The 478,631-nt window shown below is 39.7% G+C and overlaps 10 protein-coding genes and 3 long non-coding RNA genes across 24 annotated transcripts; 7 read left to right on the forward strand and 6 right to left on the reverse strand.

The window, feature by feature from the left end:
• The first annotated feature begins 13,032 nt into the window (after positions 1–13,032).
• On the forward strand, positions 13,033–90,074 carry LOC124883394. Its single transcript, XR_007042202.1, has 3 exons — positions 13,033–13,153; positions 25,551–25,624; positions 84,025–90,074. It is a non-coding gene; the product is annotated as an uncharacterized LOC124883394 (long non-coding RNA).
• Positions 90,075–120,424: 30,350 nt separating this feature from the next.
• LOC124882623 lies at positions 120,425–129,038 on the forward strand. The gene is made up of 7 exons (XM_047389059.1): positions 120,425–120,797; positions 122,915–123,117; positions 123,317–123,421; positions 124,496–124,591; positions 127,080–127,190; positions 128,344–128,467; positions 128,575–129,038. The coding sequence occupies exons 1-7, from the start codon at positions 120,758–120,760 to the stop codon at positions 129,036–129,038; spliced, it is 1,143 nt and encodes a 380-aa protein (XP_047245015.1). The 5' UTR covers positions 120,425–120,757.
• On the reverse strand, positions 124,642–127,057 carry LOC124883284. The gene is made up of 2 exons (XM_047390321.1): positions 126,462–127,057; positions 124,642–125,566 (listed from the first exon to the last, which is right to left on the reverse strand). Coding segments are annotated over exons 1-2 (633 nt in total). The 5' UTR covers positions 126,464–127,057; the 3' UTR covers positions 124,642–124,935.
• Positions 129,039–129,358: 320 nt separating the features above from the next.
• Positions 129,359–141,231, forward strand: zgc:113263 (uncharacterized protein LOC503753 homolog). Its single transcript, XM_047390320.1, has 17 exons — positions 129,359–129,415; positions 129,496–129,742; positions 129,827–130,005; positions 132,637–132,856; positions 132,949–133,097; positions 135,091–135,182; positions 135,396–135,553; positions 135,630–135,775; positions 136,899–137,154; positions 137,763–137,878; positions 137,966–138,203; positions 138,277–138,416; positions 138,512–138,761; positions 138,857–138,987; positions 140,049–140,301; positions 140,387–140,493; positions 140,583–141,231. The coding sequence occupies exons 2-17, from the start codon at positions 129,525–129,527 to the stop codon at positions 140,588–140,590; spliced, it is 2,661 nt and encodes an 886-aa protein (XP_047246276.1). The 5' UTR covers positions 129,359–129,415; positions 129,496–129,524; the 3' UTR covers positions 140,591–141,231.
• A 12,814-nt stretch (positions 141,232–154,045) lies between these two features.
• ptpn12 (protein tyrosine phosphatase non-receptor type 12) lies at positions 154,046–211,391 on the forward strand. 3 transcript variants are annotated; one of them, XM_047389865.1, is made up of 18 exons: positions 154,046–154,630; positions 180,540–180,648; positions 181,442–181,518; positions 181,617–181,712; positions 182,581–182,619; positions 183,555–183,626; positions 183,756–183,815; positions 187,938–188,080; positions 188,615–188,681; positions 188,818–188,895; positions 190,427–190,525; positions 194,598–194,683; positions 199,707–199,896; positions 200,974–201,916; positions 205,665–205,736; positions 206,600–206,653; positions 208,644–208,728; positions 209,650–211,391. In XM_047389865.1, the coding sequence occupies exons 1-18, from the start codon at positions 154,529–154,531 to the stop codon at positions 209,657–209,659; spliced, it is 2,382 nt and encodes a 793-aa protein (XP_047245821.1). In that variant the 5' UTR covers positions 154,046–154,528; the 3' UTR covers positions 209,660–211,391. The 3 variants fall into 3 exon arrangements, with proteins under 3 accessions (XP_047245821.1, XP_047245820.1, XP_047245822.1); XM_047389864.1 differs by having other exon boundaries at positions 208,644–208,724; XM_047389866.1 differs by lacking the exon at positions 205,665–205,736 and having other exon boundaries at positions 154,047–154,630; positions 208,644–208,724.
• Positions 205,713–217,770, reverse strand: LOC124883035. Its single transcript, XR_007042070.1, has 3 exons — positions 217,632–217,770; positions 213,385–213,429; positions 205,713–205,845 (listed from the first exon to the last, which is right to left on the reverse strand). It is a non-coding gene; the product is annotated as an uncharacterized LOC124883035 (long non-coding RNA).
• Positions 217,413–254,806, forward strand: LOC124883032 (lysine-specific demethylase RSBN1L-like). The gene is made up of 9 exons (XM_047389862.1): positions 217,413–218,385; positions 229,345–229,473; positions 233,172–233,719; positions 233,969–234,127; positions 242,590–242,727; positions 243,929–244,071; positions 248,026–248,196; positions 248,343–248,451; positions 249,829–254,806. The coding sequence occupies exons 1-9, from the start codon at positions 217,749–217,751 to the stop codon at positions 251,665–251,667; spliced, it is 3,873 nt and encodes a 1,290-aa protein (XP_047245818.1). The 5' UTR covers positions 217,413–217,748; the 3' UTR covers positions 251,668–254,806.
• Positions 254,807–256,075: 1,269 nt separating this feature from the next.
• LOC124883034 (transmembrane protein 60-like) lies at positions 256,076–258,144 on the reverse strand. Of its 2 annotated transcripts, XM_047389868.1 has the most exons (4): positions 258,067–258,139; positions 257,935–257,977; positions 257,560–257,647; positions 256,076–257,063 (listed from the first exon to the last, which is right to left on the reverse strand). In XM_047389868.1, exons 3-4 carry the CDS (start codon positions 257,641–257,643, stop codon positions 256,746–256,748), a joined length of 402 nt encoding a protein of 133 aa, XP_047245824.1. In that variant the 5' UTR covers positions 257,644–257,647; positions 257,935–257,977; positions 258,067–258,139; the 3' UTR covers positions 256,076–256,745. The 2 variants fall into 2 exon arrangements, with proteins under 2 accessions (XP_047245824.1, XP_047245823.1); XM_047389867.1 differs by having other exon boundaries at positions 257,560–257,810; positions 257,935–258,144.
• Positions 258,145–259,138: 994 nt separating this feature from the next.
• Positions 259,139–319,984, forward strand: LOC124882988 (protein PHTF2-like). 4 transcript variants are annotated; one of them, XM_047389754.1, is made up of 22 exons: positions 259,139–259,315; positions 267,101–267,151; positions 280,775–280,853; positions 290,846–290,902; positions 291,158–291,169; positions 294,830–294,899; positions 295,198–295,356; positions 307,771–307,936; positions 311,939–312,100; positions 313,608–313,836; positions 313,943–314,089; positions 314,175–314,331; positions 314,407–314,477; positions 315,123–315,251; positions 315,335–315,420; positions 315,508–315,700; positions 315,794–315,925; positions 316,010–316,096; positions 316,698–316,853; positions 316,930–317,025; positions 317,114–317,239; positions 318,461–319,984. In XM_047389754.1, exons 3-22 carry the CDS (start codon positions 280,809–280,811, stop codon positions 318,479–318,481), a joined length of 2,301 nt encoding a protein of 766 aa, XP_047245710.1. In that variant the 5' UTR covers positions 259,139–259,315; positions 267,101–267,151; positions 280,775–280,808; the 3' UTR covers positions 318,482–319,984. The 4 variants fall into 4 exon arrangements, with proteins under 4 accessions (XP_047245710.1, XP_047245713.1, XP_047245712.1 ...); XM_047389757.1 differs by lacking the exon at positions 311,939–312,100; XM_047389756.1 differs by lacking the exon at positions 291,158–291,169.
• LOC124882989 lies at positions 313,660–333,951 on the reverse strand. Of its 4 annotated transcripts, none has more exons than XR_007042053.1 (8): positions 333,751–333,951; positions 331,559–331,658; positions 324,528–324,585; positions 318,854–318,943; positions 315,920–316,103; positions 315,493–315,690; positions 313,913–314,012; positions 313,660–313,816 (listed from the first exon to the last, which is right to left on the reverse strand). It is a non-coding gene; the product is annotated as an uncharacterized LOC124882989 (long non-coding RNA). The 4 variants fall into 4 exon arrangements; XR_007042056.1 differs by lacking the exon at positions 333,751–333,951 and adding an exon at positions 333,525–333,662; XR_007042054.1 differs by lacking the exon at positions 331,559–331,658.
• Positions 333,952–334,958: 1,007 nt separating this feature from the next.
• Positions 334,959–356,270, reverse strand: adipor2 (adiponectin receptor 2). The gene is made up of 9 exons (XM_047390326.1): positions 356,140–356,270; positions 345,939–346,030; positions 344,353–344,568; positions 340,218–340,394; positions 339,536–339,707; positions 338,883–339,069; positions 338,610–338,797; positions 337,029–337,222; positions 334,959–336,902 (listed from the first exon to the last, which is right to left on the reverse strand). The coding sequence occupies exons 3-9, from the start codon at positions 344,440–344,442 to the stop codon at positions 336,774–336,776; spliced, it is 1,137 nt and encodes a 378-aa protein (XP_047246282.1). The 5' UTR covers positions 344,443–344,568; positions 345,939–346,030; positions 356,140–356,270; the 3' UTR covers positions 334,959–336,773.
• An 8,244-nt stretch (positions 356,271–364,514) lies between these two features.
• On the reverse strand, positions 364,515–476,621 carry wnt5b (wingless-type MMTV integration site family, member 5b). Of its 3 annotated transcripts, none has more exons than XM_047390257.1 (8): positions 475,770–476,621; positions 419,303–419,396; positions 385,818–385,987; positions 385,015–385,102; positions 384,750–384,909; positions 378,508–378,800; positions 373,406–373,564; positions 364,515–371,574 (listed from the first exon to the last, which is right to left on the reverse strand). In XM_047390257.1, exons 3-8 carry the CDS (start codon positions 385,934–385,936, stop codon positions 371,275–371,277), a joined length of 1,119 nt encoding a protein of 372 aa, XP_047246213.1. In that variant the 5' UTR covers positions 385,937–385,987; positions 419,303–419,396; positions 475,770–476,621; the 3' UTR covers positions 364,515–371,274. The 3 variants fall into 3 exon arrangements, with proteins under 3 accessions (XP_047246213.1, XP_047246215.1, XP_047246214.1); XM_047390259.1 differs by lacking the exon at positions 475,770–476,621 and adding an exon at positions 469,056–469,366; XM_047390258.1 differs by lacking the exon at positions 475,770–476,621 and adding an exon at positions 425,060–425,506.
• fbxl14b (F-box and leucine-rich repeat protein 14b) lies at positions 405,024–409,534 on the forward strand. Its single transcript, XM_047390256.1, has one exon. The coding sequence runs from the start codon at positions 405,674–405,676 to the stop codon at positions 406,874–406,876; it is 1,203 nt and encodes a 400-aa protein (XP_047246212.1). The 5' UTR covers positions 405,024–405,673; the 3' UTR covers positions 406,877–409,534.
• Positions 476,622–478,631: the final 2,010 nt, after the last annotated feature.

Raw genomic sequence — 478,631 nt, forward strand, 5'->3', positions numbered from 1 at the left:
TCCACTGGAGCGAGCTGGGGTTTAAGTGGCTTCCTTGAGGGCACCACAGTGTTGTTTGTTGAGGGAGCTGAGAGAGCAGCTCATTCGTTTTCCACACTCAGACATTTGCAGGATTATCTGTCCTGAAATCTAACAAAGAAAGTTCAAGTAAGAAGAGTAATTCCACCTATAATTACGGCTCATCCAACCTGGCCAGCAAGGTATGTGTGTGTCTGTGTGTGTGTGCACATGTTTCACAGTTTCCTTTGTTCTCACCCTCCTGTCTTGTGTGTCCCACCTCATCCCACTTTATAATGGAAGTGGATGACAGCCACATCTGAAGTAGAGAGATGAAAGGCATCATTTACAAGTCGGTTTCTGCGGTGCGTCTGTGTGCCCAGAAACTCCCTCACACACTCACACATTTTCTACCAGTCCACACAACAACAGGTCACAGCCTCACTAGTACAGAATGCTGCAAAAGTATTCCTACCCATTAATTATTTTTGCATGGTATCAGGTTACAAACTTCAAGGCATTTAATTGGACCCACACCAAGTAGTGCATAGCTGTGGAATGAAAATGCAGTGAACAAACAGCATCAAGAAAACTATATAACTATATGAATAGGAAAACTAAAACTGCACCATCTTCCCTGTGACACACAGTGGTGGCAGCATCATGCTGTGGGGATGTTTTTTCTTAAGAAAGAACAGGGAAGCTGATCAGAGTTGATGAGAGGATGAACAATACAGAGCAATCATGGAAGAAAACCTGTTGGAGGCTGCAGAACAATGGGGAAAGATTTCAGTCTCTAGATGTGCAAAGCTGGTTGAGGCATACCCAAAAGGGTTGGTGGCTCTGCAAAGTATTGACTCAGTATGACTGAATACAAAACCAACGCACACTTTTCTGAATTTTATTTGTAAAAAAACGTGTATCATTTTCTGTCCACTTGACAATTATACACTACTTTGTGTTGGTTGGTCTGTCACATAAATCCCAATTAAAAACACAAGTTTGTGGTTGAAAGATCATAAAATGTGAAAGGTTTAGCAAGACAATATGAAAGTTTAGCAAGACACTGTATACAGAAGGAATCGTAATACAAGTCAAGTTGACTGGTTTAACAGCATTTACACTCAGGGTCATTGAAAGTGCTTAATATTAAAACAAAGAAACTGGCAAAAGATGTTTTAAGTACATAAATTACATCAAAAACATGAAATGCAACTAAAGAACTGCAAAGAAGCTTTATATAACAGGAGAGAAATGTTAAAAAGCTAATGAAAAAGACCACAGATAGAGCATTCTCTCACATCTAGGTAAATGAGCTGTAATGTTTTCCGTCCTGATTTAACAGAGGCAACTGTTTCTGTACATCTCAAGTTTTCAGGGAGTTGATTCCAGAGCTGCAGAGCATAGAAACTAAATGTCATCTTTCAAAGTTTTCTTTAATTCTGTAAAATTTTCAGTAGTTCAATAATATGGATATATTAACTGGCCCACAAGCTAAATTTATATATGATGATGCAATGCAACCATGCTGCATCTGCATCACCAGTTAATACACTGCTAAAAAAAATAAAGGGAACACTTATCCAACACAATATAACTCCAAGTAAATCTAACTTCTGTGAAATCAAACTGTCCACTTAGGAAGCAACACTGATTGACAATCAATTTCACAGCTGTTGTACAAATGAAATAGACAACAGGGGGAAATATTTGGCGATTAGCGAGACACTCAATAAAGGAGTGGTTCTGCAGGTGGGGACCACAGACCACTTCTCAGTACCTATGCTTTCTGGCTGATGTTTTGGTCACTTTTGAATGTTGGTGGTGCTTTCACACTCGTGGTAGCATGAGACGGACTCTACAACCCACACAAGTGGCTCAGGTAGTGCAGCTCATCCAGGATGGCACATCAATGCGAGCTGTGGCAAGGTTTGCTGTGTCTGTCAGCGTAGTGTCCAAAGCTTGGAGGCGCTACCAGGAGACAGGCCAGTACACCAGGAGATGTGGAGGAGGCTGTAGGAGGGTAACAACTCAGCAGCAGGACCGCTACCTCCACCTTTGTGCAAGGAGGAACAGGAGGAGCACTGCCAGAGCTCTGCAAAATGACCTCCAGCAGGCCACAAATGTGCATGTGTCTGCACAAACGGTTAGAAACCGACTCCATGAGGATGGTATGAGGGCCCGACGTCCACAAATGGGGGTTGTGCTCACAGCCCAACACCGTGCAGGACGCTTGGCATTTGCCAGAGAACACCAGGATTAGCAAATTCGCCACTGGCGCCCTGTGCTCTTCACAGATGAAAGCAGGTTCACACTGAGCACATGTGACAGACGTGACACAGTCTGGAGACACCATGGAGAGCGATCTGCTGCCTGCAACATCCTTCAGCATGACAGGTTTGGCAGTGGGTCAGTAATGGTGTGGGGTGGCATTTCTTTGGAGGGCAGGACGGCCCTCTATGTCTTCGCCAGAGGTAGCCTGACTGCCATTAGGTACCGAGATGAGATCCTCAGACCCCTTGTGAGACCATATGCTGGTGCGGTTGACCCTGGGTTCCTCCAAATGCAAGACAATGCTAGACCTCATGTAGCTGGAGTGTGTCAGCAGTTCCTGCAAGATGAAGACATTGAAGCTATGGACTGGCCTGCCTGTTCCCCAGACCTGAATCCGATTGAACACATCTGAGACATCATGTCTTGCTTCATCCATCAACGTCACGTTGCACCACAGACTGTCCAGGAGTTGGCGGATGCTTTAGTCCAGGTCTGGGAGGAGATCCCTCAGGAGACCATCCGCCGTCTCACCAAGAGCATGCCCAGGCGTTGTAGGGAGGTCATACAGACACGTGGAAGCCACACATAATACTGAGCCTCATTTTGACTTGTTTTAAGGACATTACATCAAAGTTGGATCAGTCTGTAGTGTGTTTTTCCACTTTAATTTTGTGTGTGACTCCAAATCCAGGCCTCCATTGGTTGATAAATTTGATTTCCATTGATGATTTTTGTGTGATTTTGTTGTCAGAACATTCAACTTTGTACAGAACAAAGTATTCAATGAGAATATTTCATTCATTCAGATCTAGGATGTTCCCTTTATTTTTTTGAGCAGTGTATATCAGGAGGGCTCATACTGAGCTACCTTTAAAACCATACTGTGCTCAATGACTCTGCAGCTGAGTGTTTCTACATTTACATCTCTCATATATCAATTTTGAAATAACATTTAATTTTTCATTTAATCATATAGTGGTGAATTTAAAATAAAAAGGGGAAGATTCTTTGTTTTTTACCTTTTATATTATTGTAAAAATATAATGTTGAGTGTAATTTCAGGGTTTTTAAGCTCTGGATTTATTGTAAATAAGATTAAATCATATCAAAACAAATGTATTCTATCAGTGTACGTAGTTCTTTACACTATTCCATTATTGTGATTATTTACGAAGACTGTGAAGGCAGATAGTGTTTGTTTTTTGCAGTCATTGTATGGCAGAGATCTGAAGCTGAGGCATAAACCTGGCCTGGTCTGTCTTCAAAGAGCAACTCCACTGATTTCAGAGTCTGTTTATTGGTTTTGGGGAGAAAGTCTTCAAATAAAGCCCACCACTGCTCTGGTGGGAAACCTGATGGACCAAAACAAGCAGCACAGACTAAGTTTGTTTATCTTATGATCTGCCTCTTACCCTGTGAGCCTTCAGGTTCAGGAGTTATCCTCAGCTATATAACACAAATGCCAAACTGAAATTTAATTTATATGTAATTTATTGGTGATTATCTAAGCACCTGATCATAAAACTACATTTTCTTTCCTATAACGACACTTAGGAAAACTCTCCATCTTGAATTTGAATATGTTTTACATGTGAAAATACTTTTAAACCGTGATTTTATGGAAGAGATTGCAGCAAATCTGTCTTTTTTTAGGAATGACAAAATGAAAAGAAGGTACGACACAAGGAAGGGAAGAAAGGAAGAAAAAAGGAAGTACACAGAACAGGTTGGTAGGTAGGTTGGTAGGTAGGTAGGAAGCCAATATTTTTGTGATCACCCATGAGTTCCTACAAGAAAATTATGAGTTTATGAACTTGTGAAGCATTACAGAAGAATTAAATCTAAAAAATCCATATCCACTTGTTTTTTAATAAAATAATTCTGATAGAGTATTGTTTTAGGTAGCTGAATATATTGAACAAATCTTGTCATTCACCTTTTGCTTTTCCTTTCACTTCTGCAGCCTGATAGTGATCGTCTTTCTCATCCAATTACGGGAGACCTAACCTGCCAAGCAGCGTTGTGTTGCCTTAATATCTGCTGTTCCTCTTCTTTTGCGTCCTACTGTACCCTCTGGCTCACATGAACATTAGGGGTTGGAGTACAACCTACATCGGCGTCAACACCCTGCGGCTTGTCTTGATGCCCTTGAGCAGTAATTGGTTGAATCCCTACAGAATCTGACTTGAGGGCACAGAAATCCACAGCTCCCCAATCAGCCAGCTGTCTGTCATTCTGCCAACTAAACTAAAGCCGGGGATAACTAACGGGCTGAGATTGGAATTTAGAGTTAGTGAGACATAAATCTTTCTGACAAGTTTGTGCTCGGAGAGGAAACGCTCTTTTAGGCAGGGCTATCACCAAATTGCATGACAGGGATGTTGCCAACATGGTGGTTACGGGGAAGCCCAACATCTAATTTGTCTTTCACAGAAGGAAAGGATGTGCAATTTTCAAGCAAGTGAATAAAAGCCCTGAGTAGCAACGTGAGCAAACAAATGTGAAAACATCCGATTCAGATGGAAATCTATGTCTTATTGGTGAATTTGAGATATATAAAGCGTGCAATTCAGTTTTCCTCTGTGTGTTAAAAGTTTTACTCGAAAACAACACCACCAGAAGAGCCTTGTGGAAAAGAATTGGTCCCCTGTGACTCCACACTGGATCCCCATAACCCTCATGCTACTCCATGAAGTTTCATTTTAATGAAAGCTCTAAATCTGCGCCAGGTCCAGGGGCGGCTGACCCTGCTTCCTGACCTTCCTGCTGGGGGGAGGGCAGACTGTACCACAGCTGCTGGGGAAATCGATAGAGAATTACATGATTCACACATCACGCTGCTGCCGCTCGTTGATCACACTGGAAGGGAGGTGGCTGACTGTAATCCCATTCAGTGGTGATTAATGCCGTAAAATGATGATCTGTAACAACGCAATCCGTCACCCTCCTCTAGGGTACCGCTTCTTCAAAATAATACAATTGTATTTCACCAGAGGTATGTCCTAGAAACAAGCTGCATCACAGGGAAGAACACAAATTTTGAAAGTCAAATAAAAAAGGTTAAAAAAAAGATTGAGATTGATGTGTTGACGGATCCTCTTTTGAGCACAAATCAATCACAGCCTGGCTCATTGCATTGCAAAAGTATTAATTTCTCTTTAATTTTTTCTTACTTTGTCTAAATCAAATCTAGTTTAACCAGTTAGCCTTAAAAGCAGCCAGTAGGCAGATGGAAACTCTGGAGGAGCTGAAGAGATCAGTAGTTCAGGTGGGAGAATCTATTTAAGCTATTAAAATTAAATTTTTAGTACTATATGTAAAAGCTAACAGTGCATATCACTTTGTGAAAGCAGTTTTGACCATCGAGTTGTGTCCAAGCTCGGTGTTTATTGTCACATACACCCTGTTACCAGTCCTCTACTGGAAAGTGAGCAAAATCATAAAGAGAAAAAAAGAATTATCCACAAAAGGCCAAAATAAAATACAAATAAATGATCATTTAAAAAAGATTTTAAAATGATTATCTAGTGCCTTCTCTTTAAAGGAATACTTTTTTCTTTGTATTTCTTTGTGTTTCTTCACTTATTTCTCTAATCTTTTTATTTATTTGCTTTTACAGATTAATGTTTTTTCCTTTTCTTTCTTTTGAGTTTCATTTTATTTTATTTTCCTGTAAAGGAATCGTGACTTTTCTGATTGGCAGAGAGCTGAGTCTTCAGTCAGATTTTTAAGGTAAAACAGAACAGAAGTTGTTTGCACCAACAGACAATGGCCCTGATAAACAAATTTGGCTGCAACACATTGATTACCTTTGTTTTTACTTGAATTGCCATGTGCAATAAATGTATTTTAAATATTTTTTTCACTTTAGTTTAAATTGTGCCATTATACTTTTTTTATTTCTAGTATTTGTGCACCACATGGAAAAGGTGCAGCTACTGCTTTGATTAGGCTGACGAGCTTCACCTGTTGACTTGGTCTACATGCAGAAACAAGGACTCGTACTCTGAAAGGAATGCCATGAAGAGGAAACAGAGCTTTTAGGAAAAAAAAAAAAAAACACTCCAGTAAAACCAATACGAGGTTATTTTGAGGACTAATAAATAAATAAAAAGTAAACTGAAAATGTTAGACTGGACACCAGGGGGAGCTGTTTGGGAGACCAGGAGTCCTCGTTCACTAGAAGGTCAGGTGAGTTCTCTCTTGCCTGCCAAAACTGTTCCTAGTAGCTGCTGTTTTCAAACACAGTTACTAACTTACATCTAATTAGTTGTCTCACCCAGGGCTGATCATTCTGTTCTTGCAGCTTGTTCTAGATGCATGTTCTGGGAAGAACCTTGTTTCTAATGTGGTGTCCTAGAAATAGGAAGGTGGTGTTCTGCAGTACACGTACACCTATGGGGACTTCCCAGGAGTTCTGCAATTGGGTTCGTGTGAATTATTTGATGTACTGTAGACCAAATTTCTACAGTTTGTTCGTTTCAGATTTTTGTAGACAAAAAGGAAAATACATTTTCATAGTCATTTTCCTCTTACTTCACAATTATGCACATATCTTTTTTTGGTTGGTCGCATAAACGTCCAGTACCATACATTAGTTTGGTTATGAGTTGCAGACAGGCTGGACTGACTGCTTTCAGACATGGATAACAACTCATATTCAGTGCTGTAAAAATGTATTTACCTGATAAAGTGGCAGTCCCACCCTTAGAGGCAACATCTGTTATCAAGTGTTTTTTTTTTTATTGCAAATATTTCTGTGGATACATTTTGGGCCTTCTAATTTGTTTTCAAGCCAGAGTGGCACGTTTCATGTCAGGGCACAGCATCTCAATTGGATGTTAGCCTGGACTTTGAATAGGCCACTCAAAAGCCCTTTTTGGGGTTTTATTGAGCCATTCACAAATGATGGCAAAATAATCTTCTTTAGGATTTTATTTTGGAGAATGGAGTTCATGGTTCCAACAACAGTAAGTTGTCCAGGTCTCGAAGCAGCAAGGCAGGCCCAGGCCACTCTCGCTACCATGATTGCCTGTCTGTGATGACATTTTCATCTGGTGCTGATACTTCAGATTGGGGGATGATGTGTTGCTTTTTGGGATCTTTTAGCCTACTTCGTGTTGTCACACAGGTTCTATTTAGTGATTTCTTGATCGCACAACCTCCAGACTCATTACCTCCACACCTGTACTCGATTGATAACTGTAATTCTATAATGCTGTTTAAAAAAAGAGTCAAAGGGACATTGAAGTGGATGGCCATTATGCAGATGGAGTTGTTGGAGCGCGCAACCGTCATAGTGGCTGGAGCGTGGTTGTGAATGTGATGACGGAGGTAAATACAGCTGTTCAGAGCTGTATTTGGATGCAAGTCTTACAGTGGCTGTCAGCTTTTTTAGGTTTTATAATTGATATTTCATGGTTTAACTGTAGCTTTCAGTATTTTCATATTTTTAAATGTTTATGCTATTGTTTTGTAGCATTTTGAGATACTTGTATAAATGCTATTTATTATTATTACCTCCAACTCCATGGCTTCAAACTTCATCTTTTTTTTACGGTCGCTCTGCTCTCTGACGCTCTATGGTGACAGCCAGTAGAACACGCAATTTCCTCATTCAAACAGGGCAGTCCAAACCACTTTTGCATGCAATCTCTTTTGCATGCAATCTCTGTAGATCGCGTGTAACACGCCCTCTTATTGCACGTGCAATTTGTTTTTTCGCACAAGCAATTTAGCGCTCCCTATTTGGAATCTTTCAAGATCAGGCCCTGAAAACCTGTTCAAGATTGCTCACTCCTTGTAATTGCGCTGCTTCGTATAACTTACTTGATATACATCTGGTTTTATTGTTTTGTTTTAATTTTTAGAGTGGCCTTGAGAGTTAAGGAAGGCATTTGTAATAAAATTTAGTATTTTTATTCATGATTAAAGAAAAATAAATACATTTGTAAAGAGGCAAATACTTTTTGAACAGCACTCTATGCCCCTCAAGATCTACCTAATAAACCACAAAAAGTAAATTACAAATTGGGCAGTGAAAAGCTCTGTAGTTGGGAGTATTTGTTTGGAGTTGGTGTATTACATTAAATGCCATCAATTAAAATTATCACCCAGATGCATTACATTGAACAAAAAACACCTTCCAGGAAATGAGGGGTATCGTCTGCAACCTCTTACATTTGTAAGCATGTATGATATTGTGATTTCTTGAACTTTTGAATCCAAACAAATTTTTTTTCTGAAAGAAAACAGATTATGACCTGTTATTGAGCTGCTGCACTGTTGCTTTAAAGTTAAGTTATATGACAACTCTAAACGTGAAAGTTATAAAATCTAAAAAAATCGGACCTTCTGGAGATGGGTGAAAGTTCACTAAATTATTTAGTGCTTCAGCTTCAGCTTGTTGATATGAACTCCCTGGCTGTAAAATGAGCGATAACTATTAGCCAATAAGGTGATTGAGAAAGACACGCATCACACATATCAACTGATAACAGCCCTTTAGTGAAATTATTTGAATATCAAGGTGACTTTTATAAAATTACTATGAGGATGGACAAGATAACCAAGATATGACCACTGCCTGTTAATTTGAAGCCCTATTTATGCAGCAATAAATACATATTTCAGATTGTTCTTTAAGTTATTTTAGAGTTGTCTAATGCTTTATAGCATTGTTATTGATAGATTTTTGAAAACTTAAATCTGTGTTTAAAAAAAGAGAACTGACTGTGAGACAATTAAATTTAAGGAACGCTGTGTGGAGTCTCGTGTATCTTTCACTATAAATCATTAAAATGACTAAAACATTTATACATATTTAAAAATTTTTTAAAAGCTGCTCTTTTTCCACTACATTGTGAGCATTCTTAACTGAAAAGAGCTTTTTTCAAATGTAATAAGTTTAATATCTTACCTGCATTAGATAACTCTCTTGGTATCTTCACTTAGTAGAAATCTAGATTAGTTGGTCGAGGAAGCTAAAGCTAACAGTTATTCAGAGTTGATTGTGACAGTCTTAAAACCACTGCAATGTTAAACGTCATTCTAATTTATGCAAACGTCGTTTTATAAAACTTTCTTCGTGTGTGAAATGTATCGAGAATAGAACACTTGAAGCATTTCTGATCTGAGAAATTGCCATCATGTGTGGTTGGGCCGGAGAGAGGCAAAATTGTGTTTTTATAGTGAAGAAACATGGAAAAGAAACCAAAAGGGAAAAACTGGGAGGAACATGAAGGGTTGGAGGTAAATTAAAGGATCTGAAGGAAAGAACACGAGGCGTACAATAAGTAGTAAGAGGGAGGGAATACTGGGCCAAATAGGTGGGATGCATAACTAAAGATGGACTGAGGTAGGATGGCAAGAAATGACCAAATAACGAGGAAAACAAGGAACTGGAAAGTCATAAACTCAAAATATAGACTACAAATCAAACATGAGGGAAACAATGTGATGACAAAGAACACTGAAGTAGTAGGCATAATACAAACCAAAATAATACACAGATGTACAACTTCGAAACAAAGACTGCCTTACCTTGTTTTTCCCAGGTTGGTTCCAAGGTAGTCAGATGACCCACCTCTGCAAGCTCCTTCCAAGGCCCCTTTCCTTAAGATCATGACAGCAACTGTCTGATATCTGATTGAAATAGTTTTAGGATTCTTTTTTTTTTTTCGTCTACCCTACTTTTTTTTTTATTAGTTACTCTGACCAGAAACCTTTTGCATGTTCCAATGTTTGTGCATGTTTCACAGGACAGTTATCGGGGGCACAATCCCTTGTACCCCCATTTCCTATTAAAACATTCAACTTTTTTTGGGGGGGGAAAAAACCACCAAATGCAAAAGAAGACTGTTTTAAAGTTCAAAAAACTGTTTTTGCATGAACCACCATGTTGCCTTCAAGCCTGAAGTTTTTTTTACGATGATGGGAGTCCATTATAGTCTTGGCCCCTTCTAATCCGCTGTTGGCCTTGGTTTCCAGTAACAAGAAATCTGGATTTATACTAAATTAAGATGTCAAATTATCCACTACAGGTAAGTTATAAATTGTCCAAACCATTTTACCAGAATCTCATTTCATATAAGGATTTTCTCTTTAAGCTCGGCCTCCAGATTGCTTGCTAGGATAAGGTGTTTTGAAGTTATTTTTGATGAGTTTTTTGTGAAGAGGAAATGTCTACAAAATAAGTGTTTTAATTAGAAGGCCCCAAACACAGTAGTGGGTGAACAGCATCTTGGTTCCAGGTTAACAAAAGCCTTGCTATGGAGCAAAATCATGAAATGCAGAGGAACTGTAGAATGTAGTCCAATCTGGACATCCTGGGCTGGAAAATCTGTTCAGTTGCCAGATGTTTGTCAACTCTATGCATTAGAGGTGGAGCTGTATTCAGAAATGGTGATTAAACTAAATATTCAGTTGTTCACAGGAAATCTGTTGTACTTTGATCCACTTTTATACACGCTGTGTGGTCTAGTAGACCTCATAGCGGTCATTCATTTCTGTTGAATGATGGCATTATGGGAAAAGTTAGTGGCTCAAAGTTGGTTAGATTGATGATTGTGTTTTATAAATTTGGAAAATATTTATTAAACATCCATCATGAAGACTGATGGACTAACCAACAGATAGGCCCAAATTACATAGCCACGCTGATGGCTTAGTTAAAACACTAAAGGAGAACGGTTTATAATGCCCCCTAAATGTTGTGCATAATATCTGAGCATTCACTGAGGTTTAGGCAGTCTCCCCTGCATCATGCAGCAAGCCCATGCTGAGCAGCACTCACATTAAAATTCAGATTGATCAACTTGCTGATAATTCATTTCTGTTCTGGTGGGAGCATCGTCACAAAGCACAAGTGGCCATCTAGTTATTTGATGAGCACCATAATTATTTTAGCCATATGCCAAGGCTTTCCACAGCACCTGATCTGATTCAGACACCAGCCAGGGATGGACCTGAGCTGTTTGCTGCTGACAAACCATCCCTATTGACATTTTCTCTATTCTTTATCTCTCACTGTTTTCTTTAATCCTTCTCAACTTGGCTATTTCATTCGCACCCACCCCACAAACCCCCACCCTAACTCACAATTTTCTCTCAACCTCAACCCCCACCCCGTTCACTTGATTATGTCGAGCCAGACGGGGAAAGTGTCACTATGGAAACAGGGGCAGAGGCAGTGTCTGTGGAAGCAAAGGAGGGGGAGAAAGAGATGGAGAAAGAACAAGAGTTGGCCGGTGCGGAGGAATCCAGGGGTGGTCATTTGCTGCAGAGCTAATTGTTTTTATTTAGAGAACATGATAAAGGCAACAAATTTGTTATTCAGTAGAAAGTGGAAACTGCAGGAGCCCCACTGGGTGGTGTATTCTTATCCAATGCACCTGTGATATAAGGGCTCCTTTTGTTTCTGTAGGTAATGCTGCACTCTGTATAGCAATATGTTTCACAGTCGGCACGCTGTCTTCCGGATTTTTAGAAATCTAAAAATGCATTACACCCTGTTGTTTTTTTTTTAATATAAATTTGCTCTGTTTTAGATCCATTTAAACAGGACTTTAAAATGAATATTAAGGTTATATTTGCCTAACAACAGTTAATTTAGGCTCTAAATCTAATTTAATGAATGGTATTTTTAAGCAAGATCTTAGTCTTTCCATTTGCTGCCTCTTGAATCTGCATATTCTTTGCCATATTGTCATGGCACATTGAACTTGAGTTAAAATAAGTTTTTTATATAATACTTTTATATAATGAAACATTTTAGCAGATTTAAAACAGTTTTGAAACCTTATAATTATCTTGATCTTTGGACTTTGACGTTTATTATTCATTTCAGGTTTTGATGTTTCAGACTACCTATATTTTTCCTGTGTTTAGAGCATTTTCTCGTCCTTTTCCCTCACTACCTGGAATTATGCTTCCAATTAGTTGTAGTGAATTGACTTAATTTAATTTACCTGGTTTTGTGTCACTAATCCCTCTCTGCAACATTTGGATCTTCAGCTCTCATTCCTTGCCAGATCCTTACACTGCCCAGGCTGTTATTTAATGTTTCTTGCTAGTGTGCTCCAGTTCGTGTAGTTTCCATCTGCGAATGGAAGTTCAATATGATCCTGCTGTTGTCCTATCTGCAAATCAGTCCTCCAACAATTCCATAATTAATTGCAGGAATACTTTAAGACTGATGAGCCTCGGTGAATGTTACTGACATTTTACTGCAGCAATATTTCCAAAATAGCTGAAGTAAGCTTTCCTGTAAGTGGTGGTAACATGTGGTGGCCTAGTTTCAGCCAGCGGAATGGCAGTGTGCAGCAACAGGTTTGGGGAGGCCATCTCATAAAAAGGAGTTTATACTGTATGAGCGGGATGCTGAAAAATGTTAGCGGTTTTGAAACGGTAATGTTTTAGTTTGAATACCACCTAAAACAAAAAGAATCACAATTTCAGCAAATTATATCCAGTGTGAGGAAAATCAGCAAAATCTTCCATTTTGTTATGCTACATTCAGCTAGAGTTGGATTTGTAAGCACTGAATAGAAAAAGATAAAATACACATATTTTAGCCACTTTAGACAACATATTTTTCAGAAGGAGTGGTAGTGTAATTAGGACTATTTTGTCACCATCAAGTTTGTGGTGCAGGAGAGAGAAGAGACTGGAGGGTGCAGGTTAGAAAAAGGGGAGGAGTAGAAGAGGGCGAAAGAGGGGGAGGGAGCGAGTTTTGATAGTGAGAGGAGCTGAGACAGTAGCAGAACGAACCAGAGCCAGAAAAGGAGCAACTGTCCTCCCAACTCTTCATTCCGGAGAAGACGGAGAGACAACGTGGCAGTTCCGCTTCAGCTGTCCTGAAGTTGAAACCATCCATTACGAGGTACGTTACCTCTTCACTTCTGTTCTAGTACCTCCTCTTATCCCCCTCATTTTTTTGAAGACTGTGTCACAGAGAGTGTTGAAACGGTGCGCGTGTGGAAAGATCCTGCTGAGTTTAAGGGTTTTCCAGTAGCAAGTGTCTCTCCCTCACACGTTTTTTCTGTGTGCATGAGTAAATATATGGATAAAGATGGGGTCTTGTTTGTCAAAATGTCAGCAGCTGTTCTGCTGAGATGCACTTTCTTTAACATTTAAGGGTAGTTTACATTTCCTGTAATCATAGTCCTTGTCATCACATTGTGACCTGTTGTGACAAGAGTTGAAAAGTACACAAATTTAACAAAAAGGATTTTCTTTTTTTCCGAGTCATTTTTCTTTCCCCATTTGCACCGACAAAAAAACTGACTTAAAACTCCAACTGTACTAGAAAATCTTAAATAACTTTCACCTTTTTATAAATTATTGATTTCAATACTTTTTGTATTTTTCCTGAAGCAAAACTGCTGTTTTGTAATGTGATAAGCAGAAAAACCACACTTTATCTAACGAACTCTTTCCTAACAGGCTTGTTGTCTGACCCCGACTTCACAGAGTATCTGTCAGCAGCTCTCTTCATTAGTGCCATTAAGGGCAGTTTAATGTTATAACACACAAACTGGCCATATTGATCGGCAAACCTGTTCCCAAAGGGGCAGTAGCTGAGACAATCTCCCACTCTTTATTTCGAACTGTTTAACTCAGTAGATCCCATTTCAGAGGGAGACCTGCTGAGTGTTATAGTCCGGGGATTGTCTTTGTGCAGATCTCATACTAACTAGATAGTTTTGTTTAGCTACGGTGTCAAAAGTGTTTAAAAATGCAGAGCAGAACTGTTCTGTAATAACTAAGATCAGGTAAATTGGTTTGCATAGACCTGCACAGTATGTTGAACCTCAGTCGTCATCGCAATAACAATGTGTGCAAAACTGCAAAAGATCGCTTGGATGCCAAAAATTTTACAAATGCCATGCAAATATATTGTACAAGGCAAAAATATGGTTGACCAGTTGCGTGGTATTTCCTTGCCCTTTTGATGTCTGAGAAGATGATGGTGAGATCCTTTCTTTTTCTTCTTGATGATGGAAATGGAAGAGCAAAGAAAAATGTGTGTTAACTGCAAACAACATTATCATTGTAATATTCCACACAGATATTGCCATTGCTTGTTTTCCTCATATCATGCAGCCGTATGTTTGTATGATATGACTGATTCTTTGACAGCCTGAGGTTGCAGGTATTGTACCAGACCTGTTTTATGTAGTGTCCTCTTAATGGCTGACACGCTGAAGGAAATTTTACAGACTGAATAAGGGCGATTGCTTCAAAACAAAACTTCATTAACCGAATTTATTCAAATGCGTTGACTATTTGTGGTTTTTTTTGTTGTCACAAGAAATAATTATGTAAATTAGCTCCACAAAAAATTGGTATTTTCAATAGTGGGATTAAGAATTCTGCTGTTTTCAGCTTTATTCATTCTTTCTGCATAATGTAGCATTACCACCTGTTAGAAAAAGGGTTTCATTGGTAATTTCCAGAAAGTACCTTTTTTTTTTTTTTTCCTGTCATACTAACCAAATCAGTTTTGGTTTGATTTTAGCATTTTTACCTGGAGAGACAATGCAGAAATCATTTTCCATTATCACCTTTACAGTCAGTTATAAATAACTAAACAAATAGTAAAATATGTTTTTTACACTGGGGGTTCTTGCATAAATGCTGCCCTGGGCAAGCTCGACTGTGTGCATATAAAAATCCACTTTTTGTGCCATTTCACTTAGGGATTTCAGAAACCAAATCTGTAATCAATTTCGAATAATCTATTCTAGATTTTACATGTCCAAAAGTTAAGATTTCTATGTTTGTCTCAAATTTGGGTTGTCCCAATACAAAAAAAAAAAAAAGAATTCAAAAAGGCACTTTGTGTGGAAAGGTTTTATAAATCTCTCAAATTGTTAAAGAATCTACTCCAGAATTTAGTAGAATAATCTACTTTATATATGACCAGTCTAAGTTACTGGTGACTTTAAACTAAAAACATCAAAGCCTAAATGTTCCTTGCAAAAAACAGTTAAGCAGTCCTTTAGTTCAGAGCAAAACTTAAGCATAATCAATTAGCAGTGCTGCCCAAATGGGAAAACTCAACTCGATGAAGGCAAAACCTGCATTTTCTTTCTTTTAAAAGCTTTTGTGCTGCCCCTAGTGGAAAGGCAACCTGGACAGAGTCATATTGATCATATCAAAAACAGCTAGAGGCTGTGCATTAAAAATGACCTACAAATAATCTAAAATCTAAGAAAATTAAGATTAGTTTCTAATTTGAGTTAATCATCTCCCGGATTTATTCCACATTATCTATCATCTGCCAAACTAAGTAATTTCCACCCTGTAAATTGTTTATTGAATTACATGCCATAAACTGGCTAAAGCAAAGTATAGTACAGTACAGTAGATGCATGTATTCATGTGCCTGCAGGCTGTGTGTGTGTGTGGATGTGCGTATGGAACAGCAAGAAAGTATATGGAGATCAATGCCAGCAGATGTTCTCTCTGCACTTCAAACGCCCGCTCTGTTGTTGGCGCCGTAACGCTCTGACAGGCCTTGCGCAAGGGGGATCAAAGGCTAATGAGACAGCCATTGCACAAACGCACCCGGCAGACCCATGAATATTGATACGGCTCTGGAAAGAGAGAGATGGAGGCGAGAGAGTTTCTTCCTCGCTCAGCTGCAGATTAAAGAAGGCAAGGGTAGGAGGGGGTGCCACTGCATGTTAGAAGGACTTTGGGGTTGAAAGATCTGCAGGGTATATGGTCAAGAGGTGTACAGGTTCATTACAGAGCTCAGACTGATAAAAGTGATTTAAAATGTCAGTTGGACTCAGCCAGAGATCAAAATGTGACAATTTTCCCTTTAACCGGCTTGAATCGGTGATTGCCAAATAAAATGCTGAACTTCACTCATTTTTTTTTTTTTTTTAAAATCATTAAATGCATCAAAACCAACAACATGTTATAAGTATCTAGGCAAACTCCATGCTGGGTCTGGTTGCCTTACAGTGTTAGGGCAGAATATCTATACAAAGGAGAATGGGAAAACGTTCCTGTTGGATAATTTCTGAATCAACTACACAATGTAGCGCAACTGGTTCAGGCAACAAAGTGTACAGTTATGGAAAATTATAAAGATAGAAAAATGAAAAGTCCCAACAGCAAGGACTCACTATCTTTGAGTTTAATAAAATGCATACTTAATGTAGCCTACTCAAAACTAATACCTCTATAAAATAACCTGCAGCATGCTTTTGTCATTGGTTAAAGGCATAAAGGGAAAACAGAATAGATTAGTAAGATCTAAAAGAAAACCAGAAATCTGTATCTATCTGATTGGTGCGTCTTTATATTTTTGAGGCAAAATTGTCCTCACCTCCAAAAATGGCAGCTAACAGCAAAGCAACAAACTAACAGCAACCTCTGTTCTTAACATTTAAAAAGAAATGTCAAGCCAGAGGTAAATGCATTTTATTTTGCAGGGAAAATGTCATGAATGCAACCAGTCATGGATATTCCGATTCTATAGCCATCAGAATGAGGACATACATTTTTTTTATACAGTGTTTTATAGGATTGCATTAAGTTGACATGTTCCTCCACAAAACAGTGCATTATCCCATCCTGCAGGTTGCTGTTTTGTCTAGCAGTGCAGTTAACCTCCTCAGTGTCCCTCACTGTGTTTCTGTTAGTGGGCCGCAGTACCATGAAATGTTAAATATAGCTCGATCCCCTGGATTAAAACTGCCAGACAACGACAGCTTACCCCCTCTGGCTAAGTTTGTAAAAAAATATAACTAAAATCAGCTAAAAGTGACATCCAGGAATTTACCCTTCACAGAAATAAAGGTAAAGGAATAAAGGGATTGTTTTTTTAGGGGCGCAGTGTCATTTCAGCCCTTTCCTTCTTGTCAGCATGCAGGCAAAGAGACATTGGAAGGAGGACAAGTAAGCGAGGCAGGCAGACAGGTTGAGGGAGACTGATTTTGCTAGAGGGCCGTCTGAAGCTTGTGGGCGATGCTGCTTCCATCTCGACTTGGGGTTGTAAATCAAGCCTGCCCTCAGGGGCCTATCTTCCATTCTTAGACCTTCACAACAGCTTGTTCTCCAGCCTGTGACGAGAGGGGCTGTTGTCACAGCAGTCATCGATCGTGCGGGATGAGTTTGTCGGACCAGGGTATTTTACCATTTTTACCATCCGACCGTGGTCACTGAAGTGTCCCATCTTGTCTCGGTGCTTGTCTGTGGGCTGCACACTCTGTCGAATGCCAAGTCACCACAAGCTATTGTCAGCTGTGTCTCACATCTCATCAGAGTAGAAAAAGATCCAGAAACTAAAATGAAAACTAAGATTTACTACAGATTTTAAGCGCAAAGACAATGCAACTCCATTTATTTTTACAACAAGCAAGGCTAATTTCAAGGTTTCAACATAAGCTTGTAGAAAAATGGTAAACCTTAAAAACATTTGGAGATTTTAGAAAAATGAGACACAATTTTGTCTCCTAAACAATATAGAAAAATAAAATCTGCTTTGAGAAGTGAATTAAAGAACCTAAGCTCTTGATGTATTTGTTTCCCCTTACATTAAAAGTCAGTTCAACCTCTGGGCTCTTCTTTGCAATAAATGCTTAAAATAAGCCAACGGCTGTATTCTGTAGCTGCTCAAGTCATGCCAGACAAGAAAAACAATTGATGCAGCTGCTAGTCACTGACTGGCAAAGCTGTAAGGGAAAAGCTTTAAAGCAAAGGAACCGATCTTCACTTCAGCCAGGCTCGAGTGAAGTAGGTAAAAAAAAAAATTATCACGTGCTTCATATCTAGATATATTTACAACGTCATTTAATTTTCAGGTGCTCTACTAAAACATAATATTCTTATCTAGTTGCCAAAAATGAATGTAATGATGAGCTCAGAACATCAATGAGTACACTCATTCCAATAAGCCAGCAGACATAAAACGCTTTTGATTAAGACTATCCCTATTTATTTGTAAGTTTCTGATCATTTATAACATAAAAGTTAAAACAAATCACATCTCTGGATCTATTTTTAGGCAACACCTCAAACAAACTGTGTCCTTGTGTGATGGCATAACATTCCAGAAGACAAGTTTTGCATCCCAGAGATGAAGGCGTTTTCATTTTAAATGTCCTTATCGACCCCAGAATAAAAGCTAAAGACCTTGCCAAGATGTCGCTAAGAGTGTCATTGACCGATGAAACTCCTGCACCAAAATGGGCTGAAAGGCCACACAGTGAGGAAGAAGCCATTACTGCAAAAGCGACATAAAAAACCAAATTGCAGTTTGCAAACATTTTCTGGCTCAAATGACTTATTTGGAGATTTGTCCTGTGGTTTACTGAAACTAAAATGGAAAGGTTTGGCTATACGGACCATTGTTACATTCGGGGAATAGGGAGAAACGTGCAAGTCTGAGAACACCATCCTGACTGTAATGTAATCCGGTTGGAAGCATCATGCATGTGTGTTGCTTCTGTCTGGTTTAATGTCAGTGAGGTTGTCTTCTTATTTAATTTGAACTTTGTTTGATTTTAAAATCATACATTTGATTCCTTCAATTTAGAACCATAGTCACATCTCAGTGCACCGACACTGAATTTTGTTTTCCCAGCTTCCATTAGCGGTGCGTTCAGTGATCATAAATCATGAATTAAAGAATGTGAATAAGTTGGGCTATAAAACACTAGACAACATACAGATAAAGTATTGCCAGCTTATTTCTTCAAACTATTCCATCAAGTACAGAGAAAGTGAAACTTTTCATGATGGCAGTTTGTTTTGGAGTACATTCAAACGATGTCGGGTTTAAAAACTGGAGCTGTAACAAATTAGTCGATTGCTAAGAACTAAAACGCTGAATGTTTTTTCAAATAAAAATAAACGTTAAGAAAATCTTAAAACCCAGTCAGGTGATGCCAACATTAGAGCGCACTGTTACAGAGGCAACAACAATACGTTTTAATGAGCGTCAGGGCCAGAACATTTATTTAAATCAACTCAAAAGCGAATTAGAGTATTGTAACTAAATGTTTTTCCCTATGACGTGATGGATTCTTTCCAAAACCTAACTACTTTAAAACCAAGGGGATAAATTATTCCATTTTAAAAAGCCAATTAGCTGACGCTTTCATGGAAATAAGAAAGTATTTGATTTTCTGATATCAAATTGAATTAAAAACAGAATAAATTACACAAATTCGGCAGTACTAAAACTTAGACACTGATTCCTTTTGACATTTCTGTTTGGTGAATACTTTAGCTAAAATGCACCCAAATTACATTGTTTTATTATCTATTCATGTGTATTTGCCAAAGTTAGTTTTAAGATAACAAATTAGGTTCTTATCTAACGTTTGGCACAGAAAGCTGACATGTAGACATTAAAGATGGGTTTGAAAGTTTCCAGCAAAAACATCACAAGTATATTAAAACATGAAGAATTTTAAAATTAATTTTGAATTCACTGGCCATTATATGAAAATGTGATAAAACGACTGATATTGCACCACAATGTCACCAGCACTTCACCGTTTAGTTTTTTTTCTCCCCTTCAAATTTCAAAGCATTTCTTCATCTTGTTTCCTCACCCCGAAACCCACAAGAGCACACCCACTCAACCTCCCGGCCTGCTGAGAGCACTTGAAAGCAATTTTCTTTTAATCAAGGTTACTATAAAGCGTCCTCTGATGCCAGCCTCGGTAACACTTCCATTTGTTTCGTTTTTTTTCTCCCAACTCCATCGCTCTGAATTATATTGATTTCTTTATGAGCAGTGTAAAGTACTGTATACTGAGAATTTTCTGTATTTATTACACACTTTATTGCCCCCTTACTGAAAGCCTTGTTTTTTAAATACTTATATTCAGGAATTAAATTATTCTTTTCAACATTATGAAAACATTATGTGCTGAAAACCCATATATTTTATTAACTACATATGAAAGAAAAGCAGTAAGGTAAATATTACCTTTGCTGGCTAAAAACTAGTAAGATTCAGTTATTTCCAGAGCATTCGTCAATTTAAATTTTACTTTCCCTAACAAAGTATCATGACAGCTGCATTCCTTTTCCTCACTTTACTGACAGACGTTTACCTAAAATAGCTATTAAAAATAAATTTAGGTCAACGAATAAATAAATGAGCCTGAATCAGTTATTTAAAGTATCTACTTTGACACTTGAAATGTGCCCATTAGTAATTGACTCTAAATTAAATACATTTAAAAAAATCTGATACTCAGTTAAATGCAAAGATTTTGTTTGCTCATATGAACCAACCATTGCACTGAGATCTGACTCTAGATATACAGGTCCTTCTCAAAATATTAGCATATTGTGATAAAGTTCATTATTTTCCATAATGTAATGATGAAAATTTAACATTCATATATTTTAGATTCATTGCACACTAACTGAAATATTTCAGGTCTTTTATTGTCTTAATACGGATGATTTTGGCATACAGCTCATGAAAACCCAAAATTCCTATCTCACACAATTAGCATATTTCATCCGACCAATAAAAGAAAAGTGTTTTTAATACAAAAAACGTCAACCTTCAAATAATCATGTACAGTTATGCACTCAATACTTGGTCGGGAATCCTTTTGCAGAAATGACTGCTTCAATGCGGCGTGGCATGGAGGCAATCAGCCTGTGGCACTGCTGAGGTCTTATGGAGGCCCAGGATGCTTCGATAGCGGCCTTTAGCTCATCCAGAGTGTTGGGTCTTGAGTCTCTCAACGTTCTCTTCACAATATCCCACAGATTCTCTATGGGGTTCAGGTCAGGAGAGTTGGCAGGCCAATTGAGCACAGTGATACCATGGTCAGTAAACCATTTACCAGTGGTTTTGGCACTGTGAGCAGGTGCCAGGTTGTGCTGAAAAATGAAATCTTCATCTCCATAAAGCTTTTCAGCAGATGGAAGCATGAAGTGCTCCAAAATCTCCTGATAGCTAGCTGCATTGACCCTGCCCTTGATAAAACACAGTGGACCAACACCAGCAGCTGACACGGCACCCCAGACCATCACTGACTGTGGGGACTTGACACTGGACTTCTGGCATTTTGGCATTTCCTTCTCCCCAGTCTTCTTCCAGACACTGGCACCTTGATTTCCGAATGACATGCAGAATTTGCTTTCATCTGAAAAAAGTACTTTGGACCACTGAGCAACAGTCCAGTGCTGCTTCTCTGTAGCCCAGGTCAGGCACTTCTGCCGCTGTTTCTGGTTCAAAAGTGGCTTGACCTGGGGAATGCGGCACCTGTAGCCCATTTCCTGCACACGCCTGTGCACGGTGGCTCTGGATGTTTCTACTCCAGACTCAGTCCACTGCTTCCGCAGGTCCCCCAAGGTCTGGAATCGGCCCTTCTCCACAATCTTCCTCAGGGTCCGGTCACCTCTTCTCGTTGTGCAGCGTTTTCTGCCACACTTTTTCCTTCCCACAGACTTCCCACTGAGGTGCCTTGATACAGCACTCTGGGAACAGCCTATTCGTTCAGAAATTTCTTTCTGTGTCTTACCCTCTTGCTTGAGGGTGTCAATAGTGGCCTTCTGGACAGCAGTCAGGTCGGCAGTCTTACCCATGATTGGGGTTTTGAGTGATGAACCAGGCTGGGAGTTTTAAAGGCCTCAGGAATCTTTTGCAGGTGTTTAGAGTTAACTCGTTGATTCAGATGATTAGGTTCGTAGCTCGTTTAGAGACCCTTTTAATGATATGCTAATTTTGTGAGATAGGAATTTTGGGTTTTCATGAGCTGGATGCCAAAACCATCCGTATTAAGACAATAAAAGACCTGAAATATTTCAGTTAGTGTGCAATGAATCTAAAATATATGAATGTTAAATTTTCATCATGACATTATGGAAAATAATGAACTTTATCACAATATGCTAATATTTTGAGAAGGACCTGTAGTTACTTCATGTTCCCTGCTGTTTCCCACTTGGAAGAGTAGCAAATTTAGGCCTGGTAAATCTTACCCTATATTTCCAAAAGTATTTGTCTGTCTACTTTTACATGCACATGAACTTTGAGGACATTCTATTCCTAATCTATAAGGTCTGAGTTGTTGATGGACCCACCATTGCCAGCAATAGCAACTTTAACTATTCTGTAAACATCTTCCACAAAGTTGAGTATGTTGATAGCTAGATGAGAAAACCAGGATTGCAGCCTCTGCTCTAATTCATCTCCGGATTCTGTGCAGGTCAGTCAAGTATCTTCACACCAAACCTTATACACCTGCAGCTATGGAAGTGATTGGATCACAAGAATTCATTGATTTGAGAATATAGTGTATACTTTGTATCCTAGGGAAACAAGAAGTAACTTTGTCACTTTGTGTGTAGTACTGATTAACAGCAAAATAACTCTTCCAGTTCTGATTTAGACCCTTTATACCAGCTTTGGTCTTTTAAGCCCATTAGACATCTGGAAACTATAAAAAAAAATGTGTCGTCTTCATAGATCTCTGTGAACTATATGAATATCAATACATAATCTTTATTTCAATGATTGTCTTAGTTTCAATTGTGACGTGGAAACTGCTTTTTACCAATGTACTCTACAATGTTGAGACTTTTATTTTGAGCTTTATTTTGAATCTTTTAATTGATCTACCAACATGATCCTTTTTTGTGACTAGTGTAGTCAGTCAGTCAGTCATTTTCTACCGCTTATTCCATAGTGGGTCACGGGGTAGCTGGTGCCTATCTCCACTAGTGTAGTTCCATTGATAATATGAAACCTACCTTTTATCTAACCTATGATTGTTAAATACTTATTTTGAAGGACATCTAAAATCTATTTTAATGACAAAATACTAATCACTGGTTTACACTTAGATTTTTCTAATTTTATAATTAGAAACTTTAATTACCAAACATATAAATGACTCCATATTTTATTTTTAAGAGCATCTGCAAGTTTTATTTTGCGATCACAAACTAATCCCTTATTTATCAGTAATGCTGTCCCATTAATAATCAGCATATCAGGACCACACAGGTCAATTAGAAAAACCTAACGTAGCAATAATCCTACATATATTAGACAGGATCTATTATTTAGAACAGCATTACTTCTTTTTTTAAAATCTAAATTCATCCATTCATTGATCACAGGGGAATTTGAAACCTATTCTCATGGAAATCCAGCATATTATGACTCTTATTTTAAACAGTCTATGTTAATTTTATTTTTATTTCCAAAATTAATCCTTGTTGATCTCTGGCGTAGGCCTGTTAGTAATATTAAAACTAATGTAGTACGAATCCCACATGTATAAGACTAAATCCTTATTTAGAGGATTATCCATGAGATTGTTTTATTTGACATTATTAATCAGTCACTTGCTACTGGGAATTTGAAACTTTCTCTTGTAATAATCCAACATGCAACTCAATGTCTTGTTTTACAGAGAATCTGATAGTTTTAGTTTGAAAGTCTAGATTCATCCCCTGTTAATTGGGATTTGGAAACCTTCTCCTAAACTAGTCTGGCACAGATCAAATCCTTTATTTTAAAAGAGTACTTGTAAGATTTATTTTGAAATTAATAACATGTTTTGTGACGATCACTGTCTTTAGGCTCATTAGGAATTTTAAACCTAATACTGTTATGATACAATATGAATCCGACTTTATGCAGTTCACTGCTTTCCATCGATTGGCAAAGATTGATTCAACAATTATTTCTAAATGTGAGTTAATTTCCTTTAATTCATTCAATAACTCTGATTAATTTTGTTTTCCTAACTACGCTACTTTAGAGCATCAACCAAACTTCTTTGTAGTAGCAGTAGATGTGGGTTTTATATAATTCATCACTTATGCTACAAGGCACCTCCTCTTTATGTTTTTATTATCTTTGTAGATTTAAAGATGCATGAAGCAATTTGCTCAGGCCCGAAATTTGTCATTTTTCCTGATGGCCATGGGTCAACTGGTTTTAGAAACTCAAGTATCCAATCCGGTGAATGCACTATACCAACAAGAACACAGGCCGTGCTAACAATCTTCAGTGTGGCAGTTTTTACTGAGCAAAGAGGACTCAAAGTTGGTTCATTTCAGTATTGGTTGTATAGAAATGGAGTTGGAAAAGCACAACTGCAAGAAGCTGTCTTAAAAGAAGGAAAAAACTAAAGGCATGTCCTAATATAAATAATTAACAAGCACTTGGAAGAAGGTTGGAGAAAAGCATTTTAATTATAAGACTTAACAAGACTCTGCATCAGTTATAATTTATATTGACAGGTCACAAATGTATAAAACAGGAGAGATTGTCCTCAAAACTCTGACAGGTCCATTTCTTATCAGTTTTTTTTTATTTTTTTTTAAAGAGACACAAGCAATGTCTTTTTACAGCCAACATGTGTAGGAACAGGCTGCATGTTATGATTCACATTAGAGAACATGATGGAGGACTGTAGAAAGCGGTAAAAGAAAAGGAAAAACTCTTGGATGTACTGAATTAGGGCTGGGCGATATGAACCAAAAATAATGTATCGATATTTTTAATCTGAATGGCAAAATACAATATATATCTCAAAATAATTTTTTATATATTTTAGTATACTTCTCAGTCAAAGCTTTGTCCCAGATGCAGAGACGTTTATTAAACAGCTGTAGATGTACATAAGAAATGATATGATATGCCACAGCTTTAGTAATCTTGTGCCACTTGTCATTTTTTCTCTCATAAAGCTCAGCACAGGTGTATGAGTTTTGTAACGTGGCTTGTTTCGGTGCAGGAGGCTGGGAAGGCTTCACAGTTTGAGCTGCAGCGTGCAGTTTAACACGCTCTTCGTATTCTTTTTTTATGGTGCTGTTTTAAATGCTGGAAAAGATCTGTAGTGCTCAAACGTTTTGTCAGGACTTGCTTTTGGCATTCTCTACAAAATACATCTTTCTGTTGTTCATCTGAAATTTTGAATCCGAATCATCTCCAAATGAGTGAACCGTTGTTTTTCTTTTTGCTCACCAGGTGCTCTCCGATATCCTCACCTTTCTAGCTTAGCTAGCCACTAGATGACGCAGTGGGGAGGGGTGATTTATCTTCAGTGTGAGGGAGGAGAGGCCATAGGAAGTTCGACACAGACATGTGGGGAAGAAGACAGAAGAAGTGGCGGGTCTAAAATAATAATTAATATGCAATATAGACCATTTCGATATAAACGATATACTCTCATCTTATAACTCTTTTGAAAAAATCTCAATAGTTTTAAAATCTCGATATGTCGCCCAGCCCTTTACTGAATCTTGAAATGATGTGCTTCTTGCAGATCATAAGAACATGGTGTACCAACAGTGTTTCCTGTGACTGAACCTGAAGAGACTGGCTGTCCAAAACACACAGGTGAGTCTCACTGTTCTACATTCCTCTGAGACTTGCTAACAACAATCCAAGAGAAGATGGAGTATATAGCCAAAATGTTCCAATAACGATGTGCCAGAATGATGCTGTAAAATAAAACAAATACCAATATTAAAACTGCATTCCACGTTCCTGATGTCACTTAAGCTCTTGGTTCATATTATTTTTGTATCAGCACATGTAAACTACTCAGGATTTACCAGGATTCTAGTTTCTGTACATTTTAAAGTTTCTTCCAACTCCCAAGAAGGACAGCTTTTGAGTCCTTGAAGTGCAGCTTGCTCCACAGAAAGCTTCAGCAAGTCTTACAGGGACCCGAAGGTTGACTATTTTCTGCACATCTTGCAATCACAAAGAATGTAATTTCCTGAAATACTTGAACACCAATGAGCAAACCTTTCCATATGGAATCGGTTAACAAAACTGCGACTTTTATATTGAAAAATATATTTGATTAAATCTGCAAAAGCGTATTGGAGGAAAATGAAGCCTGTTCCAAGCAATGGTGAGAAAACAGTCAGCAGAACTTTCCTTCAGTAGATATAGTATTAAAATGGCAAGCTTCATAGCTACTTGACTAATGCGTTTTAATGAAACTCCCCCTCAAAATAGAAGAAAGACTCAGCTGCTTTAGCGTACTTTAACCAGTAAAAAGAATTACAAATGAAAAACGAATACAGCCCTTATATAACTTCATGTGCGTTATTAAAAGTGCCATGCCTGAGCGGGGCTTTTTCAATAAGTGCAAACTGAATAAAAACTCAGATTTTATTTATTACTATATCTTTTCTATTTTCAGCTCCCATCATGTGTTTGAGTTTCTTTTTTTTCTGCCGCCTATTTTATTTTCAGGCGAAAATGGTTTTCATCAAAAGGCCAGAGATAGACTGATAAACTGAGCTCTATTTGTAGGCATAATGCAGACTTCAACTAAAAGCCTGTGTTGCATTGGAACACACAGTTCATTGGGAAAAATAAACCAAGACCAGATACTAATAATTGAAGTAAAAAGGGGATATGACAAATACCCATTAAATCAGGGGAGTATGCATACTGAGGGAAGGTTGTTGTTGTCTTGCAAAAGTATCTTTACTCTTTACTCATTTAGGTTTTTTACATTTTGTCAGTTCAGTCAGTCAGTCAGTCAGTCAGTCATTTTTTACCGCTTATTCCATAGTGGGTTGCGGGGGAGCTGGTGCCTATCTCCAGCAGTCTATGGGCGAGAGGCGGGGTACACCCTGGACAGGTCGCCAGTCCATCGCAGGGCATTTTGTCAGTTTTTAACACATAATTATGGAAGTAAAATTAAGCATGCATTCAATTGGAATTTTTTTAATATGTCCAGCATGCACCTACAATCTGATATTCCTAAATAAAATCTAGTACCAGCTAGGTGACTTCTGATAGCAAATGTCAAATACAGACCACCCTTGTTTTGTTTAATTTCAGTATAAATACAGCCGTTCTGAGAAGGTCTCAGAATCATGTTGGCGAATATTAGTAAAAAAAAAACGGCATCATGAAGACTAAGGAAAACACCAGACTATTCAGGGATAAAGTTGTGGAGAAGTTTAAAGCAGGGCTAGGTTAGAAAATTATATTTTAAACTTTAAATGTCTCACAGAGCACTGTTCAGTCCATCATGTGAAAATGAAAGCGTATGGCAAAACCGCTAACTTACTACTAAGACATGGCAGCCCACCTTCAAATACAGTCCAGACAAGGTGAGCAATAATCTGCTGCAGCCAAGCAAGCATGGTAACTCTAGAGGAACTACAGAAATGCACTGCTCATGTGGGAAAACCTTTCAGAAAGACAACTAGGACACAGCGAACGTGGAATAAATGCTCTGGTCAGATAACAGAATGTCTTTTGTAGCCTATGTGTAAATTGCTACAAGTGGTAGAAAACCATCGACAACAATCCTCATGATGCTGAATACACTATCCCTATGGTGAAACGAGGTATTGGCAGCATCTTGCTGCAGGGTTGATTTCTTCAGCAGGAGACCAGACAGCTGGTCAAAGTTGATGGGAAGAGTGATGGAGCTAAATGCAGGAAAAGACCGGAAGAACACCTGTTGGTGGTGGTCTTTTTGAGGAACCTGCATATACAGGTCCTTCTCAAAATATTAGCATATTGTGATAAAGTTCATTATTTTCCATAATGTCATGATGAAAATTTAACATTCATATATTTTAGATTCATTGCACACTAACTGAAATATTTCAGGTCTTTTATTGTCTTAATACGGATGATTTTGGCATACAGCTCATGAAAACCCAAAATTCCTATCTCACAAAATTAGCATATTTCATCCAACCAATAAAAAAAAAGTGTTTTTAATACAAAAAACGTCAACCTTCAAATAATCATGTACAGTTATGCACTCAATACTTGGTCGGGAATCCTTTGGCAGAAATGACTGCTTCAATGCGGCGTGGCATGGAGGCAATCAGCCTGTGGCACTGCTGAGGTCTTATGGAGGCCCAGGATGCTTCGATAGCGGCCTTTAGCTCATCCAGAGTGTTGGGTCTTGAGTCTCTCAAGTCTCTCAGTCTCTCTTCACAATATCCCACAGATTCTCTATGGGGTTCAGGTCAGGAGAGTTGGCAGGCCAATTGAGCACAGTGATACCATGGTCAGTAAACCATTTACCAGTGGTTTTGGCACTGTGAGCAGGTGCCAGGTCGAGCTGAAAAATGAAATCTTCATCTCCATAAAGCTTTTCAGCAGATGGAAGCATGAAGTGCTCCAAAATCTCCTGATAGCTAGCTGCATTGACCCTGCCCTTGATAAAACACAGTGGACCAACACCAGCAGCTGACACGGCACCCCAGACCATCACTGACTGTGGGTACTTGACACTGGACTTCTGGCATTTTGGCATTTCCTTCTCCCCAGTCTTCCTCCAGACTCTGGCACCTTGATTTCCGAATGACATGCAGAATTTGCTTTCATCCGAAAAAAGTACTTTGGACCACTGAGCAACAGTCCAGTGCTGCTTCTCTGTAGCCCATGTCAGGTGCTTCTGCCGCTGTTTCTGGTTCAAAAGTGGCTTGACCTGGGGAATGCGGCACCTGTAGCCCATTTCCTGCACACGCCTGTGCACGGTGGCTCTGGATGTTTCCACTCCAGACTCAGTCCACTGCTTCCGCAGGTCCCCCAAGGTCTGGAATCGGCCCTTCTCCACAATCTTCCTCAGGGTCCGGTCACCTCTTCTCGTTGTGCAGCGTTTTCTGCCACACATTTTCCTTCCCACAGACTTCCCACTGAGGTGCCTTGATACAGCACTCTGGGAACAGCCTATTCGTTCAGAAATTTCTTTCTGTGTCTTACCCTCTTGCTTGAGGGTGTCAATAGTGGCCTTCTGGACAGCTGTCACGTCGGCAGTCTTACCCATGATTGGGGTTTTGAGTGATGAACCAGGCTGGGAGTTTTAAAGGCCTCAGGAATCTTTTGCAGGTGTTTAGAGTTAACTTGTTGATTCAGATGATTAGGTTCATAGCTCGTTTAGAGACCCTTTTAATGATATGCTAATTTTGTGAGATAGGAATTTTGGGTTTTCATGAGCTGTATGCCAAAATCATCCGTATTAAGACAATAAAATACCTGAAATATTTCAGTTAGTGTGCAATGAATATAAAATATATGAATGTTAAATTTTCATCATGACATTATGGAAAATAATGAACTTTATCACAATATGCTAATATTTTGAGAAGGACCTGTAAACCTCTTTTAAAATGTGATTAACTTGTGATTTCTTCTGCCAATACTGGTCTACATTTGTACATGGTGATGTGACAAAACAATAAATAAGAAATTATATGCACACCACCACAAACACATCCCCACGGAGAGGAATTGTGGCAGCAGTATCATGGTTTAGGGAGACTTCACCAGGGACAGAAAATCTGCTTAGAGTTGATTGGAACATGGCTGGATAAATGCAAGTGTTGTGCAATAATATGGTAAAGTTATTTGACATTTAATTGACTAACTTTTGGTCTGTTAAGCGTAATCCTGTGAAAACCAGCCCACAATAGCGGTGGTATTAAAACAGTAGATGAAAGATTGATTCGAGCACTGGATTCTAAAAAAATGGCAAACTCTGCACACATATTGAACAAATTTATAACTTCTCCTTAACATATAAAAATGCATTAAAAGAAATAATTCAACTCCATATTAAACATATTTCAGTTAAAAAGCTCTTTCATAGGATAAACAATTCAACTAAAATCACCGAGCAAAATAAAGGAATAAAGAAAACTAATAAATTATGCACAAATAAATGTACAAGGGAACCAATAAATATGATGCAATATGACAATTTAATGTGGATATTTATGTTTAAGAACCAAGGTTTATCTTGGGAAATTTGGAAATCGGGTCAAATTAGTTTTAAAACTAATTAAGGTTATAATCGGTATGTCTTCAAACAACCAATCACAATGCAAAATAATCTTTTTGGATAATTGATTCTTTTTGCTTTAATCAGCCACCATTATTTTTATATAAATAAGGGACACAGCGGTGGTGCACCCATTTATGGAGGCTACCGTCCTCAACGCAGCCATCACAGGTTCAAGTCCCGGCCTGTTGACTGTTGCTGCATGTCATTCCCTCTCTCTCTACCCCATTTTCCTGTCGGTCATTTACAAAATAAAGGCCACTAGTGCCACTAAAGTAAAAAACAATTTAAGAAAATATTTGCCATATTTGAAATCAATACAATTTTGCACAGTTGATCAGAATGTTATTTTAACTAACCATAACATGGAGTAGTGACTACTAAAATGGCTGAGAGGACTGTCTGTGGACTCTCACAAGATGGTGACATGTGTATACGAGAGCTGATGACACATGAAATAAACAATATTTATTTAGTTTCATACTAAAATAATTTTCTCTGCCCAAACACCACCTCTTACGTTAACAGTTCTGATGAACATTAGGACAGGAGGTCCCATGGGCAATGAGTTACATGGCAGGCGGTGAACAAAGAACCATAGTGGCTGCTCGCAGCTGGAGGGGTAGTTCCTGCTACTTGGACCGGCATGAAGGCGTGCGATGCTGGCGGTTCCTACGCTGTCCTCTTTCAGGGAGGGGAAAAAGTGCTTCGCTTAGAGACACATTCTTTCTAGGGGAATCTCAAGTTCAGATTACTTGTTTGCCGGACCTCAGAAAGAAACGTTTAAGACGAGCTTGTCTTAATTGCCCTTTTAAAGCAGATCATTACTTTTTGTTGTCCTTCGATCGGCAGGTACACGAACACCAGATCGTAGTCAACTTTGGATCCAAGGTTTCTTTGAAGTAGTTGAGTCTTACCTGCCGGCAAGTTTCAAAGACCTTCAGTTTTGTGCGCACAGAGCTGGAGCCATTTTGTGAACGATGAGCAGAAATTTGAAAAATCTGTGAAATACCCCAAAAGACTTGCAGAAGTAACTGCAGTGAAAGACAATGGTTGTACAGAGTATTGACTCCAGATGACTGAATACATAGACTGGTATATGTTTCAGATTTGTATGTGAAAAAACAATTTCTGTAACAATGTATCGTTTGCCTTTAGCTTCATAATTATGTGCTACGTTTTGTTGGTCTTTCACAGAAAATCCCAAGAAAATATGTTGAATATTTAATTTATAAAGAGAAAAAATGTGGAGCAGTTAAAGATGTACAAACAAGGCACTGCTTTGGAAACGGACGAACTGATTGGGACATCAAGACAACATTAACAATAATCACAAACCTAGCTGTGCATAAAAATAACAAAAATGGAAAGTAAAGATGGGGCTGACTGATGCAGAAAACAGGGACAATATTGAGCTCAAATTGAATGTTAAGCTGTGTTCTCAGTATTTGCTCCCTGAGATAGTGATACAGGAAAGGATGGTGTGAGCTGGTTGAAATACCAGCGTCACGGAGCACAGGCTTAAATCTCGTGTTTTGTCAGGGTTTTTAATGATGCTTTGCTCAGTAAGTTCAGGTTGCATCGTGTCAGCGCTGACCCTCGTGGCCGAGCTCTGGTGACACCTTCCCATCTGTGTTAATGAGATGACTCCACTCCTTCTATGGGTCACAGTGATATTTACAGAATCCGTTGTTGCAGCAGTGATCCATGTCTCCCTGTGGCGCTCCCTTGCCTCATTTGCATTGCTTTCAGACTTCCCCTTGCCGGCGTACCCTCCATTTTATCGCTCTCGCTGAGCTCCTCCGTGATCGACAGGCTCCTTCACACTTCTCCTGAGTTTGTATCGCACATGTTAATTAAAGCCTCTAATTAGCTTTCTCCACTAAAAGGCCGCATTAAATCAGAGTTGGAATGGCAAATGATTCCTGGCATTAGCATAATTGTGTTTTTGAAGTGGAAAGACTCAGGCATTAGGGATTTTTTGTTTCAGTGATTTGTTTGTGGCTCTGCGCCTAAGGGGCTACTGGAGGTTGGCCTGGTGGATTGTGGGGCTGGGGGACCCTACAGGGGCCTCACACACTAATGAGGCCTGCTACACTCTGATGAAGCAAATATGGGAAAAAACAAAGCTGCGAAGTGGTGCCGTGAGGTTGTATGAAGATTGCGTCAGTGTGGAAAAGGACACCTGTGGTGTGTCTGTGTTTGACAGAGAGGAACAGAAAAATAAAGCATCTGCATTTTACCCTGTCCTCCGTTACCTGGTTTTAGTTTTAAGAAATTGCATCATGTAGCACTGATTGTAGTTGTTTTCATTTCCTTAGGTTGAGTGCAGTGCAATACAAAACCAGTCTAAAAGAGACGAGGGCTAACAATAGGAGTTTTTATGAATAATTGGTTATTTTTCTGTCCAATTTAACATCCGTGGTAGAAATATTTATTTTCATATAAACTGTTTCATTTCATTTTGGGGACATCTCTTAATATATTTTTGAGCAAAGCATAATAGGTGCTTACAAATCATTGTGACAGGCAGCATCAAAAAAATGGTGCCTTTTCTACAGTGGAAACGGTAACTAAAGTTTTGCTGTCAGTAGTGGTTTCAGTAGAGGACAGACAGAAAAAAACTGAATCTGCACTTTATTGCTTATGTGAACCTGCAAGATATTGTTAGCACTGTAGCTCAACTAGATGCTACAGAAATTAGAAAAAGTAGTCATTTGAAAACAATGTTGGCATGTTTTCTGAGGTGGAGATGCTAACAAGAGCAAATGTTCACAATGTGGCACAGATAGATGAAACAAGAACCTAGACGAGTAGCAGTTTAAACTCACCTTTAGATTTTTTATTTCTTCTTGAGGAAAGAGTCTAAAAACTGGACTTACAGAGGACGATGGAAATTAAACGGTTAAAACGAAATCTGCAATTATCACTACTATTTACATACAAGGTAATGTTGGCACTGTAGCACAGGTTTCTGCTGTAGGAACATAAGAATGTAGCTGTTTAGAACTCCAATGATATTTCTTTAAATCCAGTTGGACTGCTTATAACCTACTCATCAATATTTGCCACCTTGCAACAATTTAGGGTAATGGTTATTTAGCTACTGTGATCAGTAGATTTCAACATTGGTATTAAGATTGTTGCTTAAATATCAGCAATTACTGTCCACAATAAAACATCCTCTTGCCAGTTTGTGTGTGAAAAATTAAAGCAAATAGCACTCTACTAAAGAAAAATTGGAAAGTAAATTTTGGCATTTACGAAGTTCAGTAATAGGTCTACCTCTACCCACAGCCCTTACGAGTTGTCTCTTAGTGCATTTAAATGGTTCAAATGTCAATATATGGGACATGGTGCATTTTTCTATCTTTTTTTTGTGTTTCATGTGGACCATATATCCATAGATGGTTAAACAATGACGAGCCTGTTTTGCAAATGCCCAGTATGATTTTCTGGGCTTAAACCACCAAAAGGCTGAAGAACTGTTTGTGTTGTTCCATATCTTTAAAACTTGATCATGACTCCATTTCCTTTAAACTTCTAATGTATGTTAAACAAAGGGAAAAATGTAGAGGGTGTCAAAGAAAACAAGAGCTGCAATTGTTTAGGAACAACCTTTTGCCTAGCACTGCTTTAGCAAAGCTCAGAATCTTCCCCTGTGTTATTTTGATGTATATTTCTACATCATCACCAACTAGTGGTGAAGCATACATTTTACAGTGTTTAAAAACTATGCAGACTTAAAAACAAAATGGAAAAAAAGAAATAAAAAAAGAAATTGGCTGCATTTGGTGAAACAAGTGGCAGCCGCACTCCCAGGGCAGAAAGCCTTACTGATTGACCTGCTAATTTATGAAGACTGAAACAGCAAGAGGATGTTATATTCAGGGGAATGAGCATATTTACTTGAAAACTAATGGTAAATTTAGATGTTTTTGCTTCACTGTAATTATTATAGGTGACATTGCAGCTAATGTGTTTTTAGCACTAGTATAAATAAGTGTTGCTTCCTGGTTTAAGATGAGAGAATCTGGACCATGTTACACATTTGTGCTTAATTTCCAAGCAAGGAAAATTCATACTGGGCAACAAATGATGCTAACCTTTAGGGAAGCTTAGTGGGCACTTTCCCCATCTCATGGCGGTTGGGCAAGATTAATTTAAACTTCAGGAACTCAGAGGGGCTCCATAATTGATTGCCAGTAGAAAATATTTGTCTTATTGCTACCCAAACATTTGACTGTCCCTCCATGCACAAGGAAGCAGTTACAGAATCAGTTTAAAGACTCTAAACCTTTGCTATAAGATGTGCTCCACCATATTATACAGTTATCACTCAAGTCTACCTGAAGTTCCATGAAGCTTCTGAAATTTCCATTTGCCTTAACCATCTTTGGGGCATCTGCACTGAACACTGCAAATCCACCCTAATCCAAGAAGAAATGATCAAAAATAAACCCCACATGTCAATCAGCTATAGGGATACATCCCTGTCAAGTAGATGACAATTTCTGAATTCACTCACTTATTAGTGTGAAACTCTTATGCCCCAGGTTATATCCTTTTTTGTAGTGTGGCACCTATGGATTTACAGCTGATTGCCGCTGTGCACATCCTCACCTATCAAACATGAGTGAAGCTGTCACCAACCCATGGATTGCGCCTCTGGGTAGACATAATGTACTTTTCAGGATCTTCCTCTGGGCAAGCCTAGCTCTGTGCTGCTGTGGTGAAATTATTCACGGTGAACTTGCCTTCCCAAAGGCACAGCGGTAGAGCAGTGACAGTTTGGGGTTTGTGTGATAGCCAGGAGTGTTGTTATATGAGTTATTATTGAGCCAGCCAGATATATGGAGCACAATGCAGCACATTCTCGCTCTACGGCCTTGAATTTGCTTCAGGCATGAAAACCCATTAAGATGCATCGCAAGAAGCAGAAAAAGGGTTGAATAAATGATGTAAGGAAGAGGAACTAGGGATGAATGTATTGGCATTTCTTCATAACAATTCTTCTAATTTAAATGTTTATTAGACGATTCTCCCTGTTTCTGTGAAATACTGCAGTCAATTCTTGGGGAGACTGATGCAGTCATCTGGAATATATATTTAAGTGTGCAAAAATGTCATGTTTAGTAATCTATGTTTAGGGATTGAGATTCTTACAAAACTGTAAGAAAAGTAGGAGTTGGGGAGGAGGATGAAAAAACAGAAAAGAACAGCAATGCTTCAATTATTGCCAGACTCATTTTAGAAAGTCTAAAATACATTATGTCTGTTTTACTGGTGCTAATAGTCAGAACTCAGTAGGAGATCAAACCAAGGGCACTGCTAGAAGCTTGATTTACACAACAGGCATTTCACCTTGTGTGACCTGACAGCACTTTGTTTGTAGTTTCTCAAGGTTTTTGATGAGTTTGTGTTGCTTCACTTACTAAGCTTAAAAATCTTGCAAAAATGTGTCCACATTTATTCTTTCTACTCCATCTGCATCCATCTGATTTCCACATTCATTACCAGTTTAATGCAGAATCTACGTTTTGTTTTCATTAGCTGTTTGGTCAAAGTTATAAAAAGATCATGGCTGTGGGTGGAATGGTTTTGTGTTAGAAAACTCAAATTTATTGACTCCACTTTGAAAACGCATGTTTTCCAGATAGTTAATGGCCCCGTCTTTGTGAGAAAAAAAACCGGCAATAGCTGGTAATAAATTGTTAACGCAAACATGTGGTGTCAGTTCTAAAAAGAAAACAAGCATAAAAATATCTTGAAACCACAAGCGAAATGCCAAGCAGCGCTCTATCTGTTTTTGAACGGTTAATGGCTCATTATGACAAATCCGAGACGAGTGTGGTGTTTTTCTCTCCTAGTGTCAAGTAAATTGACTCTAATGGGCATCCACAATAAATGGTGACCGAAATGTGTAGATGCAAAGAAAGTGAACTTGATTTTTTTTCTTCAAACAAGAAAGTAAATCATATTTTATGAAAGAAAGCAAATTATATAATCCCAGTTATTTGTAGCACTGAAAGTTTGTGTAATTCACGATTATGTTTAGGGTCTTGCTGAACGTATGTGGATAAATGGGCCGAAGGCGAGACTAAGCAGCCAGTGGGAATAAGTAATTTTATTTTGACCATTTGTCAATTTACTTTAACCTTAAAAATCAAGTAATGTTATCTCTTCGTAAAAATCTTTTTAATAGTTGAAGTCTTATGAACTACATTTTTCTGTTATCTTTTTCTGAGGTCTGTTGGAAACCCTTAAACAATCATTGACTCAGGATTTGTTTACATCAAAGTTGATTTTTTGTTTTGTTTTGTTTTGTAGGGTATTGGGTAGTAGAACATCTGATTAGGTGTCTATTCAACCAATTACATATTAATCTGATGCACCCTAAATATTTACTTGATACAGACCATCTTCATGAGCTTTGGGATGGATGTGGTTCAACTCACCCAAAATTGCATGAATATAACCCTGTACCTGTCAGCAAATTAAGTCCAAACAGCATGCTTTCAGATGTTTGCAAAGAAGTACAGTTCAGACCAAAAGTTTGGACACACCTTCTCATTCAAAGAGTTTTTTTTATTTTCATGACTATGAGTGTTGTAGCTTCACACTGAAGGCATCAAAACTATGAATTAACACATGTGGAATTATATACTGAACAAAAAAGTGTGAAACAACGGAAAATATGTCTTATATTCTAGGTTCTTCAAAGTAGCCAACTTTTGCTTTGAATACTGCTCCGCACACTCTTGGTATTCTGTTGATGAGCTTCAAGAGGTAGTCACCTGAAAGGGTTTTCCAACAGTCTTGAAGGAGTTCCCAGAGATGCTTAGCACTTGTTGGCCCTTTTGCCTTCACTCTGCGGTCCAGCTCACCCCAAACCATCTCAATTGGGTTCAGGTCCGGTGACTGTGGAGACTAGGTCATCTGGCGCAGCACCCCATCACTCTCCTTCTTAGTCAAATAGCCCTTACACAGCCTGGAGGTGTGTTTGGGGTCATTGTCCTGTTGAAAAATAAATGATGGTCCAACTAAACGCAAACCGGATGGAATAGCATGCCGCTGCAAGATGCTGTGGTAGCCATGCTGGTTCAGTATGCCTTCAATTTTTAATAAATCCCCAACAGTGTCACCAGCAAAGCACCCCCACACCATCACACCTCCTCCTCCATGCTTCACGGTGGGAACCAGGCATGTAGAGTAAATCCGTTCACCTCTTCTGCACCGCACAAAGACACAGTGGTTGGAACCAAAGATCTCAAACTTGGACTCATCAGACCAAAGCACAGATTTCCACTGGTCTAATGTCCATTCCTTGTGTTCTTTAGCCCAAACAAGTCTCTTCTGCTTGTTGCCTGTCCTCAGCAGTGGTTTCCTAGCAGCTATTTTACCATGAATGCCTGATTCACACAGTCTCCTCTTAACAGTTGTTCTAGAGATGTGTCTGCTGCTAGAACTCTGTGTGGCATTGACCTGTTCTCTAATCTCAGCTGCTGTTAACCTGCGATTTCTGAGGCTGGTGACTCGGATGAACTTATCGTCCGCAGCAGAGGTGACTCTTGGTCTTCCTTTCCTGGGGCGGTCCTCATGTGAGCCAGTTTCTTTGTAGCGCTTGATGGTTTTTGCGACTGCACTTGGGGACACTTTCAAAGTTTTCCCAATTGTTCGGACTGACTGACCTTCATTTCTTAAAGTAATGATGGCCACCTGATTTTCTTTACTTAGCTTCTTTTTTCTTGCCGTAATACAAATTCTAACAGTCTATTCAGTAGGACTATCAGCTGTGTACTGTATCCACCTCCTGCACAACACAACTGATGGTCCCAACCCCATTTATAAGGCTTAAAATCCCACTTATTAAACCTGACAGGGCACACCTGTGAAGTGAAAAACATTTCAGGTGACTACCTCTTGAAGCTCATCAACAGAATGCCAAGAGTGTGCGGAGCAGTAATCAAAGCAAAAGGCGGCTACTTTGAAGAACCTAGAATATAAGACATATTTTCAGTTGTTTCACACTTTTTTGTTCAGTATATAATTCCACATGTGTTAATTCATAGTTTTGATGCCTTCAGTGTGAAGCTACAATATTCATAGTCTTGAAAATAAAGACAACTCTTTGAATGAGAAGGTGTGTCCAAACTTTTGGTCTGTACTGTGTATGGTGGCTCCTAACATCAATCTCACAGCTGCATATCTGCTTTGTGTATTAATGGTGTACAAAGATGCATTTTTTTTTCAAGTAAGTGGTCAGCACCTTTAATGCATCTTCTACTGTTGCATATCCAAGATGATCAGGTTTGGATACCATGGAAATAATCCAGACATTCAACTTGAAGATGCCACATTAACAGGACACATGCAACACTTCTACAGAATTTATTTACATTTATTTAACTTTATTTAAAGACCCTCTGTCTGCACTGATGAATACAGTAATTGCCTTCAGTATTCTGAATTCTTGGAGTGGCTCTTATGACATGGCAATCTGAATTAGTTTAATTTAGTCGATCATTTGGTCACTTTGAGTGTCTAAGACAATGTGTAGACAAATTTACTTTCATCTCTAGATCATCAAGTGATTAAGTTTGGAAAAAGAATACATAACTGGTGTTTAACCAAATGTCCATTGTTTCTTCCGATTGGACCAGCAAAAAATGTATTTTTAGATTATATATATATCAATATGTGGCATGAAAAGTCTAACAGAAGCTAATGGGAATCATTAGAGGGGCAGTTAATAAGTTTTGAGGTTTTAATACTTACCATGATGTACTTACAGGTTGTTTATCTAAATGTTAAAAAAAACTTTAAAAGACCACCAACATAGATGTTTTTGTCTGGCAAATTAAACCAGATGACGATTGTTTTTTTAATTTTATTAATTGAGGAGTAGTGCACACATGCAGATTGTTTTTTTTGTTTTTTTTACTTGACATTAAATAAAGATTAAACACCTAATATAGAGAAATATTGTGAACATATTAAAAATTAAGGATCCGTCAACCTTTTGAGAAGAAGTGAAAAGCCAATCAAATAAATTAAACCAAGCCAGGTGAAAGATGACAGGATCAAGAATAAATTGATATTTTCACTTTCCCCGTCCCTCAGTGAAGATATGTGGCGAGCCGAATATCAAGATAGTAATACGGCAGATAAACACACTCACAATTGGCAGCCCTGATTGAGTGTAAGTGTCTGCCTTGGTGGTCAAGGTCAGCTGATAATGGGAGAGATTGAGGACAGGATGAGGCAGCGCGGGGCTCGGCAGCAGTCTCAGGTAATGAGATTTACGACCCTGAGCTCTCGCTGCACCCCCTTGGTTCCCCCTCATCCCTCACCTAACATGATTTATAGATCTAATAGACATCATAGCTCTCACCTAAGATAGAGGCCTCGCATAATCGCTGAGGCAAAGTAATCTTTTCAACAGGGCAAGATTATGAAGACAATTTTACCATTATGTTCCATGATCATATATGGTAAAGTGACATTTCTGGGCATCCAAGTTTGGCTACTCACTGGCCGTAAAGCTGAATTAATGCGAAACCTTGAGTTTTAATAAACATCTTTCTCATTATTGTTCTATCACATGTAAACCCATAAGACAAAGCATTATGACCAACATAGGTACCCTCAAGGTTGTGATATTCTTTACAAACTGCAATTCATTGTGTATTCTGATACTTTTCTATACCATTTGGTCCTTACAAACCCCCAAGAAGAAAAGGTATCTCTAATCATGTCAAAGAAGGTTTTTTTTTTCCCACTGCCTGAAGACTTCCTTGAAACTGCAGCTCTGCATGTCCAATCACTGCTGCCCAACAGTGGTGCTCTGATTTGTTAGTCTGACTGAAAATGTATTATTCTAATGTTATTAATTTTGCAATGGACTAAGAAATCAGAGTATCTAAAGCAAAAGAAATGCAATGCATTTAGTGAATAAAACACAAAAAAAAGTCCAAACAAAAAGTCCAAAGAAATCCATCCAATAAAACAAAAGAAATCCACACAATTTAGCTTCAGCCTGATAATGTCTTTCTCCAATCCTATATCTAAGGCCATTAATCCATCCACAAATCCAGAACCCATGTTACTGTTGTTGATCAAGTTTTTTCTTAACGCACTTCTGTGTCACCTAAATTTTCACATGTATATTTATACTATTTTGGGCTGATGTACAGTTTTCACCATGGCCTTGTGATGGCAATTATATATTGGGTTGTCTGTCTTGAGGGGTGAAAACTAAAAAGAACAAAGAGATTTCTCCCCAGAAATCAATCCAGGTGTCTCCTTGTGGTTCCTAAGACATAAATGATCCAAATAGAGAAACATCCAGATCATCAAAAAGTATTTCTGAAAAGAAATACTGAAAACATTTGTTTTTCTTCTTCTGCTTGAGAACTGACTCACCCCTTTATTTCCCTGCTGTGTATTTAGTGGCCACCCTTTGAATGGGAGTGTTATAGTCACTCCCCGGTGTTGGCAATCACAAATTTGGCAGCATATTTGCAGAGATTCCTATCGGACCCTAATGGGAAGGTGGAGCTCATGAAATTTGTCACCTGGCTTTTGCAGTTGAATGGACTGGGACATATGAATCGGGCCTTTAATAGGAATGTAATTGTGTATATAAATGGCTTTTCATATAAATGTTGTATTTGTCAGATTTGCTCCATCACTTCATGTTTAAATGTATGGATTGATCTTGGTATTTCAAGGGTGGGGTATTCCACTTCCAGTGAGCAGTCTGCTGCTCAGTGTGGCCTTCTTTGGAAATATTTTACAGATGAAGAAAACACAAGAGGGATGCGTTGCATTGTTACAGTAGAATTAACTGAGAAGGGAAATGTGTGCAGTGACACTCAAGGCTTTACAGAGAAGCAACAACCCTCAGCCGCTACAGGAAGGCAGACAGAATTACAAAAAGCTGCTTAAATACATTATTTGGAGCTTTTCCGCTCTAGCACCATTAAATATGTAGGTTTTGTAATGTTGGCGGCCTGTTGGATGTATTGTCCTACATTCGGTCAAGCTAGAAAATACAGACTGCTGTTCCGGTTGGCAATGCTGACTACACTACCAGCTTTAATCCTTAAAGTTTTTAGGTTTTTGACGTGTCGGCAGCTAACGTTCTTGACTTAATTCCTCCCAGATAGTACACTCCTACTTTGTTGAACTGTTTGTCTCATGTGCACACACAGTATTTCATCTAATATATATATATATTAATTAGAGTTTTCGGCAGCATCCGTTGTGCCTGCCTACTCCCTCATTGTCGGCAGCCTGTAGTTTGTATTTAGCAGCTCTACAGCAGACAAGAATGTGACTATAGATATGAAGGAATCATTTTGGTCTAGATCATGTTATGATCTATTTTGTATTTTGTATATGATCTATTTTGACCAAAAACAACTCTAAAGTTAAGTAAAGACATTCTAGACTAGCAGATATTTACATTGGATACATGTAGATCAGAGGATGTCTAGTTGCTACTCTGCTAATATTTGATTTAACAGAATAATTTAGTCCAGTTATGTTGAATATCTTCCCACATGGTTAAAAAATACTGAATCAGGAAGGTAATAAAATAGATTGCCAAAATAAAAAATCAGGAGCTAGAAAACAAAGGTGCTGCCACAAAGAAATAATAAAATTATTCAGGCATGCCATGCTCTGTGCTGTTCTGCTCATCTGATGAGACTTACTAACATGACATTCAGTTGAAACAAAATAGAGGCTAGTGTTCCAGTACACTGCACAGACCAGCTGAGGCACAGCAGCAGAGAGGGTGAAAGCTACTGAACTCTTTGCTCATTATCAGAACAACTGTTCCTACAGCAGCACAACGGAGGCAACATTCACCGTCGGCTCAGCTCTGTTTATTGGCTCTTGTCAGCAAAAAACCTAACAATATGGTGACGACCAGATTGCCCTCCAGTAGATGCAGTGTTAATATTTGCAGTATTTCCACTGTACGTGTTGAAAAATGTGCTAGATTGGATTTTGAGTGCACAAACATCCCCCTTCAGTTGTTTGTTCTAGTGCAGTCTCCCATCTTTGTGTACTTTGAGAATTAAACCAATAAGCCCCCCTGCTAAGCTGGGCCGAGCCGTTATTGATGTGCTGCCTTTTTATTGTCTGGAGTTTATTCAGTTCATATTTATTGTGTCTGCCTTTGTGCCAAGAAGCAGTTACTGTGAACAGACTGACTCAGGGGGGCCCAAAGATCCACAAACAGCTGTGGAGTTTCAGGCAACAATATGTTCTGCTAACTGTTTCAGACAAATGTTTTATTCTTAGTTTTTCATTAAAATCTTATATTTGGTTGAATAAAATAAAAATATATAATAAAAAATAAACGCTTCAGAGACATTTAGACACTCAAAATTGTTATTTTAGGCAGAAATGACTCAAAGCATTTAAAGGGGTATTTACACTGTAGCAATATGGCTAATTTTCTCCCCTAATGTGTGCAGAGACATTTCTGCAATCTATTTGGGTAAGAGATGCTAGACTGTACAAAGAAATGAGTAATGTTGCTGAAAACGCAATTTAGAACCCAACGTTCTTTCATTTAATTTTCGTTCCTGTGGAAACGGCTCTTGTTGTGGGCATAAGTAATGTTTTTAGGAAAGCAACCAAACTCGGCTTCTGAGTAGAATTAGATTTTTTTTAACCATTGACCAAAAACTGCACATATAAAGTGCATCATTCATATTTCAAACTGTGCAGCTGTTGTGCAAAAAAAAAAAAAAAAAATGTGTGCATACATAAAGGTGAAAAACATCATGCTGCAAACTGGCACAAGTGGACAAAAAACATGTCTTGATCTCAATAGGTCTTATCCCTAGTTAAAGATTTAAAAATCAGTCTACTTAGTAACAGTGACAGTAGCATATTAATGCCAAATTTGACATCTGTCCAATATTACAAATCAAACAAGTTGACTGTTTTTCACACCAAGACACATTTCCAATCAGCCAAGTTTGCCTTTCCCGTTTACAAGGGAAGTGTGAAGAATTGGCCTTTTACCCAGCTGATCAGCAGTGTGCAGCCATATATGAGGGGATGGGCAGCAGTGTGTTAATTTATGCTCCATGGCCAGAACAAAAAAACCTTGGTCACTCTGGCACTTTCACCAGCATCTCATTTAGAGGATTTTAACCCACATAAACCCTATAACAGGAAATTTTAATTGTTTCAAAACCATGATTTATGTTTTTATAATATATTTAAGGCTTTACGTTTTAAGGAAAATATTTATTATTGAGGGGTAAAGTTGCGATGGAGCGAACTGACGCTGTTGTCGCATTCTCCGACTGAGGTTGGGGGATGATGTGAGACCAGCTATACTCTGCTCTGTTCTGGCCTTCTGAGTGAAGACTGGGCGCCCCTCAGCCAATCCTGGGCCCCCATCCCTGCTCTAGGTCCGAGACAACAGACCTGCTTGTCCCTGATTATGGATGTACAAAGTGAATCACTTGAAACACTATTTCCTGTCAAATATTGCATCTAAGAGTCACTTGCAATTGTAATATTGCATTCCCTTATATAACAATCATGATTTCCATATGTTGAACAGCTCTGATCTTGAGACCGATAACTGCCTGTAACCACTGGGTCCCACAGAACAATATACAATAAAGATACCCTCTTGGTATCAGTTCTGAGTGCATTGTAGTTTTCTTTGTTAAACTATAGATAGTTCAAGTTTCTACTCAACAATGTCTTCAATACCAAACCATTGATCAAAAGATTGCATGTCTGAATTTAATTTTGGTTATGTTTAAAAAAAAAAAAAAAAAGAATGTGCCGTTTCCTCCAAGCAAGAGATTTAAGATATGCTGTAAAAAGAAGCGCTTTGTAGCGCTTTAACATGTAACGGCTATTCCATGAAACGACAAAGGTTTCTAAAATGTTACAGCTGCATATCTACATTCAACCTTCATTTATGTCTCTGAAATCCCCTGCAAATACATATTATATATGTCATACTGCCTTTAAATACAGGTCCTTCTCAAAATATTAGCATATTGTGATAAAGTTCATTATTTTCCATAATGTAATGATAAAAATTTAACATTCATATATTTTAGATTCATTGCACACTAACTGAAATATTTCAGGTCTTTTATTGTCTTAATACGGATGATTGTGGCATACAGCTCATGAAAACCCAAAATTCCTATCTCACAAAATTAGCATATTTCATCCGACCAATTAAAAAAAAGTGTTTTTAATACAAAAAACGTCAACCTTCAAATAATCATGTACAGTTATGCACTCAATACTTGGTCGGGAATCCTTTTGCAGAAATGACTGCTTCAATGCGGCGTGGCATGGAGGCAATCAGCCTGTGGCACTGCTGAGGTCTTATGGAGGCCCAGGATGCTTCGATAGCGGCCTTTAGCTCATCCAGAGTGTTGGGTCTTGAGTCTCTCAACGTTCTCTTCACAATATCCCACAGATTCTCTATGGGGTTCAGGTCAGGAGAGTTGGCAGGCCAATTGAGCACAGTGATACCATGGTCAGTAAACCATTTACCAGTGGTTTTGGCACTGTGAGCAGGTGCCAGGTCGTGCTGAAAACTGAAATCTTCATCTCCATAAAGCTTTTCAGCAGATGGAAGCATGAAGTGCTCCAAAATCTCCTGATAGCTAGTTGCATTGACCCTGCCCTTGATAAAACACAGTGGACCAACACCAGCAGCTGACACGGCACCCCAGACCGTCACTGACTGTGGGTACTTGACACTGGACTTCTGGCATTTTGGCATTTCCTTCTCCCCAGTCTTCCTCCAGACTCTGGCACCTTGATTACCGAATGACATGCAGAATTTGCTTTCATCTGAAAAAAGTACTTTGGACCACTGAGCAACAGTCCAGTGCTGCTTCTCTGTAGCCCAGGTCAGGCGCTTCTGCTGCTGTTTCTGGTTCAAAAGTAGCTTGACCTGGGGAATGCGGCACCTGTAGCCCATTTCCTGCACACGCCTGTGCATGGTGGCTCTGGATGTTTCTACTCCAGACTCAGTCCACTGCTTCCGCAGGTCCCCCAAGGTCTGGAATCGGCCCTTCTCCACAATCTTCCTCAGGGTCCGGTCACCTCTTCTCGTTGTGCAGCGTTTTCTGCCACACTTTTTCCTTCCCACAGACTTCCCACTGAGGTGCCTTGATACAGCACTCTGGGAACAGCCTATTCGTTCAGAAATTTCTTTCTGTGTCTTACCCTCTTGCTTGAGGGTGTCAATAGTGGCCTTCTGGACAGCAGTCAGGTCAGCAGTCTTACCCATGATTGGGGTTTTGAGTGATGAACCAGGCTGGGAGTTTTAAAGGCCTCAGGAATCTTTTGCAGGTGTTTAGAGTTAACTCGTTGATTCAGATGATTAGGTTCATAGCTCGTTTAGAGACCCTTTTAATGATATATGCTAATTTTGTGAGATAGGAATTTTGGGTTTTCATGAGCTGTATGCCAAAATCATCTGTATTAAGACAATAAAAGACCTGAAATATTTCAGTTAGTGTGCAATGAATCTAAAATATATGAATGTTAAATTTTCATCATGACATTATGGAAAATAATGAACTTTATCACAATATGCTAATATTTTGAGAAGGACCTGTAGTACATGTTAGTATATTTGTGAAATCAGTTCACAGATTTAGCTCGGTCACACAAAATACTTCAGAATCTTGAGGTCCTTGGAGTTTTCTGCCAAATGTTCTCTGAGAGAGGCATGCTCCTAAAGGGTTTAGGAGCTGGTATTAATTTTGCTTGTTTGTCAGCCACTTAGCTCCTTCACCTGAGGAAACATTCTCAGTTGTGAGGACAATAAATAGTGCTGTCAAGTGTCTCAATAGTTTTAAGCTCTGTGGTGAAAATGCACCGTTTATTTCTCAGCGGTGTAATGCAATTTTATTAGTGAGAAACTAAAGGCGTACGTTTTTTCCTCATGTTTATTCCTCTGCCAGTGGAATAACGAGTCTTCTCTGTGAATATCAAGGCATTGCAGCAGTTATCCACATGCAGACAATGAAACTAAAGGTGATACAGAGGACAGCTAAGGAAACTGGAATTATGTAGTCTGTCTTTTTGCATCTCAAGGCATGCTATATTGGGAGGATACATTTAGTGCAAATGTTTCTGTCTATCTCCATTTATGCCAGCACAAATACATTAATTGCCACACAGATCTACCTAGCGGGTGATTGGTATATAATATAAAATTTAACAGGACGAATGTTGTCAGAGAGAGCTTAAAATGGCTGCTGAAAGTCAGAGAACTGGAGCTGCACCAAGCTCAGCAGACTGTGGACAGGCTTGTCGTTGGATGGCTGAGTTCGAAGGCAGCAGCTTGTTAGGATGGAAATGGATTAGCGAGAGGCACAATGGGAGTCTTAAGCATGTCTGTGGTGTTGTGTTAAAGCTCTGCCTATGTTGCCCGGGCTGCTAGACTCATTTATGCCCAGCGGTGCATGCGGCAGCCAACTCTTTCACACACGGCGCTTTTCTAATTGCCACGGTTTCTTCTGCGCTCGCAGCACAGCCTCCATTCGGCATCCATCAAAGCCATGAATTAACCTGCAGCGCGGCACAAATGTTCTGTTTGTCACATGCAGCTGGAAGTGGAATTATTTTTTACCATCGCCGCTGTTACAATGTTGAGGATACCAGAGAGTTCTAACACAGAAATGTATTCCCCATTTAGTTTTCTTTTAGCTACAAGTCTAAACAGCATAGAAACATTGATCGTTGATGTGAATCGAAACTAATAAAACTCATATTCATGATTTGATTTCACTACTTTCTAAACAAACATCACAGCAACACAGTTAAAGGTATTGGGTCACATTTTGGACTAAAAAGAAATCAACAAGATGGCAAACATTGGGCTTAGTGGCATGAGTGTACCAAAAAGGTTGCCTTCAAATAAGTTATTTGCATGACATCTTTCTTGTTAATAATCTATCAAAAAAGAAAATGCAGATATCCTTTGAATGACTAAGTGCCTTAGCCAACTCCTATTTGATGACTTACCTTTGTAAAGTGATGAGCAGCTGTTGTGTAGCTTTTTACATATGTTTTGTACTAACAGTTTCCTAACTTCAGGTATAGCAGAGCTACACCTAGTTTATACCAGGGATGAAACAATGATCAGTTTTAATTATTGCTCTGATTAAAATTTCCTACAGTTTTAACCGTCTAAGGTACTCAGTAAAATTGGAGTATTTCGCCGATCAAAGAGTACTAAATGTGAATGGTAGCTCCATTTTGGAAATTGTAAATGTGCAAACACAGGTTTTAAAGATGTTTTGTTTCCACCTGCAGAAGAAGGATGAGTAGTCTGCTCTCAGCTGCTATTAGCTGGATGTTTGCGATCCTCAGAGTGGTCTATCTTCTCAGGTGTCTTGGCTACAACCAGGGTTCAACAAGTTTCTACTTTGCTGAAGACATTAAACATATGAACTGAGAAAGGACTTCTTGCAAACCGTCACGATAAGAGCCTTAAAAAAACTTATCAAACAAGTGGATGCCGAGAATATTGTGAGCTTAGTCTGCAGGCTGTAATTTGTCAACATTTAATAAAAAGGCAGGTCTCAGATTAGTTAAATGTATTACTACAACTATTGAGAATGTCACTAGTGTGTATGAATGACAGGTGATATCTTAGAAGTGCTCTAAAAACAATATAACAGCACTACAAAAGGAAACAAAGGAAGAAATCTACATTTTGCTAAGCTCTTGGTTTAGAAAAGAGAGAAATATGTGTACCCTTTCTAAAAATCCCAGCAGCAGCTCACATATCTTTGTTTACAAGTTATCGATCTTATATAAAGAAATCAGTCTAGAATTGATACACCTTGCTGTAAACCCCCAACCCTAGGTTTGCACAAACTGCTAAAATCCTATCAATAAGTCTTTCTGTTGTGACATTTAGGGATATGTTCCTTTGACATAATACAATTGGTTTATTTTTATTCAATACTCAAGCTGCAAATGTAGAGATCCACAAAGTTGTTTTTTTAACAGGAAGGCCAGGTGGGGGGTCTTTGAAAGCAATTAAAGTTCCAGTGGTTTATTACACTGTTATGTATGGGGGCGGGAGGGGGGCGCTCCCGGATTGATAGCTATGCAGTTGCAAGTGGTGCACTATGAATAACAAAGATTACACTTATGTAATCTTCTATAACTTTTGACATTCATTAAAAGAATGGTACAAATTTTAAACTGTTTGGAAAGGAGAGGCTAGCCACTGCACCGCCCCTCCCCACAGCTTCAAGGCCCCCCTTGAGTGGGAACCACTGAGGTCTTTTACAGCCTCCAACAGGTTTTGTTCCAAGATTTTCCTGTATTTAGCAGCATCCATCTTCCCTGTTCCTGCTGAAAAAGCATACCCACAGCATAATGCTGCTAGCACCATGCTTTACCATCGGGATGCAGTTTTCAAGTTGATGTGTAGAAATTTGATGAAAAAGTTTTTCTTTTAATCTGATTCACTTGCTCAGCACATAACCATGTAAAACAGCAAAACAATTTTGGCTGAAGAAATCACACAACTTGTCACATTAAAAAGCGGTTTATATGCATGTTTCTCAGGTAGAAGTGCACCAAATGTGTTTATGGTCACAGCTCAAGTCCTGTGCATGTGCAGGCTGGGTAAATGAGGACTGACAGGCCCCTAATGCCCTCTGCAGCGAATAAATGGATAATCGGCAAACCTGTTGTGATGCCCCCCACCATCCTTCGTCCTGTGTCTGTGATGACACACAAAGCCATCTGAGCACGCCAATGACACAGCCGAAGATTGATTTTTTATTTTTTATTTTTTGTGTGTGTGTGTGTTTGAGAGACCGAATGACAGAAAGATGAATTTATTCACAGGGTTTCAGAGTATCAGGCACATCATTTACATATTTATTTGTCATATTAGAATGCAGTGACAGTGATGTTATTCTGTTGCTCACTCCATGGTGTCACTTTAGGAGGTTTTGCATTTGCCTCGGACCTTTTTAAAGAACAGGCAGGGGCGCACATCATAAAATTTGAATGCGTCTTTAACCCTTCCCATTTTTATCACTGGAAATACACTGACACAGTGAGAAATGCGCTGAGAAACCTGCCATTATGATAAGACATGTTGGTCTTTATTATTCGTGTCATGGCTGTCAAAAAGGCAAATAAAAATTCAATTTGTGAATTGGCAACTACATCTAAACTAATACATGGTCATTTTTTCCTAACACTGTAAGAAACTGTCATTAAATCCAATGTGTTAATTTGTGAAACAATAACAAAATGATCAAAAAACATTTTGACCATAAAAGATTTGACCAAAAAATGTTTTCCCGTATTTCCTGTGCTGTTTAATCCCAGTTGTAAATGGATCCTAATTTTTGTTTTAAGAGATTAAGATGCATCTCCTTGGGGCTTATGTTTAATTCTTCAACCCCTATTGATAGCAGGTTTGTCAGTTTGATTCTTGATCCTAGCCTTCACCTGTTAACTGACCAGCTAATTGTAATCAGGAGTAAATAAAATCATTGATTATGAGTTAAAATGTAAAGTGTGGCATACGCTTTTGATTGAGAAAGATAGAGAACCACAATGAAATAAAAATCCCCACAGAGGGGATTGACTAGTGTGCTAGTAATGTCCAGCTGCAATGCTCTTATCAGGTGGGGATTTTCTGGAAGTGTCAGTCAGTATAGGAAGCCTTCGAGGCTCTCAGGGAAAAGGGGATGCGGCGGTAGTGACAGGGCTATCTGCCTCTGACAGCCCAAAGACCTAAAACCGGATGGCTGGGACAGATAAGGCTCTGTAGGCTGAGAACATACACAAAAACACAACACACAAGCACATGAGTGCACAAATACACACCCATAGCGCTGGCATTCAGTTTGCATGAACAAATTCCCTATAGCCTGACCCACTCGCTCATTCATTCACTTATATGCACTGACTCACACACACACACACACACACACACAAACTGGTTCCCTGTCTGCCAGACAGCGAGGCTTCCCATTAGCTGTGGTGCAGTGTGCTGGGTGAGGAGCGCTGGGGCGAGATACATCAATTTGCTTCCTCTAATGCGCTCGCTGCCCCCACAAGACATATTGATTATTTCTTCCCCGCAAAGCGACAAATAGCAATTTCGGGGGCATAATGGAGATAGATTGTTGGTTTATAAGAAGCCCCCAAAGAAAAGTTGTAAGGGGGGGGGTGTTGAAGTGCGGACGGGAGTGGCCCTCGGATGGGGATACTTGTGCTTATGCCACTTGTCATTCACCCGTCTGTATCTTGCCTTTTAACTTGACACCACATTTTTCATGTCACTGCCACTTTCACCTGAGAATGCACAGTGAAACAGAAAACTCAAACATTTTTCCTCTTTATTTTTTGTTAAGTAAGAGAATCTGGTAAAGATATCTAGTTGAGGACTATTGTTGAGACCCACCAACAGCAGCAATAGCCATTTATCACAGTCCTCACAGGATCATCACCTCCTCTCGTTTTTAATGGTTGTACTGCAGAGAGCAGCTGCTGCCGCAGTGTTTGCTCTACCTCACCCTGCCTCTGTTTCATCTACGACATATCTCCTTTATCATCAATGTGACCAATCCATATGTTACTTCTTTGAGATGAGGAATATCTGTTTTCCAGTGCACTCTGGGTCTATTCCAGAAAGGGGTTTCCTGTGGGTGGGTGGTGGGATACTTTATTTTTAATTTATTTTAATGCTATTTTATGTGAAAAACCAAAATAAAGTGCAACACTGAGGTGCAAATAAATAATGCATGGCTTTGAAAGTCAATGCTTTGTATAAGTACCATACCCTAGTTATAGTTGCAAGTCTCTTCCTGCTTTGTGCATCCAGAGACCCATTATTCTTGTGCAAAGGACCTCCTCCTCTGTCAAATTAGATTAAAAGCATGTCAAAATTGTTTCTCAACTACATTTGGATCTGGATTGAATAGGATTGGATTTGAATAGGCCATCTTGACACATGAATGTAGCTTGATCTAAAGCATTCCATTGTAGCTTTTACTGTATGTTTAGGGTTATTGTCCCACTGGAAGGTGAACCTTCTCCCCAGGCTCAGGTCTTTTTGTAGCCTTTAAAAGGTTTAGCTCCACCCATCTCTTCATCAGTTCTGACCAGCTCCCATGCCACTGCAGGAAAAACATCCTTACAGCATGATGCTGCCACCAACATGTGTCACAGTGAAGGTGGTGTTTTTCAGTCTGGTGTTAATTTTCCGCAACATATTATTCTCAGGTGGACTCTATTTACTGTTAAGGTGACTTATGAAGACATTTGGGTACACTGGAGTTTATGTAAGGGTATTAGATTGAAGGAGGTTGAATGCAAATGCATACCACACTTTTGAGGCTTTTATTTGTAAAACCTTTTAAATCATTCATCATTTTCTTGCCACTTACTTTGTTGTGTTGGACTGTCACATAAAATGATAATAAAATACATTGTTTATAGTTATAAAACATTAAAGTTTAGAGGGTAAGAATGATTTTACTAGGTACTGTATAAGACTATAATTTATCCCCATATTTGGATCTATTTTTTATCAGAAATGTTCTCAAATGTTGTGACTGCTATTTTTACACATATCTGCTGTAACCTCAAATTGTTTGTTATATAACATCCTTCCTGTTTTGAGGAAACTGATAACAGGCAGCTGAAATCTTTGTTGCTGCAATCTTCAGGTAACAAATGGGGAGATGCCTGTCTGCTCCTCACCCAATGTTCGGAAATGTAGCTTGATAGTTTAGCTGCAGAAAACGCTTTCTGTCCAAAATGATCTGTTCACTGCTGATAAATTCGAACACTAAGCCATGAATTTGCAGATCTAACAAACATGCATCGCTTGGCTTGTGCCTGTGTCACAAAATCTGCTACAACACACAAAGACCTAGTGCCACTGCAGAGTGAACAGATGGTTTAAGTTCAGGCAGACATACCCTGAGGGACTCTGTAAGTAAATATTTAACTGTTGATGCTTAAATTAAATCCAGTCTATATTCACTTTACTCTGTCAAGCCTGTATGTGGGTGTAATGTGGTGCAAGCATGATTGTTCTAAGATAAGCGTAAAAACACAATTAGTCAAACACAGGGAGGTCTAGTTTTAGTTCTGTCTAGATGCCCTTGGCTTTATTTTGTTTTTAGCTTCTCATAAATATAAGGGTTAAGTTAACATTCTTTAATAATGGTCACATGACAAAATGTGGACCATAATTTGTAAGGATGTGATGCAGCACAAAAAAATTGCTAACTTTCTAAGAAAATATATAACAGACTAGTTTCACAAAAATCTGTTTTTAAAGGAATAAAATAGTTTTGAACGGACTCAGCAGAATGTTTACAATGTTTGTTTTTTGCCAATTAGTTGCTAAAAACATGCGCCCTAACCAAGCAAACTCTGCAAATCACCAATTGACAAATACAGATATTGCCTAGTGGGGAAAAAAATCCTATTTCTCATTGCAGGCTTACTGAGTATTTAAGCAACCGTTTGCGTACAGTTTAGGCATATTAATTTAAAGGAATGTTGTGTTGGGCTTGGTGACATCTACTGGAGGGATTATAGATCTACAAATCAATAAAATTTTGTTGTGGAGGTTCTCTTTGCAACGACTAGTTCAATGTTCAGTTCACACACATTAAAACATTAAAAAGAAATCATGTTCACAGTTCATCGCATAAACTTAATTCGTGGTTACAAGCTTATTCAGCTTTCACAGTGCTGAATCTTTACACTGAATGCATTTTTTATGCTCAAAACTGTTACCTGATTAGTTTATTTCATCAAATGCTGAACTTTTATAGATATTAGGAGCCTTTTTTTCCTTTAAATAAATGTATAATATTGTAGTTTTTCTTTGCCATTTTGGAAGCATTTATCGGTCTAATTTCAATAAAGCTTAATCTGGAGCAATATTGTCAGAATTCTTGAAGTCCTACTTTTCCAATTACAAGTTATGTCTCCAATGTTGTTCTGACAAAACACAATCTGTATTTTACAGCAGACAAATTAGGTTGGAGTGCCTGACCAATCTGCCACATTACTGTCTCATATCCACTTTAAATAACTGATTATAATGTAATCTTCTGTTGTCCACTCATAGTCTAAATACTGTATGGAAATGAGGTTGTCTCCAGTAACTGCTATACACCAGGAGGAGGTCACATCTTTCTTATTTTAGGAGGGATTTGGGCTAAACAGGTATGGGAACCATAATCAAAGGAAAATTTGGTGTAAAACAATACAGGTCCTTCTCAAAATATTAGCATATTGTGATAAAGTTCATTATTTTCCATAATGTAATGATGTAAATTTAACATTAATATATTTTAGATTCATTGCACACTAACTGATATATTTCAGGTCTTTTATTGTCTTAATACGGATGATTTTGGCATACAGCTCATGAAAACCCAAAATTCCTATCTCACAAAATTAGCATATTTCATCCGACCAATAAAAGAAAAGTGTTTTTAATACAAAAAACGTCAACCTTCAAATAATCATGTACAGTTATGCACTCAATACTTGGTCGGGAATCCTTTGGCAGAAATGACTGCTTCAATGCGGCGTGGCATGGAGGCAATCAGCCTGTGGCACTGCTGAGGTCTTATGGAGGCCCAGGATGCTTCGATAGCGGCCTTTAGCTCATCCAGAGTGTTGGGTCTTGAGTCTCTTAAGTCTCTCAGTCTCTCTTCACAATATCCCACAGATTCTCTATGGGGTTCAGGTCAGGAGAGTTGGCAGGCCAATTGAGCACAGTGATACCATGGTCAGTAAACCATTTACCAGTGGTTTTGGCACTGTGAGCAGGTGCCAGGTTGTGCTGAAAAATTAAATCTTCATCTCCATAAAGCTTTTCAGCAGATGGAAGCATGAAGTGCTCCAAAATCTCCTGATAGCTAGCTGCATTGACCCTGCCCTTGATAAAACACAGTGGACCAACACCAGCAGCTGACACGGCACCCCAGACCATCACTGACTGTGGGTACTTGACACTGGACTTCTGGCATTTTGGCATTTCCTTCTCCCCAGTCTTCCTCCAGACTCTGGCACCTTGATTTCCGAATGACATGCAGAATTTGCTTTCATCCGAAAAAAGTACTTTGGACCACTGAGCAACAGTCCAGTGCTGCTTCTCTGTAGCCCAGGTCAGGCGCTTCTGCCGCTGTTTCTGGTTCAAAAGTGGCTTGACCTGGGGAATGCGGCACCTGTAGCCCATTTCTTGCACACGCCTGTGCACGGTGGCTCTGGATGTTTCTACTCCAGACTCAGTCCACTGCTTCCGCAGGTCCCCCAAGGTCTGGAATCGGCCCTTCTCCACAATCTTCCTCAGGATCCGGTCACCTCTTCTCGTTGTGCAGCGTTTTCTGCCACACTTTTTCCTTCCCACAGACTTCCCACTGAGGTGCCTTGATACAGCACTCTGGGAACAGCCTATTCGTTCAGAAATGTCTTTCTGTGTCTTACCCTCTTGCTTGAGGGTGTCAATAGTGGCCTTCTGGACAGCAGTCAGGTCAGCAGTCTTACCCATGATTGGGGTTTTGAGTGATGAACCAGGCTGGGAGTTTTAAAGGCCTCAGGAATCTTTTGCAGGTGTTTAGAGTTAACTTGTTGATTCAGATGATTAGGTTCATAGCTCGTTTAGAGACCCTTTTAATGATATGCTAATTTTGTGAGATAGAAATTTTGGGTTTTCATGAGCTGTATGCCAAAATCATCCGTATTAAGACAATAAAAGACCTGAAATATTTCAGTTAGTGTGCAATGAATCTAAAATATATGAATGTTAAATTTTCATCATTACATTATGGAAAATAATGAACTTTATCACAATATGCTAATATTTTGAGAAGGACTTGTATATTCAGGTAATAATACATCTATTTTTCAATACTCACTTTAAACTTGCAGGTTTGTAGGGGGGCTGGTACTTGTCTCCAGGAGTATGGGTGAGAAGCAGGGTATACCCTGGGTTTTTAGGAATTGATGCACATTTGGAACAAAAGTGATGAGTGTTTCTAAAAGATGAACTGAGCCAGAGTCAGTTCTTATGGTTGCTGGACATTTCACCCCTTCATCATTTTGCAATTTTGTTTATGTTTGTACCTTGATTTTTCAGTTATGAAACTGAGTTATCTGCCATGAGATGAACTCTACTTTAGAGAACTGTGCTCGTATCTCTAACAACACTCGTACTCGTCATCTTCCGCTTTATCCGGGACTGGGTCGCGGAGGCAGCAGACTCAGCAGAGACGCCCAGACGTCCCTCTCCTCAGACGCCTCCTCCAGCTCCTCCGGGGGGAGCCCAAGGCGTTCCCAGGCCAGCTGAGAGACATAGTCCCTCCAGCGTGTCCTGGGCCATCCCCTGGGCCTCCTCCCGGAGGCTGTGGCAGCCGCACCGATTAGTCTGTCTATCTCCTGCTTCATTCTTCCCTCTATTGGGAACAAGACCCCGAGATACTTGAACTCCTCCACTTGAGGCAGGAGCTCCCCTCCAACCTGAAGAGGACAACCATGGCCTCGGACTTGGAGGAGCTGATCTTCATCCCATCCGCTTCACACTCGGCTGCGAACCGCCCCAGCGCATGCTGTAGGTCATGGCTACACTATATTTGCTAAAAATATTGACCCATCTGCCTTCACACATACATGAACTTGAGTGTCGTCCCATTTTTAATCTATAGGGTTTAATATTATCTCACCTTACCCATTGTATTTACAACAGCTTTAACTCTTCTGGGAAGACTTTCTACAAGATTTAGGAGTTTATAAACATGTTTGACCATTTTTTTCAGAAGCACATGTGTGAGGTCAAACTGTAATGTTTGCGATGGTCTGGCTCTGCTCCAATTCATCCCAAAGATGCTCTATCAGGTTAAGGTCAGGACTTGTGCAGGCAAGTCGAGTTCTTCATCCATGTCTTAATGGACCTTGTTTTGTGCACTGTTGTGCAGTCATGTTGGTGCAGGAAGGGGTCCTTTGCAAACTTCTCCCACAAAGTTGACAGCATCAGATTGTCCAAAATTTCTTGGTTTGGTGAAGCATTAAGGGTTCCTTTCACATGAAATAAGGGACAGATAAAAACCCCTGAAAAACAGCACCACTGCATTCCCTACATTATACCTGCTGATGTAAGGCTTGGATGCAACTGCTCATGTCACTGTTCTTGAACTAATCTGAAGCCTTGTGAGGCTTGAAAGTTTGTAGCTTTTGACTCTGCAGGAAGCAGGCACCTCTATGCACCTCAGCTTCCAGTGATCCTGCTTTGTCATTTTTACATGACCAACCACTTTATGGCCGTCGTCACTACAAGTTGCTGTTGTTCCCAAATGCTTCCACTTTGTTGCAAGAAACGTTCTTTAGTTTTGGTGGCTTTGTAGCTGACTTTCTCAGTCTTAAAGCAGGCCTCTACCAGCACACACTTTGGTAGAGGCCTGACCATTAGCATATTATCACTTGTCCCCAATTTGACAACTGAGGGTTTAAAATAACTTTTTATAACCTACGCAAGTATAATGTACTGAAAATTTTATTTTTTGACTGGAGTAAATATCTACAGGAAGGAGGTATTTTTAGGTAGTCTGGTTTAATTTTTTTTTTGTCATAATTTTTATAGTCAACTGTCCTAGGTACATGTAAAGTATGTGTATTTTAGAACTTTATAGGATTATCTCTGTATTTGTTTTCTGAAAATAGCTAAATACCAAAAGAATTGCACTAATATGCAATAATTGGGACACACTGCTACCATTTCACACTTTCATTTTGCACACGTAAAGAAGCTGCTTTGTATCTAATAGGTCTAGATTGGCGATACATATCGTAAAAGGGCAAATTTGGCCAATGTTGTTTTTTTTGTTCATGATGGCCTTTCTCTCTACATACATTTTGATGAATAACACCTAGATCCCATCAGGTGACATGGTAAACAATGACAGTGAGCCAGTTTAATAGTCCTTTTATTTCCTTCTGATTCACACAAATCTGAGCAGAAAATTTTATATTAGAAACTACCAAGCTTTTCCTTTCCAGCCTTTACATCTTCAAAATATAACCAGTCTTTTGAGGGTTATTCAATCTTTTGGAAGACATTTGTTTTGGGTCCCAAATGTTAGACCACTGATAGGTCCTCAACTGAGGATTTGCTCAGCATTCATGTTTAAAATTTCATTTTCTATTACTAACACAACTATCTAAATTATTGATCCAGTTCGCTCACATTGTTTAAACACTAAATGAAAAAGGGAACAGAAACTTGAGTAAACATACCTTCACTCACTCCTCCCTGATTTAATAATGTAGACTCCAACAACACAGTTATTACTAAGCAAAAAAGCATTAATAATTAAAGATTGACATTTACTTTGTTTCTCAGACGTTTTCTATCAAACCCTGTTTTAGTTCAATTGGCTGAAAGATCTCTTTTGTTTGGTACACCAACTCCAGCAAATTTGTTATATTTTCTGCACATCAATTTTGATGTGGGCCACGAGAATGTTCTGCCACCTGAACGTGTGAAATATTGTTAGGAGTCTTTGATCTTTGATTTTTCCCACTGAGCTGTCTTCCTTTTCTTGATCGTGCCTCACTTTTTCACAGCTCCCTTGAATATTTCATGCAACTTTTCATTCCCTTCTTTTCAAACCACTGTCATTGTTTAGTCAGTAAAATATCCTGAAACTCAAAACTCATGTCCTTGTTTAAAGATAAATTATAAATTATCCAATATTCCCAAGGATGCATTGAGAAAGAAGAGACTGCACTTCTTTTCTGCTCTGATGTATATAGGTAAGAGTGCACTTTAATATTTTATTGCTTGTTAAAGCATACAAGATACTATATCACTTTGAAAATGTGCTTACTTTTAATTTAGAGCTTGAAACCCGTGCAAATGTAACATTTAAGCATAGATGCATTACATGTATTGGTGAAAATTTCTACCATGCTATTCCTATGGTTGAAAGCCCTTTTTAAATGCCAGAGAAATGACCGGTGTTCTGACTGTATGGAGCAGAGTAACGCAGTGGTCGGATGACTGAAAGGGAACAGCTACACTTCTATATCAGTCAGCAGAACTTCTCAGAACTCAGAAGAACTACTCGAAAATACTGTGGTAACACTGTTTTAACCTATAGGTAAACCAGACCGTTTCTTGTCTTATGATGTTGTGGTGAGGGACCCAAAGGGAAGGAGGAGAAAGGGAGCATATTACTGGAAGTGATTTAATGACAAAACAGCAAACTTTCCAAAATGCAAAGGAGATAAACATGAAGGAGACGTCAACAGGAAGGAAACTGGTTATGAACATGAAGGGAAACATGAGGAGAATTAGGATAACAAAATGTAGAATTTACTAAAATGCAAAGAACAAAACTAAAGAAATACATTTTTCAAATGATTATTTTAAGAGATAAAACCTAAATCAAGCTGACCCTATATGAAAAAGTAATTGTCCCCTAAACCTAATAACTGGTTCTGTCACCCCTGGTAGCAACAACAGTCATCAGGTAGAAATTTTTGTCAGGAATTTTGGCTCACTCTTGTTAGCAGAATTGTTTTAACTCAGGCACATTTTCAAAGTTATAGGTTCTTTTGTGACCTCCTGGAAAAGTTGCTGATGCGGTGTTGGAGTTATTTTGGTAGGCTTGACACTCCTTTGTAAGGTACATTGCTGTTCTGTTTTTTTCAGTTTGTGGATAATGGCTTTCACACTGTTTCAATGAAGTCCCTCAGTCTTAAAATTTGCTTTGTAACCATTTCCAGGCTCATAGACTTTCTTAGTAATCTGTAATTGAATGTCTTTAGTTTATGGCATGATATGTTCCCTTTTTAAGTTCTTTTGGCCTACTTCTTGTTGTCTGACAGTTTTCCTTTTTTATAGGACCCACAAACCCATGGTTTAACAAATTAGAATAATTGTAGCTTTTTTAAAATGAAAACATTTAAATCTTATACATTCTTTTTTAAAATGTTTTTGTAAATACAAAAACATAGATTTTGGCTCGAGTTATTGTTAGAAATCTCATACCGGCTATGTCGGTTATGAGAATTAAATAGTGTTTATTTCGAGCTTATTTTTAATTGTACACAAGAAGACTGCATTGGGTCATTAACCACAATAAATTATTTCCTAAGTTAGTTGGAAGTCTTTGAAAACTTTGACCTTTCTCTTCACTTTTTATTTCCCATCACCTCGGCCCGTTAAATGAAGGTAATATATCCATTACAAAGTGTAACAGCAAATTATCTGCTCACATATAAACTGACATCCCTAACAAAATGGAATTTTAAACACCAGCAGACAATCCTCGCTGGACTAATAACGATGTCTTCCCAAGAGATGCTACGCACCCAAATTATAGGAAGCGGCCACGACGGGCACAAGCAACACAGAAAACTCAAATGGAAAATGAGCTTATTATCCTCGTTATTTTGGATGGCCAAGCTGTCAGTGATCACAACAGACATGCTATATACGATGGCAGCATTACAGGCGCCTTGCCTGATAAGAGCAATGACCCGCAGCGGTGAGGAAAACAGACAGATTAGATGGAGAGGAAAAAGGGGGATGGATGGATGGTTGAATGAAGGGAAAAGAGGGGTAGTTAGGGTTAAGATGGTGGTGCTGGTGCACGATGATGTTCTGAGAATACAAGGCGAGAGTAAACATGAAAACAGCTAGACAAATGGTAGGAAAGGATGGATGGAGGGATACTGGGGTTGGAGGAAGGGGGAACGGAGGGATGAGGGTGCAGGCTATTATTCTGCATCGATTTACTCCAGTCAGGGATGGCAGAGCGGGTAATGAAGTGTGGGATCTAGGGGTTGCCGCATGCGCTTGTCTGTGTGCCTTATAGCGTTTTGGATGTGGGCTGATGTGTCTCCTATGTGTGTTACACACAGATGGTAATGTCTACTCTGCTGTGATTCGGCACAAAATATATCGATGAAACTTTAAAACCAAAAACAGAAACATGCTCAAATTAATTGCCAACATTTTCTGATAATTAGTGGTCAAAGTCATGTTTGAAGCTGAATACACTGGCATCAGCAGGAAAATGATTTCTCCTTTTTCTGTCAAATGCAACCAGTGTGACTTGTGTGTAAAAACTTAAATTACCAATTCACCTCATTGGGCTCAATATAGGAAACCAAAGATTTCAGAAAGTCTGAGCACAAATTTCATCAGGTTTAAGAGAAAAGGTAGCAGGAGGGAAAAATGACATTGCAGCTTTTTTTCTATTATTTCACCCACCTTTCTTGCATCTATCACATGTATTTTCTGCATCCCTTTTCCCTTAATACCCACCCCTCACCCCCACTTCTCGGCCTGGTCTAATCCGTTGCTCGACATGCTCCTTCTTTGTTCTGCAACCCTGTCAAGATGTCTCGTTCCCCGTTGCTCCAAGGACAGGCCTGGTATGCTCTGGATAATGGAATGAAATGTAGGAGTGATAAACCCCCAAGGAAGCGAGGCAAAAACACAGGAGTGTGTCAACCGATGTGATAAAACTCCATTCTCCCATGTGCCCCATCGGAGGAGTGAGGATTACGCTTTTTACGGGGAGAGGCTTTGGTGATTTGCAGCCCCGAGATGTTTCACGGATGCCATGTGGTATCGCAGGAGTGTTCCCACATCTGTCTTTGCACAAAGGTCTTCATTAGTTCTGAGTATTGCTTCACATTGTGCAATCATGGACAGGTGATTTCAAGTCATATTATCCAAGTTTGATGCTCTGAGGAAATTACAATTCCAAGACAAATGCCCCTTTAGAAAAGAGTTTATTTCTGAAGAATCACACACTAAAGTTGAAATCGCCATAAATAAAGCATCTTTGCTGAAATTGCCTAAAGTTATGCAGGTACAAAGTTTTAGTTTTTCTTGTTTTTGTTTATTATACAAGACAAACAACCACAAGTTAATCTAAGGAAATTTAGAAAATCAAACTGTTAATGCCACTGTGCAGTTGTTACAATCAGCAAAACACCAGGTTATTACTTAAGTTATTATACAGCAATTTGAAACTGAAGACAAAAAACACTTAACTGAAGTAAGCTGGGGCATTTATATTTCAGCAAAAATCTAGAATAAACACATCAGTCTTAAAGCTTTAAAAATGTCTGAAGGTAGAATTCCTTGTGAGGTAGCTTAAATTTAATCATTAATGAAAGATTTTAGAAATATTTTATGAAAATCTACTTCTCACCATCACAGCATTAATACTTGTACATTTAAGGAAATGTCATTTTTTTGCAGAACTTAGCACCTGCCCAAACTGCCAAAGGTACTAAAAGCTGGTTCAATGACCATGGTGTTATTGTGCTTTATTGGCTGGCAGACTGGCCTGACCTGGACCCCAAAGAGGACCTATGTAGTATTTCAAGATGAGACACTAGATCTAACAATGCAGATGACCTCAAGGCCACTATCAAAGCATCCTGGGCGTCCATTACACCTCAGCAGAGCCACAGACTGATTGCCTCCACACTGTAAGAAAAGAAAAGTTGGCAGAACTCAAAACTCTAAGGCAACAAACTTCAGGGCATTTTTAAGTTTAGGACTTTAACTTAACCACTTAAGTTTTGCTTTTGAGTGTGCCCAACTTTAATTTCTACGTTTTTGTAACTTAATCAAAACTGTAGAGTAACAATTGTAGGCTTTGAATCCTGAATTAACCCATCCCTTTTTTCGTGAGCAGTCAGCTATACACATCAGTGGCACCCTAGAAGCATTTTGTGGTTAAGGGTCTTGTTCTGGGACCCAGACTGCGTTTTCAGACTGCGACCAGTGCACCCTCTTCAGAACACAAATGCCCTGCTCTCTAACCACTGGGCTGCCATCTAACAGTTGTGAATCCTGACTTGTCACTTAATTATTAGTATAGTAACTTACATGAATAGGAAGCTTTATTGTTATTGCACAGAAAGTACAGTGCCAATTAGTTTGGTGGCATTTCTTCAGCAGTATTTTTATTGTTAAAACTGAACATTACAACAACACTCCAACTAAAAGCCAACTCCAAAAGTTGGTTTTCTCACATTTCAAAACAAAAGTACAAAGGTTAGCAGACCTTTCACCCATTGCAACGACTTACAACTTAGAAATGAACCTACTTTTCAGAAGCCTGACATTTGTGTAAAATATAATTTTTTTAATGATCTCTTATCTAATTTCCTGAAACACTCAGACTTATTTGAGGTTTTTATTATTTGTAAGTCAGAACCATTACATTTACAAGAATTAAGGCTTGAAATATTTAAATCTGTATAATGAATCTATGTAATAGTTTCACTTTCTGAAATGAGTGACAAAATATTGAACTTTTTAATGATATTCTTATTTTTTTAGATGTACTTGTAATGCCACCTAAAGACAATTTTATCTGTCTTGGTTAGAGGGGTGAGTGTTGTATGTGCAACTATATATGCATAAATATGTTCAAAGTAAGATGCAAATAGAAGTTTACGCACCTTAACAACCTGTAGCCACGTAGCTTTCTTTTAGCCAGCTATAGTGGCAGGATAGATGTGGCTTAGTGTCCCATAAAGACAAACAAAAATCCAATCACTCCAGGTCTTTCTGACATTTCATTTAATAGTAATAAATCATGATATCTCATGTTTCAGCAGTTTTCAAAGTGTAATTTTTTAAACCCTTTGTATGCCTTGTTAAGGGTACCCATGCCTAAGTAAAACCAAATCTCAACTGTTGCACGACATTAGTTACTTTCTTCAATACATTCGGACTGCACAAAACTGTGAAAAATGTTAAACTTCCAAAATCCTTGTGAACTCTCACCTTCCTATTTGTGTTCTTGGAATTTCTTGGTAAATGGTGCTGCCAACAATATGCATACATAAAGTACTCTTACTAAAGAAATTGGCAAACTTTAATATTAGATGCGAACAAGACCTCTGTTTTGGCATTTGGATGAAAGGACAACCAAGGACCTATGCAGATCTAGGAATAGGAAGAAATAAGTATGCCAATAGATACTAGGTGAGGAATGCAATATAGTTTCACATCAAAACAGAACAACATCAGGATGAACACTAAATCTATCGAGGCAATTTTTCTTGCTAATGAGCATACCCAAACTCTGTCCGTTTGGTACGCACATGTACCAAAAAATACATTGTTTTATACTTGAACACAGAATATTCATGTGCAGTACTAAGTGCGCAATGCAACGTTCTGTAGCACAACTTTAAAAAGTGACACCAGAACAAAACTGAGGACTCACAGCTATCACTAAACTGTATTTGAGGACATTAAGGATTGTCATGCAGCCTCAGTGGAGAAAGAAAGGTGTACTGAACTGAAACTCTGTCGGCGTATGCATTTTTCAACAGCAATAAGGTACATGGTTCGGTATGCGCTTAACCGAATTACTCACCTGAAACAATGCCAAGCTGAATGTAAGCATCACTGGTACTGCACAAATATCAGCTGACATCCAAATGGCTAACTGTAGCATCCAATCCGCCCTAACAACGTACATCATAAGAAAATACAAGTTGGAGGAATCTTGTTGATGAGAGGGGATTTTTTTTCCAACAGCTGCGCATGCTGCATTTGGGTGCAGCTGGTACACTAGGTTGTTGAAATATCAAAACACTCCAAAGTGGTTTATACAGGTTTTATTCTCATATATAGGCACAGTGTTGTTCAAAAACGTCTAAATAGTGACACTGTCTTCAAGTGGTTTTATTGTTGCATAATCTGTTTTTCCAAGCATTTGCTATGTCTGCTTATACTACTTTATTCACTGAAAACAATCCAACTAAATCCTAAGTCAGTTCTATTCTTTACACATTTTTAAGTTTTAGTACATAACAAAATCGTATAGATTTCAGAAATATAAAAAAGATGTTAACTGCTAAGTGAAGTTAAAAAATACATTTTTATTTTCCTTGATTTGTTTAGATCAGTTCAGAGCCTTAGATTAGTTTACAGTTTTTACATTTAATTCCCATCCTGAATGTAAGATCAGCCAGCGACGATTTTGCACATGCATTTCCTGTCTGAACGTCGAGGCGCTCTAATTAGCTGGCAGAGACTGGGCTGAATGTGAGTGATTCAGGATGGTGTGAGGAACGCCTAAAGACCTGAAATATGAATTACAAGGTCACCAGAGACATTTTCTTTCAAATTGTGTCATCTTTGCCATAGATTAAAACAAATCTAAACAAGCTGTCTCTCTTTCACTGGCTGTTAGCAATAAAGTGCCAATAGATTTTGGGATAGATTAAGGAATTTTGCAGGGCCAAAACTGTCAGAAAGTACCAATAAAAAGTGACTGGTAAGGCAGGTAATTTGCTAGAAAACAATTACCAGCGTTACAAGCCCTTGGTTTGAGTTCAAAAGATGAAACTTTGACATTTTAAGCAAACCTTCAACAATACCTTATGCTATTACATTGCAGTCCAGCTACTCTTGACCTCAATCTCACACATATCCTCACAGCCTGGGGGAGGTGCTGTCACCTAACCTGCCACATAATACTTTGACGTAACTGACAATCGAACATCCTCTAATCCACCTTGACCGCACGTACACAAAAGGTAAAGTGTGGGTGGAAGCCCTGTGAGAAAACCTCCCAACCTAAAAATAAAAAAGGTGGCAATTAAATGCCAATCCAATCATCCCTCTGGTAAATGAGCCCTGCAGATTCCGCCCTCATATCCCCCAGGCTTTTTTTTTCACACTATTTCCTCATCATTGCTGGCTATCGGCTTAATTACGCCTCCACCATCCCCCAGATAAGAGAGTGATAGCCTTATCACCACAGCTCATTTCCAAATCCATGAAATTAATAAAGTCTACCTCATGTCTCAGTTCTGGGGAAAACTTTTTATTAGCCTTCACTTACCAGAACTCACTGAAGTCCTTTTCTTTATCATTTATCATTCTGAGTAGCTGAATTATCCATTTACTTTGGGTAATTTTCACTAATATCTGCCTTGGGGAAGGTGTTTAATTGCACATTTGTGTTGTGAACTTCACAAACATTAGTGTATATACAGGTCCTTCTCAAAATATTAGCATATTGTGATAAAGTTCATTATTTTCCATAATGTCATGATGAAATTTTAACATTCATTTATTTTAGATTCATTGCACACTAACTGAAATATTTCAGGACTTTTATTGTCTTAATACGGATGATTTTGGCATACAGCTCATGAAAACCCAAAATTCCTATCTCACAAAATTAGCATATCATTAAAAGGGTCTCTAAACGAGCTATGAACCTAATCATCTGAATCAACGAGTTAACTCTAAACACCTGCAAAAGATTCCTGAGGCCTTTAAAACTCCCAGCCTGGTTCATCACTCAAAACCCCAATCATGGGTAAGACTGCCGACCTGACTGCTGTCCAGAAGGCCACTATTGACACCCTCAAGCAAGAGGGTAAGACACAGAAAGAAATTTCTGAACGAATGGGCTGTTCCCAGAATGCTGTATCAAGGCACCTCAGTGGGAAGTCTGTGGGAAGGAAAAAGTGTGGCAGAAAACGCTGCACAACGAGAAGAGGTGACCAGTCCCTGAGGAAGATTGTGGAGAAGGGCCGATTCCAGACCTTGGGGGACCTGCGGAAGCAGTGGACTGAGTCTGGAGTAGAAACATCCAGAGCCACCGTGCACAGGCGTGTGCAGGAAATGGGCTACAGGTGCCGCATTCCCCAGGTCAAGCCACTTTTGAACCAGAAACAGCGGCAGAAGCGCCTGACCTGGGCTACAGAGAAGCAGCACTGGACTGTTGCTCAGTGGTCCAAAGTATTGTTTTCGGATGAAAGCAAATTCTGCATGTCATTTGGAAATCAAGGTGCCAGAGTCTGGAGGAAGACTGGGGAGAAGGAAATGCCAAAATGCCAGAAGTCCAGTGTCAAGTACCCACAGTCAGTGATGGTCTGGGGTGCCGTGTCAGCTGCTGGTGTTGGTCCACTGTGTTTTATCAAGGGCAGGGTCAATGCAGCTAGCTATCAGGAGGTTTTGGAGCACTTCATGCTTCCATCTGCTGAAAAGCTTTATGGAGATGAAGATTTCATTTTTCAGCACGACCTGGCACCTGCTCACAGTGCCAAAACCACTGGTAAATGGTTTACTGACCATGGTATCACTGTCCTCAATTGGCCTGTCAACTCTCCTGACCTGAACCCCATAGAGAATCTGTGGGATATTGTGAAGAGAACGTTGAGAGACTCAAGACCCAACACTCTGGATGAGCTAAAGGCCGCTATCGAAGCATCCTGGGCCTCCATAAGACCTCAGCAGTGCCACAGGCTGATTGCCTCCATGCCACGCTGCATTGAAGCAGTCATTTCTGCAAAAGGATTCCCGACCAAGTATTGAGTGCATAACTGTACATGATTATTTGAAGGTTGACGTTTTTTGTATTAAAAATACTTTTCTTTTATTGGTCGGATGAAATATAATTTTGTGAGATAGGAATTTTGGGTTTTCATGAGCTGTATGCCACAATTATCCGTATTAAGACAATAAAAGACCTGAAATATTTCAGTTAGTGTGCAATGAATCTAAAATATATGAATGTTAAATTTTCATCATGACATTATGGAAAATAATTAACTTTATCACAAGATGCTAATATTTTGAGAAGGACCTGTATAGGGCTGCACTGTGGTGCAGTTGGTAGCACTGTTGCCTTGCAGCAAGAAGGTCCTGGGTTCGATTCCGGGCCGGGGGTCTTTCTGCATGGAGTTTGCATGTTCTCCCCGTGGTCACAATTTAGAGTGACCATTTGGTCACTCTAAATTGCCCTTATATACCTATATATATATATAGAAAGAGGAATAGGTAGCACATAATAGCCTCTGGTTGCTACAGCTGATTCGTTCTCATTAATTAAGCTCTAATAAAATATAGTGAAGCTTTAAAAGCTCCGCCTTGAGTCCTGTTGGCTGCTGTAATCAGTGGGGAGGCAGCTGGCTTCCCCATGCTGTTCCACCTGCCTGCTCCCCTGAGTAAAGGGCTGTGCTACAGACCAAATCCACTCTCTCTGAAGCAGACACCAGCATGACTGGCAGGGGTCCCTCACATCGATTTCAGGGAGGAGGGATGGGGAGGCTGGGCGGACCCATCACTGCTGCAGAGAAGCTGGCAGTAGAAGGAGACAGGCTCCCACCAGGTTTGGGCCTGTCATTTATTTCTAAACGACGGCAGATGGCGGGTTTGGCACTTGCGCCGCCGTCTCCGTCTCCCAAGGTGCGCTTCTGTGATGGATGTGGCGAATGGGAGTGCTGCAGAGAAGGCTCAGGCACATCTGCGCAGGCCGATAACAGGGGGCAAAGTATGCTTAGGCTTTCTAGTCTGCGACTTCCTTTCACATATTGCTCATTCCTGTGCAAACCTCTCAAGGACTCTGAACGTATTTGCTGCTCACATTCATAAGGGTTTTTTGTCCCTTTTATGTGCAGGGCCCCTTTTGCTTTACCATTCAGACAGACTCTAACGTTTGACTTTGATACCAACACTTTCCGTTATGAGACTTCACAGTTTATGGCAGCAAGGATCATTAATCATCAAGTAGTGGCCTTATTGCAAAGTCTGTCTAGAGCAGGACAATAAATCTCTGTAAACAAACTCTTCATATGATGCACCATAGTTCCCTGGAACTTAGAAGAAACTAGTTTGCAACTTCCCCGGTACTTTCTCTAACTTACAAGGTGTTTCCCTGGAACTTATCATGTGCTTTCTGCAACTTACCAGGTATTTTCCTGGCCCTTCTTGGAACCTATTTTGTAAAATCCAGAAAGTAACCTCTCTGGGAGTGTTTTAAGTTTTAGAAAGTAACCTTTGAGTATATTCAACGCCTATATACCTTCTACTGAACAACTGGCTTATGTTCTTCTTACATACATTAACTGTCACGTAAAAGCAAGATCGCAAAATAAAAGCGCAGAAATCCAAAATTCAGTTTGTTTTAGCAGTTACTTTGTAAAGAATAAATCTCTCTTGTAAATCTTTTGACATTAGTTGAAACTGCACAGTGTGTGTAGTTCATGAAGCAAAAATTGTTCATACCATTGACAGATTTAGTTTAAAGTAATCTTTTTAAAGAGAATATTTAGGGGGCAACAGAAAAAGTCTTCTGACCTCAAACACTTGTTTTTTTTATCGCAAAAGATGAAATGTCCAAATACTAGTAAGCTATAGTAAAAAGGGTTTAGTTGCTATAGTTCCAGCTATCAAACCCTTGGGCTTAACTGTACATTTTTTAATGTATAACCTGTCCAATCTAATCTAAATGTCTCTTCAAACTTGTTGTTTAAAAAGCTGTAATGAACCTAACAATGATGCTTATTTTTCAAATATAACACTTCATGTCACAGATTTTGCTTTAAAAATTCATGTGAAATCCTGTTTTTAATTGAGAAAACCTTACAAATTACTCAAACCTGTCTGAAAACACTGGGTATAAATGTACTGGCTCTTGCAGCTACATTTCATCATTTCTGCAACTCTTTCTAAGCTGAACGAATGATTAAAGCAGAATTTATGGAAGAGCTGTTGTACTGGATTGCATTAGATTTCAACGGTGAACTAACAAAGTGGCTGCTGAGCTGCCACACTGACATTGAAAACCTTTGAGACTAAATATATCCGTGGTGAAAACACCTGCTTGTGCAACAAAAGTACTAAATGTAATCCTGCAGAAGCATAGGTTTACCTACCTGAAAAATAGATTGACGGAACAATAACTTAAAATATGGAGTTTGAGTTTTCTAAAAAGGTTTTATAGAAATTACCCCCCTTAGGAAAAGATGTGATTAAAATGCATCAATATTGTTCTAGTGCTAAATCAAATCATCAAATCCCATTAGACAAGATTAGTGGCAGATTGCTTTTAATTCAGGATTAACTTGACTTTTGTATCCCTATCGCAGAGCAATTTTGGCGCAAGCTATTGTTAATATTTTATAATAAATATAACCTTAGTGTTTTTAGAAGATGAATTAGATCTACAGCTGATTAGGAAGACACACCCTCTGCCCACACACAGGATCCAAAGACACATTAAAGTGAGCAATCCCTGCCCCTTGCAAAGGTCACATCAGTTTCATCATCATAATCACAGAAAGCCATCGTCTCCCATGATTTAGGTTTGCAGTGAAAGCATCATAAGGTGCCCAGCCGTATCCCTGCTTGTATCCACAGAAACGTAGAAGGCCACGCTGAACCCAGGAAGCTGCAACTTTGGTATTCTCCACGCGTCGCTGCGGGAAGACAAGTCAGGCGTAAAGGGTTGATTTAGCCGTGGCACCAGGGAGGCTCACGCATTAGCAGAAAGGAAATGGGAGCCAGCAAATTCTTAGTGGGTGATTGGCTCCGCAATAACAGAACACCCCTTTTGGCAGCTCGTCAAGCGGTGCTATACGGATGGCGTTACAAATAGGAGGCCATTAGAAGGCAGCAAGGTTTTGTGAGGCATATCACTGCACCACGCCTTTAACCCCTGAGTTTTTAATGGATAGATGCTTATAGAATTGTTCTACATTTTGCAATGTTACAAAAACAAACTTGAATGCATTATTATAGGATTTTGTTTGATAGACCAAAACAAATGAACATTTCATTCTGAAGTGTAAAATTTTCACAAATAATACAAATAATTGCCCCACTTTTCAGACTCTCCAGCCCCCTTGATTCAGTGATTACAGCTGCAAGTCTGTTGGAGTCTGTCTTTACCATTTTTGTACATCTGGATACAACATTTATTTCGCTTTTCTTTTTTTTTGTTTGCAAAATAACTCAAGCTCAGATTGACTGGACAATATTTTAAACATACATTTTAAAGTCTTCCAACTGATTCTGAGCTGGATTTATGTCTGGACATTGAGTAGGTCATTCTAACATGAATATGCTTTGATCTAAAGCCTTCCATTGCAGCTCTAACTGCATGTGTAGGGTCATCGTCCTGCTGGTAGTTAGACCTCCTCCAGTTTCATGTCTTTTGCAGGCTGTAACAGATTTTCTTCCAGGACTACCATGTATTTTGCTTCATCCATCTTCCTATCCACTGTCTCTGGGAACAGCTGTATTCATACTGAGATTAAAGTACACACTGGGTAGACTCTATTTAATAGTAACATTACTTCAAAGGGCAATTGCTCTTAAATTAAATAGTTGCACTGTATTTTGTTTGCGGTATGAAGGGGGCTAAATACAAATGCATACTGCACTTATTTCATTTGTAAAATAAAAAAATAAAATAAAAAACATCTATTATTGACAGATGAATAAGAATTACCCCAAAATCTGTGCTCAAAAAAAAAAAAAAGAAAATCAGCACAATAACCACTTCTTTCTGTAGGGAAAAGTTCTTTGTGCTTTTTTTATGCCTCCTGTAGGGTTGAGGAATATTGCATGCTGCATTTAGGTAACGTAATGCACAGAGACAATGTAAGTGTGCTGTTAAGCCAAATAAAACCACAGGTACAGTAGAAATATTTCATCCCCGATCGACATGATGGTGTTTGCTCTAAATGTCTTTATTTTGTGGAATGAAAAGATCTGTCAAATATTGCTTTATGTCAATGGTAAACCTGCAGCTTATAACATTTTATATAATGGCAAATGATAGCTAATCATACGCTGACCTACACCAAATATTTATAGACATGTAAAACGGGAGCTAAGCAAGAAAATGAAAAAACAAATCACACAATAAGAGAGCAGGAATGCTAAAGCAAATTTATTTTCTTCTGGTTGACTTTGATTGGTTCACGCTTCACAGCATTACCAAGATGAGGGAGCAGAAATGGCTTTTTGACTTTCATTTGTATCTGCGTGCAGATTATATTTCACATGCTAAACTCATGTTGTTGGAACAAATCTCTACTTATGATTTTTTTTTTTTGGAAATCGCACCATGCAAATGTGCGGAAAATGAGACTCAAAGCTGGGTCACATGCTCTCTGAGACTGGCATGGTGCTTCAGAGCCTTCAGTCAAATATGGGCATATTCCATACATGATTAGGCTAATTGACACACTGAACACAAGCTTTCACATTCCTTATTTCAATGTTTCTCTTGCTGATCTCTCAAAACCATGCAGCTAAAGGTTCTGATTAAATTAAGAATGAAAATAATTGCTGCACAGTATCAGGGAAACATGCATTGTTATTGTGGAATTTTATGATACTCCCCCATTTTTTCTTTTTCAATTTTTCTATTTCGCCATTATGGTTTTAAAGACGGAGCTTATCACCAAAATCTATATCAGGTGTGTTGTCAAAACTATTATTGGCATATAATATTGTATGGGACTTGAAAAATAATTACCCACTACATATTTCATTTAAGACGTTTTTAACAAATACACTTGAAGGTCAATATACACTGCTCAAAAAATAAAAGGAACACTTAAACAACACAATATAACTCCAAGTAAATCAAACTTCTGTGAAATCAAACTGTCTACTTAGGAAGCAACACTGATTGACAATCAATTTCTCATGCTGTTGTGCAAATGGAATAGACAACAGGGGGAAATCTTTGGCGATTAGCAAGACTCACTCAATAAAGGAGAGGTTCTGCAGGTGGAGACCACAGACCATTTCTCAGTACCTATGCTTTCTGGCTGATGTTTTAGTCACTTTTGAATGTTGGTGGTCCTTTCACACCCGTGGTAGCATGAGACGGACTCTACAACCCACACAAGTGGCTCAGGTAGTGCAGCTCATCCAGGATGGCACATCAATGCGAGCTGTGGCAAGAAGGTTTGCTGTGTCTGTCAGCGTAGTGTCCAAAGCTTGGAGGCGCTACCAGGAGACAGGCCAGTACACCAGGAGACGTGGAGGAGGCTGTTGGAGGGCAACAACCCAGCAGCAGGACCACTACCTCCACCTTTGTGCAAGGAGGAACAGGAGGAGCACTGCCAGAGCCCTGCAAAATTACCTCCAGCAGGCCACAAATGTGCATGTGTCTGTACAAACGGTTAGAAACCGACACAATGAGGATGGTATGAGGGACGACGTCAACAAATGGGGGTTGTGCTCACAGCCCAACACCGTGCAGGACGCTTGGCATTTGCCAGAGAACACCAGGATTGGCAAATACGCCACTGGCGCCCTGTGGTCTTCACAGATGAAAGCAGGTTCACACTGAGCACATGTGACAGACATGACAGAGTCTGGAGACACCGTGGAGAGCGATCTGCTGCCTGCAACATCCTTCAGCATGACCGGTTTGGCAGTGGGTCAGTAATGATGTGGGGTGGTATTTCTTTGGAGGGTCGCACGGCCCTCTATGTCTTCGCCAGAGGTAGCTTGACTGCCATTAGGTACCGAGATGAGATCCTCAGACCCCTTGTGAGACCATATGCTGGTGCAGTTGGCCCTGGGTTCCTCCTAATGCAGGACAATGCTAGACCTCATGTGACTGGAGTGTGTCAGCAGTTCCTGCAAGATGAAGACATTGAAGCTATGGACTGGCCCGCCCGTTCCCCACACCTGAATCCTATTGAGCACATCTGGGACATCATGTCTCGCTCCATCCACCAACGTCACGTTGCACCACAGACTGTCCAAGAGTTGGCAGATGCTTTAGTCCAGGTCTGGGAGGAGATCCCTCAAGAGACCATCCGCCATCTCATCAGGAGCATGTCCAGGTGTTGTAGGAAAGTCATACAGGCACATGGAGGCCACACACAATACTGAGCCTAATTTTGACTTGTTTTAAGGACATTACATCAAAGTTGGATCAGCCTGTAGTGTGTTTTTCCACTTTAATTTTGTGTGTGACTCCAAATACAGGCCTCCATTGGTTAATAAATTTGATTTCCATTGATGATTTTTGTGTGATTTTGTTGTCAGCACATTCAACTTTGTACAGAACAAAATATTCAATGAGAATATTTCATTCATTCAGATCTAGGATGTTATTTGAGTGTTCCCTTTATTTTTTTTGAGCAGTGTATTATACAGTTGTCATGTAATTTGGTTTGAATTTGTTTTTACATAAGGTATAAATTAGGCAAATCTCATGAATTGCTATTTGGTTGGGGAAAAAAAATGAATAGCTGTTCTACATGCCAGTCCTTTTATTGGGGAGGTGTCCTGGAAGCTAGAGGCACATATCCATTCCAGGGACGTTTTCTAGTAACCAGGGTAGTTTTCCAGGGCCATTGTTTTACCCATTATTTCTTCTAATGGAACAAGGGGGTAATCGGATTACCAGTCTACTTTAGAAATTACTATTTAAGGAGAGTAGTACGTCTTGAATAGATCCTGAATTGATCCACCTTTGTTGGAGTTTTGTGGCTGGAGGTTGTGAAACATTTCTAACATTTCTTATTGGTTGAATATTCCCAGCATATTGTTTGTCAACTCCCATTTTAAACTCTTTTACAGCTCATATCTTAACATTAAATTATATGAGGAGTAATCTAAATTTATGCTTTCATAAATGAAAAGAAATAGAAGTGCCTAGGAATGGGTATCAGCTCTAAAGGTGGATAAACCCTGGAAAAATGCATTTGAAGTTGTATTATTCCAAAAGGTTTGGAGAGACTTTAGATAAGTTATAAAGTATAGCTGCTGTTATAGATATAGTTGGTTGTAGTATATAGTTAAAAATCAAAACTTTTTATTTTTGCAATTTCCATAAAGTCTGGGGTTACAGTACTTGGCTTTTAACCATAACCACTATTAAACAATCTGATATTAAATAAATATTGGTCTGATTTCAGAGGTTTTAATTGAATTGGGTACCCTGCAGTTGTGTTGTGTGGTAATGTGCCTCCCCAGATCATGGACACTTAAGCAGTAACACAGCTGCAGTAGAAGGACCCTCTTGGTTTCAGCAGATACAATTTATTTCTAACAACCCATGTTTTGGACACCACAGTGAAAACACACACAGCCGGGGGCCGGAGTATAATACAATCTTCTGGGGTAAAAACATTTCAGGTTGCATAGTCAAAACAGGTTTATTGGGCTAACTGTATGGAGGGCCTGTTTGCTATGTAGCATCAGTGGCTAATTGGCTCTGAAAAAGGATAAAAATGAGAAATTCCTCCTGTTGGACAATTGACTATATTGGATAAGCACCATGACTTATTTGTGCTTGAGTGTGAGTTGGAAAGGCCATAACTGTTATCAAAAGACAATGATGACGAAGAACAGAAGGAAAAAACCCACAATGCAGTCCAGTCTTTTTATAAAAAGGCATTTCACTGTGGGTACCAAAATCAATGCATCGGGTTATAGTCTGCTTCCTTTAACCTCAACCTCCCCACGATATGATGCATACATACTGGCTGATGTTTTATTTTTCCATTTATATATTTATTTAAATTTCAATGCCCTGCAGGGCCAGCCTGACTGACTGGCATCTCATTAAGAGAGCAGAGCGCCGTCGCTTGCTCATGTGTTCTTCTCCAGACAGACCAAGCCACAGGCTGCATGCTAATTGCAGAGGCGTTGCCAGCTTGAGACGACCTTGCCTGCTAGGAGGAAGGAGGCAGAGAAGTGGTTTTGTGCGGCTTCTGGTGGAGGGCTCTTGTGGGGGCTCTGCTCTTGTCCTGACCTTGTGCAGTGGAGAAAGCCAAGTCTGACCGCTTACTTGGTTAATATCACAGTGAAAGCCTCATTTAAAAGACGAATTTGAAGTTGTCTTGTGCTTATTGGACATGATGTAGAAAGGAAAGCATCGCACCGAGTGACATTTTTCAGACATTAATTTGCTGCTTTTCATAATGTTGACATATAAAATCTCACTTGTGCTTTTGCTGGACAATTCATATGGGTGCATGATGGGAGCAAGAGACACATTTAAAGAGGACATCAAATTAGCACATTTTGGCTCTAATACATATATTTTAACCTTTTGAGACATTAATTTACAACATGCCACAGCGTTATTAGTTTCTTGATTAAGGTCATCTTCACAAAGGGTGTCTCAGTGCTTTTGAACATAAAAACCGCTTTATAGTTTCTAACTATCAAAACATGTATTAAATATTTATGTCTTTTAACAAAAGATACACTTCAGACAATTTTTTTATAATTTCTTCTCAACCGCTTTAGCACTTTTTTATGTACAATCTGCTGCACGAGAAAACTAGCCAGAGAGTTCTGAGACAGAGTGGCAAAGCTTTCCAATTAAATTCCAATCATAAGCATAAACACAGGGACTTAGATGTTAACATGAGACAAGAGAAAAAAAGACTTGGCCATTTATGTGTGCAAGTAGAAAATGCACCGACTGAGAAGCCAGAAGGCTTCAAATCCAACATTTGAGTTTCATTTTTATTTTCTACAATTTTGTATTTAATAATTTAACACTTGAATCAAATCAATCTCTCATTACCAGGCCTCTGCCAAACTTGACGGCATGCTAAACAGGTAACTCAACCGTTTCATTCAGCTGTGTTAGAGCAGGGATGCAACTAAAAACTGCAGAGCAGTGGGTCTTGAGGACTGGCCTTGGATAACCCTGGTGTGGAACGTTTTCCTTTCAGCCCAAGATGGGCAGGCAATCATTATGTATGGAAACTTTAAAAAAAGTTACCATTAAGCATTAGAACCCTGTACATTGAACACTCCTCATCCAAATACAGATCCCTATAATACTGTGTAATATGCTAAAATAAAAAAAATACAAAATGCTAATTTCTTCACTCTTACAGTAATGTAAAAAAATCATTATTACATGACAAAAGAAAAACTAACATTAAGTTACTAAGTAAATTAATAGTCTTTCCCTAAAACATAATTTATTCTTCTTAGTCATCTATGAGGGCAATCAAAGATATTTCATATATGACTTAAATTTTGACTAAACTGAATAAATAAAGAAAACAGTGTTCGCTGTGGCTTTCTGCCTGCAATATTTAATGTGCATTAATTAAATGAAGACAAAAACTGAGGGACACTTTCTTGGTTTTGAGCCATTTATTAGTTATTCCATGTCACTGATAAAGAAGTATACTGCCCTGAGCCAAACCATCCACCTCCTTCCGCCCTCATTAAAATGTCATCATATTAAATAATCATTTCAGGCCCTCGCTTATGAGCATTTCATTGCCTTCATGAAAATGTTCTCCTTTTGGTGTCAACTGGATAGAGAAAGCCCTAAGAGCGAAATGACAACTCAGAAAGAATACAACAGCAGCAGATAAGTGTTTTGTTGTGTGCTTAAGATGGTGGTTTTAATTTCTTAGACCAGTATTAAGTCATTCATTTGGATTTCGAATACACAGCTTCATGTTTAATGTTTCAGTAACAACACTGCAGACTTGGTCTGAGAACTCATATCTGTTGAGGGTACAATGAAAAGAAAACTCGCATAAAAAATTTATTTTGACCACTTGACCACCAAGATTTGCCTGTACTTACATTGATGGAGCTTTTTCAAAGACCCAATGTCTTTCTTATAAGCAATGGATAACATGTATCAGCTTTCTTTCAGCCAGCTGTCATGAGGTGTAGTACAACAAGTGGGGGAAGGGCAGCACTGCATTATTCCATAAAGCTGGAAAAAACTTTTTTATGGCGAGTCCTCTGGCATCTCTAAAAAGGCACTTTAAAACATAGAAACTGATGAAAAATTGTTGCTTTTTGTAACTGCAAGGAACCTTGTACTATAAAGAAAGATTACAATAGAGCCAAACTGTTTTATACATATTGATGTTCTGATGGAAAAATAATAGGAAACCTTTCCAGAAGATTAATTAAAATAGTAAAAAATGACTGAAGTGTTGATGGTCTGTGTTTAATAGCACCCTTTCACCAGATTATCCAACAAGTCAGGGTAACATGACATGAATTTATCCACAGGAAACAAAAGCAAATGCATCTTGGAATTAGCCGTCTTTGATAAAGTTCCTGAACGTTCTTTAGTAAAATAAGTCTCTTATCTACCTTGAGCCAGGCCTATTCATCTTATTGATCTTAGTTTTAAACATCATACTTTTGATCTTAAGGGAAACGAGTCTCGTGACTAAATATCTGGTCCATCATAAATAAACAGCAAAACATCTTACAGTTTTAACAACAGCTTTCAACTTTCCCTGTGAGTTTGACATTGCAGAGAGATGAGAGGTCATTTTCGAATCACTTAGAAAACCCTTTCCTTTCACAGGCACTTCTTGTTGTAGAGACAATTGTAATAGAAAAGTCAATGTTCTGATGGTGTTGCAGAGGAGAAATGGCTCCTGTAGAGGTTTGGAACTATTAGTTGGCGTGTAAAGGTCATTAACAAGGGAGTGTAACACATACACCTTAACAATAGACTAATGAAACTCCTGCTTTAATGACATCGAAAGTTAAAGCTCAATGAGGCTTGACTGTTGTAATACCTGGACCTTGAATGAAAGTTCTTGGGGCTAAAACAAGAGATTGTTTTTAAATGGAATACCATCATGCAGATATTAATCTATGTGAGATCATTTCACAAGGCAGATTCGGCTTTGGTACAATTTTATTCCTGTAATTTCCATTTTGCTTCTCTGTCGCACAGATAATAAAAACCCATTCAAAATGCATGGCGTATTCACTGAAAAGACAGAAAACTGACTGGTAAGAGTAAAGACAGCAGCATCACTCCAAAAACCAAAATGAATACCACCATATGTTGTTTCCAAGCGCTAGAGTTAATTAAACAATTTGGTCTCATCTGATGAATAAGCTGACGATTTCGCACCATTTGTTATGTTGCAGCATGCAATCTGTCTCTTCCTGATAATCAAATTTCCATTCAGTGTGGAGTCAAATAACAACGTTAGCTCGAGAAAGAGTTTTTTTTTTTTTCTTCCACTCTGCAGTGTGTTTTGTATATTAAATATTTTAATTGTGCATGGGAAAAAAAAACACTCACCGCAATTTATTAATGTGGGAAGCTATGAATTATGAAAGCAAATTAAACAAATTCAGGCACAGAGAAACAACACAGTTCATAGTACATTAGTATCCCAGCGGAATATGCAACATAACTACTTGATTGGCCTCGAGGGATGTAATATCTATGCTTTAATTTCAGATAGCAACTAAGCATATCCTGTTACAAGCCATTACAAGGTTTTAATGCCTCTTACTGTGCTGGGGATATGCTCTCATTTTAGAACCCTCACATCTTAAGATTTAAATATGATGGCACAATTTCCGAAGTTTACTTTACAGCCATAGTTAGTTTTGCAAAAATTTACCTGCACAATTAGAAACCTTTATTGGAAGATGACTTCTGTAAAAGCTTACTTAAGCAGTAAAATGTTGGAGAGATTAGAGATAAACACATGCCTTTTCTCCCTGGGTTCTTCATGTAATTTGCTATTTTCCATGATTTTATTTGTATTTCTGAAGTATGCTTTCTCCACTGTAGGTGCTAGGCAGACATAATAATTTCTTCTGCTGGCTCTGAGCTTGTGTTTGTGTCAGTCAGAGTTGCAAGTAGCTGATGCCAAAGAAGTGTTTGTTCATTAATAAACCCACAGCCATACTAATTTCTCAACATATGCAGCTAGTTCAAATGTGAGAGTCCTTAGAAATAATTTATTGGAAAAACAATGAGGGGAATCTAGAAAATCTTCTAAAATCTAAATTAAAGTTGTCAAGAAGATGTTTAGTAAAAAAATAAGCTTATGTCATTTCCTGTTGTGCAGCTGGAAAGTATTACTTAAGACACTGATAAAAACGGCTATTTTAATCTCCAAATATTTCTAGGAGCTATCTTGAAGAAAAGGTTGCAAGGATATTTTTTTGCATTTGCAACTTTCAGCTCTCCAGACCTAAATGGGATTTGAGTAAAAACTCATTAGTAAAGAATCTGTCCAGCTTTTCTTTTTCATCCCTCAGAAGTCTTGTTTTCTGACTCTGGGTGACTCATTTTGCTCAGAAAATCACCTGTAATTTTCTAATTTTCTAATTATTTTTAACATTCAGTGCCCTCGAATACATAGCACAGCTAAGCAACAATACAGCATAGAGATTATTATGCTATTTCATCTTTTCTCTATGCATTTTGTTTTGCTGGTAATACAATATCTACTACAGAGCTTTACTTATGTGTTGTGTCTATAGAACTTGAGAGAATATTTCTGAAAGCCTTTGCAAACATTCATCCTTTTCCTAATAAGAGTCTCTTTGGCTCATTGAGTCTTTCTAGGTTCATTAGATGTTTTTATACCAGCTGCACAAATCTTAATAGGCTTCAATTTTGTCACAGCAGCATTTTCTGGAGGCGTCTTGCACTTTTTTGTGTAAAGTCCCTGAAAAAATGTATGCATGTGTTATTAGTAGTTTAAAATGCTCACTCGTTTTCACATTTATTCATTATATTATTTACAATGAAGTCATTATATCTGCTAAGCTCTGTGTTGGCATTTTAAACATTACCTAAGCCATAGATGAATACATAAGCATTGGCATCCTTGGCCAGCTAAGAACGCAGACAGAGCATTAGGAAATATTTTTAAATGTTCTAATGTTCTAAGCATGCCGCGGCCCGGGCGGTGGCAGAGGCGAAAACTCGGACCTGGGAGGAGTTCGGTGAGGCCATGGAGAAGGACTACCGGTTGGCCCCGAAGCGATTCTGGCAAACCGTCCGGCGCCTCAGGAGGGGGAAGCAGTGCTTCACAAACACTGTTTACAGTGGGGGTGGGGAGCTGCTGACCTCGACTGGGGACAATATTGGGCGGTGGAAGGAGTACTTCGAGGATCTCCTCAATCCTGCCATCACGCATTCCCTGGTGGAAACAGAGGGTACTCAGGGTTGGACTCTTTCATCACCCAGGCTGAAGTCACCGAGGTGGTTAAAAAGCTCAGCGGGGCAGGGCTTCGGGGTTGGATGAGATCCGCCCTGAGTACCTCAAGTCTTTGGATGTTGTGGGGCTGTCATGGTTGACACGCCTCTTCAACATTGCGTGGCGGACGGGGACAGTGCCTTTGGATTGGCAGACTGAGGTGGTGGTCCCCCTACATAAGAAGGGTGACCGGAGGGTGTGTTCCAACTACACAGGGATCACACTCCTCAGCCTCCCTGGTAAGGCCTACGCCAGGGTATTGGAGAGGAGAGTCCGGCCGATAGTCGAACCCCGGCTTCAGGAGGGGCAGTGTGGTTTTCGTCCCGGCTGTGGAACACTGGACCAGCTCTATACCATCTACAGGGTACTCGAAGGTTCATCGGACTTTGCCCAACCGGTCCACATGTGTTTTGTGGACCTGGAGAAAGCATTCGACTGTGTCCCTCGTGATGCTCTGTGGGGGGTGCTCCAGGAGTATGGAATCGGAGGCCCTTTACTAGGGGCCATCCGATCTCTGTACAAGCGGAGCAGGAGTTTGGTTCGCATTGCCGGCACTAAGTCGGACCTGTTCCCAGTGCATGTTGGACTCCGGCAGGGCTGCCCTTTGTCACTGGTCCTGTTCATAACTTTTATGGACAGGATTTCTAGGCGCAGCCAAGGGCCGGAGGGGGTCTGGTTTGGGGACCAGAGGATTTTGTCTCTTCTTTTTGCAGATGACGTGGTCCTGCTGGCCCCCTCTAGCCAAGACCTACAGCATGCACTGAGTCTGCTGCCCCCGCGAACCGGTCCCGGATAAAGCGGAAGACGACGAGTACGAGTGTTCTAATTTTACAACATGTGTTTGATATAACATGTTTACTGGTCAGACAAAAACAAATACTTAAGAAGACAAGCTTGGACCCCTTCTAAATAATGTCTTAATGATGTCTAAACGTGTCATTAAAAAGTTTTAATCGACTAAGAAGGAATTTGGATCACATCAAATGGGCTTACCGAGCCTCTATGACTGCCTGACACAAAATAGCTTTACAAAGATGTCCATTCTTTGAATGGCTGCATTCCTACAGAGTTTAGCCTTACGTTGCAGAGGCACCTTGGAGTTGCCCATGACTCTTGTGACCTTCCTCCACTTCAGCCATGCTATATTTACACAGTGTTGGCATCAGGTAGAGTGTTTCAACTGGAACATATTAGGGAACCATACTATTTAAACTGATTAACCTTGGGGATGTCCTATTCAATTATATTGAATGTTCATTGGTCTGCAGGCCACACGCCAAGTATTGGTCACCCCACCCTAATCTCTGGCAGTTTTCATCCCTTTGTAGTGTTTGTGAGGGAGGTAATGGTAAACCTAATAGAAAATCACCAACGCACAGGACTGACCATGGGTGTGGTGCTTGAATATCCACCATAACTGTATCCATTTCTCTTGGTAGTCGTCAACTTGGATGAATGCCTTCTCCAGAACCATAAGGGTTTGTGGACCTGTTTGCACTTTCCTGTTGCCAGACGGTGCAGTTGGCATATGTCATTCCACTACACTTTATGAAGCCTCATTTGTTAGGCATAATGTTAACAAGATGGCACTTGATGATCTGCTCGAAGATCCTCATGGCGGGTGAAGACCAGGCAGGTTGATAGTTGAGTCAACAACGTCACTTTTGCCCATTCAGGGTACAATTGAGCTGCTTCTCCAGACTTGAGGCACAATGTCTTAAACTATTCAGTTAAACAATATTCCTTGTCATTGGGGTCCAGTTGTCATTTTGTTTTTTATTTTCCAGATTGTCTCCCAGGCTTCTGCTCAACATTTTGGCAGGGCAGGTCCAAGGGGCATGGTCATTGCTTTTTATCAGTAGGTGCAGGATTACTGATTATCCAGTAATCTCAGAGTGGAGTCTGAGATAAACATCTTCAATATTAATGTCATGCCCAAAATCCTTTGTTGACCAATTTCAACATCTGCTCAGGTGCAGGATCTTGTTGACCCCCTAAGGCATGTCCAGGTGGTTGTGCACGTCTGCATAGAGGCTCCCCTTAGGTAGTGCTGTGCCTCTGTTTGTGCCAAACATTAAAATCTTGTATCGCTGCCAGTCTTCATCAAGGTGTGTGGTTACCAGATATTGTGGGCCAGCTTTTTCACTTAAATCTTAGTCTGAACACCATCAAAGCTGCTTATCTAAATCACTTTGCAAACTCTCTTCCCAACAGCTTGGACTTGCTTGATGTCAGGTTTTCTCTTATACTTACGGAGTTTCCACCACAATGTGCCAGAGTGTATAAGAATTAGAATAACGAACACCATTATTATATGGCTGAACTATGTAACGGAAAATAAAGGGATCAAGTGAACATTTAAAACATGACAAATTTCTTCTTCCAGATGCAGTTATTTTATTTAAACCCCTTCAACTGTTCAAAGCATGAAAATAAAATAAAATGAGTTTTAAAGTTGAATCATGTTTTTGGGTTTAGCACAGCCTAATAAATACAGCTATCAGTGGGGAGGGATGATGCTCATTTGTGACATCCTCATTTCATATTCTCGCCAGTTGGGCATGCCTCAGATTTTGAGGTGTAATATAGCCCTGCCAAATCAGCAGTAGCCCCATTACTCATCCCCCTCTGTGCTGTCTCCTGGCTGGTGCTCCGGCACTAATGCAGATTACAGGGATATATGAGGGCTATTTGTTCGCTGCAGGGTGGAAACGATCACAGGCAACCCCATCCCTCTCTGATGCACGGCTCTACATCTGTTCCCCCCGCGAAGGCCTATCTGGATATCCATCAGAGCCAAACCCTTATCAGATTTGAGGTGACTACATCTATTGCACATCAATTATAGATGCTGTGTGTGAAGAATTGGGTCACTCTATCAACAGTTGCTCTCGATCCATGGAGACATTGTTTAGTTAAGCGATTAGAGGCTTATCTTTACATACAGGCGCAGTTCTAAGTGTTAAATAGTCCATTTATGATACATGGATGCAGCGGCATAAGGGTGTCAAATGGAGGAAAACTACTTTCTGTTATTGCTGTTTTTATGTAGTAGTTATGTTGCAGTGTTGCTGTATTTTGGTATGATAATGTGGGTATTTTTCCACAAAGAACTTATTGACGTAGTTTTTGCTTTTATACTCGTAAATGGCCTTTTCTGAAGAGTCTGAACACGTGAAAGACCACACAGGTGTTGAAGTGCTTACGTCACTATCAATAAAATCAATTTTGCTCTCTTGCAGCTATACAGGTGGTGACAAATGAGCCAAGCTGCATTCTTGCAATTTAATTCATTTTCACCTTGCTTCCTGACTGAGAACACAGATGTATTATTCAAATTTCTAATCCATTCACTGTGAGCGGTACATGTCAAAAAAACCTAAACGTTTTCATCTTCATGCAAGTCTTTCCTCATCTGTTACATAAATAGACCATTCATCATATTATTATGCTTTTACAGCTGGACTGTTTGAGTGATCCTTTTCTCAAACAGCCCCCTCTCCCTGCAGTCCAATCAATCATTTTTCAATGAAGATGTCACAGTTCATTGTGTGGAGGGTTACCCCCAAATGATTCCCAGAGGGGTTTTTGATGATAAAGTGAAAGCTCAAGTCATTTTTGATCCAGTGGATGGGTAGGAGGATTTGACCCAAATACTGCTAAATGTTACTGCAGGGTTGTCAACAATGTTCATCTCAGTGGAGGTGGTAGCAGGTGCTGAAATCTCTAAGTGTGCTTGCTATTAACTTTTCATTAGGCGCATTAAACTGCACAAGTCATCAACAAGTAGTTGCTGCTCGACATAATTGGTTTGCAGTTAATGTCTGTTTTGAAGCTGTAAGTGTCAGCGAGCTGAGAAAATCCCAGGGGGAGCTCTTTAAGACTTTCTCAGGAAGAAGCACTTTTTAAAGACAGACAGCTTTTAAACACCAGCAGCCTAAACTGCACACTGATAATTTCTTTCAGGCTGTGAATTGTTATCCAAGCCATTCATAATGATCCTTAATTCAATAACCAACCCGCAGGATAGTCTCATTAAATAACCAGCTGCAGTGCAGTAATAAAGATTTAATTTTTCAACTTGAGTTCTTGTGTGTGGGCATCTCACCTCTCTGTCCTCTCTTTTTTTCTGTTGCAGCCTCCTTCGAGGTGTTGATGCGGTAACCTGTGACAGCTGGAGCCGGGGACACAATGTCCGAGTGTTTTCACCAAACACACTTCAGCAAAACACAGGGAAAGTACAGTAAATGTTTTGAGCAGAAAAAGTGTTACCTTAGTTCTTTATATTTTGCCTCAAAGGAGCAAAACTTTATTGTGATCTTTTAAGTGGATCTTGATCAACAGTATTTCTGTTTTGGTTGTGTTTCACTAACCTTCTGTCCAGTTCCTGACAATTTTCATTAGAATCCTTTCTTGTTTGTTGAGCCACATATTCCTTTGGCTTGTGAAAACCTGCATATTTTCATTGGCCTCTTCATCAAACCATTTTAAAAACTGAGAAAGGAACAAGGGTTGATTTATAAGTGTAATCCTAACAATATTGTCTTCTAATCATATTCAGTTCAATTTACAGAAAACATCTAAACAATTTGTGTTGAAAAATGATCTACAACAAAATGAAGAAGTGAGCTAATTATGAGTTAATAATTTAGTGCTGACCTTTTCAAAGTAGCATGGTTTGCTAGAGGTCATTGTAGAAATGACTGAGGATCAAATCAGTAAAACACCTAATTATTAAACTAAGTGATTTGCATTTTAATTGAAAAGGTGTCTCATATCGACATGCCACCGACATGTCATAAGCACAGTCATTTATTGCATCAATATGACTGGGATAGTTACACAACAAGTGGCCTTTATGTCAGCCTGCATGTCTGACAGCTTTATTAATGTATGCACCTGATTTATCCATCAAGATTACTAATCTCTAAAATATGTGCCTATGGGTTAAATAGAACTGCATTTTAAAAGCTGTGTTTAAGCCTCTGAATATACTTGACATTCTTTTGATTTGTTTTTGTTTGTTTTATCGCTTTTTATGAATTTGTTTTCTGTTCCATTTCGTCTTTAAAATCTACTGAATTTTTCTTAATAGAATATTACGAACACCAACCATATTTGGCTCAAATCTTATATATCTTATAGCCTTTATCATCAGCTGCAGTCCTTGTGGTTTGCTTAGAAAGCCCCACTCTTACTGCAGTCTGATTAGTGAGATCTTTTACCTCATTGCCAGTGCTTTATCTCATGAGGTTGTTCATTGGAGCGTCTGCCCTCCACCTCCCTTCTCACAGCGCACCTATGTTGCATAATTAAACTTGAATAAGATCATTAGCATACAAAGCAGGAAACTTACGGCCATGGAGTCATACATATTTATCTGGATGTGCCTGACTTGTGCACGCACACCTTCATACTGTAACCCCTTTTGCATACAAACACAACTGTTTCTCTTTTGCAGGAGACAGGCGAACACGGACTATAAAATGCACATTATCCAGAGTATGTTTGCTTTAAGAACCATATATTTATCTGTGAACCATCTGAGTAAATACAAGGTTTTCATCTGAGCAAGCATTTTAAAGCATGCAAGGTTAACTGTAGAGAATGTGTGCATTTGGAAACGGAGCAGATGGATTTTGATTAGGATCATTTGGGCAGGTTGCTTTCAGCACATCAAATAATGCTTGCACACAGAGGAACGTTCCCGAACAAGTAATGCCTGCAGTCCAAACTCATCTGCTGCACATTAACAAACAGAAAAGACAAACAGAGAACACTCCCTTCTGAATAATCATGTGTTGACTCATGAATGACTCCTTTTCTCTCTCCTTTCCCCTCCATCCTTTCCACTAGAAATTAACTTTCTCCTTAACCACTCTCCTTACTTAATGGGGATCACGTTCCAGCCTTCTTTTTCCTTCCAGCTGGGAGAACAGCTCTCTCCTTTTGCAGCTACATGGACTCCTCCATTAGTATTCCTTCTTCCTTCCCACTTTTCCCTTCCTCCTGTGAGATTGCTGTTGTGTCTTATGGCTTTTTATTCCTACGTGATAGTAGATGGGTTCATGTAGGAGTAGAAGCCACTAAACACGCGGTGAGTGCTCGACATGCTGGCCAACACATGCAGAGAGCTTCCTGTGGATATGACAGCTGCCATGTTCACATCAATGTCCTGCCCATTATCCAAAATGCACACATGGTTTAAATATAGTTCAGGGAGATCACTGAAAAGTGGGCTGCTTTTACACCCGAGACACAATCTGGTCCAAATTGGAATAAAAACTATATAGATTTGAATTGTTTTCAAACTAATGTTATAAAATCAACAGCAACCTTCAGTTAAAAATGTATCCCTAAAGCAGAATTGTCTTAATAGACCTACTTTCCCCAGCTGCATACTGGCTGCTTGTGTCTTGAATTTAAAATGAATTTCTTCACTTTCCTAAATAAAACAACTCACTCAGGTAGCTCATTCAATACTGTCTGAATCTATTTGCAGTTCCCCGGTGAAGTTGGGTAGAGGACATATTGGTTCACAGAAACAGACTGCTTTATATCCCTCTGTTTAACAGTGTTAAAGGTTTTTTTTTTTTGTAGCACTACATAATACAGTCCATATACTGACACAAGTTTAACCTCTTAAGCCCAAAGGACCCTGCCCACGCCCCTTTTTGGCGGTCAGTAAAACTAGGTAAAACTTCACTGATTTATTTTTTTATTAAATATATCGCAAGAGGTAGCTTTAATCATCACAAAACAATTCCCCAAATGAGTTTTGCACAAATACCTTTTAGTTTTACTGCAACTTAAACACAGGCAAAGACATTTTAAGGTCCGTCTGACATTGCTCACTCTGTAAACAAATCAGTACAAAAAGCACCTTTCTCTTTCCAGCACCCACATACGTCTCATATTATAACAAACTGGAGACATTGACTTTTCTAACAAGGCATAACTTGTCTTTCTAGGCCTTTCTCTGGTGATGTAATTTGCTTGCACATTATAGTCTGCTGGTTGCTGTCCACCGGATGCTAGCTTGCGCGCTACTCCATTAGCTTCCAGTTATGTTTGCAACTGTACATTTTGATGGTAAATGTCACAACCAAAGACTATGCCATATGCAGAAGGACTCCTACAATGGAAATCAGCACTTTCATTTGACCAGATTCCCTTTTATTTCCTTTTTGAGTTGAAAAATGCATTTGTGAAAGTTTTGGCACCCTTTGCCTAACTGCCATTTCTGCCTGGCACATTGCCCTCTAAAACTGTTGTGGAACACATATGCTTCAACTTATTCAGTCCAAATTTACTGGATCTGGATGAATCTGGATCTGGATCTGGAAGATCTGGATGAATGCAACCTGGGGGTTCTCCTAGGAATACCAAAGGTAATTCCATAATGTTTTGCAATGTTCATTTAGAAAAAACGTTTGACGAGGCTCTTTGTTTAATCACAAATAAATCAGACATAGTAACAGTTCCAGTAGTGGTTCCACTGGACAAATATTCTTTTATGTCTTACCTTTACATGGGTACCAAGTGTTTGCATGTAGGCCTTATAACTGTGGAGCTATACTTGATTTATTTAAGGTATGTAATTTCAGGCGGAAATTGCTGTAAAACTTTTTGGGGCCTAACAGGTCAAACTCTTTCCAGGAACTCTGAGATTGCTTTCCAGAACTTACCAGGTTTGTTCCTGGAACTTTTATGGAATGTTCTTGTTACTTTCAAGAAACCGACCAGGTACTTTTCTCTTTCAGAAGTTTCAGAAAGTAGCTGATAGATTCTAGAAAGTTAAATCTAAGTTATGGATAAGGTAATAGGTAAATTATATCGAGGATCCAGGACAATACCTAGAAAGCCATGTAACATGTAGATTCTCCAAAAGTACAGCTTATAATGGAGAGCTATCAAATTGTCAAATCAAATCATTAGACCTATTTGTTACTCTGACATACAGATTCCATTGCAGGTTTCAGGTATATGCAACGACTCAGACCTCCTATAACTTTAGGGCTGTTTTAAGAACACCATGGTTGTGATTTTTACAATGCATTGCTTTTGCATTGTATAATTAGACTGGGAACTCTTGAGAACATCCATTTGTTTCTATACATTTTCCACAGACTATGTTGAAAGGGACTCCAGACTGTTTCAACATGGATGGTCTCTCTTGAAAAGGATCACACATTAATTAAATGCAGAAATTTATAAAATAGCTTTATCTTTGTTATGCATTTGATAAAGTTTGAGTAGTTTTAGATATCTCAGATCCACTGTCTAGTGGTTGACTAGTCATTCACTTGTTTCGACTTACTGAATGATTGTTTTCCCTGTTCTCCAAAAATCTGACCTGTAACATTTCTGGTCCATTACTAAATATACCTTAAATTGGCATTTTCTTTTTAACTGCCTCAAACCTGGATGATCGAAAACTCGCAAAATCAACTCCATTTAAACTGTAATGCAGAAAAGTGGATACATTGACCCTAGCTCAATCATCTATGCCCATTTAACAATTGAAATTAAAATGCATTGAAGTTTGAGAGGTAGACCAAATTTAAGAATAATAATAAAAGACTGAAAAAGAACGTTTTATTGCTTCACAAAACCAAAAAAAGTATCTACCAAAGCTTTGTCTATCCCATTGGTAATGACAATACCGATAAAACAAAACATGTTGTAAAAAATGCATAGGATGGCTCCTTTTGAATCATCTTTGTGGGACCAAAAAGAGATGTGAAACTATAGGTCACATTTTGAGTTCTTTGAAAAGATATCCAGGTCTAAAGAGATGTGTTTGAAATGCAGCAGACAATCCCAGTCCGTTTAGTTAAACTTGGGGCCACAATCTAATTTGCCAAATTTCACTGGTACATCACAGCAATTTGCTGATTGGCAGAAGTTGGTCATTGTGCTGACCTTGAAGCACCAGATTTTCAAAATTTCCAAACAGCCTTCGTAACAAGTTTCTTGATTCCCTTAAAACTTCATGGCAAGAAACTTTAACTCAAGTCAGAGCAACCCCCTCCATTTCCTCCTAAATTATGTACAAATTCTGGCACCCTAGTAATGCACCGCACTAATTTTCGCCTGAGCTGAACTCGGTGTCAACTAATTAAGCAAGAAACTCAAATTATCCTGCTGGTGGGTCCATTCATGTGCTGCAGGGTTTGGGTTTAAATGTCAGCCCTCTGTTTGTATTTGCTGTGAAATACGCTGCCAGCCCGCTCGCCTTACACACAAGCCGAATAAAGTCTAAACAAGCAGAACCTGAGAGCTGAATTATTAATCCCTGGATATTACAAGAAGCTGACACATGTTTGCAGTTATGGGACATTACTGCTCCGATGATATGAGATGTAAAAGAATTTGAGATGAAAACTAGATAAGTTCTGCTGAAGTTTAATGATTTGTTAATAGCTGTAAGATGTGATCTAATAATCAGAGGGGAGGGTTGACAACTTTCTGTTCCTTGCATTATCTATTTAATTTATTTTTCAGGTTCCCACTCCCACATAGGCTTTTTCTGCTTCATTGAGTCATGAGGGGGTCTGAGAGAATATTTGAACAGAAGGAAGACATTAAAGAAGGCAGAGATAAGCTTCGATTTTTAAACCTGTGGGAGTCCATGGGAATCTAAAGGTGGGAATCAACAGTGATGGGGTCTATGGGAAAAAGCCTGCATTATTTACACCGGCACAGGCTTATAAAGAGAAAGCAGTGCTTAAATAGATTGCTGCTGTCTTTTGTCTGGCCCAAAGGTTTGTTCCAGTTCCACAGTTATGATCCAATCAGCCTGCAAGCCTTACTTTCAAATGTCAGAATGATAAGACAGACAACACGTGAGCTCATTTTACTATTGACAATTTTCATTTTTTCCCAAATTATGGTTTTTATGACTTTATGGCTCATGATCAGATTCTACAAGGTTGTCGGATCCTTAGGTTCAGGTGGAAATCATCAACCCAAGTGTAAAGGGATTTTCCTGACAGATGCAATAATATGGTGTGTATTTATACAGTAGGTTTAATTTATGAGTGTTGTTCTACTTTATCTCCACCCTCCTCCAGGCTCTGCTTTGATTTTCCTGTAATAAATAATGCTCTCATGTCTTCTGTGCTGCATTTGTTCCCAGTTGTAATCTCTCTACTGTTAAATAAATTATGAATAATGCCAATTCAACCTGCTGTGTATCTTTTTTTCTTTCATTTGTCAGTCAGCATAATTTCGCCCATTTCTTTGACTATTGTTTTTCAGAAAGTCATGCACAGGCAACTCAAACTTTATGTGCACAAAATGTGATCAGGAAGGTAATGGTACAAAGAACATTAATAGCCTACTTGTACATTTAGCTGATATGTTTCAGTATTATGTTTAGAAGGGTAAAATGTTAAAAGCTAATAAAATAATTTAATGTATTTTACTGTAATATTTTTCCTCGTGTAAAAACATACAAAACTACCAAATGTAATGCCTTAGAAAAGTATACTCTTTCAACAAGTTCAACACAAACGTCAGTGTATTTTGTACAGATTTATGATAGATCAGCACAAAGTGGTGCAGAATGGTGAAGAGGAAGGACAATGACAGTTATATATTTATATAACAATCTTTTTAAAAAAGTATGGCATGGGTTTTTATTAAGTTTTGCTGCGGTTACAGCGGCAAGTCTTCTGTGTGTACCAGGCTTTTACATTCAGAGACTAAAATTCTCACCTATTTTTCTTTGTGAAAATAGCTCAGTCTCTATAAAATTAACTAGAGCACATTTGTGAATAGGCTGTATGTTTGAATTTTGTTTGGGCCATTGTAACACATGCATATGTTCTGATCCAAACCATTCCACTGGGTCACTGTCTGGTAGGTGATCCCTGCGAACTCTCAAGCCTTTGCAGCCTCTAACAGGTTTTCTTCCAGGATTGCTCCGTATCTAGCTTCAACCTTCTTTCCTTCAACTGTGACCAGCTTCCCTATCCTGCTAAAGAGATTCATCCCCACAGCATTGGGGACCATATTTTGAAATAAGTTGGGGTAGGAACAGAGTCCTGGGTGATGTGTAGTTTTAGCTTTCTACCACACTGTTTTGCTTGATGGTTAAAATATTCAGTTTAAGTACAACCCTATTCCAATGATGTTGGGATGTAAAATGTAAATTAAAACAATACAGTAATTAGCAAATTCTGTTCAACCTATATGCAATTGAATAGATTACAAAGAAGATATTTATTATTCAAACTAAAAAACGTTTTTTTTAAAACAAATATTCACTTGTTTTGAATTTGATTCTTGCAACACGTTCCACAAAATGCTGGAACAGGGGCCTGTTTACCACTTACATTGCCTTTCTTTTTAACAACACTCAATAAGTATTTGGGAACCGAGGACATAAATTGTTGATGCTTTGTAGGTGGAATACTGTCCCGTTCCTTGGTTGGTGTACAACTTCAGTTGCTCTACAGTCCAGGGTCTCATTTGTCATATTTTGTGCTTCATAATGCGCCAGAGATTTTCAATGAGAGACAGGTCTGGACTGCAAGCAGGCCAGTCTAGTACCTGCACTCTTTTATTATGAAGTCACACTGTTGTAACACATGCAGAATGTGGCTTGGTATTGTCTTGCTGATATGAGTAGGAACGTCCCTGAAAAAGACGCTTGGATGGCAGCATAAGTTGCTCCAAAACCTGTATGTACCCTGCAGCTTTAATGGTGCCTTCACAGATGTAACAGATACCCACACCATGGGCATTGATATGCCCCTATACCATCACAGATGCTGGTCCATGAACTTTGCGCTGATGAAAATCAGGAAAGTCCTTTTCATCTTTGGCCCAGAAGACTCAACGTCCATGATTTCCCAAAACATTGTGACGTGTGGACTTGTCAGACCACAGCATACTTTTCTGCTTTGCGTCCATCTCAGATGAGTTCGGGCCCAGAGAAGCCAGGGGCATTTCTAGATGTTATTAGGCTTTCACTTTGCATGGTAGTTTTAATTTGCACTTGTTGATGTAGCAACGAATTGTGTTAACTGACTATGGTTTTCTGAAGTGTTTCTGAGCCCACCTGATAATATCTGTAACAGAATGATGTCAAGTTTTAAAATGATGCCTCCTGAGGGATGGAAGGTCACGGGCATTCAATGTTGGATTTTGGTCTTGCTGCTTACCTACTGAGATTTCTCCAGATTCTCTGAATATTTTGGTAATATTATGGACAGTAGATGATGAAATCAATTGTACGTTGAAAAATGTTGTTCTTAAACTGTTGGACTATTTGCTCACAAAGATGTTCACAAAGTGGCCCCATCCTTGCTTGTGAACAACTGAGGCTTTCAGGGATGCTCCTGTACACTCACCGGTTTTCATATAACCTGTTCACCTGTGTAATCGTCCAAACAGGTGTTTTTTGAGCATTTCTCATCTTTCCCAGTTTTTGTTGCCTCTGTTATAGCTTTTTTGCAATGTGTTACATGCACACATAGCCAATATTCAATTCAATTCAATTCAGTTTATTTATATAGTGCAAATTCACAACTCATGTTGTCTCAAGGCACTTCACAAAAGTCAGGAGTACTTTCTATGGGAAGGAAAAGTAAATGTTAGTGGATGTAGCTCCTTTGGTCGTTTCATCTAGAAAGAAAGAACAGATAAACTTTGAGTGAGTTTTCAAGGATAGAGTCTGAAAGAGAGCACATAATTAGTTACAGTAAAAGCTCAGTCAATTGCCATGTCTAGGAGAGAGAAAGGGTTAAACACTGAACGACAGGGCCAAGTGGATCATCGGTAGAGGGTGAGCATTACGTTGTTGCCAGCAGAAGCTTGGACAATGGCCCTCTCCAGAAAGGTGTCACAGGTAGATACAGAGTCAGGCCAGGTGTAGCTTCTAGGAAGAGAAAAGAGAGAACAAAGTTAAAAGCTGAAATAACAGCAAATGATGCAAAATTGGAGAGTAGTGTGAGAATGTAGCGAAGAGGGTGAAAGTGGTCATTATATCCTCCAGCAGCCTAAGCCTATAGCAAATGAGTAAATGTTTGCAAAAACAAAGTTCATCAGTTTGAACATTAAATATCCTGTGTATTCAATTGCATATAGATTGAATGGGATTTGCAATTTATTGTATTGTTTTCAATACAATAAACTTAGTTTAAATAAAAACAGTTTTCACAATGTCCCAATTTTAATGGTATTATGGTTGCATTATCTGACCAGACTACAGTCCTCTGTTAACTGGCTGCCCTGTGTTGTAAATGCACTACTCAAACACTGCTCAAAGCACTTTTTTGTTGACCTGGTTTCACTTGCATCAATCATACACTCAGACACTGATTCACAAATCAGTAGGCGACTTGCAGTTGAGTGCCATTCCCAAGGGCATGGCACTCAGCCCCATCGACATGTTTCAGGGGGAAGCTGGAATCAACCCAACAACTGATTGCAAGATGACACCTCTTCCCACTGAGCTACAGCCTTCCAACATGGTTTGTGGCAATCATCAAACTGAACTTATGACTTTGATCAATGCATTCTTCTTGCCACTCTTTCACAAAGTCAGATTTGTGAAGACTACAACTACAGTCTGGTATACACAGACATTTCAACAATTAAACAGAACCTGAACATCTCACACCGTTCAACCTCAATACGATATAATCTTGATCGTAACTCTTGGTACACTGTACAATAAAAGACTCAATATGTTGCTTCAGCAGGACCACATTAGAAAGGCATGATGGACATCTGTCCAATGATCAAGGGACAGATGTTACAGCTGTTGTTCAGATTCAAACTAAAGAGCTGTGGAAAAGTTCATATCTTTAAAATGGATTACCATTATTTTAGACTGTCGCAGCAGCAGTCTCCATGAACACCTTTTTTATTAGGATTTTCAGATGCTGCTTTATATTTGTTTTAGGTTGACTAGTGAGAACAATAAACTCATAAGAAAGCTGTAACAATTCATTTAAAAACTATTTTGACTCAGAAGTCCAATAATCTTGGCTTTGTCAAACTAGTATTCTGGTTAAAAAGTTGTCATTTCATCAGACTTCTCCCCCTGAGTTCTTGATCTCTGCAGCTCACCCAGAGCTACCATGTGTCCTTGCCTGATTTCTGAAGACAGTTTGTTGTCCTGAGGTTTATGCAGGGGTGTCAGTGAAGGAGGTTGAATACAAATGCATGCCATACTTTTCAGACTTGTATAATTTTCCTTTCACGAAATGTGAAAAAGTTAAATTTCTAGAGAAACTTTTGGAAGGAACACTAGATTATCATCTTTTCTTTGTGAAAATTTGGATTCTTTATCTGCAAGTAGTGCTTCCAGTCTCAAATTTAGACTATTTTCATTAGGAGAGTTTAGAAAATAAACTGGGTCTGAACTGAGTTCTGTCTCTTAAGATTATAACAAACCTGCCGAACAGCTTGACATTAAAATAATACTTTCCTGTGTATTATACGTTAATGCACTACTTGCTGAATCTGACTAGAAGGCTTCAGGCTTTCCTACAGACTGCACTTGCTGAATCAGCTGAGCCCAAGAAGGAACATGTTAAATGTGTATTTTCAAAATAATCCTAAGAATTTATTTTAAAATAATGATTTCATTAATCTCTCGGTCTGAACTTTAGTACTTTATTCTTGTGGAAAGATATGCAACGTTCTAAAAACCTGCCTAATTATGTAGACTCATCCTTCACATCAGTTTTACTTCACAGAACACATCTGTGTCAATATTTGACAGACTTTGTCTTTTAATTACATATTCCCTTTTGTGCACTCTCCCAAATTTCAGGCATTATCTCATTACTGCTTGTGTGCCAACAAACCTCTTTGCTTTCCTCTAATTGGAACGAGGAGCTGTGCCAGTGTTTATAGAGAAGAAGCATGTCACTGAAAATTCCTGAGAAGGGAAGACAAAAAAAAAGTGTTAAGTCCGTCGTGGGCAGCCTGTGGATTTCCTCTGATTTCATCAGTAAAAAAAGAAAAAGATATATAAAGGCGAACCCCGAGACAACAAGCAGCTGGCGTGTGTAGGCGAGCCTCGCTGTCCAAAATCTCTGAGAGAAGAAAGTGAAAGAATCTCATGATGGCTCTGCAAGTCTCCTCAGCTTTAGAGTTAACTCCGTCTTTCAGCTCGGCTGCTGTGAGTAATCTGTGCAGGGTTAAGCGGGGCACCATGATGTCTTTATTTTCTAATGCAGTGAGAGAATTATACACTGTCTCGCAATATTCATACCTCTTGAACTTTTTCACATTCTGTCAGGTTACAACCCCAAACGTAGACATATTTTATTGTGATTTTGTGGAACAGACTAATACAAAGTAGTGCTAAATTTCAAGCAGAGTGGGTATTTGTTGTGCATGTTTTCAGCCCTCTTTATTTATTCTATTGCAACCAGTTGCATTTGGGCATTACTTGCTTAGTGGTCATTTGACCTTAGTACACTGCTCAAAAAAATAAAGGGAACACTCAAATAACACATCCTAGATCTGAATGAATGAAATATTCTCATTGAATACTTTGTTCTGTACAAAGTTGAATATGCTGACAACAAAATCACACAAAAATCATCAATGGAAATCAAATTTATTAACCAATGGAGGCCTGGATTTGAAGTCACACATAAAATTAAAGTGGAAAAAAACACTGCAGACTGATCCAACTTTGATGTAATGTCCCTAAAACAAGTCTAAATGAGGCTCAGTATTGTGTGTGACCTCCACGTGCCTGTAGGACCTCCCTACAACGCCTGGGCATGCTCCTGATGAGACGGCGGATGGTCTCCTGAGGGATCTCCTCCCAGACCTGGACTAAAGCATCTGCCAACTCCTGGACAGTCTGTGGTGCAACGTGACGTTGGTGGATGGAGCGAGACATGATGTCCCAGATGTGCTCAATCAGATTCAGGTCTGGGGAACGGGCGGGCCAGTCCATAGCTTCAATGTCTTCATCTTGCAGGAACTGCTGACACACTCCAGCCACATGAGGTCTAGCATTGTCCTGCATTAGGAGGAACCCAGGGCCAACCGCACCAAAATATGGTCTCACAAGGGGTCTGAGGATCTCATCTCGGTACCTAATGGCAGTCAGGCTACCTCTGGCGAGCACATGGAGGGTCATGTGGCCCTCCAAAGAAATGCCACCCCACACCATTACTGACCCACTGCCAAACTGGTTATGCTGAAGGATGTTGCAGGCAGCAGATCACTCTCCACGGTGTCTCCAGACTCTGTCACGTCTGTCACATGTGCTCAGTGTGAACCTGCTTTCATCTGTGAAGAGCACAGGGCGCCATTGGCGAATTTGTCAATCCTGGTGTTCTCTTGCAAATGCCAAGCGTCCTGCACGGTGTTGGGCTGTGAGCACAACCCCCATTTGTGGACGTCGGGCCCTCATACCATCCTCATGGAGTCGGTTTCTAACCATTTGTGCAGACACATGCATATTTGTGGTCTGCTGGAGGTCATTTTGCAGGGCTCTGATAGTGCTCCTCCTGTTCCTCCTTGCACAAAGGCAGAGGTAGTGGTCCTGCTGCTGGGTTGTTGCCCTCCTACGGCCTCCTCCATGTCTCCTGGTGTACTAGCCTGTCTCCTGGTAGCGCCTCCAGGCTCTGGACACTACGCTGACAGACACAGCAAGCCTTCTTGCCACAGCTCGCATTGATGTGCCATCCTGGATGAGCTGCACTACCTGAGCCACTTGTGTGGGTTGTAGAGTCCGTCTCATGCTACCACGAGTGTGAAAGCACCACCAACATTCAAAAGTGACTAAAACATCAGCCAGAAAGCATAGGTACTGAGAAGTGGTCTGTGGTCCCCACCTGCAGAACCACTCCTTTACTGAGTGCGTCTTGCTAAACGCCAAAGATTTCCCCCTGTTGTCTATTCCATTTGCACAACAGCTGTGAAATTGATTGTCAATCAGTGTTGCTTCCTAAGTGGACAGTTTGATTTCACAGAAGTTTGAAGTGTTCCCTTTTATTTTTTTTGAGCAGTGTATAAATACAGTTGTTTTGTAAAGGGCTCAGAGCATCATGAAGACCAAGTAGTACACCACATAGGTTGAGGATAAAGTAAGGTTAAAGCAGAGTTGGATGGTAAAACAATTTTGAAGCTTTAAACATCTCTCAGTGCATTATCTAAATATGGAAACTTGATGGTACAACTGCAAATGTACCAAGACATGGCAGTCTACGTAATCTGCCAGGCTAGGCAAAGAAAGCAGTCAAGAGGCTTATGGTAACTCTGGAGGAGCTGCAGTTCAAGTGTAAGAATCTGTTGACCAGAAAACAGCTTAGTTAAAAGTTCAGTTAAGCTGTAATTATTGGCTGTGTCTCTGGTTTTCTTTCCTTTGACCAAACATGACCTACAACCAAATCAAGCTGTGTCAGTGTTCAGTTGTGCACTAAACAAATCTAACCTTTGATGTAAATTGGTAAGAAGAAGGCCATACGAAGACCTGTTTGCAGGTTGCCACAAGCCATTTAGAGAACACAGCAAGCATGTGGAAGAATGTGCTCTGCTCAGATGAGTTGCACTTTACAAATCTCCTCTACTTTGTGTCAAGATCCCAAAAAGATAGATTGAAATTTGTGGTTGTAACCTGAAAAGATGGGAAGTAGTTCAAAAGAAATAGTTTTGCAAAACAAGGTTCTTGGTTGTTATTCTGTTTAATTTTGGTCCAACAGGCTTTCAGGTTTTCAAGTCACACCTCCAATGTCAGCCTCATTTGGATGTAGGAGAAAAACATCAGCTGGGTTCCAGTTGCTGTGTAATTAATCTGCAGTTAACACTGCATTAACTTTCTTTAAACACCCTCAAGCTTCTTTGAATTTAGTAGATTATCATTCCAAAGATTAATTTATTGGAGACCATTCATGTCTGCAGGAGAAGAAAGTTTTAAAGAGGAAAAAAGGAAGGACAGAATAAGCTGGAGTTCTTGTTTTGCATCCTCTAATCTACAAAAGTTGTCTTCCTTTTAAAGGTCCACATGACATTTTGGAAATGATCTTCTCACAGCGTGACATGCTGAGATCTCATTGTGACAACAGCGTGCTGAGTTCCACAGATTTCAACCCCCCAACATCTCACTGGAACCCATCACGAGGAGACGACCACTGTTTGAGTCCACTTAATGAGAATGTAGAGTCAGCACTCTGGCTGCAGTTTTAGCATTTAGGACTCTTTAATGATATGATAATGGCTTGGCTGTATTACCTCTCAGCTGCCCAAACAACATTAAATACCCTGCGGCTGATGAATCCTGCCTTGACAAAAACATCAAATTAGATGGAAGATGTGGAAATCGAGATCTGCCAGCAAGTTTTGGGCCAAAAAATACACAGGCATGGAAAGAAACATGACAAGATTAACTCAAGAAAATACAATTAGAGATGACAAATCTTAGATGTTGGCTTAAGGATGCCACAACACACTGCTCCTCATCAATGCTTGGCATCATTAAGGTCAAATCAGTAGCTTTTTAGTTGCACAATACTCTCTGTCTATGCAGTTGCTGGTCACCTCAGCTGCTGTGTCTGCCCCAATGTCAGAGGAATGCCATTAAAACATCTTAAACTACTTTGCACTAATTATGTAGTTTATGATTGTTTATCTGCCTAATAAAACGTCACTAGAAGGATCTCAACATAAAGCTCTAGTCAATGTGAGACTGTTTAAAAAGAGTTAAAATGGCATCTTCTTCTTAAATGTTATCAGCAGTGGAGGTTCTTGCATAAATGTTGCCCTGGGTAAGCCCCTCTTTCTGCCGCTCCCCCCTGTTGGGACCCACAGCCTTGGATTTCAACATTAAAACTCCGGTACCTACTTTGCTGTAAGTTTCAAAATAAATTGCATTAACCTACTTCCGGCACAACTTAGGAATTGGGGGTAACAGCGGACTTCCCATGATGCCAATGCCAGCATAAAACCCCCCACCTTCCCACAAGTCTTTCTCTTCCACGCTGGTGATCATCAGGATAGGAGGAGACAGCGCGCTAATGTCTCTTTGCTGGCAAACAGACATAAACTCTTCAACTGGATCCAAGGTATCATACGATCCCGCAATCATATGCACAAATTAAGTACTGATGTACTGATGAATTACTGTTGAAAGAATCCAGTATTCATTCATAAAAAGGGGTAAATTAAGGTATAAGCATTGCTTACTTTCTCTCTGAGGCCTGCAGAAGCAAACTGTCCCAGAGAAGTCCCCAGTAGAGAAGCTGTCTCTACAAGCCGAGTGAAGCGGTTTTCCCTGCCTGAGAGAAGGACAACAGGACACACATCACCGTGGTTACTGTAACATGCAGTGTGGTTGGCAGACACAACGAGCCGTCTTTCATCCACAGCTACGGGGTTTAGCTGGAAGCTAACCGTTTGTTGACTGTGGACATTTCTTCAAACTTCATCGTCGCCCGGACAACTCCTCAACACGTTCATAAGAGGTTAGGTTTGGGCAGAATAATAGTGAAGGATTTAGATTGAAATGATCTAAACGTTTTTCATTTTATGAAGTTTGGTTTTGTTTGTGTTGAACTCAGCTGTCTTGGTGCTAGCAGAATATCTGCAGCACACATGTTCAGTTTTGTGTTCTTTGTCTGTGTGTTTTTAAAGTTAAGACAAACTTTATTTAAAGGGGGATTTTAAACACAGAAGATCGGCCATAACGTGCCGCCCGTGCTCATGCATATTAACCCTTTTATTGACGGTATTTTTAAAGGTGTGTGTTTGATTCTGGTACTAAGCTATCAGCCTCCTTTGTTAGCTTCAACTGCTAACATGTAAGGACAGGTGCTTGCTGCCAAATAATATTTACCCAGAAAGGTTTAGTTTTCAATCCAGTAAATAATGTGTCCCTAACATAATTTTACTAGATTTGTTAACTAAGTAAACACCAATAAGCCCCATTTCTTCAGACAGATTTGGCTCTTTTCCAAAATATTTCTTTAAATATTTTACCATTCCCTTAATAATATTTCTTTAAATATAATTTTAATAAATAAATGCAGCTAATTAGACACCATTGAGAAATGGTCATCCAGAAGGTTGGTTTTATTCAGCAGATCATTATTTAAAACATTATTTTATTAAAATAATATTTTATCAGATCTTGCATTGTGAATGGTTGTCAAAACATTTGCTGATTATTGCCTAAGTTGGTTCCAAGACTAACTTAACTTAATTTCCAAATCCTGCCTGCTCTTTGTCTTTTAACAAAGAGAACTGACCAGAGCTCTGACTAGTCTAAACATTTTAAACTACAGATCATCAAATGTGGTTCAGACCCTTCAAAAAAAAACAAAAAAAAAACACTGAAATGCCCCTTTAATTTAACACCAAAACAAATACTGCAAATCAGATGCCAACTCCAGTGTCATCTAGCACCTGTGGTCTGCAGCAATATTTGCTTTCCAGGGAGCGTCCACTTTACATTGATTAGACATACAAATAAGAATCAGAAAACTAGAAATGACACCCTGGGAAGAGACCCATGTCACCCATATCAAAGACACAACCAATTCCAAATGAAACAAGGTTTTCCACAGCTTTAGCGTGTCAAACAGAAAATGCAGTGCATTCTTATAAACTCCCATCACATGTTTGCTATTGCAAATGGCAGTATTGTTTAGCCATGGTTATTACTGATGTGCATCATCTGAAATAAAACTCTTCATTGCTGTGTCAAGGGTTTTTGTTTAGTTATGAGCACAGTGCAGTGACTTAGCATTGTTGAGGAACAACCGACAGGTTTTACATTGCTTTTTATGTAAACACTGTTCTACATTTGTTGGGTTATTTCAATGACAACAAAAAAAATATCAACATAATTGTATGATTTGATTTAAATTTTACACTGGCTATTACAGTTGATATTAATGCATTAACTCTCATAACACAAATCTTATTTCCAAACATCCTGAAAAGTAATTTATCATTTCACAGAATCTCGACATTTTCATTCAACACAAGTCTGTTTATATTCATTCACCAGAGGAAGAGGAGAATAAAAGCCTGTCTGCTGCCACAGAAGCAAGTTATTTCAATTCATCAACCTATCCCCTTTCCTGGCTTTACAAACAAATTCATGGCCCTTAGCAAAGCAGACTGGAGCATCTTTAGGATGGAGATCCTTTAGTCTCTATTGTAGCTTCACACAGTGGGTTTTTCAGTAAACACAGTGTCTATTCCACACATGAAACTGTACACTAAGATGTATTTTTTATGCATACTGAGGAAACAGAAAATGTTTGTCCTCCTTCAAACCCTGTTGAGATAGATGAATGTTCACAAGTCAGATATGTTAAATGGTAAAACATCTTTGTGGCTGTGGATATATTTTCTGATCACTGACATCTAAAGGGGGATAGGATGGTCCTTGTGTGCACAGTATGAGCATACCTCATGATGAAAAAGAAACGTTTCAGTTCAGTGATTATATTTACTGAACGGAAAACCTTAAAAAGTTTTAAGTTTATGGTTTATGTTGGTACACACCATATGTCTCCTTATGAGGCAACTGTGCTCAGTTAGGTGATTAAGGTAAGCAACCAGGTCAAACAGCACATCACCCAGGTCAAAAACATCTGACACCCACTTTAAAAAATATGACAAATGAATAAAGTCAGTGAGTCTGCGGAGTATGATTATTTCCAGGCTGTGGATTAATCAGGAGGTGATTGGTGCTGGCTTACATTGGTGCCGGTTAATGACATCATCACCTCTGCCTGACAGTTAAGGAACACACCTGGGTCCTGTTTCAGAAAACGGGGTTAACAAGCTCCGAACAGAAAGCAGATACTCTGAGTAGACCTACTCTGTTATGTGATTCCCATGGTTTCCGGTTTTAGAACAGGTGGTAACAATTATGTCACTCAACTTGTTTATGTTGTTCTGCTATTCCCTCCCATGAGTGTACCTCAGTGTCTGCCTCCCCTCGCAGCTGTTTCTCATTAGTAAATCACCTTACCTTTTTTTCCATCCAGCAATCACCCTCCTCAGTATGTATACTCCTTTGTTTCTCCGGTCCAATGTCAGATCCTTCTGTTAGCTACCCTGCTGGTTATCTCAAACCACTCAAGTGTGTTTTTTGGGGGGTCTTGCTTTTTGTAAGTCAGTGTTTCGTTGTCAGTTTTTATTTGGCTACATTCGGGTCCCTCATGGCCAGCTCTCAGTATATATTGTGTCTTTTTAAATAATTTTTATTTTCGTAGTGCATTTAAATCACAAATGCTGACCAAAGTTATACACAAAGATCAATTCAGAAAACTAAGATATGAGAAGTGTTTAGTTTTATATTATGTGGAACAAACACATAAAAACAGATTCAGTCTGGTAATCCACTCAGTCAATAAAATAGGCTAAAAGGAAACATTGATTGGGAAACCTAGAAAAGCTAGTGAGCAGATATTTGTTTAAGGTGAGATTTAAACACTGACAATCAGGGAAGGCCCTAAATATCAAGGGGGGAGGTTGTTTGAAAGTTGAAGAAAGCTGAAAGCTCCAGAGCTGAGGTGAAATGGTCTGTGGATTCCAGAGGTTTTGTTTAATCCAGCTTTAATGGGAAGGCAACACTGTACACATATTAATGCCGGTGCAGCAAGGAAATGCATAGTTCAGTGCTTTCTTTTTTCTAATGTTTGACGTTGACTTACTGAAAGTCAGTGACAAATGTCTTTGAGGCCAAAGAAAATGTATTTGTCATCTGAGTGTCCTGGATTTGCAGTCTTGTTAGCAATATTAAACTAGCCTTGTTATCATTATAATTAATGTGCAATCCAAAAGTATTATTACCCTGTGAAGTTTTTCCCATTTTGTTACAGTACAACCACTAACCTCAACATATTTTATTTTGATTATGTGAAATAAACCACAACAAAGTCCTACACAACTGTAAGATGGAAGGAAAATGAAAAATGGTTCACAAATAAAATGAAAAGTGTGGTTGTCATTTACAGTCAACACTCTTTGCTCAGATACATCTAAATAAAATCCAGTGCAACCAGTTGCCTTCAGAAGTCACCTTATTAGTGATCAGAGTCCACTTGTGTAAATTAATATCTTTAGTAGTGCAGCTGTTCTGTGAATTTCCTTTTCAGCCCCCTTTACTCTGATACCCCAAAATAAAAAACAATGCATCTAAAACAATGCTGAATGTTTGAGTTCCCACTATCATTTTCTGTTATAAAAGCTATGTTTTGCCCTTTGATTATATAGTTATTATATAATAATGCTTATCAAAGGTTTTTCATAATATCTAAAATATCAGGCATGTTTTTGTCATTCTTAACCTGTTATACTAATCCTTGTTGTATTGCTCGTACCCGTACTCGTCATCTTCCGCTTTATCCGGGACCGGGTCGCGGGGGCAGCAGACTCAGCAGAGACGCCCAGACGTCCTTCTCCCCAGACACTTCCTTCAGCTCCTCCGGGGGGAGCCCAATGCGTTCCCAGGCCAGCCGAGAGACATAGTCCCTCCAGGGTGTCCTGGGCCGTCCCCTGGGCCTCCTCCCAGTGGGACGTGCCTGGAACACCTCCCGAGGAAGGCGTCCAGGAGGCATCCGATATAGATGCCAGAGCCACCTCAACTGGCTCCTCTCGATGTGGAGGAGCAGCGGCTCTACTCCGAGCCTCTCCCGGATGGCCGAGCTCCTCACCCTATCTCTAAGGGAGTGCCCGGCCACCCTACGGAGGAAGCTCATTTCAGCCGCTTGTATCCAGGATCTCGTTCTTTCGGTCATGACCCAAAGTTCATGGCCATAGGTGAGGGTAGGAACGTAGACCGACCGGTAAATCGAGAGCTTCGCTTTTCAGCTCAGCTCTTTCTTCACCACAACGGACTGGCACAGCGCCCCCATTACTGTGGCAGCCGCACCGATCCATCTGTCGATCTCCCGCTCCATTCTTCCCTCACTCGTGAACAAGACCCCGAGATACTTAAACTCCTCCACTTGAGGCAGGAACTCCCCTCCAACCTGAAGAGTTGTATTTCTATAAATAATTATTTTCTCCAGCGTTAAAGCTTCTTTCAGGTTGTCAGGGCTTTAAGCTCAATTTTGTTTGTTTCTTATCAGCTCTAATCAGCGGGCCAGGAGAAAGAGGTTGGGAGGGTGGTGGTGGTGGTGTTGCTCATCCACAGCAAAAAGGGGCGCCTGAAGAATGTAGCATCCTTATCAAAGGCCTGGGTGCTGAACCTCAGTTAAAAATAGAAACCGAGGGAGATTGGCATCGATCTCTGCAGGCGTTGACTGCCCGATTGACAGCAGCGCTGCAGCATCAGGCTGTTGAGCCATCGAGGGAATCCGCCAGACAGCCTATGATGAGATGGGAAGATAACTCCTGACAAGCCCTCCACCCGCCACCAATTTCTAATCATCCTCGTCTCCACGTACACACAAGCATGCACACATGGAGAGAAAAGTAATTACCGCCTGCACACACACACACATTTGCTGCCCCCTGAGCAAGTAACGGGTCTTTGGCTGGCTGAGCATCCACCTGTCCTATGTCTCCTGCCAAGTCAAAGCTCATGTGCTCTTGCACATACAAAATACCTCTGGAAGTCCCTCCACAACAATCAGCCACCATTTTTAAGGGTTATCTCACTTAATTATCTTCCATCAGTGAATACTACCTAATGTCCATGAGGCGTCCTGGATGGGATGTCGGTGACCTTTGTTTTATTACTGTAACTGAATCACACAAAGTCATTATTTTGGTTACACAGTGATCTCTTGGTGTAATTCATCTCTCTGAGGTATTAGAAGCAATTCAGACACACTAATAGACTGAGTGGCCTTTAGCAGTACTTCAGAGATGATAAAATCCTTCCCTGACTTGTTTGTCATTTGCAGATTAGACCGTGATTATTGTTTAGTTGTAGTCTGATGCCAGTGGGCTTAGACCAGAGACAATATAGATACTTGTAGCAGCATGTTGCATCTCACTTCTAAACAGTTAATTTATTCAAAACAAAATTTCATCTCAAGGTGAGTCCAATGTATATCCAATTATATAGTTACCAGGTTGCTCAAATCTAATTAAAATCAAACCCATACTGGGCTGTTTTTTATGTGAAGACTGTAAGCCTACACTGTAATTTTAGAGTACAAACTACTGAACTGAAATGAACATTTATTTGCATAATAATGAAGATGAGATGGAAATAAAAGGACTTCTTGATTTAGGAATGTGAAAGACTGTTTTTAACAGTCAGTCAGTCAGCCATTTTCTACCGTTTATTCATGTTTTTAACATCTCAGTGAAAAATCCTGAGTGATATCTTAATGAGTATAAGGACATTGCTGATGAAAAGTGTAGAACAGTTTTCTTGCAGGAAGCACAAACGGTATTTCAAAGAAGAAAGCAAAGAAATATTGCCAGCACCATAACAAACGTCAGGATGAAGATGCTCTCTGGTTTTACAGCACTTTGTCTGTCCAGCCACTTCTTTCTGTGTTGCAAAAAGAACTCAAAGTAATAATGTAATCATTAAAAGCTGAATGTTTGGCTTTGCTATCTGCTTCTGATAAACAGATTATTGTCCTGTTAAAAGTGCAAATTCTTTGAAATTAAAGACTAGTTGAAATCTATAGGAACCTATAGTAAAAATGTTTCCAAAAGTTATCAAGACGTAGAATGAATTTCCTGCAGGTCAATGGCCCTGGCAAGGTTTGACGGTAGAATAAATAGGTGTGTGTCTCCCTCTAGTGCTACAAATTGGACATGTGCAGCTCTGCTATAGAAATGGCACCTGGAAAAATTTTATTTGAAAAAAATAACAGCCAAAACATACAATTAATTTAAATTGCTGTATCTTAAGCCACAGCTTTAGCCATAGCTTTTCTATGTTTCATGTAAGTACAAGAAATGTATATGTACAAGGGTTGGACAATGAAACTGAAACAGCTGGTTTTAGACCACAATAATTTATTAGTATGGTGTAGGGCCTCCTTTTGCGGCCAATACAGCGTCAATTCGTCTTGGGAATGACATATACAAGTCCTGCACAGCGGTCAGAGGGATTTTAAGCCATTCTTCTTGCAGGATAGTGGCCAGGTCATTACGTGATACTGGTGGAAGAAAACGTTTCCTGACTCGCTCCTCCAAAACACCCCAAAGTGGCTCAATAATATTTAGATCTGGTGACTGTGCAGGCCATGGGAGAACATCAGAGACCAATACATGTTTCACATTCTCCACAGCCCAAGATTTGCATTCCTTGCACCATTGCAACCGACGTTTGGCATTGGCATGAGTGACCAAAGGTTTGGCTATAGCAGCCCGGCCGTGTATATTGACCCTGTGGAGCTCCTGACGGACAGTTCTGGTGGAAACAGGAGAGTTGAGGTGCACATTTAATTCTGCCGTGATTTGGGCAGCCGTGGTTTTATGTTTTTTGGATACAATCCGGGTTAGCACTCGAACATCCCTTTCAGACAGCTTCCTCTTGCGTCCACAGTTAATCCTGTTGGATGTGGTTCGTCCTTCTTGGTGGTATGCTGACATTACCCTGGATACCGTGGCTCTTGATACATCACAAAGACTTGCTGTCTTGGTCACAGATGCACCAGCAAGACGTGCACCAACAATTTGTCCTCTTTTGAACTCTGGTATGTCACCCATAATGTTGTGTGCATTTCAATATTTTGAGCAAAACTGTGCTCTTACCCTGCTAATTGAACCTTCATACTCTGCTCTTACTGGTGCAATGTGTAATCAATGAAGACTGGCTACCAGGCTGGTCCAATTTAGCCATAAAACCTCCCACACTAAATTGACAGGTGTTTCAGTTTCATTGTCCAACCTCTGTATTTCAGCTTTAAAACTAGACACCTTAAAGATGCATTAGGTTTTTTTTTTTATTGATATTTCTTGTGTAAATGTGTGTGTATATACAGTACAGACCAAATGTTTGGACACACCTTCTCATTCAAAGAGTTTTCTTTATTTTCATGACTATGAATATTGTAGCTTCACACTGAAGGCATCAAAACTATGAATTAACACATGTGGAATTATATACTGAACAAAAAAGTGTGAAACAACTGAAAATATGTCTTATATTCTAGGTTCTTCAAAGTAGCCACTTTTTGCTTTCATTACTGCTCCGCACACTCTTGGTATTCTGTTGATGAGCTTCAAGAGGTAGTCACCTGAAATGGTTTTCACTTCACTTCACACGTGTGCCCTGTCAGGTTTAATAAGTGGGATTTTAAGCCTTATAAATGGGGTTGGGACCATCAGTTGTGTTGTGCAGGAGGTGGATATAGTACACAGCTGATAGTCCTACTGAATAGACTGTTAGAATTTGTATTATGGCAAGAAAAAAGCAGCTAAGTAAAGAAAAACGAGCGGCCATCATTACTTTAAGAAATGAAAGTCAGTCAGTCCGAACAATTGCGGAAACTTTGAAAGTGTCCCCAAGTGCAGTCGCAAAAACCATCAAGTGCTACAAAGAAACTGGCTCACATGAGGACCGCCCCAGGAAAGGAAGACCAAGAGTCACCTCTGCTGCAGACGATAAGTTCATCCGAGTCACCAGCGTCAGAAATCGCAGGTTAACAGCAGCTCAGATTAGAGAACAGGTCAATGCCACACAGAGTTCTAGCAGCAGACACATCTCTAGAACAACTGTTAAGAGGAGACTGTGTGAATCAGGCCTTCATGGTAAAATAGCTGCTAGGAAACCACTGCTGAGGACAGGCAACAAGCAGAAGAGACTTGTTTGGGCTAAAGAACACAATGAATGGACATTAGACCAGTGGAAATCTGTGCTTTGGTCTGATGAGTCCAAGTTTGAGATCTTTGATTCCAATCACCGTGTCTTTGTGCGGCGCAGAAGAGGTGAACGGATGAACTCTGCATGCCTGGTTCCCACCATGAAGCATGGAGGAGGAGGTGTGATGGTGTGGGGGTGCTTTGCTGGTGACACTGTTGGGGATTTATTCAAAATTGAAGGCATACTGAACCAGCATGGCTACCACAGCATCTTGCAGCGGCATGCTATTCCATCCGGTTTGCGTTTAGTTGGACCATCATTTATTTTTCAACAGGACAATGACCCCAAACACACCTCCAGGCTGTGTAAGGGCTATTTGACCAAGAAGGAGAGTGATGGGGTGCTGCGCCAGATGACCTGGCCACCACAGTCACCGGACCTGAACCCAATCGAGATGGTTTGGGGTGAGCTGGACCGCAGAGTGAAGGCAAAAGGGCCAACAAGTGCTAAGCATCTTTGGGAACTCCTTCAAGACTGTTGGAAAACCATTTCAGGTGACTACTGTCATATTGTTTTTAACAGCTTTGACCCACATGCACAAAGCAATCAGGAGACAGAGTTTGACCTCAAGAATTTTATTTACAATAATACTGAGGAATGCAGGGGACTGGAACTGGGATGCAACTGTAAAATAAGTAGAATGGTAAGCAGGGGAAAATTCAAGAGTAATGTTCTAAACAATGATTTTATCTCACTGGGATGAAGGAGAGATCCACCAGAGGGGGGTGGAGAGACCAAGAGGTTGTGTACCCGTGTGACTGGAGATGGTGAATACTGGAATGCAAGGGACGTCAGTGGATCAGGAGTTTCTGGTGAAGGTGCTGTGGACAAAGGAGGGTGGACAGGGTTCGCTGGAGGTGGTCCAAGGAACTAAGCTAGCTAATAATGAACATTAATAATCAATATTTACCATAGAATTTGAGTTTCTGTATTAGTGAGAATAAACGTTTTAGTTATAGGGGAGGGTTATAGGGGAGGGACTGTAAAACAGAAGGTTTTCATCAATCTAAAGATAATTTTAGTCCAGTTTTAGTCCGTGAGGCAGACACCCTGTCTACTTTTAAGGCTAGGCTTAAAACTTTCCTTTTTGATAAAGCTTATAGTTAGAGTGGCTTAGGTTATCCTGAGCTATCTCTGTAGTTATGCTGCTGGAGGACATAATGACCACTTTCACCCTCTTCGCTACATTCTCACACTACTCTCCAATTTTGTATTATTTGCTGTTATTTCAGCTTTTAACTTTATGTTCTCTCTCTTTTTTCTTTCTACAAGCTACACCTGGCCTGACTATGTGTCTACCTGTGACACCTTTCTGGAGAGGGGCATCATCAAAGCTTCTGCTGGCAACAACTTAATGCTTACCCTCTACTGATGATCCACATGGCCTGGACCTGTTTTTCCGTGTTTAACCCTTTCTCTCTCCTAGACATAGCTACTGACTGAGCTTCTACTGTAACTAACTCTATGTGCTCTCTTTTAGACTCTAACCTTGAAAACTGGCTCAGAGTTAATCTGTTCTTTCTTTCTAGATGAAACAACTAAAGGAGCTACATCAATTAACATTTACTTTTCCTTCCCATAGAAGGTACTCCTGGATCAGCGCTTCTGTGTTCTTTTTGTGTCTCCACTCTGTTCTCTTAAACCCCCAGTCGGTCGTGGCAGATGGCCGCTCACACTGAGCCTGGTTCTGCTGGAGGTTCCTTCCTGTTAAAAGGGAGTTTTTCCTCCCCACTGTCGCTACATGCATGCTCAGTATGAGGGATTGCTGCAAAGTCATCGCCAGTGACTGTCTACTGTCTCTACATGCTCATCCAGGAGGAGTGAATGCTGCAAGTCTCTGACTCGATGCAAGCTGCTGGGTTTGCTTAGATTGTCGGGATCTGGGTTGTGTGTGTTTATGTATGTGTTTGTATTGTGCTTGCAACATTGCCTCAGTGTTTCAGATGGTGCTGGAGTTCTCAGGTGTACTGGGGGACATGTGCGACTTATTCTGCTGATTGCTTGGAGGAGTACTTTAGCAGGAGGCTGCCAGCTCTTCAACGCCAGAGTGTTTGCCTACTGTGGTAACAAGCTCAGCTAATGCTAAGTCTATGCTTTGTCTTTTGTTCTGGAATAACTTTGTTTATGTCCCTTCGCAGACTAAGAATCTGTACTTTGGATTTATGTCACTGGACGACTGACTTTGTGTCCAAGAGTTTTCTGGATGACCAAGATTATCTACGTTCTGAAGACTTCGTTTCCTAACTATTGTTCCCGTCTGGATTAGCAACCTAGCTGGCAGTTTCCTGCTTCCTCCATCTCCAGGAACTAACCCTAGGCGTACCCTGTCTACCCTCCTATGCAAGTATCAGCTCAAACGAACTAACTCAATCATCTCCAAGCTCACCCAAGAAGCACCTAAGAAACCAACAGAACAAACTCTGCTACAACATGGATCCCAAATCCCTCTACCCCTTGTGACCTGACCTCACCCACTTAGTAAGCCGTTCACTTCTCTACCTGAAATTCTTGTCATTAGCTCAGTTACGTTTGTTCTCTGTTTTCACCAGTTGTCTTCCCCTCTCCCCTTACAGTTGGAGTTTCGCCCGTTTTCGTTCCTGATTATTTTGTGGCATAATAAATATCATTTCACTCTTTCTATTTTCTCCGGAGTGCTCTCTGTATGTGGGTCAAGACCTATTACGAAAATAATGACAGAACACTGTGGCCAACAAGACCCAGCAGAAGCACTCCGTAGAACTCTCTCTGAACATGCTAATCAAATCCATTTCCATGATTCTTCTCTCCGTTTCCTTTCAGAACAACAATGTCAAACAAACCAACAACTAGAGCAGATTGCCTCCATGCTACAATAGTCCTTAGGTTCTCAGTCCACCATTCATGTAGATGGCGCTGGCGCACTACCGGTATCTCAACAGCTTCCCTATTCTCGTGATGTCACTTCCCCTAATCAAGAAACATTTTCTGGTGAGGTGGGTAATTGTGGGGGATTTTTGCTTCAGTGTTCCCTAGTTTTCAACCGTATTGAATCCTGGTTTACTAATTGTCACTCATCTTGTCTCCAGTCAGCCTTCTCCCCGAGTCAACCTCAACGGATCAATGAGGAGGACGAGATTATTGATCTGTCTCATGTACCCCGTGAATACCATGATTTAAAGAGAGTTTTCAGTAAGAACAAGGCCAAGAATCGCAGGCCCTATGATTGCGCGATCAATCTTCTTCCCGGTGCTCCTCTGCCTACTAGTAGACTTTATAACATCTCCCTTCCAGAACAAGAGTCTATGGAGAACTACAGGTCCTTCTCAAAATATTAGCATATTGTGATAAAGTTCATTATTTTCCATAAGGTCATGATGAAAATTTAACATTCATATATTTTAGATTCATTGCACACTAACTGAAATATTTCAGGTCTTTTATTGTCTTAATACGGATGATTTTGGCATACAGCTCATGAAAACCCAAAATTCCTATCTCACAAAATTAGCATTTTTCATCCGACCAATAAAAGAAAAGTGTTTTTAATACAAAAAACATCAACCTTCAAATAATCATGTACAGTTATGCACTCAATACTTGGTCGGGAATCCTTTGGCAGAAATGACTGCTTCAATGCGGCGTGGCATGGAGGCAATCAGCCTGTGGCACTGCTGAGGTCTTATGGAGGCCCAGGATGCTTCGATAGCGGCCTTTAGCTCATCCAGAGTGTTGGGTCTTGAGTCTCTCAACGTTCTCTTCACAATATCCCACAGATTCTCTATGGGGTTCAGGTCAGGAGAGTTGGCAGGCCAATTGAGCACAGTGATACCATGGTCAGTAAACCATTTACCATTGGTTTTGGCACTGTGAGCAGGTGCCAGGTCATGCTGAAAAATGAAATCTTCATCTCCATAAAGCTTTTCAGCAGATGGAAGCATGAAGTGCTCCAAAATCTCCTGATAGCTAGCTGCATTGACCCTGCCCTTGATAAAATACAGTGGACCAACACCAGCAGCAGACCATCACTGACTGTGGGTACTTGACACTGGACTTCTGGCATTTTGGCATGTCCTTCTCCCCAGTCTTCCTCCAGACTCTGGCACCTTGATTTCCGAATGACATGCAGAATTTGCTTTCTGGGGAATGCGGCACCTGTAGCCCATTTCCTGCACACGCCTGTGCACGGTGGCTCTAGATGTTTCTACTCCAGACTCAGTCCACTGCTTCCGCAGGTCCCCCAAGGTCTGGAATTGGCCCTTCTCCACAATCTTCCTTAGGGTCCGGTCATCTCTTCTCGTTGTGCAGCGTTTTCTGCCACACTTTTTCCTTCCCACAGACTTCCCACTGAAGTGCCTTGATACAGTACTCTGGGAACAGCCTATTCGTTCAGAAATTTCTTTCTGTGTCTTACCCTCTTGCTTGAGGGTGTCAATAGTGGCCTTCTGGACAGCAGTCAGGTCGGCAGTCTTACCCATGATTGGGGTTTTGAGTGATGAACCAGGCTGGGAGTTTTAAAGGCCTCAGGAATCTTTTGCAGGTGTTTAGAGTTAATTCGTTGATTCAGATGATTAAGTTCATAGCTCGTTTAGAGACCCTTTTAATGATATATGCTAATTTTGTGAGATAGGAATTTTGGGTTTTCATGAGCTGTATGCCAAAATCATCCGTATTAAGACAATAAAATACCTGAAATATTTCAGTTAGTGTGCAATGAATCTAAAATATATGAATGTTAAATTTCCATCATGACATTATGGAAAATAATGAACTTTATCACAATATGCTAATATTTTGAGAAGGACCTGTATATTAATGACTCCCTGTCGGCAGGTATTATTAGGCCTTCCTCCTCACCACTTGGGGCAGGGTTTTTCTTTGTAGGGGAAAAACGATGGTTCATTACGACCATGCCTTGATTATGGAGGCCTAAATCAGACCACTGTTAAAAACAAGTACCCACTTCCACTCATTACCTCTCCTTTCGAACCGGTTCATGGTGCTACCATATTTTCTAAACTAGATCTAAGAAATGCTTATCATCTGGTCAGGATCCGCCAGGGGGACAAGTGGAAGACGGCTTTCAAGACGCCGCTGGGACATTTTGAGTATTTGGTTATGCCTTTCGGACTATGTAATGCTCCTGCTGTGTTTCAAGCCTTAGTCAACGACGTTCTCAGAGATTGTTTGAACATTTTTGTTTTCGTATACTTGGATGACATTTTGATTTACTCCAAGGACATTAAGGAGCATCGCAAACACGTTCGCCAAGTCCTTCAGCGTCTTCTGGAGAACTGCCTGTTCGTAAAAGCCGAGAAGTGTGAGTTTCACCAGTCTTCAATCACTTTCTTGGGCTACATCCTTGAGGGTGGACAGGTACGTTCTGATCCAGAGAAGATCAAAGCGGTGCTGGACTGGCCTGAGCCAGACTCACGCAAATCATTACAGCGTTTTCTTGGATTTGCTCATTTTTACAGACGATTCATTAAGAATTACAGTCTTACTGCTGCACCACTCACTGCTTTAACTTCCTCTAAGATCTCATTCTCCTGGTCATCCGAAGCTGAAGCAGCTTTTCAGGAACTAAAGAAAAAGTTCTCCCAAGCCCCCATCTTAGTTCATCCAGATGCTTCACGACAGTTCATTCTGAAGGTCGACGCTTCAGACAATGGGGTTGGAGCTGTGTTATCACAAAACTCAGGATGGGAAACTTCATCCTTGTGCTTTCTTTTCCCGTAGGTTCAGTAACACCGAGAGAAATTATGACGTGGGTGATCGAGAAATATTGGGGATCAAACTGGCCCTCGAAGAGTGGCGCCACTAGCTAGAAGGGGCTGAACATCCTATTCAAGTCTGGACAGATCATAAGAACTTGGCCTATCTCCAGTCAGCCATAAGACTTAATCCACGCCAGTCTCGGTGGTCTTTATTTTTTTCTTGTTTTGACTTATGCATCTCTTTCAGACTCGGACATAAGAACACCAAGCCTGACGCCCTCTCTAGACAGTTCGTCACTGAGGATTCTGTGGAGGAACCAGCACCCATCTTACCGCCCAGCTGGACGGTAGGAGTGCTCAGGTGTGAGATACAGGACATTATTTATAGGGCTCAACAACAGGAACCTGACCCTCGCACTGGACCACCAAACCACATCTATGCTCCGTCTCAAGTACGTTTTCGACTTATCGACTGGCTTCACTCAGCTAAGTTTTCGGCTTATCCTGGTGTTAGTAGAACCATTGCATTAGTACAAAGAAGGTTTTGGTGGCGTTCTCTACATAAAGATGTGAAGGAGTTTGTTCAGGCTTGCGCTACCTGTGCCAGGAATAAGCCCAGCAACCAACCACTGGCAGGTCTTCTTCAACCACTCAGCATCCCAAATCGACCCTGGTCCCATATTGCACTGGATATCGTTACTGGACTACCCCTTTCTTGAGGTATGACTACAGTTCTCACGATTGTTGATCGTTTCTCTAAGGCTTGTCACCTCATCCCCCTCAGGAAGCTTCCATCAGCCATACAAACAGCCAAACTATTCACAACACATGTTTTTCGCCTTCATGGAATCCCACAGGATGTTCTCTCTGACCGTGGTCCACAGTTCATCTCTCAGGTTTGGAAACTGTTTTGTTTAGCCCTTGGAGCTAAAGTCTCACTGACCTGAGGTTATCACCCTATGTCCAATGGCCAAACTGAAAGATTAAACCAACAACTGGAATCCAAATTACACTGCCTCACTTCCTCAAATCCTACTGATTGGTGTTCATACCTGCCCTGGGTTGAGTATGCACTCAATTCTCACGTTTCTTCAGCTACTGGTCGTTCCCCTTTTGAAGCTGACCTCAGTTATCAGCCCCCTTTGTTTGCCGCTGACGAAAGGGACATCATGGTTTCATCAGTTCACCAACACAGCCGACACTGCAAGTCCATCTGGACTTCTACTATCCAGACCCTACACCGCACCGCTGACCAAAACAAACGTTTCACTGACCAGAAACGCCGACCGGCACCGGAATACCAGCCTGGACAGAGGGTATGGTTGTCAGCATGAGATATACCTCTCAAATCCATGTCTCGGAAACGTTCGCCTCGTTTCATCGGTCCCTATGAAGTAGAGACTGTGATTAGTCCCTCTGCAGTTCGCCTTTGTCTGCCTGCAAGTCTTCGGATTCATCCTACGTTCCATGTGTCGCCTAAGAAACCAACAGAACAAACTCTGCTACAACTTGGATCCCGAATCCCTCTACCCCTGGCGACCTGACCGCACCCACTTAGTAAGCCATTCACTTCTCTACCTGAAATTCTTGTCATTAGCTCAGTTACGTTTGTTCCCTGTTTTCGCCAGTTCTCTTCCCCTCTCCCCTTACAGTTGGAGATTTGCCCGTTTTCGTTCCTGATTATTTTGTGGCATAATAAATATCTTTTCACTCTTTCTATTTCCTCTGGAGTGTTCTCTGTATGTGGGTCAAGAGCTATTATGAAAATAATGACATAGATAGAAAAACTTTTTATCCAATTTCAATAAATAACTGAATCTGACTGCACTGTTCAATGGTTAGGATTAATTGGAATGTATGTACCTGACTTTTCTGAAGTGCCTTGAGACAACATGTGTTGTGAATTGGCGCTATATAAATAAACCGAATTGAATTGAATTGAACTTTGACATCTGAAAGCGAAGACTAACTATTCCATTATTTCATCCACTGTGTGATGTACTACTAGCAATTAAATAACTTCACATCATGAAGCTGCCAACACCATGCTTGACAGAAGGTACAGCAATCTTAGATCTTCTTCAGAAGGCATGTGGGGAGTTGCAACTTCCAGTTGAGCTGGACTTTGTACAGGTACATCTTACAAAATTAGAATATTGTGAAAAGTTTAAATATTTTCTGTCACTCATTTCAGAAAGTGAATTATATAGATTCATTACAAATTACAAATACTTAAGCCTCTAGTAAATTTGATGATTATGGTTTACAGATGATGAAAACCCAAAATTCAGTGTCAGAAAATTATAATATTACATATGACTAATAAAGAAATTATGTTTTCATTGCTATGCGCCCAATGTTTGGTTGGGGCTCCTTTTGCATGAATCAATACAATGGGGCATGGAAGCTGAGGTGTAATGGAAACACCTTCAGGCCTCCTTATTGTTGGGTCTGGTGGCTGTCATCTTCCTCCTGACAATACTACACAGATTCTCTAAGAGGTTCAGGTCAGTCCAGTTTGCTGGCCAATTAAGCACAGTAACACCATGGTTTCAGAAGCAGCTTTTGGTATCTTTGGCAATGTGGGCAGGTGCCAAGTGCTGATAATGAAATCCTCTTCACACAGCTTGTCAGCAGAAAGAAGCAGGAAGTGCACATACATTTCCTTGAAAATGGCTGCATTGACTATGAGGTTTAGTAGACCAACACCAGCAGATAACCTTTGCAGGTGTCTGTCAGTCATTTTCTACCACTTCTTCCATAGTGGGTCATGGTGAAGCTGGTGCCTATCTCCAGCAGTCTAAGGGTGGGAGGCAGGGCACACCCTGGACAGGTCACCGGTCCATCACAGGGCAACACAGAAAGGACAAACAACCACACACAGTCAAGGAGAAACCTAACAGTCATGTTTTTAGACTGTGGGAAGAAGCCATAGTACCTGAAGAGAACCCATGCATGCACAGGCAGAACATGCAAACTCCATGTTGAAAAACCCTCGGCCAGGAGTCGACCCCAGGACCTTCTTGTTGCAAGGCAACAGTGCTACCAACTGCGCCACTGTGCAGGCCCCTTTTCAGGTGTTTTGAGTTAATTAGCTGATTAAGACGTAACACAACGAGTTTCCAATATTTCACTTTTTAACAATATTATAATTTAATTTAGAATATTTATTTTGGATCATATTATTTTTTTTTGTTTTGTTTTGTTGCTCTACTGTGTTCCTTTGTGTGGCTGCCATTGCCTGCTGAGGTACTGGAGATGGAAATTGGCGCTGGCTGTAATTTGCACATTGTGTTCATGAATATGCAATGTAGCTTTTACAGATAAATACACACATACAAGACACAAAATTTTGGGTTTTCATTATCTCTTAGCCATTATCAAATTTACATTAAAGGCTTAAAATGTTACTATGTAATGAATCTAAATAATTAGAGTTTTACTTTCTGAAATTAATAACCAAAAAAATTAAAATATTTTTCAAATCTACCTGTAAATTTGTGATGCAGTTTCTCTCCTCTGTGTGTCATTGTGTTTCCTCAGTCCATCCTGAAGCCTGAATGTTTTGCTACAGTAAGAACAAGAAAATGGCTTTCTCCCTTGTAGCGCCAATCAGCAATGACGACACAATTGCTCTGTGCAGAACTCGCACTGGTAGGGCCGCTCCTGCGGGTGTGCTGGCAGCCTTGCCCAAGCGCACTGCACAGGTAAGGTCATACGGATGAAAGCAGCCTGATGTGCATGAATACGGCTTACATGAACCTCTTGTTGCAGATTGGACACATGTACGGATGCCTGCCAGTGTGAATACACGTGGACCTTTAGAATGGACATTGTGTAGAACAGGGCTCCAACTTCAGGGCTGGAGTGCTACTGTCCTGCAGCTTTTGGATGCACACATTCTCCAACAAACCATAATCAAATAAATTGCTTGATACTGGGCCTCTGAAGAACTTCATGACATAGCGAGGAGGTAATTCAGTCATTTGATTCAAATGTATTGGAGCAGGAATACATCTAAACGTTGCAGGACAGTAACTCTCCAGGACTGGAGTTGGAAACCCTGGTGTTAAACTTCTTCTCAAAGTAGGTGTATGTGAATGGTCTTGCACCAGGATGGTTCGAATGTGTGTCCAGTAAACAAATATTTACAGGTGAATGACAGTAGCAGCAAGGAAATGTAGAGACACTGGGGTGTCTAAGCTGGACTATCAGGTCTTTACAGTTTTTGTATCCCAAGCAGAATTTGATGCATTTCTAAAGAAATTCCGAAGAATTAACACTGCTGTTAGTTTTGTTTCTCATTGAGTCCACATCAGCTCGTTTATTACTGAATAATACTTCTTTTTTTTTGTATCGTCTTCAGACCACAGAGAGTGGAGAGGATGGTGTTTGGTGAATTCACCTGAAAACAGAGATTTTAGTTACTGAATGCCTAAAAATCTGAAAAGGCCAGTAAAGTTATTGTCAGCGTTAAAAACAAAATCCATCTTCTATTCAGACTTGCCTTGGAATTGTATTCCCAGTCACTGAATTCAACTTTTTAAAGCAAAGGGTCAATCTATCAATTGAAAACAATTGAGATCTAATGTGTAATGTCTATTTAATGTGTAAAAGCAAGGGGCTTAATCTGAAGTCCCAGAGAAATTAAAATGAAAAATTGATTAGGCAGGCTTGTCCAATTTGCTTAAATGTCATTGCAGCAACTCAAAAGGGTACTCAGTAGATTGTCTGCCCCCCACGTGCTTGTATGGATCCCTGACAACGTCGGGGAATGCTCCTTCTGAGATGACGGATGATGTCCTGGGGTATCACTTCCCAGATCCTGACCAGGGCATCACTGAGCTCCAGGACAGTCTGAGGTGAAACCTGGTGGGGTCAGATGGACCTAAACGTGATGTCCCAGAGATGTTGTATTGGATTCAGGTCAGGCGTGCTTGATGGCCAGTCAGTGGTGTCAATTCCTTCATCCTCCAAGAACTGTCTGCATACTCTCTCTCTCTCTCTCTCTCTCTCTCTCTCTCTCTCTCTCTCTCAATAAAGGAGTGGTTCTGCAGGTGGGGAACACAGACCACTTCTCAGTACCTATGCTTTCTGGCTGATGTTTTGGTCACTTTTGAATGTTGGTGGTGCTTTCACACTCGTGGTAGCATGAGATGGACTCTACAACCCACACAAGTGGCTCAGGTAGTGCAGCTCATCTAGGATGGCACATCAATGCGAGCTGTGGCAAGAAGGTTTGCTGTGTCTGTCAGCGTAGTGTCCAGAGCCTGGAGGTGCTACCAGGAGACAGGCCAGTACACCAGGAGATGTGGAGGAGGCCGTAGGAGGGCAACAACTCAGCAGCAGGACCGCTACCTCCACCTTTGTGCAAGGAGGAACAGGAGGAGCACTGTCAGAGCCCTGCAAAATGACCTCCAGCAGGCCACAAATGTGCATGTGTCTGCACAAACGGTTAGAAACTGACTCCATGAGGATGGTATGAGGGCCCGACGTCCACAAATGGGGGTTGTGTTCACAGCCCAACACCGTGCAGGACGCTTGGCATTTGCCAGAGAACACCAGGATTGGCAAATACGCCATTGGCGCCCTGTGCTCTTCACAGATGAAAGCAGGTTCACACTGAGCACATGTGACAGACGTGACAGAGTCTGGAGACACTGTGGAGAACGATCTGCTGTCTGCAACATCCTTCAGCATGACCGGTTTGGCAGTGGGTCAGTAATGGTGTGGGCGGACATTTCTTTGGAGGGTTGCACGGCCCTCTATGTCTTCGCCAGAGGTAGCCTGACTGCCATTAGGTACCGAGATGAGATCCTCAGACCCCTTGTGAGACTATATACTGGTGCGGTTGGCCCTGGGTTCCTCCTAATGCAGGACAATGCTAGACCTCATGTAGCTGGAGTTTGTCAGCAGTTCCTCCAAGATGAAGACACTGAAGCTATGGACTGGCCCGCCTGTTCCCCAGACCTGAATCCGATTGAGCACATCTGGAACATCATGTCTCGCTCCATCCACCAACGTCACGTTGCACCACAGACTGTCCAGGAGTTGGCGGATGCTTTAGTCCGGGTCTGGGAGGAGATCCCACAGGAGACCATCCGCCATCTCATCAGGAGCATGTCCAGGCGTTGTAGGGAGGTCATACAGACACGTGAAGGTCACACACAATACTGAGCCTCATTTTGACTTGTTTTAAGGACATTACATCAAAGTTGGATCAGCCTGTAGTGTGTTTTTCCACTTTAATTTTGTGTATGACTCCAAATCCAGGCCTCCATTGGTTGATAAATTTGATTTCCATTGATGATTTTTGTGTGATTTTGTTGTCAGAACATTCAACTTTGTACAGAACAAAGTATTCAATGAGAATATTTCATTCATTCAGATCTAGGATGTTATTTGAGTGTTCACTTTATTTTTATGAGCAGTGTATAGTGATGGCAAATGTTTTTTGTTTTTATTCAAGTCGAGTTTTTTTATGTTTTATTATCCGCTGATAAACATCAAACAACAAAACCAGTGAGCTTTTCATTCACTGAACCTAATATGTTGCTTTACTGTTTTTTTTTTGTTTTTTGTTTTTTTTGAAAGATGTGTGTAATTGTAATTTATTTGTTATTTCTACTATCATTGTTACTATTAAATGTCAGTTTACTTATTCCTATATTTATACATTTGTCTTTTGTGGTGTTGTTAGACACAGATGGTTAAAAGGGAAATGTTAACAGTCAATCAAACAGGTGGGTTTTTTTGTGTTTTGGTTTAAGATTTAAGTGGCTAATATTACTTCTATTCGTGCAAGTGTCACTATACAATGTATGCTATTGTGGTATTTGGTTTTTATGCACTGTAAAATGAATTATCTTGTCAACAGACTACAAAACAAAGAGTTTTTGTCTTTAATACATGCAAGTTGTTTATGTAATTTTTAAGAAATTTTTTTTAGTTATTTTGTTCAAACATCCAGTCTCTTTTTATTCCCTTTAATTAAAATATACAAATAAAGCCATCCTTACACAGAGCCTTTGGCGCCCTCTAGTGTCACAATAGCAGAATTGCTTGGTCGATCCGTTCTTCGTCAACCAACCAGGAAAGAGGGTTTGCCATGATCTGGACTGAGGCGGATGAGACCAGGAACCATTGTTCTGCTCTTAATCCGAGTCCAAGAAGAAATTCGGGAGGTCTTTCATGCGTCCAGCAAAACCGCACCTCATTTTCATGAGTTGCCGATCGCAGATGGTTGACACACTTATCAAAAAATTAGGATTTATTTATAAAGCTATCTTATAAGGCTAGCTCTCTGTGTTTTCCCCCACTGTTCGTTTTCTGTAGCAACCACAACCCGAGGGCGAGATCCAGGGCCGTGCATTTTTTCCCTTTTGGTCAGCTGCTAAATGGAAACAAAACGCGGAGCAGAAAGTGGAAACAGCCGAGGTGCGTGCATCCTCATCACAATAATCCAAATATTAAGTGTTTTATGATTCCGGGTTTTGTGCTGGCGTCTATGGGCTAGATCCACACGGATAGTGTAAATAACCGCTTTTGTTCAAATCACTGTGGTTTACATTTAATAATATACAATTCGATTGTTATTGCTAGTGATGGGATGTGAACGCTGTTTTATTCCCATCCTTCCCTGGGGGCATGCTTCAGTTTGGCGGAATATTTGTGTGCCATATGATTTCCTAGCCGATCACAGCATTATTCTGGGTTCCCCCCCCCCTTGTTACTTGTGGCAAAAGCCCAACAGCCTTGTGAAGCACACGGTACAACAGTCGGGGGAGTTTTATTGTGCTGTCGCTGTCATGTCATTATTTTACCTAGTAATTCTCCACTCTGAGTCCATCCTGGGCTCCTAGATAAATCATTTCAGGTGCAGGTTGTAGACTTCGGATGAAATCATAAGTGGATGCATCTTGTTAGCATCCGTAGCTCTTGAACTTTTTCATTTTTTTCATGTTACAAAAACAAATTTCTGTGTATTTTATTGGGATTCGGTTTGATGGACCAGTATAAAGTAGGGCATAATTGTGAAGTGGAAGGGAATAGATGCTTGATCTTCAAATAATATATCATATGAGCTACATCAACATTTAATTTCCCTTTGGGAATAATAAAGTATTTTTGAATTGAATTGAAATTGTTTTACAATTTAAAATCTGAAACGTATGATGTACATTTGTATTCAGCCTCGCTTGAGTTGTTAATTTGTAGAATCATCTTTCATTGCAATCCCCGCAGCAAGTCTTTTGAGGTGTGTCTGCTAGCTTTACATGCCTAGCAACATTAAAACTGTGCTCATTCTTTTGTGCAAAATGGTTTAGGCTCAGTCACATTGGATGGACAGCTGCTATGAATAGCTAGACTCGCCCTAGATTCTCAATTGGATTTAGGTCTGGACTTTGCCTGGGCCATTCTAACAAATGAGTATGCTTTGATCTAAACCGTTCCGTTGTGGATCAGGGTGCTTGTTTAGGGTTGTTGTCCTGGATTTAGGTCTGGCTTTTCTAACATAAGAATATGCTTTGGTCTTATATGCATGTATAGCTATATGTTTAGTATGCCGCGAAGATGTCTTCCAGGATTTCTCTGTGTTTAGTTGCATCTATCTTCTCATCCAATCTGACCTGCTTCCCTGTCCTTGCTGAAAACATATTCCCCCACAGCATGATGCTGCCACCACCATATTTCCCTTTGGTCATTGTTTGCTAAAGATGACACTACGGCTGAACAATATTGCGAATATATCGTCATAGCAATATCATGTGCAATATTCATATTGCAAAGGACTATTTGTAGTGCAGTAATTTTTGGCTAAAATAATCCAAGTGTGCATTTTACATGCTAATGTAGTTTTATCCAGTTGGACAGTCTCACAGCTGCAGATGCTCACACAGGACACACAAGACATTGATCAAAATGCTAAAGGGCACAGAGTGTAGCAAGCGCAGGTAAGAGAGGAAAGAAGAAAATAGCTATATATCACAACTGGTATTGTCATAGCAACATTCACCAGTATTGTATTTTTAATATTGTCCAGTCCTAGGTGAAACACAGCGATAAGGCAATTGGTTGCACTGGATTTTATTTAGGTGAACTCGTGTAAAGTTGCATGAATGCAAATGTGGGCTACAACTTCAAGATTTGCAATAACAAAAAAACATGAAACCGGTGCAAAAGGCCAAATTCATGTTGTTCTGTCACACACAATCTACAGAGGTTTGTGGTTATAACATAAAATGTGGAAAGGCTCCAGGTGCAGGAATACTTTTGCAGTCACTGTAAATCCACTACTTTGTTAAAAGCTGGTTTTAAAAAAGACAACATGAATTCAGCCAGTTACCATACGATAATAATACGATTTGTTGCCTGTTAAATAAAATACACCCTAACATCCAAGATTTGTTTTCATTGCAAGGCTCACATGTTTAGTTTATTTTCATCAGGTGCCAGTTCACAACAAAAAGCATGTCCAAACCTATTTGCAGAGAGAGTTTTAGGTCATTTCAAGAGTTTGAGGTGTATGTTTACGTTTTGATCTTTATCACCAGGTAATGATCTCCCAGCCCGTTATCTGCGGCTCTTGGCCCCGCCCTTGCAGCTCCTGTCAGCTGCAGTGTGGCAGGTTGTCCAGAAGGGACTCGTGGATCACTATGGGATGCTGGAGGAGTTTGTTACCATGGTGACAGAGCTGGTCCCAGAGCTGATGAGCTACAGTCAGAGGGCTCAGCTCATCCTGGGCCTCAGGGCCAGGGTCAGTAGTGTTTACTGCTTGGTGAAGCATAATAAATACGTCATAAATGTTGTTTTTTTCATAAAGGATCAACTTTATGCTGTATATGTAAGGTTGATTTGAACCACCCATACATCTGTATTTATTTGGTTTATTATCTGCAAAAGATAGCCTTTTATGAAAGGTAAATATGACTATTTTGACTGCTTTCTGTAACTAGTTGGTCCTGGAGCTCTGTCGAGGAGATCACCCAGTGGACATGCAGACCATTCAGCCACATCTGGACAGAATAAAAGCTCCTGTCAGCACCGCCAAGGATCACCACGTGAGTAAACTGAAGCTTGGAAAACATCTACTTCTTCTAGTTTTGGTAGTCCTACTTAGTTGAGTTACATCTGCATTCTAAAACTAGATGATACCCTGCCTGGCCAAAAAAAAAAAAAGTCGCCACATGGATTTAACTAAGCAAACAGGTACAAGCCTCCCATTGGATAATTACTGTATGGGAAGGATAGTGGGGACCCATCGTCTTCGAGGAAGAAATATGGCCGAAAACAAATCCATTAATGATTGTTATTGGCGATCACTTAAACGTTTGGTGAAATCAAATCGAAGAAAAACAACAGTAGAACTCCAGGCTATGTTTAATAGTGAATGTAAGAGCATTTCCACATGCACACTGCGAAGGGAACTCAAGAGATTGGGACTGAACATCTGTGTAGCCTTAATAAAACCACTAATCAGTGAGGCTAACTGGAAAAAAAGGCTTCAATTTGCTCCATTGCTCCGGATTCCATAGAGATTGGAATCTGGAGCAATGGAAGAAGATCATATGGTCTGATGAGTCCAGATTTACCCTGTTCCAGAGTGATGGGCGTACCAGGGTAAGAAGAGAGGCAGGTGAAGTGATGCACCCATCATCCCTAGTGTCTACTGTACAAGCCTGTGGGGGCAGTGCTATGATCTGGGGTTGCAGCAGTTGGTCAGGTCTGGGTTCAGCAACAGTATGTGTTCAAAGAATGAGGTCAGCTGACTTTCTGAATATACTGAATGACCAGGCTGTTCCATCAATGGATTTTTTCTTCCCTGATGGTACGGGCATATTCCAAGGTTGACAATCCAAGGATTCATTGGGCTCGAATTGTGAAAGAGTGGTTCAGGGAGCATGAGACATCATTCTCACACATGGATTGGCCACCACTGAGTCCAGACCTTAACCCCATTGAGAATCTTTGGGATGTGCTGGAGAAGGCTTTGCGCAGCGGTCAGACTACCATCATCAATGCAAGATCTTGGTGAAAAATGAATGCAACACTGGGTGGAAATAAATTTTGTGACATTGCAGAAGCTTATTGGCCAGGCAGTGTATATTTGATATGTCTACTGTTGTTTTTTTAAGGTAACAATAAACCAGGTGGAGGAGTCCGAGGTGAACTTTGTTGAGCTGGTGCACTCATTACTCGAGGATCCCTCTGAGAGAAAATATTTCTTCCAAGTAAGACCTCTCACTTTGTTTACTTGTTGGGGGGGACTTAACACATTTCACATGAAGGGAATGTCAAAATCAGAATCAGCTTTATTGACCAACACTGTGTGCACAAACAAGGAATTTGAAATCAGTTTAAGCGCTCGCAGCATACAGACATTAGGTATAAATATATAAACTTTAGAGAAAGTGAAATAAGGAACAGTAAGTACATGTATGTACATTTAATTTTGTATATATATATATATATATATATATATATATAGGGAAAGAAATATAGGAAAGAAAAAAGGAAATACAGGTTGTGGTAGTGCAAATATGGTTATTTTGTTTCCAGCAGAGTAGCTGACTACTTAGGCTGTAAGGTGTTCATTGTGTTCATCAGAGAGAGACAGCCTGGGGGAAGAAACTGTGTCTGTGGTGGCTGGTTTTTTTAACTGACGTTCTGAACCATCGACCTGAAGGTAAAAGTCTAAACCGTTTATGTCCAGGATGTGTGGGGTCTGCAGAGATACTGGCTGCCTTTTCTGTGACGCTAGACCTGTACAAGTCCTGGATGGAGGGAAGGTCAGCATTGATGATCCTCTCTGCAGACCTGATTGTTCATTGTAGTTTGACATGTTTGTGTATGAGCCAAACCACACAGAGATGGATGCGAACAGGACAGACTGAATAATAACAGTGTAGAAGATGACCATCAGCTCCTGTCGCAGGTTGTACTTCTTCAGTTGCTGCAGGAAGTACAGTGTCTGCTGGGCCATCTTCCGAAAAGTGTCTATGTGTGAGGACCAACTCAGGTCCTGGGAACGGGTGGTTCCTAGGACCCAAAAGTGATCAGCAGTTGACACTGCGTTGCTGAGGATGGTAAAGGAAGGCGGTGTGGTTCCCCGGAAGTCCATGGTCAATTCCACAGTCTTAAACTCCAAGTGGTAGGCAGGTCGTACTTTTGTGTGGGACTGAGGTGTGAATCGTTGGTTTTGAAACCTGCAGAAGAAGCTGGTAAGATTAGAATAACAACTGGCTGAACAATTTCATAATGTCTGGAGACTAACAACTTTTCTTTAATGGCCCAAATGTTTTCTAGGCACTCTTTGGTTACCCTTATAGAAATTAAACTGTTTAAATCAAGCTCTATCATGGTTTGATTTAAACAGCCTGAGCGATGTCAATGACCCATCAAGTCAAAGCTCCATGTCAAGATTTATTTTCTGTCCAATAGTATTCAGAATTATTTTAAGTATTTATGGATACCAAGTTCCAGTTTGTATTTTTTTAATTAATGCTAGCATGGGTTTGAAAATGTAGAATCTTTGAATTGCAGTAAAAAACAACCTTCAATCAGTATTATATAGCACTTAATTCACTTTTTAATTTTGTTTTAACTGGACTCTGTTCCTCCAAACTGGCCTCGATATGCTTCTTCAACATGATGCTAAAAAAGCTAGCTGTAATATTCTGATGACACGTTGCCTAAAATGGTCAAAGCTTTACCATTTCTTTCTAAAGATATCTCTGACTCAACACATACAGCTGCTGTCTTTAGTTTGCTAAAGTTTTAGGCTAACCCTTTCTTATGCATCTTTCTCTCTGTTTTGATATGACTCAGTAGGGTTGCAAGATTTTACGAAATGTTCAAGGTTATAAACTTTCTTTGTGGATTAACAGAAATTTAGGGTAAAGCATTGGGAATTTAGACTAATGAATTTTGCCGTTAACAGTTTAAATGTAGTTGAGAAAGTATATATTTTACTAGCACAATCTTGCCTAAAACAGCCAGACTTCTTGCGAGTACACTTGAATGTATCTATGCCATTACTCAATCACTTGTACATAGCACACTGCTTGCTGCCAAGGTAGCCATTGAGGCCATGGTACTTACATGCCCTGTGCATTCCTCCATCACATGCACAGATGATTTATAGAGTCCTGGACAGTTAAGGCCGCATTCTTGAGGCCAGAGCAAAAGACCTGTACAAGTCCACACATTTATATCTATGAAACACCAAAAATAAAGTGTTAATGGAAATACTGAGTTGTAATCAATGCTGTATTTGATTCATAGTTATAATGTTTGACTTGCAAATGTTCTTATCATTATATCAACAGTTTCGTGTAGAAAAATCTCCTTGCACAAAGCCTCATGAATGAGGTAAAACAAAAGGTTAAAGGTTTTTCTTCCTGATTCTTGACTGCTGATGTTTTACCTTTGCATCACATCCATCATTAAGCACCACATTCACATGGAAAGCTAAGGTCATGCCCTCCACTGAGGCTCCGTAACCAAAACGAAAACATCCCTCTGTGAGTTTAACAAAAATGCAGTGGAAATCAACAAATGTCATATGATGAATATGTAATTTGGGTTATTTCGTTAAAAAAGACAATATTCCAGCTACATATGTAGTTGTCAGCAAATTAAAAACCTGACTCAGTAATGGGTTTAGCTGTTTTTCCTAAATGGATCCCTCTGTTGACTTGGCACGCATATCTGTTGCAGGAAATCTTCCCTGTGTATTTCGGCCCGAAGTATGACGCGGCCCTCGAGATGCTGGTGTGGGAGTTTATATCAAGACTGGAGGAACTAATGCCTGCTCCAGACTTCACACAGGTGCGTTATTTCAGCTCAAGCATAGAAGAAGTTAACCAGTTTGATGCTGAAACTTTACTTTAACTTACTTATTATCCATAGCCAATTATAACACATTGGGGTGTCTCCATTACTCCAAATGGAGTCTCGTCTAAGGGCTCAGGTGTGATGGATGGTAAACTGGGAGTAGATCTGCCACAGTGTCCCAGTAGACATTTCCTCATCATCCTTCTGTTTAGAAGAGAGTCTCTAGAGAAAAACACGACCACAAAGCCTGTTAATCAGAGACAATAACAGCATGCCATAAGCAACACTGATTTTACATATATTTGTTTTTAGGTTGTTTAACATTTAATGAAATGTTTATTGTTTAGTTTCATTTTAAGTGTTCCACGTGCGTCTAAATCAACCCTATGTGAGGCCCGCTTCACACCGGACTAAGGCAACACCACAACATTAAAAATCTGTCAGAACATGAATGGTCCATGCACGATTTAGGAGGAGTCCTCCTCCTCCTGTGCAGCAAGAATCTAGTGCGCACTTTAAAACATCTGCGGCAGCGTGAGACGTCCCTAATAGTTGTGATCATGCAAAAAACGTCTGCAGTGAGATCATGGTGGTTCTTCATGCTAGTAGCAGCTTGGTTGCTTATATGTGAGATGCGGCTCGACATGTTACAGATGTGTTGGTCCCCAAAGAATAAAAAAAAAAAAAGTTTATGTGGCCATGACCTCAAGCCTCCTAACCATGTCCACATGTCCAAACCTCCTAATTAAAATTATTGTGCTATTTACCACATTTGCACTATGCTCAGTACAAAAAAAAACCTCTTAACTGTGCTGCTAAGTTAATGAAAACACTGATGTGGTTTCTTCCTCCACAGTCAGACTGAAGCTGATGATAAAGACACAGAAACCTCAGATATTATAGAGAAATTCTGCAGATTATTTGGAAACATCCTATTGCAGATATGAAGCTAAACATGGTAGCCCTGTGGTAATCTGCTAGTTTTCCACAATCCAGTGACGTTTGCATGGTCTTGGACATCCTGGAAGCTGTACAGCAATCTTATCTGGTGTGAAAGGGACCTAATAGTAGGACTGGTCTTTTGGCAATTTAAACAAAAGAGTAATGAATGACTTTATAACTGTACTGACCTTATCTCCCTTCTCAGTTGGCAGCTTTGCTGACAGACGCTCCGTCATATCTTGACGACTGTTTACGATCATTTTTCCCACCAGAGGACATGAAGGCTTTACTTGACCACCACAGGAGCCTAGGTCATTTTGAAGAAAAAGGTAGAATTTAATTTTTATCAAGGCAAAACTCCAAAATGCAACCAAACTTTGGGCATATAGTGACTATCATTTCTTTCATTTAATTCAGCCATTTTATTACCCTGCAGATCCAAGACTATTACCGATGGATGACTGCATCCTCTCCTCCCTCTCGCTGCCTCCCGGGACCAGACCTGTTATTGACACCACCTCTCAGTCTCCTGCCCCACCTAAAGACTCAACCCCTCCAGTACATCTTGGAGCTCCCATCAACACCAGCACTCTGGAGAGTCCGAGCATGAGGGTTTCTGACACGCTGAGACAGAAACTGAGGGAGGAACGGAAGTCCGGTGTTTGGCAGCTGCAGGTCAGGAACATGAACATTTCTCAGGAACGGAAAGCACAGAGCTCATCACAACCATGCAACGAAACCATTGACCTCACAATTTCCAACGAGGGAGGGGACTCCGATTCAGAGGCCAGCGAGAGCCCCCACAGCTTGTTTGGCTCTCAGAGTGCAAAGAAGAGGAAGCTGAGTGAAGATGTGGACGTTCCCAGGAAGCAAAATGCAGAGGCTTCAGCTGTTCTGTAAGATAAACAGACATATCCTAAATAATACATGTTCCATCTGCTATAAATACCTGGTCAAGCTCTGTATTTATATTTCAAAAATTAGCCAAAAAAGAAAAGAAATCCTGAAATGACTTTTTATGATTTGTCGAAAAAAAGTTTCGATCTGGATCCAACTAATTGTTGTTTTGCAATAACTTTTGACACTTTGTGATAGGTAATGGTAAAACGTTCTAAATTAAACTGTTCAGATATTTTCTAAAACATAATCCTGTCTGTCTCATTAATCCTTCACTGTAATTATCTTCATTTTATTTTGCCATTTCAGCAGAGATTCCTCGGTGGATGATGAGAACTCCGGTGAATCTCCTCTGATCTCCATATGGGGAGAATATACAGGTTTGTGCTGTTTATGTATCCTGAGTTTATACTTTTTATTAAATCGACGAATTAACAGGCATATGTGTGTCTGATTTCAGACTCTCAGGAACGTTCTTTCCCGGTTCTGATGGACTCAAAGGTTCCCTGGTCAGATGAAGAGACGCTCCATCTGCTTGACATCTGGGGGAAGGATTCGGTGCAGCGAGCCTTGAAGGGCTGCTTAAAAAACCGCCACATATTCACTCAAATCGCGCAGAAGATGTCCGAGAGGGGCTACATGAGAACTGTGGAGCAGTGCCAGACGAGGATCAAACGACTCAAGAAATGCTTCCGCCAGAGCCTTAAGTAACACTCCTCTTTTATTTATGAAGTATGGGAGAAAATGTATGTAATCCGTATTAAAAATGCTCATTCCTTATTTACCATCAGAGGGAACTCAAGGCCAGACCATAAATTTTATTCAAAGCTTGAGCAGATCATCGGCTCTTCATCTGCCTCGTCTGTTCCTGAGATAACCTATGATGTTGAGGAAGTCATTGAAGATGACGAGACCCAAGACGGGGAAGAAGACTTGCAGTTTATTGGACACTCTGGCCAGCTGGAAATTGGTACAGTTTTGCATTCGTATGATTAATAATTTATCCGCTGATTCAGTTGTGTGATTGCTTAGTTTATTTAATTGAAGTTTAAAATTACATGTACAAAGCATTTCATATTTTTTAAGTACTGTGCAATCCACAAATCTGAACTTTATGAAAGATAAGGAAAAAAAGCTATTGTTGAAAGGAAGCCATAAGAAGTCCTATTTTCTATGTCACATGTGATATATGGGATGCTCCAAACATGTTTAAGAAAGTGCTTTGGTCAGAAAACACAGTCCCCATGGTGAAACATGGTGGTGGCAGCATCATCCTTTGGGGAGGCTTTTCTTCAGCAAGTTCAGGGATGCTGGTCAGAGTTGATGGGAAGGTGCATGGAGCTAAACAGATGCAGATTATATCAGAATGACATATCTAATGCAGTAGTTATACAGTAAGGTAAGGTAAGTTTATATAGCGTTTTTCAGTAACGAGATACTCAAAGCGCTGTACATACAATTACAATACAATCACAAAGCAAATAAACACAGATACAGACATAGAAAAACAAATCAAATGATAAAATCAAACAACAGAGGTAATTTAAAAAAGTAAAATAAAATAAAGAGAATAGAATGATGGACAAGAAAATGAAAGGAAAATTGGACTGAAAAGGCAACTAATCATGCCTAGATGGCCCAGTCAAAGGCCACTCTAAACACATAAGTTTTTAATCTTGATTTAAAGCAACTTAGGGTTTTGGCGCTTTTACAGTTTTATGGCAGTTTATTCCAGATTAGTGGAGCATAAGAACTAAAAGCTGCTTCTCCATGTTTGGTTCTGGTTTTGTGTATGCAGAGTAGATTTGAGCCAGAAGACCTGAGAGGTCCGGGTGGTGGATACACTGACAACAAGTCTGTAATGCTAAGCTATTCAGTGATTTATAGACTACCTGAAGTATTTTAAAGTCTATTCTCTGAGCTACAGGGAGCCAGTGTAGGGACTTTAGAACCGGGGTGATGTGCTCCCATCAGACCAAAAGTTTGGACACACCTTCTCATTCAAAGAGTTGAATATTGTAGCTTCACACTGAAGGCATCAAAACTATGAATTAACACATATGGAATTATATATTGAACAAAACAGTGTGAAACAACTGAAAATAGGTCTTATATTCTAGGTTCTTCAAAGTAGCCACCTTTTGCTTTCATTACTGCTCTGCACACTCTTGGCATTCTGTTGATGAGCTTCAAGAGGTAGTCACCTGAAATCGTTTTCACTTCACAGGTGTGCCCTGTCAGGTTTAATAAGTGGGATTTCAAGCCTTATAAATGGGGTTGGGACCATCAGTTGTGTTGTGCAGGAGGTGGATACAGTACACAGCTGATAGTCCTACTGAATAGACTGTTAGAATTTGTATTATGGCAAGAAAAAAGCAGCTAAGTAAAGAAAAACGAGTGGCCATCATTACTTTAAGACATGAAGGTCAGTCAGTCCGAACAATTGGGAAAACTTTGAAAGTGTCTCCAAGTGCAGTCGCAAAAACCATCAAGCGCTACAAAGAAACTGGCTCACATGAGGACCGCTCCAGGAAAGGAAGACCAAGAGTCACCTCTGCTGCGGACAATAAGTTCATCCGAGTCACCAGCCTCAGAAATCGCAGGTTAACAGCAGCTCAGATTAGAGAACAGGTCAATGCCACACAGAGTTCTAGCAGCAGACACATCTCTAGAACAACTGTTAAGAGGAGACTGTGTGAATCAGGCCTTCATGGTAAAATAGCTGCTAGGAAACCACTGCTGAGGACAGGCAACAAGCAGAAGAGACTTGTTTGGGCTAAAGAACACAAGGAATGGACATTAGACCAGTGGAAATCTGTGCTTTGGTCTGATGAGTCCAAGTTTGAGATCTTTGGTTCCAACCATCGTGTCTTTGTGCGGCGCAGAAGAGGTGAACGGATGGACTCTACATGCCTGGTTCCCACCGTGAAGCATGGAGGAGGAGGTGTGATGGTGTGGGGTTGCTTTGCTGGTGACACTGTTGGGGATTTATTAAAAATTGAAGGCATACTGAACCAGCATGGCTACCACAGCATCTTGCAGCGGCATGCTATTCCATCCGGTTTGCGTTTAGTTGGACCATCATTTATTTTTCAACAGGACAATAACCCCAAACACACCTCCAGGCTGTGTAAGGGCTATTTGACTAAGAAGGAGAGTGATGGGGTGCTGCGCCAGATGACCTGGCCTCCACAGTCACCGGACCTGAACCCAATTGAGATGGTTTGGGGTGAGCTGGACCGCAGAGTGAAGGCAAAAGGGCCAACAAGTGCTAAGCATCTCTGGGACTCCTTCAAGACTGTTGGAAAACCATTTCAGGTGACTACCTCTTGAAGCTCATCAACAGAATGCAAAGAGTGTGCGGAGCAGTAATCAAAGCAAAAGGTGGCTACTTTGAAGAACCTAGAATATAAGACATATTTTCAGTTGTTTCACACTGTTTTGTTCAGTATATAATTCCACATGTGTTAATTCATAGTTTTGATGCCTTCAGTGTGAAGCTACAATATTCATCGTCATGATATAAAGAAAACTCTTTGAATGAGAAGGTGTGTCCAAACTTTTGGTCTGTACTGTATTTCAATTGCTTTTGTTATTTTAGGAACTCGAAGTGTTCCTTGGACAGACATGGAGACTTTAGCCCTCATCAACATATGGAGCGCTGACAAAATGCAGCAGGAGCTGAGAGGGAACCGAACCGGACACATTTTCTCCATCATATCCAGCAAGATGGCCGCCCTGGGCTTTTCCCGCACGCCGGAGCAATGCCAGACTAGGCTGAAAAGACTCAAATCCAGCTTCAGGCAGTGCTACCAAAACAAGTACATTTGCTCACATTGGAAAGTAAGAAAGTGAAATATGTGATGTTCTTCCTAATACTTAAATGTGCCTTTCTTCTGTTCATATTTTCAAGTTTGAAAGGACATGAGCAAGTTCAGTGCAAGTTTTACAATGAGCTTGGAAGGATTTTAGTAAAGGACTTCCAGTCGGTGATGCTGCTGGATGACATGTCAATGAAGGATGACGACAGCGATTTTCTTTCCTACAGTCACCATAACATGGGTAAAATGTTTATTATTCTCTTTTTAAAATAGAAACAGTAAAGTAAAGCAGGTCTACATGTGCAGAAGAAGTGCTCCTCTCCCCCATTTGACCTGCAATTTGTTACTGTCATTAAATTAGATCTGTTATTTCTCTTGATTAATCAAATAACAGTGAAAGGTTCTTGTTCTTCACCCATTGAATTACTCTGAAGAATCTACACATGAGCATAGAATATCTCTAATCAAGGGAATATTACCTTTGTTTAAGGGTTAATCTGGATGCTGTTTGACCTTTTGTGGTAACTTTTGTCACGTTATCGGTAATCTGTTGTATGAAGGTGTCATATCGGTGGGTTGTGAAAAGTAAGTACATCCTCTTTAGTGGTGGAAGCTAACAAGTTAAGCAGACCTAAACTGTATTAATCCACCTCACCTGCTCATTTGGCAAATTTAGCAGGTGAGGTGAGGCAGCTTTGTCAATAGGATTTGGCTAAATCAGCCGAAAATCAGCAGATCGTAAATCTGCTGATCGTAAATCTGCTGATTTAAGTAAGTTTGTTCGGTTCCTTTTTCAACAACAACGAGACCTTAAAAAGAGCTTAATTGCACAGGAACATACCATCTTTGATGCTGCTGTGCAACTGATACATAATCTGAAAGTTTAGAGCTAGATTGGGCTGGCGAGGCACAGCTGAATTGGGGTATTGACGGCACCAAAACGGCACCAAACATAATAACGACTTTTATTTCTGATCTGTTTTTGATTTTGATTTTTAGATCAATACAAGTTGTGTTGCTTTTTCAGAGCTTTTAGCCTACTTCACGTTGTCAGACAGGTTCTGTTTAAGTAATTCTTGTTTCTGCACAAAACTCAGCTTTTCTGGCTTCCCACATCTAATTCGTGATTTTTAGAAGGGGGGTTATGACTTTTGGTCAACGAGCCAGGTTGGGGGCTAATAACTTTTTTTTCGCTAATAAAAGAAATCACTTGTAAAACTACTTTTGGTATTTACTTGATTTATCATTGTCTGCTATTAGAATTTGTTGGAAGTGGCACAAATAAAGCAGAGTTTGAGATTTATTCCAGCTTCCTTGTCTTCTCAAGGCCACAAATCCTACAGTTGTCATCTTCTCACAGTTGGCCGATGCTGGTTTCCACCGACTCCAGCCTTGTTCACTCCTCCCCCATGCAGGTGGCTTTCAGTGAACCCAGGATTGTTGTTTAGATCTGTTAATTCAGATAAGCCTGGAGCATTTTCATCAGAATAACTCAGAGAAGAGCTGTCTCTGGCTGTCACGGCAGTATAACCTCTGTCCTCTTCACCCACAGCCTTACCACCAGGGCTGGTTTTTCTTTTTTCAGGATTTTTTCTGATTTCCATTGGTCACTTGGAGCTAGTTGCCATATTGAAGACTTTGGACAACATTTTAAATTGTTTTTGCAGAACTGCCATTTAAAGAGTGTTTTTTCATGATATGATCAACATTCCTCCCTGAAATCTTACAGTTTATGTGTGACACTTACTGGTATTTAAAATTTTTTCTTACCCAGATTTTGACTAAAATAAAACTGCAACAAACTTTCTTTTAGTCATAGTTGTGGTTCTGGGTTAGGTTTTATCCAATCATGTTGCTCTGCCTCATGTAGACCCATCTGTACCTGGGCTAATCTGTACCAAACTGTTTTGTGTTTTGCTCAGGAGCAACACTACAAACGTCAACCTTGCTTAGATTCCCACTAAACCTTTCCCATCAAGAGCAGCTCAGTCTGCTCCTCTTGGAATATTTTTTGGAGCTTTTCTGACGAGTCAGCATTTTGACCTTTCTGTGGAATTTGCTAGGACTCCTCTCTTGGGAAGAATGTCAACAATCCTGATTGTTTTCCACTTGTGAATATTCTTTCTCAGTCTATATACTGATTTATAACTGGAACATTCAAACTGATAGACCCTGACTGAGAGATGCAGTTGTGAAAATATGTGTTGGTAATAATCACAGGTTTGTGTCTTCAGAGTCTGCTGTGGGAGTTCAGGAAGACCGGAAGAAAGTACCGTGGTCCGACAAAGAGACCATCATCCTCCTGGAGGTTTGGGGTGACCCACAGGTAAAGCACAGTGTTATCATGAAAGGTCTACATTATTTTTCAGCACTGCTGTTTCTCTCTACTCGTCTCCCAGTTATAAATTAGGCGGTTAACTTGTTTAAAATAATTTTTAATAACTTCATATCTTGTTCAGATTCTTCTTAAAGCCTTATTATAAATAAAGCTATTTCAAATATTGCTCACCTTACTTAATTGTCTTTTGCTAACATTCAGATGCAGCAGTGTCTGAGGCGCTACCCGCACAACGGACACATCTTCACAGAGGTATCGGAGAAGCTCAACGCCAACGGTTACTCCCGCACCCCGGAGCAGTGCCACACCAGGATCAAACGACTGAAAGCCGCCTATCGCCAATGTAAAGAAAACATGAGGTAAAAACAAATAAAATGCATTTCATCATTTTCATGTCTTGACTTGTGCACTCATAAAGTCGTTTTATATCTGTAGCTCATCTGGGACGGACCGAGTCGACTTTAAATTCTATGATCTGCTGGAACAGATTCTGGAAAAGCAACCGTCGACATCATCCACCATAGTACCAGATTCTATTGAAATATCAGAAGACTCCAATGAAGAATCGGGAACAGAGAGAGGCACGCTACTTTTTACCCTTTCTGTCCTATCAACTACAGATAAGAATCTAGTGTCATTCAGTAGTTTTACTTCACCAGACTTTAAGAACCCTTATACACTAAGACTGAGCTGCATTTACTTTCAGCTTTGAATTTTGCACATCGTTTCTTTCTTCAATCTTCTGCCACAAAAGGTCCGCAATGCCAGAAATACCACCAGCTTTTAGGAGACTAAATATTTAATGCAAGCTGCATGCTATGAACAGTGGAGGCTTTTTTAGTCCTCATATTAATTTACAAGCTGTTTGCTTGCCAGTTTAGAGAGCAAATCTTCCTTACCGAAGGATTAGATAAAAAAAGGTTGGTTTGCTCCAGTTTTTGAGACGTGCAACTATTTAATAAATCAGCCCCAGAATTAACTGATGTGGAAATGAGCATCTGAAAGTAAGAGATAATAGGATTTACTGTCTTAGATTTGTCTTGCTCGCTCTAACTATGAAGTAAGCATTCACATTGCTGTAGTAATCCAGTCTTTAAATTAATACGAAGGGTTTAAAATGCAAAAATCTTCTACATAATTAGCATAAGCATAAAAGTACATCAGAATTTCTTTTTCACAAGTTGAAAAAAAGGGTTTTAACAGATATAATACATTTTTTTAAATCTTGAAGTTTTCAAAAGAATGAATGCTAACTTCATTAATCATTGTTTTTGGCTGATACAAATCATTTTTCATATAACACAATAACAGATGATTTCATAGATCCATCATTTTTGATTTTGAAACTTAGCTTTGATTTTTATGTGATTAATTTCAAGAAAATTAAATGAATCAGTAACTGCAGGTTAATAGGCTTGAACTCAGTTAGCAATTCATAAAAAAGGAAGTAGATGGATTTATAATCAAATATAATACATTTTTTCTAATACTTCTTCTTGTGCTTCTTCCACTGCAGTAGGAAGTGGCTTTATTTGACTGATGGCAAACATCAACAGTTGGTTAAAATACGCTTTAGTTTAATGTAATTAATATAATTTCATATAAGGTGAATTTTTTTGAGGGGGCTTTTCTGTGTTTTTATGTTCACCAATTTAGTCACCTATTCATACCGTGTTAAAACCAGTTCTGCCTGTTCTATATCAGATGGAGAGACCCAGGGGGCATCAGCAGAAAAACCAGCTTCCAACACATGGTCAGACGAGGAGACCCTGGCACTTATCGAGATCTGGGGTGACGAGGACATCCAGCGGGCTCTGAGGGGCTTCATCCACAATGGGCACGTTTACTCTGAGATCTCAGAAAGGATGCACGACCTCGGCTTCTCTAGAACCTCAGAGCAGTGCCGCTCCAAAGTCAAGTCTCTGAGGATCAACTTTCGGCAGTGCTACGACAGAAAGAAGTGAGATCTTTCTCCGTTTTCCTATCAGGGTTCCTACAAATTTTTATACAAAAATTCCAGACTTTTCTGGTCTCAGTTTTCCAGAGTTCTTAGTTCTTCATGTTTGTTTAAAAATATTAGATAGTAATTTTTACTTTGAAGATATTTCTACAGTGGTCAAGCTTTCCATATCAAAGCAGGAGAAACCAGACACTGGAAGTAAGGATATAAAGACAGAAAAAAACAAGAAAGAAGAAATGGATGTGGGATTCAAGGAAGAAAACAAAAAAGGGATACAAGAAGGGAAGATAAGTGAATGATACAAATAGGAATGAGAAGGGAAGGATACAAGGAGGAAAAAGAAAGGAAGGAGGAAAGAATTCAAAGAGGAAAAGAAAGGGAGAACACAAGGAGAGAGGGAGAGGAAGCAAGGAAGGAAACGATCTGAAAGTTGAAGTAAGGACAAAACATTTAGACAGTAGATTAGGAAATAAAGTATGTTAATACAAATATTTTTCATGTTCTCATTTTCTTTCTCCAAATTCATCTAGACTTAAACATGTTTTTCTAGACTCTATGGGAACCCTTCTTTTGTGATATTTAATTGTAAAACATTTCAATCTTTCTAGGAGTGGAAGAAAAATAGACTACAAGTTCTACCACCAGCTGGAGCAAATCCTGGGACAGGAGGCCATGACGATCGATGAGTATGATGACCGGGATGAGCAAGCTGACATGGATCCAGGTACTGTCTCTAAATGTTCACACATTCCCATTCAGAACAAACACAATGTCCCATGTCTTTGGATCTCTTGTCCGTGTCCGCCTGCAGGTGTGGCAGATGAACAGATGAAGACGTCGTGGTCGGAGGAAGAGACGGTCGCTCTGGTGGAGGTGTGGGCCGCTGATGACGTGCAGCACAGCCTGAAGACCTACATGCGTAATGGGCACGTGTATGCAGACATATCCGAGAAGCTGGCCTCCCTCGGCTACCTGAGGACGGCGGAGCAGTGCCAGCTAAGGATCAAAAGGCTGAAGAAGACCTATAGGCGTTACTGCAACAGCCGGAGGTTACATAAATAGATGGCTCTTATTATATGTTTTATTTTACCTGCATTTTAAAAAGGAATTCTTGATTTCCAGGAATGGAGGGCGGCCGGCAGTGTTTCGATACTTCAACCTTCTAGCTCCGGTGCTTGGCGATGATTTGGCATTTGCAGATGTAGACGGTTCTGCAGTCGATGCTACCTTAGAGACCCTAATGAACCATGATCCTGTAATGTGTACGTATAAATGCAATGAAATATTCTCGTTTACATATTATATACATTTCTCAATTAACACCCCATAACAAAGATCTCTGTTCTTCCTGTTTTAGATGAGCAGCCCTCGACCAGCCAACTCCTGACCGACATGAGCAGAAAGACGCCCTGGTCGGACCTGGAGACTCGCACCCTGCTGGAGATCTGGGGGGAAGAAAACGTCCAGCTCACCCTGAGGGGCTGCCTGAAGAACCGGCACGTGTTTGAGTACATCTCGGAGAAAATGGGCAACCACGGCTTTGTGAGGACCACGGAGCAGTGCTACACGCGCATCAAACGCCTCAAATACGGCTTCGTCCACGAAAAGTGATTCATGGCAAAACTATAACGACACGTTTATTATATGTTGTTTGCTGATTGGATCAGTAAGGATAAAAAATGTTGTTTTCCTTTAAATCCAGGGAAGAATTCAAATTCTTCAATGAAATGGACAAGATCTTTAGGAAGGACCTGAACATGGACGACTCTGTTGTCAACCCGTTCATTGTAGATGAAGCAGATGACTTTGCACCTGAAGTGCACCAAATGAAAGGTAAAATGGAAGCATTTTTCTGCATAGTATTTTAAGAAGGTAAATTATATATGTTTTTTAACATGTTTTACAATACAAACATCTAAAAAGTACAGCATTTGTTTTATTCCCCCTTTACTCCGGTAAAGAATCAATAAATAAAATCCAGTGCACTCATATGGCCTCAAACATCACTTTATTATTGATTGGAATCCAACTAAAGGATCCCCACAGCATGATGCTGTCACTCTGCCATATAAAATTTGTAAATGGAGGAAGCCTGTGTGTAGTTACATCTCAGTAGAAAAACAGCGTATCTGTATTTTCGAAATTATCCCTCATCCCACAGTCTAAAAGTTCCTTCCTTCCTTGTGTCACTCCTACCTTTCTCCCTTTTTGTCCTGACTTACTCTTTGTGCCTACCTCCCTTCCATCTTTCCTTTGTTCGTGTTGCCCTTACTTCCATACCTTTCCTTTGACGTACCTCCCTTACTTTCCTATTCCGTTTCTTTTGTCCTTCCATCCTTATTTGTTTCTTTTACCTTGTTTTCTTGTTCTTCTTTACTTCCCTGTTTCTTTGCTTATTTCCTTCCTTCCCTGTGTCCAACTTAACTAAATTCAAATAAGAATTTTTGGCAAAGATTTTATAATTGCCGTTTACAGATTCTCTCCTCCCAATCTAACAGAGCTTAAGGGATTTCACAAAGAATGAGTAAATATTTCTGTCTGAAGATATGGAAATGTTTTAAAGACATATTGCCAGAAAACTTGCAACTGTAACTGCAGCAAAAGGTGGCTGTGAATGCCAATACACAATTTTTTTATTTTCAGTGTGTAAAAAAAGTTTAAAACATGCATATTTTTCTTTAACTTCACAATAATGCATTGTGTTGTGTTAGTTTTTCACATTACAAAGTGCAAGAAGTTTAAATTCTTTTGAAAAACAGTTTTTCTGTTTTGGAGGAATGTAATCTGCCATTTAATTGCGTTTAGTACAGTTTTTCACATTTCATCTAGACAATCCCACGTCGACATGGTTCCTCAGATAAATGCTCTTATCTATATTTTATCTTCTTTCCCAGTAGCCTCAGGTAATCACTGGCTGGCCGACAGCTCCAAGATGGCCTGGGGGGACGGAGAGACTGAGGCCCTGCTGGAAATTTGGGGGAGCGCTGAGATCCAGGAGAACCTGAAGGGCGGCAACAAGAACAAAAGCATCTATAAGCAGATCTCTCAGGCCATGACCAGCCAGGGCTACCTGCGCTCTCCTGAACAGTGTCAGTCCAGAGTAAAGAGGCTGAGGGCCAACTTCAGACAGTTCCTGGAGGGACGACAGTAAGCACAGTTACAATCTGTGGCCCACTTTTATCCTCGGAGTGTTTTTACTATTTATAACTGTTACTTAATTTCTTGTACTCAGAGGGGATAAACAGGAGTGCAAGTTTTTTGAGCAGTTGGTGCAGATATTCGGCACCAAGTATGTGATGAACTCTGATTCGCTGACTGATGATACACCTGAAGTCATAGGTACAGCTGTTTCACATTACTATTTAGCATTGTTTTACATGCAGCAGCTTTTTAAAAAAATATTTACATTATGTTTTTGCCTGTTGCAGAGTCATAAAATCCTTCCTCTTCATGATGGTGATGATGATGCAGCAGCTGCAGATGAACCTGGGTCATCCAGATGAACTGAGACACTAAGGCTAAAATATTTACTGCTACCACAGAAAAGCTCCCTGTACATAATTTAAATACTTGACATTCTTTAAAGATACAGACCTTGTTCAGGCTGAAATCGTGTGTGTGTGTGTCCCTCCTCTTGAATATCTTGTAATAAATAAAAACCAGAGCCATGGCACGAGGCGCTCAGGACTCTAGGGAAGCCGGACGGAGAGCTCCTCCACGAGAACATGTTTTTGTAGTGATTAATTTTTACTTGAACCTAAAGAGACTGAAACGAAGCACATGTGGGTTAAAGACACAAAGCAGCTCTTACTGTTGCCACAGACTTGCTTTTTCATCTCAATTCCTGTCTTACTTCCTCTGCACATGTTTATAGTTTGAAATCCACAAGCTTAGAATGAAAAACCTCCAAGTCTCTTATTCTGTACTCAGTGTGAGTTAACTTTGTCCATAATTTTATTTATTTAACGTATATATGTATTTTATAGTTTTACAGTTTGTGTCGCCAAACCTTATTGCAGTACATTTGTGCCACAAAACGTGTCCGTTGTTCATATTCATTAAAAACAATGAATTGCCCGATTGTGGATTGTGCGAGTTCTTCTAAAAGAGATGGATCAACATTTATTCACAGTTCCTATGCAATCAGGAAAAGTGTGAAACATGTACCAGGTAAAGCAAAATGTTTGACTTTCCACGCTTTTTTTCATATACTGTTTTCTATATGTTGTATTTATCCCTTCATCTCTTTGCCCACCATCCAACGGTCTTCCTTCCTTTATTCTGCCCTCCTGTCTTCCTTACTTGTCTCATTTAATCCATCTATACTTCAATCTGTTCTTTTTTTAATTCTTTTTTCAATTCTTTTATCAAACTCTCCCTCCTTGCTTTGATTCTCCTATTCATTTTTTAATCATCCACTGTTCGGTTCTATTTAATAGTTTACCAATCCCAAACAAAAATTTGATGATGTAGTAACTCATTATCCAAGTTTATTCTAAGAGCGATTATAGTTGGTGATGGCTGTGTAACAGTCTGTGTAACAACGGATCTGTAGAAGCCTCTGACTGAAGACATTGTTGTATTACTGTCCTGGAAAGATGGTACAGCTTCACTGCTGCATCTCCAGTCAAGTCTGTTGTACAGGTGAACACTGAGGTATTTATACTCCTCCACCAGCTCCACTTCTCTCATGATGGAAACTGGCAGAAAAAAGGTGCAGCTATTACTTTTGGAGTCAGATCAAATAAGAGTATAAAGCACAACGGCCTGCATTGTAAAACGATTTCACCTGCAGGTAGTGGAGGTATTGCCCAGTGGTGCCCAGATCCTGCTGCAGATTCTGAGAGTCGAGCTAGAAGAGGACATTCTGATTATTCATGGAAGGTGGGTTAAAACCCTTCTTCCCACCTGATATTTTATCTATTGCAACTTGCAAAGAAGAATAATATGCACCATCAAAGCGATACATGTACATAATCTACAGTACCTTGCAAAGATATTCCTAAATTCAAGGAGTATGAATACTGTCACAAGACTCCAACCAGTGGAAAGTTGTTGTTTTTTTCACACAGTATTAGCATTTTGTTGCTTTTCTGTTTTGTCCTTCAATGGCCGTTGGTAATCTCCAGCAGGAAGCAGCTGGATGTAACATCTGTGATATGCTAAAAGGCAGAAGACGAGTGAAATGTAAAACTGTTTGAATAACTAAAGTCACAATTACTTTTTCTCTTGCATATAATCTACTAAATGTAACCCAAACTATAGGTAGCAGCAGAGAGAAACCATAGAAAGCTGTCAAGAAAATGGCTTCATGTCACTTCCACCGCTCTTTTCCCATTCGACTCTGATTTTAGGCGGCCTCATTTTTGACATTTTCACAAATCTTAACATATTAAGATAGAAACAGGATTGTCTGCATTTGCCTGTATAGTAAACTGATAATTGAAGTGGCATAGGCCACATGAGTGCCAACTGCTCAAGGGGGCAGCTACCAGACCTCAAATACATGTATCAAGTTAGTAAAACAAAAACCTCCCACCTGTCAGTCAAATGTAGCAAAACAATTAGCCCATCTACCAATGCGCCACTAAAATGATTCTAAATAAATGAGTTTCAGTTTAGTTAAAAAGGTTAATGGAGTTTGAAACTTGAATCCGATACAAACTTCAATTATCTTTGTTTTTCTTTCTTTTTTCTAAGTTTTCTGAGCTTGTCTAATGATAGCAGATAACTCCTCACTAGGATTCAAGCTGGGTACACATTTTGGTATCTAATTAACTGTCAAAGTATTTTTTTTTTCTGTTTTTATTAGTTTTATCTGTTGCGTAAAAGGATTTTAGAATTTAGAGCTCAGGAACTGAAACTAAACACATCTCACATTGGCCACTAAGTGGTGCAAGCGGACAACTGAAATAACCTCACATAACCTTGAGTTCACTTTTAAGTGCTTTTAAGATATTGTGGTAATTATTCTAATCGATGACTGAAAGTCTGAGAGCCTGTTTGGACTGTAACAGCAGCAGGGACTCATTGTCCAGGCAGTAAACCTGCTACATGTGGAAATGAGTATATTTAGATTGGCGACAGACATACACTCACAAATATATAGTCCCCAGAAGTTAAAGCAGTAATTATAGGTCTAAATCTGACAGTGCATCTAACCACCACTGCCTGGCTGCAGCCCAGTGCGTGTGAGTGTGCACTGGTGCTGTAACACCACGGAGACATAGCTCTGTTTTAGGGCAATATACTAGTCTTCATAAGCAAGTAACTCACTGTTTGTGTGACTGCCTTCCATGAGGTAATGATTACAATGGTAGCTGTGGTGGTTTGTCAACGTGTTGCCCTGTGAAGCAATGGTGACTTTACTGCTTGTGTGAGTTTTTTTGGCATAACTGCAAGACGCTGAGGATAAAAACCACATCAAGGGTGTCAAAAAGACACCTAAACAGCAATGGGATTGTTTAGTATTGATTGTAGTGAGGGGCCTGGAGATGTAATGTCCAGTCAGAATCTTACCTGCAGGAGATAACTCTCTAAACATCATCAGTTATTAAAATAAAGAGTTTTAAGGTCAAGTTGGATCAAAGCCCAGTAGCAATACAATAGCAATTTTTCTATATGTTCACAGTGTAGTTGCTGTCCTGAATTCAACAGCATCTCCTCATCCCGATATTCCTCTTTTTAACCTTGTATTTTGTAGACATTGTTTTTTACAAATTTAATTGTTTCCCTTGCTTACATTTATCTGTGGCTACTTCATAGCACCAGTCCCCTGGAACGCTGCACAAGATATAGGAGATCAAGAAATAGATGGATGGATAATTAAGTAGACAGGCTATGCTCCACCCATAGTATAAGATTTCATAATGCATAAGGTGAAGCTAAACCAAGACATCCAGAGAAGTGTCCTGAGACCTTCCAGACAGAATATTATGAAGGCGAAGAAATGTCTGCAGAATATTGCATGAATAAATCCCAGAGGATACAGAATCTTGTCTTATTCCAAGAGTGCAGAGCTTTGGAAAAGTACACAAGCTTGCAAGATTTAGCAAGAATAAAGTGCCCAGAATGTAACTGAAGAAAAACTTGTGCAGCACACTGGCTGTCAGGGTTTTTGTGGGTGAAAGGATTTGACAGATGGCATTTCTTTTAAAAGGGTGGCAGAAAACCTGCTGGGAATCTGCCAAGAGACAGTTGAACAAGTCACTCCATGTTTCAGAAGATCCCTTGATCACAGTAATAAAACAAAGTAATTTCGCTGTGGCAGTGATTGACTGCTTGGTTGATTGATTAATGGGTGATTAATGAATTAGAGGTTTTATTGATGGCTTGATTGGCCACAACACAATTATGCTTTGCCACAAAGCCTGAGTATTCTGGAGACTTTGTTGGAATTTCTGCATCTTAAAGTTATGAATGAAATTATTGGGGCATTTAAACAGGCTTTGTAAAGGTGGATGAATTCTGACAAATATTCTAACAAGTATTTTTATTAATGAGTATATTTATTTATTTATGAATGAACAGCTGGCATTACTTTGTGACCCACAAATTCTGGCCTGGAGGCTACTTATAAGGGTCTTTGGGTATGCTTCTTAAAACTACATGAAGCACAAATATACTGTATAATAAAAAGCAAACAGCTTTTATGCTTTTTTCTCATTTCATCTATAGTGCCTTGAACAAGTATCCAATAGTTTTTAATAATAATAAAAAAATTTTTTACATTCAAGCCATAAATGTCAATGCATTTCATGTGACCAATAAAAGTATTACCAGTTTATGAAGAGAAAGGAAAATGATGCAGGGTTTTCAAATTGTTTCACAACACCTAAAAAGTGTGGCATGGCTCTGTATTCTGCTTCCTTTACTCCCTAAATAAAAGTCAAGAGCATCTGATTAACTTCAGAAGTCAACTAATCGGTAAACAGAGTCTACATGTGTGTAATTTAATCTCCTTTTAGATCTCTGAAGGCCTCGGAGGTTTGTTAGAGAACATTAGTGAACAAACAACATCATGTAGATCAAGGGACACAGCAGAGAGAAAGTTATGCGGATGTTTAAAGCTGGATTCAGTTATAAAACAAAATCCCAAGGTTTGGGCATCTCACCCCCTCCCTGGGCTGCCACCTTACCATGGTGGAGGGGTTTGAGTGTCCCAACGATCCTTGGAGCTATGTTGTCAGGGGCTTTATGCCCCTGGTAGGGTCACCCAAGGCAAACAGGTCCTAAGTGAGGGATCAGACAAAGCCCACAGACCCCTTATGACGATTACCATAGATGGAAACAGTGTTCCCTCGCCCAGATGCGGGTCACCGGGGCCCCACTCTGGAGCCAGGCCTGGAGGTGGGCCACGCTTTCACTCATTGAGCCTGGCCAGGCACAGCCCGAAGAGGAAACATGGGTCCCTCTTCCGATGGGCTCACCACCCGTAGGAGGGGCCAAATGGGTCGGGTGCAATGTGGTGGAGACCTTGGCGGTCTGATCCTCGGCTGCAGAAGCTGGCTCTTGGGAAGTGGAATGTCACCTCTCTGGTGGGGAAGGAGGCTGAGTTGGTGTGCGAGGTAGAGAGGTTCCGGCTAGAAATAGTCAGGCTCACCTCGACGCAAGGCTCTGGCACTGGAGCCAGTCTCCTTGAAAGGGGTTGGATACTCTTCCACTCTTGAGTTGTCCTTGGTGAGAGGCGCCGAGCTGGGGTGGGCATACTTGTTGCCCCCCATCTTGGCGCCTGCACGTTGGGGTTCACCCCGGTGAACGAGAGGGTAGCCTCCCTCCGACTACGGGTGTGGGGACGGGTTGTGACTGTTGTTTGTGCTTATGCACCAAACGGCAGTTCAGACTACCCACCCTTTTTGGACTTCTTGGAGGGGGTGTTGGAGAGCGCCCCTCCGGGGGACTCCCTTGTTCTGCTGGGGGACTTCAACGCTCTTGTTGGCAATGACAGTGAGACCTGGAGGGTGTGGTTGGGAAGAATGGCCCTCCTGTTCTGAACCCGAGTGGTGTTTTGTTATTGGAGTTCTGTGCTTGTCATGGATTGTCCATAACTAACACCGTGTTCAAGCATAAGGGTGTCCATATGTCATATGTGCTCTTGGCACCAGGACACCCTAGGCCGCAGTTTGATGATCGACTTTGTTGTCGTGTCATCTGATCTGTGGCCGCACGTCTTGGACACTCGGGTGAAGAGGGGAGCGAAGCTTTCCACTGACCACAACTTTGTGGTGAGCTGGCTCCGATGGTGGCGGCGGATGCTGGTCAGACCTGGCAGACCCAAATGAATCTTGAGGGTCCGCTGGGAACGCCTGGCGGAGTCTCCCGTGAGGCGGCGCTTCAACTCCAAGAGGAGTTACACCACCAACACTGTTTACAGTGGGGAGGGTGTGCTGCTGAACTCAACTCGGGACGGTGTAGGTCGGTGGGCAGAGTACTTCGAAGACCTCCTCAGTCCCACCGGCATGTCTTCCACTGAGGAAGCAGAGCCTGGGGATCTTGGGGGGGCCTCTCCAATCTCTGGTACTGAGATCACCGAGGTGATTAAAAAGCTCCTCAGAGAGGAGGATAAGTCAGATAGTTGAACCGGATTCAGGAAGAGCAGTGTGGTTTTCGTCCTGGCCGTGGAACACTGGACCAGCTCTACACCCTCAGCAGGGTCTTGGGAGGGTGCATGGGAGTTCGCCCAACCAGTCTACATGTGCTTTGTGGACTTGGAGAAGGCATTTGACCTTGTCCCTTGGGGAATCCTGTGGGGGGTAGACAGGTGGACAGAATTTCTAGGTGCAGCCAAGGTGTTAAGGGGATCCGTTTTGGTGGCTGTAGGATTACGTCTCTGCTTTTTATGGATGATGTGGTCCTATTGGCTTCATCAGCTCGTGATCTACAGGTCTCAATGGAGCAGATCGCAGCCGAGTGTGAAGCGGCCGGGATGAGAATCAGTGCCTCGAAGTCTGAGGCCATGGTCTTGAGCTGGAAAAGGGTAGAGCGCCTTCTCCGGGTCGGGGGGGAGGTCCTGCCTCAAGTGGAGGAGTTCATGTATCTTGGGGTCTTGTTCACGAATGAGGGAAAAATGGAGCGTGAGATCGATAGATTGGTGCTGCGTCAGCAGTGATCCGGGCGCTGTGCTGGTTAGGTAAATTAGGCATTCTGATGAGGCCAGTACCGTTTGAAAATAACCTTTAAGCAGGTATTAAACATACTTTCCATTATTCCTACATTTCTGTAATTGTTTTTTATTGGTCTGATGTAATATTTTAAGCTTAAATGCTGTGTTTTCATTTGCTGCAAGTGCAAAATTATCATCATTACTAGAAAAAAAGGCTTGAAATGTGTAACGAATCTATATAATGTGTTTTACGTAGTGAATTGAGTTAATGAAATAAATGACCTTTTCAGTAATATTGTAATTTATTGAATATGAATGTACATTTAAAAAAACATACATGTTGCTTGACTCACCAACAAAACTCATTTCGACATTATGGCTTTTGGTGATGCAGATAGGTTGCATTTTCTGATGTTTCATGAACTGTGAAACCCCTATAATTTCCTCATGGTATTTGATTTTTACACAGTCTGTTGCTGTAACACTGTGATTAGTCACCGAGCGCGAAAGTCATGACAATGTCTATTAATTCTACCCTGCACTGTTAACAGTACATTACTGATTCCTGAAACACGTAGTAATCAGGGGCTTGGTGCAGTTGTGTAACTCACCTCTCCTTTTGGTGCCCAGAGGGAAAACTTTTTCACATTACTACATAATGGTGTGTGTGCGCAAACCAGATATTCTAATTTCACCCCACGTTTCAAACATGCATCATCATGCTCCTCACTCCTCTGCAGAAGAGCAGAACCTCAGGAAGTGGAAATCTTTGATAAAGTGGAGAGAGTCAAACGGCATGAGGAGGAAGATTTTATTTTTGTGTGTGAGTGCAGGGAGCCTCCCTACCTTCAGGGTTATGCATGGGCTTGTTACAGCAACATTCCTTCACTCAGCTGCTTCTGAACAGCACATTCCAGAAAGACAGAGGGAGGAAGGAAAAAAGAGTGAAAAGAGAAGAAATTGAGGGGGAGAAATAGAAATAAAAGGAGGGAACAGAGAATGAAAAGTAAGACATAGTGTGCTGTGCTGAAAGTTTAAAAAACACAGCAGTGGTGGACAGAGAGTAAATAGTTGGAGGAGGGGGAGGGAAATAATATATGTAAATGATCCCTGCTGTGAAATAGTGAACCTTTTGGCCCTCCTTTTCCCACATGGGGATCAAAAGTCAGGGTCAGATGCAGTACAGAGCAACCAGAGCCAGCACTGAGAAAAGAAGGAAATAAGGTCACAAGGTCATTTTGTACAGCTATTAGAGAAAACTCTCAATACAGTAGACTAATGGACCGTTTCAACCATTTATTTAAGAGTATACGGAATACAGTTAGGATAACCAAAATTTATTTTTTAAAGAAATAAACTAGACACACAACTTCTATCATAAAAATAAAATACAGTTTTCAAATCATGATTTAATAAAAAATAAAAAACTATTCTATGTAATTGCTCCTCTTGGTAAATGATTTATTGTGATCAACCACAAATGCTTAGTTCAGTTTCAGTAGCCACACCCAGGTCTGATTGCTGCCCGGCCTGTAGAATTAAGACACTTCTTCAGCAGACCCTGACAAGATGAAGTAGGCTAAAATATCTCAAAAAGCAAAATTTCATGCACTGATCTTGAGACATTCAAGACAAGATGGGGAAGTCAATAACATCTATGAGTTTGGAAATGGTTACAAAGCAAATTTCCACAGATTATGGACACACTGTAAACCACAGTGAGAACCTCTATACACAGAAACCATGTCGGAGTGAAATCTCACTTACCAAATGACTCCAATTGGAAGAAAAATGCTGTGTGGACCTAGGAAACAAAAGTGGAAATGTTGTTATTTGATTCCTGTTATATCTAGTAAGAAACAGGATAACTGAGACTATTATCTAAAGCATAGCACCAAATTGACTTCTCAAGATCTTAAACAACAAAAGCAAAATTAAGTGTTTATAGGGACCTAGTCAAAGTGTGGACATAAATCTTTTCCCATTTAATAAATTAAATCAACATTTGAAAACTACGTCTAGCATTTACTCAGATTACTTGTGTATGATATTAAAATTTGATCTGAGAGCTTTTTCAGGGCAGTGATTCCTTAAGGTTTCTGAAATGCTTTTACACACCTGGATTCATTTGTTTATTTTAATCTTATGTATTCTTTGTAGGTTCTATGTTTGCAAATATATTGGCATTTTATTTGACCTTATAGGAATTCTTTGTTTCTGAAAATTAAATATATCATTTTTGTTTCACTGCAACATCAGCATTGAAAAGAAAATTTAGCTTAGGGCACAAATGTGTTCACCATTGTCTATTCTATGCAAACTGAAATTATCCAGTCCTTCTGGTCTGATGTTATTCAGTATTTGAAAGAGGTGTTCTCCTTATCTTCTTGTTTTATTGAGATATTAGATTTTTATCTCAACTAAACAAACTTATTTTGTTGTGACCATTTTGATGCTTAAAGTGAAAGAGTGTTACACCTACTTTTCTCTGCTGCCATGACACTCAGGGAGGATCTAAAATAAGGTATGAAATAGTGTTTCTTGATTTTGCCTGATGTAACATTCTCGGCCTGAATACGCTGCTATTAAGAGGTATCAGAACTGTTAAAGAGAAGAATTGAACACGTACATTTATAGCGCCCTTCACACATTACTCTCCTGGTATACCTGTGTAGAAGGCCTTAAAATAAACAGATTTTGAATTGCTGTAACATCTCACCCTGGATTTTTTTTTTTAATCTAACATAATTTGAGTTTATTCAATGAATGGCTGAAAAAAATCCCACATTAAGAAAGGGTTGCCTTTAACAAAATCACCAGTGCCACTGTTATTTGCACCCTTAATTGTTTCTAGAAAAGAAATGTGACTGAAAAATTTTCTAAATGTATAATTGAGTTTTTAAAACCTATTACAATGTCGGTGACTGTTTAGTTAGTAATCCAGGACTTCCTGGTTTCCCATGGTATAGATATGTTTTCTTAAGACATAATGTCATTCAAGCAAGGTAGATGCGTGTTGATCTTCATCTGTCAGAGAATGGCTTCAAATGGCACCTAAACCTGTCTATATCTACAATCACATTGATAATAAAATGTTGAAGAACTGGAAGTGTAATGCACAATTATGGTTAAAGACCGAGATTTTTCTTGCCACCTTGGAAATTGGATGGAAAGGGAGGTCAAATAAAATATTCCAAGCTCACTGTAGCAAAAAGTGACATTGTAGGGTCATTAACCCTCCGTAACAACCATCAGACACTATCTACATAGTTTTCTGAAGTCATGCCAGAAGAAACCTATTTCTGTCACACCAACACAAATGTAAATGTGTGGACTTTCCGAAACTCTCCAGGGATTTTATCTTGGAATTATATGCTCAAACTCCAGTAGAAATCTATACGATCGCTTTCTCCGTGTTTGGTTTTTCCACCAGATCAGTTTAATAAAAAAAAGTAAGCTTGTCGACTTGTAAAACTCTGAAGCTGCTAAAAAATAGGAATAGAGGTACATTTAAATTCTCTGGTCAGGATTAGAGTCTGCTACTTGAAAGACCTAATGAGGCCAGCGCAGAAACAGAAGTGAGGAAAAAAGCAAACATACAAAATGTACCGAGATAACAAGCAAATAGGTAGAAGACAAGAGCAACAAAAAGCAGTTTGTATGAGCAAGAAGCTTGCTGGCACAGCAGCAGCGTCCCTTCTCTATTTCACTCTTACACGCAGTGAATAGATGGGTTTGTTTGCCATGGATGCTAGAACTAAAAGAAACCAAAGTAGGTTAATTCCTTGTTTTTGTGTGGGTGTGTGTGTTAACTGGAGGTTAGTTCCTGTGGCATAAGACTTTATTGAAGTTACTTCTTATTGCAACATTTTAGTGTGTTACCTTCTTCTCTTTACTGTAAATTATGTAGTTTTGAATTAACTCTTACATTTGCAGCTGTAAAAATTCTTGCTTTACATACACGAATATGAATTTTATGTTACCTCTTCTATGGAGCAAAACATAATTATAAAGCAAGTACATTTTCCACTACAGAGCAAGTATGAATAGAAAAGAATATAATGATAGTCATCACTATTAATCTTTGTATGCCCATCTTAGAAAGGGTGTTTACCTGGCGGCTGATTCTTAGTCTGTCATTCATCTATATTATTCACATGTCTGCATGTGTGAGGTCAGATACAGGGCCATAACACAGAGTGCCTACCATACGAACCTTTTCTATTTTTTGCCCCATTATAACCACAAACTTCAATGTATTCATGGGGATTTTATGTTAAACCAACACAAAGTAAGACTCAATTGAGAAGTGTAAGGAAAATGGCACGTTTTCAAAATTTTATAAAAAAAAAAAAAAAGAAATACAAATGGAGATTTGAATGTGAGATATGTATTTATTCACTCCCTTTGACTTTGATACCCCGAATAACGTTTAATGCAACTAACTGGTGCAGTGACAAGAGATAAGATGAAACAGAACTTAAACTTTTTCTTCTACATGCAACGTGCTATGTGTGGCTGCAAACTAATACTGAACACACCACACCCGTGGTGAAGCATGGTGGTGGCTGCATCATGCTGTGGGGACGCCACAAAAACAGACATGTAGTGCCTTGGAAAAGTATTCCTAGACTTTGTACTTTTCCACCATTTGTCACATTGCAAGCACAGAGTTCAATGTATTTTTTTTTAGATTTTAGGTCATAAACCAACATAAAGTTGTGCTTAACTGCAGTCATATTCAATAAATTAGAATATGTGTTCTGATGAGGCTATTTTGACAAATTCAAAGTACCATTTGAAAATAACAAATTTTAAGCAGGTATTAAACATACTTTCGCTAAGTCCACATTTCTGTTCTAAAAAATTTTTTTTTTTTTATTGGACTGATGTTATATAATTAACAGAAATAAAGGCTTGAAAACATCAGTCTTTGTTCAATGTGTTTCACTTGGTTAATTGAGTTACTGAAACATATGAACTTTTCAAAAATATTCTAATTATTGAATGGGTCTGTATAAGGTGGGAAAACATTTTACATTTATTTTTTTTTATTTACAAAGAAAAATCTGCAAAGTGCAGTGTACATTTGTATTCTATCCCTCTTAATCAACATTAAATAGCACCACCTTTTGATGCAGATACAGCTGCAAGTCATTTGGGGTATGTCTCTAACAGCTTTGCACATATGGGGACATTTTTGCCTGTTCTTTTTCACAAAATAGCTCTACCTCAATCAGATTGGATGGAGAGCTTTAGAGACAATCATTTGTCTATAAATCTTTCCTCAAATTCTAAATTTGACTTAGGTCTGGACTGGGGCATTCAAACACATGAGTATGTGTATGTAGCTCCAAAGCATGATCCTGTTGCCCTGAGGTAATGGTGTGTTCAGAGTGATTTTAATTTAGTTTTTTTTTTGTCATGCATACAGGCTAAAATATCATAATTTGTTCCCATCTGGCCGTATTGCCTTCTTCAACACGTTTGCCATGTTCCCCACTTGGTTTGTGGCAAAAAGGTGTTCTCCCTACTTTCTTTCAACAAACGTTTTCTTCTTCCAACTCTGAAATACCAGATTTGTTGAGTACCCAAACAACAGTTGTCCTGTCAGCAGATTGTCCTACCTGAGCTGTGGATCTTTGGAGCTCCTCCAGTTACCAAAGGCCTCTTGCCTGCTTCTTTGATTAATGATCACCTTGCTCGACTTGCCAGTTTATGTCGATAGCCATGCTTTGTTAAATTTGCAGTTGTGCCATATTCTCCCTGTTTTCAAATAATAGACTGAACAGATGTTTAGCTGACCAAAGCGGAGCACCTTTATAACTGATATGTCTCCTGTGTTCTTCAAACTTCATAATACCATTTGTTCAGTACTGCTCTTCAACAAACATCTGAGGCCTTCACAGAACAGCTGGATTTATACAGAGAAAAACTTACACACACGTGTAATTTTATGTTGTTTATGAATTAGGTCACTTCTGAAAGCACTCGGTTCAACCTGGTTTTATTTAGGGATATCAGAGTAAATAAAGCTGTATGCAAATATTCTACATTTCAGATCTTTATTTGTAAAAACGTATAAATATCATTTGTTTTTTTCCCTTCCAGCTCACAATGATACACACATTTATATTACATATTTGAGGTTTGTGATTGTAATGTGACAAAATGAAGAAAGAAAAAAAAAATTAAAGTCTATGAGCATTTTAGCAAGACATGTTGCAGGGGTGGAGTAATGTGTTTAGAAACAATGTTATTTGTTTGTTTATTTGACCACATTTAATTTATGGAAGCATTGACAATGAGCAGATTTATGTTGCTTCAGTTCAGTTTTTTGTTTGTTTCATTTTAATAATAATAATAGTATACAATGATAATATACATAATATACTATTTATAACACAAATAGCATCAATATGTTTTCTTAACTTTCTTTTTGCTTTTTTATTATTTACCTATTTATTTATTTTAAAGTATTATTTAATAAACCAGTGTTTCTGATTCTAGTCTTGTTGTGATAAGGGATATTAGTTTTACACAATAAAACATAAGAAATATATTTAAATAATTCAAATATAATCATTTAGGTTAAATTATTTTCTGAAAGCTCAGACAAGCGTCAACAAAACGGACACACGTTCTGTCCAATCACACTTAGCTAGTTGGTAGAGCAACACCCATGTTATCCAATGGTATTCCAACAATGTTTCTCCTGTAACCAATCAAATGCGGATGTTTCCTGGAAGAGGCGGGTCTAGCTCCTGTTGCCTGTGCCCAGTCCGGATGTTCCCCCCCAGTAGTGAAATAGCAAGCAGCAGCGGCAGTACTGTGTGAATGTGGCAATCGAGGTAGACAGGGAGGGGTGGAAATACTGACCGGGTGGCTCTATTTTCTGGGGTCCCGTTTTTCTTTATTTTTCGTTTCTTGTAGAGCCAAGTCATCACGGTTGATACTACGCCACGGTTAGGAACTTGTTTGCGGGGCTGTAGAGCCGGTTGCTCCTTTTCTTCGGGAGTAAGTGCTGTCGTTGTGGTAACAGTCAAGAAGAAAGAAGGGAAGGCAGAAACAACATGGGGCGATAATAAAAAATGTGTCGTGTAGCGGACCGACGATGACTCTCTGGGAAGACCCGTGAAGCCTATTTATTTTTATTTATTACCCATTTTTGCCCCTTCCCCCTGTATCCTCTTTTGTATAATTTCCCCCTTCCCACTTTGTTAGTTTGAGAGATTTTTAAAGGAAAAGGAAACATTAAAAGAGGACTGAAGGATGGACCAAGCCGGCATCCTGAGAAACTTTATCCAGAGGGTGAAGGCCATGAGCGAATTGGACGAGGACAGGGGAGAGGACAACTTCGGCAGCGACTTCATGGTGGGTCAGAATTACCAGGAGCATAGACCTGGAGTTTTTTATCTTACATTTATCTCACACAGGACCTCCTCCATATCCTACCACCTCCCCTTCCCGTCTCCTGGTTCCCTTGTATCCCCCAGGAGGTGAGGCAGGGGCGGCCACACTGCCCTCTTCCTTTTCCTCCCATTTCCAGTATTTATATGGCGGCCTTGCATTGTCTCCTAAACCTCAGAAACAACCCACTTTTTCTGATTTTAGAGATGAAAAATACACACTTAGGCCAGTTTTTTCTGTTAATGTTTAGGTGTTGGAGCAGCTAGACTACGTGCTCATTAATTGTAGCTTTTGCAGTCTTGTCTGATGATCAGAACTGTTGGGTTACAGTGCAATGCTTTATCTGTAATAATTTAAAATATGATTTCAGGTGCACATTTGTTTCTGTACCTTTTACATTGCTTTGTGACTGGATTGGGGTAGGAAGATAAAACATGTACAATGGATAAAGATTTCTCCACCAAGAGCTAGGCAATTTCAAATCAATTTATTTTTATAACTAATTGCATATACAGAAGTGAGACTGCATTTCTTTGGGATCTTCCACAGTGTAGTGCGAAAAAGCCTTTGATCAGCTCTGATTTTTGGTCCAATTTATTTTCTCTTCCCTACACATCAAATGCATCCAAACACAATTTAATTCCTTAATTTTCTGTTTCGAAACTACTACCTCTATAAAAGAACCTGCAGCAAATTTGTTTTCGGTTATTGTTCTTACAAAAAACAAATCGGTTTGTCACAATCGGCAGGTCAGACCTCAAAGACGATCGGTGTTGGCCAAGAAAAGCCTAATCAGTGTATTTCTATAAGTAATCGCTCAAACAAGAGTTGGGCGATAACAAATTGAAGACATTTATTGTCTAACTAATAGCATAACTCAAAATGAGACCGTGTTTATTTGGTACCTTAACAGTTTTTTGTGAAGGATAACAAAAGAGATAATTAATTATGTTATGTTCACCAATCAATCAGCCTGAGATTGGCTCTGATCGTGGATGGGAAAGTCAAATGCTAAACGGGTTAAAGACATATTCTTTGATTGCTGAATGAGGATAATCTTGATCCTATGTTTTCAGTTGGTTTCACAACTACTACTTCGGTTAAAGGACCTGCTGTAAACTTGTTTATTCTTTTATAGTCCTTAGACAAAATAATTAGCTGGAATATTTGTGTGAGTTGTCATGCCCGACCCCAAAGAAAATTGCAGTTGGCCATGTTCATTTCAGCATTTTAACAACCTGGGGTGGTTCTACCTTTGATGACTGTTTGCTTGATGACAGCAGTTTAAAAAGTGCATGGAGAGGATGTGAGAAATCAGACAACAGAACCTGAACAGAGAATATATTAGACAAAGACCCTTGCTCCTCCCCTCACTATCTTTTGCAGGATCATCTTGTCCGCTGTATTGCAGCTGATGTATCAACAATATCATCAATATCTTGGGTTGCATGTACAGTCAACAGTGCCACTAACCCCTACACTTAAAAAGCACCATTAAAATCAACCCAAACTGTTATTTGCACTCAATAAATTGGCAAATGAGTGTGAGTTCAGAAGTCATAACCCAGTTTCCAGCTGTGACATGTACTTTATGGGTATAACTAGTGTATCAGAATCAGAATCAGAAAAGCTTTATTGCCAAGTACGTTTTTGGACATACAAGGAATTTGTTTTGGCGTAGTCGGTGCAATACAATACAAATTAAACAGTATAAACATATCTACAATATAATATAAATATATGTGCACAGTTTTAAGTGAGTGAGAGTAAATATAGAGCAGTATAAGATGCAAGAGCAATACAACAGTGCAGGTGATCATTGTGCAAGTAAAGCAGTGCAAGTAAAGCAGGAGTCCATGCTGAGCGTTAATGTAACGCATAGAGTTACAGGTTACAGGTGTCCTGTCAGCAAAAAAAGGGGGGGGGGGGTGTGGGGGAAAGGGAGAGTGTCAGGGTGGTTTCCGGACTTTGTTAACCAGGCTGGTGGCAGATGGGAAAAAACTGTTCTTGTGGCGTGAGGTTTTGGTCCGGATGGACCGCAGCCTCCTGCCAGAGGGGAGAGTCTCAAAGAGTCTGTGACCGGGGTGGGAGGGATCAGCCAGAATCTTCCCGGCCCGCTTCAGGGTCCTGGAGGTGTACAGTTCCTGGAGCGACAGTAGACTGCAGCCAATCACCTTCTCAGCAGACCGAATGACACGCTGCAGCCTGCCCTTATCCTTGGCTGTAGCAGCGGCGTACCAGATGGTGATGGAGGAGGTGAGGATGGACTCAATGATGGCTGTGTAGAAGTGCACCATCATAGTCTTTGGCAGGTTGAATTTCTTCAGCTGCCGCAGGAAGAACATCCTCTGCTGGGCTTTCTTGATGAGGGAGCTGATGTTTGGCTCCCACTTGAGATCCTGGGAGATGATGGTTCCCAGGAAGCGGAAAGATTCCACAGTGTCAATTGTGGAGTCACAGAGGGTGATGGGGGCAGGTGGGGCTGGGTTCTGCCTGAAGTCCACAACCACCTCTACTGTCTTTAGAGCGTTGAGCTCAAGGTTGTTCTGGCTGCACCAGTCCAACAGATGGTCCACCTCCCATCTGTACGCAGACTCGTCACCATCAGAGATGAGTCCGATCAGGGTGGTGTCGTCCGCAAACTTCAGAAGCTTGACAGACTGGTGACTGGAGGTGCAGCTGTTGGTGTACAGGGAGAAGAGCAGAGGAGAGAGAACACAGCCTTGGGGGGAACCGGTGCTGATGGTCAGGGAGTCAGAGACGTGCTTCCCCAGCCTCACGCGCTGCTTCCTGTCAGACAGGAAGTCAGTGATCCACCTGCAGGTGGAGTCGGGCACACTCAGCTGGGAGAGCTTCTCCTGTAGCAGAACTGGGACGATGGTGTTGAAGGCAGAGCTGAAATCCACAAACAGGATCCTGGCGTAGGTTCCTGTGGAGTCCAGGTGCCGGAGGATGAAGTGAAGGGCTAGGTTGACTGCATCATCTACAGACCTGTTGGCTCTGTAGGCAAACTGCAGGGGGTCAAGGAGGGGGTCGGTGATGTCTTTTAGGTGTGAGAGCACAAGGCGCTCAAAGGACTTCATCACCACAGAGGTCAGGGCGACGGGTCTGAAGTCATTAAGCCCTGTGGTCCTTGGCTTCTTGGGAACAGGGACGATGGTGGAGGACTTGAAGCAGGCTGGCACATGACATGTCTCCAGTGAGGTGTTAAAAATGTCTGTGAAGACTGGAGGCAGCTGATCAGCGCAGTGCTTCAGGCTGGCTGGTGAGACAGAATCCGGACCAGCAGCTTTCCGGGGGTTCTGTCTCCTGAAGAGTTTGTTGACGTCCCTCTCCTGGATGGAAAGAGCCGTCCTCGGCGTGGGTAGGGGGCTGGTGGGGGGGAACTTCAGGGTGGGGGTTGGAGGTGCCAAGGCCCCTCTTGAGGTTGGGGAGGTGGGGGTGGTGGATTGTGGCTGCAGCTGTTGGGGGGTGTCGTGGGGGATGGTTGCAGGACTGTCCCTTTGTCTTTCAAAGCGGCAGTAGAACTCGTTCAGGTCGTTGGTGAGGTGTCGGTCGTTGATGGAGTGGGGGGCTTTCGGCTTGTAGTTGGTTATTTGCTTGAGCCCTTTCCAGACAGACGCAGAGTCGTTGGCTGAAAACTGGTTTTGGAGCTTCTCAGAGTACAGTCGTTTGGCCTCTTTCACTGCCTTGCCAAACTTGTACTTAGCCTCTCTGTATATGTCTTTGTCCCCACTCCTGAAGGCCTCTTCCTTATCCAGTCTTAACCTTCTGAGTTTAGCTGTGAACCAGGGTTTGTCGTTGTTGTAACTCACCCTGGTGCATGATGGTACACAGCTGTCCTCACAGAAGCTGATGTAGGAAGTCACAGCCTCTGTGTACTCGTCCAGACTGTTGGTAGTAGTCCTGAACACATCCCAGTCTGTACAGCCTAAACACGCCTGGAGATTCTCCACAGCCTCACTGCTCCACTTCCTTGTCGTCCTCACAACAGGTTTGCAGAGCTTTAGTTTCTGCCTGTATGCAGGAATCAGGTGGACCATGATGTGGTCGGATTGGCCCAGTGCAGCACGTGGGACGGCGTGATAAGCGTCTCTGATGGTGGTGTAACAGTGATCCAGAATGTTGTCCTCTCTGGTCGGACATTTTATAAACTGTCTATATTTGGGGAGTTCGTGGGTGAGATTACCTTTGTTAAAGTCGCCAACGACGATTACTAAGGAGTCCGGGTTGGTCCGCTCCACACTCAGTATCTGGTCGGCGAGCATGCGCTGTGCGACCTGCACGTTAGCTTGCGGCGGGATGTAAACACCGACCAGGATGAACGAAGCAAACTCACGGGGGGGAATAGAAAGGCTTACAGTTTATGATGAAGGATTCCAGGTCTGGAGAACAGTGCTGCTGAATCACTGTCACGTCGTTGCACCAACCACTGTTGAGGTAAAAACAGATTCCTCCACCTTTCGCTTTGCCGGAGAGTTCCGTGTCTCTGTCCGCTCTGTAGAGCTGGAATCCTGCCAGCTGCAGCGCAGAGTCCGGTATTAATCCACACAGCCACGTCTCTGTGAAGCACAAAACTGCCGATGAATAAAAGTCCCTGTTTTTCCCCAACAACAGTTGTAGTTCCTCCATTTTGTTGGGAAGTGAGCGCACGTTAGAGAGAAATATTCCAGGTAACGGTGTTCGTAGTCCACGCTGGCGAAGACGTACCAGCACCCCAGCCCGTTTCCCTCTCTTCCGGCGTTTCACCGCGTGAACAAAGGTGAGCGCACCTTTGACCAGAATGTCCAAAAATTCCAGAGCAGTAGGCAGAAAAGTTGGAAATAACTCCTCTGGTGTAGTAGCCCTGATGTTCATGAGTTCTTCTCTGGTGAGAGAGCTCCGGGTACCATCACAGAAGACCGTTTTAAAGCAAAAAACAAAACAAAACAATGCGCACTAACACGCCGAGGCGACCATCTGCGGCGCCATCTTGGCTTAGATTGTTTGTCTTGCATACATGGAAGAGCTTTCTGATATTAGAAACAGTAGTTTATTGGTGATTTATTGGTGATTTCAAAATTGCATTGTGTTTGTCTGATGACCACAGACTGGCTGTAATTTGTTTGTGTCCATTGCATCTCTGGAAGTTGCAATGTGGGGCTCTGAATAGGGCCTCTCCCTCACCCTGGCTTATGAAATACCTGAGAAAGCATGAATTGTACATCTAAAAAATACAATTCAAAGCCTTAAGCAGTCATTTTAAATTGGGTGGTAGAACACATTTAATTGGTGTAATTGCTTTCTGACCTAATGTAACTATGGATTACAACTACAAATGGATCAGAGGGTAGTTTTTACTGCAATCTATATTTGGTTTCTAATGCTGGACTAAGCCTCTGAGCATTTAAACTTTTTCTTCATTTGTCTACACTTGCAAACAAACACTCCTTACTTCCCTACTTCATGCACACTGCTTGCTGGAGCTTGCAACATTCTTTCTTGGCCTGTTTCATAACATTTTCTACATAGCTTGCAGAATGAAACCTTATCAGCACATTAAGTATCCGACAAAACTATCTAAATGAGAACTGTTTGTCTGTTGGTCGCAGAAGTCAGACTGGCACTAGCAGCTAGGCAGTGTGAGAGGACCTACGTGTTTTCCAACGTAATAATTGTTGCTTCTCATTTTACCTCCACTCTACTTAACATTCAAATTTATTACAGTTATCCACGCCTTGTTAAACTGTCTTTATCAAACAGACTTTTGCAGTTCTCAAAGGGAGAAGTTGTCAGTGGAAGAAAAATTGTGTTCTGCTTATTAGTTTTCAGTGCAAACCGTCATTTGCGTTTGATTTCCTGTTTTCTGTGGGATTATTGTGCTTCTCCCAAGAAAGGTTTTCTTTCTTGCTTTGGCATCGACTCTGTTATATGTGTATGGTCGTTACAGTAACCAGATTAGCACAAGCGAAGTTTCGCAACTTAAACAGGAGCTTCGGGCAAATCTTGTTTCTTTAATTTTTTTTTTTTTAATTGATTTAGCTCATGCAGCCTGGAATCGAGAAAACCTGTTCTTACTGAATCCAGGTGGGCCGTTTGCCAGCATGCCGAGTAAAGAGACACAAAGGTTGACAAATATCAATATCAAATTTTCAATCTTGGCACATATTTGGTGTTGCAATGAGGTCTGGACTTTGACTGGGCCATTCTAAAATATGAAAACATAAGTACTGCTTTAACTGGAAGACGTACCATGCATTCAGGCTCTCTATGTCAGCAATATTTAGGATAAAATGTTCTTAAAACTTATTTGTAGTTTCTTAATAACTTTTTATCTAATCAAAACAGTAGATGTTGCCAGAAGCAACATTTTACATAAAACTATGTTGTTGAGATGGGAATAATGAATTGTTTTTTTTCTAGATGCTGGTGGGACTACTCACCATCAGGGTTCTATGTTTGTTTTAACCTTAAATCCAGTCTCAAGTGTTTTCCCCACAGCATGATGCTACCTTCACCATGTTTCACTGTAAGGAATGTTTTTCAGGTGATGTTCAGTTTTGGTTCTTTGATACGCATAGATTTTTGCATGTAGGCCAGAGAGTTTAAATTATGGATTTGTCTGACTTTTCACCAGAGTACGGTTGGTTGCGTTGACAGGTAAAGGCAGCTGACAAGAAGTGTTTTATGTGTAAGGAAGTTTGTGTTTTTCTTGTATTTCACAGTTATGCTCTACTTTGTTGGTCTATCGTTCAAAATCCCAATTAAACAGATACAGGGTGTGGTTGTAAAGTGACAGAATTTCAAAATGTTCAACATGTATGAATTTTATTGCAAAATACGGTAGTTGTTAACCTCTGTTGTTTTCAAAAGTCATGAATTACATGCTTGCTTTGGTCCCGATCATGGTGCTGCAACATTTTAGAACTGGACGACCTGTGGTTCCACTTGGTTTCTGAAGGGCAGCTGTTTACATAATTATTTTAGCCATACTAAGAGTTTTGGCTGTAGAAGATGCTGTAGCTTTTAAATCCGCTCCAGGTTATCCTAAAAATACTGATTGCCTTAGATACAAAATACATCCTGTTGGATCCTGGAATCGGTCCCATGACAGGTTCTGCAAAAATGGTCCATCTGTGAAGTTGCTATTTCCCCAAAACCAAACGATAGCATCTTACTTGTTGCACAAGGTGGTTATCAGCTTGCTCAGTCAACCCATGACTTGGCTATTAGTGCAACCTGGGGTAAGAGACAGTTTTTTCTTTATTTAATGAGTAGAGCAAACACTATTGTGTTGCTTGGAGAGAAATCAAGATTGGATCTAAACATTTTAGTGAGGTTTGGCTATATTGGATTTTATTAAATAATGTAATTCAGCAGTAAGAACGAGAACAGACATGCATAGCACAGAGTTTCTGCATATCTTTTTTATGTCCAAATGCCATGCATTTTTTCAGACTTAAATAAGCAATGTTCTCAGTCTGCTTCTGGCCTTTTTTAAACTAACTAAATATTATTAATGCCAAACTGGCAAAAAACACAAGATGGAAGGAAGAAGGAAGGACAAATAAAATAAGGAAAGAAAACAAAGATGGATGAAAAAAAGGGAAATGAAAGAAGAATGCAAGGAAAGAGATGAAATTGAAACAGGCAAGAACCGGTGAGAGGATGGATGGAAGAAGGAAGGAAAAGGAAGAAAAAAAATAAAAGAATTCAACAAAGGAAGGAATCAAAAGAAAAAAAATGTCAAGAAAGGAAGGATGGAAGCAAGCAAGTAAAGAAAGAAATGAAGAATGAATGACGATATAGAAGAAGGAAGATTGAAAAGAAGGGTAGAAAGCAGGAAAGTATGGCAAGATACATAGCCTGAGGCCATTTGAATAAAGGTTGGTAAAAATGGAAATAAAGTGAAAATTGAATATTACAACACAATAAGCAGTCTGACAGTGATTTATCTGTTGTTGGGGAGCTGGAGAAGATAACCTGAGCCAAGCTGCAGCAGAACATAAGACAGTCCTGAAGATCAGATGGCTTTAGCAAAGCTAGCCAGCTGTCCAACTTACTGCACATTCAAGGTGGAACCCAATTAAATCTACTGACTTCTGTATCACACTATTGGGACTTTGTACAGTGTGCATTTCCTCTTTAAAAACATGAATCAACAGTCACTGAAAGCTCACAAACGGTTTTGGTTACCTTTCATTGTTTTGCCCACATTCGGGGTGTCGTCTTTCATAGTACCGGTACTCAAAAAGTTCTGCATTAAACTTGCCCGCAGTTTTGTGTGGGCATAGAAGAGTTTGAAAAAGAACCCTTCATTAAGGTAGAAAAAAACCCCCCAGCATTTTCTCTTTTTGGATCTGTTGCAAGCCATTTTATAATATTACATATTCATGGATGCTTTCAATGCAGCGAGTGTGTTTAGTAGTTGAAGTGCAACACACAGCTTCCAGCAGTAGACAAGGAATTTGCTGAAGTTAAGCTGTGGATGGGCCACCATCCTTCAATGTAGAAAAAACAAATTACAATGCATTTAATGTCTTGCATTAAGTTTCCAAATGCCTCCATGGAATAATATGGTCTCAAAATTATAGCTCAAAAAAAAATATTAAAAATATGTTAAATGATATACAAGTAAAACTCACCCTAACTAATAATTAATCAATTTACTGAAATATAAAAATATTAAATTAATAGGTTCATTAATACATATTGTGATAGCAACAGTTTTTTATTTCAACAACAGGGGCTTCAGGTTTTGCTGCAATTACAGAGACCTAATTAGGTCAAACGGGTCCTCTGTAAAAGTATAACATACAAATAACCAAAGTTTATTAGTAATGATTAATACAGCAAAAAGCTACAATAAGAACCTGGAGGCTGCAGCTAAATCTAGCAGCTGTTTAATCGGTATATTTATTCATGTCTATGTATCTACATAGCAATAAATAAAAGTTATAGATAACATTAATGTACCTGTATTAACCAAAAGGTTTTTTTTCTTTTTGCAACAGTAGAAATAATTCCCATGTCTCTGTTTAAATGAAAGCAATTAAATTGTGTTTATAGATTTCTATTTCACAGCATAAAACTGTGGTATTTTTTACCAAATGTTGTACTGACCTCTTGTATTAAAACCGCTTTCATTTTCCTAGCGTACCCTTCAGAGTAGGGCTGCATAGTTCCAGGAAAATATTATATTGAGAGGCTGCAAATTGTGATTGCATTTAACCCTAATGTTCTGGAGGCTCCATTACAGTGTCCCCACCATTCTCCATGAGCTTCTGCATCTCTGCCGCTAAAGAAACAATGCTGGTGTTTGCATCAAGAGTCTGTCCAGCTGGCCAGATATACTATCTATATGTACAGTGTTTGTATCAAACACTTGAAATGTAATATCCTGCCGATTGTGTCCAAGCAATCCTTTTTGATAGTGACACTCACTGATTTTGCAATTACAATTGCTTTTCCACATGTTGTGCAGTTACACTCCAAAGGCAAATTGCCTGCTGTAAACCTGACCAGGTGTAGTGAATGTAATGTGGCTGTATATGCGCAGGAAATCTGCTCTGTGTGAGATCTAAACATCCTGATTTATAGCCGTCTGCATCTAAACGGCAAATGATGTTGCTTTCCTTCTCCTGTTGCGTTAACGACTGCTGGCAAACAGAGTAAAAGACACAGTACACCCCACCTCGTGTCCCAGGATGTGGCTGAGAATCATGGAGGCTCTAAGGCGTGTCAAAACATTGATGTTGATGTATGAATCCTTCCTTCATCATGTGAAGCTATCTGGCCATCTGTCTGTCTATCTAGCCATACTCAATATAAACCAGAGCAGTTTGCATTGCAAAGTGCCTTCACATAGTGTTTATTCTTAGAATGCGCTACATAAATAAAACTGAATTGAATTGACTAATATGGCATCGCCCTAACAGCTGAAATGTGGGGCAAATGTGCAAAACCAGATTTAATTTTTTTACGCTATTTGAACATTATTTTACTTTTAGATGTCAAGTTAAATTACTTTTTTTTTATATTAAAACTGTTTATACAGGTCCTTCTCAAAATATTAGCATATTGTGATAAAGTTCATTATTTTCCATAATGTAATGATGAAAATTTAACATTCATATATTTTAGATTCATTGCACACTAACTGAAATATTTCAGGTCTTTTATTGTCTTAATACGGATGATTTTAGCATACAGCTCATGAAAACCCAAAATTCCTATCCCACAAAATTAGCATATTTCATCCGACCAATAAAAGAAAAGTGTTTTTAATACAAAAAACGTCAACCTTCAAATAATCATGTACAGTTATGCACTCAATACTTGGTCGGGAATCCTTTTGCAGAAATGACTGCTTCAATGCGGCGTGGCATGGAGGCAATCAGCCTGTGGCACTGCTGAGGTCTTATGGAGGCCCAGGATGCTTCGATAGCGGCCTTTAGCTCATCCAGAGTGTTGGGTCTTGAGTCTCTCAACGTTCTCTTCACAATATCCCACAGATTCTCTATGGGGTTCAGGTCAGGAGAGTTGGCAGGCCAATTGAGCACAGTGATACCATGGTCAGTAAACCATTTACCAGTGGTTTTGGCACTGTGAGCAGGTACCAGGTCGTGCTGAAAAATGAAATCTTCATCTCCATAAAGCTTTTCAGCAGATGGAAGCATGAAGTGCTCCAAAATCTCCTGATAGCTAGCTGCATTGACCCTGCCCTTGATAAAACACAGTGGACCAACACCAGCAGCTGACACGGCACCCCAGACCATCACTGACTGTGGGTACTTGACACTGGACTTCTGGCATTTTGGCATTTCCTTCTCCCCAGTCTTCCTCCAGACTCTGGCACCTTGATTTCCGAATGACATGCAGAATTTGCTTTCATCCGAAAAAAGTACTTTGGACCACTGAGCAACAGTCCAGTGCTGCTTCTCTGTAGCCCAGGTCAGGCGCTTCTGCCGCTGTTTCTGGTTCAAAAGTGGCTTGACCTGGGGAATGCGGCACCTGTAGCCCATTTCCTGCACACGCCTGTGCACGTTGGCTCTGGATGTTTCTACTCCAGACTCAGTCCACTGCTTCCGCAGGTCCCCCAAGGTCTGGAATCGGCCCTTCTCCACAATCTTCCTCAGGGTCCGGTCACCTCTTCTCGTTGTGCAGCGTTTTCTGCCACACTTTTTCCTTCCCACAGACTTCCCACTGAGGTGCCTTGATACAGCACTCTGGGAACAGCCTATTCGTTCAGAAATGTCTTTCTGTGTCTTACCCTCTTGCTTGAGGGTGTCAATAGTGGCCTTCTGGACAGCAGTCAGGTCGGCAGTCTTACCCATGATTGGGGTTTTGAGTGATGAACCAGGCTGGGAGTTTTAAAGGCCTCAGGAATCTTTTGCAGGTGTTTAGAGTTAACTCGTTGATTCAGATGATTAGGTTCGTAGCTCGTTTAGAGACCCTTTTAATGATATGCTAATTTTGTGAGATAGGAATTTTGGGTTTTCATGAGCTGTATGCCAAAATCATCCGTATTAAGACAATAAAAGACCTGAAATATTTCAGTTAGTGTGCAATGAATCTAAAATATATGAATGTTAAATTTTCATCATTACATTATGGAAAATAATGAACTTTATCACAATATGCTAATATTTTGAGAAGGACCTGTATATAAGAAATCTGCATCAATTGTATAAAATAATTTAATCTGAGTGCTCTGAGACAAGCGAAAATTATTTCTATAAATCTATTTTTGAGCATTTCTGTTTCTTTTTTTACACATGCCTTTTTTCGTTTTTCTCGTTCATCAATTAAGCTCTGCTTTTCTGGAATATAAGGTGTTTAAAGTTGTCAGCAGGTGAAGCCACAAATATTTTGACTCGAGAAGAAATTAAAGGAGCTCGAAGCAAAGACAGGAAACTGGTTGTACAGCCGGAAACTACAAGAAGCACAGATCTGTGTGAGCCGCTACCTTTATGTTGTGTCACAGCAGCAGCTTTGATATTCTCACACCAACTGTTAAGTGTGCCAACATAAAACGCTCATGTAGCTACAGTGGAGCTCAATAATGCAGTCTAGACGGGGTTTAGGAGTTCAGTTCTGTGTGTGTATTTGTGTGCGTTCCTGCCACACCTCTGCATGCTGATGACTCCAAATCAGCACATCAAAGGAAGCAAAAACGTGCAACACACGCGCTTCTGTGGAGTGTTTTGTTCACGAGACATAAAAAAAAACACAGATGAGAGGCAGAAAAGGGAAACGTGTGCTGGTGTGTGTGCGCGTTAACGGCTTTTAATAAGGTTCTTTTTTTTATTTTTATTATAGCTTTTACATTTGTCTTTTACACAAACATACATGAACTTTGCCATGCAACCCTGTGTTTAAGTGCATAGAGGTATGAAGATTATATGTAGCTGTGAGAAAAAGAAGAGATGGCAAATTACAGTATAATTTTAATCCAGGATTTAAGATCAAAATGGAGAAGCTAGAAAACGGTCAATTCAGCCTTACTGTTGGTTAAATCATTGACCACCTGGTGGATGTCCGGCACGCCGTGGTGTCATTTCAGAATCACCAGGGGAGGCATGCCGAAAATGAGCCAGGAGACAGAAACCAGACAGTTGTTAAAGCTTCTTTAAGATAGTTTAGATGATGATTAAGGAAAAATAATTAATGAACATAAAATAATTACAATGCCAACACAACCTCCAAAGTATTTTATTGGGATTTTATTGAATAGATTAACGCAGAGTAGCTTATAATTGTGAAGTAGACTAAAATATTATAGACTTAATTTATATACGTCACATTTATGTCTGGACTTTGAGTGGACTATTCTAACCCTTGAATATGAATTTGCTAGAAATTGTTCCATTGTAGCTCTGGCCGATGCTTCCGGTTGCTGCTCTGCTGGAAGGTGAACCTCCACCAACCCATTTCAAGCAGCTGCCCTGTCCCTGCTAAAGAAAAGCATCCCCACAGCATGATGCTGCCATCGTCATGTTTCTGTGTGGGTGGGTGGTCAGGATGATGCGCATTGCTAGTTTTCCACCGCACATTGCGTTTTGGATGTAGACTAATACAGTAAATTTGACCTCATCTGTTCAATGCACCAGCTGGATATTCTGGATTTTATTAGTGGAGTTTGGAGTAAAGAGGACTAAATATAAATGCGATCCACATTTTTGTGGTTTTAATTTGAAAAGAAATTATGAGAACTACGTGCAATTTTTTCTCCACCTAACAAATATCTGCTGCTTTCATTGATCTGTACCATAAAATTTGAACAAAATAAAGTTTGTGGCTGTGAATAATTTCTAGCCCAATAAATGCTCTTGGCATGCACTGTAAACGTGCACAGATGTTTGTCCAGTCACATGCCGATTTGCATTCCTTTTCAATCTAAGATGGCTAAATTTCAACAAAAGCACTGATCAATTTCCAAAGTATATTTGCATCTCAGCTTAAGTATAGTGGGGCCTTCCTAATGTATATGCATAGTGAAAGGCTGATAAAATGTGATTCGATGGTTGTGTTCGCTCAGAATCCAGCTGTGTTTGTTCATCTGAGCTTTTACGAGCTTGTTTTTGTTCGTGGGTGCAGAGGGGCGCACCGCAGGGCTCGGCTGCTGTTTCTCAGTGCGTTTGTGTGTGGCGACTACTGTCTGCCCGCCTCGTGTTACTACACCATGAAACACAACTTCCCAATTTCTTCTCTTGTCACAAGTCTCCTTGGTTCTCACCCAGCCCTTCCCACGGCTTAACTCAGAAAGCCGCTTCAGAGGCGGCTGTTTCTGAGAAGAGCCGTAACACAGTATTTCCGCTTTGCAGTTCTAGTGTGTGCGTGCGTGCGTGTGTGAGTGAGGCTTTAGAGGATGAAAGTGAGCTGACCCACCGACATGGCAGTAGAACCTAATTGATCCAGATAAGGAGACCACACACGCCAGCACACAGGAAATTTCAAGTGATGCCGTCTTCTGGTATTATGTGATTTATGTGAAAGGAAATGGTTCTGTGGATGAGTGGCGTTGTATGTATGAGAACGCAAAAGAAAAAGCAAATAAGCATACAGAAAATTCAGATTAGGTCGTGTTGAAAAAAAAAACTATAATCACACAGTGGGGGATACATTTACAATCTGACTTGAGAAATTAATCTCTGCGGTTTTTCTTCTGATACAAAGTGAATAAATTTGAGCTGGGAAGCAATAGCTACAAACTTTGGACACACTGAACACATAATGACCCCCTGTCCCAGATGACTGGGATTATATGAGGTTGTCCACATCTGCTTCCTGCTGCAGTCCTGGATCCAGAGAGGGAAATTATAACCCAACTAATACAATTTAACCCTTTTTGCTGACATACTATGTGGACTACATTTTTTATTTAAATCAATTTTTAGCTGCAGACATGTACCTGCTGATGACAGCCACACAGATGCAGACAATTTGTTGGCTCCCCTGTTAAAAAGTGTTAAAGGTTGACTTTTAAATTGGGTGCATTTATTCAGTGAAATAAATATTATTATTTTAAGTAAAAATCATTTTAAAATAAATGTATATACAACTTTGTAGGTCTAGGACTTTCTAATTGGTAATCAACGACTTTCTTTTTCCCTTGGCTATAAATATGACATGACACAGCGACTGTTGCTTTTAGCCACTGAACTCAAAGAGGAGCCGTATTTACCTTGCCATCACGCACAGTGAGAAGGCTAGTAAGGAGGCAAAGACAATCTCCTAAGTTCACTGCAGCAAAGAGTGGCTCTTGGGTTCAAAAAGTCTCTAGGAAAACTATTTGAAGGCAAATCGGTCCTTTGGGAGACATGTCCGCAAAAAGTATCTTCTGCCCTACGATCACAAACAAATGTGGGAGTTTGCAAAACCTTAATGGAAAGTTTTAGCTTAGGCAGATGAGACTGATGGAGCTTTTCCTCAACTAACACTCCATGTTGGTTTGGTGTGAGACAAAGGATGGCTATGTAGAAAAATAACCCCATGCCGAATGTTAAGTATAGTGGAAGACCTATGATGCTGTGGGCTCATTTCACTTCCAAAGGCCCTGGGAACCTTGTTAATGGGCATTTAGCTCAACATGAAATACAGAGATGTATATGGATAGATCCTTTTGTCTGTCTTCTGCGTTTAGTTAGTGGGTGTTTTAGCCCATCATCAGCGAGGTTGTAGACGCTCACCACAAGGCACCACACGAAACAACACCACCACTACTAATAGCGGGGGCAGTGTGATCAGTGAAAGGAAGGAATAAGAAAAATAAGGTGACAAAAGATATGGTAGAACATCTCATTATGATACATTATAATAACTATAAATACATTATAATAACTTCCTCCAGCACTGCCATGTTTGCTTTTGTAGGAAACCTACCTATAAACCTGGAAGCTACCTCAGAACTGCCCTCTAATGGATATAGTGTCTAACCACCATGCCAACTGAATGAACCCTTTGAAAGCATGGCCCTTTTCAACGTTAATATCTCACTGATGTGTTTATATGGACAGGGGTGATGAATGGACCTTTAGAGTGCAAAACATCACTAGTTCTTAAAGGGTGATTTTATATAGAAATCTGTTGAAATCTTCTAGAAAAACTGAATCTGGATCATCAGGTTATTTTAGGAGTTCAGTGAGTTCAATATATGGGCAAATCAGTACAAAGATAGTTAGCCAAAGGATATCAACCTTCTCCCATGGCCTTCTCAGTTCCCAGACCTAGATCTTATCAAAAACCTGTGGGGTGAATGCTAAAGAGATAACTAGTGAGTTTGTTTAAAACAATCATTTCTTAACGTGGGATTTTGTTCACATAAAGTTGCCCATAAAGTTCAGTTTTTATTAGTTTTTCTGTGTCAGAATCAATACTTAATATTGGAGCTGATTCACCTGTGCAACTTAAGGACCTCCTAGCTGCAACACAAACAGACGCACCAAGGTCTAGTTTTTTCTTTTACACAGTTGGAGAGAATTCAATACTGTTCTGCAGATGTTTCTTATCTGCAAAGCAAAACTGAGGATCATCCTTATGAATTAAGTTTTCTCATCTTAGACCCTTATCAAACATGCAGAGCATCAGCTCTGAATAAAAGGATCTCTGAAGAAAAGTTGATGAAACCTAATAAATGACAACTTCATTTTTTGTGTTCTGTTTAACCCTTACCTGACTGCTCCTCTGTCACATTTCCTTCTAGATTCTTCCCTGTGTTTCTCTTCATTTATTACTTCTTTGTTTTGTTTTGTTTGTCTTTGGACAGTAAAGAGGAACCTATTAGTTTCTGTGGCTATCTGGGTTTACAGCAGAACACAGACTGTTAATGCATGTCTGACAGATCTCAGAGGAAGTGGGCACCCTGAAGTGACTCTGGTTGAACTGGCTGGCTGAGCTGACTGCTCTCAGTTCAGCATAGGAGCTTTCTGCAGCCAAAGTTAGTGTAGCCCGAGCGGTCCACAAGACGCATGAACTGTCACAGGCGCAGACATGGGTTTTCAACCGTTACCTATGTGGTTCCCCTTCTAAATTTGTTAAACAAAGCCACCTCCACCCCCCAGAGATTCTGTTTGTAGCCTGAAAAGCTGCTTGGTGCGTCTTTGCATAACTATGTTTGCATGCAGTGATTGTGGCAGATGGGTGAAAAAAAAAAATGAAAGAGGGACAGACAGGAAGGGAAGTCTGGTGACTGATAAAACTAAATCACATTCTGCTTCATGTCACTGAATGACAAGCTGTGTGTGTGTGTGAGAGAATACTGTCTGTGCTCCACTGACCTATATTGGCCAGTTGGTATAAATGGAAATTATAGCTCTGTGATAAAGTGTGTGCATGCTGGTGAGAGTGTTTACTCATTTGGTAACTGATGCAGTTTGTTAGCTGAAGATCTCTGCAAAGATAACAAAGTCCAGACTGCTGACTCATGTTCATTATCAGGGTGGAGGATTCATGTGTTTGGATTTGTTTCCTTATAAGCCAAAGCCTTAATGGGTTTGAATTATAAGTGCAGTTTGTAGGATCTGTTGTGAAAACCTGCACCAGTCCAGGGGCATCCTACTCCAGTCCTGGACAGCTAGTGTCCTGTGTGTTGTAGATGTATCCCCGCTCCAGCACAGATTAATTAATTGCTGAGTTAATCTCTTTAGTATTCAGCAGAGACATGCAGTAAACCATCCAGGTGTGTTAATCCAGGGAAACATCTAAAACAGGCAGGACATGGGCGCTTGAGGAGGACTGGAGTTGGACTTTGCTCTTCAGTCAACCAGAAAACAGAATCAGCCGTCTGGCATAGATCAGCGCTGATCGGTGCCAATATTGAAAAACTGTACATTTTTTACTATTAAATGCATTAAAACTAAGAACCACTATCATTTTCAGTTTATAAATGCATCAACGTACAGAAAAATCCAATCAAGGTTAAGGACATAGGCTTTGATGCATAATTGGGATGAAAAAAAGCACATCTCAAAGACTTGCACTAATTCAGCTTCGTCTTTACAGTTGTAACTTAGTCCAAACTTCCTACAAAGAGATTGTTACGCTGTTAAGCATTTGATTAAAGCAAAATTACGATTTGTCTTTTATTCTGTCGATGAAACTTTATTTAGGTTAGAGAAAATTAGAAACTATCAATTTACCTGGTCTGGTATTAAAAAAAAAAAACTCAACCCAGTGTTTGTCAAGAAAACTGTGCATCTCTGTTTTCTATCAGCAATAAGTGGCTTATTGTTGCCCTGATTTTCATGGTGTTTGAGTTGGGGAAAATAAAAATGTTACACTCCGAGGCTAATGTGATACTTAATTCCCACCAAGCATCAGATGCAGAAAGATTTTTTTATTTCTAGTTAGTAAATCTCACAAAGCTAGCTGCTATAGAGGCAAATAATCTTTGTGCTAAAAGTTCAATCAACTGACTTCATGTAAAGATAGAGTTGGTTTAAAGAATATGAAGCAATGTATATCTTTATGGTTCTTTTTTTCAAGTGTGGAAAGAAAGCTAAGCATGGAAAGAATTTCATCTTCCTAATTAGACCAGGACTTTTTAATCTTTTACAAACAAAATAAAGATGCAGATTACCAGGTTTAGAGGAAGTTTGGGCATGGCAGACTCTCTTCCCCACCAGTTTTTTTTTTTTAAATGTACACTACAACAACAGCAGTAACACCACATTTGAGCGGGCGGGGGGTAGGCTTGGGGTCTTTTCACCCCCCCCGTTTGCTGTTTGCCGTCTGGGTTTGGAGGCCGGAAGAGGGAGTGGGCTTTCTGGTTGGGATCTGGGCTGGGGTCTTGGGGGTTGTCGGGTGCTGGGACTGGCATTTCAGCTCTCTCAGGATCGCTTGGATTTCTTTGGATCTCGGTCCCTGGCTTCGGTACCCAGTCTGTCGGTTGGGGGGGGGGGGGGCCAAGACAAGGGGTTGTGCCTGCAGTGTGGCTGTTGGCCCAGTTATTCGGCTGGTGCATGTTTCTCGCTCAGGCTAGGGCTGCTGGTGCTGACCGGATCATGACTTCCAAAGACCTAGAAGGCTGCAAAATGACCCTTTACCATCTTACAATTGGAAACCAGTTTTAGCAATGTTGTGTTTCTTTAGTTGGGGGCATAGAGATAATATAACCTAATAATGTAAATGTCAGTCAGCTTCTTCCATAGTGGATTGCGGGGAAGCTGGTGCCTATTTCCAGCAGTCTATGAGCGGGAGGCAGGGTATACCCTGGACTTGTTGCCAGTCCATCGCAGGGCAACACACAAACAACCATGCACACACTCATTCACAGGGCGCAAGGGCAATTTAAACAGGCATGTCTTTGGATCATCTTTGGACTGTGGGAGGAAGCCGGAGTACCCGGTGAGAACCCACGCATGCATGGGGAGAACATGCAAATTCCATGCAGAAAGCACCCAGCCAGGAGTTGATCCCAGGACCTTCTTGCTGCAAGGCAACATTGCTACCAACTGCGCCACCCTGCAGCCCTAATGTAAATGTTTTGTACTAAATTAATAAAAGCGATTAACGCTGCAGCTTTAGTTTTCAAACCATGACTGTCCATTTGTTGTAACTGGAAAAAGGTCCAATCAAGGAGGGACAGAAAGGAAGGAAGAGAAACCTTGCTGTGCTTTAATCTACATTTAATACAACCAGAGAAAACTTTCTCTGGGATCTCATTAGAAAGACTTGAGGCTGTAGAAACAATGTGACTGAGCATTTTTACCATTTGTAAATTATAAATCTAGAAAACAGGTGACCAGCACATGCTTGAGGCTACTCTTACCACCTGGATTTTATAAATAATGGGTAAATTATTTCTTTGTTTTTAAGGGGATTCACAATGTTTCGTAGATACTTGTCTATCTTGGAATAGGTCATTTTAGCCCTTGGCCCTCTTAGATAAAATAAAATCACTGGGACACACCTACCCCTCATCACTAACAACCCAGCAAGTATCTCTCTTTCTCATTTTGAAATCAGTAATTTGCTGTTTAATGCATTATACTCAATTCACTCTAAAAGACTAAACATGGTTAACATTCACAGTTTTTAAGATGCACTTTGCAGCTTTTTGTGAAATCAGGGATGTTAGTGTGGCATAGGTGAATTTAAAAGGAGAGACCACAGATGACCGAGTCTGTAAAGATGAGGCGCTGTTGCAGGGCGTCTTTCCCCCCACATGCTTTTTCAGCTTGGCGGATAGATTTTTCAGAGAGCATTGTAAGGGCTGACCTATTTTAGCTTGTGTGTATCTGTGTGCATGGAAGGTGACTGTTTGTAAAGCCTTTCTGCCACCCACGCGCAACAAGCCCACTTCCCGGCCACAGTCAAAACCCTTTTCCCCACCACCTATGCAGGGAGAGCATGTTTTCTGCCAATAAATGCTCAGTGCTGGGCTCAAGAAACAGAACGTATTTCTGTGTGTGAATTATTTATCATGCCTGGGAAGTACAGAGATGATGGCTTATTCAGAGAGGAGAAACTAGGTTAGATCCAATAAAATGTCTTTTCACTTCTGCAAGGTTGTCACATTTTACGTCTTTTCCTCCACTGGCTCTCTGTTTTACCCAGTAACTGCTCTGACATCCTTGAGACATGTCATTTCAAGTCATTGTCCAAACATTTTGGTTAACATGCATGACTCGGAAGGGGGTCTCTGAAGTTGGTATGGGCCCTTTGTTGTCCCCACGCTGTGAGCTAACAGGAAACTGACTTGAGTCAGTCATGTTGGTGACTTCTCTGACTGACAGGAAGTGGGAAACAGAAACAGGAGGGGGAAAAGGTAGAGACAGAACCGTAGTCTGTCTCTGGAGGCAAAAATAGGTAACCTTTCTTTTTTGTTGTTGTCCAAATGCAGTTTGAATTTGGGTTATCTGCTTCAATAATGTGTAAATATACAGTGGCTTGTATATGTATCTGTACCCCTGAAACACTTTCATAGTTTGTCACATTACAACCATAAACTTCAATGTGTTTTCTTGGGATTTCTGGGGGGGATTTACAAACAAATAAAATACAGAAAATTGTGGCAATCATGTTGATTTCACGCCCTTTTATTCAATACCTCTAGATATAGTTTAATGGAACCAGTTGATGGACTGACGAGAGTTCAGACAAGACCAAAATGTAACTTTTTAGCCTACATGCTTAATGCTATGGGTGAAGGAAAACTCTTACTCCATTCACACCATTCCTCCCCATGAAACACAATGGTAATAGCATCATGCTATGGGGTGTTTTTAGGCACCCTAAACATTCAGCCAGGGCTATAGTGAAAGGGTTCAGACAGATTATTTGTATTTGCTGGAATAACCCCGATGATCCAATTCTAAGTCTAATTCTTGTTCAGATTTGAGTACGTGTGTAGTTTTCTTGTGTTTTGGAGACCTGCATTCCGTTAAGTTTTGATTTCAGCAATTTTGTGTTTTTTAACCCTATTTTAGTGTATGGGTTAGGCTCTTCCATTCAGTTTTTGTTGTCATTCGGCAGAGACTGATGGACAGTTAAATAAAGAAGTGATTAAACAAGTACACTTAAGTGTTGATAGCAGCTATATTTACTTCTCTTTGTCTCTATCTCTATACACAAACCTTCAGATGCTAGTGTGTGTGAATAAAAAAAAAAAAAAATAACAAGAGCCTCATAAAATCCTATAACCTCCTCTCCATATCTTTTTTCAGTTTGTCAGCACAGTTTTTTCCTCCTGTTTTTGAAATCTAATCTAAAATGCATTTCTTTCATAATAGCCCTGCTGCTTTTCTTGCTTACTTCCTAATAAAAAGTGCTCCCCTCTGAATTGTTCTCCATGCTACTTTTGTAAGTTTTATGTAACAAAGGAAGTAAAAGTAATTAGAAAGAGGGTTCAGGACAATGGCAGCTGCAGGAAATAAAGGGCCCGACAGTTGTTCATGCGTACCTGCCTACTTATTGAAAATAATCTGCCGTATTTTTCTAGTTTGTGAAATATTTGCTGATGTAGTTTGTCGTAGCAGATTAGTTGTGGTCCTCAGCCAAAATAAGGCTTCACTGAAATGCCAGAATATGCCCCAGTTTACTTTTGTAATGAGGAAATTGGGTTATTTTTCCCACTTTGCTGTAAATGAAGTGAAATATTTCTACAAAGTGAAGCGGCTGATCATTGTTACTGCCTGGGTTTGCTCTGCTGTGTGTGTATTTCTGTGTGTGCATGTTGTTTGGCTGTAGCCCAGCACAGAAGCAGACCTCTGTTGCAAATGTAATTCACATGAGGCCAGAGGAACTGTAATGCTATTACCCCACACTCTGACATAAATGAACACACACGCACAGCTGTGCTGGCGCCCACGTTCACTGTGCGTACCTCAGACTCCCTTTTCTTCTTTGCTTACTCTTCCTCAGTTACTGATTGTCTCTTTGTTGTGGTTTACAAAGATCATCATGTTTTTAGGGCACTATTGTGCTGCCGGTGTTAACTGGCTGTCAGTTTCAGCAGCTTACTGTAAGTGCAGAAATGTGTAAAAGAAGAAAACTAAATGAGTCCAGAAGTTACAGAAGTGAAACAAGAACAAGAGGTAGGTTCTTTGGAGATTTGGGGAATTTCAGGAAATCAAAATTCGCAGTACATGTCCGCGTCAGTAACGGGATGAAAGCCTGTAGCCAGGGCCAACTAGCAGAGGTGGGGCCATTTTTCACACGAGGCTTCAGAAGCCTGAACGCCCACGCCAACTTTCTCAGACTCAGTAAGTAACGGAGGGGAGGAGAGACGGAGGCAAGAACATATGCAGATATGCCTAATGTTTCACAAAGAAATTAAAGTACTGAGAGAATAGAAAAGGCCCCCCTGAGAATGATACTACATGAAGGTTTTCTGAGTTTAGCAGGATTTTTCATGGCTCCTCAAGGTTTTGAAGTTAGTTGTTTTAAAAGTTCTATTGGGATGCACAGGAGGCTCTCATGATGTACCAAATTCTGCAAATTCTTCACTAAATGTATAAATTGTGACTTTATTCATGAATTATCATATATTTAGTAAACAACTATAGCTAATGGAGTTTTGAAATTTAGTTTCTGCATATGTTGGCCAAAACAATTGGATATCACAACTGTGAATATTCTTTTTTCTGCTCAAGACCGCCTTCAAACTGGAAAAGACTCCACCAAAACATAGAAAATATACCACAACACTAGTGGTGTCTGATGGTAAAAATACAGTGTGCTCCCTCTTATGCAAATAGAGCAAGATGGCTCCTAGACGGTTTTAACATGCACAAAAACATCTGTGATGATATTGTTGTGGCTTGATTAAAGAATTTAAAGCTGAACTGGCTACAGTGGCCCAATACCGACCTAACCAAAATGGGATTTGTAACGCACTCAAAGTGAAACCTTAGGGGGTTTTTTTTTTTTTTTTTTGCAATGATAAGGTAGGAGGAAGATGAAGAGGAAAAAGTGTAAATAGAGCTTTCCACTTTTTCCACTTTACTGGTGGGACTTGCTTTTCTACATTAAGGCTGAAACTGAGGATTGAGGTGCAGAAACTTTTGATATTATAGGAAAATTCCACAGACTGTGAGGAACCATGCAGATGTAGTACCTTTGATGGCCAAGAAAGAAGCAGGTGTTCCTTTCAGTCAAGATCTCCAAATTTGCTCTGTCTGAGCTGTAAGGAAAATACCAAATGATTACACCAAAATGCAACAACCCTCGAGATTCCAACAACTCGGTGTCCTCCTTTTTACTTTCATCATATCTGGAAAGAAGAATTCCCCCATGCTTTAGATCCTTAAAACCATAAGCTTAGAAAATAGATCTCAAAGCAATTTTTTTCTGCCAGATTCCATCATTTACAGGAGAAATAAACATATTTATAACCATGTACATACGTTTTTGTAGCCAACCTCTATTGAATTTGAAGGTTATGTTGTACATCTTTTGTGCCGGCAATGTTTTCAGTGTCTCATGTAGGTCACCTTGATTTCAACAGAGCCCAAATCACAGCACATGAAAACTAGATGTCTAGAGCTTGATCATTTAGAAATAACTGTGTTCTGCTCCCTTAGATATATGAGACATGAACAATGAAATATTCTCATGCTTGTTGCAGCTGAAAGTCCTCTATCCTTGGCCAGTGTGTGTGAGGACGCCGAGCCAAGCTGAGAGACTGTGATTGTTCTCATCCCATTTACCGAATGTGTCTTCATCAGTGTCAGCCTATATTAGATTTGGCTGTGCTGAACTTTATGCACCGTCACACACGGAGGAAAGGGAGTGTGTTTGTGAAGCAGTGATGTTGCTGTATTAATAGCGATGCCAGAGCTGAACTCACACTAATATACATGTATGCAAGCAGAATTTCTATGAATACAGATATGAACAACAATGGCTTTACCGTGTTTGTCCCAGTTGTGGTAAGATAACCAGACTAAAACATTGGTTCTTGGTTCTGAAACAGTTTCTCAGCCGGTTGGTTGTCTTCTCTGACTTCTGTCTGGCATGTATCACAAGTGAACCCTGTTTTTAGTTTTCTTTGTGTTGTCTTCCTTCACTAAATGTTCACATACACCAATTATCAACATGAATGTTATTTTTATTCTCAGCTTTGAATGACTTGTTCCAACATGTCTATTTTCAGGGTGAAATGACAATATATATTTTATGATTTCATTTTATTGAACATTACAGCAAATAACAGCAATATTTACTAATATACAATATTCACACGTTCAAATGAGTGTTTAGCTTCCTGCAATATAAAAATACTTTTGGATGTTTTACTTTGAGCATATCTGATGAGATCTGTGAGATTTCCGATTCAGTTTGTCATCAATAATGACACCAAGAAATTTGACTTTCTATCATTTCTACATTCACTTATCTGTATTTTACAGTTCCCAAACAACATTATTTTGGTTTGGCTCACATTTAGACAGTTTGTTACGACCAAACCAGATCTTTAGCTTTTTCATTTCTTCAGTGCCATCTTTTAACAGACACAGAAAATGTTTGTCATTAGCATAATAATAAAAATCGCATTTCTTTAGATATTTTGCATGTCATTTACATAAATCTTAAAAAAGTTCGGACCCAAGACTGACCTATGAGGAACCAGCATTCATCTGCAATCATTGTTAAAAAGGCAAGAAGTTAATGTTGTGGTTGTGTTCTGTTCTCTGATGCCTTATTTGTTAAATTAGTAAAAGGTAAACTAGCCCATGTCTTCTTTATTCTGGCTGTTTTCACCAAATTCATTAAGTAACAACCGAAAAGCCAACAGTAGATTTGGCTATTTTTATAGCCACAACCAATATAGTCAACTCTGTTGGTCAGACTGTGAATACATTTTATTTCCCAATGTGACACCATTTAAGAAGAAATAAATAGGTTTTCCGGATAGAGGATTTATTGCCAAGAGACGTTGTTACAAAACAAAATTCAACCAAACACAAATTTCTCAACTTTGTTGGGGCAAATGTATGTCGATACATTCCCACTAATAAATGTCTCATAACCTGTTGAAGAGAAACCACCCTCTCTATCAAAATGGTATTCTTCACATTGTGCAATGCACCAGTACCACTAGTACTGACTCAGCCCCTCAGCATAATGCTGCCACCAACATGCTTGACGGTTCACATAGTGATCTTAGCCTTAAAAGCATCACCATGACTCCTCAAAATGTTTTGGTTGTCATTGCGGCTTATATAACCATGAAACTTTGTCGATATGGGAGCACAGCTTCTTTCTTGTTTGACTCCCTCTGAGTCCATACTGGCCTCAGTGTGGTAATTGACACTGGTGGTTCCACTAATGTCCAGTTGGTTTGTTCTTCAACCTCCTTAATAATTGTTTTATGGCCTTAAGGTGACGGCTTTGGTTAGATGATTGAACCTTGGGCACAATTGGGCCAACAGGACAATAATAAAAACTGGTTTTGGAAAAGATAAAGTAAGCTAGCATTTCCGGAATGGCCTCAGCAGAGCCCCCTCCACAGAGCCCCCTCATCAGCTCTGTTGAAAATATGTGGACTATGCCTACAAGCTGGCTCCATGGCAGGAAACCTGGCCTGATACTTACCCACAATTATACTACGAGCTTGTTGATGGCTACAAAAACATTTTGGTCAAGGTTTAGCTTTGTAAGGGCCATTTAGATACTAGTACATATTAGAATTTGTATGTATAATTTTAATCCAGTATGGATTAGAGAAAATCCACAATAAATTCAACCTTGTGCACCAAATTCTTGTTTTTAAAAATCCTAGAAGTGCTAAAGTGTCATTAAAAGCCCCCAAACTATTGATCTTCATGCCCTTGATCTTCACGTTGACCTTCTGTGGTTGGAAAAATGATGTGCAATAGGGTGAAAAAGCAGCATCAGTGCTTATCGTCTAATAATGTTTCTTTATCTCCTTTTATGCTGTTTATTTTAGCGGTTGCGGCGGTTATCAACTAAGTACCGAACGGAGAAGATCTACCCCACCAACGTAGGAGAGAGGGAAGAGAATGTGAAGAAGAACAGATACAAAGATATACTGCCATGTAAGTTGTGGTTTACCTCCAACGAAGCACTTGATGTAGATTTTCTGTCTTTCTTCCTTTCTTTCCTATTGTCTTGTTTGTGTATGCAGGAGATGCGGGCATTACGGACCATTAAAACAATGCACACAGTTTTGATCTGCCGCATTGCTTTCATAATCTAATCTCCCTGCAACCTTGTCTCTTCTGCAAGTGCTGCGGCTTTAGAATTTTGTGCATCTATCAGCTCAGCTTTTAACGTCACTGCCTGACTAGAGAAATCCACATTACATCGGAGATAATATTTGCACCTGGGGGGGGGGACAAATAAAGGTTAAGTTAGTATGAGTGCAAACATTTCAAGGATGATGTGAAGACTACAAAAAAATATCTTGTTTCTTCTGTTTACTGAATAAACGGGTATCTTTACATAGCTTGAGATGTTTTAGTTTGTTTCGTTACTTAATAACCTCAGGGAAGCTTATGTGACCCAACGACTGTCCCACTTTTTCCTTAATATGTTTATCCTCCTTTCCCCTCTCCTTTCTCCACATCCATTCATTAAAGCTTTTAGTGAATGAGCTGATCAGGGAAAGGAAGAACTAGTTCATCCATAACAGATGCAGACACGCACACAAACACACAGATGCTGCTGTACATAGCAATGAGGATAATGTTTTTCTCTCTGTGCATGAAACCTCTCCTGTTGGTCCTTGTTTGACCGCTTTTACCTCTTGTCTTATTCTGTTATAGCTGTTATGCACGCTATTGAAATAAATTCATATTTTCAACCTTGTTCGTTTTCCTCCTCCCACAGTTGACCATACTAGAGTAAAGCTGACATTGAAAACAACCAATCAGGACACAGATTACGTCAATGCAAACTTTATTAAGGTAAAAACCATGTGGATCTGCTTTGTTCTCTCACATGTGGTTATATTTGCATCGCGTTTTTCTTTAGGTCATGATTTCTTTATTTTGTGTCTGTCCAGGGTGTTGATGGCCCAAAAGCCTACATCGCAACTCAAGGTCCACTCCCAAACACAGTCATCGACTTCTGGAGGATGAACTGGGAGTACAGCGTCGCCGTGAGTATGATTCAAAGCAGAAGAGACACAATTTTCTAGTGCTGAGAAGATTTTACAAATATGAAGTTATCGTAGTATTATGCATGCTCTGAAAAAAGTGGTGATTATCCCAACAAAAGCATTGAAAGTTCTCCCTTTTGTGTTTTAACAAACAGAATTAAGTAGAACTTCAGGATTAATCGGCCCAAGTATCTTAATCAATCAAATTCAGTTTAGACTCCTTTTAAACACTTTTTTCTTCAAAATAAGAACCTCAAACATAGATATAAGGGTATCTGTACCGGATGAAGTCAGCTGAAAGCAGCTGGATAGCTTTTTGCAAACACGAACTTTGACTGAAAGTGTCATGCTGTATTGATATCGCACCGTTATATTGGCATGAGATCTTGTTACACCCTAAATTTCTGTTGTAATATTTTCAAACAAAATTTCCTGGCTTGTGCCAAATATTAGGCTGGATGTCAAGCTATGACCCTATGCTAAATATCATAACACCCTAGCATGATTCCCATGTATGCAAACCTGATAGAAGAAGGGATAAAGAAGGAAGGAAATCTGTTGCTTTGTGTGGAGTGAGATGAAAGTGAGATTTTGGACTTATTCATGTATTTATATGTACTTTTCCTCATTTATGCATCTACTTCTTCAGAATTGTAACATTCTCCTAAACAGTGTTGGGGAAATGTATAATTAATACAGTTCAGGGTTCCTCAGCTCTGCTACACAGTGAAACGTGTTGGAATCTGTTCTTATATTGAACCCTACACAAACAGAACGTGCACAGAAAATCCAAAATATTAAGGGATGCAGTTTTCAGCTTTGAGCATGTATTGATTTGCTGTAATTCTTGCCGTCTGTGTCTCTGCAGGTTATTGTAATGGCTTGTCGGGAATTTGAGATGGGAAGGGTAAGGCTGTAACTTGTGTTTGCACACATATCTGTGTTTTATTGCCTCCATCAAAGCTGCAGCACACTGCCTGCACCAGCTTTTACAATATCTCCAAGGATTCATTCTTCAGCGTTATGTTTAAGGTTGTTTATTCTTGAAAAAGTTCTGGTATTTTTTTGGTAGATTTTTTGTCTCTCCTCGATGTGATGGAATGTCTTTGCAAAGAAGCAGTTTCAAAAGCCTTGAGGAAATTTTAATTGATCCACACTTGGGTTGAAATGAATTGTGTGGTTGTTTAAATAGCTTGTATTTTCTCTAATTCATTTGTTCTACACTATTATTTTCACATCTGACACAAATGACTTTAATTAAGCACCTTATGGTTGTGGGGAAAAAGATTTTAAAAACTTTGTGTATTTAATTGCGTTTCTTCAGATTGATTGCAAATCTGTTCAAGCAAGGTTTCTGCAGATTTTAAAGGCTTTTATGCCTGATTAATTGAAGGGCAAAATGGTATCATTGATGGGTTTTTTTGTCACTCAATTCTACTAAAAAAGGGTGAAATTGGGAAACTGAACAGATATGTGTAAACTAGAAAAAGGATTGCATGAAATAAAGAAATAAAGCATGAGTAAATAGAGGAAGAATGCAACATTTGTGTAAGAAATCAGCCTTAGGTGGCTAAAGCAAAGAAAAACAAGAGCAAGTCATCAATAAATATTTAAATGAGTTACAAGTCTTATATATATCTCTCTCTCCCCCCCAACCAAACATTGTTCAACAGAAGAGAGTCCATGCTTGTCAGCATGGAATTTTGTGTATTTTTCTGCTTTATTTGTCACTGCCTTTGTTGTGCATGTCACATTAATTGTGTACTTCAGACTACAAAGGCTTCTGTGTGCAGGAAGCTGTGGCATCTCTATTGCGGTAACGGCTTCTCTGTTCTGCTTTAGAAAAAATGTGAGCGGTATTTTCCATCCCGAGACGAGGAGCCCTTGAGTTTCGGCCCTTTCAGAATCTCATGTGTAAGTCGAGAAATGTGCGATATTGCAGATGTGTTTTTTGAAATAAAGAGAATCATGCATTTCCCACATTTTGTTTTGATAGTAGCTTCGTTCAGAGACTGTAAAATATTTTCTCACCTTGGTTTCCAGGAATCAGAGCAGCAAAGAATGGACTACTTTATCAGGACTTTGATGGTGCAGTATAACGATGTAAGTTCTACCAGAATACTATTAGCCTGCTGTTGCAAACTAATTGATGCAAATGAAAATTTTCCTGCCATTGATTTCCAGATAAATAAAATTTTCATAGTTTAATAATAATAGTTATATTTATGACTAAACAATGACAGTGACTCACAAAAGGACAAACTGTTTTGAGCTTTTTAACACTTTAATAGTTCATAATTGGGAAGTTGAAGGAAAAGCAAACATGGTTATCAAACCTTTTTAAATATAGCTGATAAGTGTGATGTGCATTTATATTCAGCCCATTTACTCTGAAACCCCTAAATGAAATGCAGTGTAACCAATTGCCTTCAAAAATTATATATATATATATATCAGTGGTGGATGCTGGTCTTTCAAGGAGGGGGAAGCTCAATTTCAAGGTCACTGATTCGCTCATTTCGCTGTCAATCAAAAAGGGATTCATCCTCAGACAGATCATCCAATCATCATGCAGAAGCTGAGTGTCCGGGCCAGCCGAGGCCAGCCCACTGCCCCATAGACCCCCAGAGAAGCTGAGCGTCTGATGGGCGGGACAAAGCCCAGCATTTTGGCTTCGTTACTGAACTCACTGTTTAAAGCACTGTGAAGCTGCAGGAATGAGTGAGAGGAAAGCCGCGTCGTTACCAGTGATAAGAAGCTGATTCTAAACAAAAGTTGAGCGCGTTGTAGCACATATTTAGTCAATGACAAAAGTTTGGACACACCTTCTCAGTCAAAGAGTTTTCTTTATTTTCATGACTATGAATATTGTAGCTTCACACTGAAGGCATCAAAACTATGAATTAACACATGTGGAATTATATACTAAACAAAACAGTGTGAAACAACTGAAAATATGTCTTATATTCTAGGTTCTTCAAAGTAGCCACCTTTTGCTTTGATTACTGCTCCACACGCTCTTGGCATTCTGTTGATGAGCTTCAAGAGGTAGTCACCTGAAATGGTTTTCCAACAGTCTTGAAGGAGTTCCCAGAGATGCTTAGCACTTGTTGGCCCTTTTGCCTTCACTCTGCGGTCCAGCTCACCCCAAACCATCTCGATTGGGTTCAGGTCCGGTGACTGTTGAGGCCAGGTCATCTGGCGCAGCACCCCATCACTCTCCTTCTTGGTCAAATAGCCCTTACACAGCCTGGAGGTGTGTTTGGGGTCATTGTCCTGTTGAAAAATAAATGATGGTCCAACTAAACGCAAACCGGATGGAATAGCATGCCGCTGCAAGATGTTGTGGTAGCCATGCTGGTTCAGTATGCCTTCAATTTTGAATAAATCCCCAACAGTGTCACCAGCAAAGCACCATCACACCTCCTCCTCCATGCTTCACGGTGGGAACCAGGCATGTAGAGTCCATCCGTTCACCTCTTCTGCGCCGCACAAAGACACAGTGGTTGGAACCAAAGATCTCAAACCTGGACTCATCAGACCAAAGCACAGATTTCCACTGGTCTAATGTCCATTCATTGTGTTCTTTAGCCCAAACAAGTCTCTTCTGCTTGTTGTCTGTCCTCAGCAGTGGTTTCCTAGCAGCTATTTTACCATGAAGGCCTGATTCACACAGTCTCCTCTTAACAGTTGTTCTAGAGATGTGTCTGCTGCTAGAACTCTGTGCGGCATTGACCTGTTCTCTAATCTGAGCTGCTGTTAACCTGTGATTTCTGAGGCTGGTGACTCGGATGAACTTATCGTCTGCAGCAGAGGTGACTCTTGGTCTTCCTTTCCTGGGGCGGTCCTCATGTGAGCCAGTTTCTTTGTAGCGCTTGAGGGTTTTTGCGACTGCACTTGGGGACACTTTCAAAGTTTTCCCAATTGTTCGGACTGACTGACCTTCATTTCTTAAAGTAATGATGGCCACTTGTTTTTCTTTACTTAGCTGCTTTTTCCTTGCCATAATACAAATTCTAACAGTCTATTCCGTAGGACTATCGGCTGTGTACTGTATCCACCTCCTGCACAACACAACTGATGGTCCCAACCACATTTATAAGGCTTGAAATCCCACTTATTAAACCTGACAGGGCACACCTGTGAAGTGAAAACCATTTCAGGTGACTACCTCTTGAAGCTCATCAACAGAATGCCAAGAGTGTGCGGAGCAGTAATCAAAGCAAAAGGTGGCTACTTTGAAGCACCTAGAATATAAGACATATTTTCAGTTGTTTCACACTTTTTTGTTCAGTATTTAATTCCACATGTGTTAATTCATAGTTTTGATGCCTTCAGTGTGAAGCTACAATATTCATAGTCATGAAAATAAAGACAACTCTTTGAATGAGAAGGTGTGTCCAAACTTTTGGTCTGTACTGTAGAAGACCAAGGAGCACATCAGACAGGGGCAAAGTTGTGGAGACATTTCAAGGAGGGTTTGGCTTCTAAAACAAAAAAAACTCTGAACACACTCCTCAGTCCATCAAAGTATGGCGCCATGCAATCCTACCAACTCATTGGTTGTTTACATACTGACAAACTGTGCAAGGGTAGCATTAATAAGAGTAGCAGTTTACTATAGGCCATATAGGGGGCGTAGCAAACAATTAGAAAAGGATCAGATGAGACCTTAATGCAAAATGCTATGTGTTGTAGAAAACTGGCACTGCATCACCCTAAGCACACCATCCTTATGATGAAGCATGGTGCTGGAAGTGTTGTGCAGATGCTTTTCTTAAACAGGAAGTGGTCAGAGGTAATGGGAAGATGGGTGGAGCTAAACACAGGGCAATCATGGAAAAAAATCTCTGTACTGCAAAAGACTTGAAATCAAAGCTAAGGTTCATCCTCCTGTAGGACAACAACCCTAAACAGATATACACAGAGCTGCAATGGCATGGTTTAGATCTGGGGTGCCTCAAGTGCAGCCCGGGGGCCATTTGTCACCCTCTCAGTGAGTTTGTGCAGCACCTGAAGGCCCCTGAACTGTACTAACATGGTCCACGAGCACAGGCAGATGGTAACTTTTAGTTTTATGTTTTTGGACAAGATTTTCACAGAAAAGTTAAAATCATCTTTAAAATTACATTTGTTAGGTACACAAAGTGCTTGATTTTAGTAACCATGTTTTTGCAATTATTTTAATTTCAAGGTAAAGTGGACCACAACCATACAGCGAATTTTACAGAGAAACTATTAATGAAACCTGGCCAAACATAGCAAGCACTTTAGAAGAAAGAGTGACCCATTTCCTGTTATTGCTAAACATTGAGGAACAAACTGTGAAATTGAAAAACATTCCACCCCTGCAACTAGGAAACTGTGTACCTCTCTTTAGCCAAATAATAAGTGTCACTATACACTGAGTTTTGAATTTTGAATTTAACCAAAACATAGAATTTTTGTGCCCCACAAGGGCTTTCAACTTAAACGTTTTGGCCTTCATGGATACCACTGGTTTTGATCAACGTGGGGATGCACAATGTAACGAAATTAACATCGGTATCAGCCCGATAAACCAAACTGGGCTGATATCAGTAACCAATGTTTATACCCAATGTTGACACATGTTAATAGCCATAACAGCAATATTAATATCGGATATTGATATCGGTTCATATCTGCTCATATTTTCATCTCTGTTCATCAGTGCATATCAGACCTAAATCCAGTTGAGAAAATTGACGTTCACAGATGCTCACCATCCACTCTGAGTCATTTAGAAGAGAAGCTGCAAAATTTCAGGATACAGATGCACAAAGCTCTTTGAAACCCTGACAAACTTGCAGCTGTTGCAGCACAATGTGTTTTTACGTAGTATTGGCTCTTTATAAAGAGCCAAAGCATTGGCTTGTGGGTAGGGGGGCTGAATACCAATATCACACATCAGATTTTTATTCTTTTTATTGTTGTAAAACCAAATTCTGCTCAACTTTGTTTCTGTTTATTACATAAAATTCCAATAAAAGCTGTGAAGTTTTGACATGACAAAATGTAAGAACAGAAGTTGAAGGTTGTGGAAAGTCTTTTGCATGGCCCCTGTAGATAAAACTTATTCTTCTTGAGACACCATTCAATTCCGGTAAACATAAAAAAATGCACTTGTGTAGTTATGGATTTCCACTTTCTCTACTTTAGCAGCCAATCTGGTCTCAGTTTTTAACAATTGATTTTGTCCTGAAGGAAACACGGAAGATATCTCAGTTCCATTATATCAACTGGCCAGATCACGACGTCCCGTCGTCATTTGACTCCATATTGGATATGATCGGACTAATGAGGGAATACCAGGAGAACGATGACGTTCCTATTTGTGTGCACTGCAGGTAAGCTCATGCATCCTATGCTAAAAAGACACAATGATTATTATAGCACATCCCACCATGCCTTTCTGTGGAGTGAATGATTGCCTCTTTTGCCATTGTAGTGATCAAAATACAAGAAAGAGTGTTCAAATCCTCTGCTGTACACGTGTTTACTCAAAAGCACACAGACTTGTCTCCATGTGTGTGTAATAAGCTGTAATGAGCAGCCTGGGGACGTTTCCGGGTTCCTGTGTCACACAGCAGGACTCAAAGCTGTGTTTCTGTTTCTGTAAAGATGCTTTGTATGGGTTGATGTGGAGAAAGCGGGCTCTTTCAAGTCACAGCAAGCTGTTTGACAGCGTGAGATCAGGTTTTATGATTTTATACATCAGCAGCTATTAGCCTCTCTGTAGCTTCTGTCTCCTTCCTGTCTCTAGAAGGTCTTGCAGTCCTTTCAAATAATGTTAACATTTGCAGAGTTTTTTTCTCAGTTTTAGGATTAAAGCTCTAGTGTGTATGAGTGCTTTATTTGATGGGATCTGTTTGTGTGTGCAGTGCAGGTTGTGGGAGGACGGGTGCTATTTGTGCTATTGACTACACGTGGAACCTCCTCAAAGTTGGGGTATGGAACAAACGCAAACCTTTGAAATACTATTGCAACACACCCATCTTTAGATTTTCCTCATATTAACCTTGAAATCCAATGTCCAGCCCACTCCAGTGTGTCCTAATTTTTATACTATACTCTGTGCTTCAAGAAAATTCCAGAGGACTTTAATGTTTTCCGGTTGATCCAAGAGATGAGGACCCAGCGACATTCTGCTGTTCAAACAAAGGTTTGTTTTTTACACTTTTATTTTATCTTGTTTTTTTTTTTTTTACACTCAGCATCTGTTTGATGCAGATCCATGAAAAAGAGGAATGAAAAGAAATCAGTTGGTGACCAAAATCAGCTGATTCTCAGCTTGACCGGTCAGTCGGAAAAACTCAAAAAATTCCAATCTGTGAATTCATCTTTTATCAGATGGCGCTAAACACTACATTCTTCTATGTGAAAGTTGTTGCTGAAAGAAGATTCACTCAAAGTTTAAATTTTTAATAGTGAAGTTTCTAGAGATGAACTTATAGGTGGAAAAAGTCTAAAAAGCTATTGACAAAGGAGACTGTATTTTCTATGGAAGCGTATGAGCTGTTATTTAAGCTGGTACGACTTCTGCTGGTGGTTAATATTTTGCAATTTTGTATTTAGTGGTTTTGGTCACTTTGTGTGTGATGTTTTTAGGAACGGAAAAAAAATCGTCTGCCACCAAGAAGTGAATTTAGTAGCCACCTTGGAAATGTTTCTTCAATTTGGCAAAGTGGGGAAATGACCAGCTCCTTACTGGGAGGCGGGAGCCTTATTCTTTTGTGTAGGGACGGGGCTTATGGTCTTTGGTCTTATGGTATAATAATGTAATAATCAATAGTGTTTTCACTTTAAAAACTAAATTTAACAATATTAAAAATTGTTTCCTTTTTTCCCTTGTCTTTCTGCCAAATGAAGGCATGAAATACCATGCCACTTTATTTCTAAAAACAACAGCTGACCACAGTGCTGTACAAAAATATGCGACAGAACAGGAATAAAACAATTAAAAGAAAATACAACAAATACATAGAAAAAGTATAACTTTAAGACAGTAATGCTAGCTCACTCTGGGTTAAAAGCCAAAGAGAAAAAATGTGTTTTTAAAGGAGTTCAAATTTGTTCCATTATTCTAAAGAAAGACAATGATTCATTGTTTAGCTATTTTTTATTAGTGGTTAGCAACTTTGCTCTTAGTGCCTTCCTGTTATCTGCTGAGGTGGAACTCCCTCTAATAAAAAGCTGTGTGGCTCTATATGAAACACAATTTCCTTTTAAACTGCTTCTTGCACATTCTGGGCTTCATTGTTCATTGTTTCGATCAACTTTGTCAAGCTGATAATTGGCTCGTTCTCGTCTCTCAAACCATCTCTAATTTTGTTCCTTATATAAATCATTATTATTGGGGAAATTCATATATTATAGTTCCATTATTATAACATGATGGCTTCATACTAAGCAGGTTTGACCCAGTGGCATCGATGTTCAGTAAAAACTGACCGAATTTGTTTCTGTTCAGTCTGCCACGGTCCTCTTCCCTAATTCTTGTCCGTCTTTTCTGCAAGGCAGTTTGAATAACCTTCTTGTTTCATACATTCCTTATCTTTTTTTTTTTCCTGGTTGAGGCTGATTTTGCCACTATTTTGTGTGTGTTCCTTGTTTTTCTTGTTTTTGCAGATTTTCCTCAGATTGTTTTCCTCTTCTTGCCCTTCCTCAGCTTATCTGTGTCTCTCTGCATCTAGGAGCAGTATGAGTTAGTCCACAGAGCAATTGCTCAGCTGTTCGAGAAACAACTGCAACTTCTGGAGAGCCCCACCAACGTGCAGATACACGATGGCATGGTACGACACGCTCACATTGTACTGATTTTGTCTGGTGTGAAAGGGAGACAGGATGTGACTGAGTAACACTTGGACTAGGAAGAAGCCAAGTAATTAGTCACAGGGGGGATAGAGAGAAGGAGAAATAGAGGAGAGTCTGCTGGGTAAAAACTGAGAAGATCAGGAGGGATTGTGCCTGAAGGAAAAATATCTTATTCTGTCAGCCACCACTGACCTCGTTGAGACTTTTTTTACACTGTTCTCCACCATCCCGAAAATATGGCAACTAACAGATCTCATATAGTTTCAGAAAGCCCAAAGAGTTATCTCGACTATTTCTCTTCTAAGAAAACAAAAAGAACAATCAGCAGTTTATCCTTAAAAATGTAACGTACCCTCTAAAAGAGACATATTGTGCCTCATAAAATCCCAAACTTTAGTGCTTTTTATTAAGATGATAAAGACAACATGTAAGATTTAGTTTTCTGCAACACATAGCTGTTTGCATTAAGAAAATAAGTTTTATTTTTGTCCCTCTGACCACAGAAACCTCTTCTGCTTGTTGGCTTGTGGCGAACTGTGTTTTTACTTAAGGTATCAGAATAAAACTGACTAAATACTGATGCGCACACTGTTATGGTTTTTTAGGTTTTTATTTGTTAAACTGGAAAATTATGTTTTATTTTCCTCCCACTTTACAATTATCTACTACCTTTTGTTAGTCTAACACATAAAACTTCATTGATATAATGCATGGTGGTTGAAAAAGGTCAAATACATCTGGAAGGCACCTTGTCATGCGGCTTTTTTTCAAAGTTGATATAATGTCCGGAGTTGTTAAGAAATGTCTGTTTGCAGGCTTTGGTCAAATTACCACATGATTTCAATATTTTCTCAACTTGTTCACAGCCTTATTCAGAACAGCTAGTCTGCTAGGAAGATTGTAATGTCTAAAAAAAACAGAGATGATGAGTGTTCTGGCAGAAAAACAGGTGGCTTCCTGTTCAGGAAACCCTGACAGCGATGCGCTTTGACTCTTAAAAGTGACACCAGTTTATTGACCCCTGAACACATTATTTAGCCTTTAAAAATACAGAGGATTTTTATTTTTTATTTTTTTACAAAATATACATTTTTGTCTTTGAAGTTGAACCAGAATCTTAAAAACCAAAGGATTTTTGCTGTAGATATTAGCTCTATATGAAATACTACTATTGTATGATTGCTCAATCACTGATAAGAAGAAAAGTGTCTAAAGTAATGAATAAACATTCAGGTATCTTTTTATTCAATTGATTTAGTTGTAATGGTTGTCTAGACTTCATCAGATTTTCAAGGAACCCTTTTATGAAAAGATCTCTGCTTAATCAGATGCTATCTTACTTTATCTAAGAGGGAAAGGGACTGAAAGGGCTTGAAGTTCTCTTGCCAGTCTTTTGCTCTCTGGATCTCGGGCTTTTAGCCAGCAGGCAGGATAATACTCCATGTTCCTAATCATTCTTTCGAAGAAGCCTCACCCCCTAGCCCGTGAGGCAGGCCTGGATTCACTCTGAGGAATTAAGGGAGACAACAGGTGTCTGTTTAACCAACTTAAATGCACACAAGGGTTCGGATCCCAACATGGATGTATCAGTATAAAGCAGAAAAAGACAGAAGGTACTTGTCATGTTTAGCTACTGTATGTTCCCCAGCGGATGATAAAGGAGCACAGTCTCTTAGGAGTTGCACAGAAAAGTCTGTTCTCAGGCTTGTTGCTGGCATATAAGCAGGGTATAGCTGCTCAGGCCGTTTCTTCGCAGAGACTTCCATATATCTTCTTTACTTCTGACAAGCTACCTTTTGAATTTATCCTCCCCAGATTTTCCAGTGGGATCTGGACACATTCAAGATAATGTGTTGGCAAAGGATGGCTAACCCTTGGGTGACAACCCTAGACTTAACCTTAGCAAGATAGAAATATTTCCACACAAGACCTCAGAAAGTTCTCCAAAGTTCTTATCCTATTAAAACATGATGTTATGTGATCCCCTTACAAGGGAAATTGAGCATTGCTGCTGATTAAAACTTGTTTAGGAGTCCGAGAAGAAACCCTGATCTCAGCCTATCATTATCAGCAAGATGTTGTGACTCAGTTCGTTCACACATTGGCTCATGTCCAGTCAGCCATTTTTAGTGACTGCTACATCCAAATAAGGTGCTCTTAATGTCAACAAGAACAATAAAGCCTACACGTACACACATCCCACACTTGTTTCTGTGCTCGACGCTTCCCCACCAAACATGTTCGCATTCGTGTCCTCTTATTCTTACATTGTGGTGCATGAATGAGCCGAAGCTTGGGAGTTTGGAAACTCTAACTTTAGCCCAAAAGTTGTGCCCAACTCTTAAGAGTTTATGGCCACTAAAGTTGCCCTGTCATCTTCTCATCATCTCAGGCAAAATAAAAGTGATGAGTCATGGCTGAAAACGTTGGGAGAATGAGCAAGACAACATCAGAGAAGAAGAGACGGAAGAAAGAGGCATCTTTAGAAACACTTTGTCTTGTGTGAAGGAGTTTTGTTGCAATCTTAACAAATATTTACTCCTGAAACATCTTAAGGGGAAGAAAAAAGACTTGAAAATGAAAAACATTTATCCATAAACTTATAAAGAGGAAATTTGTTTTTTTGAGAACTACTGAGACAGAGTGTTCTAATCTGCCAGGTATTGTAGACATGCCAGATCATGTAAAAGCTGATGTTAACAGATTGCTGGAGAAAGAGAAATTAAAAGGAGCATTTTGGTGAAACAGGAATTTATTGCAGAGATGATATCCTTATGTGGTGCAACTTCTGTGTTCATGTTTTCTGTCGATGTTTTTGTTTCAGTCGATGATTTTTAAGGAAGAGCAATGGATCAAACTTCCAAGATATAAATACAAATACGGTTCATTTAAAATGCAACAGAGCGAAGCTTAAAAACAGTCCCAACCATTAAACGTTAAAATACAAACTCTGTGTACAGAAGTCAGTAATTAATATTTATGGAAAATGTGTCAGTGTATTTAAAAGCTGAAGTTTAAAGGAACTCATTAGGTTGGTTTGAGAATCAGGCTGTGAGATCGTAAGTAAAATTTGGTAACACTACTAAATTTCTCTTGACATTATGTTGACTCATCTTAGAATAGAAAAGTTTTTTGATTTTTCCTTTCAGATTTGTTTTTCTGTCTTTTTTGACATTCTGGATATTGAGTACAAAACATTATGTGGCAAACTAAAATCTAAAGTTAAATAAATGTAATCAGCCAGTTCTTTCTAATACATTTTTATCTATGTCTTTGAGTAGAGATAGACTGTAAGCTCAAACTGTTTTCTGTATCCATTTTAAAGTTTTGGACATTTTTCAGACTTGTTAAGACTGTAACGTCCCTGTTTTTAACAGGAGAAAAAATACAGAATTATAAGAAGCGTTCAGTTGCACTGACACTTTTTCTTAACATGAATTTAGCTTTTCTGCAACAGCATCGCAGCTTTTACATCCACATAGACAGCTGTGTCATCAGGACACATAGACTGAAATATTAATAATATTTATAAAACAACAATGGGACCTACAATGGTTTCTTATGGAATTGCTTTTTCATTTTTTTTAAGATGAAGCCTAAAATGATCAATTATGACATGTTGATGTCCTTTTAGGTATGATTCAAAGCATGATAATGACTTCTTTGATTATGCTTTGATAGCTTAAATATTAAAATGTTGCTGTTTTAATCAGGCAGGCAACAGATTCTGGAAGTTGGTTGTGCTTCAAACCAAATTATAAAGAATCTAAATAGTGATATATTTCTACATATTCAGATAGTAGCTTTAAAACAACCTCCAGCACATTTGATAGGACTGGAAAAAGGCTTATGGGTCTGTAGTTGTTTATTTCATTGATATTTTCATAATTTCATGTTTAAAATTCAATTTATCTGGGAATTGAGGTTGTACTAAAGGATAAATGGATTTATTTATTTAGGAATAGTCTTGAAGTTACTATTTTGTTAAAAGTTATCCCCTTTAAAAGGGAAATGACAACACTCCTGTGTGATTGTTTTGTGTCTTTCCAGAACGAAAGCAGTCCCGACAAAACAAGCATTCAGTCCGATGATGAACGGTGGGACACACCACCTCCAAAACCTCCTCGCGTTCGCAGGTAAGACCTGAGACGTCTTGTGTGTGTTTTTTTTTTTTCTGTTAGCATCGTTCCAAAGAAGCAAAACTCAGCCTTTAAACGCCCTGTTGAATGTAGCTGATGAATAAACCGAGCCACGATCGTCCTACACAAAGATGAATTAACAGGTTCATCCCAGGGTTCATGAGTAGGCGGCACATTGTTGAACATAGCAGAGGTGGTATTTTGTTGGAAGAAAGCAAAAAAAAAAATCACAATACTGTAAGTTTTTGTGAATATATAAGCTGACTGAAAAGAAAGCAGTTGCTGGCTCCTGTGTTCTGAATCAACCCACAGATACAGTCAGCCTTTGGTTTGTGTAAACTTTTGTTTGGCTGTGTACGGATGCCTGAGGAGGAGTTGCATCTAAAAATCATTTTGAAACTCCCTGCAATACTGTGCAACTCTACATAACGTTGAACGTAACACAACCAAGGGCAAGTTGAAGTTATCATCTTTCCCTCTTTGTAAACAGTCTTCTAAAGCATATCCACTCTGCTTCAAACACCAAGGCTTAATATACTGTATTTATCAATACATGTTTCTTTTTCATCTTGTTTTTTGCTTATTTCATGCCCCCTTTCCACCCTTTGCTTGACATTTTCCCGCTTTAGCTATGCAGTATGTGCCCATCAGGGGTTCTGCTCCACTTCTGTCTAACCCCTCCCCCTTTACTTGCAGCCACATATAAAAAATGACAACTTTTCTTTTTTGAAGGATGCCTCAAAGTTGCCTCAGTACTGATGCTTTAATGTCAGAGGGGATGTCTTCTTTCCAGGAGGCTGTATATCATCTCATATCCTGTAACCTGAAGTTTTGTCAGGAAACGGTTGATTTGGCAGCATTTTGCGTGGTTGTTGTCTTGCTACTTGATCAGTTATGGCATTTAGTGAATTCATTGTTTACATATTCAGCTGCAACAAAACAGCTTTGATGTTTTTGAAGATGCTATTCTTTTCAATTTCAGACATGGGAAAAAAATTAAAGGTGTAAAAAGGTCTGAAAGAATGAAACTGAATACAAGGTAGGCCAGAGTGGAGCTGAAAGTGGCAAAAGAGTGATTAAGTTCTGTACCAAACCTAGACATTGATACATAACTCATTTGCCACCCAAGAAGAAAAGAACTCTTGATTTTAGGAGAAATGTTGTCAATATCTTGATCTAAAGGTTGTCATACATGCCAGAGATTAAAAACTCTGTGGCAAGTCCAGTCTACCTGTAATTCACTGTGGTGAAGGACCTCCATTTCTCCTTGTAAATGTTTAACCAGAATATATTAGGAAGCTGTGCAGTGGTTTTGTTGAAACAGTGAATGGAAGCAACTAAAAGCCACACGAGTCTGTGTGTTATCCATGTTGGTTGACTGAGGACACTGTCTGCCACACCCTCACATTCTACTACCGGTCTACATATTGTTCCACCCCTAAAAGTCACTTCACGCTCATGTTACAGTTGTGGTGATTAAAAGTCAAAATACAGATATGCAACCTATCATTCATTTGGCTCAGACACTGACAAAAATCAAGGCACAGGAGCAACTAATTATCGTAGGTAAACATGCAAGAGGAACGTCTGGAATGATATAGATTTAGTTTAATAACATGACCCATGGATATCAGCAGATGTTTTTGTACAAAGTACACATTAGAAAGCAAGAAAACAACACATTTTGTTACCTGAGAAACTTCACATTCACAGGTATTTGTCTCCATGGTCTGACTGGTGTTTCGCTAGAGCTATCACATTGCCGTGGCATGAATCGCGTTTTGTCCTCACCGCTCCCCCCCGATTGTTCTTCCTTCGAGGCCAGGATTCCAATTGTTTCATATGCCAGAGCGAGGACATGGTTTACAGCGAAAGGCTGTCACTTATGCTACGTCATCAACCATTTATGGTAATAGTGTTTTCCTTTTTAGAGAGGTGGGGTTCCCGAGGCTTTTTGTCAGAGAGGTGTTTTCTGCTTTAAACAACAATGGAAAGGCTGATTATGAGTTGTGTTTTTTAACACATCTTTCCACTATTTAATGACTAACATGGAGAAAATCAAACTGGACTGAAGCATTTTTCAGAGGTAAAAAAATCAACCAAAGCTTGCACAGTTTTCTCTCTCCTAACTTTCCTAAATCTTTCCTTTTTTTACCAACTGGTTCGATGGGAAACATTTTCAAGAGTTCCTAATTTAAGGATGTAGCTGTAAGTGCACTGTTTACTGAAGAGTTTCTTTCCTGTTCCTATTAAAACATACAAATTTAAACTTTGAGACCCAGCCAAGATAGCAAGCTCTCCTGGAGGTGGGACAGAAGAGGGTGCTCTTATGCCTCTTGTCCTCCTAACGTCTCCGTATACCTCCTCTGTCTCTGAAATAGTAATGTGAAGAACTCTTTCAAGCCTAATCTACTGATGGTACAAGCTAGTTTTATCCACATTCTGCCAGCCACACTCCCATTGGTTGACTTTGGTGCTGTAAGAGTGTGTGTGTGTTTAAGGGATATTATAGTTGTGTATGCGTGAGAGATGGCGAGAGATGTAGCGGGGAGTGGAGTTGTGGCATTGTCACATAGTCCTCAAAGCTCTTCTGTTTTCACCGAGACGTGTTTCCAACATCTCGATAATGAAGGAAGGAGACGTCCACCGTCGCCTAGCCCTACAGAATGAGGGAGTGATCCAAGTCTCTGTGGTCTTGCTACTTTTCATAGTTGTCAGTGTGAACTTATTGAAATGCAAACGTCTTTGTAAGTTTCCCTTCTAGAGCATCTTGGGGTCTTTGAAAGCATGCAGGAGGAACTGTGGCGCTGGTTAAAATGCAACATGTTCTCTAAGGAGAACACATGACTTGGCAGAGGAGCTGGTTTACATTTTGTTTCCAAGCAGCCAAACTTTGTTCTTACCTTCTGAACGGATCTCCTCAGTGGTTTCCTGGTGTTTCCAAATGTCTTTCACAGTTTTTCTTTTTACTTTTGCTGCTTGTCGATGTTCAGAGAGATTTTTGGCCTGCTGCCTTTAGGGTGAAGGTCAGTCTCTGCCTCAAGGGGAGAAGGTCGCTTCTCTCGTAGATTAGTGGATCATCTGCAGTGAAGCGAGTTTTGCTCCAGTCCGTCATGGTGGAGTAAGAGCTGTGCCAAACAAAACAAGGTCACGATTAACAAGTCGGTCTACATTCCAACCCTCACCTGAAGTTATGAGATGACAGAAAAGGTTTGGATACAAACACCTGAGATAAGGGGAAGAGCTGCGTCACCTGAAGTTATGAGATGACAGAAAAGGTTTGGATACAAACACCTGAGATAAGGGGAAGAGCTGCGTCATCCTGAGCATTAAAGAGTCTGCTGAAGTCTGATCTGGATTTTGGAGGTTTTCCGGACATGTCCCACAGGGAGGAGACCCCAGAACACACTGGGTAGAGGGACGAGATATCCTGGGACACCTTTGTTTGACCTTTTTGAATGACAACATTCTGAGATCTTTGTCCTTCACTTGTCCACTAGGCAAACGGCTCATACATCGCTTAGATGGTCAGTTACAAGGAATGGACAGAAAAGGAGTGAGAAAGCAGCCAAGGTCCAAAGAAAAACTTGAACAGTTTATTCAGACCATGTTAATCAACTACAGGAGAGTTTGCACGCTTGGAAGCTAAATTAAATAAGTTTGTTTAAAACCTTTGCATAGTGCTGTAGATACTGACATTTCATCATGCATATTTTGTTGCTGCAGCTGTCTTAGCCTGCTGCCTCACCCTTTCTGTTCTTGTGTGTGACGCTCATTACTTTTGCTGTAATAATAAGTGTTTGTTCAGGCTCCCCTCAGGAATTATTCAGGTTTCGTCTCAAGTCCCTACAGAAGCAATCAGCATCAGCGGGAGTTGTCATTGTTACAGTTTAATATATTTTTGGCCTGTAGAGGCAACAAATATGATAGAAATGAGGTATCCTCCTGTGTATGTAATGCTTTTATTAAAGAAAACAAAAGGATAATGTTTTGCTTAATGTGTTACAGTTGCCAGTACATGTCTTTTGGGAGGCACCAGGACATTTTTACAGTTAGAAAAGCTCTGCACTTCTGCACCACTAGGAACAAAAACTTAAAAATTTTATAACTCAAAGTTCTAGTGTTAACGTATTTAGAAATTGCAGCAAACATCTCATGGGCTTATTTTAGTCTATGTTTTCAGCTTCAGCGTACCTCTGCTGAGTGGAATACAGAGACGGTTCAAATCACAAATAAGCAGTAAAAAGATGAACGGTTCACAGCCTCTTTCAAAGAATAAGCCAGTGACAGCTGTACTCCAGAACCTAGGCTTAATGACAAAGGCTTTCGTGGGTTGACTGCCGCACAGAAGGAAAGGAAATCCCCCCCACCCCCGTGCTTCTAGCCTATCCGACTCTGTCTGCCTGCCTTTTATCCACGCAGCATCATGTGCAGTCACTCCTGCTTCAGTCATGTGCTCTTGAATTAGCACACCACCACATCCTTTCGCTGTTTCTCTGCATCGTTGCCGTTGCATGCGTACCAGAATGTAAATGGCTGTTTTGGGGAGTGGAATGATGTCTGGCTGTGTCACTTTGTATCCTGTGTGAAATTCACACGTATGCCATACGCATCAGAATGCACTCTGCAAATGTGGGAAAACATTAAATCTAAGAAGCTGCATGAGTACTTTCTGATAAGAGATTTCTTTTTTGGCAGTAATTTAATATCCATAAATCTAAACATTCTGTTTTTAAAGAGACATTAAGCTGTATAAATTTGTTTCTGAGCTGCTTTGAAGTTTGATAAGAGACTATTTCAACCTTAAATCCACAAAATATAGGCTAGAAGTATCTAACAGCTGAAGCCTGAAATCTAGGAACGTGTAATTCGTCTCAGCAGGAGTTTACTACCAGACTTGTTAAAATCCTGCCATCTAGTGGTGACATTGCTTGGTAAAAAACCTATTGGTGTGAAACAAATTAAACGATGGTTCATTTCATCATCTTTAATCATTTAATTCCTCCATCTTTTTGCCTAGTTCCCAGGTGGAAGGTGACGTGAAGGAGGAGATTCTCCAGCCCCCTGAGGCTCATCCTGTCCCCCCTATTCTCACCCCATCTCCCCCATCTGCGTTCCCCACTGTCACCAATGTACGGCAGGATAATGACCGCTACCACCCTAAGCCTGTCATACATGTCCTGGATACAACACAGCGCAGCCTAAAAGAGGTAAGTTGGAAACCTGAAATATACTGGAACTGTGCTGGTATTCGTTTCCACACGTGACTGAAGGATTGTAAACTTCCTTTAAACTGTATGAAGCTTGGTTATATCGGTCCTTTGGTTAATTTAATGGCAATTGAACATTAGGGTTGTGCATACAAGCTTCCTTATTGATCCAAAATAAAATTATATGCAACTAAGGCTTTATTTACACAAAGATCTTTCAATAAAAAAGTGAATCAAAAATGAACAAATCCCCTCAAGCCCTGATTTCCATTTCCTCTCCCGAACAAAGCAATAACCAGCTTTATACTGTGACTCAGTTTAAAAAAGGAAATGAGGAAACTGTATCATTTTTAGATCTCATATATTTAATCAATTCTGTAAAAAAATTAAATACAATTTACCAGAGGCAGGAAGAAAAAAAAGTGATAGTAATCTGTTTTTTAACAATAAAACATTGCCGACAGCTAACAGCTGTCTTGTTTTGGTGCAGATCATGTAGTTTAATAATTGTGCATCCACAAAACAAGGATGCAGAGTTTTAGAAATATCTCAACATGGGAAGCTATAAATAAATACATTATATATTAGACAGTGAGTCAGTCATCTTCTACTGCTTCTTCCATAGTGGGTCGCAGGGGAGCTGGTGCCAATCTCCAGCAGTCTACGGGCGAGAGGCGGGGCACACCCTGGACAGATCGCCAGTCCATCGCAGGGCAACACAGAGACACACAGGACAAACAGCCACGCACACACTCATTCACGCCTAAGGGGAATATAGAGAAACCAATTAACCTAACAGTTATGTTTTTCGACTGTGGGGGAAGCTGGAGTACCTGGAGAGAACCCACAAATGTGGGGAGAACATGCAAACTCCATGCAGAAAGACCCCTGGCCGGGAGTGGAATCCAGGACCAACGTGCAGCCCATATAATATATTTGCTGAAATGTTGGACTTACTGACACTGATTGTCTGATTAAATCCAGGGTTTCTTCATCCCGTATAAGAAATAAGACAATCGATTATCGCTTGTTGGCTGTTTGGACAGAGATTACGTGTCTCATTTCTTGCTTTTACAGAAGGAAGATGAGAACAAGCAGCGGAACCAGTCTGAATCCAGTCTAATGAAACAAGTCAGTCCCTCAGAGCCAAGAGATCTAAATGTACAAAGCCAGAATCAGCAGACTCAGGTCTCACAACTGGATCTCAACGACAACTACAACAACAAATCCTCGTCAACATCGACAAAGTCCGAATCGGGCCAAAGCCAGACTCAGACAACCTTCTCTCACCTCTCCCCATCTGTTGAATCCTGTGGTGCCCCTCGGCTCGAGAGGAAGCTCAGCATAGAGATTAAAAAGGTGCCGTTGCAGGAAGGACCTCGTAGCTTCGACACTTCCTCCTCCATGGGAGGCAACAATTCAACTAACAGTAGCTCCATGCTGCAAAGAAGCCACGCCTTCAAAGCCCGTTCTGCTCAAACCCTGCTGACGTCGAGCTCTTCACTGTCGGAGGACTCCGGCACGGAGGGAGGAGCAGGCGGATGTGCGGAGGGCCACTCTGACGAGGGCGTCCTAATCAGACCAAACCACCTTCCTGTGACGAGTGAAGACAAGGACAAGACACAAGAAATGAAATCTGGCCACGCAGCATGGACACATTCCTGCAACAGCCCAGAAAAACCTTTTCCCAAGACCTCCTCTTCCTCCTCTTCCTCAGACAGAGCCGCTCCATCCTCCTCCTCCTCGTTCCACATATCCTCCTCCTCATCATCATCCTCCTCCTCCTCTACTCCTGTCAGGACTGCCCTCAGTTTCACCAACCCCCTGCACTCTGATAACTCAGATGAGGAGGGGAATGAGGAGATACCCGAGGTGAAGGAGAGTTATCATAAAAACATCTCCACCGCCACAGCCACTGTGACCGCCTTGCCTCGCCTCGAAGACCATCAGTCGGTCAGAAAGGTGCTGCCCCTGTCAATCGCTGGGCAGACCACCCCATCACCCTCTGCAAGCCCTGCAAGTACGTCAAACGGCTGCCTGGTTTCACCATCTAATCCCTCTCCTAACTGAATTTATTACATCTTGACAGCCTGTCCTTTTTTCCTTCTCCACATGCAGTAGTTCATTTTCTATGTCAGCAACACATCAGACAGACCAGAGGAGCAATGACAAGTTATACAGTGACTTCATATCCCTTGAACACATTCTCACAATTTAACTATAAGCTTCCGTTTATTTCATAAGGATTTTGTGTTACAGATTAACTCAAGTCGGTGCATAATTACTGAGTGGAAGGAAAATATTTTTACAAACAAATATCTGAAGGTGAAGTGTGCATTTCTCACTTTAATTATAGCTGTGAGTCTCTACCAGGGGTGCGCATAAGAAACTGGGATATGGCAAAGTGGCTCAACCTCAGTCAGATTGGACAGAAAGTATTTATGAGCAGCGATTTACAGGTCTTGCAACAGATGCTCTACCAGATTTAGCACTGAACTTTGTCAAGGTCATTTTAAAATATGAATATGCTTAAATCTAAGCTAGTCCCTTTGTAGCCTCCAACAGCATTTTTTTCCTGTTGTATTTAGCTTCATCTTTCTTCACATTTACTCACAACACCTTCCCTGTCCATGCTGATGAAAAGCCTCCCAACAGCATCATGCTGCCCCCACCGTGTTGGTTTTCTGCCACACAACAGTTTTTCGTGTAGGTCAGAAAGTTTGTATTTAACCCGTTCCACATTGAAATGTTTTTTCGAAAGTGGATTTCGACATAAAATTATAAAAAATTCAATTATTATTACTCTGTTCTTGTTATAATAATAAAAGCCACGTATCATTTTCCTTCCACTTCACAGTTATGCACTACTTTGTGTTGGAGTTTGTGTTTCAGTTGCTACGCAATGCGGAAAAATTCACGGGTTGGTTTTTGCAAGGCCCTGAAAAATGTCAACAGAACCTCTTTTAAGTAAATTGAAGAGGAAAAATATCATGAGACACTCAGGAAACTCACAAGAAGATGGACCAGTGTCTAGCACTCAGATATAACTCCGCATGACTTTTTACTAATTGGTTTGGTTTGCAAAGAATGCTACAAACATTCGCAGCCAAACATCTGTCAAAACCTCTTCCTCTTCCACCCTGTCTGTGTTTGTCCAAGTGATTGGGTTTGGGAATGAGAGAAATCCTGCGGTTGTGTGTGAACTGTATGCATGTTGGATGGCTAAGGATCACTGCATGACTTTGATTGGTGTCACATTTGTGCACGGACGGGCCTCCACTTGAACGAGTGTGACTACAGAATGTGGATTTAGTATTTTTGGTCAAGTGAAGGCTGAAACTCCTCATGATCTTTTGGTAATTTTCTAAATTTTAGGATTCTGGTTTGTGGTGCTGGAGTTGTGTTTTCTCGCTGTTGTTACGAGGACTAATGTGGTTCAACATTTTGGCTTGCTTCGCTTTCTGGCACTCATTTCAGCAGTGGTAGTTTTATTTACCACTGGCTAATGGCTGCTGTTTGATTGTTGCGATGATTTAATGGCTGCTTGTTGGTGAGGCGCACTGAGCAACCTGCTGCATTGAGGCGGTTGGACAACTGAGAGCTGGTGGTGGCTGCTTGTTTTGTTGGCTGTTAGGAGCGACGCACTGAACCCTTATTTAGGTGCACAACGCGCATGGTAAAAGCTTCATGGCTGCAACAAGACAAACTGCACATCATAATTGAGTTCATGTTTATAAAGCACTAACAATGGTTATTTTAAATAGAGATGCTCTGATCAGGCTTTTCAGGGTCGTTACCTTCAGGTTTGCTTGAGACCTGATCAGCAAATTTAGTTTTTTTCCCCCTGAAGTACTGTAACACAAGTAGAAGATTTTAATTCACCAGAAAATGAAGGAGTTACAACATTTTTTCCACTTCTGCACCAAGGCAAAAATTTTAACCTAAACCTACCCTAACCTGCTTTTATTTTTAGTACTCTCTTATAGATTAAAAATTATGCAAAAACTTAGTTTAATGTCATTTAATAAATAAGGAAACGATCAGATTTTTCCATATTAGACCCGCTGCTCAGAATCGATGGAGGGAACGTTGGCCGGGTCCAATCTCTGTTTGCTGCATCTCTAGTTTTAAATCAAGAACAATGTTAAAAGATGGCACATCTAAATGTAAATGCAAAAAAAAAAAAAGCTTTATAAATGTAATTAAACTCTTTAGTATAAATGCCGAAGAACCAACAGGAGCTGAATATAATGTCCATTTTATTTTTATTTGAAATTATGCTTGTTTACTTTTCTTTAGAATGAACAGGTGCAGAATAAATGATTTATTTTATTCTGCTATTCACTTATTATAACACAACCTTCTCAAGAAGAGGCACCAAGTCAGATAAATCTGTAAAATAAAGATTTGATACATTTTGGATTAGAGGGAAACATAAAGTACAATAATCACAAGACATAACTAATGACATAACAACAATCATTATAATAATTTGAAGTGTGGCTACATTTTAAGTTATGTCTAAAGGGTAAAGCTAGTTTTTTAAGCCGCAGGTTTTCTAAAATGACTTTAAACCTCTATTTCTATCTGAACAGGCAGATTCAAGATTCATTTACCATTACATCCGCAATAGTAACTATAAGTTATTGTAAATGTTGATCCTGCTCCATTGGACATATGCTTAATATTTTTTTAAACTTTCAGTTATGCAATTTTATCAAAAATTGCGATTTGCAAATTACTATTGAATACATTTCTTAATGGAAGAAACTTGTCCTCCTAGAATCCTACATTTATTTATTTTTTGTCAATCATTTTATTTATGGAAATCCACTTTATGATGTAAATACACCTGGAGTATGTAGATTATATTATGTTTAATGTAGTTGTTTCCACATTGTTACAGTTCAGTTGTGTTAAAGCTGTTGCTTTAGTTACTGGTGTGGACATGCAACTGTTTAGGCCCTCTAAATGGACTATTAACATCTTTGACCTAGCATAATAACGAACTGAGCTGTGTTTTTCTATATTAAAGTAATTAAAGGCAGATTTTTATATGTATTTTCATGTTGCATAGAGTTGCATTCAACCCAGGATGACACTAATTCTACTAAGTATCCTTTATTAAGCCAAAACTACATGCTTTTCCATACTTTTGAAAAAGTATACTTTTCTCTGTTTGAAAATAGGAAATCGAGGTTCTTTAAACCTGAAACAAATTTTATATAGCAGGGTTTTCAAAAGGATCATATATTTTTCATGATGCTAGACAAATTTTGTTAAGTAAGAATTAAGGCAAAAATTGTTCTGTGGATCGTAAAGGTTCTTCAATGCTGCCCTGAAGTATTTAGATGTTCTCATTTTTATAAAAAGATCAAGTTTGAGTCGACCTGAGACAAATATGTTTAAAAAGCACATTTAAAAATTCTTGCGCCACAGCATTTGAGACTCATTCTTTATCAAATAACCCAGCTGGAGTCTAGGGATCTAGAAAACATATTCCTTAAAAAGTAATATAAAAGACAGACAAATAAATACATGAATATAATTTCACGTTTACATCATGTGTAGGCGTAAAACTTATAACTGCCGTTGTTAAAGCTTCAAAAACAGAAATGGTGATATAGATAAAGAAGGAGGTACTCCCTGTACTATACTGGAAATAAGAGCAAGTTCCAAATGACGACATTGTTTTCACTTCTTCTTCTGTCTGTTTTCGGCCAGTTGTTAACTTTGCCTCTCGTTTGCCCTCTGACCTCCTAACCCAGACTGCTGGGACAGCGACGACTCCCCTCCCCCCCTCCCTGAGAGAACCCCTGAGTCCTTCATGCTGGCCACAGGTGCGTTTGCATTGGTCACCATCTGCAGGTGGGCCTCAAGTGATGTAGATTCACTGGGTTGCCTCCATGCTGTCGGCCGTCTTCTCCAAAGGTGGATTTCCCTGTGACGCTGAAAAACAAAGAAGAGAGGAGATGTGTTTAACAAAGATCCAACTGGTTGGCTGAGGCTTTGTCTATTTGGGTTGAAGGTGTTCTGTGGTTGATTTTTTTTTTTTACTAAGTTAATGTTCTGATCGTAACCCATCAGCTGTTGTTGTTTGATTTGATTTTTCTAGCTTTCTGATGCTCTTCTATTCAAATAAAAATATGTTAAAATAATCTCCCATGCTGGAGTTCATGTGGTAAGAATAGTGTCGCTTTTACTAGAGGCTTTACCAGCATCGCAACACTAGAGGGCAGCAGAGACCACAAGTCCCGCGTATTCAGCTACTGAAACCTTTTTTAGATTTTATCACCTTACAACCACAATTTTATATATTTTACTGGGATTTTATGTGATTTTCTGCTGCACAGTGTTTTAGATTAAAAAGTTAGCCTTTGGTCAACATTGTTTGAGTTATGCATCATTTTGTGTTGTTCCTATGACATAAAATCCCAATAAAATACGTTGAAGCTTGTGATTATGATGAGAAAAAGCATGGAAAAAAATGTAAGCGGTGTGAACAGCTATCCGAAACAAAGAATATAAAACCTGAGGCAGTCTTGGAGATGAAAGTTTAGGATTTCCTCTCTTTTGGGGTTGCTAAAGTGTGATTCTGAAAGCAGTATGAGTGCATGACAGCTTGTACATTTTTCTCTCAACGTTTCCATGTCCGTGTTTTGATTCGTCTTTGTAACTGACTGATTGTCTTACTCTCTCTCAGATCCTCTGGAGGTGAGAACATCAGCCTCAGCTGAATGGAGCTGCTCACAAAAAGGTACAAACACTTTGGTCAGCCTGGACTCTCTCTTTGCTCCTCAGTGTTTACAGAAATGATGATCTTAGTTGATCTTATCCCAGATTCGTGCTTACAGTTGTGAGCAGAGAAGGAAATAGACCTTCAAAGCTTCCACGCATTAGCCGGCGTGCAATAATAGTGATAGCGGTAGTCAGGGGCAGCTGTTAGAGTAAGACAGTAAGTAAAACAGATAAAGAAGAGGGAGATAAAACAACTCTGCAGAGAGGGGCAATAAAAATGAGTGCTGTGAGGATTGTTTAATGATTGTTAGTGGCAATTTACTGCTCCAGTGGTTTTGGTGCAAGTCTGCAGCGTCATCTAAAGGGAATAACTGTTTCACTTGGGAGTATTTTTACTGAGAGCGTATTTAATTTTTGTTTAATTTTAACAAAATCACAAGACTTGTTTCAGGTAAGGAAGGTTTTAAAGTCCCAAACCAATGCTGAGGTATTTGCTTCATACTGGAGATTTTGCTTCACAGCCTTTGGTGTCTGAGCCTGTTTTTGCCATTTTTGGATATTTTCGATTTTGCCTTCATAAACCAAATACAAAATGTTTACCCAATAAATGTTCGGTTGCCCTACTTTTATGCACAACTCTACCTATATGGTATAATAATTATTTTCTACCTTAACCTACATTGTGAACATAATGGGCCCAAATATATGCAGAAATGTGCATCTTGATTGAACAAAAATACAAATTATTACAGTAAAATCTCAAACTTGCCACATGAACTGTGTTGGAACTAGAAAAAAGTAATTATAGGTTGCAAATATGACTAGAGAAAGGTCAAACTGAAATATAATGAAACTATATGAACATTTCTCAAAACAATTGTATATTCTAAGGCGTTTTTATCTTGTCACCTGCAGCTCTTCAAAAGACACATAACTAAAGAAAACCACTAGGATAATCACTGGATCCATCTTTGTGAAGTGATCACATGAGTGTTTTCTCTTTAGATAAAGGGTTAATAAAAGGCTAAATATTGACACATCTCCATATTTACAGCTTCCATCTGTTTCCAGCTTGTCTATTTTTGAGCTCCCACCTGGTCCACATCATAACTCTGGTAGAACCATGACATAAAGCTAGTATCAGCTGATTCAGCTGACGCATATTATTTAAACAACTGCAAGACCTGCCCATTTCCTCCAATCGAACAGAATCAGGTTGACGTTGGCACCTTTCCTCTCTGTTTGATTTGACCTGTTATTAATTTGTCTCCTAACCAATACAGGTTCCAGGAAATTATGCCTGGAAGAACTTACCGAAACAAAAACTGTTCTTCTGCTTCATAAACCTAGCTTCTTCCTTAGAACGTCATAATGTTTAAAGACTAGCGTTTCAGCTGCTCTCTACGCTGCTCTTCCCGACTCCATCAGCACAGTTTGACACAACATAGTGCAGAGCAGGTTACATGACAGACAGATTGGAAGCTGCAGCAGCCAATACAGTCTCTCTTTCACTGTGAATGTCATTGTAAAGGGTACAATATAAGTGGATTGTTAAGGAAAACAATTCATTAGATCAACAAAATTATGTGTGAAAACCTCTGCAAGTCAAGCATATGAAAGCAGGTTAACACTGTGGGTGCAGCTGACATAAAACAAACAGTACAACAAGAAAAGGTATTAGGAGTTAAGTGGTCAGGCAGTCCTATGTTATCCTTTAGAAATGCATAGCTTGGACCTCAACCGATAATTGAGATTTGATCAGCACATCTCTAGTTTCATTAAAATTATGTTCAAAAGCCAGACTCCTTATCTGTATTCATCATCTTTCATGTGAGAAAAGAAACTACATCCACAAAAGCACGAGGATTGCCATTATATTTATTTATTGTTTTAATACCTAATTATGTTAGGTATTTTGAAATATCTCCAAACTAGACTAATACGAGTAAACTCCTCATAATATTTTTATATGCAGCTTTCAAATAATCTGTCTTGTTTTCTATGTTCAGATGTTTCTGATGGTGCTAAGACATCTCCAGTTGTATCTGTGTCAGATGGCAGCCCAGCAGGAGTTAGCCAAGTAGACCTGGGTGGGTAAGTCTGCGCTCATCCTTCTTTAAAGCTGGGTATTATTTTATATGTTTGGTACTTCAGTGGACTTACTCATATTCCTGCATTTTGTGATTTTTTTTTTTTTTTTTTTTCGTGTAATATTCTTGGATTGTATGTGTTGCACAACCACAAAGTAATCCAGAATTATAAAGAATTTTTTGAGAGATTTTTGTTTTTATAAATAAAAATATAAAATCACATACTCCTAAATAGAACGCAGTGCAACTAATTGCCCTCAGAAGCAACCTATAATGGTTTAGATAAATTATAATAATGTTTTAGGACGGCCAAGCCAAAGTTCAGACCTAAATCAAATGGAAAATATTTTGTCAAAAGCTTAAAATTTGTGTTCAGAGGCTCTCCATCCAATCTGACTCAGCTATTTTGCAGAGAATAATCTTGGAGTCTCTAGCAGTCGATTTAACCAGATTTGTAGCTGTAAATTCAGCGAGCTGTTATTCTACAAAGTGTTGACACATTCGTCCTGAAAATACATGCAAACCACTTTAGATTTTTATGTGCAAAACAATTTGGAAACCGTGCATCGTTTTTCTTTAGCATCAAAACTAAGTACTACTTTGTGTTGGTCTGTCACTTACAATTTCAGTAAAATGGCTGAAGTTTGTTGTTCGAATGTAACAAAACATGAAAAGGTTCAAGAGGTTTGAATACTTTTGCAGAACGCTAGCTAGGAAAAAGAATAGTTGCATATTTGCAGAAAATGTTGCTGACAGACATATTTTTAACGTGTGGAATTGCCTTTGCTGCAGGGAAATCTAGCTTTGGACTGCATGTGCAGGAAATATTTGGCTTTAAGATAAGGCAGGATGGAGGGAAACTTCTGGATGTTATTTATTCCATCCAAAGAAAAGCAAACCCAGCTAAGATCCTTTCTCTTTTCAGGGTTCGGTAACCGCTGCCTTCAGCCCAAAGGCCCTCAAGATCCCCCTGTGGAGTGGACATGATGGAACGATCCATCCACCATCAGCGTCTTTCCTTATCAGGATATGGACTCTTGACTGGTTGACCCAAAACGCAGGCTGACACACAGAAAACAAAAGAAGCTGGTTTAGAGACTTTTATTCCTGAGATTTTCCTCCTCACATTGTTGACCTGACTGTAGTTGCTGACCTGGGATCTCTTTTAGTAAAAGGGTTAAGGATATCTTTTGTGGGGCTGGGGGGATTAATAGTGGGCGAAAAGAAGAACCATGTTTCCTCTATGACTCTTCGAAACATAACGCTTTTTTTTTTTTTTTTACACTAAATGAAGAGTGATCTAAGAGTGACTCCTAAAATTGTTTCAAGCCAAATGAGAAGAAAGCGACATTAACAGGAAAAGCTGGAGAGTTGGGAAGCAGATTTCTGTCCCCGAGGTGGTTTTGCTGCCTCCTGCTGAGCGAACAATCTTCAAAGCGAACTTAGATAATCTTGTACTCATGATGCAACCTTTTCAGTTGGGTATGCAGAGGTTGTCTGGGTACTTTCTCTGACTTCTTTTGTATTTCTGTCTCTCTATGTCTCTTCTTTCTGGTGCTACTTCATAAAAGATCAACAGATACTGGTGTGTTGTAGCTACTGAGTTCCCATCATTCAATGACATTTCTGTTGGGTTCTATTTTCCATTTTTATTCCCTTTTGTATATGCTAACAGGATTTGGTAATTACTGTGTTGAAAAATGACTCCCGTTCAGCTTCTTTCAGAGAGTTTGATTTTTTTTTTCCCTAAATATGCCGTGAAGTCACCAATTGGTGATTATTAGTTTTCATTTGATTAAAGATTTTTCCTACAGTGTCTCAGAAACACAAGTACAGAAATTGCTTTTTCTTTGCTGAATATGTTGCACCAATTGGCCTGACAGCACAACCTAATTATGCAGCTGAAGGCAGGGATATAAAAATGGAGCTTTGGGTTGCAAAATCGACGGGAATTAATCAGTTTCAAAGAATTGTGTTTAAGACAGTAGAACATTTAAAATAAGCCATTTGTAAAATTGAAAGATCCATTATTTATTTATTATGACTTAAAATCTGAAAATCTTTTTTTTTTTTTTTTTGGTCTGGGGACATCAAGGATAAATTGCCAAACTCTTTGGCATAACGACTCTGACTCTAACCATCGGGACCATGACAGAAGACAGACCGTCCCGGTCCTTCATTTTCATTTTTCTTCCCCTTTGAGTTTCTGCCTTTTTTTGGTCTTTATGGAATTTACAACCACCCCCCTGGTAAAGATGTGTCAAAAGCCTAAAAAGAAATGAATATTTAATTGCAGAAGCATAATCCTAGATTTTTCCTTAAAAATATCTGGAATGAATTCATATTAATAGAAAACCTTTTAGTTGTTTTGCACAGGATCCAAGGATCTTCGGAAGAGAAACATGCAAACAGCATCACAGATCCACCACTGTACTTTACAGTATGCATAAAATGCTTGGAAATGCCTAATATTAGTGCTGTCCTGACCAGAATGCACAGCTTCAGTTAAAGTCCCTGTACAGGATTACTATTTAGGAGTTAATAGCAACTCTTAATTGGTACCAATAATCATCCCTTAAAATGCATTTGCTGAAATTATATGTTGGATTTTTCAAACATTTTTCTCTGTAAGAAATTCTGTTTCTCCAATAAAAGACAAATATTTTATTTCCACTGTTATTTTTATTATTTGCATTACTTGAACACTTTTTCCACATCTTCACCAGGGGTGCCCGTAGCTCTGGCCAGAACTGTGCGTGTTACTGTTTTAGCTTCCCTTCACCTTCACCGTACATCTCAGCATTTCAGTCTGGGTGTTACACTTGAAACACTCGAAACTGGGATTTGACAGAAATATTGAACCTCCAGCTGCTCTTCTATCCTAATCAAGTTATCCTTTCTTTGACGACTCCCTACACCCCCATATATACACACACACACACATCACACCTGCCTCTGTATCCATGAGGTAGCGATCCTATAGGACACCAGGAGCAGCTATAAAGACCAAGCTGTACTGTTCTTAATAACATCTCCTTTTTTAGCAACAGTGACCACATAATATATGCATAATTTTTTCTATATAAATAAAGAGCTGTACAGCGCTGTTTAGATATATAATGTTTCAAGTTTCTTTTTGCTATCCTTTAACTATTTGTCTTAACATAAGATGTAAGAAAGTCAGTGCATGGTGATGATTTCTTCCCATAGATAATATAAATTATTTTGCTATCTTTTTTGTTTTTCCTTATGGCGAACATTTTCAGGGTTTGGTTTTTATTGTTTTCGAGCTTTATGGTTAGTAAATGTTTGAATTGGTGAGCAGAGCAGAAAGCACAGACTGCCTCCTGGGCCTCAATGATGACTACAGTGGGCTTTGAATAAGATTGTATTAATAATAATATTAATGATGGAAATAATTATTGTTTTTGTAAATGATATTTTGAAAGTTATTTTTGTACACTCAGTTGTTTGTGGCGTCCACAGCTCCACACATGCTCACTCAGCCTCTCCACCTTATAAAATCACCTTTTTTCACTTATTTTGTGCCCTAACATTTTTTATCCTGCAGTCTTTGCGTTTAATTTTTTGTCAAAGCTGTGATACTTATCGCTTCAGTTAAGCAGCTCTAAGCTGTTTGCGATCCAACACGACAAAGAAAGCCACCAACAGGAGAAACGAGCTATTTAACTGCATAGTTTCCTCTTTCATCAGTTTCTCTCCACTCAATCATTCATGTAAACCTCGAACTCAGAAAGGAGCCCACCTGTGCCTTTAAAAGAGACCACCTCCTCTCCTCCCAAACCTCTCCTCCAATCATCATTAGACTAAAGTGCGAGATGATTCGCTGCCTCCCCCTCCTGCTCCACCATAACACAAAAAAAAAAATCACACACAGACACACTCCAAATGTTTGTATGTTGCAGAAATCAATCAGTAAAGATGAAACTAAAGTAAACATGTTCCTGTTTGTGTTTCTGTATTCATGCATGTGACAGATGGATGGCAAAAAATTTAAAATGCAGACGAGATAAGCTTTTAATAATTCACCCTGATTTATGAAGTTACCATCCTGTGTCGTCATAAAATCAATTTATCATTTTTACTGTCTAAACAACTATGGTAAAAAGAAAATTAAGAATGTATTCCTTTATATCAAAGATAACAATTTATTAAGAAATAAGGGACTGTTTATGGTTGACATAAATTCTGATTTTTATGATTCTTTTTCATTTGCAACATCTAATAACCTTCAGTAAAAACACCACAGTTTCATGTTTTTTTACATTAAAATTTAAAACAAAAATATACAATGTGGTCCAACTGCTTTTAAAAGAGCCAACAGCTGCTAAAATAATTAGTTAGAAAAATGTTGGTTATTTCATGTATTTTATTTTAATTTTGAAACACATTTTAGCAAAAGTGTTCAGTGAACACCAACAAAGTTTTGTAGTATTCTTTAGAGCATATTGTGTAGAATATTACAGGTTTTATTGTTCAGCTCTTTATTAAGTAAATATAGAAGTATGTATATTATTGTTTAGTAAGTATATCAAGCTGACATTAGCTGGCTAATTAGACTATCTGCTCTGGTTGCCAGCCTGCACTCTGCAGCTTAACAGACCGTAGCTTAATAATTTTAGTTTCAAAACAGACTTACCTCAACAAGTGATAGTTGGTGCTCCTTTTCTTTCCATGTTTTGTTCTGTAAGAGAGATTAAAGCATAGCTAATGCACTCACTGACTAAAGATCAGGGTTTTAAGCTAGACTAGGGGTACTTAAACTGGATGTGGTTCATATGCCATACAGACCCATAATGTTTGCTTATTTTTGCAAACAAAATAGAAGTATCATGGTTAATAGTTAATGTGGTATAATATATTTTAAAACTCAAAGTATTAATTGTGATAAAGAACTGATCTAAATTTTTCCAGTTATTACAGAAACAGGAAATACAACTAGTCTGTAGAAATACGGAAAATCTTCATTTAACTCTCTTATATGTGTACGCAGAAACAACTCGCACTAATGCGACAACTGCTGCAGGTGATACAATCACCCACCAGTGCCATACACAGAGATCATTATAGAGAAACATTTGTTTCCTTCTCTCACCTCAAGGGACACCACAGGCAGACACTTGTGCTGCAATTACTTACCGATGCTCACAAGCAGTCTATACTTGATTTGGCTTAATTACACAAGCATGAATACCACTTTTAATGTGTGACAATGAAAGCAGAGGTGGTCTTTTTCCAGTCCTCTTAGATCATAATTATGGAAATCATGACCTCTTAGTGTAAAACAATGGGCCTCTGATCCACATGCCTGTTTCTTTAGAGCCTAGACTACTTGCTAATAGATGATCCATCTTTTTTTGTGCATTAAGCCAGAAGGAACTGTAAATCCTGCTGAAACACACAAAAAGAAGAAAAATTACTTTGTATAAATTAAAGACATGTAATTTAGATTTAAATGAGCTAAATTGAAGGGTCTGTAACTTTGTGTTTAAGGGCAGGGAATTAATTAGATGTTAATTGCATATTTCATCAGGAGTTCAGAAACCATTAACACTTCCAAATTATGGTCATAACATACATTAGAGATAAGGAGGTGTGCTCCAAATGCATTGCTTAAACATTGATCTGTATAGCTGACTGATTGAGAATAATTCATAAAGCTATTATAATAATTTTACACAGCCTTGTCCAAATGTGCATTCTTGGGCACCAAATATAGGTTGAATTGTGTGCATAACTTAAGCAATGTCACCATTCCCTCTGGAATCAATTTTTTTTTTCTCACAGAGTTATGCAGCACCATGCAAAAGTATTCATATCCCTTGAACTTCTTTTACCGTTAATCTAAAAAATGCATTTTATTTAAAGATATCAAATTAAAGGGGTCTGAAAGTCGCCTGCTTAGTAAACCGTACACTTGTGTGTAGTTTAATCTTTATTTAGCATAAATACAGCTGTCCTGTGAAGGTCTCAGAGGTATGTTAGAGAACATGGGTCCACAAACGGTGTCACTTTCTTTTCCACTACCGTGTGTTTGTCGGATAAAATCCCAATAAAAGACATTGAGGTTTGTTGATGGGGTGGGGGAAATTCTTGAAGAATGATGCAAGCCCTTGTGCATGGAAACGTCTCTGGTTGCACAATATGAATTTTAAATGTTATAAATGTAGCCAAGTGGCTGCCTTAACTGGGCCACCTCAGTTTCCCCAATGAGCATTTTAACACGTTATGTAATGGCCTTATAAATATAACCAGCTACAGCTGAGTGTGTGAGCTGTAGCAGCAGGATGCACTGCCATCTGAAGACGCCGCAAGCCATTTCAGCTCTGTTTGAAACTATGTATAAAATTTAGAACATATGGGAGATGCTAAATTTCAATTGGAGTAACACCGGTTTTCACCTCTGGTTTGCATCATATGATGATCTAATCTGCACCTCTCAATGCTGGGAAGGTTTAATGGTAATGTCGGGCTGTTTGCTTGACAGGTTTGGTTCTTTTAAATTGAAGAAAATGTTTTCATTCCAATAAATCAGAGTGTAAACAAAGTTAGAGGATTTACAACCTCGGATAATAGAAAGTGAGAGTGATGAGCTCATTGCTGTATATATTAGAGAGCAAGCTTATCTCTTTAATTACAATAATGGGAGGAGACAAATTTAGTTTCAAAACAGTCATACTAGATTAAAGCCATTGAAGAGTAATGCACTGAATCAGAAAAGGGATGGTTGTCAAAAATTATCTTCTTGAACTCAATACCTATTGGTAGTGGTTGGCATCTATTCAGAAAAAAAAGCTATCCAAACCACCTGGACCCTTTGTGAAAAAGTCATTGCCCCCCAACTTGTTGTGCCACCTTAGGTGTTAACAATTGCCATCAAGCGTTTGCTGTAACTGGGAAAAAGTCAAATTAATGTCAAGGAATTTTTTCGACCCAATATGCTTTGCAAAATTGATTTATTATAGCCACACCAGAGGGTTTTCAAGCATAAACAACCTGTTTAAGATCCTTCCACAGCATCTCAGTCGGATTTAAGTATGGGCTTTGACTAGGCCGCTCCAAAACCTTGATTTAGGTTTTTTTTTTAACTATTCAGAGGTGGATGAGCTTTTGTGCTTTAATTTATCTTGCTGCATAACCAAAGTGCATTTCAGCCTAAGGCCAAGGACTGAGAGCCAAACATTCTCCTTTAGTATTTTCTAATATAGAGTTGAATTTTGATTTAATGAATTATGGCATGCTCTCCAAGTCCTGAAGCAGCAAAAAAGTCAAGTTGCCTCCTACTTAAGCATTTAGGATGGGTCTTTGTAATCTTTTCGGTTAGCAATGATAACTTTTTCACATAGGCTTGGTTTTGGATAACTTTTTCTCCCTAATAAATAAGATTAAAACTAGTTATAAAAAAAAGTTTTCTACATTCATGCAATAAACTAAAATATAGTTCACTAAATGCAGTTTTAGTGTTTTTATTTTTTGAGTTGAATCAAAAATAATTATTCAGTGTTTGAGATATTTTACTTTCATTAATTATTGCTTTAGTACAGGGGTTGGACAATGAAACTGAAACACCTGGTTTTAGACCACAATAATTTATTAGTGTGGTGTAGAGCCTCCTTTTGTGGCCAATACAGCGTCAATTCGTCTTGGGAATGACATATACAAGTCCTGCACAGTGGTCAGAGGGATTTTAAGCCATTCTTCTTGCAGGATAGTGGCCAGGTCACTACGTGATACTGGTGGAGGAAAACGTTTCCTGACTCGCTCCTCCAAAGTGGCTCAATAATATTTAGATCTGGTGACTGTGCAGGCCATGGGAGATGTTCAACTTCACTTTCATGTTCATCAAACCAATCTTTCACCAGTCTTGCTGTGTGTATTGGTGCATTGTCATCCTGATACACGGCACCGCCTTCAGGATACAATGTTTGAACCATTGGATGCACATGGTCCTCAAGAATGGTTCGGTAGTCCTTGGCAGTGACGCGCCCATCTAGCACAAGTATTGGGCCAAGGGAATGCCATGATATGGCAGCCCAAACCATCACTCTGGGCATGCAACAGTCTGGGTGGTACGCTTCTTTGGGGCTTCTCCACACCGTAACTCTCCCGGATGTGGGGAAAACAGTAAAGGTGGACTCATCAGAGAACAATACATGTTTCACATTGTCCACAGCCCAAGATTTGCGCTCCTTGCACCATTGAAACCGACGTTTGGCATTGGCATGAGTGACCAAAGGTTTGGCTATAGCAGCCCGGCCGTGTATATTGACCCTGTGGAGCTCCCGACGGACAGTTCTGGTGGAAACAGGAGAGTTGAGGTGCACATTTAATTCTGCCGTGATTTGGGCAGCCGTGGTTTTATGTTTTTTGGATACAATCCGGGTTAGCACCAGAACATCCCTTTCAGACAGCTTCCTCTTGCGTCCACAGTTAATCCTGTTGGATGTGGTTTGTCCTTCTTGGTGGTATGCTTACATTACCCTGGATACCGTGGCTCTTGATACATCACAAAGACTTGCTGTCTTGGTCACAGATGCGCCAGCAAGATGTGCACCAACAATTTGTCCTCTTTTGAACTCTGGTATGTCACCCATAATGTTGTGTGCATTTCAATATTTTGAGCAAAACTGTGCTCTTACCCTGCTAATTGAACCTTCACACTCTGTTCTTACTGGTGCAATGTGCAATCAATGAAGACTGGCTACCAGGCTGGTCCAATTTAGCCATGAAACCTCCCACACTAAAATGACAGGTGTTTCAGTTTCATTGTCCAACCCCTGTATGTCTGAGGGTCCTCACTGGTATAAAAACCCCACAGAGGCCGCGTTGGTGATTTATTCAGGCTAGGCTGTCAGTCATTACTTGACCCCGCCCCCAAGCTCATACCTGTCAATCAAACCGTCGCCCCGCCCATTCACAGCCTGCTTGCCCGTCGCGGAAAAAAAAAAACAGCAGCAGCCGCGGCCGTCGGGGAAGAGAGTAAATAGAGGGAGAAGCCTCAAGATGGCTGACTCGCAGGGCTCTGTTCACCTCTCCGGAGCTTCGTCTGTTGCTACTTCTCCTTCCGCTACCGGAGTCTCGGTCAAAAACGGTCTCGGTAAGGCAACTGAGTCAAAGGAAGCCGTTGACAACCACCCGCAGTGTTCCGTAGATTTTAGCCCACCGCCACCCAAGAAGGTCCGAGTCGAGGAGAGGAGCGTTAAACCTAAGAAAGTCAGCAAGGAGGATAGGAGTAATGACAGAAACGGCAGCGGGAAAAAGAAAACCCAGCAGCTCACTAAACAGCAGAGTTGTGATAGCAACAGCAGTAGCGCGGGCTTATGGGGCTTCAGTCCGGTTAAGACGAGCGGCAGCAGCGGCAACCCGCCGGTGCCTGCTACCGGTGGATCCCATCCACTCAAAGTCTTCAAACAGAGCGATTTCTTCCTCCACAAGGCGCCTTCCTCGAAACCCAAGTGTAAAGATAAACATAAGGAAAAGGAGGGAGAGACGGGGAAAGGAGGCGGGGAAGAGAAAAAGAAACATAAACTGTTGACCTCCAATGGTGGGAATAATGTTAGTAACAGCAACGCCATTAAAGGGTTTAACAACATTTCTGCAGCGAAGAGAGAAAATGGAGATGTCCTGTTACCATCACAAGGTAGGCCATACTAAACTTATTTTTATATCTTTCTAATATCAGAACTTTCGGTTGTTTCTTATAAGTAGGGTCGAGTAGTGCCCTTTTATAGCAGCTTGGCTGATACATTCAGCCATTTGAACATGTGGCCCTTACCCAATGACTATCTGCCTTTTAATTTATCCCAGCACTCCCGTTTGTAGCTCCTGTTTAAAATCATAATTCAAAAAATCATATATAAACAAACCAAGCGCTTCTGTAATCAATATTCGTACCCCTCGGGGAATGTTTACTGAGTGTTTAGTGGTTTTTAAACTAAGTTTGATCAACGTGTCCACGGGCTAAGCGCTGCCAGCTTTTTTTTGTTTTGTCGCTCGCTCAAACGCGCGTGAACCCTCGAGCTCTAGAAAGAGCATCGGTCCGTCGCGCGACCTGGCAGTTGGAATTGTAGCCAGCCGCCCTCGTGCTGCGGCGGAATGGTTACGTAATTACGACGTACGGGTAAAATGTTACTCATTTCATTCAAAAACGGCTATTTTAGTGAAACTGAAACATGTCGGAATAGTGAGAGAGTCTTCAATGTGGACACAGAAACTGTCCTGAGTTCTTTCTTTTTTACGTTTCTTTGCTATATTTTGGTTTCAAGTTGTGAATGGAGAACTACACGCTCGTTCTGTCAAAACAATATGACAGCCGCCCGCCATTATAGGCTAAGTGTTGTTTTGGTAGTGCACCACGCCCCCCTCAGTAACCTCAGGCTGTAAGAAGGAACAGTCGGACGGCGTCCTGGGCTTGCTAAAGGTGGAAAAATTACGTTCAGAAATTGTAATTATAATTTGTTTTACCTTAATCACGTTTACTGTCATAGTCTTGTTATTACGATTTAACTCTGTTAGGTAAATTCTGTGAGGCAACAATAACAATCAGAAATCATCACTTAAACTATTTCATTTTATTTTTTTGCTTTAATCCTTTTATGACTAAATCATTGCATAATTAGCATTGGAAAGTGATTTTATTTTTATATTAAAGCCTTATCTTTATTTTTACATATTTATTGACATTGACGATTTTAACTGAAAGCAAGAAGCTCCATGCACGAGAAGCGTTAGCATTTATCTGCACACTACCTTTTTAAAAGTATTATATTTTGGGTCTGAGTGCTCAAATTAAAATATTTATTGCAATTTTATTGTTGTATATTTTGATAGACAATATCGATTGCAATTAATTTACAAACCAATCTCCTTGAGCTTCTGTATCTTGATCACTAACATCTATATCAGTGTTTTCAACCCTGCTCCTCAGAGCCCACCGTCCATCATGTTTTATATGTATCTCAGCTCCAGCACACCTGATTCAAATCACTGCATTACATCCTTGGCATGCCATGAAGTTCTGCAGAAGCCTGTTAATCACCTATGCATGTAGGTCAGGTCTGTGGAAGCTACGAAGCATCTGAAACATGCAGGATAGTGAGCCCTGAGGACTAGGGTTGAGAAACCTTGATCTATACCGAGTGTGGGCATAAAAGGCTGTAAAAGGGCAAGGAAGCAGTCTATTGCAATTGCGACATTGCACACATTGAAATTGCTATGACGATTCAAAGTTTGTATATTGGGCAGCTTTACTATATTTTGAGTGGTTGAATGCCAAAGTACAAGTATTCACATGCATTGAACCTTTCCACATTTATTCAAGTTATAACCAGTACATCTGTGTTAATAGTGACTGCACATTGTAGTTTAGGTTTAGTCATAGTTTTTTGAAAATGTGTAGTTTGGTTTTAGTCACAGTTTATTTACCTGTTGTCCCTTTAGTTTTAGTTGACTTTACTGTCAATTTAGCAGACTGAAATATGAAGTCATAGAGGAATCCCTTTTAAAGGCCTCTTACATCTTAAAAGGAAATATTTTATTTTCTAGCTGCAGTCGAGAAGGACAATCTTATTTAAAACATATGACCTCCACCTTATGTAAACTCCCATTCACTTCCCACCGCTCAAGAATGTTTAGTTGCATTTTCTTTTACCAAACTTTCCCTCCTTTCCAACAGCCTGAACACATATCAGCTGGAAATTCATCTCCCTTTTTTGGGTGATTAAAATGACAATATTTTTTATCTATTAACTGTCCTTCTGAATTAGTTTTTTGTTTGGTTTTCATTCATTAAAAATAACTTTGCATTGTAGAACTAGGAACTCCAGTGAATTTTTATATAGATAATATTTTAATGATCCACTATCTCAGAATTGTAAAGTTATAGGAAAATAACCTGGTTTTTTTTCTAATTGATTTCCAAAATAAAAAACTAAGCAATCCAGCATGCATATGTTTGGGCCAATTTTTTTTTCATACTCATAGATGAATTTCAATGCAAACATTGCAGTCAACAGTCAACTATAATGCTTAACCAGAATGTACCTGTATCTAGTTTAATCTCAGTATAAATACAGCTGTTGTTTTTTAGAGAGCAATAGTAAACAAGCTGCCTCAATACATACTTAAAAATACAGCAAGCAATTGTGGAGAAGTTTGAAGCTGGATTACGTCAGAAACAATAGCGCAAGCTTTAATTATTTTTTTTCCATCATCTGAATATTTAATAACACATGCTGTCCACTCTAACTTACAGGCCAGCAATCGGAGCAATAAGCAGAGAGGCCCAGGGTGACTCTAGAGGAGCAACTATTGGTTGTCCACAAATCTGACTTCTATGGAAGAGCTGCTGAAAGAAAGCTCTTGTTGAAATTTTGTTTGCAGTTTGTAAAAAGCCATATAGGGGACACAGCACTCATGTGGATAAAGTGTTCTGGTCAAATGAGACTAAGATTGAACATTTTGGCCAACATTCAAACTGTAGTAGAAAAGTAACTCTGTGCATCACCTAAAAAATCTGACAGTGAAACATGGTGGTGGCAGCATCATGCTGTGGGGCTTCTTCTCTTCAGCTGGAGGTTAGTCAGAGTTAATGTGATGAATACTGGGCAGACCTGTGACAGAAAATGTGATGGAAGCTACAATAGCCTTCAGATTTGGGCAGAGGCTCACATTTAAGCACTAATAGATAGATAAGTAGATAGTCAGTCAGAGCTATGTTGGAATGGTTTAAAAGGTTTCTTAAAAGCAATGTGTCATTTTTCTTCCACTTCACAATTGCGCACTACGTTTTTTTTGGTCTATCACATAAAATCCTAACCAAATCCATTGCTGTTTGTGGTTGTAATGTGGGAAAATCTAAAGGGTACCAATACTTTTTCATGGTACCGTATTTTGTTTTCTATGTGTCTGTCTCGTCACAAAAGTAATTTTTTAGTGCTCAGACTGTAGCGCGGAGATCTGGTGGGCACATGTCGGTGTGTGTGAGCGCATGATGTCACCCTTTTCCAGTTGGTGAGTTTAAGAGGTCATGACACTGTGAACAGCCACTGCTGTCAAGTAGGACGCCCGGATAGGATGTGTTATTGACCATGTCTCCCTGAAAGGTTAGAAGATACAGTGCTGTAGACAGACCCTTAAACATAAGTTGTGTAAAAAACTAAAAATACTTTTTTAGAATTGTAGAACTACAGAATATTAAAGTTAAAAACGTGAATAATTTAAAGATTTTAATTTGATAAATGTATGCTGCTCAAAAAAATAAAGGGAACACTCAAATAACACATCCTAGATCTGAATGAATGAAATATTCTCATTGAATACTTTGTTCTGTACAAAGTTGAATGTGCTGACAACAAAATCACACAAAAATCATCAATGGAAATCAAATTTATTAACCAATGGAGGCCTGGATTTGGAGTCACACACAAAATTAAAGTGGAAAAACACACTACAGGCTGATCCAACTTTGATGTAATGTCCTTAAAACAAGTCTAAATGAGGCTCAGTATTATGTGTGACCTCCACGTGCCTGTATGACCTCCCTACAACACCTGGGCATGCTCCTGATGAGACAGCGGATGGTCACCTGAAGGATCTCCTCCCAGACCTGGACTAAAGCATTCGCCAACTCCTGGACAGTCTGTGGTGCAACGTGACGTTGGTGGATGGAGCGAGACATGATGTTCCAGATGTGATCAATCGGATTCATGTCTGGGGAACAGGCGGGCCAGTCCATAGCTTCAATGTCTTCATCTTGTAGGAACTGCTGACACACTCCAGTCACATGAGGTCTAGCATTGTCCTGCATTAGGAGGAACCCAGGATCTCATCTCGGTACCTAATGGCAGTCAGGCTACCTCTGGCGAGCACATGGAGGGCCATGCAGCCCTCCAAAGAAATACCACCCCACACCATTACTGACCCACTGCCAAACTGGTCATGCTGAAGGATGTTGCAGGCAGCAGATCACTCTCCACGGTGTCTCCAGACTCTGTCACATGTGCTCAGTGTGAACCTGCTTTCATCTGTGAAGACCACAGGGCGCCAGTGGCGTATTTGCGTGGTGTTTTCTGGCAACACCTGCATGGTGTTGGGCTGTGAGCACAACCCCCATTTGTTGACGTCGTCCCTCATACCATCCTCATGGTGTCGGTTTCTAACCGTTTGTGCAGACACATGCACATTTGTGGCCTGCTGGAGGTCATTTTGCAGGGCTCTGACAGTGCTCCTCCTGTTCCTCCTTGCACAAAGGTGGATGTAGCGGTCTTGCTGCTGGGTTGTTGCCCTCCTACAGCCTCCTCCACATCTCCTGGTGTACTGGCCTGTCTCCTGGTAGCGCCTCCAAGCTTTGGACACTACGCTGACAGACACAGCAAACCTTCTTGCCACAGCTCGCATTGATGTGCCATCCTGGATGAGCTGCACTACCTGAGCCACTTGTGTGGCTTGTAGAGTCCGTCTCATGCTACCACGGGTGTGAAAGCACCACCAACATTCAAAAGTGACCAAAACATCAGCCAGAAAGCTTAGGTACTGAGAAGTGGTCTGTGGTCCCCACCTGCAGAACCACTCCTTTATTGAGTGTCTTGCTAATCGCCAAAGATTTCCCCCTGTTGTCTATTCCATTTGAACAACAGCATGAGAGATTGATTGTCAATCAATGTTGCTTCCTAAGTGGACAGTTTGATTTCACAGAAGTTTAATTTACTTGGAGTTATATTGTGTTGTTTAAGTGTTCCCTTTTATTTGTTTGAGCAGTGTAGATTCCTACATAAAGTATTCTAAACTTAAACTGCAACATCTTGCCTACTTACCCATAATATTATTTTTACTGCTGTAGAACATTTTACTCAGGGAACAGCTGTTCTACAAAAAACAACAACATGAGTTTCAGATGGAGTTTAAGCCTTGAGACTGACAGGTTCAGAATATGTTCTTGAAGCTGCACAGTACTTTTTGCTGAAGGGCAAGCATTTCCTTGACGGGATCCAAACAGTATCAGATCATCAAGTGATATTATTAGCGTTTCCGCTGCTGTTGGAGAGATCCTCAGGGCAAGCACACGGGAGGGGAGGACTGTGAGACGAAAATCTTGTAACAAGCTTTAAAACTAAAGTACAATGAATACTACAAAAAATGGAACTAATATAACATTTTTGGTCTTTTCTCTCCATACCTAACCTGTGTTTGTACTAGAGGTAATCATTGAGCTTTTCTAAGTTACAATATGACTGTGTTGATGTAAATATACTGTATTTTTATTGGCCAGTGAGAGATTATGACACAACTGCATTAACTAACAAGGTCAGAATTTCTTAATTTACAAAAACATTTAAAACGAAATCTTTAACGTGATCTTATTCCTGAACAAAAATTATTCCTACTGCTGCTAAAGTAGTATAATTTATTAATACTGTTTTAATATTTTCAATACGTTTTCTTTACTGTTATCTTGAGTCCTATAAATATACCTAAGCAAAAATATAAAAGAAACACCTACTAAATGCAAGAGTAAATTCAGTGTGATTGTTGTGCAGAATATTAGACTTTTTTACTGTTCGGCACTTAGTAGAGTAGAACCAGAATAACAAGCTCATACTAGCTGGTTAATTAGCAGTGCTGTCTGCTCCGGCTGCTTAACCGACATGCTACTGGTATCTTATGCACCACAACTTTTTTTCTACACAAACATTTCCATATGGCCATATTTAACTCTCTTTAAAAAAACAAAAAAAGCAAAAGCACACATAGCTATAAATTCCACTCATTCCCGCACATTTTCTGACATCTTGTTTAAAAGACTGATCTGTCTAAACGCTATGACAGATCATTAAGAGGACATGTGTGTGCTGAGATACTGCACCTCCTGGAGAGATGATGGCTTTCATTTAGCTCCTTTTCTTACCTTTATATAACTTTAAGAATGCACCATAGCCTTGATGGATGTTAGTTCCCAGTTCTCCTGTGCACTCCAGTGTTTTTGGTTGTTTTTGTCCAGTGTATTCAAACATGAAACAACTAGTGAACTAAGTGGAGCATTTCTACTCTTTTATGCCGTTGTTCTTGTACAAAAACAAAATGTGCAATGCTTTTTTTTTTATGTTGATGGACAGGAGATGAAACTGTATTATAATTGGGTAACTACATCAAGGTTTACACTAAAACAACATTGTGTTGATGTAGGTCCGAGCGTGCTCTTGGGAGGAGGCAGAAAACATGCTTTAAAGGTTTCCAATGTCACCATGTTGTATGCTCAGTTAAAAATATCTGATAAATGAAACACCAATGAAGCGATAGCACCTCTGAGCGGAGATGGCGAGAGAAGAAAGCAATTTTTCATTCTAAATTGCACTTTTTTAACAGACAACATCAAACAAAAACCCACTCATATGTGCATATATCTGGTGTCTCCTTTTCTTACTCTGAATTCAAGAAGTTGGATGCCTGCAACGGTTGATGTAGTTGAAGATTGCCTGTCGCCTGCCTCTGGCGTCTTTCCTGTGATCATCCGAATGGTGAAAACCACCCGCTGTGTTCCCCTTCAAAACCAATGGCTGCAACAAAAATCAGAAGACAAAACAAGCAGAAAGGAGCTGCACATTCATTTCTGATCATTTATACCTCCACAGAAATACATATGTATGGTGTAATGAAGCCTATGAGATAGTTTCTGTTCATGGGAAACCCCTTTTATTGAGCTGTAATGCAGTTTGCTTTTTCTTTAAGTGTAGTTGAGGTTAGGTCAGCCACCTGGGCTGCTGTCTCATGGGGGCTGTAAATAGACCATTTATGAATCTAACACTCCATGTGCGGTTCACGTTTTTATAAATCTGTTAGTAAAGTTGAGGCAGCCTTCACTTTGAAGCCTGCTTCCCATGGAGCCAAATTGCTGTTATGAAACCAGCAACTTGCTGGGTTTTCTAATCCTGCAGCTTTTATTTTCCTCACTTGTTTGAATGATCTGTTAACATTTGTATTATCACTGAGGATGAATTTATCAAATGAGGCCCAAGAGTATATGCGGTAGTCTTACATTGCAAAAATTTGACATGCAACTTTATTGAGGCTGCACAATTTATTGCAAACGTATTGCAATATCAGTGTATGCTTTATTCATATTACAAAGGACTGTTTGGAGTGCAATAATTGTGTTAACTGTAAGTGTTGCGAACTTGGATTTTACATGCTAGTGTACTAGCAGTAGTTTTGCCAGTTGGACTGAGTCTCACAACAGCGGATGTTCGCCCTGGACACAAATGACATTTCCCAAATGCTGAAGATCACAGAGTGATGAAAGCACAGACGAGAAAGAGAGGAAAGAAGAAAACTGAATATCTTATATTCTAGGTTCTTCAAAGAAGCCACCTTTTGCTTTGATTACTGCTCCGCACACTCTTGGCATTCTGTTGATGAGCTTCAAGAGGTAGTCACCTGAAATGGTTTTCACTTCACAGGTGTGGTCTGTCAGGTTTAATAAGTGGGATTTCAAGCCTTATAAATGGGGTTGGGACCATCACTTGTGTTGTGCAGGAGGTGGATCCAGTATACAGCTGATAGTCCTACTGAATAGACTGTTAGAATTTGTATTATGGCAAGAAAAAAGCAGCTAAATAAAGAAAAACGAGTGGCCATCATTACTTTAAGAAATGAAGGTCAGTCAGTCCGAACAATTGGGAAAACTTTGAAAGTGTCCCCAAGTGCAGTCGCAAAAACCATCAAGCGCTACAAAGAAACTGGCTCACATGAGGACCGCCCCAGGAAAGGAAGACCAAGAGTCACCTCTGCTGCGGACAATGAGTTAATCCGAGTCACCAGCCTCAGAAATAATAATAATAATTACCCATCCAGGACACGACCAAAGCTAATCAAGGTCTAGCTTTTTGGCTTATTGTCTCAATGAACAGTCAAAATGCCCACCTAGAAAAACACCGTTTCCTCTTAAACAGATTCCCACGTGTGTGCTTTCATCGGCTTCATTTTTGAACACCTTAATGATGCTGATATACTGGTCCTTCTCAAAATATTAGCATATTGTGATACAGTTCATTATTTTCTATAATGTAATGATGAAAATTTAACATTCATACATTTTAGATTCATTGCACACTAACTGAAATATTTCAGGTCTTTTATTGTCTTAATACGGATGATTTTGGCATACAGCTCATGAAAACCCAAAATTCCTATCTCACAAAATTAGCATATTTCATCCGACCAATAAAAGAAAAGTGTTTTTAATACAAAAAACGTCAACCTTCAAATAATCATGTACAGTTATGCACTCAATACTTGGTCGGGAATCCTTTTGCAGAAATGACTGCTTCAATGCGGCGTGGCATGGAGGCAATCAGCCTGTGGCACTGCTGAGATCTTATGGAGGCCCAGGATGCTTCGATAGCGGCCTTTAGCTCATCCAGAGTGTTGGGTCTTGAGTCTCTCAACGTTCTCTTCACAATATCCCACAGATTCTCTATGGGGTTCAGGTCAGGAGAGTTGGCAGGCCAATTGAGCACAGTGATACCATGGTCAGTAAACCATTTACCAGTGGTTTTGGCACTGTGAGCAGGTGCCAGGTCGTGCTGAAAAATGAAATCTTCATCTCCATAAAGCTTTTCAGCAGATTGAAGCATGAAGTGCTCCAAAATCTCCTGATAGCTAGCTGCTTTGACCCTGCCCTTGATAAAACACAGTGGACCAACACCAGCAGCTGACACGGCACCCCAGACCATCACTGACTGTGGGTACTTGACCCTGGACTTCTGTCATTTTGGCATTTCCTTCTCCCCAGTTTTCCTCCAGACTCTGGCACCTTGATTTCCGAATGACATGCAGAATTTGCTTTCATCCGAAAAAAGTACTTTGGACCACTGAGCAACAGTCCAGTGCTGCTTCTCTGTAGCCCAGGTCAGGCGCTTCTGCCGCTGTTTCTGGTTCAAAAGTGGCTTGACCTGGGGAATGCGGCACCTGCAGCCCATTTCCTGCACACGCCTGTGCACGGTGGCTCTGGATGTTTCTACTCCAGACTCAGTCCACTGCTTCCGCAGGTCCCCCAAGGTCTGGAATCGGCCCTTCTCCACAATCTTCCTCAGGGTCCGGTCACCTCTTCTCGTTGTGCAGCGTTTTCTGCCACAATTTTTCCTTCCCACAGACTTCCCACTGAGGTGCCTTGATACAGCACTCTGGGAACAGCCTATTCGTTCAGAAATTTCTTTCTGTGTCTTACCCTCTTGCTTGAGGGTGTCAATAGTGGCCTTCTGGACAGCAGTCAGGTCGGCAGTCTTACCCATGATTGGGGTTTTGAGTGATGAACCAGGCTGAGAGTTTTAAAGGCCTCAGGAATCTTTTGCAGGTGTTTAGAGTTAACTCGTTGATTCAGATGATTAGGTTCATAGCTCGTTTAGAGACCCTTTTAATGATATGCTAATTTTGTGAGATAGGAATTTTGGGTTTTCATGAGCTGTATGCCAAAATCATCCGTATTAAGACAATGAAAGACCTGAAATATTTCAGTTAGTGTGCAATGAATCTAAAATATATGAATGTTAAATTTTCATCATTACATTATGGAAAATAATGAACTTTATCACAATATGCTAATATTTTGAGAAGGACCTGTAGAAACCGTTGAGTCTTCGTCCCTCAGTTACAGCTTCCACATAGAAGAGTGATAGATATGGTGCATTCATTGAGACAGAAGATTGGATTTTTCAGTTTGTGGTCAGTTGGTCAAGTTGAAAATTGCTTGATTTCAGTCAGCAGCTTACTTGGGTTTATTTGATTATTGTTTTTTGTAAAAGCGAATCAGTGCACTTCTTATTCTTTTGTAATTCTACAAGAGTGTCTACCTGCTTCTTTTGATCCTGCAAACAGTGTGTGTAACTAAGGCTGTTGTCTTCTGTCCACTCCCTTCATATACAGAAGAGCGAACGGTATGAAAACACAGCTGGTTCTGCTGACAGAGTTCAAAGGAGAAAGTTATGACTTTTTTATGGGAAGTGAAAGGGGGCAAATGATCAAAGAAGACGGGTAATAAAAGATGGGATCCAACTTGTATATCAAGAAAGGGGAAGGCTTGTTACTCAGATGGAAACTTTGGGTGTTTGCTAGCGTCCATATTGTGCCTTTCCAAAAAACCTTCCAGCAACAAAACAGGGTGTGATATTTGCAGTTTCAATAGATTTTTCTACTGATACTTGACACCAGTATTCCCCCTAAATATCTCATCAACACTCCGATGATTCTGTCAGACAGAAAGGTGCTGAAAGAGGGAGGTAGCTTGAGTTTTAACTGAGACAAGAATGTAGGAGCTCTGAAAGGAAGAGAGCCTATTGATGATCGCTTGGGCAGAACATGGAAGAAGAAAGAGCTTGCTGGAAAAACGAGTGTGTCTTAAAAAGATGTAGCTTTGGGGGACGCTCAGTCTTAAAGGGAATTGAAGGTTTGCCGAAATATTACTTTTTTTTTCCTCCACAGGGAAATTTAAAACAATTAAGACATTGGAAAAACATGTTAACCTGGAATAAATGTGCATAAACCTGTGATTCTTTGGGGTGAAAACTGAGGTTTGAAAGCCTGAAACCTGCCTACTCCATTTTCCCAGAAAACCCCAACAAGGACAAGACGAAGGAGTGTGAAAAGAAGGTCAAAGAACGAGAGAAGGAGAAGAAAAAGCACAAAGTGATGAATGAGATCAAGAGAGAGAATGGCGAAGTCAAGCAACCGATTAAAGGTTGGTGGAAACACACTCCTGCATACCGAATGATGTGAGGGAATGAAACAAATCTTGTCTGTTTAAGCTGTAGTTGGTAAAAGCTAGAAATGTCTTCAAATTTATTTATATTGACCAAAATGATTATCTTATAATTAAAGTAATTATTGTGGCAGTTTGATTGTTAAATCATAAACTAATTATTTATTTAATTAAACCACAGAAAGCAGCACACAATTTAAAAAAATGTAAAATGACAGGATGCGCTCTGTGTCAGTGGACATGCATTACAAAAATCTAACCAAAAATGACTCTTCCACAAACGAAAGTGACTGGCTGTTAGTGGCTGGCAGCAGGAAGCTGTAGGTGTGACAGCATCACCTCTGACATTAAGTTGACCTTTGTGGCGGGTTTCCGTCATGTGATAAAATGGAGCTCATGATTTATTTAGTCTGACCATCTGACTCTGTGTGTCTTTGCACACTAATTTTAAACATCATGGGGGCAGCTGTGAAACAAGGAAGTAGCTCACCTCTGTTTGCAGTACAAGTCTGTCGCTAAGAATGACTTTCTAGTTTTTTGGGCACCTTTCTTTATGACATCAGTTTTATGTCCCATTCTCATAAATCTACAGTGTTTTGCATAAGCATCAATATCCTCTGATGTTTTTCACAGTTTGCCATTTTGCCTACCCCAAACCTTAATGTCATTTATTTAGATTTTACAAAGTAAAAAATCTTTAAAATGTGGCGTTCATTTACGTTCAACCCCCATTACTATGATACCCTAACATAAAACCAACTGTGACAGCACATGCATCTCAATGATTTTTCTTCCATACTTCTTCCCTCCACTCAACTTTCCGTTATTATGCTTGCACATAACAGTCTGTAAAAAGCCAGTTTCTTTACTAACTTTTTCGACTTGCCCCCTTTGTTGAGGGTGCTGGACAATGATCAAGTCAGCAGTCTTCCCCATGATCAGTTTTACTTATCTTATGTAATCACAAAAATAACAGAAATAAACCATTGAAACACAACTTTGTGGAATTAATCCGAGTTTCACTTCTTGATTTTTGAATTATTGAAATAAATATACTGATTTATTTAGATGCACCTCTACCACTTTAGAAGTGGTTGGGTTGGGAGGGGGGGTTACAAGAGAAATGCATACTTTGGCATACCTCAGCAGATATATTTAGATATGGATATATACTTGCTCTCTACTTAACTTGCTTGTATTTTTTGTGGATATACTTGTCATCATTTGGCATAAAATATTTTCATCCTTCCATTTTCCCATCCAGGCTCCTGCATGTTTAAAAATAACTGTCATTAAGCTTTTTACTGAAATGAATTGGTTCTCCGGCATTTTGAAGCTGATGCTTGCAAGGTTACACACGGAGCACACAGGCATGTAGATGTTAATGGGTACGGGCTTTATTCCCATTGATTTGATTTGTTCTGAAGCTACAGACGGACTGGCAGTCTTCCATACCATAATGTCATGGCCGCACTGTGACATTTCAAGGACTTAGCGGCACTTTAACCACACACCATGACCAGTGTCTGCAGATGGAAATTACATAGAGATTATCTATAATATGTCATATTCCTGCTGTCTGTAGAGAGGATGTGCACCCTCGTAATCTAGATTCTTCTTCACATTAGGAGACGACTGGTTTAACCGAGAGACAAGAGAGTAAAACTGAGCACTAATCCTACAGTCACCCTATGTGGGAGTGTTGGTGTTTAGTCATGCGTGTTTAGAATAATCAGGACGCTGAAATCCACCGTGAGATTTTGAGTCTACTGAAGGAGCAAAAACCAGGAGAAGTTTAACTAGCAGAGTACAATGAAGGTTTTTAGCAGTGTGTAGTGTGGTGTTAAATCCGAGAGTATTAAACTTGCAAATGCTGCAAGTGACATAGAGACTGTGAGGAGAACATTAGATTTCTAATCAGTGAAAGAGTGTTAAGTTTACAATTGAGAAGAGAGAGCGAGGCAGCCAGTGGAGGAAAGGATAGAGAATCAATGAGCAGCAAACGACCACTCTGACAGTAAATCTTTTTTACTGCCGCCTAAGTTGTTTGTGTGTCTGTTTGTGTGGACTTGACTGCAAGCTTATCTGACCTTAAACAGATCAGGGCTGTTCAGCCAACTGGCACGAAGAATTTTAGTTATTCATTAGACGCGGTTTTATTTTAAAGCAGGCGGCAGAGAGTGAACAGATTTCCTGCCAGGAAAAGCTCCACTGGTTTTATTCCAAAGTTCATACCACTGAGGTTTGCAATGAATTAACTGATGGACTGGTTGTGTATTTCAAAAAAGTAAAGAATGGTTTGATTGTTTTCAGTTTCTGTATTTAATAGCAGCTTTATGTTGCCTTATTTTTTTTTTTTAAAAGATTTTTTTGTGTGGCACTAGTGGCCTTAATTTTGTCATTTTTGAAAGTAGGCAGACAGGAACCAGTGGCTAGCCACCTAGAGGGCTGAAGCCTCTCTATACATGGGTCATGCACTCTACAGCTGCTGCGCCAACGTTGTGTCCCATGTAGGGTTTTCCTGATGCACCTTGTTAAAACGATAAACCTCACACAATTATTTTAATTAGAATTTTTTCTGCCTGGTCCACTGATTGGCATGTCAGCTATGGAAAATCAGATTTTATTTCTTGTTCATTAAATGCGTTTAAGCTCAAATTCCCTCTTTTCGTTCTGTAAATGCATCAAAAAACCCTCTTCTTTAGTGCAAGTACAAATCTGATAGATAAATAAATAGAGATGCACCGAGCTGAATTATGTGGCCAGTTTCCTATCTGTGTTTTGAAATTTATAATGCTCCACTTATTTTATCAACATGCTGATGTGATTAAGGCTGAGATCTGGGAATAAAAGTGTTTCTATTTGTGTCCATATTTAGTTTGAATTGGGGGAGGGCTGATTTGTATGTTAAAGAGCTTTTGGATTAGTAGCTCTAGTATTGTAATCTAAATACCCCGTCTCTCAGCTGCTCTCTTTAATACCGTCTGTCCCTCTGTTGTTTTCCACTCTGTTTGCCCTTCCTCCCTCGTCTAGTGGCAAACACGTGCGGGATACATGCTCTAATAGTGTTGCTCACACGTGTGCATGCAGAAAAACAATAATAAAGAATAATCCCAAACAAAGTTGAGACGAATCAACCTGGTAATTGTTGTCCTCACACATGCTTCCACAAACGGCACTCATTTGTCTGGTTTCTGGGGTTTAAGGAGACGAACTATCGGCCATTATTAAGAATTATCTCTCCTCAGATATTGACAAAACTGCTTCCTGACTTAGTCAGTGCTGCTTTTCTCAAGGGATTTTGTTTCAGTTTAATTTATGTGTACACCACGGGAGATGCATGTCAGCTGGGAAGAGCTGTGACTCATCTGTCTGCTCTTGTTTAAAAATAGTTAGTGCTCATTATTTTCAGTGTTCCTCTTTGAACGCATGTTTAAAGAAGTTTGAAGTTGTCTGCTTGTTTGCATTATTGAAGACTCGTAACGGATGTTTTGATTTCTTCTTCTGTTGTTTGCTTTTTTATTAGTTTCCATACAATTTAAATATCAGAAAACAAGACGTTTTTTTTTTTTTTTTTTTTAATGCAGCCCTCAAGTCTTTGCAAATAATTCCCTCTGTTATTTGTTGACATAAAAAAATGAAAGTTGATCTACCTGTTTTTCTGTTACACTTTCCAGAAGAAAAAGAGAAAGCAAAGATTAACTCTGAGGAGCTGCAAATCAAAAAAGTGAAGAAAAAGAAGAAGAAGAAACACAAAGAAGGAGAGAAGCAGAAGCGAGTGAAGATGTACCACCGCTCCTGTCAAACCATCTGTGCCGGCCTGCTTCTCCTACCACCTTCTTCTTCATCCGCCAACTCTTTCTCTTCCTCTGAGCAAACAAATAACTCTTCTTCATCACCTTTCAAGTCTCCTCCACCTGTTTACCTTATGCCTAACAACAAAAACTCCAATATTGGGCCCTCTTCTTCTCCTCTTTCTTCCAAATCAACCTTTAACTCCTCTAACTTAAATCTCCCCTTTCCTACAAAACCCAACTCCCAGAGCCTCCATCCTGGATTGGCGGGTCTTGAGTTTGCCCCCTACATTTATATAGAAAAGCAGCCTAATGGAGGGGCTCTGGTAGCTCATGCGTATGCATCGCAGCTGTCTTCTCTGTCCGTGGACCAGAGGCAGAGATTTGCCCAGGAGTTTGTCACTTTGTCGTTCAGTGAGGACCCATCCAAGGTAAAGTGTAATCTGTTAAGCTTCTGAGAAATTAATATATTTTCCTCTCATCTGATTTTTTTTTTTATCATAATGTTTACTTAAAATAGACAACTTTTTCTTTTGAAGAGACTGTTATAAGACTGCTATAAGGTTTTGTTTTTTTTAAGGTGATTTTAATGTGGCACGTTTTATTCTAGCGCATTTGAAACCTAATCGGACATTTCCAAATCATGTGGCAGATTATTATTATTATTTTTCTTGTCACAGGCAGCTCATTATGTCATGGGAATTGTCCATGGAGAAGCCAAAAACCTACCTGACTTCCTGGATTACTTTTCAACCAAGTTCCCATCAGCTCCAGTCAAAATGGAAATACTTGGAAAGAAGGACATAGAAACAACCACTATGGCTAATTTCTATTCTCAGGTAAGTTGAACACAATGTACACTGAAGAAGAACTGACCCTCAAATGTTTTCACATTTTGTCACAAACGAAAACTAATAAATTTGTTATAGACCAACACAAAGTAATGCATCATTGTGAAGTGGAATGAAAATAATGCATTTTTTCTTTCAAGGTGTATTGAGTCAGTACCTTGTAGAACATAATCAGTTTTCATTTAATTTACAATTATGCACAACTTTTTTATAGCCTGCTGCATAAAATCCCATTAAAAAAACATTAAGTTCTGAGATTACAGTCTAAGAAAGGTGTTTTGCAAGGGACTGTATTAAGCAAATGTGTTGGAAAACAGAAAAAACACATTTTTTCTTTAGAAAACAGTTTGTTTGATGAGGTCAAGCTGTGTAGGTCCGACTTAGAAGACAAAGGTTTGATGAATGTCAACACAGCATTTTTAGTTTTCAGCTTTCACACACATGCAGGCTTGCGGGCACAGGAAGAGCTGAAGGCCTGCAAATTAAAGCTTATTTTCTGTTGTACGAGGATAGACGGAGACACATTCACACCCGCACGGATCTGTTTGGGTCCGTTTAAAGTGTTTAAAGTTGCATGCTCTGTGCGAGGCAGGGATGTTGTCACTGTAAATGCAAATGGACTCAGCCAGTGAAGTTAGAACATGCTGTGTGCTGACTTTGAAGAGTTTTTGAGCAGAATTTGTTGGTTTGTGGTTTCTCAAAGTGCAAGATGTGAACCAAGGATAATGAGTAATGTTAGCTGTGATCAGTATTGTACAGATTAAAGGAATTATAATGAGGGCATGCAGTAATGCGTTTTTATCTAAAGAATAACTTTGAATTGTTTTTAAAAGCCGTTAACTTCACCTAAAGCCCAAATTGTCCATGGTTTCTCTGCTAACGTGCTTCTTGTATATTGTAAAAGACAGTATTTTATGTAGTGCTTTCTCTTAAAAGACAGAAAATTGGAGCAGTACTTCCTTCTGCAAGACTCTAGTGGTGATGGGTTCTTTCTGACTCCCTCTATTGGTTTGTAGAGCTGCACCCATCAGGATTCTGTGGCCGATATACAATCTGTGATTTTTGTAAAGCTTTGACCGGCTGATACCGATATAAACGATTCTGTTTTCGCTTTAACTCAATAATACATGAAGCTCTATAAAAAGCATTTGCAATCGTTATTACAGCCTTCCTGCTGTGAACGGTCATTATTTATTTCTACTAGAAAAACATGGTTTTACCAATTTAAACTGAGGCAGAATGTTTTGAGATTTAAAGCAGTAATTCTTCTAATATTAGCAGTTGGCATTACTAAAACAATATTCTCCATACATATCACCAAGAGTATGTAGGTTGTTACCAAAAGGCTGCTGATATTTTCATTTTCCAGGCCAGACAAAGGGGAAAGCTTAAAGGGCTTTATAACCAGAATATAGTTTAGTGATGAGTCCAATTATAAGTGCAGAAAAATGCAGATGTAATGACATCAGGGAACAAAGACAGTGTGTGAGGAAATATGTTAACTGCTCTGCTTGATGGAGTTTTATCACTGAGATGTTAATCTTCTGGTTAGAGCTTCTGCTTCTGTTCAACATTATTAATATTTATGGAAATCTGATCTTTTAGAATAAATGATAACATTGTGAAGAGGGTTGGTACAATGCACCATTCCCATGCTATCCAAATTTAAAAGGAATACAAATAAAATGAGAACAACATTAAATCAGACTCAAACATTTTGGCTCTGGGTCTTTGTCTATTTGAAAGACCTTCTTACACCCAATCTTTAACTTCCTAAATGTTGTCTTGAGATGTTACTTCCACATTTCAAGATAACGTTCTTTCCTCATCATACCATCTATTTTGTGAGGTGCACAAGTCCCTCCTGCAGCGAAACACACATGATGCTGTCACCCCTCTACTCCACAGTTGGGAGGCGTTCTTAGGCTTCCCCCTTCTTTCGTCCACAGATAATCATGATCTAGTTTCATCAGACCACAGTGCATAGCTCCCAAAAATAAAGGTCTTTAAAGCCGAGTGGATTCAGACTTTGGCACCAATCAGCTTGGCACCATCAGAGATCTGCAAACGGTACCCAAGGATGAATCACATTGTTGGAAGTCCACAGTTCTCTTCCTCAAAACTTAACAGATTAGTTGTGAGAGGTTTGTGCATCAGAAGCTCAGAAAGCCATTACATCATCTTGGCTTTGCCCAAAATGGTTAAAGGCAGTTATCTTAGGGTATGTAAACCTGAGATATTTTTAAAGAAAGTATTAAATATTCCTCAGTTTCTTCTGCCAGTTAGCAAATAGAAATAATCTTGGTAATTCTAACTAATCTATGATAGAAACTATGTTGTCTGATTTAATGTCACAGTGGGTGGCAGAAGGTTAAGTGTCTACATTGTAAATACCTGCTTTCATATGTATTTATTTAAAGAAATGAAATTAAAAAGCGGCAGTCATTTAAATAGAAAAGACTAACTGAGGGGAAAAACACAGAAAGAAAGGAAAAAAATACCAGAGATGGCAGCAAATGAGAAGTGGCGTTAACAGGCTGTGAGAGATGAAAGCTGTAATGCAGGTAGCAGCGGTTCACAGTATGTCAGGCTACCAGTCGAAACCACATAAAAAAGGACTTTTTCATCTTCGCTTCTAAAAACACGCGAGTGCTACAGCAGCTGTAGTCCGAAACCTCTCAACCGACCTTGGCGAGCACAGCCGTTCAAGGAGAACTGGAAAAACGAGAAATATGCATGTGGCGGCTGATCTGGATGGTCTCCAGAGCCCGGTGACACAGATACACCTCTTCATTCAGACTTGTCTCAGGTCCACAGTTTACTAATGAAAAGCCTTTTGTTGCCTGAAACCTTCTTAGTGGTTTTGTAGTAAGAACCTGCCTGCTCTTTTTCAGTGAAAGCGTGTTAATGCTACCAGGGGGTAGATGAGGGTTTTTCTTCCTACAATACTCCCTTTGGCTTTATCTTTACTGAAAAATCCTACAGATCTGTTTGTTTTGTTGTTGCTGCATTTTTAGGAAGCTGGGCTTCAGAAAAAAACCCATTATTAATTGCTGCACATTTTAACGGGAACTCCCAGAATATCTAAATTGTTAATTGTCTACATTAGATCTAATCTAACTAAACCGCTTGTCTTGTGTCGTTCCTTCTCAGAGTCATGTTCCCTGCGGGGCTAACGTCATTGTCCACTGGCCTTGTTAATTTTTTCCTCCCTCGTACCTCTCAGCAGTGACCTTGGGATGTAGATATACAGTCTACACATACACACAGATGTGAGCATGCATACTGATCATGTACACACCCAGATAGGCGACGCGCGCACACACACACACACACACATACACGGATTAATGGTGTATCAGGCACATTTTTTCTCTCCCTTTCTTCCTCTTTTATGGTGTGCCTCATTCTGTTAGTCTTTCAGTGTCTCTTGTATCCCTGTACTCCATGGTTCTGCTCAGTTGTGTTGTAGCTCTGTGTTCCAGCCATGAATGACTGCACTGCTGCCTGGTGTGAGGGCAGAAAGGAAAGAATGAAAGGAGAAGCGGGAGAGGAAAAAAGAGTGAGAGCTGCTTGTGCAGGTTTTTTCATTTCGTCTTCAAGAGCTTCTAGTTTATTTGCAATGTTGAAAATGGGAAAGCAGGCAGGCACAAAAGTTGGTGTGTCGGTGCTTTGAATTTAGTACCTGACTGAAGCCATTTTCACTACCGGTAAGGATTATAGAAGATTACAGCTCTCCATTTTCTCAGGGTAGGCAGAGCCCAGCAGTCAATACGTGACGTGCTTGTACTAAGAAATAATTTGGCCTCTTGTTCAGTCACAGACTGAAGGAATGTTGTCACAACATCCGGTGACAAGCAAGCAGAAACACGATGCAACCTTTTGAAAGGTTGCATTATTATCATATAATACTGATGTGTGTGTGTCATGGATTCAAAAAACTATTTATGTAAGAATATCCAACAGCTCGTAAAGCAATGACTAAGACATCACTTGTAGCTTGTGTATTTGTATTTGCAGTACTTGTACATTTTAGCATAGAGCGCGCTTATATAGGCAGTCAGTGTGGTATAAAACGGTTCCACTGATTTATCTTCTACCAGTTTAGCCTTTGTTTTCCAGAATAAAGCGGAGGAAAGATTTAGCAGAGGTGTTCTGAATGAATGAGACCATCACAATTAGGCAATTATTACACAATTATGCTGGGACGCTATTCTCACAGTATGATAACCTTGAGTAAAAATATTAAGATCTAATACTTTATCATTTTTTTTATAATATATTCATTATAGCCGTTCTAATTTATTTATTGTGATTTTGATATACAGACTTGGTCGTAATTGTCGTTCTGCTCTTTATAGCATATCAAAGGTACAACGAGCGGATATTAGTTGATTAATTGGCCAGACTATCTGCTCAGTATAGAGACCTGCAGTTGCTCTCTGCCTGCCAACTGTAGCTTTAAAACAGCGTGTCATAAATGCTTTCAGCCAGCTGACAGGCACTTTGCAGCAACACGTGAGAGGCAGGGGCAGCACTGAGTTACTGTATGCTTCATACAACCAGAGAACGCCTTAGCCTCTCCAGGACTTTCTCTGACATCTCACTGAAACCCCTAGGAATATTATGACAGAAAATTATGCAATGAAAAATAAATAAATGTAATCAGTTGGAAATTTACACTTTTTATACTTTATTCTTTAGCTCATCCATAATAATTATTTCAATTCACCTGTTTCAATAACCATATAAAAAATAAAATCATATCCATACTTTCAGGCTAAACGGTTCTTATTTATGTTCTTGATTAGCACGTAGAACGTTTGCTTTTTGTGGCTATCCCATTCATAAATCTTCTCTTTAGTGCTATATTAGTGTTATGTGTGTGTTAAGGTTTTACATTTACTGTTTTTATCTCACTTTGAAGAGCCAGTGGAGAGATTATGATACAAAAGTGTGTCCAGTTGTGTCTGGGGTCGTCAGTCAGCAGCCAGAAGCTTTGTTGTGACGCAGGCACAGTAATGGACTAATAGACTTAAGTCAAGAGACTGACTGAGCATAATGACTGAGACACTGAGAGCAGAGGAAGAGGGAGTCGCAGACAAACCCAGAGGTTGTAGAAAGGTCAGATAGAGTAGTGAGACCATGGCTTAGTGTAAACTCAGCCAGTATTAGTCGATTAACGGCGAGGGGAGTTGGTGCAGAATTAACAAGTAGAAGAAGCATTTAACTTTCCAGCACGGATCAGAGGTTTATGAAGGAAATGGACGGAGAGGCAAATGGAGAGACAGGACAGACAATAGACGAGACGATAGGAGTTAAACGTGAAGTAGAGAGTGTGTTAGCATGCACGTATACAGAGGCAATGAGTCGGAACATCTTGTAAATAACTACTCAGAGGAAGTCTGCCACATTTCCCTTTTCCTTCTGTTTTCCCTCACTTAATATAGACCCAAGATGTGAGCAAACCAGACTGTAAAAACGTGCCTGTTTATTTGAGGCCTGGATAGTGTTTCTTAATGCCACTCTTTGCAATCAACACGGGGGGTTATTCAGCTGGTAAATTATGCACATGTAAACACACACACACACACACACACACAGATAAATAGATGCTCATAAGCAGGGCTAATTAAAACAGCCGAATAGATAAATGCATCCACTCACATGCACACAAGCTCTGTGGCTGACACTCAGGAAATCACTTGTGAATGTGAAGATGAATCCATGTGTGCACACACGTAGTTAGGTCATTGACTCCATAACACCTTGTTGTGTGTATGAATGTGTGTGTGGAGGCAATCCTCCAAGCTTTTAGCATACGTCCTCATCAGTGTTGGGACACAGATGCGATTTAATGAAGTGGGAAAAGCACAACATATAGTTATGTTGCTTTGTGGCCGTTTAACAGAATGAGTCAGTTTTATATTTAGCTTATTTATTAATTAAATGCACCGCTAGGTCAGTTTGTAAAAGGTGCTGCGCAAAACACCTGCAGCGTGGATGCCACATCTGCTCAATGCCCTTTTGGATCGGCTTCTAAATAGCTCTTGTAGGGATTCGGCACTTTGCCCAGAGATGCTCCTGGCAGCTGTCAAGAACTTTCTCCTTAAGTCTTGTCCAGTTTTTACTTTAGACCCTGATAGCCCACCCTTTACTTCCATCTGCCCATCTTGTTTAACGTCTCTGTTTTTCCCTTCGTTATCATGATTTGTCATTCTGTCTATTTTTCCTTAATATTTCTCCCTTTTACTTAATTGTTATATTCCGCTGCTAATCTTTTCTGTATGGTTATGCCTTTAAATTCCTGAAATGATCTACACTGTTTTTACTTTTTGTAACATGCAAAGATATTCCTTCCCATTGAACACAAACTTCAGTTGTACTGGGATTTTATGTGATAGACCAACATTAAGTAGTGGATAATTTTGCATTAAGAAAGGATACATGGTTTTCAACAATTGATGCAAATAACAGTAAACTACCTGTAGTGTGTGCTTGTTTTCAGCCATCCTGAGTCCAATTTTTAGAACCATCTTTTGCTGCAATTACAGCTGCAACTCTGTTGGAGTATTGAGTGTCTTGCTAAATAACTCAAGCAGTCAGATTTGATGTAACTCATCCATTCAAGCTCTGGTTGTAATGTTTTGGGTCATTCTGTTGAAATGTTAACCTCCCATCCTAGTCTGGAGTGTTTTCCTCTGGTATTGTCCTATATTAAGCTGCACCCATCCTCCCATCAACTCCCCACAGTATAATGCTGCCACCATCATGTTGTGTGCAGTGGTAGTTTTCAAACACATTTTGAGTTTTGGTCTCATCTGAACGTAGAACCTTTTCTATACCTTTTATTAAAAAAAAAGATTTTCTTGCAACTCTTCCAAAAGCTAGATTTGGGAAGTCCATGATTAAAATTGTCCTAACAAAATGTTCTCCCATCTAAGTTGTTGATCCCTGTAGCTCCCCCAGAGTTACCATGAACCTCTTGGCTGCTTTCCTGATTAATGTTCTCTCTGCCAGGTCTGTCGGTTTAGGTGGACAGCCGTGTCTTTGTACTTGTGCCATATTGTGTCCATTTTGAACATTGTTTAGTGACATGTTCAGATTTGGAGATTTTTTTTTTCATAACCTAACTCTGCTTTCAACTTCTCAACAACCTTCGTCTGACCTGCTGTGTTCCTTGGTCTTCAGGATGCTGTTTGTTCACTAACTTTCACTAACAAACATCTGAGGTCTTCACAGAACAGTTGGATTTACACTAAAATTAAGATACACACAGGTCAGCTATTAACTAATTAGGTGATCTCTGAAGGGAATTGGTTGCTCTGGATTTTATTGAGGGGTATCCGTAAAAGGGGAAGGACATAAAAGCACACGACACTTTAAGGTCAAGGGGTTTGATTATTATTCAAGGCTCTTTACATATTTCAACCTCTCTTTCCATTCTTTTTCTGTTTTTCAATATTCTGTCTCCACTTATTGTGCTGTGGTGATATCACTCTTTTTCCTCCCCACTTCCCTCCACCTGTTTCTTCCTCTCCCGGGTATCCTGACTCTTCTCCCTCTGCTCCGTCTCTCCACCTTCATCTCTGCCTCGTTGTCAAGTGGTGACTCACTGGAGGCACGCAGCCAACTATTTGGCTAGCTCCAAAACACACACACACACACACACGCACAAACAACACACACTCCACACACCCGCATCCGAAATTAGCCAAGAGTACAGCGTGCAGGCCACATTCACACACAGAGGGACTGTTGAGGGCCATGGCTGTGAGAGACGGGTAGATGCACTGTCACACAGACGCAATGCTCCATCATCCAAGTGAAAAGCACCAAACCGTCTGAGTCACAGCAGTGGAGCAGAAACAGAAAAGTAAATCCGCCAACACTCACGCATACGGTGTCTATTTTGACACCCAGTAATGATTTACAGCTTCCATGTGGATTTGTTTCTCTCCAGTTCAGATTTCAGTGCATCTGATTTTGAACCTCACTGGAATAAACAATAAATATTTTTCATGGTTTGGGCTCTTGGATGTATATACCAGCTGACTCCAGAAAGATTGTATTTAGATGTAGGAGATCAGTTTTCTGTATGTGAATTCCTTGATGAATTAGGCCCTAAAAGGCAAAAAAAAAAATCTCTCCTCTATTGGAAGACAAACATATACTGTAATAATTAGTTTTTTCCCTCTAAAAGTGTTTTCTCTATCTAATCAGTATATTACTTCTTCTGAAGATGCCATAACGAAGAGGATTTACAATGTGCTCTGAAAAATTGATTTGAAATGATGTACATAATAACTGAGTTGTGCCTGTGCTCAGCAGGGAATATTTTAAGTGTGTTTGAGGATGTTTAAACCGTTCTCCACTTGCATCACCAGTAAAATCTATTGTTTTCAGTCAGGTCTTGAATATGTTTACTAATTTTATTTCTCCTTAATCAGGTGAAGAGATCTTACAGCCACGGTACGTACAGAGCTGGAGCAATGAGACAGATCAGCCTGGTGGGAGCCGTGGACGAAGAGGTCGGGGATTATTTCCCAGAGTTCCTCAGCTTGCTGGAGGAGTCCCCCTTTCTGAAGGTGAGTCTGCTGCAGCAGATGCATGGCTGTGATTGAAAACGGCAGCTCAGCAGATAAATGGATCGAGGTTTTCAGATTGGCTCAAAATGTTTGGAAGGTTTTCATCTTGGACCGGATGAAGAGTCGCACCTGATTTTCTTTGTGTTTTATTGGTAATTATTTTGACAGGTCAACACAAAGCTGTGCATAATTGTGAAGTAGAAGAAAAATAACTTTTGTTATAAATACATGTTGTTAGTCAGACTCCTGTGCACACTATAGGAAAACATCCTCTGAGCATGATGCTGCCACTGCCATGTTTCACTGTGAGGATGAGTGGTTTCAGGGTAATTGTACTTTCCAGCCACACAGTGTTTTGCATATAGGCCATGTGTTTTTGGGATTTGCTCCACCAGCCTTGTACTTCTAGAAACTAAAAGTTTTCTGTATTCTTTTTTGCTAACTCTACTTCAGACAGATTGGCTGGAGGGCATCTGTGATAATTAACTTTCAGGTTCTGCCACCAATTCTCAGTTGGTTTGTGATCTAGACTTTAACTAGGCCATTCCATTGCATATCTTGCTGTATGTTTAGAATTGGCGTTCTGCTGGAAGGTGAACCTCTGCTCCAATCTGATGTCTTTTGAAGCCTCCAGCAGGATTCCCCTGTATTCAGTGCCATTCATATAAAATCTGACCTGCTTCTCTGTATCTGCTGGAAAAAAATCACCACCAAAGCAGGATGCTGGTGTGGCATTCAAATTAGGTGGTTTAGATTTTAGATTATGCCCTATTTTCTCTTGATCTAGCATTTAAAATAAAATATACTTTAACAATAACATTTTTTGGTTGGGATGTGATATAATGTGAAAAATTCAAGGGCCTTGCAAGGTACTGTAGGTTTGCTATTCTTAATGTATGGTTGGAAGAACATGTCATCTGTTTTTTTTCTGTTCTGTGTCAGATCCTCAGATTTCTCATATCCAGTAGAGAACAGAAGCTTTGCAGAATATTCAATATAAACTGGAGATCTTCTGGTGCTCTTTGCCGATCTGGGACGTTTGCTCTGTTTGCTGTTATGAGTTCTTCTGAGCACTAAAAACAATTTTAGGAGAAGCAAACAAAAATACTCAAGGAGCTACTAAACAGCTGAAAAATGTATCAACTTGTTTCTTTGACATTATCCTATTCCTCATTCCTTTTTCCTGCCTGTCTAAATCCAGAGGACTCTTCCATGGGGAACCTTTTCCAGTCTAACGAGCATGAGTCCGACAAAGAGTGACGATGGTCCAATAATGTGGGTCAGACCAGGAGAACAGATGATACCTGTAGCTGATATACCAAAGTCTCCTTTTAAAAGAAAGCGGTAAGTCCAGCTGTAAACTTTTAAAATAATTCACTGAGACGCATGGTTTGTACCTTGTTGAGCCAGCCTACCTCTGTACTCTCCACCGTGCGTGTGGGAGACGTATAACAAAAGTTTTCATTTATATCAAACATTTCAAGCAGCAGCCGTGGTAACAGCATGAAGCTTTGTTGTCAAGCAGCGCTGGATGGGGCAATTACCCTCTCCGTTCGCCTGTGTCACGGTGTCATTGTTGCTCGCATATCAGCGGCCTCTCAAACACGCGAGCGCACGACTTCCATGAGTGAGTCGAGCAAAAACCAGCGCGTTTGTGTGTGATGTTAGCGGTGTGTGGCTCACCGCTCAGATGAGATCATCGTTGCATCAGACTCTGCTTCTCGTGGCTGAAAGCCAAACGGGGGACAATGCATACTGCACTCATTCCTGTTGAGGCCAATTTATTCATCCTAATTCTACCTCTTTATTTTTTTTCACGGCAACTATTTAAATGTGTTTTAAATTAAGGTTAAGAAAGTAAATAAAGTTGTTTTTTTATGCAAATGTTGACAGTTTAGTAAGTTTGAATAATTATAAAATAGGTTATTGTTTTTTTTTATTCAATAATGCATTAACATCAATGCCTCTCATCTTTTCCCACCAAGAAAGTATAAATTATGATTAAACTCTATTAAGAACTGACATTCACTCTTTTATTTTATTTCCTCCACTCTACCCATCTCTTTCTCCTCTGTGTCCTTGTCCTCCTGCGGCTTATAAACATCAGCTCTATCTCTCCGTTTCCCCTCCCATCTTTCTTCAGCTGCATCCTCTTGACCCCCCCCCCCTACCGCTTTTAAGTTGATTTATAGCTGAGTTATTATGCAGGTGTTTTCAGGAACCTAGAATAACACACGCTTAAGAGAAAAAAAGCCCTCATAATATTGCAAATGTTATAGCTGTGCAAGCACTGTTGTTTATGTTTGGTCAGTGGTTATAGGAAAAGAGCTGTAGAAGAAATTAGATTGGAAAAGAAGGCAATATTGGAAAGCAGTATGTTGTAGAGAAAGATAAGAATGTGATCATGTTTGTAGCTAGTCCTTGGCTGCAGTTTCTGTAGATGTAGTTTCTAAGGAAGTGACTGCATTACTTCATGGGTGAAAAGATCAAGACTTTGAGCATTTTTGACAGTGCTGGGGCCCTAAGTCTGAGAATCTGATTTGATTATAATGATCACACAATAAAAATGAACCCAAATACCTCAGCTTGTAGTGATGGAGTGTCCTGCCTGCAGAGATGCAGTTATTGTACGGTAATGGCAGCCACTGTTTTTACAGTTTTAATAGTATTACGGTATAATAATAATATTTTGAAAACATGCTAAAATATGTTTACATGCTGATGTTATTGTTTGTATTGAGAATGAGGCCCTGTTAGTAGATTACCAGAATAACTAACGGTAAAATAACAAAATATAAAAACAATAGAACAAATTCTAGATTTTAAAGATATGAATTCCTCTGAAATAAACCTAAAGGATCGTTTCTACAACAGGAAACTTTTCCAGGAACAACAGGGATTTTCTGGGACGACTCCCCCTGCATTTCAACTGCATTTACCAGGGTACAAACAGACAGTCATGTATAGTTTTATTTACTGAAAATCACGGGTTTTTTAGTGACTTGAATATATTCAAGTTTCTCTCCCGTTATCAGTTGCTGCCTGATAGTTTATTCTTTGTGCACAAATATTACATGCACATTTTGTAATTTTCTTTTAAATCACCCTACTCATATTCACATTTCTTTTGATCTGAGCATGCTATTTTAATAACTGTACAGCATTTATTTATTTCTTTTATTATATTGTCCCTTATGTTTCTCTTACAGTACAGTCTCTTATTCTTTTGTTTTTACATGTTTTACCTTTGTGTGTATCTCCTTTGCTGCTTTTACACCTGAATTTCCCCTCCGAGGGACAGTAAAATAATATATATTTAGATAATGCTAATCATTGGAAATTACACCATGGAAATAAATGAAACTGGTAACTTTCATCAGCATGTCTCCAAGAAAAAAGTGACATTTTACTTCTGTTTTTTGAAGTTATTTTTAGGCCAAATGAAACCTGAAATCAGCAGGTGGTAGTAATAATGAGGATGCTTCAGTCTGCTGCAGAATGTTAACAATGGTCTGTTTTTGAACAGTATATACTCGGCTGTGGCTTAATTTTTTTTTTATGTAAAATACAATTAGGACAAAGGTATAGTTGCATAACTGTAATGCTGTGCTGGACTGGCGCCGTGTCCAGGGCGCACCCAGCCTCTCGCCCAATGACGGCTGGAGATAGATAGCCGTCATTAGGCGACCCTACGTAGACAAGCGGGTATAGATGATGATAGGTGGACAACTGTAATATTTAACAAAAACAAAGCTGTTTTTTCTTTAAACTTGACCACTAAATGTGTTTAATTAAAATACGGTGATGCATAAAGTTTTTTCTTGTGTTTAGAGAATATGATTTTCTGCATCTCTCTCTTTGCTGGTTTTTATTATATCGTATACCGCCATATCTTCTCTCTTCATCATCTCCGTACTGTTACAGTGGTACCTCACATACTCCCTCTTCTCCTGCTCCCCACTTTATCTGGCCATAAATATACATTAATCTAACCTGACAGGGTACACACTCCCATGCATGAAAGCAAAAAAAAAAACAAACACAAGACCTCACATGTAGATGATATTTTAGGATATGCTTTAAATGTTAGACTAGATGTTTTGTTTTTTTCCTCTAGTCTCTTCCTGCTGTTTCACTTATCAGCTTTTCTGGTTTTACATTTATTACTGTCAGCTTGCAGTCAGCACACACACACACACACACACACACACACAGAGGCTCTGAGCTGTGTTTGTTCGACTTCATCTGCCCCTCCAGTCTGCAATATTTTCCTTGTCTTTTTTTCCCCCCGTTCTCCACCTCTTTCTTATCTCTGAATGAATGAGCACAGCACGGATAGCCTCGCTGTTTTTCTGTCCGTGTTTGTGTTGAGCTCTTGAAGGATTCTCTCTGATTTCATGCGTGTGTTCAGCCTCCTTTTTGAACCTAAATGCAGCTCTGGTGTGAGTCACTGATCTAGCAGTGAGCTGACTGCAGTACTTCTATTGTTCGGCGGTACGGCTCATTTTTACGCTTTTACTCCTCAGATTCTCTGTCTGTATGCTACCAGATTCAGTGTAAACCTACTGTATATATTCTGCATTTCTTGTCCTTTATGCGAATAATAAAAGTAGAACAGATTCTTTGACCCAAACCTCAGGAGATGATCTTACATGGTTCCCTGTTCTTAACCTATCTGTCACAGGAGATTTATGGAAGTAAAAAAGCTGAGGTAAAATTAAATGCCTATGATTGCTTTTAGAGGGAGCTGTAAAGCACAGAGAATGAAAGAAGCTTTATTGGAACACTATAATAATATTTTGTGTGTGATTTTTATTATTTTTTGTCATCCACTAGTAGATACATTAACCTTTTTTTTTTTTTTTGAAATTTTTCTAAATGTCTTGTTTATTTTTCTATCATATTCATTTACTTTTTATTTTTGTAATATACCAGCCAGTATTCAAAAGAGTTTTGCTATTTTTGCCATTAGGTTAGTGCTAAATAAATAAATAAAAATCCTCACTTGCACAGTATTAACACTTAAAGGGGGTTTCTGTATGGATGGAATTAACAGAGGTAATAATTAATAATGCAGTTTTATTTATGACCTTAAACATTTCGCATCGCTGTTTTCTCATCAAACACGCTGACGCATGTGTATCAGCCTCCTAATGCCACACTTACATTCTATCAATATTTTCTCTGTATAAATGTTAGATCATAAGAACTCATGAAAACAAAATCAAACCCACTCACCTTTAGTCATGTCTACTTTTATCTGCACAGCATGCCTAAAACTGTGGTGTTTTCCCTTAGCTCCACTAACGAGGTAAAGAATCTGCTCCAGTCGATGCCCAGGACCAGCGAGCCCAGAGAGGTGCTCTTCGAGGACCGGACTCGAGCCCACGCTGATCACATCGGACAGGGCTTCGAGCGTCAGACCACAGCAGCTGTAGGGGTGCTGAAGGCTGTCTGTGCTGTAGGAAGGTAGGCATTGGAAAAACATGCAAGTTTTAATGGGAGTTTGCCTGGAGGTGACACACACTCATTGTTTACCCAACTTACTCCATGACGGATAGCATGTAATCGCTCTGTTTTCCTCCTCCCTCCCTCCCTCCCGGCCTCATATTCAGCTCGGAGCCTCCTCGTGTAACCAAAGATGTCGTGTGTTTTCATGCTGGTGATTTCCCTTACGTCGTTCAGAGGCTGCAGTTGGATTTGTACGAACCTCCGCTGTCTCAGGTGTTCAATGACACAAAATCACGAGCAAATAAGCACACATGGCGCAGCAATACCTCCAGTTAGATGGAGAATTTACACCCTGCAGTGTTGATGTAAATAAACATCAGTGAAATACATAATCAATGCTGCCATCTAGTGGTGAAAAGGCTTTGTTCTCCACTTTGATACTTTGGGGGGACATTCATGTTGGTCAGTGCTAAGAAAGACTGATTGAAATGGAAATATTATGTTAACCAGAACTAGACACACAGTTACACTTCTCTTGTTGCTCTATGGTAAGAAGTGGTTTCCAGACGCCTCATATTTTTCCAGTGTTAAGGACTGTCCTATTTGTCCCTAAGCAACGAAAGACAACAAAACAAACGAGCCTTCAAAAGTCAAAAGCCTTCTTTAACTGCAGCGCTGCAAAGCAAGAAGAGAGTTCAGGAAAAGCAACAAATCTTCACAAACAAAATGTGAATTATTTGTTAACAATTTGTTTCATGTTTTTGTATGTTTGGTTTTATATTTTTTATAAATATAAATATATTGGCCCCTTAAAAAGCTATTGTGTTTTTTTGGGTCAAACTTAAATGTTTCAGATCATCAAACTAATTTTAGCAATAAACAAAGATGACTGTAGTAAAACCATTTAGTAAATTCAAATTTTAAATAACAATTTCACTATTTAAGTGGGAGAACCTGTTCAAGCCAACTTGGCTGTAGGTGCAAATATCATTCCCCCCTTGTTAAACCATGAGTTAACTGTGAATAACCACATGTTTTGGTTTAGCTTCTCATGCCACACCAACACCTGATTACTGCTTGATCTTCAAAATCAAGAAATCACCTAAATAGAACCTGTATGTCAACATGAAGTAGGCTAAAAGATCTCAAAAGCCAACACATCATGTCCGATCTACAGAAATTTAAGACCATGTGAAAAACAAAGTTTCTTGGTCTGGAAGCGGTTACAAAGAAATCTCTAAGGCTTTGGGAGTTCAGTGAACCACGTTGAGAGCACTTAGAGCTATCCAACGCTGGAGAAAATATGGAACAGCTGTGAACCGTACCAGGAGTCGCCAGTTTTTAAGCAGTTCCTATGCAGTCGCATCACAGATTGGGAAAGATTTTGTTGATGTGAAGACACAAAAAACAGCATTGGTTTTACAAAAGTTTGAAGAATGAAAAATGTTCGTGCAAAAGCCACATTTAATTCTGTGACGTAGCGTTTGTGTTGCAGTACTTGTAAAGTGCTATGTTTTCCACCCTCAGCGGCAGAAAGGGATTGATAGCTCAGAACATTAAGCTTCTGTTTGCACTGTCACATAGGGAGTAACTTTGACAGAATCCAGCTCTTCATATCCTGTGTCTGACTGTCTCATCCTCTCTTCGTAGTGCGTGCAGTGGGTGGACGACGCCAAACTAAACCAGCTACGGCGGGAGGGCATTCGCTACGCCCGCATCCACCTTTGCCACGACGACATCTACTTCATCCCCCGCAATGTGGTCCACCAGTTCAAGACGGTGGCTGCTGTCTGCAGCCTGGCGTGGCACGTTCGCTTGCAGCAGTATCACCAAGAACAGGGAGAGGAGGAGCAGGCCAAGCTGAAGGAAGAGGAAACCGTGACGGTGGCTGATGAGCAGGCCAGAGAGGAGAACAGGGAGACTGAAGTGCAGCAGAGGATAAAGGAGGAGATTGAGGAGATGGATGTGGCAGAAAAAAGGACGTTGCTGACTGACAAAGAGGAAGAACATGATGATCGTTCTCTGTTGTCTCAACCCTCTCTCTCAGTAAAGTCGGATGATTTCTCAGATGTCAGCAGAGATGAAGAGGAGGTGACGGCAAGGAAAGAAGAAGGAAAATCCAAATGGGATTCTCTTCCTACAAAGGTGAAGGCAGAAGCTCCAACTTCTCCTCTCTGTAAGAATAAATCACCATCACCTCTTCCTCCTCTTGCTTCTCCATCTCTTCATAAGGACATAAAATCAAAAGCCTCAGCTAAACCTCACCAAAATCTTCACTCAGAGAGCAGGACAGTGTCTTCCAGTAAAAATATTCCTTCCTTGCCTCAGAAATCCTCCTGTTCTCCTCCTGACTCCAAGTCTTCTGCCTGTGTGTCGTCCTCGCCTTCAGCAGGAGCAGCCTTCACTTCTTCGAAGACTTTGTCTTCTACCTTTTCTCCTTCCTCTCTTTTGTCTTCATCTCTGTCGGCTTCCTCTTCCTCGCTGACAAATACCGAGTCTGTAGCAGAAGCTCCTGTAAAAACTCTCCCACCTTCCAGCGTTTCTTCTTCCTGCCAGCAGCCTCCCTCCTTCCAGTCCGAGCATCCTAAGGATTCGACCCGCCTGAAGCCTGAAGCCCTAACACAGGCGCGGCCAGAAGTGAGGCCATCGCAGGGGAGATCTGCTGAGGATGTACAGACTCGTACCGTCCAGGCCGACCGATGGACTCACCTGGCAGTGGAAACACGGACACAAACAGTCTCCGAGTCGGAGACGAGGACTCACAGCTCAGATTCTGACTCCAGGACATGTGTTGATTTGCAGAAGCATCTGGCACAGGATGCCACGCGGCGAGGGATGTACATGCAGCAATACCCACCCCAGCAACCCCCTCAGATGCTTCCTCCTCCCTTTTCCCCTCTCCTGCCCCACTCCCATCTTCCTCATCAGCCTCCTGTCCTTCCCCAAAGCCCTATGTCCAGTTCTCCGCATCCCCATGAGCAGCGCACTATTAACTCTTTCCTCAGTCAGGGTGGTCCGCCACATTCGGTTCACCTGAGCCACCTGCACCCCTCTCACCAGCCCAACCTCAACACACAGTCTCAGCCTTACTTCCAGCCTCCCCTCATGGCCCCCTCCTCCTCCCCCCAGCCAAATGCTCCTCTCACCAGCCCCCCGTCTCTCTCGCCTCATTTCTCATACCATCACCAGTTTGCCAAAACCTTCTTCCCTCCTCCGCACCCCGGCTTCACCTCTCACCCCTTCCTTCCCCATCAATCCTTCCTCCCACAGCCGCCCGGTTCTTACCCACTGCAGCCACAGTACCAAACCTCAGCACAGGTGCAGCCTCAGCTCCATCTGTCGCTGTCTTTTACTTCCCCTCCTCCCCCATCCTCCACACCGCCTCCGCCTCCTCCCCCTTTCCTGCCTCCTCCTCCCTTACCTCAGCCCTCCCCTCCTATCTTCCCCCCTCCCCCAGGGCATGACGATGAGCAGAAACAGATTTTATAGTAGTATTTGTACATAATAAGGCTACATTTAAATAGCTGTATATGTAGAAGGTTTTGCTTTGACTGTGCTGTTGTAAAACTGTAAAAAGGAAGTGAGGAAGGAGGAAGTGTTATCAAGCAGAGTGGGACTGAAATACTGTGCCTTTCATAAGTATTTATACCCTGAACAATTTTTTTGTTACGCTGCAAACATAAACTTCGTTGTATTTTTTTGCGATTTTATTATAAACCAACATGAAATAGAGCATAAATATGTAATGGAAGGAAAATGCTACATGTTTTTAAAATCTAGGAGCAAAACTTCTGGAACGTTTGGCTTTTAGAACCATTCCCACATCATGTTGCTACCTCCACCATGTTTTGCAGCGGGGATGAATAGGCAGTGTCACCTATCATGTTATTAGTAAAAATCCTTTGAAAACCACATATTTTCCTCCCATTTTGCAATCATGCACTGCTTTGTGTTGGTCTGTCACAGTCTATAGTCTATAAAATCCCAATAAAACACAGAGGTTTGCAGTTATAACGTAAGAAAACGTAGTGGGTATGAATCCTCATCCAAGGCGTTGAATAATCCCACTAAACTGGCTCAGATTTTACTGAGAGTTGAAGTTTAAAACTGTTCTGTTTTATTTCTGCTGCAGGTAGCTTTGGCTTTCAGAAAGTGAAGGGTAAACCTGTTTTTAGCTGTATATGATGCAAGGTCATGGTTCAAATGAGGTCCCTGGTCTGTAGATGGGTCGTCTGGTTCTGTTTTATCCGTTTGGAGATGGCAGAACCCACCATCAGATATAGGAAGAAAATGTATCTATTTAAAAGAGCTTTTTAGATGTTTTAAATAGATACAACAAAAAAAGAGCTTTTTAGATGTTTTTTTAAATGAAATTTGCAGCTAATGCTTCCATATTCTGAGTTTATTTAATTCAGTTGTGTATTGATATAATAATGCATCATTGCCTGTAATGTATTTATCAGTACAAGTAGATACAGATAGTGGCTGGACTTTTCCGCCATATTGTATTTAGAGCAATAACGCTCGGCAATAATCCGCTAAATTAAAACCGAATTCTTTCTTTTTACCCACATTTTTAAGTGGAAAATTGAACACATTAATAAGGAGTGCAATTAACGTCTCTGAAAGACTTTTCTAAACTTTTCAAGTGTTTCATTGGCTAAAAGCAATGTTGGATACTCAACCCAAGACACCGTGTGAATTGTAACTTAGACCGTTTGAAAGTATAGAGGTCGTCTTGTACCCGTTGCCTTCAGTGGCAGAGCTCTAATGTCATTTTTATGTCCTTTGGCTGTTTAGGTGAGTTTTGGTTGAGGAGGTTAATTCAACCACAGCCAAGACTGTCTCAGGAAAACACCTCCATCTAAAAATCACTCTCGCCTTAATGGTTTCACTGGTAGATTTTTAGTAAATTCTTATCCATGTTGCGATTGGAGTTTTTTTTTTTTCGCACATTTTTTTTTTGCTGTATTAAACGTTTAATCATTTGGATACAAGAACACTGAATTCAAAGAGCAATACACGGACGCAGGAGGTCAAAACTAGGCATGGGCCGGTTACCGAGATCAAAGAAAACCCAAGGATTTAACAGCTGTGGTTTCAAAGCTTTAAAATGTACCTTTGAAATATAAAAATGTCATTGTGTTTTTACAGTTTAAATCCTTTTTAACAAAATGCCAGTGGTTTCTCTGGCTGTATGGAAAAACATAAAGTAATGCTGCGCTTCCCCTCCCTCACCTGTTGCTGCACACTGCCAGTCAGCCAGCTGGAAGAAGGCTCCTACAGTATTTTGTCGGGAGTTGCAAAACACATGAAATTACTAAATTTAGCGGGTTTTATTTCTAATTTTTGCTCCTGTGTAGGTATCAAACATAAAATAATTGTATTACATTTATATAAAGAAGTCATTTTAACTGTAATAATCAATATGCTATTTTAGCAGCAGTAGGTTTAACTGTTGCCTTTGTATTTTAAATAAAGCAGTTGGTTGATTTGACACATTTTTATTTAAATACCAATAAACCATATCACGTTTACTCAAGGTTTTTATACCGACCCATGCCTAGTCAAGAGTACCCAAACGTGACCGGTAGTAGCACTTAATAAAAAACTTTATTTCTTTCTGCTCGCAGACAGATCTTTCTGATTCAGTATTGGATCTTTATGGAAAAAACACGGCAGTTTCACGTTCTTCCAAGACTGTAATTTAAAATGTATTCAATCCTTCTTTTTCCGACACTTTAACAACAGAAGGTTCATCCCCAAAGTGTTATTTATCTGTTTTCCAGTCTGCTTTTGCTACAGTGTTCAACACTTTTATTTATCAGCCAGGGACTGATGTGACCTGTGTTTGACCCACATCTGTGGAACTTTAAAGATGAGAGCAGCTTTTTCTCACCAGTGTCTTTTTCTTTTTTGTCTATATTGGAGTACAGCCCACTTGCTGATGTAGCCCACAACATTTCTCCAGTGCCTGTCCTTAACTGTGAACTCCTCAGTGGTCCAGAGCCGCACAGCGCAGGGTGTTTTTTTCCTTTCGAGCCGCAGTTGAAGTTCTCTCTAAAGTACAGCCTTAAATTGGGTTTCCAAATCTGCTGAAAGGCCTCCAAATATCTGTTTCTAATAAAGGCTTCTAGGAATGCTAACCTCAAAGAAGGGGTTGAATTAGTCTTCATTAGACTCACCTCAGGCCTGCAAAATCCAGAGAAGTAGAAGAATAACGCCTTAGCTTTCTTTCCTGCCTCAGACGACTCACATTGAGTGACTTAACTCTACTCTGTGTGGCTCTGGGGAGATAAAGGTGATAATTAAGCACTTGATAACAGTTGTACGGCGCTCTGCAGCTCTTTTTTTTGTGCTTTTGGGTTTAGATCTTACGGAGACATGACGGGATTTGTTTTTTGTACAATTGTAACAAAACCTTTGGCCGAAAACAGATGTCCTCAGGGGCTAGCCTTGTTTTCACAGAGTTTATTTATACCAAGTTTTGTTTTTTTTAGTTATTTCAACTGTCAGCACTGTAGTGTACATAAGAGGTTTTTGTAAAGAGGGGAAAAAAAACTTGTAGTGTGGTTTCTACTTTAAATATGAGCCTAGCTAATAAAAGGTTCAAAGTATGAAAATTGTTCGTATGCTGGTGAATATCGTGTTTTTTCTTTTTGTTTTTCTTTAATTGATTGAACTCATCAGTTGTCATCTCAGGGCTGTTCACTAACAGGTCAAATTCATATCCATTTAAATCCTGATTCAATTCAGATCGGTCAAATTCATTAAAAACATCACGCAGTTAGATAGTTTGAGATTAAATGGCCACAAAATACAACAAAAGCGATTCCTGACAAAGCCCAACTGATTGCGTTGAGTGAAGCATGAGGCGACAGTGGAACCAAACACTTTTATTAATAAAAAACCTCCAGTAGAACCAGGCTTAGCATGAGGAACCATCTGCCTCAACCGGTACGTGGTTAAGAGGATGGAGCGGAGACACAGGAAGAAAACACTCAGCAGTGGCTTTGTCATAGAAGAAGACACAGCTAAACACAGAAGAACTGAGGCAGAGGTAGAAAGAAAAACAGAAGTACTGAAAATTAAAGGCAGCAGTGGTTCTGTCAAATATTTTGTTCAGGAAGGAGGCTTGGAAGAAAGGTTTAAATCTGTCGGGCTCAAGACTAATGTTCTCTTTCTATTCTTACACTTATCTAAAGCTGGAATATGACAGACTCATGAATACAGGGTATATAACAAGCACCTTAACGCGAATAGATTGAAGTGAAGTACTTTAAATAATGCGCCTCTCTGCTTTGTGACGTTATTCTTCTGTTTCCATGTGTTTAGTTTACCTTCCTGTATGGTCGTTACAGCTGTTATGCAACCACCCACTGACTGCAGTCTGCATCACGGAGATCAGCGCTCTGATTCAGGCAGACGACGCGCACTAACGCTGCGGCTACATAATTCAGTACTGGTGTGTGTCGGGTCAAATTCACCTCAAACCAGAGGTTTTTTTTTTTGCTGCCCGCTACTCAGATTCTTGCTTCTTGTGCCAGTGAAATTCAGCTCACCTTTGCATCATTCAGGCTAGAAATCTTGTAAAGAAAATGAAGCTACTAAGGACTTTTTGGACGAGCCGCAGGAAACCATTACTGTTGAAGCAATGTGAAGATCGAATGCACAGATCCCTTTCTGGATGGTAACCTTGTGTTGAGACCTAAATCTGTAAGAAGTGTTGTGTAATATTGGAGAAACCTTTGCATATGCATTCTACTGCCTGCATGTCAGAGGAGCTGATGTTTTCCTTTAAAGGGCAGTCGCTCCTCAGGCTGTTTCGGGCCACGTCCCGTTTAGATCTCCTCTAACAACTTTATTTCACACCCTGAAAATGAACTATCATACAATGTAATAGAAATCAGTCATTTATTAATTACATCACATGCATACAGTCTCAAAAAGTGTTGTTTTTTTGTTTTTTTTTCTTCTCTTTTCAATAAAGTGCAAAACAAAATAGATGGGAAATAAAAGTATTTTTGACAATTATTGGCACAAAATTAACATTGGTGGTACAAAAAAACATCTGAATATGAGTGAAATCCAGTTCATAAATAATCCAACTGTTGGATTAACCCTGCAAGCAAAGAGAAAATAACAGTTTATGAGACACATTAATACTTGTAGAGTAGAAAAAGGACCCTGTTGAAATCCTGGAGCAGCCAGTGGAGGAGTTAAGCTTACTGCCAATTTATCAGCGAGGAATGAAAGGAGAAAGATGCAGGAATGCAGCCACAGGAAATGGAAATCATGTATAATGATACATACATTATGAACCGGAGCCTTTTATATGATAAATATTTAAATACTAAAACAACAATATTGAACATCGGAAATAAAGTTTATTTTCTCCAGTGTTGGCTTCACAGTAGTTTAAGAAACAGCTGCTCTTCTTTAAAGAAACTGGAGCCAGTTTGAAGCTCGGGGTTGATTCGGCTGAATGGATTTATTTGACACTCCCAGCTTTATAACTGAGCCGTTCTCTTACAGAAAATGTGTTGAGGCAATGGTTTAACATTGTCTCAAGCCTCTCTACTTTCAGGGAAAATATTCAGCCCCAGTTCCACCAGTGCTCCCAGCAGCATGGTCCACAGAGGTATGCAGACAAAGGTCAGCTTTACGTCGGCCAGTTTCTCCAGCTTGGCGCACAGCGTCAGGCAGAAGCCCAGTTTGAGCAGCATGGCGGTAAGGTACCAGGTGCGTAGACGCAGGTCCGGCGAGCCGTTGCGCGGGTCGTACCCGGGTTTGCAGCGCCCTGCCATTTTGATGGCGAGCATGAGAATAAGGATGCCATCAAATACCCAGACTGGGAGGAAGATGAGGAACCAGCTCCATTGTACCTGCAGAGAGGAAGAGAAGACCATGATTAAGGTACTGAATGATCGTGAAGTAAGAACGTCATGCTTGGTTTCCCCATTTTATTTTTATAAATACAACTCTGAGAAATGTGGTGTGTATTTGCAAATCCAGAGCAAACAATTGCCCTCAGAAGCCACTATATAATTAAACAGAGCTGCCTGTAATTAAATCAATCACCGAATGAATCCAGCTGAGCTGTGAAGGCATCTGACCTTTAATTAGAGAACATTAGTAAAAAACAATAAATAAGCTTTATGGTCCAGTCCTGTGTTGGAGTGGCCTAGTCAAAGTCTAGACCTGAATAACCTAAAAACCTGTAATTCCAGCGAAAGGTATTGTCTCGGGGGGGCTGAAATGCACACCACAATGGTCAGATTTTTATTTGTAAAAAATTATAATTAAGACAGTTGGGTCATTGGTGATCAAAATCACAAAGAATGAACGAAGAATACAAGAACTGGAAAAAGGTCAATATACCTTCCCGTCCAGTTTGAGCACCAGCATGATGAGAAACACCAGGGTAAAGACCCATGTTAACAAAACCCTCTGAGCCAGAGACATCTCGCTGTCCGGACACCCACATCAGAGGAGAAAATCAGCTGTTAGATCGATCATTCATCGCAGAAATCTACAGCTTAAAGCGACGATCACAATGGAAAAAACTAAAAACGGTGGATTAAGCCCTGCTGTGGTAGCGAGTTGCCATAATAAGCCTGCCAGTCATAGCCCTGTTGATAAAATACATAAAACTTGAAATCGAATTAAAAAAATTAAAGCTTTCCACTCATTGTACGCAAACGATCGCTCTCAGCTAGCTGTAATAGCATTGTGCTAATCGATTGGTTGACTTACATTAGTGTATTCCCAACTCCATGTCTAGGATCCTTTTGTCTCCCTGTACCTCAAACATTGATAATTACAATAATGATACTGATTATTAGTCACATTATTATGATTGTTATAATAAATGGCTGTAATAATAACCATAGAGGGAATTTTAGTCCCGTTATCTTCGGATTTGTCCTGCCTCTCCAAGAAACCGATTCGTTGTTTTTTTTTTTTTTTTGCGTCATTGCAAGACGTTGATCGTACGTCGAATAGACATACAAGAGTAGAAGCTGAACGGGTCGCGTTGTACGTCAACGTCCCTGCCATATTTTGAGTTGCATTTTTGTTTTACCTAATATTGGTTCGGTTGTACTGTTATAGATTTCACATCCTCCCTTTTTAAGTAATAATTTTTGACAAAACAAAGAGCTTACCAAATACATATAAATGAATTGAATGTAGTAGTTTGGTACAGCGTATTCCGTCTTAATATTTTTCATAATTTTTATTGCTATTATTGTTTTTAAAAATAACTAATAAAAACATGTTTAATGGGTCCCACCCCTTAAATATTTTTAAACAAAACAAAATAGCTCGACGTAATACAGTTTAACGATAATAACTATAAGTTATTGAAATGTAGTGCTTTGATCTATTTACAGATGATGATTTGGATGATATGTTAAAAATAGTAATATAATAAAAATACCGTTTCGAAATATATATTGGTCTTGCTCTTGTTTTGGTTTGCAGATATTGTTCATTTTTTAACTTAATGGTCACCTTCAGTACTAAAGTGAACATATATTCTGTAATTATATTTATATGTCTACAGAAAATCCCTTCTCAAAGCATAGTTGTATAGATTTGCCACGCACAATATGGCGTACGCGCTGACGTTGTCCGTCTACTGTTACCATATCTACGACAACCTTCCCCATTTTGGCGTTAAACCGTAAAGGTTTTGGAAAGGCGCACAATCTGTAGTGAGTTTATATGTCCACTAGAGGGCGGTAACGATTTTTTTTTCTACTATACGTGTTTGAGGTTATTGGCAATTTTAACTATAACCATTTAAAGCAAATACAGCGTTATTTGGTTTTTAATTAAAATGTTGGTTTGACTCAATGTATAAAATGGTAGTTTTCTCCTATTTTTTTTTAGGCCGATCAAAATGTAACGCCACGTTCTCACGAAGCTTTACGGTAAAATGCTCAAGTAGTATTTTTACACTCCGCGTTAGAAAGGGAAAAGCTAGCGTTTCTGACATCACCGAGCAGGGCTGTCAGCATCTCCTCCAGACAATGGGCAAAGCTCACGACTTTTTTGCGCCGTAATTTACCTTCAGATAGCACAAGTTGGGTTTGGGGAAAAATACGTTGTGCAACTTCGGTGTATAAAGGAGGTAAGACGGAGTTTCCGTTCGTTCAGATATTATTAAGGGCAGCTGTGCGAGCTCTTTGTGGCTGCCGCCGGTGGTTTAGCTAACTGTAGCTTGGCTTGAGCTAAAGCAGAAGCAGCAGGATTTTCTCTGTTTTGAGACAGTAGGAAAACATAGTTTCTGCGTCCTATTACACATTAGTTAGTTTTAAAAAAAAGTAGCTGCTTCACATGGCACCACAAAGGTTCGTTTAAGTGAAAGACACAGGAACATTACCTTCATCCTCCACCTGTACTAAAATAACTTACTAACCTTTTAAGCTTAGCGTTTAAACTCGGCTATAACTGCAGTGAGCAAACATTAAAGGGTTATTTCACTGTCAACATGGTACAGGAGATGGTTGTCTAATTGGGTTTAAATATTTCGTGGTCACTTTACTTTATTTGCTTTCAATAAATGAAGCATTAACAGACCAGTCTTCTCCTTGACCAGGGGTCAGCATCCTTTTAACACGGAGACAGTTTTTGCATTGTAACAAAATACAATTTAGCTATAGCTACAAACATGACCCGGAGGGGAAAATCAGTCTTACAAGGTTTTATGCATATGCAAAATGCAAACTTCGGTTTAAATGGCGAAATAAATAAATAACTAAAAGATGTTTTTAATTTAAATGTTTAGGGCATTTCTATATACACTGTCTCCACTCCTTTTGGTAGACTTGTTCATTTTCTTATTTACACAGATAGCTAATCAAGGAATCACATGGCAGCAAATTAAGGCATTTAAGCATCTAGACTTGTAGAAGTTCAAACCGAGCATCAGAAAAGGAGGAAAGGGGATTTAAGTGACTTTTAACATGGCATGGTTGTCGGTGCAGCATTATTCCTTTGCATTTGTTTTGTCAGTTGTAGGTTTTTACTTCTCTATGTCCTGTGATGGGAGCATTTTTGTTTTTCAACATTTTTCTATTGCATTTATTGTTTGTGTTTGTGTTTTTTTGGAGTTTGCATCATTTATCTGTTTGCAGCGCTTTTAGCAGTTTGCTGCGCATTTGCACCTGCCGGCCACTGTACTCGAAGTACGAATATTGAGAAAAATTGGTCCTTCTGTGATAACAAAGTGTACTTGCCAATAAGGATGGACCAGCATATCTCGTCCTATTATACTCAGTTTTACTATATAAATAGCAGACTTCCTACTTTAATTTAGTGGATATTTCTTGTTTATGCATCCAAATTGATCAAAATAACATTGTTTTTGAAGCGTAGATACAGTTAAACCACCGTTAAACCATACGCAGTGATAGATTTATATTTACACTTTCATTATGGCAATTTACAAAATATTGTGATAATAATATTATTTTACAGCAGATCCATGTTTCACATCCCCATTTCTTTTTCCTCTGAGTTTTTTTTTAATTAAACAAATAAATATATGGAACATATTAAATAGAAGCTCTCAGTTAAAGATGGGCAAAGTTGAGCATCATTGGATTATATTTGAACTGAAATCTTTTTTCCAAACGATAACAAAAATAGAACCAATCAACTGCAAGATGATCTTCTCTTGCAGCTGTTTGTTTTGACAATGCTTAAAACATTGGTCCAGCATGTTGCGTCACAAATGTAATCATTTAGAGACGGTGAGTGAGTCTGCATCTTTCAGTGTGAACTGCTACAGTAGTACCTGTCTGTCAGCATACCTGTGCAGCAGTTAGTCACAGTGCAAAAACTCAGTCAGTACATCATGGCATGTTATTGTTTAGGACATGTCTGCCTGATTTAATAATCTAGTTTGTGTGCATATGCTGTCCCAGTCTGTAGCCTCAAAGCAACCTTGCAGGGCGTCTTCAGCTTCCTGTGACCATCTTCTCACAGTCCTCTTTATTACAGGTTGCCTCTAAACAAGGGGCTTATATTTGGAGCAGAGAAGAACAAGATTGTTATCTGATTTGCCCAGAGGAGGTTTACTTTATAGATGTATGAGTCCTTGACATTTGCCTAAAACAAATCTAACGTTTTGTTTTCTCTGGTGGAGAAGCTGACAGACCATTGAAACGTTGGAAGTGTAGCAGAGAGTCAAGCATGGTTAAAATCATCAGATATTGCCACAAACGCATTTGGGTGTTGTGTCTGTAGCTTAGCAACAACTGAACTAATGGCTTCACAGGCAGTGCCTGTAACAACTGATGGTGGAACCTAAGCTGTTGCCAAAATATTGTTAGTCTAAAAAGTAGACAGGGTGTCTGCCTCACGGACTAAAACTGTGACCTTGTTCCACAGGAGAGGAGCCTGCTGACTAAACATCTGCCTCCCATTCCACTTGTTAAGACTCTAGGAACCACCAGTAAACCTGCAGTCTGACAAGGAAGACCTCTGTTAAGAACATATGAAACAATCAGATCTCTTATGTATGATGGAGCATGATTATTAAAGGCTTTAGGAGATTTTATAATTCTGTTTTGGATTTAATAGGGAGCCAATGGAGAGAAGATAAAACAGGAAAAATACAATGTTCCTTTTTAATTTTCATCAGAGCTCCTGCGGCACCATTTGGGATACGCTGTATGCCTGTAACTGCGTTTTGTGGGGATGCTGATTGTAAATAATTACAATAGTCCTGCCTTGAAGTAACAAATGCATGGACTAGTTCTTGAGTGTCCCTCCTGGACAGGAAACTTGGGAAAGAAGGAAATACTAAAAATCTTTTAATATGGGATTTAAGCCGACATGTCCTGTATAAAAATAACACAAAGGTTCTTTGCTTTGTTACCGGAGGCCAATTGTTTGCCATCCAAATTAAGTTACCAAGCACTATCTTTTTATGTCTCCAAGACACACCTGTGTTCTACCAAACTGATCGGATTTATCAGGATTGATGGATAAATATCGCTGACTATCATCACCATAGCAGTGGAAATTTACCCCATGCTGTCTGATAATTTTACCTATCGGCAGCGCTTTCCAACATTTCTAAGAGAATATTGTAATCGGCTGTATCAAATGCAGCACTGAGATCTAACAGAACCAGTACAGACACAAGTCCATTATCTGAGGCCATAAGAATATCATTAATGATTTTCAGCAGGTTTCAGGTTTCAGTGCTATGATGAGCTCTGAAGCCTGACTAAAACTCTTCAAACAGGTCATTAATGTGTAAATGCTCACACATTTGATTAGCAACTATTTTCTCAAGAATTTTAGATAAAAACGGATTAAGATTGGATATAGTTCTGTAATTTAGTAAATCATCTTCACCAAGAGAAGGTTTCTTAATTAAATGTTTAATTACAGCTACCTTAAAAGCCTGTGGTACAAATCTGTTCAATAAAGATAGATTCATCTTTTCTAATATGGGGGTCGTAAGGTTTAGATGAAGCTAATGTTTTTGATGGCTCAGAAAGCTCAACTGGATCATAACAGTCCAAAACACTGTTCAGGTTCTACAGGTGCCTCTAATGCTGTCTCGCTGAGGATAGCAATGATTTTATTTTTAATAGAATCAATTTTATTTATAAAGAATCCCATTAAGTCTTGACTGCTGAGAGCTAAGGGAATGGATGGCTCAACGGAGGTGTGACTCTTAAGTTTGGCAACTGATAGATTGTATGTTCAATAACCTGCATTTAATTGTTTTATTTTTCTGATCAGTTGGAGTTGTTTGATTTTATGGGATTTTCATGGTTTGCTCCTTTTTCAGGTTAGTTTTTAATGTGTTTGATTTTGACTGTGGGCGAGACACTGTCTCAATAGGGTTATGGATGGGTAACGGTACAAAAGCTGGTGAGAGGAGTGTTAAACTACGACCCTGCTTCCTGGTCTGAACCCTGGGTTGTCAGACTTTTGGAGAACTAATAAATTCGGCCAGAATCCTAGAAAGAAGATCTGCTCCGTCCACATTGGGATGGATGCCATCTTTCCGGGTCAGACCAGGTTTTCCCCAAAATGTTCGCCAATTATCAATGTAGCCCACATTGTTTTCTGGACACCACTTAGACAGCCAGCGGTTGAATGACAGCATGCGGCTCAACATGTTGTCACTGGTGAGATCAGGGTGGGGACCAGAGAAAATTATGGAGTTTTGGCAAACTTACACACCGACGCAACACTAATTTTAGTGACCTCTGATGAGCGTAAACGGGTGTCATCACCACCAGCATGAATAACAATCTTACTGTATTTACACTTGATGTTGCCCATTCTGGTCCCTGGCAAATATTTGACTATTGTCGCTGGTGTCTCTAATGCCACATTTCTGACTATGGAGCTGCCAATTACCAGAACCAGTTTCTCAGCCAGTGTGTCGCTGGGTGGGGAAAATGTGTTAGAAACGCAGACGGGTTGGTGGTGATCGTGAGCTGGGATCTCGGACTATGCTTTCTACGTACTGTCACTCAGCCAGACTGAGGTCACAGCTACTTGGGCTCTGGACTGCTGCAGGACTGCTGCTAGGAGCTACCCTCACTCTTCTGCTTCTTCTTTGTATCCAGTGTTCTCACCCTGTCTTACTGAGGACTTCTCTGGTGGTTGTAGGCTGTGAGTTGTGTTGTTCAGCATGTGTCTGACTGCAGAGAAGGTTACATCATCAGCTGCAGTATAGTTACATCACACACAAGACTGCTGTATCATTTTATGTTGCAGCAGTAACAAGGAGCTCTGCAGGTTGGAAGATTTTATAGAGGTGTGAGAGATATTGGACTGGGTTCTGTTAGACTGGGCTATTACAAGGAACCAGACAAATCTGAGAAGTCTTGATTTATTTGCTCTAATCAGATGCTTCACTCCATTTAAAAAAAATCTCCACCAGGCCAACTCTAAAACCTTTTTTACTAAATTTGATGACTCTAATAACATAAGATACATCAATGCAACATTTTGTATTTAGTTTCTTTGATTGGTACAAATTAATCTTAGATATTTTACACTATATGTTGAAAGATCCCAGGTTGTATGATTTGGTTTGCTGCTGCAGAAGATGCACCATGCACCATAAAATTGGCTTTATACCAGAATTGTCTGATTTTCAGGTTTATCAGCCTTGACTGGTAACTTGCTGGCCAGAAATGTACAAGTCCAAACTTTTTCTGATCAGTGAACGCACAATACCTTAGTGCAAAGAGATCACAGCGCGCTCTTCAGTGTGGTGGTAATTACTGAAGGAAGACGACATTAGAGGCTTTAATTACTTTCATTCAATTAATATTTTAGCCAGAGAAACACGAGATGAAAGAAGGTAGGGATGCATCGATTTGGAAATTTGGGCCCTTATTGATATCTGATATTAATATTGCTGTTTTGCCCCCCAAAAAAATGATATTTACATATTTCTCTACCCTTTCCACATCATGAAAAAACGACTATACGGCTGACATTGATTCTCTGCTAAACACCCCACAATCCTGCGTTGCTAGCTGTCACATGACCAAACAGATACCTGAAACATGTACACGAATAGCAACAAGATGGAAGTCGATATCTGTTTGTAATATCGCCCCAGCTGATATCAATGTTAATTTCTTGTGCATCATTAAAATAAGATAAGCTTTAAGAAACAAAAGCTTTTGTTCCTGCAATACATTGGGATATTTCAGCGGTTTATTAAGACTGGGAGAAAGTGAGAAAACTCTTTATAGGAACAAGACCATTCTTTTAATCGCTCACCAGCTTTTTCTGGTAATTTTCACAGGTATCTTTGGTCATGAACTCTTAAGTCCTTGAGGTTGGAAGGCCTCCTTACCATCATCCTAATCTTTAGCTCCCTCCACACATTCTCTTTCAGATTCAATTAAGGACTCCGTCTGGGCATCTCCAAAACATCAATATCACTTCCAGACGGAAGAAAAATGTTTGTAAATCATTACTTTAAACCTGAATCTGCCAGGGGTATGTGTATATTGGTTGTAAAAATGGCCAAAAATTCTGAACTTTCTGGTTATTAGTCCAGCAATGAATGAGAAGCAAGCAGGTTTTAATATCAGAGTTGGACTCTAGAAAGACGTAGTGGAGGAGGAGGACAAGGAGACACCTCAGGGATCAAACTTATAGATGTTAATACCGGAATCGTTTCTACATTGCAATGTATTTGTCATTGGTCATGTTTGGCCGTTTTAACTCGGCTGTTGTTAAGCAGGTCCCTCTAAATGACTGCAGATCTCCAAGCTAAATTCACAGCCAACATTTTCTTACAATTTTGTCAGGATGAAAGATTTTATATACAACAGCAAATAATTCCACAATATGAACACGAATTAAACAGATCAAGTATTATTTTGATCAAAGCAGCAAAAGCAGTAACTGGAGAATAATGAGAACTTAACACTCTGGTATACTTGACTTTCAGTTGCAGGCTCTGACTTGCAATGTTTGAGGTTCCAGTAAATGAACCAATCAGCTGTTCATTTGGGGGTTTGGGTATTTGTTACTCAGATTCAGTGAAATTTGCTGCAAAAATCCTGCTTTTAACTTTCCACCAGTGGTCCTTTTCTGATGAAAATGGGACAAATTAATGGATTCATTCGAGCCGTCAAATTATCTTTGTGTTAATGTTCCTCACACTTTATTTTGAAATGCATTTCAAAGTTAACGTAAGGACAACAAAGTTCAAACCCAAGATTAAACATTGCATCGAGTCAATGAATGCTACGGAGTCAGTCTTCTTACATGTTATGTCACCCTGACAGTTTATATTAGACTGCAGTGATTGTGTAAACATGGCAGCTGTGTTGTAGATATGCATTGTTTTAAAACAAAACTTGGTTTTATTTAAATCTGTCACTTCAGAAACACCCTGACGCTGTAATGTATTTACTAGCAACCAGGGGAGGGCTTGCTTTAAAGAAATGCTACGTCAACGGAAGGGTAATCTTCAAAGTTAAACTCAACAAAAAACTTTCAAATGTCTTGTGAAAAATCTCACACACACTTTTTTTGGTTTTGATTACACAGAAAGTAATCCAGTCCAGCATATAATAGCTTCCTATTAAGTTGGAGTGTAAACTATAAACCCCAGAGTCAAATGGAGTTGGTTAACTGACCAGCAAAAAGTATGGAAACACTGCTATGCCGATCATGTTTAAATATCTTGTGCTTGAAAACGTGGAGAAGCATGTAAAAAAAAAAAAAAGAAAAGTGAGCTTAGGGGGCTATGCTAAATATTTTACCTTTCATAGGTTTGCTTTAGCCAATACCAGCAGTCTGTTGTGTATTACCTGTTGGTGTTATTCGTTTTATCCTGATTACAGCTCTATTGTTGATGAGTTGTGGAGTTTCTCTTGGTTGCATTGTGTCAATAACAGCAGTAATATGTGTAATTTAACACATAACAAAGATGTTAAACAAAAGACAGCCTGTATCTGCTTACATGTTGCTGAAAATTATGCAGGCTCTTTCTACCTTGTCTGTCCATCCTTCCTTTATTGTGTCCTACCATTCTTCTTGCTTTTTTCTTCCTAGCGTCCTACCTCTGTTCTTTCTGTCCTTCCTTCTTTCATTGTCCTTAGTTGTTCCCTCTTTCCTTCCTTCTTTTCCTTCTTTGTATGCTACCATTTTTCTTCCCTCCCACGAGTTTTCTTTCCTCTGTTTCTTGTCTTTTCTTCTTGCTTACCTGCCTTTCCTACTTCCTTGTTTTCTTGTGACCTGCCTCCCTTCCTTCTGTCCCTCTGTCCTTCATGGTGTTCTCCTGTCTCAGACTTTATGGTAGTATACACACATAAAACCAGCACATTACTGTTGTTGGTTTAAATGTGATACTTGGTATTGTCTAAACATCATTCTTTTCTCTTTATTTTGTTTCCTAAATGTGCAGATCTTCGGCCTTCAGGACAAACCACCACTCAGCTCCAAGGCCAGACCAGAGGTGCGCTCCATTTTTATTTATTTTTTTTACTGTCCTGCAGTTCTTTCATGAAACTCTTCTCTTGTTTCTCTGCTGCTACATGTTTTAACCGCTTCATCTGTTGCTATGAGCGTGTCAGCCACCTTGGTTCACATGAACAGCCCTTTATGACAACTGGTCGCCTAGCCTGAAAGAGAAAGACAGATGGAGTAATAAGAGACTGGGTTTAGAAAGCAGACTTCCCATTTTGGGAGTGCGCATAAAAAGCAAATTTCTTTTTTTAGCATTTGTCTGCAGATTAGACTGAAACTGGCCTGCAGTCAACAGCAGCAGTAAACCTTTTTTAAGTTTCAGTTCTACTGCGGTTACTTGGTTCCTGCCCAACATTTACAGCAGGCCGGTTTTTTGCATTTCTAGTTTTACATGACTTTTTTTTTTTTTTTATAGAGCTAGCTGCTTTGCATTCTCTTCTGATTATACTATTGTTTACAGTTTCTGCAGCAGGGTGGGTTGAGGCATTCGAATGTCTCATGAGAAATCAGAACTGATCACGGGAAGTCACATATCTCTAATCCTATTTGTCCTGTTTCAGTGAGCTCATGACAAGCCTCTGTGCAAACATTGGTTATGCCTCCCTGCCGTAAAAACAAAGTTCTTGTGAAGCAGCCACAGGTCGACCTTCTATAATTGTCTCTATTGCCCGCTCAGGGGTGTATCAATTGTTGATCCAACCTAAAACGTTTTCCTTTGATATTTTCACATGCAACACTTGAGATCAACAAAGTAGCATTATGCTGGTTTCCAAAAAGTGAATTGCTGGATTATTTGGTGCAAGTTAGGATGGTCAGAAAATCTTCTTGCTTGATGAAAACCGCGTCTCCATCACCTTGTTTGTGACAAACACTCTTGAACTGATTACCGATCCTTTGACCTTTAACCACCTCCTGAGTTGCAGTCTTAGGTTTCCTGTTGGCAGGTAACATACTGAAAGGCTGCAACACACGTGCCTCCACCCAGCAGAGATGGAGGGAGAGAAGCTAGTGTTACTCCCCACAAGTTTAGCAGATTCATGAAGGACATCTAATCCTGCTATTCACTCTGAGTCTATATTTCCAGCTAACTTATGACTACTGAATCTCTGTACTGTAGCTTTTATTTAACAAGTTGTTTGAGGCCTAAAGCAGGAATGAATTAAAGTTAATTTTATCTGAAACACAAATAACACCTTTGTGAGAATATTCAGTTGTATTTGCTGTAATTGCAGGCTACAGGAAAAAAAATATTCCTGTCTAATAATAGTCAGTGTCTTTTGCTGTTAATGAGCTAAATTACAGACACATACAGGACATGCGGTGCTGTGTATTGTTTTAATTCAGCAGCACTGCATGATTTTTGAGCATTAACAGCCGCTGAGTGCATGTTAAAGCATCTCAATTGGATTTAAATCTAGACTTTGACTAGGCCTTTCCAAAACTGGAACTGGTCACCAACTGCTCACCGGACATTCTCCTTCAGGACTTTCTGGTAGAGAAAAAACTCCGTGGTTCCTAGCACCAGGCTGTCACGCTACCACCACCATGTTTGACTGTTTTTAAATGCCCTGATATTTTTACAACAGGTGTAACTTTTGCCTCATCCAATATTCCCAACACACGTCTCAACTTTGTAGACAGCATTTCCAGGAGACAGGAAGGTCTTATAGCTGCAAGGGTAGGGCAACACCATTAATGGCAATGGATTATTAATGCTATTGTATCCAGAAAAGAATTAAAATTAAAGTTCAAGCATATTTAAAAGCCTATGACCTAATACTTGTTGACAATATCGTGTGTATAAAAAAAATCCCCATTAATGACACAGTGCTTTTACAGCAACACCCATTTTCACACATGCATATTTACCACACCTGCTCTAATGGCTCTGAATCAGCTATAGGGGTTTCCGTTTCGTTTTTTGGTCGGTGGAAAACACCCATGTGTGAGAGTTCACTGAGATATTTCTTTGTGTGGCACACGAGCAGAGATGGAAGAGCTCACATAATGGGAAACAACCGATTCTCCATGGTTTATCTGTTTGTTTTCTTTTTCTTTTTAATAATTATTTCTACTTTGGCTCCGGAAGCATACAGGCTGCTTGCACGCATTCAGACATTCGTGCCCTGAGCACAAGAGCATTCATTTAAACCGTGGCCTACATAGTGCAGACTGTCCGACTTCACTGCGCTCCCTGTAAATAGGTCAGTTCAGACAGACTGCTGGTCAGACAGATTTGGCAAGATTCAAGGCTGCTGGCTGTGTGAACGTGTGTCTTTGTGTGTGTGATATGGAAAATATTCTCTGAGAGCTCTGTTTTTGAATTAGCTTCCTGTAGACACATTTTTGTAGCTACCAGCATTTTTGTCCAAAGCTGAATCAGTTCTGCCTCCTGTGAACGTCTAATAGTTGTTTTTGCATCTGTCCTTTAAGCTGTTTTTATTATTAGTTATTCTTCAGGAAAACCCTCATGTATTTTGGGATCACCGAAAGGTAGCTTGGAAAACGCTGCTTTAGCAAATAAGTGTTGCTTCTTACATGTTATTGGCAGGGGTAATTACCCTGCATCATAACCACAGGCTGATATGTAAAGCTGTATTAAGCAGCAATCCCCATCTCTGAAATAGTTTTTGTCTCATAATGTGTGTGAATCAGTGTTGAAATCTCAGTAAAGGATGAAAATAGGATTTAAAGGCTTTAAATAAGGAGGATCTACCTGCATGAGGAGGATTTGTGGTCTGAGAGTTGCCAATCTGAGGATTTCAGACTCCAGAAAAGATGGAGTGTTGATCCTTTAGTCTCGTCTACATGGATATACTTTGTTACAGCTGCTGCGTGCTATTTGTTTATTTTGCAATCTAACTATTCTTTTATTTGCAAGCTGTAAAAGGTTCAGGTTTGGTTTAATGTTCGTAATGCAGATAAATATAATAATCAACCCTGCAGCCAAACAAGTATAATTAATGCAAAACTGTTTAAGTTTTAAACATTCTTCTTTTTTACATTTTCACAAATATTCATAAATTTAAAACCTGTTCTGTGTAAGAAAAAATAAAAGAAAGAAATGTTCTGAAAAGTCTTGAATTTTCAAGATTTTAAACTACTGGGGGTAAAATGTGATACAGAACCAGCAAAAATGTCCCTTTGATTTAGCACATAATCATAAACTCATAATCATGTACAGACTGGAGTGTGATCAGCTCCCCCTGGTGTTGAGCATTATTTGACAGTGATATGCTGATCATGCCATCTACATCGTCTGGACAACACCTACAACATGCAATTTGCTGAAAGAACTTACTCAGAGCTGTAATTAAGCCAAAACCGCACCAAAAATATATACATTTTGTATTTAAGATAAAAAGCCTTCTTTATGCTCTCTTCGTCTGGCATAGGTTTAGCTTCATCTGGTTGAACTTCTGTGAAATATCTCCTATTGAGCACCTTCTGCTATCCAATTAATAATCAGTTAAACAAAGAAATAGTCAACAGACTAATTAATTAGGTAAATAATTGTTCCAGATTAGCTAGTTTCTTTCCTAACTTGTACCCCAATTTGCCATATTGTTGTTTTCCTGCATTCCTAGCCATAAACAAATCACTTCAAGCCAATGTTCGTAACTTTATTAATGTTGCTAGTTAAGTACCTTTTAATAATGCAGATATTTAATCATAAAAATGCTCAAGTCCATGTCATTTTTTTATTTAATTCTCTATTTTTTTTTTTTTTTTAGTTTTATATTGCACCCTGTTTCCATTTGTTATGTGTGTGATTGCTGGTTGAACCAGTTGATTCCTATTAAATGTCAAAGGTTAAAACCCTGGCAATGCCAGAAAAATCAAAGCAATTATTTGCTGATATTTATTCAGTGCTTAAAATCACATTTCCTTACAGTAGTAACTGCTAGTTAGCTATAGGGAACTGTTGAAAACTGTTTATTACATCGGGCACACAAACCAGCAGTCCTCTAAAGTGGTTACTTTGTCACTGATATAAACGAGGCGTGTTGTGGTTTGGTAGATGAACGATGAGCTATGAGGCGACCATCTGATCGCTCGCTCTCTCCATTTCTTTAAGCCACAGGCTGCAGATGGTCACTAAGCTGCCTCATGAGATAATCTTAAGGGGTTTTATTTTTAGCCTTGGATGTGTTGCCGCTTTTTGACTGAGGTGCTTCTCAAAACACACCAATGGCCAACATTGTTTAGTACTAACAGAAAAGTAATCTCTGTTCCTTCCCAAGTCATAAAACAACCTTAGATTTCTTACTATATATTATCAAATTCTCACAAAGAACTGTCCATATTTTTGAGAGAAAACTCTTGCTCCCTTCAGTCCTTCTGCCCTACAGCGGCTGCCCTCAATGCCTCCATCTCACACAGCAGGACAAAACCACACTTGCATATCAGAAAAATAAAAAAAATTCAAAGAAAGACGAGGAAGGAAGAGAGGTTAAGAGAGTATAAAAGAAACGATAGTGGCTAACCGCAAAATCCTCCATGTCTAAACAGCTGTTTAATAACCACATCTTCTGCTTATTCATTCCCTCTACCTCCACTGCCTGATCACGCATCGTGGCACATTGTGGGTGGTGCTTAAGGCAAAATGATTTAAAGTTGCCCTGGTTAAGAAGTGTAACTTTACTAGCTAAAACAGTAGACATCAGTGAAAAGAAAGTTTTCAGCAGTTTTCAAATATAATATATTGATATAGTCACTCCGTCACCTAGTGTTTCACATACTTTATCATTTTAGCCATCATTTGTTTAGTTTCTGAGTCTCTGGACAACTATCAGACACCTACACAGTCGAAGAGCTCGACCCGGCTTCAGGTGACTGGAAAGGTTTCCCGCTAATTGCAAGGTTGGCGTTTCAGTCTACATTCCCTCCAAATGGCGACACGTTTGGGGTGGAAAACATGCCAAATTATTCCCAGTGGCAGTAGTTTAATCCATTAGCCATGTGTCAGATGCATACCTGTCAAGTTTTGCAGCGAGCCATCCCACAACCCCGACCAAGCTCCAGTATCCCTTGCATTTTAACACAGGTGTACAAGATATCTAAAATAACCACTTGTCAACCACTTACAGACTACAATAAGCCTACCTTTGTTGACACTGAAATGCTGTGGACATTCCTATGTTATAACAGAGTCTAAATGAAACACAAAAGGGGATTCAAGCACATTTATTTATTTCACACATTTTCAGTTTATATATACATTGCTTGTCTTTAGGTTAAACATTTACATTTTATTTTCATTACACAATTTATTTTAATTTCTCATGTTCACTCTGGTGGCTCTCTGGGATTCACTAAAGACTTATTATACAGATTTGTTGCAGACTTTGTGTCCTTTAAGACTCGTTTTGATGGAGTGTATTTGTGGCCTGGGCCAGAGTGGTTGATTTTGCATGACAGTAAAGCACAAACCGTGCTGTTGTCTAATGACATCCTATTCTCTGTAACAATCTTTCTTACCATACTGAACACTCTTTCAGAACTGGCATTGCTGTGGGGAATGCAAAGTAAAGCCTTTATTAATCTTGGCAGCTCACTGAACCTCACATCCTTCCCTACCAGTCCCCAGAATCTGTCAGTTTTGTCTTCTTGTGGGTGATGCTTGCTATCTGTCACCTGATAGTCAATGAGTTCCTCTCTCAGCCTATCCTCACTCAAGATCAACTGAGGGAAAAGGGCCCCTAGCCTTGCCACTGTAAAATAAAACAAGTGTTTGACTGAACATTGCAGATCTAAACCATGCAATATTCATTTATTCGTTTTATCAATGAGGAACTGACTCTAACATCTACCTGTCCCTTGAGTAATGTCAAGGCGAGCAGCAGGGTCCAGCACTTTCATGTCCTTCAGGAGTGGATGGTCAAGATCCACAACAGCATAAGAGTAAAAACAGCATAAGAGTAAACAAAAAACACTACAGCCTATAATCTCATACTGTGAAAAGATGATATAATTATATAACTGCTGGGTAATATACTCACTGAAAGATTTTCTTCTCAGCTGACACAGGGAGCTCTGTCCTTGCCATGAATGCCTTTGTTTCTGCTCCTATAAAGAGCTCTTCATCAGCCAACTGATGTCCTTCTCCATACTCCACTCTCAAGGAGGTACTCTCAAGGATGGCCCTGGCTGGTATGAGGAACCCCAGGATTGTCTTGATCAGCCTGCACATCTCCTCTTCAAGTCTGTGAATCTGCACTCCCTCTGACTGCAGAAAATATAATTGGTCACACTGTAATAAAAAGGCTACAATAAGTACAATCATATTTAATTCATCTAATATGATTGACACCCACCAGGAAGACAATATTAAATTCATATAAAGGCTTAAGGGCAGCACTCAGGAACATGAAGTAAGCCTTCACAATTGGATCACGCAGATGGCTTGCTAGATCGCACACTTTGGCACTCCTCTCCACCTCCTCATGAATCTTAAAGTAGGCCTACAGTACATATGGACACAGGATGGCAATTCATGGTTAAAATGGAAATCTAGCATAGTTAACTGTGTATATATCTGCTGGACTTACCATCCTTACCTGCAGTGCATCCCACTGGTTCAACACTCTCTGGATGCAGGTTAGCAGACTCAGCCATCTGGTGCTGCAGTACCTGAGGAGCTTCAGGTTAAATCAGTGAAATCTACAAACCCTTTGTAGAGTTCACATCTTTTTGCACTGAAAAATAGAAAAATGTTTATAAGAATATTAACTGCAGACCTAGAAAAAATAGAAGTCCTATTTCATAAATTTGCATCTACCTTTTATCAAAGTGGTGTATATCCCCACCAGGATGTCTTCCACCAGTACCTGGGCTGCTCTGATGCCACAGCCAGTGGCCAGCTGTGCCAGATGCAGTCGAGGTCCTGGACGTGGGGCTGGCTCTGTTTCAGTCTGCTGATAACAGAGTTGTGTCTGCCTTTCATGACACTCGCATTATCAGAGTTAAAGGCTTTCAGGTTCTCCCATGGGATGCCTCTTTTTCTATTGATAACAGAAAAAATGCCGTAAAACGACTTAGACAAAACTTATGATTATAATTACATGCAAACTATTACACACGTCAACAACACAGTGCAGTTCCCTTACCTTAGTGGTTCACTGAGTTTTTCATACAGATTTTCTGCATTTCCCACGTTGCATATAGGCATCTCTGTGAATCTTGTAACGACCTGCAGAGTGGCCTCATCGTAGAGTCTAGTTAGGAAGACAAATTCTTTATTTCCTTTTCTGTTGTTTGATTCGTCGCACATCACTGAAAATGGCTGAGATCGGCATGTTTTGGCCAACTCGTCATCTAGCTCTGCTGCTATGGCACCTGTTGAGAGAGCCCAGTAATTAAAATTATCCAACCATTACCCTACAATATGCATACGGGACATTATTAAGGCATATGCATACACAATACTCATACTTAATTTGACTCCGCTTACCTTTGATGAGTTGGGTAGCCTTTGTTTTCCCCGCCGAGAATTTTCGTGCGACAGCAGAGTCCGGGAACATTTCAGCTACACACTTATTGAAGTCATCACAGAAATTGAAAGCAACATTGTTTTTGGCACACAGCATTGCCATTTTAACCTCCACATTTATGACCTGGTCTGCCTCGGTGGTATTTCTAGTCACAAATGTTGACATCGCCTGGGCATGTTTCTGTGCCTCTAGCCAGCGCTTGTGCTTGGTCGATTTTTCATGCTGACTGATGTCGTTCCTTCCCCCGTGGGAGACACTAAAATCGCAGTTACAAATCTTACAAAACGCGTGACTGTGCCCCATCCTGCTCCTATTCAGAAAAGAAAATTCACTGTCCCATTTTTCAAGATATTTGCACGATGTCTTTCTTTTTCTGCCAGGAATGCCATCCCTTTCATCACATCTATCCACCTCTCTCCTCTGTTGTTCCAGGTTTGTTCCCGCCGTCGGCACTAATCTCGCGACAATTACCACCCTGGCTACTGCAGGTGGCAGTTCTCGCAAGGCTAGTGACAGAATTCAGAGAAAGAAGCAGAGGAATGTTTTTTTTATTATTATATTATAATGCAGGAGATTTCCAGGAGAATACTAATACGGGAAGACGGCGGGAAAGAGGTTAAAATACGGTAGTTTCCCGGCCAAAACGGGAGACTTGACAGCTATGGTCAGATACACAGATTGTCCAACACAAGAGGGCCCAGTCCTTAAACTTACTAGGGATGGGTACCGTTCACGTTTTAACCAATACGGTATCGATGCCCAGTACCTGGGAAACGGTATTGGTACCAATTTTCGGTACTTTTGTCTGTATTTTTGTGGTCATAAATGCTCAATCGTTTAATAATAAAATCTGAACATTTTTATTTCTCAATATCTAAACCTTAATGAATATATCAAAACAACATCCAGCTGTTTTTATTCAACGGATGCAGGCGTGCTGATGGTGCCGGACGCAGAAGTTGTAGCCGTAGATGTGAGGCTGACGAAAACTGTGCATTCTTCAGCCTTGAGAAAAATCTTGTGCTTCACCAGGTGCTTCCTCCTGCTGCTGGCCTTGCTCTTTGCGTCACAAATATTGCAGTGAGCGTAATCTGCACCACATTTTGAAAAGTGGAGCCTACTTTTGAGCTCTTTCTATCAGCCATGCTTTGTTCACTATAGCAGCGGCTACTGACATCATTACGCTCTTATGCATGCAATGCTGTGTTCATGTTCAGCATGGAAAATCGCCCGCTCTTCCACTTCCTCAGTGTCACAATGATGCGTTTAGGTACCAAAAACATGGTACCATTTGATTTTACATGATTAGGTACTTTGTGGTGACGGGTCAGACAAAGAGCGGTTCAAGAACCCTTCATGACGACTACAAAATGTAGGCACATGTTGTCCCCCGGTACGGCAGAGCCGCGGTCGGGACTCATCGGAGAGCGCCTCGTGGCTGGGTTGCTCCTTGCGGGACCTGGCCGGGCCAAGCCCGAACGAGAGACGTGAGACCATCCCCCAGTGGGCCCACCACCTGCAGGGGTAACCATGAGGGACCGGTGCAAAGAGGATTGGGCGGCGGACGAAGGTGGAGACCTCGGCGGCCCGATCCCCGGATGCTTAGGCTGGCTCTAGGGACGTGGAATGTTACCTCGCTGGGGGGGAAAGAGCCTGAGCTTGTGCGGGAGGTCGAGAGATATCGACTAGAAATAGTCGGGCTCGCCTCCACGCACAGCGTGGGCTCTGGAACCCATCTCCTCGAGAGGGGCTGGACTCTCCTCTACTCTGGAGTGGCCCACGGGGAGAGGCGGCGGGCTGGTGTGGGTTTGCTTGTTGCTCCCCAGCTCAGCCGTCTCGTGTTGGGGTTTACCCCAGTGGATGAGAGGATCGCATCCCTGCGCCTTTGGGTTGGGGAGAGGTCTCTGACTATCATTTCAGCCTACGGGCCGAGTGGTAGTGCAGAGTACCCGGCCTTCTTGGCGTCCCTGTCGGGGGTGCTGGGTAGTGCCCCTCCCGGGGACTCCATTATTCTGCTGGGGGACTTCAACGCCCACGTGGGAAACGACAGTGACACCTGGAGAGGCGTGATCAGAAGGAATGGCCTCCCCGATCTGAATCCGAGCGGTGTTTTGTTATTGGACTTCTGTGCTAGTCACGGATTGTCCATAATGAACACCATGTTCAAACATAAGGGTGTCCATCAGTGCACTTGGCACCAGGATACCCTAGGCAGGAGGTCAATGATCGACTTTGTTGTCGTATCATCAGACCTTGGGTCGCATGTTTTGGATCCGTTGGATAGTGAGGGTATGCTGGGAACGTCTGGCGGACCCTTGGCCAGGGATGTATTCAACTCTCACCTCCGGGAGAGCTTTGACCAGATTCCAAGGGATGTTGGAGACATAGAGTCCGAGTGGACCATGTTCTCCGCATCTATTGTCGATGATGCCGCCCGTAGCTGCGGCCGTAAGGTCTGCGGTGCCTGTCGCGGCGGCAATCCCCGACCCCGGTGGTGGACACCGGCAGTAAGGGACGCTGTCAAGCTGAAGAAGGAGTCCTATCGGCTGTGGTTGGCTTGTGGGACTCTTGAGGCGGTACCGTGGGGCCAAGCGTGCCGCAGCCTGGGCGGTGGCAGAGGCAAAAACTCGGACCTGGGAGGAGTTCGGTGAGGCCTTGGAGAAGGACTACCGGTTGGCCCCGAAGAGATTCTGGCAAACCATCCGGCGCCTCAGGAGGGGGAAGCAGTGCTTCGCCAACACTGTTTACAGTGGGGGTGGGGAGCTGCTGACCTCAAGAGGGGACATTATTGGGCGGTGGAAGGAGTACTTCGAGGATCTCCTCAATCCTGCCATCACGCATTCCCTGGTGGAAACAGAGGCTGGGGACCCGGGGTTGGACTCTTTCATCACCCGGGCTGAAGTCACCGAGGTAGTTAAAAAGCTCCGCGGTGGCAGAGCTTTGGGGTTGGATGAGATCCGCCCTGAGTACCTCAAGTCTTTGGATGTTGTGGGGCTGTCATGGTTGACACGCCTCTTTAACATTGCGTGGCGGACGGGGACAGTGCCTTTGGATTGGCAGACTGGGGTGGTGGTTGTCAGGTTTAAATAACCTAAAATACTTATAACATCACAAAAAGAAGAGAAAGACAAAGAATTAGTTATTTCACTCGCTGCGAGGAGAATGGACAGGGATGTGCTTTCAGTTACAAATCTACTACCGCTCTGAAAACCATCTGTCCGCACCTCTCTTTTTATTATCTTTAGGGGTTCCCTATTTACAATGAATGTCACTTGGGAAAAACAGCTGCATCGTATACAGGTCATAAACACCATTATCTTGTAACAACACACTTCCACAGTCTCCCCCCATCGTAAGATCAGTGTATTGTCTGTTTAGCACAATCAGCCTTCATCTTTATGACACCCTCATCTGTGACTGCTTCCTTTCCAGCTCCACCTTTGATCCTTGCCTGCAGACAAACTCATCACATCCTTACTCACACATACATCATGAAAGGTTATAAAGATCAAATAGTCAAGTTAAAGAAAAGGAAAATATATAAGATAAACCAGCTCTACAGGGTACTCGAGGGTTCATGGGAGTTTGCCCAACCGGTCCACATGTGTTTTGTGGACCTGGAGAAAGCATTCGACTGTGTCCCTCGTGATATCCTGTGGGGGGTACTCCAGGAGTATGGAATTGGGGGCCCTTTACTAGGGGGCCATCTGATCTCTGTACAAGCGGAGCAGGAGTTTTGTTCGCATTGCCGGCACTAAGTCAGACCTGTTCCGGGAGCATGTTGGACTCCGGCAGGGCTGCCCTTTGTCACCGGTCCTGTTCATAACTTTTATGGACAGGATTTCTAGGTGCCGCCAAGGGCCGGAGGGGGTCTGGTTTGGGGACCAGAGGATTTCGTCTCTTCTTTTTGCAGATGACGTGGTCCTGCTGGCCCCCTCTAGCCAAGACCTACAGCATGCACTGGGGTGGTTCGCAGCCGAGTGTGAAGCGGCTGGGATGAAGATCAGCTCCTCCAAGTCCGAGGCCATGGTTCTCGACTGGAAAAGGGTGGCTTGTCCTCTTCAGGTTGGAGGGGAGTTCCTGACTCAAGTGGAGGGGTTTAAGTATCTCGGGGTCTTGTTCATGAGTGAGGGAAGAATGGAGCGGGAGATCAACAGACGGATCGGTGCGGCTGCCGCAGTAATGGGGGCGCTGTGCCAGTCCGTTGTGGTGAAGAGAGAGCTGAGCCGAAAAGCGAAGCTCTCGATTTACCGGTCGGTCTACGTTCCTACCCTCACCTATGGCCATGAACTTTGGTTCATGACCGAAAGAACGAGATCCCGGATATAAGCGGCTGAAATGAGCTTCCACCATAGGGTGGCCGGGCACTCCCTTAGAGATAGGGTGAGGAGCTCGGCCATCCGGGAGGGGCTCGGAGTAGAGCCGCTGCTCCTCCACATCGAGAGGAGGAGCCAGTTGAGGTGGCTCGGGCATCTATAACGCATGCCTCCTGGACGCCTTCCTCGGGAGGTGGTCCAGGCACGTCCCACCGGGAGGAAGCCCAAGGAACGACCCAGGACACGCTGGAGGGACTATGTCTCTCGGCTGGCCTGGGAACGCCTTGGGCTCCCCCCGGAGGAGCTGGAGGAGGTGTCTGGGGAGAGGGACGTCTGGGGCGTCTCTGCTGAGTCTGCTGCCCCCGCAACCCGGTCCCGGATAAAGCGGAAGACGACGAGTACGAGGTACTTTGTACTATAAAAGTACTGAATTGGGTACCCATCCCTAAAGCTGACTGTTTATTTTTCTGTATTAATATCATGAAGAAGACTTTAAGCCTTCTCATATAAACTTTCATCAAAATGAAGCAGGAAACTTTCTTTCTTTGTATCCTCTTCCAAATATTTTACAGATATTTGCTTAATATAGATTGAAGGAAGTTAGTTGTGCACTCATCAATATATGGATCAGCTAGCTGAAGCGCTTTGCTATCATTAGCATGTTTATCGTCCATTTTTCTTTTTGTTTTGTGGCACTAGTGGTCTTTGTTTTTGGTATGCTTCTTTCTTTATCGTGCACAGCCAACTTACAGAAAACGTTCTCCTATGTCATAAACATTGAGCTTTTCTTTTAACATCTTACCATTTACTGACTAGTGTTTCAGCTGCTCTCTGTGCAGCTGTTGCCCACATACACAGCATTTTGGCCCTGTGGGCAACAGCTCCACTCTGACTGAATGTCATCGTAAATATTTAGATTTGTTAGATTGAGAAAATAGTGAGCGATGTTGTATTGCGAGCTGGGCTTACAGAAATAGGACGTGATATTAAAAAACCGTCTTACTGTTGGTGCAGATTACTTCAAATTAAAGGGCGATCTACAAGAGGAGTTATGCTTAGTTTAGGGACTCAAATGTTCTACCATTTTAAAAATCGGGAGGAAGACCTTTTTTTTCCTCTTGTTACAATAAGAATAAGACCCCAAATCCAGGCCAATTCATTTAGTGACATTTTATTTCACGCTTTTATTTATTTTTTGTATGTTTAATCAGGTTATTATATAAATAACTTAATCCTACTTGTTAACACCAAATGAGATGTCATCAGCACAGTTGTTGTCAGGCTTCAAACTCAACACCTCCGAGATAATCAGTCCTGGCAGTCTGGAAGGAGCTGCTGTTTAGCCGTTGGCTGCTTTATGTTTACCTACACTCCCAGCCCTCCCAGTGAATTATAATTCCACTTTTGCAGTTTAGAAAAGTAATGAAATAAATCTACATTTGTAAGAGTTTTTTTTTTTACTTTGTCAGGTAGTTATTTTAAGAAGATGATGCTTAAACATGATTTTACAATAATTTAAAAGAAATGTTGTATGTTTTAAATATGCAGCACTTTATTTGTGACTAGAAACGAGCCAGTGGACTGTTTTAGACCTCAGGTCAGAGAAGGATGGAAGTTGCTGGAAGAAAAACACATTACAGTGTTTTTCCATGAAGATACAAATACATGTGTGCTTTCTCCTCCCTCACCTTTTTTTAGATCTCAAGACACACCTTCTCACCAGGTGTAGATCTTAGCCGCCCTCTCTGCCTCATTACTAAGTCACTCACACTGCTGTCTTCCTCTGTCTCTCTGTGTTTTCAGTCTAAGATGCCCTAGGCGGGAGAAGGAAATGTAAATGGCTTCCAAAGTAAAAGATGCTGTTGTTTGGTACCAGAAAAAGGTAAGAAGTTTTTTTTTTTTTTCAAACATGCTTTCTGATTCAAAACCAGAGGGTTTCGGGGGTTTACGACATGACAAAACCTTTAAAAGCATTTTCATATTTGGTATAGGAAAAGTGAGGTTTGCTTCAAATATCTGCTGGAGAATTTGTCTTTTTCACCTAACTGTGGTGTCTTTTGACCTAAAGTTAGTAGGGCAGAATAATACTTTATTTTGGGACATAGCCACATTCGGTGGTTTAAAGCAATGAAATATACTGCTGGTAAAGTTAGAAAGTAAGTAACTGACAGCGCATTTTAGCAGACACACGGTGCTGCTGAATGTTTTGGCTCTTTTCCATCTGCACGCATGCAGAAAGCCAAAATGTTTTGGGCGTCCAGCTGTGTGCCAGGCGGGTGTCGTATGTCCTCTTATTCCGTGGTCTCGGATATCAGATCTCCTGCTGGAGTCCTGCACCGCTCCTCCTGCGGTTCTCAGTTTACACTCTCATCTGCATCTCTGCTATTACAGCCTCAGCTATCGCTTCTTTCCCCTGCCTGTTTTTACTCTGAAACCCTCTGCTTGTGTCTTTCATCCTTCCTCAGCTCTGAGGTCCTATTTGCACTTCGCAGATGTCGATTTCAAACCTCACAAACAAGACACGACTCACAGGTTCTAGACTTTAATTAAAGGTATATGTGGACTGTTTTCTGTAAGACAATTTTCTTTAAGCAGTGTTTTATAGCTTCAGTTTAATTTGACTTGAACATAATTACAGGGAACATTTAATCCAGCTGAAATATTAAATGAGAAGTCTTAAATAATATTACATGTCTAAATTAAGTGTCTTACAGGGTATCTTGTGGCTTTAGTTGTGTGTCAAACTATGCTTGACTGGACAGAACATCACTAGTGGCGACAGATGCCGAGTCAGGAAAGCATACACCTTTTTAAGAAGCGGTAAAACGTCTTGTCAGGGCGTTTTTAACTCTTAACTGTCTCATTCAGATTAGTTACTTGCAGCCTTAAACACCTGAGTAAAATACAAACAAAAGCTTGTTTGTAGATTAAAGAAAGACGTCATAGATTTAGCTGTGATCCACCTCTGATTGGCAAGTGTTGAAAAGCAAAGATTGACATTTAGTCTCTTTTGTTGACCGTGCAGAGAAACGGGATAAGTGCCAAGAGAAAGTAAAGAGACCTTGCCTGATTTTTAAAAACTACCTTCGCCGGAGGAAAAGGTTCACAGTGTTGGGGTTATAAAAGGGATGTAGGCATGGGTTGGTATGAGATTACCATGGTGAGATACCCTTGAAGAAACATCAGTACCAGAGTATTACCACAGAGATTCAGAACAAAATCAAATATGATCTTTTGTTTAAAACATTTTTGGCAACTAGCTCATATCTTCGCTCCTGCTTTCAGTTTCAATGAATTTTCAGAGCTACCAAGACCAATCTGGCCTTCAAAAGTAATGCTCTCCAAGTCTAATAACTGGTTGTGTCGCCCCTGGCGCCAACTACTACTCATTTACATCAGCCGAGGAAATTTAGCCCACTTTTGGAGAGGTGTTGTAATTCTGCCACAGCATCTTAGTCGAGTTCAACTGCCGACTTTGACTAGGCCACTCCAAAAACCTTTACTTTTATTTTTTTGAGCCATTCAAAGGTGAACTTGCTGTTCTGCTTAATTAGTGTGGATTATTATCCCTGCTGCACAACTTAAGTAAACCTGAGATTGAGGTCACAAATCGATAGCCGCACCTTGTCCCATCTTTTGGTAGAGAGCAAAATTCATGGTTGAATCTTTAAAGTTAGGTCACCCAGGTCCTGAAGATGCAAAGCAGCCCCAGACCATCACAGTACCACTACCATGTTTGGCTATTGGTGTGACACTCTTCTTCTTAAATGCTTTTTGTATGTTTTTTTGGCCATTTGTAAAGCGATGCACACCCTCCTAAAACTACCACTTTGTCTCTCTTGTTGATATTAAAATTAGTTTGATGATTTGAAACCTTTAAGTGTGACAATGAAGCAGAACCAGAAGAACCTTTTTCACTGCACCGTGGCTGTGTACTGACCCATGCCTAATCTGATGAGGTGTTTCTCAGGTCTTATAGCAGTACTTGATATAAAAGATGTTTTGTTTTTTAACCTTACTGAATTTTAGCTGGATATTATAGACTTCTCATTAGTCTGACTCAAAATGAAGAAGGAAATCTAGCTCAGTGAATCAGCATGAATTATTTAGCTTTGTTCCTCCTTAGTGGCGTGAGCTCCACAAAGCAAACGCCGTTCACACAAGTGTTGGGTTACCTGCATTTTCCACTATTTCACTAATCTTTGCATCCACTCAAATCCTCTCCTAAAGAGGTAGATTTATTTTTAGGCGGTGTCAAACTGGAAGAGTCAGGCCAGGGTAAGCCGGTATCTTAAACTGATCTGAGCTTGTACCTGGGTAAATAACGTTTGTGGTTTATTTCAGACTGATTCTGTCATCTGCAGCCTCTCTGTGCGCTACAGACCTTGAGTCACAGTGTATTTCTGCCTCAGTGTCTGGGCGCAGGCTACAAATAGACTCTGATCAGTGTTATGTTGAGGCTGCTTTTTTTTTTTTTCTCACTTCAGAGTTGAGCCGAGATCACAGTGCTTGGACTCTGCTGGGTGGCACATAGTAGGTTTTCATGTGTGACTCTGTGAGGCCAAGCAGTGAAGCCATGTTCAGTTTAATGTGGAGATGAATTAGCCCTATTGTGAGCATTTTGATTGGCACCTCGGTGACCTGTTAATTCACACATTTATTGTCAGTTAAGCTGCTTTTGGTTTATTTCTCTGCTGAATTTAAGGTTTGAGGAGAGACGTTAAGCCCCACAGTGTAGCTTTTGAGTCCGTGGGCGAGAGTTGTGAATATTAATGGCTTTACATAAGTGCAGTGTTGCCGTGAAGATTTCCTTTGGATGCTGTGAGATGTTTGTGGGGAATGTTTATATTTAGACCTGAGGGGGAACATTTACACATTTCCATTATGTAGTATCATGTTTTTATTTGAAGGTTCTGATGTGTTACACATTTTTTTCAAGTTTTTCTACCCATCCACCTGTGGAAAACCCCTTAAAATAGGAGCCTGACAAAGACACCCAAAGAAATCTGCTCACTTACCTTTGTTTTGGCTCTGTATATAGGAAAGTATTAACTTAAGTACATTTGTTCTGTTGTAGTAGATGTAGTGGACGGTGAATCAGGATCAGAGTTCTGGTTCTACTAACTGATCAAATGGGTTTATGAAAGCCGAAGGTATCAGGGATCAAATGTGCTACTTTCCATTTATGCAGTCGGAACCTGGATCAGCAAATGACATTAATCCCGACTTAATCATTGTTCAGTTAAAAGATTGAAAAGCAGTAGGATTTGCTAATTATTGGCTGTGTCAGATACTACTAGCAGCACAGGCTACCAGCCATGGATGTCTTTGCATTTTGTTCTTTGCAGCTTTGTAGCTACATGTGCACCAAAGGATGTACAAATAGTCTGTGTTATGTGGTTTTTACGGCCATGTTGAATTTTTTAGGATGGGGTTGGTTCCTGGTTGATGGTCAAAGCATTTTTAAAGGTATCAGAGCCCCTACTCATCTCAACTTGTGTTTAGTCTGATGTCTGCAACCCCAGCGAGCTGCACAGCCAGATTTGAAAGATCACAACATATTGTTGGTTAAAAAGCTTGCAAACCTGCTTTGTATGCTCTTCACATGAGGTGGATCTAGAGAATCTGGGTTTACGTTATGCAATTCTGTTTAGAGTTAAACAGAGACTGTAATGGCTGGTGCAGCCTTCTCTCTGCTCTGTATGCTGTGCTCTGTCAAATCTTTGCAAAACAGAAAGTGGCGAGGAGAGAAACTGGAAACACAGAAGTCCAAATTAACAACGTTTAAAGCACCAAGTTTACAAAGCAGAACAAATGTTTCTGCCCGTATTTGTTTTTTATGCAACAAGTTTTTCAGCGAGTCAAATCAAAGCGGAAACTTCAGCAACACACTCGGGTGTTTTTCAGCTGCTCTCTGTGTGTGTCTGATGGGTTTTCCTGTTTCACACACTCACCTTTCTGTGCTGAAAATAAACCTTACTGCCTCTCTTGGCCACCATTTAAAACAGATCAGCAGTTATCCTTCATGCAACAATCACATATTTGTCACCATATTTTCACACCTGTAGTTTATAATTCTATTATTACCAGTATGTATCTTATTAGAGGTGTTTATCACAAACCAGGTTGACCTGTGTTCAGAAATTTAATATTAATAGTTTGTTTGCTAAAGTTATCAGTTGTCTACACAAAAACACACAAAGCTTCTTTACTTTTCTTCAGGATGTGCAGAACCAAAACGGACCATTAAAAGGCGGTCCAGTTCCGAAGAAACAAAACTCTCCTTCAGTAGTTCCATTTTTATTTCTTTTCCGTTTGCATATCTAGGCTTTAAATCTACCTTAGTAATAAAATTGCTGCCTTTTTAAACTATCGCTACTATTATTTTTGGGAAGACTTAACAGGTTTGCTCATAAAAAAGTAATTAAGTAGCTAAGCAATAAACTAATAAACCTTTAGCAGTTTCACTTTGATAGCATTGCGTTGTATTTCCGTGAAATTTTCACCTGCTCCACGTACCACACCAGACTGAAAGTATCTCTGTGTACCTGCAATATCGGACCACTCCTGAAAACACGCATCCCAATATGTAGCTCCCATAAATAAAGGTTGACAGCGGGAAGCTGGAAGGAAGTAGGAAGAACAAGGTGCCCAGTCCATTCTGGGAATTAAACTATTTGTAATACATGACAGGAATTTTAATAGCTTTGTTTTAATTTGCTACGATTCATTTGGCTGCACAAAAGCTGCTGTATAATACACACACACACAGTGTTTTTCTTACACCTTTCAACTAAACAGTAGCTATTTTGAGTTGTTCTTGTTTGTTTTGCCGGACAAAGTGTATTACAGTTGTCTAAGGCTCAGGATCTTTTTAGATAAAAATCTGAAGCCATATACAGTGTTTAAAAGGAGTGACGTACCAACCAATCAGAGATCAGATTTCAACATTTTTAGTTTTGTTTATTTTTCTTATATACATATGAACCAAGATGATAAACTTCAGTGCACCTTTTTTGATTTCATTAAAATTAGATAGAGGTTAGGGCTAGTTTGGATGCATAAATGGGGGACAATCATGTAATTTGGTGTCTTTTAATTTCTGTTCATTTAAAAACCACAACATCTAACAAAGAAACATGTATTTTCTCTCATTTGTTACAGTCCTTAGAGATTTTCAAAGAAAACCGGAAATTGGTTTAAGCCAATAAAAGCCCGATAGTTGCATCTCTAATTCAAAGAGGCGTTTCTGTAATTTAACCATCAAATGTCTCACAACAAAATAACTGTTAGAGAAACGTATCGGAATAGGTAGTCTTTGTTGTTGTTTTACTGATCCTTTTTGTCCGCCACATCAACAGATAAACATTATCGTTTGACCTTGATGATTGGCTAATATAAACACAGCTGACATTTTTGCTAAACTTTTTCTGTTTGTTGTCATACATGCATATTTTTTCAGTAAACCTGCTCCTGTGTATTGCGGAGGCGGTTGTTATGTAAGCCTCTCATTCCCCTCCAGCTCTTTGCCTCGTCAAATTTCCTGTTGGTTATTTTGCGTCTCAAATCACGGAATCCTGAGAATGTGTTCCTTGAAGCAGCATGAATCCGTTTGTTGACTAGATTAAGGCTAAATTATTCAACTTCTTTTTAAGCTGATGTTTATACAGGTCCTTCTCAAAATATTAGCATATTGTGATAAAGTTCATTATTTTCCATAATGTCATGAGGAAAATTTAACATTCATATATTTTAGATTCATTGCACACTAACTGAAATATTTCAGGTCTTTTATTGTCTTAATACAGATGATTTTGGCATACAGCTCATGAAAACCCAAAATTCCTATCTCACAAAATTAGCATATTTCATCCGACCAATAAAAGAAAAGTGTTTTTAATACAAAAAACGACAACCTTCAAATAATCATGTACAGTTATGCACTCAATACTTGGTCGGGAATCCTTTTGCAGAAATGACAGCTTCAATGCGGCGTGGCATGGAGGCAATCAGCCTGTGGCACTGCTGAGGTCTTATGGAGGCCCAGGATGCTTCGATAGCGGCCTTTAGCTCATCCAGAGTGTTGGGTCTTGAGTCTCTCAACGTTCTCTTCACAATATCCCACAGATTCTCTATGGGGTTCAGGTCAGGAGAGTTGGCAGGCCAATTGAGCACAGTGATACCATGGTCAGTAAACCATTTACCAGTGGTTTTGGCACTGTGAGCAGGTGCCAGGTCGTGCTGTAAAATGAAATCTTCATCTCCATAAAGCGTTTCAGCAGATGGAAGCATGAAGTGCTCCAAAATCTCCTGATAGCTAGCTGCATTGACCCTGCCCTTGATAAAACACAGTGGACCAACACCAGCAGCTGACACGGCACCCCAGACCATCACTGACTGTGGGTACTTGACACTGGACTTCTGGCATTTTGGCATTTCCTTCTCCCCAGTCTTCCTCCAGACTCTGGCTCCTTAATTTCTGAATGACATGCAGAATTTGCTTTCATCCGGAAAAAAGTATTTTGGACCACTGAGCAACAGTCCAGTGCTGCTTCTCTGTAGCCCAGGACTGGGGAATGCGGCACCTGTAGCCCATTTCCTGCACACGCCTGTGCACGGTGGCTCTGGATGTTTCTACTCCAGACTCAGTCCACTGCTTCCGCAGGTCTCCCAAGGTCTCCCAAGGTCTGGAATCGGCCCTTCTCCACAAGGGTCTCAGGGTCCGGTCACCTCTTCTCGTTGTGCAGCGTTTTCTGCCACACTTTTTCCTTCCCACAGACTTCCCACTGAGGTGCCTTGATACAGCACTCTGGGAACAGCCTATTCGTTCAGAAATGTCTTTCTGTGTCTTACCCTCTTGCTTGAGGGTGTCAATAGTGGCCTTCTGGACAGCAGTCAGGTCGGCAGTCTTACCCATGATTGGGGTTTTGAGTGATGAACCAGGCTGGGAGTTTTAAAGGCCTCAGGAATCTTTTGCAGGTGTTTAGAGTTAACTTGTTGATTCAGATGATTAGGTTCATAGCTCGTTTAGAGACCCTTTTAATGATATGCTAATTTTGTGAGATAGGAATTTTGGGTTTTCATGAGCTGTATGCCAAAATCATCCGTATTAAGACAATAAAAGACCTGAAATATTTCAGTTAGTGTGCAATGAATCTAAAATATATGAATGTTAAATTTTCATCATGACATTATGGAAAATAATGAACTTTATCACAATATGCTAATTTCTTGAGAAGGACCTGTATAAAGATGTTGCGTCTTAAGTGCTTTGCCTGCAAAGGGCTCCTTTATTTTGAGAGGAACCGATAGTGATTTAGTGACAATTGAGTCAGGATAAGAGGATTTGCTTTAATTCTCAGCTACCTCATGACTTTATTATGTAATGACACGATTGTTTCCTTTTTTCCATACCTGCGTTCCTGCTCATCAAACTTCCTCCATATATTAATGCTCAGTAGTCTAATCAAGCTTTCCCTCTATCTGTCCTCTTCTACAGACTCCATATTCTTCGTGCTCATTTCATACTGCAATCATGTAAATCCGATGTTGAATGCTTTATTTGCGTAATAATCTACGTGCATCTAGACTCTAACATTTAGAGGATGTATTCGTAAAAGATTCTGCAGAACAGCAGACGCTGTAGAAACGTTGAAATGGTTTAGCATCACCTCAGTTACCTGCAGGTTTGATTGTGTGTTTATGAGAGCTGTTTTCTGTAACTTGGGAGTGGAGCTGGTTATGTGACAGAGAGCTAACCCGATAAAGCCGATGTTGAATCATGAGTAGACATGGGCTGATCAGAGATTTGCTCACATTTTCCAGTTCTCAGGTAAACGTTGCCCAGACCATTCAGATTGAAGATGAAATGCTGCACTGTGTGGGAGATCAGTCCTTTTAAAACAGTCTAGTGTTAAAATAGATCCACTTTGCCGTACCCTTTTCAGCCTTCCTGTTATCCACTGAAGTCTCACTCTCACAGACTTCATGAACTGTAGATATGTCTCGACTAGTCTGAGGAAATGCAGTTTGCTTTTAGTTAATAGGGCTGAACTACTGCTAGTAAAACCTGTGATGTTGGTGAATATTGTCATAACTTTACGAGTTGTGATAAACAATTAAGAAATGTTTGTCCTTCTGCTTTAGATTCCTAACAGTTGTAGATCCCAGATGAGTAATTTATCCAGCTAAAAAAAGACATTATTTCCATCTCAACAACGTTTATTGACATCTGTTGTCTTGAATTTTAACAATCTATTTGTAGTTTTGATGAGTTGACCACCTTGCCGTCACTTTACCTTGTAAACCATTAATGCTGCATTAAACAATAAGTGTCACCTAATATATGACAAGCATAGAAGAACCTGAATGGATGCTACTTAAATAATTTGCTAACATTTATCGCAGTCCAGGAAGGTCTTTGCGATATGCATATGGCGTACAGTGATATTACAATAACCATTAATTCACGATATATTATGCAGCCCTACTAAATAACGTTTTACGACTCCTCGCTCATACTGGAAATGGCTAACTAATATCAGTTATTTCTGTGATTGGTGACAGATCTGGTGAACTTATGCATAATCTGTGAAAATGTCCACCTTTACTGGTACATTGTAGAGATGAACAAATCAGAGGAAAATTGGTATTGAATCTGTTCTACTGAAGTAACTTATCTTACTGATAAGTAACACTCATAAATACTTGTGATCATGTGTGAAATTCCTTAGATGCTAATTGTTCGGCAGAGTTTTTTTCTGGAGACATTTATAAAATTAGTGTGTGCACATTTTTCATTCATGTCTGCATTCTTTAAGTCATCTTGAAGTCCAACGATCCTGCTTAAAGTTCATTTTATACACTTTCCTTTTTGTTCTCAGTTTTTTTCATGTTCTTGTCCTTGACCCCTCTCATCTTTCCATCAATCTTTTATCGGGTCTCATTAATGATGCAGACTTTCCACTGGCGAGCTTGAGGTTGACCCAGACTCCATTCATGGGAGACGATATCATTCGCATGAGTGCAGTGATCTGCTTAGGTCATGTCAGCCAGTCACCCCTGCATCTCTAAAACACATTCATTTAAAGACGCAGCCTGACTGTAGCACTAGACCAGGCGCTTCATTCATCAAAAAGCCACACAAAGACTTCCACATTTATAAAACACGCCATCATCTCCATTTTGTTGAGGTCCCACAGGTATGGTTTGGGTTTAGTTTTGGTCAGGTTTCCAAATCCTCTGAGATGTTTTAGAGAAAGCAAAAGCGGAAGGGCAGAAAGAAAAATGAATCATGTAAAGGTCTTCGATGCGACTGAGGACATAAAAATGTTCAGTCTGGATAACCAAGATAAAACTATCCCAGGCCGTTTCTGAACATGGCTGGAGAAATAAAAGTGTAGGAATCTTCTTTAAGCCTGCTGACCGAAATCTTGCGATGGTGATATCGGTTTTGATTTATACCAAGTTTTGTCTTTCCTCTCTTTCTCATCTGTGCCTAGTTCATAACCATTAGAATATAATAGCCAGCGATTATAGCACTCCAAACAGTCTTTTGCAATTTGAAAATTACACACATTGATGTTGCGATGATATGTTATGCAGCCATAGTGTGGGTGTCTGTCCCCCATACAACGGGAGAAAACTTTGCTTACTGAAAAATGTAACACTTTTAAACAGCTTAGGAACTTCTGTAAACCTTAATGTACTTTGATACTGCTGACCAGCCCAGTTTGTCTCTACTGGTCAAAAAGAAGAGACACTTTACATCAGTGGACATTTAGAAGTTTAATCCAGAGATAAACACTTTGCATTAGATCTTGTTTCTCTGGAGCTTCTCTTCCTCCTGACTCACGGTTTTATTTATCTTTGCAGATCGGAGCCTACGACCAGCAGATATGGGAGAAATCAGTGGAGCAAAGAGAAATAAAGGTCTGTTGCTTCTCTGCTCGGATTAGTTCATTGTTTTGTTTCCTATTTGTCTTCTATCATTCTTTTTCTTCTTCTGAGTTTCTCACATCAGTTTCTCCTCATTTGTCAAGTTTTATTTCTCCTCTCTCTGACTCTGACTCCTTTGACTCCGTGTCACTGTACCATCGATGCTTTTCCAACGCTTTCCTTTTAACTTTCCTCTCTGGCCCTTTTGTCTCTATCCACCTCATCCGTCCATCTTTTCCTCCTCTACAGTTTATTTCTCTGGTGAGTACACGCAGCAGGGTGGTTGATCCTCATGAATCCCATGGTGCATGTCCTCTCACCCACGCTGTAGGCTCTTAGTATGTGGTTGGTTTGACTTCAGCTGCAGTGTTGCATACTAACCCAGCCTCGATGAGATAAGTTGTAACTGGCTGCAGGAAGGTTAAAATGCAGCCACAGTTAGAAATGTTTGTCGTCGACTCACCATGCTGTGGGTTCCACTTAGACAACTATCTGCAGTGGGGAATTTTTTTTAAATGGCACAGACTGCTGAAAAACCTCCTGCATTTTATTTTAAACACAACCAAAACCTTATTCTTACATCATACTGTACTGGTTTGTCTCTATGTTTCACTCCAGCAAAGTTTAACAATAATCAAACAAAATGGAGGACAGGTCAATAGCTGTAGAAGAGTAATTATACAAATGATTTACCAGACCAGCTGGGTTGGAAACAACCTCTAGTGCTACTGCCACTTATGGGTAATGAAGGAGATGTGACGTCTTTCTCTTTAATAGCAGGAATCTGGCTGTAAATGCTTGTTTGTGTTGTGCATGAAAGTCTATCACCTAGATGTGGTCAGCCCTCAAACAGTGTTTTGCTAAATTATTTAATCACATGACAACCGCAAACTTCACTGTGTCATCAGGACCAACAACTACATTATTGTGAAGTGGAAGGAAAACCAACAGAAATCTGAAAAGTGTGGCATGCAGCTGCAATCATCTGAGGTGTGCTTGTACCTAACCTCAGTGTAGATCAGTTTTGATTAGGGTCTGGAGTTTGACTAGGCCATTCTAACTCTGCATTATAGCTCTGACTCTGTGGTGATGGTCATTGTCCTGCTGGAAGAAGAAAGTCTTTTGAAGCCCTGAACAGAATCGCTCTGTATTTAATTAATCTCCATCCATCTGTAGCTTTCTTTCAACAGTAGCTTAGTTTCACAACTAAAAGCTGTCCCATCAACACGTTCTTCCACCTGAACTGTGGATCTCTACTAATCCCCTCCATTCATGGGCCTCCTGACTGCTCTCCTTGATCTTCCTGAACGTTTAGAAGAAGGGTCATGTTTTATAATAAATGCTTCGGTATGTTTGCAGTTGTGCTGTACTGTTTCCACTTTTAGGTGATTATGCAAGCAGCACTCTTTGAAATCTTGCTACAAACCTCTGACAGAACAGCAGAGTTTTTAATGAAATGAAATTACACTCAGGTAGACTGTGATTATTAACTAGGTGTCCTTTAATGGTGATTCATTGTACTGGATTTCTTTTAGAGGTGTCCCAGTAAAGGGGTCTCAACATATGCCGTTAACCTCAGTTATGTCCGATTTTGTGTTGCTTTGTCACATAAAATCCCATTAAAGTGTGTGGGTGTGATGCAATGAAACATGGGGCTCAGGAAATATGAATATTTCTGCAAGGTGTTGGAGTTTAGTTGCATACCTGTGTTGCAGCAGGACTACATTCAGACAAAGAGAAGGGTGTGGGAATAGACGAGTATCTGCATGAACCCCTCTAAAACACAGAAATGAGAACGAAACAGAGCTGAACACCCTCTCATAGGGCTGTATTTGACCTTGGCTCAGCTCTCTCCAAGGTTTCAGCAGCTGGCAGAGTTTATCAGTCGTCCACGGCGGTGCTCAGCCTTATGAAGGGGTAATTATACTGCTTACAGGCTCATAAACATTTAGCCAATCATTCTCATAAATCTGGAGTTGTTTGATGCTACTTTACTGTTGCTCGATTTTTAACACAGTACAACACAGCTGTCATCATAATTGTTTTTGCAGTTTTAAAGTTTTTTCATGTCTACATGTGCAATATTTAAAAACCAGTTAAAGAAATGCAGAATTACACATTTACTTTGTTTGTATTTGATTCAAAATGAAAAAGAACGTATTTAAAAAATATATATACAAAAATATTTTATTCGTTTTTGCTCTTGAAGTGTAAAATGTGATGCAAAGTCACAAAATGGCTCCTTCACTTACAGCTGTTGCTGTTTGAAGACTGAAACATTATGAAGTAGACTTTGCTCATACTTCAACCTAAAAGCCAACCGCCTCCTGCTGGTGAAAACTGAAACTGCCATGGAAAATGATTGAGTGCTGAATTGATCAGTTTCTTTCCATATAAAACAGTGTTTATCAAGGACTTTACTGCTCTAATAAATCTACATCCAACAGGAAGCTATTGATCACCTGTCCCCAGTCCCACACACACAAACACACTGATTACTCCTCTACTCACTACTGAAGGCTTCATCCGTTCTGCAAACAGTGTGTTAGCTTGTTGGCTGTGCTGTTTTAAGATAAAGAGATGAATATCTCAGCGCTGACTGATAACAGGACTTATTCTGGTTTGTGTAAATGTTAGTATGTAACTCATGTTACCTGGGATGGCTTATGCCAAACGTATTTGCTTCCTTACACTTAAAATGTAAATACAATATGTAATTTTAAAATCAACTTTATTTATTAAACTGTCCAAACCAACCTTGCCCCCTCCACATTAAATCAGAAATGAACTGTAATTAACCAGTTTTTTTGGCATCTCTAGCCACTCTCAGGCCTGATTACTGCCAAACCTGTAGAACGTAAATAAGCACTTAAATAGAACCTGTCTGACAATACGAAGTAGGCAACAAGATCACAAAAAGCAACACATGATGAAATTCTGACATCTGAAAAGGGTTAAAAAGCCCTTTCTAAGGCCGCGAGACTCTAGTGAACTACCGTGAGAGTCATTACCGACAAATGGAGAAAACATGAAGAGGGCGAGTCTTCCCAGTAGAGGCCGACCTTCCAAATTACTCCAAGAGTGCACTGAAAACTCATCCTAGAGGGCGCAAAATAAACTAGAAAAGCATATAAACACTTCAAGCCTCACTTGTTTCATTTAATGTGAATGTTCATGATTCAATAAACGGATGGGCAAAATTTGCATCTATGGAAGAGTTCAAAGGTCAAACCACTGCTGACCAAAAAGACCACAAAGATTTGTTGTTAATGATATAGTCAATCTGCAAAAATTCATCCACAGCAACAGGGTCAGATTAATAGGATAGCTTTTTTTTCTTTTATGGATAAAATAATTTTAAAACTTGGTTTGTCTGTTTAACTTCAGCCACTTGTAAACTAGAGCTACAACTATCAAGCTTAAAATAGATATTTTTATGTGTTTTGTGTTTCATCAACAAAGTAAAAACACATGATTCTGCACCAGAACATGATGAGAATCAGTCTATAATGTGTCGATAAGTTGCAGCGTGGCTTTTCATTGAATCAGTGCGTCAACAATTGTATGCATCACAAGAGGAAGTGACAGACTGGTGCAGGAAGCGGAGAACAGGGGAGGTTTATTCCCAACGGGAACTGAACAAAGCCCCGTCCTGAGCTACAACTAGCACGCAGACCGACATGATGCAGCTGCTTTCAAGGACTGTTCTTTAGGAGCTGCGTAGTGTCTGAGTAGATGCTGGATGTAGAGATAAACCCACTAGAAGTGAGTAGATACAGAAGCTGTTAAGAGGTTAGAACCTGAACATGTTTTAACCACATAGTGTGACCTCTCCTGCAGTGAACACCTGTGTTTGAAGGCATAAAGTGCCTGATTTCCATCTCTGTATGGTTTTAACTGTGCCTCTGTCTCCCCCTGCAGGGCTTGAGGAACAAGCCAAAGAAGACTGGACATGTCAAACCAGATCTGATAGATGTGGATTTAGTTAGAGGTGAGAGATCCCTGTGGATTCAACTACATGACATACAGAGTGTCCTTCCATCCTTGTACTGTATCCCAGCGCTGCCTTCGTTGTCTCCTCCAAATCATCTTCATCACAGTTTCAATTGTACATTAGAGCAGGTGAGTTCACCCTCACGGTGAGCCAAGGGATCCGGAGAGATCCGGGTAGATAAGAGAGGCAATACAAACTGGAAACAAAGAAAGCTCAAAGAAAGCTCTGATGCATTAGGTGCCATGCTTGTGTGCCCTCCTAGAAGATAATGATCTGTCCCCTGATTGATTCTCAGGGTCAGCGTTTGCCAAGGCCAAACCAGAGAGTCCGTGGACGTCACTGACCAGGAAGGGCATCGTCAGAGTCGTCTTCTTCCCGTTCTTTTACAGATGGTGGATTCAGGTCACCTCCAAAGGCATCTTCCTTCTCCTGTTGGCTCTGTATCTGCTGCAAGGTAGGACCTCGGTCCTCGCTAATATGCTAAATTAAGACCAATAATGTAAATTGTGTTCAAAGTTATAACAGTCATCATTGGTAATCAAATCACTGTATAGTGCAGGAAGTGATAAACTGCTTAGATAAAATAATCTCCAATGATCAGCTCCAGGTGGATCAACAAAGGTCTACTGATGCCTGTGAGTGCTATCAACATTTAGGACACCCATGTAAGGATCCGATAATGGCAAGACGCCCCTGGATTTGGGCTGCAGAGGTTACACTTTCCCAAAGAACATTTTGACTGACCTAAAGAGAAATGCAGCAGCATTTTTGGACTTCTGGGGTCTTTGGGCCCCACGACCCAAACACTAAGCCCAAGCCAATGTACACTGTGAAGCATGTGGTTCCGGCATCATGGTATGGGGGAGTTTCTCACCCTCACTGCTGATCATATCGCGTACCATGTGTCATGGTGCAGTTTGAATACATCACCATACATGAAGAAGTCATGATGCCTCAAGCAGAAGAGGAATTCTCCTAAAAAGGACATGTCAACAAGACAAAGACCAAAAACACAACAGTGAATAAACAGCAAGGTGATTCTAGACCAATAAGATAAATGACATGGAGAGGCCGGTTAGATCACCGGATCTTAATCCAATAGAAACCTTGTGGGGCCACATCAAACATGCTGTTTCTGAGGAAAAACCAAGTAATAGAGGAACTGGAAAATGTAGGACAATCGACCTGGGCAGGATCAACTGCTAACAGGTGCCACGAGTTTGCTGACTCCATACGACACAAACACTGGTTATACAGCTGACTAGTAGTTCAGTGATTCACAGTAAAGCAAATTCTTGAAGCATTTTTCTGTTTATACCGAAAAATGTAACAGAACTATCTTATTTTTGGCTTTGAAGTAGAACATGCAGAACATTACTATCATTTCTAAGCACACTGATAATGTTCTGAACACAACCTTAGTTTATATTTAGGTCATTTTGAAAGCAGGTTTATAGGCTGATCTGTGCTCAGTTTGTGTTTCCTTGCCCATGTAATCCAGAACAGCGCCACCATTAGGGAGCACCACCCCAGCACACACCCACACAAACACCACCTATGCTGGACAGAGTTGCTTTTCACCGCTTTCTCCACTCTTCCTGCTCATTTCCACTGAAAAACCAACACTTACTGCTCCATTTACCTGTGACATTTCATAGGGAAGGTTTTGGTGGGAACTTGGTTTCGTACAAACGTAATACAGGTCCTTCTCAAAATATTAGCATATTGTGATAAAGTTCATTATTTTCCATAATGTAATGATGAAAATTTAACATTCATATATTTTAGATTCATTGCACACTAACTGAAATATTTAATGTCTTTTATTGTCTTAATACGGATAATTGTGGCATACAGCTCATGAAAACCCAAAATTCCTATCTCACAAAATTAGCATATTTCATCCGACCAATAAAAGAAAAGTGTTTTTAATACAAAAAACGTCAACCTTCAAATAATCATGTACAGTTATGCACTCAATACTTGGTCGGGAATCCTTTTGCAGAAATGACTGCCTCAATGCGGCGTGGCATGGAGGCAATCAGCCTGTGGCACTGCTGAGATCTTATGGAGGCCCAGGATGCTTCGATAGCGGACTTTAGCTCATCCAGAGTGTTGGGTCTTGAGTCTCTCAACGTTCTCTTCACAATATCCCACAGATTCTCTATGGGGTTCAGGTCAGGAGAGTTGTCAGGCCAATTGAGCACAGTGATACCATGGTCAGTAAACCATTTACCAGTGGTTTTGGCACTGTGAGCAGGTGCCAGGTTGTGCTGAAAAATTAAATCTTCATCTCCATAAAGCTTTTCAGCAGATGGAAGCATGAAGTGCTCCAAAATCTCCTGATAACTAGCTGCATTGACCCTGCCCTTGATAAAACACAGTGGACCAACACCAGCAGCTGACACGGCACCCCAGACCATCACTGACTGTGGGTACTTGACACTGGACTTCTGGCATTTTGGCATTTCCTTCTCCCCAGTCTTCCTCCAGACTCTGGCATCTTGATTTCCGAATGACATGCAGAATTTGCTTTCATCCGAAAAAAGTACTTTGGACCACTGAGCAACAGTCCAGTGCTGCTTCTCTGTAGCCCAGGTCAGGCGCTTCTGCCGCTGTTTCTGGTTCAAAAGTGGCTTGACCTGGGGAATGCGGCACCTGTAGCCCATTTCCTGCACACGCCTGTGCACGGTGGCTCTGGATGTTTCTACTCCAGACTCAGTCCACTGCTTCCGCAGGTCCCCCAAGGTCTGGAATCGGCCCTTCTCCACAATCTTCCTCAGGGTCCGGTCACCTCTTCTCGTTGTGCAGCGTTTTCTGCCACACTTTTTCCTTCCCACAGACTTCCCACTGAGGTGCCTTGATACAGCACTCTGGGAACAGCCTATTCGTTCAGAAATGTCTTTCTGTGTCTTACCCTCTTGCTTGAGGGTGTCAATAGTGGCCTTCTGGACAGCAGTCAGGTCGGCAGTCTTACCCATGTTGTGGAATTTTCTTATCAAAGTGGGTAGAAGTTGACTCATAACAAGAGAAAATCCGGACTTTGTCTTATAAGTTTTATTCAAAGGCATTCAGCGTTTGAAGACCCTGACACTGAGGTTAGTCAGTGAAACAGAGCCCCGATCAACATTTACACACAGTATTTATACCAGAACATGACAGTGTTATCTCAACTTCAAAGAGTCTGTGTTTTACGACCCCAGACCCTTCCCGGGTTCAGAGGTGACTAGGTTACCTAGGAACAACCATCTACTCTCCCCGAGGCATCACCCTAACAAATGCCCTTAACCATTAAACTTCTGATAATGGCTTTTACAGCTTCCTCCTCTAACACAGATGTTCACTGGAGTGAGGTAAACCAAAGGTCATACACTGTGAAATGCTTACTGCAAGAATTTCCATCACATTCCTTTCTTCTGATTACAAGATAATCACAACTAAAGGAAAATTCTTCAAAACCAACACCCCTCTCAGCTAACAGATAATCCAAAGCCATTCTAGTTTGCAAACTCATCGTTCTAATAGCTTAGGCTGATTGAAGTATAAGTTGTGACCGTATGTAGTAAGTGAGCTAGATAACATACTCCAGACCAAGTAGCAGGCAGATACAGATATGATCTATTTCCACACATCCAACCCATGTTCTTAGGACACGAGAACCCATCTCTACTAGGAAAAGTAACAAGAACCCTGGTTAATTTACCTGCCATGCCATACAATTGACTTCCATTCGGTAAGGCTGTAAGATTAAGAGTTAACACAAAAGGATCTGGAGCCAAAGATTCTGAAATAGTATACGGATCAGTCCTGACAGGACAAGGTCCAGATGTATTACTGTGGATCAAGGCACATGAAACTGGTATAATAGTTTTACAACCCACCGTCTTTCCAAGGAAATAAGGTGTGCTTTCCTCCTGAGCAATACAAATATCTGGATCTTTAATTGGATTTCTATTACCCCGAAATCTATAAAGAGTTCCTGTAGACGCACACGTTAAATTAGTCTCACTAGAAAATTTACTAACATTTCTGCTTGTCTGTACAGCATAATTCCTCACCCAAGGAAAAATGACCTCCACCAACCGGTTATCTGGAAAGAAAGTAGCTAGAGTATAAGCAGTATCAATAGGAACTGGTACCAAAAATGGTCGATCATTAATAGCATGTGGAATCAAACAACAAACATAGCAACTGTCCTTTCTTATCTTCCTCACGGTTTGATGCATCAGTTGCCACCAGACATTATCAGTATGATCATAGTAGTCAGAAAAGTGATGGATCTCTCTTCAAATCAGCTGATGAGCATTATTAACACAATTCCTCAAATTAGCCTTACATTGTCTTTGCTGCACCTTTTCCCAAATGAACACAAGAGTTATAAAAATACTTGAAATACCAATCATTAGCATCAGAACAGACCATCTTCCATTTAACTGCATCGTGACCTTGAAGTGGAATGTCCTTTCTTCTGGTACTGAAAGCAAACAGTTTCTTTTTTTAAAGAAAACAAATTATAAACACAACTTAAAAAACAAAAAATCCTGCCGACTCTCCTGAGTGGCTTCAAGCTGCCCTGTTACCAGTCTGGTACAGGTGGGCGGTCGTAGGAAGCTCCTCTAGAAATATATTTAGAAACAGGAACTCTAACCTGCTTAAGAAATTAAGGAGAATAAGCATCGTGGCGCATATTTGACTGTCTCTCTGTTGCAGGCGTCACCAGTTCATCCAGAGAAAGGTTATGTGCAAATGTGTAGAGGTCTTCCCTGTATGTTTCCTATGTGTCTCTCACTGTGGTGTGTGTGCAGTGAGGCAAATGACCTTATGACTTCTAACTTTCAGGCAATGCGATGGCCTTAAGTAGATTCTGAAATAACGTTGCACTGCCCAAGGGATTATTGTGCCCTTGTAAGAACAGTGTTCTTCAACCACCTGTTCAATCACTCGCCAGTGATCAGCTTACAGTTCTTTATCTTGTGGTGGTCCGCTGTCCTCACACCTTTCAGGCCGTGGATGATCCAGTTGGAAGATGACTTGCGTCCTGGAAGCCAGATGAAACTGGAGGAGCTGGAGCTTTCCTGCAGCTTTCCTGCAGCTTTTCTGGCTGTCTAGTAGGATCTGATATGGGCCATTCCAGCACCTGGACTTCCAGTGTTTTCTCCTAAATTCTCTGACCAGAATCCAGTCGCCAGGAATAAAGGACTGGAGGGTGGAAGTGGCTGTTTCTGGTAATGCAGCCTTCACTGTCTGTGAAACTTGAGAAAACACAGTGGACAGGTTTTGACAGTAAAACAACATCCTATCTCCACACAAAGATGTGGAAGAAAATTATCTTGGCAATATCCCCATGTCCAAATTAGGAGACCTGCCACACAGCACTTCAAAAGGACTGAGATTTGCCTGTGTCCTTTGTCTCAATCTCATATAAGTGAGAACAATAGGTAGGGCCTTCACAACACTTGGCTAATTTTCAATTCAAAGTCCCCTTCTCAAACATAAGTGCTTAACTACATGAACTTCATCAAAACATCCAACAAAATCCAAATAATTGATCTTCTGACTTCACCTGATATACTAGCAATGACCATCAGCTAAATATTCTGAATATCAAAAATGTGACATGATGTTTGTGGAAGGTCTGATTACAGGTCAACATTTCATAGTTTCAGAATACCCACAAAGAATTTCAAAAATGGTCTAATCTGTGGAGATATAAAATTTCACAAAAAATCAACACCATAATTTCAGAGAGGTTTTCAGAATGTGGTCTTAGGGAGCTATGCACCATTTATATAAACAAAGTACAACGTCTCTCTCGCATTGTCACTAAGTCCTCACTGGAGGTATGAGCTACCCTTTTTCCCATGAGTGCTAAAACTTTTGGAACCCCATGTTACTTTATTCTGACATTCCCCTCTTCTGGCGCAGGGTCCAACCCATGCGACAATCCAGCAAAAAGTTTGTACAAAAATGTTTTAGTAACCAAGATCACATAACCTAGAACCAAAGAAATGAATTCTGACATAACTATGTGTCACTATGAATTTAACGAAAGCAACATAAAGAAAATCCAGATGTTTTTAACTGCAATTCAGTTCCATTAACAACTAAACACAAACTTTAGTTATTCAGTTCATCAATGTCTCACTTAGAAATTAGTCACATATCATCCTAATTTGTCTTGTACAAAGATGAGTATTAGATTAATGGACATCCAATGTAATTTGGATGAATAAACCCTACAAATTGAATCTAATAAATAATTCCCACCAAGTATAAAGGCATGACTCTGATTCTTTATCAAAAATATATTCCTTACTTTTGCATATCTTGAACTGTCAGCTAGTTTAATGGTACCAGGGAAACTTTCAATCTAATAAATCACCAATGATTCTGCATGCAAAACTAATTCTTCAAACTAGTTTAAACTATTTCATTAACCTTTTAATAATAAAACACATAAATCTAAAAGTCATGCTACATCCTTAATCATTATACAAAAAAAACATGTTTTTAAGGCAACAATCACTACAAGCATTTTGACTCTATTGTCTCTTAAACAGTGTTAAAACTCAGGAAGGGAGGTGCTGAGCGTTACCATGACAGCAAAGGCATGAACCAATCTAGTAGGTGGGCGGAGTCAGGCAGAACTAACCTTTGATTGACAGCCTATGGGCGGACCCACAGTTTCTTCATCCCATCCCACATTAGTGTAACTTAAACTGCACTGTTAACATGCACCTACCTCAGAAACAAGCTGCTTCTTAACTCTCCTGAAAACTCAAAGTTTAATCAATCTGGGATTTAGAAACATTATTCTAAACATGGATTATTGTTTCATGCAACATATAAACAAACATTCATTCCAACAAAACAAAGACAAAACATCAAAGACAGACAAATGGCCAAATTTGAAGCTTCAAGAATTCAAAGAAATTTTTAACAATCTCTTTTCAGAATATGTTTTCTCAACCATATCTTTTAATGCTATAATTGATCAATGTTGTTATGACAATCTTCAGGATTGTTTTTTTTAAAAATGAGTGCACATAGTCCAAAGAGATCTCAAAGTATTTAGAAGCACAGCAACAGTTTTCTCTTATATGAATCCAAATTTACTGATGCTGAAACCTTTTGCTAATTCTTTGTACTGTAACTCTGTAATAATAACTACAATCCTGAGAGTTATTGTTATAATTCTCTTTTTGTTTGGCTTAATTTGATCGCAGCTGTATTGCAGAATTTCAAGTTAAATGCAAAGAAGTATTTTTAATTTAATTCAATTCAAATTCAAAGATACTTTATTGATCCCCGAGGGGAAATTAGAAAAGTCAGCGTTGACATTTTCATGCTATACCCAAACTAAACAAAACTGCAGTGTTTGACTTAATCATAAATTAAGATAAGAAGCTTGTCTCCAAACTGGACTTTTCCCCACATAATGTTTCAAAAAAGAACAAACATCATTTTCTTTAATTTGGCTATTTAAATTTTGAGAGTTGGGGAGAACTTATCACTAGAACCCCTCTTTAATAATCCAATGGTGATAAATGTTCCAATATTTTATCTCTTAGTAATCTGAAATCACCTTGTGTACCTTTGTACTCCTATGTATTCCTTTAATCTTTAAACCCTAAGAAATCAAACAAGGAGACTTGAGTTTGAGCCGACCATCCTCTTACTGTTAAGAGAGCCTTTATTTCTTTTCTTTTCCTAAAATAAAGGATTTTACTTGTCTTTATTCCGTTATACAAGTCCTAACCTTGGTTCCAAAACTAAACTCTTCAACCCCAATCTGTGTTCCCCAGAGTAGAAATTTTGAGTATTATTGCATTTCAAAGTCACCAAAATGACTGGAACTCATCATTGGCTTAGATCTATTTTAATAAGTAATCAGCCTACCTTTAATTAAGTATTATAATTTCATGGACCCAAAATCTATGGCTTACAGGCTTCAGGAGTCCAGGAACCACAAGTTGAATACTACTGCATTGAACAATGGTGTTAACTTTCTGCAGAGATTGAAGGATTGGCTAAATATATTATTTCTGCTTGGACAATAATCAGATTTAAAATTATTAGTTCACAGCTCCTAATTTACCTCAGATCATATTTGCTCCTATCCCAGTTCATAAGAAGCTTCAGACAACATTATGCTAAAAAGCCAAAAACAAAACAAAAACCAGATCTGTTTTAAAATAAAGAAAAAGCATGCTTAAAAACTTGGTACTGTGGTGGAAAATAACTCCACGGTTCTGAAGGCCTTTTCATGCAGAGTCTTTTAGGAAGCAGTTTAATTTTTGTGTGGTACCACTGTCCAATCAGATTCTTTCTAAATAACCCAATTTTTTCATACTCATTTTAAAGGTTTGTTTTACCAAGGGAAATATGTTTAACAAAACCAATTACTCTCAAAAGTTTTAAAAGTTCTTAGCTGGTGATATCTTAGAAAACAACAAGTGTTTTAATATTTCTATGCAACACAGAACTGATCAGGTGTCCTTTCCTTCTCCAAAGGGAGAAAAAAGAACCTGCAGAACCAAATCTTTCATAGTTTTTTGTCAGGACCTGATATAAGGTACAGTATAAATCAACACGCTGCATGAATCAGAAGAGGGAAGAAAAAACCTAATATAACCTCTTCCCAGCAGCTGCTGTGAAAAACAATGAATTTGTACTTTCCATAAGCGTCAGTTAACACTTGCGGACAAAAACTGCACCAAACTGTAAATACTGTGTCAGAAACTGTATGAAGACCATCTGCAGTAGAACTAAGCCTGTTTTAATGAGGTCTCTACCCATTAGATTTATGGGATACAAACTCTGACAACAGAAAATTATACCTGAAGGAGAAACCCAGCAGGTGTTACGCATGCGCTGGGTTTTAAAAATACTCCTTCATGAGATCTGTCCTGAGAATAACATAGAAACACTTGGTTACTGCTGAGTTTTGGAGATGTTGTAACTTCCTCTGCTTTTTAATAACTTTTAATAACTAGAATAATTGACCCTGAATATTCCACGACGAAAGAGAACTTGCTTCTCTGAAAGAATTAACCAGAAAGTATCAAATGTGTTAAGTTATCACCCTTTTAAAGATTCTTTTCTAACCCTAAAATAATATTTTAACCCGCTATATCTGTCCACGTCAAGCAAGCGTCACATGAGCAGCGGTTAATAAGCGTTCTTCATTGCAGAAAATAGGAAAAGATTTATGCAAATGTGTGTGTGTTTGTACGTTACCCCCATCAGTTTCTTAATCGCTCCAGAGTCAGACTATCAGGCACACGGTCCTCTATCAGTCCAAAAAACAACCAGGCCCTTCCCCGGTCTGTTGGTGAGACATTCAATCATTCTTTGTCCACTTTAACTTCTCCAGGAGGGAGAAAGAAGAAACTTTGCTCCGGTTTCTCTTCTGCCCGCATAAGATGCTTTCAATATAAATCCAGTGTATCGCTCTTCTGGCTCTTGCAAACAGCATGGATCTTTGTCCATCTCAGAGAATCCGGATTTTCTTCTGAGTTTCGTTTTTTTTTTTCTTGTAGAAAGTCACACTGCGATTTTCAACATGCAGGAAGGCAGATCTCTCTCTTTCAGGCCGTGCTGGAGAAGCGTCTCTGGCGGAGTAGCCATGGAGAAGGGCAGGTTTCTAAAATCCAGACTCAAAAACGCAGATGTTGAACTTAAATCCCATATATGTGTGTATTTGTGTGTGAGAGAGGCAGAAGAAAAGTTTAGTATAGGTTCAAATTTTTGTACAAATACATATTATCAGTCAGTCAGTCAGTTGTCCCCCTGCCTGTCACTTCCTTCCACAACATGAACTATACTCCTTTCTAAAACAACTTTCTTTTCGCATCTCTAATGTCCTTTTTCAATTTTACCTTCTTTACCGACTGATCGCAATATTTAAGACAAACGAAACTTCCTTCAGGAAAGTTTTAACTCTTTAACCCCTTAATTGATGCACTCTGTGCTTTTTAATCTTTTCTTGTTTTTTTTTTTTTTTTTTCCATCAACTGTTTTACTTGAAACTTTTTAAACTATTTAACTTATTTACACTCAAACTTCCACGCTGTGAAAAACCAAACTTATCTTCCAAATTAAAGCACATTTAACACAATCATCCCCACTTTTTCCTTTCATTATTTTATAAATCAGAGTCTGAAGAAGGAGACACCCCTGATGCCTCAAGGTTCCGGAACCATTTTTTTTTTTTTTACCCGTTCAGCGGCACGTCTGCCCACTGGCTTTTCTCCTTTATGAGGTGTAGAAAATTGCCAAAAACCACCCGCAAAACCCTGTGTTTTGCTTTATCTTATTGTTACCAATAAGAACCTCCCTGCAATTCCTTTTGCAGGGTAACCGGGCCCTCAGCTGATGTCCTCCCTCTCGCAACTCTGGAACCTAATTAATTAGTTAGGAGATGATGGTTAATGTGTAATAAAAATAATAATATACATTATATCATACAGAGCAACTTCTCACCCAGATATATTTGAAGACAAATTGTTCGGATCTAATCAGCCAGACGCCGCAGGCGGACATGAGAACTCCCCTCCGTAAAATGGAAGTGGACTGAGAACAACTCTCAGGCTGGCCAGGCGTCCGTGTCCCATCCTGCGGTCTCCTCTGGCACGTTAGATCTTGTTCGTGACGCTAAAATTGTTGTGGAATTTTCTTATCAAAGTGGGTAGAAGTTGACTCATAACAAGAGAAAATCCGGACTTTGTCTTATAAGTTTTATTCAAAGGCATTCAGCGTTTGAAGACCCTGACACTGAGGTTAGTCAGTGAAACAGAGCCCCGATCAACATTTACACACAGTATTTATACCAGAACATGACAGTGTTATCTCAACTTCAAAGAGTCTGTGTTTTACGACCCCAGACCCTTCCCGGGTTCAGAGGTGACTAGGTTACCTAGGAACAACCATCTACTCTCCCCGAGGCATCACCCTAACAAATGCCCTTAACCATTAAACTTCTGATAATGGCTTTTACAGCTTCCTCCTCTAACACAGATGTTCACTGGAGTGAGGTAAACCAAAGGTCATACACTGTGAAATGCTTACTGCAAGAATTTCCATCACACCCATGATTGGGGTTTTGAGTGATGAACCAGGCTGGGAGTTTTAAAGGCCTCAGGAATCTTTTGCAGGTGTTTAGAGTTAACTCGTTGATTCAGATGATTAGGTTCATAGCTCGTTTAGAGACCCTTTTAATGATATGCTAATTTTGTGAGATAGGAATTTTGGGTTTTCATGAGCTGTATGCCAAAATCATCGGTATTAAGACAATAAAAGACCTGAAATATTTCAGTTAGTGTGCAATGAATCTAAAATATATGAATGTTAAATTTTCATCATGACATTATGGAAAATAATGAACTTTATCACAATATGCTAATATTTTGAGAAGGACCTGTACAAGCATTAAACATATAAACATTACTGATGCTCTACTGTCCAGCTGAATATGTGTTACCCCTTATGGAGCACAGATCTCATTGGCTCCAGTGAAACTCAGCAGTTATTGGTGTTTATTTCCTTTCTTTACTGGTGCCATTGCAGACATGACCAGTGCCATCAGTTGTCTTACATAACTTATAGGCGTACAGTAGAAGTAGCCTCTAGTACAATAGTTACTATCAGCAAATAAAGTTGACTGTTGCAAAAAGAGCCATTTTATATACATGGAGAAACTTATATGTGTGTTTAAAAACAGTTACATATCTGAGAACAACGTGGTCCATAGGAGGATAATTCATAAGAAGGAGCCACTCATCTGCACTGGCTCCTTTCATGACACAGCAGGGTTCCTACACGTTTTTAATGCAAAAGGATCCCCTGGAAGGAAGCGAAGACACGAGAAGGAAAGGAAAGGAAGGACATAAAGGGGGAGAGGAAGGAGGGAGGAAGAAAGGATGAAGTGAAGGGAAGCAGGATATACCGACAAAGAAGGCAGGACATGAGGATGAAAGTAACAAACTATGGAAGAAAGGAGGACACAACTTTCAGAAAATTTCAGAAAAATTTCCATTCTTATCCTGACCTGGAAAACACTTAAATTCATTTCCAAACTTCATAATAATGCAAAATCAGGCCAGCTGGATGGACTTTTAATGCATTCAATGCCCTCAGCTGATGGAGATGACGGCGACCCAGATGCTAAAGCTCACAGAGAGCCATGGTGATGATGTAAAAGAAGGAAGAGCAAGAAAAAGGAGGGAGAATGGCTAGAAATATCAGTATAGCAACATTTAATTCAATTCAGTTCAGCCACTTTAAAAATCAAACAGATCAATTTTGGAACTGGAACCAATCCAATTAAAAAGACACATTCAGATTAATTAAACACTTCCTGATTTGATCTTAGCTTTGAAAGTGCAGTCAGATGCCAGCTGGCACAAAAATATCAATCTAAGGAAGAATAATATTGCAGTTGTATGTTTTTCTAATATTGTGCAGTATTGATGTGCTTAAAGAAAAAACTATAACTACAAACTAAAAAACAACATAGTCCACTTCTTTGGCTGAAACATCTATTTTCTTGATTAGTGAGCTGCTGTTGAAGTCACCAGCTTTGTTCCTAACAACTGTGTAGCATTTAGGGGACGTAGTGTTTTACATGCAATTTTTAGCTTTATGCTATCAGACGTGATCAGGACTCGGATATCTGTCGTCTTTCTCCTGTTTATGGCTTTTATTCGTGAGCGAACACAACAAGTACCTGTGCTTACATCATTATGTCCCAGACAGGACCTTCTCGAGTCTGAAAACACTTTTTACTTATTAATGAAATGAAGGAAGATTGAGTAATATGGAACAATTCTGGACCCCAACGTTGAATTAGACTGTTGTTTTTCCTCAGTGGCAGCAGCAGCCCTGTATGTGACCATCTCCCAGCCTCATGGGATCCCGGCCACCGAGGTGTTCGGAGCCATCTGGCTCATGCTGCTGCTGGGAACGGTCCACTGTCAGATTGTCTCCACCAGAACCCCAAAACCCACCTCCGGCAGCGGGGGAAAGAGACGCAGGTGAGCCGGTGAAGGAATGTGGTGACGGAGTTTTTAAAATGTGAGCAGAAAAAAGCAAGGCACAAGACAGGGTGCCTATAGGAGAAAATAAAGAAGAAAATCTTAGGATGTTTAAAACTATGGGACAGAGAAAGCCAAGGTTTATACTACTAAATGTAATAATTAATACGCCTGCTGTTGCATGGCTGATTTTACTGCCAACAGTTTGTTTTACATAACTATATTTTGTTTATAATACCATTTCATTTTAAAGAACTGTAAGTCGTATTGTTTTTATCTGTAAAATGATGTAGGGACATCTGTAATTGCTAAAGTATGAAGAGAAGGACATGGCTGATCACTTCTAGTGTTGTGCTTGTTTGCTGTGTTGTGGAGTGTTTCCAGTTTGTTGGTTTCGTGCTCGTCAGCATGCTGCTGTCAGTTTTCAGAGTCTAGAAGAAAACTGAACCTCTGCTCTGTTTTAGAGCGAATTCAGAGGATAAAACATCTTCCTTTCTTCAGCGGCGGTTTTTAGTTCATTTGAACAACAGAGAGAACAGAGTTTGACTACATTTAAAGCTGGGTTCGTTTCAGTTTGTTTATACAGATACATATCAGTAAATGAGAATATCATGATAAAGTTGATCTACAGGTCCTTCTCAAAATATTAGCATATTGTGATAAAGTTCATTATTTTCCATAATGTCATGATGAAAATTTAACATTCATATATTTTAGATTCATTGCACACTAACTGAAATATTTCAGGTCTTTTATTGTCTTAATACGGATGATTTTGGCATACAGCTCATGAAAACCCAAAATTCCTATTTCACAAAATTAGCATATCATTAAAAGGGTCTCTAAACGAGCTATGAACCTAATCATCTGAATCAACAAGTTAACTCTAAACACCTGCAAAAGATTCCTGAGGCCTTTAAAACTCCCAGCCTGGTTCATCACTCAAAACCCCAATCATGGGTAAGACTGCCGACCTGACTGCTGTCCAGAAGGCCACTATTGACACCCTCAAGCAAGAGGGTAAGACACAGAAAGACATTTCTGAACGAATAGGCTGTTCCCAGAGTGCTGTATCAAGGCACCTCAGTGGGAAGTCTGTGGGAAGGAAAAAGTGTGGCAGAAAACGCTGCACAACGAGAAGAGGTGACCGGACCCTGAGGAAGATTGTGGAGAAGGGCCGATTCCAGACCTTGGGGGACCTGCGGAAGCAGTGGACTGAGTCTGGAGTAGAAACATCCAGAGCCACCGTGCACAAGCGTGTGCAGGAAATGGGCTACAGGTGCCGCATTCCCCAGGTCAAGCCACTTTTGAACCAGAAACAGCGGCAGAAGCGCCTGACCTGGGCTACAGAGAAGCAGCACTGGACTGTTGCTCAGTGGTCCAAAGTACTTTTTTCGGATGAAAGCAAATTCTGCATGTCATTCGGAAATCAAGGTGCCAGAGTCTGGAGGACGACTGGGGAGAAGGAAATGCCAAAATGCCAGAAGTCCAGTGTCAAGTACCCACAGTCAGTGATGGTCTGGGGTGTCGTGTCAGCTGCTGGTGTTGGTCCACTGTGTTTTATCAAGGGCAGGGTCAATGCAGCTAGCTGTCAGGAGATTTTGGAGCACTTCATGCTTCCATCTGCTGAAAAGCTTTATGGAGATGAAGATTTCATTTTTCAGCACGACCTGGCACCTGCTCACAGTGCCAAAACCACTGGTAAATGGTTTACTGACCATGGTATCACTGTGCTCAATTGGCCTGCCAACTCTCCTGACCTGAACCCCATAGAGAATCTGTGGGATATTGTGAAGAGAACGTTGAAAGACTCAAGACCCAACACTCTGGATGAGCTAAAGGCCGCTATCGAAGCATCCTGGGCCTCCATAAGACCTCAGCAGTGCCACAGGCTGATTGCCTCCATGCCACGCCGCATTGAAGCAGTCATTTCTGCCAAAGGATTCCCGACCAAGTATTGAGTGCATAACTGTACATGATTATTTGAAGGTTGACGTTTTTTGTATTAAAAACACTTTTCTTTTATTGGTCGGATAAAATATGCTAATTTTGTGAGATAGGAATTTTGGGTTTTCATGAGCTGTATGCCAAAATCATCCGTATTAAGACAATAAAAGACCTGAAATATTTCAGTTAGTGTGCAATGAATCTAAAATGTATGAATGTTAAATTTTCATCATTACATTATGGAAAATAATGAACTTTATCACAATATGCTAATATTTTGAGAAGGACCTGTATTTTAGTAAAGTTAAAATGTAAAATCTGGGTATACATGCAGTTAAATACATTAAGTGTTTATTTTGGTTCATTTTGATAATTATGGTTTCCAGCTAAAGCCACAAATTCAATTTGGTTATAGGAAAAAAAAAGTGTTAATACAGAAATGTGGGAGTACATCCATGTATTGTATTTTCAGCCAATACTTGGCTGAGGGTCCTCTTTCTATGAATTACTGCATCAATGCAGCGCGGCATAGAGGCAATCAACCTGTGGTTCTGCTGAGGTGTAATGGAAGCCCAGATTTCTTTGATAGTGACCTTCAAGTCGTGAACATTGTTAGACCTGGTGTCTCTCACCTTCCTTTTGACTAAACCCCATAGACTCTCTATAGGGTGCAGGTCAATCACACACAGTAACACCGTGGCCATTGAACTTGCCTTTGGTACATTTTGCAGTCTGGGCAGCTGTCAAGTCCTACTGGAACATTAAATCAACATCTCCACACAGATTCTGAGCAGAGAAGCATGAAGTGCTCTCAAATGTCCTGGTAGATTGGTGCATTGACTGTGGACTTCAGAAAACACAGTGGACCAACAGCAGCAGATGAGATGTCTGCAAATTATCGCTGACTTGTGGAAACATCACACTGGACTTCAAGCAGCTTAGATAATGTGCCTCTCCACTCTTCCTCGAGACCTTAGTTTCCAAATAAAATGCTAAACTTCACTTTTATCTGAAGAGGACTTTGAACCACTGAGCAAGAGTCCAGTTCTTTTTCTGCCAATTCGCTGCTGATATTGTCAAGAATCGGTGCTACAACAAATGTAACAGCTGTAGGTCATGACCTGGATACACCTGTGTGTTTTGGATACACCTGTGTGTTTTGGCACTTTAATCAGTGACTCAGGCCACTGTCCATGCCTCATAAATCTCTCCTCCAAATTCTTGAATAGGCTTTTCTTCACAATCCTCCGAGGGCTACGATTTTCACTATTGCTTGCGCAACCTTTTCTACCTGAGTTCTTTCTTCCACCGAGCTTTCCATGAGTATGCTTGTATGCAGCACTCTGTGAACAGACCTTTTATTGCTTACCATCCTTGTGAACGGTGTACCTTTTTACACTTTAAAAAACTAATTTTTAAAGGGTTAATTTAGTGTTCACATTTTCTGACCAGTTGAATCTTTTTTTTTTTTATTAGTTGTAAGCCATAGCCATCAAAACTAGCAAAAATAAACACTTGAAATATATATATCACTCTGTTACTCAACTAAAAACAAGTCTAAATTTTCAATTACATTCTTAGTTATTGAGATGTACTTCTAATATTTTTCATTTACCAAGACACTCGAGTATAAACCTTCAAGCAGAGCACTTCTGATAGATGAAACATTAACAGGAAGCCACAACTTTCCTTTTATCCACACTATCAGTGATTATAAAATGATTATCTTGACTTTTAAATCAGAAAATCTTTCTAGATCTTTCCAACATTTTCTTCCAGGTTGACTTTTTGGGAGTAATAATTTGTCTCTTAAATTTGTTACAGGGTTGATTCTGCAACAGTAGAGAATATAAACATTTGACTATATTTTAGTGTAACATTTCAAACTTCATCCATCTACTTTCTAATTGCTTTGTTTTAAAGAGTTCATGAAGTATCTACTTTTGCAGAATACCAAGCCAATGTGAGGGTTTTAAATATATTTTTAAGTCCTGTGTCAGCCTCTGACAGCCTCTTGCTGTGCTCCTCTCTAATCTCCGTTCTTCCCCACTGAAGGAAGTTGAGGAAAGCATCTCAGATGGAGGTGCATAGGGAAGGAGACGGGTCTAGCACTACCGATAACACACAGGAGGGGGCGCCACATTCTCACTCAGCCAGCACCACATACAGCCTGGGCGCTTTCTTCCAAGATTTCTGGCATGATATCTGTAAAGCTGGGTGTGTATTTTCATTCTTTTAGTTTCTGTGATAAGACGACATTAAGGGGCGGGGCTGTGCTTCAAAAACAAACACTAACTGGTCTATTAATGCAGTTTATTTAAAAAGTGAACTTATAAAAATGTTGAATCTTTCAAGAACAAATTGAACAAGAGCCAGCCTTGCCTCAGATCTTAGTGTGCTTCCTTGGCTGCAACATCCTTTACTATCACTCTGAACGTCTCCTCCTGGAGAAAAGAGTTTTTATTTTTTAATTTTGTGCAAGCACCAGATCAGATTGTTTAACAGTTGAAGGATTTTGCAGCTAATTTTGATGTGATTAATCTGCTGATTAAGGATGTGTTTTAAGTAGCATGCTGCCTCCCTTCCACGTTTTCCCTTTTAGAAGCAGCGTGTTAGAATATCAAAGCTCCTTCAGTCTCTTGGGTTTTTCATGCATCAGTGACACTCTTCCTTCCAGGGAAAAGACCGGTGGACGTCTGACTTGATGTATTTATTTATAGAAGGGCAAATGACATACCTTTTGTTCTGCTTTTCTGAAACAATTATGAGCTCAAGGCTGGTAAGACACTAAATCTTGCTTCTTTTTCTCCATAAACAGAGTTTAGGTGTGCTATATTAATGTAAATGATGAAACATCTGAACAAGCCACTCAAAATTAATAGGTCTGTTTACAGGTAGCTTTTTTTTTTAACACAGCTGTGGTCTGGCTGTTTACTCCCTGCACGAACTATCTGTAGTATCCTTATCGTCGCCTCTTCAAGTTGTTCCTACCCTTAAATCTAAGATTACAATTTTTTTATAATCCCATAGCAAATGTTTTTTCTAATGGATTTATCGGTTCTCCCTTCCTGTATTTACTTCCCCAGACCTTACCTACATTTCCAGTATAGATTATCTTTGCTCAATCCATCCTTCTTCCGAGCAGCCAAATAGCCATTAGATTATATAATCCTGTTTAAAAGAAAAAGGTCTTTTTGTTAATGCCTCCTGTATAGTTTGAGCTACCTCATCATCCTATTTTCCCTTTGGGACTAGTAAAGTATTTTTTAATTGAATTGCAGCGAGACTTCCATAAATGGTTGTGCTTTACCAAGTAACTCATTTGGTGACAGAATATGACTCATCCGCTTTGAAAAACATTAGGTTGGTTTTGATCCTTTTATTTATTTAAGATTTCTCATTTCTTTTGCGCTACAATATGAAATATGCCCATTAATAATTACGTTGATTTACTCATTTATTCAACTATTTAAAATTCCCAAATCCAATATTTAGCAGGTTTGCTACATTTCCTTTAACTAGCAACAATACCATAGTTGCAATACATGGACTCATTTTAGTTAAAAGTCTCCAGGCCAGTATATCACGTATGAACTTCTCCATTACTGACGTTATTTTGCATGAATGTTCCACCATTTTGCTGAATGCATCCTGTTGAGACTGAATATGGCTTCTGGTCTGCTGACGTCCTCTTCTTCGGGTACTCGTCTCCATTCCCTTGCAGATCTAAGAAGTCCAAGCTGTCCATCGATAAATCGACGGAGACGGACAACGGCTACGTGTCACTGGATGGTCGGGTGACCAACCGCAGCAGTGAGGAGGGACTTCAGCTGCACGAGCAGAGATGTGACGCGTTGACCCGGCCAGACGAGGTGTGCTGGAACCCTCACATCCAACCCTCACATTCTCACACAGCCCACAGCACAGGACTGCCTATGGCGGGCAGCAATAAGGTAATGAGTCAAAAATTCATCACTTAACTTTTGTGTTGGATTTAAAGCAACAGAAAAACATGGTGACTTTTCTCACTTCTGGATTGGGTTGTGTCTCCTTCTTAAGGAGCCTGCCTCTGATGAAGCTTCTAGTGAGGAGGATCCTGAAGCATCCTACGGCGCCCTCCGCAGGGGAGCTGAAAGAAAGAACAGTGACTGTACACTCAGAAACCGCAAAAACACACACCTTTACAAGAAACACTATGCTGTGGAGGTAAACCATGCAGTCTGATTCAGAGACAAATCAAGCAGAATCAGGTGGTAGCCCTTTCTAAATCATCATTTGCTTCATCTTTCAGGATGTTGCCAAATCTGGTACCAGCTGTAGCTCCAGATGCTCCAGTATGAGAACCCCGGACTCTGAGAGCGCTCGACATGAGTCAGAAACAGAGGATTTGATGTGGGAGGACTTCCTGCATTGTGCAGAATGCAGATCATCCTGCACCTCAGAGACAGGTGAGGTGATTTAAACGTTCACGAGAACTTTGGGTTCCAGCATGATGATTTACACCGTGACTGTTTGTGTTTCAGAGGGAGAAGCAGGAGGGACCTCTGTGTCTCCTAAATCTAAGAAGGAATACAGAGACGATCCTTTTCATCAGGCATGTAGACCTATTCCTTCGATTATTACCCCGCTTTCTCTATGGCTGAGTAGGTACATTAAAACGTACATAGTGATGGTATTGAACAGGGTTCCTAAACATTATTTATCATTAGTATTTATACCATTCTGTATGTTTAAGTACAAAGTATTTATGATCTTGTATGTTTTCAACAGATCAACTGAATTCTGAAGCTGGCTTGTGATTAACATAGATCAGCTTCGTTTTCAAACCTTTAACACTTGTAAACTCTCAAAGAAATGAACTAAATTCAGATAATTTAAGGCATGGTCTGTGATCTTTGATGCCTCTATTCTGTTGGGGTTTTTATATTGTTTGGCATCTAAACCAGGTTTATTTTGGAACCCATATTTAGGAGGGCTGGCTGCTAGACAACTGCTAAGTCAGCAGGCTTTCTCATAATCGTCCCAGCCACAACCAAACATTTGGTTGTGGTCTAACCCGTTATTCTTGGTCTTTGGTAAAATTAATAACCTCTGAGTGACAGAATTTGACTTGGATGTAAGCCACAATCATGAACAGAAACCACAACAAATGTATGAGTTTTTCAAAGATATTCTTCTTTTAAATACACTTGTACAGGAAGTAGTCAGTATTTATGGGAATGTTGTGTTTTTGCTGCAGAGTCAAATTCCCTGGCTGCACAGCTCCAACCCCGGCTTGGAGAGGGTGAGCGCCATCGTGTGGGAGGGAAACGAGTGTAAGAAGGCAGACATGTCTGTTCTGGAGATCAGTGGCATGATCATGAACAGAGTGAGTAGCTCTTTAAGTACCTGTGAAAGAAAGGGAACATTTTATAGAGTCAGCCACACTGAGATTCCTGTCTCTGCGTTCAGGTGAACCTCTACACTCCTGGTATTGGTTACCAGGTCTTTGGGAACCTGGTTTCAGTCACACTTGGACTCACACCCTTTGTCTACAGGTACAACAATGTCTCTACGAACAAATTGTGCTGAAAACTAATTTACAAGAAAGTCTGTGCTGATTTACACACCGTCATTCTCCGCAGGCTGGTTCAATACTGTGACCTGGATCAGCTCACCACGCTTTCAGCCAATGAGATGCTCTCTGTTGCTTTGGGAGGAGGATCTGAATATGATGCCGTGATAATCACCATGGTAACACTCAGCTTCCTGGTGCGCGTTTGCCTTATATGGCTCTTCTTCTTCCTGCTCAGTGTAGCAGAGAGGACCTACAAACAGGTGTGAGAATGAAATCCTGAAGGGGCTTTTCTTGGTAGAAGTGGATCAAACCATTAGGTCTTTTTAACTCTTCTGCTGATCTCTGCATTTCAGAGGCTGCTGTTTGCCAAACTGTTCGGTCACCTGACGTCAGCCCGCAGAGCCAGGAAGTCTGAGGTTCCACATTTTAGACTGAAGAAAGTTCAGAACATTAAGATGTGGCTGTCGCTGCGCTCCTACCTTAAGGTACAAGTCTAACGATAGGTCTTTATGGTTACCAGTCTCTTTGGAAACTGGTAGAACTGGGTAAAAATCTGTTTGAATCTGCAGAGACGAGGTCCTCAGCGTTCAGTGGATGTAATTGTGTCGTCTGCCTTCCTCCTCACTCTGTCAGTGGTCTTCATCTGCTGTGCCCAGGTAATTTCTGGCAGTGACAAACAAAAAACACACATTATGCAGCCCTGGTAAAGGGCCTGAACATCAATCTGTTGTTGCAGTAGCAACAAGTCGCGTCCTGTAACTCTGAGAGTCCATCCACTGTTAACAAGACTCTCAGATCCTCCTTTTTAAAGAACACACAGGAGAGGGCATGAAGTATTTTTACACACGTGTCCTTCGTTTCACCCAAACTCATCTGCCGTATTGTTGATGGAAAACCAATTATTTCTGACTTTCACTTCATTGAATTAATTCATCAACATTGTCCAATGTGAGATTCTTTAAGGTTTAAAACATTTTTAAACGCTTTAGTATTTATTTGATTATGTTTTTAAGGGGCAGTCTGTAAGTCTTAGACATTACTGGACCAGTTAGACAGACATGCAGTCTAAGATTAGTTTTTCTCTTCAAAGCAACATGATTAAAACTACCTGGGGAGAATAAAAGGGTCGTCTACACAATACGTCATTATTTAATTTATCTCATACAGCGGCAGCTCAATTCCTGTAAAAATATCTACAAGTATGTTGTGACTGCTACAGTTTCCACTTGACTAACCTGACTTCGTCTCTTCCTCCAGCTTCTGCATGTGCATGAAACATTCCTGGAGTATCACTATAACTGGGAGTTGGTGATCTGGTGCACCAGTTTGTCTCTGTTCCTGCTCAGGTTTGTCACTCTGGGCTCAGAAACCAGCAAGAAGTACAGCAACACCTCCATACTGCTCACTGAACAGGTATATGCAGAATACAGATACATAAACAGAGGGCATCTGCTCCAACTGTCCCACTGACCTGGTTTGTGTCTCTTAGATCAACCTCTATCTAAAGATGGAGAAGAAGCCAAACAAGAAGGAGGAGCTGACTCTGGTCAATAACGTTCTAAAACTGGCTACCAAACTACTCAAGGTACCAACTCTCTGCCTCATCACTCCTCCATTGCCCAAACTGTTTGGATATCTTACTCTGCTGCCTGCCTGTGTCTCTGTCTGTCCAGGAGCTGGATACTCCATTCAGGTTGTATGGTTTGACCATGAATCCTCTGCTCTACAACATCACCCAGGTTGTCATCCTGTCTGCTGTGTCAGGGGTCATTTCTGACTTACTAGGATTTAATCTCAAGGTCAGTGCATTCAACAGGGTAATCAGGTTACCTATATTATTTAGACTTTCTATCCACTGTATTCATAAATAAGTAACTTCCAACCCTGATTTTAAGACTGGTTTTCTTCTGGTAAACTGGTTCTTTCTCAGCTCCAAGACTTAAACTGGACCAGAGTAATGAACCGTTTTCATGGAGGTCAACAACCAAACAAGTGTCATGTTGACAAAGGTCCTGAGCTTACATTAGTTAAAAAATCAGATTAGATTTGGGGATAACAGGAGCTCAGTCTTCCAGCTTCCAGTTTATTTTATGTCCCACTTTCTATAGTGAGGTATATTGAGGTAATACACCACAGAGCTGTGATCACACACATTTTCTTGCCCCTGCAGCTCGGTTCTTAAACGTTGTTGGCCTTTTTATATCTGCATGTTTTTTCTATGGAGGATTACAAAGCAGGCATTCAGTATACAGTGACCCACTTAATCTCTGATAGTTGAGCTATATCAGCTGGACAAAGATGACTGCTGGTGAATTCATTCAGAGCTAACCTGAGTTTTTAGAAAGGTTGAAGCTCAGTACTGTTAATGGTTTTTTTCTCTATAAACTTAGCTACTGTCCCAGTTAAACACTGGAGCTGGAAAAACAGGCAATTTTAAGGTTAATATGTTGCAACATTTAAGTGGTCAGGATTATAGACTATTTACAACATACTGTTTTAATAAAGTCCACGTTTGAATTTATTGTGACTTTTTCTCTATTACTAACAGGGTTTACATAATTCATTTAGGCTCAAATGTTCATTTGCCTGCACTAATTTTGGATGGATGGATGGATGGATGGATGGATGGATAGCTTTAAGCAGGTTGCAGAGAAACCACTGGTATTTTTTGTAACCAACAACTTTCTGGCATCATCCTGTCAGAATATTTGACTATTCTTCTGAAAGAAATTTAACAATTTCCTGGAAGAATTTTTACCTGCAACCTGCTAAAGAGCATTTAACCAAACATTAGTGGGGCCCATCTATTAGAACTTTAACCATCTGAACCATGCTTGTTCAGATGTGTCCTTTAAGGCCCAAATGTAATAAAAGCTGCATGCTAAGTGTGAGCGTATGTAAACCTTTGACTGGCACTGTACCTTAAACCTAAACATTCAAACGTGACGTTACTACTCCCTGCACAGACAATACCTTTGTAGTCAAGTCTAAAACTGGGTTTTTTTGTGCTCTTTTTACAGCTTTGGAAGATCAAGTCATGACATATCAGAGTGCTTTGACCTTCAATGATTCCACTTTGTGCAATTCACAGATTATTGACCCAGTCAGTGTTTGTTTTAAGTTTAGATTGTTTAAGATTTCTGTTCTGTAATACCAGACAAAGCTGTATTTGCCTTCTGTAAAACATGTTAGTATTATGAACAATAGATATGTTCTCAACTGCACATTTGAAGGCAAAGAAATGTTAATGGGGTAACAATTCTGTAATGTTTTATGGGCTTAACTTATTTTATGTCGTTGATAAATTCTTCGAGTTTAATAGATAATTGCTGGTCCTTCACAAGCACTTCTTACTGTTCTCCAGGCTATAAACCAGCTCACATGTACAGACTTAAAACATGACATGTTCGTACCTGATGATGCATACTTGTTTTTGCGGGTCCTCCAGTGTAGCTGAGAAAATTGATCCACGACTCGTTCTCACCCGGCAGAACACGTCCGCACTGTAACAAACAATCAGCAATTAAAACATTTTTAATTTTCGTTTCAATTACTGGGCCTCAGCAGTATTTATAGCAATATATGTTCTCCTGACAGAGTGGATATAGCTTAGGACAATTAAAACAAAGTGTATTATTTGTAGATAAACCTCCGTTTCCTTCTGAACATAAGAGGATTTTTGAACTGAAACACAGAAAAGTTTAAGTTCCTTTTTTAAGAGATCAAAAGTTCAATTGATCCAATCAAACAATTTTGAAGATGCTGTTTTATGTTGTTCAGTATTGGATGAAAGGCATTTCTATATACAGATGCTATGTATCAGAAGACGAGGAGAAACAATCTGAAAGCTGATCATTGTTCCTCAGCCACTGGATCTCAGAGCTCCTCTCTGCAGTGCAGCAGATCTGAGACGACGCATGCTAGTAATGTCTGTATGCAAATCAAAATATGCACTTTAACAACTGATTTTATGGGGAGGAAAGTTACAGATGTTTTTGTGTGTGGTCACATTTCTATGTACCTCTCTTGTGTTGATAGTTTAGTAGTGTTTGGCATTGAAATTATTTTCTGAAGGAAATCCTATGCGGTACGTAAAGTTGCGTTTGTTTTATTGTGTGCCGACATACAAGATGCCTCAAAACAAGTTTGATTTGTAAAGTTGCTAGCATTATCATTTACATCTTGTGGGTGTTTAAGGAGGAAGACCAAAGTGCTTATTTAATTGTTTTTGTGTTTCTCTGCTGGGAAAAGAATATATTTTTAGCGTCATGCTTTAAAATCTATTTATTTCCCTTCAGAAATACTTGTAGTATTGTGGGTTTTTTGACAATTGTAAAGGCTGTTTATTCTTTACATTCACCTGAAAGCAGAGGCATGATTTACTGTTTTTAAAACATCTTTGAGTTATATGAAAGTAACTAAAAGGTATAAGATGATGTTTTGATGCTGTTTTTCAGGGTCAGAATATTTAGATCTAGTTTATTTGTGTGTCTATGAGGTCTACTTTTTTTTTTTTATAAGAAATAAAAGCTGAATGAATTGAATTTCTGACTGTTTTTTCTTAGTGGACCTTTTTAAAGGGTAATATGAAGTAATGACCCAGGTTTTTTTAGGTTATGTGAGAATTCACACTATGACAGCTTACAGGAGTGGTGAGATCTAACCCACCATTGTAAATATTAGGTCAAGGGATAAAAGCAGCAGCAAATTGTTCAGGTAGGCTGAATAATAATAAAGTAGCTTAATTGGACAATTATTGTTTAAAGTCCTGGAAGATTCAGACCAAAACACAGGGATCTATAAAGCCTGTAGTACAATGCATGGATGTTGAACCTAAAAGGTACATTAAAGTTCAGGTAAGGTTAATAAAAACAATCCTGCAATGAATCATCTGAGTTTCCAGTTACAACCAAACTACAATATTAACAATTCATCATTTAAATGAATATTTGTTGACCTAAAATGAGCAGTGCCCATTTGATCTAGAGATGAAACCAGATATTTACATAAACTTTATAAAGAGACGTCTTATTCCTCACCAACATGAAATCACACTAAAAATTTTATAATCCATTTAAGATTGTGAAAACTATTTTTATTTGTCAAATTTTTACAAACATCAAGATGACTATGCCTTTAAAATTTTAAGCCCTGATGATGTCATGTAGTTGTAGGCCTCTGATTAATTCACAACATTTGAGTTAAATAAAGACAACATCTGTGGAGGCTTCTAAAGGCCACACCTAAAACAAACTGCAACATGGAAGAGACCGTTGGACCTCCACGTGTCTGAAGGTCCCAAATTCTTTTCAAAGAATTATATGCAAGTAGAAACAGCCCAGAAATGTCCTGCCATCAAACCACTCAGGAAAGAGACGGGTTCTGCGACCCAGAGATGGATTTGTTTTGGTGTGATCAACACCAGAAAAGAAGCTAAAGACCTTGTAAAGATGCTGGTTGAAGCAGATAAGAGAGCTTCTTTATCCACAGTGAAGCAAGTCCTGTACAGACATGAGCTGAAAGGCCACCTAGAGGTGAAGAAGCCATAACTAAAAGCAACATAACAGCCAGATTACTGTTTGCAAGGCATTAAAGACATGTTCTGTGCTCTAATGAAATTAAAGGGTTTTCCTCCAGATGTAATACTGGTCATTAAGGCCAAAAGTGGAAGCTCACAAGCCTGAACACCATCTCCACTGTGAAATACTAGGGTAGTAGCACCCTCTTGTGGGGCTATTTTGCTTCAGCCAGGAAGTTAAAGCATGGGCACACATCAACAATGATCCGGGGCATTGCGTTGTAGAGCGGGCACCTGATATATAGAGGCCATATTCATCAACACAGCCGTTCTGAGTTCGATTCCTGACCTTGAGATCTTTGCTTCCCCACTTCTCCTTCTGAGGAAGGTGTGTGGGAGCAAGGCGATCTACAACCCTATTCAGAATGCATCTAAATACCCAACCAGACAGCAGTAGGGATGGAACACTTAAAATAATCAACTAATTTAGTAATCTTATCATCATTAACTGGAGTATACAGACTGTAAAACATGAGATTTACAGAAAGAACAACCCACTCAGAGCAGTAATTAATCCATCATTGTACAGAAAAATAGGTACATTTTGCTTTTAAGATGAAAACTTCCTTGTCTGTAAATATGCTCTATCCAGAACTCCTCGAGTGGCTTAAATTTAGCTTCACATGGTTCAAACTCTCTCAAAAATCTCTTATTAAGCAACTTTTTCTGTCTAATAATTAATCAGTTTAAACTAGTCAACAGATTAGCCCTACGAAGTATTGATGTTAAGTCAACCAGAAACGACTGAGCTTTTGATGTTTCTTTTAGATACATCCTTTGCTACAAATGTTCAAGTGCACACTACAGGAATACTATGTAATTGCATTTTAGGCAATTAAATGTCTAATTTCTTATTTGAAAAATTTTATTATTAGTTTATTTACATTTTTTTTTATTTCTGTTACTCGTAAAATAAGCTTAAGTAGTTAAATGAAAAATCGGCAGAGTGCCAATCTTTTTTATCAAATTACTCGATTCCTAGAAAATTACTCATTAGCTGCAGCCCTAGACATCAGCTTTTCATACTAGGTATAAACGTGTTGAAAGTTTTAAAGGTTTCAAGTCCTAATGAGAAGACGATTTTCAGCCATTATAAAGCCATGCTATGTTCTCTCTCCTGCTGCTGTGCACTGCCTGTCAGTAAGCTGAGAGAAGGACAATATACCTTTACCATAAAGATAAATTGCTGTTTGAAAAGGTTTGCAGCTGTACAACAAGAACCCCTATCAGCCCTATTGAGTTAGCTCTGTTTTATAAACTACATTTGGCTAGCTACAAGCAGCATGCCTGCTCAGCCACTGACTGCAGACTCAAAAACAGGCACATGACACAACTTTTTTTAAATTGAATTAAACTAATTAACCAGTTAACAGGGTGCTATACTTGTTTTATTCTATAAAAGAGCAGAATGGCAAAAAGCTGCAATATCCTGCTCAAAAAGGGTACTTAAGACACGAACTTTAGTGTATTTTTTATAGTTTCTTTAGCTCCATACACTACATTTCATTCAAGCAGCGAAACTAGCTTTCTGCAATTTGATTTTTTGTGTTAATGTCATGAAACCACGATATTGGAAAGTTAAACAAGCCCATGTCCACTCATAGTGGTTTAAACTCACTTTGAACAAAGATTTTCTCAGGAAATTATACTTCTAATATTTCTAAAGACATAAAATCCAAACCAGGAGATGGTAACAACCCAAGTAACCCACACATACAAAGGAATCAAAGCAAATGAGTCCATAAATGAAGTAACGTGAAATTAAGTGGAATGATACAGGGAAGAAGTACTGAACACATGAAGACAAAAGCAATGGAAAGCCAAGAAACCAGCATAAATCTGTCAGTATTTAGAAAGCAGCTCTGCTGCCATGTAAGCTGGTTTATTATTACTGAAGGCCTATAAAAAGGCTCCTTAGGCAAGGATTGCACGGAATGATATGATGGGTAAAACCAAAGAGACCTTCACAAAAAGTCTACAAAAGACAATAGCTTTATTTCTAAACCTCTGAATTTTTTGGTTAGTTTGAGCCTTAATTACAAGCCTTTGAAAGACTGGGAGAGCATTGTTTGGTCAGATGAGGCCAAAGCTGAAGTCTTTCGATGAACACATCATGCTTGGAGGACGAACAGTTCTGCACATCAACCCAAAAACACCCTGCCAAAACTGAAGTGTGCAGGTGGAGGCATCATGGTGTGGACTGTCTTTCAGCATATGATACTGACAGACTTCATATTACTGAATGGAGAAAGGCACCGGGAGATTCTTGCAAAGAATCTGAAGATAAAACACAGAGACATGGTCCTAATCGCTATCAGAAAAAGAAAGTAAAAGTGCCCGCCCAATCAGCTGACCTGTATCCAATTGAATATCTATGGAAAGAACTGAAGACCAGAGTGGATACAAAGGACCCCCAGAACTTTCAAGAATTAAAGACAGTCTTGTGTAGAACAATCCTAAAAGCTCTTGAAGTTATCATTACCAAGAAAGACTTTAATGAATTTGACCTCCAAGTCCGAGGCCATGGTACTCGACCGGAAATGGGTGGCTTGTCCTCTGCAGGTTGGAGGGGAGTTCCTGCCTCAAGTGGAGGAGTTTAAGTATCAATGGGGGTGCTGTGCTGGTCCATTGTGGTGAAGAGAGAGCTGAGCCGAAAAGCAAAGCTCTCAATTTACTGGTCGGTCTACGTTCCTACCCTCACCTATGGCCATGAACTTTGGGTCATGACCGAAAGAACGAGATTCCGGATACAAGCGGCTGAAATGAGTTTCCTCCGTAGGGTGGCCGGGCACTCCCTTAGAGATAGGGTGAGGAGCTCGGCCATCTGAGAGGGGCTCGGAGTAGAGCCGCTGCTCCTCCACATCGAGAGGAGCCAGTTGAGGTGGCTCGGGCATCTATACAGGATGCCTCTTGGACGCCTTCCTCGGGAGGTGTTCCAGGCATGTCCCACCAGGAGGAGGCCTAGGGGACGGCCCAGGACACGCTGAAGGGACTATGTCTCTCGGCTGGCCTGGGAACCCCTCGGGCTCCCCCTGGAGGAGCTGGAGGAGGTGTCTGGGGAGAGGGACGTCTGGGCATCTCTGCTGAGTCTGCTGCCCCCGCGACCCGTTCCCGGATAAAGCGGAAGACGACGAGTACTTTAATAAATTTCTGTTTGTGTTCAGTACTTGTTCCCTGTGACATTCCAGTTTTTTACCCATAACTTTGTTTGTGGACTAATTTACTTTGATTCCGACTCTGAAGCAGTGTGTAACGACTGTCATCCAGCAGTATTTAAATACAGACAATAAACAACTGACTTTCATCTTAGGCTAATTTTAGTCCCTGACCATTGCTGCCATTACTGTTTCCTGATCATTTTAATGAGCATTGAGGGCAAAAACACTGATTATTCTGGTAGTTATTGTGTAAGGGAAGCATCAATGATGAACATCTTCCCCTTCAAATGTTCTACCGATGTCAGCATTATACACATTTACAGCAACATAAAAAAAGCAAAACAAACTCACCATCCAGTTATATGGACACGAAGACAGGGTTGATGTACTTCAAGTAGCCTGCTATCACCTGATGACAAAAAAGATAGAAAAACGAATTATTTCAATCTGGCGTTTAGGAAATTTATAATCACAATACATGGATCTAGCAACATTTCTGTTACTCCTTTGTTTTGTTTGTACTACATGTTCATCCGCTAGGGGCACTGGTTTTGGAGGAGCATATGTTTGAAGAGTTGGTTCTCTTCTTTGTGCATGGCGGAATAAAGTTGAGAAAAGAAACAAGTTATTGTTTTTTATGACTAACATTGGTAGCAGAGGATGGTTAGTAACTACAGAGTTCCGCCAACGTTTGAAGAAGGAAAGCCTTACGAAAGCTGGAAGAATGAAGTCAACATTTGGACGAGAGTTACAGATTTGGAAAAAAAAAAAAAAACAAGCGCTTGCTGTCGCCCTGGCAACTGTCTGGAAGAGCGCGGGACATGGCGATGGAAATTCCGGTAGACGACCTAAATGAAGACACTGGAATGATCACATTGTTCGCTAAACTAGATGACTTGTTCCTAAAAGAGGAAAAGGACAGGATCTATGAGGCGTACTCGGATTTTGACCGAATCATAAAAGAAGTTAACATGTCGATGGCGGACTATATTATTGATTTCGAGCAGCGTTACTCGCGTATGAAAAAATACAACATGGAGCTACCTGACGGAGTTTTGGCTTTTAAGCTTTTGGACACTGCGTTTGGATATGACGGACAGATAGTTGGCTTTAACGGCGAAGTCTGCTTTGAAGAGTATATTTGGTGAAAAAAGAGGTGCGGCAGGAGTCCGTGTTTGCAACGGAGCAACGGCGGCAAAAAGGCAAGTACTGGCGGCAAAGTCCCCATCAGAAAACTCCACAGCCCAACACACCACAGCCGGGTACAAACCCGCTGGATAAGTACGGACGACGGTCGAAATGTGCATTGTGCTTTTCACTGGGTTAAAAACTGTCCGCACAAAGCTGAAAGTGTTAAAATTGCTGATGATACAAAAGACGTGGAAGAGTGCAATTTAACTCTGTACACCAAAGAATCACCAACAGATGCAGAAATATTCATGACAGAATGTTTTGGCTCGGCAATAATAGACACTGCTTGCACTAGGACAGTTTGTGGACAAGAGTGGCTGGACAACTACAGTACTGTATTACAAAAGAAAAGTGTGAAGAGTATGAAAGAGACAGAAACACAAAGTCACAGGCCCTTTAAGTTTGGAGATGGAAAAATAGTCTACTCCATAAAAAAGGTAAAGATACCTGCTAAAATTGGCAACACAAAGTGTAATATAGAAACTGAAGTAGTACCCGCTGACATCCCGCTGCTTCTGAGTAAAACCTCATTAAAAAGGGCAGGGACCGTTTTGGACATGGAAAGGGACAGTGCAGTGATGTTCAACCAGCCTGTCAAACTGGACTTTACTAGCTCAGGTCATGACTGCGTGAACATTGTAGAAAGTGAAAATAGACCTTTTATTCACTCCGATAAGCTATTAGAAGCTACTGAGGAAGAAACACCGACTACAACAGACAAGATGAACACATATAAAAAGATAAAATTTCTGGAGAAACTTCATAAACACTTTGGACACGCCTCTGCTGATAAAATACAGAGACTTTTGACTAATTCAGGCAACAAGGACACAGAATGCAACAGCCTGCTGAAAAAGGTCGTGAACCAGTGTGAAGTGTGTCAAAAATATTGTAAGACCAAACCAAAACCTGCTGTTGGCTTACCATTGGCATCTACATACAATGAAACAGTTGCTGTAGATTTGCACGAACTTGAACCTGGGGTTTGGTACCTACACATTATTGACCAGTTCACCCGTTTCAGTGCTGGTAGTGTATTAACCACTAAGTGATCTTCTGAAATAGTCAAAGGTTTTATCCATGATTGGATCAGTGTGCATGGCCCAACACAAACTTTCTTCAGTGACAATGGTGGTGAATTTAATAACGAGTTTTAAAGTTAAGACAACACCTGCTTACAGTCCGTGGAGCAATGGACTGTTAGAGCGCCATTATCAAACTCTGACGGAGATCCTACTGAAAGTCAAAGCAAGTACTGGATGTGACTGGAGCATTGCCATGGACTGGGCCCTTATGGCAAAGAACTCTATGCAAAGTGTCCATGGATACAGCCCACATCAGCTGGTGTTCGGGCAGAATCCCAACCTGCCCTCTGTATTAATAGACAAAGTTCCAGCTCTAGAGGGCACCACCAAGAGCGAATGGATTGCCAAGCACATTTCAGCCCTGCATGCTGCAAGAAAGGCTTTTACAGAAGCAGAATGTTCAGAAAGGATACGCAGAGCACTAAAGAAGCAGCTGCGACCCATAGACGAGCGATATGAAACTGGAGACAAAGTCTTTTCCAAAAGAGTGGATTGTCCAGAATGGAAAGGACCAGGAGTGGTGATTGGTCAAGATGGTGCAGTCGTTTTTGTAAGACACGGAGGCACCTGTGTCAGAGTGCATCAACTCAGATTGAGAAAAGTTACTCACGAGAATGAAGAACCTCAGATTACCTGCAATGAGGAGAACAATCAAGGACAACATACAGTGGACATCATTCAAGAGAATGTAGGAGAAGAGACTATTGCAGTAAATCCTGAGAATCGTCCTTTGCCTGCTCCTGTAAATGCAGAGGCAGAGAGACAGCACACTGGGAACACCATCATAAAGACAGGTCAAATTGTGACATTCAGAAATGCAGAGGGTGTCTCACCAAAAGCTAAAGTGTTGGGCCGTGCTGGCAAAGCAAGTGGGAAATACAAGAACTGGTTTAACTTGGACCTGCTTGAGCCTGCAGAAGTGGCTGGCAACAGTGAATCAGCTGATCTGTCACAGTTGGGAGGATTTTTAAGTCCAGGCAGATGCTGAGGATATGGATACACACGAGGATGTTTTTGTGAGTAACGACATGTCGTTTGATGAAGCAAAGAAAAATGAAATAATAAGCTGGAAGTGTTTGAAGAAATTGAGGACAAAGGACAAAAGTCTGTCTCCACTCATTGGGTGTGCACTCTGAAAGAAACTGAAAATGGTATAATACCTAAAGCAAGACTTGTGGCACGAGGATTTGAGGAGCTACAAGTTTCTAACATACAAAAGGACTCTCCAACCTGTGCCTCAGAGTCACTGAGACTCCTAGTGTCAAAAATAATGGGAACTTCACTCTATGGACATTAAATCTGCTTTTTTACAAGGAATGCAACTGTCCAGAGACATTTTTATCAAACCTCCCCCAGAGGCCAAGAGCACAAGTGTGCTTTGGAAAATGTGTGTATGGTTTAGCTGATGCTTCACTGTATTGGTATAACAGGGTAAAAAGCATCATGATTGAAGCAGGAGGCATTATGTCTAAGGTTGATCCTGCAGTTTTCTATTGGCTGGATGAGCTGAAAAATGTAACTGGTGTACTTGCTTGTCATGTTGATGATTTTATATGGGGTGGATCACACATGTTTTCAGAGGCAGTCATACCTCACCTGAGGTCAAAGTTTAATGTCGGTCGTGAAGCACATCATAGCTTTTCCTATGTGGGAGTAGATCTTGTCACTGAAGGTAAGAAGGTACAAATACACCAAGAAACATACATTCAGCATCTGCACTCCATACACCTCTAACCCTCACGAGCAGCAGTCAGCTTCACCTCTCTCTGAAAAGGAGACAGAGCAGCTCAGATCTAAGATAGGCCAACTTCTGTGGGTGGCGAGACAGAGCAGGCCTGATGTCATGTTTGATGTTAGTAATTTAGCATCTCGTCTCATACAGTACAGACCATTAATGAAGCAAACAGAGTTGTATGTAAGCTCAAGCCCAAGCCAGTTGAATTTAATTTTCAACACATTGGGGAAGACAGTAACTTAAAGATGGTTACATTTACTGATGCATCTTTTGGAAATCTTTCAGATGGGGGTACTCAAGGCGGGCACTTCATTGTATTGATGGGTGACAATGGGCGGTTCTCAACCATTTCATGGCAGTCAAAGATAATTAAGAGAATTGTCAGAAGCACTCTGGCAGGTGAAACACTTGCTATGTCTGAGGAGATTGATAATGCCATTTTTCTTTCCACACTCTTTTCTGAACTCAGTGCTGGTAGTACTGCTTATCCTCCACCTATAATCTGTGTGACTGATAATTTCTCTCTTGTTGATGCACTTAAGTCAACCAGATTTGTTGCAGAGAAAAGGTTATGGCTGGAAATCAGCTCAATTAAAGAGCTGATTCAAACTAAGAGAGTTCATCAAGTGTTGTGGTCTCAAACAAAAGACCAACTCGCAGACTATTTAACAAAGAAGGGAGCATCCACAACCTCACTTAAGGCTCTTTATGAAGGCCTTTGGACAATTCAATAAATTCATTCACAAGGTGTTTCACATTCTATCATGTTGAAACTGTTCTAACAAAATCCTTAACGGCTGTGCTTTCTCATGAGTCTTAAAAATATATATATCTTTGTTTTGTTTTGGGTTTTTTTTAGAAAAAGTGGGAGATTGTTACTCCTTTGTTTTGTTTGTATTACATGTTCATCCACTAGAGGCACTGGTTCTGGAGGAGCATATGTTTGAGGAGTTGGTTCTCTTCTTTGGGGAGAGAGTCCGTTCGGGGGAATGTGCATGGCGGAATAAAGTTGAGAAAAGAAACAAGTTTTTTTTTTTTTACTAACAATTTCACCAGGCTAAATAAAAATCCTATTAAATACAACAAAGTCATGTGCTGAAACACGCGAGCAGTCTCCACCACTCCTAGTTTCTCTGAGTATTTGGGTTCTGATGGCACAGAGGCAGACCCTCCAAGGATTTATTGGGCCCAGTTCAGCTCATTGACCATCATTCACCACAGAACCACTACACATATACATGCTTAGAAACATGTTTAGAAATAGAAAAACAAACTGAAAGACATTAATTCGATGTTAAACTGCTAAAGTAAAAAAGTTATGCTTTATGTAAGGGACTGGTTTCAGAGCTGCAATAAGTCAATTTACTGCTTCATGTGGAATACGTTTAAATCTAATAATAATAATCACTAAATATGCAGCTATCAAACTCTACTTTACCTCCACTTTTCATCATCTCTAGCTTTCAGTTTTTTTTAAATCAACTCAAACAAATAAACATAATGTGGGTCATCTGGTAAGCTCATAAAAAAAAAAAAAAAAATTATATTTTGTAAGATTTTAATTTTAATAGGCATGTTGCAATGACCAACTATCAATGTTATGCTCAGTTGTTATCAAGGTTTTTTAAATCATCCTAATAGACCATGTTTGTAAGCACCTACAGTGGGAGAAATAGGCCTTTATTCCCCTGCTAATTTTGTACCAAAGGCAAAGTCTTTTACATTTATGATTCATTTTCATGTGGAAAGACAGAATATCAACTAAAGAATTTAGAGAAGATCAGTTTTCATGTCATGGAGTGAAGTAAATGTCTGATACCCTACAACGCAAACATGTCTGGCTTCCAAAGATTGATAAGCTGCCCATAAAAATCTATAATTTATAGATACTTTAACCAACATGTACAAAGTACACAAGTCAAATAATTTGTTACAATTCCAAAACCATTGGCTGACCAAAGTAAGAGGTGGCAATGATCGTGAAACAATAAAGGGTTCAGACCACAGCAACACAGGAGGAACAGACTGACTCAGAGCTGCACCATTTCAGGACAATCCTTAATTGTGATTATTATATCCCTTATGATAAACCCTCGTTTTCCACACTTGTTTCTTTCTTTCCCATTACACAATGTCCCCACTGCTAACCATGAGCTCTAGCACCTGAGTCACTAAATAAAATATTCCTGCTGTGAGCGTTAAGAAGAGTTCATTCATAAATCATAGAGATGCATAGCGAATAAATACTATATCCTAACAAATATTGCATCCAAGCAGCCTTTTGACAGACTGCAATGATGAATAATTTGCAGCTTTAATTGGACCATAGTCACTACACAGAAAATGCTTCAAATATTACATGCTGCTATCAGATACACGTGTACAGAGGTTCCCATTGCACATCTAAATGACTTAGAGACGGTTCAGGAGAAATGCTGTGGCCAGACGAAACCCAAACCACCAAACTTCAAAAGCCATGTTTGAAGGAAGAGAATGACTTGAACATCTTCTCCACTGTCAAGTCATGTTCTGAGGAGGGATCAAATGGTCATTTCACTCAATGGCATTCACACCAAATTAAAGTTCTGGTGGATTAAAATGAAACTTTCAAAAAAATTGCTGACTGTTTTTGTTTGTTAATCACTACCTTAAGCTCAACCAGGACAAAACTAGAATTAAATTATTGGCAGGAACATTCAGAGAGCGAAACTCACTGCACAATTTCCAACACTGGCGATGAACCCAAACTCGGGTTTAATAAAAAAGATAAAAACTCATCAGTTGAAAAACTTTGCCTTTGTAAAGTTGTTTGTGTAACAACGAAAGGTTACACTAGACTTATTTGTTGGCGTTCATTTTGACTTAAGAGTTTTTAAAAATCGAGTCGTGATCTATTTTTACCCATCACTTTATTTTTTGAGATGGTTTGAGATGATGAAGGTCCCAGACTAACTACATATAAACAATGAAATGAAACAATTGCACTTCAAATATGAACAGATCACCAGCTGTGGCCAGAACCCACAGTCTCACAACTTCCACCTGGTCCACATGGACCATAATTGTGCTGCGGCTTGTGCATCATCAAATGTATAAAGTGTGATTGCTGCAGAGGCTCTATGTCATGAGGTGTTGGACTTTGTAAAAACTTCGGACACTCATCTGCAGTAGCATTTTTCCAAGGGAAGCCAACGAGGTCATGCGTCAAGTAGGAAAACAGCTAATTAATATGCTAACTCGCCACAAAGAGGTCAAAGGTGTTAATCACAATCTGTCAAAATGATTGATGGCCTTCAAATTGTTCCGTCACCGTTTAATAAAACCGGTCAAAAACAGAATTCGGTTATCATGACCCCTGGTATAACTCTTACCTGTATGAGCTCATAGATTGTATCATTTCCTTATGTGCATTTGGCCAAACTGCTTTTTCTGTTCGAGCTGCTATCAAATGGAACCATGAACATCAGAAATCTATAAATAAATATAAAACACATTTAGGACACAGCTAAAGAAATGGCTTACTGATAATCAGAGTTGTCAACATTAGCTTATAATTAGACCCACTCTCACTACACCTGCTATCATCTTGTCTGGTGTGTTTATCTTTGATGGGTTTTTTGGTCTGCGTGTTCCTAATGTACATATTAGCTTCATACTACTTTTACTAAAAGCATTGTAATTTTTAAATTGTTAATGTAAATGTGTAGTTTTACTGTTATTCGTTTAGGGTCACTTTTACCATCTGTCTAGGAACTACAGGTGAAACTGCAGTCTGGCATATTGACAGAAAGTTTATTATTATGCACTGTCCCTGTAATGAATAAATCATAATAATAATAAAAAGGGTTCTGTAAATGAAGTTTGACTGATTATAAGTGATCAAACAAGTCTACAAAAAACTGAATTGTATTGATAGTAAAATCTTGATTTGTAACCTAAATACATAACATCAAACTTGAATTTTGTTATACAGAATTCGGCAACTTGCCCGTAACTGTGACACCAGATGGCGCCGATGCTTTTGTGTGGCTTCATTTGTTCTCTAATGTACTGAAGATATAAGAAGCTGGGCTGTAATACAGATGCTCAGATACTCTGATAGCATTCATGTGACTTCCTTGTTCAAAAACATGAAAAATTTTGTTTTTTTTTACCACTGATGTGACAAAGGGGCCTAAAATACGGATAGTCAGATATTCTGGCAGCTGTTAAAAATGTGACCATACTGTGTGAATCGCTCAGCACATAAAATCGTTTACTAAAGTGATTGAACAATATTTTACCCCTGTTTTACGGTATTTAATCAATGTCCTCCATAGTGGACATTTGCCTAATTTTCCACCATTTTCTTCTATTATTTTTCATTAATTTGTTTATTTAAAAAGTTTTTATGAATTTACTGACAAAAATAGGAAGAACTGTACTCCAAATTAATGCCTAAACTCAGCTGAAGTGAAATGAAATGCATAATCTAGTTCGTAAATAATGTATAATTTCTAATCAGAGCAGGCTCAACATTTTATGTAAATACAACTCTGCTAATCAAGGTCAAATATCTAAACTACAGACTTTTGTTGCCATTATAGGTTTTGGGCAAAACTCTGTGAGGGAAAAGTGACTACCCATTAGCATGATGCCACCACTGCCATGCTTGACAGCTGGAACAGCGTTCTGTAGCCCCAGCTCGGGTCCAGCAGACATTCTTCTAAACATTATGACCACATAGTTCAATATTTAGCTCAGACTGAAACTTTTTTCCAGGTTTGCCTATGTGGGCAGCTACAAAGGTCTGTCCAGTTTCAAGGTTTTAATTTTGGTACCAGGGCTTCTTTGTTCTTCATATCATTCTCAGTCCATGGTGAATTCGTTGGACTTTCTCATTGTTGAATACTAGTCCCACACATTGCTTGCTCAGCATGGGGAAGGGCTGCTTCCATATACAGAAAATTCAGACATTCTCAATCAAATGACTACATTGTAACCCGGATCAAACTGGAATAAATGTAATTGAACTTGGATCTGTCTATATGATTGGAATAAATTAATATTATATTTCTATATATAAAATCGGATCTGGTTGCTTGCTATACAGTGCTTTGGGGTGACTGAAACTCTTCACGAAAATATTTTCTCACCACTATTCTGGTACAAGCTACTAGAAGGTGACCATCTGTAATTCACTCCGGACGTTTCCTCTCTAAAACTAGGTCAAGCTAACCGAAGCGACAACACATTCCTGTGAAAAACGTACGAACCGAAATAAAGCACAATTTATATAATAGTTAATATGCAATAATTAGAATATCATGCCGGAGTTTTGTGTTCGTTTTTACTTACTTTAGCAGCTGCTAGTCGATTTAGCTAATCACGGGCTAACAACGGCTCGACAGCTCAATGCTAACAGGTGCACCAAATCAACTGTTAACCCAATAAACGTAAAACAGAAATACTGCCTCGTGTTGAAAGGCAACAATCCTTCTACATTTAAAATAGCAAAAGTTTAAAGACAAATTAATAAATACACCACGCTCAACAACAATAAATAACTTTAAAAAAAACTCACCTGGACTGCTGATTCAGACGGCATTACGGTTCTCGCAGACGGTGTATTCCCGTTCCTGACAAAGAGGGGGCGCTCTACTTTCCACCCCTCAGTCAGAGGCATGTTGAGCCCTAGTCCGGCTTGACGGATGCTGCAAGTGTTCGTGTAATAAAACAGAAGAAGTCTAAATAAGCAGCTACATTTTCAAAACTAGCCCAAAAAACTGCAACCATCGACTGATAACATTTCAATGAAATTCACAGACAAGTTAAAGTCATAGTAATTTGTAACCGACATGAGATGAGTCAGCAGGTCTAAAATTACATTTCCACTGGATCATTTGAAGTTCACAGCTTCAACATAAAGTAATCTCATGAAAAACTCTTCAGTCATTTAGAACAAGTATTTTTATTTCTGTAAATTTGACCACATGTTAAAACAGGATAACAAAATGCAGATGCAGCTTCTCTGCTCATCTTTGCTGTATCTCCTGAACATCAATGAGAAAATTGGGTTGCATTAAAAATTTAATCAGTTTGCTTTATAAGTTGTGTCTTGAGCCCTGAGTTACTCTTAAGTATAAAGTGAAGCCAATGGCAGTATAGTAAAGTTTAAAGTGAGGGAAGATGCATAACCCTACATTATCAATCTAAAAAAAAACATCCAAAACTTCCTACATGTGCACACAGCAGTCACTCGGCACTCCCCTTCAAGGCAAATGACGTGGCTTTTTATGCATAAAATATCCAACATTTGTCCCAGAAAAATTAAATGTACATTTTTGTTGATCCGAATAGAGTGCTGTCAGGTTGAGCTGTGGTCCCTTGAAATTCATCACACAAAAAAACAGCATAATTAATTTCAAAAGTTCTAGAATCGATGAATTCCACTCAAAGCGTTCATGTACAACACTGAAAATATTCTTATAACAGCTTCAAAATATTCTCCACTGGAAAGCCAAATGGATGGATGGATTGATAAATAGATGGATTACTGGATACCTGTACAGATGGATTGACAAATGTATGGGCATATGGAAAAGAGGATAAAAAGATGATGGATTGATATGGGCAGATAGATGGTCAAACAAACTGATCGACAAAACAACAGATAGACAGATGAAGCATTTATGCAACGGGAAAGAACACCTGGAAAAAATATAATTTTCCATACATACATTTATCAAACTCCATATTTTTCCCCACAAATTAACAACTAGACAAAAGATGTCCAAAAACCCTTTTTATTAGAACAATGCAGCAGATATAAAGGTCTATTGCAAATGAAGCATTCCCACCAGAATGGAATATGTGCTTCAACAGACAATATGCTCTCTGCAAGAGAAATAAATTAATATAAGATAGACAAAACAAACAGAAAACAAGAGCGGGAAACAATGAAACAAAGCAAGACATCTCTCTTCTTTCAGGAAAATTTTAAATGCAAAGAAAATAAAGTATATCATTCTACTTGCTGATTAAGATCTTGCAAACCTAAATCTCAAACAATCATTGAAACAGTTCAGGAAAAAAAACAGAATAGATGCAAATAATGCAGATGTAAGAATTTGGTATTACCTGAAAACTTGAATTCAAAAAGTTCACCTTTTATCAATCACCAAGTTTAGTTTTAGCGTCCAAGACTAACCACGAGCCCTTAAAGAAGGAACCTTTTAAAGGATAATGTCCAATTGAACATAATTGTTTTTAAGTGACTACCTTTAATCGCCATGTGTTTAATAGGATTTAATAAAGAAAAGAAATAAAGTTAAATAAAGCCTGCATTATAGCCATAATAGCAGTGGATAAATAAAACGCAAACAAAATCAAAATGAAAAAACATTTTCAAGAGAAAATTATCCTCATTATTTTTGCCAAAAGCAGGACAGGATGAGGATTAAAATAAACTGCATCTGTATTTAAGAAGACTGCAGTCTGACCACAATAAAAAAAAAAAAAAATAGATATGATCAAGGAATTACTTATAAAAATACATTGGCTAGGCTTTTTTTAATAAATCATTTAGAGGGCAATATAGAAAAAATAAATTTATATGAGTGAAACAGAAATAAGATTTAGTTTTATATAGACAAGTCAACAGTATAAGGACGAATTAAAGCCGCTACATATAAAGATATTTTTTGTTGTTCTGCTTGTAATTCTGATTGAAGATTTTGGATCAGTACTCAAGGCTCAGACAGAAGTTCAGCTGCCTTCTTGTCTATGAGATGTGACCCCTAAACAACCACCACAAAATATTAACAGTTGATATTTTGCCCATTTTCCTGCAAATCTCCACCACTTACAAACTAAAGCTGCAAGAAAGAAATCCCACCATCGCTGCCTGAACACCGCTCCGCTCCTCCATTTTAATTAAAACATATTTTATAGCATGTTTTTTATATTTTCTAAATAAATTTCATACAAATCTATAACCCAATGTTTACAAATCTTATTTACATTTTTTTTAATTAAAGAGACTATGAACTTCTTGTCCCATCCATCTTCACGTACAAGGCTTAACAACAAAGGAAGAACTCTGAAGGCGTTTTCCACTCAATTGTTTTCATTTTTTTCTCATCAGAAAGTGACTCAGAAAACAGCATTCACCAATAGATTAAAAAAAACACCACCCAAAATGTTTGTGAAACTGGTTCATTAATCCAAGAATTACATAACCAATGCAAACACAAAGAGGTTTTGAACCTCCTGTCACCTCCCAAACCAAAGAAAAGAGTCTCTGAACCAGCCTAATAGAACAGGCTGCTTTAGAAGAAGTGTCTGAACCATAGAAACACAGCCAGAAGTGTTTTGTGTGGATAAACTGAGACAAAATGAGAGCAGGCCCTTTTGTCTATCAGATTAATAGCGCCCCCTGGAGGTAATTCTACCCACAGTAGGGCAAGCCACTGTGGTCTTCGGCTACAGCGGTGAGATCTGTCCACGGTTCTGTCTGAAGAGTGAGTGGGGTTCTGTGCATATTATTTGAGCCAGTGTCGTCTCATACGACGTGAATGAATGAGTCAGAGTGGGTTTGTGTCTGTGTTAAAGAGTCCCATCCTCAGTGCATCCGCCTCCTGCTGTGTAACGAAACTCCTGCAAGTTAGAGACGCCGTGAAAATGGACAAAAGCCCCGGCGACCACCAGGATGTGGAACAGCTGGTGGGAGTGGAACTGTGACACAAAGAGAGAGAGAGAGAGACACAGCAGTGATAAACAAAACTTGTGTCTGATAAAGTAGGGAAACATACAGAGATTCTAACTGTAACAAAATAAAATACATGTTTGTTAGACACTCACCCAGATGTCACACTTGCCAGGGAAGAACCTCTCTGGGATGCGAGCAGCATACAAACAGGCGCCGGTGATGTAGAGCGTCGCCATGAGCAGCAGCCAGCCCATCTGACCCATGGTGGTGGCTTTGATCAGACCCTCGCTGATAACAAAGTGAAGGGTGGGAACCACGCCGCTCAGACCCAAACCCACAAACACTCCTAAGCAAGGAAAAGAAAAATTAAAAATAAGATTAGAATCTGTTATTTATTCATTTATGTTTAATAAAATAAATATGCCAGTGGATGTGAACCGCATCAATTAAATATATCCTCAATTATTAGTCATTGATTTGCCCAGTATTTAAGTCCATCCATCTTTCCATTAACTCTGACAGTTTCACTGTGGCTGCTGAGGAGAAGCATCCCCACAGCATAATGTTGCCACCACTGTGGGGATCAGGTTTTCAGGGAGGTGAGCAGTATTAGTTTTCAATTCTGGTTTCTTCTAAGCAGAGCAGCTTCTTCCACCTTTGCTGTGTTGGTTTTCAGGCTGCTGTTTGTTCACTGAATGTTATCGAACAATCCTCTCCGACCTTCACTGGCCAGCTGGATTCATACCGCGTGTATATAACTATCCCCCAGCATGATGCAGCCACTACCAATGCAGAAGTCTAATTAGTTGACTTCTTCACTTGACTTATCTCAGACGGTTTCTGCATAAAAAGGGGGTAAATCCAAATGCAAACCATACTTTTCTGATTTTAATTTGTGAATGTTGAGAACCATGTATCATTTTCCTTCTATTTCACTGTTATGCACTGCCCCTGTGTTGTGCTGTCACAAAAATCCCCAAACTTGGAAGTTTGTGGTGGTAAAATAAAGTTTGAAAACTTTTAAGTGGAGTGCATACTTTTAACAGAACTGTAAAGCTAACTGGAGAACAAAGCTATTCCCACAACCATTGATGATTATGGGGTTGCATGTCAAGTTAAAACACTAAAAGTGATGGCAGACATTACCCTAATAATTTATTTTCGTAACGAGTGCCACCCACCACTTTCATGCTCACTTTCTGAAGGTTTTCATAACACTAGTGGCATTTATTCATTAGTAGCTGAACAGGATGAAGGGCAGATAGAGAAGGGAAAGACATGGAACAAATGACCCAAGGCCGGGAATCAAACCCTTTGCATATGGCGTGCCTGCTCTACCACTGATGCCCGTGGCGCCCCACATTATCTCGATAGTAAAATCCATCAACAAACTCATCAAGACCTGTTCAGGGTGTACCCGCCTCGGACCCAATGACTGCTGGAGCTAGGCACCACCCCCTCCCTTGCTATCCTGCATGGATAATTGGGTGCGGACGGATGGATGGGTAAACATAAACTTTCAACTGGAACAGTTTTGTTTTTTTTACGTATAATGGCCAGAAAGTGAGCAGCCTTAAAACACTTCCCAAATGGCAAGTCATATAAACTCAATGGCAGAACTACAGAGTAAACTGTAAATACTAGCTAATGCAAACCTTTCAGGAGCAAAAGTACATTTTGAAGAGTCAAACATCAATGTGTAAATACCGTTTCGATTCTGAAGTTCAGCTTACCTGCTCTGACTCCTCTGTACTGTGGAGTGGCAAAAAAGTCACACTGTGAAACTATGATAGCAGCCAGACCCAGTACACACACAACTATCAGGTAGATGAAGCAGGGCTGAGGGGAGCAGTAGAAAGAGTAGTACAGCCAAGGGACGAAGGAGCCCATGATCAGGAAGGCAATCCCACTGTAGTCCAATCTAAACATGATACATAAGTCAGATATTAGAGTCTTCTCCTTCATTTATTCACCACTACAAAACCTTAAGCAGTTGTGTCTCTTACTTGGAAAAGATTTTGGACACGCCCTCCGAGTGACAGTAGACTGTGTGGAAGAGCCAGGAGAAGGAGAGGCAGAGGATGGCTCCAAGAAAAAACATCCCAATTACTACTTTCTCTTGGACAGGAGCCACAAAAGACATGTTTGGTCTGAACATGTACATGAGACCGAGGCAGAGGAAGAACAAACAGCCTGCAAAAAAAAAGGAGAAATGAACAATTAATTTGATGCAGGTGTGTTGGACCGAGGACAGTTGCAGGACACAATGTACATTATCTATCACACCACTAGGTGGGAGAAGAGAGCTCCAAAAAATGTTTTGCAATGTCAGCATAAAACAAACAAGCTCAGTCTCTGAGTTGGTTTATTAAATGTTGAACCAACTCTAAGTCCTTAGCATATCATCACACATGATTTCAACACTTCTTATGCAAGGTACCGAGACTGCTTCTTTTATAACAAGAATTCTGTTAGCCAACCGATTACAGACCAGTCTGACTAAATGGGAAGATTAAAGGAAAAAAAGAGAAGAAATGTCTATTTCAGTCCCAATGGTGCTTTGTGCTTTAAGAGCATTGTCCTTTAATGCTTTCTGTTGAAGATAAGGTTCATGCTAGGATCACAGATTGTGCTTAGGCTTAGAGTTTGACCTGCATACCTAGCAGATGTGTCCAAATGTTCCCCGTCTCCGTGTGGATTCTAAAGATGCTCTTAAAGCAGGCGCGAAATGAAGGCATTGGTGGTCTGTGGCCATGAAGCAGGAAGTCATTGTCTTTCAGCCAATCAGGGAGCACATCGTGAGGGATAACACGCCACCGACCCTCCCACACCTGTTTGGTAAACAAAACATAAAATACCTCAGTCAAGTTTGACCTAAGACCCCAAGGGTTGGCACAATGTACAGATAAAATTGATTTTAATAAAGCATTTAGATTTAACTTCATGAGAAGCAGCTAATTGTTTAATAAATGGTAGAAGCTGATGTGAAACCAACTAATACCATAACTATGATGAAAGATTTTAAGAAAAACATACATAATTTGCAGATCTCATCAGGTTTGTACATTTTCTATTTTGGCCCAAGTTCAAACTCTGTTACAGCAGGTTTTTACAACTTGGAAAACCAGACTGAAGTTTACTTTAGGGCACAAGGCTATCGTATATTTTATGGCTTTATTAGTCTCCTTTACTGTGTGGCTTTAATGAGTGTCTCAGTAAAATAAACTCTTGGGTGGAGTTCATTGAGAAATACAAGTAAAAGTACAATCCCTCTAAACATCTGAACAGCAACATCAGGTAGCAGGATTGAGAGAGAAATGATGTGTTAAAAGTATTTTTACCTTGTGTACAAACTCTTCCATCCTTCCCATGGCGTGGTGGGCTTGCAGCAACGGAGTCATTCCCATGAAGCCTTCGTCGTTGCTTCTCTCATCCTCGCTCTGATCCTTCTCCTCTTCTTCTCTTCCTCTGTCATCCTCTTCATTTATCCTTTTCTCTTCATGGTGCTCTGGGACAGACTGAGAGATGGCAAACAAACAATGTTACAACCCTGGATTTAGGCTGAAACCTTCAGAGCTGAAATATACAAACATTTTCTTCCTAGGAGTTCATCGCTGGCTTAGAAACAAGCAATTTGGACCGTACCTTTGCACCAACATCAAAGCTTTGATTTTGAAATATAAACATGAACCTTTTTGTAATTATTCAGGAAAACAGGAAAGATTGAAAACTTTTTTTTAAAGAGTATGTGAGAGCCATATTTTGAAATGCTAACATAATCCCTTTGTTATCACTGGTGAATTACAGTTTAGATGCCTGGTTTAGGTCGGTTAGCAATGCGAAACCTAGTTTTTCGTTTATTTAATGTATGGAAGATGAAAATCTTGTTTAATACAGTATGTCCGACGTTTATTTAGAGGGTACATTTTATTTGGAAAGTCAAAATTATTAACCCTGTTAACAGCTGGTTGAGACTAAACTAGTATTTAAAACCTACTCTAATAAGGTATTTAAGACTGAGGCTCTTTTTTATGAACTATCTTTTAGTTTTTCGGGGTTGGTAACATGGTGTTTGGGTGAGATCTGCTCGCCAGAAGCTGCTGTAAATCATATGAGATTACTTTCAAAAAATATCCAGACAGAGGCACAGTTAATGCATATGTTCTTGGCCACCTCTCAGAATATTTATGTTTACCACATTAATCCCACTCACAGAGCAACACATGTGACTCAACCATTCACCCTCCAACCGGCCACAAGGGTGAAGGCTTTGGAGTCAAATTTCGCTCTGTATGAAAGTGTCTGCAGGACCGGCCAAAGAGATGAACCATCCCTCTTGGAAGCGCCCAGGTTAGCTGCTCATCTAACACACCCAGTTATTTATTCCCTGCATCGGCATTGTAGTCAGAAAGCCTTTCCAATTTTCTCAGAAATGATTTCAAAGTAATAACTCCTGAAACAACCAGAACTTCTACGAAAGCCCAATGGTGTGTTTTATACAGACTTATTTGCATAGAACAGTTGCATACCAGTTTCTGGCTTCACAAAAGAAAGTAGTTCTGTTATCACTTCTTGGAAAAAGAGAATAAAATAATTCCCAGTCCTATGTGTAATTTGCTTGCATGCAAATGCATTTTTATGGTTTAATATACCAGAGCTAGTTTTGTAAAAATCCCAGTTTGCATTGAGTCAAGTTCACTGGTTATATACATCACAAAATTACCTTGATGGCCAAACGACAACACTTTTTAACTGGCAAAAGACACCAAAGTTTTACTTTTAAACTCATGGTTTGATACCATTTACTCTGACAAGGTCCACAGGGCCTTTAGAGAACAAAGAGCAAGAAAGAAGCTCACAGCATTGCCGATCCTCCACTGTGCTTAGCGGTGAGCGCTTGTTTTTTTCCCAACCCCAGACCTATTCTGTTGGTTACTGAGAAGTTCAAGGTTGACCAAAGCACACCGTTCCAGTTAAAGTCTCAGCAGAGTTTAGTCATCTTTCCATGCGTACATCGGTGATGGTGTGATAAAAAAGGGGTTTTTCTAATATGCCTCCCAAACAACAGCTGTGTATGTACATCTAATGGTTACTAAGGAGAGCTGGTGACCCAAAGATGTCACTCCTTGTTGCTGTTAACCCAAGTTAACATTTAAAGGCCAAGACTGAGTTTTTTTAACAAATCATAAAATGCCAGTAAAAAAACTGCAGTGTTAGCTTAACTTAATGTGCATTTGTTTCCAATAAGACCATAAGAAACATCTGCCAAGTCATTTTTCTATTGAAGAAATGTTATAATGTCTAGGGTGTGTGTACAAAGATGCTCACAGTATGTCTGACAAAGAATTATTCAATGATTTTCTACATCCTCTATTTAAGCAAAAGCAGACAACTGTGTCTTTACTGATAAACAGAGTGGAAGAAATAATGCCTTGAGACCCCTTTCTGCTTAGAATAAATCAGGATGTTTTTCTTTAAAGCCCCAGAAGACCAGACTTCTCCTCTGCCACAAAGAACATATATCCAGCTCCCCTCAGGCTCATTAACTCTATGTTGTTCTTTCTGGTCAATTTCACCTGATTAATGACCAGTTTGATGCAAAAACGCTTGAATAAACGTGCATTATGAGGTACCCACTGCTTAGCGGAGTTCAATAGTGAATCAGCAGGAGGAGTACGGGATGCAAGCGAAGAACAAAACATTTTAGGAAAAACATCATGAAGCTTTAGTCTGAGGGTAAAACCAGTGATCACACAGCTGAGGGCAGGATCTAGGAAGCAGCAGCAAGCCAACAGGACCACAGCTGAAACTCTGGACAGTATAACCGTGCCAAAGAGGAAAGAGCTCACCCCTGCACACATTAACCTCTGAGCAGGGAGGAGAGGTTTAACATGTGACTCACACATGTTCACTGCTCTCTTGGGATTTTAGAAAAGACACCATGACCCCCAGAAACAGCATGTTCTAAAGACAAACATAAGGACATGGTGCTTCCTGTTCTGACAGGGTGGAGGCCGTGAAAAACCTACGTGAGCACAGAAACAAAGACGCATGACTTTTCTTTAACACTTTAAAGTCAGAGTGCTTAAATCAGCCACTTTAAAGTGTTTAAAGTGTTTGGGGGTGGTTCAGACACCTGCCTTCTGTGACCGGGACAGGAGGCTTCTAATGCTTTCTCAGGTTTCCGTGTTGTGTTACAGCAGGTAAAAAGGTTGAACCCTAACACACGCAGACACACTGGCAGACACAATCGACGCACAGTAAAAAAAAAACCCGATTGAGTTTCAGCTCAACGGCTCTCTGCCGACTGCCTTTCATGCTGAACAATAGAACGGCAGCTTTGACTGTGTCCACGCACGGTGTCTAAAAAGGAACATGAGCGTTGCCTCAGAGGGAGTGTGTCTAGTAGTTTGTTTACCCCGCTCAATAGTCTGCCTTCATGGGACGATATCACACAGATTTCTCATAATGCGTTTGCTCTCTTTCCAGTTAGGCAAGCTGTTTATAGCCAGAACAGATTTCTTTTTAAAATAATAAATCCAGGACACATTAAATAACCACACATCACTTTAGACTTAAGAAGGACCCAACTTTGAATATCTCAATCATAATGCAGCCCTAGTTACTACAGCACAGTGTGATTCATCACACAGCCTGCAGAGCCTTGAAAGTAGTGTAGTTTTCAATAAGTGGAGGTGGTAGATGTTGAAAACCTTGGACAAAGAGACTCATGACCAAAGCATGCAAAATCAAATCCCAAGAAGCTGCTTGTAAAACTGACTGTACAATAATCCATTATCTTTCAGCAACTACACCACTCTGAAGAAAAATATCTACAGTCAGTTTCCTTCCTTTTTCCAAACATTTTTAAATTGCATCACTAGGAAATGTCTACAAAAACAAATCACTTACAATTTAACCCCCCCCCCCCCTTCATGTCTTCTGCACTTTTTTGTGGACGCCTGTCCATAAGGTACGCGTGAAATTAAAGTTTATGCTTTGCTCTAGAGAAATCATGAAGCAGTTATCTGGACTCTGCTGTAACTCTGTAAGCTAAACATCAAAATGCTGAAATATTATTCCCAACTATGGGATTAACAGTAATTAAAAGGAGGCTCCAAACTTCTCTAAATCTGCTTTAAAAGTCAATTCAAAATAATTATTTCCAAAATTGCTCTTAAGATGTTTTATGAGTTTTAAACATCACCGCCTGTGTTTTTTAAAGACCTAATATGCTTATCCCCGGCTGCTCTGCGAATACATTTTTTTGTTTTTTTCTTCTAGTGAGAAAAGGTCAAACAGGTGAGCTTCCTGCTCTAACCTCCTTAATGACTCCTCTTACATTATTAACGTTAGGTTGTGGGTTTTAGCATCGGCTTACAGTGTGACCTAGTAAACCCACACCATGCCACATGCCTCTGAACAGAACCCCAAAGCCTCCGACAGCATGCATGCCTGTGTGTGTCCACTACTTACCCCATAGTGTGAGGGGCACTCTGCGGTGCTGAGGTGACTTGTTGAAGAGCCTGAGGTGGTGGGTGTGTCTTCTTTCTCCCGTGGACTCATGGGACTTGCAAGTGAGGAGTTTGTGGCGTTTTCTAGGAGGTTAGAGGTTCTGTGTCGCAGCACAAAGGCCGGGCCCTCGGCCCTCCTCGTCTCTCCTTCGTCCAGCTTGAACGGCTGGACAGTCTTCTACAGTAGAAAAAAAAAAAAAAGGATCTCAGCTGAAGCTGGACAGACTGGGGGCGGCAAACACCAATTCTGGCCAAATCTGAAATAATTAAAACAATTTGAGGTGGATGGAGATCATGTGAGAATATCAATTTTTACGCCTTGCCACAGATTTGACGGTTCTAATACATGAATAAACTTTTGCCTAAACAATTCAGTTGTAGCTCTGCCTACATGTTTAGGGTTGTTGTCCTGACAAAAGTTCAACCTCCGCCCCAATCTCAACTCTTCTGTTTAAGTTATCTTCCAAAATTCTCACATGCTCCCCTATTCCTGCATCAGAATCAGAATCAGCTTTATTGCCAACTTCGTGCATACAAACAAGGAATTTGCCTCCGGTACACTTTGCTCTTTTGTTCTGTTTTTGCATTACAGAATATACATATTTACAATTTACAATGTACAATATACACATATCTAATAAAAAAGGTGCATTTGCAACATCTGTATGCTGTTGTTCTGTACTCTATTGAATGTTCATCAGAGAAACAGCGTGGGGGAAGAAACTGTCTCTGTGGCGGCTGGTTTTAGTAAACAGTGCTCTGTAGCGGCGGCCTGAAGGTAAAACTATGTGCAGGGTGTGTGGGGTCGGCAGAGATTTTTGCAGCTCTTTTCTTGACCCTTGACCTGTATAAGTCCTGGATGGAGGGAAGGTCAGCTCTGATTATTCTCTCTGCATTCCTGATTATTCGTTGCAGTCTGGACCTGTCCTGTTTTGTGGATGAGCCAAACCACACTGAGATGGATGAAGACAGGACAGATTGAATGATGGCAGTGTAGAAGATGACCAACAGCTCCTGTGGAAGGTTGAACTTCTTGAGTTGCCTCAGGAAGTACAGTCTCTGCTGGGCCTTCTTTCGAACAGTGTCTATGTCTCAGGTCCTCAGAGATGGTGGTTCCTAAGAACCTGAAGTGGTCCACGGCCGATACAGTGTTGTTGAGGATGGTGAGGGGGGTGTATGGGGGTGGTGTTCTCCGAAAGTCCACCACCATTTCCACAGTCTTGAGTGGGTTCAGTTGCATGCTTCCCCTCTGCATGATGCTGCCGCCACCATGTTTTACCACAGGAATCGTGTGTTCAATGGGATGTGTGTGTTTTACAGAAGATGTTTGCTGTCCCCTACATGGCTTTCGTTGACTTTTATTTAGCAGTACTAGAATAAAAGGGGCTAAAAACAAATACATGCAACATTTTTCTGATCTGTACTTATAAAAACGTTTTAAAACTGTGTTTGCCTTACACCTTTCACTGCTCAATAACAAACATTGAAGTTTGTAGTTTGTAGTATGACGAAATGTGAAAAGGTTCAGATGGTCTGAATAGTAAATACCTGGATACCAGTGAAGCCTTTTAACTTGAAGGTGTTTCCAGGTTAAGACTTTATGGGACCAAGCTGGAGAGGAACTGCAGTCCAGATAGAAACTGAAAAAAAAAAAAAAAAAGATGTCAAATAATTTAAGTCAATTATGCCACAACTATATCATTTAGTATCCTGTCTGAATCAATCCATTATGTCAGCCACAGAATCAAGACCCTGAATGCTGCATTTTACAATAGCTGCAGACAAACAGAAGCTGCTATTGCTCTCGTGGTGAGTTGCTTAGTTACGAGAGGCGTCAAGGGCAACAACAAGACATTCACATACAGGAAGTAGTGGTATTAACTAATGACGAATTGCTTTCCTTTTAAAAACAGAGTTAACTGTTAAATAGTCACCAAGTTAAATAAGCAAGTCTGAATGTGAGGGCACGGTACACTTTATACAACTTAGTAAACGTCCTGATGGCAACCGTTGTATAACATTAAAAGCCCTAAACTTGTAAACAGCTCTACAAAAAGTGCATGCTTATCTTTGCATGTTTGACTGCATGTTTGAAACATGAAGACTAAAGCTTTGAAGCTGTGGACATGATAAGAAATGCAGCTGCAGATTCGTCGCGGCATTCTGCTGCTACCTGCCGTATGTTTCCCTCTTGTCCTTCACTGCGCTCCAGTGAAGCTTCATTTTCACTCTCACCCTGCCTCACAACACATACAGCAGAGCTTATAGAGTCAGTGGGGAAACGTAACCCCTACATAAACAAGAGAGTTACTTCCACACATAAAGGAATAGGAGAGAGTAACAAATACTACATAAAATGAACCTTCAGACAGGGATATTATTATATAGGAAGATGATTTGAGATGAGCTGACATATAGGCAGGTTCACATATTGAAATCAGGCATTCCTGCGCTCAGCGATGCCTTATCGATCTTTGCCTGTTCTCAGCCTGTACCCCAACTATTATCAAAAGTAGCTGGGGCGCTTTTCTTTGGTAGCTGCAGCCTCATTTCCTGTCATGATGAAACATTTGCTTTCACAACTACTTTTGAGCTGGAGTTTAGCTCCCAGGAGGATAGACTCATGTGTTCTGATTTCTAAGCGAGAACAAAGTCCTTTTACCAATTTGAAACCCATCCCCGTCCACATTATAAGGCCTGCATGAGGAAAAAAAGTTAAGAAGAGTAAGCACAACTCAACTAACATCGCTAATTTTACTCGGAAATTAGTTGCTCACACACAAAAATATCATCTTTTGTTTAAAAGGTTTGATGTAACGAAAATATATGTTTTTCCTTCTTGGTTGTTTAGTCGGCCGAGGATTAAAAGACTCACAATGAGTAACCAAAAAAACAGAATAGTACAGACTGGTCTCCGAACCCAATTGAGATAAAAAGACTAATTTGATAGAACACAAGAAATGGAAAGAACACAAAGCAACAACTCCTTCACACACCCAAAGCAGGACGGGCCTTCATGCGTCTGAACGGACCCCTAACCCAGCTGACACATTGTGTTTGTCCACAACAGGATGCACAGAGTCATCAAACAGTTTTATGCAAGGTAACTATGATCACATTGGCTCCCAGACGAGCAACCCACATCACGCAAGCTTCACATTTTCACTGGCAATACCCCAGCTTAAGAATTAGTTTCACTTCTACAATTAAGTCTAAGAAAAAACCTGAATTTTCCTGTTTCTCTATGGGAGTTATGATAGCTCAAAAATACCCTGAACCTCACTCAGAGGCCCTCAGTTATACCCAAAGGAAAGCTGTTAAAAAAAACCTTCTGACTGAAACAGGTCCCACTAAAAATCCTCCGATTGAACCTCTGAGCTACAACTAAATCTCCTGTTACCACTGAATACTTTCCATGAGCTCAAGCATTTTAGTTATTAAAATCTACATCAGGCTTGGGCATCAAGGCCAGTCAAAGTCCTTGAATGATTACATCTAAATGAGTCAAACTTCAATAGACAAACTCAAATATTTCATACAATTAATACATTAAATGCATTTGTGATCTACAATAGACAAATCAAAAATATAGTCCCTAGTGAGAGCCATATTACGAAGCTCTATCATAGACATTACTACTAAATGTAACTGTTACATCAGTGATTTTACCCAAAGTTCAATACTGTTACTGGGGCGAGAGTGATTTCAAAATTTTACATTAATGATATTACAGCCATGAAATTTCCAAATAAACATGAATCCTAAGCTTAAAGGATGTCAACGGCTTTGCCAACGGTTTGCTGTTTTTACTACAAAGAAAACGGGGTTAATGAACTAGTCTGCAAAATGTCTTTGACTTTGTTCTTTTAGTCTATTTTTAGTGTATCATCCCAAACCTGATTGTATCCGCTCTGCATGTTGCTGCTTGTTTTCTGTCAACATAACAAATTCAAAGCTTTGCGCTACTATCCAGAGTTAGAAGATACAGGAGTGCCACTTCTTGTTTGGTGGGACCAAGCAGTTTGAAAGCAATCAGGTGAACAGATCACTGTGCTCATGGGCAACTTGCATTTCACCCTAAATGTATTACACCTAAAAATGTAATCTTGATCAATTGGAAATAACATTAACACAAAAACGTGCATACATGCACATTCACAAGTCATATATACCAGCAGAGCAGCTGACACTGCATCTGCAATCTTCTCCATTCAGGGTTCCAGCACCCCACGGGTCCGCTCTACTCAGCACAAACGCTGTTGTGTGGCTGTGCAAAGTAAAATAAAAACTCATCATTGCCCCATTTTGTCTTAACTTATAAAACAGTGAATTGTGGAGTGCAGACCACCCTCCTGTCCACAACTTGCAGGATGATGGCCATAAAAGGCATCCATCATGTTGAACCACAGCAACGGCTTTAAGGTTTGACCCGCACGGACCACTATAGTCTCTAATATTTTCGCATTGGCTCTTGAGTTTTTGGAGCTTCTTCCGGCACTGCCGTGATGTGCGGTGAACGCTGTGGCTACCTTGACAAACACCTTCTTATTTCTCCTCGACACATCAAGCTGCCGCTGATTAACCATGGACTGCAACTGCCATTTACTTACAGTATAAATACTGCTAAACAGAAAGCATCCCGAGTCACAGCAAGCCTTTTGAAAACTGTTTCAGCAAACTATTGCACAATGTAAAAAAAAAAAAAAAGAAAAGAGGAAGCTCAGTGAACAGAAATAGGTCAAATATTTGCTTCGGCATAAAAAAGAGACAAAATATATAAATAATGAGGAACCAGTTTTCCAAACATGTCAGCAGCTTTAGCTCTGCCTGGGGCCTCCGTGAATATGTAGGTGTGCTGTTTTCTTTACTCTCACTCAGTAGGAATGAAATGTAGGACAAAGGTCAAGCTGTGAAACAGCAGTGCTGTAGCGTCAAATATACGCACTGCATGACAGACTGGTCGCGTGTTTTTAAGACGTCAACAGCATCATCTTTACTTGTCCTGTTTTCTAATTACTGGTTAAAATTGTTGCATATTAAATTAAATTTATATGAATATATCAGACAGAATCAGTTTTAGAATTTAAGCTTTACATTTTCAAAGCTTGCACACATTTTACATTTTAAATTCAGCGATATACTAAAAAAATAGCCAAATAATAACCATAAGAGAAGAATGGGTATGATACAACAGAGACTTTAGACGATTCAACCGTATAGGTACCATTATTATTATTATTATTGCATTATTTGCTGGCGGTTAGCTGATTTAGCCGTCTCTTTCAGGGAAAATTGAAGCAATCTGCCAACCGACCTTCAAGTTCTCCACCAGCAGTTTTATCCAACTTCTAACAGGTCAAAACTTTATTTATTAAAAAAAATAAACAGTATTGAACAAAAATTTCGTCCAACATCTTTTATAAACCAGTGATGGTTTAGCCAATAGAAAGATCTGCATCGGTCAACTACTAGGGGGGGCTTCCATCTAAACACAATACATTTCAGTGATCACAGCAAATTGATTTTAAAATTGGGCGTTTCACGTGTACGAAGTTTTTCCAGAACCTGATGTCCTTCTTTGTATTTGCGGCTTTACTTGTGAGTGTGTGAGGCGGTCCAACGGCATGAAATTTCTCCTTCAATGTGTGCTCGCTGCATGAGTCATTTCATCAGACATGGCCTGCTGCCTGCCACCTACTACGTCATCTCTCTCCCTCCGACAGTCACTCACCAAAATGTGCAACACCAGATACATGCGCATGTTTCACTGAATTTCTCTCCCACACAGCCCTTTTCATTTCTTAGGTACATCTCCTTAAAGTAATGACATTACAGATCCCTTTTTTCTTCTAACTTATATGAATGTTTCAGCCAAGATTTGCTTAAAATCCTACCTCAGCATTACGTTATGTTTCTCCCTGACCTGCGGTACAGGTTTCACAAGCCTAACAGATGCCCAGCCTGTTAACGCTGAGTCACAAGCAGGTTTAACAGGTCTAACTACTCAAATTCATCCACACAGGTTTGTAATGATTTCCATCTTCTGGCCTTTCTCACAAACGTCTGACTAGCAAACTAGTCTAAAGCGTGAAGGCCATTTGAAGCCAAAACCCGAACTTACAGAACAACACTGAGTTAGTGAGGTAAATAGGCAGATATATGTCTATTTGAAATTGTTACAGTACACAACCAAGATACTTGCTGTAACTACCCAACAGAAAAAATGCTTTTCCTGGCCAATACCGATGTTTTTCTTTAACGCCTGAATACCAATTTCTTTGCTAAATTATCTTCATTTATACATCATTATATTTCTCCATAACTTTTTTATACAAGATTCTTATTACATTAAAATAAAATGCAGCAATGTACATCCCAGTTGTGGACTGAAAATGCAGGCAGTTCATAAATGGAAGAAAAATATCAATTATTTTTAGAATTTGACCAGCTTATAATTGATTAGAGCCAAACAAGCCAAAATGGGTCGGCTCTGATCTCTAGCTGATTTATTGGTGCATCTCTACCCATTACAGGTTCAAATAGCATAGACACTTTGACCTAAGACAGTGACATGGAGCTACCCTGCTCACTAGTTCATACTTATAAAGATAAATAGATAAAACTTGCAACAACATGTTTTGGACAGTGACCTTTAAACAACACCGATCACCCGAGCCACAGTTCTGTTGCAATGTCAGCCTATTACTCTAAACCCTCACAAAACTCAGTGAGCCAGGCTGTTAGAGATAGCACTGAGTTGTGGGAGTCTCCCTTAGTCAATGCAGGAATCTTTCAGGGTTGGGTAAAATGTTCATCTCGTTATTTCCTAACCGTCTACAGTTTGCTCCACCGTCTTTGGAAAACCTCCATTTAACGTTGATCGGTATGTTTAAATTTACACATTAGCCTCTGCAATGTTTGGCTGCTTCGAGATAAACAAACAAAATTCACCGTTAGCTAATTGGCTGCTCGGTTGCCCCTGTAAAGATGTTTGTGGGTCAGGCCAAACATATGCTTTGCAGACTTTACTGCAGGCTCTGATCCCTGGGCTTTAATGCTGCCTCCCTTTAAATGTATGGCTGCTCTGCAGTGATTTAAACCTGCTGTTTGAAGCCACATGAATGGTTTGACTGTTCAATACGACTGAGACAGGCATTTAAACACAGAACACTCCTACCAAACTATGTTATCACCATGGGTGGGGCTAACATTTCGGGTAAAATAATGCGGTGTGATTACTGAGTTTCGCCTGCCTAGATTCTAGGTGAAAAAAATAACATCCAATATCAACAGCATATGGGCAAAGTGGGTGTCCCCTAGTGTCCTGATACAACAGGGACATTCTGGTCCAGCTGCCAGGAGTCTTATGATTGAGAGCTAAACAAAGAGCGACACTGTTATGTGCTTTAAATACAGAAACGCACTCATTCTCTGCCTTAGTCGACACACAGCGCAGTTATTACCATGAATACACTTCTAATAGGGGGTGGAAAAATGTTTGCAAGATTTATATTAATCAGCCAAAACAAATAACTTAATTAACCTTATGACATCTCATCATTTAGGCTTAATGTTAATGTTTTAGATCATTATCAAAAAGATTAAAAAAGCATTGCTTAACTGCTGTACTTTTAGACACTGATATGTTTTCAATACTGTTTCCCATTTCTTTCAGAGGCTCTTAATTAATCACAATGTTTTTTTAAAGTTGTAACTCCCTTTAATGCCAACTGTCCGTGTTTACAAGCCTCGATGTAATGACACAAAACAAGAAAATGGGATTTTAGAGCAAAATGCAAACACCAGCACGTTTATTTCTTTATGACTGGGATTTTACAAGAGATAAATTGTAATCTTGGTCCCAGGTTGACATAACATGCATCATGAGACAAAGCTGCTTAAATTTATTGCAACAGACAATCTCATGCTGGTCCAACAGCTTTGAAGCCTATTAATATAGATCATTTTCAGAAAAGGAAAATCAGAACTGAAGGCATTTCCAAAAAAAGGGACATACTGATAAACTATTGGTTAAAATAAATAAATATGATTTAAGATTTTAAATGAGATTCCTTCAATCTAAACCTAAAAAAATATTTCTGTAATAAACACTAAGCCCTGGCATAAAACGCACTCAAAGTCAGAATTACTATTCATAGCTAATTATAACAGAGCTCCAAGTCTGCATAAAACCTAACCACTACTGACAGCGTGAGCAGACCACAACAGGGTTGGCCCTGCTGGCCAACAACCAAATCAAGTGGCTTTAAAGCTCTAGGTGGTAATCTAAAAATTGGTCAAATGAAAATAAGTGGTCTCAGAAGATAAAAGAAGGCAACATTAAGCTTTTAAAAATGCACTGTCCTGTTGTGTGAAACGGACTAAATGAACCCCCATTATTACCTGGTAAACATCACCAAATTGTGGATTATCCACATCCCTACGGGGTGGTAAATTTATCTTTAGTCTTTGTGAATGAATTAGCTTAGATTATGTTTTGGAATGTAAAAACCTTTGTCTAATGGGTCGTTACATAAAATGTAACTCATTAAGGATGGATAGAAGTCAGATGCTCCAGATTTACATGAATTCCTACTTCAGGATTGAGTATTCGGTCATAAAAACTAAAATAAAGAAAATCAACCATCTGTCAATGTAAACAAAATTCAAAAATTATTTTTGTCACTCTAATATTCCATGTTAATAATCAGTGAGTATTAAATGTTTTATTATTTATTCAATCTTGACAAATTTTAATAAAAGAAAATGAATGAGTATGTTTAAATGTAGCTTCAAAAGGAATCTCATTCAATCATTTCCCCTTTAAAGGTCTTTTATGGATTAAGATGATTACTGTGCCCATGGATAAAGTATTAGAGACTTGATAAGCTTATTTATCTAGGCTTATGTAAGTGTTGTGTCTGTACATACTTATTTACACAACAGCAGCTTTAATGTAAAGCTTTTTAAAATGAAAGATGGGCTTTTTCACCAAACACACTCAAACAGATATATGCTTTAAGCTGATCTGAGGATTGGTTGGGAAATAAATAAAAGTGGATGACATATGAGGTGTTTAAAAACAATTATAAGCAGCTATTCTCTCTCCGTCTCGTGATCAATCAAGTTCGCAGTGATAGATCTACTATTCTATGAGCTATGTTTAGCTGCTCTCCTAGCTGGCACACTTTCAAACACTGACATTATTATACATTAACTTCACCAGAGAGCTGTACTTGCTCATAAAAAACAGGAGATTTGCTCACTATCAATGTCTTGCATGGTGGGAGTTGGAGCGCATATCAGCTCCAACTCATTGGAGTTGCATTTTTTTGTACAATATTCAGTCCACATTTTTCTGCAGAACCTTGCAAAAATACCGCACACAGATAAGCTATAAATTTGAATTTGTCAATAGAGAACTGCTATAGGTAGATTGCTGGAAGTGTTTCTATACTGCTTAAGTTTGGGTTTAAGTCAACTACCCAGCCCATAAAATATTTTTACAATGATGTCATGCCTGAAGAATACTGACCTAAAATTAGTTGATACACCATATACAGCTGAGTGAAATATCAGATAACTAATAATGGCACCTACTGCTTTATACTGCTATATCAAAGATAAATATTCAAATGTGACAACATTTTCTGATGCATTACAGTAACGGTTCAACACATTAATAAATGGTTGGGCTGTAGCTAAAGCTAAGGTAATATTATCACCATCAGTGAGTTTGCAGCTGCCTTGCTTAATGTCAAAGCTGTCCTTTGAAAAACCGGCTTTATCGATAATGTCTCATAATTGCATAAATAAACTAGTTTTTCCATTCCTGTTAACAACTTAGCCAGAGCTCATTGCATAGTTTTGGTCCAACAAAACAGTGTCTGATCTACCTACAGATAAGTAAATTTTTGTATATGAAACAAATAGTCTGCTATGTAATATGTTCAAGTACCTATATTCCAAAAACCTGTTTATTTGATAGGGAGCGTATGCTTAATTACCTCGCACACGGTCCAGATGTCGTCTAAATAAAAATGTTAAATCACTTATATATGAGGTCATAATGTAACAGCAATGTTTGCTGTAATAACAATGAAAGCAGAATGTCCTTTTGTTTCATGGCAGAATATTCTCTGTGGCAATTTGTGATGGTAAAAATATCATACTCTACAGTAACAAATAAACAAGCAACATAAATGTTTCATGGTGATTTCTGTTTCTTTTAATTAAGCAATTTTTGTGATTTTGGCTCAAGAAAAGATTTACTTCACAAGAAAAAACTTAAATTGGATAATTTTCGAAGATTAAAAGCAAATATTTACTATACTGAAACTAGAGTATTCTCTGACATTATGAAGTCGGACGTTTGCAACAAAAAAGGCCAGGAAGCCTCCGAGATTGAAGTGGTAAATTTATGAAATGAGCATCTGGATAGTTTCCAAGTGTAAGTGGTAGATCCAGGCTCTTTTCCTGTTTCAGAACGCTATCTCCTGGGTGCAGATTCGTCATGAACAGGATCCAAAATGTTTGCCTGAGACAGAAGCTGCATCAAGGCTGAACCAGGGAGAAAAAATTAAGGGCTTTTCAACATCAGAGGACATCCAAGTTTTTTTCTTAGCGGAAATGTATTCCTCTGTGGTCACGTTATTTTTTTCTTCTATCTGCAATGGCTCTAATACTCTGCTGTAATTAAGTACCACAGAATTCAAAATTTTAAATGTAACTATCCTCATTTTTAACCCACGCATATGACCTGCAGCTGTTTTGTGAACTCCTCTATTGGTCTTTTGGATGAAATTGTCTGCTTTGACAAACACCTCTTTGGATAAATATCCTAACATACTTAGTAATGTATTTTTAAATTAAAAAGCAACAAAAAAAACAAAAACAATAAAATGGTAATTTTTATTAGAAAACACAGTGTCATCCAATTTTTTAACTTATCTGAACAAGAAACACACATGTAAATAAAGAATAAAGCTTGTACTGAAAAACTAAAACAGCAGCTACTTGTCAGTCACTCATCAACTTTCTGCCAAGTACAAAAAGTGGAACGATATAATGAAATTCACTAAAATGACACCAAAATGAGGCAATTGAGTCAATAGCCTGAGCTCAGAGTCCCCAGGAATCCACTTAACACTGGAGAACAAGACAAAGAAAAGCCCAACTCCAGCAGGTCTACCTTTCACTAACAGCGCCAACTTTTGCCTATTTAACACAAGACACCAACACATTTGTGTTTTATCTGTCTAACATTACGCTAAAAAAAAATAATTGCCCATCCTATATCTCGAAAAAGCTAAGAAAGAAGACAGCAGACACACTGCAGCCTCTTCGCCAGGCTCTGATAATGGTTTGTTTACACCGAGCTAGCGAGCAGGCTAGTCCGCTATCAAGAGCCGCCACGTCTGAGAAAAGCGAGAAAACTATTTTAGACAAACTGTGCTTGTGTTGACAGCTTTCCCCATCTCACTCCATGTCTTTGAACATGCTAAATAATATGTTCACATGTCTAACAATGTCAAGTAAAGACAAAGAAAAGCTGTGCTTTTCGGCGCCGGCTAGCAGCTTTTAACTCCTGTTGTTTTGACGGACAGAATTAGCTGGATAGCAAAGCTGCTATTCAGGGAGGCGCTAACGTTACATTAAGGAAAGTACAGGGTGATATTTAACAACGTAAAACAGGACAGAAAAACAGCAATGATCATCAACAGTGAAAAATGTGATTGGCAATATTCACCTGCTCCGAATGTCCGAGGGGAAATCAGTGCTCTGGGTGATGTGAAAGAGTTGACAACAGAGAGTTGTAGCTGCCACCCAGCTCCTCTCCAGCCTAAACGGTAACTGAGCGAGCTGCCTCCCAGAGCACACTCACCTAGCGGAGGGAGGCGTTCAGGCCGTGACGTCGCTCGCATGAGCACCATGTATCCAATCGGATGACACTGCGATAAAACTGACCAATCACTGACGACCAGGAACAAGCGATGTTTGTTCCATTGTAGTTTTTTTTTTTTTTACCGAAGCCACTACGCAAAACAAAACAATTACTATAATAGAAAATAACACAAAAGAAGCTTGTGAAATGTTATTTAATGAATGAGGAAAATAGTTGCGTTATTGGAGATTAAAAGGGGATGCTAGAGGCATAGGTCAGGATTTTTTTATGCGTGGATCTATTAAGTGTTTAAGCAACTAAAATCCTACCAGCAGTATAATATAAATCTAATGTAACTTGCTATTTTTCAGGTATACTTTACAATATGACCACTCTAAAACTATCTGTTGTTCCAGTTGCTTTGACAGTTTGGCTGTAAATATCACACATATGTTCCTGGGTGCACTGAGTCAAAATTAATTTAACCATGACATCAGACATCAGATGATCAGATGACTCAATCATCTGATGTCTGCTACCTCTGCTCTGCTGCTTTACGAAGTGCTTGCATACATGTGTGCTTCATGCCAGAACACACATAACTCCACGCCCAAATACAGACCGATTACAGCCGGCAGTCACTGCATGATTGTGCAAAAGAGAATAAGTTATTGAGATGCAAACCTCTGGCAGCTGTGTATTGCTAAACTTCGTTCAGCTCTACCAAGTTTCATTTAGATTGTTAATCTGCACACTAGTTTCACCTTTAAAAAGGCTTATCGAGTTTTCTTGCAAATAGTTAATTGTTCTCAAATGAGACTCTTTGGGTTCAGAGAATACAAATTTAAAAGATATTGCTTTCAATCCTGTTGTTATGCATATGATGGTTTCAGCTGTACAGGTCCTTCTCAAAAAATTAGCATATTGTGATAAAGTTCATTATTTTCTATAATGTAATGATGAAAATTTAACATTAATATATTTTAGATTCATTGCACACTAACTGAAATATTTCAGGTCTTTTATTGTCTTAATACGGATGATGTTGGCATACAGCTCATGAAAACCCAAAATTCCTATCTCACACAATTAGCATATTTCATCCGACCAATAAAAGAAAAGTGTTTTTAATACAAAAAACGTCAACCTTCAAATAATCATGTACAGTTATGCACTCAATACTTGGTCGGGAATCCTTTTGCAGAAATGACTGCTTCAATGCGGCGTGGCATGGAGGCAATCAGCCTGTGGCACTGCTGAGGTCTTATGGAGGCCCAGGATGCTTCGATAGCGGCCTTTAGCTCATCCAGAGTGTTGGGTCTTGACTCTCTCAACGTTCTCTTCACAATATCCCACAGATTCTCTATGGGGTTCAGGTCAGGAGAGTTGGCAAGCCAATTGAGCACAGTGATACCATGGTCAGTAAACCATTTACCAGTGGTTTTGGCACTGTGAGCAGGTGCCAGGTCGTGCTGAAAAATGAAATCTTCATCTCCATAAAGCTTTTCAGCAGATGGAATCATGAAGTGCTCCAAAATCTCCTGATAGCTAGCTGCATTGACCCTGCCCTTGATAAAACACAGTGGACCAACACCAGCAGCTGACACAGCACCCCAGACCATCATTGACTGTGGGTACTTGACACTGGACTTCTGGCATTTTGGCATTTCCTTCTCCCCAGTCTTCCTCCATACTCTGGCACCTTGATTTCCGAATGACATGCAGAATTTGCTTTCATCCGAAAAAAGTACTTTGGACCACTGAGCAACAGTCCAGTGCTGCTTCTCTGCAGCCCAGGTCAGGCGCTTCTGCCGCTGTTTCTGGTTCAAAAGTGGCTTGACTTGGGGAATGCGGCACCTGTAGCCCATTTCCTGCACACGCCTGTGCACGGTGGCTCTGGATGTTTCTACTCCAGACTCAGTCCACTGCTTCCGCAGGTCCCCCAAGGTCTGGAATCGGCCCTTCTCCACAATCTTCCTCAGGGTCCGGTCACCTCTTCTCGTTGTGCAGCGTTTTCTGCCACACCTTTTCCTTCCCACAGACTTCCCACTGAGGTGCCTTGATACAGCACTCTGGGAACAGCCTATTCGTTCAGAAATGTCTTTCTGTGTCTTACCCTCTTGCTTGAGGGTGTCAATAGTGGCCTTCTGGACAGCAGTCAGGTCGGCAGTCTTACCCATGATTGGGGTTTTGAGTGATGAACCAGGCTGGGAGTTTTAAAGGCCTCAGGAATCTTTTGCAGGTGTTTAGAGTTAACTCGTTGATTCAGATGATTAGGTTCATAGCTCGTTTAGAGACCCTTTTAATGATATGCTAATTTTGTGAGATAGGAATTTTGGGTTTTCATGAGCTGTATGCCAAAATCATCCGTATTAAGACAATAAAAGACCTGAAATATTTCAGTTAGTGTGCAATGAATCCATAATATATGAATGTTAAATTTTCATCATGACATTATGGAAAATAATTAACTTTATCACAATATGCTAATATTTTGAGAAGGACCTGTATGTGACTGAGAACTTTAAACTCATTATTGCTGATTGTAGCATTTCGATCTGTTGCCAATAAATGTTTTGTTTTTTTCTATGTAGGTTCAAGAGGTTTAACACTACTTTATCCATTTAGCCATTATGCTGAAATTAAAAAACAAAACAACCCTGAAACAGTGGTGAACCTGCACTTGAGACATCAGCCTAGCGAAATTGCCTGTCTCATGTTTGATGATCAACAAGATCTTAGGAAAAATTAAAAAGACCTTTGGAAAAATATTCTGTGGACTGACAAGAAAAAAGTGGAACTTTATAAAGCTGTACATCCTGTTACCTCTGGCATAAAACAAAAAGAATATCATGTCATACCGACAGTCAAACATTGTGGCGGTAGTGTGATGGTAAAGGGGCTTAACTGCTTAAGGACCTTGATGATTTGTCTTAACTGATGGAACCATTAAACTCTGCTCTGCCAAAGGACTCTAAAGTGACTTTAAGCTCAAATTTACTTTGGTTATGCAACAGGACATGAAGTGGCCTAGTCAATGTCTGGACTTAAATACAACCTGAATGATGTAGCACAGGCTTAAACAGGCCTTTCCTGCTCTAAAACCTTCCAATTTGGCTTAATTAAAATAAGAGTTTACCACAGTTCCTCCGTGATGATGCAATAAGGCCATAATGTGGCTAATGAAATTGAAATGAGCTTCCAAAAAAATGTATTTAATCAGAGTTCATTTATGATTTAACTAGAGAGGACATTTCCTTTCCACACAGGGCCAGGCAGATTTGAATAAATTCTTTAACAAATGAAATAATCACTTGAAAACTGCTTTTTGTATTTACTCAGGCTAAGTCTGTCTGATATAAAAATTTGTTTGATGATCTAAATGTGACAAAATGTGATTCAAATGTGACAAAGAAGCAAAAAAAAAAAAAAACAGTTTTTCACAGCACTGTAAATACATGCTCTGTATCTGAATCCAGCTAAGAAGAGAAGTATTTTTAAAGTGTATTTTTCCCTAAAAGCTTGATACATGTTGTTGCAACAGCTATGCTTTAGAAAAATATGTTATCTTGACCTGGGCAGCAGACATGGAAAACACTCTTTTTACTCTCACTCCGACCATGTGTACTGATTTTTATTGATACTGAGGTTAAACTTCATGTTTTTCTTTAGTTACAGTGAATCATTATCAAGGTTCCTCCACTAATTCTACCTGTTTAGAACATTTCTTTTCTATGTGTTTAAAATATTGCTTCGAACAGGTTTTTTCTACTGAGACGTCTCAAAATCTTTCAGTATTGCCACAGTGCTTTATTGGTGCAACTGTGTCCCTTTTAGGAAAGTATTCAAAACCCTGAAACTAAACATGAGTGTCACTGAGTACAAGAGAGAGGCCTTGAGTGAACTCAGTGTTGGCATAAACAGTTTGTTTGCACAACCATCATTTCTCATTGCACACCCATTTTAAAACATAATCCAAAAAGCCTGAAAACAACAAGTCATTTTCTTTCAACTTTGTATTTATACCTAATGCTGCCAGATAAAATCCCAATAAAACACATAGAAGTTTTCTAGATGTAATGTGCCAAATATTGATATCAATATTGAAAGCCTGGTTTATAAAGACAGGAGTAACTTTAAACTGAGTCTTAGATAATGATGGAACATCTTAATACAAATTTGGTTAATTATTATAATAAAAAATCCCCAGAGAAATTTAGTCTCTCAAAAAAAATAGCATAGCTGAGGATGAGTCATTTGCTGTAAGATAAAACTCAAGTTTCTTACCTAAGAATTTGAATAGTTTCTCAAATTCAGTAACTCCATGGATGAAAAAAGCTATTTTTAGGACCTTTGATATGAATGAACTTTATTCTAAAATATTTCAAACAAATGGTGCCATTCTTACTGGTGAAAATTTGAACCCACTGTTCAAATGTTTTAATATTTTTGCAGAAATTATCTATGGAGAGTATGTGATACAGCACAACATCATTGTAAATTACCAGAAATACAGCAGCATCCAGGGTGTGTAAAAAAAACCTTAAAACCTTTAGTCATTTTACCTCTCTTGCTATCTTGCTCACTTCACATTATAAAAAGATTAAATTCCCCTTTGTTTGTCACTGTTCAAGTTGTTTGAAAGTTTTTTAGTTTGTTTTAGGCTCTTACTGTAGATGTGTGCAGATTTAGGTGACCTGCTTTATTCTTGTTGGCGTTTCTTGACTTATGAAGTTCAATATACATTTGCCTTACTTAGATTGTAGTTTTTCAGATCAAAAACTCAGACCAACTTTGAAAGTAAAATATGCATAACTTAACAAGCTAACATATAAACAGGCTTCAGTTTATGTTCATATTTTAGGAATTTCCATAAATAGTTGTGGCACCAGTGTTGTGGTAAAGCCAAATAATTTGTTAATGTGAGATTTTTCTTCAACAAATAAATGAACTCATGTTTTATGTCATAAAAACTGTTTTCACCAGAAAGTTGACAAATTATTTAAATGCTTGGGTTGGTAAATGTTATTTTTAAATGTCAACCTTTCTGCCTGGAGAACATTCTTGAGCAAACAGCATTATGAGGACCAAGGGATGTCTGGGATAACGTTATGGAGAATTTTAAAGGTTACAAAACGACTCAGGATTTGAGCATATTAGTGAACATTGTTTGATCCATCATTCAATTTGGAAAGATAATTTATAAGATTGCAACATCTACCAAGATTTAGTTGTCCACTTATATTGACAGGCTCATGGTAACTCTGGAGGAGCAGCAGGAATTCATAGCTTATGTGGGAAAAACGAAAGAAGAAAGTCATGTTTGAAGATTTGTAACAAGCATTCTAGAGGGAGGCTAAACAAGAAGGTGGTGTTCTGGTCAGGTTAGACCAAAAGGTAACTTTTTTAAGTTTCCATGCAAAATGCTGCATGTCACCTTGAAATCACCACCCCTCAAGGGAAGCATAGTGGTGGCAGCATTATTCTGTGGGGATGTTTTTTTACCTGCTGAGAAAATGGGAGGATGGGAAGACATAATGATCTAAATGAAAGGAAAGACTGAAAAAAAGAACATTCAAATATTAAATGTTTTAGTTTGCCTGAAAAGATTTGAAAAAAAAATGCTAAAACTTTTGCAAGGTCCTATATATACAGTTTTATGTTTTGGCCACTTTTCTGTACCTTCTTTCAGAGTCACATTGTTCCTTTCATCATATGTTCTCTTCCCCTCCTAACTGGAAAACAAGCTTGTTCAGGTAATATTCCATTAGCAAACGGCCGTGTTTATTGGAGTGTGACACACTGTTGCCAGGATGAGGGTGTTCACATAGTACAAATGGGTTTCAACCAGTATGCCACACCTAAAAGCACAATCCAACTATAATTTGATCTGATTTAAACATTTTCTTTTTTTCACAAATTATCCAACGGCTCTTACTGAGGTTAGGTAACATGTTTATTCCAAATTGAGTTGGTGTTGCTGAGAATGCAAAATGTGGCCTAAAATTATGTAAAGGTTTTAAGAAGATATGAAGACCTGAAACATTGAAGCAACATTTTATAACAGCCCTGTTTGATCACAAATATGGTCACTGAAACCATGATAGGATCAGCCTTAAATATTAAAAAATTAGGTCACTGAACCATGGCCTATATCCAACATGCTCACCTGCGTGCAGGGTGTAATAAGAGCACATAATGTTGTCTGTGTTATACTCCCCACACACATTCTTCAGCTCGCCAGGAAAAACAACACCACATCCTGAAAAGATGTTTTTTTTTCTATTCGAAATGTTATGCTAATAATGAAGTCCCGGTGTCAACACTTTGGGTCTTTGAAACAATAAAGTGTTTAATTGCTTCTTTTGAGTATTATGACCTTAGAACATGCTGTGTGCAATTAGGCACTGCCATCTTTCTGCTGCCTCGAAAGATATTTAATGCATCACCAGTCTTTTTAATTTCCAGGCATAAAATTATTTGTTCTTTTTTTTTTATTTATCAGGATGAGCTTAAGTTGAATTTGAGAGCGTCAGTGCATAACAAAAGTAATTCCACCCCTGATCATTTCCATATTTTGTCGCATTACAAACACAAACCTGAGAGTATTTCACTGAGATTTTATGTGATAGCAAATGGCGTCAGCAAAATGTTATTTTTACCCTCAGTCCTATTGAATAAAAATTGTGTAGAACCCACTAGACCAGTAACAATATTTATTTGTTTTATGGTTAAATAAAAAAAACAATTTTCTAATTTTAGGTTTTAGAACAAAAAAAAAAACAACATATAACCTTTATATGTTCTTAAATAAAGTGTTACATATTTAAGGAAAATAAAGACAAATTTTAACAAAGAAAAGACTTGGCAAAAATATTTCTTGTACCATTAATTGTGAACATTCTATGCAAATATCGCACAATAAATCGGCAAAACAATTCGATTTATTTTTACATTTGAAAACATTGCTCAGTCCTAAATATGTTCCGGCCAAGGCTTTGAAGAGCCACATGCAGGGTGAATACGCATGTGTTCGAACAACACAAAGTAGTGCCTGTTTGTGAAATGTGGTAGAAAGTGCTCTGGTCAGCTGAAACCAAAAAATGCAAAAAGGCAAGTGTGGCTGATAACTAACACTGCATATCCCTAAATACACACCATCTCTACGTTAAAACAAAGAGGTGGCAACATCATGCTGTGGGGAGTTTTTTTTCCACAGTGGACAATTAAGCTGATCAGAGTTAACAAATCTGAGCTACGAGGAGTAGAGGTCAATTAAACCATGTTTTACTTTCCACTTCATAGTTATGCACTAATTTGCTGGTTTCACATGAAAATAAAACAGCATGATGTTTGTAATTGTAACATGGCAAAACGTGAAAAGGATCATCGGGTTACATTATTTTTTTTGCAAGGAACTGAACAAAAACGCACAGATTCTAAATGGTGTCATAAATAAGAGAAATAAAAACACATATATATTTGTTACTGTATGTTGTTATTTGTATCTGTAAGTATAAATGGGGCTAAAAGGTCGATAAGCAGAACCAGTTCTGGAGACATCAATAAAGATGTAAAGAAAGTAGCACTGACGTGGAACCTGACCTTCCAACTCAGAGTGCACTTACCCTGTAAGAGCCATCCTTAGAAGATTAGATATTTGGGCTACTCAACGATCCATTCTGCTCCAACCACAGCTTGGAGAAAGCGTATGGATGAATGAGCTTATGGATAAGTGGCTGAGCATTTGTGTTTGACTTGGCCTTCGAGCTCTGTTTGTGTTCGAGACGTAAAACGGCAGAGCAAGCAAATTAATCAGAAAGAGGCTTCCAATCTGTAGCATTTTGTGTTTTGTAGGTTTATGGTGTTTGAAAAGAAACTTCAGCTAATCCAGATCACATATAGATTTCCTACAACAGCTGCTGGCTAATCTAGAAACATATTGTGCAAAATCCTTTTTTTTTACCTTTTACTTCTGGCATCATGCGGCTGAATGCAGTGAAAATGCTTACACATTACCATGATAAATGGCCTGTTAAAGCTGGTGACTGTTCGGTTAATACAAATATTTGTGCCCAGATTCTATTATAATTTTAGAGAGGAAAACAGCTCTCCTCCTCCTGCATGTAGACAAAACAAGTTGTAAGGATAATGGCCTCATTCCTCAATGTCAAAATCAGCAAAAGGAACAAGAACAATATGAAGAAAACACAGTATCTTGCAAAATAATTCACACCCAGTGAATGTTTCCACATTTAATCATAAAAAAAAACTTAAACATGTTTTATTTGATTTGTTATGTATACCCATTAATAAAATACAGTGAAAATAATGCCTTCAGAGGTCACCTAATTAAAGTTAACAAAATTGACCTTGTGAAGTTTATTCTTAGTAGAAAAATTATGAAACAATATCCCAATTTTTGAACATGTCACAGAGCACTGTTCAATACATTGCCATGTTACATAAAGTATATAGCAGAGCTGCAAATCCAGCAAGACATGACAGTCACCTAAAATGACAGGAATGTCAGTGAGAGCATTTAATGCACCAGGAACCAGGGCTCCCTGTGGATCTCTCTTTTTGTTTTAATGTAGGTAAAAATGTGAATGAACCAGGAGTACAACTGAATAATCAAGAGTCAGTCAGTCAGTGAGTCAGTCATCTTCTACCGCTTCTTCTATAGTGGGTCGCGGGGAAGCTAGTGCCTATCTCCAGCAGTCTATAGGCGGAAGGCGGGATACACCCTGGACAGGTTGCCAGTCCATCGCAGAATAATTAAGAGTATAACAGGTAATTAGATCTAAAGATAAAATCTGTGTAGGACCATCAGTAAAAGAAGATAAACTGTCTCTTGTTTGTTAAAGAATGATCTACAGTGAGTGCTGATTCCTTGTAAATTCAATAGCCTTCATAACCGTACATTGTACAGAAGAAAGCAATAATCAGAGCAGAGAAGCTTATGGTAACTCTGGAGGAGCTACGGGGATCACAGCTCAGGTGGAAGAATATGTTGACCGCATTAATGATTCATTGTGCCCTCAAGTCTGGCCTTAACAGAAGAATACCAAGCAGAAACCTACTGATGAAACAGAGGGAAGTGACACATAAGGTGAACTTTTTGACCTACATACAAAACAGCACATCCTCCTGAACACCACATCCCATTGGTGGAACACAGTGGTGGTAGCATCATGATATGGGAATGTCTTTTTTCAGCATGGACAGAACAGTTGGTCGGAGATGACGGGAATGTGCATAGGGCTAAATACAAGGCCCTAAATATACAATAGCCACAACATCAAAGTATATACATGTGTTAGAATGACCTAGTCAAAGTCCAGATCTGAGTTTAACTGATAATCTGTGGCAGGACTTGAAAATTGATGTAGAAAAACACTCGCTATCCAGTATGATTGAGTTTGATCTATTGTGCAAACAGAACAAAAAAAAAAAATGGTAAAAACATCTAGTCTCTAGATGTGTAAAGCTGGCAGAGCCATGCAGCAAGAGGTGGTTCTACACAGCACTGACTTATTTTTCCTAAATTACACTACAATTACGTACTATTTTACGTTGGCCTATCACATAAAATCCCAAGAAAATAAATTGCAGTTTGTTTAGATAGGAACAGTATAAATAGTAAAGTCGGAGCTTTTCAAAACAATTCACCCTCAGGAAAAACCAAAGTCAGCACCAAACTGGTTTCAATATGTCCACAAAAAACAGCATTCATTTGTGGCAGACACACTGAAATCTTTTGCAACCAAGAGCTTTAAAAACAGCCTAAAGATAAGAATTGACCAAAATCATTGAAGGTAAAGCTATAGTAGAGAGGAAACCTCACTGATTGTTTAGTTTTTCTATTTGTTGCAATTCAAGTTGGCATTACTTTGTAAACAGATGGCTGTTGGGCAAGGAGGATTAAATGGACCTTAAGGTTACACTTTCACTCATCTATTACTTATTAAGTGCTCACACACATTATATCAAGGTATACAACAAACTATATGGATAATCAGTTACGGATTTTATTGATTATTGTGTTTCTAGCTTCAGTGAATCATGAAAGTTTGTCCACGATGACAGATGACCCCAGACATACACCGTCCTCTGTCAGGTGAAAAGGATTACTCAGATACACGGCTGCAGGTCACTCGTGCAGCGTTGTCTAATCCAATTACATGCACACAGCTACGAGTAACGGGATTATTAGCAGGTTCAGCGTCCTGACCTGATTAGTCTTGACTGTGTGTATGACATTCAGCGCTAAACGTTAAAAAATGTGGTTGAACAAAGCTGCTGGAGCGTTTTATGAAGTTAAAAGACAACCTAAAATTAACCTGATGGTATTTAGAGGAATCAAGCTTGGTGTTCTTCAGTTTAAATGTGGACAATGGATGGCGTGGGACAGAAATGTAGAACAAACAAGGAGTTTATAGGGATAGACAAGCTGTTTGGCCATCTGTCGGAATCAAAAGGTCTTTAGGGTAACAGGCAGGATAAATCATGAGGAAAAACTAGCTGAAGCTGCAATATCAACAAGCTTTGGTGAAAATCTTTAGGTATAAATCCCAATTAGTTATATTTTAAATAGATAAATAATAGATGACCACAGATAGACCTGTCTGCAGATTACAATAATAATAAAAATAAAAATACAAAACTTCCTTCCAGCAGAATATAGATGAAAGGTAACTGCTTTATATGGTTGCTACTTAAAATGGGTAAAAAACATCCCCAACAAGGATGCAAACTGATCCACGTTTTGGTAGGAAAAATTGCAATGAAAGATGTTTTTTTTTTGGAATGATGTATGGACAGATGGATAAAGGACCAGAAGGATGGATTGTTGGACAAACAGATGGATGGAGGACAGACAGACTGATGCAGACAAGACAAGTGGAATGAATGAATAGAACCTTTTGACAATGTAACAGGGAACATTCTGAGAAATTACATTTTTTTCTGTTTTTTCCATACTTTTCCATATTTTTCTAGGCTGAGTAGGAACCCTGTATTTTTTGTCGTTTTTTTCTCCATTACAGAATAATTTTCCAAAAACAGCAGCCACCAGATAACAAAGGATTATCTGTGGTGGAGGAAACATGTTGGCATGGGATCAGACCTTTTCAAAAGAACTGCAGCAGACAGAAAGTCTCACTTTCAACGTCTACTTTATCAAAAGAATACACAGTAATATGCATGTATAAAACACAGAAAACATCACAAGCTTATAAACACTGACAAAATATAATTTCTTATCTTCTAGTTCTTGAAAGTAGCTTGTAAGGAATTGCAGTCCAGTTCTGTTTCTTCTTGCAAATATTTTCCACAGCATGTTCAGTCCTCTTCTGTAAACAACAGCACCTATTATTTGCATCATAAAATGTCACAGTCATGGCAAAACTGCCAAGCTGACAAAACACTTGACACCTTGTGTACGAAAGCAAGACAAAAAGGTTCACTTTGTACTGAACGTGCCTCTTTGCATCATCTTCATTCAGGCAGATCCCACATATTAATCTCTGACATGGATGCTTTGCGGAAGGTTACTGCTTATTTAAATAGCACAATGTCAAGATAGCTGCAAGCAGCAGGCCTCATTAAGCCGCTCACAGGATCATTTGTCATGTCACAAAGAAAAAGGAGAGCGTGCCCTGTCCTTTTATGCGTGTTTACTACTATTTTGCTGTTGGTGCTGCAGGTTTAGGCATTTAGAACTGGATTTATGTGTGCTTTTCTTTTTAATATGGTCTCCCAAAGTTTGTTGCAAAAGATATATAAATACTTTGCTTCCCTCTTTTAACAGTGCCCTTCAAAAATATCCTATATCCTTGTTCACATTTTATTGCATTACAACTACAAAACATGGTGTAATTTATTGGGATTTCATGTGATATACCAACCCAAGGTGGAAGATAATTATGAAGTGGGAGAAAAATAATACACCTTTTTTTTATTTTGTTTACAACTGAAAAGTGTAATTAGCCCTCCTTAGCTTAATACCCATTATTAAAATCAACAACTGTTCTTTGTAGGCCTCAGCGGTTTGTTCGAGTCAGTGAATAAAAAACATCATGAAAACCAAGGAACACAGCAAACACATATGGGGTAAAGATGTGGAGACGTTTAAAGCAGGGTTAGGTTATAAAACAATATCTCAAGCTTTGAACTTCTCACAGAGCTCTATTCAGTCAATCAATCAATCAATCAATCAATCAATCAATCATCTAAAAATATGTATAACTACAAACCTGCCAAGATATGGCCGTCCACCTAATGTGACAAGACAGCAAAGAAGAGTATTAAGTGTTGAGTAGATGCATAGAACAAATCAGTGTGTGGATGTGACATCATTTTTTTCAGCTGAACAAAAACAGGACTGAAGTAATTAGTTTTTGACCAAAGCAGGAGCGATCCAGAGTTAACTGACAGCTTCAGTTACTACAGCTAGAAACCACAGATCAGATCCGAAATATGGGTGTAGTGATGGAATGAGACCTTAACCTTCAGAGGCACATCAAAACAAAGTCGACCTTCTATCACCTGAACAACATTTCCAGGATTAAAGGACTAATGTCCCAGGAGGAGCTTGGGAAACCCATCCTTGCATTACTGCAACAGTGCTTTCACAGGTCTGTCTAAAACGTCAATCAGACAGCTGCAAATGAACCTGAATGCTGCTGCCCTCACTAAAAATAGGAAAGTAGAGCACATCAGCCCAATTCTTAGGTCCTTGCACTGGCTCCCCAAATGTCAGAGAATAGACTTTAAAATACTTACGTTAGTTTATTAATCACTAAATGACTTAGCACCAAAATACATTATTGCTGTTGTACCAACGTTCCAGGTCACTCAGGTTGGCAACGAGTGGTAAGAACGAAAACACTGTTGGAAGAGAATCATAGAGGGCCTTTCACATCAAAAATGGAATTCGTTAAACCTGGTGCCACAGTGAATCCTGTGGCACTAAACTGATAACAACACTGATAGCACTGCACTCTGTTCCTCCATGCCAAAGTACAACGCAAGAGAGGTATCATTTTACACTAAAAAGTATTATTAATATTATTACTAGGAGTTGTAGGTTTTATCTGAAAATCTCAAATGTCTTTTGGGCTAAAACCAATGCGACTATTGCGACAGAGAAGCAGAGGAATAACATTGAAAGAAAATCATGACAAGACCCTTCACAGATCAGTGCGGAGCATGTGAAGGAGCTCTGTTCCACATTTACAGGCTGCTGCAGCAGTTTGATAGATATCCTGTATCTACTCGTTGTGCGAGTATCCGTCGCTGTGTAACTGCAGTCAAAGTGCAACAAATATCGACATTAACCTGACTGCGTGGCAACCGCTGCAGAGCTGCTAGCACTTCCATGTTGAGGTGGGAGCGGTGCAGGACAAAGCCGTTGTTGCGTGGAGCTTGAAATACAAATGACAGATACTGTATTTAGTGTGTAAGCTCCTTAAAAAGTTCACTTTGAAGTTGGCAACAAGCAGTAAACATGTTGAAGCAGATTTGACTAAAACTTAACTTTTTTGCCTACATGCAAAATGTGGCACAGACTAAACCTGGACAACATCCTGAATACATCATCCCTACTGTGATACATTGTGGTGGAATAATCATGATGTGGGTATGCGTTTCCTAAGCCACAACAAACAAGCTAGTTAAAGTTTGTGGCAAGATGAATGTAAATTCAGAACAAATGTAGAAGAAGACCTGTTAGCAGCTCCAAAAGACTTCAGACTGGGTTGGAAGTTCCCCTCCTCACAGAAAAGCAACCCTAAATATACAGCCAGAGCTACAGTGCAACCAAACATATCTATGTGTTATAGTGACCCAGGAAAGGTCAAGGAATGAACCAAATTTGGGCTTGAAAGACTTGGATACTTTAAAATTAATGTTCACAGATGTTCTCCATCCAGTCTAACTAGAAAGAATGTCTCTAGATTTGCAAAGTCCTTGAATGATTGGTGCCTTGGGTGAGCCCATTCCTTTTTCTCCTCCCAATACCACACTACAGCACAATTTGCGAAAACAAATTTTCTGGTAGGGCGTAACTTAAGGTAGTGCTCAGAGAAGTGTAAGTGGTGCCTCACTCAACAGAGCCTTGTCTTTCCTTTCTTGGCAGTAGGCGGGCGTGCCTGCTAAACACAGAGGGATGCTTGCATACACATACCAGCAATACAAAACCTAAGGGCGGAATGATATTTTTCAAAACATGGTGTTTGTACGTCCCCTGGGCTTGTTCTGTAGCGTCACCCTGTGCAACTCCCATATGTCCCATATTAAAAACCACCTGTAAGAAGACTTAGCTCAACAAAGTAAAGATATTTAAAACCATGGATTGTTTTCCTTCTATTGCATAATTAGGCGCCACGCTTTGTTGGTTTGTTACATAAAATCCAGGTTGTGGCTGTATCATGACAAAAAGTGAAAAAGTTAAAGGGGTATAAATATTTTTACAAGGCACTATAGGCTGATTTTCTATTTTTATCACCTGGGTTCATTCTCTTCCTGATGATTGTAGTTTGGGGCGTTTCTTTGTTTGCACTGTGGGGATGGGAGTGCATATGGCAATGTTAGCAGTGCTCTTGCATTAAAAAGTAACGGACAAACAGAGGAATCAGGCTGCTTCAAACTTAAAAGCAAATGGAAGTCTCTTAAATTAAAATGTATAAGTTGTACATTTATTTTTCCTTTAATTATATTTTTATGTCATCTCTTCAGCTCACACAGGTCATTGTGTCCCATTCTAAGGGATTCAAGCTTGGTCCTTTTTTCCCTTTCATCCTTATTTGTTCATCATGTGTGCTCTTGTTCTTTCATCCTTCCATCAGGGTCGTGATCAGGATATTGGACATGTTTTTTTATATATAAGTCCATAGATCAGTTCTTTATATTAAAATGGATATCATCACTCTTCATCATCTTCCCCTTCTTCTTGTCTGTTTTCATTCCCAATTATTTGGGCCAGAGTTCACCCTCGTGCTATTTGCACACAAACTGGTCCACGAGTGTCGAGCAGCGCTTGCACTTGACGTAGCAGCACCAGTGGAACTTGCAGTGGCAGCGCTCGTGCTTGTAGGTCTTGAACTGGTCGTACCCTCTGCCGCAGCACATGAGCTCGCAGCCGTCCATGCCTTCTGAGGTTTTGTTGCAGTAACGGCCATGCGTTCCCAGTGAGCCCGTGGTCTCGTTTCGGAGGCAGTAGTCGGGGCTTGGGTCAATGTAGACCATGTCCTCAGGCGTCGGGTTGTTGAAGCGCTTGTCTTTGAGCTCCAGCTTTCCCTGACAAAGCAAAAAAGGAGGGAAGACGGTTTAGTAAGAAACTTGCAAACATCAGTTTTTTTATTCGACTACAGCAGCTGCTTGATTCATATGGTACTTCTCAGATTATAAAGTATATTATAATAAAAGAGAAATTCTTCCACTAACAACAGTCGATTACTGAGAGTGTCAAGGTATCTCTGCATTTAAATGAACTCCATCAAATATAAAATATCTGGGTATAACTGTAGATAACAATCTGAAAAATCTTTATAAACTGAATTATAACCCACTTATTAAAAAGATTGAGGAAGACCTACAGAAATGGCCAAGCCCACTCATCTCTTTGATAGGAAGAATGAACTGCATTAAAATGAACATCCTACCAAGGTTACAATATCTTTTTCAATCGCTTCCTATACCCTTACCAGGTTTTCTTTAAATCTCTTAACAAAACTGTGAGACAGTTCATTTGGAATAGTAAGGTTGCCAGGAGGTCTTTAGAAATATTATCATGGGATTACAAATCAGGAGGGCTTCAACTACCTAGTTTTAAAAAATATTACTTCGCAGCACAGATGCAGTTTATTTTATTCATGTTTGACGGTGACACAGTTCCATCTTTCCTGTCCCTGCTGACGAAAAGCAGGCCCAAACCATGATGCTGCCGCCACCATGTTTGACAGTGGGGATGGTGTGTTCAGGGTGATGAGCTGTGTTGCTTTTACACTAAACATATCGTTTTGCATTGTGGCCAAACAGTTCAAATTTGGTTTCATCTGACCAGAGCACCTTCTTCCACATGTTTGGTGTGTCTCCCACACATCCAATAAATGTCATTCCACTTCACGATTGTGTCCCACTTGTTGTTGATTCTTCACAAAAAATTTTAATTTTATATCTTTATGTTTGAAGCCTGAAATGTGGCAAAAGGTTGAAAAGTTCATGGGGGCCGAATACTTTCGCAAGGCACTGTATATGTGCCACGATTAATTCACAATATCGACTTATCCATTACAATTTTCTTCTTTAGCTATACCTGACACCAGAAAAAATCCACAAGTCTATACCTGAACTGTCTGATGTGCATTTTCGGTGTGCAATAGAGGTCGGCTCATTTATACAAGGTTCTTGGTCATACCTGAAAGTCAAACTTCTTTTGGCAGGACTTGTGTGATCTAACATGACCAACATTTCAGTACCTTTGGATCCTGAACTTTGTCTAATTGAAAACCTTATTAAAATCGAGGAACCACTAGACAAATACAAAACAGAATTCGTTGAAATAGCCCTGGCAGTGGATGGAAAATGTATTATTACCTGAAAATCTAATTCCCCCCTGCTTCTAACAAAAGGGTTTATAGAAATGGATAGCTGCGTACATATAGCCTCAGAAAGTCATACAAAACCTTTCTCAAAATTTGGCAACCTTACTTGGGCTATGTGGGTATAAATTTATAAACGTACTGGCCCGATTACATAATGTCATGTCGTTTTCTATGCGAAAATTGGAGCATTTGTGTGGTTTTTTTTTTTCCAGAATGAGCACGGGAGGGAGGGGAGTAGGGAATCAATGTTGTCTGTTATTGTTTTCAAAATTAAAATTAAAATAAAATATTGCAAACAAAAAATAAAAAAAATAAAAACCCAACAACCAAAAAACAGCCTCTGGTTAATCAGGTCAGGACCACAAAGACTTATGGGTGCCATCAGCATGGGATTACAAGTTGTTTTCACTAACTGCAGGAGTACAGCAAGAGCACTTTTTTAATATAATGGAAACCAAGCAGGTAAAAAGTATATGAAAGGTCAAATCTGAGGTGTTTGTGGTTACTACATATCGAATAAATACCTTGCGTCCAATCTGCATGGCTGCAGCGCTGTCGTATTTCTCTTTTAGAAATTCTCCAACTTGCCTGAAGTCAGCCAACTGAAGCCAACATGTTTTCAGACTGCAGGAACCGGAGACTCCATGACACTTACAGGCAACATGGGCTTGGTTGTAGACCGCCTGGTGAAAGTGTTAAATGATTATGTTAGAAACTCACAAATGCTCTTAAAAATAAAAACAAATGTCTATAATAAAATGTCAGATATAAATCTTTTGAACATAAAAAATAAAACCACCATCAGAGCAAAATACAGCAGTTTGAATATCTATAGTTTCAATGGAACTCTGCTGCCACCTAGTGGTGGAAATACCTAAATACCAAATTTCTACAAAGTTTGTAATTATTGACAGTCCTGAGTCAAATTTCCAGTATAGGGTATTTTCTTCAAATGATTTTAGTGGATGGATAAATGGTTATAGCTAATAAGTTGTTCTTTTCAATGTATATTATGGGGAATTCATGAGGTGGCACACGACACATTAGTGGATCGTGGTGATGTGGAAGAAAAAGTCAAACCTTGTGACACAAAAAACCTTAAATAGACTGGTTTACTTTTATATACAGCTCCTTCACTCAATAGAATCACCCCTCACTGCAGTTACAAGTCTTTGGGGGTTTCTTTACCACCTCAGCAAATTTAGACTGAAATTCTTGAACAATTTATTTTCAAAACATCAAAAGCTAAGTCCGATTAGATATCTTATGTCTTTGTACAGCAATTTCCATTGCTGAATAAAGCATCCCCACAGCATGATGCTGCCTCCACCATGTTTCAGCCTGAGGACGGAGTTGTAGTGTTTCGACCAAACCTAGTGTTTTGCATGTAGGCTAAAATATTTTGTTTTGATTTTATATAACTAGAGCACTTTCTTCTATGTTTGCAGTGCCCCCTACATGGTAAACTGCATATGGGACTTCTTATAGCTTTCTTTCAACAATGGGATTATTCTCATTGTTCTTACATAAAGAAGAATTTCCCCACCTGAGCTGGTGATCTTTACACCTCTTTCAGAGTTACCATAGGCCAGTTGGCTGTTTCTTGCCTAGCATGTTCATTTTGGTGGAAGGTTATGTCTTGGTAGGTTTGCAGTTGTGCTATTTTTGCTATTTTGGATGACTGAACAGAGCTCTGTAAGATGTTCCAAACTTGAGATATTGTTTTATGACCTAACCCTGCTTTAAACCTACGCAAGGTTAAGTTTATCCCTGACCTGTCTGCTGAGTTCCTTAGTCTTCAACATTTGATGTTCTTCCACTTTTATTTAGAAATCTTTCAATTTGCAAGTTTATGCTGCATTCTCAACATACGGGTTTATTTAAAACAAAAACACAGAACAGGAAATAGAAGATTTATGGTCTCATGGTGCAGCAATAAACCTTGCAGCTTTACCAGGTCAACTAAACAACATTTAATACATAAGCCACATAAAACACCCCTATTCAAAACACCAATGTAAATTACATACTCTCTCTTATTGAGCCTTGCATAGTGTTTTGTGTTCATTTCAGCACCAAAGGCACAAGCTACCACACGTTTACTCACTGAATCATTTACCTCCGATTCCTAGTTTCCCCTGACACAAATTAAACCCATCATTTACTTTCCTTACGTTGCCTGATCTCAATTACCTTCTCACCTCCGTTAACCTCTGCATCCCAAACACCCCTGACCCCTAAGTCCCACCTCCCACCCCTGCTCTCAGTCCTCTACTTTACTACCCAGCAGGCATAGCACTCGGCACCCTGCAATCCTGTGATCCGACCTCCATGACCCCCTCAGACAGGCACGGAAAACAGTGGACAATGGCGTTTGTTTTTAAGGATAAACGCATTTTATGGCTTTGCTTTAGATATTATAACTAAAATACTTATTCCTTCTGTGAACAAATCTATTCAAAAACCTTTTATCACAAAATATTAGGTGCCAGGAACTCAATTCTGTCAAATCAAAGCATGCATTTGTTTGTCCAGCACCATGGTAAGGTATTTGGTGGGTCATGCCTGCTGGGCACAGTGACTCTGGACCTTAATGGTCAGTCATCCATGGTGGAGACATGCTCTCTGTGTCAAGCACAATAGGTTTTATTCAGTCAGAGTTACACTGAGTGTTTGCATGTATGGGTGTGTGCTTGCTCATGTCTGAAGCAGACAAGGACAGAAATGGAGAACACAGGCACCCTTATGTGGCAGGATAAGTTATAAATGAAGTGAGAAGTTAAGAAAAAAGCCAACACACATCTATGCTTCACTGACATTGCTGTAACTGAATTTCAAAAAACAGCCTTTGTTTTGATCTAATTGTGTGAAAATGAGGTGATTACATTGCAACTTCATTGCCATTCCAAAGTTCATTCCACTTTTCTTAACAATGACATTCTGAGAAATATTTTTGCAATCTAGCAAACCACTAGACACAAGAAAATTACATCTTAAAGAAGCAGATTTTGTGATTTAGTGACATCTAGTGGTAAAGTGACAACACCTCACCATCTCTTTTTGCATTTTGTTTGAGCACCCTGTTGGAAATACAAAATGAATACTCCTGTAGTTGGGATTCTGACGTTTCTACCTTGTCAGTGCCGAAGAGAAGGATACCCACAGCATCATGCTGTCACAGTCATGTTTATCTGTGGGGATGGTATGTTTTGCATGATATTGACTGTTAGTTTTCCTCTACAGACAGTTTTTAAAAAGCACTTCAAATCTAACATTAATTGTAACACTGAACTTCTTTAATTTGGTAGTGTGACCCAACACATTTGGCAATATATTGTATGTTTTCAGGCGACTACAATTCTCACACATCTCATGTTGTTTATAAAGAAACACCTGAAATCTTCAGCAGAATTAAAATATGGCTGTACAAATCAATTCTTATTATTTGCAGTGATTGCACAGCCATCAGCATCTACAACAGCTCTTTGAGGAAACCTTCATAATATGAGCTATAACAACATTTAATTTCCCTTTGGGATTAATCAAGTATTTTTGAATTGAATTGAATTGAATTGAATTATATTTCTGACTGAGCGCTCAAATCTGGCAGTTTTATATTTATTGTTAGCTTGATTTGTAAGCTTTTCTTTGTTAAAACTTATTTTCATTTGAAATAAATGAAAAGCTGACTGCACAATGGAACAATTGTTAGCACTTTTGCTTTGCAGCAAAAAGTTCCTGGGTATATGTCCTGCCCTAGAGTCTTTCTGCATTGAGTTTGTGTGTTTTTTCCCTGTGCGTGCATGGCTTCTCCCTGGGAACCCTGGCTTTTTCCTATAGTCCAATATACGTATGTATCTTAGGTTCATTGGTCTCTCTAAATTGCCCACAGAAGCTAGTGTGTGTGATTGGTTAGATCTCTCTGTTGCTCTGTAGAGAGGTGACCGGTCTGGTCTCCAGGCAAGAGCCTGTGATTGCAGGCTCTTGCCCTATGACTGCAGAAGAGACGGCATCTTCCTCCCATGACCCTGCAACAATAAGCAGGTACGGATGGCTGGCTGGATGTATGGATGCTTTAAAATATTGGATGTAGTTGTGCCTTCTATTCAGATTGCACTTTTCAAGAGAAGTCAAATGTAGCTCTAGCAAGGTCTCATCAAAACCTGAAATGAGCATGACTTAAAGAAATTATATTTTGAAATTGTTGATATGATATCCTTAGATCATTTGGTTAGTCACCCACATGTTTTTTTCTGGGTATGCTGTGCGGGAGACCATTTGTTTACGTGTAAAATTGCTGGACCGGAAGTTGCCAACAGAATTCACCCAATGAATTACTGGATCGAGGAATAAGCCCGATGTGTTGTCTGCAGGAATGATATTTCACCTGAACGAGTTTTCAGCTGGAGGTCTTCCGAATGGGAGCAAACAATCTGGCTGTATTAGGGTTTTAGTTAACATTTTCTATTTTTTAATGTGAAATAGAACGCAGCATGCCCATATAATTGTGTGCATATTTTTGCAAGTCTTTGGGAATTTGTTGAGTGTGTCAGAGATGCCTTCCTTGTTGTGTGTCTCTGTTCTAGACCCTGAAACACACAGACAACCACATCGCGTTGCTCACTGTTCACACAAATAATAGAATTGGCACACACACGCACACACACACGCACACACATAGGCCCCTGTATCCTTCACAAAAACTCTGTGGTTTGCCTTGTTCAGCCAAGCAAGACAAATCCCACTTAGGACAAACCAGCATGTCTTCGGAAGAAAGACAGAAAGGAGGGAAGGGGAGGAGGAGAGATACTGCCTTTTTCACCATCTTTTCATCTCCCGCTTCTCCTCTCTTCCGTTTCGATGGACAGACGACAATAATAGCGAAGGATCAAACAAGAGAAGGGAGGAAAAGTTATTTCAAAAGAATGTGCGTGTGTGGAAGCATGTGTTAATACAAAGCTGCAGCAGTATATCTTTCTCCTCATACTTTCTTCTATAGCCCCAACGGGACCGTCAGCAGAAACACAAGCTCTCCAGACCCTCACCTTTGACCTCTGACACACACAAAGCTGGGCTCACTGTCTCTCACACAAATCAAACAGAACATTTGTGCATACACACATGCAGCGTCTCTGTCCTGTAAACAGCTTAAACAAAGCTGTGCTGGAGATAAGCAGTCTGCACCTAAACAGGCAAAAGGACCTTTTATGAGTAAATGTGTGCGCAGATTTAACAATACCTGGCATCTTGCAAACATGCCATCAGATGGATCCTCCAAGTGTCATATTCCAAATAATGATGTTTACATTCACAATGTTGCATCTGTCCGTATTTATCTGTGCATTCATGTGCATGTGTGTCTGTGCGTTAAAACACTGGAATGTGCCTTGACCTGGGCGACCCAGCTAAACTCCAAGGGCGTTAGTAGTTATACCATTTGCAGGCTCCCAATAAATAACCTACACACACACTCACAGAAATACTGGTGGGGAAGGCCATGTCAACTTTGACACACATTCCTAACAGACATACAGATATAGTATGTGGGTAAAAAGAGGAAAAACACATTTCCCCCATCAAAGTTCCCACAGCAGAACAAAAAGTATGGCATAAAATTTGGTCATACCTGTCTCCCAGCTTCATTGTTGTGCAGATTCATGAGGATTCGAGCGTACTCTCTCGACCCGCGCGGGTAATTCTTCTCCCGCTCTTTGGCATCGACAAATTCCCGAGCAAACCTGTAGCCGTAATGCACATTATCGCCGCATCCTCCCCACAGCCAATCACGCGGCAGGTCGCGCGGCCGGGCAGCGCGGCTGCAGCCACAGGTGGAGAGCTCACCCTCACGGCACGCCCGGCTGATGGCGTTGACAACACCGGCTGCACTGATGGCGTAGGTGAATGCCGTCTCCCTTGAGCCTGAAAGACAAGAAAAACATAAGATATTTTTCTTATATTTTATCACTAAGCGAGATATAACCCTCTGCCACAAGCAGAGACCATTGTATTTTTTAAAAATCCATTGCAACCAATAGCTTTCAGAGGTCACCTAATAAGTAAAGAAAGAAATAAAATTAACACCACCGCCTGATGTTGTTCCACTACCAGGTGGGATTTTATTTAGAGTTTTTAGAGTAAAAAGGGTTATATATGTAAACACATCACACCTTTCAGATTGTTTTTTTTTTTTTGGTTTTCAAAATGTTTCTACAGTTGAAAATCTGTGTCGAGGACACAGCGGTGGTGCAGGGGTGAGACACGCGACCCATATTTAGAGGCTTCAGTCCTTAATGCAGCCATCGCGGGTTCGACTCCTGGCCCAGTCAACCTTTGCTACATGTCGTTTCCCTCTTTCCACTCCTTTCCTGTCTGCTTACTGTCATAACAATTTTGAAAAATAAAGGCCACTAATGAAGCAAAAACAAGAAACTGTGTGGCATATTTACGTTTTCCCCCTTCTTTGTTCTGAATCCCTTAAAGAAATTTAGCACCTAATTAGAAATAAATCCAGCTGTTCTGTGACAGTTCTGTGAAAGCCTCAGAAGTTTGTTAGAGAATGTTACTGAACAAACACAAGGATCCATTTTGGGACCACTGCTATTTTGTTTATATACTAATACATTGACTGAAGGTTGTAAAGATCAGTTCAGAGCCAAATGTATGCAGATGATGCTGTCATATATGTAACTGTAAAGACTACACAGCAACCTGCAGAGGTACTGAACAGACAAATGGTGGGAGTCTCACTGTGGTTTAAGGATAATTTTCTGTCCTTGAATTGTACCAAAACTGTCTCAATGTGTTTCTCAATCAAATGCACAGGCAATAATTGTATTGTGCTATTTGATAACAATGAAATCCAAACAGTGGATGATTTCAAATACCTGGGAAATGTTTTGGATTCCCAACTAGTAAAAGATAACCTTAGCTGGTTTTGTCAGATAAGTTCATTTCTAGTATTGTGTTTGCATGCTTTAATTTTGTCTCACCTTTCTTATTGTGTAACTGTTTGGGCCAAACTATGCAATCAGTTTTAAAGCCTGTGATGTCCTTGTACAAACAAATATTTTAAGTTTTACATCAAAAGCTAATGAAGTGGCATCATTGTAAAATCCACTGAAAGTATAATCTCAATAGTTTATACATTCATCTTTTATAAAATTTACTTTTGAATGTTTTTAAAGGTAACCTTGTCCCAGAAGTGACTAGTCATAGGATTTCAAAGACATCCAAAGCAGGAGTCTTGGCAAGGAGAGCTGTAAACCTTAAATAGGTTTCTTTGTATTACTAGTTTTACTTCTAAAAACCTAACCAGGGACTTGGCATGCAAATTAGCAATTGGCTAGAGGGTCTATAAACAGGACACTGGTATCTTTTAAATGTTGCTATATTTTATGTCTTGTCCTTGATCAAATACAATTGAAATAAATAAATAAATATTTAGGTTTAGTTATAGATCATGACTTGGCCTTGACTTTGAACTTTAATATAATAACACTTTACATTATGGGGTTATCTATTAATTACACTTTCTTGAAATGTATGTAGGACCCTTGAACTATTTTACCTTTCATTATCAATTAACTGATTTATTAAAAATAAAATTTAAAAAAGTGAGAGTTGCATTTGTATTCAGCCACCTTGTGTTAAAACGGTTTAGAACCACCTGTCGCCAGGCTTTTGGTACATGTCTCAACTTTACACACCTAGAGACTGACTTTTTTCCCCCAAACCTTTTTGTTGAAACATACTGGATAGAGAACATCAATTATCAAGTTTTAGACAGATTCTCCATTCAGATGTGCACTTTTGTTACTGATTCCATTTTCAAATGAAAGGTTGAAAAGTGCTCTGTGAGATGTTTAAAGCTTGGCATATTGTTTTAAAAGCTAACTCTGCTTTAAGCTCCTTCACAACTTCATGAACCTGTTTGTTCACTAATGTTCTCTAACAACATGTTCTCTGAGGCCTTCATGATACAGCTTTATTTATATTGAGATTAAATTACATGCAGTTGGACAACTGATTGCACCACATTTTTTAAGGGGTACCAGATTTAAGAGAGGTAAGTACAATTGCACTGAAAACTTAAAAAAAACAACTATTTGAGCAAATTCATATGTTTTTTACAATTACTTACAATTATACAATACTTTGTATTAGACTATAATAAAATCATCATAAAATAATGGTAAGAAAAGGGCACAGCATGAAAATGTTCAGGACGTTTTCTGTCAGTCACTGAATGCAAAACCATCTAATTCTATTAGTTTTACTAACACAAACTGCTAGGAAGCTTCTTGATTTAGTTTTTACATATTGTCTCTGTTTTGTTTCCATGACTAATTAGGTCTCAGGTAGAAACTGCAAAATACTAAGCATAAGTTACAGATTTATAGCTAACTAAGCACTTTACACCACAGTGCAGCTGCATATGCATCATGTCTAATTACCTACCATCAATTCAGTGGGGATTTATACAGTCTGTCTATATTATTAGTTTCAGTTTACACATCATTAGACTAACACTTTGTTAAAAAAGGACTACACAAAAATTCCTCAATCTGTGTTAATACACAACCAGTTAAAAAGCATACAGACAGGACAGATTCAATAGGCTGACAGGTTGGAGGTTAAGGAACCTGAATGTCAGTAATTTCCATGACAATAACAAATAACATCCTGACTTGAGTATGTATAGGGAGTTTTCAGTGTTTTGTAACTTAAATGTCTATGTTGGAGACAAGATGAAATCATACTAAACAAATTTGTGAAACAAATCCAAAATCCACATGCTGGGATTACCTTTAATTTCATATCCACATTTTGAGTTGTGTGGAACTGCCAAGGCTGCACCCCATGCCCTGAGAGTTGTCAGTGAGAAATACAACAAGAATGCTCCTAAACTTGGAATTTTGACTATAGTTCAACATCAGTTATGACCCCTGTGCATACAAAATGTGCTCACATCTGCACACATATACTATTTATTACCACTTCTGAAAGTTTATACCTGTGGCACACATAATGTCATTCGACATCTATTTGTGAAAACGTTCCTTTGGTGTTTGAAATTTCAATTATCTTGAAGACATGTACATATAATCCACTGGCATTAGGAGGATGTTTTTAAATTTTGTTAAAATGAAACAACAAAATCAACTCCTGTGATAATTTCCCCTCTAAAAATGCTCTAATAAGGAGTAAGAACTTGGATGAGTATTTTCATCCATAAGCAAATATGCCAACTAAAATGTGGTTAGCCATAGCACTGTTATTCAAAAGGACAGAAATAAAGAATAACAACTGAAACTACAAATACATTTCTTATTCCTGTTTACGTATATATTTATTACTGAAGCAGAACAACTAGCTGACACAGGAAGTTAGAAAAATAAAACAAAACTCCAAAGAGAAGAAGCTTAGTCTAGTTAATTTTTTAGGATACAGGTTATTGATTTTAGAATGTAGTAACAATTTAGGCAGATTATTAGAGTAGAAAGAGTGTTTAATATTTTTCAGTATTGATGAGGATGCTACTTTAACATTTCCGACTGATAGCATCAAGGCATGGGACATTGTCTACATCAATGTATAGCAATGATTTAAAAAGCTACAGTTCAAAACCAATAAAATGTTACTCATACTGAGTCTGAATGTCAACAATTTTCTCTAGCTCTATGGAGTAATGCAGCTCTGCCCTTCCTTCAACTGTTGCTGCGCACTGCCTATCGGCTGGCTGAAAGGAGGCTACGGGTTGGCTACAGCACCAGATAGTCCAACTAACTAACCAATTAATATTAACTACTTATATTTGTGTTTCTCTATAAGAGCAGAATAACAAAATCTGTGAATGTTTTGCTCAAAAAGCACATTTACATTAAACTTAGAAACACTGCGAACCTCTAGACTATTGGTGTTCAAGGTGTGTCCCAACTCTCATATTAGGATATGTATATAAATAAATATTTACCTCCTTGGCAACGCTTTTATTACAGATTTTACGTAAACTGTTACTATTGGGGTGTTAAGTAATGTTTGGTAAGTTACCATTTCTCTTAAGCAGGTCTGTAGCTAGCTATTTTTATAGACCACCTAATGCCCAACAATGCGGTTTAATAACACAGTGGACTGGAATCAACACCAGCCAGCCAGACATGCAGGTATGCATGAAAAAAACGAGGTGTGTGAACCTTTTTCATCATTCGGGCGCTTTAACAGTTTTCCCAGTCAGGTTTATGGGACCGTGGAGACTCGACTCCAAATAGCAGGTCCGGATCTGCCGGCTCGATGTCAGCTCATCAGCGCATTTCAAAAGAAGAGCCGCGGGACAATGGGCTGTCTCACACCTCCGTATAAACCTGGAGGACAGAGCCCACCGTCAATACGGAGCGTGAGAGAGAAGAGCAGCAAACACCTCGGCTCTCCGACTGACTGACCGCCTGCAGCGGATTTGACACTTACTTGTTGATTAGACGTTGCCCTCCCCATCGCCTGCTGGGACTTTAGACGCGTTGGATGATGATCCAGGATCGAAACTTAGTACAGAAACCCATAATACCGGAACTACAGAACTATGTAGCTGATGTTTTTTCTCGAGCGTCTTTTACGCACGCCTTTTGTCTATGCTGCGCCGCGTCTTACTGACCACCTGTTTTACTGCGCTTGCGCAAAAGTGAAATAATTAAGTTTTTCTGATCAGTCTTTAAACCTTTGCTTAATTTATTATGAATGTGGAAAACATTAAGAGTTTAGTAATTAAAATATTAGTGACATTAACAGGGTTTTTCATTATTTCAGGAGATCCATGAACATCTGTTGGGTATGAAGAAGGCTAAAGTTTGTTATGACATAAAAATGGAAATATTTGTGTTAGTACATAATATTTTAATGATGATCTTTAAAGACCATTTGTGTGTCTAATAGGAGGAGCACAAAATAAAGCCAAGGGTAGTTTAGAGATTATTTATTTTTGTATAATCTTGGTATACATTTATGTAGTTTTAATTTTCAGGTTTACATGACTTCTTAGACCTGAGAACCCACACTATTTTCCATTTCAGAATGTGTATATATCTATATTTATTTTCTTGGTATTCATACCAGACAAGTAAACTTTACTGATTGCATTCAGTTTTTAAATTTTTAGGCTAACTTAGAGAATTTAAAACCATTATTTTATGCAACGTGTCCAAATACAAGCTGTAAACACTGGATTTCTTTTATTAAACTGATAAGCAAAATTCTGCACCTAAACAAAACAAAGAAACGTATCCAAATTATGTCATGATCTAATAAAAGTTTTAGCTGATAAATAAATCAGTTTGATTCTATAATCAGTTCCTGAAACTACAGTTTCCCCTTATTTTTCTGAGTGAAAAGCAACAAGTATTGGTGCTGCTGCTACAATAATCCAACATATTGATTATCACAAATTGAAGAATTTAAGGGAAAAGCAGTAGCCTTCTTCCAGCCAGATGACCAGCAGTGTGCAGCAACAAATGGGGAAGGGGCAGCTCAGCTCTGTTCAATGCTCTATATAGCCGGAAAATTTCAGATTAAATTCCCACTTTATCTGGATTGTGATTAAAAGGAGTAAACTGTGGGACGGGCACATTTGGATTTTTTTGTGAATTTGAAACTTTCTAAAACTCTGCTCCACCCTCACTCTGGTAACTAGTCTGTATCTAAGGGAAAAAAAGAATTGTTTTCAAGATAACAATATCGAGTACTTTCCTTTTTAAGCTTGTTAAGTGAAGCAAACACACAAAATTAGAGTAATACCTTCCTAAGGGAATCTCCAAACACAAGTCAAAACTTGCTGTTGCTTTAAAATTTAACAGTAACACATCCAGCATAAAAACTCACCAATGTGCATGACGCGTCCAAACACGGACGTGTTGTCTACAGTGCTGCAGTTCCACCTCCTCTGTCTGAACTGGTACTGGCACTCCTTGATGCCTGTTCTCGCTCCGTCTCCGATGTAGCTCATGTGATCTTGGTACAGCTGGCACAGCTTCCTCTGACTCTGCAGGGTCACACAGAAACAGGAGCAGAGATTAGCAGCCTAATGGCTTGACACCTTGAGTGGTCCCAGTGGAGAGATTCCCATGCACTCTCCAAGGAAACTTACCTGCGAAAGGCCAGAAAGCTGACTGCAGAGAGGCTGAGCGCCGATGATGTACATCTCAGGCCTCTGGATTGGGGTCAAACCTAGAGACCTGAGAGATGCAGGACATATTAAGTTTAAATCTGAGTGAACTGGGAATTCAGCCGAGTCTGGTATCTGTGCAGTAGAGGACAAAAGTCAGGCACAAGTTTTATAGGGACCAGTGGGCTATAAAACAGAAATAAATAGACTCCTGTGGTGAACATCTCTATAGACACTATCTTTATTGCTCCTTGGATTCCTTTCCTTTGACCACCCCCCAGAAAAACCTTAGCTATCAGCCCCTGCAGTAGATGAAATAAATGGCCCTCTTTTTCTTATTCTGCAGCTCCTGTATGTCAGGTGAACTTCCAAAGCCTAATTTCACAAATGTTCATCATCATAGTAGTTTATAAGACAAGAACAAGTGTGGATCACTGAGTGCTCTGGAGGCACAGGCTATGCCATTTGGGGCCCAGCCAGGGTAAATATTGTGACAGAGCCTTCACATTTGTTTCATTCAACCCAGCACCCAACAACCAGAGACAGAAAAACAGACCCCAGAAAACAGAAACAATAAAAGAAGCAAAATGCATCATAAAGTAACCCCCCCCCCCCCAAAAAACAAAAACAACCAAAAAAACAACAAACAGAACATAAATACATTGTGGAAATTATGCATAAAACAACAAATGTGCAGGTCGAACCACGCACCAAATGGTATATCACATTTGAACCACATGGACATCTTTCAGAAGTAATTGCATCTCCAGTGATCAGTCACTCACCACCACGAGTTTGCCTCCGCCATCAGAAGCTGGGAGCTGCAGGCGAGTAAGACGCACGCCAGCTGCAGCAGATGTCGGACGGCTCCGGTTCGTCTTCTCGGGACCGGCCTGTTGTACATGATTGTCCGCCGCGGCACCGCCGAGCAGCCAGACCGGGGCAAAGGGCTCTGCTGTTGAGACACGCGCAGAAAAAAATCACCACACGTCCTGCACCGTTTTTAGGGGGGGTTAAATGAAAACGGTGTGGGTTCGGGTCCAGATCACAAAAGTTCTCTTATATGTGCCAAATTTTCCTATTCTGATCAATCTCTAAAAATCAGTACAAAAAAAAACAACTTTATCCCAGGGTGTCAAGCAGTCGATTGCTCATCTGAAGTCACTCTTTGGTGAAAAAAACAAGAAATCCAGTTTAATTACAATAGTGAGATCAAAACTTTGTGCGTAAAACAGTTTATGGATTTGTCCAGTTGTGCGTGAACCTTCTCTTATCAGCGAACAAATAAAACAAGCCAAAGTGTGAAATGTAGAATCCAGCTGTCTTGTTTCGATAATAAAATATAAATATTAACAAGGACATTAAATCTGAAATAACGCAGTGGAGAGACTGCGCCTTGCCCTTCCTGTCCCCCTGCAGCTGCTCTAACACTACTGTCTCTCCTATTCCTTGTTTAAGTTTATACTCCTCCTCTTTTTCGCACCCCGATTTCATTTTGGAACCGCCTCCCCCTCCTGTCACCACGTGAGAGGAGGTCAGATGAACAACTGGAAACACTCACATCAGGTATCTGATACATCTATCCAAAAATGTCTGAGTATTCAATTTTTTCCCATTTTGTTACGTTACAGCCAAAAAACGTATTGTATTTTAATAGGATGTCATTTGTTTGACCAACACTGAACAAATCCTAGAAGTGGAAGGAAATGGTTTTCAGATATTTTTGCATATACAAATATGAGACGCATGGCATGTTTATGAGTTTGTCCCCTTTATTTTGACACTTCTTAAAATCCCTTACTATTGTGAAACATGTGCTGGCAGCATCACTCTGTGGTGTGGATGTATATCTATTTGCTAATTAGGTGCCTTAAAGATTATTGGCTGCATATAATATTTTCGGGGTATCGGAGTAAATATGACAGAATACAAATGCAATTTTGTTAACTCCTTTGTAAAATATTTTGCAGGGGTGTCCACTTATTGATCAGATCAGCAGATCAATCCATTTATACTCGGGGTGAAATTGTTTTTTATTAAGATTCAATAAGCCTTTACAAACAGTAGTGCATAGTTGTGACACTAAAGGAAAAGTTACATAGATTTTTCTTCTTCATTACAAATAAAAATCTCAAAGTGCGGTGTGCTTTTAATTTGGATTTAGATCCCTGATCTAAATCTGATCCCCCCTCGCAACACGGCAGTGGCAGTACCATGCTGAGGGGTTGGATGTATTATCTCCCTCCTACTTTAGAATTATGCACAACTCTGCATTGGGTTGTTGCATAAAATCTAGATAAAATACTTGTATGTTTATGGCTGTAGCATCACAAAATGTAAAAATGTTCAAGGGGCGTGAACATTGTATAAGGCACTTTAGGCTTAAGATGTTTGAAATGTGTCAGTCCAGTCGTTGATTCTTTAAATCCATCCATCCATCCATGTGGATCAGGTAGAACTTTTTTTTTTTGCCAAACTCCAAACGTCCTTTACAAAAACGTTCATGTGGGTCAGATTCCTTTTATTAGCTGAAGTGAATGATTTATTTGAGTAAAAGGTGAGTGGCTCAAAAATCTCCTAATCGTTCCTCTCTTTGGGATTTAAAAAAAAAGCGCACACACACACACACACACACACACACACACACACACACACACACACACGCACACACTTAGGAGCAAGGACATATTACCCCTCACATTCACAGACAGACGGTCAGAAGAAGAAGAAAAGGCATGTTGAAGCAAGCGCTCCTCAATTCATAACTAGGTCTATAAGACAAACTGCAGGCAGGTCGGTGGGTGGTGAACCTGCAGATTAACTCTTTGATCCGACTCAATGCCTCTCTATAAAGACTGCATCCACTCAGCCAAAAGAGGACTTGAATGGGGGGCCCCTAAAATCTAGAGAAACCGATCAAAACATTCATAAAGCGCTGTTGACAATGAGCTCCTCTGTGGCGTTTTGCTCAGAAAGGAAGAAAAAGAACAACTTTACAAATGCTCAGATTAACAGGTTGTATCCTCTTATTTTGCAGTTTTAAACCACAAAAATTATTTGCCATACATGTTTCCCTCTAAACTTGTTTACACTGTTATTGGTTCATATGTTTTTTTAAGTAACACTGAGAAAGAAACTTAAAAGTATTGGTGTGCATTAAATCAAGGTAACAACAGAAGGAAATTGATGTCACTTATCTTTGTATTTAGTTACATTGAAACAGGTTAAACACTCAAGAGTAATGCATTAGATGAGATTAAGAAATTATTTTCTTAATGCAGTATTTTCCGTCCAAAATGTGTGAAAAAAATTAAATAGCTATTTTGATGGTAGTGACCCCATCTGGGAAAAGACGAATATTAACGTTTTGTGCTCTTAGGAAACATTCAGAAATAACTCCGGAAGTTGCTGAAGAGACTGCTTAGATTTAAATTACACTGTTAAATAAACAATTTTTTTTATTTTAACATTGATTTTATTTCCATGCAGTCTTTTCATTTTATTTGATATTTATTTTACAATAAAACTTATGTATCTGTGCTGTCTGGAATGGGGATCATTGCTTTATTGGAGCCCAATGTTCAGCTGTTTGACCTGTTGCTGTTTGTGTTGTTTTTGGTGTATTTAGCCTCTTATTCAGAGCTGATGTTACTATTCGAATGTACTACAAGTTGGACTGACATATTCAAGAGTTTTTTGTTGTTGTTTTTTTTTCTCAGAGGTTTGTTACAGAAGGCTGGTGAACAAACAGCAGAATGAAGACACAGAAACACAAGAGACAGGTAAGGGATACAGATTGGAGAAGGTTAAAATAGAGTTAGGTTAAAACAAAATCTCGGATTCCCAACAACTCCTCAAGCACTGTTCAATCAATCATCTGAAAATAGGAAGAGTATAGAATAACGTCAGACCTACCAAAGCATGGCCATCTACCTTAACTGACAGACCAGGCAAGGAGATCATTAACTACAGAAGTCAAGAGGCTCATGATAACTCTGGAGGAGCTGTAGAGATCAACAGCTCTGGTGGCTTTTCTGTCCAAAGGACAACTATTGGTTTGTAAACTTCACAGAATTGTCCTTTGGAGAAGATTGGCAAGAAGAAAGCCATTTTTGAAAGAAACCAAAAGGCAGTATAAATTGAAGTTTGGCACAACCAGGTGAAATAAATTACTCTGGTCAGATGATGCTAAAAAAAGACATATTTTGCCAAAACATAAAAAGCAATGTACACATCGCCTGTGCCACACTGTCCTTACTGTGGCAGCATGGTGCAGTCATTGAGGGGGGACAAATTACAAATGTGCATCACACTTTTCAAGTTTCATTTGTAAAAACAGTTCATCAACCATCCAATCATTTTCTCTTCAGAAGCAATTGTGGACTACTCTGTGTTGGTCTATCACACAAAATCCCAGTGAAAAACAATTAAGTTCGTGACTGTAGCATGACAAAAATGGTACATGGGTGGTTATAAAATGTTGGACATAAATGTATTCTAAATATAATATACATCCATAGCCAGTGTCCTGCATTGTAACAGGAATAGAGTCCTTATCATAATCCTTTTCATAACAGAAGACACAGCAATCACTTTATAGGACAAATAGTTAAGTAGAAGCCCTTTGATTAAATACATTGATATTATAGCGCCATCTACTGCTACCCAGCTGCACAAAAATGTCTTTAATAAATATTCAAAGACATTCAGTCTTGTTTGACGTACATCTCATTATGCTTAAAATTAATATCAACTTAGACAATGTCTGTTCTTGAGGCACATCAAAATTATTTGGATTTAACTTTGATTTTGGATCTGCAGAAAAACATAAACGGACGGACGGACCAACAATTATGTATTTAGTTTGAATCCTACATGCGATGTTCCTGTTAAGACACAGGGAGGAGCAGTTGGGCCGCAGAGATTGCTTCAGCAAAAGAAATAAGGGTGAAGAGAGGCAGGGTGGGGTGAAGGCACAGAGGCCCAACTTGGACAAAGTAAGAGGAAGAAAGAAATGGGAGGTGACAGAGCACAGGGTGAAAGAGGGAGGGAGTGTCTATGTAAAGGATCCAGAGCAGCATAAAGGGGTGGAAGGAATAGGGAGGGCGGCACGTCCCTGAAGGATATGAGCAATAGGCGTGCAACAGGGAGCAATGCTTGAGAAAGTCAGCAACTCCTCTCTGGATTAACACCAGCCTCAATTTGTGTTGCCTCCAGTGCCAGACTGGAGCAACTGAAGCAGTCAGCTCCCCTCCTGCAGGGAAACCAGCTGCAGTTGACTGATGGAGGCTGAGCTGGTGTCCTGAGGAAGCTGCTGGTACCAGATAGCAAAGTAATAATTCTGGAAAATGAAAGCCACTTTTATGTTGATTGCTCATTAGTTACATAGATAGAGTTCATACACATAGCAAACTTTATATCTGATCAGTTTTTCAGATTGTTTTACGGTTAAAAGAGGCATTAATCAGACTCCTTTGACAGATTATTTTTTTAAATAAGTGGTCACCATTCATTGCTTTCGATCAGTTTAAAAGACCTTTACCTGCTTTGCACTTCTTAAAGATAACCTGGTTGGGACACATTACTAACATTATATTAATAACTCTGAATAAGAATGCAACTCTTTTGCAAAAGTCAAAATTTTAAAAGTAATTTTGCTTGTTAAGATAAATACCAACTCACAATAAATATCAGTGAAGTGAATTATACTTACATAATCTTTTAGGTTTTACAAGCAACTGGGCTATTTTGTGAAATACATAATACAAATCAAAAATTAAAAGCTGCAACAATGTTTGAATTTTCTCAAAACCAGTTCTTAAAATTAAGATTTCATCCAGATTTTTTCATAATTTAGGTTTCTCCTCTATGAAATGTCTAAAAGTATACACCAAAACAAAATCAAGGGTGTAAAGGGAGCAGTCAGTATGTTTTCTGGGCCAAGTTTGGAGATTTTCTTTGCAAGGCATAGATTTAGTTTTCAGCAGCGAACTGCAAACACCAACACAATTCTGAAATTTGCTTCATTTAAAGGATTTTTATTTTCTGTCTGTATTTATGTCAGTGCCGCTTTTAGAACGCTCTTGATTAACCAGTTTGTCTATGTTCCGACCTTCCTATATGTTTACCAAAAAACGATATCCTGGATACAAACAGCTGAAATTAGCTTTTCCGATAGATAGGGTAGAAACTCCGTCATCTTGGGGAATGTTGGAGCAGAGGTGCTGAGATGGGTTAGGTATCTGATCAGAATGCTTCCCTCTGCAGTTCTTTTGGGCATGTCAAACTGTGAGGAGACCCTGGAACAGATGCTGAACTTGCTGAATGAATTACAATACCATGGTAAACTCTTTTTGTCATAGAACAAAGTTTGAAGGTCATGCTGTGTATTTGTACTTAGCCCCCCTTTTACTTTGATAATATTAAATAAAATCCAGCAACACTGTAACTTTAGAGAGAAAGCCATATAGTCATTAGAACACAGTCAATATGTGGAAGAAGATGCTTTGGTCAGATCCAACACACGATCCATACACTAAGGTGGTTACTAAAGTTAAGTTTCTTGCCATTTCTTTAGAGTCATCTTTGGTTTCGTATTAGTAGCTTCTGGTTTCATTTTGGTTTCCTTCTGTTCTGTGTTCTCTTTACTTCCTGTTTTCTTTTTGTTTCTGAGTTCCCAGTCTCCTGTTGGTTTCTTTCTTATATTGTGCCCTGTTTGTGTTCTCCTATTTATTCTCTATGATTCCCACTGTTCTCTGAATGCACTATCAGCTGCTTCCACTCTGCTCATTAGTCTCATCTGTTTCTTGGTCCACTCATCAATTCTCCTCAGTACTCTCCTTGGTTCTTTAGGGACTGCTGGTTCATCTGCTTGATGCTGTTCAAGTCTGCCCCCTGTAATTCTGCCATTCATGTTCCTGGTTTGTTTTTTGATCTATTTAACTTCTTGATCTTCAGTTCACATTTTTTTAATTTTTGACCTTGGACTTTGTTTTTTGTACGTTTTCTTGTATTATTAAGCATCTTTATTTTTGCTTCTCCTCTGCCTCCCATACGCCTGCATCTGGATCATTCACACCACTACTTCTTTTGTGACAGCAGCCGTTTTCGCAGCAGAAATATTGACTCTGATTGAGTTTAGTTTATTGGTGGCTTAATAATACAGATGAGTGTCTGTAGACAGGCTAGACCCCCAGCCTAGGTTTTTATTATCTACTTTATGTACTACATCTGCTATTATTAAGTCTATTTTCATTTCCACCCCTGCGACCTTAGTCACTAATGTAAGCTTCTGCAGATTTTTCTTGAACACTTGAAGAAAAACAAGACTGAATAGAAACAGACACTGATAAACCACAGATAAAATTATTTCCTTTGATCATCAGTGAAATGAAATGTTCTGCTGGAAGAGCAGTCACTCTTCCATTTTACGTTACGATTCTAGATCCCCAATCCACACGGGACCATTAGCTGCAAAGAACGTCACAGCTTTCTCAGAGAGAGAAATAGGAACCAAAGCCCTGAAAACCAGCATTAATGTAAAATTTTAACCATTTTAAAGTAATCTATTCTCCTATTAAAGATCTCTTTCTCAGTGTCACCCTTTTTAATGCATTTCTATTAATCATAAACACGTGTTCTGCAACAATCTGCCAAATGCAGCCGCCTGCAGGGGAATTTACAGCTGATAACGTCCTCTCTCTCACACATACCCTGAGGGACATGCAGACAGAGTTGGAAGCAGCTTTGAAGGAGCTTTAGGCTTTAAATCTGCCTCTTTGTTTTTCTCTAAACACGTGTGGTTACATGCACAACCACACATGGAAACCCATCTTGCTTTTTTTCATCCTCCATCACTCTTTTCTACCTTGTTTCTGTATACCCTTTCCTCCCTTTCTTTCTCTCTCACCTCAGTTACTCCTACCCTCCCCTCCCATCTCGTCCTTCTCCCTCTCCCAGACTCTGTCCATCTCCCTCCTCCTTATCTCCATCCATCCTTATGTCAGCTGGCAGAAGATGAGTCATGCCTCTAGCTGGGAGGCTAAAACTCTCTCTCTTTCACTCTAAATATATCCCCTCTATACTTCTTTCTAGGTCTCTTTTTCACTTGTTCTCACACTTCTCTCTGCTTTGTCTCACCATCTGTTTCTCTGCAGCACTTTGTTCTATTGCTGCACTTCTGAACTCTGTCTTCCTTTTTCTCACACTTTATTGTGTGTCTGTTTCAAAGACAAGTTATTAACATTGTTCTGATGTTTCCTCAGATTTTTCTGTTGTTTTTTCTAGACATTCATGTGCAAATTCAAGCGATATTTGAGTTCACCTCAGATTGTTGCATATCTTTAAATACATTTCAGAGAAAAATGATTCTAACTGTGGTCTTTACTAAACTTGGTGGAATGTTGGCCACAGTTTTAAATATTAAAATTAAACAAAATCAAATTTCCACTCAACAGTTTGACATTTCTGTCAATGAAAAATATGTCATTGCCTTAATTGGAGCTTAGGCCCTCTTCACACCATACTAAGATCCCACGACAACGTTGAGAAATACATCAGTTGTCTGCAACTTTTCTGCAAGGCCTTTGAGATTGAAATAAGCTCCCCCTACCGTATGATGGACTATGAGTTTCCTGACTCTTTTGAGTCTCCAACAAACCCTTCGGGGTGAAATAGTGCAGGTTCATTGGAACATATTTGAGTAGTGTAGAGGAGCCGGATAGCACACCAATAGATACAGCACAGTGATCAGGCTACTTGCACACATAGGTATGGGTATGGGATTCATGGGTATGCGGTGCAATAAACATGAAACAGGGTTCCCAGCTTGAAAAAAGTGCGCTCACCTCCAAATTGCATATACACTAGTTGTTGAGAAACCAATGGGATCTGTTTAATCAGGTTACAGTTTAACTGAACAATTTATTTTTTATGCTGTCAAAGACAAACTGTGGCTTTGTATGTAATGATGAGAGGGTTTTCAGAAGGGGGAGGATAAAAAAAACAGTTCATAGGGTACATTATATCATTTTAAAATAGTTGTAATTGTACTGCAACTCATGAAAACAACTTCGAGTCCAGAGCCTTTTTGTGATGAGTTCAGAGTGATCCGTGAAAAACATACAGATTTTAAATGTTTTGATTTTTTAAATTATTGTGCAAGATGGTACGCTCAGTGGTGGTGTGCTGCACTCGGTACAGAACACCTCCTCACTTCCATCCTCTTATTTGTTTCTGGATGATGTAGACTGGTCTTTGTCCAGTGTGAAGGACAAGTGTGTGACTGCATGTCTATCCTTTTGCATGTGTAAACATATTTTACATTTAATAGGCAGACAAATACAAATAATTTATAGGATAAAACCAAGGAGACATCCAGGGCCTGTAGCAGAGAAAGATAACCAAAAAAGAGGGATAATTCACATGCAGATAAATGATTGCTAATATGTTACATTCAATTAAATATATATTGTCATGGTTAACATTTAAATCAAAATGTGTTTTTGACAAGATGGTGAGAAATGCCTGAAAATATAAGCTCCTATTTAAGTAGTTTTAGCACATGTCAATAACCTTAGCCTGCTGTACAACAAAATGTCATGTTTATTAAAATAATAAGATAGACCTCCTGGAGCCAGTGAGCAGCAGTTAAGGTGTTTAGAGAAACGCTGTTCCCACCTCCACTTCACACCTACTCTCCTTCCTGGCTTTGAGCCATCTTTGTACTTATAGAGACAACCGTGAGAGGGAAAGTGGGCCTCTCTGGCTTGGCTTTTTGTTTTGAGAACTGACATCTTAAACATTTAAATAATGTTGTCAATAATAATATTTTAGCTCATTTCAGAGGGTAAAAAAATATTATCTGGTTAAAATCTGTTGCAAAAAACAGATGTTCTTGAAATGATTATCTATAAATTAATCCCGGCTGAGAAATGTAGAATATGTCAGAGAAAACTGGCCTGGCCTTGTTTTGCACTGGATTGAAACCCTGCAACGGAGGCCGAGTCCCTGATCGGTAGGCCCAGGGAGAAACATATGCAGCTGGCTCATATTCCCTGATTTCCCCATGCCCTGCAGTTCTGAGCAGCATCAGCCTCTTGATCCCTTCCCGGGAGAAATTAAAAAACACTCTGACAAGTCTAAACAGACCCATTATAACTCTGTGCTTCATTCAGTCTTTTCAAACACCTATCGAAAACATTGGGTTTTTTTCACCCTCTGGGTACATAATACTAAAACCCTTTTTGCTAACGTAAGAGAGAAGATTCAAGTTTAAAATCTGCACTTCAGTCTCTTCAGTCTACAGAATATTTTCCAAAACGTTTGCTAAATCACCGAGATGTTCTTTTAAGAGATTGAAGATGCTTTTTTCAGCAGTGGTTTTCATTTTGGAACTCTCCCTGTTGCCCAGTCTCTTACTGACTTGACTGTCCTTAACTGAGGCAGGTGAGGTTTGCAGTGCTTTAGATGTTTTTCTGGGTTCTTTTGGGACCTCCTGGATGGATTGCCAATGTGCTCTAAGAGTGACTTAGGTAGGCCAGCCAATTCTGTGACAGCTCATCATGTTTTCTCAATTTGTCATTGTTTGACTTTATTTCTGAGCTGTTTTTAATTTAATATTAGATGGAAGCAGGATGTGTTGCTTTTTAAAAATATTTTAGCCTACATGTTGTCCTGCAGTAACAAGGCCCGGACGTGACTTGTGAAATTAAATATTTACATGTGACAATAAGCAAGATATTTCTTGCACTTACACTTTCTCACAACACTACATCATTTTCCCTTTCACTTCACAATTAAATGAATACAAAGTTCAATATTTTTGCAAGTCACTGTACCGGCTCAGTGTAGTTTCTAAAACAGAACATTCATTGTTTTCCGCCTTCAGACAGACAAAAATTACGTAGTCCGGCCAGGAAACACATCAAACACATAAACACAGAACAATATGCAGCCTTTTCGTGCCAGCAAATGACAGAGTGCATTGAGAAAATGCCAAAATGCTGAGTGCTGTGGAAGAGAGTGTGCACGCCTGAAAAATCTATGTCAGACCGCAGAGCTGGCAGAAACGACGAGCATCGCTGAGGACACTCACACACACACAGACGGACACACACCTAGGCAGACTGTGTGGTGCAAAAACAGAAGGATGGCTGCATTGTGTAACACATCAACATGGGCAAGCTGTCAGATCAGAGAGAGAGAGGAAAAGCGAACATAAGGTACAAAGAAAAAGAGATGGATTGAAAAAGGATGGAGAAGAAAGATCTAGTTTAATAACCTTACCTTTCATGCTTCCAACCTTTCCATGATCTAAAATCTCTCTTTGGGCTTCTCCTTCAAATTACAAATGTAACAATGGCTGTATGTGCTGTATCAAAGAAAACAACAGTTTTTGGACTTTATGTGCTTATGGACCTACTGCCTAATAACATTTAATTAACCCAGTCTGTTAAAAATCACTATGTGTGGTCTAAATGCCAGTAAAGACAGTCATTCTCTCAAAGTCAGAGTCCTCTTTTAAATATGCATGAGAAGTCGTTTGGTGTTGGATATGTGACACACATATACACTGGCCACTGCGATTGTTCGCATATGGCCTCTCAAGAGTTTCGGAGTAGCTATAAAATAAGGGCAAATTTAAAAAATCTTGAGAAATATATTTTCTTCAAAACAAATCAAAGCTTTATTGATTTATTGAGAGGGTCAGATTCTTTTTATAATTATGTTTACAAAAGGTGTTTAATATTCAGGTACAGTTCCAAAAATACTTATAAATATCTGTAACTGGTATCATCATGCTTGGGAACAGGTTTTGGGCACCAGAAGATTTTGTTGAATTTTTCCAATTAGGATTTGGTTGTAAGCTAAAACATTATCAATGAATAAATACTCAAAACAAAGTTCATGCAGAGCAAAAAGAGATGAGATTTTTAAACAAAATTCTCCACTATCAGTTTATCTACTCTACAGCGCCTTGCAGAAGTATTCATGTTTGTCCAGTCTTCTGTGTAGATTGGCTGAAACTCAATCAGTCTTGCCAAAGATTCTGCATTGGATTTAGGTCTGGACTTCCCATCAACTCTGACCAGGTTTATTGTTTCTACTTAAGTGAATCAGCTCCAAAGCATGATGCTGCCATCACTATGTTTCACCATCAGGAAATGTGTAGTGCTAATTTTCCTCCACATATGTCACTTCGCATGAATAACAAAAAAGCTCAGTTTTGGTCTCACCCTACCAGATCAACTTCGTCCACATCTTTGCTGTGTCCTTTACGCGGCTTTTAGCAAATTTTAAACGGGATTCCTAACGGCTTTATTGCCATGCTTCCATAAAATCCTGTCAATAGATTCTCCCACCTGAGCCATGGATCTCTGTAGCTCCTCCAGAACTACCGTGTGGTGCTCTCCTGATTGATGCTTTGTCAATTTTCTTTAACAAAGTTGCACTGCTTTGGGTTGCTCCACATAAAATACACTCAAATTTGTTCTTGTAATGTAAAATATTGTGAAAAAGGTCAACAAGTATGAGCACCTTTACGAGGCACTGAATCACAGGTTAATTTGAGGTAACTCTACATCTTTTCGGTGATAGACCAGGATAGAGACTAGAGCTGGTTCAGTGCTGGTTCTATAAAAACATTTAAGACAGCGAGAGGATTTTAAAAAACCTCTTACAAACTGAGCAGCAGAGCAGGATTATGTAAATGTTGTACTGTTAAAGAGTTAATAAGAACATTTAAGGACAAATCAACACTAAAACACACACGCAAAGGTTTCACTGCAGTACAGGTAAAGTCCTGGTGGAGCGAGGAAACACCTGAGGGAACATTAAAGATTCATTGAGTACAGTGTACAGTGAGCAGGCCACCCAGGTAATTTTATCTGTCTGCTTTCTCTCTTCGCTGTTAATGCATGCGTGCAGTTTTGTTCGTCTGTTTGTAAAGAAGAAGGAAGAGAATCTACAGAGTCATGGTAATATCCATTCAGAAAGGTGTCGACCTTCGGGGGGGAACGTGTTGACACATGGCGACGTAACCTTGGCAACCAGCAATCGCTGCGGGTACAGATGAAGCGTGTTGTCAACACGAGCAATTATCCTGTTAGAGCCCTTCCCCTGAATTATCAAACACAGACATAAAATTACACATGTCCCTAAAACATATGAGCAGACAAGAGGCTGTAAATACTGGAATAAACGCAATGCAAGATTATAAACTTTAGAGATGGTCTACATGCAAAAACGCACACCTGCTAAATCTCACCTTAGTTTAACATCCCTCACCACCTATTCACCCTTCAAGCCTAATTTTGAAACCTACATTTAACACACCAATGCCTTCCTCTCCTCCCTCCTCTTCCTCTGACCCCTTCTCTCACTTTTCCCCTTCTTTCCTATGCCACATCCATCCATACCTCTCCATCCCCACCTTCTCACTCTGTGTGAGTGCTAAGCCGGGGCCCAGTGGGTTTTCTAAGAGGCTATGACACACCCCAGCAGGACACACACACTCACAAACACTGCTGCAATGTGAGGCAGACAGACAGAGACAGAAAAAGACAAAAATGCATGTGGTGCAGCCACAAAAACACACACACCCACACACATACACACACACACACACATATATAGGGTGGAGAATAGGGAAGGGAAGCTGTAGCTACTGATGTTAGGCATATACATACAATGTCTAGCAAATGCATTTACACCACTTGAACTTTTTTACATTTTGTCACATCATACCTATATGCTTCAATGTATTATATAGGGATTTCAAAAATCAGAGCAACACAAAGTTCATATTTATGAAGTGGAATGAAAAGGATATAGTGCTAGGAAAATGTATTTTCCTCCTTACACAATCCTTTTGAGAGCCATTATGCACAACGATAGAAAAACACTTTAGAAAAAACGTGGAGGAGTGGTGAGCCTTCACAGGAGTGACTGGCCTATGAAATTACTCAACAACTAATTTAGGAGGTCACAAAATAACCCTAAACAACATCTAAAACACTACAGACGCACCTTACCTAAGTGAAGATCAGTGTTCTTGATTAAACAATCAGAAAGAGAGACTGGGCAAAAATTACACCTATGAAAGTTCCAAACAAAAACCAATTCTAATACTCCAGGATTTTTTAGAAAATGTTGTGTGGACTGGCAAAACAAACGTGAAACTTGGTGGAAGTTGTGTGTCCAGTGACACCTATTCTAAAACTTACACAGCATTAATGAAAAAGACTCTCATACTGGCACTGAAACATGGTGGCTGCATGATGGTCTGGAGCTTCTTTGCAGCTTCAGGACCTGTACAGTTTGACCTGTACAACCTTGAATTCTGAAGAATAAAAGCCTGGGGGCTGTGAAACGTCCTGAAAATCCTTTTCTTGACCTTAAACCCCCCCCCAAAAAAGAAAAAAATAATGAAGATTTGGGAGTGGCCTAGCACAAGTGATGACTTGAATCCCATTAAAATTCTGAGATATAACCTTAGACAAACTGTGTGCTCTGTATATATCCAGGGTGGCAGAATTAAAACAGTTCTGCAAAGTTTCCAAAGCGATGTAAAAAAATTCACTGCCACCAAGGTGGCAAAACTAAGTTTTAGGTTTAAGAAGTAATTATTTTTCATATAGGGCCATATGTTTTGAAATCTGAAAAACTGCATTTTGTATTTAGGCAGGTGGTCTTTTTCCATTTCTAAAATCGATTTGATGATCTTACACATTTAAGTGTGAAACAAAAGCTAAAACAAGGGATCTATATTGGGGCAAATACCTTTTCTCGGCACTATGTGAGGCGGAAATTTTGCACAGCACATCACCATCAATGCACAATACACTTTGTGATACTGGGCCGTGGCAGCATCATGCTGTGGGCATAGAATTATATTTGAACAATCTATAAATTTCCATCTACTACTACTAAAATTATTCACTATTTAGTTTTTGTCTTTAGAATTGCATTAAAAGACATTGAAGTTGATGGTTTTGATGTGACAAAATTTGAAGAAGTTCAGAAGGTATGTAAACTTTTGCAAAGTACTGTAAAAGCCATTTTGCATTATTTATTCCTTTTTATTTGAACTATTATGGAACACGAGGACTTTTTGGTTTAATCTTATGGGTTGGTGACCTATTCAATGTCTGGATTGCGGAATTAAAGTTACAGTGGTGTGATATATATTAATTTCTGTTTTTAATCAGCCAAACAAATTAATGAAGCTTGCTGTTTAAACCCTGAAACATTGGCTTTTAAAAGACCATTTATGTGAGGAAAAACACTTCACCTCTGTCTAAATCCCAGAAGGTTCATTCAACAGACCAGAACCAACCACAATTGGGCCATATTCTGCTGGGAGCTTGTGTGACTTTCCCACCCAAGGTGTTTGCTCTATCATTATAAAGCTTGGTATTCATGTCAGGACTGCTATTTTGAAAATGCATGACGCACTCTGCCCCTGAATACCAAGGACGTAGGTGTTGGCAGCCACGAGGGACAGTGCAGTTAGCTGCTTTGTAGCTGCCTTGATGGGTGTAGAATATATGTCAAAAGAAGAATGATACATCCCAAATGTTTTTTGCATTCCAAGTGGAAATCTGTTTTTCAGATCTCTTGTACTAAACTGATCTATTTTGCAACATCAGGAGTCTATTAATAGGTCAATTTCAAAATAGCATAAAATGATTAAAAATAGGCTGTACTAGCTGGCTAAATACCTTTAGTGTTATGTAAAGACATTTTTATTCAGAGCTGAGTTATTTTATTTTCTGTTGGGATTTGAACAACAGTAACAGTGATCTGGATTCCTCAACATTTCTGCTTTTAGGAGGGTCAACAACAATGCATTTAATTCTCTGTTATTTATTTGCAACACTTTAGGTGAATACATGGAATAACAGGTTTTATTTTTATAGACTAACTGACTTCCATTAATAATTTTTTTTATATAACATGCCTTTTTTAAAATTAGCACGATGCGGTATTGTCTGGTTCTATTGTTTTTTGCATAGAGAGGAATGAAAATGTTACTGATATTAGATGGAAGATATAAAGTTTTCATAAATTTTACAATGGAAAACAGAAATCTTAGATGAATAATAAATAAGAATGTCATACAAAAGTTAATTTAACTGCAGCATTTAAATTAAAAAGTAATTATTTAAAATATTTAGTTCTTTTAACTTTAGTATGAAATTAGAATATAACATAAGAATATTAAAAAAGGGTTTTTAACACGGAAATATTATGTTATTGTTCTGTTGTGGCCTAGACAATCATGGGGAAGGCTGTTGGTTTTCCAGTTGTCCAGCAGATCCTCACTGATACTCTCTATCAGGAAGTTAAGACACAAAAGGCTTTTGCTAAAGAAGCTGGCTGTTCGGAAAGTGGTGAATCCAAATATATTAATGGATGTTGGAATGAAACATTGTGTTGGAAAAAGGTGCACAAGGAACAGGGACAAATGCAGGGGGGGGGTCTGAGAGTCACGCTTGAAGAACCACTGTGTGCATAATGTAAACAGGACTACAACTGTTCCATTCCTTAAGTTCAGCCAATCCTTAACCAATGACCAATGGCGTCGTTTTAGATGAAATTTTGAAATCAAGCTCCTACAATGTGGAGGAAGAGTGAAAAGGCACAGAATCCAATTTGCTTTAGGTCGAGTGTGAAGTTTGCCCAGTCAGTGATGATGTAGGGAGCTGTCTACCTGGAAATTTGTATAGCACTTTATGCTTCCCTCTGCTGATGAGTTTAATGGAGATGCTGATTTAATTTTCCAACAGTACTTGTCACCTGCCCACTGCACCAATATGCACTTTAATGACCATGCTATCTATTATCATTCATTTTGGTTGTGGTGTTTTATTTACCTTTTCTGTTCTGTTGTGTTCCTCTTTCGTGCCTCTCCTGGTCCATCTACAAGAGGGCACTGCCTGGCTGACAGCAGATATGCACATGATGCTCATCAAGCCTGTTGAATGAGCTGTGCTGCCATATGGTCCTTCATCAGACTATTAACAATGGAATGGTAATCTGCTTGCTGAAACGTACCCTGTGCTTCCGCTGTGTTCCTAGACTACCTACCTGTGCCTTGCTGCATGTGTCCCACAAAATGAGCACCTCTGAGCTTCAGACATACAGAGTCTGAAACTATGAAACTGGTTAATTTCAGTCCATTTACTAATTATAGACTGTGTTTCCATTACCAGCTTTCACATGAATGCCCTCTGCTTATCCACAAGCCACCAATAAACTCACCTGTCTGTCCACCATCCAACTGCGTCCAACCAGGTTCACCAAACTCAGAGAACTGTCATCAGGGGGTAAAACACACCTGATGACACACCCTGCTATAAGAAATTCTTTAAAAATTTACCTGAGTACTAATGTCAAATTACTTTCCTTAATTACTTACCAAATTACTTACCTTACCATTCTTGTTAACTTGGCTTTTAGCTCTCGTAGATGTTCCACAAAACTCAAAACAAGTGCTTTAGCTCTAAGAAAAAGCACTTCCCTTGGTTCAGAAACAAGCTTGCAACACAATAGGTATCACTGTGCTCCACTGCCCAAACAACTAGTCTGAACTAAACCCCACACAGAATCTTGGGTTTGCCAAGAGAAGATGAAAGACACCATAACCAACATTGCAGACGAGCAACTTGGGCTTCTTTACCACTTCAGCTAAGCCAAAGGCAGACAACCTCCATGCCTCGCTGAAATGTTCCAGTAATGCATGCAAAAGGAACCCTGGACAAAAACTGAGCACACATGAACACACTTTATCTGTAAGCCATCAAAATTAACAGCAATAAATACATAAAATATGTCACTGTTTTTGTAATGAATGTGAAAATATAAGTTTCCGACTGAAACAGATTTGCTTTTTGATATTCAAAGTGAGTAAGATGCCCCTTTGTTTTTGCTGTCATTTAGTTGTGAATACATTTTGTTAGACTGAAATGGATAAAAGTAGACATTTTATTTAAAAAAACAATAACCCAATTTAGTTTTAAACTTTAACAAATGTGATGCCTTTGTACCCCACAACAGGATTTAAATGATTAGCTAAACACTCACTTCTATCCACACATTCGAGGATTTACATTTTAAAATGCATTCCTATCCCATTTAAACATGTTGCACTGAAAAATAAAAGCTTTTGATAAACACCTGAGTTTTGCATCAAAAGTAACCGATTGGATGGAACCTAGGAGAAGAGTGAACGTTTTAATTTTCCATGTAAAGATAGTAACTGTAGTTTTTTGTCTTGGGGATAGAACGTGGATATCCATAAGTAAACATACAGATAATAAATGATTCTTTACACTGTTCTTTGTACGCAAACATGCAGGCTGGACTCTTGGTTTGATAAGTCCAAAAGGATATAATATTCTCTAAACATTTACTGTAGTTTTTGAAACATTAATGGACTAAATAAACAATATAATAAAACAGGAATTTATTCACTTCCACTACTATCACCTAAGAGCAAATATAGTCAAGCATGAAAACTTAATTGCTGCCAGATTTGAGATGATAGTATCTTATGCAGTGGTTTGCAGATTTTATTACCCTGTCCCCCTAAATGTGGCCAACATTGTTTGGATTGTGTTTGGTTAGCAAACTACCATTACTCAGTGGGTTTCTAGGGAAGGAACACACACAAAGACACAATGACCCAATGTGGCCTTGAAATTTCCATCTCAAAAATGTCATACTTATCATACTCATATTTTTAGGATCATCAAGTCTTCATAAAATTCTCATAAATTGTCAACAAAATATTTACCTAGTTGGGATTTATTATTTATATGTTCCTCAAAGAATAAAGGAACAATCCTCAACTTGGCTCTGGATTTCCCATTCTATGGGGGTAAAGGGACAGATGTTAATGTTTTTATGTTTTTGCATCTGCAGAGAGAGTATGAACATCATTACTTTGGAAAACCTGGACTGTTTTATAAGTTATTCTACATTAAATGGATCATTTAAATTAAAGTTTGGGATCTGTATTACTTTTATTTTGTTTGTAAAATTTTAAAAAGTAAATGTGCTTTGTTTGGCATCTAAACAGGACTTAGTCAAAATTCAGCTTAAAAAAATGATCTGATCTATGATGAGGGTCTAGAGGCCAAAAAAGCTATGAAATATCCATTTTTATGATGAGTGTCCATTTATCTGTGTCTGTCAGTAACTCAAAAACAGAAAGCATCAATGAAATAGTCGGATGGATGGATGGATGGATGTTAGACACAGATGGATAGCAGGCTGGATGGATGGATAAATGGCTTATGGAGAAATAGATGTAGACTACGGATGAATAAATGGATGACTACAGAATAAGAAGTATGGAAAAACCTTTTTCCAATAACTATCCAGTCTTGGAAAAGACTACCATTAAATACTTTTGCCGACGTTATTACTTCGATAATATTGTTTGTTTTTTTTTTCAACTAAAGGAAGAGGGAGGAAAGTGGAGCGCACAGACTCGGACTGAAACAAAGAAGACCAGTGTCAGTTTCTGGGCCGTTTGGGAGATTTCGTCAAAGCAACCACAAAAATCAGCAAGATGAAGGAGGAAGACGACATTTTCATCACAAATGCACAGACTAAAGGGCGACTGTCCTATTGGCTTGTCTATGTTTCCTGAGCGGTCCTTTTAAAGGGTTAAAACCCAAAGTGAACTGAATTGTAAGAAGTTGGTTTCCAAGGGAAACTGTTCGCACCGTTCCAGCTGAGGCGGGACAAACCAACTGCGTCACAAGCAAGGGGTAAGGGTGACTGGACTCAAATACGAAATAAGCTCCCACTCTAGCGGTTATTAAAACATTTAATCTCAGTTTACTCTCATATAAATTTCCATAAAGAAAATTTAAGTGTTATTGGTTATACAAAGCAGTTTTGAGGAGTTTATGTGAGCATAATTTGTAGCGTCGACCCCTCCGGTGTGGCCAGAGTGCCGGCTTTCCTGCCAAGTCGGTTTGAAAAGAGCAGACAAAGGCTTTGAGCTCAGGACGCTCCTCTCTCCCTCGCACTCTGCCCACAAAGCCAGCCTGAACTCTCGTCTTTTCCGCTTTTTCCCCCACTCTGTCATGAAGCTGCCCTGTAACCAGCAGCGCTAAGACTCCCGCTTCAGCGCACACTTCCTCCTTCTGAAATGTACGACCGTCTGGATCCCCGCTCGGCCGCCGGAGGAAGGCTTTTTGTGGGTATAATACGAGGAAGCGTCGTCTGAGAGAAGAGGGAGAGAGGGGGGAAGGATTGAAGCTTTTTCCTCCTCTCCTCCTCCTTCTTCCCTTCACCCCCTTCTTCCTGCTCCTTTTTTGGCGGATTGCGGGGTTCAAGCAGGAATTAACGTCTTTCCCCACCGTTTTTGCTTTAAAAATACCCGTTTGAATCCTGCTGCGCAACCAGACCGGATCACGTGGCACCAGAGAGAGTTGGATCGATTTTGCACAGTTCAGAGTGAGAGTAGGAGTTAAAAAACAAGAGCTGCACACAACTCCTGTTTTTCTACTTTTTTGATAACTGGGACTGTTGTTACTTTTGCATAATTTCAAGTGCAGAAGGTGTTTTTTCAGCCTTGGAGGTGTGGAGTATTGATTCTTATATGCCTGGGTTTTGAAAAACAATGGAGACGCACATTTCGTGCCTCTTCCCAGAAATTTTGGCCATGATTTTCAGCTACCTGGACGTGAGGGACAAAGGCAGGGTGGCCCAAGTGTGCATCGCTTGGAGGGACGCGTCCTACCACAAGTCAGTGTGGAGGGGGGTGGAAGCCAAGCTGCACCTCCGCCGGGCAAATCCCTCCTTGTTCCCCAGCCTCCAGGCCAGGGGGATCCGGAGAGTCCAGATCTTGTCCCTGCGCCGCAGCCTGAGTTATGTCATCCAGGGGATGCCCAACATAGAGTCCCTTAACTTGTCTGGCTGCTACAACCTAACTGATAATGGGTTGGGCCACGCATTTGTGCAGGAGATCCCATCTCTTAGGGTTCTGAACCTAAGTCTCTGCAAGCAGATCACAGACTCCAGTCTAGGCAGGATCGCCCAGTATCTGAAGAACCTAGAGGTGCTGGAGCTTGGCGGCTGCAGCAACATCACGAACACCGGGCTTCTGTTGATAGCCTGGGGCCTCCACAGACTTAAGAGCCTCAATCTGAGGTCCTGCAGGCATGTCTCAGATGTGGGGATTGGACATTTGGCAGGCATGACCCGGAGTGCAGCAGAGGGCTGCTTAAACCTGGAGTACCTGACCCTCCAAGACTGTCAGAAACTGACAGACCTGTCACTCAAACACATCTCGAAGGGGCTGACCAAGCTGCGGGTGCTGAATTTAAGCTTCTGTGGGGGGATCTCAGATGCTGGGATGATCCACCTGTCTCACATGACCTCCCTGTGGAGCCTCAACCTGCGCTCCTGTGACAACATCAGCGACACGGGAACTATGCACCTTGCGATGGGCACCCTTAGGCTCTCTGGGCTGGATGTCTCCTTCTGTGACAAGATCGGGGACCAGACCTTGGCGTACATCGCTCAGGGACTGTACCAGCTCAAGTCCCTGTCCCTGTGCTCCTGCCACATCTCAGATGACGGGATAAACCGGATGGTGAGGCAGATGCATGAACTGAGGACCCTGAACATTGGACAGTGCGTGCGCATCACAGACAAAGGGCTGGAGCTCATAGCTGACCACCTGACCCAGCTGGTGGGCATTGACCTGTATGGATGTACCAAGATCACCAAAAGGGGACTGGAGCGAATCACGCAGCTCCCCTGCCTTAAAGTGTTGAACCTGGGACTCTGGCAGATGACAGAGAGTGAAAAAGTGAGGTGATTGGGATTGTTTTGGTGTGTGTTTGTGTGTGTGTGTGTTTTTTTTTTTTTGGAATGCAAAGGGGTCACAAGGAGCAGGAGGAGTTGGGGTGAATAGCTGAGGTGGTTTTCTTTTATTTAAAAAGAGAAAACCCCTCCCTGCATCCTCCTGTGTAAGGTGAGCCTCTTCCATTTGACCTGACTCTTTTCAGCTCTTTAACTTTTCATTCTGTTTGCCCTGCAGGATGTAATAATATAAGACTTAATAGAAATCAGTTAAAATCTTACATGTTTTGAGATGTTAACACATTTGAGTTTTAATATCTCAAGAAATCTGACCTGAACCGCAGTAACTTAGCTTAATTTTCAAACAAGTTCTAATTTTCAGTTTTCTAATTGTAAAACTTTGATCCCTGACACTTGCAACCATCCAAAATCCTTTTTATATTCAAAGCAAAGAAAGGTTGTTAAAACTTATGAATGAGATTTATTTTTGCTACGAGTTCAGATTTGACGACTAATCTGCGCTACAGCCATCACGCCTAATAAATGTTTGGCTACCTCGTATGTGGTTGTTTTTAGAGGATGTATACAGTTCAAAAAGAAAGAAAGCTGAGAAATGAGACTGGTAGAAAATGTGCCTAAAGGGACTGTGGCCGCCCCCTCCCCCATCCCTCCCTCCCACCATTCTTCCACGAGTAGAGCCAGAGAAAGGAGACTAGTACACAATCTGACTACCTTTGTTAATTTAACCCTATAAACGGCACCCATTTTCTGTGGAGTTTGGTCCAATTACGAGCCGACGTTGCTTCATGGAAAATTCCCTAAATCAAGCGTCAAGCAAAAGGTTTCTCATTGTGTGTTTGCTTCATTCTTTAAGGGATAAGGTCCAACTTTAATGTCCTTTTTGGCAGGAATATGAGCATGCCCCCTGGCAAAAAACCCAGACTTGTTTTATTGTGGCTAGGCATGGGTCAGTATAAAGTACTTGCAGTATAGGTAAAAATGCAAACATTTTAAACAAATAACATTGCTTTTATTTTAAAAAGTGAAAAAAATATTCCTTCTGCTGCAAAAAAAATAGAACAATAACTGATTTTGATACATAGATGTAAATCAAAAATACAGGAAGAAATAGAGATGCACCAATCAGCAAGAGAAAGGGCTTGGCCTATTTTTGTATTTTGATGCACTTTTAAGTTTATTAAAAATTTATTATGGTTTATAACATCTGCTTTGATGCATACATCAGGATAATCTTGCCATTCTCTAGGTTTTACTTTGACTCAAAACTACTCCCAATAATCAAGAAAGCCTTTTGTGTGTCAGTCATTAGAAAACAAAAATCACAATCGGCCGGTGGGGGCACAAAGAAAATGAGAAATTGGAATTGGCCCGTAAAAGCCTGTTCGTTGCATCTTTAGAGAAGACCCTTGTTGAACTTGGCCATTTTAATGGGAGGCACTACTTCATTTCCACAACATGAAAGGCTTTTTTTTACAACCAGAACTGTTTCTGAACAGTCAAGATTTTTTTTGTAAGCCAAAGAAAATAGAAGAAAGAGGAGGAGGATAAAAAACAAACAAACACTGGGATTGGCGGGTATGGCAGTTAAGAAAACCAGAAATTGGTATTGGCCGGTAAAAGCCAGATTGGTGCATCTCTAGAAAAAAAGGGTAATTTTCATGGTTGGCGCTCCTTTGGTTTCCACACCAGTATGGTCTGTGTATTTTTGAAAAACCAAATGTGTCTTTCTTATGAACAAGGAGAAAATTGTAGAAGCCTTCTTTCAGCCAGCTCACTGGCAGTGTGCAGCAGCAGGTGGTGTAGAGGCAGAGTTGCATCACTTTATGCTCCACACAGCCAGATTTATTTAGGGGGTCTTTAAATCAGAGAAAAAAGATTGGAAGTAACATATTAGCGGTTTTCAAGCTGTAATAAATTGATATACCTTAATAATAACCGGCCCATGCCTAATTATGACAAGGATACGGACAAGAAAAGGGTATAATAATAGTTATATTACGCCTTGTAGGTCCTGTTGAGCTGTTGGTATTTAAGGGATGCTGGTGGAGATGAGTGCTCAGAGTACTTCAAATTGAAGTGTTTTCTATGTTTTACCCTTTATTAATCGCAACAAATCAGGGTTTGTCTTGTGCTCTTATTTTCCCACGTTAGTACAGACGCATTCATATTCATGTTGCCCTTACCGGTGCAGTTTTGCTTTTTCTTTCTCATTTATTCCCTCTTCTTCATTTTTGAATAAAAATACCCTCCGAATCAATTCTGAGACATGCTTAGAATAAATTGCAATCGATTATTTTTCCTTCCCCTATCCCTCGAGTTTTGGGTTGCAACAAGCAGAAAATACGTCTTTTTCTCATTTTGCCGTCCTTCTTTTCAAAAACACACGCATATTTAGACTGTACACACATGCACACGTGCACACTGACGCCAGTGTGTGCGCATTTCTATTGTAATGCAATGACCTGCTAGAAAATGAATATAAACGGATGTGCGTCCTGCTGAAGAAGCTGTGTGTGTGTGTGTGTGTCTTTGACAATAAAGAGATGTACTGTATATTATGTGTTTGTAAAGAAAAGGAATGCAGAATCCCAAATTAAATTGTTTTATATTCTTACGGTTTAAAACAATTAAAGATATTTATATAATGAACAAATCAGCTGTGTGGATTGTGTGTTGTTTTAAATTCCTCTTCAGTGAGCTCTTCTGCATTTCATCGTAACAATATGGCCTATTATTGTTTTAATGCATCATTCCAAATAGCTGCCCACATATTTAGGACCATTGTCCTGCTTATCAACAGAACAAATAAAAAAAAAAAATCTCATTTGTTTTATTATTTATGAGGAGGCTCAAAATGGATGCTTGCCGTCTTGATTTGGCTGCAGTGCCTGTGTAATTAATTATCACCATGGCGTTCATTATAGCAGACTGTTCTGCCTTGCTGATTTTTTTAAATCATTAAAGTCTCCTCGTCATTTTCAGATGCAACCAGAAAGTGCAAAGTAAAAAAAAAAAAAAAAAAAAAGTATAATGAGATTCACATTATTAAACATTTGAGTTTAATTAAGTGAATTTTCACAGAGGTTTTACCTTATAGGGCATAATTGTGCTTTGCTTGAATTGTTCAAGCTGTTTTGTTGCAGATACAAGTAAGTTTCCTCTTGCTGCTTTCCATCAGGACATGTCCTGTGTGTAAAGTGAGACACACCACACACAAAAAGGGCTCGCCAGGCCAGCTCAGTGGCCATTGTCTGCTTTTAGAAGTTTGCAACACCGGTTTTGGTGTTTTTTTCTCCTCCTTTTCCCCTCCTCTTGTTCAGTCACGCATACCAGATCCCAGACCAGGCAGGGGACCCAACCAGCACCACCACATCCCCCTCCTCACACCCCTCGACTCCCCAACCCACCCTTCTTTACCACACACACACACTCGCTCTTCCTTTTAGCATTCCACACCACTATTCAAAGCATTTAAGCATTCTCTCCCTCCTGACTCTCTGTCCATGGGGATTTAAGGATAAAGGCCAACAAGAGGGATTGTTGACTACAGGGACACACAGAAAATGTCAGTGTTTGCTGTTTTTAAAGTTCCTCTTTAGCAGGGCTTTGGTATTGTGCAATAGCACTGCAACAACATTTAAAGACCACTGGGTGCACATTTAGTCTTTATGGCAATTATTTTTGAATGTTTTGCAATATACATATAGCACAATCTACTTACAACGATGATCGGGGCCCTTTAAAAGTATACATATATCTTAAACCTTTCCATGTTTTTTCAGGTTACAACCACCATGTTATTTTATGTGATGGACAAACACAAAGTAGCACATTATTGTTAAGTGGAAGCAGAGTGATGCATACTTTCCAAAATGTTTCAGAAATAATAATCACACAAGTGTGCTAGGCATTGTATTCAATTCAATTCAATTTAGAAATACTTTATTCATCCCAAAGGGAAATTAAATGTAGCATATATTATACAGGTGTTTTCAAAGAGCCGTTGTAGATGATGATGGCTGTGGGCAGGAAGGATCTCCTGATGCGATCTGTCTTACAGCAGCAGATCTGAAGAAGCCTCTGACTGAACACACCCTGTTGTTGTACAACAATCTTGTGAAGAGGATGCTCAGAGTTCTCCATAATGTTCAGCACCCTCTACTCTGAAACCCCTAAATAAAATCCAGCAATGAGCTCGATCACTAGGTTTTCTGGTGATTGCTTCAGCCATACCATAATAGTTAGCAGGGCTCCTCTTAAAAGCATTGCTCTGGTAACAACCCTGGAACAAGCTCCCCATGATGGTTACTGGTACAGGATTTGTTTAAGTTATAGCTGTAGTTATATTAGAGGCAGTGGTTATTTCCTCTATGTTTTTACAGCTTTACAGCAATAACATTTCAACCTTTTTGCCTTATAATGGCTACCCAAAATATGTGAAATGGATGTGCTTTAAGGAAGTTTGCAGTTTACAAACCAGGCAACAGAAGAACAAACTGTAGATAGACTACAGCTGCAATCCATTCATTAGATGAATAGCAAGCAGGGAGGTATAAAAGATAAACTGACTGTTTCTTATTGTCTGACATTTGATGTGCAGACCCTCTCCAGATGGATACAGAAGACAGGGAGGTCATGTTGCATATTACTGCAGAGAAGCTTCTGCAGGATGAAATGTAGACTTACAAAGATACAATCGGTTGCATTCAAATGATAATGGGATACTTTATTAATCCCCGCAGGGAGAATCCCTCTTTGTGTCCGCTACCCTCCTCAAAGAGGTCAGAGGTCAGGGATCAGCTCCAGAGCACCTCTGCTGGAACTGCTGAGGGAGTTGGTGACTTGCTAAAGGACACATCAGTGGGATGAAGGTTGCCAGCGTTTATTGTCCTTTAGTTTGTGAGTCATGTGCATGCAGTTCTGGTCACTTTTAGGCGGGAATTTATTTTAGCATGAGATTTAATTATTGTTGAAGTTGCAAATTTGCATTTAAAATAGAGACAATTGAAAGTAAATTCAGCCCTGGCTTTTTGCAGATTTTATCACATTAATGCAAACACTATGTGCATTAAAGAGCATGGGTGCTACCAGTCTTCCCAGTGACAATGAGTTTACTTGCTAGAAAAATATCACTATAGAGCACCATAAGCTAAAGTGTTGCTCCCTAACAAGGCTTTGAGTTCACTAGTGCAAAATATTCAAAATATAGTACTCCTATATTTTCAGCCAAGCATTTCCCCATTTCTCCCTGATAAATGAAACAAAATACTACCAGTAAATCAAAACTACTATGCAGCAGAAGTGGCATTTGTACCTCATAAGAGTGTTTTGCGCAAAAAGCTTTTTCACATTTTTTCTTGCTTTCGTTGGAGTGGAGAAAAAAATCAAAGACAATAAGTGAGACAAGGCTGCAGTAGTCATGTTTTTCACACGTTGTGGTATTTGCTGGAATGTATCTGCTGTATCTGAAATAAACAATAGATGAGAGGACTAAGCTACTTTTCCTTAAACAGATTTTTATCTTAGCATATAAAACAAAACATTTTAACAAATTAAACATAACTAACCTTAATAATCTCCCACTCCACCACAACACCTTCAGTATCTGATAAGTTTCCTGTGAAACCAGAAACTACGGAGCTGGCTCAGTCCCACAAAACCCAGTCTACTCTCATTAGCAATGCCAACCTTTCTACATTACATCAGATGTGATTATTTCATTTGCTCTCAAAGTTAAAACATTTTCCAACATTTTAAAGTGGCATAACACAGGATTTGAAAATATTAGTGATTTTAGAATACATTTGGTACAACATCGGAGTGGTGGAGATGGAATGGGTTTCTTCTGTCAGGAAAATCATTCAGTGAAATGTCTCAGTAGGTCTAAGACAACAGCAGAACATAGATACTTATTTAAGCCATTTCTTTACTTCTTACTGCTCTGTGATATCTTGACTGGTCCATTTAGGACCCAACCATGAAATTCCCTTTGTGAAACATATTTTAAGTTTCATACAGGGATAAATGTATGTGAAAGCTCCTGTTGAGGTGAGTGCTTGTGTCCAGGAGGAGCATGCCGTAGATCTCCTGCCACCATAATGTTTCACAGTGGAGGAGATGGTGTATTCAGAGTGACGTGCAGAGTTAGTTTTTAACCACAAATTCAATCTGAAAAGACTCACAAAGAAACGGGATGGCAATTAGAAAAGTTTTAACGATGTGAAATTACATGGTTTTTTTTCTTTGGCGCTCGGACCTGGGAGGAAGACATGAATGCTGAGAATGAATGTCATTAATATGAACATTTGTAAGGTTTAGATTTAGAGTTGTCTTCTCCCCGATCCGACGATGGTGGAGGTGGGGTGGAGGAGGGATGAGCTAAGCTGACAAGCGAGAATGAAGGTCCTTTAAAAGCAAGGCGTCGGAAGGTGATTGGATGGAGAATCAGGCGGACAGGATGCTGATTGGAAGGCCGGGAGATGCACAGAAGAGTCATTGGAAGGTGGAGGCGGTGAAGGTGAGTCTTTCATTCTGAATTTTCGTCTAAACTCCATAAATGTTTTGCATGCAAGACAAAAGTTCTCTAATCTGAGGAGGACACCTTATTTCACATGTTTGCTTTGTACCCTTGGTGGCTTGTAACAAATTTTAACTGGACTTTAACTGGACCGTTCTTCTATAAAGGTCAGACTGTGAAGTGTACAACTAATTCTTGTTGTATCAACATATTGTCTTACCAGAGCGATTGATCTCTGCAGCTCCTCCAAAGTTACAATAGGTCTCTTGGCTGATTCTCTGATTAACACTCATTTGTGTTCTCATTCTGGACCAGTTATTCTTTTATAACCTTACCCTGTTTTATTCTTCTCTTTATTAGGTGACTTCAGCAGGCAAATTGTTGCTCTGAATTTTACTAGAGTAAAGTGGGATAAATACATTGACAATGCTTCCATTCTATAGTTATGTAATACTTTATGTAGACCTAGCACATACAATCCAAATGAAGTACAAGGTTTGGGGTTGTAATATGATAAAATTAATAAAAAATGTAAGAGGAATTAACAATTTCTTTTAATACACTGCATGATAGGTTTGTGATCTGGGATTTGTGATTGGCAGCTAGAAGCCTGCACAATGTCCAGTCTGACAGGTTCATTTTCTCACAGCTGGTGGGCAGCTTCTGGAAAATTTCATGGCTGCAACCCATGAAAGGACAGTGCATGCAAATGTTGTACATTAAAAGAGCCAAAGCACTTTGGCTTTTAACCCTTTTTTAGGTGTTTCTCTAGACCAGCTCCAGTCTGCTGTACAGAGAGGACAAAACATTTTCACCATTTTAACAATTGTTTCTGACCTAATTTACAGAGGCTAATTCCAACCTAAAGAGTAAGACTGAAATCCGCTCTTCTTTCTTAGCTCTACGTGTGCTGATTATTACCTCAGATCACCGAGCAACACACCATCATTGTTTAATACAGGTACAAAAATGTTTGCATAAATTGTATAAAAAGACAAAAAACCTTTTTTCTCATTGTCTGACAATAAATCAGGTTAAACCTTTTCTGTTTTATGTCAGTTAGGATTACCAACATAATTTATATTTGCTAAATGCAAGAATAATGAGAGAAACTCTTTATTACTTCTTTCAGATTCAAATGTTTACATACATAGAGTACTTTGCCTTTAAAAAATTTGGAAGAGCCCAGCTAACAGTGTGTTGACTTTGTGAGCTTCTGATTGGTTTATTCACAACACATTTGAGTTAAATGGAGGCCCACCTGTAGATGTATTTTAAGGTAACATCTCAAACACACTGCTTCCTTGTGTGACATCATGTTAAAATCAAAAGAAATTACCCAGCATTTCAAGCAGAGACTTCCCCAAGTTTGGTTAATCTTTAGACAGACTTTCCAGATGCCTGAAGGTGCCACGTTCAACTAATCTTGAAGTGTTTGGCTATAATGACCATTGTAGCATTTAGAGGAAAACGGGGACAACTTGCAAGCCTGAGCAAAACATCCCAATGTAAAGTACAGAGGTGGCAGCATCTTGTTTTTCTGCAGAAGAAGCTAGTGCAGTTTACATAATACATGTCATTATGAAGAATGGACATGATGTGGAAATATTGAAGCAACATCTCAGGACCTCAGCCAGTAAGTTGAATCATAGACACAAATTGGTCTTCTATGTGGACAATGACCCAAAGAATGCAGCCAAATTAGTTACAAAGTGCCTTAAGGACAGCCAAGTCAATGTTTTGGAGTCACCATCATAGAAAATTTGTGGGCAGAACTGAAAAGGTATGTGAGAGCAAGGTGTGTGTCTGCAAACCTGACTCATTTACACAAGTTCTGTCAGCAGGAATGGAACACAATTCTAGCAAACTATTGTGAGAGAAGAATACAAAATGCTTGACACATGCCTATAGTTTTAAAGGTAATTCTACCAAATCAGAAAACCTTTAATTTTTTTTAGATTATTATTATGACATTTACAGAATAGAAATAACTTAAATAACTTATCCTACAAAAAAATTGAAAACATTAGTCTGTATATGCTCCCCCTGAGTTTTTTTTATAAAGCACAAAGTTCCTTTTCATTGTTTTGCAGACAAAGTTAAATTTATTTGCCTGTAACAGCCAGTCGGTCAGCCGACTGTAAAAATGCTTCAGGATTGTCTGAGGGAGGTACAAGCATGGTTGAGAGAAAGTTTTTTGAACCTAAATAAAAGGTAAAACCGAGATTCTGGTGTTCGGACTAAGCAATCCCCTGCACGGACAGGGATTGGTTCCTTGTCCTCTTACTGCAGTCCGTTTGTGAAAAGTCTGGGTGTGATGATTGATCCTCTGTTTAAATTTGACAAGCATATCAGCGCTGGCATGAAAGTCAGTTTTTTCCAGCTGAGGACCCTTGCAAAGATAAAACCTTAGCTTCCTTGGAGTGACTTTGAAAAAGCAATCCACTCAGTTATAACATCACATCTGGATTACTGTAATACTTTGTATGTAGGTTTGGACCAGGGTTCCCTGCAGTGTTTACAGAGAGTCCAAAACGCTGCAACCCGCCTGCTTACCAGAACAAAGAGGCAGGAATTTATCACCCGTTTTTTGCACCATTCACTGGCTTCCTGTCGACTTTCGGGTGAAATTCAAGGTTTTATTGCTTGTTTTTAAGTGTTTAAACTCTATGGGCACATCTTATTTAATTGAGCTGTTGCAACCTTACAAATCACCCAGAGCCTTGAGGTCACCTGACCAGCTTCTGTTGGTTGTTCCTTAAGCCAGGCAAAAGTCCAGAGGTGAAAAAGCCTTCTCTGTGGCAGCACCCAGACTGTGGAACAGTCTCCCTTTGTCTGTCAAGTCCTCTCAGTCCTGAGGTCAGTTTAAGTCCAAACTGGAAACGTATCTCTTTTCAATAGCCTTCAATAGTATATGAAATAAGACAGGAATGATGTACTTTATTGAGTATATGTGTGGTTTGTTACTTTTGCTGTTACTTTTATTGTTATTTTATTGCTAATCTTATCATTATTAATTTAATTTTTATAATAATTTAATTTTTATTACTTATTTCACTTTTACATATTTTTATCCAGGATGCAGTAACTATTGTGGCTTTGGTCAGCTGAGGTTGTTTTAAATGTGCTATATAAGTACATTTTGAATTGAACTGAATTGATTTAATGTCAAATAGTGAGGTTCTTTGTCTTTATATAGTTCATGTAAATACTTGGTTTTAATTGTTTTTACAAACCTTTGCTCTTTACATTTTGTATATTCTGCTCTGATCATAAATTGCAGAAAGTAAACCAATCATTGAGTATGATTATCCTGCCATACATGCAGATCCTTATGTTTGGTGGAGTGATTGTTCTGGCACAACTTAATTCAAAATGTTTCAGTCCTCTGAATTAGATTGAGACCCACATTTCTGCTGTATATATATATATATGTCGCTGGTAAAACTTTTTTACTTTATAAGAGCTGCCTTTACTTTTGAACTTTGGTTTGTGTGAGTGTGAGCGTTCAGCTTGCAAGTTGTAAAAGTTGAACTGTGACTTGTCACGTTGTGCTAAAAACATTATATCCTGTCAGGCATAGAGGAACAGCAATATGTACATGTGTGAGTGTGTTTTACTGCTGTCATTAAAGGAATAGTTCACCAATAAAAGGGGAACTGGGGGTTTTCACAGCAGCGATATTAGCAGCACAGTGTTACTGCCCTCCCCCACATGCGTCTGTCTTCGGCTGCAACATCTCCCTGTCTGTTTCTCTTTTGTGACACTTTGTCTGTCTTTATGGCCTGTTTCAGACTTTATGTCTGTTGGTCTTTTTTCCTTCCCAACTTACAAACTTCTTTTCATTCCATCTCTATATCTGCTCTCTCTTTCTGTAACCCTGTTTACACCCACATGTTTCCTCTCTCTCTCTCTCTCTCTCTCTCTCTCTGTGTGATTCTGACCTTATTTGTCTCTTCTTTTTAACCATTTTCCCAAAGATCATTCTCAGCTTTCAGCCTCTCTCTCCAGAACCATTTCCACCCACTCTCCCCTCTTCCTCATTTCTGCGGCACCTGGTGTTGAGGTGTCGCTGAGGTACAGTAGACGGCTCTTTGAAGTCCCTGGGGTCCTCGGGGGTTGTGTATGTGTGCGCCCTTGTGCATCAGGAAACTTTTTTTTCTTTGCAGACAAGAACATTTGACTTTGCTTTTGATTTGGGCTTTGATTGAGGGAAAGTGCAGTCTTTGAGAGCATGTGTGAATGTGGGACTGTACAAATCTTATTACAATTGCTTCTTTTTTGTTTGTCTGGAGCAATTAGCTCTAGTAGTTGGTATGTGTAAATGGTCTAGTTTCATCATTTTTGTATTCAAAAACTTTATACGAGATCTCTAGTACCTAAAACTACATATCACAAATATAGCAGCTCATAACTGTCCTACTTTTTTGCAATCACCCAAGAGGATTAAGATGCCTTTGCAATCTAAACCTATAAACTTTACCCCTGAAATGTTATTTGAAAATCTCAAAGTCATAAACTAGCGCAGTGCTCAGTACCCCTGTTGTTGCTCACTGGTAGTCAGCTGACTCAAAGCAGGCTTCAACAAATTTATTTTGCTTACAATCAAAACAAATCAAGTTGTTTGCAAAAACTCCAGGTGAATCACCTCACTCTTAAGGTAATGCTATTTAACTACATTTGTCAAGCTATGATCAACATCTATGTTAAACAGCTAATTGTAAGTTGGGTATCCGAGTAAGTAGATGGACTAATTAACAAGTTAAAGAACCCAACAGCAAAAAGGCATAAATTTATGCGCTTCAGACTATGTATAAAAATAAATCTATGCTATAGAAATATATACATATCATGCAAAAAAGTGGGGGATGCACAATAGCACAGTTGGTAGCGCTGTGTCCTTGCAGTAAGAAGGTCCTGGGTTCAAATTTTAAAGTTACCCACCTTTCACACAATGCAACAGGAAACAACACTCGCCAATTATTACCTCCATCTTCCTCCCTCCCTGTTGGATGGAGTAAGGGGGATTCAGGTTTAGCCTAAACCGGCTCAGTTATGGTTGAGGTGCAAACAGACCCTCCATTTCTGCTAGCTGTATGACCGCTTCTCTTTTCCAATGGTTATAATCAGTCTGACTGAGAGAGGTACCTCCAATCCTTGTGGTTTTTAGTATAATAATGGCCACCAGTGGGCTCTACATGGACAAACTTTATCAGTTTATTATTTTACTTAGTACCCATACACATTCTACAATGGCCATTCCAAACCCTTTGTGAAGTGCCTTGAGACGACATGTGTTGTGAATTGGTGCTATGTCAATAAAATTGAATTGAATTGAAATTCCGGCCTGCCACTGTGTTGATCAAAAACCTGCAGACCTATCTGCCTGTAGGATTGTGACACTTATTCTGAATTTTTAAGGCAAAAAATAGCAGAAAATGCTAAATTTTTCAATTAGATATAGTTTGATCCTTACCGTTTTACTGGGAGTTTATCCATGCATTACTTTTTTGAAGGTAAGCTATCATCATTAAGAGACTCTTTAAAGTAATCTTTACAGGTAATATTTGCTGTCCACCTTGTAGTCACTATTAACTGATAGATGCAATCCTGCAAGATGATCTGGTCAACACAGTGTAGATGCTGGATGTTCCCAAATTTTATTTTTACGCATTTATTTTTTGAATACATGCAAATAGTGTAAACACTGAACCAGAAGATTGAATTTTAACATAAAACAGTGGCAAATGCAAGGTAAGGTGAGGGGGAATGGTGTTTCCCGGGCCTTATACTGTGACAATAATAAAATGTGTGTAAATTAAGGGGAAATCAATGATAAGCTTAACTTAAAATAAATTAATGTAAAGATAGGTAAAAGAAATCAAGAGGAGAGTTGCAACTTACTGGGTCTGAGGCTGGTTGGAGTTAAACCAGAATGGGGATGAGGCAGTGGGGGGAAGCACCTCTGTCCTAAAGTCTGCTATAGTCAGCACCAAACCTACAGAAGGGAAAAAAGAGAAGGCATGTCAGAGAAAAAAAACGTCAGAAAACCAGTGAAATGTGTTAAAAAAAAAAAAGAGTGAAAAAGAACAGAGGGGAAAAAACGAAGATGGTGAGGAAGAGAAACAGAATGAGAGAGGAATTTGTGAGTCACTGTTTAACTGTGGGCTGCAAGAAGTCGGCTAGCCCTGTTAAAATACTGTCTGAGTACACACTCCCACACACCAAAACTCTTCCATTAGAAAAATAGACCTAAACTTCAACAATAGCTGGCACACAAATATAGAGTATTTATGCAAAAACCTATGCCTCTCTCTACTTTACTGCCCACCAGGACAAGCTAATTATCTTCAGTTGGACATTTTAGGCAAACACACACACACACACACGTTTTCTGAGGGCAATGAACTGTTTCTCAATGTATGTTAGACATTAAAAATGTCTGACTTCAACAAGAAGGTATAGTAACACCAAAAATTACCATTTTCTTTGAAAAATATTTTCTTAATACGAGTAGCTCTTTCTCATATGGATTTCTGAGTACAACTTACATGAATGTTCCTCATTACTCAAGTCTTATTTCATTGCTTTCAGCATATAAGGTATGTGCTAAAAGTAAAATAAAATGGATAGTTCAGGTTTTATAAGCAGTTTTACTCCAACTCTTTAAATAACCTCAGTTAAGATCAGACTGATAATCTAATGTCTATTCAGAATGGTGACAAAAAGAACAAACAACAGACATTATCCTCTATTAAAACTTACTGTATACTACAAAAGTGACAGCAGTTTAAGGTAGGAATGATTCCATATTTCAGGTCTTGACTCCAATCACGTCATTTTTAAATGACTGGTTTCTCATTCCTTCAATAAATTAAACTCTTCTATCTGACTGTTCTTGACACCTGGACTCCAGTATAGCATATGGCAATGTTCTGCCTTTATTAGTTTTTATTTTCTGGTGTTTAAAGCAAAGAAAGTTTATGAAGCAGGACAAGGACACCTTGTAAAAGTTTGTTTAGAATTAGCTAGAAAAGCATTGAAATATGTTATGAACTGGATAGTCAGCAAGTCAGGTCAAAACAGTAAGATTGGCAGTGCACAGCAGGTGGCAGTAACAGGTAGGGGAGGGGCAGCATTGCATTCTTTTAGGCGCCATACAGTTAGCATGACTGAACAAAAGAACTTTAAACTGCAAGAATAGTTTGGTGGAGAGTTTTACAATTATAAAAACTGTTTAAAGCCTTGGTATACCTTGACCCCATAACAGTGGCAGTATGAATATCAATATCTATGGTTAAAATGTTATAATAGAGGCAGTGATGTTAGATCTACTGGCATTTGTGGTCCCTATTGGTCATTAGGTTACCCCTTGTATCTTGTAGTTTTGTTCCTAAGGCTGAACAGCATGTTGTTTAAGAATAATTATGTGGCTTCATCTTACTTTGCATGCTGAACATTAGCCATTTTACTCAGAAAACAGTTTGATCCAACAGACTGGATGAGGACAGCAAGCTAAATGTTTTATTTCCAGCCATAGGACAGCACTTCATTTACAATCAAACTGTGGATGTCTTCTCTGAATTATTAAAAGCCTGAGTTGTTACAATAGGACACTAAGAATTATGCAGCAGATGATGCTGACTTTTGCTCCATATTCTCACTTCAATCCCAAAGAAGAGCATCAGGGAAAAGAAGGACAGAGAAAAGGAGAGAAAATGGGAGTGGAGAATGATATGAGTGTTCTTTTTAGCTTTCTTTATCTTGCTGTGAAACCACGAGCAACCCTGACAGAAATGTGACAGAACTGTGATGCCAAAAGCCACCAGGTTCATGCACGTTCTAATTCGTCAGGAGAGTTGGTGTCTTGGTAGCGTGGGAGGTGTGTTGTGCTTGTGTTGCTTGTCTTCCTGTGCACGTGTGATTGAAGGTGTATGTGCATAATGCATGCGCTTGCAAGTTTGCGTGCCTGTCTCTCTCCATCTTCCTGTCAACTGAACTTGTCATTCAAACATCAATAAAGAGAAACTTTTTTTCCCTCCCGCTTCAGTTTGTTTAAAATTTGTCACTCTTTTTAAACAAAAAAAAATGTCAAGAAAAAAACCAAAAAACTGCTGCAACCATCGAGTGGGTTTATACCCAGTATTTCACAAGAAACGAGCAGATTCCATCATGTTAACAAGAATATTTGAGAGTTTTTTTTAGGAAGATTCAGTACTCTCTAGAGCAATGGTTCTCAAATGCTTCTACAACAACATAGTGTCACAGCTGAGCAGAAATCAAAGTTCTTTGTTTACCTGTTAGTCTATGTTTCGACCTTTACTCATGTTTGACAGGTAATCAATAACAGGATCCCACATACAAGCAGCTACATCGAGCCTCTTGCAAAGAGTGACTGCTCATAGTTTTTAGTGACAGAGTGGAACCACTGCTCCTCGCCATTGAAGTCAAAATGCTTCCTGGGTGCCTTTCTTTTGGGTGTTTTCCTGGGAGTGTTCTATAAGGAGGAGACCAGGGGAAGACCCAGAAGTCTCTGAAGAAACCTTATCTCCTTATCAGCTCTCTTATCATTGTTCTTGGGGATTTTAACAGCACAAACTCATCTAATGAACTTTCAATTGACAGACAGCATTTCAAGACCAAGACCTTTCGCACATACAACAACAATAAACCATGGTTGATTTCACATCTGAGGAAACTGCCGAGGAACAAGTAAGAGGCTTACTGCAGTGAAAACTGGGCCCTATATAAGCTGGCAAGGAACAAACTGACCAAGGAGATCAGGGCAGCTAAGAGAAGCTACAGCAAGAAGCTAAAAAATAGCTTCTAAGCAGATGACCTGATACAGTTTGGAATGGTCTGAAAAACCCATCCCCCTGCTGGACCCCCTGCAGTTTGTCTACTTGACAAACAGATCGGTAGAGGATGCAGTCAGCTTGGGCCTACGCTTCATCCTGTACCCCCTCGACCACCCAGGGACATACTCCAGGATCCTGTTTTTGGATTTCAGCTGGGCATTCAACACCATAAACCCAGACGTCCTCCACCAGAAGCTCACCAAACTCACAGTGCTGACCTCGACTTGTTGGTAGATCACCAGCTTCCTGACTGACCAGCAGCAGCAGGTGAGTCTGTAAAGCATCTTCTCCCACACAAGAACTATGAACATTGGGGGCCTCCCAGGGGTGTGTTCTCTCCCCTCTTCCCTTCTCTCTATACACAACTGACTGCACCTCAGAGGACCAGTCTGTGAAACTCCTGAAGTTTGCAGAGGAAATCACTGTTATTGGTCGGAATCAGGACAATGGCAACTCTGAATACAGACAGGAGGTGGATCGGCTGGTCCACTGGTGTGGTCAAAACCACCTGGAGCTTAACTCGCTCAAGACAGTGGAGGTGATGGTGAACTTCCAGAGAACACCCCCACACTGCCTCCCCTCACCATCCTGAGCAACACTGTGTCGACTGTGGATTACTTCTGGGTCCTAGTAACCACCCTTTCTCAGGATCTGAGCTGGTCCTCAAACATAGACACTGTTCGGAAGATGGCCCAGCACAGACTGTACTTCATGCGGCAATTCAAGTAACCTGCCACAGGAGCTGCTGGGCATCTTCTACACTGTGGAACAGCCAATACACTTTTCTGTTTTCCCTGCATTCTCTTTGAAAGTGCCAAATGTAATTCAATGTGGACACAGCCAGGACAAACCGGCTTGAAGCATCTCTCCGAATGCATTAAGAAGCATGAGCAGTCAAAAGTTCATATGGAAAACTGTATCAAGCTAGCTGTGCTCGGAAAGATTAGCATAGCGGCGCATCTGGATGATGGACACGCATTGCAGTAAGAAGGCTCAAAAAAAGATGTTGATAAGAATCGTCATATTTTATCTAAACTTATTGACTGTATTCAGTTTTGTGGTGCTTTTGAACTGGCATTGCATGGGCATGATGAAAGGGATGCTGTGCATTTGTATTCGTCGTCTCACTGTTGACTCCATTTCATATATTGGAGTAGGCAGAGAAATGTATTGTTACTATACATCAGCCCCACCAAGAATATTTTTCTCCAGCCATCACCTTTATTCCCCATCTTATATATTTATATTTAAACTTCATGGAGAACAAAGTGGAACTGAAATCAAATTCGTTGTTTGTGTGCACAAAGTTGACTAATAAAGTAGAATCTGAGTTGTACACACTTTGAGAATATCAATGTTGAGCTAACTGTTGGCCACTAAAGTTAGTATTTGATTAGTTCCTATCATAATACTATTAAAGGGCAATTTTACAATTTTCAGTTAGATCTTGGCTGCAAATGGAAAATACTGAAAATAAAGGAATAATGGAGGATATGGATGCTGAAGGCCACAACAGTAATCTGGGCAGAGCAAGGGAAGTGTCTGAAGTTACAACTAGCGATGAAAGAGAAGTAAGAAAGCCACTTTCAGGTTTTTATTTCAATTTGTATTCAGTTGTTTTGAGGCATAGGAAAAAATTGTACTTTGTGATGTTCTCAACATTGAAAGCACAAAACAGTCACATTCAAATGCATGAATCATGTTGTACTACAAGCAAACATGAGCCTGACCAGGTCTATAGACATCCTGTTCAATCAAAATAATCCCAAACTGGATATTCAAACCATGAGGACATTTCCAGGATGAAGTTATTTAATATTCAGCATGTAAAGGCATTATTGAGACAGAGTAGCACCCTTATCGCTCAGTAAGTGAATTACAGTCAATTTGCATACTGAGTGAATTAAACAGAGACCTAGAGCATTGCTATGAAGCACTGACTAAAGCCTTATTCCCATCTGTTTTTGGCTTGGCCCAGAAGTCAAGATTTTCTATTTGCATCAGAAATTGTTTTTGCTGAATTCCTTTTAGATTTTTAAGTGTGGAAGAAAAGAAAGACTGAAGGGTTATTTATCATGTAACAGTTCATGAGAGAATCATGCTATTGATATATCATTGCAAACAGCCTGTTCTCCACAAATATACCATATCACCAATGAAGTTTGGACATTGAGAACATCATAGTATGTGGCTGTTTTCTGTGTAATGTAGTGGAAGGTCCAATACAACAACCCTACTTAAAACTCTATGAAAAGAACTGAAGAGTGGATAGACAATACCTCAAGATTTAAAAGCAGTTTAAGTGGAACAATGTTTTAAAATCACACCTAAACAATGCATACAACTAGTTTTGATACTGCAGAGTAATTAATCTGCATTACTACATTATTGGACTTTTGGGTTTTTACTCTATTGTATGGATATATTACCTTAACTGTTACAGTGGCCCCATTAAAAGTATATTCATTATAAAAAAAGTATATTTTGTTTGTACTTGCTCTCTGTCAGGATCTGCCATTTTTGACTTTGTTTTGGTTTTGTGTGAGCAGTTTATGTAGGTTTATTTACTCCTGAGTTGTGCTTAGTTTTGTTAGTTTCTTCCTCCTGGCTTTAAACCCCTTTTTGTTTTGATTTACCCAGTTGCTTGTTTCCTTTAGTTAGTAGTTAATTCTCCTCTCGTTATTAAGTTCCTTTGGTTATTATTTTACTCAGTTGTTTATTCCTTAGAACTATTCTTCCTCAGGTTTATTATTTCTACACTTCTCTTTGTTTATTTCCCTTCTTTGGTTAGTTAGTTTCTTACCTGGTACTCTCGTGTTTGTTTTACTGTTGGTTAGGTCCTTGCTGCGTTCTTGTTTATTCGTTCTTCTGCTCTTCCGCCCCACTAGTTTGTTAGTTCCTTCCTTGTCCTTAGATTTCCTTTAGTTATTTACTCAGTGTTTGTTTTCCTTAATATTAGTAGTTCCCCCCAGCCTTACTTTGAGTATAGTTTCCCCTCGTTTAGTTTTTTTTTTATTTCCCCAGTTAAGATTTCTAGTATAGTTCTCTCTGTTCAGTTCTTCTCTGGCAGTTATCAGTATTTGGTTATTTGTTCCTGCTAGGCTTAGTTTCCACTTATTGTTTATGTTTTAGTTATTATTTATTTTAGGTCTTCGCTTTTTCTGCTCCCCCGGTTAGTTCAGTATTTGTTGTCTCTTCCCTACTCAGTCTCCAGCTTTCTGGTTTCTAGTTTGTTTATGTTTTCAGTTTAGTTTAGCTCCCCGTGTCCCTGCATTCCTCAGCATTTGTCGTCATAGTAACCACTCATTCCCTCAGTCTCTACAGCCGGTAATTCTACTATTCCTCTGATCACCTTAGCCTTCCTCTCATTGGTCCATTCTCCTCCTCTGCCTACCTATATACCTGGTTGTGCTCATCATTCCCAACTGGTTCCTCATGAAATGTCATGTCTCTCCTTGAGCTCCTTATGTTTCCCTGTATCGTGCTAACCAGGATTTTTGTTGGTGGTTTCTCCAATGACTATGTAAGTTCTTACTACAAGCCCAATTACAGAAGATGTACTCACAATATGAAGAGCCCTGGTACCTGTTTGCATTTTGGTCTGAACCCACATCAGACCATGACACTCTGCTGTGCGTTGGACATCAAGCAGGATCTGGTTTAATACCCATAAGCAACGTTTCAGGGTGAGATAATGCAGTAGCTCTGACATGTAAGAAAATTCTTGTCCATTCAAGGCCAAAAGTTAGGAACGATTTTAAAACACATAAACTGGTAACCATCCCAGTGATGCTAAAATGGGTGTCAAGTGTGTTCCTTTAAATGCAGTTTCAGAAATACATTTTAATTGCATGAATACCTGCTCCACCATATGTCATGATCCGCAGGTGTTTGGGATTGTGTTTTGTGTTTGTGCCTTGATGATTTCCTTGCTGTTATGTCTTTAAGGTCTGGCCTTATTCTGTCCTTTTCTCTATGTTCATTATTGTTAAGAGTCTCCATATTAATTTATTGTTTTGTGTTTAACTTCCTATTTTATTTTTGTATTCTTTGTACTTTGAATTATTTTTTGTTAGATCTCTGAAAGATATTTTCCTTGGGTTTTTTTGTATCTCTGTTCAGCTCCTCTGTGTTACTTAGTTTCCCTCCCTCAGTCTCTCTGCCTGTCTTCTGCTTCAGCTGCTCCTCATTATCACTTGATTACTCACACCTGCATACTATGTCTTTCTCTACACTTCCCTCGGTATATATGCTCATCGGTTCTCTGTTGATTGTTGGATTCTCCTGTTGACCTCATATTTCCTCATTGATTTATTTCCCTGCCTGTTCCTCCTGTGCCGGTTTCATGTTCGGTATCCTTCGTATTGTTTTTATTTATTTATTAACGATTTGTCAATACAACACTCTGCCTCTGGTTTGGGCCCTTCCTAAAACGAAACATGGAACCATATACGCAAGGAACAGAATAGGTCCTGATACTGAGTCTTGTGGTACCCCACATAATCAAATTTGCATTTGGCAGGAGAGTAAAACTTTTTAACTATTCTAGAATACCCAACCAAATATAATAAAACCAACAGTGTATACTCCCCAGAGTTAGCTCACATTATGTCATCATTTATGACTTAGTATTGCAGTTTCCTTCAGATGCTTCTTATGAAAGCTTAGTTGGAAATTGTTAAATATGTTATTTTTTTTCCAGGAACAAGAGAAGTTGCCTATGAAAAATCTGAAGAAAACGTCTGAGTTTTGACTCCACAGCACCACGAATAAGCTAAGAAGGGGCAAGTGATTTCACACAGAGGTGATGAATGAACTGGGAGATACAGGTCCTTCTCAAAATATTAGCATATTGTGATTAAGTTCATTATTTTCCATAATGTCATGATGAAAATTTAACATTCATATATTTTAGATTCATTGCACACTAACTGAAATATTTCAGGTCTTTTATTGTCTTTATACGGATGATTGTGGCATACAGCTCATGAAAACCCAAAATTCCTATCTCACAAAATTAGCATATTTCATCCGACCAATAAAAGAAAAGTGTTTTTAATACAAAAAACGTCAACCTTCAAATAATCATGTACAGTTATGCACTCAATACTTGGTCGGGAATCCTTTTGCAGAAATGACTGCTTCAATGCGGCGTGGCATGGAGGCAATCAGCCTGTGGCACTGCTGAGATCTTATGGAGGCCCAGGATGCTTCGATAGCGGCCTTTAGCTCATCCAGAGTGTTGGGTCTTGAGTCTCTCAACGTTCTCTTCACAATATCCCACAGATTCTCTATGGGGTTCAGGTCAGGAGAGTTGGCAGGCCAATTGAGCACAGTGATACCATGGTCAGTAAACCATTTACCAGTGGTTTTGGCACTGTGAGCAGGTGCCAGGTCGTGCTGAAAAATGAAATCTTCATCTCCATAAAGCTTTTCAGCAGATGGAAGCATGAAGTGCTCCAAAATCTCCTGATAGCTAGCTGCATTGACCCTGCCCTTGATAAAACACAGTGGACCAACACCAGCAGCTGACACGGCACCCCAGACCATCACTGACTGTGGGTACTTGACACTGGACTACTGGCATTTTGGCATTTCCTTCTCCCCAGTCTTCCTCCAGACTCTGGCACCTTTATTTCCGAATGACATGCAGAATTTGCTTTCATCCGAAAAAAGTACTTTGGACCACTGAGCCACAGTCCAGTGCTGCTTCTCTGTAGCCCAAGTCAGGCGCTTCTGCCTCTGTTTCTGGTTCAAAAGTGGCTTCACCTGGGGAATGCGGCACCTGTAGCCCATTTCCTGCACACGCCTGTGCACGGTGGCTCTGGATGTTTCTACTCCAGACTCAGTCCACTGCTTCCGCAGGTCCCCCAAGGTCTGGAATCGGCCCTTCTCCACAATCTTCCCCAGGGTCCGGTCACCTCTTCTCGTTGTGCAGCGTTTTCTGCCACACTTTTTCCTTCCCACAGACTTCCCACTGAGGTGCCTTGATACAGCACTCTGGGAACAGCCTATTCGTTCAGAAATTTCTTTCTGTGTCTTACCCTCTTGCTTGAGGGTGTCAATAGTGGCCTTCTGGACAGCAGTCAGGTCGGCAGTCTTACCCATGATTGGCGTTTTGAGTGATGAACCAGGCTGGGAGTTTTAAAGGCCTCAGGAATCTTTTGCAGGTGTTTAGAGTTAACTCGTTGATTCAGATGATTAGGTTCATAGCTCGTTTAGAGACCCTTTTAATGATATGCTAATTTTGTGAGATAGGAATTTTGGGTTTTCATGAGCTGTATGCCAAAATCATCCGTATTAAGACAATAAAAGACCTGAAATATTTCAGTTAGTGTGCAATGAATCTAAAATATATGAATGTTAAATTTTCATCATGACATTATGGAAAATAATTAACTTTATCACAATATGCTAATATTTTGAGAAGGACCTGTATAGCCAGCTCTCATGCTTGGAATCAGGTTCTGTAAATTGTACTTTAGTTTTAAGGGAATGTACAGAATGTAAGAGAATTGAGAAGGGTTGGTAACACTGTGGAAAGTAAAAGTTAGGTAGCGTGTTTGTGCCAGAAAGAAGTTTAAAATATGACATTTAAAGAACTATGGTGAGAATAAGACACGGGAGGAGGAATGAGAGAAAATAAGGGAGGAAACCTAGTGTGGAATACAAACAAGGGCTGCATTTACACCAGGTGTGTACGTCTCGTCCCTAAGGTCCTTTAGCTGTCTTTTGCTATTGATTACCTCATATTGATCTGGCCTGACGCACACACACAGAGCATGGTTCACTTGATTTAGCCAGGTTTTGACACAGGGGACACAAGGGTACATTGTTAGCACACATCCAAGGTCCCCACCCCCAAACTCCTTCTTCTCAACACCCAACCTCCAAAGACAAACACAAATTTTTTAGCCTTCTAAAAAGCCAAGACACACATACACATGCATTCTTGTCGAACAGCAAACACTTATGCTGCCTGTTTGCTCATGTGCATTGGTTCTCTGGCAGGAAAAGCAATGCATGGTGGAGAAAAATTTAACTTTTGTTCAAACCTGATAAATCAAATTCTCCTGGAAACTGTTTGATGCCGTCTTTGAATCCCATGTGGAAAACCACGTGTTCCCAATTTGCAGTTGGTAGCACTGTTGCCTTGCAACAAGAAGGTCCTAGATTTGACTCCCAGCTGGGGGTGTTTCTGCATGGAGTTTGCATGTTCTCCCTGCGCATGCGTGGGTTCGCTCTGGGTACTCCAGATTCCTCCCACACTCAAAAACATGAATGTTAGGATAACTGGTCTCTATAAATTACCCTCAGTTATGAATGGCTGTGTGCATGGCTGTTTGTCCTGTGTGTCTCTGTGTTGCCCTGAGTTGGACTGGTGACCTGTCCAGGGTGTACCACACCTCTCGCCCGTAAACTGCTGGAGATAGGCACCAGGTCCCCAGCACCCCTGTATGAAAGAAGCAGGTTTAGAAAATGGATGGATGAATCAAAGTCTTTTACATGTAAAGGAGGTTGGTTAAGAGACAACTGCTCAACTAGATTTAGTCAATTAGATGTCTTTTTTCAATGTTATTTAAAACGGGCTTAAGTATCTGGCTTTTATCAGGAGATGGCGGGATGAAGCAAGACATGGAGCGACAGATCAGGCTTAGTTTCCTGTTATTAGGATGTTGATTTGGTCTTGCTTTATTTGTCCACTAACATCCCAACCCTCACATACAATTATGAGAACTGGATTATGACTAAAAGTACAAGATCACTGATACAAAGCCCCTGAACTGCAGCATTTTGGCCAATGCTAAGTCCTTAAGATAATATTAGGACAGCACACTTTTGGGAGGAATAGAGCCACTGCCTCTCAGCAACAAAAAAGTCAGCTAGAATAATAATTTGTCAATTTGATTTATATGCCTTTTGGCTACTCTTTAATAACGTTTTTCAGGGCATGGCATACAGCAAGGAGTACAAATGGAAGATCCTGAACTTGGTGGAAAGAGTGGTTAGGGAGCAACTTAGTATACCCCATTCTGCTCTTCAAGGGTTGGGGTTCTGCACATTTTAGATGCACGCCTAATTCATCCATCCATTGTCTATACCCACTTGTCCGTTATACCCTGAACAGTTCTGCCATGACAGATACCCAGTTGAAATAGATAAATTATCTCCTAAATTATAAACTTCAGCAGCAGCATATTAATGACCTACTCATTTACATCAGGTGAATTCAAGAACAGAAATGTCTGTGTTTAATGGATTAAAATGTAGACATTAACATCCTTCTTGTCATAGAATTTGGGAGCTTAATAAACTAAATATCAAAACTGTCACTATTGTGTATATGGCAGTACAAGACTATGCTTAATAAACACAATCCATCGTTTACAAGGCATATGCAACAAGTTTTGTTTGTATCCATCTTCCAGTGTCTCAGTGTACCTCTCCAGTAAACCAAATAGTTTCTATTAGAAACTAATTGCTAATTACTTTCTGTTGATGTTGCAGGTGCTTGTTTTTTTGTTATATCCTTATTCTTTGTTTTCATAAGATGATGATCAAAACATGATGTTTGAAATTTTTGGGTCATAATAAAGTTTTCTTCAAGAGACAAGCAAATAATCCCAGTCAAACACAGTCAACTGCTGCAGTGGTAGCCTGGGGCAGCAGCTGAAAGTAGCAGGTTTGGGACTGGAGGGTCAACAGCGCCAGCATTCAGCCTGGCTATGAAAAGGCAGGGAAGTTGAATTAGTAATAGTGTCCTTCTTTCAAAAAATAAAATTTAAAAATATGGTCAGGTCAAGGTGCCCTTGAGCAACACATCTCATCTCCAACTGCTCTTGGGCTGTTCAGAGGCAGCTGCAGACGAGTGTATTTGTTCAGGGCAGCTCCCAGAGTGACTGAGAGGAGGTGTGTGAAGGTGAAACAAATTGAGGTTCATGAGTCCATGTGTGCTCATTTTATCTGCATTAACAATGCTCAACGCTAGATTGATTTATGATGGCGCCTGGTGGCAGATGTCTTGTGCATTTATGTAAACTTACAATTATATAGAAGACACAAACATCAAATTATCCTTCATCCTAGGCTCTAATGCTAGCCTTTTCCTTCTCCTATTTGTCTCTGAATAAATGCACCAATCCATCTTTCCTTTTGGTCTTCCATGCAGATGCAGAGACACTCAGTCAAAAATAAAATGTGTGCACAGCCTCACAAGACTTGCATGCACAGAAGCACACACACACTGCCTTCTGCTGCTGTGAGCTGTCAAAACATTTAGCTTTCTTTGCCTCTCTCTCACACAAAAGCAGCTTGACTGTGCTTGTCTATTCAGGTTCACAGAGGCTGCTGTCTGTCCAACCTCATTCCTCCTCTCCACTCTCACTGCCTACTCTTCATTTCTGTATCGGAGCATCTTCTTCAGCCAGTTGTCTACATAACGATCTGCATGTGTTTGAAATTTGTGAATGGGGCAAGCCGTTTTTAATGCCCATCACCTGCTCTTCATACTGGTCAGCTCCATACCAAGGCAGCTAAAAGTCAAATACCTTCTCTCTTTTTAAAATGTTGTGGCACATGTGGGCTTTATTTGAAAGTGGGCTCTTGAAATGGGCTGGAGAGAAAGGGGGAAGACAAGCACCCCCAGCTCTATCTTCTCTCTTAATGGAAAATGCATCAACGTACCAAGCTATGAAATGACTTTAATGTCCATAACTCAACTCAGTAAAAATAGTCTCATGACTTTAGGTAATGGTATCTGAAGATGAATCCTTCACATTTTCAAGACGTTTTTAACTGCTCTTAAAAAAGAGATATTTCATATTAACAAAATAAATAAAAACAATGAAACAAAAGATTTCACAGTTTACCAATGGTTATAGAAAGGAATATCACATTTAGTAGAAAATATCTACTCACTCTTGAGTGCATGAAGTAAAACTGACAAATTACAGTCTAGGACACAAATCATAGACTAGATATTATTCATGTAGTTAGAATGGAATGGGAGCTTTTTCCTATAAAAGCTCGGTGGATTAAAGACCCTAAAAGGTTATCAAGTATCTGTTTAAGTCTCTACACTCTTTTGAAGGTCTCATTTGGTGGTTTTATGATACAACTGTAATGTTGCTAGAAAATTTGGGAGGGTGAGAAAGGATGGAAATGGGGAATCTGATTGACTGCCAGAGAATCAGTTGTCAGTCCCTTCAGCATCTGCACAAAGCATTTGGGGAAAGTGCCCTATAGGTCCGATCCAAGCTGTAATTTCGGCTGCTCCCTGGGACCTACAGGTTCTTCAAATATGCAGCTCCTTTCTTGACCGTCTCTTCAGGTGAAAGTTTAATCTGAACAGCACTGCTTTGATTGCACCACAAAGGTTAATTTCAGATACAGCAGTGGTGATGGTCTCTTTTGGCCTGGACTTGGATGTCTGGAGCTCCTTCTTCTAGGATTTGGAATTATGTAAGCTAAGACTGGGCACTTGGAAAAGCCTTTTAGAAGACTTAAGCACACTTCTGACAAGAGTGGGAAAAACTGCATACAAAAACGTGTCTCACGGCGCTGTATTCAAAATTAAACTACGTGTAGCAACATCAGTCCAACTGGGGATTAGTCCTAGTTGACTCTGTTAGGTCCGACTTCTTTATTTAACAAAAACTTTCTTTGGAGTTCAGCTCTGAGGATCAGCCCTTGCAGTAGGGCTTACCTTTGGACTACAGTACACACCAAAAGTTTGGACACACCTTCTCATTCAAAGAGTTGTCTTTATTTTCATGACTATGAATATTGTAGCTTCACACTGAAGGCATCAAAACTATGAATTAACACATATGGAATTATATACTGAACAAAAACCTGTGAAACAACTGAAAATATGTCTTATATTCTAGGTTCTTCAAAGTAGCCACCTTTTGCTTTGATTACTGCTCCACACACTCTTGGCATTCTGTTGATGAGCTTCAAGAGGTAGTCACCTGAAATGGTTTTCACTTCACAGGTGTGCCCTGTCAGGTTTAATAAGTGGGATTTCAAGCCTTATAAATGGGGTTGGGACCATCAGTTGTGTTGTGCAGGAGGTGGATACAGTACACAGCTGATAGTCCTACTGAATACACTGTTAAAATTTGTATTATGGCAAGAAAAAACCAGCTAAGTAAAGAAAAACGAGTGGCCATCATTACTTTAAGAAATGAAGGTCAGTCAGTCCGAACAATTGGGAAAACTTTGAAAGTGTCCCCAAGTGCAGTCGTAAAAACCATCAAACGCTACAAAGAAACTGGCTCACATGAGGCCCGCCCCAGGAAAGGAAGACCAAGAGTCACCTCTGCTGCGGACAATAAGTTCATCCGAGTCACCAGCCTCAGAAATCGCAGGTTAACAGCAACTCAGATTAGAGAACAGGTCAATGCCACACAGAGTTCTAGCAGCAGACACATCTCTAGAACAACTGTAAAGAGGAGACTGTGTGAATCAGGCCTTCATGGTAAAATAGCTGCTAGGAAACCACTGCTGAGGACAGGCAACAAGCAGAAGAGACTTGTTTGGGCTAAAGAACACATGGAATGGACATTAGACCAGTGGAAATCTGTGCTTTGGTCTGATGAGTCCAGGTTTGAGATCTTTGGTTCCAACCACTGTGTCTTTGTGCGGCGCAGAAGAGGTGAACGGATTTACTCTACATGCCTGGTTCCCACCGTGAAGCATGGAGGAGGAGGTGTGATGGTGTGGGGTTGCTTTGCTGGTGACACTGTTGGGGATTTATTCAAAATTGAAGGCATACTGAACCAGCATGGCTACCACAGCATCTTGCAGCAGCATGCTATTCCATCCGGTTTGCGTTTAGTTGGACCATCATTTATTTTTCAACAGGACAATGACCCCAAACACACCTTCAGGCTGTGTAAGGGCTATTTGACCAAGAAGGAGAGTGATGGGGTGCTGCGCCAGATGACCTGGCCTCCACAGTCACCGGACCTGAACCCAATCGAGATGGTTTGGGGTGAGCTGGACCGCAGAGTGAAGGCAAAAGGGCCAACAAGTGCTAAGCATCTCTGGGAACTTCTTCAAGACTGTTGGAAAACCATTTCAGGTGACTACCTCTTGAAGCTCATCAACAGAATGCCAAGAGTGTGCAGAGCAGTAATCAAAGCAAAAGGTGGCTACTTTGAAGAACCTAGAATATAAGACATATTTTCAGTTGTTTCACACTTTTTTGTTCAGTATATAATTCCACATGTGTTAATTCATAGTTTTGATTCCTTCAGTGTGAAGCTACAATATTCATAGTCATGGAAATAAAGAAAACTCTTTAAATGAGAAGGTGTGTCCAAACTTTTGGTCTGTACTGTATGTTAACAGGATCAACGAATTAAAAGCAGACTTTGGTACGGTGTCAGATTTGTTTGGTTTTATCCAGCCAATAAGTTACAGGGAGTCAGAAGTTAGCCAATCAGAGAGATTTTTTTCTCAGTGAAATCAGAAGCTTAACAGATTGGCAACTCTAGAAAAAAATAAATTTTTATAGACTTTTTTCTGTTTAAGAATTCAGTTGTTTTTTGTCTACTTTTTTATTTTTATAGTTTGTAAAAAAAGAAAATTAACCATGTAATAATTTCAAAGAAAAAAATCTTTCACATTCAGAACATAATGAACATTCAGCTTTGAAATTTGAAACCATTAATTATGAATTATTCTAGAAAAAGAGGGAATTACACAATTAACCTTTATTTTGAGAGACTGGCCTAATGCTTTGAGAAAGATGCTTTGTTTTGGATAAAATAAGAATTTATTGAGACTAATGTCAGAGTTATCAAGCCATTGAAGGAGCTGAAGAGCAGAAAATCATTGAACGGTAACATGATGACAGTCTAGTTTTATGCCAAGTCTGAAAATACAGGGTAGACTTTAAGGCCATATGTTCTCTCAAAACATTTTAACAACCTGTTTTGTCTCTTATGGAGGATAAATTTACACTCTGCATCTAGACATACATCCAGGAATCACTTTTCTGCTGCAGTTTTGGCAACGTCTGAGCAAATTTGATATTGCAGAGGCCTCTCCTATTGTTGGAAAAACCCAAGGCTCAAAGGCATAATTTGAAAGGAAAATACGTGCTTTCAAATTCAGCCACCCAGAGTGCCTATGCCATCATCACAACACTTGTTTCCATGCAGGGGTGTCAAACTCCAGTCCTCGAGGGCCGGTATCCTGCAACTTATGGATGTCCCCCAAGTCCAATACACCTGAATCAAATAACCTTATCGCCTTCTTGTGCACTCAAGTTCTTGCAAATGACCTAAATATGTCATTCAGGTGTGTTGACACAGACACATTTAAAGGTTGCAGGACACTGGCCCTTGAGGACTTTAGTTTGACACCTGTGCATCACAGTATATGTTAGAAAACCATAAAACACTGCCATTTTAATTTTCTGCAAAACAAAAACAAAACATTTTTTACAATTTTAGCGTTAAACACAAAACATGAGCTTTAGGATTGTGTTGGGTTTGAAAAGTTTCCAGTTTAAGCCAAAAATCTCTCTTCAAACACCAGCCAAGTTGATGTGTTAGATCAATCCTATCAGGTTTTGGTGTCTAAGCTGTACCAAACAAAAAGTAGAAAATGTATTTGCATGACATTCTGTTAAATGGCATTTTGTTTCTTTCTTGTGCAAATGGAATAGACAACGGTTGGAAATCTTTGGTGATTAGCAAAACACACTCAATAAAGGAGTGGTTCTGCAGGTGGGGACCACAGACCACTTCTCAGTACCTATGCTTTCTGGCTGATGTTTTGGTCACTTTTGAATGTTGGTGGTGCTTTCACACTCGTGGTAGCATGAAACGGACTCTACAACCCACACAAGTGGCTCAGGTAGTGCAGCTCATCCAGGATGGCACAACAATGCGAGCTGTGGCAAGAAGGTTTGCTGTGTCTGTCAGCGTAGTGTCCAGAGCCTGCAGGTGCTACCAGGAGACAGGCCAGTACACCAGGAGACGTGGAGGAGGCCATAGGAGGGCAACAACCCAGCAGGAGGACCGCTACCTCCACCTTTGTGCAAGGAGGAACAGGAGGAGCACTGCCAGAGCCCTGCAAAATGACCTCCAGCAGGCCACAAATGTGAATGTGTCTGTACAAACGGTTAGAAACCGACTCCATGAGGATGGTATGAGGGCCCGATGTCCACAAATGGGGGTTGTGCTCACAGCCCAACACCGTGCAGGACGCTTGGCATTTGCCAGATAACACCAGGATTGACAAATTCGCCACTGGCGCCCGGTGCTCTTCACAGATGAAAGCAGGTTCACACTGAGCACGTGACAGACGTGACAGTCTGGAGACACCGTGGAGAGCGATGTGCTGCCTGCAACATCCTTCAGCATGACCGGTTTGGCAGTGGATCAGTAATGGTGTGGGATGGCATTTCTTTGGAGGGCTGCATGGCCCTCCATGTGCTCGCCAGAGGTAGTCTGACTGCCATTAGGTACCGAGATGAAATCCTCAGACCCCTTGTGAGACCATATGCTGGTGCGGTTGGCCCTGGGTTCCTCCTAATGCAGGACAATGCTAGACCTCATGTGGCTGGAGTGTGTCAGCAGTTCCTGCAAGATGAAGACATTGAAGCTATGGACTGGCCCGCCCGTTTCCCAGACCTGAATCCGATTGAGCACATCTGGGACATCATGTCTCGCTCCATCCACCAACGTCACGTTGCACCACATACTGTCCAGGAGTTGGTGGATGCTTTAGTCCAGGTCTGGGAGGAGATCCTTCAGGTGACCATCCGCCGTCTCATCAGGAGTATGCCCAAGTGTTGTAGGGAGGTCATACAGGCACGTGGAGGCCACACATAATACTGAGCCTCATTTTCACTTGTTTTAAGGACATTACATCAAAGTTGTGGCCATAGTGTGTTTTTCCACTTTAATTTTGTGTGTGACTCCAAATCAAGGCCTCCATTAGTTAATAAATTTTATTTCCATTAATGATTTTTGTGTGATTTTGTTGTCAGCACATTCAACTTTGTACAGAACAAAGTATTCAATGAGAATATTTCATTCATTCAGATCTAGGATGTATTATTTGAGTGTTCCCATATTTTCTTGAGCAGTGTATTTCCTTAGAAGAGATGTTATTTCATGCGATATGAAGGACGTCTAACATTGTTCCTTTGGCTAAATGCAGGTATCCCAGACAGTTAAATGCCCTCAGGCCAGTAGCCTTAATTGTAGAGGTGATGAAGTCCTTCAGTAAAACTAGCGAAAGCTGATTTTATAAATCATGTTCAGGCCTGTTTTAGGCCCTGGTAGTCATGCAAGTCTTATAGTTGTGGATTTCTCATCCAATTGTAATGCTAGTCATCCAACTATTTCATCAAATAACTTGTTGAATGATTTTAATATGGATACTACTTTGATAAATTGGATTTAAAGTTCTTTAATAGATTAGCATCAGAGGGTGAAAGTAAATGAAACAATGTGTGAGTATCGTCTCTCCTGCACTGGGTCTCCCCAAGGATGCGTCCTATCCTGTGCACGAACAACTAAAGGAGTCACCATGAGAACTGGCACATGGTTAACGTCGCAGATAATACAGTTATTGTTAGTCTGCTGTATGGTGACGAGGACAAGCATGGACCTGTGGTGGTGGACTTGTCAAATGGTGTGATGAAGCCCACCTATACTTACATACAAAAAAGACATGGTAGTTTATTTTTGAAGGTCTTCTGACCCTCCATCAGAACAATATAAATATCTTGGAACAGTTTTCAATGAGATGAAATTTAATGCTAACTTAGAAGAAGTACAGAAGAGCCACCAATGGTTGTATTTTCTTAGGAAGTTGGAACCCTTTCATTGAATAATTTTTTGTCAGTTTCTATCATTTCCTGTTTTGGAAATATAACAAGTTAACTACAAAGTTAGTGGTGATAAAAGTAGCCAGCTCTGCTGAGTATGAGCAGCAGGTGGTGCGAAAAGCCAGATCCATCACAGAAAACCAAAACCACCCTTTGCACAATCAGTTCGAACTGCCTCCTTCAGACTGTAGACATAGAAGCACTTTGATCAGGAGAAATGGGACAGAATATTCATTGTTTCCAATGTAAAAAAAAAACAACTATATTATATATATATATATATATATTTTTTTTTTTTCATATGAACATCAGCAACAGGTCCTCTGGTGACATTTTAGGGCTTTTAGACACTTCTTTCGACTTCTTTTAGGAGGAACTTGCTTGGATCAACAGACATGGACATGTTACCAACTGTTTTGAACGTCCTCCAATTGCAAACTCTTTTCCATACCACTGAATCTGACAGCATTTTTGAACTTAACATGGTGTCTACTCTTACTTGAACAATCAGAAGCACACCAAACTAAATGTCTGAGGTTTATATGTAAGAGAGATGGACATTTTGCGAGATTTGAACTGGAACTGGTTTCAACCAGTTTCATATGAACTCAAAGCTTTCTGTGATTCTTTAATTCTGTTTCAGATTGTTGATTGTCCTACTAAACCCAATCCTAAAATCCTGCAAAAGCTTCCCTCATTATTCTTATATTAACTAATATTCCACATAAACTCATGATTCATTTTACTTGAGAGATCTATTTTATTGCAGATTTTGTAACTAATTGGGATTCCTATTATATTATCACTTTTTCTAATATAGTTGATCGACATGCTCCCTTTAAGACTTTTGGGTAAAGGTATGTGACGATATGCATTGTTTAACACTACATTATCAGATATCTGTCATAAATGCAACAAGGCTGGGACCAGAGCGAGGAGAACTGGGCTGTGATCAGGAATGCAATGGCTGATAATTTTTTGACAAAAACTACAAAAATTATTTTAAAAATCCACAAAAGTTCTTGAAGACCATTAAATCCGTTTTTCTTCCTCCAGCAATAGCTACGTGAAATTATTATTTTTTAAAATAAATTACCAAATTTTCTTTTGCTGCCACCATTGTCTCTTGAGTCTTCTGTTTGCATCCACATATTTGAGTGATATTCACGCCTGCTCGTCTAAGCTGCCAGGTGTGTGACTTTTCCTGACAGGTATTAATCAGATTGGATGACAATTGACACAAAAAGCACTGATTCGCCACGGTTATAGAGAGCTGACTAGGAGAATCTTTAAGTAACCAATTAGAGACCAGCATGAAGTCACATGGAAGCCAAAAATTTAGAAACACACATTCATTTAGCCAGCACCTCTTGCAACTGAAACATGTATATAGGGCCTACACACAAATCAATAACCCCAATTAAACCTAAAATGGACTGGAAATGCCAAAACATCAAGTCAGATACATTTTATGAGAGAAAAATATGAAAATTACTTTTTTTCCCCCAATTTTTGTTTTACTGTCTATCGATTCTTTCCTGCATTTTTTAAAACGTGCTAACAGCGCTTTCAATCAATAACAGCTTTTAATGTCTTACAGACAAATTTTTATCACACTAAGCTTGTTTTAAATGCAAATAAATCTAAAGTGACACTGTTTTCTAAAGCAAAATTTAAAAGTAAGGATATGCCATTCATTATTACTACTACTACTAATAATAATATTAACGCTATATAATAATGTAATAATGTATTTTAAGTGGGAGAAAATTTGGGTCTCAATTTATTTATTAAAATTTTACAGACAAATACAAAAATTGGTTGGTTATTGATTCTTTTAAATTACCTGAATTTTAAACATTTTATTGGAATTTATGTTTATTATCCACATGTTTAAATATGGACACGAAAACAGATTTTAATATGGTGTTCCATTTTGTTTACATGACTGTAGCCAACCACCACAGGATTTTGCATCTCAACAAAGACGATGTTAATGTTGGAACTAACAGTTTTTATCAATATGACAGAGGGTGGTAAACCTATGCTGTCAGAGGGGATCCTGTTGACCGTAGTGTACCATGATGCACAAATCAGCATTTTAAAACTGCAGATGATGTAATTTTTCTTCTAAAGGAATACATCCTGATAGATATTCTCCTGCTGTCTCTCCTGGTCTCATTTGCTTCTGTTTTGTTTCCTGGCTCTGTTATACGCTCACACACACTCAGACTCCCACACACGAGCGCCGAGTGTTTGGCCTGCAGGGTTTGCACAGCAGGGAGGAATCAACCATATGGCAGACATGAGAACAGAGCCAAATCTGGCTTGTACACATGCTCTGTGGCCGTGTTGCTCTGTGTGTTTTGTGTGTTCAGCTGACGGCAGCCTGCACTTAAATATATATCAGGGCCAGTGGTAGCCGTAAGGTGAACACTGCATGGTTTTCACTGGAAGACTGCCGAACGAATGAATGAAAACCACTCTCCGTTCCATTGCCAGTCGCTGTGCCCTTGAGCAAGGCACTGAAGCTGCTGCATAAAAGCTTCATTGTGAGGGGGAGCAGCAAAGATGCTAAGGAAACATTTTATATGTATTTATGTTTAAAATGTGACTTTTATTTTAGGCAGGTACATGTTACTAACTGCATTTAAAAAATCTGATCATATGACTAGGGCTATGAAGAAAAGGTTTAGCCAAAACACATAAAACCTCCGAACTAGCTAAAAAGCTCCTAGAGTGGTCCCCTTCTCAACCCCATTGAGGCCAGAAAAAATCAAAACAAATTGTAGACTATTTAAAAGCAGGGTTTGTGGCAGAAAACTGACCAGTTGCAGATTTTGGAAATCCCGTCAGTGGTAAGTCAACAATAGATGGTTGAACCACAAAATGTAGTTTTTATTTTGCAACATCAGGTTAGAGATTTAGAAGAAATCTCAGCATTTTCAGAAGTTTCAGAAGTCGGATGTTTTTACAGAGCATGTCCGAACCACCACACTCAGCCAACCCCTGCGTCCCCTGACCAATCTGTATGCAGAAATAAAAAAAAATGGTTTGAACAGCTCTTAAGTCCAAAATTAATATTACATTCATGCTGAAAAGTGTATGTAAACCTCTGACTGCCACCATATACCCTATTTATATATAATTTTTAGTTCATAACCCCTAGGGTAAATTATTTTAGTCCAATTTGTTCCAGTCATCTATATTGATATTTATTCTGTGAATAAACTGGAGTCCTAGTCATTTCAGTGGAAACACCAGACTTTAAATGCTCCTTATTTATTTCTTGCATCTAATTTGTCAACACAATTCTTTTCTGTCTGAAAATATGATGTTTCAGGTTGTATTTATTTTTAGAAATATAGGAAGGTCTGACTTCACTAACTTTTAGGCTGAACTGCATCAGCTACCAAAAGTACAGCCACCTCTGTCGGGATCACATCATATCCAGTACTTCCATTGCCATTTCATCTTTTGTAGATATGTTAAATGGCAATGCGTATATGCTGCCTACATGAGAGAATGCATCTAATTCAATTGTATGGGCATGTAAGCATGTTGTAGATAAACCATTTTGGCTCCCAGTGTGTGGGAGACTCTTGGGTAATGGAGGTTTAGTTCATGCTTGAAATGTATTTATTCATGTTACCCTTTTCTGTGCATGTGTTTTGCATACACAAATCACTTAGGTCTTAAATGCATGCTCTGTTGGATGTTTTGCTTACATGTGTGGCTGTAAGTTAGGCTATAACATTCCTATATTCATCTCCAACTTTTCCCTTTTTCATCAGGTTTTTCCTTTTTGCTCCATTGCTTCACTGACTCTCCTAAAAAGCTATGAAAATATGTGTGCATGTCTCAGTCTGTAAGATGGCTTTAAAAATGCATACGTTCTATAAGAGGGAGAAGGAAACAGAGCGTAGTGAGGGGAAAATACAGCCTCTGTGTGCCCTATGTCAGTCGACTTGACATCTGATCTTGCTGAGTACGGTAAAGAAGAAAGCGCTGAAAGTACTTTGTGTATGTGTGTGTTTTGTGGCCTGGATGTGTCCTCCTTTCTATGTGGGTGGTGAGAGGAGGTAGTAAGGGAATAGGGTGTGTGTGAGTGCATTTAGTTAAGTGTCAGCATGCCAGGGCGTGTGTGGCAAGCAGGAAGAAAAGAAAAAGGAGGCAGTGGAGGAAAAGCTGAAAGATGGAAGTCGGAGAGGCCAAAGAGAAGAAACAAATCAAAGAAGAGAACAAGGGATAATTATTTGAGAAAAAAGCGATAGAAAAACAAAAGAGAGAGAGGTTAAGAAATGTCTTTGTTAGGGTATAAATGTTACATTAACTTTGTAAGTTATAAATGAAAGAGGTCTTCTGACAAATAGACAAGTTTGATCACTTATACATATGCATTTATGGTTGACTGAGTGACCCTCTAGGCTTCATCTATAAGCATCAGAAGTCATTTTGACTCTTTCTTCCTTATTCTTTAACATCTTTCCTGTTGTTGTTGTGCATCAACAGGAAAGTGTATTCCTGATGAAAATCTATCAATATTTTATTCCATATCTTCTGGAAATGCAAGTCTGACGTGCAAACAAACAAAGGGGAGAATTAGCTGTGACAACTGGTTAGAGATCTAGTTCCCCAGATAGAAGCATAGATAAAAACACTGCCTTCACGTTATCCAAATGAAACTTCATTCATGGGTAAGTCACAAGAGTGAAGATACAATGCCTTTTTAACATTTTGTCATGTTACACCGACGAACTTCAATGTTTTTTATTGGTGTTTTATGTGAGAAACCAACCCAAAGTAGTCTATATTTTTGAAATGAAAGGAAAATTATATATGGTTTTCAAAATGCAAATATAAATGGTCATGCATTTGTCCTCAGCCACATGAATCGAGACTTTGTACAAGCACCTTTTGCTGCAATTACAGTTGCAACTGTTTTAAGTCTTTAGCAGATTTGCTCTTATATATTGAAATATTTGCCCATTCATTTTTTGTGAGTGTTCAAGATCAGCCAGATTGGATAGAGAACATCTGTGAAAACCAGTTTAGGTCCAGACTTTGACTGAGCCATTTTAGCACGAATATAGTTTGATCCTGCTGGAAAGGAAACCTTTGCTCCGGCAAGAAGCCCTATGAAGCCTCTAACTGGTTTTCTACAGGGATTCATCTGCATTTAGCTTCATCCATTTTCTCATGAACTCTTTACAGCATTCTTGTTTCTGCTGTGGAGATGGTGTGTGTAGAGTGTATTTAGGCCATAATGTTCAAGTTCTGTCCTATCTGATCAGATCACCTTCTTCCACATGACTTGTGTCAAACACACATTAGTGAAAAGGATTTCTTTTGGCTTTCTTGTAGCAATGGTTTTCCTCTAGCATCTCATCCATAAAGGCCAGATTACTGGAATTCATGATAATTTTTTGTTTTTCCAAATGATTCTTCCCCCTGAGCTAGGGATCTCTGCATCTCCTCCACAGTCACCATAGGCTGCTTGGTGGCTTTTGATAAATGCTCTCCTTACCTGGCATATCTGTTGAGGTGGAAGATCATGCCACACTGGTTCCATTTTCTGAATATAGATGAAACAGTTTTTCTGTAAATGTTCAAAGCTCCTAACTTTGCTTCAAACTCTGCTTTAAGCTTGTTCTCGAACCTCTGAGTACTTCACAGAACAGCTGGACTAATACTGATTAAAATACACAGGCAGTGATTAATTAGGTGACTTCTGAAGGCAATCCATTGCACTGGATTTTATTTGGGCATATCAGAGTAAAGGAGGATGAATATGTATGAACAGCTAACTTTTTAGATTTCCTACAAAATGAAACAATGTATCCCTTTCTAATCACTTCACAGTTATGCACAACTTTGTGTTCGCCTATCAAATAAGATCCCAGTAAATACATTAAAGTTTGTGGTGGTCAACTTTCACATGTCTATGCTTCTAAATCCTTAACCTGAATTTGCATTTTAACACACGAATTCTTCTAACAGAAGATTTTCCATTCAGTTTTGGGGACATTGTGTGTGTTTTTAGATGTTTTTTTTTTCATCAGCATGGGTAACTTGCCATGAAGAGTTAGGGTTAGATAATCCTTTCAACCTGAAAAAAAGTCTCTATAATTGTACAATATGAGAAGGAACAAACCAAAATATGATATCCAAACCAGTCCAAACCAAAAACCAGTCGGTTCTTCATTTGAACTTAAATAATACTAGTGGTTTCGATAATTTCTTCTTTAATTTTTTTGTGGCACTAGTGGCCTTTTCATTTGAAAGTGAGCTGACAGCAAATGGGGAGGAGAAAGAAAAGGAAGACGTGCAGCAAAGGTCAACAGGCCGGGACTCGAACCTGTGACCGGCTGCGTCGAGCACTACGGCCTCCGCATATGGGTCACGAAAAGGAGGGGAACATAGAGCTTTGATCTATGAGAGAGGGATAACAGCATGTTAACAAGCCACTGTACATTCTGTAGTGCATGCTATTATAGTGCTGACACAGGACTTCAATTAAAGCAAAGTCGACAGAGGCACATACATGAATGCAGAGGTGCCTATTGATTTTGTGGCAGCAATGTCCTGTCACCACGTACAGAGTGACTATACTTCTGTGACCATCTCTTCCTCCCCCACTTCCTCTCCTGTCATGCCTGTGCATATGTTACCCTTTTCCCCTCTTCCTAACCTCTACACCCCTTCTACCTCTCAGCTTTCCTATCTTCTACCATTATTATTCTTCTTTTCTAAAATCATCCTACATATATCGTCTATCATGGTATTCCTCATACTCTCTGTGCCATTTTCCCCCGTCATATTATTCCTGATGTCTCCCTCCCCTCCCTCAACGCATCCCAAAACCAATTCTGGTAAGGATAAGCTGACAAACAGGCAGAGGGATTTTTTTTTACAGCCCACGTACACTGACATGCCACAGTGGCTACATATTCAGATAAAACAGGAGAAATAAGAGAATGTAGCACAGGTCCCTCAGAAAGCAAGAAACGGGAGGAAACAAAGGCGTCCTGCTGTGTTTAGAAGCTTTGGCAAAATCGCTCTTGAGTAACGCCAATGTGTGTGCAGAGTAGAACAAGACAAAAAAAACAAAACAAAAAAAAACCCAGTAAAACAGTAAGGAGTACAAAATGCAACAGATGAATTAGAAAACCATTATAAACTGATTTTATAGGAATCTTACAGTGAAAACGCATTCATACCCTCCAACCTTTCCACATTTTCCACCTTACAACCACAAACTTCAGGGTATTTTATTGGGACTTTGTGTGATAAGAACACAATAGCACATTATGCATGGAAAACAAAATATATGCTTTTGACTCTATTTAAAAAATTGTTTTCTTGTTCTTTGCAAAATACCTTAAGCTTAGTCACATCGGATTCAGAACATCTCTAAACAGCAATTTTCAAGTCCTGCCCCAGATTCTAAATAGGATTTCCGTGTAGACTTTGGCTGGACTGCTCTAACACATGAACATAATTAGATCTGAATCATTCCATTGTAGCTCTGGGTGTATATCTAGAGCTGTTGTCTTGCTACAAGGTGAACCTAAACACCAGACTCAAGTCTTTTGCAGTTTCTAACAGAGTTTTTCCCTGATTGTCATGAATTTAGCTCCATCCAGCTTTCCAATCAACTCTGGACAGCTGTCCTGTCCCTGCTGAAGAAAATCCACCTATTTACAGTGTTATACAAGTAGGTGTTATGAATTCAGAGCGCCTTCATATAGGTCCCTTTCAACTTTCTGTCTTCCATGAAGGCCAGATGCTCACCTTGTCTGTTTTGCCTGTTTACGTGGGCATGTCTTAATGGGTTTGCAGCTGTGCTCTTTCCATTTTAAGATACTGATGAACACGATTTACCAATCAGTTGACTTCTTAAGGTCATTTGCAGCACTGGATTGTATTTGGGGGGTGTCAGAGCTTCAGATGTTTATTATTGAAAAAACAAAAAGAGAACTTTCAGCGTCATGTAAAATCTGCAAAAAATACATTAGCATGTGTGGTTGTAACATAACAAAATGAGTAAAAGTTTTAGATGTATGAAAAGGTTATGAAGACATTGTATGTGACAATGATATAACTATTTCCTGTCAAAAATCCTCTTAGTTAACTTTATAAACTACAGCTAAATCCAGAGACATCTATGTTTACCTCAGTTCCTAATCTGAACTAACCTTAACCTAAACTTTATCCTCACCCTATTGAAATCACTCCAGTCTCTCTGTACACACCCCATTGAGGTTTTAGGAGACATACTAGTCATGCATGAATGTTGAAGTAAAGGAAAACTAAATTAAGATCAGCTTTGCTGTTTTAACTAAATAACCCAACTAATGAAAACATGAAACAACTCCATTCCTTTTCTCCTTTTTATGAGTGCTGCTGAATTAATCCAAACACTAAATGCTGATAGGGTTAGCATGAATTGCTTCCTTTTTCCTCAAAGCAAACAGTAAATGTAAAACAAGCTGGCACGAAGAAGCAGTATGATTCCCTTTACCAGGGATAAAATACAAAAATATACCTCACATTCTCATTATGTATACATTTGTTCGATTTAAGATGTGTGTAAATGATACGATAGATAAAGCATCTATCATTCAGATCTTTATCTGTATGTCTGATTAAAAACCTGACAAACAACGCTGGATGTGCCGAGCTCTGCAGGAGCAGGACTGAATACACAGTCTCATGTCTGCAGGATCTCCTGCCCTTCCTCTGTTTCTGTCTCCAGCCAAAGGAAAACTACTCCATTCCTCACATTCCTCTTACATTCCTGCTCCAGGTTTACCTTCTCCATCTCTCTCTCTGCACCAGCATCACATTTCCTCCTCTGCAGTTCATGGCTGTTTGTCTGCTTCCATCTATTTCCTTCTTTCTCCTTTTTACCTCTACTTTTCCCAGGATAATTATCTCTTCTTACATACACCCCCCCCCCCCCCCCTTCCCTTTCCAGCTCCCTCTTTCTCTCCTTCCTCCGTTTCCCAGCACGCTCCAGCAGGCTGGTGGAGGCAGGGGGCTCGCCTGAACCCTCCACCCCCAGCAGGGGTCCTTCAGCTCAGCCTGGCTGACTGGCAGGCACCATGGCACACCTCCAGCGCACACACACACACACACCTCCAGCGCACACACACACACACACCTTTTTCCACTTATTTTTTTCATTGGCTTCTTATGCTTTTGGCCATACATTTTTTTTTCTTTGTATTTAGGCTCATCTGCTCTTTCTCCTTATGCTAGTTTTGTGTTGCTTTATAAATGGGGCAGCACAGGATAAATAATTAATATTCTCTCATCATTATAAAGCATTCTCTACGAAAATACTGAATCACAGAGTTTGATCTTTTACTAATGCTCTGATATGGATAGTTGCAGTCATCCTGAAGTCAAAGTGGCAATTTAATGCAAGACATAAAGAGGGACCAAATACACAACTAAAGAAAGCACTGATGATAGTCGGGTAAGCCAGGTGGAAAAATAATCAATGTGTAAATCAGCTTTAACAATGCCCTTAACCAATGTCTTGTACAATGCTGCAAATCAGACTAGATTTGTTATAACCCCAATGGAGTAATGATCATTTGTTTGATTTCCTTCACTTTTAATTATAATTAATAAGAAAACAACGCATTGAAAAAGCTTCTGCTTCGAAATCAACTCACTTTTTGCAGTTGAGTAGCACATTTGTGGATGTTTGGGCAGCTATTGCTAAAAGGTACCAGCTAACGTCCTGGAAAACTGCCACATCATAACTCCTGTGAATACCTTAAAATGCTGTAAATAACACAGAGTAATAATACCGCAAAAGGCTGTCAAGGCAGATGGTATCATGGTGCACCATGGTATTTTAATTGTATTAAAATTGTGATAAAAACCTTAAGTTTATAAATATTTTGAGTTTTTAAAGTAGGGTTAAATAGAGTACACATAAGCAGCAAGCATCTCATTTAAAAATACTGGCTGCTCACTGACTTGATCATCTAGAGTGAACTTGGTTTCATTAAATTTTCTTTCCATAAGAGGGACTACGCCAAAGGGTACAGGATCTACCACAGACACTGACTACTTATAAATGTTACACAAATCCTTATTGTAAGAAATATCCCTTTACCGTAAGCAACATGTCCATGAGGTTCTGAGAGGGGTAAATTACCCTTTTTTAAATGAATTTAAAAGTAAAAATAAAATTCTGCTTTTGGGTGCAATACATTACCAAAGCTTGACATAAGCATAAAAAAAGTCTATTTCAGCTTTAATGTCCTACAACAAATATCTGTTTCTGAACATCAAATGAAAAGAAAAAATGAGAATGCAAATAGGAGAGAGAACCTCAGTAATTTGGTATTTCCTTTTCAGAAAGAGGAGGAAGGGCCAATGCCCTCGATTTCAGCAGTACACACACACACACACACACACACACACACACACACACACACACACACACACACACACACACACAGCTTCTTTTTAATGACCCTTACATCCGGCCTAAGGCACCAGAGCACCAGAGAGAAAACAGTCGGATGGAGATGGAGAGAGAAAGAAAGAGAGATAGAGATAGGGTAGATGCAGATGGAGAGGGAGAGATGGGTAGATAGATGTAACATCATACAGGTATGTACCTAAGGTCAAAAGTGACAGTTTACAGCCCTGACTCAAACACATACACACACATCTATCTGAGTTCAACTGGGGGTTAGACCTTCAGGCTCCACAGCTCACAGAAATAAAGACACACAGGGAGAATTCATAAGCAGCTGGTCCAGCTTTGAGCTGACTGGTCTGATTGCTGCAGACACAAGGAAAAACACAGAACATTTTCAGGACCATGACGACTGTCCAAAATGAGATGAGAAAGATCTAAATAAGAGACTGGGGTCTTAAATTTCACTGCAACATAGTCAACAAGAAGGAAAAAAAGAAAAAACAAAAGGAAGAGACAAGTGAGTGAGTGATAACTATTTCACAGTTTGAGCAACAGCTGAAGAAGTTGCTGTGACTCGGAATCTTCTCTCATACAATCACAGGATCCTGACCTTGATAGTGACAGCTGTTGACGTCACTCTGCTTCCCATTCTGAACAATAATTTCCCACTTTAACCTCCACACATGCACAGATATACAGGGGATTACCCCAACATAAAGCTGCAGTCATATTTTCTATCATTTTCAAAACAGTTTAGCAGTGGTTTATAAAACTTTACGTTACAGACTCCATAACATAAAACTTATTTTTCTATAGGTGATTTAGATGGTAATTTAGATTTACTACAGAACATGTATTTTTGGCATTTTAAGTTTGATGAAGAGCTTACTTGATAATTTGCGAGACACAATGAGCTCCTGGCTTTAGGAAGCACTGCTTTAGTCCACAAAACAGCTGAAAATGTTATGCTGGTCATGCTGGCACTACAATGAACCTTTGTTGTTATGTTTATGTTAACTTGGACGAACTCCAAGCTCTACAAAGGACCCTGCCAAAGTATCAGGAAAGTAGTATTATGTGTTTTACTGAGAAATGGCTGCACGATCATATCCCCGACTCCACCGTCTCTCTGCCTGGCTTTCTAGCCGTACGAGCAGACATAGATTTAAAGAGGAGTGACAAACACAAAGGAGGTGGACTGGCAGTACTTGTGAACAACAAATGGTGTCATCCAGGACATGTTACTGTGAAGTGTCATCTCTGCCGTCTGGATATTGACCTGTAAGCAGTAAGTATTCGCCCATATTATTTACCCAGAGAGTTCACCAGTGTTATTTTGGCAACAGTTTATGTTCAACCTTTAGCTGTTGCCGACACTGCATGTTATGCCATCACCTCAGTTGTTGCTAAGCTACAAACACCTCAGTGTGTTTGTGGCAACATCTGATGATTTTAACCATGCTTCACTCTCTGCTGCACTTCCAACGTTTCAACAGTTTGTCAGCTACTCTACCAGAGTAGCTGACAAACTGAATTATTGAGGAGTATAGAGAAGCAACTTAAAGTCAAGACAGCAAAAAGCTGTACAAGGAGAAGCTGGAGAACAAAGTCTGGCAAAACAATATCAGAGATGTGTGGTCAGGTATGTAAAAGATCACAGGTTTCAAGCAGAAGGACAACTGACATAAATTCTTCAATAGGTTCCGTTCAGAAACACGATCAACAGCCTCCTCTCCTGCTCACAGCCAAACAGACATCCCACCCTCCTCTGACCCACAGCTTTCCTGTCACACCTCAAATGTTTCATCTTCCACCTCAGCCATGGATCATTCTGCTTCTACATGTTTGCCTTCAACCAAATCAGAAGATACTGATGCTCCCTTTGCCTCTCCCTTCCACCTCTGTGTTTCAAGAAGTCAGGTGAAGAGACAACTGGAAAGACTGAACTGAAATAAGGCTGCAAGTCCAGATCATGTCAGCCTTAGATTCCTTAAGGCCTGTGCAGAGCAGCTCTGTGGGATTCTGCAGCACCTCTTCAATCTTAGCCTGGCCCAGAAGACAATTCCAGTGTTGTGGAAGACCTCCTGTCTTGTTCCGGTACCAAAGAAAACTCAATCACTACAGACCTGTTGCCCTGACATCCCACATAATGAAGGTCCTAGAGAGACTCCTGTTGGCCATCATACACCTGCTTCAACAAACCCACTGTCATCAGGAAAAGCCAGCAGCACTGTGAGGATCATGTTCTTTGATTTCTCCAGAACATTTAACACAATTCAACCTGATTTGCTTCGTCAGAAACTCCAGAAAACTCAGGAGGAGGCCTCAACAATCTCCTGGATCAAAGACTACCTGACAAACCACAGTTTGTGAGATTAAAGGGTTTTGTGTTTGCAGCTAAATGCTGCATATCTCATATAAGTGTTGTGGAGAACGTGATGTCTTCTACCATCATTTGTTAGAGTAGCAGCATCAGAGTCAGGGACTTAAAAAAGATCAACAAGCTAATAAAGAAAGCTGGCTCTGTTCTGGAGACTCCTCTGGAACCTCTGGAGATCATTGTGGAAAGAAGGATTCTTCATAAAATGAAGAAACATATGGAGAACCCTGAGCATCCTCTTCATGAGACTGTCCTACAACAACAGAGTGTCTTCAGTCAGAGGCTTCTTCAGATCTGCTGTAAGACAGAGCGCTACAGGAGATCTTTCCTGCCCACAACCATCAGCATCTACAACGGCTGTTTGCAGAAACTTTCAAAAAATGAGCTACAACAACATTTAATTTCCCTTTGTGATTAATAAAGTATTTTTGAACTGATTTGAACTGTGTTTTAGATATAAAAATGTAATTAATTTTCTCAACATCGATAATAAAAAGAATTTTAAAGTGTTTTTTCTTTGCTTACACTGTCACTTCCAACTGAATTTCTGTTGAAATTTTAACAGAAATGTTTCAAGAACTTTTTAAAATTAGGACAAAAGTTCCCCCACCCAATGTGGGGCTGGAACCCACACCCCTGAAACTGCAAACCGAGCCATCCAGACTGTGCATGCTTAACATGTAGAGCTAGCATTATCATTGTATATAAATCTGCAGGGTAATGCGGACAGAAACCTGATTTTGATTGATGCATGCATTTCTTTAGCTCTAGCGTCTGTGTTTGTGTGGGCATCGTGTTACTGTGGTGCAGTTCCTGTCTGCACAGCATTTTTACACGACAACATGCATCTCAGTTAATCTTCCATAAATAGGTGACACAGTTTTATGTCATGGTGGTAACACTAGAAACTCTAAATGACACAGCTTTCATGATATGTAACTAAACATTTTTTGTTAGAATTTTGTTTCAAATGAGCAACACTTTAGAATAGAAATAACCTTTATAGCAGGGAAATTCAGGTTCTGTTCTATTCTATGTTGCATAGAATAAACTTTTAGATTTCTAAAGTTTGTTTGGATATCTTTTTCATGTCCAGTTTTTTTCTACTTTCCCATTTGTATTTCTTGTCTTTTGTTGTTATTATGCTAACCTATGGAGAGGTCAGTGTCTTATCTTCACACGGACTAACAGGGAAGTTAGAAAATACCCTCTTAAATTATATCTTAAAGCGTTTATTAATTTAATTACATCTCAGTTCTTCAGCTAAATCTGTAAAATCTTTCAAAAACAACATACAACGTTTAAAATAGATTGGATTTATATTCTAACACATCACATCATTTCAAATCTACCTAACATTGCCTATAAATGCACCTGATATTTTAGCATAAACAGTATGATCTCAAGCTCAGCCCGTCTACAAAACATTTCTATGGACATGTTGACATTAATATAAAAATTTATAGACACCATAAAAGCACCAATGCTATAAAATGTATGTATTATTGATGTAATAAGATAACTTCTGACATTTGTTACACAAATGCTCTGTCTGCACTGATGAATATTCACTCACCTTGGGATGGCAGAAGCTTAGAGAGTTTAGATGTGCCAGAAATGTTGACCATATATACAGTACTTATCAATTTAGTTACAATACATTTGAGGACAGTCAGACTGTGCGTAGAGCTTTGCACTTTAATCTCTAAATAGTCAGATGAGGAATAAGGAAACAAAAGGCTAATATGAAGGCAAAGGTAACTTACCATGTCCTAAAGCAGTCTAACACACCCTTTATCCAAAAACACAGATTTTACAAATCATAAGCAAATTATAAGTAACACTTATAACGCACACTTCATACATGTGACAGGACTTCATTTTTCAGAAAATGTGCACAACTGTGTGCCAGGTTCCCAAAAAGCTGTTTCTGCAAGCTGTGTAGAATTTGATCAAAACATTTCAGGGAAAGTGGACAAATGGATGACAAAAAGAAAGACTGGCAGACTTTAAAATAGGTACATCTATGGTAAATTATTATATGAAAAGGATCTTTTTAAGATTTTGGTCAATATACCGCAAAGGCCTAACAAAGGACTTGAGAGATTCATTATTTTTCAGCTCAGCTGTCAGCTCTTCCTTTTTTTGTCTATCAAAACACTATTCTATGGCTCTCAAAGTGTTATCTCAAATAGTGCAATGAGCTAAAATCTGAAAGAGCTGCTAGTATAACCTACTTAAATATCTCTATCATTTAAATCTGAGGTTGCTGCAGGGCTGAAAGGATGTGTGACTGCGAGTTGGAACCAGTGCTGCAGAACAAACTGCTTAAACCAACCAGGTGTCATCTCTCTGCTAACACAATTGCAAGCTTGCCATGTGTATATACACACACGCACACACACACACACACCCACACACAATAATGCATTTTGCTTAAATCAAATGCAATCTCTGCCACTTACCCTTCTTTGCTTTATACAGCCGACCACCAAATAAGGGGTTAAAGCTTGTAACTCTGTGATGAGAAACAACTAGCATTTGTGTACAAAAAAATACTGTGTTAAAAATTATTAACATTTCTTCTGCATTGCTTGGTTCTTCCAGGCACGCATTGTCACGTTTTTAGTGGCCCTAGCAAAAAAGCAGTGCAGCCAAATAAAGATTGTATTAGATCATATATTCTTCAAATTATTTTTTAGGCCTCTTGCTGGAGGCTTTTTATTTAGATTTTCTATTTCCTGTCCTTGTTTTTGCCAACATTTATGTGTCTGAAATGAAAATAAAAAAAGACAGGTCTGGTTACTGTAAGGGGAGTTAGATTTATGTAACAATCAACAATGGACATGCAGTTCTGCCTGATAGAAAGATAGATGAGCTGCTTGATGAATGTCTGGACAGATGGACTTGTGAGATGACAGATAGGTGATAGATGGATGAATGGACAGAGAAGACAGATGATTCAGAGTCTTTGATCCTCCCAGCAGAAATAATCAACAAAGCTCTAGAGCCTTAACTAGGAGTGTGTGTCATTTTGGGCCTCTGTCTGTATGTGTGTGTGTGGAGGGGGGGTGTTATGGGTAAGCTGTGGGGTTTTCTGGCTGGATGCCAAGACCAGCTCCTACCAAGAGATAGATCAAAGCCTGAGCTATCTTCCTCGACTTACCTCTGCTGCTCTGATTTCTCACCCTTTCTTTCCTTAACCCTATTTTGTTATTGTCTTCCAAACATTGTTACCCCTTATAATTTCTTCTGAACTGTCCCTTTTTTAAATGAAAGTAAAAGGAGAACATTTCTGTTCAAACTAGAAAAAAATAACAAGACAATTTAGCAGCAACAAAAATGAGGAGAAAATAGTGAAAAGGGAAATTATCAGTAATTGTGTGCCAAAACCATCGAGCAGTTTTAACTGTTTTTTCAATGTCTGAAACCTTCATATGCAGTTTTTGGACTGCATATGAAGCATAGCTCATTTGAATTTTGCCATTTTGGACTTTATTGCCCCCTACTGGCCTGGGAGACCTGGTCTGGAAGGCAAACTTGATTTTTTGTTAAAATTCAATAATGGTGGTCCTTTCCCTATAAAGCAATACCAGTGCTTGCATTTCCTCATACATGTCTTTTTTTTAAATCAAAACTTAACAACTTTTATTTCTTTATTATTTAATGCCAAACAATTGCTGACTGCTGGTTATCGTGCATCTTTAGCATTACGCAGCTTACTAATTCAAAGTTGCAAACAGCAGCTAAACTTTGATTCCTCTTGCTTCCCCTTGTACTTTATAAATGCATTCCACGCTTATCCTTTTTATATTTGCAATATGCAAATAAGTAAGATGGTGCTCCTCACCCAATCACACTAAGCCCTTTCTGACCCCTTTCCTTCTCGTAATTTCTCTTTCCCAATCATCCTCTCTCCATCAGTCCTCTCGACTCCTCCTTCATGCTCCCTTTCTACTTCTGTTTTCCTCTCATCATCCCCGTCTCTCCACTATTCCTGAACATGATACTTCCTTTCCGTCCTGCCATTTTTCCTTCTCTTTCTGCCATGTTTTCCTCTCACACACATGCACATATGCAACACACACTCTGTAGCAGTAGTCATTCTACTTATAGCCTCGCCATAAATCAAGCTGTCATCCACCGTCATGGTTGCCGGTTCTCACTTGGGCTCAGGGTATACACACACACACACACACACACACACACACACACACACAAGTGTTTAAAACAGATTGTCCAAGCCCAAATGTATAAAGCTCGGACATACTCGAGTACAAGTGTTTAGACTCTACTGAAAATTCCCACAATTCCTTACATAAACACAAAACATCACAATTCTCTTTCCCTCATGGTCATGCAGTTGTTGAAGGAAAATTGTAAGTTTTTTGTTGTTATGGAAGAAAGATGACTCATGAGGGGAATCAGTAGCCAGTCTTCATGGCCCCAACTTTATGCAGCTACCTTCTTGGATTTACCTCAGATTTTGTCATTAATGTACATTCTAATACTGCTAAGCTGCAACATGAGTTGGGAAAAAAAGTGTGTCCTCACACCAGCACTAAATGTGGTTATATTTGGCCACTTGGAAGATTTTAAGGTGGGGTGAGAAATATGTTATTTCACAGTGACACATTCATTTCAACAAGCAAGGAGCCACATACAGAACTGGGAAAATACACTTCCATGCAGCTGAACTAATAGATTTATTAAAACTTTTTTCTACTGTGTGTAAACATGAAATTACTGTATATTAGTGTAAACAATGACAAAATGTTTACATGTTACCATCTTGTTGAAAACCTCAGGACAGACTTTCTTTTTGAACCCTACAACACCCAGACCAGACTTTTCTGAACAATTTTCACAGGACAAAGTAAGAGAAATATTGAAAAATAATAAGTAATAATAGTATCAGTGGCTTCTGTTTATACCTTTAGTTTACAATAGAGAATGAGTCTGTTCACCCAACAACATTAGACTTTTACCTGCTAAGTGGTTAGCTCAAGCTAGTGCTAGCACTAGCTGGCCAATGATTAACATCCACTCTGACTAAGAAAAAACTAAAAAAGTCAGTTTAGAGAAGTAATATTTAATTGAGACTAATCCAAATGAAGTATTGTCAAAAAATTCATTGATATATGAATCAATAAAATTCGGTTCTTATCGCAACCCAAAAAACATGCATAAATGGCCACTTTTGATTGACCTTAGGTGTAAGTGTGTATGCATGGTTATGTTGCCCTGTGATGGACTAGTGACCTGTCCACACTCTGGACAGGTCACTAGTCCAGCGATCAATGGATGATCGCTGGATGATCCTGTTGAACCAAGAATGGTATAAGAATAATGGATGGATCATTTTAACACTAATATTACTTGTTTAGTAACAGGGTATGGATTTTTTTTCAGCCAACTTTTTCGCTTGTCACTTTAACCAATTTTCTTAGTTAAAAGCCAAATTCAGTAAATGTATGGTCAAATATATTAGTCAACCCTTTGTTGGCTTTTATTTGTAAATTTCAGAAAGTAAGGGATTAATAGAGAGCTTGGAAGCTTTTCTTGCCCTTGGGCAGTAAGTTTGGGATGCTTGTTCCAAGGACTAGGGACTGCTCCTTACTGACATTAGAATCCTATTCCATGTTGTAAACCAAATATTTTAATCACATATTATGGTTGCACTTAGTGTTATTTTGACAAACATGTTTGTCCTTTGTATACAGATATAATTAGCAAAAAACAAACCCTGAATGTAGCATAGCATAGAAGCATTTATATGCCATGCATGTGCAGCTTTTATAAACGCATGACTGCATATTTCTGTCTGAACTACATTAAAAGACTTTGCCTGAACCAATATGGTCTCAATTCAAACCTGATGTTAGCTGAGATAGTCAAGAATTCAAATGAGGTCAATATGTATAACATCATTGACAATTTTTGTTTACTCACATATAATCCTTTCAACACAGCTAGACCATGTTCACAATGTACAAATTTATTTTTATCTAATTTTATTACCCTCTACATTTTTTTCCAGGGGTGCATGGCAGAGCAGTTGTTTGAAATGTTGTCTTACAGCAAGAAGGTCCTAGGGTCTAATCTTGGCCTTGAGTCTTTCTGCATGGAGTTTGCATGTTCTCCTCTTACATGTGTGGGTTCTCTGCGGGTACTCTGGCTTCCTTCCACAGTCCAAAATCATGACGGTTTGGTTAACTGGTCTGTCTAAATTGTCCTTAGGTGTGTGTGTGTGTGCATGGATATTTATCCTGTGACGGATAGGCAAGGTGTACAATGCCCCCCCCCCCCCCCGTGATCCTGCAAGGATAAGTGGGTATAGATGATGGATAGATGGATGGAATTTTTTCTTGAACATCTTCTAGTGTCTTCTTCCTCCTCATTTCTTCAAGCCCTCCATGACCAATGCAGGAGCCTCAAATAGGCCCACAGGATTTTTCATGGGGCTTTGTGTTGGACTGCAAGCATGTGAGACAGAATTACAGCACATGTGGCATGCAAGGTCATGTAATCCTATGGCCTCGAGATAGTGGTATTGACACACAGATAGCGTTCAATGACTTGCCGTATCCTTGCATTTAGATAATGAGTGTAAACTATGTACTTGCATAGATGTCACAGATTAACAAGCGCCCTCCATAATATAAAAAACACAAGACGAAAAATGCTGACTTGCAGGATAAACACTTTTGCATTACATTTTTTCTAACTATTTGCATTTTTAGAAGCAGAAAACATCTTGCATGCATACAACTTTGCTTTGGGGAGCCAGAAACACACTGCTGACTGATTTCATCCAACAACTACCAAACACACACACACCCACCCACACAAACACAAAACTTTACCCAACGTAACTCTGAAGGAGCTGCAGAGATTCATATTGCAGTGGGACAAGCTGTTGCTACACCTACTAAACAAACTCTGGTCTAATGTAAGAGCAACACAGAACTCACAAGAAGTCGTGGTTGCAATTTGTCACAAGAAACACAGCAAATATGTAAAAGAATGTGCTCTGGTCAGTTGAGACCACATTTTTATTCTGTAGCCCAAATGCAAAACGCAGTGTGAAGTGGAAAACCAATGCTGAACACAATCTTTCAAACAGTGAACCATGTGAGGGGCAGCATCATACTGCGGGGATGCTTTTCTTCAGTAGGGACAAGAAAGCTGGTCAGAACTAATAGGAAAACAGTTGGAGCAAAAACAGGATAATCCTGTTAGAGGTTCACCTGCAAGCAGGACAATATGGTAAAACAATCAGCCAAAGCAACAATGGAGTCAAAGCCAATTTGTAAATTAGAATGGTTCTGTCAAAATCCAGATCTAAATCCAGCGGAGAGTTTGTCAGCTCTTAAAAACTGCTGTTCACAGAAATGCTCCATCCAGCCAGACCGAGTTGGAACAAATTTTAAGATAAATCGGCAAAAATCTTCTTGTTTTTAGATGTGCAACTCTGAAGGAGACACATACCAAAAGATTTGCAGCTGTAATTGCAACAAAACATGGTTCTACAAGTAATGCATGAAACACTTCAGATCTTTGTAGAGATCTTTAAAAGAAACATGCATCACTTTGTGTTGGTATATCATATAAAATGTCCATAAAACACATTAAGTTTACTGTTGCAAGGTGACAAATGTAAACGTTTTGGAGGAATTAATACTTTTGGTCAGATCAGGACCCCTTTCAGTTTGCTTATCGCTGTGGAGTTGGAGTTGAAGATGCCATCATACACCTGCTTCAACAAACCCACGGTCATCTGGACACAGCCAGCAGCACCGTGAGGATCATGTTCTTTGATTTCTCCAGAACATTTAACACAATTGAACCTGATTTGCTTTGTCAGAAACTCCAGAAGACTCAGGTTGAGGCCTCAACAATCTCCTGGATCAAAGACTACCTGACAAACAGACCACAGTTTGTGAGACTGAAGGGTTATGAGTCTAACCAGGTAGTCAGCAGCACAGGAGCACCACAGGGGACTGTACTCTCACCATTCCTTTTCACTCTGTACACCTCAGACTTCCAGTACAAGACAGACTCCTGTCATCTGCAGAAATACTGGGATGATTTTGCGGTCGTGGGGTGGATCAGAGATGGACAAGAAGCTGAGTACAGGAAGGTGGTGGACCGCTTTGTGGCATGGTGTGGAAACAATCATCTCATTTTGAACGTGACTAAAACAAAGGAGATGATTGTAGATTTTAAGAGAAACAGGAATAAGTCACAAACTTTCTATCATGGGAGAAGAAGTGGAGGTGGTCGAGGAGTATAAATACCTCGGTGTTCACCTGGACAACAGACTAGAGTGGAGATGCAACTGTGAAGCCATCTACAAGAAGGGACAGAACAGACTGTACTTCTTGAGGAAGCTTAGGTCCTTTGGTGTTTGCAGCAAGATGCTGCATATCTTCTATAAGTCTGTTGTGGAGAGTGTGATCTCTTCTGCCATCATCTGCTGGGGAAGCAGCATCAGAGCCAGGGACTTAAAAAAGCTAAACAAGTTGATAAAGAAGGCTGGCTCTGTTCTGGGGACTCTTCTGGAACCTCTGGAGATCATTGTGGAAAGACGGATTCTTCATAAAATGAAGAACATTATGGAGAACCCTGAGCATCCTCTTCATGAGACTGTCCTACAACAACAGAGTATCTTCAGTCAGATGCTTCTTTAGATCTGCTGTAAGACGGAGCGCTACAGGAGATCCTTCCTGCCCACAGCCATCAGCATCTACAACGGCTCTTTGAGGAAACCTTCATAATATGAGCTATAACAACATTTAATTTTCCTATGGGATTAATAAGGTATTTTTGAATTGAATTGAATCTAGCATCTAAATGCTTAGACCCAATACTAAAATCTAAAAGAAGAGACAGCACATTGCACATGTAAACAGTTGTAAAACATTAATTTTGCTAAGTTCAGCTTTACAGCATTGGATAACATGGTGAGAATATGTTGGTTTAAAATAAAATTGACTAAAGTAAGCCTCATCCTTTAAAACTGTTGCATGACACATGTAAACACATAGATATATGCAGGATTTATACAGTTTCTATAGTCCAAGGTCATATTTCAGACTAGATCTTAAACAAATCTTCCACTATTCCTCTCTGTGCTCCACTGCTCTCCTTTTCCACCTCCTCTGAATTCTTCTCTCGCCACTGTCGTTCACACAAACCACACTAACAACAAACAGTGTGTGCACACACACACACATGAACACACCCACTGCTGCTCTCCAGAGACATGTCCGCTGCTGTGACCTCTCTCTTGGGGGAAAGCTGGCTGTCTGCCCAGCTCCTTCTCTTTTCCCTCTCTGCTTCACACATTTTTCTTTTGCTCTGTGTCTTTCTTCTTCTGATTCTATCTGTACCTCTCCATCTATTGATCTATCTATTTTTCTAATCTCCTTTTGTCTCCCCTCCTCCGCTGCATGTCTCTCCTACTCTTGCCTCCTCTTATCTCTTCATCCTCCTTTAATGCTAATCTTCAGTCCTCTACCCTCTCTTTACCCTTTCCTCATCTCCCATCCTTGTATCATTTCTTGCTTTTTCTCCTCTCTTCCCTTAGCGTTTCTTTTCAGGGTGTTGTTGTTGCTGTGGGGCTCTGCCTGGGGCTCCTTGCCCAGCTCATGTTGCCTCTCTCTGGGCACATCGCCCAGAGAGGGTTGGGCAGGGCTAAAGATGAGCCAAAGGGGCATTTGAGGGTGTTTGTCTGTATCCAGTGATGAGGAAAGGGGTGGAGGATGGGGTGCAGAAAGTGGTGAAGGAGGGGAAGGGTTGGAAATAAAGGGGGGAGGAGAATTGTTGACAGAAACAAAAAACCAAAGATGGAGAAAGAAGTGCATACTTTTGATGAGTCATAGTTTGCTGGCTGGACTGTTACTGTGGCTACAGCAGAACATCTTTTGTCATTTTTAAAATTAAAGCAAAACTCTTTTTTTTATACTTTTCACCAATTTATTTCAACTGATTGTAGGCATAAAGCTTTGACCTAAAAATGCCCAGTTCATATTTTAAAAAAGAGGTTTAGAAGTGGTTTAACTATATGCATTTCAATGAGTCAGTCTTAAGAATTGGATTGCACGTTCAGACCCTACTGCATTATAGTCATACTGTGGATAATACGTTAATTATTAAGTCAGTGTTGGTGGCAGTGTCCTAGAAACTCATTCCCATTCTGCATTTGCTCAACTTGCTTCCTGTTGTCACCCCTCAATTGCACCTCTCCCTTTTCAGTACGTATTATACACCAACAACTACATCATTCATTTCATGACTTCGTTCCTTAAATACTGATGACACAGCCATAATTGCATAGACTATTACTACACAGTCAAACAGTTCACAACATGATGCAAAAGACATCTTACATTCACCGAACTGCCACCTGGAGCTCTTACCTTCTGTGATAAGATCTAGGGTCCTGAGATGAATGAACATTCAATGCAAACATGAGAACAGTTTAAAGGTTCATTAAATACCGTTACATTGAACCTTCATTACATTTTAGAGATTGAGGTTGTTTTAAGCTTTTCCACTGTGTTTATTTTCTGTTCTTGAGTTTGTTTAGATCAGGGCATGATGCATTGCTCTTTGAGATCTTCTAGACTACTTCATATCATCAGACAGGCTCTATAAATAAAATCATTTGAAAACAACATTTTTGTGTTTACTCGGGTTATCTATGTCTGAAAGTGGGCAAACACTTTCCTGACAATGTCATGTGATCATCCGGAAACTGAAGCTCCTTGCAGGTGCACACTGTTAAATCAGCTCACCTGTCCCCAGCTGCATGCTGAGAAATACGCTTCCCCTGCTGGTCACTAATGGTAGTGGCCTGCTGGAAAGAGCTCAAATGGCCTGGATTCAACCATGAGATGTGAAGGGGGAGGGAGAGTTGTTTGGGAGAAACACAAGCAGAGGACCTGTGCTGTTAATTTAAGCAAATTAAAGCAGCCAAAGCAGATGTCAAAATAGAAAAAGAGAAATGTTACACTTGTTTAAAATGTCCCAACTCCAAACATTGCTACAGTTTTTCCTCTTTATACATTCCATCTTTCCTTCTCACTCCTGTCCTTTATGTGCTGTAGCTCTCCGCCTAAAATGTCCACTCCAACACTAAAGAGCTTCAGTGATGTAGCGCCCTCTGTCTGCATTTACTATTACTGCAAGACCTCATCTTGACACCTAAACTGGAAAGGAGGTAAACTCTGCTTGGAAAAAAAGAAATTATAAAGATAAGGATAAAAAAAATCTTACTAGGGGAATAACTTATGATGGGACACATTTTATTCATGAATTAGTATATTAAATACTTTTTTTAAACAGTCCTGATGACTGTGTAGAAAGATGGTTTTCCAAATTGCTGCCTATGTTTTGCTGACATCACCGTGTGTCTTAATATTGACAGAACCATGGCCAGCAAGAAACGATGTAATTGTGGTTATCGTGCACCCACCTGATGTTTTTACTCTGCATTTTATTAATGCACTCAAACAGAGACCACATTGCATTTTTAGCCAACAGTGTGAATCAACAGAGATGTTTTTCTTATTTGAGATTGCACACTTAACATTAGGGCACCATCTCCTTAATTACCTGCAGTCCATCCTCACTGTCAACGGTTACTACCACTAGAGTCATAAAGCCTTAAGGAAACTAGGCAAACCGAGGTAAAGCAGTCTTCTTGTTATCTAAAAAGCTAATCTGGCAAAGAGTCAGTGTTCTCCCTCTTAAACTAATGCAGAGCCCTGCTCCTCTCCGTCCACTCTGCAGACACCCTCAGCCACGCTCCCTAATAAATCAATTCGGCCAATCACTGATGGATGTGTTCTGTAAGAAAAAGGATGTGCATGTCCATGCCTGTTTGTGTGTAAATCAATGTTGTCTGCTGCTTCTGATTTTTCCTGCCAGATGACTGACTAATGTTGTGCTTTTCCTTTTTCAGGGCTCAAAAAGCAGCCAGGAGCATGGGACTCATGGAAGACAGGCAGACTGGGGAGGAAATAAAAAAGGGGAAAAAGGAATGCTGAGGAAATAAAAAAGGTGAGAGCGAACAGGATGGAGAACAGCATGACGGATTGAAAATTCAAAGGATGAGAGCCAGGGAGGGGTTCAGAAATAAGATAGAGGGAATACATTTTAATTTGATCCTCCTTCTCCCCCTTCCCACTCAGCACAGTATGTGTGTGTTGACAGACAGGGTATTGCTTTGGTTCCAAGACTGTCTACAGAAAAAAAAAAAAACACTGTAATTATCTAGAAAGAGCACCTGGGTGCTGAGAATCTCATATTAAAACTACTCTGACACAGAAACACACAGAAAAAGAAAAGAAAATAGAAGTGATGTACAGTGTCCTGCAATTGTAGTCAAACCCCTTAAAGGTCTTTTGTCACATTATAATCAGACTTAAAAGTATTTCACTGTGATTTTCAGAAAAGTGTGGCATGCATTTGTATTCAGAACCCTTTACTCTGATACCCCTTAATGAAAGCCAGTTCAACAAACCGACAGGTATGCCTCCAGTACACAGGAAACATGTGGATGAAGGTGCTCTGCTCAGATGAGACCAAAACTAAACTTTTTGGCCTACATGCAAAACCATGTGGCAGAAAACTGTGCACATTAACCTAAAAACGACATCACTGAAACAAGGTGGTGGCAGCATCATGCTGTGGGGATGCTATTATTCAGCAGGGATCGAAAAGGAGAAGATGGATAGAGCTAAATACCTGACAATATTGGAAGAAAACCTGTAGTGGAAGGGTTAGAGTCCAATGATATTCATGTTTTAGATCAGCCAGACCTAAAGCCAATCGAGAATCCTTTAAAATTGATGTTCACACATGATCTCCATCCAATCTGACTGAGCGTGAGCCATTTCTCAAAGAGGAAGGGGCCACTTTCAAATTAATTTATCATACTCCTTCCACTTCACAAGTCTGTTATTTTTATGTTCTATCATATAAAATCCCCCCAAACATTACATAGAATTTTGTGGTTGTAATGTGCAAATAAATATGGAAAAGTTCAGAGTATAAATGCTTTCTCAAGGCACTGTAGAAAACCATGCCTGACACAGGAAGAGAAAATATTTTAAAAAGTGTATCTTGATGCGAATGAGCTTGCTTGAAAGTCGCCATTTTTCTGCTTTTTGTAGCTTCTACAGAAATAATATTATGCACCATTATGTTCGTCCACCTTAGAGATGATGAGCAAATAAACTAAATGTTTTAACATACACTTTTGTTCCATGGCACCAAAGAACCACGAGATTGAAAGTGAAGGACTGGGCTACTTTGATCTACCGTAGTAGCAAACAGTGTCCAGTAAGAGGCAGCGTTTCTTCTCATCTGACTGACCACCATGTCTCTCTTCACCAAAACCTTTCTTTTCTTTTAGTTACTTTTTGTCCAGAAAACACACAAACCTACAAAGACTGAAAAGATGCAGTCAATAGCTGCATTTCACTTTCCTGTTAGTGGTTAAAATCAGTCCATTATCATGCCAGTCTAAAAGGTATGACTGCTGCCAGGAAAACAGGGTCATTGATGGCTTATTCTGATCAACAAATGTACTAACACAACAATTATCTTTAATGGTGTATTTGTAGAGCCAACTATGCCCATGTCATCTGAAAAGTCAGCAGCCAGACCTGTTTGTGGGTCCTTTTTAATGATCGTGTGTTCAAATCCAAAAGAAAGAAAAGGATAATGGTGGAAACCCAATACTAAATAACTAAAATAAGCAACTTCATGCACATTATCTGTACCTTCTTGACAAATACAAGAACATTATAACTTCTAAGACTTTGTTTAATTGTTTTATTAAAGGTTCAAAGAAATAGTTGTTTTTTCCAATTTTGAAAGGTTTTGTGCTTTTATCCATTGGGACCCTACCTCACATTAACTTGTTTTTGAAACAAGGAAGAACCCATGTTAAATATCAATATAAAGGCCAGATGGATCCAGCTTTGCAATGAAAACAAACAAAAAACATTTTCCATCTACATGTAAATCTTAATAGATCTTTGAAAATATAATTACATTTTGGAATTCAATTAAAAAAAGTGAAACCTATAAATTCAGTACACACAGAGTGATATATATGTGGTGGTTTTGATGAGTATGGCTTACAGAAAGTTAAAACTTATAATTAAATTACTCAAGAATAAAAACATTACATAAGGCCAATAAATAGTGGGAAATACTGCATACTTGACAGCAGTCACTGACACCCTACATAAGGAAGGTAAATCACAAACAGCTATCACTAAAGAATGCTGTATCCAAGCATAGTAATGGAAAGTTGAGTAGAAGAAAGAACTGTAGTTAAAAAAGGACAATCCACATGGTTCATTTAAAGCCTTGAGTTTCCAGTCAGCGATAATTCGAGGAACTATTCAATCTCTTGGTGTTGGTACACTGAGTTTCATCGAGTCCAAAGTCAACGCAGCCATCTACCAGAATTGTTAAGAGCATTTCATGCTTCACTCTGCTGACAATCTTTATGGAGATGCTGATTTTATTGCCCAGGAGGAATTGGCACCTGTCTGCACTGCCACAAGTACCAATACCTGTTTTAAGTGACCATGGTATAATTGTGGAGTATTGTTAAGTGGAAGAAAAACCAGAGAAACCAGAGCCTATAATGCAGATGAGCCCAAGGTTTGAGGAAACCTGAGTTTCCTTAAGACCTCAGCAGAACCACAGGCTGATCTCCTCCATATCACGCTGCATTAATGCAGTAATTAATGCAAAGAAAACCCTGCTAAGGATTTGTGAAAACACTGTACGGTGCAAGGACAATTTCCCGGTAGGCTGACATTTCTGTATTTACAATCCGTTCTTAAATTAGGCTTGAAAAACATTGCGAAATGTATCTAAATAATATTAGTTTTTTACTTTTTTAATTAAGTTCTTAAACTTGCAAAACTTAAATCATTTTAAGTAATTCTATTTTCCTGACCAAAATATTGCTTAGAAAGATTTGAAAGATTAACAGTGCATGGGTAGAAGTAGTTTTATGTAATAGCTGATAGAGCCATACTACTAATGAGCTTTAAATAAAGAATCTACTAAAAGAAAAATTAGTTATTGGAGCAAATAAGTCCAACAATTAAGTCAGTAGTGAAAGCTTATTGTAGTGATCATGCTCTAAAAATTATCATTTCTGTTTGTTAATCAACGTCCTCACATGACATTAAACCCTGCTGCAGGTGTGCTGTTGATAGTTTTATCAGCTCTGGATCAGTGCAGCGGACAGGAAAATGAGTAAAAGTAAGAGGCTGCAGCAGCAGAGAAAGGCATTCTGTGTTGTGAAATGTTTAGACGGTAGATTTACTGTAACTGGCCCAGTTTGTGCAGCCTGTCACACTGTTTAAATTCCAAAAAGTTCCCCAGCCGTGGAGATGCAATTCCATAAAAACATCAGCAGTGAGAAGAAGCATTTTCCCTCCTACTTGGAGTCATGGATGCAGGGGTTTTCATACTGACCTGCCTTGTGGCTCTTTGGTCTTTGACTGTCACCTCCACACCAGCCACCGGATTTTTAAAAGGTTTCAGGGGCTATAAAGTGTCCAATAAACCACTTTTACTATTAGCCCAGGAAGCTGGTAGGATATAGCTGCTAACCGTTGCCGCCACCGATCCAAAACACACACACACAAACACTGACAAGCACAAGCCTGTGTGGTCAAACACAGTCGGTTTTGAGCACACAGATACATGCAGAAATACACAGAGTTTGGCCATAATGATGACCGCAGTGCACTGTCAGCACACACAGAGTCAGAGCAGCTTCAGAGGAGACTGGTGCTTCTGACTTCAGTCATCAGCTTATTTTATATTGCAACAAAGAGTAGCAGAGGTATTTTAGTGATTCTAAGAACGAACAGAACACAAAACAATTATCTGCAAAAAAAACATTCAATGTTTATACTAATAATACAACTTTATTTTTCTGCTCCACGTTAAACTGTAGCCAGAGGCAAGATCTTCTTTCAATGGAAAATATGCGATGATACAGAGACTTGTATACTTATTTTTTCAGAGTGAGGCCATCTATGGTCAAATGCTGCTGCTGCTGTAGTTTCATTCTCATCTTTAAGTAAACTGGTTTTGTAGAGGAAAAGCAACAAAAATACAAGAACAATCAGAATAATAAATATGTTTTACAAAAAGCTGGTGAGTTTTGTTACAGGTTTATGGGTTTGAGAATTCATTTAGCTGAAATTATTTTTTTCAAATTAAGAAGTTGGACTGCATATCTCATGGTTTCAAACCTGACAAAAATATGGGAAACAGAGCACCCCACCCTAATAGAGTGCTGCTGCTCAGTGCCTTGCAAAAGTATTCACATTCTCCTCTTCACATACAAACTTTAACTCTTGGTCAAAACTTTCTGATTTGGGGCAGAGCGGATAGAGTAGCTTAGAGCAGGCGACCCATTTGCAGAGGCTTCAGTCTTCTACGCAGCTGTCCCGGGTTTGAGTCACAGCTCAGGAGACCTCTCTGCATCCCCCCTCCGCCAGGCTTACTGTCTGCTTGCTTAAAAAAATTAAAAAAACAAATTAAGGCCACTAATACTTTTCTGTTTAATTTGGCATTCCCAGTCTGCTAATTTTCCCAAATATATTTACCTTTCATGACTACTTCAGTCTGAGTTTTAACTTTAATTTAATATTTTCTTGCTTTTTTGGGCAGTGAAAACGGTGTTTAAATGTGCTAACTGAAACGTAATTTATTGGGATTTTTTTTGTGATAGACCAACACAAACTACTATATAATTGTGATTTGAAAGGAAAAGGGTTCATGGTTTAAGAATTCGTACAGCTCAACAAATGAAAAAGCATGGTTTGCATTTATTAATTTGATCTATTTTTATATAAAATCCAGTGTAACCCATTTTACACTTTTCTAAAACTTTATTTATGTTGCAGGTTTCCTTCCAGGATCGCCCTCTGTTTAGCTCAATCCATCTTCTCACTAACTCTGATCCACTTGCCTTCTCTGCTTAAGTATACCTGCATGATGCTACCACCATTTTCCAAGAGGGGATGATGGGGTCAGGGTTAGGTTTCCTGAACATATACAGTGCTCAAAAAAATAAAGGGAACACTCAAATAACACATCCTAGATCTGAATGAATAAAATATTCTCATTGAATACTTTGTTCTGTACAAAGGGGCGGATGTAGCGGTCCTGCTGCTGGGTTGTTGCCCTCCTACGGCCTCCTCCACGTCTCCTGGTGTACTGGCCTGTCTCCTGGTAGCGCCTCCAGGCTCTGGACACTACGCTGACAGACACAGCAAACCTTCTTGCCACAGCTCGCATTGATGTGCCATCCTGGATGAGCTGCACTACCTGAGCCACTTGTGTGGGTTGTAGAGTCCGTCTCATGCTACCACGAGTGTGAAAGCACCACCAACATTCAAAAGTGACCAAAACATCAGCCAGAAAGCATCGATACTGAGAAGTGGTCTGTGGTCCCCACCTGCAGAACCTCTCCTTTATTGAGTGTGTCTTGCTAATCGCCAAAGATTTCCCCCTGTTGTCTATTCCATTTGCACAACAGCATGAGAGATTGATTGTCAATCAATGTTGCTTTCTAAGTGGACAGTTTGATTTCACAGAAGTTTGATTTACTTGGAGTTATATTGTGTCGTTGTAAGTGTTCCCTTTATTTTTTTGAGCAGTGTAGCATTTTGCACGTAAGCTCATCCTTCACCTTCTTACACGTTTGCTGTGTCTCCTAAATAGCTTGAAGTAAGCTGGACGCAAAACTTATTTTGGCTCTTTTTCAACAATTACTTTTTATGCTACTTAATGTCATACCTGCTTGTGTTTTTGTTAAATTACCTGGTCTAGTCTTTAGTTTTCTGTCTCCCTGCACCCCAAGCCCACACCTGTTCTGTTTTCCCCTGATTGTCTTGTAACGTTTGTCATTGGTTCCCCCTGCTGTTCAGTTTTGCATTTAAGCCCGTTTGTTTCCGTTGTCCCTCATGGTTCCTCATGTTATGTGTATGTGCGATCTCGTGTGTTGGCTACCCTGTCTGTGTCCTGCCATGGATAATAAAGACTCATCTTACCTGAAAACCTCGAGCTTCTGGAGTTCTTCCCTGCCTTTTGGTCCATCGAAAACCCACTCTATGACAGAAGGAACCAGCCAACGGGACCAAGCGGGAGGAATGGTGAGGTAATTAAAGAGGGGTGAGATTCTGGTCAAATTGTTTTCCCACCTTGCTACTTCTCCCTGCTCCCCATGGAGGAGGCTGGAGATAGCTGGCAGCCTCCAAGACTGGCTCGAGGCAAGGAAAGATTTTTTCCCTGATCCTCGGATTCACCACATCATTGAGGCCGAGCGACAAAGAGTCCTGGAAGAAAATGCCACTTCAATGATGAGGCCTCCTACCCCCTCCTCCACTTGCTTCTCCACTGAAGCTGGAGGCGGCTTTCCAGCTCATTGTTTAGCTCCTGATCAGCCACCGCCGCTGCTTCCAACTCCTAATCCTGTTCCAGTTCCGGAGGGATTCATGGATGAACCGCCTCCACACCCCGATCCTGTTCCTGGTTCTGTTCTGGAGCTGTCCCAAGCCGAGCCGCCCTCACACTTTGTTCCTGTCCATGAGGGGCTCGTGGACGGACTGCCTCCAGTCCCTGCTCCTGTTCCCGGTCCTGTCCTGGAGGGCTCCGAGGACGAACTGCCTCAAACCCTGGTTCCCATTCCATAGGAATTCGTGGAGGACCTGTCTCCACTTCCTGTTCCTGTCCCTGAGGAGTGCAAAGACGCACACTCTCTGCATGGTGTGCCTCGGCGACTCCGCCGCCGATCTCCACGGCCTCGCCGAAGGTCCCAGTGATCTCTGCATCGATCGCCTGGCTTCCAGTAGTTTCCACACCACGCCTCTGAGCTCCACCATGGGTTCTCCTGGTCCCGCTGCCGGCTGTCAGATCATCGGCTCCTATGTCACTGGCCGTCTAATTGTCTTCTCCTACGTCGCGGGCCGTCTGATCGCCGGATCTGCCCTGGAGACCTGAGCTGTGTGTCTGTGCAGCTCCTCCAGAGCTGCCATGAACCTCTTAGTTTCTTCTCTGATTAATGCTCTCCCTGCCAGGCTTGTCAGAATAGGTGGTCGAGCATATTTTGGGATGTTTTTTTTCATAACTCAACAATTTCTCCACAGCTTTTTTCCCCAACATGTCTGCTGTGTTCTTTGGGAATAGTGAAGTTTCTTCCAGGGTTTCCTTTTATTTATCTCAATTCATCTACCCATTCCCCTTGCTGAAGAAAACCATCCCCACATCAGGATGCATTGTAGGTCTAGATTTTATTTAGAGATATTAGGTTTACATTTGCACATCACATTTTGTTACATTTGTAGAAATCTTTGGAAATCATGCATCCTTGTTTGAGTATTTACTATTTCATAGTCTATAAAATAATATCATGTTATGTAATAACAAACTGTAAAGAAGTTAGATTATAAATACTTTTGCAAGATCCTGTATGTTAAAGTTATTTTTACCACCTCACTTTTTTAATGGAAATATTTTTTTAGAAAGGACATTTAGTCAGTAAGTCTAAAATAGCTCTTAAAGCTCATAATGGGAAACTCAATGACAAGGACAAACAAGAAGCAGAAAAACAGACGTTGAGAAGCACAACTGAAGACTTTCAGTCCATGCAGGAGAAGAGAAAGATGAGGGTTAGATGTCCTTGTTTTATTATGGTTTGACTGAGGATTTGTGGACTATACCCGTATCTATCATCACACAGCATTTCTGATTATTTCTAAAGGCCTTTACCTAATCTACACTGCATTTTCCACCAGTATTCACATTGCCCCCTTAAATATACCAAGTCTGAAAAAATAATAAATAAAAATAGCACAATGAAATTATACCATTGCAATTACCATAACGTGTACAAAATCTCTCTCTGCCAAATAATCATTATACACAGTGGATAAGCACTCACATCCTGCACTGGGAAAAATTCCCAGGATGCATCTCAGCCAATCAGATTAAAGTGTTTTAAATACCTGCTCTTCATCTGAAGAGGCCATCCTCTTCATACAGATCACCATCTGGGAGTGCAACCTGGTTATTAGAGCTCAGAGGACCTAACAGATACAGACATGCCTGACTTCTCCCAGTTTTCTGCTGATGTTTTATGTAAAATACGTTAAATTGCATTTACCAATGCTCTTCTGAATAACCTTGAGGATTCATATGTGCCCAAGACAAGCCATCTTCTCAAATGTCTGGAGAGGAGACAAACAGACTCGCTGACATTCCGTAATTACTGAGTGCCGTGGGGATGAGACGCTCAGGTAGCCTCACTAGAGGAAAAGATGTCAAGGTTGAAAGTCTGAGGGGCAGATTTTATTGCCTCCTGCTGAGCGACCATCAGACAAATGCATTTATCTTGAACTATGTAAAAGAAGGAATAAATCCCAAATAGCATTAATAAAATACACCATGAAAAGAACGGAGGAGATGGAGCAGAAGTTGGCTTGGATGCAGACTGAGGAGAGATTATCTCTCTCTAATGACTAACTTGTTGACAGCAATACTTTTCGCCACCCCTATCTACACATCTAATGTTACAGCGGGCCCCAGCACATAACACACCCACAGACATGCACTTCCTCTCCTCTTTGCAGGGTTTATCAGCCCTGTTGTCAGCTGGCTCAGGGATTTATGAAGATATCAGACTCTGAGACCATGAAAAGCACGAGGCGAACCGGAGACGTCACCGCCAGAGACGACCCCGGCTTCCTCTCGGTTCCTTTGCAGCCGATGCATGCTGAAAACAAATCAGATGATCCGGTTTCACAAGTTTCAGCAGATGGAAAAAGTCACTTTTTCTGCTGCATCTCACATAAATCTGTCTAAATGATTCTCAACATATTAAACAAGATTTCTGAATGAAATCCGGTCAATAAAATATATTTATTACTCATCTACAACCACACACACACGGCTTTTACAATTTACCATTCAAAATAAACCATTTATTTCAGCTACAACACTAAACTAAACAGGTGCCATAGAGAAAATATATATAAACAGTTTAAACAAAATGTTTGGCAGAGAAGCCTTAATTTCTGCCAAACATGAATGTAACTTTAAGTGAGGAGCATTTGGGACAAAGTTAGCATAAAACCTGAGAATGAAGCTAAGAAACACACATATAGATCCAAAATGTATCAGTTTGTTTTAAAAAAGGATAAGACTTCATGTTAAAAATGAAGAGTTAAGTTGTTGATGGTTCATTGGTAATGAGTTAATAAAAAGTTTGTGATCTGTGCAGAATAGATTTTGCCAGTCGCGTGTGTGTTAGGAGGCAGAAGGAGGAGGTTGCCCACAGCACTATTTATGCTGGAACTGCCACTGTATGTTACTGGATGGTCAGATGGTGAAATAAAAGCTCTCTTCATGGCCCAGAGATGTAGAAGGTCTAACAGGTGCTCCAACAATGCAGCAAGACAAAAAACATTCACAATCAAAGTTGTTCTTTAGTCATTTTGAAAGTTGTCAAGGATACATTTTTTGGATCGTTTCTATGTTTATCACTAATAAATTCTCAGATGTAAAAGCTATTTTAAAAGCAATTTTTCTTTTTTCTGGTCATAACACTTTTTTAACCCTTGATAAAATTGTGTGTGTTTTTGTGAAAGACTTCATTAGGTTCTTTTGCATCTCCGCCCCATCAATGCTTGTTGTCCCATTTTGGTTATTAAAAGTCATTCTGAGAGTGTGGATTATTAATTTATTAAATTCTAATTTAAACAAGGGTCTCTTCACAGTCTTTGTTTTTGTATATGATATTGTTTGGTTAATTTTGTACATTCATTTGATGTTTCATGTCTTTATGCTTAATTTAGTTAAACTGTGGCAATTTTATGTCTTTGCAGCCATTATATTTAAATTGCACAAATGGTTAAAAAATCTTCTTCCTTCATGGCCGTTTTTAAATACAAAAATGATAAAATTATGATTATTTTCTCAGTCAGTCATTTTCTACCGCTTATTCCACAGTGGGTCATGGGGGAGCTGGTGCCTATCTCCAGCAGTGTTGCCCTGCAATGGACTGGCGATCTGTCCTGGGTGTACCCTGCCTCTCACCCATTATTTTGTCAAAACTACAAAATCTTATTTTTGCTATATTACCAACAACTAGTTTAGAGGATTTTAATCAAATAGTTTGAAGAAAAATCGTTACTATATCTTTTGCAAGGCACTGTTTTAGTAATAAATCTCTGATGTTGAAGAAAATATCCATGCTCAACTCTGGCTTCAGACCATGTTCAGACCATGCTTATCTACAGCTGCAAAAGTAGTATATATTTATAAATTTCATATGCATAGCAGTAAATCAACATGTTATATCATTTGTTATATGAAGGCTTTTCACACAGAGTGAGTCACTGCAGACACTTGTATGTTTTATGATAGCTGTCAGAATGGTGAACTTGGTCCAGAGTTCCCTCAGAGCTGCAGTTAGTCAGACTTGGATTTCAAACAAGGGCCTGCACGGCCCAGATGAAGGCAGAGCAATTTCTCCATACTGAGAGAAACGTTTGTGCAAGATTTCGACCAAAATAGTCCTGGTCTGCACCGCAGAGCGGGGAGAGCTGCCTTCATTTAGGTCGATGGGGTTGGCAGACACACACACACACACACACACACACACACACACAGAGACAGATAGGCTGACTTTCACCACTGTCAAGGGGAGCCAAAGTCATATGGAATGAGACCGTGACAATGAAAACATTAGTGTTGGACATAAATTCTTCTTTAAGTTCAGATAAAATAAAGGCTAAACCTTTTTCACCTTGACTGCATGTTGAGTAACTTATGCAGTCAGTGTTCAAGTTCAAACCCATCATTTACATTGAAAAACTGCTACAGAGTTTAACTTGCTGAACTTTCTGGCAGTGGTGCCACCAAATGGGGCCCCAAGGGGGTGGGGGGGGGTCTATGGTTGGACAGACATTCTTACAAATATGGTATATTTTATGAATTTAAGAACAAACAACTTTCAGTAGACCGCACCATTTCACTAAATATTTCACATGCTTATAGATAACCTTAATCAGGATTCATTCTCTATGTGCTATCATCATAAGGCATGAGCAGCTTTTAAAATGTATTATTTTAAAACATGTATTTTTCAAATGGTTTTTTACATGTCCAGCCAGGTGGAAAAGACACAAGTCAACAAATGAATAATGCTACATATTTTTAAAAAACTCTCAGCCTGTGCATCTTTTGATACTTCAGTATCATCGTTTCCTTCTGGTTCATGGTATCAGCATCTAGTGAAAGTCAAAAGCACCCCCCTCATAAGAACTGAAGATTAGCACCACTACTTTACCTGCAGGTCCTAATATGATGTATTGTACTTCAGCCTTATAAAATCAAGGCACCAACTACTACAATCTGAAAAGTACTGTTTGGGTTACAAATAAAATGTCAACTGTGAGCCTTATTGTAACAACATATATAGGATTGTAACTTTAGAGACAAGAACAGCTTAAAACCAGTGCAGAAAAAAAGAAACCTAACATAAACTGAAGGCACGTGCTCTAAACAAAACTAACTGGGTTCACCTACAACAGAGATAAGACGAGGAAGCTGCAGCTTAATGCATTCTGTTTCTTTTCATTCAGACTATATTATAGGCAACTATAGCTGAAATCTACTGGTATGACTATTAAAAATAAAACGTAAGCAGCTGTTTTAGTAATTTATGTTAGCAAAGAACAGAAATAATTAACATAAGTGATATGCCAATTACTGAATAACATCATGACTTACATATATTTTTTAAACGTTATTTCAGACTAAATAAAATAAATGAAAAAAACTGTTCCAATTGGAGCTGTGAGCTCAGCTCAGATTGTTTAGGTGGTGAACTATGAACATGAAACAATTCACTCTAACCTCACGGAAGGGAATTTGGAACTAGTTCTTGTTAAGGGTACAACATCGATTACCAACAAGGATCTAAATTATAGAAAGACTGGTAAGTGCCCAGGATTTCTGCTAGATTGCCAGCCATGCACATTTGAATAGATTTATAAGCTTACACTGGTTTGGCCAGTAGGTGGCAGTTTAAGGAGTGACACACTAGCATTTTTTAAAGTCCCTAAATATAGATGCAACTCTACCATCAATACATGTACAAGAAAACAGCCTTTGAATGCCTGTCCACTATAGTCACCTTGCAAGTGAATGGTACACATGGTAAGCCCCTCATATGCCCCTAATCCATTTTTTTTATTTTTATTTATAAGCATTTTTCTGTTTTTAAGTGATGACCAAGTCCCGTTCAGATTACTTTAAAACAATGAAATAGCCGGAAGCTTGGAAGCAGATACCAACTTCAGTGTCATCAGCCAGTCATCTTGACTGGCTGATGGCCCTGGGTCTTACATTTGGTAAGACATGGGGCTCCCACTCATAACGGAGTGGACAGAATTCTTTTCTTTGTATCCAAGTGCTGGTACCACCCCCTAAAAAATGATGCCCTGGGCGGTGAGCCATAGCAAAAAGCTTTACTGACTGTTGGGGCCCTTAGGACAAAAGGTTAATTAGTTACACCTGTGTCTTTTGTTGTTCTCTATAATACCCATTACCCCAGATAGTGAGGTAGAATATGCTACCCTAAGATTGTCAGTAACCAGCGCTACTAATACCTGGCCACCCATTTGAAAGACTCGCCTCTGCTTTCAGCTTTTCCTCTAAACGTTATTCCTCAAACATTATTAACGAAGTAAGACATTTCCGACCTTCTCTTCTTCTGTGGAGTAGAATTGCTGATCAGCTCTGCAGAAAAAGTTTTTCCTTCCACCATCCGAGGTGTTAAAGTCTCAGTGTCCGGTTGGAAACTTCACACTCAGCGCTGTTTTTCAGGCTGATCCTGCTTCAGCTCTTGTTTGTTTTTGTTTTTTTGCGTTGTTTTACGAGACGCGCACAGATTCCTTCAAGTGTCACTTTCTGGAACCCTTCCTTCCTTCATTCATTTCACTCCTCGACGTCTAAAGTCCTCTTTGTCACAAAAGCGGTCGTTTTTATGAGGCGGTGCAGGGTGGTGGTGGGGGTGTCCAAGCGGCAGCAGCTGCTGCTGGAGCGTGATCCGTGGAACCTGGTCCGGGTCCGGGTCAGTCCCAAGTTGTCCCGCAGGAATAAAGTCCAGTTCTGTGCTCCGTGCTCTCGGCAACAGGTGCCAGAAATTGTGAGATTTATTCACAAGTTTGCAAAGCTCTTCCACAGAATTACGCACGGAGGGAGGGAGGGAGGAGACCGGGCTTCCCAAAGTTTTTACGCGCAGAAAAACAGAGCGAGAAGTTGAAGCTACAGACACAGAGGGACTGGAGAGAAATAACAAAACTCTGGACAGGGTTTTCCTTATCAACTGTCCTCTGCTCTCATCTGTCCACCGCTACAGAGAGACAGGAGGAAAGGTGGAAGATGCAGAGGGGAGAAGAACTCCTTAGTTTTCAGGTTTCTCCTAATAAAGAAGCAGAAGTCACCGAGAAGCTGTCCTACAGTTAGCGGCTGATAATCAGCTTAATGAGACCCACCTGTGAGATTCTACACAGTTGCAGCACAATTACAGTCAATCAAGCCTTTACTGTACAGACCGGAAGTGGGTATTCACGAACTACATTTACTTGAATACTTCGAAGAGTAGTTATGCTGCACAATACCTTTTACTTCTACTTGGGTAATAGTTTGAAAACATGCACTGACACAACTCCACACAGCTTATAGTGGAGACATTTCTTTTATGCACGCAAGCTGTGAACACATTTAGTCACTGGAAGTGGTTTCAAACATGTTACCTGCAGTAGGTCTTGCTTTCAAATGGTTTTAAGTTGTAAAAAAAGTGACATTTGCAAGTTTACGGTTTTTTATTTAAAGGTCCCAGAATTTTACATTATTAAATATTTTATCTGTGTGAATAAGTCACTTTTCCCCCCAAAAATAAAAATCTGACTTTACAATCAAACTATTAATAAGTACTTGAATTGTTTTAACCCAATACTTAACTCTATGACTACTTTCTACCTGTATTCATTGTTTTGTTATTGATACAGGTGATTTGGCACTCCACCCTGGGTGACACTGGCTGGGAGGGCATCTCTGGCTAAAAAAAGGAGAAAGTTGAACCCCAAACAGGTTTTCCTGGGACTGGCACCCCTCCATTCCTATTGTTTTAAGCCATGAAAACACTACAATAAAACATGGACATATGCTGCAGGTGGCTGATGATGCTGAAGTTGATGTGTGATTGGCACTAAAATGGAGGGCTAGTATGGACCACCTTAGATGTGGACAAAGATAAAAAGCACTACAAATAGTTTTTAATAAATTACTCAACTAGCATCAAACAGATCAATACATTTAGTTCCTGATGTATTGGAGCGGTTACATGATAAAGTACTGTGTTTTGTAATGCCCAGAGCTGCATTTATGTATGAACCACCACTGCTTCTACATAAAAAATATTATTTTCAAATAATTATACTTAAAACTGAAAAATCTGAATTTCCCTCCTATTTTTTCCTTTTTAATGCACCAAAAGACAGAACTCTCACCAACTTTGGTCTATAAACATGTACATCTACAGCATATTCTTTTATGAATTTTAGGTGAGGTTTAATAAAAATCAAATGAAGGTTGTTGGAATGCACAAATAGGGATAATCTTTTAAATCTTTTATTTTCTATTGTAGAAACTGTAGAATTTTTTTTTTTTTTATGTGTATTTATCCTTGGAATAAAAAATGTGAATCAGCATGTTAGACCTTGTAGAAAACAGGAACTACAGGCATTGACCAAGAAAAGCCTAATCAGTAAATCCCTAGATTTTGGTATTTTGTTTTTTGTATTGCACAGTTATTTATTGTCTATCTCAGAAGTACCTCACTTTTTTTTATAATTGTTGTCTACCTGACTGGTTAATAATGACTTTTAATTTCCTTAATATATATTTTATTGAAAGCCAGAAACTGTCAAAACCAGAATATCCAGGAAAATCTTATTTTGTGCATCTGTAGTTTATTGCTGCATCTGAAGTCAGTCACAATTTAATTAATCCCACCACTTTCTCCCCATTCACAAAACAATATCTCAAAACAGATTTCCAATGGTTTCAAGAAGCAAACTTCAAGTTTTTTCTGAAACTTTAGACATGCAAGCTTTGGGTTAAATGACCTCCTTGCAGTTGCTTTCCAGCAGCTGATAAGAACCTGATATTCATAACGATGACTAATTCTCTGGACTAACTCTGAACTCCTGACTGGCAACGTTTCTCCCTTGCTAACACAAACTGGAAATATTATTTTATTTCTTCAATATGTGGTTCACATATTTTACAAGAATGTCAACATTCTTCTTAATTTCTGATGACACCACACCAGTGGGCTGCAAGGAAAGAGTCAATAAGCCAAGTGGTTAAGAAATATCATTTATATCCCAGTATGAGACACAAAATATATAGAAGGAACATTGAAAATGTTGAAATGGACCAATTATGATCAATGCAAAAAAAACAAACAATTGCTGAAAATAAAAATAAAAATGTAAAAAAAAATAAAATGACTAATGGCAAAAACATTAATTCAACACACAAAATAAATTCTCAAT

The sequence above is a fragment of the Girardinichthys multiradiatus genome, chromosome 17, assembly GCF_021462225.1.
Source record: "Girardinichthys multiradiatus isolate DD_20200921_A chromosome 17, DD_fGirMul_XY1, whole genome shotgun sequence".
NCBI lineage: Eukaryota > Metazoa > Chordata > Actinopteri > Cyprinodontiformes > Goodeidae > Girardinichthys > Girardinichthys multiradiatus.

What these genes read in the sequence shown, in the direction of transcription:
- LOC124883034 (XM_047389867.1), bottom strand. Translation starts at nt 257,643, where the DNA reads ATGTCTCTGGCTCAGAGGGTTTTGTTAACATGGGTCTTTACCCTGGTG. An exon ending in TGCTCAAACTGGACGGGAAG is followed by an intron (nt 257,064 to 257,559) that starts GTATATTGACCT and finishes TCCTCTCTGCAG; the next exon opens with GTACAATGGAGCTGGTTCCT.
- LOC124882988 (XM_047389754.1), top strand. Translation starts at nt 280,809, where the DNA reads ATGGCTTCCAAAGTAAAAGATGCTGTTGTTTGGTACCAGAAAAAG. An exon ending in TTGTTTGGTACCAGAAAAAG is followed by an intron (nt 280,854 to 290,845) that starts GTAAGAAGTTTT and finishes TTATCTTTGCAG; the next exon opens with ATCGGAGCCTACGACCAGCA. An exon ending in CATGATATCTGTAAAGCTGG is followed by an intron (nt 312,101 to 313,607) that starts GTGTGTATTTTC and finishes ATTCCCTTGCAG; the next exon opens with ATCTAAGAAGTCCAAGCTGT.
- zgc:113263 (XM_047390320.1), top strand. Translation starts at nt 129,525, where the DNA reads ATGGACTCAAAGGTTCCCTGGTCAGATGAAGAGACGCTCCATCTGCTT. An exon ending in GCAAGCTGACATGGATCCAG is followed by an intron (nt 137,879 to 137,965) that starts GTACTGTCTCTA and finishes GTCCGCCTGCAG; the next exon opens with GTGTGGCAGATGAACAGATG. An exon ending in CGTTACTGCAACAGCCGGAG is followed by an intron (nt 138,204 to 138,276) that starts GTTACATAAATA and finishes CTTGATTTCCAG; the next exon opens with GAATGGAGGGCGGCCGGCAG.
- LOC124883032 (XM_047389862.1), top strand. Translation starts at nt 217,749, where the DNA reads ATGGCTGACTCGCAGGGCTCTGTTCACCTCTCCGGAGCTTCGTCTGTT. An exon ending in TGTCCTGTTACCATCACAAG is followed by an intron (nt 218,386 to 229,344) that starts GTAGGCCATACT and finishes CCATTTTCCCAG; the next exon opens with AAAACCCCAACAAGGACAAG. An exon ending in GCTGTCTGTGCTGTAGGAAG is followed by an intron (nt 248,197 to 248,342) that starts GTAGGCATTGGA and finishes CCTCATATTCAG; the next exon opens with CTCGGAGCCTCCTCGTGTAA.
- fbxl14b (XM_047390256.1), top strand. Translation starts at nt 405,674, where the DNA reads ATGGAGACGCACATTTCGTGCCTCTTCCCAGAAATTTTGGCCATGATT.
- LOC124882623 (XM_047389059.1), top strand. Translation starts at nt 120,758, where the DNA reads ATGGAAACAAAACGCGGAGCAGAAAGTGGAAACAGCCGAG. An exon ending in CTGCTCCAGACTTCACACAG is followed by an intron (nt 127,191 to 128,343) that starts GTGCGTTATTTC and finishes CTCCCTTCTCAG; the next exon opens with TTGGCAGCTTTGCTGACAGA. An exon ending in AGGTCATTTTGAAGAAAAAG is followed by an intron (nt 128,468 to 128,574) that starts GTAGAATTTAAT and finishes ATTACCCTGCAG; the next exon opens with ATCCAAGACTATTACCGATG.
- ptpn12 (XM_047389864.1), top strand. Translation starts at nt 154,529, where the DNA reads ATGGACCAAGCCGGCATCCTGAGAAACTTTATCCAGAGGGTGAAGGCC. An exon ending in ATACAAAGATATACTGCCAT is followed by an intron (nt 180,649 to 181,441) that starts GTAAGTTGTGGT and finishes CTCCTCCCACAG; the next exon opens with TTGACCATACTAGAGTAAAG. An exon ending in CACAGCGCAGCCTAAAAGAG is followed by an intron (nt 199,897 to 200,973) that starts GTAAGTTGGAAA and finishes TTGCTTTTACAG; the next exon opens with AAGGAAGATGAGAACAAGCA.
- wnt5b (XM_047390257.1), bottom strand. Translation starts at nt 385,936, where the DNA reads ATGTACAACAGGCCGGTCCCGAGAAGACGAACCGGAGCCGTCCGACAT. An exon ending in TGGACGCGTCATGCACATTG is followed by an intron (nt 378,801 to 384,749) that starts GTGAGTTTTTAT and finishes CTTGTCTTTCAG; the next exon opens with GCTCAAGGGAGACGGCATTC. An exon ending in ACAATGAAGCTGGGAGACAG is followed by an intron (nt 373,565 to 378,507) that starts GTATGACCAAAT and finishes CACTTTCACCAG; the next exon opens with GCGGTCTACAACCAAGCCCA.
- adipor2 (XM_047390326.1), bottom strand. Translation starts at nt 344,442, where the DNA reads ATGAGTCCACGGGAGAAAGAAGACACACCCACCACCTCAGGCTCTTCA. An exon ending in TGGAAGAGTTTGTACACAAG is followed by an intron (nt 339,708 to 340,217) that starts GTAAAAATACTT and finishes TTTACCAAACAG; the next exon opens with GTGTGGGAGGGTCGGTGGCG. An exon ending in CTGGCAAGTGTGACATCTGG is followed by an intron (nt 336,903 to 337,028) that starts GTGAGTGTCTAA and finishes TTTGTGTCACAG; the next exon opens with TTCCACTCCCACCAGCTGTT.